The sequence below is a fragment of the Prenolepis imparis genome, unplaced genomic scaffold (genome assembly GCF_030444845.1).
Source record: "Prenolepis imparis isolate NDT839.2.m4 unplaced genomic scaffold, iyPreImpa1.0 SCAF_6, whole genome shotgun sequence".
NCBI lineage: Eukaryota > Metazoa > Arthropoda > Insecta > Hymenoptera > Formicidae > Prenolepis > Prenolepis imparis.
The window spans coordinates 6,571,904-7,148,619 of NW_028141164.1; the positions used below are offsets into that span (position 1 = coordinate 6,571,904).

The following is a 576,716-nucleotide window of genomic DNA, read 5'->3' on the forward strand; positions in this document are numbered from 1 at the left end:
CCTGTGCGACGCATCCTTATTTTATGTTTATCGTATTAAAAAATTTGTACGCTGGTGTCTGCATGGTACCAAAAGATTCTGTAATCAATGTACTAATCAAATGTATAATCGATGAATTTTTGGCTCGTCTTTAAATATTAGAAATCGATACTTTTTGCCGCTGAATCTATGCGACGCATCCTTAATTTATGTATAGCAAATGAAAAAGTTTGTACGCTGTTGTCTGCTTGGTACCAAAAGATTCTGTAATCAATGTACTATTAAAATGTATAATCGATGAATTTTTGGCTCGTCTTAAAATATTAGAAATTGATACTTTTTTACCGCTGACCCTATGCGACGCATCCTTAATTTATGTATAGCAAATGAAAAAGTTTGTACGCTGTTGTCTGCTTGGTACCAAAAGATTCTGTAATCAATGTACTATTTAAATGTACAATCGATGAATTTTTGGCTCGTCTTAAAATATTAGAAATTCATACTTTTTTGACGCGGACCCTGTGCGACGCATCCTTATTTTATGTTTATCGTATTAAAAAATTTGTACGCTGGTGTCTGCATGGTACCAAAAGATTCTGTAATCAATGTGCTATTAAAATGTATAATCGATGAATTTTTGGCTCGTCTTAATATATTAGAAATCGATACTTTTTTACCGCTGACCCTATGCGACGCATCCTTAATTTATGTATAGCAAATGAAAAAGTTTGTACGCTGTTGTCTGCTTGGTACCAAAAGATTCTGTAATCAATGTACTATTAAAATGTATAATCGATGAATTTTTGGCTCGTCTTTAAATATTAGAAATCGATACTTTTTGCCGCTGAATCTATGCGACGCATCCTTAATTTATGTATAGCAAATGAAAAAGTTTGTACGCTGTTGTCTGCTTGGTACCAAAAGATTCTGTAATCAATGTACTATTTAAATGTACAATCGATGAATTTTTGGCTCGTCTTAAAATATTAGAAATTCATACTTTTTTGACGCGGACCCTGTGCGACGCATCCTTATTTTATGTTTATCGTATTAAAAAATTTGTACGCTGGTGTCTGCATGGTACCAAAAGATTCTGTAATCAATGTGCTATTAAAATGTATAATCGATGAATTTTTGGCTCGTCTTAATATATTAGAAATCGATACTTTTTTGACGCGGACCCTGTGCGACGCATCCTTATTTTATGTTTATCGTATTAAAAAATTTGTACGCTGGTGTCTGCATGGTACCAAAAGATTCTGTAATCAATGTACTAATCAAATGTGTAATCGATGAATTTTTGGCTCGTCTTTAAATATTAGAAATCGATACTTTTTGCCGCTGAATCTATGCGACGCATCCTTAATTTATGTATAGCAAATGAAAAAGTATGTACGCTGTTGTCTGCTTGGTACCAAAAGATTCTGTAATCAATGTACTATTAAAATGTATAATCGATGAATTTTTGGCTCGTCTTAAAATATTAGAAATTGATACTTTTTTACCGCTGACCCTATGCGACGCATCCTTAATTTATGTATAGCAAATGAAAAAGTTTGTACGCTGTTGTCTGCATGGTACCAAAAGATTCTGTAATCAATGTGCTATTAAAATGTATAATCGATGAATTTTTGGCTCGTCTTAATATATTAGAAATCGATACTTTTTTGACGCGGACCCTGTCGACGCATCCTTATTTTATGTTTATCATATTAAAAAATTTGTACGCTGGTGTCTGCATGGTACCAAAAGATTCTGTAATCAATGTACTAATCAAATGTATAATCGATGAATTTTTGGCTCGTCTTTAAATATTAGAAATCGATACTTTTTGCCGCTGAATCTATGCGACGCATCCTTAATTTATGTATAGCAAATGAAAAAGTTTGTACGCTGTTGTCTGCTTGGTACCAAAAGATTCTGTAATCAATGTACTATTTAAATGTACAATCGATGAATTTTTGGCTCGTCTTAAAATATTAGAAATTCATACTTTTTTGACGCGGACCCTGTGCGACGCATCCTTATTTTATGTTTATCGTATTAAAAAATTTGTACGCTGGTGTCTGCATGGTACCAAAAGATTCTGTAATCAATGTACTAATCAAATGTATAATCGATGAATTTTTGGCTCGTCTTTAAATATTAGAAATCGATACTTTTTGCCGCTGAATCTATGCGACGCATCCTTAATTTATGTATAGCAAATGAAAAAGTTTGTACGCTGTTGTCTGCTTGGTACCAAAAGATTCTGTAATCAATGTACTATTAAAATGTATAATCGATGAATTTTTGGCTCGTCTTTAAATATTAGAAATCGATACTTTTTTACCGCTGACCCTATGCGACGCATCCTTAATTTATGTATAGCAAATGAAAAAGTTTGTACGCTGTTGTCTGCTTGGTACCAAAAGATTCTGTAATCAATGTACTATTTAAATGTACAATCGATGAATTTTTGGCTCGTCTTAAAATATTAGAAATTCATACTTTTTTACCGCTGACCCTATGCGACGCATCCTTAATTTATGTATAGCAAATGAAAAAGTTTGTACGCTGTTGTCTGCTTGGTACCAAAAGATTCTGTAATCAATGTACTATTAAAATGTATAATCGATGAATTTTTGGCTCGTCTTTAAATATTAGAAATCGATACTTTTTGCCGCTGAATCTATGCGACGCATCCTTAATTTATGTATAGCAAATGAAAAAGTTTGTACGCTGTTGTCTGCTTGGTACCAAAAGATTCTGTAATCAATGTACTATTTAAATGTACAATCGATGAATTTTTGGCTCGTCTTAAAATATTAGAAATTCATACTTTTTTGACGCGGACCCTGTGCGACGCATCCTTATTTTATGTTTATCGTATTAAAAAATTTGTACGCTGGTGTCTGCATGGTACCAAAAGATTCTGTAATCAATGTACTAATCAAATGTATAATCGATGAATTTTTGGCTCGTCTTTAAATATTAGAAATCGATACTTTTTGCCGCTGAATCTATGCGACGCATCCTTAATTTATGTATAGCAAATGAAAAAGTTTGTACGCTGTTGTCTGCTTGGTACCAAAAGATTCTGTAATCAATGTACTATTTAAATGTACAATCGATGAATTTTTGGCTCGTCTTAAAATATTAGAAATTCATACTTTTTTGACGCGGACCCTGTGCGACGCATCCTTATTTTATGTTTATCGTATTAAAAAATTTGTACGCTGGTGTCTGCATGGTACCAAAAGATTCTGTAATCAATGTACTAATCAAATGTATAATCGATGAATTTTTGGCTCGTCTTTAAATATTAGAAATTGATACTTTTTTACCGCTGACCCTATGCGACGCATCCTTAATTTATGTATAGCAAATGAAAAAGTTTGTACGCTGTTGTCTGCTTGGTACCAAAAGATTCTGTAATCAATGTACTATTTAAATGTACAATCGATGAATTTTTGGCTCGTCTTAAAATATTAGAAATTCATACTTTTTTGACGCGGACTCTGTGCGACGCATCCTTATTTTATGTTTATCGTATTAAAAAATTTGTACGCTGGTGTCTGCATGGTACCAAAAGATTCTGTAATCAATGTGCTATTAAAATGTATAATCGATGAATTTTTGGCTCGTCTTAATATATTAGAAATCGATACTTTTTTGACGCGGACCCTGTCGACGCATCCTTATTTTATGTTTATCATATTAAAAAATTTGTACGCTGGTGTCTGCATGGTACCAAAAGATTCTGTAATCAATGTACTAATCAAATGTATAATCGATGAATTTTTGGCTCGTCTTTAAATATTAGAAATCGATACTTTTTGCCGCTGAATCTATGCGACGCATCCTTAATTTATGTATAGCAAATGAAAAAGTTTGTACGCTGTTGTCTGCTTGGTACCAAAAGATTCTGTAATCAATGTACTATTTAAATGTACAATCGATGAATTTTTGGCTCGTCTTAAAATATTAGAAATTCATACTTTTTTGACGCGGACCCTGTGCGACGCATCCTTATTTTATGTTTATCGTATTAAAAAATTTGTACGCTGGTGTCTGCATGGTACCAAAAGATTCTGTAATCAATGTACTAATCAAATGTGTAATCGATGAATTTTTGGCTCGTCTTTAAATATTAGAAATCGATACTTTTTGTCGCTGAATCTATGCGACGCATCCTTAATTTATGTATAGCAAATGAAAAAGTTTGTACGCTGTTGTCTGTTTGGTACCAAAAGATTCTGTAATCAACGTACTATTAAAATGTATAATCGATGAATTTTTGGCTCGTCTTAAAATATTAGAAATCGATACTTTTTTACCGCTGACCCTATGCGACGCATCCTTAATTTATGTATAGCAAATGAAAAAGTTTGTACGCTGTTGTCTGCTTGGTACCAAAAGATTCTGTAATCAATGTACTATTAAAATGTATAATCGATGAATTTTTGGCTCGTCTTTAAATATTAGAAATCGATACTTTTTGCCGCTGAATCTATGCGACGCATCCTTAATTTATGTATAGCAAATGAAAAAGTTTGTACGCTGTTGTCTGCTTGGTACCAAAAGATTCTGTAATCAATGTACTATTTAAATGTACAATCGATGAATTTTTGGCTCGTCTTAAAATATTAGAAATTCATACTTTTTTGACGCGGACCCTGTGCGACGCATCCTTATTTTATGTTTATCGTATTAAAAAATTTGTACGCTGGTGTCTGCATGGTACCAAAAGATTCTGTAATCAATGTGCTATTAAAATGTATAATCGATGAATTTTTGGCTCGTCTTAATATATTAGAAATCGATACTTTTTTGACGCGGACCCTGTCGACGCATCCTTATTTTATGTTTATCATATTAAAAAATTTGTACGCTGGTGTCTGCATGGTACCAAAAGATTCTGTAATCAATGTACTAATCAAATGTATAATCGATGAATTTTTGGCTCGTCTTTAAATATTAGAAATCGATACTTTTTGCCGCTGAATCTATGCGACGCATCCTTAATTTATGTATAGCAAATGAAAAAGTTTGTACGCTGTTGTCTGCTTGGTACCAAAAGATTCTGTAATCAATGTACTATTTAAATGTACAATCGATGAATTTTTGGCTCGTCTTAAAATATTAGAAATTCATACTTTTTTGACGCGGACCCTGTGCGACGCATCCTTATTTTATGTTTATCGTATTAAAAAATTTGTACGCTGGTGTCTGCATGGTACCAAAAGATTCTGTAATCAATGTACTAATCAAATGTATAATCGATGAATTTTTGGCTCGTCTTTAAATATTAGAAATCGATACTTTTTGCCGCTGAATCTATGCGACGCATCCTTAATTTATGTATAGCAAATGAAAAAGTTTGTACGCTGTTGTCTGCTTGGTACCAAAAGATTTTGTAATCAATGTACTATTAAAATGTATAATCGATGAATTTTTGGCTCGTCTTTAAATATTAGAAATCGATACTTTTTTACCGCTGACCCTATGCGACGCATCCTTAATTTATGTATAGCAAATGAAAAAGTTTGTACGCTGTTGTCTGCTTGGTACCAAAAGATTCTGTAATCAATGTACTATTTAAATGTACAATCGATGAATTTTTGGCTCGTCTTAAAATATTAGAAATTCATACTTTTTTGACGCGGACCCTGTGCGACGCATCCTTATTTTATGTATATCGGGAATGTTACACCTGGTATTCTTACACCATGGCTTGAAACATTAACAGCGCTCTCTCGCGATAAATATTATGATTAGAATGCAAAAATCAAATGATAACAGGAAGAATGCAGTCGATAATGTTAGATTAGAGGTGGCAATTCTGATTTGTGAAATTTGTGTTGTGTCAGTACTGAAAATACATAAGCATGCAACAGGTGTAAATACGGTTGTTTATTTAAAATTATTTCAACTTGGACGAAATTTCCAAAGTTTTTTTAAAAATGGCGACATTATCCTACAGTTATATGCCCGATTATTTTTCCTTGACAGATATTTTGTGTACAGAGGAACGAATATCGTGTAAAATCGAGGTTAAGTTACCTCGCTTGGGTAGGTTTTTATTTATTGTCTGCTAAAATATAAAGAATAATTTATAAATCTTAATATTATAATATTGTAATAAAAAATAGAAGAAAAATTATTTTTTAAAAGAAAGAAATTTCTGCATTATACAATTATTCATTGATCTTTTAAATTTTAATTACACAAAGTTTTTAAGTAAGAATAGCAACTTACTATGACTAATTCTTATTCGTTAATTATTAATCTTTATATTATTTTTTTTATTTACAGAAGATTTGCATATTATTAATATTATCTCACACTCTTAGGTTTCCTGGATCTGTCCTCTGAATCTGAGGATTTAAAAATTGGTACAAAGTTAGAGCTTCCACTGTGGCTGGCACAACCGCTGAATATAGCAAGAGAATCAATAGTCAGTGTAGACATACCTAAAACATACAAAGAAGGCTACAGGTACATAGGAGTTTATAATCTGTTAATTTATATTTCTTAAGCTTTATCATTCTATGAAGTTTTATTAAGTTCAAATTTTCTCTTTGCCTATTCACATTTATATGCGATTTTATCTTTCTGCTATCATCAAGTAAACCTATCTTTAATCTTAGCAGTAAACTATTAAGTGTAGAGTTGAGAACAAAATCTTTTATCCAATACATTTTTATTCAAATTAATCTAAATTACAATCTGTAAAAATTTAAAAAATATGCATATAGCAGAATTATAATTTTTAAAAAGATTAACTAATAAAAGAAACTTTATAATAACTTGTTTCTTCTATCTACAGGGAAATTCTATTAGCGGACGCATGTACCGTTGTATTAAATAAATGGAATCCATATTATTATGAACTAGGAATGTACTTAAGAAAATTCAATAATCGTGATTGTGAAATGATAATTGATAGTTTGTTATTGGTAAGTAATCTCATATTGATTTTAAATGAGATTAGTTAATTAATATATACATTGATTACTCAATTATGTGTTTTATTTTCTAGACTTTCAGATCACGGTTTAGATTAGTTATGGACTGGGCGCAAAATCCTGTTTCCGACCCTACGCTTAATAGTTTACTGCCAAGATTAGAGAGAGACTTATTTCTTACAGGTAGGAAAGCTAAGTTGCAATTAAATGAATGGTTAAGGAAAGGTTCTAGCGTTATCGAAACTTCGCAGAGTGCAGTAAATCTTAAGAAACGTAAACGAACAGATTATGAACTTGATTAAAATTGCACAAAATTTGTAATAGAATAATATTAAAGTCTAATAATTTATAATATTTGAGCAACGTGTAACGCAACATTTTATACAGATGATTATTGCACAATGTGAGAATAAGACATTTATATTTATATTATAATATTAAATAAAATTTATTATCTTATATGATGAAACTACATATCCCTTTATATAAGAATATCTATACGAGTTCTATTTATTAAATAACAAATAATAAATTTTATTTACACATCTTGGAATCAGTCGACGTTCGAACTGTTAACAATGTATAAAAAAAATCGTGCAACAAAAGGTGGTAATATCTATTTCACAACCCACGACTAACAATTGTTAAAATATATCTTAGCAGATATATACAATAAAACACTAATATGTTACACTTCTCAAATGGAATATCATTTCATTGTTAACCATAATAATTGTTTCTTCTGTTACACTACTATATATCTTATATCCTAAACGTTAATGTTACTTAAACTTTTTTTCGTATAAAAATAGAAAATATATTCGCCGGACTTATTACAGTAAAATATATGACTTATATTGTAAAACATATGTCTTTATATAGTACTATGCATATTGTTGAAACTTTATATATAAAAATGTAATGTGCGAGACACAGAATATATGTCATGAAGAATTATTCGAAATTTAATTATGCAAATATGACATTTAATTATTGTCGTTATGAAAAGAATCAAATTATAATCAAATTTAAAGAGAAGAAAAAAAAACATTAAAGTCATATAAATTGCAGTGTTCTGACGATTTGTATATTACAGATTTAGCTGTAGATTTTAAATTATCTGACCTATATGTTATATTTAAGTTTTTTCAAATTAAGATTCAATATTTGATTAGAGATGTTGAATGTTTTCAGAATGAAGAAAATTCGTTATTTTATCTCCAGTCATATTTGCACAAAATTATAATAAAAATTAAAGATTATTTTCGATTACTATGATTAGCACAAATCCGTATGATCACTGAGTAACATATAAAATAGATTGGAAATCGCGATACAACTGAATTTCTTGTACAAAAATTAATAAAAAATGTAGAATAAATTTTTTTTATACGAAAAATTTATTTTCGAAAAAATTAACTTCAAATATCCATGACTGTAATTTACATAAATATAAAAGTGCAACATTTAATTTTAGTTAAATAATTTAATTTAACAATAATAAAACAATTTAATTTATTGATGAAAAATTATATGTAAAATATCAAAACTTTTTTTTAAATTTCTTAATAGAGAATGTTATGTCTGTTTATACTATTATACAATATATCAGATTTACTTGTATATGAGAAATTACTTCTATTTCGATGTATCTTGCGATTCTTCCGATCTTTATATTACATTATATTATGATTTTCATATTCATTACTTTTCTATCATTAACATTACTGTTTTTACCTGATTACTATATTATTGCTTTTTATCCGGCCATAATATATGTCAATGTAGACACTTTGCTAAAACCTAACACCACAATAAAGTGCACTAGCCATCTCGATCAGGCACAATTGCTGTACCGGCTTACTGACAGTTTGATGTATGCACATGCAAAACGGCTAATGCGCGTGCCCTTTCTTATCACTATGCTACTAACGATAAATTGCATTGCAATGGCGCATTTTTTCATTTTGCAGGGAATTCACGCTAAACGACTACATTTAGTGCGTATCCCGTCAGTTATTTTAGGAATATTTACATTACTGCTTATTATAACATCGGTACAGCTATATTTGGAATGTTTTATATATATATATATATACATATATATATATATATATATATTATAACGTTATTGCTCGTGCTATTTACACTATTACATCACGAATTAGAATAACATTATTTCCATTCGCAGATTGAGCAGAAGAGTAAAAAATTTCTCGTAACATTGATGCAGATTATCTCTGCTTATTTAATTCGACATACTTGTAAACATATGTTCCTGTACAAATAATATCGGATATAGTTTTACTTTTTATTTCATTTCAAATTAGAAAGTAAAATTGGTATTATTTCACTTAATTTGGATTCTGACATCTCGTAAGACACATATACAAAATCGATTTCTATGTATAATTCGTGACGATAAAAATGTGACATTCAATTATGGATAAGGCTTTTTTTGGTACACATTTTAACAGGAAAAATTGAAAATTACAAAATTATATTAATTTCAAGTCTTATTTTTAATTTAATTATTGCTAATTATTGTTGTCATAATTGCATCATTTATTATATTAGATACATGTTTCGTTCGGTTCGCCTTTTGGCCCTACTCCGTATTTCGAAAATAGCACGAACACTGTCGCAACAGTATGTACTAATGGTGGCAAGATACGATCTTATCACATTTATGTCGGCGATCAATCGTTATTTGTATAGGGGCGAGATTTATTTCGAATCGCGATTGTCGGTAAACTGATCAATTGCCCATCAAAAAAATATATACAACATGTTGCGTTGTCAATTTGTAATTGTATAAATCAGGCTTTGGACATTTAAGTGGCACGATGGTAAAATTTTTTCATCGAATACGGCAATCCCATACAGTATGCAACAAAGAAATGTATTAATTCCGTAATGCATTAATCTTTTTTTTTTTTTGCGTCAACGCGAAATCAACTAATTCTCGTCTCAATTGTTTGGCAAATGACGTATGTATCTTACTGTTTGATATACCGTATTTGATGAGAAATCCTGCTCCTGAAATTCGTTTACTTCGCGCATTGCAACGTGTCAGATTCAGCTTTATTTCTCTCACGCGTTGCAATATATTAATATATATATTTTTGTAATATCATCGATAATTCGATGTTATGATAACATAATATATGCTATTTAGAACTTTATTACTTGAGCAATTGTTTGAGCAGAACATAATTGGCTAGTTAGCAGCAAGTTCAGCTCTATGGCCAATCTAGTCAGAAGCTTGTCTCGGGCTCGAGACTTGGTTCCTGTTTGAAGAACCTGAAGTCCTGGTTCGGCGCCAAATCCCTCAGGATCATGACGGGCATTTGATCGGTCTGCGGACTGAGGTTACCGGTATTGGCCGGCGTCAAGGGACTGGTAGGACTCTCGTTGCTGCTCATGTAACTGCCCGGCGCGGTATTCGAGATCGGTATGGACGTCATGGTGTCATTTACCTCCGATGTAGTGCCGAAGAATATCTCTTGAAGCAGATTGTCGATATGCGCCATCCCGAATAGCTTGACGAATTGTATCTGCTCGATCATCTGCCACGAGATAGACTGCAGAGCCGGTAACAGCAGCAGAATATCGCCAAAGTGTCCTGTGAGATGACAGCGATAATCGCTGATATAATTCTCAAGTTTTATCTGGATGTTTTTGCGCAGAGTCCTGATCGTCTCCGAGTTGCTTAAACCTTTCGCGTCTGCAAAGAGAAAAAAGAGTAATAAATAACGACGATATCTTCAACGTGGTTTTCCAATTCCATAATAATCATTCGAGATGCAAATTGCGTTAATTGTTAATAAATTAATTGAATGAAGAAAGATATACGATGCGATATTAAATTAATGAAATGGAATTATCACAAATCTTGACGCGAGACGGACACGAATTGGGACACGCAATTTTTAACGTCTTATCGCTGATACTTATAAATAACCGATGATTTGCGTTGTTTATGAAAGCTTGGCGAAGTCGCGAGGCGTGATTGCCTCAACGAGATAGAATTGATCGAGAGGATTATTGCGAGCGAATCGCATTCGATCTATATTAACGGAATGCATTTACGTCTATTGCATGCAACGGCAATCCTTTTCTATTCTTTTCTATGCTATCGCATTCGGACAACTTTGCATGCAAATCGCGATTTTATTATTGTCGCGACGTAAGTCTTTCGGCTTTTAAATAGAGATATACTTACTCGGATCAAAGAACACGATTGCTTTGAGACAAGCAAACTCCGTATCGTCGATCTTGATTTTCTTCAACGGTTCTACCAGTTCGTCCATCACTCTAACGCCAACCTTGCTGATATCTAAGTCCTGCTGATTGTTTCCTTCTGTGAATTGCAACGATATTACTGATAGACGGCGGTTATACCATTCGTATTTTTTCGTGATTGTAGAAACTGAGTCCGGTGAAAAACAAAAACATTTTGCAAACCAAATAATATCGGCATTCACTTCTCTCACTTCTCTCCGGCATGCATTTTAGAATAGCACACAACATAAATTCCGGACTCAGTCAACTACCTAAGCCCCAAAGACGTGCACACACACAAACGAAACATTCAGTTACTAATTGCAAATTTACCAACGTATTGCGATATATTATTTATATAAACATAATATTTCTGACACATATTTGAATTCATCGATATTTTTCGAAGCAAAATTACAAAAGTTTCTCGTAACTGAATGAATCGTTTTGTTGTGTGATCCTCAAATTCTTCTATTAGTAAAGTTAATCACAAAAAGATAACATTCTGCCGCAAAATGTTCTACGTAATTAACTTATGTGACAAGACGGGTGACGTGACAAAGCGTTTTTTTTTTATTTGTCATATAATGCATTAGTATAATACAATTTGCTGACGCTTTCTTCATAACAATAAAGTAGTAAATTTAAAAAAATTATAATTAGAGATCCACCTATCTTGTCGCAAAGTTATCCAATTTACCGAAAATTAAATTAATACACATCACATATACATATACACACACTTGTTAATAATTAAAATTGACAAATGAACATATGTTTGCATTGAGAGAAAAAAAAAGAAAGAGAGAGAGAGAGAGATGCAAGTACTCGAATAAAATTAATTCTAAAACACTTCTTGAACACTTTTATGCATTCTTGATTTAAAATAAAAATTCGTAAAATAATTAAAAAGAACTAAATAATCAATTTTATAAATATAAAACTTGCATGGATATATATATACAAGCATATACATTCAAATATCAATTATAATATGTAATCAAGATATTAAATATAATAAATTATATTATAATTCGCGGAAGGGACATTTCCTTAAGAAAGGAAATAAAAAAAGAATTTTAAAATTTACATGCAAGAAGTTTTACGTCTCACCAGATAAATCCGATATGCGAGGGAAGACCTATGTGTTTGTGTTGATAAAATGGTAAAATATTATAAAATCGTTTTGAACGCGTATTTTACATACACATACATATATAGTGAAAAGAAAAAATATTCAACGAAAATAATCAATGGTTCTCGCGCAAACAATTTTTGCATGTTCAAAAAAAATACTCGTAAACTCATCGCTTAAGATAAAACGCGGTTACGATTTTTACAAAATTACAACGAAACGCGATAACGAGATATACATAGAGGAAGCGTCCAGTAAGCAGCTATTTAGCGACGAACAAGCGCGGTATCCGCACATGTGGACGACGAAATTACGTAAGCAAAAAGGTGAAGGCCGTCGAATCGGCTATTTAGAGGCTCTCTTTCACGTGTACATACGCTCGAATCTTGAAAAAAAAAGATGCTGATACAGGCCGCATCGCAAAAGACATATCGCTTCAATATCGACCGATTTTGTCGACGCGAGACAGTCGAGATATCTTGGTTCGTTCGATAAGACGCCACTTGTGCTGATATCCGTACTCTATGGAATGTTCCACATATTTTAAATGCAATTTATACTTGGAAATATTGGCTCTTTAGATTACGATTTGTATTCACAAGAAAAAAAATAATTGTGCATGAGCTGTTATTTCCCAGGCGATTCTCTCTTCGCGAATATTTCGTACTTTTAATTTTAATATTGTTATTATTATTTTATTTATTTTATTATTATTCTTTTGTACGTTTATTGTAACTATTTTTTGAATACCGCATACATAAATAGCATCTTACGCGTCTGAACCGCAATGAAATGAGACTTTTGCGCAACGTGCGCGAGAAGAAAACTGGTCAGGGTTTACCTAACATTCGCCTCGCATACGTGTCCGAAAAGGAGATCCTAGTCCCAGAGAACTTTCAAACGTAATCCACACACGTTCCCACACAATGAGATCTAATGTCGTTATTTAGTAAAGCCGAAACGCACAACGTAGATAAGTGTTATGAATAAGAGTGATCGGAGCAAGTCGGAGCCAAACACGGAGTTATGAATCATAATGATAAGCATAGCCTTCAATACAATATGAATCTCGAAAAGAAAGACAGACGTCCGAAGATGTTGAAAGACATCTCGTTAATTAACGTTCGACAAGTTCTTTCTCTCAAATCGTATGAGACATATCTTTCTATATTTTTTTAGAATTCTGTGTTTAACCATTTGCTTCGCTCAAGAAAAGAGGAAAGAAGAAATCAAGAAGCAACAAGTGCGACCGCGATAATCCACCGATTCTACATACCAGGATAGTTTCTCATGATGATGCAATCGTTGCCGAGCAATAGCACGTCCGTCAATTTATGTATCTGGCTGCGTCTCGCCACCCCTAGCAGCAGATGCTCGCCTGCATGGGCTCTCAACAACGCGACTTTGTCGTCCAGCGGTAGCGTCTCAAATTCCTTGATGCACTTGGCCCACTCGATCAGGATCAGCAATTGCTCCTTCATACTGTCGCACACGTCGTTTAAGCCAGCTATCCGCTTCGTGCTAGGATCGACGTCTTCTTTCGGATTGCCCAGCTGTTAATCATACAGACTCATCGTGACATTGCGGTTGTTAAAGGAAATAAAATATACATACGTCACGAAGAGCTAATACGCAGAAATATTATACGTTAAGATAAAGAATTTTTTTATATATTATCTAATAAAAAGGAAATATAAAATATTATATTATGATGTGAAATACTCGCGGACGTAAATTGAAGCAAGTATAAAGGAGATTAATGCCGGTGTAGTGATCAATGCATAGAATATAGAGCTCGGAATACTGATTCTTTTTTTTATACTGAATACATAATGAGTTTAAATAGCTAACCTTGGATTGGAGCGCGATATAAAGACTAATCTGAAAACAAGAATTTAAATCACGCGTTAATTTTCCTACGAATGTCTAACATTAAATTGCAACATATATATAATTAATGTGACGTGAGATCGCTTTACGATTGCTGTATGAAGTGTAACATGTAAGTGATTTGACCATTATCGAATTTAAGAAGAGAATTCGCAAGGGCTTCCTTCTAGCGGATGATGGCACGAATTGCTAAACTCTCAGATATATCGAGGGAAATAAAAAGCCGCGACAATTAAATCGGCGATCATGTCGGTACCTGATTCTTAGCGCACGCATTAACGAGACGCGGATTGCAATTATAAATATTCAATTCGGCCGAGGTTAAGCCTCACTGACCTCAAGCATTCCGATATGCCTCGCAGCCATCAGTAAGTCTTCCATCGACGGGCCGCTGTTTTCCGTCTGATTCTCGTTGCTCGGTGGTCGATTGTTTATGCGGTCTCTCTCATTTTGTACGGCTACGAAAATTAATATGCTTAAATTAATATCGATATATAGTTCTACGCATATTTCCAAATGTAAATGAAGACAAACACGCGTAGAAACGAACATCGCAAAAACAAAATCTTTTAAAGTAAAAAAAAAAAGAAAAAAAATAAGATCAATTGAGTATTGCGATTTTAACCGCGATATATAATATATCAAATATATATATTTCATTATTTTCTAATTAGGATTAAAATAAGAGTCTATTTTTGCAGGCAAGTATATTTATCGTATGTAAGATACGTGCGTGAGATAGAATCGGGCGGAAACTCACCCTCCTTCTTCATACCGGCTCTGAAGCATTTGCGCAATCGACAGTATCTACACTGGTTCCGTTTGTCCTTGTCGATCTGACATTTTCTCACAAGTCTGTAAGATACAATTAGTTTTCTTTTTTTTCAAGAGCCAGTTTTCTGATAAGATTCGCTGGTGTAAAAGAAAAAAAAAAAAAAATTTTTAAATACATTTGTCGTCGAGGGAATGACAAGTCTACCTGCACGTGTACTGATGATTTTTTCTGACGGACCGCCGGAAGAAGCCCTTGCAACCGTCGCAAGACGCAGCACCGTAGTGCTTTCCGGTCGCGCGATCTCCGCATATGGCACACGCAGCGTTGCCGACCGGAACCGGAGGTAGATTCAGAACGGGGCCGCCGACCGCCCCCGCGCCCATGCCCAAATCCGCATCTGCAACAAAAAAATAGAATGTCCCTTTTATGCAGATTCTCTCTTCGGCACTCTTTTCTGATCAGTCGCCGAGCGACTGCCTCGTCCTTCCTGTACCGAAGATACGCGGACGCCAGAAACCGGACAAGAAAATATCCCGATGCATCCTTTAAATGCACACTTCCTCTCGCGATTGGCTTTACGAAACACTGACTTCAAAAAAAAAAGAGAAAAAAGAAGACTAGCGGAGAAATAAATTAAATCTTACACATATCGTTAGATTATCGATTTACGTTTCCCGACGATAATATTATGCCACATCCGACGAGTGGTCGCGAATAATTCCAGATTTTAATAACATGGATATCAGCGTCGATACTGGGTCAGTAGGGGTTAAGTATGCAAATCGTCGCAGACCTTGAGAAATTGCTTACAACGATAACATAATGTGAGTGATAAACCGCATTGCGACGTTCAACTAATTCGAAACTAAGATCGACTCGCTTAGCCCGCTTAATTATATGTGTTATTTATTTGTATGTAGCGAAATTTTTCACATTGTGAAAATTTTACACACTGTGAGCAGCAATTTACGATATCGAATTTTGATTAATCTGTGTTTAAGCCGTAATATCTAGCGATATCAGCATGATGGATCCAGCTGTAAAAAAAATGTATCTAACTAAGCATTAAGACACAAGTTTTTAATTTTATTATTGTTCGGGATATTCGTAAGAATATGTGAATATGTTTAAAAAATATGACTTATATTCATATAGCATTGTAAATAATTCTAATGCATATATTTTCTTATTATAAAAAATAAAAAATAATAATAAAACTTTAATTAGAGCGCACAGAGTTGCATTGCTATAATAAAATATTAAAAATCGACAAAAGCTTAGATCATGTGAGATATATGAACGGAAAAAAATATTTTCATGTACAGTCATTCTTGTAATTATAATCTTGTTAACTGTTACATGTGAAAATAGATTTTTATGAGACACAATTTTATAATATATCTTTCAATAATTTTTTATTATTATATTATATATACAGGGTGCCCGGTGGTTCGCGTTTCACCTGTCGTGGGCAGATTCCTGGGATCATTTGGAGACGATTTTTCCTCAGCGAAAATGTCGAGAGAGGTCATCATTTTTTGCATGTTCCCAATTTTTGTCATCATGTATTTTTGTAACTAAGCCTTAAATTAAAATTCTATTAAAGTAAACTCTATCTGAAATTAACTGAAGAATGTGATTTTGTTAATATTTTATTTCCACAAGGCTTAGTTTGTGAAAAACCCTTTATTTTCAATCGCTTATAACTCGAAAATTATTGGTGCCTCGACAGGTGAAACGCGAACCACCGGACACCCTGTATATATATAAATAGGATATATATATTTTATCTTTTAAAATTTATTTTTTATATAACACAAATATAAGTTAACACAATTTTACAAACAATTTTTCTTAAATTAAAGTCTTAATGATTCACCGCGTGGATGTTTTAATTCTTACTTTTAATTAACTCTCGTGCGTGCCTTCACGCAAAACCGGCTCGTAGTAGAACGAGATGCATATGTCGCACGAAAGACGTAGATCCGAGACCTTGGAATAATTTATAATTATAGTATATTAGAATTAATTGATACGTTATATCATTTTGCTTCGTCTTTTTTCTTCAACTGCGCGAACTCATATAGTCAGTTCCCTTTTCTTTATTTCAATTGCAAAGTATGTAGGCCGCAATTTATAATAGTGAGAAATATTTGCGTTGATAAATTGCACGAAAGAAAATTCCCGACGTATAAAAATCATCTGATAAAAAATGACAAATATCTTTTCTTCCTTCGATGGCTCCTAATCTCCGATCACCCATAAATGTAAATAAAAATCTTGAATATTGAGATGTTGAAAAAATGCAAGTTGGATAGTTCCTCGCAAAAAAAAACATTATCATTGTTGAATATGCCAAAGTTAGCAAGTTTCCGTGTGATCTTTTATTTATTTTTTTTTTAAGATATACTTGCGGATATGAAAATTATATATGTTAATAAATGATATAGAATATATCTTGCTTTTAAATATACATCACATCAAACATTACGTATGCTACAGCCAATGCCAATAAAGTTAAATGAGAAATAATTTTTATTATGTATATTTTATTTCTGTTTAGACATATATATAAAAAAATGTATTCACAACGCGATCATCATAACGCGAAAGCAAGGAAATTCCCGATCTTATCAGATCTAATCTTGAAAGAACATCAAAAAACAACAAAAAATATGATAAAGTTTATATCAATTCTTTGCTATCGCGTAAAAAAAATATGTGCCTCTGATCATATAATATATATATTCTTATAGTAAAGAAATATATATATTCTTATAGTAAAGAAAAGCTTAGTTCGTCTAAAAAAATATTGCAGAACAGAACAGAATAGCGCAGCACTATGCAAGAAAATGACGCCAGCAATCTTTAAATAACACAAAAGTGGCACACATATTTTGAGATTAGATTATAAAAGCATATTTTATGTGAGCATAGATTAACGAAATATTAGCCCGACAACACAATTAGAGATATAGTAATACGTCTAAGTGTATCAGTGTGAACTAAATTCTATATTCTAACAAAAGATCCTAGTAAACGAAATAAAGCTCCATATTTTAATATTTATCTCATACATAAAGATACATAAAATATTAAAGTCTTGTAAATATATATATATATATATGTGTGTATACGCGCGCGCATGTGTATTATTATTAAATTCGCATTTGTGTTTAAATTTTATTTTCAATTTACATATATTTACTGAAATTGATTACTTTATAGAAAATGAAAACTTTGAACTTATTTCTTACAAAAAATATGTATGTAGAATTTTTCTGTTATTTAAATCCTCAATTTTTCAAGTTATTATCGCGGAGCAAAACAAATTTTTTTCATTTATGATCTTTGATCACATAGAAAACACAGTAGTGCTTTCGAAATTTTATGCAACGATTATTTGTTGACTTATCGAGTACATTTATATATCCAAAAAAAAATTGCAGTTGCACTTGTTGCATATACATATGTATATACATAATAGGAACAATTTGTTTTACGGCTTGATTATTTGTGAAGAAATAGAATACAGAAAAAATGCTAAACATATGTATACATATATTGTATTAGCTTGCTTCATGAATGATTTTTTGCCTCACTTTATAATATCGAGTCATCTCTATCGTTTTTTTCTCATTCGAAGAAGCCTTAATCATCTAGCGGCGTTCAATTCACTTTTAATACTGAAAATCATTTTTATTCTCTCTCTTATTATCATATTATTCTCGTCATTGAAAAGTCACCGGAAAGATGATAGAATACTTTTTAAAAGAAAAATGAATTCACTGAGTGGACGATTCCAAAGCAAAGTATATGAAGCGAAATAATAATGTATATACGCGATACGACACGTTTTACTCGAATAATTGACAAACACATGGCAATATATATATTCCATTTTTTTTCCGAACATAATAACTTGCATTCACATTAAATATTTCAATCATTATAATTCTTTTTTTAAATATATTATGTTGATGTTTGAGATGATTTGATCTTTATAGCAAAGAAATAAGCCAGGCAAGACAGCCAGATTTTATTGTTTCCGGTTTATACTATTAAATAATATATCCGGTTTATACTATTAAATATTTATACTATAAAATAATATACTATTAAATAATTCTTTTGCTTTTGTTTTTGCTTTAAATAATTATCCATATTAGATCATTATCCATATTTTAAATAATTCAAAAATGACGGACAATTTTTTATTCAATATTAAATTAAAATTTATAAGACGATTTTTTATTTCGTACTTATAGTCAACTTCTGATTAAAAAAGAGAATTAACGAGACTCCATATATGGAAGTAAAAAAATATTCAAGATCGTTGTATTATGTAACTGTTAATTTTTCTCAATGGCAATCTTGCACGAAATATTTCACGTGCTCGGCGGTATTCACATTCATACTCGCTCAGCAGAAAATCGCATAATCGCATTGTAACAATGGCGCTTCCCGAAATAGCTGTCAGTGGAATAATTACGCGTCTGTGCGCTTCCACGACCTTGGCATTAGAGAAGAAAATAGGAAGCGTATCGGATCGACTAATCAGCTTGACTAATGATCGACACCCTTCCTCCCCCCGTCATCAGTCGCGAAACGTCGCGGCATTCTGGACTTTGGAATGACAACAATGATACTGCATACTGGTGTAGTGGTATTCTTGATCCGGGTTCACAATCTGTCAAGCCGCTATGTATTATCACACGCGCGTTGCAGTCCAGACAGAACCTACCACAATATGAGCCAAAGTCTAACGCTTCTTGACCCGCTTTGCTAGCACGCGCGCATTCGCATGTTATATATACATACATACATACGCATGCACGCGTGGTCCCGGCGGTCCCGCAATCGCGATACACCTCTCGCGATAAATGGTCCCGCCCGATAAAACGTATGTCATATGTGACTCGTATGTCGAGTCTATATGTAACCGCATCTGCAGGGGGATGTAGATTTCGCTTGATGATTCATATATATGCTGGTCTTTCGATATTTAGAGCTAGGATTAATCGGGAAACTGACCTTGTTTCTCGAAAAGAGTCTCTGATAAAGACGTTTGCAGGCAAAGAGAATCGAGTTTATAAGCTCCATCATGGATACGACTTCACGCCTGTGAAAGTGAATCTCGTGAAACGGAAGCTAGCACAAGACAGCAACGCATAACGAGGACAAACGCGTTGCAATGGAAAAAAAGAAAAATTGGACGAAGGAAATGATTATCGCGTCGTACAGAAAAATGCGATGCCTATAGTGAATTCGCGTCAGTCGTGTTACGTGTACGCGGTTTTCTGTATCATTTTACGTCAGCAGAACCGTTGATGGAACTCTGCGGTTGATACGAAAATCTTGAACTACTTCAAATATCTTCTGCTATTTCGAATAACTTCAGAAATTTCTACGTATAAATTCGAAAAATTATATAATATCTGTAAAATCTTATTCACCCTCTCAATTCGAACCTCCATCCCCAGTACGACTCTACGATAATATCCTTTTAATTTTTTTATTTTTTATCTCGATTCGTCCTCGCAACATAATATATCTCAAAATGTGAGCGTCTCGAAAAAGCGAGAATTTTGCATTAAGTTGCGAGTGAAATTTATGAACGTACGATATTTACTGAGGGAGCCAAAACCCAGTTAAGTTGCAACTATATCTTTCTTCTGACTACCAAAAGTATTACAAACTCGCGCATATACATGAATATGAATCGCTCCTGACTTTTTTTTTTATTGTGTGCGATTAACCGATAAAACATAAAATATACACACGTGTATATTTGAACGTGTGTGACAGATACGCGTTTGCACACCTGCCTACCTATCTCGCATTTGAATATGATGCAGAGGATCTCTGGAGCTTCATTGTTCCAACAAAAAACATTTGCGCATATGCGATCATCCTTGTCCATTTTTTCTCATCGCGTATTATTTCCGAAGACACTAGAGCTACGCACTCGTCGTTCCTTGTAGAAATACGCATGTAATATTCGCGCAAATCGACGGTCACCGAGTCCACAATCGCGTATATTCCGTGATATATGTATTATTTGTTTACGCTAGGAATGCGTTAAGTCAAGAATGACTATGAGAAAAGAGGCTATTTCGAGAGATGAATATATTTCGGGTTTGTAGCAATTTGTAGAAGTTTTTAATATCAAGAAAGAAAAAGGTATTTCTTTTTATAAGACATTATCTTCTTTTATCTCGTTGAAAAATTTTGCATTTTTAATTTAACCAGATATTAATTCGCACGGAAATCTTATTTTGTCTCGCGAATCTTCGTAACAATGTCGATGCCGTTTGCGTCAATCACAGAAATGTCCTGTCATCATTTTTCTAAGAACTGCAGTCGAAGGTAACTTTGCATCGCGCAAAGCTAATGTTATTTGCTTAACAATCGCTCGAACAATTTTGTACATACATGCTGAGAAACACTGCATGAAACAACGGAGAGGTTTCGTCAACATTTCTATTTCGCGCGCAGATAAAATTATGTAAAAAAGAAAGATAACCGATTTTTACTATCTTTAATTCTAATTTCTTTAAAAGAATATTATGTGAATAGAAAAATTCAGTTGATTTTATGTAAAATACAAAATTCCAATGGATATATTTAACACATGTTCCATATTAAAAATTTAAGTCGAAAAATCATAGGTAGGGTAAAAAAATTTTGTTTTGATGAGTATATTCGTCGTGAAATTAAAATTTTGTTGGTAATTAAAAGATGTCGCGCACAAGATAAGACTCTTTCGCTAGACTAAAATTAATTCCAAAGATAATCACGGTTAATAACGCGTTGTTCAGTAGCTAATGAACCGCCTTGAATAGACGTTACGCCACGTCAGGCAAAATTCGTAATGCCTCGAATATTTTCACCTTACGCGACACACGCATAAATGGAAAATGTAGCGATATCGCGAGCCTTTTTTGTGCTTTATGAAAAACAAAGTTTGCAGCTGCTTAATTCCTTTTTATTCCTTTCCGGTTACGTCGCTGGTAATAAAAATTCTCGAAAAAGATCTAAAAGTATGTACGCGTAATTTTTCCTCGTTTCCAGGCAGAAGGCAATCATTTTAAGCGCGCTGTGGTTACGATACATATATAATTAGTTTGTTAAGACCCTCTTTTTCTCCCAATCTCTGCACGTTGCTTTCACTCGCGGCCATCACTTTCGCTACATTTATCGAGAACGCTATTAATGACAGCGTAAATCAACGTTTCTCATTAAAATAGCAACGAAATCTGGAAATTTTCCTGCATAATCTCGCGGACGGCTTCGCGCAAGTGTTAAAAAGTGCCTCGACTCATAATACGCTTGACTCTTGCCATTTTAATACGTTTTGTGTAACATGGAATTAAAGTCTTTCGCTACTCTGGAGAGAAAGAGAGGCAAATTACTCCTTTTTTTTTTTCTTTTTTTTTCATAGGCCTTATTTCTCGACATAATATATCCTATGAATATTTTTATGTCTAGTATGTCAAATGTATTTTTATAAGAATATCTTTTTCAAATTATTATTTTTCATCAGTGTTCACACTGAATAGAATCAGAAATATCGAATATCAGAATATGATTTTTAATTAAGCGCATAATATATTATTTGCACAATTATAACATCTCATTATCACATATCATTTAATATAAATTTCTTTAGATAAATATGTGCTGTCTCACAATATATATGTATATGAATGAAGAAAATCATATGAAAATAAATTTTTTTATCGCAGATAAACATGTTCTATGATAATTCTACAACTAATGAATTCAGCCAAAATTATTCTCGCGAGAAATATATTTTGTAATGCCACATGGAATATTACGGAATATGGCTATCCGGAGTGGAGGACCGCCTCTCTCTTGCTTCAGGTGTCCAATTGATCTCTACAAAGTTAATGTGCAGCGACGTACGATTGCGACACGCGGTAGCCGCGTCGCGTGCATGTCTTATTATATTACGTAATATTCTCTATCTCTTTCTCTCTTTCTCTTCCTCTCTCGACCAAGTAAACTAATGGATTCCAGTTTATATACACGTTATAGAAGGAGAAGGAAGCCGTTTCTCTATTTCTCTTTACCTCTCCGTATGGTGCTTCATATAAGTCGTTGTGTGCTCGCGCTACACGCTTGTCATAGTGACACCGCGAATCAATTTGCAGGTTATTAATTATTTATGCATGCTTCGCCGACGGAGTAATGCTTAAAAAGCAGCGGCGTGGTTTAAAGCCGTCGTCGAGGCTTTTTACTTTTGTGAGTTTTCAGCGACGCGCATAGATAGATGTATTGCGTTTGCCTAGGCTGTTAGCGCGATATTAGCATAGTCAAACAGCGACAAGGGAGAACATATTCAAAAGGAAAAAAAAAAAAAAATAAAAGAAAAAGAAGACGTAATTATTCTGGGGTCAATTTTAAAACGCCCGTCTTCCTGTTGACTGGCATTGAATCAGTTCGCAGTAGCCAAACAAGAAACAGAACGTTCGTCGAAACGTTATCGAGCGACGTTTCCTGTTTGTAGAGATGATTAAAATTTCCGAAATCACATAAATGTCGATTAATCATTAAAACTCCGTATGGACTGTGTGTTTGATTAATATATATAATCTTGCTAAACTGTATGAATCATTTCGGGTTCCAGGGAATTTTTATGATAATTTCGAATTACAAAGATATGAACCGCTGCAGTATCTTTTATTATAATAGCAGCTAGATTTACAGCTATATCAAAGTTAAGAATTTTATGATTGCATGAGACATGCAATATATCATTATCGAATGAATGACACGATTCAAGATAGTCCTTGTTCTTACAAAAATTATCGATGTGCGTTCGTCATCGGAAATTTATTTTCAGTCTTCTATTCAAAACCTATTCACGACGCATCTTCAAATGTCATCCTATTTAATGATTTATATAATGATTTATATAATGATTATACGTTCAAAAATAAAGTAAGCGTAACCAAGAAGCTATACTATTAGCTGATTATCTGTTATGCAAGTTGGGATAAATAAGCATTATCAAAACCGACAATACAGATGGTCCATAACAAAGATTAAACGTATCGGTCTCTCTTGCACGAAACGGAAAGTACGGGACTTGCTTATCGGACATCGCGTTTTTACCCGTGATAACTTTAACTCGTTATCTTCCGTAATCTTTGTACGGATACAGATTTATCATCGGACATTTTCGTTAATATATCCGACCTTGAGACATCAGAAATTTCCAAAAAGCTTCAAACACGAGCTCTCGCAAGCAACGAAATTCTTATCTTAACTCTTCATATTAATTTCTAAGATTTTAATAGAATCTTAATTTTTGTACAAGGACATTCTACTACAAAAAAATAATATATTGAAAATCAATATTAAAAACATATTAAACATTCGATATTAATCGTAAATACAACTGGATTACGAAACGTCAGTTTTAGATACTTTCTTCAACAGCAGCGTTAATCGAGTACTTTGATCGAATTGTCCCCACCCTTCTCCTCTGTTCCTTACAAAGAGAATTTTCGCTATCATTTACATGCTATATTGGCATGCCAATCACATACATGCATACATACATGTGTCACGACCCGACGTAGCGCTTCGTAGCGCCACTCGCAATATGTAGAATGCACATGCAGTGCCACACGTTCGGTTAAACTAAGCCAGCAAAAATTAATGCTTTAAATATATTTAATTTAAGGCTCCTGAGTGCTCACCGCGGCCATATTGGAATCGTGACGTCAGAAGCGAGAAATAACACGTTGAGATGTTTTAGATGCCATTTCTAAATAAAAACATATTTGCATAAAATAACACGTAAGATCTCTTTAGTACACACTTCTAAAAAACGCCGAAAATTATTCTTTTCTTTTGACAGTCAATCAACAATCGTAAAATGATCGAGCTATCAGACTTTGACATGCGGAATAACTGCGCATGTGCAAAGACCAGACGGACTGGGCCTTGTAATATTACATTTTACAGGTGTTGATTGATTATAAAGGGAAAAGGATAGTTTTCGGCGTTTTTTAGAAGTGTATTAAAGAGATCTTAAGTGTTATTTTATGCAAATATGTTTTTATTTAGAAATGGCATCTAAACATTTTTAGCGTGTGTTTTCTCGCCTCTGACGTCACGATTCCGACATGGTCGGCAAGGTACCAGGAGCCTTAAGTGAAACAAGTACGCACTAGTGTGTCTGGCTTATTTAAAATTCCTCCTTTTCGAGCTGCTTCTTTTTATATTTCGACGCAAATTTCATTTCTCAACCGGAACAGTTTTTTTCCAAATAAAATTAAGTTTCTGTATCTTTTTAATATTTTTTCAACGAAGAAATTTTCCATTCGTTCTTTGAAAGAGAATTTTGAATGCTGTCCCCTCAATGTTCTTAAGGCTAAAAATATAAAAGAGCAGAGGGTGCCAAAGATACGCAGATACGCCGTTGCCTTTACATGCTAGTTGTATGAGTGTGTGTGTGTGTGTGTGACGTTTCTGACGATAATACGGTGATATGTCAACTGGAATGATAAGGAGGCTTTTCTCTCCCGCATCGCGGAGATTTTTAATTGCGTCGTTTTCCATCCAAGAGAGTGCTGCAAGATTTGACAGCTTTAGCTGCGTTTCTTTTACACTTTTCGCATTTTAAAATATTACACAGTTTATATATTTCAGCTTTTTAAAGTGGTAAACATAAGGTGTAAAAAGTATGAATAAAAAAAATGAACAACGTCTCTGAATATACCGCTTAGATATACGATTGCAACGTCTCTCAAAATAAAATTATATTTGAGAAATAGAAGGACGCAAGTTCAAAAAACTAATTTTTTTAGAATAAAAATCTCTATATATAAATACTCACAAATTCAGAAATAAAATTAAAAAATTTAAATTTTATTATCAATATAAATTAAATATTTATAAAGATGAATTTGAAATCACACAAATACAAATTTATATGCAAAATAATATTTATATATGCTCAATGTATGTATATTTAAAGAGTATTTAAAAAAAAAAGTATCACATTTACATAAAACAATTTTACATAAGAATGATTTTTAAGAACTTTTTTACATTATCCGCTAATCTTCAAGTACTTGTATTCGTATATGTATAGATTCTAGTTTGATTTATTTTAACTTTCGTTATCTATACTTATCTTATTTTTCTGATTACGAAGATCTACGATAATATAAATGCCAAAACTGATAATCTTAAACTGTTTGCCTTCTACTAATCAGAAAATAAAATTATTTTTCTTTGCCGATAGAACAGAGAACGCTGTATTCTAAAAAGAGACAGTGTTACTAAGCTTAATTAATCCAGAGACTGTCGATGCAACTGGACCTTATAACGCGCAGTCCGCAGCCACACATGGATGCGAAATGTCACGCGAAAACGCAAGTCACGTTTAGGTCATGGCACAATTAGATCGAACGCAAGCCAGCGGGCGTCACGCGCGCGAAGCTTCCTTCAGGACGATCGTTTGACACTGTTAATTGACACGCCGGAAAATTTTCAAGCGTGTTATACACGTATCAAAAAGCGATATTTTCATGTTTTTCATCGAATAAAACTACTGGAATTGAAGAGCAATATTACGTCAATAATGTCTAATTTATTTCTTACAAGATTGAAAAAAATGTTGAAGTGTATATATGTCCGAAGAAAATTAAATATCTAATCTTGAAATTTAATTATAAATTAAAAAATTAAATACTGAATTAATTATTTCGCAAATTTTTAAGTTGTACTATTCGGAATCTAATCAAACTAATTTTTGTATTCTGTGATCAAGTGTTTTGAATATCATTTCGTATCACACAATTGTTGATTCATTCCGCGAAACAAAAATAAAGTAATCATAGAAGTGTCAAAAATTAAATAGTATATTATATAAACAATAAGATTGAAAAGTGTGATAACAGTTGTTATAGTTGTGACAATTCGATATAAACGTTTTCAATATAGTATCAATAATATCAATAAATCTATTGAATCTTTATGCGCTTACTCACGACAGTCGCTATTCTAACAATTAACTCACTTGCTCTATCACTTAGCCCGTTTAAATAATAGAATATTTGTTTAATATATACAAACAGATTTAAATATTACCACTCTAGTCAAATCTTTAGTTATATAACTAGGAGTTCTCAGTCAATCAGTTCCTAGTTTAAATTACAAATACATGACTTTCGATAATAATTTGTAATTTATTATTTTTATAAAACTTGTTATTTTCTTATTATTAAAATAATATCTTATTGTATATAATAATGATGTGACTCATTGACTCCGATAATGATAGCAAAATGGAAAATTATAAAAAGACTATATGTACATTCAAATTAACATTTTTTATGACAAGAAAATATTCACATAACAAGAAAAAGATTTCTCCAAATTTAAATCTTCACAAATATTTTTTCAATTTAAATTGTTCGTCTTATTTCATCATGAAGCATATATCACGTCAGAAAATAAAATGCAGAAATATAGAAAATCGTGATCGTTGTAAAAAGCCAGTTATTGAAATGAGGGAAACGATAATACACGTAATGGAGTTCGTAAAGAATCCCAACATTGTCGCAATTGGAAAATGATACTTATCCCCTTATAATCTTCCACTCACAGATAACAACGCGAATAAAACGTTTATAATGTGATGCGCATGCGACAAAGAGAATAAAAGGAACGTACCTGCCAGGCCCATCGTGAGCACTCGTTTTTATTCAACCGATTCGTTCCCGATCGATCGTCGATCGCGCCTTCGATCTCGATAGATCGGCGCTCTCTCGATCACTATCGCGATACTGGCGATGTGTGTTTACTTTCTCACCGGCTACTCGCGATATCGATTTTCTCTCGCGAGGATGACTATTTCCGTCTTTCGCGGACTCTCCTCTCCTTTCTCCCTTTCTCTTCAACTTGTCAGAGAGGTTCTTTCGTAAGGCGTTTGTTACGCGAGATGACGAGAATAAACATCGTCTCGACTTTTTCGAAATAAAAGCGACAACTCTCTAAACGCGATACCGAAAAATCAAGAGACATTTAAAGCAACAACGAACGAGAACACATCGAGCGCGACGACGACGACGACGATGCTAATTGTGTGTGACTGCGTTAATGACCTTCGCCAGACATCACGGCGGCGGTCCGGTGACGACTGGCAAACAGCTGTAAACGTACGCACGTTTTGCCGCCGTGCTTTGCCGCGGACTTGCGAGATGGTGGGGGATAGGTCGCGGATGCGTTCGCGCGATCGTGCGCATCGCATAAATCTATCTATGGATTTTTCATTAAACTCTAAAACAATATCTATACACGTAATTAATATTTCAACGGTCTCGCCAAGTGTAATATGCGTGTCAGTTTTCGGAACAAAAATTTAAGATAATAAAAGTGAAGATAATCGGGAAAGAAATTTATAATTAAAACATAAAAATAGTTTCATCAATAATGTAGGAATGATATGTGTTAATAATCATTCTAATATACATATGACTAGTAATTTTAATATTTGTGTTATGCGATAAAGAATAATTTATTATGCATGCAAATCGAAAGATTCTTTGACCTTGTCTCGATAAAACAAAAGCATATCTTTTTATGCTGTTCTTTGGAGCCAGGTTGCTCCAAGAGATGACATTACATCACAGTATCTTATTGTTAGTGAGACTGACGTCTGAGAGATTGGATGCGCGCAAATTGAATCGTTCTTTTTTTTAGTACATTTTTAGGCAAGAACCTACGTAAGCGACGAACAAGCTAAAAATATAAAATGTAGGATATTTTGCGTTGCCGAAAATATATTGCTCCCTCGCGTACACACATTTATCTCATTCATACGTTATAAATATTGCATTCAATACGAAATATAATGCTAAAAATTATTCTTATTTATGAAGAAAAATCTCTCGAAAATTCAAAAAATTACGAAACTGTAAAGAAATATAGAGTGTCTCGATAAATAATACTGTTCCTATTTGCTGCAAATTTACTCTAAAAGGATAGAAAATCAATCTTCAAAAATTGGACTATTCTTTATTTCTATTTTTTCTCATAAACGAAAAGAAAGAGATGTAAGAAATTTGTTTAGAAACAAAAATTACTTTTCTTTTAATAAAATTTAAAGTTTTTAACATATATAACAATTGTTTAAACACAATTACAAATTCTTTATAAGCAGTTAATTATAAGCACTGAAACAATAAATTTGAAACGAGCGAAAATAATATAGATATATATTATTTGCCAAGAGATTCTTTATATATTTAAACAATTTAATTTTTGACATTTCAATTTTTTGAACAAGTAATAGCAATTTTTTATAACAACAAAAAGTCCTCAGGAAATTATATGTTGAGTTAAGAATTTAGATTTGAAAGCAAATATTATACTTTTGAGAAATTCATCCTTTTCGAAGAATTTAAAATTGTGTGTCATACACGGAGAAAAAAAATAAATATTTTCCTTCTGGTGCGAATCATCGTGTATCCGTTCAACGATCGCGACTTCTTCCAATGTTTCTCGCACGTGAATAATTAAACGAGTCGCGCCACAAACCGCTATTTTTTCTGTCATCGGCACGGCTGTTCCGTTATCTGCGATGACAAAGAGTGCTGAGATTGCTCGCGCTTTTCGCGCAAACAGAGCACTCGCGTATGGAGACGGGAGAATGCGCGCGATGCGTAATAAAGCTACTGGAGAAGCCGGAGAGCCGAAGTGTGTGAGTCAGTTTCCCCGGCGAGAGATAAAGGCCAACGCAAAATGCTCTTATTCCCGCTGACGGACAACAATGAGGCAGCAATAAAAATGATTCATGCCTCCGCGTTTTCGCGTGCTCCGCGCCTATTTGTATGCATAGCGCCGTGCACTTGTGTCACCGGCGATGCACCCCTTTGCCATTGTTCGAAATCTGCAGAGGTGGCGTGCGACGACCGCGATAACACGCGGATCCGCCGCTCTCTCGAAAACAAAAATATCGACGTACAACGTAATAGTAGCCGCGATATCTTTAGATGTCTGGTGTATTGCCTTCTGTATTTTTAGATCTTGTATATCGTACGCACAGCGTGTATGTACTCACTCTCTTTCAATCGGGATAATTGCACGATACTAGCATAAGTGTATGAAAATATTTTACGATGATATAATCGATGATAGTGACACTTCACCAATACTCGTCTATTTTTTTTAATGATCGTATTTATTAGATAAGGAATTATTTCAATTTCTACAGTTATTGTGACTTTTTATTGGGGAGGAAATGCTTATGCAGTGTTACGTTTCTTCCGCGAGAGTTATGCACTCATTGTTAGAAAAAAAGCTGTTTTCTTCAATAATATAAACATTATTTTTATTCGCGCACAATTTTGGTGTAAACACGATTTATTTGAAAATGTAATACCAACTCGAGAAATAATATGTCACTCAAATAATATATATCGCTTAATGTAATCATATTTATAATAGTAAATTTCGTAATAGTTAGCAAGTATTAAATGATCAATATAGTATTCATGCAATAAAACTTTTAAATGTTTATCTTATGTAGAGAGAGAAAAGATAAGATAAGTTAGTTAAATAAATGAAATCTTTCCAATGGAAGAATTTCAAAACATGATAAGACAGTAATATTTTACAATTACTGGCGTTTTTGACAAGTCTATATAAACATTGATAGGAAACTGTGTTTGTAATTATAACTATATTTTCTTATAATAGATAAAATGCAATTATTTTCTTGTCTGATCTCGCCTTGCATAAACAAATGCGGTTATAATTATATTCGAATTCAACATAAAAAAATGGGAGAAATACGGAAGCGCGCACTTGATGTAATATACATGAATACGAAGCACGTGCTAATAGAAAAATATGAATAAAGGAAAATACCGCAAATTAATCTTTTTTATTACGGTATGTGCTGTACATATGCAGTACAACAACTTGAGTATGTACTTGAGTCGAATATTCTTTGTTTTTTAGCTAATAATGGTCGGGGAGAAAAGTAAATTTACATAAATTCCATAAGACGAATGGAAAATCAAAGAGCAAGTACGAGTCGTATAATGCAAGTATTTTGACGTAAAAATATATTTATTTTTATCTCAATGTCTCCCTTTCGAGAAATTTAAAGATTAGATGTTCTATTTTTTTTTATTTAACGGTACTTTTCAATAGAAAAATTTCATACGTTTTAATTTCACGTTTTTCTAAAATTTGTAATATTAAATCATCATCCCTCCTTTTTAATTCTGTATAACAAGTTTGTTTATATCGTGTAAATAAAATCTATGCAATAAAATATAATTTAAGAAGTAAAATTGGAAACTTCAAATTTTTTTATTTAGTATATATCCATTTACAACGTGTTTTTAATTAATATCTGCTTTTCGATATAACACTATATCCTGTTTTGAACACTTTCTTTTCTTTAATTTAGCAATCCTTAATAGATTACTAGATGTGTTAGATTTTATTTAAACGATATTATTATTTATAAATGATATTAGCATCATAAAATATGATACAACAGAGAATACGCGATACAAGAGAAAGTAAGATACTTTTAATCTCTATCTGGCAATGTACTGTATTGATTATGTCAAAATTACCAAAACAATCAGATATATTAAGATTTACCAGAAAAACCGGTTTGATTTTGTGACGAGAGTAAATAATAATAAGGAGTGCCTCCATTAAAATAAATTTATCAATTTGTTCCAATATATTGTTATTGAATTGAAATTTGTTTTAGTGAATTAATTAAGAATTAATTAAAAGAAATGAGAATGTTAAAATTTTTCTCTTTTACATATTTTATATGTTATATATATAATATATATGTATTTTATGTATTTTTCTTTCTCACTTTTTCTCTCCAATTTGTTGGAATTTAAAGTTGTACCATTCAAGTTATATAATTTTATTCGTGTCATCGACAGTATTTAAAGATGTAAGACCGTATCAACTAATAATTTTGAATTTAAAACGAATATCCAAATAAAAGGAATGTATGACGTGCACAAAGCTAAAATATCAAAAAATTCATTTTTCACATGCAAAAGCACTTACCAATCGTGAAATCTAAATTGAACTGATCGGCAATTGGCATATCCAAAAAGAAATCTTCGGATATTTTCATTGCGAGTTAACGTTTTTTCGCTTTTTATCGCTGCAGCAATCACTTTCGAAACAGCAGATAAATATGATAGCACTATTAACGTCATAAACAGTACGATTGATGCACTTTTCTCACGCAGATTCTACGCTCATTAAACTATCGTTGTCGCTAGAATAAGCTGGTGTTACGCGAAATCGTGCGGTGGACGGATACGGTGTGATCTCAACGAAGGCACTATGTTAAGTGTCGGACAGAATTTTTCGTTTCGTGGGGTAAAAGATGTTGCTCGCAGTGGGGAAAAGGGCGGGGAAGGGGAGAAAGACTCAACGCTGATAATCTAATCTTCGTCGAGCTTCTCCGTTGTTAAACATATGTACGTACACAGAATGGTGCATAAAAACGATGCTGGGGATGTTTGCTAACTGCAACTGTGTGGAAAATAAAGGCCATTGTACGTGAAAAAAATTTAGTTGTACTCGTAAACAAACCTCCCGACCAATCACGGTTATTCTTATTACGTTATGAAAATGTTTGTGGTCAATGCCTTAAAAAAAGAACAATAAAGAAGAGGAGTCAATGGTATAAGAAAAGCAGATAAACATTATTAGAATACTACTATATGAGCGCTGGGGAAATACGCGCGGAATAACAATACATAAATGCACATAAGCAAATAACATAATAACATAATAAGAGTGAACAAGCTTGAAGATTTGAAAGAAAATTTATATTTCTAATGTATTATAGAGATAATTGATAGATTTTTGGTAAATATAATAATTGTATTTTACCCATACAGAGCACATCCCATGCATCAAAAGACGAATTCAGAAGATATTCCGAAGATATCTTTAGGCGATAAGATATCTTCGGGATGTCCTCTGAACATGTGTGGGTATATATATGGATTAAAAAGGTTTTTATTTTGTAAAAATAATTCTTTGCCGCTACTATGCATATACTGTTTAATACTGTTGCAATAGTATCATTCAATAAAATTCAAAATAACAAGTTATAAAAGTAACAGTTATTGCAATTACTTCTTCAAAATGCTAATACAAGACTAAATTAAATATACGTAAAATTTGCAATTTTAATATTTTTTATTTAACTATTAAATGATATGATAATTTTTCAATATAAAGTATATAATATAATTTCAAATATTTATATTTTAATATCAATATTTGATATTGTGCATATGTGCGTGGTGTCCGTGTGCACGTTAATATTTTTTTTTTATATTGCAGATACCGAAAAATACACCTGCTATTTTAATTGAATACTGTTTCCAAAGCTTTTAGAAATATAGTATGTAATTAATTTGTATTAAAACAGAATATGCATTTTTGTATATAAAAAATATCGTTGTACACACAGCCAATATCAAAAATATTATTATAAAAACATTAACAAGACATATCAACGTGTCATGTAACGATGACTCGGTATTATAGTAAGATTATGTAAATGACAATCATGCGAGAAAAACATGACAATCAGTGTTCGATAAATGGCATCTCCTGTAATCAGGTCGACGAAGTAAGTACTCACGATTTTTTGCGATACACCTGTTAGTATCACCTATCGGCATAATAATATCTCATTTTTCAACGTCTCTTTGATAGTTTTTGTGACTTTTACAAGTGTTTTTCCCAAGTAATTTTGTTTTGACAATTTTTCTCTTCCGTATTGAAAGACCACAACATATTAAAATCGAAAGTTGAAAAAGCTTTATTTATTTAGATGTGAGAAAATTTCTAAAAAATCAAATATTTTTCCTTCAAATATTAATATTTAATTATCGACGTTTCTACAAATTACTTTGTATCAAATTTTAATTGTGATAATCGTGTCGATGTGAGTCACGTTAACTTGTCCGTACGAAAAATGCATGTAAGATGCGATAAGAGTTTGTCACGATATCGGGAAAGGGAGGATGATATTTATCTTAATATTGCGCTGTAACTGCGCCTCAGGTTGCACAGATTAAAACTGCAGTTAGCAGCGGATCGTGTGAATAATTAGTGACGTCATATGATCTGTGATCTTCTCTTTGAGGCTATTTGTCACGTGCGTCCTACGAATTATACCTGCATTTTCCTAAACAGACTGATGTCACGCGCTTATATTCTCGGGACAAAAACGTGTTTAAGACCATAAATTGTGACGCGTTTTCCATTAAACGAAGATAACAGCTAGGATAATAAACGTTTAGCGTTAAATATAACACTGCATAATATTCGCAAATGCCTGTTCTTCGAAGAAGTCAATAAGTCTCCTTAACCTTTCCGGTAGTATCTTTTTTACCACCGCGTATATTGAATATATGTCATTATTCATCTTCGAGAAGTATTTTTAATATAACAAATATTTTTATTAATTTAATTTCTTAATTTTTTTGTGTCAAGAAAAAATTGCATATTCTTTTCAAAGATTTCTCTTCAGATCTGTTAATCAATCAAAAAAAAATCAATGATAAAGATGTCGCGAAAAATAATGAGCAATCTAAATATTTTTGTTAAAAGAAAATGTTTAAAAATCGTTTGCCGCTAATTTGCGAGATATACCGTACGCGTAAGTTATGATTTCATGTGTCTCTGAGAAGAGTTTAGCAGTGTCATATAGTGTTTTGCATATTTGTTTCTTGAGCGACGCACGAAGGACATTAGAGTACTTTCGTTAGAATAAGAAGTACACACGTGTCGAGTACGTGTTATGCTCGCATGCAAATTCATCATCAATCGATTATATTATAGATAGTCGGATTCTAATAAAAAAGTATTATGAAACCGTAATGATATATTAAATATTATACAACAGAAAAATGGATAAGCTTTTTTCATTAACGAATCATAGCTATTTTTATGAAAATTGTTACAATTCGTAGTATAGTGTGTGTGTGTGTGTGTGTGTGTGTGTGTGTGTGTGTGTGTGTGTGTATGAGTAGCGAGAAATCATTATTATGATATTAATAACACGAGAATAGTTACGTGCACGATTGTTTGACAGATAAAATGTGATTATAAAGAATAATTATGAATTATTTGTATTCATTAAAATACTTTTACATCGATGCTTCGTATAATGTTTTTATCAATATTTGAGACTTTTTTATTCATATGATTTTAGTATCAATTAATGATGATAATAATGCTTTTGCGAGCAATATCGATATTTTTATAGGATATTTTGCGCACGTATTAGTAAAATATTGTACGATTTTGATTCCTAACCGATATTGTTAAAGGAATGTTTTCACTAAATTTTCACAATTACTCGGGCTTGCTAATAGTATTGATAATATCGCAATATTATTTATATAAAACAACTACTGAAGCAATATGCGGAAAATATACAATTTTTTTAATTTTCTCATTTTTATATGTATGTACATAATACATATTCTTTTAAATGATTAGAACTAATTATTATAGTACGAGCATTAACTCGTCATCCTTCAACGGAAAGACACTAACATCGAATATCGTGTCCTAGCGAAAATTAGAAGCCTAGAAATCAAGTCAACTAAAGTAATCATTAAAACAAACAATTAACTAAAACAAATCGACATTGGCATAGTCAAAGGGATCGTCTTTCGCTGACCAGCGAAGAATGTTCGTGTTGAAGAAATGCTCCAATCGTTGGTTGATAATGTTTAAAATAAAATTTAGTCAAACGTTCATACACGAGAATGATTATAAGAGGCTTCTAATTTGTCTCAAACTACACCACAACATTAAGTAATTTCATATCTGCAGCGATCTGCTTTTATCTTTGTTTTTAATATGAACTATTGTATTGTAACGCATAGAAACTGAATTTTTGAAAATTTACTGAAGAAGACTTAGTATAGTTCGAAACGTTTATATATATAAATTATGACTGTGTATCGTTTACTTATTATATATCTAAATTAAGACTGTGTATCGTTTTATATCAAAAATTATAATAATATTGTAATTAATTATGAATTGCTCGTTTTAATCCATTTCCATATGAATATGATTAGTTTAATTATTATAGATTATCATAATTTTTTCTTCATAATCGCTTCACCATTTTATATGTATTTTTTTTTGCGTATTTGTTTCTTACTTTAATTTATGATTTATGATTGAACAAGTTTAAAGAAGTATTTATTTTATATATATATAAAATCCGATTTAATTATTTTATAAAAAAATTACACGTTGTTTTCTCAATTATTATAATATAATGTTTCCACACTCATCACACATTATGTCGACATATTTAAAACAGGAAAGAGATTTAAAATTATGTAAAGAGAAAGAGAAAATGATTTTTAATATTACAATATCGAAATAAATTGTCTACAATAATAGTTTCAGCGATGTAACAACTGTATCGCATATATTTCCGATAAGCTGCATTTTCTCATATTCGTCGTAAAAATATTTGACCAGCAACAATAATAAACATTTGTTTGAGCTGTAAGCATAACTGCTTTAAGTTTCCATAGATCTGTGATGCGCAAAAAAAACTAATGTTCATTCTTTTATTTCAAGTTTTATAACTCGGAATAAATAATTTATCTCATGATATTTTTTTTATATGGTACACATGTTTAGTAAACAAATCCGCGAAAGTTTATTGCCGTTGACAAATAATCCGGTTCGTCACATTCTTTAAAAAATCTTTTCTCACATAATATGTTTTGCAATATAGAGGCAAAAGCCAATAACAAACTTTAATCTGCAGATTCTACAGCTACATTCGTAGGAAGTATTTATAATCTGACGATAAAATGGTTTATCGTCAACGATAAAGCAGATCGTGTTTTATCGGTTCTGATATTTATCTATATAAAAATAAAATATATAACAAAATGACGAAAAAATAAGTAAACAATAGCGAGAATCAATGGGGGTGATTATTTTTCTCGTTAAAACTAATATCTTTTATCGGTGTTTATTTATCTGCCTTGTTAGATAATAATTATATAAAACATATATGTACGTATTGATATATATTAGTATTCGAATCTTTATCACGCGTTAAACACATTATTTCATTTGCTATAACTCGATGTTTGGATTACGGCATGGATGATAACAAGCTCATTAAAATCAATCTTTAATATCGGAGATTACAAACGAGCGTAATTTTCATAAATTCAAATGTACAATGTTGTTACTTTTTTATGTGTATTGTGCATGTATTTATGCGTTTTATGCAACTAATAAGCGCATTTTTTAACAGAAAATATGCAATCAATGTATTACTTGACAAAAAAATCAGAACATTAAGAAGAAATAACAAAAAAAAATATCATACATTTAAGATAGATTTCACATACATGTTCATTGTAACAAAAAATGATTATAAATAAATAAAACTATGCTGATGAAAAAGTTATTTCATAATGATTCTCTTTGTAGTCATCCTAACATGACATAAACGGCAAGGTATAAAGTCAAACAAATGATAGATGTATTCAGACAGAATTACATCATTGAGAATTTTTTCGCGATAATCAATATGATTGCATCGATGACCTTGAAACTCTAATCATTTCTTTAGTATCAGATAAGAAATAAGCCATGTTATAATCGCCAGTCTTGGATCCCCTTCTTCTTCTTCTTTATGTTCTGTTTTTTGTGAATATAGACCTACTCTCTATAACAAAGCTCCCTGCTCGCGAAACCGTCTCGAATAAATATCAGAGCGATTCCCTTTGTCCATCGTTAAATAGGTGTGATTTTAGGGCGACAAATATTGACGGGGTTACACGTTCTCGGCGACCGATCGGAAACCCGACGATCGAGCTCTTTCCTTGTTACTGCGGGTTATCGGCTGACCCCTTCGCGGCAGTTAGCTTATAACGTTATATTATAAGTCGCCGATACGACACGCGAGGATACAACCTTCGATTTGTCATGCAGTCAAAACGTGTCGCGATTCACCAAGACAAGAGAAATCCGTCCGAGGATTCATCCATGGTCATTGGAGATGGCGCGTATCGTTCTTGGACGTTTAACTCGGGCCCGAGGATATGCTTAGGTAAAGTAATTTTTTTTCTCATAAAGATAAGTGCTTATTTAGCACTCATTTAGCAGTCTCGTGGTTTCGAAACGGTTCTACCGCTATTAGAACTCGCGCGGATGAAAATGCGGAGTCAACTCTATCACTGGTACGAAGAAAAAAAGGAGCATTTATGATTAAGATACCATTAGCTACGATAATTATTTCAGGGTGTCTAGTAAAATTTGAAATTAAAATTTAAGGACATTTCAAGGACATTTCAAGAACATTTGCACGATTTTCTAGTATGATCAAGACCTAACCAAGAACTTTTTTTTATAGATATTATATTTATGTATAGATTATATTAGGCTAACATATATTCTTCTAGTACATTGTATACGAAGTAACATATGACTTAAATATTTTTTTTAAATAAATAGTTTCAGCTGACTCTTTTAGCTGAATGTTTTTAGGTATTCCCAGCCTATATAAAATCTATACATATATTTTTAATAATGATACCGGTATATAATGAAACCGGCGACGCCGGTATATATATAATTTAGTAACGTTGCTCAACTATTGTGTTTTCTGAACACACCCATATATATATATGTATATATATATATATATAACGTTACTAAATTTACCTATATTATATCATCATATAATATATGAGTAACGTTGTACAACTGTTGTATTTTCTGAGCGCAGCCTTATGTCAACAACATAGAGATATAAGAATCTAAGAATCTTTTAATTCTTATATCTCTATGGTCAACAACGATCAGCGCTCGAACAACTTTTGTTTCATTCTTAAAGAGAATTTGAAGAAACTGAATAAATTTACAAATAACGAAAAAAATCAAGGATCTACAAAAAATTCAAGTACATTTCCAGGATTTTTAAAGGACAAACAAAATTCGAGAACATTTCAAGGACCGCTAGACACCCTGTTATTTCTAATTAAAAGAGGATCTGGACAAAATGTAACGGCGAAGAGGGAGAGAAATGAGCGCCGCTCCCATATTTCCCTATTTCTTTGGCTGTTATCTCACGTAAACACGCTTCTTTGTACGTGATTATTCCTCCCATCGCGAATCATGGAAATAACCACGCGAGGATGTCACGTGCTTTGATGAAAATGCGTCATCGATGAATTACCGTTAATCAATTGAGGGGTAATGATAAAAGAGTCGTCTCTCAAAAGTACAACTTGAATAAAATAAAATTTCCTCTTATTTCGTTCAAAGCCGAAATTAATTTCCAAAATTATTCTATCAAAAAGTCCACATTGAAACTTGTAAAATTTATCAGAAAAATATATTGTATTCTTATACAAATAATGATTATATATATATAAGATTATAATGGGATTTTTTATATGCCGTCTCGTCTTATAAACAATATTTGCGCGCAAAGAATTAATATCGTTTGTATTAATCGTGATAATACAATGCAAAAACTTGCCTGTCAAACGAGTTGATCTCGCATATATAAATTCGTTCCTCTTTACAAGGAAGTAATCTCGCATATTATCAAAATAGCACTTAATAGCCTTGCGCGAACAACTTTTTATTTCATATACTTGTGACTATTGATGAGCGTTTAAACATTCGCTTTGAACTCACTTTACCAGGATGTAAAATGCAACGTCAATTAAAATGAGATATGTTCCATCGTCATTTTGAAAAATATCTAATCGTATATATCTAATCGAGAATCTGTCTTTGAAAAAAAAAGAAAGATCGTTATTTCGGAATGCAAGAATATAATCAGCGATGAATTATATTGCATTATTATTTTGTTAATCAACGATTAATGAATGATTCTTTCCCAAAGTAATGGCGATGCAACTTTTGCAATCGAATGTCAAGCTAATAGCAATTTTAGAGCGCATCAATCCTCGACGGTGAGAGAATCTTCACTCATCAAATCGGTGAAAAGATTTTTTTTCAGATGCTAGCGATTTACACGCGTCGTAATCGATTAATTATAAGACTGGTCGCCATTTTGGTACTGCGTAGCCCGGGGTCCCTGGGTTATCTGCGGCCGCGACGCAGCCTCCTTATCTCAAGCGCGGATGTTCATCCCGCACGAATTTTTTTTTTTTTTTTTATTACATGGAATGTCGGATAGAACGTGCGTGTCCGACAGATTGCGTAACAGGCGCGTGCTTCTCTGTACGGCTTCCCGATTTTTGAGCGCGCGCACGTCGAGCCGACCTCTTTCCTCCGATCGTCCTTCGCAATGTGCTATTTACAACCACGTAACGAGATGATGCATGCATAGAGAGTTTGCCAAATTGTGCTACCGCAAAACGCGTGCGGAATACTCGTTTTGAAGCCGAGGCTTGTATTTTGGGCGCGTATCCAGCGCGAAAACGCAGCTGAACGAGAATCTCGTCTCGAGATTAAAACACGAGGTATGCGATTTGATAAAACTCGTAAACAGATAGCTAAAAGTTTAACGAAAAAAACTTGCAGCACGTGTATATATCCGTTGTTAATAATAGTACATTAATTTCGGAGTAGTTTTTCACACAACAGTTACGTGTAAAATTTGCAAATGCAGAGAGACACAGAGATAAATAAGAACATGATTCTTAAAAGACACTTCTAATTTTGTAGATGTCAAGATATCGCGAAAAAGTCATCTTTCGCATTCATCGCAACGACATCACGTTATATATACGCTGTAAAACATTCATGAAGGTACTCACCGCCATTCGGTGAGGAGTAGGGCGCCGGATATCCGCCTCTAACGATCACGCTGTCCTTAGCGGTCACCGCCAGTTCCTGAATGTCGTGGCCCTCCATGTCAAGGTCGGGACCGGCACCCGCCGTTCGCCCCGCTGCACCATCAACTGCGAAGTGATAAATATTGATCGGTATATCGGTACTGACAGCAAACCGGAAGTCGAAAGATGGGGAGAACTCGCGATCGAACTTGTCAGGTCTTCCTGTCGCTCTCTCATCGGCGACCGCCTATGTTATTTCGGAAATATCACGGGTTACAAGACGCGACGCGACGGCTCCGCGCTATCTGTGCTTGGTCGTCACCGTTTAATCCTCGCTTTCGGCGAGATTAGAAAACGGCACCACGAGCGGGAGGGATGAAAAGCAGCAAATCAAAGCGTGATTTAAATTTATGTCTCTTATGTTCGCGCGCCCGGTAAGATCGATCAATCGTAATCGCGTACGTATCATTGATTGATTCCGTGATTTCGAACAAGTGGGATTTTAGGGAAGACTCGTGATAAGACTTAAATTTAGAAAATAAGATTTTTGTAACCGATAATACACGTTCCAGATGAATGCGATTCCGATTTGCACGTATAAGACTTCGCTCTCTCTCTCTCTCTCTCTCTCGCTCTTTTCTCGATGAGTATAAACAGAATAGCAACTGAGAAGAGGCGTGATCTAAACAAGTTAAAATTAAAACGTCCGAAATAGTCGGCTTATAAATAGCGATGAACTTGATTAATCTACAAAATTTTGTAACGCTTCCTGGCGAAATATGTAATCAGCTGTTTTGAGATCGGATGCAATGTATATATAACGTAACATGCATAAAATATTCCAGGTCGAAAAACATTTTAAGAAATAATACATAGTATCTTAAAGTCAACTATTATTATACTGTAAATTGACATACAAATTTATATAAATTCAGACACGCACAGACGTAACTTAATTTTTTCTTCGTTCTCTTTTGTGTATGTGTACTTCCTAATAAAGTGGATCTTGATGACAATAAATCAGAGATTTGCTATCAATTAATCTACGAACTGAAAAGAATCTTACGTATATTTAACAATCTATATTATCAAACTTGATGTGTAATGGTATGTAAAAAATTAATTTATTTTGATATATTTTGCATAATAAGAATCATGTGATTTCTTAGTTTCTGATATCATAATTCGATATGAAGAACTAGAAATCTTAATATCATAATTTTGATATTGACTTTCGCTTAGCATTTACTAATACATCTATTTAAGACTCGAGATATTTGATTTCTCTGATTCTTGTCCTTTCAAATTCTTCATACATAAAGTATATCATGACGTTTGTGCAGAGGCGTATTCATAGAGAACAGAAATCTACTCGTTATTTTAAAAATCATTGAGTATGTACACAACGAACAATCGCGCATTTCCATTGTCGCAATTTAGGTCACATAAAGAAGATTAAATACAGTCGTATTTAATCTTCCGTTTTGTGTGCGTGTGTGTGTGAATAGCGTTTTGTCATCAGACGACTTTAGAAACTTGATAACTGAGACGAATACATATACAAAGGCGGATTACAGTTGACAATTTTTTAGCAAACTGGGAAATATTTCGAAACGGATCACCGTAGAATAAATATATAACTTGAATATAGCAACAATCTGAGAATCTCTTTCACCGTACAATGTTTCTTTCGACAAATAATTCGCGCGAAATCCGACAAAAAAAGATCTCGCCAGTTTGCTCCAAAATTGATCGCTAAAAGGACCAGGGTACTTACAGAACACCCTGTATCCCCGCTATCGCACGCACGCGTTGTCGTCGGCGCCGCGGCCGATCTGTCGTCTGTCGCCCTCGACTCGACGTCTCCACGTTGTCGTCGGCGAAAAACGAGCGGGCGCGAGACGGACAGACCTAACCTGATTGACGCCGGTCGGCGGCGATCGCGACGCCCCTCCGTCGTCGGCGGCGCCCGGCGCGAATAACACCTGTTACGCGTCGGAGATGCGCGCACGCGCGTTTACGCACCAGGCTTCGCGAATCTCGTAAATCGGAACGATCCTTTCGTTTTCTTTTCTTTTTTTTGCTCCTCTCGTTGTCGCGGCGCGTGCTTTTCTCTCTCGCCCGCTTTCAATTCCGGCTTTCCCCGCGCGCCAGGCCGAAGACACTCGCGCATGCGCCCCTCTCGACGCGACCGCGAACGCTCAAAGTCCGTCCCGGTGGAAAGCGTTCGCTCTACTGCGAGTCGCGACGCTGATGACATGACTGACATGACGTCGTCGCGCGCTCGTTCGTCGCGTTGCGCGCGCCGCGCGCCGTTTTTTCTTCAGATATATACACGACGTGTACACGACGACGACATTCAACGGGAACATACGATCGGGAACGGCGTGAGATCGTTTCCGCCGATCGAAACTCCTCGGAGCGATAAGCTGTCTCTTCCGCAGCTTCGAACGAAGATTCGAGATCGAATAACGTCGAATATCGCGCGCACGCATGTTGGAACACGCGCGATAATCTCTCGGTAGAGCGTTAACAAATATTCATGACCTCGAATAAAACAAATTAGATTAAATTAAACATGTATGATTTTTGACTGGAATTTTTAAATTATTAGAATTCGTTTTCTCTTTTTTTTTCTTTTCGCGACCAAATTACATATACATATTATACGCTTGTTATGATGCAAATCTCATCTCGTTTGCAGAGATCTCGCAAGGCTCGCATTATTTAAAATATCATATGCTTATCGACAAATATCATCACTGTTTCTCGGCGTAAATATTTGTTAAAAGATAGGAAGTTGCTATGGTATAAAATCAAAATATATTTAGAAAAATAAAGCCTTTGCATAAGAGCTATTTTTGTTATCGCAAGAGTTAAGACAGATTGGATATTTTATCATATATATTATCTAAGATCCTTCGATGAGATATATGCACGTTCAGCAGAGATAAAGATATCAGTTTAATCGAAGCCGTTATAATGATTTTAAAAAAAACATAGCTGATAAGTAATTTTCACAATTTACTATGAAAAAAGTAGAAATATTCTTATAAATTTTTCTAATAAAAATATACGATAAATATGTATAATGTACATATGATAAAAAGTTGTATTATATAAATTAAGAAGTCTATACGAAATTTAATTATAAGATTTAATTATAAGATAGATTTAATAGAGACAATTAAAACGGAGAAACCAAATTCTACATCTTACTTTTTCAGTGCAAAAATTGGTATATATAGAAGACTTAGGCAGAAATTAAAAATAAAGAACCTATATTAATTCGTCTATTTATATATAGCATATTTATGCAAAAATGATAATAGTCACGTATACAAAAAGAAATCCACGTTATCAGTCAAACATTGTAAACACGTCACTAGTGCAGGATTAATGGGTTAAATTGCTCTCTATAGGTGTACGCTCACTTCGTTACGTCATAGTCATTCTTCTCTATGTCATATATACCTGATGTCGAGCACGTGTCAGGGCGATACGACATACACACACACGTTCCCGATTTTAAATAGCTCCGCGGTCAGCGCGGTTCGCGGCGAGCAAAAACCAAAAGAGGACTGCCTTGAATTATTAAATAATTGTTTGTGCATTTTCTCAGTTTCATATTTAAGGACTCGACGTGTACATACGTGTGTATGTATGTCGTACGTGTGTACATCGCCTTCGACGGAATTGCTTACGTCACCGCGCTCATTACGTATATGTAAAGTCGTTGCGGTGATTACGAGCGCAAGGATATCAATATATCGAACACCCGTAAATGTGCAAAAGTAGTTCGAATCTTTACATAATTTCTTCGCATTAAAATAATCAAAGTATCAACAGAGCGGAAGTTGCGACACTCTTCGCTTTTCGCGCGACTCGACACTTGCTGATTCTCGTTTATTTTCTTGTAAGGATGAACGAGACAAATCGATCCTTAACAATTAACAGACATCATAAAATACACGTGAAAAGTTTTCAATATTCAATGTTAAATATATTTTTGCATAATATATAAACCGCGAATGAAAAGAGAATGATGTTTGAAACAAAATTTACTTCGAATTAAGAACATGAAGAAATTATGTGTGTTTCTCTCTTTTTGATTACATATAATTCAGAAATTACCTCTTTACGTTTAAAAACGATCGCGTCCAAAGAATGTCTCTAGTTGAAAGAAAGTCCGATTTTACATCGTCTTGTAACACACAGACAAGAAGAGAAACTCGCGAGTTTATCAGGGTTAGAGCCTCTAATCGATATGGAACCGGATATAAACTGATTATGATATACGATACACAACCAATCATGTTTATGTGATACCTGGTTATACGTCACCACGGCAGATGGCGCTTGCTGCCTCATTAGATATACCGTCGGTAAATGATGAAAGATGTCCTAACCCTCGAGAGCGCGAGCTCCACGTCAGAGTCGGAGCATTCCACGTTTAGGACTGCGTCTTGTCATCTGTTTCCTCGCTCCCCTCTCTCGCCCCGTAGAGGCTAGAATTATGGAATCGGCAACGTGCGATAAGGAAATACCCCGAGCTCATATGTAACGTGTATGTACATGCTTTCGGCGACCGCAACGATATCACCGACCGGTACGAACTCGTCGCTGACGCGACCGAAAATACGAAAATACATGCGCGTACAGAGGTGACATACGCACGTTTCCGGGTTCCGCGCCAAGTAATCTCTGTTTCCCGTGCTTTTTTATCGTCGTCCAGGAAGCGCGGGGAGAGGTGACGTGCCGCAGGTAGAACTTGGTCCACGCTTTCTCGACGAGGTCGAGACCATCAGTCTTTCTCTCTCTTTCCTTCCCTCTCTTCCTCCCATGTGTATTCGCGCACGAGATTTTGTTTCGCGGTCAAAAAATCGCCCGAATCGCGATATCGCCGTGAGATTCCGATAACCTCCTCTCCTGTCCGCTACCGAGAACTTGTGCCATCTGTTAAAATCGCTGCCAATTTCGCGTTCGACGAACGACCGTTGTCTATTTTCGAAGAATTTCGTGTCTGGTCGCGCGCCGACCAAATCTCAGGGAAGGAGAGTCACGCCAGTTTTCGGCAAGATCGGATATTTTCGAGGATTGCGTCGCGTGACGTCGATCACGACTGATACGGCACGGATTATCGCGTCTAAACGTGCGAGCAATTTGCGGTTGCATTATATTACGTCTGCTCTTTCTCGTCTTGTGTCTCAAATTGTTTCGTTTTTTTTTTCTCTAGGAGCCAGTGTGCTACAGATAGACCTCGTCGAACGAAGAATATTTATTAAGAAGCTAGAAAAAAAAATAGAAAAAGCTTTTATCCACTGACATCTTGGATAAGAGTTTAAACAGAGTGGGATATTTCCTTGGAAGAGTAAATAGAATACTTGGACAGTTATTATCAATTCCTACGACTGCAGGATGTCTGGAAATATTGATAGTTTTAACAATAATACCTGTGTGGTCTGCTACAAGAATGTTGACATCTACAGCATCGGCATGTGTGAGCATCCTGTGTGTTACGAGTGCAGTACCAGGATGAGGGTGCTCTGTCGCCAAAACGAGTGTCCCATTTGCCGGCAAGATCTGCCAAAGGTTGTGTTCACGCGAGAGATCAAACCCTTCCATAGTTTGACTACAACAAACCTGCTAGATACTCGATATGACATTTACTTCACTAGTCTTGATATCCAAGAAAAATTCACCGAATTGTTAGCCAATACCTGTTCGATATGTAAGGAGAAACTAGTATTTAGCAGTTTCAATAGTTTAAAAGATCATATGCGACACCGACACGAGCTACATTATTGTGATCTATGTGTAGAGAATTTAAAGGTATGGATGCTACTTGAATACATGATATTTTTAATTAATACATAAATAAAGTAATAAGTAAAAAAGTGATAGTAAAAGTAATAAATAAATAAGTTAATTAATAAGTGTAATTCTCTAATATTTATGTGCGCATATATCAATATATATACTTATACTTTTGTTTATTTTTGAACAGATATTTTCGCATGAAAGGCGTTGTTATACGAGAGCGAATTTAGCCACGCATCGGAGAAAAGGTGACATTGATGATAAGAGCCATAAAGGTCATCCGCTCTGCGAATTCTGCGATCAACGATACATGGACAATGATGAGCTATACCGGCATTTGAGACGCGATCACTTGTACTGTCATTTCTGCGACGCGGATGGTTTGCATCAATATTACAGCTCGTACGACTATCTCAGAGACCATTTTCGTCAGGAGCACTATCTGTGTGAAGAGGGAGTGTGCGCGGAGGAGAAATTTACGAGTGTTTTCCGAACGGATATAGATCTTAAGGCGCATAAGGCCAGCGTTCACGGCAAGCAATTGAGTAAAGCTGCCGCTAAGCAAGCAAGAACATTGGAACTCGAGTTTACTTTAGCGCCACGCGGTGAAAATCGAATGAATAGAAGGGGTATGCTGGGTGCGTCCACGTCGAGAAATACGAGGGATTACAACGGTAGGGATTATAGTTCTAGGGATTACCAACAAACCTCGATACCAAGCGGATCCAATTCGTTTGCATCCAACAACGAACCTACCTTCACGAGACAACCTTCCGTGGATGTGCAAAGCACCGACGAGTTCCCCACGTTAGGCGGTAGTGCCGCTACTCCTGTTGTTCCCACTTTGACTCAGACCAAGAGCAGAGGAAACGTAACCATTCGCAGCACCGTGAGGAATCAACCGCTCGCTGTAACGGACGAGAATTTTCCTGCGTTAGGCTTAGACTCGGCTGGTCCTGGTATCTCGAAAACTGTAAACTTCAGCGTTTCCAGCAGCAGTAACGCCTCGGGATCCAGCGGCATAGCACAATGTCAGAAAGCTTCCGCATCCTCGAACGTTTCTATTCAAGTGAACCACGAGCCCAACGGTACTGTTACTACCAGAGTGTCTGGACCCAACATTAGGATACGTCCCGCGCAATTGTCGATAGATTCCGATTTCCCGGCCTTGGGTGATACCGAACCGTCTACCAGTACTGCCAATTCGACTCAGTGGAAGGAAGTTCTTCAATGGACCTGCTTGAAATCGGCACCGGCAAACGCACCGGTGAAATCCAAGAAAGTCGCACCGCCACCTTCGATACCATCGCCACCGCCCATTCAGTCCGGCGAAGATTTTCCTAGTTTAATTTCTAAATCATCGAAATCGAAAAAGCAATCAATAATCACGGTAGTACCATCGTGGGGACAAAATTCACAGAATATAAGTAACTCACAGAATTCTAGCGCTAGCAACAATGCAAAAACGACGGACCAGACGAAGGGCAAAACGAAAAAGAAAAAAGCGAAGCAGGCTTCGAGTGGTAACAGCTCAAGCGGAAATGAGTCTAATAGTTCTAAATCGAATGTAAAAACTGTTACAGCGAAAAAAGAAGTCGAACTGGCGCATACCGGTAACTTGGATAATTGTCGCAGCGTATCCAAAGAGAACTCGAAAACCACGCAAAGCTCTAATAACGATACAAACCATTCGTCCAAGATTACAAGCATGCAGAACTCGAAAGAGCCGGAACACGCGAATAAGAAGGACAAGAGAAAAAGCAAGAGCTACGCGGAAGGAAGTTCCGGCGTTGCGACAGTTATAAATACGGAAACCGGAAGTGGAAGCAACGCTTCATTGAACGGAGAGAAGCAACGAAAACGCAGCGAGCTCAAGATAGACAGCCTGAATTCGACCAACAATAATATCCATCGAACGGAGGACTTTCCTGCATTAGATAGCACCAGCAACAGTAGCAGACCGCCGGGTTTCACGAATCCGCCACCTGGTTTCGCTTCGTCGACCCCGCCGCCACCCGGTTTCACCATCAAGTACAACAGCATCGACAAATTGCATGGCAGCAACGGCTTGACGTTCACTAATAGCTCCGGCGAGAGTTATTCTATTCTACCAGACAACAATAGCAGCAAACACACCGCTGATTACGTATTGCCGCCAGATTTTAGTAAACGAAACACGTGCCTGGTGGCAAAACTTAACGAGGTCCTCGTCGAGCAAGACAAGATCGAGGAGTTTCGTTACGTTAGCAGCCTCTTTCGCGGAGGCACCTGCGACGCCCGAGAGTACTATACGCATTGTCGCGAAGTTATGGGCGCCAATGCCTTCGAGAGCGTATTCCCCGAGCTTTTGGTACTATTGCCGGACATTGTCAAGCAGCAGGAGCTATTCAAGGTGTACAAAAAGGAAGTTGGCGGCAAAACGAAGGGAGTGGAGATGTGCGCGACGTGCGGCCAGATTCTCAAGAACGGCAAGGACTTTAAAATGCATATGTCTAGTCATACGCTAGAGAATCACTTCCCGGTGCTGGGTAATAAGAGCAATACGCCACCGCCGAAGAACACGTGGGTACGTAAATGAGTTGACTTACACTTTTTCGTCGGTCGTCATCGTCATCGTCGTCGTTTTCCAAGACCCGTGCGAGCCAGATGTCGGCACTGAAACAGTTGTAAATATATCGCTTTTATTATTTTTATCACCATCCCGAGATAATCTTTATTGCATATTCAGAGTTTTTATCTCTACGCGAAAATACGTGCGTAATATTTATTCCAAGAGTCAATCAATTCTTATTAATGTTAAAACGATTTATGCGTAGAATTAATGCTGATTAGCCGCCGTAGAATTAATACTTGAGTAAATTGGGAGACAATTGAAATAAAAAAGAAAATATACCAGAGCTTTTACGGACGGTTGTATTAATGATGTAATGTTTCGAGACGCAATTGACATAAGGATTTTTTTTGTATAATATAATAACTCTTTATATGAAAAATAAGATATAAAAGTCAAAAAGTCTGTTGAAAGTTATGTGAATGACGAAATACATGCATATGTTATATATAGTGACGAGGCGCACTAATGTTTCAACGATTGTCTATTTCTGTGCTCTGTACTTTAAGATACCCCATGTACATATAAAATTCGTACAAAAAAAGAAAAAAAAAGAGAAAAAATAGAAGAGTTCCTTCTATAATTTATTTGCTATTGTATTTCTTGAAACATATAGAGATGGAATAGATCGCTGTGGTATATATATACATATATGCATACATATATATATATGTATATATATGTATGTATATATATGTATGTATATATACATGTGCATATGTATACGTATACATATATTTATGTATATATACATATATTTATGTATATATACATATATATTTATGTACATATACATTTATATATATATATATATGTATATATATATGAAAGAATAACACCATACGTATTAACAAATTGTTTGATACATTATACAGTACTCGTAGCACTACTGTACTGTTTTGTACTGTAATAAAGTTGTACATTCAGTTAACACGACAATACATAATTTTGATGAGCGAGTAAACGAGTACTATTACATTTTATAACCTGCTTTTTACATCTAACATTCGTTTTTTTTTTGTTTTTTTTTTTTTTTGTTGAATATGAATAGAGAAAGAAGAAAATAATATTTTTTTAAACTTTATGAGGTGAAAAAATTGATTAACTTGTATATCCCAGTATTTCTGTGTATTTTTAGGGTTTATTGTGACAATGATCTTTTGAACACGCTGCTTACATTTTTTTAATGTTTATTTTTATTAAAAACGAGAATTGCAGCTCACAAAAACCATCATTAAGTTTTATTTTTTTTCACGATATTAAAGTTAATCAAGTACTTATTTATAAGCCTTAAACTAGTAATTATTTATCTCAAAAATTTACTTATCTGTTAGAAACAGGAAAGAGCAAACGACCTGTGTATATAACATCACATAATACATCATATGTCATTTCTGATAAATCGTATGGACGTAGACTAAATTATAGAAAATAAAGTCATCCAATGATTTTTTTTTCTAACATCATATAAATAAATTTTTCGCAATTAAATCTGCTGAGGGAGATGGTATTTTGTCACTCAATGTATCAAAAAGCAGAATTGACAGTCGGCAATGCATCTATTGACCTAATGATAAATATGTATGAAGGAACTTAGAATTATGTACAACCCCTCTATATATTCTTATGCAAGAACATTGATAATATTATATCCTAATGCTTTCACACATTTCTTTTTTTCTGTGAAACAAGTTTCGCTTTTTGGAACACAGTTCACACGAATTTTACTATATCTAGGAGGTAAAAAAGTCGACAGATCGCTCTAATTTCCTCTGTTTGCATTTGCGTCAATTTCTTTAAGCGGTAATTATAATCGCAGCGACTGTTAAACTGTACATGACTATTACTGTACTGTTATAGATGATACAATTTGATTGAAGATGGAAATTGTTGAGTGACTTTCGCCCATTCTACGTCCATATCGGATGAATAAGCTGTCCTTAAGGATACCGGTTATAGTGAGGCGCTATCACTTTTTGGCTAGCTCGTTACTCAACCAGTCCAGACCCTCGTACAATCCATGTCCCTGTGTGGCGCAAGTGCTCTGTATGTACCAGTGACGTCCTCTCAACGAATTTAGGCCCAGCTTATCCGTGAGTTCAGCGGCGGTCATGGCATTGGGTAGATCCTGCTTGTTGGCGAACACCAATAGCACCGCGTCCCGCAGCTCGTCCTCCTTCAGCATGTTCGCCAGTTCGCGTTCCGCCTCGCCGATACGTTCGCGATCGTTACTGTCCACTACGTAGATGAGGCCCTGAGTATTTTGAAAGTAGTGCCTCCAGAGCGGTCTGATCTTGTCCTGACCGCCCACGTCCCACACGGTGAAGCAAATATTTCTGTACTCGACCGTCTCGACGTTGAAACCGATCGTGGGTATGGTGGTGACGATCTCGCCAAGTTTCAGTTTGTAGAGTATGGTGGTCTTGCCGGCAGCGTCCAGGCCCACCATAAGTATCCGCATCTGCTTCTTGCCGAACAGCCGGGTGAGCAAGCTGCTAATCGTGAGGCCCATCCTTTCCGCGGTCGGGACGCAAACGGAAGTACGTCACGCAGAACTTCAGAAGGAAGCCGCTCGCCTCGGAGCCGATGTGGACAGAATCTCCCGATGCTCTTGACAATACCTGTATTTCGACTATTTAGCTTCGTGCTTTCGCTCGACGTAAAATACTTTCGTCTAGCTGACGTGTACACAGACAGACGTGTCTCTCACCTCTCGCCCCGCCGACTTCGGCAGCAACACACCCAGACCAAAAACTACGGCGAACAGTAAACGTCACCTTGCGACCGGAGGCGACCAAGCCGCCGGAAATAGTTGGCAGGATTCGCCACGCAACGCCACACTCGTCCGTGCCAAGTTGGAAAGTCGCCGATCAGTTCTCGTCGACGTCGACACTCGCGGTTCAGCTTTTCCGATCGAATATCGCTTTTATTCGGAGCTTTCTCGCGTCAAAATCGCGAGGACCACCATGTAGAGAATGACAAAGCGCGGTCTGTCGCGCATTGTTGCCAACTTATTTGCAAGTCCATGACGCGCGCAATTTGAACATAGAAAATATATGCTAGATTTTATTATCATCTTGTAATAATAAAATTAGTATATTTATTAATTACATTTTGTTCTTACCGCGGTCATTTAACATTCAGTGCGAGTCTAACTACGTGGAAATTCTCTTTTGATTTTAAGTAAACATTGCTTAAAATTTATTTTTAAAAAAATTTCTTTTTTTCTTCTTTTACGACTAATTTTCCTACCTAAAGTGCTTGCTGAGACTCACAGTGCTGTACGATACCGTACAGCAGATTATAATTTCATAATTAGAATTTCCAAGCCTTGTTTATATATATGTTAAACAATTTTTTTAGACTCTTATTGACGTGGGGCCCGAAAGATATACAAGTACGTTCCTGATTCCTGATGTTATGTTATTAAAACGAAAATGGTGGTCGACATGGAGCTGCAAGAAGCTAAAGATGCTGTCCTTCAATTCATGAAGGATAAAGAAAAGATTGAATCTAATCTGCGAGCTTTAAAGGAGATCTTAGATAGCGTACGTATTGTATATTATTTTACGCCGTATCGAAAAGAATAACGCTACTTCTCGCGAAAAATGCCAAGGTCGTTCTGCACAGCATGATCTGTCAAATTTTTGAAGATTTTTTAATATCTTTGATATAATATATTGCAGAATCATGTCGACATGGACGAACCACTGGTGGACTCCGAAGGATATCCCAGACAGGATATTGATGTTTATCAAGTGAGACACACAAGGCACAAAATAATATGTGCGTCAATATATTCGCTACGTTTTCTAAAATAATTTCTATATGTATATATTTGACTCACGTATTGTATTGGCAGGTCTCACAAATGATCATAAAGCATTGATGAAACAGATACAGGAAGGATTGCACAAAGTTCACGCTTTAACAATGGGAAGTGAAGCACAAGAGTCTGTACCCGATGTATCTGATAGGCAGGAGACAGAAGCGCTGGAGCCTTTCCTCAGAGTGAATTTAGTTTCATCTGGTTCACCTGCAGAAATTGCAGTATGTTATTGTATATGTATTATATTCTTGCATACACATACATTAATCTAATTTATAATTTTGTATGTTTATTACAATTGAATATATTTGCTACTGAAATTTCTATATATTATTTAATATATTAGAGATGAGAAATAAATTATCATTGACTTTTCAGGGAATTCAAATCGAAGATCTGATATTAGAATTTGGATCCATTCATTGGCGAAACTTCAAATCTTTAACGGACATTGGAAAGTTGGTGGAAAATAGCAGATACAAGACAGTTAATCTAAAAATCAAACGTGGATCCAATATTATAATTCTTTCATTAACTCCACGTCCCTGGGTCGGTAAAGGTCTCTTAGGTTGCAATGTGGTACCTTTAGAAATAGTTGAGAGATAAAAATTATATCAGCGAGGAGTATGTAAAGTCATATAAACTATTTTTATGTATATCTTATTTAATAATAAATGCATCTTTGTAATTATTACTACCAGTACTCATATGTGTGTATGTGTGTTTTCTTATTATATATCTCATAATTTTTTGTGGAGGAATGAACTAGAGATAGAACTTTCTATACTTGTAATACAATCATTGAAACTCACAAATAAAACAAAAATGAATGATGTAGAATTAATAATTAAAATTGAGAGAATTATTTTATAGAAAGAAGATATAATTTTAAATATTTTTATAATTTCTATTTTAAACTGTACTTGTATTTTTTACATTTAAAATTTGAGATACATGTTATGTATGTGTTTAGACTTTTGGAAATGGAAAAAAGATAAAGTGCAAAAAATTAAATTAAGACAATCAAGTGTAATATCTTATCTGTGTATCATAAGACTCTCTTGTAATTTCATCATCAGATATCATTATTAGCTCGTGGCAAACTGTACACTTTGTTAAGAGTTTCATCAAGTTCTAGGAAGTGTCTTACGTGTTTCGCGAAAGAAATGACGTCAGAAACGATGAATGATAAATCGATTCAATTGAATTCTAATGATGACATGTGTATAAAGAACATTTAAAAAAACTGATACATTTATATACAAAGAGAATAAAATAATTACGCTGCTGCGATAAATTTAAATTACGTCTCTCGCGTTCAAAAAATCATAAACATTCGAACAAAAATCATAAATTATCAATTATTTTAATAATTACGATGCAAGACAACGGAAATAATAAAAGTAATAAGAATATTTTTGTTCAGCATCAACTGTGTTGTAAAATGCGACTACCTGTTTTATAATGCATTCGATTTTCATTAGATAACGATGCACACGATTGCGTCATTTCGGTAATTAGTGATATTTCGTAATGCGATGATTCGATTGCATGCGCATCAGGTAAAATCAAAGATGACGCATGATTCCGTGGAGAACATGTGGAAAGATCGTAGGATCTCGCCTCTGCTCACTTCTCCATCGGCGGGAGCTTCGTGCGCATGCGCGAGTGACGTAAGCGCCCACGTGACTGATCTTGGCAGACTCGTGCAATACAGGGTGCTTTTTAAAACCTAATAAATTTTTTTATTATTTTTATTTGTATTTATTGTTAACTGTGATATAAGTGTACATATTATACATCGTACAATAAGCATTTATTTTATATATGTATAGGGTGTTGTAAAAATAAGGAGTTAAATTTTAAGAGCTTATTTCCTCTTTTTATATTGATTAAAATATTTAACCATAAATCTATATAAATATATACGTTACTGAAATTAGCACTACTGTGCATGCGCGAATTTGTCCCACGATCTTCCTACACCACTAACACTAACCGGCCCTTAGTTTTTCGGAGTTGCAACGTGGTAATTTGTACCATAAGCGACGGAATTAGCTAAGGAAGAAGAACTTTTCCAAGAAGTGTGTGCACCCTGCACACGTTCAGGGAAAACATGACGACGGAAGATCCGCAGATCCAAGGTCACGCATTAAACGGCGTTACCGAAGACGAGGATGTTGTGACACCTTGGATGGTTACTAGTACCAATGATTCTGGAATCGATTATGACAAGTTAATCAGTAAGTTTCGTCTTGTGCGATTCATTTTATAATAATAAACAATTATTCTTACAAGATATATAAAAAAATGTGAAAATTAGAAACGAATATTTCAAGTTTCCTATGATTTTCTACTTTGTAGGTTATATCCTTGACAAGTGTTCTTTATTATATATTGTATATATATAGCGAAGCATGGTTATTACTTTTTTATACGTAATTTATTTTCATGTATTCTTTTTGCTTTTTTTGTGCAGAAAAATTCGGAAGTTCGAAAATAGATGATGAATTATTAGCTAGATTCGAAAAAATCACTGGCAAGAAACCGCATCACTTTCTCAGAAGAGGCATATTCTTCTCGCATAGAGATATGCACACTATTTTGAATCTTTACGAACAGGGAAAGCCTTTTTACCTGTACACAGGTAGAGGACCTAGTACCAATGCAATGCACCTGGGGCATCTCATACCTTTCATGTTCTGCAAATGGCTGCAAGATGTTTTCGACGTTCCTTTGGTCATACAGTTGACAGACGATGAGAAAGCTATATGGAAGAATATAAAGATAGAAGATGCCATTACACTGGCCTATTCCAATGTGAAGGATATTATCGCCTGTGGCTTTAAGCCTAAGAAGACTTTTATCTTTTCAGACTTGGAACACATAGGAAACAATTCGGCATTCTATCAGAACATGATTAGGATACAGAGATGCGTCACGTTCAATCAAGTAAAGGGTATTTTCGGATTCGGAGACAGCGATCCGATCGCAAAGATCGCGTTTCCACCGACACAAGCGGCGCCGGCCATTTCCAGCTCGTTTCCTTTCATCTTCAAGGACGCCAAGGTGCACTGTTTAATACCGTGCGCGATCGATCAAGATCCGTATTTTCGTATGACGAGAGACGTGGCGCCTAGACTTGGTTTCCCCAAGCCAGCCTTGCTACACTCGACCTTCTTCCCGGCGTTGCAGGGATCCAAGACGAAGATGTCGGCGAGTGACAACAACACAGCGATATTTCTCACAGATACTGCCAAGCAGATTAAGAACAAAGTCAACAAGCATGCGTTCTCAGGTGGTCAGGCAACCGTGGAGGAGCATCGACAGCTGGGTGGTAACTGCGAGGTGGATATATCTTATCAGTGGCTGCGATTCTTCCTGGAGGACGACGAGCGACTGGAACAAATTAGAAAAGTTAGTTTTTGTTCTGCTTACCATCTTTCTTGATCTCGAATTAAGACTAAGGTATATGAATAATATATATATATCACTCTCATTTATTTTCAGAGCTACACTAGTGGAGAAATTTTAACGGGCGAGTTGAAAAAGGAGCTGATTGATGTAGTACAGCGACTGGTCGCGGTGCATCAAGAAGCGAAAACTACAGTAACGGACGACGTGATCAAACAATTTATGATTCCTAGAGATCTCGGCTTTGTGTCGAAAACGAAGTAATACGTAACATGCACCGGATAAAGCGAAATATTTTTTAAACTCACCCTACACTTCCTCTAGGTATTTATTTATTTATTGTAAAGTATTATTACAAACGATTTTATTACAAAATATATTCTATAATTTGTTTTCGCGCGTTTTTTCGAATGATAAAAGATTAATTTTTCTATCTTAATCTGCCTTAATAATTAAAAAAAAAGATCTTGTATAGTCTTGTGTAAATACTGTTTTGTAAAAAAAAAAAAGTGTACAAATTTCTTGTACAATTTTGAAGATCTATAAAAATGCAAAATTGTTTTAAAAGCACTAATCTTTCAAGATAATGATACAAGAATAAAAAAAAGAAAAAAGACATGTCAAAATAAGAATCTTTCCGCATTTTATTTATACGCATGCGTCGCGCGTAGGGAAAACTCTTTCTGAATCGCATAGATTCGAATGCCTCTCCGTCGTCGTGTTCTACTTTCTCACAATTATTCGAAACTAGGTCGAGAGCGATAGAGTCTTTGGAACATCGCGCGCATTTTCACGTGAGGAAGAACGCGCGCCCGCACGCGAGGAGATCAATGAATTATTTGCCTCAATCGCCGGACGGTGCGCCGTTATATAGTATAGATAGATAGATATAGAGAGCGAGCGACGCTTGAACACACGCGGATTAATGGAGTGTACCTAGGTGTAATAACGTGTAATCCAATGACCCGTTGACGTTCTCGCCGTAGCGGAATTCCCATCGGTTATTAGCCGATCAATAAACCGATCCGATATATACGAACCCGCGCCTATCCCTCCTTTTGAAACGTCGCGCGTTTTCGCCAAATTCTGGCGCGAACGCATGAATGACGCGAGAGATGCTAATTAAATGTCGCGAATATTAATTATCGGTGACTGTGCAGAATTTATCGACCGCGAAATCGCGGCGTAACGCTCACGACGACGATGAGTTAATTCTAGTATCGCGCGCGGCGAGAGTTAATTTTATCACACCGTGTGCGTGGCGTGGGGCTTTTGTAAAACGAGATATCGGGCCAGGCTTGAACGGAAATCGCGAGACGTCGATTGGCCGGCGGTGACGACGGCGCGCGGGCCGCTATTAATAAACCCGCGCATGCGCGCCGCGCCGACCGCCGTGTGTATCCGCCATTCATGCGAGAGTCGATTTCGTTGTTTCTCTGTGTGTGCAACAGCGGGCACGAGAGAGCCAGAGCCAGAGCCAGCACGGACCAGCCTGCGAGGCCAGAGACGAACGAACTGGAACCTGGAACGTACGAGGACGTGGTGGTGTCGACGGTGAACACAGATTCGCGCGACTCGAGGAGAAACACGATGCGAGCGTGTTAGGATTCTCGGAAGAGGATACCCTGCGACGTATTAACGAGCAGCAGTCTGTTCTGTTGGAGCACGCGCCCCGTTTAGTACCTGAAGCGACGATGATACTTGGTCACGGTCCGCCGACGTAAGTTTCTCCGCTCGACTTGTGCTTGTGCGAGGCAGCCGCGCGCGAGCGAGCGAGCGAGCGAGCGAGCAGCGTAAAACTATTTTAGTCGCGAAAAATCGCCGATCGTTGCCAAATAAGCGGACGACCCGAGGGTCGTCGGGCTACACCGCTACGCGGCTTATCCGCCGATATCCCGGACGATATCGCGTAAATCCTGTGACAAAAACTCGTACGGATATATCGTTGCTCTCTCTCTCTCTCTCTCTCTCTCTCTCTCTCTCTCTCTCTCTCTCTCTCTCTCTCTCTCTCTCTCTCTCTCTCTCTCTCTCTCTCTCTCTCTCTCTCTCTCTCTCTCTCTCTCCCCCCCCCCCTTTCTCTCTCTTTCTTTCTCTCTTTCTCTCTCTCTCTCTCTCTCTCTCTCTCTCTCTCTCTCTCTCTCTCTCTCTCTCTCTCTCTTTCTTTCTCTCTCTCTCTTTCTTTCTCTCTTTCTCTCTTTCTCTCTTTCTCTCTTTCTCCCTTTCTCTCTTTCTCTCTCTGCCACGACGCGTGGCGTATATAAGCGATAGATTTCTATACTCTCGCACCGGCGATAACGTATACTCGCACTGGCGCGTCCGCACGCACGCACGCACGTACATTCTAAAAAGCCGTCCGTTGTCTTCGCGGATACATCTTCTCGCCGCGTGCGCGTAAACCCGCTCGTCCTCTCGCTTCACCTCGGCCTTTATTATCGTCTTTGAACCCTCGTACTCGTAGTAGAGTTTGCTCGACCCGCGTTATCGTTCACGGTTGTGTTGTCATCGACGAAACACGTCCTAAAACAATACGCGCGATGTACAGTTAGTTGATTTCATCTGCAGAGACTTTCGTCGAAGAATGCAAAAATTCTATAGTAATGTAATAATATTGCTTTTTAATTTTAGGTAAAAGAGAAACACAAGTGCCATTTTCAAGGATCATTAGGAATGATGCTGATCAAATAATAGAGCAAAGAACAAATTAATTTTAATATACAGCAAATATTTGATAAGTAATATGGGGGCATTTTTGGATACTCCGAAGACAGAGAAGTGTAACGAACATGGCACTGGTAATGGCCTGCGGTATGGCGTTGCCAGTATGCAGGGCTGGCGAATGGAAATGGAAGATGCTCACAGAGCGATTCCCTGTTTAGAAGGTAGTCTTTCAGATTGGAGCTACTTCGCAGTGTTTGATGGCCATGCAGGTGCGTTAGTATCAGCGCACAGTGCGGAACACTTACTAGAATGTATAATGCAAACGGAGGAATTTAAGGCCGAGGATGTTATCCAAGGAATTCATTCCGGATTTCTCAGACTCGACGACGAAATGAGGGATCTGCCCGAGATGATTTCTGGCACGGACAAGTCCGGTTCTACCGCAGTGTGTGCATTTATATCGCCCAAAACGATTTATATCGCCAATTGCGGCGATTCTCGAGCTGTACTCTGTAGATCTGGAATTCCAGTCTTCTCGACGCGGGATCACAAGCCTGTCTTACCTGCCGAAAAGGAGAGAATTCAGAATGCAGGTGGTAGCGTAATGATCCAAAGAGTTAACGGATCTCTAGCTGTTTCTCGAGCATTGGGCGATTATGAGTACAAAAATCTAAAAGATCGAGGCCCTTGTGAGCAGTTAGTGTCGCCAGAACCCGAAATATTCGTGCGAGACAGGGACGATGAACACGACGAGTTTCTAGTTTTAGCATGTGATGGCATTTGGGATGTAATGAACAACGAAGATTTATGTAATTTTATACATTCAAGACTGCTACTAACTGATGATTTAGAAGCAGTTACTAATCTGGTTGTAGACACTTGTCTTTATAAGGTATATAATTATGCTTTATATATTAATTATATTCATTTGTGTGTAAAGCTTGCATTCTATCGAGTTAATAAATTAATTTAATTTTAATTTTAAGATACACATCATGATTTTTGTAAGTTTAAAGTAATATCAAATGTTAATGCTTTTAAATTATCATAATGCAGACTCAATTTTCTTTATCATATATGCACTATACATCAACCCATATTTTTCAAGATTAATATACAAAAGATAAATATTGCATTACGATATTTTTTGTAACAATTATGATGTTTTTTATTCGAGTATATATTTAGGTAAATGTGAAATGTGATTACAGGGTAGCAGAGATAATATGAGTATAGTTCTGGTGACGTTTCCAGCTGCGCCAAAACCAAATCCCGAAGCACAGAGACAGGAGGCAGAGTTGGAAATGGCTATAGCAAGGAGAATTAAAGGTTCTTTAACTTTTCCATATTTCAATTCATTATACTCTTTCTGTTGTTGCATTAATTCAGGATCACAATGCCATACGCATCACAAACGTGATATAATAAATTAATAAATATTTCATTTAGTGTATAATGTAAGTATATAATGACAAATTATTCTTGATGCATATTTAATGGAAACATGCAGATCTGTGAAGAATTTGATTAGTGCCAAAATGTAAAAAAGGATTTTCTTCAAGAGAAAGAAAATTGTGTAAAGACATTACTATTATCGTGAAAGTTGTTATATGAAAAATCTATTTTTAGTAACATAAATTCCCTTTTATTCTTAGAAATTCATAATGCTGCAAATACTGCAGTTTAATCAAATTGCAAAAAAAAAAAAAAAAAAAAAAAATAGAAAGAGACCAATATATATTATAATGATAGGACAAATGATTTTAAATAGTGCAATAGATTGCAATATTTCGCAAATAATTATAACTAAATGTTATATAGTAGATATTTAAAACTAGAGATTAGCAGAAAAATAATAGTATTATGGTATTACTAGAAAAATCTGATTTTGTTATTGTGTTATTAGAAGTAATATGTAGCATATTTCAAAAATTAATATAAAAAATTCAAAACAAAATTATATTTTCAATGTCTTATAGATGCTTTTAATCTAATCTAGTCTGATCAAGATTTCATTTTTAGAATAATCTGATATTTACAATCTACATATCATATGTGCCGTAAGATATAACTAGTCATTATAAAATAATCTTTTACACAAAAGAGAGCCATGAAAATATTTTCCAATATTTTAAGATGCACAACAGTAATAACAAGCTGAATTTTTTAAATCGCTGATACAATAACTTTAAAATGGTCCATTTTAAAATATAAATGTTAAGGCTTGCACAATTGGTTGCACCAATTATATGTAACAATAACCACGCGATATGTGATTCCCTTTTCTTAACACATTGCACTTTGTGATTAATAAAGTTAATGTCTCATGTGAGAGATATATCTATCACATGAGGAAACTTATAAAATGATGTTGATGTCTTATATCGTCTTGTGTGTTGATAAAAAAAGTGCATATCTGTTTTACTTTAGTGACTTTTATCATGTTGCATCTGTTATTTTTTTATTTTCTATTATCTTTTTTCAATATAAATATCTTATTAAATTTTTGTAAAAAATTACACATTTATAGTTTATGATACAAGAACAGATGCAATTATATATTTAAAGAAATCTTTGTTCCTTTAGATCTTTTATGTTATTAAATTTGTGTATACCTGACTAATGTAACATAATGTTTCAAAACTAGTGCTACTAACTAGTGCTATGTATAAACAGATATGAGGGCTGTTATTGAGAGTATTAAATTATATTATAAAACATTTTGTTTCTCAAATATTAATACTGTTATAAAAATTCGTAAATATTATAAAGCCTTAAAGTTATGATGAGTACAATTGCGTCATGTTATATGGAAATATAAAAATATTATAAACAAAATGCAAATTTGCATAAAAAGAATATTTACAAACTGTTTTATCAAACTATTTTTAATAACTTTACTTACTCCACACATGATTGATTAAAAGTGTTGCATCAATGTTATATTTATGAACAGGATATAAAAATTTGTAAAGTTTTACGATTAGCCGTCTTATTCGGATAGTCTAAATGCATTTTTTTGTCTTAAAAATGCCAATAAAATTTTCGTTTAAGAAGGTTTGCCGTAAAATTACACAAATTTTTGTGTCTCATTTATAATCAAATTAAATCTGTCTTTCATATAATTCTTTTGAAGACAAGAAATTAGTTTGTACCACAAAATGAGTATACATTATTTTGTCATGTATAATGGCATAAGTTATTAATAAACATAATGCGAAATTATTATTGAGAGATGTGTTCCACCCTTGGAGTTGATAAATTAATCTTAATTATTAAAGTTAAATATATATCTAAACAGAAACTGCATTATATATAAGAGAAAGTTGTTCCTCTTGTTTTATGTATTCCTCTTTTTTTAAAGTTCACTTAAACCATAAGGTAGGTGCAAATTTTCTTACGAGAATCTCAAACATTGTTTATATATTATACTTTTGATATCTCTTTTTTTATAACAATGCATTTCTTATGGAGGAACATTGTAAAAAATTTTTTTTCTTTTTTTTTTTAGTAGTATACCCACAATAACATACAATTCCAGAGGTGGACAATGTTTGCATTATACATTGACTTTGTTAAAGGCTCGTCTAAAATGTATCTACTTAAGACAAGAGAGTATATTTCCATAAGAAATGTAGTTATAATTTACTCTTCCAGTCCTAAGTAGATGCATGTATACTGTATACAATACTGTTATATTTTACATGTACATTTCGATACATGTTAATTATTTTATAGTTCATTGTATCATCTTTAAAAGCATCTTGACAAATTGCATGTAAGGGAATTGTTATATAATATTTATTATATTAATTAGTATTATCATATAATTAGCATATACAAGCATAGCTTACATTTTTCTTACACAGATGTCCCATTTATTCTTTACTTTGAGTTTAGGTATTATTAATAGAAATGAAAATGCACACTTATAATCATACATGAATGCGATGGTGGCTCAATAGAAAACAGATAATCTATTACATTTATAGAAAATTAAATCATAATCTCAAATATTATCTCACTGTATATCAAGCGCACTTTGTTAAGCATATATTTTCACATAACAGCTGTTAAAATTGCACATAATTTAAGAAAAACACATAATTATTATATTATTGATATTGTGTGTGATATCTAATATAAATTTAATATTTTTTAATTGATGAGAGTTATATATCTACTTTCTTATATAATATTTTTTTGTACTTGTAGAAATAGTCGCCCAAGAGGAAGATAAGAATGAATTTGACTATCTAAAGATGCTTGAACTTCTTAGAGGAAGCGATCGAGATTTTCCTTATCTACCTCCAGGCGGTGGTCTTCATGCTAAGTAAGTAACATTAAAATAATTTTTAAACACAATTTATGTAGTAAGATTTTTTAACGACAAACTCTCGTACATCAATTTTCTCGTTGCATATCGTCGATTACTGCTAAATGTTCTGTTAAATGTTAGTGTTTTGTCAAAAGTATAATTTTAATAATAAAAATGAATCATACTTACATAATACACACACACACACACATAGTATATATATATATATATATATATAATTATTCTTAAGGATTTTATATATATTGAAGTATATATTTAGTATAGCATTTAGATATATATACAATTCTATGAGGAAAAAGTGATAATAAACTTTTAATTATCTCTGTGAGATCACTGTAACTGTCAGCGTTGCTACTACCAAATACAACAGAATCAACAGTCTTTTACCAATTTGGCTAGATTCCAGAATATAATTAGATTTCTGTCGTGAGAGTCCAATAATTTTATATTTGACCTTGTCTAAATGCATCCGAGTGCATATATTAGTACTTACACGCGATCTTGGAGATTTCCATAATGACATAAAATAACATAACGTTATTCTTTTTCCTTCCAGGCAACCCTTCATCGAGAAAGTGTTTCGAGAATTATGTCCCAGCAAAGCGTATAGTGTAAGTGTTGGATACATCCCTTTGGCATAACTAACCCTCGAGATCTTTTTCTATACTGCATCAAATGTACAATTGCATAATAATAAGACATGTTCCATATTCATATAAAGATGCAGAGAATTTACCGAGAACACATTTATTTGAATAGTAATCCTTAATATAAGGAAATCCTATCAGTGTTAACGAAAAAAAATTACAATGTTGTTCTATAAAGTCGTGAGTCTTGACAGAATTAAGTTTGTCATAAGGTATATAATTAGTAGATTCTTAAGTAAATCACGATTGGCAACATAAATTAGAGAGTGCGTAAATAATTAAATATTCAGTACAATTTTTATGAAATGAAATATTACATATACTTTTTTGTAAGAGTGTTTCTATCTATACTGTTTGTTTAAAAAGAGACTCACACATGCTATATACATAAAAATTTCCTTAACCTTTGTAACTACTTTAGTAATCGCGACAGCTGTTAAAACAATTTCTCTGGGAGTATTTATCTAAAGGATATATTTCTCTCAAAGATCGTAAAGTTTAATTGCGTTAGAGGAAGGAATATGGCTGAAACTTAAGTGCTGTATTGATAGTGAACATGCTTACTTAACTAAGTTCTGTTACTTTGTGCAAATTATTGATTTGCAGATTAAGCCAGTTAATAATTTTAATGGAATAATAGTACAAGTGAAATATCAATTACAGGGGACTAAGGATAATTATAAATGTCTATCTTTGTATTTAATTTTAATCCACACTATTATTTTGAATAATATTTTATTTAGAGCATGAAAGAAAGTGTCGAAGAAAACACCTTACATGCAGATACATGAAAATTTTTATAACTGATGGCATATTTCAAATGAGGAAATGTAAAGTAGATCATTATATAGATCCTTTATATGTAATATCCCAATTAGTCAATGACCTTTTTTCATCATTTAACTATTTTCTTTTTTTATATATAATTATCACTATTGCTGTGGATTTTATAAATTTCTTTTTTATTCAGGGATAAAGTGTTTGTATATTACAGTTATAAGCACACAGAGGGTTAAACAGATGCTACATTAAAAATTAGATGTACAAGCTCTGGAATAAAAATGGAAAACTAGATGATATAAAAAATAATGAAGGTGTAAGTGTGTTTTTTTTTAAATATAAATATGTAAAAAAAATTATAGAGAGCATAATATGTTATTATGTATGCATTTATTTGAAGATACTTTAAAGAAACGGTATCTCCCCGTAAATATTTAATCACTGTAAAATTTGCACAATAGAATAACTACTATACATTTTATACCGCTTGAATAGCTCACATATGCGAACCAAATTTAACATTATCTTCATCAAGAATGTACTTTCCTCAACAACGTGTACAAAAACTTCTGTATTACAATACATACGTGATACATCATGAAGCGAGACTTTTATGAGAACTTAATAAGAACTTGATAGGATATTTCTGTCACACCCTCTTGCCATGTTGATAAAAAATGCATAATATTGCTATATATAATTATATATTTTTGTAGATCTAGGAAATATTAGCGGTCTCAGAATATATATTTACTTCTCTGTGATCGGTGTTTCCTACTCTTCATTTATAATTAGTTCTAAATGTTTATGGAATTGTCAATCCAGTACACACACTTTCGTGCAGAATAGAGAAGAGTAGGAGAAAACTGATCATTTAGTTTTAAAATTATCAATCTTGTATATACACAGAAAAATTCTATCTGAGAAATTGTGTTGTACGTTGTACTGATATTTTCTTCAAGTAATTTAATATATATATAATACTTAGCAAGGAGGTCTTGGGTCTAGTTTCCTATAATAAATTTCATAAACTTTATTAATTTGGCTAATTTGTATTACAATAGAGCAAAGGATATATTAGTCTGTAATTAAAGTCTTTTATATTTAAATATACATATAATAGATATATATATATATATATATATATAATAATAGCTTATAAAATGCATTGTTTAATGTTTATTGTTTAATTATTGTGTAACGTAAAAAAATATACATAAATATCTATTATCAAACATATTGTATACAATTCAATAGTCAAAAGGTAAAAACAAAGCAAGTCCCATATATGTTTTAATATTGTCTATGTATATATGATTAAATAAACAGCTTTGTGAATATAATGGAATAACGCATATCAATCATTAACTCATTTATGTATGATTTTTATAATCGTTTATTTATACATATAGGAACACATACACATCTTTTGAAAAAAATGGAAACTATATCTCAAGGCCATCCTCATACATACAGTGAAGTATACTTGTACCAAAGTATATTACCGTTTCTGGTTATGAAAAGGAATATCCTGAAACTAACAAAGTTAACACACAATCTCTATTACCGTTTTAAAGTAATTTATATATATATATATATATATATATATATATATATATATATATTAGAAATATAAAAATATAAATCTTATGCAGAGGAATGAATTAACTCTATTTTTACTAACAATTGTCTCATTAAATGGAAATGTGAAGATGCTACTATATCTCGCTAATATATACTTCCAATTTTTTACTTTACATCTAATCGATAGGGCGTGGAAGTTCATGAGATTTCACGTGATGACTCTTCTTAGACGGATGCTACTTATTGTTAGACGCATCGAGGTGTGGTATAATCTCCATGTTGAATTATTTTCGTCGAATCTAAACAACATTTCCCATTTACTATTATTAGCATCAACAAAAGCAACGCATCTTGGATTATCCGAATAGGATGGCTCATCGTTAAAACCTCAACGAATTTTCGCGCCTTGCTGATTAATAAAAAATAAATGTTATTTCTTATAATTTTATCATAAAATTAGACGATTATTAGATTCTCAGAGGATTGTGAATTGCAGATAATAAGTAAAGCTTTATAATTTTCTGAAGTGATTGAAATCTAGTTAGAAACATTAGAGTATCTAGATTACGAATTTATATATATAAAAAAATAGTTTGATAGCTGGATATCTCTCCTTTTACTGAGCTTTTGTGCCTCACCTAGTGACAATGGTATAATGGTATGTGTTTCCAATTCATATTGCAAACGATCTGTAAAACTATACAGATACTATGATTTTAAATGAACGATTAAATATACTGATAGAAAAATACAATTAATTTGATAATAGCAATTTTTACAAATAATGGTCATTTACACAGTATTAATGCAAGCTACTTCGTAGAAATTTGAATTAGAATTTTAACATGGGCTATCATTTTTTCCGTGTAGTAACTTTTTTTACATATATAGTCCTATTCTGCACATTGGATATAATACATATTATTGAGCTAACAATAAGTATTTCATGAAATTTAAAGGGATTAAACAGTTACACAAATAAAATAAACGTTCCTTAATGTTATATATGTAAAGAAACCTGTGTGTGATTTGTACTTAATATATTTATATTTATACTTTCTCAATTTGTTATTTTTAATATATTGTTTACTATTATATTTCGATATATTTGTATTCTACAGAATAGGACTATTAAAATAGAAGTTGTGTAAAATATATGTCTTCATAAAAACGAAAAAGTAGTATTTTATTAATCTCATTGTTACGTAGAATTATGTATCAAGTTCATTGTTACGTAGAATTAAGTTCAATTGACGTAATATTGTAATAGTAAGATAATATATGTATATCTTTATATTGATTTATTTTACTGTGATTTTATAATCACAAATTTTATTCTCGAGAAATTGTTTTAATGTCATATATTCTCTACTATTACAATCATTTTTTACTTTAATTATGTTTACATAGTCATTTAATTCTTTTTGCAAAATTTAGCATAAATAACAGTCTTCGTAATATTCTCTCAGTTATTAGAATGTTTCACACAAATGCTAGACAATCTACAACACGACAAAAAATCTTTTTTCAAATTTTTATTCTCGATTATGTGATTTCCATCTAATGAACATATCATTATTAAATAATGATATCCATTAGAATAAAAAAAAATTAAGAAACGTTGGTCATACATTTTAATATCTATTATATTATTTGATATATTCTTTTATGTTCTATAAATAAAGAAGTAGTGTACGATTTTATGTTAAATATATTTTCTATTACGAAATTGTACATTAATTTTTTTTTACATGACTGCCAAATCAGTTACCTTTTTTGAAGATATCTAATATATGAATAAAAAAATATATATCCAGAAACGTGTAGATAATATGTGACTATTGCTATTGCTTTATCATACTCAAATCCCTTTAAAAAAATGCCTCTATGTGCAAAAATTAAAATAGTATATAATGATGTGTGCTTACAGAAATCACAGAGCAGTTAGTGTATACAGTATACGATTTCATACACGTAAAATTGCAATAGACTGGCCAGTCCGAAAGTGATAAAAATGAGATATCTATCATCAAGAGAGTCATAGCGGAGTGCTACATGAGCAGAGACTGTGAAGAGTGGTAATTGAATAATAAAACGTAGTTTATATTATTCAAAAATTATCATACTTGCTACATTTAACAAATATACATTGTACAAAATATTTTTTTCTTAACAAAAGAAATGATGAAAAATTTGAAAATCTTTTTAATATATATTTCAGATATATATAATTTTTAGTATTTATATATATATGAGTGCACACACAAAATATCTTCAATATATATGTTCCAATTTTAATAAATTTTTATCAGCCTCAACAGATAATCATAGCAGATGGACATAGAATCACTCTTGCTTATTAAAGAATTAGAAATTATTGTCTGTAAAGAAAATTAAAGAGACTATTCCAGGTTTGATGTGTGTAATTCTCTTTTTGTGAAAATATATGTAATTATATTTCCTCAGTTGTTTTAAAAGTTTAGACTTGTCTTAAAAGTAGCATAATTTACATATATAAGCATGGTGAATATTTATTATATAACTAGATGGAAATCAATATCCGTGTATATGTTCAAATGATATTGCTGTACAATCGTATGCATAAAAACTCCAAAGAGCGTAGTTAATTTTTTTTCTGTATTATATTCATTGTATCGTACTTCTTATGCTGAAACAATTTTATTCTATCGTAAAAAAAATAAACTTTTTGCTTTTTATATAAAAATAAAAAACGATGCTTATGTATATATTCCTTTTTCCTTTCACATCAGACACTTATTTAGCAACTCCTACTTGAAACTGTTTTACTAGCTGTTTACATAGTTTGTTTATTATGCATTTATTGTCAATTAGTTTTAGTAGTATAGCATTTAACTTATGTTATAGATGTATATATTGAATACAACATACTACATACAGAGAGATTACTTTTACATATTTATTCCAAAATATTGAAGAAGATACAAAAGATCTCTAAAATAGTATGGATATTACCATTATTGGTATATTTAAAAAGTACGAGATTTCTTATATGTTCATATTAATATTACTTAAATATACAGCAATAACATTAAAAAAAAAAAGAACAGATTCATAGTTTATTCGAGGTATCACAATGTATCTTTGTTCAGATAAAACATAGCCATTTTATGCGATAATAAGATAAAAATTGTATATTTGGTCATACGCGCACACCCACATACGTATGCAATTATATGCTTATGCTATTTTTAAAATATTTTATTATTGTACATTTACAAAAATGTGCGATTTAAATTGTTGCGCTGCAATTTAAAACTTGCTATATTATCTAGTTCAATTTAAGCATCTAATCTGAAATCTGAATTCTGGTAACGCCGTTTTAATGCTACACACAAGCAGTGATTATATTAAAAAATAATATTAGATATACATCATTAAATTAGACATACAATTGTGTGTTAAATTATATATGCAGGTATATTCAGGTCTGTCAACATTCTAGAATATTATGTGATTTGTAGATCCTTTTCATATCTGTCATGTGTGTTGTAAAATTCTATAACATTATTAAAAAATTGGATATAAGCATAAGAAAATTATGTAATATTATAATGAATAAGTCTATTTATCTATTCACAACATTTTTTTCGTATATTTCTCTCCACTTTTATAGTACCTAAAAAATAAGAAACTTCAATGTTTGATAGTACAAATGTTGCGTAAAAAGCATTTTTATCATTATTACGAAATGGATTAAGCTATGCTTGTGATTTCAATTGTCAATAAATTAACTATCTTCATATTGGCCTTTTCCGTGATGTCGGATGGCTTATTGTTAGATATATAAGTTACTATTTTCTTATTTAACAAATGTGAAGCTTATTAATTTTAATGCGCTGTACAAAGAAAAATATGATTATTGTAGACTAACTGAGTTAATTTAACTTAGTATTATTTTAACTATTTCTACTTTGTAGAATTGTGTAGGTACTAGAATGTCTTATGGATGATTATATATTCCACAATGACCACAATACAATGTTTACACTATGCTCTCATTTTAATATGCTTAATGTAATCGAATTCAATTATAACGTAATGTGCTTTATAATACTTATCCCTTAATAAGTATGAAATGTTTAACAAATTCTTATTTTTCACACTAGAATGGTAGAAAATATAAACAATATTACACAATAATCTCACCCATAATAAGTAATATAATAGATGTATTATTCACACAGTAATACCAAAATATTTCAGCATTCATTTTTTATCTATATCAAATAAAAATACATTAATTTTTATTCCACATTATTCAGTAACAAATATATTATGTTATTGCAATTAAAGCCTTTGTTGCCAAAGATCGTAAAATATTGGACACACAATCTTACACAAAGATTATTTTTTACAACCAGATTCCAATATCAGCTATATTAAAAACGGGTTCTCCGAAATATAAAAAATATTACATTAATAACATATTTTTCATACAGGGAAGTATATACTCTGTTGTATGGATATATAATCACATCAAATGCGGTGAGCATAGGAAAGGCAGTCATTGTACACTCTCATGTATTCTACCATAACAAATTCTATAAGAGTATATGTCTGTGCTAATTAATATACATCCTGTTTTGTATAGACCATAAACATCCATTTTAATATATATCACAATCTAAACTATTATCTGGTGGTGCATTGAAATATAAAATGTCCATAAATTTATATTAAACAGTCGTATATATTTACTAATCCTCTTCTATTTACTTTAGTTTTGAATTAAGTTAGATATCTCAGATTTAACAAAATCTGTGTCACAGCATACATTTGAACTACTTTAAATGTCACGTGTAAGTCAGGAAAAGTCATGTATATAATATTTACATGCTGCTTTCGCATTATATCTGTTTCCCCATGACATATAAATATTATTATATAAATATCACTTTACATCGTATCTATTTCAAAGCATTTCCCCAGAATTTCTGTTCTCTCTTTGATTTGAAGAATACGAAATATATATTCAGAATGTATATACAGAAGGAGCTTACTGATTGAAAGATAAAAATTACTTATTAGTCCAACCTCGCCAAATCGAAGCGATACTGGCTGCTGCACTTGTTACCAAGCCACCAGCGACACTCTGATGCACTTGCATACTAGAAGCTTGTTGACTAATCATCGCACCAGAAGTAGGTACTGCCATTTCGGGACAAGCGATACTTGGTACCTAGTTATACACATATAAAGTCATGAATATAATGAGACACTTTATAATTATTTTCTATCGTTTGCAATCTGTTATACAAGTGTATGTAACTTACAGAAGTATGACTTACAGCTTCCCACCCCCAACACAAATCTTCTTCATCGGAAGCTGAATCATCGCTATTTTCCAAATCAGGAATTAATTGACTATGAAGTTGTGCTATTATGGATGGATCAACTTCCATTGGTCCAACTCTGTCATATATATTATGTGAGTATATCGCAAAATAAACATTTATAAATTTGTGGTTATATTTTTAAAAATAAAATTATCATGGCTTACCTTCCAAGATCACTAATTTCGGTATTGAGCAAATGCATCAGGTTTTGCAATGTATGCATGGGATGTAAAACTTCGATATCAGTATTTTGTGTAAAACATAAATGTAATACATTGCTATTTAGCCTCGCTACTTTTCTAGCAAATTTTTGGTCCGACAGTTCATTTCCACAAAACTCTCTGAAAGGACATAAGAAATGAAGAACAGCTTGTAAATATTTTGTCTGTTTTATCCATATTACATTATTTAAAACTGATGAAAATTGATAAAAAAAGTATTTAATGAATGTGTCTACACAAGTGAATACATGAATATATGCAACTAGTTTGTATAGTTCTTTTTCATCATATATACATACCCAGAAGTAACTTTGTACGGCAATCTTACATTAACATAATAGGCAAGAACATTAACCAATTGTGTAGCGTAAGTTAAAGCAGCACTAATATTATATGCTGGATTGTGCATCGCATTTTCTTTGTTTGCACCTGGCACACCATCTTTATTTGCTGCAACTAAAGAAACATATTTATATTTATGTGCAATGTCATTAATCGAGGGAATTAATCGTAAAATTACCCCAAAGAGAATAAGCACTATAATCTCCCGTTGCTGGCAATGTTGGTTCAACTATACAATAATGGATTTCCAAAGAATTCTCTTTCTCACTTATCCATCTACCACGCACATACGATGTACCTGATGCATCCGCCAATGCACTAGTGACAATATCCGAAGTGGTACTATCACTATCCTCACTGCTGCACAAGCTATAAATAAAATCTTTAATATTAGCATATTTTTCGAAAGAAAGCATTTCTAGTAATTTTATATAAGCTTTAATAACGAGAGATCATATGTTAGAATATGTTTGTTTAAATGGATAAATATAATACCTTTTATTTGGCTGGACCTTAGATAATGGAAAAATGTATTGAATTAATTGCTTGGCAGCAGTTCTAATAACTTTCTTTAGTTGCTCCCTTTTCCTGGCCACAGCTTCTTTTTGCTTTTCCTGCTTCATTTTTGTGTCATTAACCAAGTTATGTAGTTTCTCTATTCTGTTTTCATGCCTCGGTATTCGCAGAGTTAATTGGGAGTTGACGTCTTTCAGAGTGTTCAAACGTTGATTACCTTTAACAAAATTAAGTAATTAATACTAATAGAATAGAAATATTAATACTAATAGTAATAGAAATATATATATTTAGCAAAAATATCATCAATTAATGAGACTTACCTCTATTGATGCTTTGCTTTGTCTCATTTACTAGAGATTGAAGTAGTCTCACCTTTTCTTTACATACATTTATATCACAAATCTGAAATTAAACAGTCATGATATGAAATATTGCATTACCAAGTTAATCTGTCATATGCAAGATATTTCAATTGATCTAAATGCATATACATATGTTCAAATTACATAACAAAAATGCCTGTAACAGCTCTTTTCTTTAATTATATTTAAAAAACCAACTGCCTGCGAGAAACTTCTTTATGGCCACGCATTAAAAAAAGTGCGTATCTATAAACAATAATCCATTGTCCTTTTATATATGGATAAAAGACGTTAATTCAGAACTTAAGAGATCTTCTTATTTTTACAGTACCAGCTTATCTTTTTGTTTATGCCTCTCAAGAGCCTTCATGCACTTCTCCTCCAACTGAGCTCTAGCAGCTTTCAGTCGTACGAGTCGCATCTGCTTATCCGCGAACCTAAATAACATCATCAATAATTATAACTGCAGCCAGTGCGTATTTCAAGGCGACGTCGCTACTATATGACATTTCAAAAATCTCGCGTTCTCAAAATTTTACGCGAAACTTAGTTAAATTCGATCGCGCTCTAAAAATAAAAACGTAAAAGGGAAAAACGAATTGCCTCGTCACGGAATAACAAAAAACGACCAAACCTACCGTTCCGAGTAGACGGTGTTCGAGTGTATAAAATCGCCGTTTTGGACGCACTGGCGGCAATAAAAAATCCGACGACTGTTATGGCACAACGGGCACTTGAGCAGATTCATGCTCAAGCGACTCGACGCATCTTCTAGCTCGGACGAGAGCTGAAAGTCCGCGGGGGCCGTGCAGGAGCCGTCGGAGCTACTCGTCGCCATAACCAACAAGGATAGCAGCAGCGAGAAAACAATTTGCCTTCCACCTCGTCCACCGACCGACTTGTGTTGTGTTGTGCCTCATCAGCTGATCCGCTGTAAATACTCGCGCGCGCGCCGCCGCGACGTTCCTCTTTGTGCGACGCTCTTTATCGCTCTTTTCTCTCTCTCTCTTCCTCTTTCTTACTTTCTTTCGAGGCCTATCCTCTCTTTCACACTCGTGTCACGCGCGCCAGATATCCGCGATTGTCGTCCAACCACCTCAACAACAATCCCATTCTGCGCTGTTTCTTTCTTATCTTTTTTTTCTCTGTTCATTCAAATCGTTTTCTTTTTCTCTCGCTTTTATTACTTTATTTTTTTTTTCTTAATTTCTTATTTTTTCTTTATTCTGCATTTTTATTAAAAAGAGATAGACTATATGAGAAATTCTTAAAAATTCCTAGTCGGTGGCCAATGAAATTCAAGATAAAGTAATCGTTCGTCACTTTGTAAATTAATTTTTTAAACTAAAGGATTCAACCAATCGCGTTGCTTGATTCAGCAGTTTACGGCCTCTATAAACCAACCTTAAGTGTACCAACGGCAAAATTTAGAACAAACTCAACAGTTGATGTTGAAAACATGGCGAAGTTGGCTTATGCCGTGTGGGGTCTATCTTCAAACTTTGCAGCAAATCGGTATTTTTCTCGATTATTGACGTGAGTAAAATTTTAATGTTCCCATTGTCATGTATTTAATTTTATATACCGCAAAATAATTTTATATATGTTATACTTTATATTCCATCTCGTGCTTCCAAAATTTGATAAAGTATTTGCAATTATATATACATATATCGGTGATTATAATAAGAATTGTGCTAAATATATATATATATATATATATATAAAATTAATGTTAAATTAAAAAACAATTATACATATCCACACATACTATAATATGTATATATATATATATATTGATATTAAATAATTTATTATATATTTGTTGTTTATAGTCCTTGGTACAATAAATCTATGGTTAAAACATCATCCCGAGAGGTGTCAACAAATACTGCAATTAAAGCTGAAGATGCTTTAATTATCAGTGAGAGTTGCGTAAAACGCTTGAAGGAATTAGCAAGCAATGACGCATGTTTGAGAATTACAGTGGAAGGTGGTGGTTGTACCGGATTTCGATACAAATTTGATTTAGATTCAAATATAGAAGAGGATGACAAGTATGTATCAAACATAAATAGTAATATAAATAAGTGTATAAATAATGACGATTACGAAACATATTGCTTTGGATTATAGAGTATTTCATAAGGATGGTACTAAAGTAATTATAGATTCAATGTCATTACGATATATAAAGGGATCAACAATAGAATTCCACACAGAATTGATACGATCCACCTTTAGGATAACAAATAATCCATTAGCAGAAGGGGGATGCAGTTGTGGTGCTAGCTTTCATATTAAAAAGGAAAATAATATATAAAATTATAAATGTATTTATTTATATCACATTACTAATAAGAGTCATAGTTTATAACATAACTAATAAATGAATTTAATTTTAAACCATGTTACTGAGAAGATCAATTATAGTTTATTTATATAATTAATACAAAGCAATTGCTTTGGTGAATATACATTAATTTTATCACAACACCTACTATGAACAGTAGCTGTACATATTTCTTATATCTCTTTTAATACAATAAAGAATAGTAGTTTACAATTTACAATTCCAATGTCATCTTATACATGCCTGTCTTTTACAAGTGATACAAAAAAAATACTTCTATATTATATAGCTTTTTATCATTATTAATAATTTAATCTGTATAAATTATTCTATATCAAGTTGGTTATTGTAAATAAGTATGAGGAAATAAGAATAATCGTTGCATATGTATAACATAGAAGAAAAGTTAGACTTATAACATAAGCATTTTTATAAAAAGAACATTATCGTTAAATTTTTATTTTGATTTCATAAATAATATAACATTGAGTTAGAGAGCTCTTTATCGTGCGAGCTGAAGATATGAAGTATGCACAAAAATTTATAAATTGCTGCTCTAGCAGATACAAGCTGTGTATATATATATATATACACACATGATAAATTATATTTATCAACAATCACGATTAAATCATACTGTACTGATGGAATGTCAATGATTGTTCTTTGCAATTCTGATCTGGATCACTTTTGTTTTCCTTTCTTACTATTCTGAAAAATTATATCTTTGATTAAATACTTCTACAAAATTACACCTTTGCATATCTTGTACACATTTTTACCTTATTAGCTAATTCAAATTTCAATTGCTGTATCTCCTCTGTTTGGCAGATAAGTTTCTCGTTCATGTTGGCAAGATGTTCGCTCATGGTATTGAGCTGTATCTTGTAATTTCCTTCTTGCATTTCTTTTTCCTTTTGTAAACCATTATAATTAGAAAGTGTTTCTAATAGTGCTGTTTCGCACTTCTCTCTCTTTGATTCACTTGTATCTAATTGCACATGCATAACTTCGCTCTAAAATATAAAGAACAGATATATATATTATACAAAGAAAATACGAAAATATTAATTTACTAGAAATAAGATTTAAAATATATATCATTACATTAGCGGACATAGCTAAGTTTTTTATGTGGTAGATGTATTTTTCATTTGTTATTCTTTCAATTTCTTCTAGAAAATAATCCCTAATCTTTAATTCACGAACTTCGATTTCTTCTGGTAGAGCAAAAGGTGCATTCAACTTGCCAATCTGTTAACAAAATAAATATGTAAATCAATAATTCAATACAACATATACATATATTTTAAAAAGAATAGAAATATAATAATACCATATTATTTATTTCCACAGGTTTCAATGCGTCATTATCAATTTGGGAAGTTGCTTCAGCTTTCTTTTGTTCTAATTCATCATATTTTATCTTGAGTATGTGATATTGAGCTTTCCAGTGATTAATTTCTTTCTCTAGGTCACATAATTTTGCATAAAAAAATTCATTACTTTCTTCTTGTGGCTTTTGCGGCTTTCCTTCTCCAAGTGATTTTGACGATCTGCGTGAAGCAGATGGTGAAGAGAATGGTGATGGCTCTGTTTGACGGTGATTCGAGAGTATTCCTCTGGCATCAAAATCATAACCGTCACGTCTACCTTCATTACTAGACCAGGATACAGTTTCCTCTTGTTTCTGTCTGTCATTTAATTTTCTCTGCAAGTCATTTCTCTCTCTTTCTAATTTATCTACAGTGCTTTGATACTGACACTCTGATTCTACTTTAGACTTTTCACAATAGTCAACTTTATATTCTAACTGCTGTGCCCTTTCGTACAGGCTTTCAATTTCATTATCTTTATCACTAATCTGTGATAATAATTGAGCATTCTCCACTATCTTCTTCTGAAATTCTTCATCTAAGATATTGTTTGGTGGCGGTGGAGGAATTTGACTATTATTTTCTGACACTTTGCTCTTACTCTTCTTAGACTTATTCTGTGTCTTGTCAAGTTCCTCCTGCAGCACAGTTATACGCTTTGTCAATTGTTGATTGCGAAACGTCAAACTGTCTATTTCCTGTTCAGCTCTACGGAGTTCCACTTCCCTCTCTTTCAAGTGATTCCGAATATCCGTGTTACGTGCTTGTTCCTCTATCACAGCCTTTTTCAGAACATTTGCTTGCGCACGAATCTGCAAATAAAACCGCCTTCTTTGTAGTACAAACAACGTTATAGATAAAAAAACATAGACGACGATAAAATATTGAAAAATTATAACGATTTGTATTTCTGTGTGTAAAAATCTATCATCTATCTCTTGCGAGGATGCTGCTCACACACCTTTGAGTATTCCGCGGCGATTTTCTGATACTTTGTCTGCAGCTGACCGTTGACACCCTCCATACCTTTCTGTCCTCAACCTATACGTCTCGTCTATTTCGTTGCGTGTTATTATTATTATTATTATTATTGACGACACCCGGACATCGTTCACGAGACTTTTGGATATTGTGCACGCGTCACCGGGACACGCATCGCGCCTTCCTGACGAGTGTCGATGTCGGTGTCGTCGGTTTATCGACTAGCCGACCTCGGGACAATTATGGCAAAGCCGCGCGATCGGCGAAATCGTATCCCGCACTCCATCCAACACGCAACCCGGCCTCGTAAGGAGCGCACACACTCTAAACGCATTCGTGCACTCCAATAAAACGCCCCCAATCGCGATATACAGGCCCTAGCGAATCATCCCAGCGTGCGAGCGCGAGTGCGACGTGCGCCAAGTCAACGTCACTTGTCAAGACGCGCGCAACCGGACGGAAGTTGGCTCTTACATATACATATCACATGTATGTATGCATTATGAACGCACTTGCTATCAAATGAATTGGACGATACCGTATCGCGGCCGCGTCTCGCATCTCTATCGCCGAGAATTGCGTTATTACGCAACGACTGATAATCACGCGAGAGATAAGGGAATTCAAATAGAATGACAGGTATGTAGTACTTGTGGGAGGAATATGATTAACAAAGATTTGTTGAATATCTCGCGAGAAAGGCTGGGAAAAAAATCTCGTTCTACACTTGTCGCTAATATGGCCGTTATCAATTTATTCCGACCGCCCGCATTTTTTCTCCTTTGCTTATATCGCATAAAATATGTCATATCGCAGGCTCTCATTTCGTAAGTCTCTTTCTGATTTTATCAAAAATATAATTATTCGTATTCGTATTACAAGAAATGTCCTTTTTTCATGTTATTAACTACAAAGAAGAAGAGAAAGACTTAACTGTAAAAATCTATTTGCCACATAAAAAAATCTATAATTCCTCTCTGATTTAAAATGTATAGGTTTTATTAATATAGTTTAATTCCATTTATTTTTACAGAGGCGCATCGTATTATTGAATTATCTTTTATCGTCAATATAGCGTGTATGTTTGCAAAACAGAATATTTAATATATAATTTGATATATATTATATATATAATATATATATATATTTTTTTTACACGCGCGCTACGAAATTGTAACCTAAATAACATTTCCCGACCATATCGATAATGGCGCAAATTACGTTATCGACCGCGCGATGATCGATACCGAAGCCGGCCGCGAGGTAGCGCATAAAGTACAGTTGCGCATTCAAAATGGTGTATTGACGAAGTCAACGTACGCTTGAATAATTTGCGCGTGTTTCTCGCGTATTTTCGTCGATATCGCGAAATAATCGAGTAAACGTTAACACTTTCGGACAAACACCGCGTGTTTCTACAATCGGCTTATCGAATCGTACAACGAGAGGCAATGATTATCGCGATCATCCTGGATATTTTTACAAGGTAAAGGCTAAGGATCAATTTCGAGCGTTACGACGCTCATAACCATACATTTTCGGTGAGAATCTTTCATCAAAATAGAGATATATATATATATATATATATATATATATATATATATATACATATATGCATAAATTTGAATAAGCGTGGATTTGAATAAACGTATAAATACATATTTACATATACGTTTTTATTTCGCTTGGCGCGAAAATCGGATTTCGCCGCGGAATGCGCGATGATACGCGAGTCAAAATGTTAAAACGCCACGTCTCCCTCGCGCTTACATTTTTTTTGTTTCCCCTCTTTTGCTTCCAGCGCGCCTATTATTCTCGTTTCTTTTTCAGCGAAGAAGGACGCGACGTATTTGTCGGCGGATACGGCGGGTCTTCCATCCTGGTGCTTTTCCTCGCCGTCCCTCTCTCAACGTGCCTCTATCCACCGAGCTCTACAACCCCGTTCGCCGGAAGTGAGGGCCTTCGTCGAAAGAGAGTCAGCAGTTGCGAGGGTGAGTCGTCCTCGTTTTTTTTTTCTTTTCTTTTCCTCTTCGTCTCTTTGCATCCGCGCCGAGATACATTTACGTATATCTGCGCATTAGTCACGCTCGTTGGAGCCTCTTTCTTAGGGAATCTTCATCCCGAACGCGCGCCGCATTAAGTAGCTCGCTGTATATCCTCTCCCTTTTTCTATCCTTATTACGAGAGCGTGCGTGTGTGTTACGCACCGTTGCCGAAATCCGTGCAATTTGCATGGACCATTGGCGACAATTTTGTCATCTCTTCTTGATTAGCCGTGGCAAGAAACGGCGTTGAAATGTCGCGAGATTTTTAATTAGAAAAAAATATCAGTTGATATATGTATAAACATTATTAAAAATCACATTTATTTATTATTAAAGAGATTCGTAAATGTAAAGTTATGTTTATATTGTAATTCCATTATTTATCTGACGTGTTCGACTCTATATTTAATACTTGTTATCTCAACATAATTCGCACATTTATTAAATTATGTATTTTATTTTTCCATATTTTATTGACTAACAAGATTTTCTGTAATTTAAATATTCTGTAATTTTAAATATTGAAACAAGAAAAATATTTACGGAGATAAATTAAATTTGTAGAATAATAATAATAATATCTCGCGCATTGCTTCTAACACATTCAATCGTATATTCTTTTGAAAATATCTCTATTGTTTATAAAAATAATTAATACACACAAATCAGTCGTCCGTGGATAGTCCACACACAATTAAAGTTTATCAATTACATTCTCAGTTACTGATTCTAAAATATTCTTTTTTTCACGGCGTGCAAAGTCACGCCTGAAAGCAAGTAATTCCATCTGACGTTATGCTAAAGAGAGAAATTTAAATACCACTGGCCTTCTTCGGTTACACACGTTGCAAGCACTCTGGCTTTCAGTTACATACGTTTCACAAAAAAGCACGTAATGACGCGACCGATGTCCTGAGAAGCGCGTTCGGACAAAGTTTAGCGCGATTTTTACAGTGATTAAATTACAAACAGAGTGGAAAAAGCCCTTTCGGCGCAACGGAACGGTGGAAAGTGACTAGGTGTGTTAGCCCGGTATCGACAAAAGGGTGTACGTCGTCATCGAGAGTTCGTGTATCAAGCGGGATCGGTGAGAAAAAAATCCGGAAGTATTTCCGTTGAAGTACACACAGAGTACGTAGAAGAAGAAACCGCCGCCGTTGCTCGACCGCGAACGTTTTGGCCCCTTTTAACCCGACATCGAGGAATTTACAGTCGCGAAAAGGAGCGAGTCGGAGAGAGTCGCGTGACCTAAAACTCCGGGACAGGGTAAGGAAAAGCCGGGCGAATGTCGGAAAGTAGTGGCCGGAGGCAAAGAAGCAACGTACGAGATAGGAAATTGCTGAAACGCTCCCTTGGCCTTCGGTCTCTCTCCTTCGAAGAATTTAATCTTTATATACATATATATATATATATATATATATATATATATACATGTATATAAAATTATATATAGGTATATAAATCATATATATATATACATATATATACGTACATATATTTTTATATATCTATATGTAAATTTTATATATATATATAATATATATATATATATATATATGTATATATACATAAAGATATATAAAAAAAATATATATGCCGCGTTTTCAACATTCAATATAGACTTTTGTCGGGTCGAACAATACCGTAAATACTGACTCGCCGCGAGGAATAGACATTTTTTTAACCGGATTTTTTTTTCTTACGAAACTTTACCGCATTGTTTTATTCCCGTTCGTGTGTTAATGTTAGTGGTAATAGGCGCGTCGCAAAATTTTACTTTCGTGGAATCTTTGAAGATGATTTAAAGAAAAAAGACACAGGTTTGTGAAAATTTACTGGATTTGGCAATCTATATATATAATTTAGATTTATTTATATACTGATATTTTTAAATGCAAATATACATATGTGTTTTATCTTGTGTGATACTACATGGATATACCATTATGATTTCTATTTCATTATGAAATTATTATATTTTTTCTTGATTCTATTCCTGATTTGTAATTTGAAAAAATGAATAATTTATAACATATCGATATTTATAACATGTACGATCGCTTTGAATATTTTGTTCCTGATTGTGTACCAATAGTACATCGCAACTTTGTTGCACTTCTCATTTTTACTTTACCTTTCGTTGTGATATTTATTCTCTCGCGTGCCATGGACTGTTTGTATCTCGTTATCTAACTATTTGGTTATGATTTGATAGCGCATCGTTAGAACATTGTAAATACTCGAGAATTGTCAGAGAGAATGGAAAAATTCTCGGGAGAAGTTGAACGATCGAAGATAGCAAATGAAATTTATTACTCTTAATAAAAGTTTAAGCTGAAATATAATTTATCTTATGAATTATTCTTGCGAAGATATAATAGTCGTTCTCTCTCTCTCTCCCTAGAGCAATTTAAAGCATGAATATTATAGTGGTCAAAATAACTATATAAAGACGAAAACAGTAAGAAGAGGGTTAAGACGAAAATGTGCCAATAAAATAGCAGGTCGCGAGCAATCTGATATTTTTAAATTATGTCATGAAGTTTTAATGCATATTTCGCGGATTTAGCTCATGGTCTACATTTCTTTGTAGTCTGTTACTTTTCTCGTGTTTTCGCATATAAGAGAATATTAGCGACAGACAGGACGGCCGATGAATCGATAATATTCTATATAAGTTAATGTATTACCGATATCCTTGACGCGGATCATAAAGCGAATATACATGTGTACAGATCTCTCTCTTGGAAGCGCGCGCGAACACGTTTCGATCGCTTTTTTTCGTGCGTTGTCAATTTCAGGGCCAGGTAGCGGCCGGAATAAGGACGAGAGAAAATAGTCCCGGTCCTCATCTGCGAAGTGCTTTCGTCGTATACCTGGCTCCTGAAGTTTCACGTCCGGCAGTCTCGTACGTGTACGTGCCCCAGGTGGTTGTCTCAAATAACACCACCTAAAGCGAGTAACTCGATGCTGAGAGATCCTGCGGGTGTTTGAACATAGATTGCGTTACGCGAACGCGTGCTCCATGTTTGCCCACACGTTTTTAGATTATCACGCGTTCTTGTATCGCGTGTAGAAAGCGAAAACTAGTTTCGAGTTTCTATAAGAAATGTTTCATGTGAATAGAAAATTGTGAGAAGAAAAAAATCTCTTTTCGCAGGATAAGAATTAATCATTTAATTAAATTTATCATTTATACGATCCATCTGAGATGTGTGACATGACTTAAGTATCTCATTAATTCTGACATTGAATATTCTTATTTTTATATGATCTCCGATATTCGATACAATTCACTTCCACTGATTCCATTATATTTGAGTAAACATTTTTAAATGAATGAATTTTTATGGAAAATGGGATAGGTTGTGGAAAAATTCTTTGATGCGCTTTATAATCGTTTCCTCTGTATTCGCACTGTAATGCATTCGTGTTCGAAAGGGTGAGACTACGAACTCGCGAAACCGGCGATAAACGAAACAACAGCTGGAGAAAACGAGGGATGTCTTTGATTTTCTAATGGAATTTCAAAGCTGCTCTCCGTCGGGAATTTTCATTGATTCCCGTTGAACCGTTACTGGTTCCTCGAACCGTTACTGGCGAAAGAGTGGGTGCAAAGACGCCTTCCTAGTTTAGTTTAGGTAAAGGTAACGGCAACGAAAGAGGAAATAGAGCACCGAGTTCCGGCGCACACGATCGTTCTTCGTCGTTGTCGTCCTTGTCGTCCTTGTCGTCGTCGTCGTTGTCGTCGCTCCTCGTCGAGCGGAGCTTTGTAATTTTAATTATTTCATTAGTGGAAATCCTTCGAATATACAAAGAAAGGAAGGGACCGGAGGTGGGGTTTTCTCTCACGCCTAGAGGAATTCGTTCGCCGTTGTCGCTGCTTCTATTTTTCTTCTGTCGTCCTTCTTTTTCATCGCTCCTCTACCCCGCATCTCTTTCACCTCCGGATTTTCACTGACGTTGTCTATTCAACGAACAACATTCGTATCGCCCTTTATCTGCGATTAGTTTTCAGACGTGTCGCGAGCAATTAAGTTGATATATTTTCCATGAGAAAATTAATTTCAAATAAAAAAAAAAGACGCTACAAGTTCAGTCCCTCTATTGATTTTAATGACAAATTCTTTAACGAGAACGTTGGAGTATTATAATCGAGTTATTAATTTAACCAGTAAATAAGGCCCGCGAATTAAAATTTTATTAAAGCAAAGTCATTTTAAATTAAAGGTATTTTAAACTGATTATAAAGATTATGGATCCGTTACTTGATATTTTTTCTTTAGAACCTCAATACGCCAGAAGCCTCTTATTTTTAATCGGTAATTACTCGAAAAATGTACCTTGATACTTCGATATTTTCCTCGAGGAAAAATAGAAATCCGAATTCATGAGAGATTTTGTTATTAAAATGGGATAGAGAAAAAGTCGCAGCTTTCCCATTTCAGGGAGATACGCATCGAATTGATCATCTTCGTGAAATTCGCTTCGTCCTCATGAATTCGCGCTGAATGACAGCAAGTTGCGATGACAGTTATCGCGGCGAAGCGATCGCCGCAGATGCATCGTTGTCGTGACATTAGTCCGTAATAAAGCATGACGCGGATAATCCAATACAGGACATACGTAACAAGGGTCGAGCGTTTCTCGCAGTGCGCGCGGCGTAATTTAGGTACCATTGCCTTGGTCAATGGCCAATTCCTATTTTGGCTCGTCTCCAAGGGAACAGACAAACCAACGTCCGCAAGGGCGAAAGGGTATGGTTACAGTATCCGAGATTTCGCTATTCCATTACCGATCTCCGATCTCTTCTTCTCGCGTCCAAGAGAAAAATTGCAGTCCGAATCATCGAAGCATTCTTAAGTTATTATTAATTTGCTGCGAATTTTTTCTTTCTCACGTCTCTCTCCTCTCTCATCTATCCATTCGGGATCTTTCCGTTGCTTATGCAGAGTGTCATCCGACTCGCTTCCTTTCATCCTAGTCCTGTAACGGTCCTGAACGGCCCCGGGTAAATCGCATTCGAAGAGCCCTCTTTAATCCGGTCGCGAGGGCACGCTGCATCGAGTGCACCGTAAAATTTGTAATCGGTGCGAGCATTGTCGCCTTGAGTACCGTTCGTGGTAAGAAAGCCGCTTCTGTTCTGTCTTCTTCCTTCTTCTTTTCTCGTCGTTCATTCGTCTCTCTTTTCGAGCGCTCTCGCTTCGGGATTTCTATTCTCCCGCTCGTCTTCTTCGCGACGCGGGTCTTTCCGATCCGATGACGTAAATCCTTATCGTCCCACTTTTAATCTTAGTTGGAAATATATTTGTGGAAGATTGTGTAGAGAAAAAAAAGAGAGAAAGAGAGAGAAAGAGCATATAGTTACGCTGCAGCTATATATTTTTCCTCCCCGTCTCTTTTTTGCTCTCGATCCGCGCACTATGCACGCTGTTGATTTAACGTCAAAATGCGACAGCGCGGCTTGTTGGCATTGAAAAATGATCGAAGAAACGAACGAAAGCGAAACAACGCACGAACGACGTAACGCGTCCATGTATCATGAGAGAATATACCCGGGTCCTTATTGATATGCATGCGCGCGAGTGGGACTTTCCGACATGGGGTCAAAACCGACCGATGCAATGTGCGAAAGTGCCAAGTCGAATGACGGGAGAATGCGTTTATTATCCGATTGATTCGTATTCGATTGTGCGCTGCGTGCGTGTGTCTATGCACGTGTGCGCGCTAATGTATATATATATATATATATATATATATATATATATATATTGCAAATACGATGGCTCGATAGTTTTTAAATACCCTTGGGTAATCGCGTCGGATATTACGATCTGCGAAAGTGGACTTTGTTGAATTATTAAAATTATACCATGCATCGAGTTGCGGATAATTGATGCGTGAATTTTGGAACAAAGCAATTAAACGATAATAACGTAAGCACGCGCGGGAGAGGAGCGTGGAACAGAAAATATAGAGTTAAAAATATGTATATTGGTAATAAAATGCAATCTTCCACCCCTATGTATATATAACCGCGATTTTAACGGTGCAACGCGATTATTTGATGAATCGAAGATTGGAAGATATTTATTATTTTGGCCTACATCCTAAAAGCAAAAATCTGATGTTGCATTTTTAATTAATTACGGTCGCAATCTGCTGGCTCGATCTCCCCTTTTCTATTCTTGGTCGCGCATTTTTTTTTCTTTCTTTCTTAATCTTATCTCGGTATACATACAGTTTGCGTATTATTAAATATCGCATTGCAGGCGAAAGAAAGTACAATGTATAATCTGCACGGAGAACGGGAAAAGATTAGGCGTAATGGCTAACTTCCACCTGGCTGATAGGCGCTTACTCGCATTTAATTACGTCTATGGATCTGTTTACGAGTCCGACGAAAGAGGGGCGGGGAAGGGAGGAAATGAGAAAGAGAGAGAGAGAGAGTGAGAGATAGGAAGGCCTCGCGGAAGGGGTTCGGATATTCCCCGGAGGGCTCGTCGAGCCCTCACTATAATGCTCGTCGACGTAACGTGCCCCGTCAGTGACTCACCGGCTGTCTGTGTTCGTAGCTCATTATTAAGCCGCGCGCACGCTATCATAAATACTATATGTACGCATTGCCTTCACATATGTACGAAAATAAAAACGGTCTACTGGGGGTGATATACCAGGGTCGAGAAGGGGCGCTCGAAAACTTTGACTCATCGCGCTATCCTTGCTACTCGTGCCGCACTCGAAACAATTCTGTGTTAACCGTCCGTTTGACGTTTAATCGATATACTGAATATGTTGATTCGTGAACAATGTTTCTAACTGACTAAACGTTTCTTCAATTATTTAAATAATTTCTCATTTGACACGCAGGGTTTAAAATTATAAGCGAAATTATTTCGACAAAAATTTGACATTTATTTGGAAGAAAAACCGGAGAGAATTAAATTTCTTATAATATATGTAATATATGATATTTCTCTTTTGAATTATAATCTAACTATATAAGCTTTAACTTAATTATTGCTCTCTGTGGAGTGTATCTTATATCGTGGATTAGTTTTAGATAATTCGGTTTATCTTATTGAAACTGTATCGCTTGAAAAATATATTGTAGAAATACATTTATCCGCAATAGAAATAAGATAACGTAAATCTCTCTATATACAGTATTGCGAAGAAATTATGGTGATTAATATACATACACAGAATATCGTTATGTAAACGAATTATTAATAAATAATTCTCGTAATTATACAACAAAGCGCTCCGAGTGATTGAAACGTTCATTCGGTTAATAGTATATTAATCCAAGTTACGTCGATTTTACGTAACGGATTTGGTCAATGTAACTAGAACAGCCAGAGCGTAATGAACAAGTTTCTCGCGCGCACGTCCATTTCTCGATTGCTTGGCTTAAGGCGCAAAATGACAGAGTTGCAATATTTACATAATCGACTTTCCCGATTTTCAACCGCCAGCGTGCTCTGATTATCTGGACTAAACGAAAATGCAAAATGTTCTTTATATCACGCACGATGCAACGAGCCAGCCTATGTGCGTGCCAAGGCAAGCCGAAAGGCTACGCTATTTAGCGCACGCAACTCGAAAGCAAATCACTTGGCCGTGAACCGCACGTTACACTTCAATGATCCGTATTAAATCTCGTATATATATGACCGCAATATATACCCTCTATTATAAAGATCCTCTTTTTCTCGGCAACTCCTGTAAAAAAAGTAGTCTACTTACGCGCGGATATATAGTGCTTTTTTACCGCGATACTTATTATGTATCTGCATAATTGATACCTCCCGACAGAATCGTTCGAAACACATAGGAGAGAATTCATTCGCTTCTTCTTGGATTTCTGCATTTTGTTGAAAAAAAGGAGAGAATAACGCATGCAAAACTGTTTTGTATATTACAAATAATTACAAATATAATATAATTCTCCAAGAAATGCTTAATTAGATTGTTGACTTTTTTTTCTCAATAGAGAATATATCCTTGGCCCCGAGAAGAAATTTATTTGCAATTTCTTACGGGCCATTGTATATGCGGGATATGTATTCATTTTAATTATTTTAATTACCGTTCGATCTGCATTTACGGGATGCTCTGCAGCACTTCGTGCTTTAAAGAATTTTCTTAATGCGCGCACTGACGTGGAAACTGGGTTCGATAGCTTAATCAACCGATCTCCCTCAGGGAGTTTTTCCCTCCCCCTCTTTGGCGCTGATATAAAAATCGAGGGAAATACTTTCCTCATCGTTGCCGATCGGAATCCGTTCGAAAAAAACTTTACGAAATAATCCGTTCAGAGATTACTCTTCCAAATTATAAGTTAAATATTATTGAATGAGGCTATTATCTGTAGAAATGTGAATAATGATGCGAATCGTAGGGGATCGAATTTGGAAATGATGATATACTGGGCAAAGTTAGGAAAATTGAGAAAAGATCTTTTTCTTCGTCGTGATAAAGATTTAACAAATAATATTTATATCAATATTTTTTAATATTATCGTCGCAAAACATCCAACTTTTATTCGCGCGGTAATCGTGTCGCTAAAACGACCGATTTATACATCGAGTTTATTTAAAGTACCAGTTAACTAGACGCTGCGACATATAAATTCATTACGAGATCATCTTGAGATTATAGATCGAGTTTCTTGACGTTGATTAAATTTCACGAAAGGATGCTATATAGGAATGTTGCGTCGTCGCTACGCTACGTGTTACACACCGGATATTAAAGGTCAGCGTACATTGCTACAATGACCTTTTAGGCGCGCGCATTTGTCCGCCTGCCGGCGGGCGTTTGTGGACGTTGGTAGCCATTAATGGGATGAAAGCTTACCTGTGCTTAGCTTAGTTGGACAGGATGAAAGTTCTTGTTTGATCACTAACAACCAGTGAGCTATTTAGCATCGAAAAAGATACGAGGGATGCACGGTATAAAACTGTACATGTGTATACGGGGTTTGGAATACACTAGAGTACACTAAAGATTTTGCAATATCCTATTCTAATTCTAGTTATCATATTAACAGTCATAATTGCTTCGATTTCTCGCGAGATAATTTTATTTCTTTATGTTTTTTCTTTTTCATTTTTTCCCATGGTATAAACTTAATCGTACCTTAATTGCGCGATAACATTTTTTATTTCATGTAAATTTCTATAATGAGTTCATTTTCATTATTTGGGAAATATATGTATAATAATTTGTACTTTATGAACTGCAGATACAAGGATTGCTGAAATAGAATTTATAAGATAAATTATAAAAAAGCTAGATTAAAAATTAATTTTCTATAAATATATTTTTTAATTAAATATATTTTTAATCTGTATATATTATCCCGAGTCAAAATTTGTCTCCTACTTTTGACTTCAACATTCATCTACTTTTATATTTTAAGCAAACATTACTCTATTTTGAACTATTTAATCTATAGTTTTGATGAAAGTTTCTCTTAAATTTCTAAATGGAAACTATTGGTTTAATGTAATTCCAAAATTCATGATAATCTATGTCTATATCTATAATATATATATTAATAAATTTAATGTATTTTGTAATTTATTTTACTTACAGAAAATATATTGTAGCTGGGAAATATAGACAGTCTGAGAGGAGGACGAGGTCCAGGGGACATTGGGCGACAGCGGATCTCGCGCGTCTGTTTTTTATTGTGTCGCGGACGATTCGCGCGCGATTGTCATTAACATTTTTCGAGAGTGCCGTGTAAAGTATTGCGCATTCGAATTCGAGAGTGCCGTGAAAGTGTCGCGCGTCCATTTTTATTAATTTTCGGAAATGCCGTGCAAAGGCATTATTACGTAGTATTAACGTTAAACTTTTAAGAGACCCGTTTTATCGAATATCAGGATATCGGTTCGCGAACGCGGAATTCGGGAGTGCCGTGCGGATCTCGCGCGTCTGTTTTTTATTGTGTCGCGGACGATTCGCGCGCGATCGTCATTAACATTTTTCGTGAGTAAATGCAGTGCGTGAGTGCAACAAACTCCAGAGGAGAAGGACAATCTGAGAGGAGGACGAGGTCCAGGGGACATCGGGCGACAGCGGAGCAACTTTATGGTAATTTATTATTATTTGGATATTATTTTTTCTTAAATGTGTACACATACTATCTCTCTCTCTGTTTGATTTATTTATTTTAATAATTTAAAGAATTAGAGGAAACGGTTTTTATGGAATCTTAAAAGCTTGTATATTAAAAGAAGTTTTTTTTAAATTATTATATGATATCATCATCACATCATCTGTTTCTTATTATATGCATTAAATGTAAAATTTGATGTATATAATAATTTTTTAAATATTATTTATTTTGAATGTGGTTATAATTTAAATCTTATATTTGTATGTTACAGATTAACTTAGTCTACGTAGTTAACTCCATCGATCGGTGAGTAAATAATGAATTTTTATTTTATGCTAAAGGACGCTAATTATGTATAAGCAATAAATAGATTTTAATGTGTCTTAAATTTTTGTTTTTTTATTAACTTCTATTTATTGCACACAAAGATCTTTTTTTATATACTTCGCGTATTTCTATATTTAATAATTTCTTAATAATTTTATATTTATAACTGCATCCTTCCTATATTTTTATTTTACAAGTTGAAAAGATTAATATGTTTTAATAAATTAATAAATAAAATTCTAGTTGTTTTTGTAAAGCTTTATATATACATGAGTTGAGAGATTATTAAATACAAATAACTATATCGAACAAACTTGTATCGAAAGTGTGGAAAAAGTAATAGAAATAACGATGGAAACGGATGATCGAGATAACATGCTATGCATTTTTTATGTTGTTGGAAATATAATACCATGAAAGCGCTAATTTTAATTATTAATTTCTTATTAGCGATATTCCGGTTTGGTCCTGAACAACCTACTTCGTAAAAGATAAATTTTATTATTTTGTTGTTTTATTGTTCGTATTGTACAATCGCTATTTTATTATTCGTGAAATTTTAATGCACAGCCTCATGCACATTTTCCAATATTTCGATCGGTATATTATTATTTAAGTTTACTAGTATCCGATAATTAAAATAATTTTAACGCGTAACATTAATCGCGCTACAAAGCGCACGGATAGAATTTCTATTACTCCCAATAAATTTTAGAATCGATAGTTTATAAATTATTACGATCTGTACATCGCGCCGATATTAAATGAATATACGTAACATATATATAACTCATTAGAGATTTTGTAAATGTAAACCACATTATTATTAATATACAATTATTATCGGGCTAATCCTGTTTTAACTTATAAATAAAAATCCTTAATTTTATAAAATATTCGTGATAATTCGTTTCTCGCGTGCGAGAGTCAAATTACCTTTATTCTCGCTTATTATTCATTTTTCTCTCCCTCGTTTGTGCCCTTCAGAATTACTCGTGCAGCTGCTTTGACCTCATGAATATCGAGACATTGGCTGACTTGGTATATGCGAGCTTTCCCATTGAGTCATACAAACGTACGTGTTAAGTTGTATCCACATACTATACATGTGCCAATGATTGTCTCCCCTCGTCGTCGTCGTCGACTCATTATCTTTGTCAAATCGAGATAGGAGCGATGCGTCATACGTTGAATTTCCATGTAACACTTGCTCACATTGAAGATAATTAATTGGGTTAATGTCGGTATATTAGCCAGTTAGCGAGTGAAATAACAGTATCTATATATAGAACTGAAGACCCAAATACATTTTACTAGTTGTAAAAGAGCATAGATAAAACGGTATTATCAGTTTTCCGATACGTACATTTAATTCGAAAACGTTATATTGATTTTTAACACAAATATATACAGAGCACATGTAATATGTAAGAGGAACTAATTTATTTGAATTATATCTTGAATATTATCTTGATGTACTAGCAATTGAGATCGGGCAAAATAATAAAAGTTATACAAAACACGGATTTACGAAATAGATTTAAGATTAAATAAAAGTAAATTTAAAAAAAAAATATAAAGATGAAAACTTATTCGGGAGATTTTAATTTTATTGAAAAATGTATTTTATTGTGAAAAACATATTTTTATATGAATTAATTAGATAATTGTTAAATAATGTTTCGTGAACATGCGCTTACGTGAAATTAAATTTTATAATTGTGTTCAAAGTGCTTCTCGTATATTTCGACTTTCAAGGGTTTTCATTTAAAATTATAACTTCTCAAAAAGGGTTTTCATTTAAAATTATATCATTAAATCTTTCAGCAGATTTTCTGAACGTATTTTTACTTTAAATGTATTTTCTGAAAATCAACAGAGATCTCAGTAATTATGAGAATAAAATTCATGGGATTTTTTTAGTCCTTCAAAGATGTACCGAAAATATTGTTTCGAATGAATTATCGAGCGCGTTAATTGTCCAGCAAAACTAGAAACTTTCTAAATTTGTACTCTTCGGTGAACACGATAGGATTTTACGTAAACAGAGGATTAGCATCGCTCAGAACTGTGACACGGTCGCGTTACGTCATCGATTTCTATGCAACCCCCGTGTTTACGCACCGTGGCCCTTTATTTATTCTTCGTTTACATCGTACAAAGCAGTTCTGCTTTTCGGACTGTCAACGTGAGAACGTGACGCGAATTTGCACGTTTCGTCTTATTATCTCGATGCGACCGTATCAATTATATCTGAAGTTGTATGTAAATAATTGAAACGCGGTAATTAGTGTAGCAGACATGTAGCGTATTCCATGCGGGACAGACTTGCGCGCGATGTTTTCTAGAACATGGCATTCCTTCGCGAAAGACTCGACTTTGTCTTGTGAGTTATCGAATGTACGCAGTTCGACTTATATCTTATATCGAGTTACGAAATAGACATATATACCCGTTTACCTTTTTGCTCTTGAACAAAGAAGGCGGATGCTCCCGGAATAAAAGAGGAAAGAAAAAAGGAGGGATAAAAACACACACACGTACACATACACATGAAGGTGCGGCAGGATCCTTTCGTGTTGTCCGAAACCAATTTATCGGGATGACTAATAAAAATATCGTATCCTCTCGGTCGAGCAGATCGCCAGTAGACAAGCAGATGCGCCTATATCTATCCATGGAATGGATATATGGTGGTGATAGGGAAAGGACGAGACGAGAGAGCGAAAGTAGAGTTTGCTCCGGCTGGAAACAGGGAGCAGAAATGCTTTATGACGCGTCTAAACGACTGTGTGACTCTGCGTTTCTCACGATATCTTTCATTTTTATCGTTCTCTTTCAACGGCGCATTTCGTAACATCTCCCCCTTTGCCTAATTTCTTCCTTGTCGTCATCCACTTGTCGTCCGGCAATTACTTTCGCCCGTGCGTTTCGTTTCAAAATATTACGAAATGTTTGTATGCAAATTGAGAATTACTCGACTCTCTTCCTTAGCAATCTAGTAACGCGTATAGTTACTCTCTTTCTCTTTCTCTCTCTCTTTGTTTTCTTAGCTCTACAAAATTCACAGGCTCCGTCCATGATTATGTCAGATTCGCGGGAGTAATATGCTTAACGTAAGCGTAAACGGGGCTGCTCGCAATTTTACTAATTCATACGTCAGCATTTCTGGTTAATGCAATTTCCTCGAGCGGTAATATTACGAATTGTTTTCGCGGAACTTTCTCTTTGTACAATCTTCTTCCGGCGCATCTCGAATCCTTCCTGCCACCGGAGCAAATTCCATTACCTCTTAAATACTCGCGCGGACTCGTAAATAGTAAGAGCAGGAAACAACGAGTTTTTGAATAATTTTACGGATATAATTGCGGATGCGCAACGATTTCTGTGAGAAAAATAACGTTATGACGACGAATATACATATATATTAATATAATGGATTGAGTCGTCGTCGTGTACGATAATCGATTTTACTAATACATATCCGTGCTTATCAATCCTCGATATCTTTTGGCAACAAAGGGAGCTCGTTCCGAGGAGTCATCCTATACCGAGAATCACACAACATCGAGTCTCTTCTGCCCGTCCTTGCGGAGTACGATTACGAATGAGTCACACTCGCGTTTAATTGAACAAGAAGAGAGACCGCGCCGCCCGTAGATATCACGGTAGAATTCTTCGAAATTTAAGGGATCCGAGAATAGTCATTTCCTCCGAGAGTCATTAGAGGTTACGCGATAACGAAGATGAATCCGTACAGATACGGCCACCGTATTCATGGGAATGAATTCGTGCAACGAGTACGTCTTCACGACTCGTCCGCGAAAAAAAAGAAAATCGATCGCGAAAGTATTAGCCGAGATATCCGTCGTTGAGTGACAATATCACGCTTCGATGGTGGGTCCCTCACGGGCATCGCCCAAGGTTCGATAACTGAAAGTCGACACGCATTGTCGTTCGTTTTCGCGTCGGGGTTGGCGTCGTCATGGGACTCTTCGTCGTGGAACTACGCCAAGAGCTACGTCGTAGAGACTTCGTTTCCAGCATACCGGGGAAACGGGCGAACGCCGTCGAAGTACGTAAGATGGAACGACGTATTTATTTATAGGACCGTCGAGAGCGTAAGAAGACGTTCGCGCCGCCATCGTAACTCGCCATACGGCCGCGCGGTAATGGCGATTTTATGTTGCGCCGAGGTGCCTCCTTACATCGTCGTATGCGTCGACGATGTGTGTGACCCCCTTTTTCCACGGCCCTCTTCTCCGTCCGTCGTCATCTTCGTCCTCCGTCCCCTACGCGGCCATCGTCACTCTCCGGCGGCGTATTACGGAAAAGGGAAACTTCTGGAGACCGCGGGGGGATCGGGTCTTAGCATCTTTCTCCCCGTCGTTTCGCCATATCCCGCGGGAAGAGGTGCGTCGTTCATCATGGCTTCCCTCGATTATCCCACGGGAGGCATGTGTGCGCGCGAGCGCGCGCACGCCAGTTTCCGGTTGACGCAACGCGTATTTCGCTCCTCTGCTTTTGACGCTCCTCTCTTTCATCCGCTGGCATGGAAATTAAATAAAAGAGCCCAAAGAGCCGCGCGCGCGTCTTTAATTACCGCGGTCGAATAAATTGGAATAGTTTTCGATTGATATGGTTCGCGCCAAATTGAAAATTTTGACGTATATTCTTCTCCTTCTTCTGATGGAACGTTTGGGTCGCGTCAATGCATCTAATGAGCTTTTCATTATCTCAAGAATGTGTTAATAGTTAATATCATCAAAAAACTTTAAGAGTTATTTAGCTGCTTAGTCTTGTTGATTTGTGTTTCTTTTAATTCGCAATATTATGTGCTTTCTTTTGTTGATATACTTTTTACATGAATATTATGAAAATATCAATTAAAAGACATGAATGTTTTTAAAAATTTTAATAAATTTAAAATTAGATAATTTAAAAATTAAGATAATTGAAAAATTAGATAAATAATACTCAATTAACGATGAAAATAAAATAAAAATAGATATATAAGCTCTATTAGATAAACAGAAATTGATATTGTTAAACCGGTTGAGAGAATTAAAATGGCTTAATGTATTGCGTGCTTTTAATACAAAATGTGTGATACTGTGTTATTTGTTTAGTAAACTCAATTTTATCGATTGAAAAAGTTTTCAGAAATGCACTTTGTTAGTAAAGATGGCCTAATGGTTATTGAAATGACTACATGCGTGTCACTCTGATACATTAAATAATCAAATAAGCAAAAGTACATCCTCAATAATTATAGGGACCATTGTAGTGTCACACACTTGATGGATATCTATGGTCATTGAGTGTATGCTCATAATTAAGATTGAGCCATGTGGTGATTCCCATGAGAGAAAGAGAGATTTTCAACCTAATTCATACTAGAGAGTTTCTTTTATTATCTTGGGTGAAAATTGGCTGAAAATTCAATTAAATTTTAAAGACGAGTCATGCCTTTTGTGTATTAAGACTTTGATCTCGTATTCAGATATTCACGATTGCATATATATATTTGACAGGATGTTGCTTGCGGAAGAGAGTATATAAGCGGATGTAGAAAGAAGTATGTACACACACATGCGTGCATATATCTCTACGTTTTGTTTTGTTCTCATTCTTCGAGAATTTGCTGTTCGACGAATTAGAGGGGCAGGGGGGAGGAGAAGGCAAGTAGATGACCCCTGCTGTGACCCTCCCGTGTTGTTGTTCATATGCATGGGAATTACTCGCCGTGTATAAAAGCTGTATTCCCATACGGGTCGCAGAAAATATTTCGAAGTCTCGTCGGGATGAAGAAAACCCCCTTTCGTTCCTTCTCCTATATAACGTTGGTTTTGTCCGTAATGGCCGTGGACGGAGTGATTTATGCAGCGCGGCCCGGTCGGAGATTCGCGGGGCGAGAGGGACGAAAGGTCGGCGGAGGGTCGACACAGAGTAGATAGGCAGGAGGGGGAGAGGAGAGGGATGCTGGGGGAAAGAATATTCATACCCGGAGGGTGATGCGGAATTCAGTTTCAGTCGACGGTAATTAGAATATCGTAAAGTTGGCGAGAAGTGATATGAATAGTTGAGTATTATTTGTTTGCCTTTCCGGGTGCGCTTTAAGTAACGATTCCCGTTGTGAAATGATTTTCTCGCGTTCCTTCCTTTTGGCCGGCGCACCCCTTGAATATTTGAAAGAACCGCACCGTGCGAAGAGAGAGCTAAACCGAAAAGTAAAAAAAAAAAGAACAAACGTGATGGTGACGATAAATATTAAACTGTCGCGCGCGACCGCGAGAATTTCCCATATTCCTATTTCTACGTTCAATTGTCGGAATTTTTTTAAAAATTGTATATCAATTATGATGTTTGGGAATTCTTTGGGGAGAGGAGAGGTAAAGCTCTATCAATTATATCGGAACTTTGTGAGGTAGAACTTTGCCAGGTGCCGAGGATTGCATTGAGTTAGTATTAATAACTCCGGCTACTATCCACTGGCTTATAATCGCTAATCTCTATGACCCTGTATAAGTATCTCTTTAAGCCCTTGACGACATCGAGCATTTAACTTTCGCGGAAGTAGCCGAATTAGCATATTAATCGATTTCGGAAACATTCGCGCATGCTCGCGCGTGTGGTCGAGATAAGATTAAGACGTTATTCCTTTCATCAATTCTTTGCATTTTGATCGGCTTACATAACTCGAATAAAACGTCGCGATGATAAATCAATAATTATTAGCACTTTCATAAATTTTTTAACACTATTAATTGCAATGAATCGTTATAGGATAAAATATTCGAACGATAGATACTATTTTTAAAATTAAGAAATAATTAAATTGTAGACCTCTATAATTAAACTGTAGATTTCTTAGCAGCTATATAGAAAATGAATAATAATTGTAATTTTTATATTTTATTTTTTATTCAAATATGTGTATAATGGATTGGCATTTCTGGAACAACAATTAATAGTTAACGTCTTCTATATATATGCTCATTAAAATTATTTTCTGTAGTTAAATTTTGTCTAATTTTACTATATTTTTATTAGTTTTAAATAAACAGTATAACAAATAGATTGCAAGGACGCGTCCACGCGTAGAATGAAGTCAATATATTTTCTTTGAACGATGATACGTATAGCTGGGAAAAGTACACTGTTCCGCAAGACGCATTATTTGATCCTATTCTATTTGCCACATACTATAATAGATAAGCTGTAATGATGACAAATGACGCATTTCTTATTTACACGAAGGGAACTCGTAAGCCTGAAAGTGCGGGTGTGGCTATAATTTCTGCTCGATCCGGGCTCTCGTGTCTAATGCCGGAGTGAGTGGCAAATTGTTATTACGGATACCATGTATCTCTGCTTTTATTTGATGACGAAGGAAAAAAGGAAATTATGTGCAAATGTATAGAGTCCGCATTTGAGATTATCTGCGCTGTCTTGTTATTTCTCTGAAAGATAATATTTTCGGGGAAATAACAATGTCTTCCTATGTATATCTATTTTCATGCACGTTATTATGAATATCTTTATCTCAACAATTTATATTCTCTTTACAAATCGCTCTTTTCTGCAATATTGTAACAAAGGCTCGCCGGGACATTTGATATTGCTAAAATTTTGACGTTTCTCGAGGCTTGTTCTGTAATAATACGCGTCTACATTTGTCACAAGAAAATAAAATTAATTTTATTTTTTATTTATTTTTTTATTTAACATATAATTGATGCATCCCATTAATATTTATCTACAAGAAACATCGACATAAGTGATTCGTCACGCGCAAAAAAAAACTCGCAATTTCGAGTAATAGAATGGGTCTTGAATGTCGATCGAGATAGTCATAAGTCAGGTTTGCATCGAGTTATAGGGCATAGGTCTTTGTAGCAGCAGCCGACCAGCCGACTCGTTGTGGGAGCGATTTAACCCCCGTTGACCCTGCCAGGCCACTGACGCGATATTACGGTTTCTTTCCTCGTCCATTAAAATATGCCTGTGCACGCACCGCGTGCAAGCTAAAGTCGCATTTATACAGTCGATTCATGATATGATTATTTCGGATAAATTATCCATAAGTCGATAATACGTCAATAAATTTTTAGTTTAGGCGTTTTATATACATATAGTAAATAATAAATTTATTTATATTATTTAATACCATTGAATTAAATTTTATTGTCAATGTAATAAAATCAATAATTTTTAACGATCTTTTAATAATTATTAATTTTTAATTTACGACAATTTTTTCTTTGATTTAGTATTTTTTTATTTTTTGAAAAATATGAAGGCAATTATTATAATATCACAGACATCAATGATATCTTGATTTGAAATTAAGTAAATGTATTTGTAAACAATATCAACATACAATTTTTAATAATTTTATTAATTTTATTATCTTTGTAATGTCACATTACTTTGATTATTATTATCTTTTTCATTATTTTTATCGAATCTTTTTTTGATCTTTTTCTTACATTATTTTCTTTTATTTATCCGATAGCTTTATTTTTTATATTATTCCGTATTATTCAATCTTATAATAATTCATTTCTTTTTTATTTTCAATGATCGTTAAAAGCGCGTGAATTCGCTTTAAGCTATACTATGCTCACGCCTACGCATAGTCGCGTACGCCGAGACCGTCCATCATTAATACATGCTTTGGTCAAACGATAATTAGATGGACGTTACCCTTACGGGAGTTGGAGTAATTAGATTTAATTGGTGCGAAGGGGCAGCGCCCCCGATCTCTCTCTCTCTTTCTCTCTCTCTCTCTCTCTCGCCACTTTAACCGACCAAAGCTCGCGGTTGGTGCCCTGCTATTATCTCGTCCTGGCAGTGCTCTTTTCCAGCGCTCTATCGTGATGTTACGGCTAAACGAAAAATGAGGTCGGCCGCAAGAACATATTCGCATATTTTTTTTAGTAGTGTAAGTGCGAGAGGAACGAATTTAGCTTACGTAAACGTCATATTCTTCTTTATTGTAAACATTTTGTATACATCTCCACCCCACATAAAATATATTAATATATAAATTAATATATAAATAATTTATTATAATTATTAAATATTTTTCGCAACACTGATTCTTTTTTATAAAAAAAGTTATTACATTGACCTTTATAAGTCTATTAAAATCAACATCTATATTATTTTTCTATAAATATATACAAAGATAGATTTTAAAAAGAGTTGCCATCACTTTTTAAAATGATTTCTTAATTAGCATTGCAAATGAACATAAAAGAATTAAAAATTGACTAACTTTTAAATGAGAAATAGCAGCACGACATTTCGTGCGCTCTACCGCGTTTCTACCGCGAGTTTACACGCTCGATTTGCATCTTCATATCGTCGCGGATTCGCGCAGATTTTGAAGATCTTCTATACGAAACAGCTGTCAGAATCCTCGTTCACTCTCGGTCGGAGACGCTCACTGGGATAACGAAAGAGCGAACGCGCGCGTCCTCGTTCCGCATCGTAAGGCCGGGATCAAGTATGTGTCACGATCTTTTTCTCTTTAAGCCTTCCGAGGGCGGCAACGGTCGTAACGATCCTCAGGACGACATCTGAAACTAACGCGATCTGATTTATCGCCCCTACCGGGTCGCCTTATTACATTTGTATCGAGGAACGTGGCGCGTGAGGCGGGAGAGGAGGAGCGTAACGCGAGATAAATTGCGACGCGATATAAATTTCTAAGAACTAAGTGGTAGATGGAGAACTCACCCCGAGATTCTTCCTCGCTGTCCGAATATTGGATTTCAGCGAAGGCAAGAAAGTACCCCGAACCTCCTCTCTCTGCTTCTTTCTCTGCTCCCTCCTTCCCTTTACTACAAACCCTTTTCCCAACTTCTCGTCCTTATTTTCTTTTCCATCTCCACTCTCGTCTCGCTCTTTATCACACAGTTCTCAACCAACGGCTTTCCACGGTCCTCCGCCCCGCTATCTTATCCCACCCTGAGTTCTTTTATCTCTCGATCCCTTTTACCGATACGAATATACGAATGTAGTAGATGCGTAGCAAGAGCCGAACGCATTAGTTGAAACGAAAGACTACTGACCGTGGGGAGGTAAGAACTATTTAAATTGAAATTGAAGCTCTCCCATCGGGGTGGAGGGGCAGAAAGAAGGTGAGAGAGGAACGCCGTCTTCTCGGTTACTCTTCGATAGCCGCGCTATTTCACGCTGCTTCTTCTTATCCTCCGTCATGCCGTTCGATCCTCTCTAAAAGCGAGTAACGTCTAAGTAGGAGCACGCCTCGCACTTTGGAAATTGGCTCCTAAATCGCGGAGAGGGTGATGTGATCACGCTAGTTCGTAAATTATCAGCCTCCGAGAATCGAGCGGTCTTCTTGCTCCTCTGCTTCTTTCCGATTCTTACGATTTTCTTCTCCACCCCCGCTCTCCTTTTTTTTTCCTACTATTTTACAGCACGCATTTCTTATCTATATTGCAATTTTGTACTCCCTCTTTTAAGCGGAAAATACTTTATTGATAGACTAAACAATTCTCGTGCTACTGTATCTCTCTTGCAACCAATTAAAGTTTATTGTACAATTAATAACGTAATATAACGTAAAAATAACGATTGGTAATTGTATGTCAGTATTAAAACCGTAATGTCACAAATAAATCTAAATAAAATCGCACTTTTATTTTAATTAATTAATGCTGACATTTTTCCGTTTCACTCTGCAAATTCTATGCAATTTTAATAATTGCATAATTAATAACTCATCTAGCTTGTACTGTGTGTTTTTATATTAATATTTCTGAACTAGAACAATCAATAATTCTCAAATAGAAAACAATTAAATAGAATGAAAAAAGATATATGTATGTGTATATATAAATATATATAATAGATACAACGTGCTCGCGTCCTGCTGGCAAACGAAATAACACGTTACAATTGATTCATATAAATTTTTACGGATGTATCAAGCGCTTAATTGCAATTATCTGCTTCTAAGAATAGTCAGCGAACGATGACATTTTAAACTGCATTATTTCATTCAGTATTCCTCTCGCGTGTCTTCTCGACTTTGTGGGCGCGGTGAACTCATGTAGCTTCTTATAGAATCACAAAGAGGCGTTTATTTCAACCTTCGAGTTGTATATTAAATTTTTCCGCACCCCGCCCATATAAATACACACTCGCTTAGGGCTCGATGTAATCTTAATCCAGTATGTTCTTAATGCTCTTATTTACTTCGAGTCATCTCCTTCGGGCTCTCTCATCGTTCATCGTTCGTCCATTCTTTTCTTTTCGCGCGAGCTCGCTCACGGCGATAAACAGGAGTCTCGCATGATACCCTTCAAGTCGAGATCGTATCCGAGAGCAGACTGAAAACAATGCTTTAATAATAACATATCGGTGCCCGACTGCCGGCTGCCGCTATACGAGCCGCCATATATAATTGCTCGCGGATGGATGAAATAACAAATCGTTCCGACCGATTTATCGATTCCTTTCGATCAATCCCTCGCGGCGCTGCGTCGCGACGTTAATTTTTTAACGCGAGACGTCGCGATATCTATATTAAAGATAGCCTTTAATTCCTAATAATTGCTTTTTTAGAATTAAATAGAAGTAAATAATTAAAAATTGATGTAAATAAAATAATAATTGCGAAAGGAATATATATATCTTCATACACATTTATATCTAAAGATTTCCGTTCACCGGGGGAGAAACGGGTTATCCAAAATCTTGCAGAGAATACCGGATTAGCTTTCTATATTTGATCATCCTATTTCGTGCCCCAATTAGTCAGGGCACTAATTTACAGCTGGCTGTGCAGTTATATATCTACATACATACCGGAGGTCGGGACAACGCATCGTGCGAACTTGCTGAAGACTAGCTCCTTGGATTCGCTACCGCTCTGTAATTTGGTGCAAATTCCTTAACTATTCTTGTCAACATCTCGCTCTCTATTCTATATTCGGATTTTTCTCTCTCCTCAGAGAGACAGTTTAACGCGTGTCACGAGAAAAGGACAATATGAAATAAAATAAAAACTACAATGGAAAATTAAAACGACTACTGTCGTTTCTATTTCGGTTTTATATCCGATCAACTTATTTTTGGAATTCCTTTAAACCAATATTTTTGAGAACTAAAAAAAAGAAAAAAAGAACAGGAAGTTAGAATTCCGATAAGATCTTATATTTACCGCCACTATATTTACTGAAACTTGCATTATGCATGAAAAATTGCGGGAATCGATGGTTTTCGTTAATAAAGGTCAAGTCAATATATAGCCGTATAGATGTATAATCGTTGTAACCTCGAGAGAGATCCGTACGGCGGTAAGTGAAATCTTGACCACTTTCCGAGGGTGAGAGCGCTCCAATAAGCCGAGGATCGGCTATGGCACGGTCTATTTAGTTTATCGTGACGGGCAGCACCTACATTTACGCGCCCCATTCGACCTTTCTGTCCAGGGATGGACCGTGACTTGCCGACGCGTGAGTTTAACGATTGGGGGGCTCCCCGGGAACGTACACGAATAAAGAGATGTCAAAGGACACATCTGCTTTGTTATTTTACGCAATGTACAGATTTAAAAAATTGACATTTTTTTCAGCAAAATTATCTTTTACGCAAAATTCCTCGGAATATTATTAAAATGTGAATTATTAAAGTAGTTATTAAAAATTGAAATTAAACTGCTACATTCGATATATTCTTCTATAAATATTTGATTCACCTTTAGCTATAATATATATAGACTGGGGAGAGAGAATACCATCTTTTTTACAACACAACTTTTATATGTTTATTAGTATTAAATGTTTGTCGTAAGATCTGAAAATTTAGTTAAGTTGTTTAATAACGCGAATTAGATTTTGTTAACTATCCTTGCTATTAAAGTTAAACTTGAAAAAAGTCATTCTTTTTTGTTTACAAAAATTATTAATGACCCGTATTTTTCCTAAAAGAAATTATTTATTTATGAATATATTTGCACAGTTCGACGACTTAATCTAAAAAAAAAAAAACATCTTGCAAAATCCGTCCCTGTTTTCGCCAGGAGACGACCAACGAGAGCTCGTGCGATAGCGCGGCGTACGGAACGGTCGGCTGGACGTGTCCGGGATCGAATTATCCTGATTCTATTTAATTTAGACGGAACCGTATAAAATACAAGAGGGCTTTCGAGATCAGAGGTCGATCGATGAAGAGGTCGCGTCGTAGGGTGGAAACGAGCGTCGTAGAGCCGCTTATCGTCGCCTCCTGGCGATCCTCCTGTAACGTACAACCATCATTCCGATCTCACGCGGGTTTCCTTTGGTCATCCGATCGTAAGTTTCTTCGCGCTGACAACGATCAAGGTCGCAACCTTTCTGACCCGTTTTGCCTGAAGCTGTACGATTATGAGAGCGATACAATTTATAAGATAAATTTCTTGTTAGCGGCGTCAGCAATTTGGGGGGATCGATTCATGATTCGATATTTAAAAAAATCTTTTTTACTGTTTCAAGAAGGAAAGAAAATGTTTATAGTGATAAATTTCAGAAATATTGTACAATATTAGAGTTTATAATACGCGAATTTTTTCGAACTTTGTAGATGATATGCAATGGATTATTCCATAAGTATTTCTGGCAATCTTAATCTTATATAGATTGTCTCGCAATTTAATTTTTATTGCTTGATTAATTGTGTATCCTTATTTTTTATACATAGATGCTATCTATTATAGTAATCAACTCATACAAAAAAAATTGATAACTAATGACAAATTTTATCGGTTACATGCAAATTATTTAATCCTTTATTAATGGTAATTAATTATTACTTTAAAAAATTATTAAATCTAACGTTTTTTCTTATTTGAAAAAAGTTAATTATTATTACATCTTTTCCAACTATTTACGTCGCAAAAGGATTGTAGTTGTAAAAATTAATAAATCGAAAAGATGAAATCCACATTTTTAACGGTGATTTAATCTCATTTTCATAATTTATTAAAATTATAATATCGATATTTTTGTATTAATATATGATATACAAAACCTTAATTAATATTCAGAATACGCTGCTAAAGTATACGATAGCTGCGATAGGTAACTCTGTTAGTGGATTGCGGTTTTTAGTAATTTAACCAATTCTGTTTCTTAATTACATTGACTCATAAACTTTGCAATTTTTGTTACAAATTTGTCGCAACTACTACAAACGCGAATCTGATTTTATAATACAATAATTTAAATTAATTTCCGCTATCGTTTTTTTTTATTTTTTTTTATTTTTTTATTTTTAACATTCGTACGCGCGATTGCGTCGCGAATTGCGGTGACAAGCAAAATCGATTTCCATTCGCTTTGGGCAACCGTAAACTTGCTAACTTATGTTGACAAATCGAGCGACGTGTCAACAAATTAAGTCACGAAACGTCGAATCCTGTCAGTCGGGTGTAACGCAAAAGAAATAGACGAGAAATGGTAGAAAGGGAAAAACGACGGACGAAGTGACGGGAATTTCCAAACCCAAGCTTAAAGTCAATAAGAGAGAAAGTCCGACGTGATGAGGCGAGAAAAGGACCTTTCATAAAAGTTTCGAAAAAGTTTCGATAAGTCGCAGCTCGCACGAACAGCAGTACGAAAGACTTCTGTACGCTTATAGGCAATTTTGCGCAACTATACTCAAAAGTTCGAATCTCAGTATTAGTTTTACTAGCAGCAGGCGTCTTAAAAGTGGCTAACAACCCTTGTTGATTTTCGAAAGTATCGAGACAGTTAATGAATAACTAAAGTCGATATGATTTCGTCTGTCGTGTTTTAAATATTCGTCGACGATTGCGAGAAATGTATGTTAAAATCGATTACCTTTTTTGTGACACGTTATTCGTGTATAATTGTTAGTAGAACATTTACATAAATTAGATATATATCAAAGTAGGAAGATTAGATGCCAATCGAATTACAAACAAGGTTAATAATCTTTAAATGACCGAATTGGCTAAAGATGATAAGATTTATTCTTGCAGCTACGTTTCGACCCTAAATTGGGTCCTCTTCAGGCTGATATCGATAATTAAGATACATTAAATATTTCAATTATAAAGACAAACTGTTATATTATTAATAATAATCTGTGACTTAATGGTGATAGCACACAAATGACCATGCTTAGATTGAAATTCAGTCATTATTTAACAGTAAACACCAAAGGAGAGTTCCACATAAACTGGTTTAGCCAATTCGGTCATTTAAAGATTATTAACCTTGTTAGATATATATGTGTATTAGTAAATCTACATAGAATGTTCTGCACTGCTGTAATTAGCTTATGAAAGTTTAAGAACCTCTGAATCGTTAACAGCGCAAGTTTCACTCGCTATCTACACGATGTAACTCTTTTTAAATTTGAAGCAATTTTCGCGATTTGAAAAAAGATCATAAAGGAGAAATCTCTCACGGGTTAAAGTATAAATTGTACATTTGGATATTTCGAAAAATGTAATTACAGAAAGATAATTACATTTAAACATCCGAAGATATATTCGCGAAACTAGACATTTAAGAATTTCAGTAAAATCGTCTTGTCTTGAAACGGCTGTAAAGATGTGCGTCTCATTCACCTTGGTGAAGTAAATGAATCAAGGAGAACAAGGGGAGAGAGAGAGAGAATAATCGAGGCAGGAAGTAAGGGGAACGATAATTGGGGAACGAGGGGGCGAACGAAACAGAATAGTGAGAGAAGGGTGACTCAAGTATAGGGAACGCGTAGCAATCGACGCTGCAAATTATCTGCAATTATTCCATCTATATCGCTTGTTGGTCCGCGTTCTTATCTGTCTACAGACAGACAGAGTGCTAGACTCATTACACTATATTTTATATCAAAGTGACTAATTGTAAGTGTATGCATATCGAAAATGTATATGCACCAGAACTGCAGTTTAAGAATCAGATGAGATTGTCTTTAAGAGTCGCGAGATTTTGCATAGATTTCAACAGATGACAAATTACAAATTGCAACAAATTATTTGTAACAACAATCTTTTTTTAAGTCTTTTATTATTATATTTTTTATATAATTTTTGACATACGTATCTTTTATTATTTTTTATTATTTCAATGCCTATTATAAATTAGAATAATTCGTCATAATTTATAATTTATTAACACATCGTAATCTTTTAAGTCTAGGATACTTTATTTCGTTTCTAATCTTATTGTTAATAGCGAATGGGATAATTTGCCAAATGTAATTTATATAACAATTATTTGTCATTATTACATTATTTTATATTGATCATCGATATACGAATATTTGATAAATAATAAATAAATATAGATTGTATTTTCTTAATTCTCTCTTAAAGATGATAAACATGTGATAATGTACGTATCTACATATATCCAAGGATAAAGCGATACTTTTTATATGAAGCGAATCGTTTCATGAAAAAGTGCAGAAATGGAAATCTATGATAGATAGCTCTATATTATTCGGCAATGAATTTGCTCGACTTTCCTCTCCGTCAAAAGCTCTCTTCGCTGCTGCATATCGCTTGTTTCATATACACGCGGGAATATATTTCACGGGTATCGTTATATCTCAAGAGTTGACTTATATAAGTTCCACATGAAAAGCGAACGCGATCTACGAATTTCGCATTAGACTAAATAGATATTTCCGTTAATCTAGCTTCCACCACAAGATATTAAATACAAATGTACGACAGAATGATGGCTAATTGCTTTTGGCTTGTGATTAGTCAGTTTAAAATTTTTATATCTCAAAATGATGTAAAGTGAATCATTACTGCGAAGATAAACATGCAATTAATTTTTAATTTTACAAATTAATTTCTCGTTTATCCATTTATTATATAACCGTTTGCACCTCATATTTTACTCCGCCATCGTCCATTTCCTCTTTGCTGACAATTTCTGTCTTTTTTTCTTGTCTTTCCTTTGCTGCTCCTTTGTGGCACTTAGGCGACATTCACTCGCGAAAATATGATTAATTACGATCGCGCATAGTCATTAAAATCAAACAATTAAATGTAACAAAATAAATCAAAGAAATGATCGCGATTTGAAAGATAGGACGACACACACGGAGCTTTTATTACTACTAGACAACACAAGCGCGCGCCATTTCATTTAAAGATTTTATTTAATTTTATTTAATTATGCGGTAATGGGGATGTATATAATATATGTTGAAAATATTAAAATAATAATATGTTCTAAATAATATATTATAATATCTTTTATCCGCGATTAATATTTTTTGGTAACCCCCCCCCCCCCCCTTGCAAATTAAAAGAAACAGTTTTGCTGAATTTGTTTAAAAAATATAAATAAAGAAAAACAAACATTAAAGAGCTATCGACGTCAGGATCCGCTAGTGTATATATATAAGTATTAGATACACTGTAAATTATACTCATTACACATATTCAAGGAGTTAAGTATAGATTAAGTCAGACATAGGACGAAATGATGAGATAATTTCATTGCACGAAAATAATTAGGTGAAATTCTTTATATCTATATAATATATATTATATAGATATAAAGAATTTTGCCTAATTATTTTCGTACAACAAAATTATCTCATCATTTCGTCCTATGTCTGACTTAATCTATACTTAACTCCTTGAATGCGTAATGAATATAATTTACAGTGTAGCTTATACATACATATTGTATATATTATATATATATACACTGGTGGATCCTGGGGGGGGTTAAACCCCCCCCTCTCCTTGCAAATTAAAAGAAACAGTTTTGCTGAATTTGTTTAAAAAATATAAATAAAGAAAAACAAACATTAAAGAGCTGTCGATGTCGTTGATCCTGGAATAAAAGCTAATCATGAAACCAAAAATATTAAATAAAATAATTTTGCAACCTCCCCCCCCCCATTATCGACGTCAGGATCCGCTAGTGGTAGTACGAGTCAACAATTTCTCACTACGGTTAGCCTTTTCGTTGCGCAATCACTTAATTATTAACATAAAATCATAAATGCGAGTCAAAAACAATAAAAAATAACACGCACTTTATATATCATAATTTTATTATACGCAAAGTAAGAATATAGATAGATTAAGTAGTACGAGTCAACAATTTCTCACTACGTTTAGCCTTTCCGTCGCGCAATCATTTCATCATTAACATAAAATCATAAATGCGAGTCAAAAACAATAAAAAATAACACGCACTTTATATATCATAATTTTATTATGCGCAAAGTAAGAATGTAGATAGATTAAGTAGTACGAGTCAACAATTTCTCACTACGGTTAGCCTTTCCGTCGCGCAATCACTTAATCATTAACATAAAATCATAAATGCGAGTCAAAAACAATAAAAAATAACAAGCACTATATATATCACTAGACAACACAAGCGCGCGTTATTTTATTCAAAGATTTTATTTAATTTTATTTAATTTTATTTTAAACAACTGTCAAAACTGTTAACCTTCGCGATGACAGCCACTCGATTAATATTTTTTCACAGAAATCAGCTGATTAAAGCGTTAATTTGCTAATTAAATTTTAAAATAATAATATGGTAAAAAATTAAAATATTACTATTTTAATTTTTGTTGTAAATAATATGTTATAATACCTTATTTATAGTTATATGTTGTAAATAATATGTTATAATACCTTATTTTCAATTATTATTTTTTTTCCAAAGCTATATCTTTTCGAACGAATCTCCTTCGAGTTTTAATTAATTATTAATATTAAGTCATGTATACATATAGTATCGCGCGCGCGCTATTAGAATGAAGTTGCCGATGTTTGTAGCTGCGGCCATTACCGAAACGCCGCGAGTATCAGATAGTTCGAGCTGCGTTCCGCTGTGATTAATTAGTAAGCATAATCGTTAGAAACGATTTCTAACCTTTGTATTGTAATATTTATCAATCGGATATCATAATTTCAACGTTAATATATAGTCGTAATTGTTCGAAACGCATATTTCGCGAAAAATTGGATGCAAAATCTCTTGCCAACATAACCCAACTTAATCTGTTTTCACGCGCGCGAATGTGTTACGATCCGTGGATATATCTATCGTTAATTCTAGCTTACATATTTATATTGTGTATGTTGTAATGCAAAATAATAAGATTATTCTAATATATGTATGTATTTTATTTGTTACAGGTAGCATTGCGATGCACAGTGCGATTCACGCGTCGTGTTGGGAGTGCCGTGTAAAGTATCGGTGAGTGAGAAATTGTTTATTTTATAATATTTCTATAGCAGTAATGGGGGTATATACATATAATATGTTGAAAATATTAAAATAGTAACATATGTTTTAAATAATATGTTATAATATTTTATCCGCGATTAATATTTTTTGACGAAAATCAGCTCTGATAATTGTCAAAAATATTAATTGAATTAAAAATATTATAACATCCCTTTCTAAAAAGGGCACATTAAGTTGATTCTTGCAAGTATTGGTGCATCTTTTCCGATGCTGATTAACTGTTTCGATTCGCATTGTGCGTTATATTCGTAGCATCGAGAGGCTGTCATCGCGAGGGTTAGTAGTTTAACAGTTTGTTCAAAATAAAATAAAATAAAATAATATGTTTTAAATAATATGTTATAGTATATTTTAAACTCGATTAATATTTTTGATAGTTATCAGTTGATTTCTGTCAAAAAATATTAATAAAGCGTTAATTTGCTAATTAAATTTTAAAATAATAATATGGTAAAAAATTAAAATAGTAATATGTTGTAAATATATTGTTATAATGTCTTATCCGCGATTAATATTTTTTGACAGAAATCAGCTGATAACTGTCAAAAATATTAATCGAGTTTAAAGTTTTATAAAATATTATTTAAAACATATTATATTATTTTATTTTATTTTATTTTGAACAAACTGTCAAACTGCTAACCCTCGCGATGACAGCCTCTCGATGCTACGAATATAACGCACAATGCGAATCGAGGCAGTCAATCAGCATCGCGGAGAAGAGGCAACAATACTTGTGAGAATCGACTTAACATGCCTTTTTTTAGAAAGGGATTTTCTTTCTCGAGCTTCGCCGTGCGAATAATAACAAAACGATGCGCATAAATAATTTGCTGCACAAAACGAAGGCTGAATACTATGTAACAATAACAGCATTGCTGCCACGAAATATTTAACATATTACAAAATAGATCTTAAGCGGAATATTTCTTATATTTCTTAAATTAATTAATAACAACGGCTTTTTCGTTACTTGAGTTATTTGATTTTACGATTCATAGTTATGTGCTCTTAATCCGAAAATGATAAACAAATTAAGTATATTTAAATGACGAAAAATTCCAAGCGCGATGTGAAATATTGAAATATAAGCGTCGTTAAAGAAACATTTGTCGTCCATAAATAAGCGTAATTATTTATTACTAGAATCAAACAATCGTATAATCGAATGTAATAATGATGAGCAATGATCACATTTTGGAAGACACGACGACACACGAAGCTCCTTGTACGTATTACTACTTTCTGGCTCGAGCCTTGCCGCATAAATGATAATAAAACGATTATGCATTAAGAATGTACATACATATCTATACGTCACTCGAAAAGCTCCGTGTATCGTCGTCGTATCTTTTAAAACGCGATCATTTCTTATAATCTAAAAAAGCATCAGATGACAGTAAAACAAACATGAGATGAGCGATTTATAATATTTTTAATTTATTAATTGTTCAAATTAATTAATTTAGCAAGCAATTATAATAAATAAATAAACAAAAAATTAATTTATAATAATTAATAATTGCACGTTTATCCTCGCAATAGTGATTTACTGCAGTCTGTGATTATTTTGAAATAGAAGGAGCTAAGTTTAGGCTATTACAAGTCAAAAGCATAATAATTAGCAATCATATTAATACATTTGCGCTGAATTATATCGTACATTCGATTTCTCGCTGGGGGGAGAGGAGAGGAGACCAAGTTAACGATAGATTAACAAACCCCGAAAGACTATTCCCATTTATGATGAACTCCATTCTTGGGCTGTCTCGCCGCGAGGCGCGGATCACATCGTTTACGACGGGAAACGATGACGAGGACAACGACCGAGAAGCGATCAAAATTACTCACCCGATCGAGCGTGAAAGTGCCTCTGTGCGACTCTGTCGGTTCGAAGTTTACGTTTGAATTTAATGGAAATTCCATCTCTAGTCTTTATCGCATATTCTTTAAGTAATATAATATTAGACAATTACATCAGCGGGGCGGAACGAGAATTCTTTTTAAATCAAAGTTCTCAGTATTATACAATAATAGCTTTCAGTTCACAAAAAAAGAAAAAATTTATGTTAGAGCATAGTTTTATTTTCCTAAAAATTTTAAGTGATTCGAGTATCTTCTTTATATTTTAAGAGAGTTTAAGAGCAAGTTTGTTACGCGAGAAAAAAAGAGACAAAAATAATTATGGATATAATATTAAAAATTATTGTAAAATCAAAATTAATTTTATTATTCTAAATTCTATTATTAGATTGCTAATCGGAAAGCTTTTATTATATTATATTTTATATTATATTTTTGCTTTAAAGCGATTTAATATCCGACGCATTCACACAAATCGTGTTCCGCACAACATGTGGCAGTAAGTGCTTGAGATGTTACGCACAAGACGATAAAACGTACGCACATATATATTATGTGGCAATAAATGTCACGCATGCATCTATAAAACCACCGTAAGACACTGAATTTTTCTCGATAATATCTGCGGCAGTAAAATCTCGGATATAATACCAATTGTCTAGTTTATCTATTCTATATGGACACAAAGATAAAGAGTTGCGTATATATGTATGTATGCAACTCCTTCCCTCACTGAGAAGACGTTTGACTGTACATGTGAGTGATCGAACGGTCATTATGTTCTAAAAGGAATTTCTGCAGCATTATGCTAGGAGAAAGAGACGTTGTTTGCCGCGTTAGAATGGCGGCTTACCGTCATCGCCATTAACTTTGTTATATTTCTTCGAGGGTTATATCGCGGGGCCGCTTTATAGGTAATAACACGATCGCAGGTCGTGCTCTTGCATTTTACGAGGGCGAACTCTGTCTACATTATCGTTCGGCAGAGCGTAGTCTCTTCAGAGTTGAGAATCTCGACTGGGGATTTTTCCGATCGATTGATTTCATCGATATCGATTTAAAAGCGACTATCAGCTCCGACGATCAGCGAGCGATAGATATTTCGTCGCGTTCATCGAAGGATAACAAGAAACGTTGATATACATTTCGCTGGAGAAGCGACGAGCGAGTACCAAAGTCAAACTAATCAAATCGAAGGTACATTTCCGATATGAAAATGACGGTAAGAGAAAGACGAGGAAAAATTCCGCGGGAGAAAAGTCATTTCTATCCTAAGCATCGCGCGAGATATAAACGGGTCGAGTCCTCGCATTCGAGAAGAACGAAACGAATTTTATTGGCGCACCCGCGCGCACGTCTTCGAATATATTCTTAACACGTTCGCAAAATATGCATTGGCACCAGCCGGAAATAACGCAAGGCGTGCTGTTCCTCTTCGAAGCCTGTTAGGAGATCGACCGTCAGCGGTGTATTTGGAAACGGAAAAGGGAGGGGAGGGTGAGAATAGGTCATCGTTGTCGTTGTTGTCGACACCTTTGCACAGGGTGCGACGTGCAAATTCCATTCGCCGTTTCCATTCTGGCCGACGTGCTCGCGCGGCGATAAGAGGTCCAGTCACGATATAAATTCGCGACGGGATTAAGGGACTGAGATCGGTCTAACGAGCGCGCTTGGCCTAAACTCAGGGTCAAGAGTTCACCGAATGGTGAAACCGCGCGGTAATTTACCCGAATAATAGCCTGGTACACCGCGACGTCCACCCTTCACCTCGCCAATTTCTATCTATTTTCTCCTCCCTTTCTCTCTTTCTCTTCTCTCTTCAGATATATAATTTTCTCTCGTGGTCTCCAAAAATATATATATATATAAACGATGTTTACTTTAGCTTTGTATTTTTAAATCTTGCCAATAATAATGCGAAGATAGATGCAATGATAAAAGGTTCAAAATTAAACGATAGATGTATGTATTAAATATAAATTAGATTTTTAATAGAATTACAGCTTTACATACTTATTTCTTGTCGATTCTTATCATATCGAATCGAAGCACACACTCTAATATTTAAGTAGAATAATTGACTACCAAACAGTTTCTGTCCGATATCGTGCAAGTATATAAAATATGCATCGCGCAGTGTAAGTGTGAAAAATGAATCGCGATTATAATAATGCTCTGTGTAAATTACAGCGGACTCTCGCGCTATTCCGTGCCTCTCAGTCACCTTCTCATCACGCTCGCGCTATTTTTTTTCACCCCTTCCCAGGGCCCATCCCATCCGTCTTACAAAAAAGTTAAGATCACTATTTCGCGAGCGAGCTCTTCTCCTCCTCGCTCGCTTTCATACGTGTCACACGTGCGCAACGTGCGCGCGAGTATAGAATGCCGCACGTAGGCGGCACGCGAGAGAAAATACAGGAACGCGGCGTGGCGTGCCACATGGGAAATTCTGGCAAGCATTAACTATACCTCATACCTCTCGGCTGTTCACGAATGCGCCGGGCATCCTCTCGCGTCCATGAGCATCCGCGATATAAAGTACCAACGGCCGTCCATCCGGTTGGCCGGCCGGCCAGTCGTATACGACGCATATCTATGCGGATCCTCTACGCGCGCGCGCGCGCTATATCCTGTGTCATGCTAATCACCGTACGCCAGACACGCGCCCAAGTATAATTCGATATACCCGAATACGCCCTTAATAATTTCGCCGACGGAGATACACAGCGGAACGTTTCGCATCTCGCGCGAACTAGAGAGATATTACGCTTATATTTGCGAAAATTGAAACGCGCCGCTCCGACTCGATTGCGCAAAACGCGGAGAACGCGGGAAGAACTGTGTTACAAAGTCGACAAAAAAGAAGAATCTTTCTTCGAGAAGAAAACGTGCGATGTAATTTTACGAGAGGGAGAATGATACGACTATCGCGACTATACGGTGAATTCTATACATTCTTCAGCTTCGCGCCGTATAAAAAATTTTGAACGTGCCACCGGAGTAAAATAGAGGCATCCCAATAGGGTGATATAACGTGATATAGGATAGTTTTGTAGCTATTATCTTGCGTAAAAAAGATGTTCGGCTGGCCGCGAAAGGTCGCCGAAACCTTGGTTTCATGAGATGAACGACTCTCACGAGATCGACGTTTTTTTTTTTTTTTTTTTTTTTTCCTCGTCGAACATCCGCCAAGTGTAGAATAAATAGCGTTTTACGTACGTGTTTCCCTTCGTTTGCACGTATTCTATCTCTCTTGTACAATTCTCACGCATATCGACGTTAGGGAAATCTAACGTCACGCTTGCTTAACTTTACTGCGCGATCTCTCGCAAATCCTCTTCGCGTCGTCCTCGTCTCCGCGCGGCAAAGTGAAAATATATATTTCCGCCGAGGCGCAATCTCTGAGAAGCTAATAATTCATCTACGTCGTATAGGTACGTCTTTCCGGTGAGATGTTAGATGCGCTTTTAATGTGCGTTCGCCGTCGCCAACGGATCGATGCGAGGCATGTTGGTTTTACCTCCTTTTTGCCCCCCTTGTCCCCCTTCTTTGCCCTTTCTTCCTTTTCGCGCGATTCACCTCTTTCCCCCGGTGCTGATTGGAAACCGGATATCCAATCCAGGTTAAACCAATAATAACTTATACTTTAAAGTTGCTGCGTTAGCCGTGTCTACTATTTTCCTCGCCCCTCTACAAGTTGGAATCGAAGAACCCCCGAGGGCGGTCGCGGGGCGCCGCTGCGAGAAACTTTGCGAACGTATATCGTTTTAAGTGAGCGCGATGCAAGAAATCGCGCGTCCCCCTCCGAAAGAGCTTTTGTCCCCGGTGAAAATTAATTTCAGCTCTGGCCAGGAAAAAGAGAGAAAGAGTGTGAGAGAGAGAGAGACAGTCTATTGTCGCGCTGTTCTCCGCTAATCAAGCGAAGTAAACTTGATGAAAATTAACCCGATTCGTTCTCGCGGCTGTTTAAAAGAGCGTTCTCCAACAGATTACATTCGGGGGGAGGAAAATGAGAGAATTCACACGCGAATATATTTCGACGAGATATTTAAAGGGGGCACGTTTTCATTTCCTTATTTAGGGAATACCTCTTGTAATCACCGGCGATTTATTATTCGATCCGAAGGCGAATCCTCGGTGTTCTCTCGTTATCGCGCCTCTCTCTCTTTCTCTCTCTTCGCCCGGAGGGTGAAAGCACAACTGGTCGCGCGATACCGGCGCCGGTCCTGTTTTATCAGAGATCACGTTGTTAATCACCCGAATCCCCCTCGCCGTAAACGGCACTCAAATTGTTATTCGACGAGATTCCAGGGCGCGGCAACGGAGCAGCCGTATAACTAGTAGTATAGCCGTACCGTATCGCGGCCGCTCGCTCGCGGTAGCTCGAAAGTTATTCGGCTCACCGTGCAAACTAATAACGACGTTTAAAAGCTCTAATATTTCCCGCCGCACGCTGCTCGCTTCTGCTCGCAGAGAGACTGCCTGGGCACAGGCTGCGAGAGAGGGTGTGGAACGGAAAGCGGTTGTGGATTGCAAGAGGGGGAAGGGAAGAAAGGGTGGTTGGGGATGCCGGCAAAGCGAGAGAAACGGAAAGGAGCGCGCGGCGGCGAGCCTTCGCACGCGGAAACTTTAGATCTTATAAGAAAAGTTACCGCTCCCCTTACTGTTCGCTCGGTTCCTCTATCTCTCCCCCGTATATATATACTCGAGTGGCGACTGTCCTTTTCTATCCGTCCACTTCTATCGTCCTCTCTCCCTCTTTCGCCCTTCTCTGTTAGGAAAGCGGCATATCGCTATGGGCGCTGGGTAGCACCTTCGTCGAGTCTCCCTCGACGAGGCACGAGGCTGGCTAGCGCGGCTCACGTCTCCCTGGGTCTTTCTCTCGCTTTCTCCTTCTTCATCCCTCTCTCTTTTCCTCCCCCTCCGTCATCCCCCCGCTCTACCCGTTCTCCGGATATAATACACCTTTAATTTCCGGATTATAAAGTCCTGCTCGACGCGCCGCGGTTAATTTACCGTTCTCGGGCGCGATCCTGTGGATGTATGTATGCATTTATGTACGTGTGTATGTATGCAGGTATACAACGTGCATGTGTATAGGTGTTGCCGTCGAATGCTGTAAATAGCGAGGGGGAGTAGAATTTACGTGGCTTTTCACAGACGTCCTCGCTTCTCTCGCACCCCGTTAGGACTTTCCGGATACATTCTTATTATGTGGACGCCGTACGTGCGACGCTTTTGACGTTTAAGGGACGCGAGACATTTCGGAATTTTAATCCCGGGCTTGGTTGTATTCAAAGTTGAAAATTTCGAAAGTTTCAAGGGAACAGAGGGACGCCCAATGAAATTTTCACTACTAAAAAGAATCGTTCATAAATTCGTTAGATAAAACACACCGCCCGAGGTTTTTTTTTAATACAAGTTTATGAAATATTCTGTAATACGAGAAAGTTATGTATCCTTTGTAGTTCTTCTATGAATTCTTTGATCAACTTAAAATTTACTTTTTCTTGGAGTCTACTTTCTCGAAGTCTACTTAGCGAGAATCTAATTGGACACTATCTAGTTTCACACCCTTTTAACACACACACATACACACGATGGACTCTCGAGAAACATACATTTTTCTATAACTAAAAGTCTCGGTTCAAATTTTATCAAAATAAGAATACAAGATTTTAAAAACTAAACTTTAACAAATGGATTAAATAATTGTAAATGATTTTCTAATATCTCACAGTTACGCGCGATTATACTCTAACGAGAAATTACGAAATTGTAATATAATTATTATAACGGATAACTCATACGTGGGCAATAATTTAAGTAGAGGTAACTACGATACGCTGGGCGAAGTAAGTTGGCATAGTTGGCGCTTGGATTATTAATGTCCCTCCCTAGAGCGGGATGTAAGACGACCGCGTGCGCTCGCGCGATTTCTCCGTTATCGCGGGTGCCGAGAGCGTCTCAAAAATGAGGACGAAGAAGAAGAAGAAGAAGAAGAAGCGTAACCGCCTGGTCAAGGAGCCGAAAGTTCGTCGGGCGTGGCTTCGGTGGCGGTATAAACTCGAGCAGGGCGGAACGGGGAAAGAGAAACACTTTTATCGAGCGTCGACACTCGGTGAACTTAGTCGGGAAGATAGAAGAACTCTCGGGAACTCGATGCGCGAACTTGGACCATTTAATGCATCCACTCTGTACATATGCAACTAGGTGTAGGTAGGTAGGTAGGTAAGGTAACGCTCGTGGTAATAATGTCTGTCCCGCGGGAGGAACATGCGACGTCGACTATACGTCGAGCTGTTTCTGTAACGACCGACTAAGTACGTGCAAAAACGCTCGGTTGGATTCTCTTGGCATCGAGGGAAAATTAATTATTCTTTAAATAATTTTTGCGCCGCAGAAAATATTCCTGCATTTCTTAACTCGATCGATTCTTTGAATCTATAAAGAACTATAAAGCACACATAGATTTTTTTTTATTTAATCTGAATAATGATGAGTAAATACATAATTCTGTATTCTGCATTCATTCAGTGAAAGTACAAACTTTTCCGCCTCGATCTTTTCGAGATTCGAATTGCAATTTTTTTCTAATCGACAATGCAGCAAAAAAGAGATATCAGACGAATGCTTGCGACTATATTAGCCGCATTGAATGTAACGCGCGTTCCCCTTGTATATTGCATCGTTCCAATTGTTTCGCGAATACGTTTTCCTCTTTTCCGTTTAACATATGTCGAAATTGCCCGGTCTTATTATTCTATGCGTGACGCCGCGGGCGAGGAAGGAAAGTCGAGAACACGAAGACAGGTCGGTGGAATGTGTCAGCAGTCAATGTGGCATGGCGCGTTGAGAAAAAGATCGGGTCGCGCGCCGCTAACGGGTACCTCGATGCGCTTATTTGACACTTCGAGCGACAAACGGCCACCTTATTACCTTCCCATCGTCGTGTCGTCGTCATTGTAGTCGTTGTTGTCGTCGTCGTCGTCGTCGTCGTCGTCGTCGTCGTCGTCGTCGTCGTCGTCAACGGTGTCGGTGGCATCGTGAAAGGTTCGCCGCCGATCAATTTCTGAAATTTTTCCTTCGCGGAATGTGCGAAGAATTCGTGCGGAAAATAAATTTTATCCGATACTTTTTGCGCGTTGCAGATATTTTTCTCATCTACGCCATTTGTAGGACAGTTTGACTTTCTTCGTCATTGACGCGCACATAAATGGATATAGCAGTCGTTTCTTTTCAAAAATTGCACGCTTAGATATAAAAAGATCGATCGATGTCTTAGATCGATGTCACATTAATGGCTAGGTTTTAAATCGTAAACAACTTTTTGGTATATTTAGCTTGTTAAAAATACTTAGCAGGTCATGTTTATTTATATCGTTTTTTAATTTTTAATGACTTTGCGCACGCTACCGAGTTCACGAATCACCGAAATATGATTCTCGCGAACGATATTGTTTTTAAATTGCGACTTTGATCGGTGTATCTTATTGTGTGATTTAGTAACGGAAAAAGAGTGGCCACGCTACGCGAGATAACGTATCTCTTTAGAAGTTGTCGAGATAATAAATCTCTACGAGGATAGAGGAAGGTGCGAGCTAATGCGCATTCCACCGGTCGCCTGTTCGCGAAATGTCCGTCCTTCAGTATTATTTACTGCGAAGATAATTCATCGCCAGACTTTGTTAATATAATAGCTTATTTGCATGATGTTTTTGGAAATGCGCCAAATGGGGTGCTTACAGACTGGCTAGATGATCAAACTGTTAAAGTCACATTTTTAATAACAAAATGTTAGATTATTAATATTATAAAAATAAAAAAAATCACGAGGATTGGCAGGAATCGAGTAATCGAGGATCAAAGAAACAAGCTTAATGAAATTTCCAATCAATCTCACATTTTCGTACAAAACGCAACATCTTTAATAAGTATTGCTTTAACTATATATGCGAAAGGAGCGTATTTCCCCTCTCTTTTTCTCTCTCTCTCTCTCTCCCGTGCAATCTCGTCTCGCAAACTTTCTCCTCGTTCGATCGTGGAATTGATTAACTTATAATTGCTATACCATGGCTGAAGGGTGAATACATGATCATCTCAAACGCGCGCGAGCGTTCTATTATTTTCTCTCTCTGAAAATGCTAAACAAATATATAATTAATTAAATCGAAAAATTGACAGAAATTTTCTGATATATATAAATTTCAATTAAATAGCGAAAGAACAGTGATTAAAGCGAATTGATTTTTTGAAATTCGTAGTTTGGATGAAATGAATTTGATTCTAATGAATATAATTAGTATGACTTTAAAGGAAAATACCATGAACATTCGATTCCTTACACATCGAGATTTTGCATTTAACAAATTATATATTTTTTATATATTTTTTGTATTATTTTAGAAGAGTTTATTTTATACGTGCGCGCGTTAACGTTTACGTACGATTCCATTTCTCTTCGATTTCCCAATCACTATGTACGCAACTGCTGCAAAAATAAAATACCGTACTGAAATAACTGTCTATCGAAATTTCCTCCTCCAAAATTATCTTTGAATAACAATTTTGCGGATGGCTAGACCACCGCGCGGCGGTTGGCCTGGGGTTGATTAACTTCGAGTTAGATCTGCGATGAGTTTAACCGGCGTCGGTTACACCACCGGAGCGGGTTAGTTTCGGATTTAGTAACAAGTTAGGCATCATTTAATTCTAGATGTTAATAATCGCTTTGTATTATTCATCTGTAAATAATTAAGATTGCGGTTCCGACGTCGAAAGTGTGATTTCCATAGATTAAATAATTTAACGAATTTAACATGGACGCGATGTTATTTGTAAATCGCTACGATTTTGCGTCATAATTTTGCATTCTTACCTGCTGTGCTAAAAATGTTTGCAAACCTTCTATAATTTTCCTCTTTCGCAGAACTCCCTTTCTCCCTTACCTTATTATTCGTTCGATTACGAGTAGTACTCGTGATAGGAACGCGATAGATCGCGCAGTACTCGGCTCATCGAATCAGGTTGGTCCGCCGCGCAAGGACGTACGTACGTCCTCTGTAATCAGCGACAGGTCGATTCAGTTCATTGATTGTTCGCGAGACCGGCCGATTGGCCGATTTGGCGACTAATTAATTAATGGGTGCTTGGCCGTATTCATCTCTTCCGTATCGCACTGTCGACCCTTCCTCTCTCCCTCTCATCGCTCCCTCCTATGTGAACTTCAAGTACGCGGGGTGCGTTTAATTGCGGGCGATGCTTTAACCACTATTCAAGGCTGATGCAGTTTCGATATCGCCTTGCGCGCCACTTTGTACCGTTCGACGCGGATTCCATGTTTCGAGAAGCGTGTATCCGTCGATTTCGGTACGGTCGACTCGGTCCGCGAAAATGGTGGACGTGTTTTCATCAAAGCTACCTATGTATGTATGTATGCATGTTTGCCCTCCGGGCTCGGCCAGCCATATATCTTTGTTTAACAGCAATGCATCCCTCTGCCTTTGATACAAAACTTTAGCGCTGAAAGTAGCAATCGGATTTGATTTGCGTATATTTCCAGATTATCAGAGTTTTCTCTTGCGAATACGACCATCGAGATTGGATGACGACGGTAACAGGATGACGATCCTGAGTGAATTCGTTTCTTGTGCGTTACATGAATATTTTTTTATTTACTTACGGCATATATATATTTTTCATTTAAGCGCAGTGATAGACTGATGAATCATTTTTCGATTCGTCATTTCTAGAAATTAGAAATGGTAATTAAACAACGATAATTATAATTCGCGTTGACTGACAGCGCATTAAATCTTTCGATACACATATAAGAAAATTTTGATCTTTCCATTTTCGTATATTTTTGTACATATATATGGAAATGTTACATACATATATATGTATATATTGGAAATGTTATATATATATCCCAGTATGTATCAGCTTATGCAAAAGGTGACAGACTTCGTTACTTCGCGGTGGCTCATAATTAGGCCATCGAGTCTATTAAAAGTTAAAGGGCTTGTTAAACACGCGCGGCACGACTATTTCTGGAACTAAGAGGCGTGTACTTACATCGATCGACACGTGTTTCGTTCGGGCCGACGAAGTAATCATACGCTCAACTTACGCGTACCTGTTAAAAGATGATTAGCATCGCGCCAAGAGAAGAAAATTGTTATTTAAACTGTTTATTTTGCATGTATATATTTATCTGGAGATGAGTCTGAAAAACTTTTAAATCTCGAGTACGTTTACTTCATTTAAAAATTATATTTTTTGGGAAGAGAAACAGAAAAATATATATAATTATTATTTTTTATCTTCTTTATTATTCTTTCTAAAATATTCAAAGTATATAATATTTAACATACACATTTCTCTAATTTTGGAAAATCATTTTATGTTAATTATGAAACAAATTATATAATTCTCTTCTCGTTTTTCGTGAATAGTGTTAAAATATACTAATTAAGAAACACTCTCTTTACAAGAGAGAAGTAAAGTAATTTTGTACTGGCGCATACAAAATTAATCATTTATACAAAATACAAGCGCTCACTTTGCAAAGCAACTTACAATTTCGTAATTGAATTATAAAGTTTCTGATGCTAACACTAAAGGAGATTTTAGCTTTTAGTTACAACTGAGGAGAGTGACTTATTTAAGCATAATTTAAATTTCCACAACGTTGTATCGGTGTAGATTAGGAAAATCAACGTATATTATTATTAAGAGATAAAGCGCACAGTTTATCTTACACATTGCTGCACGGGTATATTTCAAAGCTAAAATAATTTTAAAGGGGCGAGAAAAACCGAACGGTTATCAATGGCGTTTGTAGAGAATCGGGAAAATTTTGTCGACTCGGCACGCGTGTTGTTGCTGTCAGTACGTCGCGGTTAAAGGTGCCACGTTTGCGGTAAAAGCCGCGAATGCTCCGGTGTAAACCAAAGAGACAAAAAAAATTTATATATATATATATATATATTTATATAGAGGATCGCGCGGGGAAAATAAAAACAGAAAAAGAAACGACCGCACACCGCGCCGGTTGCATTCGTGGCGATAGCCATTGACGATAAGGACTTCATTGTCTCGCGGCCGAATCGAAAAATCGTGCAAACCGCGGGTACCAACGAGATTGGGAAAGGAGAGGAGGAAAATGGAGCAGAGAGAGAAAAGAGAATCGGTACCGGGCGTGACGACAAAGCGATTAATGCTCGACGGATGTGAATTTTTCGGCGCGTCTACGTGCGTGCGGATGCGAAAAATGCACAGCCCGCAAAGTGAACTAAAAGCGCCGTCAGTCTCAGATATACGGCGTGTTCGAGCCATTTGTTGTCCGAGAATGTTTGTCAGAAACAGTCCTAGGTGGGATACCGAGCGCTGTAAAAAAAATTGAAGAGTGAGAAGGGTATATATTAAAAGTTGAAAAACTTATTCCATAAATATATAAAGATTTAATAATGAAACGAATCTTTGTTGCTACTTATTCAAATTTTTGTTGAACTCGATATTGCATGAAAAACTTACTTATATAGCCGTATTGAAACTTCTACTTTATGTTTAATTAAATTCATATAATATCATTTCGTTACCTCCTTGATTCGCGATATTTTATAATCGGGTGCAGATCACCTCGCGGGTGGGACGACGATTTAGGAGGCAAGAGTTCTGCTAGATTTTAATTTATCCCAGGTGATTGAATCTCGAGATTGGAAATAATTATTCGAACACACGAAGGAAGGCGATTTGGTCGTAGGGACGACGTCGTCACGATGGTATCGCGACGGATAAAATATCGGCTCTTGTCATCGATCTCTCCGGTTTTCTCTCTCGCCAGTTTCCTCTTCGGCTCGCAATTTCCGACAAGCTGCAACACAGTCGCTAACCGGATCAATTTTTCATTCAAAGACAAATTGGGGACAGGGACGCGAACCCCGGCAGCCGATCGCCTTGCGTGACAGCGGCTTGAAAAGCGCGACAAGGCGTGAACTCGGTTTAGCACGCTTAGCGGATGCGAGTGTAAATTGTTGCCGGCTCCCCGGGTCTGAAAGCAGCTGTTCGGGATAATGGTTGACACTTTCCAATTTTTATTCCCGTCCCTTACGTACGTAGGTGCGGTGGTTTGCAAAATATTTTCTGGACCGATTTGTTGAATTACAGTCGATCGCGAATATTCTCGGGAATAGTCGTCTCACACGACAAAATTAATTTTTTTTTATTTTTTGATGAACAATATATATATAAAACATTCAATTATTTTTTAATATTTTATGATAATTATTTGACGTTATATTAGACATTAGATCGTTCATATGATAACATATATTCCGCACAATAACAGTGCCTTATGACTTGTGACTTAATTTACAGCCGTATCTACAAGAGCCATAAGATAATTTAATGAAATGTAAATTAGCGAGTGGAGTGTGCGCTATGATATTTATAGAGTTGGAAAGAGCTAGATTAATTGTGGAACAGAGATAGATCTCTTTGATTATCTGATGCATTTTTTTTTTACTAACGGATAATATACGAGAATAAATAAAACTAATTTTTCTGCCGTGAAATCGCGCGATATGGCTGGAAACTTGTAATCGATGGGAAGGCAAAAGGAGAGGAAGGCGAAGGGCGGAGGTGCAACGGGCCTCTCGGTAACTTGGAAGCCATATTAATAGTTGGCACTTAAGAGTTTCATTAAGTCGCGACCGCTCGATCACTGCCTACCGTCGCTCTCTCGCGGCAACTTTCAGGCCCTATAACCGCCATCTCCGCTTTCAGATTACCTTCCACACCCTCTCTTTAAGCGAAACTTACTTTCAGCACGAAGTATAGAAGTCGCGTACATAAACCGGTTTCAATTCCGACGTATTATACATTTTTCACTTTGCGAGTGAGTGGCGAGAAACTAGCGGGTGAATATCTTTTTGTTACATCGTGTAATTTTTTTAGGGTAGCCTGCATATAAATGGCTAGAAGAATAACGATATCGGGTCTCGTTAATAAATCTTTAATCTTTGAAATTTATATCTACGAAAGGATATAATTAAGTTATATCGGGCAAGAAAGGTAATTCCGTTAATTAAGATGTGTAGTAAAGAAGGTAACTTCGAACTACTCGCTCGGTTCGTCCAGTCGTAAGCTTAACGTTCCGTGATAATAATTAGTATTAACGTCGTATAATCCTGTCTAAATGAAGTTTTCATTAGTATGTACTAACATCGCGTAACATTTGTCAGCGCGCGCGAGCACGACAGGCAATTCCGTAGATAAATGTCAGCGTTGAAGTATTGCGTAACCTGAGCTATGCGCGGTAATATTTATCGTATGAAAATATTGCGAAGAATTCACAATAAAATTTCTTCGTTAAAAAATCGGAGTTTGTCGTAACATTGCCATGTGTTCTTTTAAAAATTTTTGTAAATTATATATTTAAAATTTTACATATAATTCTAATTTCTTTCTTTTTCTCTCTATTTATTATTATTAATCTATATAATATATTTTAATAATATACTATAATATAATAATATAATATATGTATAGAATATATAATATGTAGAATAAACTCGATATCCTTTTTTTTTGGATATAAAGATATAAAAATTTTTTAAATAATATAAATTATATTAAATATGGAGCGAAAATCCTCCGACGAAAATTGTTATTGTAAAAGATATTGCACAGTTCTCGAGTAGGTAAGCTCGATTATGTTAATTTTTCGCTCGAAAGTGAACCGTCGCCGTACAAGTAGTATAATTGGTACGCGAGCAGACATTAGAACAGACTCGCTGCATTCGTATTAAAGGTTCTCTTTTTATCGAGAATAAAATAATAATCGTTCTCTTTCTCTGCCGGGCGAAACGAAGAGCCGAAGTGCGCGTGTATAAGGGATATGTAATTGACGTTCATAAAGTCGAGACTCTCGACCCGAAAGTCATTAGATTCGAATTTCTTTTACCGCGCGAGAGAGGAGGGCAATTTGCTTTATCATTTACGCGCACTTACCGCGCCTATAAAAAATATCTCGCAGCGGCAATTAGCTGGGAGGTTTGCGAGCGAACGGAAGTCCTGGCGGATTTTAAGCGTATAATTAGCGCTTCCCGCGCACTTAGCGGAATTATCCGTCGTGCTGGTGCTCGCGCGGACGGGTATACATATATATATATATATATATATGTACAATATCTCTCTCTCTCGAGCCCGCGGGATCCTGAAGCCCGTTGTCGGAGCGCGCTCGCGGAAGCGCCTAATCGTCGTCGTTCCGTTAAAGTATACATGTGCCAGCGCAAACAATCGCTAATCTCTAGCCTAAGGTGAAAGCGCGGGACGCGCGCGAACGTAGAGAATGGACCGTAAACTCCCTGCACGCGCACCCTCCAGCACTCGTGGCGTAACCTCCTCGCAGCCACCACCATTACCACCACCATCACCTCTCCACCATCTCCTCCACCGCTGCGAGAATTTACGACCCTCCGTACGCCAGTGATTGAGATGGGCGTATCTAATGGCGCGGCTGTCTGCGCCGACGATCTATGCGAACCGATTCTCGCGGCTATACCTCTCCTTCCCTTCCTTTCTCTTTCGTCGCACCGTCTCTCTCTTTTTCTCTCGGCTTTCTTCTTTTCCGCGTCCGTGACTGATCGTAAAAAAAAGAAAAAAAAAGACAGAGGTGGAGAACGGTGCGGTTCACCGAAGAGAACGCCGGCGCCGACTTGATTTAGACTATCTACCCGGTAAATAAAGCAAAGTTATCACGCGTATGTGTGTGGAAGAGCTATCGGAATGGTGGTCATAGCTGCAACAGTTGCCGAAACGAGCGATGTTCGCGAGATAAAGCGAGTCGAGGTAAGACGGACACCCGGGATCTGACGATACTGCTTTACGCTCCATTGTTGTTTCGTGCGTGTAATCCGTCGAGATACATCGTGCAGAGTAAATTCGCATTTGTTCGCCTCCGATAATGCATGCAAATCGCATTCCGGATGACCCGCGTCGTCCTGGTTGCCCATTGCAGCTTTCACGGCTGCTTTCGATTTCATTCGCGTTAATAATCGAACGAATCACCGCAATTACACCGGCAACTTCGGACATAGCTCCGCGTCGAATATTTGTTGTTAAAAAAATAAAGGTCACGTATAATTCGCAAACCGTAATGGTTCACGTACAAGGGACAACAATGTTACCGTAGAATTTCGTAATGGTACACAAGGAACGTGCAATTTGCCGCGATAACAGTTGTTCGGCGTGTAGCTTTCAACGGAGCGGGCTGTGGGCGCACCAGAATCTGACCAGGCATGCATGACAGTATTGTCTTGCGGTAACGAAATTTCATTATTCGTGTGGGTTGCCGCGTGCACACACGCTCCGCAACGTCGCTTTGTACCGCGCGAAACAAAGATAACGCTGATGTCCGCTGTCCGCAGTCTCATCTATAGGAGTAATCGCAAATAAAGCAGAGCGAGAGAATAATGAGCCGCGAGCTAAAGGATAGGTGTATCAAATATTTTCCGGAGCAATGCCATATATCTTTCGGATGTAGAGTTGATGTCCGATAACAGTTTGTGAAAACTATGGCCCATAAACTATATGCTTAAAAGCGCTTTTATCGATAAAAGAAGATCCAGAATATGGGCCTAAAAGCTTTTCTTACATCAAATTAAATCGTATGATTCGTTCGAAATGTTTTTCCTTACCAATGGACGTCTGTATGTGTGCGGAAAGTTTACACATTATATGTTTTTCTCCGAAATACACACATATAGATATTACTTGATATATATAAATACAAGAAAATACTTTTAAATTTACTTTAAATAGATACTAACGTAAACTTCAGTCTAGAAAGAAATGGCAATTTCGTAATTTTTTGAGATGACAATTTTTAAAGTTTTACTCTCTCTTGCAATATTTTAGAAATATATTAATTTCTTTTACTTATATATTAATGTCTTTCCTATGCAACTTATAAGAATTTGTTTTTATTTATCCACTCTCTTCCTCTCTCTATTTTTTTTAAATAATATTAACAACTTTTATGGAATAACTTAAGACATTTGATCAATTTCGTGAGTAATTCTACAGATCTTTGCATAATTTCATGCGGCGCGCGAAATGTCAAGCGCGAAAATCGTTTGAGAAGCGCCGCGAAATTAAAATCTGTGGTGGATTCGAAACGTGTATCGAAAACAATCGAGACGCGAACGGCAAAGCTTGGCCGTAGCAATAAGGGTTGACGCAATCGTTGTCGTGCAAGGTAATCGCACGAGTTCCTTAATTGATTGATTCTTCGTAGTGTGAGAATCCGTGAGAGGTCATGGCAACATAATTCGTCTCGAGTGGCCTCGTCAAAGGGCAAGCGTCGCCGTTATTTGCGAATCTGTCACTTTACCCGAACCCCAGCCCGAATGCCACTTCTCCGATACCCTCGACGTATCCTTTTACCTCCTTTCTCTCTTTCTCTCTCTCTCTCGCTCTTTCGCGGTGATTTCAGGTGAATCAAATATCTCGTTATATACGAACGTACCAGCGAAATGGCTGGAGAGATGTAATCGTCTAGCGACCTATATCCAATTAATTGGTCTTCTATTGTCTTCGCGCAGTTGATATGATTTGCGTTGTATTACATCGCGTCGCTCGTCGCCGCGTATGCACACGCACACACGTACACATTGAAAGGTGGAGAGGGTATATGCACATTGATACCATAGACTTCTACATTATACCACTGGCTAGCTAGACACTGCTGTACAGGAAATTAATAGTCGGTATAGTACCGTGTTGTGCCATTTGTAACGCAGGAATTTACTTGGAATATATCATCAAGTTTATGCTGCGTTCAGTTATAACAACGATACGACGATGTGACGTGCAGGGTATAATTTCAATTAATATCATCGTATCCTCGTATCTTCGAGCTCGAGCTTTTAACGTTCAATTTCCTTAACAAGGCAACGTTGCCTGAAATTCATTTTTGACGTTTAGAGACGACGATAGAGAGAATCAATCTCACGCGAAACGGATTTGATTCTTATCGTCGAATTGGTGTCACTTTCATCCGGTTCTTGCGTTGCAATAAACGGAAGGAAACGTTGCATGTATGGATGTAGATACGTACGTGTATGTATGAATGTGTGCGCGACGCTGCCGCAGCATTCCCGATATTACTATTTAGTCACGAAGCCGCAAGCCCGGACGACCGTTCAAAGCGCGTGGCGTAAGTTATTGGCTCTAGCGTTGTCGCGGCGGTGTCCGGCATTACGGTATTCTGCGCATACTATCGGTTGGATTGCTCACGTAGCGTCCTAGCCGCTAAATCGATTTCTTCAGGATCGTCTAGAGGACAAGGGGCAAGAAAATTCGCCGGAAATTCGATCTTATTCGGTCATTGATTGAAAACCGCCGATCTCTTTTTCTCTCCCGAAGCTCTCGCGACAAAGGGGGGAAAACGCGCTTCTATAATTTATAAAACCTTCCAGTTGTATACGGTGGAGAGTATAGGAAGGATGTAAGAGTTAGGCCAGATCGTAAAAAAGAATGAGAAATCCGCACATGCCAACCGACAGACGTACGGTCGTTCCCATAAATAGCAGTTAGAGTTAACCGAGGTTTCGTTGATTCTCCGCGTCTGCGCCTCTCTCCTAGGGACGATACTTGAAAATTTGAATTCCAGCTGCTTGTCTTCCGTAACGAAAACGAATAGAACGAGTGAAATCCGGTAACTTATCCCGTTCGACACGTGTCTTTTTCTCTCTGTCGCTTTTCGTGCATTCGCATCATTAAAATCGCGACTGCGGATAGCCTCGCGATGAAGATCGTATGTACCGGGCCACAGGATGGTTTCCTCGATGATTCATAAATCATAGTCCGAGACTTTGGCCGCCGCGCATCGTTATTCCCACGGAGTGTTTGCAGGGGAGCGAACGCGGGGTGCCGATAGGTATCGATAACTCGGAATTTCTCGGTTATAAATCGATCGCTGATTCAAGAGACGATGTGATGTACGAAGAGTTTAAGGGCATCGGACGTTATTGGAATTTACTGGCCCGAAAATTGGGACGCGCTAAGCCCCCCCGGAATTACGTGTTCCTTCCTGATCTTCCTTCCTGATCTTCCTTTCCTTGCTTCTTTCCTCCTTGCGACCCATCTTCGCTAAAACTGCCATTCTACATCTATTCACCCTTTTCTCCGCCCTCTCCCTCACTTGTCTTTTCCTCGCGACATGCCACGTTGCTCGTCGGTCCGAATCCATCTGTCTCTTCCTCGGTTGTCCGGTGCGTGTATACAGGGTGTCGTCGAGCACGAATATACTAAAGAATAGTTTGAAAAAAATTAATAATAGTTTTATTTATGATGGTCAGAAAATCTATTATTATTAAATGCAAAAAATTAGACACTCGATTTTTTGCAAAAAGCTCTTTAGTTAATTTTAATTAAACTCTCTTTCTCTTGAGAAAAATTTTAAAACAATTTCAATGCGAAAATGATTAGTTTGCTATAAATGGTGGCTTTTTACAAAATTGTCGCTAAAGAAAAATTGATATAATTTTTTCGTAGATATAGATATAGTGCTTCTGGGACACTGTGTGTAACTATGAGCACCACCTGATGCCGAGGGTCGACGAGAGTAATTCAGGGTTCCGTGTCTTCCGCGCAAGTTTCCTCTTCTCCCTCGCTCGTGGTTTTTCGTATTCTATACGTTGAGATCGCGCGACGAATCCGTGGAAATAAGACGGCGAGATGCCTTCTACGTTACGTTCTACTTCTTTGCGAGGGGATTGTCGGCGATTGTCCGGAGTCTCGTAACGGGGCTTACGTAGACAGAACGAGTGTGCACGCGTGGTCGATCCGCAGTGCGAAATGAAATTGTACGGCAAATAAGATTTGCAGGTCTGCGCGAATTTCAGTAGCGCGAACGAACGGATGTCGCGAAAACGCGTGCGCGATGTCTGATTCGCAGTGCGTCGACGCAATTTTGGGGGACCACGGTATCAGTAATATATATAGGTATCTCTCTCTCTCTCCCTTCTCTCTTTCTCTCCACGCGTCCATGCGCTGATATATATCCACGCGGGGATATGTATATCGCAGTAATGTACTGCATATGTTATTACTGCACCATATTATTACGCGCGCGGGCGTGCTTTATTAAATCTTGTTACGCGGCAAAGCCGCAAACTGCTACAGCGTTATAATTCAATTTCAGGTAAAAGCAAATCCATTAGACCGGCCGGCCGGGCTAACATACATACATGCCGCTTGCTGCCGAAATGAAAACGTTCGCGGATTCGACGTTATCCGCCTGTCCCCGTCGCGGAGGGTAATTACATATTGCTCGCTGCTTATAAACAGTTTATTCCCGCATGCCGTTTAGTCGACGTGTGCAAAGAGCGGTGTCGCCGCCACGATGTCAACGTTAAACCTTATACTGGATTTGCGTTAGGTTTGATACGCGCGATTGACGTTTATGATGATGGTAAAAGGACGATTCGATCGTCGTTCAAAGTTGCTCGTATAGTCCTGGTGTTTCGGCGCGATGGCGAAACGATCTCGATAATCGGAATCCAACGGTGCGCATCTTTTTTCAGCTTTGCCTTTAAAATTCTCCGCTTTTTACGGAACGAGATGCGCGCGCGAGTTAATTCGATGCGTATATCACGTGCGGCGATGATTTGCTATTCAGCACCCATACCGCGGAATTGGCGAGAAAAGGCAAAAAGTGATGCCGTAAATGCATTCGAATGCGAGCTCCAGACTCGCGTATCACGAATTAGAATAATTACATGCAATTGCACTGGCGTCGGACTCGCATGTCTGGCGCCTGACTGACGCGACGAGTGAACGTAGAGCGATGAAAGAGATAGATTACTAAACGAAACATGTGTAAACAAAAGGAGACAGTAACAAAAGAGAGTGATTTTTATCAAGAAAATTAATATAAAATATATATATAAATTTTTTTTAAATTTTAATCTGTTTGGAAAATGATACTTTTATCTAGGTATTAGGTTGATGTATAAAAAGAAATATATTGATTAAAATATATATAAATATATCGATGATTGAAATTTATTATCTCTCTCTGTCATCACAGATTTGCATCTGGTACCATCGTACCAGATGCAAATTTTATAAAACAGTTTCTATAAGAATATTATATTTAATAAAATGTCAAAATGTGACTGGCGCAGTTACATGACTTCCATCATAAGATATCTTGAGGTAAAGAGATTGAATGTCGGATGTTATCTTACGAATGTACAAATCCGCAACGTACGCGCGGGTAGAGAAGTAGTTTTTCACCCCCGTTTTCTCTCTTTCTCTCTTCTTCTTTGACATTCCGAATAAATCCTTTGTGCCGTCTGCTCGTCTTCGGGGTGGAGAAACTTTCGGAATTACTTTCGAGCTATGCGCGCGCGAATCGCGTTTGAAGGAGAGCGTTTTGGGGTCTTCACCGACCTTTGTATCCGCCGTCCGTTCTCTTCGCTCGGGTCTATTAGACAGAGGGTAGAATTTAAGCGAGTGGCGGGATAGATTTTCCGCGGACTTTTACGAGAGTTTTTTCTTCACGGTTTCGTTAAGCTGCCGGCCAGCCGGCGAGCTGTGCTCTTCTCTAAATGAAATATTTTACATTCACTCCGTCGTGGCTGACTTCTTGTATGTTTAAAGTCATTATCCGTCTCGTTTCTCTCATCTGGCGGACGACTTTATGACAGAAGTCATTTGCCAGTGGCTGCGCTCTTTCAAATACCACGTTGTGATGTGTTGTTTTTGTGATAATCGCTGGAATAAATCAAAAAAAGAATACATAAAAATTTCTGTCCATCTTTATATAGATGAACTTGGATGCTGTTTGATTAATATTAAATTCCTGAATGTACTTTTCGGATTATAAATTTAATTTAACATTATTTGAAAGAAATGTAATTTTTATATGATCCTATTTTAATCTATAAAAGCTATTTTCATCTTGCACAGTAATTATGTACGATGATTCGCAAGATTTCGAGATCAAAATGTCCCGCAGAAATCTTTAAGAAATTATGTAATATATGTATTTAGAAATGTACGTATATTTATAAAAAGAAATTTATTATATATTTGTAATTTTCGGTATATGCATTTAAAAGTTTGTTTTTATATATGCATATATATCTCTATTCTTCTTTTTGTTATTTAATAAAAATTTTTATAAAATTTTTGAAATATTTGATTAATTTTGCGTGTCGTATCAAAACATAAACTCGAAATACGATATTTATATAATATCGATTTATTCGAGAGAAATGAAGTAAAGTTGTGCAATGAAATAAATCAAGTTACTTATTAATATAAAAATTGTGTAAAAATTCGACAAATATATATACAATCTAACATTCTGATAAATCTAATCGATAATCCATCAGTCTTGCCCGACGCGTCTTACATACCTGATTGATATGCGAAATCACGTGTATGTAACATGGTATGGAATGCGGATGATTATATCGTATGGGTCGTCCTGTCGATAAGGACGTCCCATATCCTATTCTCCCTTTGTTCGCCTCTCCTGTTTGTGCCGACCGAAGGGCTTACATGTTTCCACCACTAGTGCGGTTTCTCTCGCGGAGGAAGCGTCGAGATCCAGGGATCTATGTATATATCCACATATACGTATGTATGTATGTATGTATGTATGTATACGAAATGTGCGCGAGAACGCCGGAAGGGTTGAGGAGACATATAATTAGGAGGGATGGGAGGAAGCGGGTGGCACGCGACGCTGAGAATTATCCACAATTATCGCGTGCCTACGCTATCCACTGTGTCGGTGCTGGTAGTGGTGATGATGATAGTTCTCGTGTCTCTCTCACGACGAATTCTGCGCGAATTTAAAAATACGATAACCGGCAGCGCGACAGGTCAGCATCGATGTGTGTTCGGACTCGTCTCGGTCTCCTTTCCTCCCCTCTGTTCAGACCCTCGACCCGATATTTTACTACGCGACGATGGAGATCGACGATGTATGCGCAGGGTAAATGACATTTTTCAATGCGCCGGCGTTTCATTAGTTTCCCTCGCTTCTCCCCCATTCCTCCCCCGCGCACGGTAGATCGGTCGAATGTTTTTGACGTATCGTCGTCGTTCTCGTCCTCGTCCCTCGTCCTCGTCGTCGTTGTCGTCGTCGACCTCGTTCCGCGTCTGCAGAAGTATCAATTATCCGGACGAGGCATCTTTATTAACCGTTCGTTTTTATTACCGTTCGATAAATTCATCCGTCGGCCACGCGTGCAATTTAAATTTGACTTTGCGACGTTGATGATGATCGCGCTCATTAAAATCTTTTTGTCGTTCGCCGATATTGGTGCACGATAATATTATCCGACCGGCAACATCCTGGTATACGAGTTCGAATAAGGGTGAAGTAAAGACTCGAATCTCTCTCTCTCTCTCTTGCTTGACAAGCATTATTTCCGGAGAGAGATAACTATACGGATTATCGGCGTCCCATGAATGAGAATACTACTTCGCCGTGATTTCTCTCGGGATGTACTTACGCAGCTGCTGTATTTCGCGGTCGCGAAGTATCCGCACATGCGGCGAGCACGCTGAAAGCACGGAAACAGTAAAGTGAGTTCCGCTCTCTACGGTTCGCTTAGATTGCGGATTCGTCAGGAAATTAGAAACGGTTTTCTCGTGCTTGTAAGGCGACATCGCGAAGTCTAAGAAGGTATCAATCTCGGCGACGCTTTTGAATTTAAGTAATGTAAATATGTCTGCGAAACATGAATTTTTAACAGTTTAGATAGATTTTTTCTTTCTCTCACACACACATACCTACACTTCATCTATTAAAATTTTTCTCTTTTTTTATTTGATTATTTTAATTGTTTTTTATTTGATTTTTTTTCTTTTATAATATTATTTTATAATTTTTTAAATTTAAATTTCAAATGTAGTGAACTATTTAGGTCAGTTGAGAATATTTTACACTAGATAAAATTGATTTTTATAAAATTAGAGCGATTATGTTATATGGAAATATTATATAGAGAGAAAATTTATATAAAAATAATTAATTGCTTCCCTCCGAAATATTACATATACAACTAAAAAACGATTTTGCAATTGATACTTAATTATTTATTCTTGAAACGATCCAATAAATCAATTATCCATCTATTTTTTCATCGATATTTAAGACATATTGATCTCTTTTTCTCTCACAAGTTTCTTTTTAAAATAAAAATAAAATAAATTAATTCTTTAATTTTATATTCATTTTTAATCTATCAGATTTCTTCGCTTCATGAGCGCGCGCTGTAAAAAATAATTCTTTTCCGGAAAAAATAAAGTATATCAAAAGTTATTTTTATAATTTAATATTATGGGTTGATAGAGCTATTCTTGTTCGTCGCCGCTCGTGATTTCATAGGGTTAATACCGCTTTGCCTGGCAGCTCGGACGATGAATTGACTCGCTCAAATCGGTAGGTTTATCCCGCCGATACATTATCCGGAAGAGGGTGGGAGTGGTCGGGAAATCCAACCGCGCGGATAGAGGTTTCACCGAATTAATCTCCATCCCTTCTCTATTTCTCTTGTCTACTTCTCTCTTCTCTGTTTCCGTCTGTCCTTCGTCATCCATTATGCAAGCTCGATCGTCGAGAAGGAGTTTGGCTCGTGTAGGTACCGCGACAGAAGAGGGAGGAGGCGGCAGAACGTTTTGACTCGGAGAAACGCGGAGACGCGAGACCCTTGACGGAGTACGACGACGACACAAGCGTGGGCTAGTAGACGGGAAATGGATGCAGGTATAGAATCTTTGGGTGCGCCGAGCAGCCTCGGGGCTTGCTTAACGAGTAAAGTCGCTCGCCCTACCGATCTTGCTTCCCTCCGCCCTTCTCTTTCGTAGCTCTCGCTGTTCGCCGCGCGAATAACTTTGAGACGAAACTAACCGACTAGGTAACTCGCGATAATCTCGTTGTGCGCGCATCCCTTTTAATAAAGCTGTACGTGGGGCGCAAAAGAAATCGCCTTACGTCTTGTTTCCGCCGGATACGACGAGCAGACGGATCGCTTTTCCCATTGTGCTATCGAGGGACGTCGTTCGATCGTCGTTATGAGGAAATAATAACCGCGGTTCTCTCTGTCGTAACGTGAGAGGACTTCTAAGACGCGAGAGGCGGAGATGAGACAAACATCTACACGTTACTCATAGGGCGAGGGTGGATGATTCTTCGGAATCTGAAGCTAATAATTCGTGAAAAAGTTACCAATAAAAATATCAAACCCGAAGAAAAGATTTCCCATATTTAGAGGATACATATTTAAAAAACAAAACAGTGACAAATATTTTTACGAACAAAACTATTTTTCAATTTTTTAAATATATATTAGAATAACACAAGCGTGCGCTACGCGCGCGCCATTCTACGATTTTATGTTAAAAAGAATGATATTTAAAAAAAATAATATAAAGTTTGTTTAAACTGGATTAATATTTTTTTTACAGAAATCAGCTGATTAAGCGTTAATTTGCTAATTAAATTTTAAAATAATAATATGGTAAAAAATTAAAATAGTAATACTCGTATGTTGTAAATAATATGTTATAATATCTTATTTTTGATTAATATTTTTTAACAGAAATCTTCATCTATTATACTGTCACATTCTTTATCATATTAATGTGTGATATTTATTCTTATAATGCAAATTTTATCAATTTTGACTTGTATATATAACGATGGGAACATATGTCTGACTATAATAGACTTATACTACTGAATTTTGACTTCTAATTATTTCTATTTTATTATATTGTTACACTCTTTATCGCGCGTTAATATGTGTGATATTTATTTTTATATATTATAAATACCAATTTTGACTTGTATATATAATAACGATATACTGTCTGAAGTCTGAATTATGACGGAATTATACTACTGAATTTTGACTTTTTATCTATTATACTGTCACATTCTTTATCACATATTAATGTGTGATATTTATTCTTATAATGCAAATTTGACCAAATTTGACTTGTATATTTAATAACGATAGAGTACTGCCTGAATATAAGACTGACTATAACGAAATTATACTACTGAATTTTGACTTCTAATCTATTATACTGTCACATTCTTTACCGCACGTTAACATGTGTGATATTTATTTTTATATTACAAATTTGACCAATATTGACTTGTATATATAACGATCTGAACATATGTCTGACCATAATAGACTTATACTACTGAATTTTGACTTCTAATTATTTCTATTTTATTATATTGTTACACTCTTTATCGCGCGTTAATATGTGTGATATTTATTCTTATATATTACAAATTTTATCAATTTTCACTTGTATATATAATAACGATATTATACTGTCTGAAATACAACGGAATTATACTACTAAATTTTGACTTTTAATCTATTATACTGTCACATTCTTTGTCACACATTAATATATGTGATATTTATTCTTATAATGCAAATTTTACCAATTTTGACTTGTATATATAACGATGGGAATATATGTCTGACCATAACAGACTTATATTACTGAATTTTGACTTCTAATTACTTCTATCTTATTATACTGTCACACTCTTTATCGCACGTTAATATGTGTGATATTTATTTTTATATATTACAAATACCAATTTTGACTTGTATATATAATAACGACATACTGTCTGAATTATGACGGAATTATACTACTGATTTTTGACTTTTCATCTATTATACTGTCACATTTTTTATCACATATTAATGTGTGATATTTATTCTTATAATGCAAATTTTACCAAATTTGATTTGTATATTTAATAACGATAGAATACTGCCTGAATATAAGACTGACTATAACGAAATTATACTACTGAATTTTGACTTCTAATCTATTATACTGTCACATTCTTTATCATACATTAATATATGTGATATTTATTCTTATAATGCAAGTTTTACCAATTTTGACTTGTATATATAACGATGGGAATATATGTCTGACCATAATAGACTTATACTACTGAATTTTGACTTCTAATTATTTCTATTTTATTATATTGTTACACTCTTTATCGCACGTTAATATGTGTGATATTTATTCTTATAAATTACAAATTTTACCAATTTTGACTTGTATATATAATAACGATATTATACTGTCTGAAATATAACGGAATTATACTACTAAATTTTGACTTTTAATCTATTATACTGTCACATTCTTTGTCACACATTAATATATGTGATATTTATTCTTATAATGCAAATTTTACCAATTTTGACTTGTATATATAACGATGGGAATATATGTCTGACCATAACAGACTTATATTACTGAATTTTGACTTCTAATTACTTCTATCTTATTATACTGTCACACTCTTTATCGCACGTTAATATGTGTGATATTTATTTTTATATATTACAAATACCAATTTTGACTTGTATATATAATAACGACATACTGTCTGAATTATGACGGAATTATACTACTGATTTTTGACTTTTCATCTATTATACTGTCACATTTTTTATCACATATTAATGTGTGATATTTATTCTTATAATGCAAATTTTACCAAATTTGATTTGTATATTTAATAACAATAGAATACTGCCTGAATATAAGACTGACTATAACAAAATTATACTACTGAATTTTGACTTCTAATCTATTATACTGCCACATTCTTTATCGCACGTTAACATGTGTGATATTTATTTTTATATTACAAATTTGACCAATATTGACTTGTATATATAACGATCTGAACATATGGCTGACCATAATAGACTTATACTACTGAATTTTGACTTCTAATTATTTCTATTTTATTATATTGTTACACTCTTTATCGCACGTTAATATGTGTGATATTTATTCTTATATATTACAAATTTTACCAATTTTGACTTGTATATATAATAACGATATTATACTGTCTGAAATATAACGGAATTATACTACTAAATTTTGAGTTTTAATCTATTATACTGTCACATTCTTTGTCACACATTAATATATGTGATATTTATTCTTATAATGCAAATTTTACCAATTTTGACTTGTATATATAACGATGGGAATATATGTCTGACCATAACAGACTTATATTACTGAATTTTGACTTCTAATTACTTCTATCTTATTATACTGTCACACTCTTTATCGCACATTAATATGTGTGATATTTATTTTTATATATTACAAATACCAATTTTGACTTGTATATATAATAACGACATACTGTCTGAATTATGACGGAATTATACTACTGATTTTTGACTTTTCATCTATTATACTGTCACATTTTTTATCACATATTAATGTGTGATATTTATTCTTATAATGCAAGTTTTACCAATTTTGACTTGTATATATAACGATGGGAATATATGTCTGACCATAACAGACTTATACTACTGAATTTTGACTTCTAATTATTTCTATTTTATTATACTGTCACACTCTTTATCGCACATTAATATGTGTGATATTTATTTTTATATATTACAAATACCATTTTTGACTTGTATATATAATAACGATATACTGTCTGAATTATGACGGAATTATACTACTGAATTTCGACTTTTTATCTATTATACTGTCACATTCTTTATCACATATTAATGTGTGATATTTATTCTTATAATGCAAATTTGACCAAATTTGACTTGTATATTTAATAACGATAGAATACTGCCTGAATATAAGACTGACTATAACGAAATTATACTACTGAATTTTGACTTCTAATCTATTATACTATCACATTCTTTATCGCACGTTAACATGTGTGATATTTATTTTTATATTACAAATTTGACCAATATTGACTTGTATATATAACGATCTGAACATATGTCTGACCATAATAGACTTATACTACTGAATTTTGACTTCTAATTATTTCTATTTTATTATATTGTTACACTCTTTATCGCGCGTTAATATGTGTGATATTTATTCTTATATATTACAAATTTTACCAATTTTGACTTGTATATATAATAACGATATTATACTGTCTGAAATACAACGGAATTATACTACTAAATTTTGACTTTTAATCTATTATACTGTCACATTCTTTATCACACATTTAATATATGTGTTATTTATTCTTATATTGCAAATTTTACCAAATTTAACTTGTATATTTAATAACGATAGTTTACTGTCTGAATATAAGACTGACTATAACGAAATTATACTACTGAATTTTGACTTATAATTTATTATACTGTCACGTTCTTTATCGCACGTTAATATGTGTGATATTTATTCTTTTATTACAAATTTTACCAATTTTGACTTGTATATAACGATGTGAAAATATGTCTGACCACAACAGACTTATACTACTGAATTTTGACTTCTAATTAAATTCTAATAGATTTTATGTTAAAAAGAATGATATTTAAAAAAAATAATATAAAGTTTGTTTGAACTCGATTAATATTTTTTTACAGAAATCAGCTGATGAAAGCGTTAATTTGCTAATTAAATTTTAAAATAATAATATGGTAAAAAATTAAAATAGTAATACTCGTATGTTGTAAATAATATGTTATAATACCTTATTCTTGATTATAATATTTTTTGACAGAAATCAGCTGATAACTGTCAAAAATATTAATCGAGTTTAAAGTATTATAACATTTTTTAAAACATATAATATTATTTTAATTTTTATAACATATTATTTTAAAAATTAATTAGCAAATTAACGCTTTAATCAGCTGATTTCTGTCAAAAAATATTAATAAAGCGAAAATTTGCTAATTAAATATTCTAGCTTATATATTTATATTTATATTGTGTATGTTATAATTTGCTAATTAAATTTTAAAATAATAATATGGTAAAAGTTATAAAATAGTAATATGTTGTAAATAATATGTTATAATAATATCTTATTCTCGATTAATATTTTTTCTTTCTAAAGCTATATCTTTTCGAACGAATCTCCTTCGAGTTTTAATTAATTATTAATATTAAGTCATGCATATAGTATCGCGCGCGCGCTATTAGAGTGAAGTTGCCGATGTTTGTAGCCTCGGCCATTACCGAAACGCCGCGAGTATCAGGCAGTTGGAGCTGCGTCCCGCTGTGATTAATTAGTAAGCATAATCGTTAGAAACGATTTCTAACCTTTGTATTGTAATATTTATCAATCGCATATCATAATTTCAACGTTAATATGTAGTCGTAATTGTTCGAAACGCATATTTCGCGAAAAATTCGATGCAACATCTCTTGCCAACATAACATAACCCAACTTAATCTGTTTTCGCGCGTGCGAATGTGTTACGATCCGTGGATATATCTATCGTTAATTCTAGCTTACATATTTATATTGTATATGTTATAATGCGAAATAATAAGATTCTAATATTATGTATGTATTTTATTTGTTACAGGAAGCATTGCGATACACAGTACGATTCACGCGTCGCGTCGGGAGTGCCGTGTAAAGTATCGCGTATCGGGAGTGCCGTGTAAAGTTTCACGTGTCGGAAATGCCGTGTAAAGTGTCGGACAATCGTAATTATTCGTGTTTTCGCGAGTGTCGTAAGTGCTACGAAGGAGCAATGACGGTCATCCAAGAGAGGAGGAGGAGGCCCGCGGAGGCATCGGGCGACAGCGAGGCAACTGTGAGGTATGCAAATAAAAACTTTTTTTCTAAACTGCATCGTTTATGAGATATTCAATACACACATATGTATATATATAATTTGATACAATATTTTGTTTTCAGATCGCTGTGCTGCATACAACTCCGCTATTACACGTATCGGTGAGTGAGAAATTGTTTATTGTAGTATAACATTTCGCTTTTATATTTTTTTGCGCTTATTCTTTATGACTTATCGCGACTAAGTAGCGTATAATCACCCTCGTTAGAACAACAACGGATTTATGAATCTGTTAATGCTCTCACGAATTACATGGTCGTAATGTCGTAAGATATTCGTACGATGTGAATATCGGGAAAGTAATTATACCGTTAAACTTATGGTCATCGCGCTACAACAAATGCCGGAGCAGCAATAGAATCTAGAGAAGCTCGTAAACGCGAACAAGTTGTTCCTCGTTACTCTGCCTATAAAGCAACCGAAACGACATGAACGCGAGCTAACGGCCCGTCCGACTCGCAATAATTCAGGACGTATGTTTTCCAGCCTCTCTTAATAAAACCTGTACTGCACATTTTATATAAAATATCGGTGTCGTCGATTCGGGCAGTTTCTTGAAATTCTCTCTACACTTTACAACAGTTCGCAGAAGGTATTTAGTCGTAAACGCGAGTTATAGTTATAATACTAAATATATTGTAAGTTAAGAGAACATATTAAAGAACGAAAAATTTTGTTTCTCTCTCTCGTATTTAATGTAATTTCTTTTTAACAATGCGTCTTCCTATCGAACACGCAGAAGAGTATAACTTTTAGAGTTAGCTTAAAAATTATATCGAAAACGCAAGAAACTGGAACAAAAAAATAAATATCGTAGTGTCTTAGAGAGAAACGAAAAAAACAAATCTTGCCTATATATTTAATTGCAACGCGATATCGCGCGCAGTTCGATAGAGATACACTAAAGAGGAGAAAGAGAATAGTTTAGGGCACATCGGGGTGTGCATCTCGTGTCGTGGTAACGAACGTTAAGAGCGAGAGAGACCAGGAAGGGTGGTCGGGGGGAGAACGAGAAGGGTAAGCGAACGAGACAGAAGGTGGCGGGACACAGACACGCTTCGGTAAACTCGTTTGCCGACTGCATCCGCGGATGTCGAGGAGTGCGGGAGAGGCCAACTCCGACTCCCGCAATTGGCTCGTATCTTCGCACCCGCCTGCGGCGGCAGCGGATCCACCGGAGCCACCCTCGTTTACCACTTATCCTCATCGTCGTCGTCGTCGTCGTCGTCGCGTAGGTACATCGTATACGTATATATACGAGTCGAAGGTCGGCGTGTTACGGTAAGGCATACGCCGGCCGTCTCAACTATACGAGAGCGAGAGAGCGATGAATTATCGCGCGTCCGGAGTCGAAAGTTCTCAATTCCCATTAAGCGGGGCAGCCGGCCAGAAACCGATAGGTTAGTTGGGAGAACCTGCTGGGAATCCCCGGTGTTCCCGAGACCGCCGACCAACCCCCTCTTCACCCGCTAGGGAGTAGTGACTATACACGGGCGGCAGATGAGAAACACAGCGGCAAGCAGACTCCGATCCTGTAGGTAGAATTTTCATCGTGTATAGCAGCACTTCGACGGCCGCTTATACTTCTCTCGCCGTATATATTCATATGGCACATATATATGTATATATATATATATATATATATATCTCGCGAAACGATAATGCCGCGTCGACAAAGCACGAAACATCCCCGTAAGCATTCGCGTTCTCGCTTTTGAGATACAATCGATACGAGATGTTTCGACTCGTCACGTTGTCGACTATAAATAAGTCCGGTCAATACGTTCGACGTGTATGGGAAATATTTTATTGTTAGAGCGGCGGATGCACCGTGCGGTACATATATCCGTTGCCTTCTGACCTTATGACCCTTTTCTAAATAACCATGAGAGAGGATAATTATTAAGCGTCACAAATGGCGCAGGAGTGATCTCGATTCGAAATGAGCTATATTATTCATTCTCGCAAGATTTAACGCTATCCATTTTATATAAGAAGTGGCAATATTTAGTGAATATTGGAAACTGTCTCGTTGTACGCGTCCATTATATCGGGGGATTCATCGGTCGCGACATTCGCTGCCTGCAGCTTAACAGGAGTGATTGGGTTGTCCGAAGTTTCGGAGTTACTGCGACTCGGTGCTTGAGTGCAAAACCGAGGTAGGAGTATGCCGTGGGATTGAAATCAACGACCGGAAAACAAGGCGCTATATGATGTATATTATAATTCTCATTACCCGCTTAAAGTAAGTAATTGCATTACATCTCTCGTGCTTTAAATTACTTTAATTTTGTTAGATAAATGTCGGTTGTAATCCAATTTAATTCGTCTACTTTCGGTGATGTTGTTGCTCTCGGTGTACGTCAAGTCAAGTCTTATCAAGCCCTCTCGTCTTGAAAAATAGATATATTTTGGAATATAAATCAAAATAAAAAAGACGCGTAAATACATCTTTCGAATATAGATAGCGATCCCATCTGATCAGCAAATAAAGAGCGTCAATGTATTTTTTATGCAACCTAATTTAACTTCGACGACGTCAGTTTTGACAGCTGCTTTAATTATGCAAGCGAGGGAGACGGATTCACGTTTTACGAACTTCTGAAACAAGGCACCGCGGGGCGGTGGTCGGGAGCATCGCGAAGTCGCTGCGAGCCCCGAAGTCTCGTCTTACGTTACACCGTGTTCGCAGGAGAATATTCATTAATGGTGTATGCTACAGAGCGTACTCTCTGTCGGGCTATGCAAACTCAAACTTGTAGTAGCATCCGTAAGAGAGAATATTATAAATATGCATCTCGCGTACTATCGCTGAATTATCGCGCTTCGGTCGTGGAATCCCGGTGTGCTTGAATAATATTGAAATCAACGAGCGGGAAAACAAAACTCGGGAGCGGTTCCGGAGAACGAAGCGAAGCGGACACGGAACTGGCCAGCGTAAAAAAAAAAACGGAAAGAATTACGCGCTTTTACGAACTCGAACGCGTGTGAATACGCACATCGTGCTTATTCAGCAAGTGTTATCTTCTTGGCGAACTCGCGAGACGGAGCAGGCAAGGAAAAAGTGTCTTGTTTGTTGCAATAATCGCGCATTTTTAACGCGAAAAAGAGCAAAAACGTTGCGTGCAAAATTTACTCTCGAATCTTACACACAATTGATGTTGGATTGAATTTAAAAGGCGAGAGAAAGTAAATTTAGAATTTTTGTAATTTGACTTTCGGAGTGATAACGTCCGACAGCGCGCGATTCTATAGTTTTTCGAAGGATAATTTCTAATTTAAATTCCTGGTCAGTATAAAACAGAACTTTTTCATGCATAATATCACTCCTGGGATTACCGTGATAATCCTGTCGTAAATTTTCTCGCGAATTATAGACCGTGTAAAAGGGATTTAATATTTCGATACCGCTACTCTCCACCCCTCTCTCGCGACTCCCGATCGATGTACGGGGATAGAATATCGTATTTTTCCTGCTCGTCTGACAAATGTATGGAGGCAGTTGAACATTGTTTTGCGTTTGTCGCAATATTGGCGATTACAGGATTGTTGAAAATTATTGCATGGTATTACGAAAGTTTTTACATCATCTGCACAGGTCAAGATTCCTTTCGAGCATTATATAATTATGCATATAATCTCTATGTATGTAAATTATGCTAGAGATTGTGGAGCGAGCGCGCAACGCGGAATATTAAAATTAAAGCGTGCACGCGTGTTTTTACAGACACGGTTAGTGTTTATGTCCCATTCGTTGCCTCGACCCGATTAAGCTGCACAGAGTGTGTCTCCGGTCTGGCGCTAGTTTAGTCTGTGTAAACTTCAGTTAGAGTTCGTACTTGCGTCCGTGAATACCGAGTCGCACCTTACCGCATGAATACGAAATGCCACGTAATCTTATGCGCGGGAATACTGAGAAGCTCGCGGCAAGATTGCGCGCAACCGCTATAAAATCGTCCCGTACGCAGACAAGTTCCCGATCTTCCTCTAATCTTGAGAATTTCACAATCAGTCGGACGACAGTTTGCGCGATCGATTTTTACGTAAATCGTAACATTTTGCATTCCTCTCTCATTGTGTCCTCCCCGTGTTACCGAGTATACAAAATGTATACAGATTTTTCTTGCAAAGCAGATAATTTTTGCTATCCATAATTAGAGAAAATAATTTTAGGAATTGGTTAATTCTTTTTAGAATCGATAGTTGACTGCGATTGTCGAACGCTTTACAATTAAATGAGAACGACCACGGTGAAGAGGAAATATCTCAACAGGATAGATTCGTGTCGCGTTGATTATAGAATTACCATTATATAAAGCTCGGTCATACTTTTTCGAGAATTGAGAACGTGCGAAATTTCCTCGAGCGCTTTGAAATCTCTCTGTCATTAGGAAGCGCAGAAAGTACAAGTTTTTGAAAGATGGTAAAGCCAAACGCTTGAGATATTTTTATGCTACCAGAGTTCTCTCGCGAAAGATGGAATTCGCGCGATGGAACTTTGGCGCGCTTTTAAATTTCCCTTACATTTGTCATGCTTCGGACGTACTAACTACGAGAAGTTAAGAATCTTGAGAGAGAGGGAGAGAGCAAAATTCTTGATAAAATTATATTTCTCAGTCGTATAATTTTACAAGGCAGCGGGAGATTAAAACGGTTCGGCGTTGACCGGCGCGGATCTCGAGGAACATTGTTCGCATAAAAATTGCGCGAGAACGACTATGAGTCTCGGAAATTCGCATCTCCGGTTGCGAAGCTTCGTTCGCGCTTCGGAGGCAGCCCTTTGTAGTCTTTTGCATATGTACGTACGCCGTGTGGAACAAAGGGAAACAGTCGAGCCAATGAATGGCGGGTGATAAATCTATCGTCGACGTCGTAACGTGCGAAACGAACGACGTTATTCCACGGGATAACTCTCATCGCGTCTCTTTATTATTTGCGGTTTAAGCGTACGAGCGTCGCCCAACGCACGTCCATAAACTCTATACACGGGATATATCTCCAGGTATAGCCGGTATATATGTTGTAATGGTAAATATATTGAAGGGAAGATTAAAAGGAATGACTGGATGGCTCAACATCGAGATATTGGGTTTTCACTACCGCGCAGTGTTAGGTATTGTTCATGGCTTACGATATAATCGACCTCGGTGTGCTTGCCATCGAACGAGCATTTAAGCAATTTGCGGAGTTAACGAACTCGTCGACTTTCCCTTCGCGACTCTAATGAGCGATTATCCTCCGTTATTCGATCGAACGTAGGAAAGATTCGCGACTCAATCACCGGCGTCGAGAAGACGATGGTGGTGAAAAAAAAAAGCGAAGCAAAGTATAAGAGAGAAAGAAGCGAGATGATAAAGCGTCTAAATTTACATCGCGGTTTATAATAGTCGCTGCCTGCTCATTCGACGTAGCGGGAGGATAAAAGCTGGATCGGGTGATGACCGAGGAGGAATCGAGCAGAAGAGAAAAGGAGGGAATTCGCTCGCGTGAATCGCGAAATGAAGTCGGTTATCGGAGCCTCCATTACGCGATCATAATAAAACGATGATCGGCTGCCTCGCTCGGTTTCTCATCTGCGATCTGCAACATTCGCCGACCTTCTTCCCTTTGTCCGGCATCCTCCACCTCCTTTTACGGCGTCCAGACCTTCTCTCCTCCTCCCCCTCTTCCTTCGCCACCTCATCACCTCTTGTGTTCCGCCGTTCGTACCGTCTCCACCTTCCTCGCAGTTTAATTAAAGGGTCTAATTACGCGACCAGTTCCAGTCTCATTCTCCGGCGCTTTCTCTCTCGATTTCGTTTTCCCGCTCCCCCATTTTCCCCCCTTCATTGTTCGGCGATGAAATGAAACGGGGGCATATGCGTTCGCCTAATGTCGAATATGAGCTGTCATCAAAATTAAACCGCGTAAAACCGATGTGTAGTATAATTGATGAATTCCATTCGGGCGTGACGCGTAATGTAGAACGCATGCCGGATATGATGAAACTGAATGCTTTGTGATAAACCGCCGAAGAATTTTTAAATAAACGCTCGCGAGGGAATTCCTTGTTGGATGAATTGATTTTACGGCAGCGGAAATATTTTATGGCCGTCGCCGCCGTTGCCGCCGCCGCCATCGTTGCCTCGATTCTTCCGTTTTATATTTCTGCGCGGTCAGTTATATACGCGAGATATCTCGTATAATGATATAAAAACCAATTGGTTGCCCTCCCTCTCTCTTCTCCACCGCCGTTTATTCGAACGATTAAATTATTCTACACATTAATTATGCGGATAGAAATTACGCCGCTTCCCTCTATAACACACCGCGCTACGAATCTGTTCTCCAATAGTTATGGCGATATATCTATTTGGACGTTCCGCTCTTGCATGAATCTTCTTATATAGAGCTTTAAAAGCTTGCCGATAACGTGGTATCCCCATAAACGGGCACTTTGTATAAAATTAACTGGTGTAACCGTTAATTGAGCCATTCCTTATGAAAGTAGGGTGAGTCAAAATACAACGAAACGAAGCCTCGCGTCACTCTGAAAATAAATGATTGATCGCACTCGATGCATTTCGCTCGAAGAGCGATCATTAAATCGTTAGATAGTAGCAACAGGCATAATAATATTATTTTTTTTTTTACGGACACGCGCAAATTCGAGAGAACGGGTTACGTGCGACTGAATGAATCACGTTCATTCGCGCGTAACCCGTCAAGACTCGACGCCGGGTGGATGAACTGACAGCGGGGCGCACGTGGCGTAATTGGAGGAGGCTGAGAGCGACGATGCACTGTCATAAGTAGTTAACCGACAATAATGCTGATTAAGCGCGATAGGAATTCAGTTTGCCGGGCCAGCCGGCCGCACGAGCGATGCCGGCTCCTCGAATGGAATTTTGTGTCGCGAATCGGTCGGTTCTCCATCCGCATCGGGGACGAGCCGTTGTGTGTTTCGCGGCGCAATCTATCTACGTATTACGCGATAATCTATTCCGCTTGAATGACGGCGGGCAAATCGTAGCTCGCTTTGGTTACGTCGCGCGCGGCGGAAATGGAATTCATGCGGATTTGTCCGGTAAAGAACGAGAGACGATTAGTAAAATAAAAAATAAGAGAAATATTCCCTCTCCTCTAAACCTTCGAGCGCCGATCCCCTTTTTTATACCGCGCTCTCGGGGGCGGATAATCGCCTCTTCGTTATACTCATGAGTTGAAAGAGGATAATTTAATTCTCTCACTTATTATTATCTTTTTCCCCCCTTTTTTACTGCCAAGATTCATTTATGTTACTCGCATATAAGCTACTTGTGAATACGAGAAAAATGGTAGAATCGATAATACACGGCTTGCTCCACCCGGGTAGTTAAACGAGAAAGAAATATATCGTTGCATGACGCTTCTTGTTGTTTTAACTGCGCACTTTAAACATTCTGTATTTGAAAATGAACAAATATATGCTTTCGAGGAAAAAAAAAAAGAAGAATGGAAGTAGATGTAGAAATATAGCTTGCTCGATTATTCGATTATCGTTTCATTATCGCGCGGTCAATAGACATTTTTTCTTATCGCGTAAACTACAATGTTTAGGGGATATTAAACTCGGCACAGTATTGTAACAGGATTTATTATACTACGTTTGCGCATATGAAATGTCAGATGTTCGTAATTCGACTTTAGAGTAATGATTCTTTTAGATATGAATCACTGCTATACATAAATCATTCATAAACTCGCATTCATGTATCGACGGTGGCTTCAAATCGAATTACGGGTAGCAAAACAGGGAGGAAAATGACCGCCATAAAGCGCGATCGTGCGTAATGATATCGTCGACTGACATGCGATATGCTTTTATTACTCACTATAATGCCAAACTCGCGGCGTGACTATAATGTACGCAAACGATCCTCTTCGAAAATTTCATTATTTTGTCTGCGAAAAAAAAAATCAATTTCCGTTGTACATACCTGATTGCACGAACGCCCCTTTGGTCTTATTTTCGCGAGCAATCTCCACGAAAACACGTAAGACGGAGGATACGGAAACGCAAGATGGATATTTCGTTTCCGATCCTTAATTGATAGCTTAATATCTCCATCGATAACCGATGAACAATAATTGGCGCGATTATCGGCAGCAACCCTCGACTTGCAGGGCTTGTTAATACGTTCCATATTTACGCGAGTAAACGATGCGCGGATCTGCAATCAACTGTCGATTGTTTAGTGGTGATCTGCCGCTGGCTGGCTTGCGATTGGTAATCATTCCGTAGTTTGTCGATCGTAATTGAAACCTGTTAAAGGACATTCTCTTATATATGTATATATATAGATGTAGATCGGAGCAGCGATGCGCAATGCACATTTTACAGACTGGAATACTCCATCTTATTCAGATCGTGGATCTCGAGGCGGGATTCTCGATAATAACTCGGTTCGATATCGAGAGGATTTGACTTGATTCAATGACACTTGACCGCGGCAACTGCTCTAGAACTCTATGCATTTCTAAGGTATCGGCCAATTATTCGCCGAGTCCTTGCACTTCCTATGCAGATCCCTGTGCATCCTGTCTCTAAAACGTTTCGCCAAACTTGCATTTAAAAAATACTGTCTATCGATGAAAAGCAGATTCTTATAAACGCTTGTTAAGCAATTTTAACGTATATTTTCTAATGTCAATTATTATGGTTATTAACATAATTTTAATTTTTATGATTAACTTTAGATAACTTATAATAAACATTGATTACGATAAATGGAAAATAATTTAAATGTATTTTTATTTATTTCATTATCATTTCACATTAATTCATTCTTTATAAATTCAAAGAAAGATCGTCATCAAAAATTCTTTCCATTCTCGCATTCAAAGAATTATATGAATTAATTAAATTTTTCTAATCAAACGTTAATACCATTTGCTATTAAATTATATAAAATAAGTCATGTAAAAATAAGTAATCCATAACAATTTTAAAATTTAATAATTTACTTTAATAACGAATTTTTCTCTTGAAGCAATAGTTCATTGATAAGTCTTCTTGATTTTATTCCAACAATGTTCAATGCTCCATTTCGATACTGACGCAGTCTCTTCAGCGAGATGAAAAGCAACAACTACGAGGATGTTGTACGGATTGAATGGATCAATTATCAATGTAGATGCGAACAATTAACGGGCGGTAAGCTATCTCGCGCATGCAATATGAGTCTGAAAATCGCTCGAGGGAATACGATTGACTTCCTACATTAGATCTTATTTAAGGATCGTTTCACGTGAAATTTTCCCGAGAGATTACGGACGCATTATCCCAACTTGGTGATCGCGGCGCATATCCGTGTATAGGTACAACAGCAGTTTGCATGCTTTAGCGTGCCGATAAAAAGGTAGAATAAGGCCACTTTAACCCAGGACGTTTATGACCAAATAGTATCAGTATACACTGAAGTTCTTCCTGTATATATGTAAGACGTTGAACGTATCTTTGCCGTGTTTTTCCAGTCATGACGACATATTATATAAATCGTGACGACGATCCTAAAAGGACGGAGAAGTGCAGAGAGAATGGGAGGAAGATACGTGGCGAAATAACCGTTACATTCTGGTAAATGATAGCTGCAATAAAAATCGAAAGCTTGAAAGTAATTTGGAATGGAAAAGTCGATGGGGTAATATTGTGGTTTTAATATTGTCGCGACGCGCTTGATTGAGTTCATCGATTTCCTCAGGGGATTGTTTCTTATTAAATGCTTCGGGACGTCTTTCGGAGAATCTACCGCGCAATTAATAACAGCTTGTTAATGTAATTATACGGAAGACATTAATATTGCACGGATGGGTTTGACAGCGGTCGGCCTACCTTAATGGAACCTTCGATGAGCGCACACATGGCTTCCTTTCTCGTAACTCGTAGCGCGTCTCGATTAAACGAGCCTAAAACGAATCCCCGATCCCTGGGACTTTCACACAAATCAAAAAGGTCATCGATTCGTCCGCGAAGGTCCACAACGAGGATCGGTTTCTCTATCCAAGAGAAGAGTCGGAGAAGAGTCGTTTTCTCGATTATATATGGAAGACGAAGACATGCGTCAAATCGCGACGTTGTCTGCCCACCCAACTAGTTGATCGCATCCGATCCACGTTTCGAGAAAGCTATCCCCCTTCAATTAAATCAATCTTATCCGTAAATGACGCTTTGAAGTATCTCGTTCTCGCGGCAGTCTGTTCTACCTTCGGTCTCATCAGGAGAGTGCGCTGGCTGGATTCTCTCCGTCGTTCTTTCTCTCTTCCAATCTCTTTCTCTCCGTTTTCTCTCCTCTCTCTCTCTCTCTCTCTCTCTCTCTCTCTCTCTCTCTCTCTCTCTCTCTCTCTCTCTCTCTCTCTCTCTCGTCGCCCTTCATCGTCAAGATTACACGTGGTGAGCGTGAAATTCGAGGAGCCGTCGTGCAGCTTAAACGAACCCACGATAAAGCGAACGTTAACGAACGTCGTCGGATTCGACGACGCGCGTCTCTTGGAGAGACGCATCTTCGGAAATGTTCATTAAGCGACGACAAGACGTTTTCGGGAAAAGACGCTTTCTCGGAAAGTGTTAAGCCGGTTAAACACGCTTTTACTTTTACCGAGACGGTTCTCGGATGATAAAGAGATCGAGTGCCGAAAACAGCTCGGATGACGATGATGGACGAGCGATACTTTTATTGGCCATCGATGGAACGTATAAAGCATTCGCGCCTTGCATATACGCGCCGGATTTTCCATATAGTTTACTTCAAAAATATACAGTGTGTATATATGTATATACCTCGGTTAAGCGTGCGCATTTGCGTGTGAAAATTTCTGAAAATCAAGCGCGGCGATACCATCCGACGAAAGATAAAGTGGAAATAAAATGCTCGCATTTTTCAATTAATATTAAAATTAGAAAGTAGAAGAGTAGATGGACACCAAGATCGCGCATATGAAAAAAGATAGTGTAGAGTGTGAAAGCTTGCCAATATTCTCCGCAAACCGTCTATTCTGTAATCAGACTCGAATGGATCAATAATCGTTGAGAATTTGCACGCGATTACGAAGGAAGATTACATGGCGCGCGTAAAGAGGAAAGACAGAGAAGGAGTGAGAAGGAGAGAGAGGTGAGAGAGAGCATTTATATCTCGGTCGATGGATAAGACGGAGCCTCTCAAACAGAGGTTTGCGGAAAGTCATTCGCCTTGAGGAATAGTATAGACGGCGGGGGGAAGATCCTAGATGGATATTGCGAGAAGTGATTTATGCTGCAAGCGCGCAACCGCATATTCTCCGGCGAGCAAACCGCGCTCGCATACTCGTGTAAATTCTTGCGTGACCTTCCGCACGATACGTCCTACGGGTGAGGCATTATGCCTTATCGAGTGCACCGTCCGTCTGTCATTCGTTAAATGTAATGTAATGCGTCGCGTAGCGAGGATATAGGAGGTTCATCTCTGATAACAGAATTTTTTCATTAACTTTACAACATCGCGACTGTCGATCGCGGCGCGCTACTCAATAAGCTTACTTATTTGCGTGAAATTTTTTTCCTTCGATATTTTTATCTCCCGCTTTCGTTTTTTTATACCGTTATACGATATATTCGTTATGTGATACGTCCATCCTTCCTAGTCTTCCCTTAGGGACCAATTTCTACATATTTCCGGGTCGACGCCTGTATCTCGCGCATAGAATTAAGTTTCCGACCGAAACTTTCGCGCGCGAGAGGAAAGTTTCACGCCGAAAACTTGGCATGTCGTTGGCGCGAGGGTATGACGTTGAGGAGCGCGTTCGGATATAGGAAATAGTCGCTAACTTTTAGGCGATAAAAGCTTAAGGGACTTGTAAAACTGACGCTACGAGCAGTTATCGAGCTTGCGTATCAATTAGCATGACATTCGGGTGTACATTATATTTTCGTGTTGCACATTTTAACCTTAAACTGAATTTTTTAATTCTTTTTTAATAAAAAATAAATCCCGCGATATTTTTTGAAAATTTATCCTTACTGTTACGATGTTTAATATTTTTTATTCACTATATCTATTACATCATGAGTAACACATTATATCATACATGTGTCTAAATATATCTTGTTTATATGATTATTCAGATCTTACAATTAGTTGCTTTAGGGGGATTAAAAAATGCGCGATAAAAAAATTGTATTAATATTTCACGACCAGTTGGTTTCATTTATGCATCAAAAGTTCGCAGAAAATGTCGTCATACGAAAAAGAGCATGCAAAAGCCGTGTGGTTCTTTTGAGAGCTTAAGACAGAGCGTGGCGTGAAAGCAACTAGAAGATATTCATTGAGGGATCAACGCGAGAACTCGCGAATTGAAAAATGTGTAAATGAGAGAGAAAGAGAAAAGGGAGAGAAAGCAAGAGGAAGAACTGCATAGAGGAGAGATCAGAGCTACCGCTTGCTGCTCTCGATAATGAAATGGATGCCCTCGGGTGTGTGGTAGCCAAGCGGCAATACACGACTAGCCACGTAGTGTGAAACTCATTCGCAAATTAACCTTACTTATTCATTAACGTTAACGACTGTTCGCGACGTTCTCTATCACGGGACCTTTCTCTCTTCCTTCTCCTTCTAACACCGATACATCCGTACGCTATTCCTGGACGATGTTCTGGCGGCGCGACAGATGGGAAATCCGCCGCTCGTTAACACTTTATCGAGCCCAGTTGCTGGATTGCGACCGATGTGTCTCCGGCGCGCGAAGCTACCCGTCGTCGGACGTGCCGGACTTTAAATCGATCGTCGTCGAACGTACAGCATCCTTACCGGATGCGACGCGGAATGTCCCATCGGGATGGTATTTTCAATTAAATGTCAGGCCCGCGACAGATTTCTCTACGTGAAAGAGGCAGACGACAAAGAAGAAGGGAAGGAAGGGAGAGAAAAAATTATCATCCTTTCCGCAGCGCGGATAAAAATCTCGCACTTTTCGTTAAATCGAAGGGACGACGTGGTGTCTCTCATAATTTGTATAAGAATAATTTTACCGTGGCATATATCGACAAAAAATAGAACATCTTCGAAACAAGTAGTACAAGTAGTAGTATATTTCTGAATGCTCGCGTTCCGCTGAGCTCTGACGTAACGAGGCAATCGGAACTTTTTATACTCTTGCACTTGTTACTTCTGGCTTAATGAGTTTTACCTATCTTTTTCTCTCTCCCTCTCTCGCGTGAGTAGATAACTATCAATATAAAAGGACGTAGAGATAAATTTTCTGAGCGACGAGTTCTGAAGTGTGCTTGTGCGCAATGTTGAAGAGATACCGATTCAAGAGCGGAGTTTGTCGCGAAGGCGAAAGAAGAGGCGAGAAGGACTGATTCGGGCTAGACCAATTATCGTTGCCGCGGGAACAGCAGGGGAGCTCAAAAGGAACGGAAGGGCGGAGGAGTGAGGCTCGAGGTGACTAATCGACTTGCTTAAGGAAATGGACGACGTTCTACGACCGAGAGGCGGAAAGGAAGAAAATCTTAAACAATTATCGCGAGACCGCGAGGCGCTCGGGATACACTCTCCTCGACTCGGGTAGAACGAGTGGACGGAAGGCGAATTTGTGGGGAAGCACGAAAGGGAAGAGAGGAGGATCGGGGTGGATGGCTAGAAACGAGCAGAAAAATTGCTTTAAACGGAAAAAAATGTGCCGAGAGACCGCAGAGGCTCAGACTTTACGCTGCCCCGTCGCAACCTGGTTTCATCCCTCTCTTTCTCTCTCTCTCTCTCTTTTTCGTTGGCTCGTCTCGAGCTCTTGGTTGTCCTGTTTCCGCGCAAGGGTGAACCAACAAGGAGGGGTAACACGGGTGCCGGCTCGTCCCTGTTGGTAATTTTTCAGCCCTCTCTTTAACTCACCGCAACCCTTCAACCGCCATCCACTCGCCTCCGCCATGTCTCACCGGCCTCCTCTCTAAATACCGTTCCGCGGCTCCAGACGACGCTATTCTCGACAACCATCCCTCCTCGACATTCTTCATGCGAATAATTTCTCAACCGCGCACACGCACTCATGCACACACGTTTCCGGAGCGTACTGTTGGTTGTGCTGTGTATAACAAGCGTCATCGTATTAGATATCCGGTCTCTTAGTTAGCAAAGTTCCACTCATACGCGTACTTTAAAGTTATCGCCATCGCGACTGTCTGCAAAAAAACACATTCGAAATTTTGTCATAATCAAATCGCATAGATGATAAAAAGTGAAATTTATTGAAACTAATTTAAATACCATATATTTTGATAATCGACGTTATAATATCGTAAAAGTTAAATTTATTTATGGTGATAAAAATTAATGTCTATAAAAAATTTATTAATGCACACGACACATAACTTTATATCGCGGTCTCGTAATGTGGTGATGCTTTCAATGATGTTTTCGTACGCTATTAAAATAAATGTTCTCTCTCAGAGAGAATCGTAGCGCTCATGATGCTCCGAATGACCAATAAAAGCTCATTATTATGAAATACAAGCATCGCAATTCGTGCCGAAAATACATTACGTTTCGATAAAATACAATAATACAGCAGTTGCGTAGAGTATACTTACGATTCATCGCCCCCGACTGCATTGTTTCGTGTGTGCCTGAATTGGTAATTATATAACCGCATATTACCGGTATTAGGAACAATGTAATACGCGCTATTAATTACGTAGCTCCATTTTCGATTTATAGAACAATTGCGGCGATTGGTAAGTCTGGAGCATTGTATTCAAAAAAGACTAATAGTTTAGTATTTCGTGATAGTGCCACATAATACTCGATTATGAAGCAAATACACATTAGGATGAGATGTCAGGTAAAATATATGCCCGCTTTGTATTTTTGAAATTTATTCTTCTTAATGCTTCTCGTATCTTTCTAATGAATCGTCATTAATAACTTTTTATTCAAATATTAATTTATAATTATAAATAAAATATATTAAAAATATATTTAAAAAATTAAAAAAAAATTAAAAAAAAATTAATTTGACATACAGTTGAAATTTTACATATAGAGAGATAGAGAGTATAAAAATATATATATATGTATATATATTTTTTTATACTTTCTACATGATATTAATATAAATATATTTTTGAGCTATATTGTTATTTCTACTAATAGTGACTTCAAAGCGGGCGTTGAAGCATGATTCGAAGGCCACGTGTGTTGCGCAGCAGTTTTATAAATTGTTTTTAACTCTGAGATATGAAATTTATCGTCGTAATGTGTTCGACTGTGTCGATGAAAAATGGACTGGAGTTTAGAATATCGCGCGTAAAACGTCGGGAGAATCGGCCTGACCTATTGCACACAAGCGGCATTATTGTACGGGGGATTTTATTCGAAAGTCATATATGTAGTAGCCGCCGTGGGTGGCCGATCGTGTCACGCGTTCGCGTACGCGCGTTTACGTGCTGCCGCGACATCGGAAATTGCATTAAATCGGGAGGGTGATTGCTAGATAGGTGGCAGGTACTCCGCGCGCGCGCGGGCACAAACAACAATTAGGCATTCCGATAATAATTATCGTCGAATGCGGCATCAATATGAATACGGGAGGCCGCGGCTGTCGAATTAATGCGTCTAGCGTCGCCGACGTAACCGCGACATGGGAAACATTTAACAGCGCGCGGAACTTGGGTTCAACTTCGACGATCGTTCGTTCACCACTCCCCCTATCCCTAGCGCCTACTATATCTTGTCCGATCGGATTTCGAAACTCGCGCATTATCCGACTCGCGCGTTAGCGAATTAGTTGTTTCGTAAACAACCGCGTCCCATCCCGCGGTTGATATTAAGCGCGACGTAAAGCGAGGGAATAATTGCTTCGCGAAATGTACATTGTTTCTCGATTTACACGAGCAGTGCTCTATATTACACGCAACGCGCGTAAAAGAAAGATGACGCTTCTTTTTTACATTCGATATCTTTAAATTTCTTGCAGCGAAACGTTGTAGATTTATAGCGAGAATCTGTATCCCGAGAACATTCTTTTAGAATCCTTTGTTTTATCGCCCTGTTCGGCAACTGATGCCTCGTGACGTCTCTCCGATGTGGAAACGAAAAAAAGAGTTGGCAACGAAATAAGCTCTCGGGGTACACTCGGGGGTAACTGACTATCATAAATTCTCGAAAACGAAGATAAATGCGAGATTCTACCGACACGGCAGCGGCGAAGCTGAACCAGATAATGGAGGTGTACTGATTGCTTCGTTCAATTCACGAGTCACCCGCCGCACAAATACGTGACGTTGTATGTACTGACGCCGCCGCGTCGTGGCGATCATTCGGAGCGAGGTCGGGGATGGTAGATACTGAGCATGTGTACCGGAACCTAGGTGGATGTCGACGATATCGAATATCGCGATCGATATCGACGATATCGGGAGCAGTTATTTGGATAACATGAAATTTTTTTAAAATTAAAACCGCGTTAATGTTCATTTTTTGACATAAAAATTCGTTGTAATAAATTACGCAAATTTTAGATAAAATTTCTAAAATACATGAAGCACAATTAATATAATTCATAAATTATATGTATATATATATATATATATATATATATATATATATATAATTATATATAATTGTGTATAAATTATATAGAAAATATCAAGTTAGACGCTAAACATTTAATATGCACGTTTAAAGTCTTCGTGGAAAGTTAAGGTTGCCTAATTAAATGAACACTGTTTCGTTTCGTTAATGGTGGAGGAGATCGAGGTAATAGGTAAATTTCGTAACGGAGTCTGCTTTAACCTAACTAAACACAACTTTCATCAAAGAGTATATCTTTTCCCATACTTTCTTATTACCGATTTCAACGAAATATCCCGTAGCCCCATCCCTTTCCCCCCAAAATGTTCCCCTTCGAGTTTCTCCCTCATGCCAAACCCACGCCTGTCTTTCACTTAATCGCGAAAAATTGACACCAAATTACTACCGTCGGTGATGGATGATCGAAAGCATCTAGAATTCGCGTTCGATCTCCCCTTCGTCGACCCTTCCTCACCCTCTCTCTCGCCTCCTCTTTTTCCTCCCAGGTTTTCACGGTGAGTTTCTTAATCTCGGATCGAAGAATGGAACTTTCAATGGTCTCTTGATCGTGTGAGCGAATGGCCGTCCTCCGGTTCGATGGTTGGCAATGTAAGATAAGACGGCGGGTCACAGAGGAGAGAGACCGAGCCGAGTGAGTTTAGGCCCTTTAATGGGCGGGGAACTGCTCTTTTATAAATCGATACGCCTCTTAATATCCGGGGCCTCTCAACCCAATCGGACTCAATCGTCCGTCACGGACGAGAGGTGGTGGTTGCCGCACAATCGATCATTTTTTATGAGACACCAGAGGCACGATATACCTCGCGCGACGACAAATTCACTGCCACCTATTCTTTCTCTCGCCCCTCCGCTTTATCCTTTCTCTTTTTCGCTCCAGATAACTTTTGATCCAACCGAAACCGGATGCTTCTCTATGTTTGATATTTCCGATAGTAGACTGATATTATTGAGATGTTTATCAAAGTAATTTCTCTGTGATATCGCGGCGCGACGAGCTTTTATTTCAGCTTTAACAAAGCAAAAAGATGTATAGTTCAATGCGTATCGAATGCTCGTTCGAATCGAGTTGCAGCTGTAAATTATGCAAAATAGTTCGATGTAATGAAAAAGTAAGATTTTCTAGCGTGAATGGCGCGAAAGTCCAAGTAGCTGTTCACTCGATCGATTTAATTTAGTCCGCAAAGTACTTCGCGGTATTGGCGTCAAAGAGACAGGGGTTAATGCAAAGTTGCGTTTGAACCATGAGATCGCGAGTTTGTTCGATCACGGCTCACGTACACCGAGTAATTTGTCCCAATTAAAGCAAGCCGCAAGAGAGTTCGATGGCTCTCGTCGCGCATCTGTGTCCCCGTGAATATAGAAAAACTTGGCATGCAAAACGGAGAAACGACCAGGGGAAAATTTTCGTTTCTTGGTGAGAAACGCTTTGGCAACTCGAGCTACGAGTAGAGAAATATATATTGAATTACGGAAATCACGTTGAATCACGGTATAATAGATAAAGATATTTCCATCTCGTAAGAAAAAAATCTTTGTCCTAATTGATATAAAATATAAATAATGGAGAAGTTTTTATATTCGCACCAGACTTATTGCTTTCTTAAAATAACGTTGCACTAACGCGAGAACGAGATATTCGTCTGTTTTTACAGAAAATATGTGAATAATGCTGCCGGTTTTAAAAAATAACATTTTGTCTCGATAATCGCGTTTGTGAAAGAACAGGGGCTAACCGCAATATCGTAAAGCGAAACGATCTTCGATTTGTGAGAAAAGAATAAAATTAATACGGGACATTTTCGCGCAAGGAACACTCAATACTATTCTCTTCTCCGATTCCCAAAGGAGAAGACCGACTTGAAAAGTACTCGAATCCAGGAATCGGAGATACCGCGAAGCAATTCTCGCGGTACGGAATTGTGTCAAAGTTCCCGACGTGCAGCCACGAGAACGTCTTCTGTATAGGCTCTCTCTCTCTCTCTCTCTCTCTCTCTCTCTCTCTCTCAATCTTTTCGAGGTAATCTTAGACCCTCCCAAGTCGAAGAGCACACATTTGCTTAACCCTCGTCGTCTTAGACGTTCTGGATCACTCTGGCCAACTCTACTCGCGACTCTCAGAGGAACTCTGGTACCGCATTCAGGTTACCTAGTCGCGCTGCAGGGAGGAGCAGCTGTTATGGTCGAAATCACTTCTTCTCCGTCTTCCTCCTTCTCGGAGGAGCTGCACTACCACCTACTTCGCGGCCTCTATTTCACTATCCTTCCGCGAGCCTCGATTACAACCCATCGTACGAGAACCGAACGAACCGAACTCCTCCCCGGGTGAGCTTCTCCTATGGGCAAAACCCTTTGGGAGTTTACGTGCCTTTGGCGATATCCGAAATACCGTCGCAATAATCCTCCCTTTCGATTTAACTTCCTGCGCTTCGCCCGAATCCACATCGAAATCGTTATGTCCCACCACCATTCTACGCCACGAGAATTAGGGCACCCCTGTCCACGATGTAATCTGGAAAGGAGTGCGATCTGTATCGGGTGGCTCCATAAAGCTGAAATCGAAGAAGATTCAGTAATGAGAAGTCGTTGTTGCTTTTGAAGAGATTGAATTTTCAGGGAAAATACCCCCTTTTTCGAGAAATTAGAAAAAATAGAAACAGACACATTTTTATTCAATATTAGCCTACAAGATTTCATCGAAACATCACAATCTAATATACAATATATAAACTTTTTTTTCTATAAGAAAAAAATAAGAAATCGATTAGATCTTTCTCTTTTTTAAAAATATGTAATATAATATTGTTAATAGCTAATTTTAATCTTTACTACTTTAATCGCTTTTTCCTTTTTGTAGTTTTAATTTTAGAACAAGGCAAAAACATATTTTCGAAAAATGTTTTATACTTCTTAAAACATATTTTTACATGATAATTATATTTGTATTATCATAAATCTTTGTTTTTGTATAAATACTCGGTACGTTTTGTACAGAGAAAGAAATTCAAAGTATCTCGACCACAATGTGCGAACCGACGTTATGTAATCGGGCAAAGTATCGCCGTTTCCCCTATCGTGGCTACCGTTTATTCGTATTCCCCGAATAATCGTTAGCACTTTACTGCTCGTAAGCGACATATTCATTCGCTATCGCGGCTTCATTAACACCGAAAAAAGAAATCGAGATAAATTGTATTACTTTGTGATGCAAATATTTATCGATCGAACGGCGGAGGTTGTCGTACGACGTGAGAAAAATATATCTGCGCGCATCGTTAATTATGATATAATTATATACCTGATTTATTTTTCCGTCTGGTTTATCGGATAGTTGATTTCGGGATTTTCAGATTTTCTGTCGAGAGAACATAAGGCAGCGAGGCAGTATAAGGTTAAGAAGGAAAAAAAAGCACCAATATCGTCTTGCAACGCGCTCGTAAAAGTCGCATTCTCGTCGGAAACACTCTCGCGTATATGTATACGTCCGACAGACATATCATTTACATACTCAAGCTTAATGGCGGTTATTTATTCAGATGGTTGAAAGAGCGTTATTTTTACGAGTTAATAAATAATTGCTCGGCGCATATATATATATATATAGCGTGCGCGCGCTGCGGAAATGCGCACCGCGGAAAAAAGCAGCGTTCTAATATTTGTATAGTATACTGGAAATGCAGTATGCGCGCATTCGAGTCGTTTAGACAGCGATACAAGCCGTAATTCTTTTATTTCGAAACTGTAAAAAAGTTTTGCGAGGTCGTAGCCCAGTCAGCGAGAGAAATGCAGCTACTTTATATATACGCACATATCGTGGATTTATTTTACTTCATATTTCATTTTTACGATATTATATAAACGGCGAAAAAATTTTACATCGCATATCGGATTTTATTCCAACTGTTTTATTCATTCTTCTTCCCGCGCGATATACCACAATTTCGCACCGCGGATCATTTATCGCTCGTAACACGCATTACCGGCGCGTTTACTGGGTACGCGAGATAAACGTACGCGCACGCGTTGACCCGTCTGGCTGAAGAAGCTGAGGAATTTTGCGCGAAATAACAACGTGCCCGTCTATCGTGAATAGACGCGCGATAAAAATGTAGATGGGTGAGCTAAAAGTGGCGTTTGGAATTGATTTCATCGCGGCTCCTCGAATATGTTCGAAGGGCCGGCCGATCCGCGCGGATATAAGAGCGCGTTATAGATGAAATTCCTCTTTTCTCCAAAGACTCGGGGAGAGAAACTCTCCTTCGGGGTTTCCCGGGACGCCCGAGGGAAGAGCCGGAGAATTGATCAACCGCGGCTTTTTATTTGACACCGGGAATCTTTTATGCCCCGTTCGTGGAATGTTTTTATAGCGGCGCCAAGAGCTCTGTAACGTAGAGGTCGAAGGGTGTTCCTTTCTGTGGGCCTCTCGTCCGTTGACAAAAGGCGTGGACGAGAGAGAAAGAGAGAAGGAGTTCTGAAGTGTGCGTTCCGTGCTGGCCAAAATCAGGAGATAATGGGTCGTCGAGAATGCTATCTACCGGTTCCTGAGTTGGAGTGGTATAAGTTCTTGATCGTTATTTTCCGTCAAGATTTTCTCTTTCGGGTCTAGGAGATACGCGAAAATTCAATGTATTCCAATCTGAATCGAGACCTATCCAAGGGAGCGACTTAAGAGCGACGCGTATATATTATAATATTCGATGCATAACCGCAACGTAAAACAGATAATAAAATTATCGCGATAATTTCACGCAACAAATAAAGCGAGATTAATTAATTACTGCGAAAGCATATATAGAAATTATATTGTGTGTCGTAATTAATATTATCATAATAATCTATATAGAACACACATAGTGTTCTGTTGCCAAAATAGTAAGATGTCAAAATACGATGCTTCTCGCGAGAAGCTTCCCTTCCTTTTAAAATTCAAAATAAGCCGATCTGTGTTGCCTTCCGCACGTGCGGAAACGTGTGTTTTTGTTGCGAATATGTTCGGTTAGAAATCAATTAAACAAAATGCGCGCTGAACGACTTTTTAATAACCATCATATATCACACAGCCATTTTTGATTTTTTTCTAGATTTATTGAAATATTTTTGCGGCGCGTGTTTTTCATTTGTGCGAAGGTTAGATTCGTTTTATAGTACTTTTATGTGAAAAATGATCACAAACGCGAAAATATGCTCATCCATACTATGTGTGCGTGTCTCTCTACCCTTCGGCAGTCCTACCTCACATTTATTACAGTTTGGCTAGTAGATCGATATTCGCCGCGGTACATTCCGCGGCAAATTCCAAAGCAACGGAATTGCATGGTTACGTCTTGGATAGTCATGGACATTGCGCGTTGCGGTATTTCGAGTTTCCAAAGGCTGTCATTATGACAGCGCGGAACGACGTGGAAGATCTATGGGGAGAATGTCCATTTAATATCCAATAAGTATCTCTCCGGTATTTCCGGTGCGGTCTGACTCCGGTGATGTCAATCGACGAAACGTCAAATTCATTATTACCGAAAGGAGATCATCCTCGTTGAACGCACTTCCCTTTAATGACACGAATGAAGATACGGTATTGTTTGCGTTTGTTGTACGCAACGTCATGCAATTATTCGTGTTTTCGTTATTCATTTACTTAATAACGTCGATATATGAAGAGGAAGCGAGCTCATTACAACCCGAGTGAGAATGCGAGTTCAAATGATGTATCATCAATATTATATCAGTGTTAATGAAGAGAACGTATATCAAACAGCTGTAAAGTATCTTCCCTCGCGAAATAATATTTCCGACCGTATATATTTCTCCGTAATGAAAACTGAGCAAAACGAAATACATCTGTGCCGCTTTGCGGCACGGGAGATTTTGTTCTCCCATTAAACATCGCAGAACGATGTAGTTTAAACCCGTTAAAACCCGTAATAAGGAAACGCAGAACGGTAATTGTACGTAAATTCGATGATAATATATATAATAATAAATATCGCTTTCAAGCTGTGTCGAGATAAATCGTATATGGAATACGATGCTATATATGCAACGCGTGTTATGGAATTCCATAATCCAGACTCTTTTCTCGAGCACTCTTTATCCCGTGCTCCTCCTCGGCTTCCGGTAACGGTTTCCGTAATGATAAAGAGCGAGTCGCATCCCATTATCGCGTACAAATAATCGCATTATCGATTTTATCGAAGAATTCGTAAAGCGCGCACAAGTGTAAACGATGATTAAAATAATTCCAAAATAGACGGATTATTCATTTTTAATCATAGACACTACAGACAAACGTGAGTCATCTTAGATATTTTTTTTATACATTACTTTATCAATATCTTAATAAAATTATCTTAATAAAATTATTAGATAATTGTTTTCTAATATGCACATGGTAAATTTTTATTTGTCAAGATAGATAAACATTATTTTTATTTATTACTGAATTAATTATTACAAAATATCTCTTTTTGTAAATCTGCACATATAACTCAAATATGTACAAATCGAATTTTATTGTTGATTAGCTTTTGTCCTAATTATTCTTCTATTCAAAAAGTCTTCTAAATTTAGTATTTCACCGTTCGTATTTTATTAGCGTTCTTTTATTTCTACACAAGAAAAATAATTATAATTTGTCCCAAAATCTACTTATTCGAAAATAAATGATTTAAAAAAGTAATCTATCTCTTTTAATAGTTATTTATATTTTTGTTCTCTCCGTTAGAACTGGTCCATGTCTTCTATTTTTAAAAGACAGATAAATCAAGGTTAAAGAAATTTTTAAACGACCAGATAAATCACTTCAAAAGTTTTAAATAAACAGTTAATTGGATTATTTAAAATAAAAAATTTTTAATAGTAAATCAATCTAATAGTATTGTATCAAGAAACGTGATGCAAATAATATTTACGAATGTTCTTTCAGTTTCGCTTTTTATTATTATAAACAATTTTAACATTTTATCTAAATTTAAACCGTATTTATACTTTGTACAATATTGAAATTAATATCTCGAATTATCTCGATAATATTGAAAAAAGTTACTAACTAAATATAATTTAAAAATTAAATGATACATTTGTTCTATATATTTAAAAAAAAAGAGCTAATTGAGAATTTATCTCAATTAGCGGTCCATCTATCTCGAAATTATCGTATGTAAAAATATGCTCAAATTTGTTTTTATTACGATCCTGAGCATGAGTATATTGATCGAAAAAGAACCGTGACGCAGTTATCGTATTAGCGGGTAGCTTTTCGCTTTAATTCGCTCATTATCGAATCGGTAATTTTCGCGAAAATAACCGCGAAATTTTCCCTTTGCCCTTTTGGAAAATTGAACAGAGCCGAATGGAGTCTTGTTACCGCTGTAATTAATTGACATAGCAATTATGTCAGGCGTGACGAAACAAATATTAGGACGTGGCATCATGCATGGACGCATCGATGCATCCACATTGGTGTATTTTCGAGATTTTCAGCCGCGCGGATCAGCGGTCGCGGAAAGGGGTCCCGTGTTATGTACATCTAATATGTATATGTTAATGTTACGCTGTATGTGTATGTGTTGCTTTATACTCTCAGTTATTGCTAATGGCTGTAGCCGTTGGTTGAAAGCTGATTTTATCGGCTATTGAACTTTCGCGTATACTGCGCGGAACGTTACGGCCGCTTTTTTGTGACGTATCATCCGGCGTATAGTGTATACTTGATTGAAAAGTGTCATTTAACGATTGGGCGTTCGTATATAGACGCGCCGAGTCGATAATATTTCGCAACAGAGTACGGGAAATCAAATAATTTTATGCCGATCAGCGACGCGCGCTTTTGCGCATAAAATAAATAAGTAGATGGAACGTTTTTTCGGCGGAAATTGCGAAACTTTTTCGAGGAGGAGGCGCGATACGCGAGGAGAGGGTGAGCCGTACCGTGGCAAAAATCTATCAGCGCGTTCGTAAATTTGCCCGAGGACGGGCGATGTGTAAACGCGTGGTTGAAAAGTTTGCATCTACAGCGAGGGGGTTGGGGACCGTAGAAAAAGAAGAGAAGCGAAGAGAGGAAGCGGGAAACGGATGCTTCCGGCGACGACGTCGGACGGGAGAGGTCGAAGGAATCAAGAGGCCCCCCTCATCGTAAGACACTGTTTCTCATCCGTACTACGGCGCCAGTTGGCACATGCATCATCTCGCGGCATTTTCCACCGCGTTATTCCATTCCGGGGGCGTAAGCCGCATTCTCTCCGCTCTACGTTGCAGAAATATCGGCGGGACGTGGCCGACTGGTTGCTGCCAAAATAATATTCCTCGGACATCCCGGACGTATGGTATTTGCGTGCGCGTATCTCCCGCGTCTTTCTGTCCGATGAATGATTAGATTCCGGAGGATGCATTATAGACCGCGTCGCGAACTCTTTTTCGGCGCTTTTCTTGGAATTGATCGAAAATTAATCTTCCTGTCATCGGGACGCTGATGAGATATTTCGGAGCACGATATCTTTGACATTGTAATTAAAATATGATAAACTCCAGATTGTTAAGTACGCTGTAAGAATATTCTTCTATAAATTACGCTCCCATTGACCGAAATAGAGTTTCGGCAAATCTGAGAAAACTGGTACACGTTTTCTCACTTATATCTTTGCTCTGCATCGAGAGGGAATAATCGAGAAATTCCATTCGCGGGCATAAATTCTTTATCCCGGGACAAAGTCGGGATACCAGTCCCACGCCTCCCGGATACGCAAGAAAAGTAACACAGCAGCGCGCCAAATAAAAATGAATGGTCCATTAGCGATTTTTCGCCAACCGCACTGGCACTCTTCTTGCTCGGCAAATTTTTCGATACTCTTTCTCTCTCTCTCTTTCTCTCTGGCGTGCGCACCTTCGGCATCATCGATGCCCAAACCATTCATCTTCGAGACGCTACTTTTCCTCGCTTTTATCCCATCGCGTTTCCTCCTTCCTCACCGCGCACCGTTCTGCCTTGCGGAAGGAAAGTCCGAGGATGGGGAATGAAGGCGTGATAGATGGCATTAGAGTTACACAATCAACCCCCACTGCTTCCTCTCCCTACAACGAGTATCCCGACCGCAACGAGTTTCTCGGCCCCGTTAATCGCCAAAGTCTAAACTGATATTGATACACAGAAGCGGTGAAAAATGTAATTAAACCTCGCCGACACCGACAGAGACCTTTTTACATCCCTCCGCCAACACTCTCCCCCAGCATCATCCATGAACTTTTCGGCGCAAACTCGTGAATTACTGACGCATTTTCTCCGCGAAATTCGCGCATCCATCTACTTTTACAACAGATTTCGCGTTACGCTTTTGCGAAATGTACGTTCGCGCGTGTAACACAATTTAACTCCTCTCGCGATTAAATTTTGAATAAGTAGACTTATTACGACAGGCTTAATTGGATTACGATGAATAAAATGGCTGCTCCGCAGGTGACATGTGACAAGACGAATACGGCTTTTTCTTGATCATTAACTGCTTAATTGAATCTTTAATAAATAATTCATAAAATTGGCTGTTTTGTTTCCCTCGTTAAAGCAGCTATTAAGCGCTAGATGGAACAAATACTTGAATTATAATTTAATGTTATATGAAATATATTTTTAGTTTGTAACACACATATCATGATTAAAATACAATATTGGAAATGCCGAGTCATATTTGATCGCGAATATATTAAAAACGACATGTGTAACACACTTAAAAACATGTGTAAACATGTATATGCATCGAAAGTAATTACTTTTTCAAATCAGATTATTTTTCCGCAAAATGTGGTATATGTAATCTTTCTTTTATACAACTTTATATTGTATGTAGGTTATATATATGTCAAATAATTAAAATACTCCCAAACGTGCATAATCTACTTTTACCAAAAATGAGTTACGTTAAAATAATGAAGAGTAATATATTGTATTGTTTAATATATCGTATATTCGCGTTTATGTATGGAATACAGAAAAAATATATACATATATTCATATATTTGATTTAACATATTTTCAGTTACGAATAATTCAGTCAAATTTAGTAGATGACATATGAATATCGCTATCATATATATTTTTTACATCTCCTCGGAAATAGTTGCTCTTACGTACACATTTTCGAATGTGTGTTTCGATAAAAGTGTGTATAAACTTTCACACATAATCTGATTCTTCTTTTTAAATTTTAAATTACATTCTTTGTATGCGTATAATATGTATATAAAATGTATGACTGCGTGCAAAAATTCATGATGACTCAAGTTTTTTAATCAATTTAATAATACATTCTTATCTTCTATATTATTTATAATCAATTATTACAAATTATATATATGCATATATGTATATATACATACATATATCGCACGTTTAAAATTTGCAGTGTATTACGATATCTTCGTAAAAATCATTATCAACTAATGATTAATTGTTACTTATATCATTAATCAAAAATCTTATATTGACATATGTTTGATATAAAGCTCTTCAAGAATATTGATAATATATGCGTATATTTAATTTTAGCGTATAAAATCCTTTCACGTATGTGTACGTAATCACGTGTGTGATTTTTAAATTGTTTTTTAATTTTTTTCTGTTTTATTTAGTAATTAGAAGTATATTTTGAATAAATCTATTTGAAAAATAGATAAAATAATTTTTTTTCCGACATTAATAAATTCGTTTCTGAAGAGGTTACTCATTTTAGACCCATCTGGTATTCTCGCTCTAGATGTAATATTTATACAAGCTAGTGCGTTAATTGTACCGAATCAAGAGCAGCAGGGTTTAACCCGGAGACTACGCGGGGCTCGAAGATTGTTAATTTGCGAAATCCGTTGAATTTCAGCGGCTGCGCGCAATCAAAGCAAAGCAATTAACGCGTAACACCGCATGAGAGATTTTGCTGAACACCTTCGGAATATCGCACACAAATCGTTGTCTTATGTCCGTATCGCTGGGAAAATTAGTAAATGTATGAGAAGTTGGAGCCGGAATTATAGGAAGCCTTTTCGTGTTACATATACAGCTACGGAGACGCTAATTAAAATCAGATTGAGATTTGCCCGTTGAAAATTTCGATACGAAATTAGAAGATAGGAGAATTGCGCGAGCGCGTAAATGAATAAATTTCTCCTTTGAACGTAATATGCTTGGTATAACGTGCAACTGTGAGAAAAAAAAATCGAATTACTTATTTCACATATACATGCACGTCGTGGACGTGTATACATTACAGCATGTATAAGTAATCACAGCTTTGAAAGCTATTATTTACGTCGGGTCACGTCGTTTATTCACCAAGCCTGATAATATCAAACAACACTTTTGGTACTGCAATTTTCAAGACCACAGGAAGGGATCTTTTGCCAAACGCGATCGATATACAAGCAAAACATCGCATATTCCGATGATCCTTAAATTTACAATTTTTCGAACCATTATTCAAATTATCGTCAAATTTTTCATCTGCGTTGTTGCGAAAACGTCATAATGTTGAATATATGACAGAATCAATTACGTAAATTGAGTCAATAATTGGCTATCATTGTAAGAACAACAATTCGATAATGATCTGTTTTTTTTTCCTTAAAAAAGTTCTTGCATTAAAATTATAAAAATAAAATTAAAGCGTGTCTGCTTTCGAGCGTTGCAGCTGAGACAGTTTACGTTTCGTGGTTCTCGATTGGAACGCCATGATTTCATACCATCCTACATAGTCCCACGTATAGCCGCGTGTGGTACGCATATTTCCAGCGCACGCGACCGCCTAATAAGCTTTATTTGCCCGTGCTGGCGTACTACTTTATTTACGGCGGTACCGCAGAGCAGCAACACAGCGGCGGCGACGGTGGCGGTAGCGCCAACAGCGTAAATATCAGCCGGCATTATTAATATCCCGAGGTAATTTCGCGTAATTGAAAATGCCTAAGGAGGGTGGCACACCAGCACTCTCGCCTGCTCTCTTTTCCTTTTTCTTTCTCTCTATCCCTTTCTCTCCCCGCTACGGTCTTCGTATTCGCGCTTCTTCAATTCAACGACGATCCTTTCTCCCTCCTCGGAAATCGACAAAAAAGCGCGTGACAATATTGTTTTCCAGTAGCAGTTTGGTTTTTTTTATCATGATACATGTAACATTTTATTGCACTCTGTTTTACGATAGGTCGGAGTGTAAACGAATTATGCGCGCATAGCGCTCGTTCGCGGTGCAACGGGTGCGAGAATTAGCGAGACACGCCTTATATATCACAGGCGGATGTAATTCACTTACACCGCCGGATTTCTGTAAACGGCAAAACAATTGTGTATAACGAGACAAGCGGTAGCGATAATATCTCACGAGCAACGGGTATATATGTATATATATACGCATGCTGTGTTGTGAAAAATGTAATGTCGGTACCGTGCTTTATTCGGACGCGTTTTATGTGTAATTTTCTTCAAGAAAAACACCCGGTTAAAGCTCTCGTTAAGCGTCAAGCGCAATTTTCAGGCTCCGCTGCGCGTCGCTCAAGAGAGACGATGAAGACCTGCGCGTACTTTGTTGTCGAAGAGTTAATATGCAAAGCGCATTTTAATGACATTAAAAACTTGCCAATGAAAAGAGACTTTTATGCAAATACACTTTAACACGTAAACCGATCATAATCAATGTTAGAGCTACCGCTTCTCTGCGCCAGGCAACGTAAATCTGTGCGCGCAGATTATATGTACACGCGAATGGAACAGTTTAAAACGTCGGCGTTCCTCCACGATCGACGAGCTGGCACCGACGATGAGACAGCTCCATTTTTAACAAGCTAGCTCGTTAACCCACCGAATTGTGAAACGGGCGGACGTCATGCTGACTCATAGACTTAATTTGTTATTCATAACAAATGGCGTCGCGTACTCTTAAATAACGTTTTGCCGAAAAATATAGATGAACAAATTTTAAAATCATATTTTCATTATTTTTTAAGCGAATCTGTGGAGCTTGCTTCGTGTAATTTATCATTATCATTATATATACAATACATACATTATATACAGTATCATTATACAATCTTTCGTGTCTTTCGTGAAAGAATATGCGGAAGCAAACGTGGAAAAAAATAAAAAGAGAAAGAAACTAATCTCGAATGTAAACTAATCTCGTTATGCTGAAAATTAGATGTATTTCGACGATGGAACATAATTTCAATTCGCTGGAAAAAATATCGAATTCCGGCACATCTGTATATTTGTCGATAGGTAAATTATATCACTGTTTACCCATAGCATTGTTTGAATTGGCATAACGGCGGCCATTTCTACAATTGCAATATGTGTGTGCGTGTTATCGGGTCGGCAAACGTAAAAAATACATCCGCAAATGTGTGTTTCAAGCACATGCAAGTTATTCGCTCGCTATGGCTTCGCGAGCGTGTTGACACGTGTTTGAGAGGAGGACCGGTTCTGATTCGGTTGAAAGAGGTCGGATCTCTTGCCGAGCGAAACCGCTCGATGACACGTGCGTTAAACGAGTGATAAATCGCGCCCCGATATAAGCTTTTCGTGTAGAAGCGCGTGATTTCGCAGTGACTGTATTTTCCCCATGATGCATCGGAAAAGCCCGACGCGTCACGAATGATCGACCGACTAGGGATATGGGTCGCGAGGTTCCCGGCTGCAAATTTCTCTCCACCTCTCTTTCCTTCTCTCTTCGCGCTCTCGCTCTTCACCTATTTACTTTGCGCTTTATCTCGTTACGCTCTGTATTCACTGTCACCTGAGCGAAACAAAATATGTGCGTCCTTTTATCGGCTTTAAAGCTCCTCGCATTAAAGTCACGTAAAGCGAGAGAAGCGAGAGAAGAGGAATAAGAGGATATGATCTCTGCGTACATGGATTTTTTTGGCATTTATGTATGCGCGTTAAATATCGTACAATTATTTCCAGAGATTTCCAGATATTTGTCAGTATCATCGTTCCTACATCCGCGTAAGATTCGATTTTAGAAAGTTTGAACGCTCGCTAATTTCAACCGATTAGAGGTCGTAGTTTGATGCGAGCGGATATAATGACACGTCGCTTTGAGTATCTCGATGTCATATAAAATGTAGGAGATGCCGAGCCTTCCCGTTTTGGGACGGACAGGTCAGAAGTCGTCGTTCAATTTATTAATTACTTAATAATTAATTCGTCCCGCGGGAAATCATCGTGCTTGGTAAGGCAACGAATCGAAACGCGCTGTAGTAATTTCGCAAGGAGCTACGTGTCCTTCTACCTTAATATCGTAGCGCACCCGCGCTTCGTTCTACCTCCGCGTCCTCGAAGAAACCAATTTATTCAGTTTGCAACTTGGCCTAAAGTGCTCTACATTTTAATGGATAATTACTACATTTTAATGGATAGAGAAAATCGACCTGCTTTGCTCTTTGACAAAATATATAATGTATGCACGACGGGTCTATTGCATTATTTATTTGTTGTGCACTTCAACTGTCGCATGAGAGACTGTTTGGTAAAACTTTGACATTGCATATGACGTAGAATATAGAATGCTATATATATGCATATATTTTTTCTTTTTTTTTCTTTTTAAAGAACTTGCAGCTTTAAATTATTTGACTTTACAAATTCGAATATACACATTCAAATATCAATAAAAAATAGAGAATAAAATATTCCAGAAATAATGTATCACACTCTAATTTAAAATGCAAATTACTCGATGCATTTACCTCATCTTTTATAATCTTTGTTTCGAGATCAGGATCATCTGCGAAGTAATATAGATAAGTTTCTGTAAATAATTTCATAAAGTCTTTTATTACGCACTGGATTGCGAACGACAGTTTGGTAGACTGAACGTCCGAATTGATCGGGATGGCTCAATTTCGGACATTTACCGTTGTCCAGTGGCCTAAACGCCACCCCGGAACGGTAACGCGCGGCGAGCTATAGAGTATAGCGGAGCGTATTTGTTCGTTATCCCGTTTTTCTGCCTATTTCGCGCGTCGGATCACTGGATAGAAATTTGAACCGCTCCTGGTGTGTCGGCGAATGATTTTTTGTAAAAATCATTGTGCCATGCGATTCGTCCTTTGTCGCACTCGCGCGAAGCGGCGCGGTGTAGGAATCGCCCGGACGGTTCCGGCAATTCGTTTTTTTTTTTCAAGCATCAAAGAGCGATATTCTCCGGCGGACGCGGATTTATTTTTTGTAATAGTTGTTATATGTGTGCATTCTTCGCGAGAGATTGGGCGTGGTACGCCTCGGCGAATCGAACGGACGCCCGCGCTTTTATCGATCGCGACATTCAATTTTGCAGATTTGTATTATTACCACTTCCCATTTAAACATTTATTATGCACGCAAATGTGCACGGATTACATAACAATCGTTTGTGAATTATTAAATCACACTCGCGCATGTATATCGTAGTCGGACGTAATATCTTGATTGATCAGAAAGATTGGCGTTAATCTTTGCTGTTTAATCGATTCGTTTGATCGAATAATCGAATTTCGTTCAGTTGACTTGTCGTTAATCGGCTATCTTCAATAAAACGGTGAGCGAATATTACTAGAAATTAATTCCGTATGCCTGTGAACTTTGTATGTTTAATAATGATTACATGCTTACATAATTCCGAATAATCTCTCTCCAAAGGAAGGATGACGCAAGTTGCCGTTATTCATTACGTTTCTTAACGATCGAGGGACTTGAGATTTAAGTTTCGCTTCCTGACTTAATGATCTGGAATGTCGATGGAATATCGGAGACTAATTAGGGCAGGACGTTTCCTTAATGGGGGGCAGAGTGATATTTTTACTCTGGCCGTGAAAGCATCAAAGATTTAACGAGTCAGGTTGTCATTTTAAAATCAGGATAGAACTTATGAAACTGACGATTCGTTGTGAACTTTAAAAATTAAAAGAATGACGTGCTCGGAATATCAAGACGGTTGGTAGTTGGATAAGAGATCAGAGAGTTGCTCTCTCGCCAATATTGTATCACTGCGTCAATGAGCGCGAATACCTTGTATACTATCGATCGATTAATAAAAATGCTAATTCAATCTCGTTAAAAGTTGGTAAATAACCCAAACTCGCCATCGCGTCATATCGAACATCCGGCTTAGACTCACGCTTGCGCGAAATAAAGCTACAATACTTGTGCAGAGTTTGTCAAAAATTTCGTATAAACACATTATGGGATTTGTCGCGATGAAAAAAAGCGTTAAAGAATTAATTGGTAAAATTTTACATGATGCACGGATGTTGCAATTGGTCGACTCTCTTGTAGTGTAATTTTACATAGCGAAAATATTTACGAACAATTTCGAATTTGTTGAGCTGAAAAACAGCAAAAATCCGCAAAAATAAAACTTTTATTTTAATTTCAACTCCCAGCTGCTGTTAAAAAAATAATTGGTTTTTTTAGTGTATATTTTATTTATAAAAATATATACACAAGTTTTTTGCGCGTGTGTAAAATATACATTTTTACATAATAACAATCACATAAAGTCTGTCCGTTGATGAATTAATTTATTTGCAACAAGAGACATAAATGTATCAGAGTTTAGAAATCCTATAAACTTTAAATTAAATATTAAAAGTATTTCGTGTCGCCAGTGAAGAAAAATTAAGAGGTGAAATATTAAAACGACCCAACTGGCTAAGATGATCTTTATTAATTCGACATAAAACAATAAAGACTACGTTTCGACCTTTGGTTCAGGTCCTTTTCAAGTCTAAAATTAAATAAATTAATGATACATTTAAATTAAATGTTTTTCTAAAATGTAATGTGCGTTACTATTCAATTATTATTTTTTGTAACATTATAAATTATTTGATATTGTATATATATTATATATTATATACTATATATATATATATATATATATATATATATATATATATATATACTAGAGTCTTAAATTGTTGATTAAAATGTAGCTTCAACTTGTGATATTTCTATATTGTGATCATACGCAATGTATAAAAAATGTATGTATGTATATAACTATGTAAATACCATTATCTATACAACGATTGAAAAAGCTAAGCGCTACCCCGGCTGCAAACTTCCGGTTTTAATGGACATCGTTTCGGACAATCCCTATCGTCAAATATTGAGCCGAACAGTAAACACGAACACGCGTGTACCTGGGTTACGCGCATGAACGCGTATAATGTGAATAAATAATCAGATATTTCAACAATTCTCTCTTTCTCTCTCTTCGTCATCTCTTCGCTTTCGAGCAATGCCACTGTTGATACATCGATAATCAACCGATTGACTCTTTAACGAGCACTCATCGCTTCGGAAAATACCGCGAATTGTTCGCTGACCATTAATGATTATCGCATCTTGATCTTCTGATTTTGCGATTCCTTCAAATTTGCAAACTTTCTCTTGAAAGTTTCGATTTTGTATTTTCTATGGTTATTACATTTTCCATTATCGTCTGCTTCGGGAATAATTAAGTATCGAATATATAACGTCGACAACTTAATTAAGAATGAGTTTGAATGAAACGTTATTAGCGCTGAGCACAGAAATATATGTGATTAAATAGAAATAGAGAAATATATTATTTCGAAATTTTTGCGCGAATGTAGATTACTGTACGAATGACTAGGTGGTTGTATACGTTTTCACTACCAGACAGCGTGCGTGTGTAAGAGTGTTCGTGTAATAAAAACAAGGGCGAGGGAAATAACGGCAATTCCTCTATTCGGCGAATGATACACCGATAAGAACCGAGAATGAGCGAGTGCTCGCTCGATGCTCAATGAAAAAAAATCAGGGATATTTTTATCCGCAATGGCATGTCGAGTGTGTCGTAACGAGCGCATTTGTGGGTTAAGAGTGTCCCTATTGTACCGCAGTTGCGTGTAAAAAACAATTGTGCGGCTGGACCTGTGTTAATCCCCCTCGACACGCGATTGTCGTTTTTTCAGTGTCTAATTTTCTCGACTTTCCATCATTTTCACAAGCGCGGAATTTTTCGTGGCTCTTTTCGCACTCTCGATTACGTGCACAGAGTAGACGAAAGTTGTAAAATAAAATTTTCTTATGCTTCGTTTGCAAGGGAGGGAGGGATAACTTAAAAATCAAAGGAAAATAAAGTATAAAAAAAAATGTTAATCCACATTTTCGATTTATTCTTGCACGATAAATCGTCTCTTTTCTAGTTGTAAGCACAATTTTTCTCAGACGTAGGTATATAAATATTAAGTATTTCGCATACATTTCGATCGCGTTAAAACGGGCAGGAGAAACGCGCGACGGTTCCGGGCTTTTCGCATCATACATTAGATTCCATTTTGATGCATATTACACGACGAGTTTGGCGCACGTGGTGCTGCGGCGCGGTTGCGGAGAATGGAAATGATAGTCGACCGTGAAACGCGGCAGCACGAGGCGCATCGAATCTACGTATGTATGTATGTCAGATCTCTAATGCGTATATTCCTCCATTGACAGCCCGGGCTGTCGTCAAAGGGCGCGATCATCCCCGTTGGCGGTCTATTATATGCTGTTGTCCGACGTTCCGCGCGCGTCGTCGGAAGGGTCGACGACGACAGCGAATGTCTTTACCATGTACCGGATGAAGTAACAAAAGAGTGACGAGGGGGGAGGGAGATAGAGGAAGAAAAGAAATCGAGAAAGACGGCGAGGAGACGGTCGGTGAAAAGGGGCGAGAAACGAAACGTGACGATTTTCGTCGGCGCTTTCACGCGCCCGGACGTGTAGCAGGGTATCGGTTGAAAAGGAATCCTCGTCAACTGTCCACTTTTCATCGTTTTCTCGTCTTTCATCGCGCCATCGTTCGTTTCGACCCTGTTTCACCGGGATCGAAAAGGAGCAAATAGATGGACGCGCGTGATGAAATCCTCGCGCCGGATATCGATATACGGATCCAAGGATACGTTCATCTCGTTCTGCGATGTTTCAGTGACGACGACAAAGGATACGTATATATGTATATACGTATCTGGGAGATTTCTCTATCTCTAATCAAATCAAGAGTTTCCCACGAAAATTCTTTCGTCACTTAGGAAACGGTGGAAAATGTGTGCGTCTCTCGAAGTGTCTCGATAAAGATGACGAAGGGGATGATTAAATACGGCTATTGTGTGTTTGTCACTTTTGTACCTCCTTTGTTGCAAATACATATTGCTTTTACTTGGAGTATATATACGGAGAGAGCGAGAATGTGACAAACGTCCGATTACTTCTGTCGCTTTAAACTCGAGTTATCGCGACGGACCTTGAAGTTAAATCGCGTCGTCGAGTGCATACGGTGCATGCTCGCTTTGACGCGCAAAATCCACGTTATCGTTTAGCAAATACGTCAAAGTGGTAAACGGCGAATGCGATCATTTGCGAGTCGGGACCCGTCCGCCAATCTCCGTTTTCGAATCTCGCCGCGATTGTCTCACCGGGGGCTGGTTTAATTAGGAAACGGACTAGGGTTTCTGCCGGACGTTTACTCAGCGCTGTGCTACGACAAAGCCGAAAACAATCGGTGCCAATGTCCTTCGAGTCCGCAGGCTTTGCCCGAGAAATTAATCGAGCGCCGTGCCAGGGCAAACAGCCGAGCTTCGCGTTTACTCGCGCCTGCTGTCCGAATCGTGGTGGCTGCCGGGTGTATAGAGAGAGATAGATAGATGGAGGGTGCGTGTGCGAGAGAGAGCGAGGGAATATTCACGAGACGACATCGTGCTGCAACAATGCGACCTGGCGATTCGATGTCCCGAGATTCCAATTGGCTGCCAGATAGCAATTCGTTTAGTCGGTCACTGCACCACGAGCGATTATCGCGCACGCATTGAACCGCACCGCATAAAAAAAGAATGCTTGCACTCTTCGGATATTTCACCCTTCGAATAATACGCGACCGGAATTTCTCTGTGTAACTCGAATCTGTGTTGACCGCTACAAAAAGATTCGCTTGAAGTTCTTTCGCCGCTGATAATATTTCCTATTGACATATATTTTCCTCCCATTTGCTCGATGAATGATGAAAATACGACTGACGAGTAGGAGAGAGAATCCGTTCAGTCAGCTTGTCAAAACAGTGTTTAGCTAGACAGAGTGCAACAAAAGAGATGACGATGAGAGAGAGAAAGAGGGGGAGGATGAGGGAGAGACAGAGAGAAAGAGAACGATCGTTTGAGGGAGTTAATTAGTTCTCGCCATAATCCCGATGGTTTTGGACCACATGTGCGTGGCTTAATGCACGTTTATTGCGTGCAGCTGGAGCGCTTGCGTGCGCTCTCTCGTCGTGTGTTTATCCCCTTTTCCATCCTCTTGCCGCGCGCATCGGCAACCCTCAGTTCCCGCCGCATTCCGCGTATATCGCGATGTCCCTCATCGTCCGAAAACATTCAATTGGACGTTTTCGCTCTATTCAGGAATTTGCCGATCAATGGCTAATTAATAATATGTCGCGCGAGGGATTATCCCGAAAAATATGGACCAGATCGCCCGTAATTCGCCTTGACTCGAATCATTCATATTTTCCCCGATGATCGATGGCATGCTCGTAATTTCTCGCGCGTTTAAAAGTTTAACGAAAAGAATGGTTTTTTGACTTATATTTAATTGGAATTGAGACTCCTTCAGGTGGCTGTCTGACACCAATAGCGAAAGCGTTTCATTCATTTCGTATATACATTTGTAGATATACATATATATACGTCTATGCAATTCTACGAGTTATTCTGCTCTTTAAACGATTGTGAAGTCATTCGTTTCGCACAATGCGTTGTACATATGGCGGAATTTTATTTTAAATTTTATTCTATACATTCACCATTTTGCGCGAAACGATGCAATTATCGAGAATATTACGCTTATCGCTTGTTCACTTGACCTCGTGCTTTCACTACACAATACGGTACTTCCATCACTCTCGAGAGAGAGCGTGATTAATTATTTCACTTATATTTGCGGCAAATTATTAATTAGGTGTACATGTACATGACGCACGCTTTTCACAATCGAGAACTAAAACACGCTCATTAAATCTCGATGGGATTAAATCCGGTGGTGACATTTAATTCATATTATTTGATTTTGCGTATATAGAAAAGGAGAGAAATATGACCATTAATTTAAATATTATTCCTGTCTCACGTTTGCGGGGAAAGATATAATTAATCCATCCCATACCTCGTCGCGTCGTCCCAGCGCCTCCCCGAAGAAGCCAAAGTAAATACCTATCACGTCGTAGTAGAAATGCGCATCTCAATTGTTACAATGTCGCGCGAATGCAGTTTGCTGTTGCAGTTACGCGGCTTTTGCTCGAAGTCATTGTAGCTTTATTTCCGGCATTACTTTCGCTCGTTTTGCCATTACAATCCTTACGGTGCAGGAAGTTCCATTCGCCTTCTCCACTTCACCACGCGCGATCCAGCGGCGAAAGGATCGCGAAATGCGAAATGTGTCATGTAAAGTACAGCTCTTATATAAGACTCTTACAAGACATTTGCGCTCAATGTGTTTTTTCGTCTCTCGTGGGGGATTTTCCGCGAAATTTAATCCGTAGATGTACGAGTCGAGGCGTTGCGAATCTCGTTGCAATCTGTATGCGCGCTTAACCACTTATACTTTACGATATTTGATGAGATGCAGCCATACACTTTGTTTTACACGACTTGATTTTATTCTGATAAATAACGCGTTTATTCGTTTATTTTTTTAGCGCTAATTAATCATGAATTGTTTATTATTGTACTAGAAACAACCCAAGCGCGCGCCATTCTTTGGTTTTGTATTAAAAAATAATATTAAGAAAAAAATAATATAAAGTTTGTTTAAACTCGATTAATATTTTTTGACAGAAATCAGCTGATAACTGTCAAAAATATTAATCGAGCGACAACAATAAACTTTGATATATGCGAGTATCGATTTTATCTCTTTTAGAAAAGGAAAGGATTCAACCTTTTTGTCGCGCAATTACTCTGCCATGAGCATAAAATAATAAATACGAGTCAAATATAATAAAAAAATAACACACACTTTATATATCGTAATTTTATTATGCGCAAATAAAAATGTAGATAGATTAAGTAGTACGAATCAACAATTTCTCATTACGGTTAGCCTTTTCGTCGCGCAATCACTTAATCATTAACATAAAATCATAAATGCAAGTCAAAAACAATAAAAAATAACACGCACTTTATATATCATTTCCAATTAAGAATTTTTATAAATGCCTAGCGTCTACTATCAGTAGTAAAATGTACTTATTTTTATATTAGTTATTTCTGTTTCATTGTTTAATATCACATGTCGTCTACTAATGTTATTATTTTTCTGTAATTGATACAAGAGGGATTGCTATCCCGTAAATAAATAAATAAATAAAAAATTTAAAAAAATATCACTAGACAACACAAGCGCGCGCTATTTTATTCAAAGATTTAATTTAATTTAATTTTATTTTATTTTAAACAACTGTCAAAACTGTTAACCTTCGCGATGACAGCCGCTCGATTAATATTTTTTCACAGAAATCAGCTGATTAAAGCGTTAATTTGCTAATTAAATTTTAAAATAATAATATGGTAAAAAATTAAAATAGTTATATGTTATAAAAAATATGTTATAATACCTTATTTTCGATTAATATTTTTTGACAGAAATCAGCTGATAATTGTCAAAAATATTAATCGAGTTTAAAGTATTATAACATATTATTTAAAACATTATTTTAATTTTTATAACATTATTTTAAAAATTAATTAGCAAATTAACGCTTTAATCAGCTGATTTTTATCAAAAAATATTAATAAAGCGAAAATTTGCTAATTAAATATTCTAGCTTACCTATTTATATTTATATTGTGTATGTTATAATTTGCTAATTAAATTTTAAAATAATAATATGGTAAAAGTTATAAAATAGTATATATGTTGTATTATAAATAATATGTTATAATATCTTATTCTCGATTAATATTTTTTCTTTCTAAAGCTATATCTTTTCGAACGAATCTCCTTCGAATTTTAATTAATTATTAATATTAAGTCATGTATATTGTATCGCGCGGTCGCGCGCGCGTTATTAGAGTGAAGTTGCCGATGTTTGTAGCGTCGGCCATTACCGAAACGTCGCGAGTATCAGGCAGTTGGAGCTGCGTCCCGCTGTGATTAATTAGTAAGCATAATCATTAGAAACGATTTCTAACCTTTGCATTGTAATATTTATCAATCGCATATCATAATTTCAACGTTAATATGTAGTCGTAATTGTTCGAAATGCATATTTCGCGAAAAATTGGATGCAAAATCTCTTGCCAACATAACCCAACTTAAACTGTTTCGCGCGCGCGAATGTGTTACGATCCGTGGATATATCTATCGTTAATTCTAGCTTACATATTTATATTGTGTATGTTATAATGCGAAATAATAAGATTATTCTAATATATGTATGTATTTTATTTGTTACAGGTAGCATTGCGATTCACGCGTCGTGTCGGGAGTGCCGTGTAAAGTATCGGGCGATCGTAATTATTCGTATTTTCGCGAGTGTCGTGAGTGCTACCATGGACCAAGAGAGGAGGAGGAGGCCCGGGGAGGCATCGGGCGACATCGGGACAACTATGAGGTATGCAAAATAAAACATTTTTTCTAAACTGCATTGTTTATGACATGAGATTTCGACACACACTATTCGACACATTATGTATATACATAATTTGAATATTTTGCTTTCAGATAAATGTGCTGTGTACTACAACTCCGCTATTGCACCTATCGGTGAGTGAGAAATTGTTTATTTAATATTATATTTATTTAATAATATTTCTATAGCGATAATATGAGAATATATATGTGTTGAAAATATTAAAATAGTAACATATGTTTTAAATAATATGTTATAATATCTTATCTGTGATTAATATTTTTTGACAAAAATCAGCTCTGATAATTGACAAAAATATTATTCGAATTTAAAATATTATAACATCCCTTTCTAAAAAAGGAACGTTAAGTCGATTCTTGAAAGTATTGTTGCATCTTTTCCGATGCTGATTAACTGTTTTGATTCGCATTGTGCGTTATATTCGTAGCATCGAGAGGCTGTCATCGCGAGGGTTAGTAGTTTAACAGTTTGTTCAAAATAAAATTAAATAAAATAATGATATTAGTTTTAAATAAAATATTATAATACTTTAAACTCGATTAATATTTTTGACAGTTATCAGCTGATTTCTGTCAGAAAATATTAATCGCGGATAAAGTATTATAACATATTATTTAAAACTAATATTATTTTATTTAATTTTATTTTGAACAAACTGTCAAACTGCTAACCCTCGCGATGACAGCCTCTCGATATACGAATATAACGCACAAAGCGAATCTTAACAGCCAGTAAGCATCACGGAAAAGCGACAACAATAAACTTCGATATATCGACTTTACATATCTTTTTTAGAAAAGGATAATTCAATAAGTTAACAAATTCTTATCAAGAGAGAAAGAAAGAGGGTGATGAGGGAGGGAGAACATATCTTACATGTAATTGAAAGATGCGATACTTTGTCTGCCTGCGATACATGCTACCCTTAATTATCTCTAATTAATGAGCAGTTTTCCTCAAAGATTCGGATAAGAGCGTATCTCGCAAGCATCGGATAGTTACGTGTTCGATGAACGTCATGTAGGAGTAAGCGGGCGGCAAGATTTCCGAACGCGATCTTCCCTATCTTTCCGCGATATCTCGCTGGAAATCGTTAGATAGCGACGACAACTAAGTTACCGCTCTGCGAGCGTTATCACGACCAATTGTGCGGAAATACCTTCGATCGTACGTTACCGACATTGACGTGTACGCGTTCTCCATTCTCGCGATTCTTTTTCCCCCCACACCATTTTACTTACCCTTTTCCTCCCTTTCCCTCTCCTGCCTTCTCTCTTTTCTTTTCTCTCTCGTTATTTTCTTTTTCATCCTCTTCCTTTGTCTCCTCTTACCCGTTATTTCCATGGTTCGCCGAGACGTTCGACACAAGACGTTCTTGAAAAGCTCCATCTCAGCTCTCGGCAAGAGCCGCGCACCGGGAAAAGAGCTGCTTACCGCCTCAGTGAAAACTATAGTAAACCAGTGATAGAAACGAGAGAAATTCTATAAGCTTCTCTTTACCATGGCAACGCAGTTGGTATAAAGCGCGTGGCGATCGTTGCGCGCGAAACAGTATCGTGTTTCTTCATTTTCATCTTTTTTACGCATATCTCTGACCCTTCCTTTTGTTTCCTTTTATTCAAAGAGAAAGAGAGAGAGAGAGAGAGAGAGAGAGAGAGAGAGAGAGAGAGAGAGAGAGAGAGAGTACGGCTTTTCTGCTAAATGTACGCCATCGATATGGTAACGTAATAGCCTGTGTATTATTTTTTCTCTCCTTTTTATTCACTCTTACGAGACTGTATTGATTGGTTTTTACAATTTTTACAACATATATTCTCTTAACCTACTTTGCCAAAAAAATATCATATATATATTCCAGGATATTCTCAGCGGGGTCGTTTAGATATGGTCGTACATACGTATGTGTTATTTCATAGAGCGATTAGACTAATTAGGAGACCGGGAGCAGGAACTAGTCTTGGACACCGAGATTACGAGATTCTCCTGCTTTGCGTAATTTAAATGGATCTCGTGTAGCGTATATTCGGTGGGGCGGTGTAGTGGAATTTCAAGCAGATTATAATTTTTTTTTTACGTGACACAGTATTCGTGTACGTGAAACGTTCCAACGCGATTGACGGTACTTTATATGCGAAAAATTGAATTAAACTTTTGCTGAGTTATCAAAGTTTACGTAAACGTATTACAATTTTTATATATTTATATATTATAGCAATATAAGATAGCAATAAGTAATTCAAAAGAAAAAAATAATATATTCTTATGCATTAAAAATAGAACCAGTCAAAAAATCTCTTTGACAAGATATCCAAGATGCAGAGTTGATAGACACAATGCAATGAATAAACAGATGTGCTTATGCAACTGCAAAATCTAAGAACAATAAAATTATAATAAAAATAGAGCTATTTATATGTATATATAAACATATGTCACAATTAATAAATTAAGCAAGCGGGTCAACTAAATACAGACTATATCTATAGCACATGTATAGCAGTTTAATTAATACATTACTGATTTTTGTGTTATATATTTTCGAAAGGAAAGGAAGGAAAAGAGTAACTTTTAATTAAGCGTGTCAATTAAATACAGACTTTATCTATATAGCAATTTAAATAATACATTGCTGATTTTTGTGTTATACATTTTCAAAGGGAAAGAAGGGAAAAAAATAAGTTTTAAGAAGATATAAAAAGAATTCGTAAAAGAAAAACGAGCACAATTGAAAATCTCTATTATGCATGCCGCTTATATACACGTCGATCGACGTTCGCCGGAATAATTGCGCATTTTCACTCCGTGGAAAATAAAGTTAGGGATTTCATTATCTAAAGTACAGATAGCAGGACTGACAGCCTTTATCCGCGGATGTTATCTCGCGTTCTTTTGATTGACAGCATGTGCGCCGGGGTTTCCCATCGCGGGCGGGCATCGTCGACGAGGGTATCGGCGGGATATTCGCGCGGAAGGGCCCCGGTGCGCCGGACGGACGTCGCCGCTCCCTGGTGGGGAGAGGGATGAAAGAGAGAGAGGAAGTGGGGAAGACAAACAGGGGAAGAGAGAGAGAGAACGGGCGTCGCGACGCTGGTCGGTAGCGCCACGAACTAAAAGTCCGGGCGCCACTGCGCGCCAGTGCCGAGCCCGCGATCGTGGCGAGCGTACGCGTATCTTGTGCGTGCCGTGTATATATCGCGCGCGCGCGTTTAAATACACGGTTCACTTTGATCTTACGCGCGTCCCGCGAGCGAACGTGCGAGCGTGCGAGGGAGCGACCGCGCGAAATTGCAACGACGGAATTGCCGCTCCCTTTGCCATCCGGCTGGACGATTGTTCCGAGAGAGAGCTCTGGCGTTTCTGGCTTTCAGGATTTACGAGGAGAGAGGTCGATGTCGATTTTAAAGCGCGAAGTGTCCCGGGGTCTCGAGGTGTCTTTCTTTGACCGGGAGCGCCGGCCACCCCTTGGGGAAAGGGTGGGAAAAACGACGTTTCTCGCCAACGACAATGAATCCGCGCTACGATTCTCTTCTCTCGATTGTTCCGCTCCTCCTTTTCCTGCTCTTCTTTTTTTTTCTTCTTCTCCCGACCCTTTTTTTTCTCTCCGTCTCTTTTGCAAATCACGAGAGATCGATAATGTAACGTGACTCTCGGTGCATCGCGAGGATTTTCTATCGAGGACTCGCATCTCTCGATTCTCATTCGACGTCAATTCGTCGCGTTCGAGCGATCGCGCAGTGGTAGCTTAACGAGTTCCGCGGCTTTTTATCGGTCGGCCGTTGGACGGTGATTGGAAATCCGGCATCGGGCGGGTGATCCGCCCGGATTCCCGTAGTTTTCATCGGCAAAACGATCGGTGTCGATGCAACATCGGCGGAAGAGCCGTCGGGTGGTGCCGACAGGTGTTTTTGCTAAGTAAACACGGTACAACTGGCTGAATGATAGATGAAGCACGTAGTAGTCTCGTGACGATCCGCCGAGTCCCTTAACGAGCAGTGGATCAGGACCGTTCGATGTCGACGAGATTTCTTGATTTTCTTCTTCGTGATGGAGCAGTAATTCTTCAGATTGTGTCGCAACGAATTTTAAATTTTACGGAGACAATGATTTTCTTTGAGACACGAGTTTTGAAGAGTGAGAACTTGATTTTTTCGATTTATTTCTCGAATTACGATTATATCAATTTTATCGTATCGAAAGCGATTTTTTTTGAGCCAGTGTTTTTTATAAACCGTACTAGAATGCTCCGCTGACCTAAATTCGCGCGGGGCGCGTTTGGTGCTTTATTTCTATTAATTTCGTTTCTCGCGTTTCGCGTTTAAAGCGGCCTTTTTGCGATTTCCGCGGTAATTACGCAAGCGACATTTAATATTCGTTCAATTAATCCGACCCCGCGCACGTTTCCGAATACATCGTTTATAACCGTAATACACCGTTTCACGAGCGTGGCCTGCACTTGTCACCGGATTTTTCCGGTGCGGCGTACACAAAATTCGCGGCGCAATTCCAAAAGATAAACGAAAATGTGTACGGACATTTTTTATATACATATTTCGAAATAGCCCCGTTTCCGACTCTTTTTAGCTCTCGTTAGCGTCGAACGCTCGCTCGTTTCTCCTTTACCTCTTCCATGGACTTCCCCTACGTTCGGGTTAATCGTCGACGCGAATCCTGTATGTGAGAACTGATGAGCGCGTTTTAACGAGCGTTTTCTGTCGCCGCGACAGTCTCACATTCCACGGTACCCTCTGGTATCCACCAGGATACAGCCCGCAGGACACATATCCTAACTGCCTGCCTGCCACGCGTCGAGTCGATTCCCCCAAGGCTCCGGGAAGCCGGAGCCCTATTAGCAAATTCGATTCGTTGTGGTAACTCGGGCTTCTAGCTGTGAAAACGGGCAGTTAACGATTTTTCGTCGAGCACTCCCGCCGGCTCTCTCTTTCGCCGCTGAATCGGCGCTGGCGGAATACGTATACCTCGGAAACGTGACGTGGATACAGCAGGAGACGCGAAATATTTCCTCGACGTAACGAAATGTTATTAAATAGCGACTTCTCCTTTCCACGACGAAAATTGCTCCGGCCGTTAAAAGCGGAGAGCTATATCCAGTTTCGAGGGGCGAAATGCGCGAGAGATGAAAACCGACGAATTGGTGAGAGTCTCAAACCATTTTTTTTCTATTTTAAATCGAGAAAAAACGAGTGGTCCTGAAAGAGGCATCTGACGTTTATTCAAGTTTCCGGCGGAAACACATCAATTATTATCGCGTAATAGAAAAGAAAAAAAATGCGTGACTATCTCGCCGCAAGGTCAATGAAATTGCTTATCGGCCCCGCCAAGACTTTTAACTTTCGTGAAAAACCGATAAATTCATCGGATCCTACTTTCCAGCGCGGATACGCATCCCCTACCTATATACAGTCGGCGCAAGTTTTAAACTAGTAAAACTCTCTCTCTCCCGGCCTAAAACGTGAGAAGACGTATAAGTAAATTCGATTTAATAGCGTAAGTTGGACTATACATCACGATTAAAGCGGAACCAACTCCACCTGGACTTTTTACCGAAAAAAAAGAAAAGAAACGACTTATGTACGTTGTATCGAGAAAACTGTGTTATCATGACATTGCAAATTTTATCGATGCGATACTTAAGAGACTCCATTAATGATATTAATGATATTTATTTTGAGACAGTCATCTCTTAATACCGTGCATTTGACTTATCCACTTGAATATTTTTAAACGCATTCTACTTATGGTGCTTTTACGTTGTGATCAACTACAGGGAAAATACATCAGGAGGTAATGTTATAGCCCGTCTTGGAGTGATGTATTGAATGTTTGAACGCGCGAGAAACCATAACATCCGTAATAGAGAGTAAACCGGGATCTAGCTGAGCACAGAATGCGACCAGATGTTTGCCGATGAAATGTTCAGTGAGAAAGTAAAAGTTTGTGAAAATCCCGCGTCATTCGTTATCATATTTTTCATAGATTATTGAATTTGAAGCGACGAGGAAAAGGAATACAATAGTGAAAGAAAGACTCGCAGTATAAATTCTAATATTTGCAATTTTATTTCCGTTGGTTTATATACCGAGTATACGAGTAGTTTATACGTCTTTATAGATCGATAAATAATGTCTACAAAATCCTTGATGGTTCCCATGATATTAATACGACTTTTATAGTTCAACAAATAATCGAAGTGAAGTAGAATAGAGAAGCAACGAGGCAATGTTAGAATTCTTTTTACGGAGAGAAAGTTGGTAATTCGTACAAAAATGATGCGGTTTCGAGGATAACGTTCCATCGCAAATCTTTATATCGATCGATTTATGTGAGCACAAAACTGTAATTTATCTGCTAAAGCGAGCGTTTAATTTTTTATAGCAATATCCGGTTTTTCAAAGTATGAAACTGACACTTTACGATGGGTATTTTCTGAAAAATCTGTCAAGAATTCATAATTTATCTGCGCGCATTACTAATGTAGTTTTACTTTTTTTTTTTTTTTATAATTATTATTTTCTTCCTGAAAAATATCGTGATAAAACATGTACGGTAGTGCTGTAGAAAAGAACGCTGCGAAGATGCGAGAGATGGAAATTATCGGTCAGGTGGAAGAAGGGCTGCTTCGTTCCCGTAGATCCTTTAAACTTGTCCGAGCTTGAGATCTTTTAAACTTGAGTAGCAAGTTGAGGCGGGGGCCAAGTATGGAAGAACGCCACGGAGGCTCCGGCAATTAATCACTTAGTGGTTTTATTCAATTATGTCTCGTTGCGGACCAGAGTCGAGTGCCGTTGAAAGCGGTGAGAGAGAGAGAGAGAGAGAGATGGAATGCGCCGAGGTTCGGCGAAGACAGTACAGGACTACCGGAGGAAGTTAGCGTCCGGAGAGAAACGACCGGGGAAGCTTTCGGAAACTTCGCAAAAGTGTTATTCGAGACGGAGAGGATCGCGTCGCGGTTGGCCGCAACGGTAGTCGTGTCGCCTCGTTTTCCTAACAGAAAGCCACCATCTGCTGCTCGCGCCCTTATGCACCCCCGAGTTCATCGATCATCGGCGGGGACGATCGTAAAACTCGTCGAAGAACAACGCGATTCGTGTCCGGTCGGTGTCTTTTTGCGTGCGATAAAACGCGCTTAAGAGAACGAGAGGACGCAGAGACGGGAACGAATTCACGCGGCTCATTAGAGGCGTATTCAGGCGCATTCTCCGCTTCTTTCCGGGACGTGTTGTATACAGCATCTCGCCTCGTTTCAAAGCGGTGCAAGAAAGAGAGGATATATATAACCGTGTCAACTCTTTATTTTATCCCATCGCTCGAGTCTCAAACGCGGAAGTTGAAACGGACGGTCCTCTCGCGCAAGTTTTCCCTCTCGTTTCATCGGGTTTGTCCCCTGCTGGTCCACTGGTCCATATCCACGGCGATATCCCCGTCGGCGATCCCTTCCGCTTCCGTTCTCGCCGCTTTAATATCCCGCGCTGTCGAGAGAGAGAGATTCTCGTTCGAGCGCGAATCCGGACGAGTTTTCCTCAAGGTGCGGAAATGGGACGACCCGACCGAATTGAGAAAGACGACGCTCGAGACTCCGGACTACCACTCTTGGCGATAAAGCGTCATCATTGCGTTTTACTATCGGCTTTAGCGATGTGGTAAAGTCGAACGTCCCTCCTCTCCATTTCTAGAACGAACGCGAGAGCGGACGTGTCGTCGACCGTCGTCGTCGACAGGGGATTGTGAGGACCCGCGAGCGAACATCGAGTGAAAAGGTGATTCGTGATTCGTACGAAGAAGCACTTTTCGCCGAAGAAATTTACGGCCGGACTCGACCTCTCTTGCGGATCGAGAGAGCGGACGAGGGGGAACACAAGTGATATGAGTGCTGAACGCAGGATCTTTCGTGACGGCGTTAAACGGCGATCGAGTCGCGAGAGATACCAAGGAAATACCATCGAGTGATCGGCACGCGAGGAAGACCGGATATCGCGCGGGGGGGGGGGGGGGAGGGGGGCGAGAAAGAAGGACGAGAGGAACGTAATAGCAGTGTGTTTTCTCGTTTTGATTGCGTGAGGGGGAAAGCGGACCTGTCTACGCGTGCGGCGAGATACGAGAAAAGTGAAGACGAGCTGGAGGACGGCCGGGTGGAAATAGCCTCGAGGCGGGAAGGAAGGTGAAAAAGATGATGCGGTGCCATCCGATCATTCTCCTCGCCGGCCTGCTCACCGTCGTCCGTGCTCAAGGTCAGTCTGTTGCCCGGCATTCCTCATCTTCTTTTATTCTTACTCTTCGTTTCCCCACTATGGCGCAATTATGTCTTACTTTGCGTTTCTCCCGCTCTACAGCCCCGTATACCCGGTGTTGGTTTCTAACTTCGGGTTTTTACTTCGGACGATACTTCTCTCTCTGCACGCGAGAGACCGTTTTCGGAATCTCTCTTTGAGAAGATCGCCCCTTTTCTTTCTCTTGCGAAAATTCAAGGCGCCTACTTAAAATGTGTCTCTCGTTTTTACGCGAAACGCGGAAATTTATAGAGATCTCTCGCTAATTTAATCGCACGCGAGTAATAATTTACACGATAATCGTAAAGCACAGGTTCGAGAAAGAAAATTAAACCTACCCCCCGTGGGTAAAAATTGGAAGCTGCGGAATTAGTTTACTTCTTTGACGCTATTTATCCATAACAATAAATTATGTTGCGCGAGTTAGCGCTGCAACATATTGTATTTTGTAAAAAGTTTAGTCTTAGTAATATTGCATCATTGATTACAAATATGGCTAAAAAAGCAACACCGAGTTTGCTCTCGTCAAACTTTTGAGATGTACACATAGACTTGTAGCATAAAGTGGAATTCAGAATCCGACGCGAGGATGACGTGAATTTTAATTACACGCCTCTCTGTCATATAAATGCTCGTACTCTGTAATTCGCCTAAATTTTCAAACACAGCCACTCTCTGCAGACAAGAAAATTATAATCTTTTAATTGAAACAATATCTTTTTAAAATTAATCTATTGAGAACATAATATAATATTTTTTCAGATCTTAGTATAGGTATTCTCATAAATCGGTACATTATATAATTATTTTAAAAAATAACTCGAAAACATCTTTTCATAAATATTCTACGAAGCTGTCATTAAATATTTTTCTGTAACAATACATGATACGCTGAATATTTAAAATTTACGTGAATTTCTCGTAAAAGCTTTTTTCATCACAAGCTCAAAATCTCCTATACATAATAATACCGGGATTCTCCATATTACGTTGTACGAGCTTATCGCCGCGGGATAAATCACATTTGTCGTCGGGGGTATAGAATCTTGCACGACGCAACTTTTCATCCATGTCGGATATTTCGTTCGCGAGTGAAATTTGTTTAACACACCATTCAAGTCTATTTCCCTAACAATGGTGCACACGTGCCGACATTCACCGTGTAACGCCGTGGTTTCACGCGTATCTGCTGACGTCTACCCATTGTCGCGGGCCGGCCATTAATCATCGTCGCGCGAGGACGTTGCTTCCTAAAAGCAACAACAATATTATTTCGCCAGAGTGGCCGCGCGATTTTCTCCCCGTGTCCGGCAGGAGGGAGGGAGGAGGGCTACTACTGTTTTTTGTTTTTAAACTAACCAAGTTTTTTATAGACACACGCACACACGGGACATTGCGCGCAATATTGCGCGGTAGTATTTCCCGTCGCAGTTTCCCTCCCCATCGCGCGGAATCTCTTCTCTTTAATCGCTCTTCAAGCGCAGGAGAAACGCGGAAATAAGGCGACGGAAATAAGAGCGGCAAATACACGGCGGGGATGTGCACTCAGGGCGGAATGTGACGTTTATTTGGTGTAGGAAATTTTATTCCGGGATCGTTTTTTTTTAGAATGTTTGGACGAGTTTTTTTTCCGACGAAATTTTTCTTGGCGCGGATCGCGTCGATGAAAATTTTATGACTCCGAAAATACGTTCACACCTAATTCTTATTACGTTTCTTTTTAAGTAGGGTCAAATTTAGACTCCGCTGTGGTTGTCGAGATAGTATATGCGGGTTGCGGGCTGGGCGAATGATTAGAAGCAACACTGTTAAATGGACAATTATACAAATAATTGGTGTTCATTATGCTTGTCATAGATAATCGTTTTCCATCTTTTATTCTCGTTATTCTTGATTTTATGAATCATAAAATAAGACGAAATCATAGTATGACATCAAACCTTCCCAATGTGTGGTCCTCTGTTAGGTACGTAAAGGTAGATGAGAAGACAATAGTATTCGCAATATAATCTTGTATTTATTACTGTAAGAATATCGATTAGTGGGGAAAGGATAGTGAATCGAATAATTTGCAGAGAGGGAGAGGGTATAGTGTCTCGACACAAAGCGCTTTCTTTTTCGTTTTTAGAGTTATTTGTTATTAAAATATTTATTCATATATACGTATAATATTATACAAGGTACAAACGCACACACACAAATATATTCTTGTTATAGCGCAACGCAAAGCATAGAGATTATCAATGGTATTTACAAGTCGTGGATGCTTTCACTAAATTGATTTTCCGGGGTTTCGCTCGCTGTTTGCACATTTAATTATGCGCGCCATTATTTCTACGCTGTAAATAATGTAGCTCGACACTCATACATTTTTTACGAGATCCCAATTTTTTGAAAATAACTTTAGCATAATACCCATCAATTCATGGTGGTCGCTACTACTATTGCCGCGTTTCCGTCTATAGTTAAATCTATGGCTTTAACGATAATATAATACGATAATACGAAAACGGCTTATTATTCGTAATTTCAACGCGGTAATCTCTTTCGCTTTTACATAGTTTATCTAGTTTAATAATTATTCTATAGCGTGAGAGTATATATTTACAACTCACCATCATCATTTTACCATATTACATGTTACGCGATGTTCTTTCAAAATCATCTGGCGCGATTGAAATTGACTCTGCGGGGGAATCAAAGTACATAATCCTATTTGATACTTGATAGTCTCTCTCTCTCTCACTGTATATAATTTTTACGCTTTTGATCTTATGATCTTATTAGCTTCTCATAATCGTCGTACAGGAGGGGGCGAGGGGGGATAGGTTATCTCCGCGATCTCTCATGTTTTTTTGTTTTTTTTCGACGAGGGTGGTGCGCAAGGAACCCCAAGAGCCATCACCTTTGTGTAATCGAATCCAAGCCGCGTGCGTGCGTGTGTGCCGCATGCGTGCCGCACGATCATCGAGGCGTGGTCGGCGAATTATGTGTCCCCGACATATGTCCCCATGGGTCCCCCCTTCTCTTCCACATCCCTCGCCGCTCTTTTTAGTTATTCCTCTCCGTGGACGACCACCATACGGGTCGCGTACGCTTCTTACGGGGCTTCTCGGAGCGAGCAGGTTGACGGCGTGCGCGAGTCGGGTTTTTGTCCTTGCGACAGAGGGGACACGCGACTTCCCGTCTCATAAATACGACGGATTACCGCGCGATGAATCGCATCCGCTGTCTATCTCTTTTTTTCTATCCGGAGGGTGTCTTCGGTGGCGAAATGACTCGTCGGAGATGCTATCGTTAGGTACATTAGATCGGTCGCGTAATAAGGCGAAAAAAGTAAACAGCGACGTTCTTTGAACGAGCGACTTTACCTTTGCTGAAGTCAATATTATTTCCAGTGGTTTTCTCTAAAGTGTCTTTCGAGGCGATTTAATAATATAGAATCATATAAAATATTCGCGAGTTTATTCTGTTTTCTCCGACACTTTTTGATATCGTGCATTTAAATGTCATTAATCTTTCCTTAGAGATACGCGCATTTCATTACATTTCTTTCGGTACAAGTCAAAGCATGAAAAGCATCATCTCGTATCACGCTCTCGCAAAAATCCATGCGCGTAAATTACATCGAACTAGAAACGGATCCACGCGGTGATGAGATTTAAAAATAGTTTAGATAATAGTTAATCAAACGAACGGATATATAATTTGTTAAAAGACAAATAACGGGAGTCTCCATCGCGACAATAGTTGCGAATTTGATTCGCGCCCGAGAAATAGCGCGCACGGGATTTCTCGTTCCGTTATTTACAGAAACTCCGTATCGCATTTCACGACGCAACGACAGTATAAAATCGCGATGTATCTTTAAAGCCTCTTCGCCCTTCTTGTCCTTTTCCGTCTCCCCATTCTGCTATTACGTTTCGCGAATTGCGATGCCGTTTATAACCGTCGTAACATCTCAGATGTCACGTTTCGGATTATTCGCGAATACGTGTCAAGTATTCACGCGGGTCTCTCGGCAATCAAATATACAATATGTATTACTACATAATTTGCCGAATTTTCGCGATGCGCGAAAATCTCGCTAAAGCGATTTTTAACGCGATCTAAATATAGCGATTGTTAAATCTTTCACGTAAGAAAGAGAGATAATTATAATTTATTAATTGGTTGAAATAACTAGCAGGATTCTATATAAAGGAAGAGGGGGGTATGGAGATCGAATGCGTTACTTCGTAAAGTGAACGTTAAGTGAGCATTAATCCTATTATTACTTCGCCAAAGCGCACCGATTGCAATTTTCCGCATTAATTATTTGAATCCTGTTATATATAAGTATCTATTATATTATGCGGGGTAAAGAAAAAACTAATGAGTTTTAGAAGAGCGGCCATTAAGCGATTACGCGACTTTTCCTCACGTTATACGAGCGATAATGAGACGGCAGGCATGCACGGAGGAAAGCGTAGAACTTAGATAAATAGTTGCGGACGGGTAAGTAGAAGGAGGGGGAGGAAGGGAAAACGGCCAAGTCCCGGGGGTGGATCAATTCTACTCGTAGATTAGATCCGGTGATAGTAACGATAACAATAATTTGTTCCGTCGCTTTACCTGGATGACGATCGTCTTGAGTAATTGGATCGTTAAGAGGGAGAGAGAGAGAGAGAGAGAGACAGCGAGGGAGAGAAAAAGAGAGAACCATTCTCATATAAAAAATTATTCCCTTTTCTGCTTTTGCTTTCCGTTCTTCAACATCCACGAAGGCACATTTATATTTCACACTATATTTTAATATATTAATTTAAACTGACGAAAGGGAGATAATTGCTGCTTATATACGAGGAATGTCACTTTCCGCGACTCAATTAAAGCACACGACCAGTCGAACCGGTACGACTCGTTGGACGAATTTCGCCGATGTTTGAAACGCCAGGTGCGAGTTACCTGGCCCGTGAGACGAATCGAGCGCAGATGGCGATGAGAGAAGGTGGCAGGACCAGGACTCTCTCGCGCCCTTTTGGATGATAGCTCGGAAATGGGGGATGAGACGGGCGTTGCCCGCACCGTTGCGCTTACATCGCGAACTTGGCGCAGCACAGTCGCTGCCTTATTAAAGCTCTCGAATATCCGAGATAAGTTTCACGTACCCGTCAAAGAGCTTGCTTCACGAGAGATACGCTAGTCTTTACTACAGCCTCGTACAAACGCGACATCCAAGTCGCGGAGAACGCTGATGGTTACGCATCGTACTATTATAGTGATGCAATTTATGTAACATTTGCGACCGCGTTCTTTTACATTCGTTTTTTTATTTTCTTATATATTATATATTATATAACATATTATGAATGTTTTTTTTTTAATAATTTACACATTACCGTATAAAAATAGTTTCGATAAAATCGCGCGACATTTGAGCGAAGACAGCTCATCACTTTTTACAATGCAGTTATTTGTACTTTGACGTTTCACGAATTCTCTCTCGCGAAAAAAGCACATTTCACGGTTTTTGCTGGGAATATATAGAACTCGCGATCCTCGTAAAACCCAATCTATTAAATATCTATCATGTTCGTCGGATAAAAAGGTTAATTTCAACAATGCGTGAGAATAATGCGTGCGTGTTTATGACAGGATTAAATATCATAAATCCGGAGCGTGGTGCACACGACGAATAAAACTATTCCGTTCATGACGGCGGCGGTATAGCGGCAGCAGCGGCAATTATAACGTCGTGTTGGCCAATACAACGGCGCGCAACCCCATTGTGGTTTGCAGGGTTAATTGTATCGATTCGATACAGAACTCTCTCTCTGCACATGCACCATGAATTTCCTCCGCGCCGTACGGTCCGAGGTTATCGCGATTACCGGGATAACTTTCGAATCGTATAGCAATGATTTGTGATCGACAGCGAATTTGCATATGCGCGGGGGCGTAAACTACCCGGGGAATGGAAGACCGGAGGATAGAAAGGGGGAAGGTTGTAGCCGAAAAGCGGAGACAAGGCGCGCGCGGGCGGGCAACGTGTTCCCGCCACGACTAAACTAATCGAGAGGAGAATTGTACACGTATGCGCATTATACCTGCACCGCTAGCAGTCACGTATACTCTTGTCTCCGTATGCCGTTCCAGTTTTCCGCAGTTTAAAGCTCTTCCGTGGCACCGATCAACGGCGATAAAGTGCACGTATTAACGCTATTCTACTCGCGATCGTTATAACGTAGAGAGTCGTCCCGATATCGATCTCTCGTTCGTACAATAGTTTACACAAATCCGATACAATTGGAGCTCTATGTGTGTGTTATCGCGATTGAAAGATCTCGTGAGAGATGTTAGGAAAAAAGAGATGCTTCTTGTATATATTTTACGAATTATTATCAGAATATTTTCTGGAATACATGTGTGGGTACATGTGTACGTCAGATTAAAAATCATAATTTTTCTCATAATTTACTGAAAACCTATTATTTTAACGTTTGGGGAAATAAAGTTAAAAAACTTGTTATTGCGATATTTCTGTATAGAAAAAAATTATACCAAATACGCGCAAGAAATATATCTCTTCCAAATATTAATCGGATTATATTTTTCTTGTAGTTGCTTATGGCGATTAAATACGAGGCGCGTGTTTACGGATGCATATTTAATTGGAAATTCATATTTGATTCAGTAAGAATTTAATATCCGCTGTGAGCAAGATAATCCTATTACATAAACATATGCATGAACATAGCTAAATTTTCCCATTGTTTACGTAAACTATTTGATATTACTATATATTATATGAATTATAAACGGAAATGTTATAACAGATTCATTGAACCAATTACAAGAATAATTTTCATATACATATTTTGAATCGACGATCATTTCGATAAAAACATTGATTCTCAAGAACTTTGAATAAAATATACTAAAATATTAATTTCAGCAATATCTTATTTAGCAAAAATATTATTTAGTACTTATTTAGTAATATTTAGTAATAATCTTTTTTAATTAATATTACGTGCACACTGTGGAAACATTTGTACTAAAATTACTAGATGTACATGTATTTTGTCGCAATTAAATTCTCTTGGAGTAATTTTTGCATCCTGGTTTGAAATTTTCAGATTCAATCGCGATTGAATTGCGAAAATTCGACCGTGATATTTTTTAGTGTTGTGCAGAAAAGTCCTCTCTTTCTCTATCTAAAAGAAAACAACTGCTCTACTATGTTCTGCTCGTTTTTTCTATGCAACTCTGTTATTATGTCTCCCCGTTTTACTATATTATTACGGACTGCTTAGTCATGCTTCTACTAATGCTTGTGGCATCAACTCGAATGAAGAAGAGAGCAAATTGATAAGTGACACGCGATATTAGAATATATTATTCTTAGCGTAGGATATGTATCACGTGTCAATTCGCTACTATTTTATCATCCAGTCAAATTAAACACTTTAAAACCATGCTTGTATGTAACGTTCACATAACGAGAGATTTAAGACCGCGATGGGGTTCATCATTATACAAAGAAAGGCTCTATATTGAGGCGTGTTCTTGATATACGAGGCAAAAATGGCATGAAACAAGGGGTGCAACAAGCAACAGTGTAAGAAGTTGAAAGGTAGACGAGTAATGGAATACGCGAGAGAGAATGGTAGAACCGACTTTTTTCCTAGGTTGCAGAAAGCAAACCGCGTATCAGAGCGAATTGGAATCGCGTCGTCGCATTGAAAATCTCCTTTTTTTACCTTCCTCCTCCCGCATCCGTTCTTCTCGTCTCGCGTCACTTCTTTTCGTCTACTTAACGGAGATAGCCTCCATATCATCCCCTCGCCGTTTGAGTCTGTTCTGTGACTTCTATCTCTTTTTTTTCTCCCTCTCTCTTCTTTCGTCGAGAGAAGAGGTTGCGTGGTAAAGCTCAACAACTTTTCGTTTCAGCATTGCAAATTGTTTGGCACGAGGCCGCCGCCGCACCGGCAGCTACTTACGCGGGAAGCAGCCGCATACACACGTGTGTGTGTGTGTGTGTGTGTGTGTTTGGTATGTGTGTTTGATGTGTGTGTAGGTGGATGTAGCTACACTCGTAGCGTCGCACATTTCAATTTATCCTTTTCTCTGTAACGCCGCCGCGCCGACGGAAGTCTTACGGTCTACGCCACTGTACCTTTATCCCTTGTGACTCGAATCGTTCGTAGTTCCAAATTGTTACGTCACTCTTCATGTATTTTTCATACACACTTCGGTTTGTTGTTACTCCAACGGAATTTCGTAAATGCTAAATTGAAGCGGCTGTATATAGTCATTAAAACTTGACGACTTGAGTCAAGGACCGACCTCTCAAGATACGAAATATCATTATTTAATCTCTCTGCGTCCGTCTTTTAATTATACATTTTTATAGCTGATCTCGAGAGAAATTTGGTTTATTCTTTTAAATAAAATTCTTTTAAACAAAAAAGTCCAGGTGAGACTAAAAATAAAAAAAAAACTATAGTTTTTAAATTTAATTTTCATCGTTTGTAACTTTCTGAAACGAGGAATCGAATAGAAATTGCGCGTAACCGCATTGTCGATCGTCATGTTTTAATTAAGCTTACGTAATTAAAACGTAATGCGAGTCACTTAGCGAACCGGAGGACGTTCATTCTTGCGACAAAAGCGCCCGCGATCCGGTCCGGTTCGTACATCCCGCCGCGAAATCGCGGCACGGTTTATTAGGTAACTTTTAATTAACGAGGCCCAATAGTTGCGAGAGCACCCCAGGAGGGAACGGATCGACGTTCCGGGCAAAAACCCGACGCTGGCCTTCGGACCGAGGCGTGCGTGGGACGGGTTCCACTATTAATCAGACGTCTTTCCAACTATCCTCGACCGACGTTTACACGGTCCTCTCGTAAGTTACGAACAATTTAAATCGATAGAGTCGAGCTTAATTTTTGGTTCAATTAGCCCGCGTAACTTCCGGTTAGATGGTAACGGAAGCAGACTGCGAACAGAGACAAGAGAGAGAGAGAGAGAGAGAGAGAGAGGGAGGGGAAAGTCAATAAAATATAGCAGCCGGTTTAATAGCTTCCATACTACATTTATCAGCGAATACCATCGATGATTGGAAGCTTCAAATTTCGCGTGCAACTTTATGGCGATTTACGCTTTATACGAATTTCTATGTAACGTATTTAATAAATGTTACTATCACGAAACTGAAACGAGAGATGCGTAAAATTATAATAGCATTTATTAATAAATTTCTGTTCTAGATTTGCGTGTATTTTTTTTCCCTTTTTGTTCAAATATAAAACGGTATTAGACGCAACTTACGATGTGACGTGCCCGCCCGAAATATTTATATAGAACGTACATTTTATATGCCAAATTGCGCGACGTATATGTTCATCTTTATACGTTTGGCGAGCATCGGCGCGAGCGAGAAGGGTTTTTTTTGGATAAGTGAAAACTCTCTCCCGTCCGCGCGCGGCCATTCTCTATCATACATATTTAACTACGTCGGACAGTACGGCGGGATCCTTCATGTTCTTTTAGCCTTTTTGTTTTGTTTTTTTTTTCCACTTTTTTCCCATCCACCTTCTATCTGCGCTGTCGCGGGCGGCGGCTGGGATATCGGTAGCTTCGTGTATGCTCCGGGTTCATAATTTAGCGACACGCCGGCTGGCGGAACCGATAAGATCGTCCGCCGTTCGACGAAAGGTCGAAATTTATTCCCCCGCGCGCGGATGAAATTTCGCGGCGTAACGAACTCTGCCGCTTTATCAGAACGAAGATGACGATATTATAAATCGCGCGACTCTCCCCCGCGATCGATGACCTCCACCCTTTCAACCCCTGCCCTCTTTTTCCCTTCCTCGCGTTCCCCTCTCCCTATTTTTCGTCGCGACAACGTCCGCTTTGACATCCCGCGATTCTTGTCTCTGTCCGAAATGGAAGGACCTCTCCCCGCTTTCGAGAGATATCGGTTTTCGTTTTGCATGATTTCGCGTGAAATACTGGAATGCGCGGTGTGAGAGGATATAATGAATTAATATGTATATAGAAAGTAACAACGGGGAGCTGAAGAGGGAAAGAAGGGCGGGGAGGAAGGAAGAATCTCTTTTCTGAAGAGAGACACGTTCCTCGGATATATGATTCGCAAGGATTAATTTATTCCTATCTCTCTGAAATTATATAATGTAGTTCCTATCTCTTGAAACATATTTTGTGCGCGCGTGCGAGACTTTTCAGTGCAAAATATGAATTACCGCGGATTAATTAATCAACGCGCGGATTATTACCGATCATTCGCGTACATCGACAAGGTACGACGTTTAAAAGAGTATGAATCATATTTTAAATGCATATATTACTGTCGACAAATTATCTGAGTATATGTATAGTATTTAATTATATTGTAAATTTAAAGACTTTGTTAATCCCCCTGTTCGCTCAAATGTTTACAATGATGTCTATATATAGTTAATAAAATACAAATTGTACTAAATACACATTGATATCATTTTGACACATGTACGAAAAAAAATATCACGATTCTAAATTTGTTCTCTCTTATTGATAGTATATTTCATAAAGAGAAAACGCAACGCGCGATTCAAATGCACTTTATGCAAGAGTAAGACAGACACATTATTATTTTAAAGCTATAGGCTGCCCTCGTATGCATTTGTACGGTAACAATTGCGCGCTTAAATAAGCATAAGCCGGAGTATATAAGTACATATCCACTCGAGAGATCGATTATTCGGCATTTCAGCGCGCTCATCATTTACGATCGTGAGAAACGCACGAAAGGTGCATCCAATTAAGGGGATGGCTCGCGGAATTTTCTCTACGATAGATCAGGGTAATTGCTTGGTGTACGCGATGTTTTTCTCTCAAGACTACGTCTTCCTTCGATTCGCGACCACCGCAGAGAGGCGGCTAGGATTACAATCGATGACTCGTACCATTGTCATGCCAAGGTGCATCATGCGCACGCACATGCGCCCACGCATCGATACAGGTGCATCGTAATTTGGTAATCCAGCTTATATATGTGTGTGCATGTGTGCCACCTACGGAGCGAGTGATCATTCTCGATGTATCTCTTAGGCGTCTCTTACATTAGTTGACCTTTAATCGGCAATTACATCGTAGGTATCGTTCAGCGTACATAAACGCGGGGAAAACACGCAAGTTCGGATTGCATTTACGATGAAACGATGTAATTTAGCTATATGGGTGGGTAGAACCTGTGTTTCTTTTTTCTTCTTTAACGGCAGATTATAAGGGACTACTGATAGAAATTTATTATTTTCAAGTTCCTCTCTCCTTCTCGTGGATCTTCTCTCCTCTCAAGTGTACGTAAACATTGTCTCGTCGGTCCGCGGTCAGTTTCGCGATATATATTTCGCTTTAAATCGCCGACGCTTTAAAAACCGACGCGATCGATATCGCTGATATTAATTAATACGGCGAACGATTGAAAACGACGATGAAGTAACGTTACGGAAAACGTCTACGCTCATCGTCGTGCAGAGCGATAGAACGTGTGCAGCAGGATATTTTTACGAAAATTGATTTAGACTCTACCTCTCTACCATAATTCTCCTCGTGTATTTATTTATTTACTCGCTTCTGGATACAAGTCACGTAGGGCTTCTTACATTCGTTCGAACTTTCGTTCCGAGTCTCTCGCAGCAAAGTTCAACTTCCTTTTCGTCATCGCTCGCTCGCGGCGTTATAAAGGTCTCGAGAATAAACGGTATTGAATTTCTCGGCGAGTTAGCGAGAGAGTTTTCTCCCTTTTTCGTCTCTCTCTCTCTATTTCTCCACCTACTTATGCGCTGCATCGCATTTTGGCGTCGTAGAAACGACGTCGCGGGGTGGTCGGTCTTTCGCTCGGTGATCTTTCGAGGCGAGGGTAAGCCCGACAAAAGTCCAAGTACTCCCACGCTAATTAAAGAACATTATAAGCAGCGAGGCGCGCGATATGCCGTACTAACAATAAGTTTCTTCGACAATCGACGGCAGGTCGCCGTAAAATCTATCGTGCGCCAGTTTTGAGTATACGTTTAATTAAATCTCTGACGAATGCACAAACACGTGATGTGTATATATTTGCACGATATATACATACACTCGATGTATTGCATGTATACGTATATATACCTGCCGAATGCGCGTGAGCGCGTGACCTGCACGCGACGAAACTTTACGCATGCCGACTATCGCGTCATTCCTGTCGAGTGCTCGCCCTTGTCATCTGCGACCGTCATCGTCAGCAACATCGTCGAGAGAGGAAAGCGTTTGTAAGGGCACAAATGTGACTGAACCAATTTTAACGAGCAAAGGCGTCACGTAGGTCTTTCGCAGATATTTCGCTCTCGCTTCTCGTTACTTCGTCAAAGAGACGTGAATAAGTATGTGTGTGAGTACGTCTATATGTGTGTCTCAAACATTAATATATAAACATTTGGAATATTTCAATCATTCTCGCGTATCTCGAAATGTGTATGCGTCCAAATAGTCACTGGCTGTCTCAAAATAGATATAGAGAGCCATGAAAATTTCAGCGATAAATTAAATTAATCATTTTAATAGATTGACGGCCAGCCACGCATCCATTTCCCTTCGGAATCGCGAACATCGCTGCGTAACAATGTCCTGGCAACAGGGATAAATCAATCTATCGGATGTGGCGCGATCAACGTCAGTTTACTGCCGATGACACATTTGAAATGTCGCGCCGAGCTTTAAGCGTACTCATTTAGCAGATTAAACGTCACCCCCGTCGTTACATTTCGCTCATTCTCTGTCGCGCGCAGCGCTCATTCAAGATTTAATTCCCGACTCTTCGCGTCTCCGGCTCTGCAATTCTCTGTTTCTCTCTTCTCCTCCGTGAATCACCTTTGCGAAACTTTGCCGGTTTATTTCTAATGCGAGGCAAGTTGGAGCGCGCGCAGAATTCGGCACAAAACCGACTTTTGCCGTATCTATAGGGACGAGAGTTCTGAATTTTTGCATGTCGCTTCGTCAAGACGACGTACGTATACGATTGCTCGCGTTTTGCGCGCACCGCGATCTAAATCGAATTCTTCTTATCCGTCGCGAGAGGTTGCCGTGTAGTGAGCTGGAAATTCAACATCCGACAGAGAGGAGGCTTCCTCGGTCGTTCGCTGTCGTTACTCTCGTGGCCGGATCTTGTTGGTGGATCTGAGAGATCGGTCGTATCGACAGCTCCCTGGCTTAACGAACGTCAAGTACGTTAGTTCCGCGATACGCTTCGGGATCCTAAGTGAATGATACGTACGGAAAACGTATATATCCAATCCGCAGGCCCTCGTTCTTCCACGATGCGTTACTTCCATCAATAAAAGTCTGCTGAGAAATCCACCATGATGCCAGATCGGCCAGATCGCATTGACCCGGAATCGAAGATTCCGGGGGCTTTAAGGGGCGTATCCGGCCCCGAGATGAAGATAGACTGTAAAAGGGTATATTGCGGTTTGTTTCCCCGCGGCGTCTATTACCATTGTTGTTAGATAACGCGTATCGGATAAGCATTGTCACGTATCGCATCTGGAAATGGAACAATTTCGAAATTAGGAGCTTACGATTATCTCGAAATTACCTTTCGTGATTTTACACAAGCGGATCGGACAGAAAAAAATTGCTTGTTACATTATACCTTATCCCCAAAAATATCGCGAAAATAAAAAAGACAATCTTTATGTTTATAAATTGATAACATATAGTTTGTCTGAATTGCATTATTAAAGATTTTTGTTTGAATTTCAATATATATATTTTTTTTTATATTTCATATTTTTATATTTCATACATATATATATGATTTCGCGATAAATACGATTCGGGACTGAAGTATCATTTTATTATCGCCGGGAATTTCCGCTCACTCAAAATTGCTCACTTGCATGTATCGTATACATGTGATGGGCAAATAACTGATCTACTTGAAACTAAAATTTTTATCGATTCGAATTTTCACAAGCCAAATCGTAAACGTATATCACATTTGTGTTAACGCATTCTAAAATTGTGCAGAGCTTGCAACGGTCGTACAGTTTTATTTTAATGTTTCATTTTAACCAAGAGCATTTTATTCATATATATATATATATGCATGCTTTGATCGAATCACCGCAATAAAAATGCACAATGCGGGCGGTAGTTAAAACTGGCTCGTTGAACGATCCATATCGCTCTAAGAATATGTTTGAAAAGCATTTTTATACTCTTCGACATGTTATATACAGTATCGTTTTATTTTTATTTTTGTCCACTTGAATCTCTCGTGATATAGAAATAAGTAAATATATTTTTATTTTTCGTGTCCATTAACGTTTTTCATAAATTGCCCAAACAAAAGTTTTTTATCGTATTTGGGTGTTTCTATTTTTTTCGTAACGCTTATCTTGAGTTGTAAAAATATTTTGCACAAAAATAAAAGTTTTATTTATTTTATAACGTTACACATTGCACTTCGTTTAATTATTAACGATGCAAGCAGGATGGAATATTACTTAAGAGAATAGCTGTTTTGCAAGATTTGTATTCTTAGCGCTTATAGCATATAGTCTCTTTCTTACGTCAACAGACTTCAAACTCTATACCATCGTTAATGACTAAAGCGGCGTGTTTGATTAATTTCCGCCAATTAGTAACGTGAGTTTGTGTCTGCGTAAATGTCGGGCTGCTCTTTAGGGTTTCCACAGAGAGATAGATAGAGAGAGAATGCTGGGTTTTTTTTTTTTTTTTTTCAGGCCCGCGGTTTTTATGCTCCACGTCCCTTTTAACACCTTGTATGTTCCATGCACCTGACCTTCCCTTTAATCTCGCTCATCGATAGTGTCTTCGACCTTCAGTGACGCTGCGAGCGATTGTTGGCTCATTCGTGAAATGCCGCGGGCGTGTAGACAGTTTCTCCCATGCGGTGCGATCGATAATCGTACGATCCATCGAAGTGATAATTATCCAGCACGCAGACAGAAAGAGAGAGAGAGAGAGAGAGAGAGATGGTCTCATATCGCACGCGACTTTGTTGTCACCTCCAGCAAGTTAAAGCGGATAATGCGCAACGTGATATTGCTCTCGCATAGTTTTAAAGACGAAAGATTCTCGTCTCACTCTGTCTCTCATTATATTTCCGTTAACGAGGAACGCGATATTTGATACGCGAGGCAGGTGTCTCATTTCTGGAAAAGGAAAATCGCCGCCGAGCCGCAAGAACGCGCTTAATTCTAATTGCACGAGAAGGGTTAACACGCACGAGGATCTCCGGACCGGCCGGACCTGTTTTTATTCTTCTCGAGAAACGACACGTTAAGAACAAGTTTGCACGTCCTTGGCGGAAATGAGCAGTTGAATTATGCTGAACCAGCTTCTTCTATAGGTACTAAAGAGGAGAGTGCCGCGTCGCTCGAGGCAAGATACCGGTCAATCGAGATATCAAGAGTATAGCATAATAGAAATACACCGCATTCATTAAACGATCGAATGTCAGGGAAGCTACATTTTATATGTTAATGCATCGCAACGATTGATGTGCGATTCGCGAGATCAAAGAAACAATGCGACGATAAAATATTTCTCCTGTACTTTCTCTATCCTTTTCTTTTAGTCATCCATACTTTCAATGATGTATTATTCGAAACATTTAAATGATTTAGTCAACGTATTTGCGCGTATGCGCAAGTTCTACAATTAAATCGCTCTACATCAGTCTATGTGCGGAATACAATAGTTTGTATTACGTTCAACAACATCCGTTAATTAACGTTTGAATGTGATAATGCAGCTCGCGGTGTTTGCTTCATAAACGATACCTACGGAATAAACTCCATTAATTTGTCATTTAAGCTACTCATCGTTTTAAATGATGTTTATTAACATCGTTCAGTGTAACTGTCTCTTTTTTTTTGGCTCATTAAAAGTGGCAATATTTGGAAAACATGTAATTATAAAAAATATATAATATTTTTCTTGCTACTTTTTTGTAATAAGTAAATATTGTAATAAAAAAATTTTTTTTACAAAATTTTTTTCAACTACATGTTTTTGACAAACAAGGATGATGTTATTGCAGTTTTGTCGTTTATAAGTTTATAAAATAAAGATGCATCGTATGAAATTGCACGATAAAATTAAAAAAAAAAAATTTTTTTTTTAACACTTCGTAATGGATCTTTTTCATCCTCAATCAAGCTTTGTCTGAATGTTATACATTGGCAAACTTAATTCTACATTACCACTGTAGAGCGTTAATTAGGAGCTCTCTTTCCCTTTTTTCATTCGTTTGCGCTCTGAATTAATCGGGGGGCGGGGTGAGGGGGGATTGTCTGCATTATACAACGTGACATACATTCTCTCTCTCTCGAGAAAGATCCGATAGAGATACTTTATCAACAAGATGACAAGCACCGGGCATACAAGCGCGGCGCACATCTCGGTGCGTTTCATAAATATTGTTATTGGCGGGCACAGAAATCCGTGTGTCACACGCAGGAGTCATACGTTTTCCCCTCCGCGCAGCGGGGGATGAAATTCTTCTCTTTCTCTTTTACCCTCGTTCTCCAAACGCCGTTCTCGTGCGCCGCCACCAAGTGTGTGTCGCACCCACCCTCTCCTTTATATCGCGCGCGTCCCACTTTCTTTTCTCTCTTTCTGCACCCTCCGACCCGTTGTCCCGCTTTTTCGCGGCGACCCCCCATTTTCTCTTCTTTCGCCGCAGCGCGGCGTTTTCCTCCCCCTCCTGTTTCTCTCGGCCTCTACACGTTCTCTTGTTCCGCTCTTTTTCGCGCCGTGAAAATCGTTTGTCCCTACGGCGGACGTGCGGACCATTCGTCGAACGACGATCGAACGAAAAAGGGGGCGTAAACGGTATTTCTCGCGGACGCGGCACGGACATTGGCGTCAGCGGTAAATTCTGGACGACCGAACCGTGTGGTGAGAACTTTGCGAAGTACCGTGGCAACGCCTCTCCTCGGGCATCTCTCTCTCTCTTGATAGCGGTCGACCGGATCATACGATAAACCACATACAGTTATTGTGTGCGGCCACCGATATCTCCCTCTGGTTAAGTTCCAACACTCTACGAGCAAGCTTCTTTATTTTCTTGCCAATTTTCCGGTAATTTTTGAAATCGATATTTCCTTAATGATGGTTTGGCTGAACGCCAAATTTTTCCCCTTTCGCGGTTTCCCAATTTTCAATATTAATTCCAATAAATGTATACAGTAGCCAAAAATCTCAGACAAATAGGATCTTTTATATTTCTATTACGATATCGATTGTATTTTAGTATAGAGATGTAGTATATGTAGCTAAAATTTTATATATTATTTAATCTATATATTCTTTACAATGTGTTTATCAGACGGAGATCTTATTGTTACTTTCATGCAGGGGATGCGAATAATAGAGTGAGATCAATGAATTTATTCCGTGCGATAAATGATACGATCCGTTTAATCATCTAACTAACGGGTAAACTTTATTTCACTAAATTAATACTGCCTTGATGTATCTCAAATCATTGATAAAAAGGGTATCGGAAAATTAATCAATCTTCGTGAAAGTTGTAAACTTTTTCCGCTATAACTTTTCTTGTAATAAGATTCTTTCAATAAGCTGGTTTTTATGAGTAGATTGATTGGACGAAAAGATAGATGGTATAATTTTTTAAATTCGATAGAGTTAATCATTTTTGCGACATATTTGAAAATTATTAAATGGAAAAATTATACAACTTATATATACTTCACATATTTAATAAATAATAATTAAATAAAAAAGTTATTAATTCTTTATGTTATATTGTATTTTACATGAAGCCTTTTTTTACAATCTCATGTTTTATTAGAGAATTGTGTGACGCTTGAAAGAGAGATATTATATAAAATACTTTTACATACTTTATTTTATTACATATACTTTATTTAAAAATTCGTTTATTTCGTCAAAGCTTGCTGTTGCGCATACTTATCTATACAAGAGATTTCGTTCTTCTTTCTCTCCACTTTCTTGGAAACGATAAATTTCTTTCACTTCCTGTATATGATGGTTCTGTCATACGACCGATACCGCGGATATAGCGCGTCATACGCTGAGACGGGCGCAAATAAACGAGCGTGCGTACGAAGATGCGCGTGCGCGCATCGATATACATACACCATATTTTATTCCGCATATATTTTATATATATATATATATATATATATATATATCTGTATATATATATATATATACGTATAGATACATATGCGCGGATGCGCAAACATCGACCGCGAGTGAAAGCTTTCGACGCGATGTTTGTCGTCAAAGACGAGCTTTTTTCAACGAGAAGGCGACTCGCGTGTACGTGACGCGACAAAAGCTTCTGGATTTCCGAGCATAGCGTGCGTTTGGGGAAATATCACGGGAAATGTCGCGAAACGTGGGCGAATCGACGTTGCCAGCCGCCAGCGACTATTCGTTCCCTCATCGCCTCATCGAATCGTCGAATAATTTATCCGCGGGATTTTTCAGTTTGTTAACGAAAGCTGTGCGAAATCATCTCGCTTAAATATATACGTAAATGGTGTTTGCGAAAGACAGGCACTAAGTGCATATATACGATAAACTGTTTACCTCTGAATAAAAGTACAACAAAAAAATAAATAAATAAACAATGTATTTCCGCGGTAATGAAAATCAAGCGTTGTAGGATCGCGTGTGTATATATGGACTTTCAAGTTCTCTCAAGTTTTGGCTCAAGTTCACCTTCGGCGCGTACACACGCATATATACATACATAACATAACGATGTTTTATAAATTTATATATCAAAATGACGCGCGTGCGCGCGGCTCTTCTCTCTCGTAAATATTTGCTGAGTATGTCTCTCGAGCGAGGGATGAAAATAAATTGCGCGTGACGTGCGCTCCGAGATGGATTTTTCCTTTGATCATCCCGGGCTGCCGCGTAATTGACGTTGTCGCTTCGTCGCGGACATTTCTTATTCATTTGGGGTCCGTGAGCTTAGTGTTTTCGGGCCGGAAAAGTTTCTCTGTCAATAAACAAGTGCATTATTTAGGGGTTGGCTGAAGAAGGGCTGTGAGTCGCGAGACAGTCGCGCGTCGCGAGAAAGCGGACGTTTAAGCATTTGTCGAGCATAGTATCGCGCTCCATCGTATTATACGTCCGGAGAGAGCGCGTTCTTTACAGCGACCGGATTTAATTACGGTCGGAAGTCGGAGTAAATATTTCGCGAATCTGTGCGACCCGTCGGCGAATCCCCGTGTGTTTGCAACGATGGTTAACCGTCGGTTTCGAGCGAGCCGTTTGTCCTCGAGCCGGACATTTATTTCCGCATTCTCATACGTTTCCCGCCCGTATTCGCGAAAACCGTATTAAGAATCGGTGACAAAAACGTTCGTTCGTCTCGCGTATGATTAACGAGCTCTCGAATTAATTTCTCTCGAATAACGCGTTCGCTCATCCATCGATATTTCCCACGGATGATTTGGATCCGTGCCGAATATCAAAGCGGCTTTTCGACGCACCGAAATGATTTTAGTTATCTCGTTCACGACCATCTAAATTGTCCACCTGTAGTAATCTAAAAAAAATATATATATATACATACTGTCACGCAAAATTTTGAGATTTTTATTATATATATAAAATTTTCTTTCCATAAGAACTAAATATATATCTGATTCGCGCAAATATCGCGATATTTCTTTTTTTAAACGAAACTCATATCAGCGTGTATCGAATAGATATTGGAGAGAGTGGATGGTAAATCAATGGTCATTACTGACGGCCGCCCTTTAATCTATTTATAGCGTGGGGCACCAAAACCGTCCGCGTACACACACGGCCCTTCAAAGTACTCGACAAACAGAGCGGCCGCATGAAATTCTGGGTTAACGTCGAAAGAAGCGATATCAAATGTCCCTTTTCCATCGCGTGTACGTTTAAACGGGTCAACGAGAATATAATCTATGATTGACAATACGCGGCGTGAAAATCGGCGCGATCGCGCATATGTAGATACATGTTCGTCGTACATCCGTCGTACGCCTCACTTAACTTCACGGGGAAAGATCGATTCGTTCAAAGGGGAGAAATTTCCGAAAATTGACTGTACAAAGTCCATAGACTCGTTACCCGTAATTCCGTTTTATTCGCGCGAGTGCGCGCTCTCTTTCTCCTGTCTCTCTTTCGCTTGAAAATTTTTTATCCACGTTCGTGACGAGATATTTGACGGGTCGGTAGACCCGTAACTCTCTCCCCCGAGTTCTCCTCGAGGTGGCCTGCCACGGCGGTACATCGATCGAGCCAGGATTCGAGAGGTTCGCGTGTCACGGGTCAGGTGGGTCGAAGCCTTCGGCAGGAAGGCGAGAAGGAGAGAAGGGTTGCTTTCGTTCCAGTTCTCGTATATACCTTAAGTACTGACAACTTCCGGCTCCACCGATACCTGTTTTTTTTTTTTGCCTCTCTTACTTATTCTCGGCCTTCTCGCGCATACGCCGGTGTTTACGTAAAAATACCAGAGTCTATACGATACAGGGGTAGAACACCGAGAATCTCGGCCGCAAACGTCGGATCATTTCGCGCAAACCGTCCTGGATAAGACTTACCAGACGGCTCTCTCTCTCTCTTTCTCACTCGCGATAAAATGTCTGTAAGAGAGTAAAGTAACAACGTGCAATCACGAAAGAGCCGATACTAAAGTCAGACGTTATTAAACCCGGCTCTGATTGGATGGCGCTTTTATGCTTGGAATTTCGCCGAGCTGATACCGCAACCGCGGTGTTCCCGATCCAGCGCAACGTGTTCGCGCGCGCGCAATTCAGTTTTGATTTATTAATTTCTCATCACCGACTTCACATGCCGGCCGTGTCGTTTGCGCGATACGCGACACGCGGCATGTATCTGACGTGGCATCGACGAATGCCGATAAACATATATACCTATACGTTCGGGAGGGAAAGGGACCCATGTACACGCTATATATATATGCACGGGTAACGCATCCTATTTATACAAATTTGCAATCGTGAGAGAACTGAGGGTGGGAGGGAAAGAGGGGCTACTCATCCGCTGGGCGATCTGTCGAACCGCGACCGGGGATTCCTACGTTCATCGACAAATTATAACCATTTCCGATATGCCCGCAGGTCTCTCGCACACGGTCGTGTAATTAAGCCATTTCTATATTACACAGGACGAGCGAACCGATCGCGATCCCTCTCCTCCTCTCTACCCCTCATCTTTTCGTCGCTCGTGCGCGCGATACGAATTATAGTCGCTCTGGTGTCTGAATAAATAACAGGGTCGCCGCTGCCGGATGCCATCGAACACCTCGTTTATTCAATATTTAATCGCTCATTGTGTCTGACGCTCTCTTATATCTGTTTCTCGCTTTTTTGGGGGGAGGCGCGCTTGTTGGACCGGACCGGAATAATGATCGTCGACGTAATCGTCGCATTTTGCGAGCGATATTTCCGCGAAGAGATTGAAGCTCGGACGTTTTTTTCGGATCGCTTTTATAAGGAGGATTTATAGATTTATACAGCGAGACTCATTGTTCGTGCAATTCTTCAGGTATTTTATTGTAACTGGTTTTTCAATTAACCGAGTGGGATATATACATATAAAGATAGACACGCGTTATTAATAATTTTGCAAAAAAGGTGCGATAATTCAAAAAGCGCGATATCTCCCTTTTGCCGTGTAAAAACGTCGTGGAAGGTTATTAAAGAGGCTATATATCTTCGTTTCTTTGTTTCTTTCATTTTTTGCGTAATTGTTTCTTATTTAAAATATTTTTCGCCGCTTTCTTTCAGAGTTTTGCTGTTATGAGCTGAAAACTTTTCACATTAAGGACGAAATGATCTTTATAATAGTGTTTCTGTCTCGCCGCCTTATCTTCTCTTCATTAAATGTTATCTATGTTTTTCCCATGGAGACTCATTAATCCTATAACAACGCGCAGCTGATGACGCGATTAGTTTGGCTACGATACTTGGATAAGGGTCGGCCAGTCTCGCGGTGTTATTTCGCGCGCGCGGCCTTAATGCGTTTTTAAGAGAGATTTTTATATCACACATATCCCGATCTCTCCCTCTTTGACGACGTTTAGCACTTAATTTTTTTTATCGCGACACACACGAATACATCGTGACGAAAGCCGGCACCGAGCAAAGAGCTTTCTGAAACGATAAAGCTTTCGGGACAAGTATCCATTATGCAGTCGCTTCAGGGACTCGGATTTGTCGATAATATCGCACCTCTAACTTTTGCCACCTGCGAAGGGAACTTTTATTAAATTTACATACCTGCTGTGTTTCTGCAGCGTTTATTTAAATTGGCATTCCGATCGTGCATAGTATGGGAGCATTAATACTGTATCGCGGATGGAGGAACAAAAAACAATAGCAGTTTTCAATCAACCCTTATATATAATGTAACAGGAAATGAGATAATAAAATCGAAAGATTGCAGCATGTCGTTGACCCGAACACACATAATTATTACGGAAGAATTTATTTTTAATCAAGTAAATTTAATCGTTCGGACAATGAACGGAGTGATAATTGTGTACGCAAAGTTGTTTTAGCCACAAATTTATCGCAATTAGTCAAAAACTAATTTATAAATGGATGTCTAATTATCGCGCGCAAAACGTGCCACTAATGTAATTTTATAACATATTTATCCCATCTTTTCAGAGAAACCGTGGATTTAATAATAATCCCACGTCGAATAACGCGATATGAAAAATGCGAGATATGTAGGTATACGGGGGTAATCGCGTCGGCGGTGAATCTGGAAGGAAGTACGACGAGTTTCCGTGTTATCGCGAGACCGACAGAAGTTTCCTTCAGAAATGGCGGCAGCGGCGATTAAATTAAATACAATTCCGCGAAAATGTGCGCGCATAAATCGGCGATACAGAACGTCGGCGGCGACGTGACTGGACTTGGGTGCGCGATGAATTTTCAAGATTTATCCGTTCCCTTCCCCTTTCCTCTTCTCTTCTCTCTTGGAAGTATAACTGCTTAATCGTGTTAGGTAGACCAGAGACGAGAGAGCGAGATTCTCATCATGAGGAACGCGATCGGCCTTTAATTACGATTCCCTTCCGCTGGTGTCTGGTGATAGAGACGCGCCCCGGTTTTCGGACGTGCGAGAATGTCGGATTAGGTGTTAGTTTCGTGCGATTACGCGCGTGTTTCCGTTTCTTGCCTCGAGTACGAGACATGTATATACAGCGACGCGGCAACCCGATCTCTAGCCTTTGAGTCGGAATATTGTTGCAATTCACAAGGATATCGCGTTCTCGCATTCAGGAGGATTCATATGTCACTTGCTTCGAACTCTTAGCCATGATGAAGAGATAACGAAGATCTATCGAGCATGACGACGTATAGATCAAGTTGGTCGTTAAGAAATTTAGATCGATGATAGACTTCAATTCGCGTGCTAAATAATATGTCAATATTGTAACTTTCTAAATTGTAACTTGTCAGAAGAAAATTGTTCAATATCTGTTTCATCTCATCAAGAGTTTTTTTTCGCAAATATTTTGCAATGGGAATAAAATAATATAAATAAAATTAGAAAATAATTAGATTTACGAGTTTTCGTAGAGCCTAATATTGGGAACCGCGTTTCGAAAAGGGTATATTAATTCGAAAAAAAAATTAATTTTTCGCTGACGATAGAACGATCCGCGAAGAATCACCAACGCGCTTTTAGAACGTTGTTTTCTGTAAGAAAAATAAGGGAGAAGAAGGCCACGAGCACGCTCTCGGATACACTTCCTTTCGAGGACCACTCAGCGACCGATCGAAAAGGCGTCCCTCTAGATTTCACGGCCTCTTTGCCACTTCCTGCGCCGTTACTTGCTCGAGGTATGCCCTACTCGTTTTACACACTGGTGACCCTCTCTCCCAGAGTTTTCCTTCCATTTTCCTCTGTCCTTATTCCACCGTCAACCTCTTATCTAGTACTCCAACTTGGTCTACCAGGATTAGGCGTCTCATTTGCCTGAGAAGAATTATACGTTAGGTATATCGGGATATGCGCCGGTCTTTCGTGAACGTTCGCGGCTCCGCGCGCTTGTTACTTAAATTTTTTTTTTTTTAGGCCACGTTTATTACTTGCCACCGATCTGCGGCAATAATCTTATGATAGCCGAGCAATTTCGAGATCTCGTTGAGATGGTTAATAGCGCGGTTTCTCGCGCTTAATTTCAATTTTCATCCAATCCGTTCAATATAATAATATATGTGCCGTTGTGTGGAAGCATGTAAGCAATTATTTATCGACGCAAGGTTGAAAACGCCGATTAGCTTAACGGATGGGCCGATTAGGAAGCTTCGAGGCGGCTCGCATCGTCTAAAGACAGTCGTGAAGAAACCGCACGCCTCGCATATATACGCTCGTCGATCCATCGCGGATCGATCCGCTGTCGAACGATTAAGGTGGAAACAATTTGCAGGTGCCCAAAACCCCGAATACCTCCCTCTCCTCATCGTAGTTTACCAGTGAGTTTGAAGTTCGACCTTTCCAAAGCCGCGCCTCCCGCCTGTTATTTATATCCGTAAATTGATAATTAGATCCGTCCGCATCTCTCCTCTCCCCCTTTCCCGCTGTCCAGAAAATTGATTCCCGGGCTGGGCGCGCTCGCATATTTTTTTTCTCTCAAAACCTTGTCTCGTCGCCGGGGCAAAGTTCCTGATTGGCGAGTCCTGGCAGTCGCGGATCAATGGCGATTTAATTAAAGATTATAGCTCGACGAAAATTAAGATTAATCGTGTTCCCCCGTCCGCGGGTAGAGGGGAGGAAAACGTGAGTGGCTGAAGGGGACGTGCGGGAGAAGGACGAGAACATTTCGCTTGGCGACCCCGCTTGGCCAACAGCCTTAATTATACGAAGAGCGACCCGGGGCCGACGTCGTCGACGTCGTCTCGTTGAGGCCCACCATGTCAGACGAAACGAGGTCGAGGACAAGAGTGCCGGTATCTCAGCATACTGCGCAGTGCGATTGATCGCCCGGTGCTCGAAAAAATGAACGAAAATGGTTCTCGGAGAGGGTCGAAAACGGCCGTAGTTAACAGACGATGGTGTCTCATAATCGAGTATGTAATTGCAAGTAGGTAATCGAATATTCCAGCCCAGTTAAACTATATTCGTGCGAGTGCGCGATTTTTCACGGGATTTTATCGGGAACCGAGCGAATATTAAAATAAGAAACAAAAAAAATTGTATTAAATTCTGTATATATTTTTTGGACAATTCTTTTTGGCATCAGAAAAAAATGAATTTGAACTTTTCCGATTCGCGTCTGACTCCTTTGTTATTGTACCTGATTCTGTTCATTTCACGTATTGCATTATATGCATTATTACACGGTCTGATAAAGAGAGTGGGCCGAGTATATATTATACAATATTCTATATAATTAATTGCCTGTTCACGGATAACTGGATTTCGATAGCACCGACATGTAAAACCGATGGTCGCCGTTTGTGAAATCTGTGTCGTACTAATTTTGGATTTCGGTCGTTGGTTTTGGTACCTGAGTTTGTGCAAAAATTGTAGATAACACTTGTGAAATATTTATTCTATACATACGTTACAAATATATAATATGATTCCGCGCGGATTAATTAATACACATTAATACATATGCTAAGAAAATCACACATTACAAATATATATACACATGCTGCAACTGGGTTTTCTGAGCATATGTATTAATGTCTATTAATTAATCCGCGCGGAGACATCGCTTTGCCAATAATCATAGCAAATAATCGTTCTCTTATCATAGTTCAATAGAAAAATCATGGTTTATTGGTGTCGTTTTTTGACTTATATTAATCCGAAATCGATCTAAATAATTCACGCGGAGTCTCGATGTGACCAATAATTAAAGTCCCTCGATTCTCGATCAAATAGAAAAGAGAGAGAGAGAGAGAGAGAGATTCATTCACTTACGAAACATTGCGTATTATTGGCACTCTGGACTCTCTTTATCTTTTTCTTATTCTCTTCGCGTCCTTCTCACGGTATTTCTACTTTTTTTTTTTAAAAGGCACGCTCGAGGCTCGAGCTCGATGCGTTAATCTTACTCACACAAATGTATTTCATTCAGTTTTACTCACGCGCGATTATAACGTTGGTGTAGTTTCGAGCATTGACGTTTCGGATTTCTTCTCGTATCCTTTTCATATTCTCGCGACGAGACGTCCTTCTCGCGTTATCTCTAGCATCGAGGCTCGAGCTCGGCGCGTTTATAAAGAAACATACGTCGATCCTTGTTTAGGTATCACCTTCCATCGAGTTTCTTACCGCAATGATTTATGCTTCACTTTCTTACTCACACATATATATTTCATTCATTTTTACGCACCACGCGATTATATAATCGTTGGTTTAGTTTCGAGCATTCGCATTCCGGACTTCTCGTATCCTTTTTTTTTATTCTCTTCGCGTCCTTGCATTGTCTCTACTTTTTTTAAAAGGCACACTCGAGCAAGCATCGTTCGGCTTCCTTTAAACTCGGTACGCGGATAATTGAAACAAGATGTGGCGACACTTTTTTTTTTGACAATTTTTAGCCGTTTAAATGTTGCACACTGATTAAGGTGTGAAATTATTTATCTATTACATGTTCATCGAGTTTCTTATCTTGTTATTTTTATTAATAATACATATAAAAATTTTATTTGCTGCATAATTTTAATTTTAAATGAACTAGAGTGACACATTTTTCTGTATCTTTTCTAAATAGAACATTCGTTAAGTCAGATTGTTATAAATTGACTGCTTCAATATAATGTTGAACATTCAGAGAAATTTGTTCAGATCTTTTTATAAAATGAGATATTTATCAAAAAGGGCTGACCTCATTTTTATACTTACGAGATATTGAAAAAAGAATTGGTACACTTTACCGTTAACACTTATAGTATTTGTACACTATTTATATATTAAATGTATATTTATTTATGAAACGTATTTATGTATTTATTTGCGAATGTGGGTTAGGCCGATTTCTATTGTTAGATAGAGGAAAAAGGAATCTTGATTACTGTCATGCACATCGATTTTGAAATTAAATTTTTGACAGTATATTGTGCAGATATATTATAGAAAGTACATTATTTTTAAAAAATTTTACATACACACACAATATACGTTATAATAACACATCTCTCCCTCTGCGTGAAATATTTAATAAATCGGTGCTAAAAACGTTTGTTTCAAAATATGCTCTTTAAATTTTTTTGTATCTCAAATTAACAAAATTAAACAATTAGAGCTAATCGTTTAATGTTGAAAGCAATCAATCGTAAGATGAATGATGTCTAATTTTATTCGATACCTAAAACTAAATTTGTAATGACGAAATCGCTGTATCAAATTAAAATGGCAGACCAGATGAAATCGAATAATCGGAATTGATATATCCATATCCGTCGTTTAAAAAGCCTATGTACCTATCGTTATTGATTTGGAACGAGTCGATAAAGAGGCCGCTTTTTGTAGGGTAGAAATCAACGGTCGAAAAAAATGAACAATTTTCCGGGATAAAATTATCGTAAAATCATCGACGGGGTAAAGTAAGGGGATAAAACATTTTGTACGCGGTAGCGCAAAACGATCGTGAATTTTACGACAGCTTATTTCAGCGGGACAGTGTGCATTCGTTCGGTTGTGTCGCGAGTTGAGATCTCCTTCGCTCCTTCTCGCACGAATCTGCTTTTATTTCCCCCTTCCCTTCTCTGTCGCTCAGGGCGATAAACAACTGATTTCCCGCGGAGAATCGCACTTGTCGCTATTAAAGGGACAGCGACAATCGCCGTGTCTAATGACATTTGCTCAGCCAACAGTCGGCGAACATTTGCGCACATTGCTTTACGACACACACGACAGTAGGAATACGATTCCACGCTTTTGTTTACGGAGGGCGACGCGCGCGGACGAACTTTTCGGGACAAGAATAACACGTTGTTTTTACAGTCAATATTATTTTTCATTGTCCCTGTATTTATTACGCGCGTTGCTAAAATAGTTGGCTGAAACAGTTATCGGGGCATTATTTGTCGCTTCATCATAAGTTTTGTTTGGACATTATTTTTATGCCCGCGCTTCTCGTCATATATATACATATATATGTAAAGTTTCCTTCGTAGAGATATATTACATGAGTTTGATGCTACGCGTGGTTTTACGTGGAAGATCTAATATTTCTGGATTGAGGGTATATTTTAGCAGCCACGGGGCGATAAAATGAGACACGCAACACACGCTGTAAGAAAATGATTCCTTGCAGGAAGTTAGATAGCTATAAAAGCCGCGTAAATCAAGCCATAAAAGATTTACGATAAATTATTATTAACCTCAGATTTATGACCTACATTAGCTGGCTTGTTATAGGCGGTGGCGTTTAAATCTGATGAGGTTCATGAAAAGAAAAATGAACTTTTATGTCGCTTTAATTAAATCGTGATTGCTATCGCGTGTGTGCTGTTTCAGTTCAGTTCAGTGAAAAAAACGCGTGTGTTTATCTATTTAAGACGAGACTACGCAGAGACCACAGGCAAGAGAATAGGGTGCAAAAAAAAATAAAAGTAAAAATACGTACGCATAGTCGAAACAATGGCCGTTTTTGCGCGCGAGGCAAACAAGCTTTTGTGAAAAAATCTAATTAATCGTACGCTCGTATATGATAAAAATACAAACAAGCAGAACACGATATAACCTTGTGCCACACATTCACATTGTTCTCGACATTTTTCGAGTATTTTATGTCATGAATTGGACCATTTAATTTCTAAACTCTGTCTATTACACCGGAATCTGATTTAGCGTTAAATATCCGACCGAAATACCGCAACACAATCTTTGGCAGAGTTTGTCGAAGAAGTTGTAAAAATAAATCACTCTTCGAGTTCTCAAACTTCCGGAGGCGCAGTCTTCGAGACCGCGAAGTCTCTATAGAAGAAAGATTTTCGTTCGGTCGTCTTTTCTCCACGAGCGGCGCGAGTTGATCGATCAGACGTCGGGGCCTCGCAGCTGCAGGATAATCGATATTTATGAAATTTGTCAATTTACAATCAGCGCAATAATTTCAACGATGGTAATTTGTACTAACGTGCTCGTTACGGCAGAACAGCGATTCCCGGATGACCGTGACGCGATAGTGAAACACGCCCCACGTTTTTAGTCCGCGATATCGTATTACAAATGAAACGAGACTCGTTATAAATGTCAAATAATATTCGAAGTCATTTGAATTCGCTGAATAAAGAGTTTCAACTACAGACGCATTTATGCGGATGCGGTTGACGAATTTCGCGTTACTATTCGCCTGTCACACGCTGTACGCGCAAAACTATATTTTACATTGTTATACCGAATATATAATATGTGCATGTAAAGTTACGCTGAAGCACGCGATAACGGCAAACTTTGATAAAATACGACGAATGAATCAATTATTAACAAAATAAACACATTTCGTGCTTTACTATACAGACGCGTAGAACAATTGCCTCATTCCTTGCAACCATCGCCGCATTTTTCACGTTCCATATTTTTTTCTTTTGCGATTGAAAAGACATTCAGTGGTTTCGAGATATATCTTGTTCTTTTGTTACTCTCTCTCAGAAGATCTGTTTGTACCGTCTCCGGTTTCCTCATCCCCGCGTTTCGTCCGACGTGCACCGGCGCATATATCGTTGTTTACTCCACTTAAATCGAAAAACTTTGCCACTCGCGGCAACGCGCGAGCGAAGTAGGCAGACTGAATCGAAATAAAATGATAGCCGTGCGGATTCCGAGTCGGGATTAGAAACCGCTGGGTTCAAGTGGTGAGCGAGGGTGAACGAGGAAAGAAAAGAAAGAGGAGGAGAAGGGAGAAAGTATAGACTTCGGAGGTTTTAAAGCTTACCCTGAAAAAAAAACGAAGGGCGCAAAGTTCACTCGCTCGAAGGCATCAGGATTGCGTTCGATGATATACACACACGCGATTAAGTAAGCTTGGAATATTTGAGAAAGAATTCAGGAAGCTACTTAATTCAATCGTGCAATTAACGCTACACATCGCCACTGATTATCGCTATATAAATTGGCGTCGCCGGCCGTTCGATGCCTGCAATCGCGCGAGAGTTTGCTCGACGTTTATTCTCACCGGAAGAAGGGAAACCTATGAAAATTATCGCTCGCAATCGCGATGCCCGATTTCGCGATAGTCGAGCTAATTGCGAAGACATTGCGTGACGTTGCATCATCTCGTTGCGCCAAGGGCGCGGCCGACGCGATGCAGATTCTTATTTCTTTTTTACCGCGGCTGACCCTTCATTTTTCACGGCGACTTATCGCACTCATCTTTTTGCGTATGAAAAATGCGCGTACGAAGAAATGTGCATTTGTATATTCGCGCGACCCGCCAAGCGGTTTATATATATATACATTAATAATCGGCAAATTTTGCGCGCGTGCTCCCTCAAGAGGTTAACTAATTAATAGAATAATTACCGTCCCGGCCTGATGAAATTTTGCCTTTATCGGTGGTCGTAATTTTGGCGAGCGAACTAATGAAATTTCTCTTAATATATCGCGCATAATCATTGATTTCTGTTGCGGAACAAATCTGCGGGAGCTATTGATACAACGGCAAAGTGAAAGGTAATTAATTAAGTCGTGTTTGCAGAACTGTTCGCTGATTGATTGCGTGGTCTTGCGTGGAATTGGTTTACACAATTATTTCGCGGCAAGAAATTTAATGCGCAATCGCTATGCCGCCGTATATTTTCTCCTTGATAAAGTCCCCCTATCCGTTTTGTGTATAAATCGAGTGTGTAGTATGTGAAAATTCTTTTCAGCAAAAAAATTCTTTTTCGGAAATATTTATCGAATAAAATGAAGCGTACATTGCGCGTTATCGCGTGACAGCTAGTTATCGAATATAAAATAACAGCGAAATTTTAATTCCCATTAAACGCGGAGTCTTGGGCCCTTACGCGTATCCTTAGCAGAGACCCTCCATAAAATGCGGCTAATAACGTCGTATATATATATATATATATATATATATATATATGTATATATGGAGGATACGAAGTAACGCATGAGAGAAAAGTGACGCGAAGTGAGTTTGCCGCGGCAGTATCATTAATCAAAATTGCGCCCAAGTGCGAACCGGGGCAAAAGGTTGGAAATTATCGAACTTGCCGAGCAAGAGGGCCGACAGCATCGTTTGCGGTATCGACACGTCCATCGATCCCTGCCTCGCGAGGAGCGAAACAGTTTGGCGAATATAACGCGATCGAATTACGAGAAGCGCCGCTGTTATTTTTATTTTATTTTTTTTTTTATTTAATCGGATCACACTGTTGGATGTCTGCTTCGAGGTTTATCGCTGGTACAGTGACTCTAGGCGAGAAAAAGAATCGACCTACCACGCCGACGACGCGTAGAGCAGGTGCAGACACACTCTCGAGGCCGAGACGCGCAGCGTCTCTTCAACGTTTCACAGCTACTTGGCGTGAGACGCTTCCTTACGACCGGTAGAGAGCACACGTACTTTCGTAAATGCGTTTGCATGCAGTGCCAGATGGTGCGACTTGCACGGTTATGTATATGTGTATATACATATATATATATCGAATATATATATGGTTCTCACGAAGTGACGTCTCTTGCCGGGACGATTGACTTTTGACGCATCCCATTGATCGTTTTTCGTTGTAATTCAGCATGTTATTGTCGTTATCGTTGTTATTCTTTCTTAAATACCCGAATGATTGCCTGCCTTAGCGTTTCATTTACCCGGAGCATGCTCTTCTTAGATGTATTTGTGCCTGCGGAACGTGAAATTACGAAAGATACATCATTTTCATCAATTTTATTCGGCGATGCGTATGAATCTTGATTTTTTTGCGTTTTTTATATTATATTTAATATGTTTCTTTGATACATTTTTCGATAGTAATTGATAGGCATTGTATTATAGTTAATACATGTAAAAGCTGTTTTTTTTTTTATATATATATATATAGATCGATATTTATCTCGCGAACGATTTTTGTCGCATTGCGCTTTACATTCGGCTTGTACACGATTTTCGTTTGCTCAGAAATAAAATGTAAAGAGGAGAGCAAAATGTAATAGCGTAAAGCGACAAACTGCGAAGTAGCTTCGTGGAATAGGACGTTGTAGTTGTATGAAGCGCAGTCGGATAGACTCTTTTCGCACGAAGCAATTTTCAGTGATGCTACGTGTGTCTGTGGAAAATTGTTTGAAAGTAGAGGACTATATAAATGAGAACTTTCAGACGGTGAGCCGTATCAAGTGCACAGCGATGCAACCTGAAACTGATTCGTGCAAAAAGGCGCTTATTAGACGTATTTAATGTCTGGTCGTAGAAACCGGTGTTGTTTCACTGAACTTGAGTGATCGAAGATATATTAGTACCGGCATGCGTCTGCCGTAAAAAAGAAAGAATGACATTTTACGTTTATATATATGTATATCTTGGTTTGTCGATTTAATTTCTGCATCTTTCGATTTCTTGGCAAAACCTTATAGAAAGGTAGCCAAGCGACGAGCGATGATCAGGTAGATAATTAAAGTCTTACGATAATTATTGCATATTCTTTCCGTTTCATTTAATTTTTGACATTAAGTATTATATTTGCGAACGAATAGTTTTGTGTTACACAAATAATTCAACTTGCCTGGACGTTTTTTCATTACTTAATTTAACATTGGAACATGGAAATTTTCATGATAATACAGTTTGATACAAAGTTACGTTTATTCGCAGACACAGACAGCTTTGGCATGTGTGAATGTATTAACGCAAGCATTTCAAGATTTCGAGTTTACTTTTTTATATATATTTATACCACTTACAAAATTACACAGGTGATCACATGCCGATTGTTAGGTACGTTTCTTTTTCAATTTAGTTTCCAATATAAGGAATAATTCTTTTCTCGCGACACGAGATTTATACGCGAATTCGGTCTTCAAACTTTAAAGCGCGACGAGAAGGAGGAGAGGGAGAGATGTTGGGAGTGATCAAAGTCAAATGTCTATTGTGTACATCCCGTGTCTTTCCTTTGCCGCGCACCTTCACTCGGTTAACATCGAATTGGTTTTTTTTTTTCTCGTTTGTCCCCCAGTTCGTCGCGCGCCTTTTCTACTTCTCGTATTCTTGCTCCTTTTCCTACTTTTCCATGTATCCACTCTCTTTGCCTCTCTTCTTCTTCCTCATCCCATTTCTCTCTCTTTTTCCCTTTGCCTCCAACACGAACTCTAGTCGAGGCAATAAGATGAGAGTACGAGAGTACGCCACCTGTTTCCAAGTGTTATGAGACTTTCGGTCACGCCTGTGTCTCTTCACGTACACTTGGTAACTACATATGTAACACACAGCGCGGACACGGGAACGCCGCACATTTAGAACCTCCCGCAACCTTCGCTGCACCTCCGTTAACACCAACTTCCGCCCATCTACCCCATCGTCACCGCACTTTACTCCCGTAGTAGAATTTCCGAGATTATGTTGTGTGTGCGCCCCAGAAACCTCCCTCGTGACCGGAACTTTCTACTTCGGACGTAATCACTGCCAACTGTTCCGGCAAGATTCTTGATTAACACTTTTGTTGGCAATCGTCTCACGCGCCGATCAGAGATTCGTTTTATTTTTTTCGTTTTTCCTTGTCTTTCCGTTTACGTCGATATCTCTAATGTCTTCCTTTAATTTCATTTCGAGAAATATTCGTCGGCTAGAAATTCGACATGTGTATAATGGAAACGTTGAAGGTTCGTATGTGTGTGTGTGTGCGCGCGTGTGTGTATGTATACCATGTCTTTAAACGCAGGTAAGACTTTCGAGTTTAAGATGTCGCGCACGCACAGCTGTTCTCGTAACATTCAGTGAAGTCGTACTATACCGGGGGAGTGTAAGAAGTATCGATCGTCGCGCAGTTGTAACCAGCTGTGCGCACGTATTTATCGCCGGCGTCTAAAATCTTGAGCCTGATTTATTCTTCGTGAGAGATATACCGCGTATCCCTTGAGAGATCACACTTAGCAATTTTTTCCTATTTATCACGTCGTATAACCAGTTTGCAGCTAGATCATTTCGATGACAACGCTAAGTTAACACTAAGTTTTAGCAGCAGCAGCAGCCATTTTTCTTATCGCAAGCAACTCGATCGTAATTTTCTTTCAAAGACACACACACATACAATCTACTTTTAACTTTTTAATAATTTTCCACGAAGGATGTCATATGTATGAACGTTTTGTCCCCCGCGACTTTTGTCTCTGATATATTATATTTTATATTTATTTACGTCTCGCCTCGCGTCACACTATCAAGAAACAATTTCAAGATAATCGCGAGCTCTCTTTCTCTCTCGAGAATTCTCGTTCATCCTCGTAACGTTTCGCAGAAGGTTCAATTTTTCGACGAGAAGGCTTCCATTCGCGCGCTTTGCCGTTATCTCGGTGTACCACTTACACAATGGGGGCATTTATCCATCGACTTTTCCCGCGTATATAAGTTACCGCGTAGCGCCATCCGTATAGCGATAGTAATACGCTTCTCTCTTCTGTATGAACTACCGTAATGCCGAATGGAACAAAGCGTAGCAGCGCCAGCGAACGGATGGAGAAACTTAATCTTCCGGCGAACGCGTTCCGCAATGTAATGAATGCGAATAATACAGAAACGGTAAAAGGTACTCTCCCCCGTTATCAGGGTCTCTTATCGCGGTCGCCTGTAAATTAGAAACTTGTATTACCGGCGTGTTTACGTAGCAGATCGCATTGGGAGGTAAAAATAAAAAAAATTAAAAAGATAGCAACGAGGTTCATTTTCGCGAAATAACGAAATGCGATAAATGCGCAAATCGTCGATAGCTCGATATCGAGAAAATGAGATATCGCAAGGTACCTAGGTACAACATCTCTCTTTCGTATATGTATATTTTCTTTTCCTCCCTATTTTTACATGCAACATTCATAACGATATTCATCTTTGATAGAGAGCGAGCGATGATCGTTTTACGCGCATCGATAGGAAAAAATAAAGTTTCCGGACGTACGTTTCGGAAATAAAGGACACGATTTATTATGCAATATTTCGCGTTCGCATATACGAGTCGGTTCTATAACCGTATGTAAACTGCCGGCGTGGTAGGGAGTAGTATATCACTCGTTTACTACATTTTTTTTTACGCGCGAAAGAGTAATTAGAACGGCGCGCGATGCCTTTGCATCGCCAAACCGCGAGAGGAGGGAAGAGATTATCGATTCAACAATTCCGCAAAATTGTACAGATAAAAACAAAAAAAAAACACGTATATGTATGTATATACATCCCATTGCATTCTCGATACGATATTATGATCGGAAAGATTAACGTTCTAAAATAATCATCCGCGTCTTCATTTTCGCGCTTTTGTTTCGACGCCAAGAACTCGTTAAAATATGGTGATCAATTTACGAGATATTTATTCCGCGTAGAATTGAAAATTACGGGATCTCTCGAAATATTTGACGTTACGAATCTATCATATATATATGTATGCACGCGACGATCGATATATGTATAATAACACGCGTTACTCCTCCGCGTATGATTCACGCTTTATTCCGCCGGCACTTTTGTCGCGTCCGATTAAAGACTCGATCGTCGAGATCGCACGAGCGCGTCGGATTTTGAGAGCTGGTTTAAACGCGATTGGTTTGCGGTTGGCTATTCGTCAGTCGATAGCGCGCTCTCGATAGTGGCTAATCGCGGGCGAAAAGCGGGTGCAAACTTTATTTCGCGCTCGATGGCCACCACAATGCAACACCTCCCCCCTTTTCCTCCTCGTCCCATCTTTCTCCTCCCACGCAATCCCGATCGCGTAGTCTCCTACTGGCAACCGGCCGTGAAAAAAGGTATAAAGCAGACTGCGTATCTCTACAGGGGTGTCAAACGGGAATATTTTTGTTTTTCGATCCGATCCGCGGAGTTACGGGAGAACGTTTGCAATTATAAGCAAATACGCGCGATGCATCGATCGCGACGACTACCGCTTTCGAATCGGACGCTTAGAGCCCGACTACTGTCGCATACAGTCGTGAATTTGAGAGATTTGTTTTATCGCTTTTATTTTTACACGAATATATATATACACACACATGCACGCACACGCACACACACGAGAGAGATACCGTAGAATCTTTATGATACGATGGAACGAGTGGAGAGAAGTATACGGGAAAAGTATCGACACCGATTTATCGTCGCAACAAACAACAATTCGACGTGAAAGAAGGGATATCGACGATGAAATCGCGTCGACACGCGCGTTTGACACCCCGAGATAGTCGATTCTCTTCACCTTTCTCGCCCTCATGTGATATCTACTGTAACATACGTCTGTCACTCATTAAAAGTTCAGTAGTTGTTTCTTTTTGTTCTTCTATGATTTCTTATGATTTATATATGTTTTTGTTACAGGGGTCCCGCGAACATTTTCGGCTAGGCCTTACCGAGGAGGTTGGTTCGTTTGTTTGGTTTGCAATTAGGATTAGTCAGTAGATTTTTTTCTCTAAAAGCCCTAGTCCTTCTCCTTTTTCTTTCTTCTCTTCTCTCACGCGTATAGACTTCGCTTTTACATACATATAATATATACTCGTCTATCTCTTTCCCCTGTATTCTTACTACTTCTATCTATCTATAACTATCTCTCTCTATATATACATATCTCTATCTATCTATATATATTTCTCTATCTTTCTCACTATCTACCTTTCCCTTTATTCTCTTGATGCCTCGATCGTCGCTCGACTAACCATGCTAACACCAATCACCACCTTTGATCGTTACTAATCGTAGCATATATATCTATACATACGTACATGCAGACTCGATCCTTGCATATGTGTACTTAGACTCACACGTATCAAGTTGTATGTATACGCATATATATGAATATGTGTATATTCGATTGACGCTATATATATCGATTGATTTTTTCATATCAACCAGTGTGTGTGACGCCACCACCACTCCGACTCGATTGACACCGATTGACTTGTCTTCTCTTTTTTCTTCTTTTTTTTCCTTTTTTAAAAATTTTTTTTTGATCGAAGATTCGTACATCTCTAGCTTTAGTTGATCGATGTTTAGAAATGTGATGAATTACGTCCTTATCTGTGCGTGCCTTGTCAATGCGCGCGTCTTCCCTCCCCCTCTTTCCCCTTTTGTGTATGTACGTGTTCGTGTCGTTGCGTAGGGATGACCCGTAAATCCCGTCTGTTTGATCGTTCCATTTACTGATACTCGATATTTAGCTGTAATGATGAACATTAGATAGCCGATTGGATATTTAGTTTTAATGTTTCTCGAAAACGAGACTGTGCACATAATATACCAAAGAGACGATACACTTTTGTTCGTATGCTGCTTTTGAAATCATTCCATTGAACGAACCATTTACTATCTTTACCTGCGTATCTCTGGATTGAGATACTACTACTCGAGAGACGAGACTATAACGAGCTCGCCGCCTAAACATTTTTATCATAATGCATGAGAACTAATATTTTATTCATCAGGTGTCGAATGAACTGTGGTGAAGCTCGGTGAAGAGGGAACGGCCGTCTTCTACACCCTGTATGCGGTAAGATACGCGATCATGATAATGGAAAAGTTTCAATTTCTATACATTGCGCTTGGTTAACGAATAATAGTAGCGTGACGACTCTCTCTTGCGCATCCGATATAATGCTTTCTTTACAAAAGCATTATTTTTCACGAGAAGAGATTGTGTGCATTAGTACCAATAATACCGTATTGTTATCAATCGAGCGAACGTAATGAAAACCTTATATTTGCAGCCATTATTTTTTATAACATCGAAAGATATTTTTTTCATTCTGCATTTTACATGTTACACGTTTTCGATGCGAATCTACATTTTTATAATTCAAGATTGCTCGAATACAATTTTCTGCAGATTAATCGTAAATTTGTCCTCGCGATAATCGATCTTAGTGAACGAATCACACGATTCGGATGATGCCTGTCGATCGCATGAAACGATTGAACGGATTAATGATCTAGACGCACTAAGCCGATACCGCAATCTTGAAGTTGCCTTCGAAGACTATCGATAAAAAGTCGCGTAGCGGAAACAAAAAGGGAAAAAAACGACGAGTTTTTTTTTACCGGATTGACGTCTCGAGCATCGAATCTTGTCGTCGTCTCGGGAAGTCGAGAACGGGATCTGCGACATCCCGTCGATGGCGACGTCGACGTAAACGTTCGACGATGATGTGAGCTCGACGACGTCCTTTGCAACAACGGCGTTTTCACGATGCAGCTAGAATTTGATCGCGCGTGAGAGACGCAAAGTGTTTTACCTCTGTGTTTGGAAAAAGATTCAAATTGTAGCATTGCGATCTTTCTCTCCCCGCTTCGAATGAAACGTACGAGATATTCTCTGAATGCGCAATTTTTTTCGCGTTTTTTCGACGGGTTTTTGCTACGTCAATTAGTACGCGAAATTTTACAGACTGTATTTATTACTCGTCAATCGGATTGTTATTTCAGTTAAAAAACATAAAACATTGAAATTTGTTACGCGAGAAGACGACGTATGCATCGCAACTCAAGTATATAATTGAGTCTAGCTCTGGATATGAATTTTGAATCCCTTGCTAATTTGTATTAGATAAATTTTATTTCGTACTGCACATATTGGGCACACAATACGATTCGATAGAAATTGTAATTGAAATTTTTCTAGCCCGTGAGAATTTCATTAGCCGCCGTGTTATCTGAACAAATGTTTTATCGTCGTGAGAAATTCTTTCGGCGACGAATTTAAAATTTCGCGCAATAACTGCATGGGGGGAAGAAGGGAGGAATGAAGGTAAATCCGCTCTCAGTAATAATGCCGCGACTCGATTCACAGTCCTGAGATAATTTCGCGCTTGGTGCAAAGGTCAGAATAATAGTCTGTCGCTGCATATTAAACGTCATTAAATTACGGGTGGCCGCCTTGGATTACCCCTCCGCTTACGCTTATAAGCCGCCTCGGTTTTACGAGCTAAGACGTACGGCCGCACAATGATGGCAGGGCGGAGATAGGAAGGCCGGAAAGGAAGGATCGCGGCAGACGGATCGAGGAGGCGGATTATTCCGGTACTTAAAATTGCGCTCCCCGCGATATCCCCGGCAATACTGCTCCGAGAGTACGGATATGAATGCCGCGGATTTTCCTCCGCGATAAATGTAAAGCGCGCCGCGACTTTCCGTCTAACCGTGTCGCGACGATATGGACCAAACGAGAGAGCGCGATCCTTTATAATTAAGCGAGCGACGTAATTGTCGTTGCGTCATCACGTCATACGAATGTATTTTGGAATTAGATGGGAAATTGGCACTAATTAATACGATCATACGTGAAATTAGATATATAGCCGGTGGATAATTATATTTTATTGTACCGCGTAATGTAATTACGTTATAATTTGCGCAACTACGCGCGTTCGTACTTTTCGGTTGATTTTGGCAAATTATCTATGTTCGCTTTTCTATTAACTTATTCATTAATTAAATCGTACGATTTAATTAAAGCGCAAATTATAATTAGATTCTTTCGCAATAGTGCTTTATATAGCTTTATATCAGTGATTTCGCAGCGTTATGCCACGTTATAGAAATATATTACTTTCATAATCGTGCGTTTACATTGTATTTTAACGATTCGTAATCATTACAATCATTATCAAATTAATAGTGAATTGTAAATCTTATATTTACCAGAGTATAGCGAATCTATTTGAGAAGATTATGAAATTATTAAAATATTCATGAGCTACCGAAATATCAAAATTATTCAAATTGTTCAAAACAGATATATACATATATGCACTGGCGGATCCTGGGGGGGGGGGGTTAAACCCCCCCTCCCTGCAAATTAAAAGAAACAGTTTTGCTGAATTTGTTTAAAAAATATAAATAAAGAAAAACAAACATTAAAAAGCTATCGACGTCAGGATCCGCTAGTGTATATATATAAGTATAAGATACACTGTAAATTATACTCATTACGCATTCAAGGAGTTAAGTGTAGATTAAGTCAGACATAGGACGAAATGATGATAATTTCATTGCACGAAATTAATTAGGTGAAATTCTTTATATCTATATAATATATATTATATCTATATAATATATATTATATAGATACAAAGAATTTCGCCTAATTATTTTCGTACAACAAAATTATCTCATCATTTCGTCCTATGTCTGACTTAATCTATACTTAATTCCTTGAATGCGTAATGAGTATAATTTACAATGGATGTTTACGACAACTAATCGGATCTCTGATCGGACCGAGCAGTGGTATTCAATCGGTTCATGTCAAAAAATCCCCTAGACTAATCGGATCATGTTTGCGCTGTCTCAGCAATAGAGGTAGCACAAGTAATAGGTACGTACCTCATTATATTATTTTAAACTATTATTCTAAATATTAATAACAGTTTTATTTTCTCTAAAATATTTATTAATAAAAGAAGTATGTATTGAGCAAATAAAATATATATTCATCTTAATTTTCCAAATTTTAAGTACTGAGAATTTATTTTTGAAATGATTCTCGCACACTCATATATTCAGTATTGCAATTTTATTAAATAAAATAATTTTATTTTATAAAATTCATATATAGTAAATAATATAAAGTTATAATTCACTGCTCGGTCCGATCAGAGATCCGATTAGTTGTCGTAAACACCCAGTGTATCTTATACATACATATTGTATATATTATATAGGTATAAAGAATTTCGCGCCTAATTATTTTCATGCAACGAAATTATCTCATCATTTCGTCCTATGTCTGACTTAATCTATACTTAACTCCTTGAATGCGTAATGAGTATAATTTACAGTGTATCTTATACATACATATTGTATATATTATATATATATATATATATATATATATATATATATAAAAAGAATTTCGCCTAATTATTTTCGTGCATGAAATTATCTCATTTCGTCGTATGTCTGACTTAATCTATACTTAACTCCTTGAATGCGTAATGAGTATAATTTACAGTGCATCTTATACATACATATTGTATATATTATATATATATATATATATAAAAAGAATTTCGCCTAATTATTTTCGTGCATGAAATTATGTCATCATTTCGTCGTATGTCTGACTTAATCTATACTTAACTCCTTGAATGCGTAATGAGTATAATTTACAGTGTATTTTATACATACACACACATATTGTATATATGTATTATATATATATATATATATATATATAAAGAATTTCGCCTAATTATTTTCGTGCATGAAATTATCTCATCATTTCATCCTATGTCTGACTTAATCTATACTTAACTCCTTGAATACGTAATGAATATAATTTACAGTGTATCTTATACTTTTATATATATATATATTTTATATATATATGATATATATATATATATATAAAAGTATAAGATACACTAAAAATTATACTCATTACGCATTCAAGGAGTTAAGTATAGATTAAGTCAGACATACGACGAAATAATGAGATAATTTCGTTGCACGAAAATAATTAGGCGAAATTCTTTATATCTATATAATATATACAATATGTATGTATAAGATACACTGTAAATTATACTCATTACGCATTCAAGGAGTTAAGTATAGATTAAGTCAGACATAGGACGAAATGATGAGATAATTTCGTTGCATGAAAATAATTAGGCGAGAAAATCTTTATATCTATAAAATATATATATATATATATATATATATATATATATATACTGGCGGATCTCCTGGGGGGGGGGGGGTACCCCCCCTTGCAAATTAAAATAAACAGTTTTGCTGAATTTGTTTAAAAAATATAAATAAAGAAAAACAAACATTAAAGAGCTATCGACGTCGTTGATCCTGGAATAAAAGCTAATCATAAAACCAAAAATATTAAATAAAATAATTTTGCAAACCCCCCCCCCATTATCGACGTCAGGATTTGCTATATGTGTGCATATATGTGTATAATGTATTGGTAGGAAGTGATATTAAATATCTCTTATATGAATATGTTTTCTAAAATTAATAAATTTCACGATATCATCTATTCACTTGATTATTATTAACGTAAGAAACTTTGGGAGAGAGAGTTTCGTTTCCCGCAGGGAAATCCGCGCAAGTGTCAGTGATTTATTAATATCAAATGCGATATGCGAATATCATCGGTGGCTTAGAGGCCGAAAGATAATTGATAATTGAAACGTCTTTATCTCGGTTAGAAAAACAGAACGGCGTCTCTTCACGGGTCAAAAATATATACATTTATCGATAAAAATGAATGTTTTCTCTTGCCAAAGTAAGCGTCACGGGGGCATGAAGTTGGAAGAAAGAAAGAAAAAGAATTCACGTGTAGAATTATTCGTCCTCGATAGAGAGACATCTGCGTCCGAATGTTCGCTCCGTTGTTGTTTCAAATATATATCGGAGGGTATAGCTGCTGTGTGTGTGTGTGCCGGTTCCCGTTGTACGGACCTGACATCTCCGACCGAAACTCCTACGTTACTCTACTTGCTCTCGCGTACGTCGCGCAGCGTAACTTCCTCGATGAAAACTGCATTAGCGGAGTTACGAGAGGAAGGGCGAAGGGCGGAGGCCTCACAGAGCGCGCCTCGGACAGGTGCAGTGGCACGCATCGCGCGCACACGCGATCGCGACACGTGTTGTATGCGCGCGACGTTAAGGGCGAAGGCGGAACATCGGCAGAGAATACACGGCACTTTCTCGCCCTCTCTCTCTCTATCTATCTCTCTGCATTGTTTCGGCGGGCGAAATTCAAGCCCCGCCGCGCCGGGGCGAAATTCCTGTCAACTCCGTTCGTCGCCGCGTGCCGAGTTGAATAATCTCTCTCGGTCGTGTATTATCATCTCGTGTGTATGTACGAAGTCCATAAACGATAAGCGAGCCTAATTTAAGGACGCGCGTGCATTCGAGCACACACGCGAGGATATATTAAATTGGCACTGCTCTCCGGTGACTTTATAGGAATGCCTGTGAGAATACATTTTTTTTTTCTAATGAAGTGAATGTTATGAAATGCATAACGTCATGTAACATATGTGCCACAATAGACATTCGTAATGTAGCGCGACATGAAATTTTCAAGTAATATCACGTTCGTGCACCAAATTTCGTTACCGCCGTGAACATGTAGTATATACGTAGCAGATAATATAGGAGAGAGAAGTGATGCTTTATATTAAATTAATTTTTAAGTGAAACGTGACATGCCAAAAATAGCTTAAAAATACAGTCGAGAAATGATGTTAATTTTATTACATGGTTGACGTGTTGGTAATAAAAAGCGTGGATTGAATGAATTTTTCTCGACGAAAAATGCAAATAGAAGAAATTAGTATCATTGTCAATAAAAAATCGAGGTTACATTATTTTTTAAATCTATATAAGACAAATACCACGATGACATAACTTTATTTTTTATTCGGACTAGGTTAATACGTATATTTCTGAAAAAATATCGCAAGAAAATAAAAAATATTTACAACGTCGTTTTCAAAAATACAGATTATTCTTCAATTTTCCTCTAACGAGATAAGCGACAGTAAGAATAATGGTGATTTTTTAAATGAAAATTCAGGGCAATATTTTTATATTTATATAAAAAAAAGATTGTAACAATTATCGAAAAATATTACATAGATTTTGCAGACCAAATGCGTCCCGATAACTGAATACAATAATACTCTCTGCCATTCTGGAAGAAAATATGGGTCGACGGGACATATCTTGTCTTGTTATAGGCATTATTTCCTTATATAAGCGATCTGAAACTTCCGCCGATATGGCGAAAGTTTTCTTAGTCGTACGGTCTCCCCTATTTCTTTCCGCGTTCGAGCGACCGCGTTTTACGGGACGACGATGACGGTTATGGGTAGGGGATGCCGAATGGTACGAGAAGAGCGCACTACGTGGAAACGGTTCGTAAAGCGTGCCATCGACAAATCATTCGAAGGGAAGCGCGCCGCTCTGCCGCTCTTCCTACCGTTTCTATTCTCCGCTCTCGCTGCCTACCCTACGGACGATTTGATTTATACATCGGTGTTGATTACAATTGATTTTAGTCCCGGGCGCAGGTGAACCCGGCCAAACGGACGTCGCGTCGCTTCATTGTCGCGCGCGTCTCGTTCTCCTTCCTCTTTCCGTCGCACATGCAATGTATTATCTCGGCGAGTCCTTCATACATAACGTGTTGGAGAAACGGGGGATGATGGTTTCTAGAATCTCGAACAAATCCAACAAGTTCGTGAATCGTTTCTCGAGAGAAATTTCGGCACGCTTAATTCTCAAAATTGTATATTTTACTGTAAAAAAAAAAAAAATAATCTGGATCATTAATGCAATAGTTGAACTTGTATACATTTTATTCTCTTATGTACCTATATATTAATTTTTTTATTTATGTATGTATGAACGGGAAAAAAGGTCCCTTTAGTACGAATTTAGATGATGTACAAATATAATATTGTATGTATAAAATTAACATAAAATAGATTCGATCGAAGAGTGGAAGCTATCTCGAGAAACGATCTCTGCCATATGATTTATTTAAAATCGCGATAGGACTGTTATATATCGTTTTAAAAATACATTTCGATAGATATACCCGCGCGTTGTCAGAGACTCGAGAAATTGTCAACTCGTATAAACGTGCCTTCTCCTCGTTCGAACGTATTCGCGCTCGCAAACATACGGAACCGTTCGCGAGAGAGAGCAGGCGACGTTTCCGCGCGTTCAACGGGCAGCGAGTACGTGATTTCATTTGCGATACCAACTCACGAATCGTTCTACATCCGCTGGAAATATGGGGCCTCACGTTCGTCCGTCGCCGTCCGGCGGCCGCGCTCCATAAAGCACCGGCGGTCCGGATCACCGGGCGTTTAGCGAGCAACCGGGGGAGGAATCGGCACGCAAAGCGGCTTCCCGAATTTATGCGAGCGCCTTCGAGATCCATGTTCGGCATCGAAAGTAGGTATTCGGCCCGATCGTTCTTACATCGAGCGACATAATTTCCTCCGACGACGAGACGACGTTTAATCGTTTTGCACGACGCCCTTTATAACATCGAGATCCCTTTGCATCTCGCTGGAGAACCTTAAAATGTCGTCCCACGCGTTTCTCTCTTTCGAGTCTCGTTTAATTTTATATAAAATCACGCAACATACACCTTTGATATTAAACGTTGTCGTGAAGAATTATATTTTGTAAGTAGAAGAGAGTCGTTGATACACACACTTTGTTTAATCGTACGCGCTGTTTATACCAGTGTCGAGCACGTCCGATGAGAAACGTTGGTGCGCGCAACGACATGTAAATAGCTTTTATTGCTCGATATCGTTTCCCCGACAAAATACCGTATTTCTGTCGCACCGTCGGTTGCAAACGCAACGGCAAATTCATTTTATCGTCGTGACTCGCCATCTGAGAAGCATTCAAAGCGAATAAATTAATACTCGCTCAGTCGCGAGCGGTCGCCCGATTTTCGTCGGGCGCAATTTACCTCTGTCAGTACGTTCGCGGAACGCTTTATTGAAGCTTTATACGCTTAACTTTTAATTTTACTCTGTTTTCTCTTTCTCTCTCTCTCTGTCTGAATAGCCGTCCAATACAGCTCGCGCGCGTGCGTTGTAGTATTTGACGGAACAACATTCTTCATAAACATTCTATTCGCTATTTATTCCAATAAAGCGTAAAAATTTTATTGCTTTTTATTTTATTGCGATGGTCTCCGTGACCGATGCTGAAACCAGACAAAGACTTTAACGGACGAGCGAACCGTCGGTGTAGCGTTGATTCTCGAAGAGGATTATTTACATCCGATTATATCTGTTTGAAAAATTTCTTGAAACGAATAAATTTATCGAACTTTGCGTATCGATGATGACGCACAATAGACAGGTGAGATGAAAAGCTTTATCACACGATTCCCGTTTGACCACATATCCGGCGCGATTCTTCCTTGTCGTTCCCTTCCCTTCTTTCCCCTCCTCTCACCCTCTCTCGCCCTCGTTTCCGACATGGCAGGTACCCCCGATAAGTGTTTTCTTCGGGCAGAATGATTGGCAGGTGAATACCACGCGCGGCGAGAATTTCCATCACAATGCCGCTCAAGATACACAACCACCCGAAGGTGTGTGCAAAATAAGAGGGCGACGAGCTCGTAGCACTACGAGCAAAGGTATCCGCCCGGTTACACTCGGTAGGATACCGAAGAGTGTGGAGAGAGGAAGAGAGAGAGAGAGAGATAGATAGAAAGACGAAGCCGGATTCTCGATGGTGGTTCGAGTCTCGAGTAACGCGTTTTCACCCCTTTACTGAGATGCTCTCAGTGGTGGACGACGATGTTCCTATCCACTTACCTATCTGGCTATCTGCGGGGATGGGTCCGACAGAGGCCTGGCCATGTCGGCTCCCGGCTTGGTCCGAGAACCCTCAAATGACCGGCTATTGTGCCTCGCTAAAGGGCGAAAAGGACCGACCGACCGACCAACCGACCGTCCATCCGTCCGTTTGTCCGTTCGTCTGCACCCTCAACCGCTCAGATCGCTCTTCCCCATCTACGGCGTGGCATTTCGTGGTCGACCCTTGATTTTCAACCCGCGTGCCGTACGTCAGATTACCCTCTCCCTTTTCCGCTGCTTCCTTCAGCGGCGAATTTAAAGACATAATTGATTTCCAGCCTCCCACCATCCCCATCTATAATATTATTAAAAACTTAAAATTGCAATAAAATTTTTTAAGTGTTTTTCTTTTTGTAAAAACGTTGACGTTTTAAATTATGATCTCATAAAATTTAAATTACATATTTATATTATATATTTATTTTGTTTAATATGTGAAAAAATGAAATTTTTGTGAATTTTGAGATCTCTCTCTCTGTCAGCTCTCATAATAATATCGATGGAATAATTTTCCAAGCATCGTCCAAAAATACATATTTCATTTTCCCTTCATTTCAATAAATAATTTTCTCATTGAATATTATTTCTCTTTAATTTTACTGTATTTTTAATCACTTTTCACAGAGTATTTTTGATATTAAAATTGTATTTTTTCTGCTTTTCTAGGATAATTAATTGGGCAAACTAATGTAACGCATATGTATAAAGTGACAAAAAATCATCTTCTATTTTGAAAGATATTTCAGCTGATTTTCTTAGTGTATCTATTCCATTTTCCATTGTTTTCTCGATTCGGCTGAAATCTTGATTCGGCTTTTTAGAACCGCATTTCCGTCCGATTTTTAAATAAGCGACAAGCTTTCTCATTGATCGCGATTTCCGTCGATTGACAATGAATAACACGCAACTCATGATTCGATAAATCTGTCGCGCGATTCGAAGCGTTGATAACCCTGCTGGTAGCCTCGACATTACAATTCGCATCAATGATCGATTTCGCGCGGCGTTTAGCGCGACGCTATTGCGATTTTATGTGGTGTTCGTGTAGAATTCTAGATATATCAAGCGGGTAACGGGATATGTTTGTCTTCTCGCACAATGATTTAGCCGACACGATACATCCTGCAGGTAACCTAGTTTCTACTCTTTGTCAGCTATTTCAATCGCCAAAATGGTCGACATCGCTGACAGAAATGGAATATCTTGAATAATATAAAACAAGAGAATAAACGCATCTAATGGATCTAGATCTAAAAAATCGAAAGAATTTAATTCGTAACACACTTGCTGTAGATTTTTTGTCGCAACAAAATTTTTCTTAATTAAATGAAACTATTCTGTTATTTTACAAATTAAAGAAATTGAGAAATTGGAAATAAATCTTTCGTCTAAAATAATTCAAGTGATCGTTACTCTTCAACGTCACAGTTTTCCGAACGTAATATATTTTTACTACACATTTAATTTTTTAAAACTTTCGCCAATAAGCCGCTTGCCAGAACATAAATAAAGACTAGAATCTTGTTATTTATTTATTCCCTTGACACTCACTTTGACAAGAGTTTTTTTTTTTTTTTTCATCGCCGATTGCTCAATATATAAAAATTATTCGCGCGATTCAAGCAAAATTATTTGTATTACCTTTCATCATTTTTACGTTGAATATTAAGATGAAATTAATGCATTGACTACCTTCCCCTCAAGATGTAATAAACAACGCTCCAGTATAATATCAGTATTACCGGAGTTTTGAAACTTGTTATATCCTTCCGACGTTCTACCTTTTTATTTACGACAACGGCCTAGTTGTGTGTATGTGTGCACAGCGAATCTAGTTTGCCCAGAGAATACGCAATAAGCTCTTCCGGTTTACGGTCGACCCCAGATACTAGAGAAATCCCTGCGGCTCCGACTCCTGTTTACTGTCATTGCGATCGGTATTGCGTTTTTTTACGTTTACCGTAACGTGTGCTGATGTTTTTAAGCCATTCTGCATTAACGTAACGTATCATTTGGGAAACTTTACAATAAGCTCACCGTCGACTTATTCGGCGAATCGAAGATTAGTTAAAGCAGCTATAGAGTTTCGCGAATATTCACAAGTATCAACAGAAGAAGGAATCCGAATAACCGTACATCTTCAGGATTATTAAATGTTTCCTCTACATTCTCTTTATCTCAACATTTTGAAGCCGGATAAAAGCAACTCTAATAACGAGGTGCGTTTTCATTATTCCCGACTGCGAAATGAGAGATATTTCAGTCTTTGTGAGTCATCCTCCCTCCTTCATTGCCGAAGTTTCTGCTACATTTGAAAGACTGCACCGCAGATTCGTGCAATTTGTTATAACGTAGTAACAGTCAAAGTATTGCAAATGTAGACAGAAGAATTGCGACGTACACATAAATGCAAGGAAACGTATCGAGGTATTGAAAATTTGCTCGTCTTTACGGACAGAATAGCTCGATGATGTTTTCGTGGAAAAGATGAGTGGAAACGGGATGGAACTTTATGAGAGAGAGAGAGAGAAAGCTTACGTTTTATAAAACCATATCGACATTTTTGTTCTGTCGTCTTCCAATCGAAAAGTCCTGTCCTTGCGTTAACGTCGACTGGCTTTTATCCGGTGCAGACATATAAAGCTACATCACTTTAAAGTCAATATCAACTAACTGTACTCTGCAGCGATGGCCGTGCAGTTCATTATAAACTCTTCTGATGCACTTTTGATTGGGCTTTTCAGAGATCCCGTCGGTCACTATGCTAGTTTTATTAATTAGCTCTTTTTTTACGTGCAACTTTTTAAATGTACATTTGATCGAACATTGCACTGTAAGATATTAGTGAAGAATGTATATATGTTATACATATATGTTATACATGTATATTATATAATATATATATATATATATATATCGTACATTTATATTTATTTTTGTAAAGCACACGTGAAAAAGATTTAAATTTCAACATGTATAATACAAGTTTTATTAGATTCATTATTTGTAAAATTATCTATTTTATTATATTTCATATCTTAAAGTTCTATGCATGTTTTATGAATTTCAATATTTTCAGCCCTTTGTTTCGTTACTCGCACGCGATGATATTTAATCATATTTATATAATCTCGCGATAAATCGTTCGACTACGTTACTTTTCGTAAACAAAAAGCTTTACCGTGAACATACATATATCTCGCGTAGCGCGGCTTACATTATGTTTTAAGTCAATTAAAAAATGCGGATATAAAGTTGGACACTTGTAAAATGCACATGCGCTTTAAATGCTGCTTACCATAGATGTAGGAGAGTAAAGAGAAAGAGATAAATTTAAATACAATTTGCGCAATTCATGTTTACGTCGTCGTATAATTCTTTCGACGAAGAAATATATAGTTCGAGCAATTTTTTTTTTTTTTACAAGAATGCAAAGTCAAAAATTTGACAGAGATGAGTAGGTTATTATAAATGTCCCACTTTGTGCGTTTAATTAATTAGAATGGGCCTGTGTCATCTCACGCTCACACTGGCGACAATGGGATAAGCGTGCAAAGTTGCCGAGATATACGAGGATTAAGAGACGACCGTAGTACGATTGTCTGTTAAAGGACACTGATCCTAGCTGTAAATTGCCACAAGCCCGCGACAAGACTCGTGTACACGTTAATCAGAACTAAGGCGCGTTGGATGGAGGGTGACGTGTCGTTGTCACGCGACCGCACGAATCCCACGGGAAGAATCTAAGTCGCAGGATTTCCGAAAACGTGTCAAGACCTTGTCATCGGAAATTCTGTATTCGAATACAGGTTGTCCTTAAAATTAACGAAATTGCGCTCTACCGCTCGGTAGTTCGATTATCGAAACATTGCAAAGGGGGTTTTTTTTTTATATTTCGTATTATATGATCTGCATTCATAATTCTTTGAATATTTACACGGTTAGTATTTATTCCATTTTTATTTGTCCAGAGAATGTTCACAAATATTTCTACATATTTTGCTAAAATAGAATAAATTTCAACGACTAAATCTTCATGACATGAGAAATATTGATATATGATATTAAAATATTAATAATTGATAGTGTAAAAAAAAACTTTTGACAATCTTCTTGTCATCCTATTGAGATTATATCTTTCATATAAAAAGTTAAAAACAAGTTTTTTCTTTCCAATATCAATTATCAATATTTCTCGTGTCGTCACAAAGTTTATCGACATTCTATATTGTACCAAAATCTTATATCAGAACTGTATTTAGAACAGTCTGTTTCAAAAATATCATATTGCCCTGAATTTTTAACGGTAATAAGATGTTCGTATCGAAGTACTGTCGAATTACATTTAGGAGGTTGTATATCATCATTTAGCATATCATAGTAAAGAGATTATACGTCATCAAAGTCAAAGAATACAGCAGCAACGTAATATGTCGCTAATTACGAGATTGAGTGAAACGCGGTTATATATTGATCGCGTGACTGTGTTATATATAATCTGTAGCTTATTTGGGTAAAAGACCTCGTTTTGAAAAGCGAACAGCTTAAAATATACGTTACAATTTTTGCACTTGTCGACAGGTAATTGGCACACATTGCATTTCACATATCTCTTGGTTTTTAATGGAATATCAAATTCCATTATATTTTTTTGTTCTTATTATATTCTAATAAAACAGAATAATTGATATTGATTTTAATAATGGAAATGGTTATTTTAACCTGAAATAACATTCGACATTATTATATTTGTATCGGAAAGTTATTATTATATAGTAAGATAAAGAATGTATAAACATATGGATACGTATATATATGATTCTGTAAATTTTAATTTTTCACATTCACGACAGGATATTTAATTTTCGATGTAATATTACCTTCAATAATAAATTCGCATAAAATCCTAAATCGTGGCCAGTTTCTTTAAATGTTCTGTTCCATTTTTCGCATTTCTCTTTATAAATTTATACAATTTTGCAATTACTTTTGTATAAATTTCGTCTGTAATATCGTATTATAATCGGGGAACTTAATAAAACGCGGAATGTTATGCACGTCGATTGTGCACATACATAAAATTCCGTGGACGTTGCAATCGCCTTATGTTTTTATAATTTCGCGTGCCGGATAAAAAGTGGCTTTTACAAGCAACGATGATGATGGACACGCGAGTCAGATCCACGAGATATATTTATATCAGTTCTATGATTGTGTGCACGAAATCTTGTCGTCTTGCAAAAGAAAGAAGGGACAAGCTGCTCTGAATGAAAAAAAAGAATCGCGCGTACAAAAAAGACGAAAGTAAATTACAATAGCGGATATCTAGAAATATTATCGATATTTTCAAATGTGTATGGTTTTTTATTATTTATATTATTTATAAAAATCTTGCTTTCCGAACTTCGTGCACCATATATTGTAAATTTAGTTTTTTTTACAAAAACTGAGGCTTTCTGTAAAATGTCGTCCTATAAAAATTTGACGCTTTATAAAAAATGTTTGCAATTAATTTTTTACAAAGTATATACATATATATAAAATATACTGCAAATATCGTTTTATAATTTTTTATCTGAAAAAGCTGATATTAGAAAAGCTGCGCTTATATTCCGTTTTTGCCTTCTGCTTTGCCTTTTCGTCTGTTTAGATATGTTGATACCATACTCAACTATAATTATATCCGAATGGCAAGAGAAAAGGGAATGAGAGAAAGACAGAGAGAGAGAGAGAGAGAAAAAGCGAAATACACATGCATATACATACATACATGCATATGGAGCGACAGAGGAAAAGCACGGAGCAGAGCAATGCTCATTCGCAGCGGGGGTTGGGCGAACCGCGACTGCGAAGCGGCATTGCGCCGCGCGGGGCCGCGATTGTAAATCAATTAGCTCGCATTGTAAATAAATCACCGTTTTACAACTCCACCGCGTTGCGCCGAACGACATCCGTATGAAATTTATTGTCCATTTTCGTCCGTTTCGCTTTGATTTCGGAACAACCAGCGCCGTCGTCGCGTCGAATGAACGAATGCCCTTATTGCCAGCCGGCATGGCACAACCAACACCTTCATCCCCTTGCGTTCACCCGTCTTAACGATGTCGAATGCAGTGAATTTCGCCGAGCTATTAAGACCGTCGAAAAAATTAAACACGCGTTTAATGCGACGATATTAAATGCTAAATACGGTCAACCAAGAGGGTGGGATATTTAACGTGAAAATCTCGACATTTTGCCGACTAATACCAGCGGCTGCGGTTCACGATGCATTTCTCGCACCGAAGGACGAGCCAGCGGAAACTTTTCTTTTCTCTTAGTTGTTAAACCACCATAAAGAGATTCCGCAAATCTATCCGAGAAAGCAAAAGAGCTAAGTGGTATTAAAGTATTAATAAATCGCCCGCGCTGTCCCTCAAAGTCTTCGCTCGAGTTATGCTTTAATCGCCTTTTCGTGCTCTAGAGTCATCATTCCTAAAGACACAACTAGACATATAGCCGTGCTATTTTGCGCATCTCCGACGAATGTTGCCCGAATACGCCAACCTCGAGATCAAGGGAAAAAGTTGACATTACGAGACAAGGAGTAGTCACCGCGAGATGAGTTAGCTGCCTAACTGGCCCGCGGTTACGCAGAAACAGAGAGAGGGAAAGAGAGAAAGAGAGAGAGAGAGAGATCCGAAGTGCTATTACGTCTTCTGAATGGAGGCGACCTCGGGGCTCGGTTGTAATTTCAGGAAATAGCAATTTCCAGGCCAATTAGTGCGCGAAATATTGCAAAACAATACGGGCGAGCTTGACGCGCGTACAATATAGCCGCGGCACTGCGCCACCCTTGCCACACAATGGCAACAATTCCTCACCCCCTTTCCCCGTCCTCACCCCTCGTCCGCCTTATGCGTATATGCCGTACACGTTTGCTGCCGGGCGACAACTCCGATTCGGTCCGAGTACGGTTCGGTGACGTTAGTTACCCCACGAGCTGTGTAAATCCGGGTGCGACTGTGCGTTTCCCCGGGTGTTTCACGCTACTCGATGCATATACTTGACGGGAAAAACAAACCGATCCCAAATTTACATACGCCGTCTTAATTCTCAAACGAGAATCCATTCCGCGCGTTAATATTGTAATAATATTTTATTATTGTTAATGCAAACACGCGAGGATCTCATGCGCGCGCGTTCTATTTTTGTAAGTCTAGTCTGTAATTATTCGTATGTAATTGCCCTCGCTGATAGCGAGAGTACATTCCCCACGAACGGGCGTATCGTATTTGTCGAAGCTGGGATATCATAATCGCTGCGGATCCTGCGATTATCAAAGATGCATGCGGACACACTGGGCTGCGTTCGCTGTGTGGACGCGGACCGAATACGTGTAATAATGATAAATAATCGCGCCGTTCCGTGTCGCGCCCTCGGTTGATTTATAGTATTACGTTATCATTTATTTATACGCCATTTTAATAATTCCCATCGCTGTGCGCCGCGGCATCCACCACGTTGCTACCGTAGGTACACATCGAGCCGATAACACGCGAGAGATACGCTAGCGTCGACTACGTGTGCTCCATATTACATATAATATGTAAAAGAAAAAAAATATATATATGTAAATATAAATATAAAATACGTTTGCGAAACGTTGATGGCCTTATTCATTATGCATCCGAGGCTTCGGTTTGGACAATTGCGCCTCTCGATACTCGGTAAGGCACGCGCGCTTGATTATCTTTGAAAAATCAAAGACCTCGGTTCCGATTAGATCCATACGTGCGGATACCGCGATTCGTTAACGAGGAACTTTCCAATCAGCGTGACAATAGACGAGCCTCGCTCGTCGAAAGTCGCATTCACGTGAGACAATTCCCTACCGTGTTTCGCTCCTCTTCTGACCTGGGGGCGTTCATTGTTCCGAAGTCACCCTCCTCCTCTTTGATCGGATCGAGATTAAAGATTCGCTGTATCGGACAAGATTTTCTCATCTCGCGTTCCCACGTGCATTGAAACAAAAAACGGCCGTATTACGTTCGCGGACTTTTACCGCTTCGGGATTTGCAGCGTAAAATTGTTTATAACATTCGCAATTTGTCATAATTGTATAAAATTTAATCGACAAATATATGAATATTTAAAATCATTTCGAAAAAAATAGAGATTAATTAATCCGCGCGGAGTCATCGCTCGGTAGCCAATTAATCATAGCAAATAATCGTGACTATTCTCATAGTTTAATAAAAAAATCGTGAGAGATGCATTATGTGACGTCTTGTGGTTTATCAAAATGGCACACCGAATCTCTAGCACTCGAGGCTCGAGCTCGGTGACGTGTCTATAAAAAACATATGTCGATCCTTGTTTAGGTATCATTTTACATGTCCATCTGTCACCGAGTTTCTTATCGCGGTGATTTATGTCTTCACTTACTTACTCACACAAATGTATTTCATTCAATTTTACTTACACACGCGATTATAACGTCGATGTAGTTTCGAGCATTCGCATTTCGGACTTCTTCCTTTATTTATTCTCTTCGCGTTTTTGTATTGTCTTTACTTTTTTTTAAAAAGCACGAGCGAGCACCGTTCGACTTTCTTTAAACTCGAGATACGCCGATTTTAAAAAAGATATGCCGACACTTTTTTCACAACTTTCGGTTGTTTAAGTATCGCGCATCGCACCTAAGGTGTGAAATCGTTTAGCTACTACATGTCCAGCTGTCATCGAGTTTTTTATCGCAGTGATTTATGTCTTCATTCAGTTGCATAAATGTATTTCATACATTTTTCTCACACACGCGATTCTAACGTCGGTGTATTATAGTTTCGAGCATTTTCTACGAACGTAAGAAATAAATATGTTCACATCATTTTTGTATCTCTGAAATTCGGTATCTTTAAAAAAAATATTAGTTTGAAGATTTTAAATATTTATGAGAGCGAGATAATACATCGATCGCACGCATTATTTCGTGAAATTGTCGGGATATCGTGTCAGGAAAATATCGAGCAATCGAAAAAGTTGTCGCGTATTTCCTATGCGATTCAGTTTGTAATAAAACCCGCAGCGAATTTAGAAAGTTAAATGAAGAGTGGACTGTATGAATAATAATACATACATTGCATTTTTATTTAATAGAAAAAATATATTAAAACTAGCAGGTTTCTAAACCATATCATTATTTTTTCAGGCGAGACATTTTATCAGAGCTGATATTCTTGGTCCCTTTATAAATAGTTTTTTTCATTAGAAGATAATTCATTGCGTTTATCGTTTGTTTATGTCCGAGATGTTGGAAAATTTTTTTTACGACTTTGACAAAATTAACTAAATAGCAGAAATAGAGCTAAAAATCTCTTTCTGGATAATACTTCGTTATTCTATATATTTTTAGACGACTAAACTAAAAATAGTTTGCTAAATCGATCCCATTTTTCTTTTCACCTTTTTTATTCCGATCTTGTAATTTTTTACCTTTCACTATAACTTTCAATGATTACATTGATTTTGGAAGATTCTCGGATCTTTCTATTCTTGTTTATTTTCGAAAAAGATTATTTAAAAAAAAAGTTTTGTTACGATATTATCAATCTGATAGGCAGCAATAAATATCTCCACACATGTAAATTTTTTATTTTAGAGAATTTAAATTAGAATTAGAATTTAAAAGTAAAATAGTATATATCACTTTGACAGTATTATCTTTCCTCTAACTAATTAATTTTGCTAGACTCGTATTTGTATTGTATTACGTGTTCCAAATAAACGATAAGCATCTTTTTTACGCGCTACGACAACGTCAATTCCGATTTGCGGCTGTCGTAGAATTCGGTGTACACAGGAACGATCAGCGTATACAGACCAAAGGACAGGCGGCGATATTGCGGACGTGTACGTAGGTGTTCATAGAGAACGGCAACGAGGACGAGGGGGAGGAGGAGAGGGTAACGTTACTGCCGGTGTCGGCGTTAATGCTAATGCTAATGCTAATGTCAATGCTAATGGCGTCGATGTCGTTCGGCGCAAGCCGCGATCCACGTTCGCGAATGGACTGGCCGACACAGGCACGTACCTCGCGTTTCCGTCCGTAATTGATTATCAACGATTTAATACTGGTCCGATAAGCCAATCAATCGAGGCCGCTGTTCGTCTTGTTGCCCGCTTGTTTTTGAACGGAAGGAATATTGCGTCGATTTGTCTATGTCACGAGAAAAAGGGATATAATATAATTGATCAAGAACGCTTAGAATGACGTTAAAATAGCAAAGAAATTGTATTGTAAAATTTCTTTGCATTATATATTTATTATAATACACGTGTAATAGAAAGAGGAAAGAGAAAGAGAGAAAGATATTATGTATCCTCGTATAAGTAAATTCTCTCTAGTGTTTCTTTAGCGCAGAAAATAAAAATAAAATAATCGTAGACATTTAAATCGAGATATTTTTTATACATTTCGTATTTTTACAGTTTAAATATAAAACTCAATCTCCCTTTCGAGAATATGCGTGCACGTTGGCAATATGCATGGTGGATACATGAATGGCTAACGCGTAACAACGAGGTTTACATGGCATAATAATTCACCGTCATTGCGAATCAATGATAACGTATTAACCGCGGTCAGCGTTTTATTAAATTTGGCCGATCTAATTTCGCGATAGTCGCTATTTTCATTACAGCGCGGTGCCTCTGGCGTTAGAATAATAATAACAACGCGGCCGTGCCAGGGACGCGTCTTGCAACGTGGCGTGTTTGAAACGGGGAGGAAAAAAAAGAGTCTCTCCGAGGGTAGTGTCGAAAGGTCTATGTGCGTAAGACGAGGCGCAACCGACGACGAGACATCGTCGTCGTCGTCTTCGTCGTCGCCGACGTCAACTACCGCTACTACTACCATTATCGTGGTACATTTGCATAAACAGCCGCGACTCAATCTCTATGCTAATCGACTTGTCCCGCGTCCGAAAAGTACCTACGTTAGGTATACACTTATATGTACATGTGCGCTGGTGTACACAATACATACATACGCGTAGAGACACGTTCAGGTAGATATATGCGTGTGTATATATATATATATATATATATATATATACACACATATACGCAGCTAACTATTAGCACTGCCGGATTATTCGCGCCAGAATCGAGTGGCACCTTCGTCATCGATTGGCTTTTAATTAATTGGCTTCGTCGTGCCCCTCTTCACCACCTTCTCAAAAGTCTACCCCCGCGATCGCACATACACATATATACCCGAACGCAGAAGGCGACGACTAGTGTATATCGACGGCGAAATCGATATGCTATGGTACCGCGGACGTGCTTTCAGCGCATTATTCCGATTAGTGTTCGATTAACATTCTCTTTCGAGTCTTCGCGAGCCTGGATATAGTCGTTACGTATAATCGTATCTTCGCTCTTTCCTTGCTCATCCTCGCTCATCTGTGGCAATTACGCCATATAAGCGGAGTAATAAAGAGAGCTGGAATTTTTGATTAAAAAAAAACCCAGACAGAGCTTAGCAATTTCTATGGAAATAATTTTATACTATACCGCATAATAAATTTAAATCTATTTGTGATTGAACATTAAATTAACGGGCTCTATCAACTTTGATTGAAAACGATCGAAATTGGTAATTATTTTTAGATATTCCAATATTATTATTACGTTATATATATAAAAATATCTGTTTTTTGTGTTCTCGAATAATAACAGTTTTAGTCAGACGTTTTAAAAAAGTTATCAACGCGTTGGCCTCCGGTCAAACAAATCTGCGGACCAACTGTGTAGAGAACTAATCGACGGCGATCCTTTGTCGCGGTCATCACGACGACCCTTTTAACCCTTGATTCTCGCGGTTTTCCGGGTGGGCATTTCTGCCGTTTTCTTTGTCGCACGCGGTATATTTTTTGACAAAGTATTCCGCGCCGTATATCGTCTGTAAATTAGATCGGGGATTGTATATCGAAAACGCGCGCAAACACGCAACGCAAGCCGAGATTGTCCGTCGTGTCACTTTCAATGCGGTCGCGATATCGATAATATAATTGACGGCGAATTTTGCCGTCGTGTGCGTTTCATTGCCCGGCTTTTGCTTCAACGCGAAAACAGCGGTAATCGCTAGCAACTTTGACGATCATCGTATCATATACATGACGATGCATCGCGATAGCGTTGATTTTCCGAATGATTTTCGACGCAAATGACGGACGAGAGCTAAAGCAAATAACGCTAATAAATAATCGTCGCGTAATCGATCGCGCAAGAATAAGCAAAAAATGGCAACCGAATATTTATATTATCCCGTTCATATGTTTTAACAGGATATTTGATGAATCTGATAATTGGGGCGTATTTCGCAATTGTTTTTGTTGTGAGCGCCCGGTTAAAAGCGCGAAAATTAATAAATATCGTATAAGTGAGAATATATACGAATGAAGCTAATGCGCTCTCGCACATACATGAAGTCCCGGATATCAAATATTATTTGTGGGGAAGAGAACCGACGCGAAATTAACTTAATTTGTTTCTACATATTATATATATATATTCGAGCGGAAAATCATATAGAGAAAATCACATATAGAGAGTTAATAGAGCGTTTTCGAGCGAAATTCGACATAGACCTCTTGCGTGACCTCGCGTGCGCACATATACTCTCTGCTCTCTGTTAACTTAGCGACAAGAATTGTTTGACGCTGTAATAGGTACTACGAGAATTTAGCCGACTGTTTATTTTATGCTCCTCTTGTATTTTCTGTCTATTGAATTCGAAAAATTGCATCACGAAATATTTATTTTATTTCTCAAATAACGTTGCAGAATGTCGACGTTTTATTTCCGTTGACGTTTTATTACTCCTGTAACGGCGAAGAAAATTAAATAATAATATTGTAGTATCTCCTTAACACTCTTGCGCCGCGAGTTATTCATTTTATGCATTAATGAAGCCACGCGCTCGTGAAAATTTATATTAATTTCACTGTTTGTTATAGGTAAATTGCTTTTAACATAAAGGCAAACAAAACTAGTATACCGTTTCGATTAGCAGCTTTTCGAAGATTTGTAAATATTGCATTGTATACCTATCGCGCCCCTTCCCACGGGGCAAATACGCGTTAAATTATTATCGCGCCAATAATACGTTACATTACAATTGAATATATGACGCGTAATAATTTAACACATTTTCATCGGTTGGTATACATAGAATTGGCGAAGCGAATTGTTTATAGGTCGTGCCAAGTGATCGTTTGTACTTTAGCTCGCTGAATAATTTTCTTCGGATATATTTCGATATCATATCACGCGTAAGAGCATTCGCGACGATATTCTTCTGAAAAATAGATTCAATGGCTTACTCGAGCATCTGCTATTTTGCAAATCCGACGTCCGCGTTTCAACGTCCAAGTCTCATCGGCGCCGACGAGCTGTCAACTGAACATAATTCCTCTCATCCGTCACCATTTTTTCGCGACGCCGAAGCTTTATCGCTGACAATAATTACGCACGTTGGCGAATTTATTGCTCGCCAGGCCAGCAACGATCGACGCGCGTCGTCGAATCGGTCGAATAACAACGAAGGCCACGCGTCACCCTCGCATAGAGGGTTTTTTTTACTCGTACCCGGTGTACTCTTTATCGACGATTTCGCAATTATTATTTCCCTTCCCTTCCGCAGAGGACGATTTTTTCGTTCGAAAACAAAAAAAAAACACACGGGAGGAGGGGACAGAGGGAGGATAGGATCAGAGAAGCCGCGCCGAAGAAACTGTTTCATTAGAGATGTTTCATTAGAATATATTCAAATTACCGGCAGCCGGAGTCTCATCGCCGATTCGTCGGGGTGGTCGCAATTATTTCTCAGGTAGCATTATCTCGGGGACTACGAGTTCCATCTCCCATTTCGCTGGATAAACCTGCTAGCCGTCGACATTCCTCCATACCTTCACTCTTTCCTCTTTTTTTTATTCATCTCTCTCATAGCCACCCTTTCCTATCTTCTTGCTTCCTTCGACGTGTTTGGCTTTCTTCTCTTCTTCTCTTTCTACTGCACTCTGCCAGTTTCCATTTTCTCCGCTTCTTTCCTTCCTTCCTTCCTTCCTTCTTTCCTCTCTTTCCGTCCACTCTCCCCCATTTGATTATTCCGTCATCGTGATGTAATCGCGTAATAAAGCATCGGGCGCGGCGAGTATTAAAGCGTCAGCACAAACTTCGCACGCAAACGACGATGATGAAGGACGGCGTACGATCCGGCGTGGCTGCAATTTCTCCGGAGTTCCGTCCGACTACACAAGTTACTTCGCGGTTACTTCAACCCCCCCGCGTTCTCTCGACGGAGGCTCGGGCCGCGATTGTTTGCTCTGGTATTCTCTCTTTACGTCTTGGGATCTTGAAAACAATTCTTGCGTGAGATTTTACGCTGCGAGTTGCAGAACTTGGGAGTTCTCGTAAGCGCATTTGTAAATCGTGAGTCGGAAATTGCGCCGATCCGAACTATCCGGAGAATATACACACATGTCTCTCTCGTAGGACGAATCTTAGGTACATACGTCTTCTCGTTAAGCGAATTAGCGACGACATCTCCTTTCCACGCGATTTCGCAATCGCGCATAAATCTATGCCGGAACTTCACAGAACGATTGTTCAATTATTATTGCACGCGGGGAAATGGGGTAACGATTGACCCGGCGATAAAATAGTTTACCTTTACTTCGTTGATGATGATGTTTCATCGCGATGAATGCACGGCACGACAGTGTATAAAAAAAAATAAAAAAAATATAAATGCGACGGGGATAGTTTTGTTTATTCCCCCAATATAGGGAAGTGTGTGTTTTTTTTCCTTTTTATTCAACGAACAACATTATCTTTCGCGATACTCATTACGCCCCGTGTAATTCAGACAGCGGACTCGATTGTTCCGCTATCGAAGCGTAATTGCGTAATAATGCATTGCCGTTCGTATTAAAACGTCAGCGTGGCCTCTCTCTCCGCACGCGAGCTACAGGAGGTTAAATGGGGAGAAATGGGGAAAAAAGGGAAGAAGGAGAAACGATAAACGCGTACTATCGCGGAGGTGGTGCGCAAAGTATTCGCGGCAAAAAAAAAAACGGGCGGCGAATAACGCAGTTTTTTTTTGGATCGATATTTGCCGTTTATATTTGCCTCCACTCCCGAATATCGCATATTTTCGATAGTGATTGCGTATATAGTTGTGTACGATGTAACATGCCGTATGCATTAATCAATTTCACAATGTTTATCGTCATCCGAACAATGAGAGGGAGGGGTAGAGAGACCTGTGTAGGAGATAAATGAGTAATTTTTACGTAAATTCGACGATTTTGATCGACAAATATAAATATCGCGAAAAATACAGAGAACGATTTCGATTCACACACATTGGAAATGTATATCGCGTTTCCCGCGTAGATCGTATACCCTATGTTTTGGATGATGTCGCGTTTTTTTTTTATATAAAAGCGCCGAATGCAAAACATCGAATTCGCGTTGTCACTTCGTTCATCAATGTATGTATGCGATGAAAAATATTTGCGCTATTATACGGAGGGACGAATTAAAATTTCAAGAACAATGAGATAAAATCATGCTTTAAACAAACTTACTCTGAAATGTAAAAATATACATTTCTTAAAATTTAGTTTTTTGTGACGATTTTTTTGACAAAAGAAATATTAATGTAGCATTTAATATTTTAGTTTTTGAAAACAATTTTTCAGACAGTTTTTCGATTGTATACATTTGAATATTCCGCATATTAAAAACAAGAATTTAACAATTATTTCGTGCATACAGAAAAAAAAAAACAGATAAGGAATTTAATATACAGTGGAATTTAGTATTGACGCGTGGAATTTTTCTCGAATGTGTCGTTGCGAAAGAGTAGCTATTGCACAAGGAATCTGTGCTGCTGCTACTAGATCATCGGTGTATTACAAATACGCTTAGGGAATCCGGCTCGACCCAGCTAGCACATTGTGTTTTCTACCGTCTCTCCAAGTATCGGACGTAGACGCGTTCGAGATCTTCGCCATGAAATTGGATTTCCGAAACGCTTCGACATGGCTTGTTTCCGCGGCGAGGGAAAGAGGAAACCGGAATGCTCAGATAAGCGGTGTATCATAGGTACTTGCGCTTGTCACACGAGTTATGTGCGTTATTTATTTTCCGCTTTTATATAGGATGAGACGTTTTTAAATTTTTAGATCTTAGAGACAGATAATTTGCGCAATAATTTAGTTTCGTGCAACAAATCACGACATGCACGGAAATATAATCGCGAAAATGATATTTCTTCTCATCGGAGAGACTTTTCTGTGAGAGAAATTTTTCGCAGGATGCATAAACCAACGCGTAGCTCTTTCTTTCTCTCCGCCCGTTTTCCTCTCTCTCTCTAATAGTAATCTCGCGAATCTGACGGTATTTCAATATGTTGTTTATTATCCGAGCCAGTGGCAATTCCGGCCAGGTAACAACTACCGGCCAGCGATTCGTGAGTGTAATGCGTCGGCTATAAATGCAATAATCCATCGGGATCTAGTCCCTCGACTGGAATATGGATTGCTCGTAACTTGTTTACGCTCGAAATATTATTGTCGATCAAGTATTCCTTCGCGTTGGAACTAGGACAGGCGTCGGTTATAAGCTTCCGCGTCCGTCAAGTTTCGATAAAAAAGAAACGACGTCATATCCCCCTTCTTTCTCTCTCTCTCTTTCCCCTTTCCTGCGTCTTGTATCGAGAGAGTATATCGTGTCTCATTGTCAGCTCTCTCTCTCTTCCTCACTTTTACCCGATCGACTCCTCTTGAAATATGTATGTATCGCACTGCGGATTCGAGGCTCTCTTCCGATCTATCGCGACATATACGGCGACTGTAAACTAGGATTGACTCCGGTATCGAAGAATGGGACGAACCGTAAGCCGGGATTCGCGATTTATATTTGATCGAGTTCTATGTCGGGGATATCCCGCCGCGGTCAATTCCGTGCTACTATAAAGGAGGGTGGGGATCTACACCTCCCGTAATTCGCGATAGATCCTCCTGACGACGTTGACGGCTCCTTCGGGAATGGATAGCCGAGATAAATGGAAAGCCGGACCGTCGTCTCTCTCACACTCATTTTTGAGGATCCAAGGTCGCGTTGGTCCTCGACTCCGACGCTATTCATACCCGAAGGCCACCGAGGGGTTACTATGAGCTCGTCGATAAAACGAGACTCGCGACATATAAAAAGTCATAATCCTTCTACTAAAAGGAGTCTGCTCGCCATGATGGAACGATCGACCCGACCATCTTCCTCGACGTTTTCGCTCGGGAACATATATTCTGAATGACGTTATTTGAATCTTTTCTTTAAAATCACTCGCCAGGAGTATCTCACTTTCCGATTGAGTTAACGTTTTGTTTAACAGTAATCCCTTAAAAGATAGATCACGTATATATACGGCGAAATTGAAAAATATATATATTTCCTTATCTCGAAGGATGGGACAGGATTTAATATGTAATGCACATACATTCTCGTCTATGAGGAGTAAAATGGAAAGTTGGATAATTCCAACTTTCATCATGTCACTTCCTTTACTTTTAAACCCACGGTATTTTCATTGCTGATGCGATAGTATATACAATTATGGAAATTGGGGTGTCGCGACGCTTGCATTTTTATAACTTAAACACTTTTGTTCTTTCTCATAATAGTGAAATTATAGACTTTCTTTGCGAAATAATGAGTGCATACTTGGCAATCACTTTCGCATCAGAGAGCTGAACTGTCGCATCTCGTAACAACTAAATAACCTGCTGTGTGTATTAAATTTCCAAGAGCAAGAAACTTGAGGAATATAATTTCGGACTTTTCTCTACTTCATGCATTATGTCTTAAATGTAAAAAAATGGTATCAGTATTTTTACAAGAAAAGATATTCTATAAATTATTAAGTTTTTATGTTTCATAATTTATTTTTACTTTGTAATAATTAATAATTAAAATCAGATACAATTTTTTATAAAAATATACTAGTTTTCTTATCATATTTACATTTATTTTTTCGGTAGATTATATATAACATTATATTTTTATAATATTACAAAGGTTTTTTTCTCTCACTCATAGGCAATATTTTTAGACGGCGATTATGAAAATAACTTTTGAAGAGATTAAAATATAGAAATCGATTGCATACATATATTCGCATTCGGGTAGTAATCGTTATCGCGAAAACGACCTAGTGATACGGATAAGCGTCGAGTCGTACCGCGCGAGGGTAAAGTGCGGTCTCGTTTCCGTCTGCCAAGGGGTTCGATTAATCTAGTTAGTCTCGCAGTTAGCGGGACCCCGAATGGACGGAAGGGGAAAGTCATGGATAGTTAAGGAGAGTCGGGGAAAAGCATATGGGAAGTACGAGAGAGAGTTAAAGGACTACTTCGCCGGCGAAACTTTCAGGACCAGCCAGGAATCCAATCGAGCCTTATTTATCGCCTTTCATCGCGGCGACTACCTCTCATCGTCCTCGGTCCGCAGGACAACTTTATCCCGCGGGAGAAGAGCTGCGTAGACCTTCCCTTCTCGACTTGTCAACCGAACGGACGATGGCACAAACTGGACACTGGCAGTTTAAAAGTTTGCGCCATTGGCTTTCCTTTCGCTCGACACGTCGTCGTGATTCATCGGGCGGAGCGAGATGGACCTTTTTTCTTTTTCGCGCGGTCCCCTTGAGGAATAAAATTTCACAGTTCCAGAAAATATGTCGCAATTTCGGATAAAAGACGCGATGATACGATTATTTATACTCGCCGTGTGATGACGTATTATTGACAGTGACAAATTTTTTTTCGTGAAAAATCGGGAAAAAAGTTTGAAGCGATAGTTTCTCTCTTCTGACGTTTCCAGTATAATAAAAAATAATAAAGCCTTAATAGATCAATTTAAGCACATGTCGGAGCATATATATAGGAAATGCATACGTGCTTCGATATGTGTCTAATAAATTTACGTGTTAAGGCATACCTGCCCTGTGTGTATGTACATAAAATTGCGTTAAAATTTTAACAATTGAACGTATAATATCGATTACTTGATGACCACATGTGATAGGTGTCGTTAATCAGTCATTTTTATGTTCGCGTTGCCTCGCGTAAAAGAGAAATAATTGATGATGCAACATTACAAACACACATGCACACACGTGTGCACATATATACACATGTATAAAGGAAGATAAAATATTCATGAAATAATATAACGGGCGGTGAGATCACACCATCCATTTTTTTTTGTTATTAAAATTGTAATGTAATATTCGATGATATACCATACGCGCGAAATCGTTCACGTATTAATATTCGCAAAGTTGAATTCTGAAAAGTATCTGAAGTCATCTGAATCGAACGATAGAGTCATTTGCTAAGTATGCACGCGATTCGTTCCCTATAGGACTCTCCCTTTTCTCGCTCTCCTTTATGCTCGTCATCAAGTAGGACAATAGTACCCGATGAGAGGTGAGAAAACAAAGGAAGGTATAGACGTGGTCCTTAATAATCGTTAAAAACTCTCGTCGAGTTTGTCTTTGCGGCGCGGTTTTGTCTTCGCGAATAGATAGAAGGGAAAGATGTTACGGAGTAGCACGGTCAACCGCGATAAATAATCTAATTACGCTGGCACACCGTGAAATCCGTTTTAAGGCTTGCAAAGGGCTGAACACGCGCTCGTAAACTATTCCGAAGAAAGTCTCGGCGGAGACTTGCCAAACGACGTACTCCGAATTAATCTCATCGCCGAGGTCTCCTCCACGCTCCGCAAATTTTCAAAGCATTTTTAATAGTCTGCCCGCGCGCACAATAAGAGAAGCGGTCTCGACAAAGTAGTTTCCGAATACAATTTGTACGTGGTAGAACTACGCGAATGGGTAAATCTAGCAGAATGGTCAAACATAGTTTAAGAAAACTATGAGACAACTATTACAGAGAGAGAGAAGAAAAGTGGGAGAGAATAATTTGATATATAAAACATGAAAAATTTATACCTACATCATTATTATTCTTTTTGCAACAATTATAGTGTAAAATATGTTTATTGTACAAAAAGTTTGGCAGAATCCAAACGAAGAGTACAATTAGTTTTATTTGTTAAATTATATATCTTTCTCTGTGATTTTTCTCACATACAATATATATAATTCTATAGAAACTGCATGCAATCTGTATATGTAATCTCAAAAGTGCACAATTTTATATAAAAGATCTCTTTCGTTTGACGAATAGATTCGGATAATTACGATAGTACGGTGCCTGTCGTAATACTCCCAATTATGACAGCCATCGCTTATGCTCTTTTGAATCTCTCGGGCTTTAGGAAAGGCGCGAGCGCAAAAGAGCACGGAGAACTAATGGAGGGTCATACAAGGGCGGACCCTCTGCGCGTCGACAGAGCGCGCTCGAATAACCACTTTTAATCTGGCAGCTTTCGCTCGGAAACCCCGTGAGTCTGAGAAGCGTAAAACCGAGTAGTACATACCGGCACGGGACGGGCAAGGATGGATGCGAATAAGGGAAGCAGATGGAACGCCGGGAGGATTCGGGCGGTGGTGAATCGAAAGAGATGCACCGAGCGGAAGAGAAACGCATCATGTTTCGCCCCGACAATGTAATAGTATCTTCGTATTCTCGGTATATAAATCGTTTTCGTTTCTTCTCGTAAACACGATTGCGGGTGTTTCCGTTTACGCCATTTATCTTATACATCGCTGAATCTCTTCTTCCGCATCTGTCGAATTCTGACGTTTCGGAAAAAAGAGAGTATAATTCCATACGTTCGTCGGATTAAGGGAAATATACGCGCGGATGAAAAAGAGCATATATATGTATATATGTCGATTTGGTGACGAGATAAAGATAGTTGCGAATAAAAAAAACAAACAAGATTACAGCTGCTCCGAAGGAGAGAGAGTAGCGACGCGAGAATGTTTCGGCTCTTCAATCCGACGTCGCGGCGACACAGCGGAAAGGAGATGAATACTCACCGGTGAATACTCTCACGAGGAAGGCGTTATATCGCCGGTGAAAGAAGGCGAGCGCGCGTGCGAAAAGGTGATGAGCATGTATGTATGTAGGTGCGGAGATGGGTCACTTTTTCTATCTCCGCCGACGCACACCGGGAGGATGAACAATCTTTCGCCCTTCTCTCTCTCTTTCCCCTCGTTCCATTTACCTGTTATTTTTCTGGCGGGGAACCCGTTTCCGAGTGCGCGCTCTCAACTCCGACGCCGCCCGTAAATTTACCAGACGGACGGTACCGCCTGGCGTTTCGCAGATTCTCCTTTCCATGATTCTTCTTGACGCGCAACCCAGTATCAACGCGGCCCGTCTGTTTACAAGTTTCTCTTTTCCAGAATTTTCAAGTAAACTATAGATAAAATATAGTCTATTTTTTCTTCTATCGGAGAGAGAGAAAGAAAGAGTGACGTGTATTACTTCGTTATCATCGGATTTTGTCATCTCTCACAGCAGTTTTTTTTAAATTTTAATAGATGTAAACTTACGGCTGCTCCGTGTTTCTGATATTTGTTCCTTTTGATTTCACTAAGTAAATACTAGCTGGACGCGAGCAAAGATAGAATTAATTAAAATCTTTCCGCGGGACGCGGAAACGTATAGCGCTGCGGGATATTGTAGAAATTTCACGTCCGTTTCCGATAGTCGATTTCGCGAGACTCTTTTTTTCCCCCTGCTGCCTTATCTTGCATTCATTTAATCGCGCGCGCGCATCGAAATTTACATTGATTCTCAACGCGAATGGAATTATCGGACTTCCATCATGCGTGAAGTTTATGAATCTCGAGAACTCGCGGCTCGCGCTTGAATATATATCCATATATATCAATAATACTTTTTACGATACGTCCGACGTTTTCGCATTCGTCAGCAATGTCGTTCGTCGTGCTTTAACGCATTTAGCATTGTGCCGTTTAATATAAAAAAAATATCGGGCAATATCGTGGAATATCGATGTAGGTACGATTGATTTTTGCGTTAAAGAGGATACACTAGGTAACTCGAATGACGCATAACTCGCAGGGACTTTGCTGTTAATCTCATTAATCCGACGTTATATATACAAGGCATCCAGACTCCTCCAAGTCGGAAAACAGAAGGCAGGGGGAAGAGGGAGAGCAGGAAAACGAAAACGCATGCGTTGCTCGTGATACGAGAGGACGCGAGATGAACGTGGACATGAGGTGTAAAGTGTGCAAAGTGACTTGAGCCCTTCCTCTTGCTTGACCCGCTGAACAGGCAGCCCTACAGTAGCACACATTTCCGCCTCCGTCATTTTTCTCCTGCGGGATCTGCCTCACAGAGAATGCTCAGGAAGAGGACGGCAGGGTAGGAAAGAGAAGTAGGAAGAGATGACGGAGGAGAAAAAGAGCGAGAGATTGCAGCGGATGAGGGGAATGAGAGGCGCGAGGAAGCTCTCTTAGCCCCCTCGGACGTACGCCTGGCACGTGTCCTAGTGGCACGTGACAGCAGCCACCTGGGGAAATCCTGATGGTAAATGTTCCAGAGAATATATAGTATACGGGTAGTTACCTCACGACCTACCTTATCTTCCTCTTTTCTCTCATCTGCTCGCGCGACTTATTTCTGTGCAGGCGTGAATCGATGTAAGCGAAAACAAAACGCACAACGCCTGGTGCATAATTATCTCGCAATTAAAATCCGCGTATGAAATTAATCCTAACGGAAGTAGATTAGTTGAACACACAAGCTTTCTCGATTATCGATTTCGTTGGGACAGATCTGTTCTCGGGTTTCGAACATCACGTGATGATGCGAGCATAATTCGGCAATAATTCGGCGATTTAAGATACTTTAATATAAATTGTATAGTAATTAATTAATTAACTGATATACACTACTTTTGCATAAATATATTTATCGCTCAGTTTCGTTCATAATGGAAAATTGTTACAAATAGAATTAACGAGGAGGCTTAAAAGATTAAAATACATTCGAGTAGTTAGCTCTGTATAATAAATTTTTTTCGAGACACTAATACTTGCAATTAGTCATTTCTGAAGTGCTCGCACATTCCGTAGATTGTGGTACACTTTTCGATAGTTAGTTGCGACGTTGGACGCAATATGAAATGAGATTTTCGTCATCTGGCTGGCTGGATGGTACGAATCGTCGTTAGAGAATTTCGTACTTCACTCTCTCTCTCTCTCTCTTTTTTTCTCATCTCCCCGCCGCTCTCCTTCTACTTTTTATTATTTCTCGCGCTATATCGCGCCATTCCGGAGTGTTAATCCCGCGGCGGCGGCCGGATCAAGAGTCGGTGGGGCACAAGAAAGGGGGAAGGTTAGATCTGGCCGTCGCTTATTACGCTGCAAAAACTTTTCTCATTTCGACTCCTCCGCCTGAGAATGTGAAATGTATCGCGACGTATGTCCGGACCGAGAGAATCGCGGGCAAGATAAACGTAGAAGCACGTAGAACAATCGCGGGGATACTTTGAAACATTCGCCATTTGGATTTTTCCGGTAACAATAAAATAACAAAAAAAAAAATAGAAAGTTTATTGCGATCCACATGAACGTGTTTGAAATTCGCACCAGGTCGCCGTCTTATTGTTCCCTCTCGAGCGCCGGTTCTATATACTCTCTCTGCGCGAGTTATTTTGGACGCGGGCATTGTCCCTATCGTGCACATCGATAACGTCCACGTACGCGATCGACCATGACGTCCAGGGACCGTAACAGTATCCACGCTTACGTAAGTTTCGATTATCTGCATATCACATTGGGAATTGAGGCATTAATCGTGCTCTCGCACAGTTGACTGGCGACGCTAAGCCGAGCGAATGATAAGCCAAACGGGAACGCTTGTACAGGGAACAACATAGAGATATTAGAAGAGAAGTCTACGTCGAGATAGTAAGATAGCGGAGAAAGTAATTCAATAGAGATAGGGAGAAAGAGAGAAACAAAGAGAGAGAGAAAATGAGAAAATACGCCGGGATTTCGCTGGTGGGATGAACTCCGAATTATGCGTCGGACAAATGCGCGGCATGAAAAGTAAAGTTTACTTTAAGCTTCGAGCCGACCTTACACTTTCCGCCACTTACCACTCGGCCCCGTAATTTAGATCGTGGCAAGGGGGATGGAGGAGGGTGGCGGCTGCTCGTCGTGGCCGCTCGCAGCTGTGCCCTGGAGCTACCTTTCTGTGGCGGCGCGCGTATATACATACTTCTTCCGCGAGATACACGAGACCATCTAGACGCCGTCCGCATCTCGTCGTATCTCTCGGCGCACCTGCATCAACCCCGGCTAACCCGCAAGGGAGAACGGAAACTCTGGGCAAGGCGTTTTCCTCGGTCTTGTCCGCGGTCGGAAATTGCGGCCGCGGTCGAAACCGGCCGTGAACCGATTGGTCAAACTTACCGGAAAAACCGCAGGAGAAAACGCGAATACGAATAACTCCCTTCCCCCGACTATTCGTCGCAGACCACACATCGCGATCGCTAAAACCAACTATCGCTCAAAATATCGGCTTCGCGCGAGCGGGAAGGAGTTTCTGCAACTCTCGGTTTTGGAGAACGTACGAGCGCACATTACGTGTCCGGACTCTGTGTGTCTGCGACAAATTGGTACAGATAACAGCTGTCGTCCGCGAAAGCGTCCTGCGGAAAGCAATCAGAATCGTACCCCGCTCGTGCGATCGCGTTTCGCGTTCTAATCTGTTTTCTCGTCGCGACCTGGTTTCCGATCGAAAAAAGCGAGATCGAAATAATACTCAGTAAAAGCTCGGCGAGTTGTATCTCGCAAAAGTAATTAAACAAGATTATTAATATTCTATCTAGAGATAGACAATCTTAATTCTCATTTCATTTAATCTAATCGAATATAATTATGCGCGCGAAGCGAAATTATATTATTCTTTGATAATAAAATATTAAAAATTGCAATGCATGCATAAAAATACATATATTAATTAATTATGCAATGCATACAAATTTAAATCTTTACAGAAAATGCGAGCAAAGAAATAGAATTTTCTATAAGAATCTTTCGATATCTGCACCTCCACTAGAGTCGCGCGTCTCCATACATTCGCCACGCTGCACGCGTCTCGCGCAAGACTAATCGCCGTCGCCACCACTGATCGCAACTGCAAGACTCTACGCGGTGTCACCATCTGACGGCGAAATCTAACTTTACAGCCAAGCGCGGTAAAGCAGACCCAACATCTCTCTCCTTCTATCCTTTCCACTAGACTCGCATGTCCCATGCATCCGCCACGCTGCACCTCTCGCGAGAGACTAATCCCCACCACCGACCACAAGACTCTGTACCACGTGACGACGAACCTAACTTCACAGCCAAGAATCCAGAAGCTGAGAGTCGATAGCCGATCCACAGTACGTGGCCGAGCCCGGCGAAGACCACTTCGCGTGTTTTGACTAGATCCAAAATCTTTCTTTTCTCTTTAAGTACCAAATGCTAGAACCTGCTGCTTTCTACTAATGTGAGTTTTAAAAATTGCAATATATATGTATATATATCTGTATATACATATTTTTGATTGTCTATCTCTATCAATTTTATATATAATATATAATATTGTTTCAAGCTACAATGCACCGCGACAGATTAATAAAATTATAGTGTCACCCGAAATTTGAGATCCAGTTAGGAATTTTGCGCTTACCGCTTTTACATCGCGTTTACCAAGAACGAGGAGGAATCAAATATTAGAAACCGCCGTTCCTTGATCAGAGGCTCTTGAGCAAATGCTTCGGGGCTCTCTCACTTAACCAGGATCGTACCTAAATGGGAACCACCCACCCTCTCTCTCTCTCTCTCTCTCTCTCTCTCTCTCTCTCTCTCTCTCTCTCTCTCTCTCTCTCTCTCTGTCTCCTACCCTCAATAATCTAAATATCTGAGAATCTTGTGTCAACGTGACCCAAATTCGCAGAGCTGCGAATAGGCCACTTGAGCGCAGAAATTGTCGACATACCGTGTCTGAAAGGGCGGAGGAATACAGAGGAGTCGCTAAAACGTTGTTGAAATATAACGCCAATTATGTCGCTGTTAATGTATAACGTGCTATAAAATATGTCGTTTGGATGTATTAAAAAAAATGAATATTCGTTAATATCTTGCTGTATTAATATCTTGTACGCACTCTATTACTCGGGGCTAATACGAAACAAAATTCTTGAATACGACTCGTGTAATTTTTATATTATATATTAACACGTTTTACGAGATCGTTTTTTTTTTTTAATTTAAACTTGAATGCGGCGATCAATATCGCTGTCGTTATCCTTGAAGTGTAAATTAGTTGAGTAAGCGTGATCTGACTTTTTCAAGATCTCTCTCTCTCTCTCTATACACGTGTATAACAAATAATAGTTATAGATTACGTGGTTATTAATATCGAAGTGGCCGACCGACACGCGATACTGATTTTTGGAAAGATTCGCTAATGTTGCTCCTGTGGCAACCGTGTACACTTATATACGTTTCATTAATCATCCATTACGTGAACTTACGTAATATGAAACTGTCTTATCGGCCCTTAATCGATACCCGTCAGCCTCAACCTGAATTTACTTTTGACATTGGTTAATGGATGTTGCATTCCGTCGCATGCGAGAAAACATTAATTAATGCCAATTAAGTTATGCGCGCGCGAGTGCAATACATATACCTGTTTACCGTATGCTCTTTATCTCATCTTTCATGTGCTCGTTACGCGAGAAAGAAACGTAACAATATGAAATTTATCCGTACAATCATTTCATTTGCCGCTTAATTTGTTCGTTACGACGGACTTTGTTATAACGAACGGTACTACTTAATTAATATTAATGAATGGAGACTGCTAAAAAGATGCTAATTAACGTTGATTTATTTCGACAACAGTGACATAGTGACAACAATGAGGAAAATCGACATTCACTCTTATTCTTGAACACTTCCTGTATCGAGCTCGGGATAATAAATCAAAAAGAAGCGGGATTGGCAATTCGCGTGACTTGCCGAAAGTATTCTTACAATTATACGTCCATATATAGGTATATAAAAGTCTTAGGCGTGATGTCGCGATAAAGTCGCAAGTCCAAGTGGCTCAAAGTGGCCTGCTGTTCATTTAGAAATTTAAATGATAAACTCTCCCCGCGAAAGGAATTTGCAGTCTTCTCTGATATTAATAACGCTTTCTTTCAACCGAAATTGATCGTTATGGAGATATAATTTAACGCTATTCCCCCGGAGCTATCTCGGAAAATTGCTTATTCCGCAGCGGTCGTATCAATGTATGTATACGCGATATGTTCGGAGTTGCATTATTTTTACACCTGTCGATAATCTCGTTATTCCAGCGTCATTAAACGCTGCGGTAGAAAATGCTGTTTATCGGATTTATTTTTCCGATATATATGTAAAAGTACGCGCTGCATTGTTTTCTTGCGCTTTTATTAAACGTATTAGAATTGTAATAGATTTATATGAAAATAAAAGAGGGAATGTGTAAATACGCGCGAATACGCGCGGTGTATAAAGACAAAGATTATGCAAATCGCGAGAAAACTATATGCACTCGCGCGCGTTTGTAAGGACTCGCCGTCATCCGAAGCTGCAATAGGGCCAGCGTATATACATTCTTTGCTGCAACGATACTTTTATTTTTCTGCTCCTCTCGTTCTTTCTCTCTCTTTCCATCTAGCTACCTACCTATCTATCTTTCTGCGGGAAGATATTTCACCGTTATTTCAGCATATGATTTTCACGCCGGATGAAAAACTTTCTTTCATCACTGGCGTCATCAGTGATTGCGCATCGTATATGATAACCGGCAGACGCATATGAGAACGCAAAAAAGCACGGAGAAAAAGAGAAAACTGAATATATCGAAAACACAAAAATCATGAATCGCGCGAGATTATGAGGGAGATTAGGGGGAGAGAAGAGGACGGTAGTGAAAGAGGCTAGCGAAGGGGGAAGGTGGGAGGGAAAGTCGAAGATGACGGTAATATCTCTAAGATAATCCTTTGCCGCGGGATTGAGGTCAGGAATCTTTAATCTCGCGCGCCCGAAAAGAACCCGGCGTGTCGGATAGCAAGAAGAGGATTTCGCAAAATCGAAACCGCCGAAGAATCAAAGATTCAGGTCGCATATTTGCCGTAACGCGAATTTCTCGCGAGACACGGAATGATCGGAATTGTCGATCCCGGTATTCCCCTTCAAATATTACCTGCAAGCTTCGCGCGCAACATATTCTACTCTTACTTAATTAACTAGATTTTTTCGGCATTCGTGATTCCTGATTATCAGATTAAAGTTTTTTCCGTAGGTATGTATCGAATAAAATTGCAGAAAATGAAAGTAGAAATAATGAAAAAAAATAAATAAATAAATAAACGAAAGATTATTTTAACGGGCTCGAGCTAACAGAAAGATACGCGAATGCGAACAATAACGCGCCCTTTTGCTCGCGTGCACTTTCCAGAAATTCAAATCGCAGTCACCGCTCGATTAGCGGTGTTTTTTATCAATAAATTATACTGGAATACTTACTTCGTGCGGTAATAATAGAACGAGATGCGCCGCAGTGCGGTGGTAATAATCTGCTGGTGTATCTCCGCAGCCTCTGGAAAAAGGATAAAGAGACGTTAAAAATGCAGAGAAGACAATAACCGGGACTAAAGGTCGGCGCGAGATAGGGAGGAGACGGGGAAGGGCGAGAGAGGAAGTCGCGAAAAATAGGATGGAGTAATAACGGCAAATGTAAAGCCGGCCGCGAACCAGGTGCCTGCCTCCCTGTGCTAATCGTTATCCCGGCAAACTTCCATATTATCCGATCTCGTGACCAGATAATGAGAAGCGAGCATGAGATCGCGAAAATTAGATACCGTTTCGCTGCAAATTTAATCGCGGGCGGCCGGTGTGCTCTTTTTGTCAATGATAGTACAAGTTAATCAATCGCGCGTAACCTTTCGTTTCGGACAGGAATGGAATATCTCTCCCTCTCGCGCGCGGGATGAAAGATATCGGACTTTAAATTAAAAACTTTCTTATTGATTCACTCTCTTCCACTCGCTTGGGCTTACTCTGCTAATCCACCTGGTGGTGGTGAGGAAGAGGCAGTTACTCTTATGACCGTGCTGTACTTTCTGCGGGGCGTGAAGTTTTAACTCTAATCCGATTCATCTTCCGGCTTTATCGATCCGGCGTTGCTATAATCTGATAGCTAAGATGGATGATAGGAACGTACTTAATCGTTATACGCAATTGCAATATGATACCCGTATACTTCTCGTTTCTCGCTAATATTTTATAGGTATATATAATATGTGTGTGTGCATATGTACCTATATATTATATATAAAATAATTAAATATATAACAGCTTTTATATCTTTTGATTAGAGTCGACCCCATTTAAATACTGCTGTATAATATAATAAAAAAAAGACTTGCGTGTTAAATCAAATATCAAAAATGGGAATACCGACAAACGATTAATGCGTGCGTTATTCGATTCGAAACGATATACGCGCATATTGCTGCATGTATTTCTATATCGCACAGAAAAATAACCGCGCTGTCATTAATCCTGATATACTGGTATAACGCCGCGGTGACCAATTAAGCGTTTATCTGTTTTTCTTTCCGCCGACCGATAATAGTGCAACATAAAACCTGCCGGCTGCTCCCGATGCCATTCGTTCGTACAAATCGATCCCAAATGACCGCGTAGCAGTAGTATTTATTTTTTTTTTCGCCAACAATTTCGTCGTTACATCATCGCACGTGCGCCCGTCCGTCGGAATGCCTTTGTTCCGCCCGCGCTTTAAAGTGGATTATACACGGAAGAAATAGCGTCGACGTTACGCCCAACCGCTGCGCGGCGCATTACGTAGAGCGGCTGCATGTGCTCGCGACATTCATTTAATCCCGCATTTCTGCGAGACCGACTAAGTGTCGCTCTTTCGTTACCGCGAGTCTGCGAATACAATGGACGCCCTGCGATCGTTTTTGCTGTCACGGACTCGTCCCGCCGACTGGGGACGCCAATACGATACGATATTAATAGGGCCTAGGCAAGCGACGCGCGTTTTATCTCGCCCGAGTAAGTAGAACGAGCGTACGATTGACGCGACGCTGCCGTTTACCTTTCGATCGGGAGCGCAAGCGTTTAAGAAATTTATTAGTAAATTTGAACCGAAACTCGATTTGAATGAAAAATTAGTAAAAACTTTTTAATTTTGGAGAAGTAATCACTCTAAAAAGATACTGGATAATTAAATTTGACTGTATATATAGATGATTAGTTAAAAATCTGGGTCAACTTTCTTGCGGATAATTTTTTTGCTATCTTATCAAAAAGATTCATAAATGTTCGGCGAGTTTTTGAGGTCGCACAATATAAAGTTGGAAATTCAAAATTTAAAATGGCAAAATTCAATTAGCCACAGAATTCAAAACTTGAAATATTTTTGAACTTTTTAATAAAAATTTATAGACTTTTAAGAGAGGGATAAAGTTAAATTCAAATATATTGTTGGAATTTTAAGGTTTAAAATGGCAGATTTACAAAGTTTTGATAAAAGCAAAAAATTAAAGTTTCAATTATAATATAAATTCATGCATAACAATTGATTTGTATGTGTAGCAATTTGTGTGCTGAATCTAATTATAAGATCAAATCTTCAAAATTAAAAAAATAGATTGAATACAATATGTTAAAACTTTTATATATTTTAAAGCTTATTAAATATTTTATTTTTATTTTAAGATTTTTAAAAATCTAAATTCAGCTTTTTCTATTTTTATCTTTATTTTAGGCTTTATTAATACCTTTCACATTTGGATTAGATATTGTCGGATTGATCGAATCTAGATATTCGTCCATCATGACTTTTGATTAGAAAACTCACATCCATTTGATTAGATTAATATTATATAACGTGTCATTTATTTATTTCATCTGTCAAATATATCCGACTATCGCAGACACAATTTTCGGAAACATGAACGCACGAATATCGATAGATATTCGATTCGAAAATGCCTAATCTAAAATTGAAAGGCATTAATGACGCATCTATAGGGTTTTCGATCCGTTTCGGAATTAATAATGATCTTCGTTGAGTAGTGTCGAAAAAGATTCGATTGAGCGAAGCGGCATATAGCCTCGCAGCGTTCTATCAAACTGCCGCAATACTGCCGGAGGAGATGAGGTAACTTTCACGATTTCCCGAATTGATAGGAACAGAAAATCGTGCCTCGCGCCCGTTCCAATTCGTACGCTCGCCGCGTGCGTTTAATCAAAAGGCACGTACACACCCGCGTCGGGCCTCTATGTTGGCCCTCTCTTAATTGCAATCAGATTCTACCCGGATTGATCTGTGACGGGGTTTCACGCGATTCCGCGCGTCCGGACGAATCGTTTTATCCATTAAACCGCCGACGGCGGCTGGGGGCGAGATATTTCGCGTTCGAAGCTGTCACAAAACACGTTGCCGCCGAACCCTCGTTTCGAACGTGCACCAAGAGCTTCTGGTTCCATTAAGCCCTTTGAGCTTTCTCTTATATATATATATTTTTTTATTAGATACACGATGTTGTAGTCGAATTAATATTATACGCGGAAAAACATAATTAAAAATTGGAAGAAAGAAATTAAATTTTAATCTGTAAATAATATAAATAATTTGTAAGTATATAACAATAAAATCTGCTCAGTATGCTTATCGTATAAATCTTGTCATTTACCATTGAAATATATATATATATATATATATATATATATATATATATGTATGTATATATTTTGTCATATTTCAATATCTCATACATTATTTTATTACATTTAATGGAATCGCCGCAATTATCTCGTTTTATCAAACGTTCATGTCAAAACTGAAAACGACAATTGAGTGGTTGATATATCCATATGTGTATTTTGCGAAGTTTACACAAAATTATTTTATTATTCAACCGTGTGCGAGAGCTTCTCTTCACAGCGGCATATTCAGAATAAATATTCAGAATGCGATGTGATTTAGAGACAATTATGTTAAGCGATATAACTTACGCGCTTTCCTTGCGCTTAATCATTTTCCTGACAGAACGACGTGCGCAAATAAAAATGTCGACGCGGTGACACTTTATTGCCGGTGGTGTCGTCGAGCTTCGAAGCTCGTTTAGCCAATTTGACATTAATTTACGAACGACATGATTTCGTCGCGTCGACCCTCGCTTGCAACATCATCGTTGCAATATTCTTACGAGACTGCAACCGTTACGTGGTCTATACATAAAATGCATGTTTTTTTTTTCCTCTTCCTGAACGGCATCTCGTTCGCGTAAAACACGTTACTTTCGTGTAGCTTGTTCAGAGAAAGAGAGAGAGACAGAGAACTATACTTTGGCGCGAGGTGACACTAACGATCGAGCCGGGGCGACGTGTCGGTCGGCATTCTCGTTGAAATTTTCTCACGAAAATGCAATGTTTGCGTGATCTACGTAAATTGCGCCCGCTAGACGGATCCTTCCTTCGCTGAACACGAGCGTGGCACTTTCGTTTCGTGTCGCGACTTGCCCGCAGAAAGTTAGCGTACTGCGACAGCAGGCGATACATACAACTAACGATCCAACTCGCCAGATTGCTTCGCGTAGTATAGTTAGTAGTTCCGCGATTAATTAGGAGAGCGCACTTTTGTGTGCGCACTTTACGTATACATTACGTACATTTGTCTGTTAAACAAGTTCTTCCAAACGCAAATCGTATTATTTTCGTGTCGCGTCGTAATTTGCTCGCGAACAAACTGTGGTGACTAATATAAAAACCATCAAACGACTTTGATAAAAGGCTCGTTATGATCTTCAGAGCGCGTTTTGAAGGAGATTGTACATTTTACGTGTTTAATTTTCGTTCGGCGAACAAATTCCGCCGGACACGAGCACGCTATACCCTTCGCGCGTCGCAAACTGACCCTCAGAAAATTAGTGTGCTCCGACGAGACACGCGGCTCGCAAAACGATTAAGCTCAAGGACGCGCGTCGCCGCGGGTACCCATTTATCGCATTAGGCACGCAATCATTCGACGGCACGTAACAGCGATGACAGGGGGTTGCTCGTTGCAACAATAAGACGATAAGGCGCGATTCCGCTTCCGCCGCACAGTAGAAAGGCTAAGATGTGGACGTTAAACGACTCGAAATAGCCGCATTCGGCTAGTCCTGATATCCTCTAGTTTATGCCTCCGATAGGAGATTGCACGATAGATTGCGGAATGTGTCCGGTCAGACGTATTGCTCGTACGTATATTTGCGCGCGCATATAGGTGTCGAGACTCGTAAACCACGTGCATATATACATCAGTTTTTCATGTATGTATTAAGTGCGGAGATAGCGAGAGAAAGAGAGAACACATTTCTACACAGAGAGAATTTTCTCTTAAAATTTACCCTGAAAATCATGGTAATCGTGGGACCATATGATATGGAAAGAATTTTAAAAATATGTTTGGTTAATTTTATCATACTTTTAGTAAAATTAATCAAACATATTTTATATTTTATTGTGATAGATATTATTTTTTATTGTGATAAATATTAATCAGAGAAATTCTGATAAAATTCTTTCCATACCATATTGTCCCACGATTACCATGATTTTCAGGGTAAATTATAAGAGAAAATTCTCTCTGTGTACACCTGTATTCATCTGTGTTCCGCAACGTGCAACTGCAACGAGAAGTGCAAAGGGTGAAAAAGGAGGGACGGGACGCTGTATGTCACAGTTATCGAAACGAGCGAAACAGTTAGCGTTTTGGTTTACAGTTTAACGTTTCGCACGCGTTGCGGTCACTCGCGAGCTCGCTTCGAGATGTCGCGGGATTATTTCGGACCATGTCGGGCCATGTCAAAGCGCGAGCCCCGTGAACAAAGTAACACGCGATATAGGTATCGAAACTCCCGCTGCAGAGTTATCCCGCGCGCGAACAAACGCGCGATATATAGCATATATATCTCGATTTGGGATTCTTCAAATAATTCGAATCTCTATCGATTTTATTCGGGACGAAAACAATTTTAGTTACGCGCGCTCTTTACCCTTCACCCAGCTGTGTAAAAAGGGGGTCCGTTCGATTTGTAAACTGAAATCGACTTCCCTGAATTTCGTTTCGCAAGTAATGTTGGCCGGTGCGCGCTAACCTTTTACGATACGAATTTTTGGTTCGGGATGAACTTTAGAGCAATATCCCAACAATGGGATGTAATATGAAACGTTGCGCGAGCGTACACCGTGAAGCGTTCGCATATTGGATCCTCCGGCTTTCGCGGGATTACGGTATGAGTTCGATAATATCCATAATGCCTCTCGATCGCCTCTCGGTGCTCGTCATTTCACCAGCATCCTCCTTCTCTTTATCCGTCTCTCGAGCAGGTAATCTACGTTGTAGCTCTCCTTGAGAAGCGCTTCTGACCTCTTAGGTGGTATCGTAATAAGTTATATGCGATTTATACGCCCATCTTCGATGTATAACGAAGACATTGTGCTCGGCCAATAAAATAATTTATTCGTCTTTCTCGTCCACCTCGCTTTAGCTACGCTTCGCGTATCCTAAATTACATGATAATGCACAGGGTCTTAAATTTTCTCCGTGCGGCAGAAACATGTCCGAACAGTAAAAGGAAGAGAGTGCTGAAAAGGAGGAAAGTAGAAAGAAAGAGAGAGAGAGAGAGAGAGGGCGAAAGTGACAGGGGGATGGTAGACGAGGAGCTAGAGAGAAAGAGGTGAAAGTTCGTGAAGGTAGTCGGGCTGGGGCTTGCAACTTACGGGAGTGGGACATGAGAGATGGCGAAGTAGAAAACAACGAGCCAGCTACTAGCTGCTGCTGCGAACAGTATTTCGAAATCTAAAGCAATGGTTTAGTTATGTGTTACATCTTTTCCTCCTTCCTTCCTTTCGTTCTTGTTTCCTTCCTTCCTTCCTTCCTTCCTTCCTTCCTCTCATCCTTCCTTCGCCCATTCATCGTTCTCGTATGTGCGAAGCGCTCACGTGCGCGCGATTATGATAAAAATCTCTATATATACACTTTACTACTCTGTATATTCTTCGGTAAACCGTATCTAATGAACGGGATCAGCGACATAAGAATGCTCGAAGCGTAAATGTACCTTCCTTCTCGAAGAATCACCTTCCCCCTTTTCCCCTTTCTCGATTGTTCGATTCTCTCTTATGTCTTGTGTATCTTGTGATCCGTGAGCCGGATTCGTTTTCTCATGAACCTAGATTGTTCCCCAAATTGTCCAGGACGATATATCGCGTTAGAAAACTTTTTTGTTCAGGCGAAGAGAGAGAGACGCGACCGGTTTTCGTCAGGATTCATATTGCAGGATCCTTTTTTTGTCCACGGAGGTGTCGACGACCCTGGAAGCGGGATCCTTTCCCTCGGCGTATAATATAGAAGAGTTACAGTACACCAAAGTAGGCGGGTTTATACGGGAAAAACGAACAGTCTCCGCTCAGGTATATCCGTGTAACCGGCTATCCAATATCTCTTTTTTTTTTACCTCGAGATCTTATTTGCCGAAGATGCGAGGGGACGCGGCGGCCGCGAGACGACGATGAGGAGAACGGCGCCGTACAATATCATCTTCCGTCCATCCAATTCTGAGTTGTATCGCGGTTGACATCGTCTTTACGGGCGTCCGGCTACCCGGAGCGAAGATCTCGTCGATTTTGGCCGAGGTAGAAAACAGGTCCCTCGAGGCAGAGGAAGGAGACGACCGTCTCCCTAACAGTGCATGACCCTTTTCTCTACAAATTTCTTTTTGTCTCTCGATTCTCGCTTCTCCCCGTCGTATATATAAAAAAAGAAGGAAAGAATCTCATTCATTCACGCGGCCGTGCTTTCTTACGATAATCTTACGTCAACGAATGGCACGTTTAGTGCGTCGCACGTTGATAGGATATGTTTCGCGCTCGGGTAAAAAGATTGTAGGTCACCAACTTTTACAAACACATACACACATACATAGTTATATCGAAGTTATTCAGCTCAATTCGTATAGCATGTTCGAACGCCCATTTGCTAATATCATCGCGCTGTGCTTCGGGCGTGAAAATACATTACATAAAGCCCTTTCACACGAAGTACCGGTGAACGATTCAACGGATAAAGCGCAGTTCGCTCGCTCATAAACACATTGCATTGAACATTGAATGCACTTCCGTTTTTAAGCACGCAAAAATTAATCGATACGCTGCTGTACTTTATACCGTATACGTACGTATTGCTCGATAAAATCATTCTGTATAATTTATATGAGTTATATTGCAATATGTAAAATGTGTATGTCTAAAACATCGAGGGGGAAGGGGAGTTAATTAGTCATGCTTATGTAATCCTTGCGAGGATCGTGAAACGAAATGTCGTCAGCGGATATAAGGCTAGGTATATTGACATCCTCGCGTCAGGAAAGCCCCTTCGCTCTTATTTATCATTTTTCCATGTGCATCCGTCACGTTCGTTCGGCCGGTCGTCGGCCTTACAAAGAAATCAATCGATTACCCGCTGTGGGACCTGAACAAACGGCAGTCTCGCGTCCGCAGTAGCGTGCAGTGAGATAAGCATCCATTACAGGTACGTCCCACGGTCATATATCGCGCAACAGCGGGGCTTTAGACTTTCACCCTTACGTATCTCCCTTCGCTTTAATGCCTTGCAATCAGACTTAACGCGGAAAGAGGCGGCCACCGTGCAAATTGTTATCGCGAAAAGCTCCCTCGCATCGATCGTCATCGAGCGCATAAAGCGTCGCCGACAAACGTCACTTGTCGTTCCATCGGATCGTATCACGTGTGATATTCTTTTGCGGTTTATGGCAACGCTTATACATCTCCTCGACTCGTCGTGAAATTTTTCCACCTTTTGCGAATAATGTCGTGGATAATACAATTCAATAAAAACAGTCCGAGAAGAAGAAATAATTTCTTATAGTTTTTTTAATCCTAAATATAATTTTTCTCAGGAATATTCCATCGTAATGTAACAATTTTGAGAGATACGAAGTTAAAGATGTAAAAAAAGAAATATCTATAATTTAATAATATAATTAAAATAATTAAAAATGTTTTATATTCTTCAAAATATTTAATTGCGAAATAATTTTTTTTTTAATTATAGCATTACAATTTTACAATTAGTTTCGAATTTCTCAAAATTGTGACATATTTTAAGAATTGAAAATGTATTCAGTATCGACGAAACTAAGTGAAAAAAATTATTATTCTCTTGCTCTTGTTTAAAAAGAAATTTTCTTTCGTTGAAATCCCAAAGATCGATACAATTGTTGTATAATTAAAGATCGATATAATTTAATTAAATTCGATTTTTTTCATTTGTTGCATAGTAATTGAGAATTTTATAGTAATTATTAGGTATATATATTTTGCTTAATTCATGTCGTTAATTCCTGGCGTTAAATTTTCCAGATCGATAAGTTTCGTCGCGAGACAAAGTTGTCGCACGTGACGAAAAATTGCAGTGACATAAGCACAACGACGTTAGAAAATGCGCGCGAGTATGTATGCGTGCCAAGTGCAACGTAATAGCTAGGTTCGATGAAACTGAGGAATCGTGGGCATTATTCTTTGTCGAAAGTCGGCTTATAAGCCGCCGTATTGATCCCGGCGAAGATATAATCTAATGGGCTCCACTTTCCTACCTCACGTTATACTCTTTATGAGTAAATCATTCACTGTTATAGCGTTATTTCACTAGTTACGAAGTAATAAGCACGGGACAATTTATATGATAGCGATGTGTATAACGTGTAATTCATTTCATCACCCTTTATTTCGCGATATCATACAAGCTACAGACAATTAGGATTATTAATCAAGATTGTGAAGAGATGGCCAATTACCAACAGGTATATATTAATACAACTGTTTTTTTTCCAACGAACACATTAAATATTTAATTATATAAGTGCTTTGTTCTACATCTAATTAAGTTCGAATTTGGAGCAATTAATAATCCGTTTAAGATTTTGAATTCGTCGGGCAGCAAGTTCTTGCGATAATCACAATAGTGCCCCATTGGCAGATCCATAAATATGTTATCTCTTCTCCCCGTGAAAGATCGCTGTTTTTCTTTTTCCCTCTTTTCTCTATTTCTTTCTCATCCTGTTCCCTTTCAGTCCAACTATTTTTCCCCAGAGTGGTTTGGATTGCTCGCTATTCACCATTCGTTCCTCGTCTATCTGTTGAACCTGCCCGCGTCTGGTCTTCTCTTCCTTCCATTTCCGCGTCGGACGTGGAAAATCGCCGTCTATTTCGCGGCAGTCATTGCATTCTCTTTCTCTGAATTGTTTCCGGCATACGCTTTAAGGTAACGATTGATGGATTAATTCGACGATATACTATCTTCCTCAGAATATCAAGTAAGAATAAGAAGGGAAAAAGGAGAAAAAAGACAAAAAATAGGCCCGAATAAAAAAAGTGTGTTCTTTTTTAATTGTAAAAACCTACGCAAAAAATTACGCATTTTTTCTTTATAATATCTATATAAGCGAGAAGCTTTTTAATTCATTATCGCGAAAATTTATTTTATATTTGATAGAGGAAAAGCGCTACAATTTTAATAGATATGGCCATGCAAATTGCAGCGACACGTTTCTTTATTTTCGCGGAAAGTGCACGAAAAACGCATTCATTCCGAGGAGAGAACAGGTAATGACGATCGATGTCACGGGCGAAACGTCTTACCGAGCTTACGTGACCGAGCCCCAATCCTTAAAACTAGTTCCCGGTCCCGCTCTTGTTTGGTCTCCCGCTTTCGGCGCGTACGTTTCGGAAGTCCCCGTACCCTTTCGCGTTTGTTCCTCACGGGCTCTCCACCCCATCTGCTCCAAGATTTTCCCCCATCCTCGCCAACGATCGGACAACCGGACAATTCCGCGCACGTTCGTCGGAAGGTAGGAAGAACGGAACGAGGCTCGTGCCAAGCGCGTAGCAAATCGAGGTAGAAAAATCAAGAGACAAAACGGCGAGATCAAGAGAGAGAGAGAGAGAGAGAGAGAGAAACGGGGTTTGGATCCGGTTGTTGCGGAAGAAGGAGCATGGGATATACGAAGGCGGAGGGATGTACGAGTAGGGCGCTTGTATCGGTGGCCACGAAGACAAATGATGATTGCGACAAACATTTCAGGGGTCGTCCGCGTCCGTTCAATCCTACGGAACAATCCTGGCGCAAGGAGAACGCTCGATTTCATTTTCCGGTAGGAGCGATCGATGAAACTTCCTTACTCTGAATGTAGAACGGGACGAAATAACGTGGCGCGATGTGCAATCCTTGCCAGCCATTCTCTCCCCTCTTATCCCTCCTCCTCTCCTCCCTCGTCGCATTTCCAACGTGAAAAGATCGGTTGTCGCATTACTCGTGTCATGAGGACAGACGCGAGTCTTGCTCGATCAAAGGCCAAAAGTTTCGGCCGCGATAAAGTTACCGCGAATAAACACCAGGCCACAAGACCGTTAATTATCTACGATGGTAAAAAGAAGGGGGAATGAAGAGTTGACACTCTATCAAGGGGATAATACTTTTCGCGCGCCCGCAGAATACTTGGCAACGATTTCCGTTAATCACCCTCGCTGCCTCTGTCCAACTTCTTTATTTACACTTACAATGTAATATCGGATATACTTGATTGCGCATTCGATCACAGTTTGTCTGCGATTCGTTTTATTATATATCTTTGTATAAATTTCGCGATCGGTTTCTCTTCTAATTATTATTTAAATCGAAATAAACGACAAAAAATCAGATATCTTTATCCACAGCAATTAATCTTAAGAGAAAAGAAACCAGATTAAATAACAATCGAAAAAGAGGAAATTCAAGAAAAAATAATTATTTCTTAAAGTATATTCAATACTCAATAAATTAATTCCTGTAAAATCTCTGTCACAATTTTGTGAAGATTGAGATTAACTTATATAAAATAGAATCAAGTTTAATTTATCATGATATATCTACGATATGTACGTATATAATAAAAAATTTAATCGCTTCAGGCTGAAGTATCGTTAGAATTTTCAACTCTCAAAAAATTCATAAAAATTAAAATTAATAAGATTTTCGTGATAAAATATTGGATTTATCATAGAGGAATTGTAATTAATTATCTATATATTCATATTGGATCCGTTAAATTGTGTTAATTTTTTTAACATGAGATTTATATTCAAGAATCTGAAAAATTCATATGTATGAATTTTCGCAAAAGTCTAAAAATTAGGAATTGTGAGAGAAAAAGTAAATTAAGCCATTGAACAATCACACGGACAATCTTTAATTTTGACATCCGCTATATTGATTTCGCTATTTTGTTTTGACATCAGATTTATATTCAGTGGATCTGAAAGACTCTTAAGTTTGAATAAACAATTGTAAAATGTTTGGCAGACTGTTCGTGATTTTCAAAGGCTTAATTTACAACTTTTCCGCAATTAACCCAACATTTAATCATGAAAATCTTGTTAACCTTAATCTTCACGATAAATTCTTTTCGAGAACTAAAAGTTTTAACAATATACTTAATTTTGAATAGAATAAAACTTTTTTCAAACACATATCAATCACGTAAAAGGCAGCTGTAAGTAAAGTACGTTAAAATAATTTTTCTTTATAACTTAAGCTTAAATTTCTCAAAACTGTGTGATGGAGCATTAGGAAGAACAAAATTGTATTCAGCATAGAGGAAAGCTATGGAGATCAATCAGCTTGTTCTTACGCCGTCTTTAAAAAGAAAACCTTTTTTGGCAAATTATTTAATAGCTTATCGAGTCGTGATAAGACGCGTATCGTCCAATTTGCGTCAACGACGCTCCTGAGAAGTCGATGTCATAATTGAATAGAAATAATTACGTGGCTCGAGTGGCTCGGCCCGGCCTTGGTTCGCCTCTGCGGTCGTTCCAATTTACGCGCGGTTGTTCCATATTTCTTGATAAGACGCGGTCTGCCCCGGAGACACCATAACACCCGCACTGTGTACATACGGGCGCCTCGCAGCGCGGTGACGTGTAGGAGAGGTTACGGCACTCTCGGGAGCCCGGTTAATACGTCTTCCCCGAGCCAGAGGTCTACCTCTCTGTCACTGCCTCTCTCTTCCCTCAACCCCTTCGCGCGCGTCCCTCTTTCTCTCGTTTCGCTCGTTCTGCTCGTTCCGCTTATTCCCTTATTTGCTATCCTCGTTTCTACCATATCGAGGAAATCCTTCGCACGTACTGCTGATTTCATAATTTCGGCAGCTTGCCAGGGCGAAACCCGTACGTGACTAGTTCTCGTGTCCAAAGAATCGTGAGGTCGACCTGAATATCGTTGACGAACATCGTCGCGTAATGGACAAATGTATTTGGAATGTAAATTACACGCAAATTGGACTACATATACATCGTGTAACTACTACGTCGTTACACATCGACTCTTTGAAAGTTGAATTATTAACGGAACGTTATTTTAACAATTGTATCGATAAATGGTAGTAGAGTGAATCAATAAAAAAAAACATGGTAATCTATATTTTCCATTTTACACAACGCACTTATACATAGCCGTTATTGTGCACAGTACTCGTGTTTTTCAAATAAAATTGTTGCGAAATTTCATTGCGTATATGTTCATCGAAAGTCAGTTGTTGAATCAATTCAATTTTGTACAGATTGCGTTGCATCGGATGTCGTCTTATATTTGTCGATTCGCTATGAACGGTGATGCAAGCTTTTCAATATATTTTTTTCATATAAAATTCAAACGTTGTGTTGCATCGCGTCGCTATTTATATTTACATTTCGCTTAACGATAGCTTTACCCGACGAATAAGTAGTGCAACCGTAATACTGCGCCGACGTCATCCGCGCCGTCTCCGGAATAAGGTCCGCCATCATTTTCCACTCTCGTGTAAAAACACGATGACGTTCTGTAATATCCGGTAATGAAGGAAGGGGAAAGAAGCGTTGGAATAATTAATGAGATAACCAGGCTCGGGAACCTGTCGAGAGGGCGTGTGAGTGGATCGGTACTTATTCGTCCACTCTCTCCCTTTCTCTCTCTCTCTCTCTCTCTCTCTCCTTCTCTTTCACATCCCGGATGTCGTCACATCCAACGCGTCATCTCTCTCCAGCTCTCGCCAGTGTTCCACTCAATACGGGGGGTATGATTAATGGTGGTAATATGACCGGGCCGTTGTTTCTGAGTGGAGGGCATACGCGCGCGAGTTTCACCCTCCCCAAAGTGTCGCCAGAGATACAAGAGGTCATAGAAGCCTCGTATTATATAGAGACTCCGGTAGACACGCCGTTTCGCGAACGGACAGAATACTGGGCGGAAGGCATCAACGAAGCTTCGCGACAGGGTGTAAGGAAACTACCTGTCGCCTGTCGAACGAGGCCAACAGGTATATCATTGTCGGATCATCCGACATGTAGGAACCGCAGGCCATTGTCATCGATGGCGCTATAACAGCTAAGTTGCTGAGAGAGAGAGAGAGAGAGATGACCGCGATATACATACGCACATAAATGCGTATCCAATGAGACAGATGGAGGTAGAATGGGACGTTGTGCGCGTGTAGACGTGACTACTAGACGGAGAGGACAGACAGAAAGAGAGAGCGGATATATGCTGGAGTGTTCACGCACACTGGCAATCCGAGGCCGTTGTCTCTGGAGAATACCAAATGGAATCTCTGAATTCTGTCGGTCGAGCTTGAGCTACGCGAGAAATACCGGTATCAATACCGCGTTCCGTTGCTCGCTTCTATGCCGTCCCGGCGGGACGCGCCTACCCGTCATCGTCACTTAGCGCGGATCGTCCATTGTACGTATCCTTGATGGCCTCTTTGTCGATGACCCAGCCGCCGTATAATACCGGCGGTCGTATTATCGGATCGGAACAGTGTATCGCGAAAGGCATTACTCGTCGTCGATTCGAGGATTATTAAGGACACTCGACATTGTTTTCGATATTTTCGTAGATATAATAGCTTTCCGCGCGATCAATTCGATAATATTGTATCAGAGAGACAAAGTTGAATTGTATTGAATCGCGCGCTTTTAATCAACGATTAATTAACGAAAATGTATACGTTATATTCCTTCTACGATTCAACGAATGGCGCTTTTCTCTCGATTTACATTTCGTGCTCGACTACGCAAAGACACAATGAGAGCTCTTTCCTTTGAACAATAGAATGTATTATTTTGCCGTTTACTCCGAATAGAAAAGACCATTGATTTTTTTCTTATTGACAAGAACCGCGAGAGAGAGACGAGTAAGAGAAAAGATAACGTGAATGTATTCGATCTTCCATGTCGAGCTTCGCGAGAATGATACTTAAAAGAGGTGAAGAAGCAACGGGGGTGAGAAATCGGGGATAGATATGTTGGCGGATGATATGTGGATAAAAAGAAAGGGAGGAGAGAGACAGAGGAAATAGATAACGGACGGGAGAGAGCTAATCGCGCGCGCCTATTTCGGAAGTGGGAACGACAGGGTGCAGTTTTCTTTCTCTCTCTTTCTTTTTTTTATAGAATATAACCGTCTCGGAAGAAGGTTATTACCTCGCGATTCTCTCGGGACGAACTAAAAACTCCATTTCTTCGGAAGAGAGCCGTCCTTCTACCACTGTTCTCTCTCTTTTCTTCTCCCTTTCACTAAGCGATTCTTTCTTGTTCTTTCTCGTTTTTTCTTGCCATTTCTCCTTTCTCACGTCCACCACCTTCTGAGGCAGTAGCATGCTGGACGCTTCTCGCTCTCTTTATCCAGGATTTTCTCTCGTTCAACTTCCGCGAAAGACGGGAGGTACACACGGCTACGCCTTCTAAGAGAATCGGCTGGGTGCCGGCAGCAATCTAAAATAAAGATACAAAAATCCGCGGGAGGTAAAAACAGAAGGAAGCTCGATAAGAGCCGTCCCGCTTCTGCATTCTTCGCGCATCCCGCCCTTGCCTCTTTGCCCCGCCGCTCCTTTTCTATTCAACTTTGCGGCGAAAAGAGAACCAGGCGTCCGAAGAAGAATAACTGATTTTTCTTCCGGCTGTTTAACGACAGAATCGCGCTTTTCATTCTTTTCGGCTACAGCGGTAATGACAATGACAATAAAGAAAGGGGGGCTGTTATTAAAGTTGCGTTTTAAAAATGTTAATAAAAGAGGGAGAAGATTCACGCACCTGTATGTACATTCGTCTTGTACGATTGGTATTAATATGGCGCATACACGTACTGTTCTACTTTTATCGAATCTAATCTGGAGTCGTTTCTAAATTGCATCAATCGATTTAATATCCATTCAATTAATTCTACAAGTGTTCACAGACGGTAAGCATATTAAAGACATGTGAATTAAAATTGGCCGACACTTGAAACATTCTAAATGTTTGGAAACTTCGCCTGTTGCACAAGCGTTGCACAAACGCAACTAAAGCGAATTAATAGATAAAGGCTATAGGAATGCACGATCGAGCACGTAAATGCAGGAAAATTAGATCACGAGTTGCAACTCGTAGAGAAAATACTGAGAGAAAGCGAGTAGTCAAAATTACGTGAAGTATTATATCATTCTTCTCTGCCCAATATTTAAATTTGTCAAAATATACGCGAAATAAATTTAAATAACAAGCTTATTTACTGCAGCGTATAAAAATGAGATTTCCATTCTTGATGAGCACAATAGCCATTTTATCAGACTGTTTTATTGTATACTCTGTGTAAACTGAATAAAAAAATAAAGGAAAGAGAAAGAAACGCGTGCACAAAAAAAGGCATCTATGAGTAGGAATACGAAGAAAAATAGTTGAAACATATTAGATAGCACACTTTGATATTTACTCCCGTTGTTATGACGGTTCGTGCAATAATTGCGAGTTTTCATAATATTTTTTTAATGGTTTCTAAATCGTCGAGGAGCGAGAAAGAGAGAGGAGAGATAATGGATCGAGAGAAAAGAAAATGCTGGAGCGCGTTCTCACACGCGATTCGTTGCAGGAACAAGACGAGACAGTAACAATGATAAATTAGGCTATCTGCCAAGAACAGCGAGCAGGACTTTGCGCGAATAACGTCCTGCTTCCAACTTTACGAGCTTGCTCGCGTCTTCGGGATCACCAATTAGATGCATTTCGTACCTTGGCTGGTGTAGCTCGAGTGCAGCAACGCGGCTCCCATCGCTACCTCTGGCATCGGAATTACTTCAATTTATCAATTTACGCCGGCATTACCGTAACCAATTATTATCCGCTACAGCTTTCCCGCGTCACGATACCCATTGTATGTATGTATTTTCGTAAATTTAATTCAGATACTCTCCCTCTCTTTCTCTTTCCCTCTCTTTAATATGTATGCCAATTTAAGAGAGCGAAACATATTTACATACAAATTAAAAATATTATTCGAATATCGAAATAAATAACACACACACACACAGAAATGGATTCGGGTAGGACAAATAAAATTTTCACTTGTAACTTAAATTATAAAATTTTATGGATCTTCTATTACGGATATTCTATTCACATAATTGTCCAATATTCTTTTTCTATTTTTGACCATTTCTACTAATTCGAGCGATTTATCTTTCCTTTCACACCACGCGAGTTCGTACTCGATATCTATACCTTGCACGCGAAAACAACATTATACCATAAAACGTAACATACTTCTTTGTCAATGTGTATAACGCGTATCCGGAATTATCTATGTGTATAATATGATTATTTCCCTTAATGAACATTGCCATTTTGTTGCAATTAGGAGTTGGTACTTTTCTTGCCAAGTTTTATACATTATATATATATTGTAATAATAGCTTTCAGATATATATGTATATAAAATATATTTATACCATATATATATGTATTTATATAATAAAACTTGTATATATATGTATATTAACAATTTATATTTATTTATATAAAAACCTTTATTGGCATAATTGTATTTATTTTATTTTATTTTATTTATTTACGGGATAGCAATCCCTCTTGTATCAATTACAGAAAAATAATAACATTAGTAGACGACATGTGATGTTAAACATGTATTAATCTATTGATTCGTGGTAGAATTATGTATGAAAGATATTCATTGACATATCGTTTCGAGCGTGATACGATGTATTATCCGATTCAATAAAATCATAGACGCGGCGGAGAAGCAGTCGGAATCCGAAGTAGCGAGCGGTCGAGATACTTCTATCGATCGCATAAATTCATCTTCTCTCTTCCTGCAAATTCCACTCGACCGAAAAATGCTGTAACGCGGTACGTTCCGCATAATGCAATATTCTTCGTATAAGCGAAATGCATCTTGCATGTCTCGGTGTCGATTCTCGGGCGGATATTCGATTTACCTTATTACAACGTTGCACGGTACAACATTCATAATACCTCCGAGGGATTACGATCCCGATCTCGAGAACAATCGACCGTAAATTGTTCTCCGCGCTCTCTGTAATCCTTGTAGAATCTCCGCTTAAAAATCGTTTTTCAGTAACGTACAGCTACTCGGCGAATAAATATACCTATATTCGTTTCTCTTTTTCCACCTTTCTCAATATCTCGATACGCGTGAGTAGCGCAGCGGAATTAAAAAGAAAAAAAAAACATTTTTATTTTTTATTCTCTTTTTTTTCTGAATTAGACGTGACGCGTTCTCCGATATAATTTGGGTCAAGACCTACATGCGAGAGTACGACGTGAAACGCAGACTCGCCGATTTTACGTATATCGTGAGCAGAATTTAAATTGAATATTAGTAGTATAGAGTGGGATTGCGACGCGAAGAGCCCACTTAAACGTTAAACCCTGCTCTTATCGTTCAAATATTTCGACCTTCGTTCGCTGGACTTGGTACTTCTGGTAAGGCAACGCTCTGTGTCACGATAATTTCACATTTGACGTAAAAGCGATATTTATAAGCGATATATCGCGGAATATATATATATATGTATATCGACATTGACATCAGACACGATATCAGATATACGATCGTTATTCTGCTTTCGACAAATTGTGTTTATCTCTGAAATTATGAAATTGTCCTTTTGTTTGTCGATTGAGGTCCACTCCATTATGTGTCCATTATGTATCAATCTTATTGTTAGATGTAATTCATTTATAACTTTATAATATTTTGCACATTTATAAATTTAATTTAATTTAATCGGATTATACATATACGCTTCGCGTATTATATTGGGATTTTTTAATTTATCGCTTTATGTAAAAATTTCTGTATAAATAAAACTGTCATACACATTCTTCGTAATTATTATCGTTCAATAAATGATATCTTTTTCGACGTACGTTAACGGGAGAAATTGTGTCATATATGCGGTAACAAAAATGTCACGCACGATGACCGAGAAGTCGATAATCGGTCTGTTAATCTTGCTCCTCTCCCAGACTGGATATACGTCCTTACTGATTCCCCACGTGTCGCACTATTCTGTGTGCTCGTCCTGAATTCTATGTGACTGTCATCCGTGCGGTCGCCAACCGCGAGACAAAGGTCGATACACGAGAGGCCGGTCGGGATTCTCGTAGGATTCCCAGGACCTAACGGCCACGAGGGGTCGAGAGATGAGTCGAGTTACATATATGCGAGCGAGATCGTGGGCAGGGATGAACGAGAGCAAGAGGGAGGATGGAGGATATATTCCACGAGATATCTATCCGCGTATAGGAGGACTCGAAACGGTTGGAAAGCTCGGCTACGGCACACAGGTCTAGGTGGAAGTAGGACGAGGTTGCTTAAAATGGATGAGATCTCGGACCTTCCGGCGAGTGGATTACCCGCGCGGTCGAGCTAGGCTATTCGTCAAGTTTCGCCGACCGCCGACGAAGTCGCGTATTCGACCGCCGCGCCGGAGAGAGATACTGTGCGTTTCTGTAAAACGTATCGCAGTTATTATAACTGTGCCGAGATGATTGCGCGCGTATACACATATATGTGTGCGTACGTCAGCGGTGTGACATGTGCAAAATGCGTGGATGCGCGGATAGCTGGCTTCTTGAATAATATATCGATGGTATTCGGTGGCGCGAAAAAGATTGCCCGCTGAAAAAATGATTTTTAAATTTTCGACGCTACGATAAATGTATTACGTCGAGTCGCGTTATTTCTATCTCTCTGTATTTTTGTGCACGAGGAAAGGAAGCAAAGTCACTTTACCGTTCCGAGATCTTTGTTCTCTCTGTTTGCTATTTATTTATCTGGAACAAATCTCCCGCCGTGCCTTTTTCGCGACATGCTATTTTTGTTGCGTCACGAGAAAGTTACTCTTCTTTTCAATATATAGTCCGCAGATCGCCGTCGTTTTTCCTCCGGGCGGTGATTCTTACGACGTCTACGTCTTGTAGTCCTTGCGTTGAATGAAAAGCAGCCGGATGGGAGCCTGTCCGAAGTTAAAGTTTTCGTCTTCTGCTTCAACTTCCCGCAAGCGGCGTTGCGTTGTAAATGATCTACCCTCGAACGCAAAAGGGAAGGAAAAATAGAGGGTCGGAATAACAAAGCGCGTTATACCTATAGGGTGTCGAGAGAGAGAGAGAGAGAGAGAGAGAAAAGCGCAGAATCAAATCGGACGAAGACGGTCTCTGTTTGTCACGGTGTCTGAAGACGCGCTCCAGGAGGATGGAATTAGAGACGAATACACGGAGAAACAAAAAGCCGCACTCTCTCTCCCTTCGAGACTAATCTTGATAAATATTTACCACCTTAACGCATACACATCGCGTCGTTACACGAGAGAGGTCTCTTCACTATTAAAGCCGGCGGAGTGCGCGACTTCGAAAGTTCATTGCGACGATTCTATCCTGCGCGAGGTAAACAAGATTTTTCCAGATTCTCTCAGCAACGTGACTGTAACTTTCTCAGTCTCCTACCTTCATCATATGATCATGATTATTCTCCTTTTTATTCCGTCGCTCTTTTCTGCTCCAGAGAAGCGAAGAACGTTACGATAGTCCATAATCTGAATAATTCATGGTTTATATTACGCGTAGAAGATAACTAGATAAATCCGTTATTACGCGAAGCTATATCGCTATGCATATATATATACGTATACATATTGATTATGATGCAAATCCATTTGTAAGAAACTTGCATTTCAAGCGCGATCGTCGTGCGCGTGAAATGTCGAGTGTTACATCCTCTTTCGTGACGAACATATTTAACTCGATAAGCGCACCGGAGGATCCCCTGGAAGGTGCTCCGCCCCGTTAGAAATTTCACTCGGCCTTCGGGATATATCGGATATTTCATAAACGAGCGGCGCGGCCTGAATTCCAAAGATACGCGACGTAGCCTCGCTTCTCGCACCTTCCTACTCCTCGTCGGGAGCTTTTGTCGTACGTCACGACTCGCACCTTCGGCCTCTCCCTTTGGGTTACGCGCGTGCCAAAGGGTCTCGCGAGAATCCAGAACTCCACCTCGCTTCTTTCCGCAATAGCGAGAACGATTCGTATGCCTGGCGCGGGACGGGATATTACGTCTCGCACGTGCCACGCAGTCGCGATGGTTCTCCTCTCCTGGAATCGGGCTCTGAATATACGCAGTGCGGAAATAAGGTGCGTTTAAGGCCACTTTGAATAAGTCGAACTATGCGTGTTTCTCGTGCAATTTGCACCGAACGTCATGGATCGGCAAAATCGCGCGAATCTTTAGAATCTTCCGCTCTCTCTTAGTAGCTCAAGGTATTCGTAACGAGCGATTTCGAAAATTCGGGCAGAATAAGAAGCAGAAAGGGAGAGCTTTTCTGCTTTTAGCATAATGAAATACATGTGAAGAGTGAGCGTTAAACTTAATTGATACTTTGTAGACAGATGATAATAAATTTGTGCTAAATGTAATTAAGTCTATGAATATCCTTCTTTACAGACGCTTCGTATTCACTCAATTTCGTTTACTGCAGTAGCGTGACTTAAATCTGTGCAAATCTGCTGCTCTTGGGTCCATCGCGACTTCATTTAAAATCTAGTTATGGAAATTGATATATATACATATAATCGAGAAGATAATCTAATTAAAATCTTACAAAGTGCTGCAAACTGTAGAAATGTAATTACATGTGCAACATTCATCTTGTACGTAGAGCATTTAATTCATATGTACAGAGTTAAAATAATTCGTATTTTTTCGAAATTTTAAATAAAGCATTTTTTGGATGATACTCCCGGCATTAATATTGTAGAGAATGTTGTAGAAAAGTTATATTTTTCCGCACGGGTATTTGCGGTCATTTATTTTAATCGCGATAAATCTTCACGAATTAACGTCTCGCTTTAATCGTATGAAGATCGTGTGAAAATTGTTTCCCGCGTGCAAACTGTTTCCGCACACGCGTAATGCACCGAGCTCATTCTTTAGACCGCTATCTCGCTGTCTCGAGCCGGAAGATAACCGCGGTATACAAGTTCCAGGTGCAGTCGGGACATGACTTACAAAGTGAGTCGGATCTGGTTAAATCCTCGCGATCCCACCGGCGAGATAACATTCATGATGGTTACATTAATTAAGTCTTGATTTTATAGTCAAATCTTAAAGCGCTACGCCTTCAAGATAGATGTACATATGCATAAGCTTAAACTACTACATTTGTAGAAATCAGGACGTGAAAAATTAGTATATATATTTTTGAAACTATTTAATTTTTTCTAATTTAATTTACGATTGGAAATATTTAAAAAATAGAAGGGGGATTTTTCTTCAATTTTAGCGAAATTTAGTTTATACCATTTGATGATGATGCGCGGTTTCACCATAATCATCATCCGAATCCGCGATTCGAGATATTTTTAATACACTCGATTAGCAGTTAAGTGCAACATTTTGAGCCATTATCGCCAATACGTGCGTATTTTAGCCGTTCGTTCCGCATTGACCAATGGGGGGTGAGGGATAACAGCGAAACGCAGCACCGGCGATTCAGCGGTTATACGAAGTATGGCTGGTGTACACGAGGTAATGATTTCGAATGACACACGTATATATGGTCGTTCGGTGCGCTCTACATATCCCGATACGATTCGGGGGGACAGGGGGACGAGGGAGGGGAGATGGACCGCGAATTATTAACTCGGATATACCGAGTGGGCAATGCCACCTCCGCAAACCGCCACCAACAGCAATCCCGGGCAAAGCCATGAATATCGCGATACGACTTCGTTTTCGATCGGTTCACGTTTCGTCGAACCAGCTCCGGCTTCCGAGAAACGAACGTATCCGCTGGAAAATAGCGGAATGCGACTTGCCCCCTCGTACCATAAAGTTTGTTGTAAAAGTTGTCGCAGCCGTATCATTAAAGTTTTACGTCTTATTGGAGGGAAAACGGACGAGCTTCCCCCCTGCGTCCTCAGTGAACGCGAAAAACGGAGAAAGAGCTCTCGAAAAGCGCGGCTTCTCTCGCTGATTTTACTTTAATTGCTAGGGGCGTAGGTTTTGTCTTCCTTTCTCGCTGCGATAGACTACAAATTATGCTTAAAACATTGAAAGGGACAAGAAGTTACCGGGTCTATCTGGATGAATATATTTCTCTCGTGTCTTGTAGATGAGAAGAAAATAAGAATTGTCCCCGGGGAGAGAGCATAGAAAAGCGTGGGAATTTTCTCGCGCTACTCGCCGTTAATCCTGATTAAAAGTTCGGAGCGAGTATACGAGGGATTTTTACCACCGTTTAAAAATACTTGACAAGTAGGATGATCGATTCTATAATGCGCGTTAAAGTAATAAACATAAAATTTTCTCGTTATATTCAACAACTTTTTCAGTAGAGGCATCAAAAGTTTGCGGGATAGTTTTAACTCGCTGTTGATAAGAAAATGTGCGCGTATATAACGTTCGATCGTAAAGTAATAAAGAGACTAGAGGAATTTCTTCGCGCCATCAATAACGAATCAAAGACGCCGAGTAAAGATGCAGACTCTCGCGCAGGGAGAAACGTATACTTTGGTGGCAACACTCTTGGCGGCGCTTCTCCTAAGTCTATTTCTTTAGAAGTAGCAATAACAGATTTAAAAGTATATTGGAAAGGAGAAGGGGGCTCTCTCTTTCTCTCTCTCTTGCTCTTTTTCCCATACGAGGATACTTGAGAAACATATCTCAAGTATACTTTGAATTTTGCGAAAGAAACTTCTCTCCGTAGAGTCTCTTCCTTCGCTTTCCACTTGTTTTCTTGCATTATGCATCGACATTATATGTATCGAAAGCTGAAGATCCTTTGCGACCGTCGCGTCTCGATTCAATTATCGCGAGCCTTTAATAACGGGCGGAACAAACGCGCCACTTTTTCAGAATATCGATCAGTCTCTTTTTCTGGTTTTTATATATACAATTAATTCTCCGTTTATATGCAGTATAAAGGACTGATATATATTCGAAGAATAACTTTTAGTTTTTAGTTACGTCCGACGCGTCAAAGTTACACGAAATATGGATGCCGCGATATAGGTATATATACGTGCATCGAAATTTCTCGACGATATATATATTGTGATCGCAACTAATCATCACAAAGTCCGCTTTAATCTATTAAAATATAATTTGTTTTTGCAATATGTCATTTATGTTTTGCAATATCGCAACGAGATACATTTTATGAAAGGACGTTATTTCGACAGATTTAATATTTTATTCCTTCAGCTGGTTGTTTCTCTTTCCGTCGAGTATTACAGTGAAAATAATATATCCTTTTATGTAATCAATGATTCATTAATATTTGCAACATTTCATTAAATTTCCCGTACAACATTTGCGCGATGAAAAATGAAATTCTTTAATCAATCATCGCGTTGACACACTATTTGTCACATGCAAATTTAAATTTCTATTCCGATGTAATATAAAGCAATTTTTTTTCTAAACGTAAACGAAATTACAATAGATAATTAAATTCACTATCTTATTTTTCGCAACCTCGATATCGAGCGGTCGAACTTGGATAAAGTTTGAGAGATCTTGTTGCACGAGTTTAACTTGAACCGTAGTTTAACTTACTTTTCGTCTTTTTTTCTACCGCTACTTTTGGTAAGAAAACAAGGACTCAGTTAAACTAAAGGCACATTTAACCAGCGCAAGCAGCGAAGAGGAAGATGAAAAAAAGGAAAGAAAGAAAGTCGAACAAGTACTCTGACCAAAATTATTACCCTCGCTACACAGTATATATATATATTCCGGAAGTCACCGGAGCAATTCGGGTCTACAATCCGGATCTCGCTCGTACCGATCGCATGAGCGACGATACATACATCCATAATAGCCCGCGGGTCTTGAAAGTACGGTCGATTCCACGCAGAAGAAAACAGCTCCTGTTATTTGCGGCCGCGAGTGAATAGATAAAAGGGTAGACGGCGAAGGGCGAAGGGACAGAGGGGAAGAGAAAAGGGGCGAGAAAGTCCGGGCTCTTTCGTGCCGGACAAGCGGCTTAAGATCGGACGAGAACGGATCCTTCGATTCGCGAAAATCCCGGCGCACGTCCGACGGGAAATTGGAGCGATAGCGGGAAAGAAAGAGAGAGAGAGGGATAGACCTGCAGCCGGGCTGTAAAGGGAAGAAAGGATCTCTCCTCTGCGTTGGTGGGAAAGAAGGCGGAGGATCGCGGCGAGCGAGGTAAACCCGGCGCGGTCTCCCGGGGGATCTTTGCGCGGAGCGCGGTTCTCCAGCTCCATGTATCTTTCCCGGTGTATTTACGTGCACGGCCAACGGACACGTGAATACCGCAGGTTGAAAGGTATAGGGGACTCGGCTCGTTTCGCTCTCCCCCTTTCCTGAAATCTTCTTTGCGGCCGGCGAGGGAGCGCCGCGATCCTTTCGTATTAACGGCATTCTGCTCCGTAAATACGTTCGGAGTCGCGCGGCAGAGTCGTGCGTTCGCTGTCAAGCGAAAGGAAGAGGGATGGCGGCTCCGCACCCCCTCTTGGCTCTTCGGCAATATGAATATGAATGATACGGCATAACGTTCTCTCCCTTTCGCGTCGGTCATACGTCTAACGTTACAATATCGCCGAAATACGGGCGAATGGAACACGTATATAGTTTTTGGCGGATAATATCCCGAGGGATATATATGCGCGAGAGGGTGCCGCGTCGAGGGTGAAAGCATACTGCTCTCCGGAGAGCGATGGTTCCGTTAAAAAAAATTTACCTCGAGTAGAACCTTGTTCTGTATTAGGTATTAGAGACGTAATTTTTCATTACGAATAAAATTTGGCAAGGTGCTCTTCTAACAACAAGACTGGAATATTCTTGCGAAAGAATATCATTTGGGTAAAGAGATCGAAATTGTGAAATACCGCGTTGAGAGAATGTGGAGAGATATTTCATTTGTCTAGAAAGAAGAAAAAATACGTATTTTAAATACTTTTCTGTTAATAGCTTCTGTTAATTATCAAGATGTTTGCGCAAGAAAATCGAAGAACTTCTCTCTATTGTGTAGAACGAGCGAACGTTAAGCGGTTCTACTTAAACGCTCTTCATTATTCACGTCGAATGGAAGGACGAATAACAAGCGAATTGGCGAAGGGGGCCTTTCGTCGAAAATTCAACGGTGTTCGTTACGGCCGCTACCGCATTATAAATCGCGCTTGACGATTGACGCTGAGCGAATACCATTAAAACGTACCCGGGGTACATAATCGCCGATCGCCGTCGTTAGACGAAGGCGAGGGTGTCGTTGTAAATCACTCGATCCTCTTTACGAGGACTGGAAGACGGGAGGAGGCGATAATTCTCGGGGTGGTCTTTTCTCTCCACGATGTCTAACCTTCCTCTTCGTGACCACTTTTCGGTCTCTTGTTCTCTCGCGCAAGTCTCTCTCTCTTCCTCTTTTCCTCTCCCTCTCTCTTTATACCCTCCTTCGATCTTCTGCTCACATACTCTCTTTCCGATAGTTTGGTTCTCTCGTGCCCCTTCTTGCTTTCGCAAGGTTTCCCCCGTTGCCGGTTCTCGTCCAGCACGTGCTAACACCGAGATGACCCGAGGTTCTAACTCGACGTAATTCGGTCTCCCGGGCTTTTCGCCGGACAATGGCTAATAATTGTCGGCAGTCGGCGTACAGGAAAACGTTGGGAAGGAGAGAGAGGTCGACTGGGGCAGAGAGGGTGGAGCGGGGAGGGCATTGCGAAAATGAAGTTTGCGAAACGGGGACGAATCTCGCGGGTATTGTTATCGCATCTCTAAAACGACGAGCGTGAATTAAAGAAGGAGGTGCCGGCAAGCAGGGAACGGAAAGGAAAGAGGAAGGGGGCCAACTATTGGCCCAGCTCCGATTTCGAGCTAACCTTCCAGATGTAAAGGGAGTGACGTCGAATGAAAACCGACGGTCTTCCCCTTTTCTTAATGCGACGGTGATCTAATTTTGAAATCGATGTCAGTCATTATCGGCATTGTGTATTCATCGCGAGTCTCTGTCGCGCGCGCTCTATATAATAAGATAAATGAACGAACGCCCTCCCTTTCGTGGAAATAATTAATATCTGCAGCGCGCGACTCTGTGTGTGCTTCATCGATTAAATTGCATTCTATACGGACGGCTTCGCCGGCGAAGATTCTATCGGCGTTGACTTCCGGTATCGCGCCGTCGTCTTCGCCGTCGTCTCAGATATCGCGATAATAAATCGGCCTCTCGAATGGAGCTCGTTAATCGTGGAATGTCGCCGGGTATCACCCCTCGAGTCGAGTCCAACGGAAGAGAGTCTTGGTCTCTTGGAACTTTATATATACGCGCGCGCGCGGCATCGCACGATTTGTCATAACTTCCGACCGTAAAGCCAAACGAACCGTGTCCCTTCGCAATTTCCGTATCAGCTCGTGCTTCTTTCGCGACAGCGAGACCTCACGTGACAGCGTTAAAACGGCTTTCTCGTACGTTACGTAAGACGTGGAAATAAAACACGGAACGGCGACGAACCGGGGAAGAGGAAGGAACTGGGCCGGATCGAAATGCACGTCGCGGAATCGATCGGCCGTTACGATCTGTCCAACGAATGAACGAACGAGCGGGTCGTGTTTCTTCGCGAGGGGGAGGAATCCACCCGAGAACCTGGACGAGAAGAACGTGGGAAGAACCAAACGATATGGTAGTATGAGATCGCGCGCGATTCGTCGCACGATCATCAGGCAAAAGATTTATGTCCCGACTGAATTGATTTTTCGTAATACTATTCATGCGGTACGTGCAATTTATTAAATTGAACGGATCACGGTTTTTGAAATATGGTGCCGCGTCTCGCTAAAGTGACTCGACAACGTTTCATTTGCGACGCGTGTCGTTTCGAAATTATCCCCGTGGTAGGTTTATTTAGAAGGTGTCTGCGCGCGCGCGTCGCAGTGACAGGTGACACACACGTGTCAGCTGATTAACCCGAATACCCTTCACTTATAGCGTCCGCGCTTTTTACGAGCGACATGCGTCACTTTGCGATGTGTATATGCGCGATCATGTTTTTCGCAACTTTTACGTAAGAAACCGTATCGCGATCCATTTAAAATTACTTGACGATACGGCGGATCAATAGCGGATATATTTCGTCATTATTTATATGTGTTTTCTTTTGTGCATGTATAACCATGGAACGAGAGGAAAAAAAGTATCGTACGCTAAGAGCATGTACTATGTTTTCGACAAAAAGTGCTGATTCGCCTCTGAAAAAGAAAAGCAACGCGTCATCTTCGCTGACGTCAATGTTCTTATTCTATCTACATAAGACGCACGTAGCTCGTACTTTGAAGCAAATGGACGAGAGTATAAGCGGTACTCGTTTATACCTACCTACATAACAAGAGAGAGAGAGAGAGAGATAAAAAAACAGGATGAAGGGTGCGCGTGGAAAAATTTGGAAAGAGTAGAGGAACGTTAGCGCGGATCATTTTTCACGGCGAGGCAGTCGAATGAAAGCGCGATTCCATCATCTTCTGGGCATGAAAAGCGTTTCGTGATCGTTTTAAAATAAGCTATTCTTCGGGGTTTACATATGGAACGCGTCTTCCTCCTCTCTCGCGCCCTCGATGTGCTTCTTGTCCTCCTCCTCCTTCTTTTCTCCTTTATTTCACAGTCGGGCGCGCTTCAATTTCGCAAAGTACAGGTGTACTCGCGCGTGTATCGAGCGTTGTAATACGCATGCACAAGTGCGTGGGTGATGCGTGTTAACTTTTACATTCACGTCGGCCGATTCGCGCGTACATAAATATGTCCGCGCGTCCTCGTAAAACACGAGCTTTATTTACGCTCGTCTCTCGAACGACGATTTTTTTTTGTCCGAAACGAGGACGGAAACGGTTCGTGTGTGTCGCATTAGAGAGGACTAGCTACGCGTGGCGCACAAATAAATCATCGAATTCTTTCCCGGTTTCAACGAAACGTTCAACGAAATAAATTCCGGCGTTCTCGTGCGCTCTCGCGATCCTAAAACTCTTACGACTTACGTAAGGACCAACGGGACATCGTTGGCTTTATAGCGCCGCGACGCGCCTCACGGGTCATACTTGCCGTCCGGATAACGACGATGTCGTCGTCGACGACGACGTCGTCGACGAGCGCACGAGAGAGCACTCGATCTTGTCCGTCTAGGTCATTGACATCCTGTTTTCCGTGCGACGGAATATTGAATTCTCTTCCGTGCGCTTTCTCCTTCTCTCTCTCTATTTTTCTGCGGAAAAATATAAATGTATATCATGAAAAATACACCGAGAGTCGAAATATCTAAATTTCCTGTACCATAAAATAGACCTCTAGGCGAATGCAAATTTTCCTATATAGCGATCGGCGAACAACGACGGAAGGAAGAGAGCATCGACTTTGTCTTTGCGGTTTTGAGTGCATCGCACACTCCATCGCGCGGTACACTATCCGCGCGAACTTGTCATGCATCGCAATAAAAGGGACGCGTATATATTCTTTTCTCTATAGCTGAGAGAGAGACGCTTTGGCTTTCTCCTGTACTTGGGCGGAATCGATCGCGGCGACGACCCGGTGGACGTCAACGAACCTGGGGGAGCTCGATGTGTATTTCGAGTTTTCTTTTCTCGCGCTTATATAACAATATATACGATTTTCCTCAGGTATCGACATTTCTGAATGCTCATAAGATTCCGATACGACGCGAAAATTCCAAGTTAATTAAAAATGATCATTTATATTTAATAAAATACGAGTAAAATTTTTTTCTATAATATACGTGTAATAATTGCTCATTTTTTAAATAATCGTCTATGAGGGGAGGAAGGGGGGCATGACTTTGTGCAAGAATTGAAACACGGTGACTAGCTGCATCGGCAGAAAACGACAGTAGGGGATGATAGCGTGAACGAGATATGCCGACGACGGTTGATGGGACTCTGTCCCTTGTTCACAATAGCCTATGTCCTGGGAGTAGTTGCACATAGAAGATTATAATGAGCTACCCCGCTTCTCAGCTTCGCCATCTGTCCCACTTTGGGCCCTCTCTTCCTCTCTCGCTCTTTCCTCTGCCTCTTCTTTTTCATCGTCTTTGTCCCCGTGCAGGATTCTTCTCTTCCCGTTACATTCTTCGATTTTTCATCCCGCGTCTTCTTCGATTACCGCCCGTGAGCATATTCGGTGTTTCTATGCTTTTTATCTCTCCTTTTCCTTCCCTATCCTCCCGAGAATCACTCCGCCAATGCCCCTTTGATCCTAGTTGATATAATGAAAGCGTGCCCGCCAGTAAGGCGGTCATCTACCCAAGATGTCAAAGTGAAATGTGACTCAGATTCGTCGTGATGCCACGACGCCGGCGTACGGTAGGATTGGCTATTTCTTTCGTGTCCTGCGAGCCCCTCGACGCTTTGCGGACGACATATTCGCCTTGCGAATATTGCAGGCCCTCTTCGAATGAAACTATCAGATATATATGCACGTGTCATTTGCGATCGTTTTCGTCATGGCTTCAATAAACGTTCTTTGCTTTTTCGTCATATCGATTTTTATATTTGACTTTGTAGATCTTGCGCTAAAATTTTTAAGCGATTGTATCGAAGAGTATCTCGCGTTTGACAGATGAAGACAAGCGATTGAATCACGTGTCACGTGCAAATTTGCTTCTTCGATAGCACGTAATGATATATCCTTATTCATACAGCGCTCAACTTTGAGGCGACCTGAAAGGACGCCTTGACATTTCTCCAGGCATCCTAGAATATGGGATCATCGTCGATTTCCCATCTCTGGGTTACGAGAACTCATAAAGATCGTGCCGTCTTTACGACGGTGGCCGTTTGCATCGTCTGATCTTCTTGCGCCACAATACTTACATAACAAATCGGAAGCGAAACGCGTGACTTTACGCTCGAGAAACTGAGTTCGCGTAACTTGCAAATGTACTCCGGTTACCGTGATCACGAGGGCACGTTCAAATTCCAAGAGAACACGCTGAACGTGCCGGTTTTTCGATATCGAAAGGTGTAGTGAGAAATATCGAGTTTATGGAATATATCCGCCGGAATATCGCGAAGAGCATTAGGATTATTTATCGTTGCTATTTTTAGTCCACTTTTACTTCTGGATTGTTTACAATTATCATTGTTTGAGAAATATCGTTAATATCGCACTTACGGATATTTTTATTAATGTTTCTCGTTTTCTCAAGCATTGATCAAAATTAATTGTAATTTAATTAATTTTTTTACTCTTTTAGAGACAAAATTAAAAAGAGCTTTAACTGAGTTGTGTATTCGCAATTAACGCGCACGTAGAGTTTATTCTGAAAATTAAAGAAATTTACAGCCGATATCATGTCACTTGACATGCATGTGTCACGGCTTCAAACATAAAATAAACTGAATCACCATATTTTTCATATATATGTCTTCTTTCCATTTTTTATGCTTTACTTTTTACATGCTCTCAATCAATCACTTTTCCAGTATATATTCAACCGTTAAATGTCAAGCTGTCAGTGCGTGGGATCTCATCACCAATTCGAATTTCCGCGCTTTTTTTAATACGATTGACAGCATCACGGGGAAACGGATACTTTTGCGGGATAAACTCGTGTCCAATAGATAAAATTACCCTTCTTGTATTTTTTTCATCTTTTTTATATATAAAACGATATTGTTTCCTATCTAGATGAAGATCAGGGGCAGATAGTCGCTCAAGTCGCTGCCACGATGAAAAATGCAGATTGCGTTCCACCGGGCAGGCAGGTATTCCGGTCCCGGCGTTACTTTATGTTTTTCTTTCGAGACTCTTCGTCCGGAGAGCAGCGTCCGAGCTCTCACTATTACCCGCGTATTACTCTCTTGCGAAAATTCCGCCGGTCGGGCAAGAGGGAAAACACTATCGACGGCTCCGCAATTTTCCGCGCCATAGAGCACGAGGCAAGCCGCCGCTGCTTTAAAGGGTAGGAGGAAGGGATGAGAGAACAAGGGCGAGAGAATAGGGGATGAAGAGAGAGAGAGAAAGAGAGCGCGGTATGCTTTCGCACCGCGATACCGTCACCCATAATACGGTCCAAGGATAGGGCGTCCGTTCTTGCTCTCGTTTTTCTTTCGTCCGTCCTTTCTTTTTGTCTCTTTGCCCACTCGGCCTGTTCGATCTCTCAGCTTCCGCCACGTCGTCTTTATCGGTGCGGCGACAACGGAGGTGAAGAGATAAAACCTGGCACGAACGAGATCTCTTGCCTTGTATGCCGTGAGCAGTCCAAGAAGGGAGAAACAGCGTCTCCAAAAAGAGATAAACTAGAAAGTCAGCGTACGTGATGAATCCGTGTCCGTGTTGAATCTCGAGTCGAAAAACTAGAACGCTGAATCGTTTCGTGGAAAGGATACTAATTCGACTCCTTTGATGGCGCGTATTAAATCCGTTTCGCTGTTAAAAGTTTCGCTGTAAATCGTTTTAAAGAGAAAGAATTGCGATGCCTTAACAATTTAATTGCAATAATAAATATATCTGCTAATTAGATCGCGACGTTCGCTACGATCGAGTGAAATTTTGCGAGACTCGTATATAAAGCGCGACAGAGAAGAAAAGCAAGATTGTGTTTAATCGATCGGCAAAACTCTCGGCGAGAGAGTCCATCATCTTCAGAAAACATAATGGAGCAAATGGATGCAATCGACGAAGAGGACGAAGCGGCAAAATGTGATGAATATCGCGACAAATGTTTCTGACGGTCGACGAAGTGCGACGAGACGGCAAATTCCTTCAACTCGCCGGCCGGCAAAAATCGCTCGACATAATGCGCGAATCACGGGACCGAATGCCACATCACTTGCGAGCGGTGACAATAACGCTTCGTTCGATATTTCTGGCTCGTAAATTTTGTTAAATGCCACCGAGGGTGACTGTGACACAAAGGCGCCAAAACCTCGTTGAACACTCCAAGGTTCTTACGATAGGTACCGGCTTATGTGTCCCGCACGTTGGAATTATTCTCTTGAGATTCTCACTCGCAATACACGTACATACACACACGTACATATATTCACCGATACGGACCCCCGTCGAGCTATTATCCGCATTGTCCGAGCATTTGGCTTGGCCAGGCAAAAATATTGTCGCCGTTAATTTCACGCGCGCGAGAGTCCGCCGTTTCGTTCTTTTCTCCGATTCTCGCTGAGCGTTTGATACAAATCAATGCTTCCTGTAATGGTATCCTCTCGAATGCGCGAATACATAAAAAAAAGAACTCTTTACTCTACTTATTGACAGTTATAATTGTGGAGTGTATTTCGTGATTATATTTTTAAAATATTATGCTTTATGTAATTTATTCTTTTATATTTTATATTTACGTTTTTAGTTTACATTTTTTTCAGCATGAATTCAATTTTTATTATCATCGTATTTTAATATCGTGGAAAATGATAATGTATAAAATTAATAATAATAGAAAATGGAGTCGAGAGAAAATATATATGGACACATCTCTTAAATTGTACTGTAAAAAATATTAAATTAAATATATCGTGATGGGTTGAAATTTTATGCTGATGAACACATAGCTGTTTACAATTACGATATAGCTTTAATAACGTTCGAAAGCCTTTAGAGTTTAGAGAGTCAGTAGGGCTTTAGAGTCTAATCTAAACGGTGTTGGTCGACAAAGAGAAACAACGCAGAAAGAGAAAGAGGGACTTACTCTCCTCTCTTAGTAGGCGTCAGAGAATGCGATTCGAATTTCGAGTGTGCCAATTGTACAGGCGTGTGACAGAGAAGGCGGACCGCGCCCGAATTAATCGCATTTACACCCGGAACCCCGCACGTGTTGACGATTGTCAAGAACGTCGCCTGGAGAGTCGTTTAAACCCAGCTGCGGTATATATCCGCAGCGCGAATTGCAAACGTTTTCACACGCGCCATCGGTGCGAACGAATAAATCGAACGAATTCATGCCGCGCCAGATTCGATACGTGCGAACGTATGACACGTGTACATGCACACACGTCGCATTAATTATATATATTAATTATATATATATATCCCGCGCGCGTAATTATATTATCGCGCCATTTATCCTGCAGAGACAATAATAATTTGACGTCAGGTCATCGCGCTAGAAAGAAGAAATATATTGCACGCTTGTACTTATTTCACTCGCTTGTCAACGAAACGCTCTGTTAACGTCACGGCGTGACGAGAGCTGTTAACGAGAATCCATTGGCGATAATTAATTTCTCTCGACTGTTGAGCGTCCCCTCCCGAAAGGGGTGAAGGGGAAAGAAAGATCGTCATCGCTCTCTACCGAGCGTCGTAAAAAAAAAGGAGAGCGCGGAATAAAGAGGCTGTTTGTTTGTACAAGAGGAACACCGGGTGGTAAAGTATCTACGGGTCCTCTCTTTCTCTCTCTCTCTCGTTCTTTTTTTTTTCTCTCTCTCCCTCTCTCGGCGGGGGTTTAAGAGGCGACCCGTAATGTCGGTGGTTAACGCCGACAGGGTGGCAAGAGCGATACTATTGTCCATGGTCCCACGGGGGTGACCAGACCGGACCGTCGTCGACAGTTGGCGAGCCGCTCTCTATGTCCGAAATTACGCCGTCCGTGTCGAGAGTCGTGTCCCCCTTTGGCGGACAACGTTCGGAACAACACACCCAATGTCTTTCGACGCGCTCGTAAAAAGATGACAAACCGTATGTCGCGTCTATATCGATTATCGAGAACCGACGCGCGTATCGCAACGTCGACGAAGGTACATTATATATCGTTGATATCGAATCGCGGAGACGATTGCCGCCGGAAATGACAGCGCGGACGATGCGCGCCTGTCGAGAGGTCATCAATTTTCTACGGCGGCAGATAACAAATAATAACCGCGAATATAAACGGGGTATACAATTGAAAACAATTATAAATATCGAAGGGAATTATTATGAAATGATAATCGCGGCGCGTGATATTTCTCTTCGTGATTTCCGTTTCGTTCTCGAAACAATTCGCGGAGCGACCGAATATACATACATATTGAAATAAATTTTCTACAATGGGGATATTTACATCTCTGAAAAATTTATGTAACAATTAACGCGAACACGTTATTCTGAATAGAGGATATAAATCCACACCTCACCAATTTCGTAAATGTTTTATTCTAAACATTCGCGTTCGCGAAAATTTACAATCGTCGAGTATCGCGCGGGCAAAATGCCAACCCAAGGCGCCGTGGATTATATCGGTATCAACGCCTACGACGACGACGACGACGACGACGACGACGCACAGACGACAGGGCGCGATAAACGCAAAGTGACATTGTTAAGAATCGATTCGCGCGCGCGTTTCTCATTGTGGTGGCGGCTGATCACAAGCGGGCACCGCCGCACACGAACAACTCGAAATCAAAAGCTCCTCTCTGTGAACGGGGCACGCCCGCCATGTCTGCGACGGTGTTAACAAGCTTCTGCAAAGCCGGGGGTTCATACAGCCTGCATACAGACAGGAGCGAATATATCGCGCGCAACGTGCGTAACGAGTTTGACGCTCCGCCCTCTCTTGCACCAAACTCAGCTCGTTAAACCGATAGCAGCCGGGAAAGTTAATTTGCGCATTACTAAGGAGGGAGGGGGTGGGCAGGGAGGGAGATATTACGGAATTAATGACGCTATTATCTAAGGATGCGGTGTTACCTGAATAACGCTATCCGTTTCGCGGCGTTTCCAATCGCTCAAAAGCATTCTCACCTTACATACTCTTGTTAAATGAAGAGATTCGACATAGTTATTTCGAGATAGACGAACGCTGGTTGAACGCTGGATCAGGGCACGAATTTGTAAGGTACAAAACATGTTTATACATCTGCAGCTAAGCTATTCACTTATCTATGTGCGTTTGATATTTGTATACAGCTTATAATTATGATTTAAATATAGGTAAAATGTTAACATTTTTTTATAACAGCAAAGGGGAAAGGTAAAAGATTATTTATAATTTTCTCATATTTGTGATACTGCTAAGTTGTGTGTGTGAGTCTATATAATAATTTTACATTCAAACCCGATCAACGCTTTTTTTGGTAAAAGTTTTACTAATTCATCTATGCTTTAAAAATAGGGGAAAAGTTAAACTAATTTTAATGAATTAGTTCAATGAATTTCAATGAATGAATTTGAACTAGATAATTTTAATGTGATATGATGAATCAGATGAATAAACTAGGTTTAAAAGAGATGGATACCTTTCCTTTAATTATTTATTTTCGAATAAATTATTATTAATTTTTGTAGAAAAATAATATCAATCAAATATCAACGGCACAGAATATGCAAGTGCCTGTAGAGAGTTTTAAACAAACAATTTAAAAGTATTATTCGAATTATTAACCACAATGAAATTGCATAAATGAGGCTTGCAGATATGGTTTAGCCTCACGTTTGTTGATTCTCCTTTGCTAATTAATAAAATAATAAACAATAATTGTCTTTTTAATAGAAATTTATTATTTTTATATAATATATAAAAATAACTGTTTATAATTTTAATATATATATTTTTAAAATTATTTTAAATCTAATTCTCAAAATATGGTCAATCCTTTTTTCCACAGATTTCCATTTTTTCATCTTATGCGGTCCAACTAAACCGCATACTAATAGAGACACCACTCTTGTGTTTTATATTTTCCAATACTTATATTGTTGAAAAATGTTTATATCAATATGTTATATGAATAAAGAGTATATTGGATTGATGTATTAAAGGTAGATATTTTGACTTTGATTTTCGATTTAAAAAACATGCTTATTTAAATTTTCTATAATTAAAAAAATCTATTCCAAAAGTATCCTTTATTTAAATATAAATTTCGAGCCAGGCTCGCGATTCGATTTAAGTCTCGCAAATATCATCAGCCCAAATTATTCAGTGACTTTATTCGCAATATTAAATCATCATTGTGTATATATATGTGTGTTACATTAAAATTAAATTTTTTTAAAACAAAAATCGAAGGATAATGTAATACGATATACATTCTTGATTTACTTATCTCTTCAATTAGCAGAACAGGGAGAAATCTTTCAGGAAGAACATAAATTCAATTATCTTATTAACCGTTCTTCAACTTGCCGCTGCGAATTATCGTTCATGGCATTAAAGTTACGACGAGCCAGCCAAGTCCGTTACGCCCGTGACATTTTCATCATTTCGTTAGATGTTAATAAACGTCGGCTTGTGGCCCTTTCCGGGATTGTGCGGGATTAAAATTGAAATGAGAAACAGCAATGGTTGCTTTAGCCGACCCCCAGAGTGTAGATGAGGCGAGCCGGAGCGATTCGGGCTGAATAATTAAAGCGTTAGTAACGCGACCGAGTTTGGCGAGCCAATTTTGCGAAGGTCCGCCTCTCACCGACCGTTACAATGGCTCCGAGACTCTTTGATGTGTCTCTCGGTCCTGGTTCACCCACTTCTTCCTCGTCCCTCCTTGCTTTCTTACGCTTTTGCTTTGTCAAGAACGCGATTGCCCTGAAACATAGCGAGAGCGACACGACGTTCTTTCGCCACCAAATCTCGCGTTCTTTCTTTATCCGTTTCTTTTGTCGCGACAGATGGTTCTCGATAGGTCGAATCGTCCTGCTAATTAGAGAACACGGACACGCTCAGCGGATCTTTTAATAAAAGGGACAAAGATCGTGTTTTTGATTTTCATCAATGAGGAATAACGAGGTAGCGTACGGAGAAAAAATCTAGATCTCTCTCTCCGATATATATATATATCTCATTGAAATCGTTGAACAAATGAAAACTAAAATGTGCCCTCTTTTTGCACCGTTTGAAATTGCAAACGCAATCTACCTGCGAATGTGAGATTGCATTTAAATCGTCACGTGTCTGTAATACTTTGGCTAAATTAGGCGTATAATCACGCTCGGATTTTGCGGTCGCAGGATCGTGTCTAAAATTTCTGGGGCGAAACACGCGCTAGTTGGCGTGCTCGAATATTTCGGAGAGAGTTATGTATGTATATGTGTATATGCACCCGTGTAGAATATATAAATTCCTCCATGTGAAAGTCGCGGTTCCGTTTATCACACAGGATTCAACGACAGGCGCGTCCCCTTCGTTTTTCACCGCGTTTTCCGCTCGGCCGTCGCCGCCAACGCTGTCGATGGCCTCCGACTAACTCGATTAACGAGAAAGATATGTCAGTAATAAAGTCGTAAACGTGAACGATCCATCTGTTTGCCTTGCGTCGCGTGTGTGCACATATATTTGCGTGTTTAGCTGGTAGCGCATTCGCGCGTATATATGGCCGGTCGCCTGTTCTCTCGCACAACCACCGGGATGTGCGACCTCTCGAGCGACCCGAGCAAGCAACTGCCAAAGCTGTTAGTACAGTAATATTCCTTCGGCAAAATTTGTTCGGATATCCGTTTACCTGCCGTCATGTTAACCGGCCTTAACCGCCGTCGTCGTTGTGTGTGCGACTCCGAAGTCGGGCCCTCGAGCGTTTTCCGAGAAGAGGGTAGGTATATTAATCGAAATCCAATAATTTCGTTAACGTCGGCACGACGTTATTATTTATTCGTACATCGACGAACAAACGCGAGCGCTCCGTTCAATCTTCGAATGTCAAACGTGTACAATTGTGTGTCGCGCAATTACGACTTTGGCGAGTCCAAGTGATTTCGTGTGTACCTGTGTCGAGTTATAATCGATCGATTGGAATATTCCGTTTCGATTGGGACAACTAATTTGTCATCGAAGATGTTACACCGTATATTCGAAACCGAGACTGCACGTGATTCTTTTCTTTTTCAATTATGATTTTTTGTCACCCTTCGATAATTTTTCACTCTTCGATTCTCGCGCTGATTTTTGTGAAGAGCGAATTAAATCTTTCCTCGCGCTAACACACATCTATAATAAATATGATGATATTCTCCTGTCGAGAGGCAATCTATCGTATAAAGAAGCTTATTTTACGATTGATCACGCGAGCGTATTGGAGTTATATTGCATATATATCGTGGGAGTCGACTATTAGAATTCTCGATATAATTCCAGTACGAAATCATCCTCGGAGATTATAGGATTATACGAGCGCGGCTGGATACGAACATCCTCTTCTATATATTGAACATGCGCAAATTAATATTAAAATTTCTCCGACAATAGAGCGATAACGTTTATAATACGGAAAATTATATACCAAAGTACAAAAGAGAGCGTATTATATGTAGCATTATACATGTAACGTTACACACACATATAGAAAACAGCATTAAACTTTTTAATTCATTAAATCTCTATGAAAAGAGCGTATATACTTTTTTTTAAAATAAAATTCTGTTAAAGAGCTGAAGAAAAATACTCTTTTTGTTCGCTCGATTTATCTGTTCCGTTAACATGCTCTGCTCTTCTGAAACATGTGTACTTTTAACGCGACTTGAGGATATTGATCGCCCGCAATGACGTGACTAGTAGTAGACATAAACAATTCGCGTTACAGAAGGTGGATGTCACGATAAACGATTCCTAACGATTCCTACGATCACGGGAAGGGGTGCGGACGAGGGGGCATCCCATGTGCTTAGAACGCAGCGGCACATTCGCGGAATTACCAACGAGAGCATGCTATTAGCAGCGAGGACGCCATTATGGTCGTCGTAGTGAATCGATTTCAATTCCCGATACCGCTACCTGGAAGCAGTTGGAAACCGATTCGAGTTCTCTGGTCGAATAGTACGGTCTCTAGCGGTTAACCGGGAAATCGATGGGAATAGCGATAACGGTCTCGAAGGAGTTGGATGCCACGTACGGCTCTCTCCACTCTTGCCGATCTCTTGCCGCGGGAGTTGGACGCATCGATTGCTTGTACGCTCGTTTTCTGTAAATACGGAAATAATGCGGCTACCGTGCTTTGCACGAACGAACCAACGCAATAGAATGCAACGGTCATCATTAAAATTGGAAGGATTCGATAAAAATGGGTGAATAAATATTTTACATACGACTTGTCTTCCTCACCTTGTAAAATGTTCCGTTTTAACAACGACCGAAGATGTCTTAATTCTTTTTTTTATCTATCGGAGGATATTTCGAGCGAAGAATCAGAACTTGTCGAACCAATAATTATCGACGGTCTCGTATTAAAGACGATGATTTATTTCACCGATCGGTTCTTTCGGCGAGAAAGTGTTCGTGCAAAATGAAAACCGTGGTCGCTTCGAAAAGTCTTCGAGTAATCACTGCCGCGACGACGACGACGACATCCGTTAACCGCGCGGATAGGAAAATATACCATCGCGGTAGCTGCGCGAAATTTCCTAGTCCCGACAAAATTGAAGTGTATTCAGATTCAGATGAGTCGCTCGGAACCGCGGCTCGTAGAGACTTGGTTCGACGAGAAACGGGCCGGCGTCGTCGGTATCGAAATGCCGAGAACATTACGAAGTGCAAAAAGAAGGGAAAGAAGGAGGGTGAAGGAGAGGAAGTTGCGATGGACCGAGAGCCGGGAAGAAAAAGGGGGAGGGATGGAGAATCGATGGTACGGAAAAGATGGACCGCAAAAATGGAAGGAGACGAAGCCTCGTGCTGCGTGTATACGTTCGCGTATGCACTTTCCTCCCCTATATATAGGAAATATACGAAGCGCGGCGCCCGACTGTGTATGTTTTATGCCGCTACTCTGTGTTTCTCCCTCCCTCTCTCTTTCTCTCTCTCTCGCCCTATTTCGCGCGCGTTTTCTACCCGGCCTCTCGCATGATTTATGACACCCGGAGCGCGCGAATACCGGCTGCTCCTCGCATAGGGGTAGGTACGGTACAACACACGCGGACACGATCGAGTGCGAGCCAAGAGTGCCGCGGTCGCGCTTATATAAGCTGAGATTTTCCACCGCGGCGGAACGCCAGCGCTACGAGAGGTCTTCCTTTATAGCGTATCTCGGGGACGATATCGGGGTTGCTCTCTCGCCGCAAAACAAATCAATTTTCCGTTCCTCCGGTCTCGGATCTCCCCCGGAGTTGACATAAGGGGACGGGACAAGTTCCTGGAATGAACAGTTCGGTCGCGAAAGCGGATGATATTTTTCAAATGGAAGAAAGAGATAGAGTGAGAGGCCGCATCTTCTCTTACTCGTACCCTATCTACCTATCTACCTGCTCGTATTTTCCGCGACACCGACTTCGACGAGGGAGACGACCGAGTTTTTCGTCACCTGACTTCCCTTCCCCGATCCTCGACGGTTCTTCTGTGTCGGCGGTTTATTCGCAAAAGGTGGTCTGTGCGTCTGTAAAATGTCCGTTTAGCGGGACATTTTAAGTGCCCGCAGTGGACTTAGCGGCGCGCATAATTCCCGCGCGGATAAAGTCGGATTTGTCGGCCTCGCCGCGCGTGACACAATGCGCGCCAACGTTTCCCTTTTTTCTCCTTTTCTTTTATATCGTTTTTTATTTGCGACAAATATACATTCGCGGAGAGAGTTTATGTGATAAGTCTCGAGCACGCTACACGGTTTCTCATGTCTGTCCCGTACAAATGAGGCTTATTCTTTAAAATTCTTCAATTTGCGCAATATGTCATCAACATTCTATTCGTTTTATTTATTCACCAGCGTCGAGACATTTATATATGTGTTTGAGTAAATTTTTAAAATAATTACTCTTTAATGAAAGCTCGTATAACAGAGAGGTTGATGACTGTCTGGACTGGTGGACAATAATTATACACCATTTCCCAGTATCGGTGAGTTAATAATTTGTAACTTGAGCACATTTGTTCATTGCGAGAGAATTATTCGCGATCTATAATTTCAGTTATAGGATACCCCAAATCGTATCCGTTCCCCGAATCATATTGTTTCCCGAATTGTTCGTGTGCACTCTCATAGCGAAAACATAGCATTATGGCAACTGAGCAAAACGATAATCTCGCAGTTTGATAGCAATAGATGCGTATTGTTAGTATTTTCGACCGTTCGACAGTATCTATTATTTAAAGCATCACAGAATTAATAGATATTTCGATGAATTTATAAACTAAATTGCCTCTTAATAACATGCTGAGGAAATAAACTCATTCAATTAACGAGAAAGTAGCAATCGCGACACAACTTGTAATTAATATATGTATATAGAAATAACAATATTTCCGCACGGTGAGGACAATTAATACAACAATATTGCCTTACAATCACAAGTTATATAACAAATATATTAGCGAGATAAATTCAGTTTTTTTATTTTAAAAAAATCTTTAAATTTATTATATTTTTAATTAATTAATGAATTATTTTATCAATATATTTTTCAAGGAAGTTAATTAAAAGTTAATGGAATAAAAAAAATCGCGTTAATATCTTCGTTCGTGTGGGCTCCACTTTCACATTGCTTATCGATAAATCTGGCTCAGAGAAATCGAAAGGTGTCGAAAGACCGAAATCGAATCGGATCGCGTGCTAAATCAGACACACACTGTCTTATTCAACCTCTCGCGGGGCGCAAATAATCCCATCAAGTGGCCGCATTTCCAGCTTGATAAACCTTCAACATGGGCGGCGGTCTCTGCGATATCACCTTCGACGTCGAAAGGAATATCCGTCATAATCGGTAAACGCCCGCCTGCGTGTGCGACCGATAAATTAAAACGAAACCCGACATATCCGGGACGTCCAGATTATTATAGATCGGACTAGAATGACGGGAGAAAAAAATCTCCCTCTCTCTTTTTGTCTCTCTGTTAACTATAGTACTCTCCTCGTTGTCTATAATCTTGCAAGCGTACGTGTCAAGCATTGCGTGCATCAGACTGCTCGATATGCAGTTCTCTAATGTGTCAGATGGTATTTGAGTGCGCGAGGTAAAGTCACGTTGCACAGGTCGAGTGCTATAATACGTGGATGCGCGAATTAAGATCAAGAGGTGAAACTATTATTATTAATATATATTATATATAAGATAAAAGTTGATTCTTAAGCTATAACAAAGAGACTTGAGAGAGAATATGTCATTTAGATACACTTGACAATTTTTTAGAAAAGTTATCTTTGGTTGTTTTCATATTGAGGATACTTGAGAATAATTGTATGTAATTCGATCGAGATAAATATAACATATAATTGAGCTTGGAATAATTTTCACATATCTCATTTAATATACTTTTATCGACATAATTCTGTTTAAATTAATTTCGTAGATTCTCGGCGACCGACATTCACGTACTCGCGTATTATTGAAAAGCGGCGGGCATGAGAAGGAAAAGAAAGAGAAGCGAAAGAAAGGTATCCATAGATAGATCCTTCTTTATGGGAAAATGGATCTTGAGGAAGAACCGATAAATCTTCCTGTCGGTCAGAACGACGGCCGGGATCGTTTATCTGGATTTAATCGGGCCGAACACCTGGCATGCTCGAATCCACGATATTTTAATTTTGTCTTTCAGGTTTTACTGTCTTTGAGATGCTTGATTTATGAACGATCGGAGACGCGCGTATCCATGATTAGGGAACCGATTAGTATTTTCTGATAATATGATAATTAGATAAAATCGAAGAGGGAAACATGTATACTTGGTTTAAAGTAAATACTGATAACTGTACTTATTTGTATAATACTACCTTATTAGAAATAATTTAAAATTTAAAATTAAAATTTTAAAATTTAAAATTTAAAATTTTGCATATTATTAATAAAATTTTAATAAATATATAATAATGAGGAAAAACTATAAAAACAATGATAATTAATGAATATATTCATCGATGAATCAGCGTAAATAAAAATGCTATAAGAAGCATATATATTTCTACGCTGAACTCGTTATCTAACACTACTTACTAGACTTACAGTCTGTGCAATACGCATTACAACTCATTAAAGGCAAGATGGATAACATACAAAATAAAATTGCAATGATCACCGGAGGAGCTGCCGGATTAGGCTACAAATACGCAGAAATATTGCTTCATAATGGTGCGAAAAATGTTGCGATAATCGATTTGCCGACGTCGAACGGTAAAAATGCAGCGATCACGTTGGAGAATAAATTTGGAAAGGGTCGTGCTATCTTCATCGCGTGTGACGTGACAATACCCGAAGATCTAAAAACGGCATTTAAGAAAGTCGTCGATGCATTCGAGATTCTTGATATCCTCATCAACAATGCTGGTATATTGAATGATAAGGAATGGGAACAGACGATCGATGTCAATGTCAAGGCGCTAATTCGTAGCTCGTATTTGGCCCTAGACTACATGGGAAAATACAAAGGCGGCAAGGGAGGCGTGATCGTCAACATCTCATCTATAATTGCATTAAATCCGTACCCCCTACTGCCGGTATATACAGCTTCAAAATACGCTATTCTTGGATTCAGTCAATCTCTGGCGGATCTACATGACACTACCGGAGTGCGAGTTCTTATACTGTGTCCAAGTGTTACGAATACGCATATATTAGACAACGTCAATAATAAATTTGTCCATTTCATGGATGCGAAAAGCGCCAGTAAATTTGGCAATTTGGAACCTGACACGTTCCAAACAACCGACAACGTGGCTCTCGCCATGCTAGCTCTCATCCAAAAAGGTGAAAACGGAACGGTTTGGATCAGCGAGAATAATCAACCACCATACGCCGTGGACTTTCCCCATTATTCGAAGCGATCTTTACCCGTATAAAGTTAATATCTGATAACTTGTCTTACTTTGATCAATTTAACCGATAATTATCAATAAATATAAACATTGTATTAATTATATAATATGTATGTAAAATTATATATATATGAAATGTAAATCGTATTCTCAATATAATATTAAAACCTTCATTTCCAAGTTTTAAGATATATTTGAAATTCATACGTAATCTTGTACAATATTATTGGTCAAAGTTTTCATATAGTTTGCATTACTCATAACGCGTCTAACGATAAGCGCTAAATTAACAGTGCTATTTTTGTTTTGTAATATATGTATATGTATTTATTATAATATATGTATATATATTTTTTAATTGTGTGTTTATTTCATAATATCTTTTTCTGCCGCTGATAACAATTTTTAAAAATGTTTCTTAAAGCAAGTGCTTATCATCAGTGTCGTTAATTTTTTTTAGATATCGAGTTTTACAACATGTATATGTATATATGTTATTTTATTTTTTAATTTTCTTTTCTCGTTTTCGGGGGGAACTATATTATGTAAGATTATTTAATTTTTACTCCGTATAGAATCTAAAGTAGCTCGGATTGTCCACGTTAAAAAACACCATGAATACGCAGAACCAGGGTTTGCATACGAAGCGAAATTTCCATTTTTCTCACTTGCCGTACCAAAGTTTTCTTCTTCGCGCGTTATTCGTTGAATTTCAATAAATGAATTTAATGGTCGTAAAATCCCATTTTCACGCCAATTATTTATTATTGCTTATTTATCGCACCGTTGACGCGTGTTATTCACGCAGTATAATTGGTCCCATCATTAATCGTTATTGTTACGCTTCGCGGTGAGAAAACGCGAAATATCAAAAAATGAATATTCCGTTAATTCTCCGATCGCGCGGAACGACTAAAGATATTCCAATAAACCATCAGTCGTGGATTAAACCTCATTCACTATGTATCTTTAATCTGTCGGATTCCGATAATTCTCTCGTCATGTCGATTTCGAGTGCCACGAACGACGGATTTTGCTGCAGAAATTTTTCGTCATCGCTGATGTCGAGGAAGCAATTCGCGTTCATTTGGCGAAATCGATCGGTGCTGCTTTTATGACACAGTCACTTCGCGGAGATAGATCTTATGAATATCAAAGAGGGATACACGAGTTTTTTTCCGCGCTGGAAAAAACGATTGGATCGTCGCAAACTCGACGTGCGAAGTGACATAAGAATCATTTGTCTGGATTAAGTTTCAAAGTCCTAACTTCTTCCTATACCATCTTCACACCCTGCCATTACACGTATTACTTTTGATAGTTGCATATATATATTTTTTTCGCGAAGTAAAAACGGACAATTCGCATAACATCTGGTTTTTCACTGAGAATACGTGTAACATAATTTGTATAAAATTTGTGTATCCTTTTTTAAAAAAAGATATGTAAAATCGATACTCGCATATATCAAAGTTTATTGTTGTCGCTTTTCCGCGATGCTCATTGGCTGTCAAGATTCGAGTTGTGTGTTATATTCGTAGCATCGAGAGGCTATCAGCGCAAGAGTTAACAGTTTGACAGTTTGTTCAAAATAAAATTAAATAAAATAATGATATTAGTTTTAAATAAAATATTATAATACTAAACTCGATTAATATTTTTGACAGATATCAGCTGATTTCTGTAAAAAAATATTAATCGCGGATAAAATATTATAACATATCATTTAAAACATATTATTTTATTTTATTTTATTTTATTTTAAACAAACTGTTAAACTACTAATCCTCGCGATGACAGGCTCTCGATGCTACGAATATAACGCGCAATGCAAATCGAAACAGTTAATCAGCATTGGAAAAGCAACATACTTGCAAGAATCGACTTAACGTGCCTTTTTTTAGAAAGGGATGTTATAATATTTTAAATTCGATTAATATTTTTGACAATTATCAGAGCTGATTTTTGTCAAAAAATATTAATCGCAGATAAGATATTATAACATATTATTTAAAACATACGTTATTATTTTAATATTTTAAACATATTATATATATATCCCTATTACCGCTATAGAAATATTATAAAATAAACAATTTCTCACTCACCGATACGTGCAATAGCGGAGTTGTAGTACATAGCACATTGATCTGAAAACAAAAGATTCAAATTATGTATATACATACATATGTGTGTGTCGAATAGTGTGTCGAATATCTCATAACATAAACAATGCAGTTTAGAAAAAATGTTTTATTTTGCATACCTCATAGTTGCACCGATGTCGCCCGATGCCTCCCCGGGCCTCCTCCTCCTCTCTTGGTCCATGGTAGCACTCACGACACTCGCGAAAATACGAATAATTACGATCGCCCGATACTTTACACGGCACTCCCGACACGCGAAACTTTACACGGCACTCCCGACACGACGCGTGAATCGCAATGCTATCTGTAACAAATGAAATACATACATATATTAGAATAATCTTATTATTTCGCATTATAACATACACAATATAAATATGTAAGCTAGAATTAACGATAGAGATATATCCACGGATCGCAACACATTCGCGCGCGCGAAAACAGATTAAGTTGGGTTATGTAGGTAAGAGATTTTGCATCGAATTTTTCGCGAAATATGCGCTTCGAACAATTACGACTATGTATTAACGTTGAAATTATGATATATGATTGATAAATATTACAATACAAAGGTTAGAAATCGTTTCTAACGATTATGCTTACTAATTAATCACAGCGGGACGCAGCTCCAACTGCCTGATACTCGCGGCGTTTCGGTAATGGCCGCGGCCGCGGCTACAAACATCGGCAACTTCACTCTAATAACGCGCGCACGACCGCGCGATACAATATACATGACTTAATATTAATAATTAATTAAAACTCGAAAGAGATTCGTTCGAAAAGATATAGCTTTAGAAAGAAAAAATATTAATCGAGAATAAGGTATTATAACATATTATTTACAATATATTACTATTTCATAACTTTTACTATATTATTATTTTAAAATTTAATTAGCAAATTATAACATACACAATATAAATATAAATATGTAAGCTATATTTAATTAGCAAATTTTCGCTTTATTAATATTTTTTGACAGAAATTAGCTGATTAAAGTACTAATTTGCTAATTAATTTTTAAAATAATAATACGTTATAAAAATTAAAATAATTAATATAATATATTTTAAATAATATGTTATAATACTTTAAACTCGATTGATATTTTTGACAGTTATCAGCTGATTTCTGTCAAAAAATATTAATCGAGTTTAAATAAACTTTATATTATTTTTTAAATATATTTTTTAAATATCATTTTTTTAATACAAAACCGAAGAATGGCGCGCGCGTAACGCGCGCTTGGGTTGTTCTAGTATAAAAAAGTTTAACAGACTTTCACGATGACAGGATTTTATGATGCCAATATGCTGACTTATATAAATGAGATACACTCACTTTTAGCTACAATTTGTTGGAGTGTTGCAATCTTTCGCAATGTGGAAAAAGTTTATTTATTAAAAGTCCTTATTAGCTCGTACTCAGCCTTGGACACGTGCATAATTATCTACTGGATATTGTTTTTAACGGTATTTCTTTACAACGTGCGATAGAACGACACGTGCAAGGTAGCAGAGATATGCAACTTTTATCATTCCATATCACGAAGTTTACTAACAATTACCTTGAAGCCGATAACGTAATCCCATAATGGACGCGAAATCTTTCCTCCTTCCTCACCCTTCTGTTCCCAGACGGGGGCAAAATTGCGAGTACGGTAAAAATGCAAATCGCCAACGCCGAGCTTCTGAACCCAGTCGCAACAGGTACACAGGTACCGCGATTTATAATCATATTATGCGTTCGTACACGCGATCTCGAAAATGTTTGTAATTTCGCAAACGGGTTTCTGTTCCTCGAAAATTGTTCAACCCTCCCGCCATATGTATTTTCGCTCGCGTCATCCTACATTGAAATTTTAAATTTACAAAGTAAAATTACAACAGCGGTTCTCAAAAAGTGTGAGATTAAGAGCGCTAGATATGCTGCGAAAAAATTTTGAATATTAGATTAGTTTCGGTAGAAAAAATTTTGTAAACAACTTTATTTAACGTGAATGATATTCGTTCCATTGTGCAAAATATAGGATGAATACAGCAAAGTTGTTGTGTTAAGTATAAAAGCTCGAGGTTCACTGTGTATTATAGATGGGCACGAGTAACTGGAACAGCTTTGTAAGTAATTACGTGAATTTGCGGGCATATAACGACGTAGTTTGAGAGCAGAGTCACGAATACGAGTCAATCATCGGCGAGGCACTCCTGGCAATCCTCGTTTAATCAAGTCTTTTCGAGAATCACGAATCCGAAATCATTGGAATGAAATGAGTTTGAGTTCGAATCTCGCCGAATTTCTCTTTCTAGGAAATAATCGACGCAGGGATCCAGAATGCTGCGACATCTCACTTATTTACATACGTCTGACATTTCTCGCCTAACTTCCTATTTCTCTGAATCGTATCCCTTTCCTTTCGTTTTCCTCCGTTTGTGCATACGAAGTGGCATTTTCCCCTGGAACGAAAATATTTACATAACCAGGCAATTTTATCATTTGCATTTCTCGATTCGTGATCAGGTTAACACATCTCTTTAATCATGTAATAATTAATTGAATCGTCGTTGCTGTTAATAAAGGTAGACTTGATAGAGTAATGTTAAACGAGAATTTCTGCTCGAAGAAACGTCCGGTCGAAGACGGAGCTATATTCTTCTAATTTACATACGTCTAATATTCCTCTTGTCTAACTTGCTACCTCTAACCAATTCCAGCTGACTCGTTCCCTTTCTCCTCGTTCACCAGTTTCTGTAAGCATGCACGTGTGTGTACTTTGAATATAAGTGCGTGAAAGAGAGCGTGGGAGACAGACGAGAAGAGAGAGAGAGAGAGAGAGAGAGAGAGAGAGGGTGTGTTGGCGTGTGTATTTGCATACATGTGCCAGTCTACGGTTGCATCCCCCATGGAATTGCATCCAAGAACACACACATACATACACATGCACACGACATCGTACGTACGTACGTAAATATCCGCAAGCGCTTCGCCTCCCAAGGCGAGGCTATGCTAATTCATATGAATATGCATCGATGACTCGAGACCGCCGCGGCGAAAATAATTCCGCGGATTTATCGACTCGGAATCTCGAAGCCGTGAGTAACGCGAGAAGCCGAGGGTAACGCGTGTATAGGCCACACAATGTAGGCTAACGCGGGTTCTAGAGGGAACACGCGTTTCAGTCGATACATAGATTTTTGTACCTTGCTCGGCGCGATTCGCGCAAGAGTACCTCGTGCATTTCTCGCAGGTAGACATTTCCCCCTCGATGATCTCTCGCGGTTGTTCAATTTTCAACCTCCTTATTTGCGTTCCGCATATTTTTGCGCGACACACATTCTTGCACGTGTTTATAATAAAGTCTATTTATTCATATTTTTATAATACTGTATTTTATGGCTTATTTACTGTTGCAGTCGATCTCTCTTATTTCTTTCTCTATATATATGCAGTAATATGCATATATGTATATAAAATAACGAATAAAAGATTAATTAAATTATTAAAACCTCAAAAATTTTTTGAACCAAATTTAATTAATGTTTGGAATTAAAGCAAAGAGTTAAATGTATCCAGATGAGCTATCGATGCTCCTCGTCGATCACGAAAGGACGTAAAATCATGGTTGCGCGATCGTTTCCCGAAGAAATACCAGTTCAAGTCTTGTTTTACAGTAAACTTGATAAACGATAGCGCGCGCATAGTTTATGTTATAGTGTTTCTTACGAAATTTCTGTCGCCGGTGAAACACGATCCTAGAGTTAGATTGCTGTTACTAGCATCGATCGGTTTTATCAGCACTTTAATGTATTAGGTAGAAGAATTCCGAAACGCGTTAAATTTGCTACAATTTCTTCAGCTTAATCCAATCAGTTATTCATCACCATATATAATTTATGAAAAGCCAAGTGCCATAATATTTCGTGCTAAATATGGAAAATATGGAAATATGGAAAATTTGAAATCCCTTCTGAAATCTTCGTGTCACCAAAAAACGTCGATGTTTTTCTAAAAATGTTTTTCAAAAGAATAAATTTTGACGGAAGAAAAACCAGTCGTTCGCTACTACGTTGATTTAAAGTAATAATTTGCTCAACCTATTAATCGAGTTAATATTACTTCAAGATGTAATCGTTGTAACACAAAAGGCTTTTGGAGAACTGCTAAGGAGGTCAACCATAATGTCGTCGTAAAAATGGAAAATTCCACGGCTTTGTCAAGAATGGTACGAGATCGCGGAGCAAAGAAATCTTTCACGACGGTGTTTACATTCGCGTTCAATCAATTTGCGATTAATTCGCGCGAGGCGCGAATTAACACACGAGGAAACTGTGCCGAGAAGCGTGTGCGAATCCGATTGATCTGATTATCGCGAAATGTCCGAAACAAGCGGCGAGCGAAAGTGCGAATCGGTCAAGCGCTCGATGACAGATTAGTTGCTGCGCGAGATGAAATGACGGCGAAGCGGAAAGGGGTGAGGAAAGGGGTGAATTCTGTTGTGAACGGAACGGCAAATCCTTGCTCGTGTGACGGTCGATCTCGTGTCGTTCAAGCTCGCTCGATTTTATCGTCGGCTCGGTCGACGATGCGTCTCTGCATGTATGTAGCGAACACACACGCGCATACATGCAGGCATACACGCGAAATCACACATCCGTTGTAATCATCAAAGTTGGGATCGAGTCGGGCGTGAGCGACGAGACGGGGTCGCGTCGTCATGTGAGACAAGGTTTATCCAAAGTGCGTCTACCGATGAAATTACCCCGGAAATTGACGTTCTCTACGATTAACTGCTTTGATTCTGGACGCGTGAAAGCGCGTCGTGTCCTCGTGTCACTTTGATATATCCGTGATAAATAGGATCCGGATTTCAAAGATAAGCGTCATAATCGCTCGTTTTTGAGATTTGACGAAAATCTCTATACAGTACAGTCTAATGATAAACAGTTTGATTTTCCTCGTGAAAAACGCGCAATATTAAATTGATGAAGTTAATCCCGCGCGCCAATTTCTACTTCGACTATATAAGAGTATAACGAGCACGTCAACTAGATTCATCGGGTTCAATGGAAACCGTCGTATTCGGTTACCTCGCAATCGTTTGCGATTTTTCTCAACGCGACACGAATTTGCAACCAATAAATCAGCGGATATCAAATTCTATACGAGCGTTAATTTTCGCTCGCTAAAAACGAGCGAATAAGTGTATCTGTGCTTTTATCACGTTGAGATTCGTGATAACGAAGAGAGACACGCGTGTATATATGTATTTGCAGTACTTTATCTATCTATCTATTACATTTATACACTTGAATATTTTTTTTACGCGCGACTATGTATAAGATCGCGTGCGAGGGTGTAAGGGATAGTTTACGATCGCTGATGATCGTCCGCGAAACACGGTGGCTATTCTATGAGCGATCCTTTACGAGGGCTTAAAAAGTTTTTCCGCACAACGCGCGCACTTTGCGAATAAATACTGATAACTTCTGCGGGTCGGATGGGGGCGCAGTCCGGGAATATTGCTCTTTCGAAGATCTTTTCGTCCGTTATAATCCGTTGGAAGTTCTTAATATCGAACGCGTGAGTCGCCTTAACCATTGCAATCTCTATGCCGGGAGATGTCGGAAATATTTATCGCGCGTCCGATCGTGGCTGCGAAGACTTGAATTTTTCTAATGTATGTACATTTTGTAATGTACTTATATTTATAGGATATAAGTATTTTATACTTAAATAAATAGACTTAAAAGAACATATATAAAATAATTTTTTAGCCATATACTGTTCTTTGATATATAAATATAATTTCTTTGATTTTTTAAAAAATTATTATAGATCTTGCCATTTAATTTCAAGATATATATTTCTGTGATTTTTTTATATAAAATAAAAAATTTTCAAATTTTTAAAGATTTTTTAAAATACACTTTTATTATTTGTTTTTTTGATAAAGTTCGTCGCGAGCTCAGCTCATTTCACGTTAAATTATTAATAATGCTGGGATAAATAGCGTCATAATATTATTTCAGATATACGCTAATAATAATCTATTAATTTTAAATATAACGCGATTATTATTAAATTGTATGACCTACTTTTTATTAATCTGCAAATTAAACTGTCTTACCTATACGTCTTTATCTCCTTTCTTTCCAAACTTTTTTCTTTAATACAAAAATAAAACTAGAATAACCTGTCTTGTATCACATGCAGCACTGGCGGATCCTGGGGGGCGGGGGGGAGGGGGTTAAAACTCCCCCTTGCAAATTAAAAGAAACAGTTTTGCTGAATTTGTTTAAAAAATGTAAATAAAGAAAAACAAACATTAAAGAGCTATCGACGTCAGGATCCGCTAGTGTATATATATAAGTATAAGATACACTGTAAATTATACTCATTACGCATTCAAGGAATTAAGTATAGATTAAGTCAGACATAGGACGAAATGATGAGATAATTTTGTTGTACGAAAATAATTAGGCGAAATTCTTTGTATCTATATACTATATAATATATATTATATAGATACAAAGAATTTCGCCTAATTATTTTCGTACAACAAAATTATCTCATCATTTCGTCCTATGTCTGACTTAATCTATACTTAATTCCTTGAATGCGTAATGAGTATAATTTACAGTGTATCTTATACATACATATTGTATATATTATATAGATATAAAGAATTTTGCCTAATTATTTTCGTGCAACGAAATTATCTCATCATTTCGTCGTATGTCTGACTTAATCTACACTTAACTCCTTGAATGCGTAATGAGTATAATTTACAGTGTATCTTATACATACATATTGTATATATTATATATATATATATATATATATATATATATATAAAGAATTTCGCCTAATTATTTTCGTGCATGAAATTATCTCATCATTTCATCCTATGTCTGACTTAATCTATACTTAACTCCTTGAATGCGTAATGTGTATAATTTACAGTGTATCTTATACTTTTATATATATATTTTTTATATATATATATTTTATATATATATATAAAAGTATAAGATACACTGTAAATTATACTCATTACGCATTCAAGGAGTTAAGTGTAGATTAAGTCAGACATAGGACGAAATGATGAGATAATTTCATTGCACGAAAATAATTAGATAAAATTCTTTATATCTATATAATATATGTCATAATATATCATATATATATAATATATATTATATAGATACAAAGAATTTCGCTTAATTATTTTCGTGCAATGAAATTATCTCATTATTTCGTCCTATGTCTGACTTAATCTATACTTAACTCCTTGAATGCGTAATGTGTATAATTTACAGTGTATCTTATACTTTTATATATATATTTTTTATATATATATATTTTATATATATATATAAAAGTATAAGATACACTGTAAATTATACTCATTACGCATTCAAGGAGTTAAGTGTAGATTAAGTCAGACATAGGACGAAATGATGAGATAATTTCATTGCACGAAAATAATTAGATAAAATTCTTTATATCTATATAATATATGTCATAATATATCATATATATATATAATATATATTATATAGATACAAAGAATTTCGCTTAATTATTTTCGTGCAATGAAATTATCTCATTATTTCGTCCTATGTCTGACTTAATCTATACCTAACTCCTTGAATCCGTAATGAGTATAATTTACAGTGTATCTTATACTTATATATATATATATATATATATATATATTATATAGATATAAAGAATTTCTCGCCTAATTATTTTCATGCAACGAAATTATCTCATCATTTCGTCGTATGTCTGACTTAATCTACACTTAACTCCTTGAATGCGTAATGAGAATAATTTCCAGTGTATCTTATACATGCATATCGTATATATTATATAGATATAAAGAATTTCACCTAATTATTTTCGTGCAACGAAATTATCTCATCATTTCGTCCTATGTCTGACTTAATCTACACTTAATTCCTTGAATGCGTAATGAGTATAATTTCCAGTGTATCTTATACTTTTATTTATATATATGTATATATACATATATATATATAATATATATATATATAAAATATATACATATATATATAAAAGTATAAGATATACTGGAAATTATACTCATTACGCATTCAAGGAGTTAAGTATAGATTAAGTCAGACATAGGACGAAATGAGATAATTTCGTTGCATGAAAATAATTAGGCGAGAAATTCTTTATATCTATATAATATATATATATATATATATGAAATCAAAAATATTAAATAAAATAATTTTGCAAACCCCCCCCCCCCCATTATCGACGTCAGAATCCGCTAATGACATGCAGTGTTGCAAAAAACTGTAATCATCTCTCTCACATATGATATTCTTTAAAATCCAGTTGACATTATAAACTCACATCACTCCTTCCGCAGCTTTCTACAGTGTTACTTCCTTAACATAGAATTACAGAAAGCGCTAGCTCATTCGTTGGCTTTGCTTGCTCACATGAATAATCTAATTCGAGGTATTAATTATTACTCTGTTTGCTGTTTACCAGGGTTGAGAATGTAAATTTGCACGTATATAGGTATCCTGATGATTTCGCGTTGTTCCTCTTTTTTTGTTTCTCTCTGTATTTTCTTTTTATCTCTTTTTTATTTAGTCTTCTTTATTTTTCTACACAAATCACGCATTTTATAGAATATTTTAAACCGGCAAACAATTTCTTTTTTTATCTATATGTTTTCTCCTCTTCTCAATATTAAATAAATAAAATGTAAATAAATTTTATTTGCAATTTTCAGGGGAATCACATCCCCAGGTTATAATAAAATATCGTTCATTATTCGCGTGATCAATTGATTAATAGAAGCACTAGCAAGAAACGTAGAGAGAATTCGTTATTGTGTAAATTTCTTTTATAAAATTCAAGATAAATTCTACAAACGCTACCATAATGAACGCCTCTATCATAATCGTATATTAACCCATAATGTTATCTAGAAACTGTCACGATAGTGTTAGGCGTTTCAAGTTCCGATTTAAGCGCGCATTTTCCGTTTTCAGCCGCGCGATATAGCGCACGTTTTCAGCCCTGAAAGATCAGCACGCGATGTATTCCGTCGTCTCGTAAACGTCGAGATTTTTCGAGAGTTGAAGTAATAAGACGCGAAACTCTCTGTTCTCGAGTAGCAACGAAAAATTAATTGCACATCATCGTGAATGACTTCACAAGCGTGTACGTTGAGTTTTGCGCGAAAATCTCTTTTCTGAAAAACAAAAAAAAACGAGCTATTGCGACGATCCCGCTGCTGGTTAGGTAACCCGATTTGTCGGGATCAACGTGACGTTTGAAAATATCGCACGTTACATCGAAATAATATCCAGGCGAATGACGCGGGCAAAATCGCTTTATGGTTTCGCTTCATTACACAGCCGCGTAAACATAACACCAACACGAGAAAGCGAGGGGAAAAAAAGAAAAAAGAGAAAGAAAGAAAACAAATCGGGCGAATTCGATAATCTGCAGACGCTTTTTTTTCCCTCCGTTCCCAAATTACACCGACGAGAAGTTGATTATTTTATCGAAACTCTATAAATTCTAGCTTCTCGCTTACGCGCGGGTCACGGGAGTATGAGTAGTGGAGTTCGCTAATTCGACGAACATAAAAAAGGGAGACAGAAAGGGGAAGTGAGAGGAGGAAGGAGGTAGGAGGGCTAGGTTACATGTCGAGTGAAAATTGATTTTGATGGTGATGCGCGCGCGGCCGCGATGAATATATATACATACGCGAAACAAAGCACGAAAAGTAGAAATTCGTAGCTGTTATATATCGTTCATTGAGAGATTTTCTGTCCCGGACTATCTGTTGTTTGTTCGTAGAATTTAATTGGCGCGGGGAAAACTTTCGTCGGGAAGAAAATTAAATTGATTTATCAATTTCGAGCGGAATTTAGCCCGGACACAGCCCTTTTCCTCCTCCTTGTGGCCGCCATTTATTAACGCTAAATAAATACAGATGCACAATCTTGTCCGACCCTTTTGGATGAAATCCTCCCTTCCTATCATGTCGATCTTACTCTTGAATCCCGAGGCTCCTTTTCGTTTCAGTCTCACGCAAGACACGAGATTCACTTTAGACTGACGCTCTTTGAGCCTCTGTATATTAAGAGCATGCCTATGTTACGCAACCTGATGTTACGCTCGCGGTGCTTTGAAAGAAATTTTTATCAGGCAGAAACGCGCGACGTTGTCTGTTTGTAAAAATTTTAAGGGCACTCGGCGCGTCATGTCGGGAAAATATTTTCAGTAAGATTGAGTTAGAGCTACATATGTGCTGCTAGGAAAAATATATGCGATGATCACGTATATGTGTGTGAGGTATATAGACTCTGTCTGTGGCAGATGATATATGTGGAGTGTATATAGCATAATCGAAAAAAAAATAATTTTTCTTCAAAAATAAATTAGCTTCAAAAGGGTAAATACATTAATTTTCCAATTTTTTCAAACCTTGTCTTTTTAAATCTTTTTAAACTAGAGCGTTATAAAAAAAAGCGCTATAAAAAGGAAAATGTATTCCAGCATAAATTTTAACTCTGTATGAGAAATCGAGAAAGTTTTTTTGATCGTTGGAAATTGTATAAAATAATCAGTCTCATTGCGACGTCGAAATACTTTATTTTGCCATAAATAATTCCGCGTGGTGATGAGAATTAAATGCTTCCAATTTACTATGAAAACCGATTTAGTCCGCTAAGCGTCGAACTTGCTTTATCTACTCTTACAAATAGCTATCGCTTGTTGGACAAGCAACCGAGCGATGCGTCAGCGGAATTTTGACAATGTGCGAAATAAACGTTTTCGGGAAGAGTGATGGACATTTATCAATGGACGAAAACCAATTCTAGAGGACTTTCCAGAGAGAAAGAGAGAGAAAGAGAGAGAACGGTCGCGCGCCGGAATAGTTTCGTTTTGCCCGCATCTCGCGGAAATAGCGAAATATCAAAGGTACCACATCGCATGGGTAACTGTCGAGGAAATGATCAATGGATCGCTAATACCGCCGTAAATCGTCGCGCAAGCAGTCCGTACACCTGTGAACGCCTATAATAATCGACACCGTACATGCGATACGGCGTAACAAATTCTACTATCAAGAAAAGCGCACATATCATATTTGCTTGCTATACAAGATGCAAAATCGCGATATGAAATCGACTTTGTGAAAAAATAAATTAAAAAACATAGAATGAAATATTTTCATTCGATTTTGAAAATTGGAAAATTAATAACTCATTATATTCGCGCGTTTCTATAATACTGTATAATAAGATTGTCACAAGTCGTTGAAATTTAAAGAGAAATATAAATATATTATTAATTTTTCAAAGTATAAAAATTATTTCGAAAACGAAGTTTCTCGTATGTGAAAATTTTATTCTACATTTTCGATTTATTATTGCACAAGGAATTATTTTTTTTCCAATTGTACCAAGCATTTCGGACGCATTGGATACATGAGACTATTAGTTGATTGTTAATGGGATAGAATCATATTGTATATCAGTTCTCTCCTTCTCTCTACGACACGCGAAAACTAGGGACGCGTTGGAAATCGAACGGATACCTGGATGTAACGAAGAGAGGTAGAGAACGAAGCTCGCGAGATCGAGAAAAGATTTTCTAAAATCGTCACCGTCGCGTCGTCCCGCGACGTCGCCGCTGACGGATATGTGAACGAGGTTTGTCGTTATGTAGCGAAAGCAATCTTTTGCAGAATCGCTGGGGAATAGCTCGTTCTCAGGCGACGACGGCATTCGAGCAACAAACTGTCAATACCTCTCGTTTCCTCCTCCTCGATATTTATACTTTTTCCAACTCACGTTTCTCTTCCACGTTCGATCAAGATTCCTTCAAATTTTCTCGTTACGCGATAGCACACCGGTATATGCGACATTCTTTCTCGCGCGACGCTTACTTGAAAAAGAGAGAGAGAGATTCGGACTAACGAAATATTTCTATCTTTCTGATTGCAGGTGAGTGTGTTTCGTCGACTGAGCTTTCCTGGATTCGTCGATAGCGGATAGCAGCCTTCAAAGGGATAAGTCTGACTTTAACGTTCGACTCTGTTTCGCATCCGTTCCATTTCGCGTTTGCCGTGTTTGCGAATAGGCGAATCAAACGATCACGATAAGGTTCGGCCGCCCGCGACTTTGATGATCCATATCCGATGGATAAACACGTTATTTATATTTACACTGCAATCAGCGGACAGACGCTACATTGGTCTTTTTTTTTTGTTTTTATGAAATTCACCTAGCGCTTCCATTTTCGCTTTGCTGTGCTGCTCGAACAGATCCATTTCGACGGCACTGACGACAGTTCCCGGCGAGTATTTCGTTGAATCGAGCGAATAAATTCGTTATCGTGCAGTTACTCTCTACAGGGACAGGTATTTTGCAATACATATTTACGCGCATTGCTTAAATTTTTAATATTCAGCAACTTGGCAGTCATTTTAATGAAATTCCAGGCATTTCCTGTTCTATAATATTCAATTGTATTGTTGTTTCCTATAGAGATACCCCATTTAATATTTACTGTACAGTGAAATGTACTGTGATAGAGAGAGAATTAAATTTATCTTAATAATAAAATGTCTACAGTTATTTAAAGACAAGATGCCGCAGAGTTGGAATTATTATTCAGAATTATTAAGATAATTTTTGTAAAATCGATCGATTGTACAATTTAACATAAACTCGATATTTATTAACTTTATATGATAAAGTGCGATTTTTGACCTATATCTCCTAGAAGAGAAAATCGTCCGTTTGCGAAATTTGCGATAGGAGATTCACTCAGCACAAATGTGCATTGTTGCGAGATGAAATTCGTCGCGATTGCAGCGCTTCATACTTAAGCGCAAAACGATCTTGCAAGAGGGTTGGCCCCCACAAGGCGCGCGTTGGCTTGATACACTTACCACCATATTCGGGCTAATCTGCAAACAGTATGCTCGGCAAATCCGGATATAGACACAGCTGATAGATTAGTTAGTTAAGCTATGTTAAACACAGGAATACCAAAGTAAGCTTGTATAGATTTAGTATGGTTGCCGCTATACACCTGCACGCGTTTGCACGCCACGTGCCAATGTGTCGAATGGAATGGTAAATATTACTCCACTTGAAATTTCAAAAGGCTAACGAGATATTGAAATTGGTCTGCGGGTTTTGTAAATGACAAATATTAGCTTACACGGGATTACTACGAAATCTCGTTGTCGATTCGATTTCTTGATCGATTCTTGAAAAAGTTGCGAAATAAATATTTTAAACGAATAGTGAAGATCAGAACTTAGAGCGCTTATTCGAAATATTAATAAAATTTAATTGATCGATATCAGCTGATCTGAATAAATTAATTATGTGTAACATGGAAAAAAAGTTTGCGTTGTTAAAAAATATAAAGAAAAAAATGTTGTCTAAGAAAAAAAACGCTGTACGTTTGTTGTTTAAAATTTTGTCTGAATGTTCTCTGTCTACGACGAGAACGATCCCTTGTAAGGTATAATCTGCATGTAATCTGTCACCAGTGTCTTTAAAGGACTCTCGAGGATCTCTGCAAAATCCCTTGCTACAATGACACGATCAATTCATCCTCTTGGCACTCGCTTTTTCGGCATCGTCCTTCCTCGTCGTCAGTGCAACCGAGCTCCTTCGCTCGGCGATCTTTCGTCACTGGCAGACGAGGTAGGAGGGATATAAAAACGACGTACAGACTTGCACGCAGAAATGAAACGAGAGGGAGGTCAGGCCTATAAAAAGCAGATAGGATCATCGATCCAAGGCGAGTGAACGCGAGAGCGCGCGCACTCGTTAAAACTTGTGTAGCGCACGCGACTGTATTATTGTTATCGTCGTTTTATTTAATCTCCCTCCCTTTTCTTCTTCCACTTTTCTCTTTCTCTCTCTCGAAATACGAATATCGTTGCTCCGTGCCACGTGTTATTCTTTTTAACGCCGTAATTTCTTTTGTTAGAACGTGAATTCCCTCTCCGTACATTTTAAAAAGGAATTACGATCATTGTGCATTGCCGTGTGTAATTTGTCATCGTATTTTTTATATACGCGAAGTCGATCTTTCTCGCGAGAGCTGTCCGCGCAAATCGGCAAACAATCAAGCATTATCGCTGACATTTCGCGAGGAGGACAATTTCTTTTAGCGTCGGCTCTATTTCTTAAAAAAGTAGAATGATATTTTTAACGATTTTTTAATTTAATCGCGTACGTCAATAGCAATTTCAGACGAGCGAGGGCGAACGTGCTCGTTCAATTCGACTCGAATTACTCTTTAGCGTTATACGAGAGAGATTCCACCTGCAGAGAGAACTCTCCTTCAAACTGAAACTCCTCTCTCGCTGGCTTGTCCCTTCTTCCTTCTTCATTGCGGAGGAATTCTACGAATGAAGGGTATGAAAATCGAAAAACGTCAGCTTCGTCGTTGCGTTGGGTCGGCCACTTTCGAAGTGCGGTTGATCGCCACCCTCAACCTAATCCACGGCACCCTCCCTCGTCGCCTGCTATCCTCGGCGGTGGAATTTTCTCGAGAATTTTTCACGACATACGTATGCCGTAGAATGGACTCCATCCGCGCCGACCTCGTTGTTGCGCCACCATGTGTGCAGCGCTTATACACGTAGGTACCCGATGTGGATGTGCGAAGCTAACGCGTCGGTATTTGCGAAAGGCGTCGAGGAGAGCAGGGGATATATATACGTGGAGTCGTACATAAGAAAGAAACGACCGGGTGGCATGGTGGCTGCCTGCTTGCTTGCTCAGAGGATAGAGGAAAAGGATAGAGGATGGCGCGCGAGGTCGGAAGTGGACGGGGTTGGAAATGGGAAATATGGGGTCTGCCGGGTGTGGGTGTACCGGGCTTTCGAGTACGCGGCAGATTATGATTGCGTCCACTCCCCGGCGCCAGCGGTTCTCCGATTCTCCCTGCTTCCGGATCACGTTATTTCACATTTCATATCTCTACGATAATTGTATAAAGATTGATACTTTTTTAAGAAAAGATTCGTTCGCAAAATATATCATCTCGAGAAAAAATATATAATATATAATTTCTATTTATCGATTCTATTGACGATCTTGTATTTTGCGCTTTTTAAAATAGATTTTAGACGAATCTAATTTCAAGCTTTCCTGAGTTGTTTAATTAATTGCAAAAATCGAGAGTTGCATAATAAAAAAAAATATTGTTTCACTTAATTCGGATATATTCTGCATTTAACAATTTTTATATGTCGACTTATCTCTCTAACGTTCTTTGCATTATCGAAAACTGCGCTTATAGGTTTCTGCGCTCATGGCTTTCACGATAATAACGGCGTTAGTGAGGAAGCACGCTGGCGGCATGTGCTTCCCACAGGACACTATCCTATTTTATGTATATATATACCTGTGTATATTCTTACACTGGTTTCTGAGACGACTTCCACCGTTCGCCTACAGCTCCCCGATGTACCCTGTTGGAGAACACACTGCCGAGTACTACCCTGCTTTCCCGCCGCAATCCGATTCCACCTTGCCCCGTTCCTTCGGGCAAGATTACGTTGGTCCATGCTTCCCCTATCTCGGCAAGACGCTTCCTCGCATCGTTGTTGGCGTTGATTTTATCCCGAGGACGTCGGTGTCGCGGCGATAAAAATATATATATAATATATATAAGATGTGTTCTCTCTCTCTTCCCAAGATTCGTTTACAATCGTAATTTCATACATTGGCTTCTCTCTGCGTCTCTTGTCATTTTCCTCATCAAAGAGTTCGACTTATTATCGCCAATTACGCGACTCTATGTGACACGCGTTACGTTTCGCACTTGCGAAGATTGAATATTTTAATATTTCCAGATTGCTCGCGTGGAGAGATTGATGTTGAAAGAATTTTTTAATATTTCAAAGCTTCATGATAGTATTTGCTCGCGGCTGTATTTTTCGCGAATTCGGACGCGCATGTCACTCGCCTCGGTCGTGCTTAAAAACGGGGGGATCTACGGGGGATAATAATCACGTCGGAATTTCGGGGAATAAATGCCGCGTCTCCTAGAACGACGCGTAATTCCAGCGTTACAACCCAACGAGCACGGACGGTCGCTCCATGAAATTGTCGTCTCTCTTTCGCGATTCCCAACGCTAACTCGAGCGGCAAGTTTTCAACGCGGAATCGCGTCGGCTGACGTTTCCCTTCGGACTTCCCTTCGCTTCTCGCTGACCGGCCGATCCCGGCGATTACCCGAAATTTCATTCACCGACTCGTCGCAACTCGAGGATAAAATGCCAGTTAATCGCTTCACGACGCAATTTCGGAAGTTGCGGACTGAACTTGCCGGGAGCGTTTGCGCGTAACTATCGCAATTATACCAAGAGAAGAGAGGAAAGAGAGACATAAAGAGCGAGAGAGGGAGGAAGGAAAGGAGAATATGACTGATGTATATAGTATAAATGGAAAAAAATATCAGCGACCTACGAAAGGGAGATGGAAGGCTAATAAAATTATGTCTTCTCATTAAAATTCTCGAATTCTCGATGAGTTACGGTTGAAATGTCAACGACCTCGTCGCAATATGAAAAGTGTCTTCATTTCTTTTTTCCGCTCATTGTTCATTTAATCAAACACTTGACTCATCTAATTGTTAAATGAATAGTTTTTCCCTTCGTTCCTATGAATAGCGCTTTGATACAAAGCGTAAGTAGTAGAAACCAGTAAAATGGCGTTATATGCGAGCAATTTTCTCCGCGAACGTAGGTATATGAACACGTAACAACGTATGAAATACCGTTATACATCGTGAGTCCAAATTACACTTTGAATTGAAACCCACGATATACCTTTGCTCTCTGTGTTTCTTCTTCCGTTATCCGCGAGTATGGAAAAGTTCTCGAGATGCTGCGAAAAAAGTTCATCCATTTTCACGTGTCCGGATTTGTTCTTTTTCTCTTTTTTTTTTTTTTGTCTTTTTCGTCGTTTCGCTTTATAAAAGCCGTAATCCGATTCCGCGGAATTCTCCACATCAGATTATACCGCAACGTGTGTGTCTCATGTTATATGTATATCGCAATATTATAAGTATATCATATAGAAACTACAGACGAAATGGTAACCGATGAAAAGAGCTTCGAATAGTTGAAGTAAATTCTTGTGGTGCTTCCTTTCTCTTCCTCGAGAAAGAGGATTCCGATGCCCTGCGAAACGTCCGTTCTGGGATGCAAATTTCTCGAGAAACGGAATCTCTCTCTCTCTCTCTCTCTCTCTGCATTGCATATGTGGAATTGCGAGACTATTTTTCGATTAGTTTTGTTTCTTACGTTACATTTGTCGATCTCGTTAAAGTAAACCGCAATTACCACAATTAATAACCATTCTGTCAAGAAGGACTGCTTCAATTAATCAGATCGTTCAAGTTTGATAGTCGCTTATCGACTTAATATCGTTCAGTGGAGCGCGTAAGCTAAACCTGTTTATTGTTTATTAATTAACTTAACACCTGATGTTTTGGCAAAAGTTTAATCAATTTAAGCGCAAGTTGCATGATCGAGCGATCGGATCGTTTACGCGAACTTAACTTAATTGAAACTTTACATATATACATATATGTATATCTATATACATATAAGCAATTCTTCATATTCAAGTTGTATAATTTATTAAGAAATAAATATGTTAAGATTATAACTATTCTTCTCAAATAATGAGAAATTTTTTGCAAATATTTAACGTATATAAATCATGCATATTTAATGTATCTCCAAAGAATCTATTAGATTGTGTAGTGACCGAATTGTGTTGTGGCCGAATAATCTATGAGATAATGTCAATTTATATCTCTGTGTGATTTTTTCATAAACGGAACACACGGAGTCATTTGCCTTTCATATTATATATTAAATAAGTTAATTCTCAGGTCGTTATTTTGTTTCAGTACTTGTGCGAAAATCGAGAAAAAAAGAGATAAAGAAAGAAAGAGAGAGAAAAGAAGCTTTGTACTAATGGCATTTTTGTTCAGATACTAGGAACAATGGCGATAATATAAATACAGCGGAAGGAAATTTTCTTTTCTCGCGAAATTAGCACGAGAGAACACTTAATGATTTCGGAGGTTCCATTTTCCCATAGCCACTCATTCACCGATTCACTGTTGAACGACATTTTCAAAGTGACATGATTAACATCCCGGATCGTTTCCTTTCGCGTGATAGTACTTGAAACGCGATTGATTTTTAGTCTCCGACAAATGCAGTGACGAGAATATGTCATCGAATACTCGGCTCCGCCGTTATTGAAATATTGATGAAAGTCACGCAGGTTTTTCTTCTCTCGGATATATATCTTCGCTTTATTTGTAATAATTACAATTTAAACTAAGCGGAATGCATTACGCGTAATATTGGTGAGAAATAAACGGTTATTAAACAATCAATTAGCTAATGAGAGATTAATTGATTAATATCGCTTTGATTTAAATACTTAATACAGGAGCTACAAATATTATTATTTTTGATAATAATAGATTCATCGTGCAATTTAGAGGCTATATAATTTTAATCTTATTAATTGGAGCTTTATTGATAAATTATATTAAACGGAGTGGAATAATTATGTACAGATTGATGAACATTTCATAAAATATCATAAAATGATATTATTATTGTTCAAAATCCGATAATACATAGTTAATTGATTTTTTTATCACTCTTCAAATCATAAAGTCATATTGAGAGATTTAAATTTACATTATATTGTTACAAACATATATGAGGAATTTCGCGAGAGATTATTGCAAAATTTCGTTTTCACTTATCGCGAGAGATTATTGCAAATTTTCTTTTTCACTTATCGTGCGTTCTTCAAATATCTTATTTAGCGTTTTAACAAGGCTCTCACTCAGTCGACCTGTTTACGTCCGTAATCAACCATGACAACAAGCCAGCATCGATGGCATGCGCGTTTAACCCGTCGATGATGATACGCTTGTTGGAGAGATTTACGCGTCGCTCTTCTCCACCTTGTCATCCCCTGTTCATTAGCATCGACCTACCAATCAGACTCTAAATTCGATTCCCTAATCAGTGCCGCATACAATTTTTAATCAAGATTTCGGTTTAATTATTGGTATAAATTATTCTCTCCTCTCGAATAAATTAGGACGAAACGTTTGTTAATAATAATTTAAAACTTTTACAAACATCTGGCGGTAACTGATAAGCATTTAATGTTTATACGCGAGGTATGTATAATTTTAATCGGTTAATTTTATTTTTGATAATAATATAGAAGTACAAAGAAACACATACATTTTATGGATCAATCACTTACTTATTTCTATTACTACCAATAAAAACAGCTGATATATTTTATACTTTATTTGTATATTTTATATTTTATATCTATAACATCAAAATCTAATTCATCGAACATGAACATTCTCGATGTCTGCTTTACATGATAATATCTTCTCTCAGATATATTGGGGAGAGCAATATAATTAACTTATAATATTATCAATATCTTGTAACCAATATCTATATACAATATATAGATTAAACGTGATGACTAAACGAAAAGCATCTGAATTAATTCAATAGTTTTAGTAGTGAGCGATTTAATGATTAAATGCTGCAAACAGATGCATTTTTGTGTCACTCTAGACTCGTTCGAAATAAACACGGCGCTCCGCGTTTTTGTTAATGTTTAAGCGAAACGCCAGGAGCGAATCCAATCGGAAAGCGCTTATATTTACGACGAAATTTCAGCTCGTCGAAGCGAACGAATTGTGGTTGAGTTTGCGCGCTATAACGACGCGACGCGACGCCTCGTCCGACTTTCCGCCACCTAGGGAGATATCCAGACGCGGTAAATTCTTAATTACTACGCAAATGAGTTTTGCATCCTTCATGAGACTTAGAAATTGGAATGCACGGAGAATTTTGTACGTGCTTGGGTGCGCTTAAGCGTCAACGATCGGCGAGAGAGAATCTCGACATAAACCGGCACACAGCCGGCTACCTTGCTCATCTCGTACCTGTATCCCGTTCTCGTCGTATCTCGTGATTATTTCGTTCCAGATCTACAAACTCTACTGGTGAAGCTAAAATATTTTCTCCGCTCTTTTAATACGGTTTTTTTTTGTTGTTTGCTCGAGCAAACGCGATCAAGTATGCGCGAAAATATGTATATATATTTCGCGTATTAAAATTTACAACTTTCAAAATTAAAGAGGCAAATATTATAAATATATGCCGTTTAATATTTATATATATTGAAAGTATTATAATTGAAAATAAAAAAAAAAATATTTTTTTATCTTAAATTAAAGATTATTTTAATATAACTTTGGATTGAGAAATGAGGAAAATCCCAGGAGGTTAAAAAACAATTATATTTTACAATTATGATATATACACATGCATGAACTAGTTATTATCAAGTAAATTAATAAGTCGCAGTAATATTATAAGTAAATAAAAAATATTTTGCCTCACGCGTTCGTGAAAGAATTACAAACTTTTTTTTCCTAAGGATTGTTGGCAAAGACTTTAATTTGTTTGTAACATATACCGCACAACCCTCTCGTGGAAGTTTAGTGGTAACTGCAGTGTGCCCACGTGCGTATCTGGGAATTGTGTGGAGCAGCTTGCTCCCTATTCGGCGCGAGCGTAAAAATCCGCGACAAACTTTCGCGGTTATTAATTTTTTTCTTCTTTTTTATCTTGCGCGAAAGCTCTCGCGGCTGCACACGCGGTGTGCCTACGATTGTCACATACGCTTCATGAAAAATTAACGTCGCTGCCATTAAGATAACGCGGTTTTGTATATGAGTGAGACGGAACTGCGCGGTGTACGTCTGTTCCGTGTGTGTGTATGTGCCACTTAAAATATTACAGCATAAAGTAATGCATTACTGTAATATAGCCCCGCGCGTAATATAGGACGCGTGTTATGCTTTTTATAATATCACATTCAGATGATAAGAAATAATTTTTTTTTTTGCTTTTATATACTACCGCTAAAATGGTCAGCAAGTTAGAACCACGCGATAGTATCGGCTATACTGATTAGATATAAGAAGGTAACATATACGCAACGATCATATCGCGAGGCGGGAATTAATCTAATGCTAAATTAAAAAGGGAACATAAAAAAGGGTGTGTTCTGAAAAATTTTTTAATTCATGTCGTATATCCTATAGTAGATGTACATATTTCATAATGAAATTAGAGAGACAGCTTAGTATCGAGAAATTCAAACAAGCATTAATATCCTCCACAGTTCTTGAATTTTTAATATAAACCATCAAGTGTAATGAGATTTAAAATTAAATATCGGTTAGAGCGAAATTCTAAATTTGATATACACAATATATATAATTTTCATTAATCTGATTTATATCCTATATAGGATATTAGAGGATTATTTCACGAGAAATTTAAAGATCGTTCAATTGAGTTATTTCAAATAAGCGTTAATATTCTCTGCAATTTTTGAATTTTTAATGTGGTATCATCAAATGTAATGAGATCTTAAATTGAATAGATAGATCAATTAGAGCAAAATTCTAAATTTGAAATTAATCATGATATATATTATATATAATCTATCGTTAATCTGTCGTGAAACATTCCTGATTAAGGCCACTTAATTCTTTTAAGCAATTGTAAAAGAGTGCAATTAAATTTCTGTCAGATAAAAATAGATATCGCACATTTGTCACAGTAGACATTTTTATGATTGATCGCCGTCTTGTTGAAATACAAGGTCTCGAGTAAATATTGCGATGTTATCATTGCACTAGCACACACATACATGTTAAATTTCAATAAACGCGAGTCACATCGACTCATCTTAACAATGGAATGGTTGAATCGATTCGAAAATACAATTTTGATAGTCACGTATTGCATTCGTAATTTGTCGATCATTTCGAGGGGCAAGCGAATTTATTCGCATCTATCTCGTCATAAATATCGAGATATGTTCGCCGTTCTCACCTTACGAGGAGGAAACGGAAAGGGGTGAATTTAAATGGCGCGTGCTTTGTGATTTAAGGATATCTTCGTCACGCCCTCCGAGCCGGCGTTCACTTCAATTAATCAGTTCTAAGCTGCACCTTGATTACTGGCCCGAGAACACATACTCCTCTGTCCATCTATACACACATGCGCGATGCGTGATCGCTGAAATACTCGGATGGACTACAAAGCGAGAGGGACTGTGCATGCAAGATTCAGACATATCGCTAAACAAATTCGGGGTGTTCTTGTAACGGTCGTAAAATATTAATTTTGCAATCCATCTCCAATTTGTCACTGTTGTTATTTATGCATAGCCGACGCGTGCTTGTCGGTTTTTGCCTTCGTTAAAATGCATCTATATATCATATTTGTGGATACTCTTCACATAACTCGTGCAAAAATAATACATAGGAATTTCGTCGAAAATATATTGGAATTTATGTTTTTAGTTTGAGATATATTATAAATATAAATATATATATATATATATATATATATATATATATATATATAATATCGAGAAACGCGGAGGAAATGTATATCGAGAAATATTGAGAGTATCGAAGATTGAAGAAATATTTCATATTTATGTCGTATTGATGATTAATTATCTAGCAATAATTTTAATTAGTAATCGATTTTTGATAACAAAACTTATTAGCGCTCTTTTCAGATCAATGTTAAATGAAAATTAAATCATAATATTATATAAATAAATATAATTTCAAACAAGAGAGTTCACATCGTCAGTTAATAATTTATGTATAATCCTATATGAAAATTTTCATTTTTTTCTAAACTCGAAAATTAAAAACAAACCTTGATTGGACTTTTCGTGTATATCAAAACAGAATTTTTGTAATTTAAAATAAATCACATTCGCGTTTGTATTAATTATATCTAGCTCGTATCTTGTTTCATCCAGCGTAACAAATGTATAATAGAATCGGTTTTCGGCTAAAAAAGATTCAACTCGTTATTAATCGTGTTCTCTCTCTTTCTCCAACTATGTAACTTTCGACAATAAATTACATCTTTATCACAGCGATAGTTCTCCCGAAACGACCTGTATATAACGGTGTTAAAGTATTCATTGCGTTTAAGCGCGTTCAAGAGCGTATATCGAGGGGTGAGAATCGATCGGGTGCGAAATGAAGGGATGTATCTTAAAATCGAACAAGCGCGATAACGCAGCACGATCCGACGATCTCCCTGTTAACGGGAGAGGGAATCTCATCGGTGATCATAAATTTTCCCCATTTATCTCGGATCAGAGACTCAATTCTTTTCCGCAATTGCTTCCCACGTCTCTCACGTCGTATTTACCTCCGTTCCGTCGATACGCGAGGCTGAGATGGTATTCGTTAAGAAATAGAGGGGCTTTGATAAGAAGTCACGTTCGTATATATCCTGCGGCAACGATTCACAAATTACCCTGTCGACGGTTCGGCCATTACCGGTGGTTTCCTTAGGGCTCCCCAGTGTATCTCGAAACCTTATGGCAGTAGCTACTAGGCCATCGTTTCCTCCATTCCTGTACATACAATCTCCGCGAAGCGGAAGCTAGCTCGATCCTAACCGTCGTCTGTACATAGCCGTGGAGTCTGTGAGTTTGCATCTGCGTGATGATGATCTATTCTCTCCCGTCACGCGGTCAGTGGAATAATAAACAGTGGTTCAAGGGTCCGGGCGTATAGGGAACCGTCGGCATTCGACGTACGATTTGAATAAGTCGAGGTTAACGAGAGGTTGAAGGAATTATTCGACCGAAAAGCCCAGCTGTAGTATCGGGGAACGGCTTTAAAGGCGTCGTTGCCGTAGAGCGAAAGGTGATTTAATTGTAAATTCAATACAAGCCCAGGGACATCTAATCCGTCCGCGTGTCCCTTAACCAACCCACAACCACGTCCCGGAAAATCCTTTGTAATTCGACCGCCAAGCTCAAAAGATGATCACCGAGCCACGGTTGCATGAAACGTTAGCGACGACACCGAGCGACAGAGACGAACGGACAAGGCGCGGATTGGCGAAGGATGGGCGGAGGGCGATGGTCGGTATCGATCCGCGCTGAAGACAGGAGCTCTCAATGTTTACACCGGATGTCTACTCCCGTACTCACGTTTGTTAGGATACGTGACGGCGTCCCGGTATGAGCGCCTGAATTATTTCGATTGCGACCGGGCCGATAAACGCGGCCGGATCATCGTCGTCGTCGTCGTCGTCGTCGTCGTCGTCGTCGTCGTTAACAATTGCCCGGGCACGAGGTGTAAAGCCACTGTCGCCGTTGCGGCATCGTTAACACGGCATCGACCTCTCTCTCCCGTTGACTTTCACGGCGTCGAACGCATCCGTTATTACGTCTACCGGTGATATAACGCCGTGCGCTCGCTTTTACAGTCCCTCCGGGACGGGCCATCAAGTTTCTCTCGAGATCTCTCTTCGATGCCGCACGTCTCATCGCGATCACGGTCATCATCGATCGCGTGCACTTTCGGATGCGGCATTTTTACGGCCGACGATCGCGCTCGAAAGCTCTCATCGGTAACTTCTCCCGAAATAGTAACGCCTGATATTTGAATTTTTTAAATATATATATTGAAATATATGTATTTTTTTTTTAAATTATACATGTGTATATGCATCGTTTTTTTTTATTTTTCTCCGTTTTAACAACCTTCGTCTTTTTTATTCGGGCCAAACGTGAGCATTGCGCTGCTCTCTCGTCTACCTGATCGATAGAAAGCCGTGAAAGATGAATGCTGATGTAATAATAGAGAATAACGAAGAGAAAAATTTTTCTTTCGAGATGATTTTATGTTATCAATCCAAAATAACGATATAATTTGATTTTATGGAACAATATTATACATTGAGCTATCATCTTTCTAGAACGTATATAAATATTCTGTAATTGGAAAAGATTTAACATCGCGTATATAAAAAAAAATAATCACCGCAAAGATGTATCAATCACGTATCAAGATTGCTTAAATAATCGATACATACATCTCGGTTTAACAGATTATTATATTTAAATAAGATATATTCAATAAATGTATGACAGAATTGAAATGACAATTTAAACTCGTGATGGCAGAGTGAGGTATTTAATATTCGAGCTTTTCACCTAAAACCGTACATTCTGTACACAGAATAGTTTCCTTAAATATTCAGATTGAAAAAAGAGCACGAATATTGTAACAGGGATCAATAACATTTCAATATTCGTATTATATATTCGTATGTAAAATTTTTACCCATATTTTATACAGGATATTGAAAAAACTATCATAGATGATTCCTTATATATAGCACTGACGGAGACGAAATTAAAGTAAAATTGGACTGTTTCGAGATTATAAGAGACGTCCCGGTGGAATCGTCTGCGATATCTTTCCCGATTATGACGATCTCTAGAAATACGATCACTGCGGCAAGTTGAATTTAAAAAGGTAGAAATGAGCGTATAAAACTAGACGCGCGGGAAGGTAAGGAAAGTCACGATCAGAATCCTGGCAAGTGGAAAATGGCTTACCTTCGTGAAACGTTAAGTAATTGCCCGCTGACGATATCGCACGATATTTTGTGGGAAATGTTCCTTTGCATTAATTCGAGGCTCGCGGCGAGTACGTTTTCTCGGCGTTCTCGAGACGGCAAAGAAGTCACGAATAAATGAGAAATACGGGAAATGGAGGAGGAAACCATTTTCTACATCTTTCGATCTAATCTATAGATCTTTTCGCTTCTAATAAATTGAAAAGTTTCGTACCCCGATGCGGGATATTGATGTAACTTCACACTTGCGAGAGATCGCGCCTGTACTCTGTAAACTGAAAAGCGACGAGGAAGAAGAGAAAAGGCGTCGATTGCTTCCCACTGCCTGTGAATTTACCCTTATCAACGTATTCGTTTTTCTTGCGAAATTTCCTTTTCGCGTTTCGCTTAAGCGAACGCGCAATGGGGAGCGGGGGTGGAAAGGGTAGGAAAAAAGGGAGAAGGACGACGGTGAGAGAAAAAAGGGAGAAGGACGACGGTGCGCGAGCGGCGGCGAAATGCGAATGTACGAGCTCTGACTGTTCTCGGAAATCAGGTTGAAATCCTTTCAGACTGTCGGGAACCATCGGGTGGAAATCATTTCCGAAAAGAGAGCGTAGTCGCGAGACTGCGCGAGCGATTGTAGTAATCGAACGACCGGCGGTGCTCGCATGTGTGCGTATTTTGTATCCATACGCGTCGCACATCTAAAAGATACCCTACCTGCGTTACTTCTTACGTTGAATCTTACCGAAAGGTGAGCGAACCGAACTGATAGTCATTTCGGCGAAGTATCATCTACGGAGTTAACGCATCGAGAGTCCGTAAATATCTATCTCGACTACATATCTAATTACCTCGGTAATTGCCGCGAAACATCGCAATACGGCGCAAAGACGTCGTATAGTTTAGCTCATAATATTGCATAAACACGCTTTATGCTTCGTCAAATCTCGCGGCATGTTCTCCGTTGCGCCTTGCCTTCGATAGGACCTAGTATTTCGTACATGCACGAGAGCATTGCGCGTATTTGTACGGAGATTGGAGAAGGTCAAAGCGCGAGCGAGAGAGAGAGAGAGAAACGGAGAGAAAGAGAGAGGAAAACAGAAGAGTCATGAAACAAGGATGCTGCGGGCACCAGGTTGCATCGCCAAGGGATCGAGCATGCAGGGGTGGCATATGCTGGGGAGAAGGAGAGAAAGCTCGGTCCGGAAGCTTTAAGCCAGCCACGACTCTCTACCCCGGGACTTTGCCGCGTGTGTGTATTTTGCCGAATAGATACGGGAAGGGATATATACTCTCACTAGGCAGACTGCCGCGGTACTTTCCCGCGTTGCTACGTGCACGGTCGACAGAGGCGTAGACCATCATGATTGCGATGCGAATCGCGGCTTTTTATTCTCCCCCTTCGTATTTCTTACAATTTCAGCGAGCGTTCGTTAAACACCGCGATGTTTAATCGGTTATTAATTCTCTTTCGAATCTTGTAACAATTAATATATCGCAATAGAGCGAATGTTCTTTCACGATTGCAATGCCAACACAACTAGATGCGATATTATATGTCACATCTTTGACAAAGGATACTCGATCATACAGTTCTTTGTTTTATTAAAAATCTTGAATGCATTTTTTAAGCCCAAAATGAAAATAAATGAGATGAGAGAGGAAAAGAGGAGAGAAGGGTCGAAATTTTGTAACAAAAATTTTTCCAAAAGAACTCTTTGATCATCTTGCTACGCCAATGATGGTCGCCTCTCATTGGTGATAGTAGAGCCCGTGGTTTACCTTCTCCAATCTACTTCGCTCTGCAAGTGAGTGCTATCCGAGAGAAAACAAGACGTTCTTCTGGGAGAGAATGCGTGGGATTTCCTCTAACGCGCTTCCGGTCTGACACATTGTCCTTGCAGTGGATTGAGATGGCGGTTACGGCGGCGGTTAGGTAACCGGAATGGGTTAATTAGACGAACTGTATTGCACAAAATGTCCGCGACTTGCGAGAGTAAACTTTTTTTTTTTTTTCAATAATATTGAGAGCACGAATGTTCGTTGAAACAAGGGACTTAAGCTCGAGCAAGCAATTTCTTATAACGTTGAATGAGACTGCGAATCCATTCTATACCGAAAATATCTCTGGAAAATAAACGTCATCTTATATTCGAACTTGTTCGCACTAATGATTGCACGTATATTACTTCAACGCTAACTAGAATATTGTTTTTCTCTCCGGTTTATTTATTCCTCAAGTTCTTTTTATAATATGCCCCAGATCGCTCTGGTTGCTTTCTTCTTATCTTAATTAATTTTAATTCGACACATCCCTTCACCGCGCATATCCTTCTCTCTTCGTCGCCTTTCGTCGCGAACGGATTTAGCAACATTTCATCCTGGAATTATTCATGGGATCAATTATGTGACCGAGAGTGCACTGAAGTCGCGATTAAATGCAACCTGCATTTGACTGATGTTACTTGGTTCTATAATTTGCAAAGCAGGTGACTCTCGAAGCATATATATATCCGTATATCTTCTTACTTCTGACATATAAAGCGCGCATAGACAGCTTTTGCATGCATATATTGCACTCTTGCAAAATGCAGAGTGCACTTTGAAAATGACTAGAATGACCAACTGTCGCTGCATTAACTTACTTAATTTGCCAAGAATCTCTCTTTGTTCCAAAAATTAAACGCATAATTAAAAGCATAAGCAATTTCTTCGCATTTCTCTGTATTTTTTATCTCTTATTATTAAATAACTCAGTGATAAAAGAATATTGCATATTCATGACTTGTCGCAGAGATACAGATTATTTAGAATTATTTTCATAGAGAGATAACATATCTTGAAGATAATATTCTTTTCGGTCGATTATTTATCTATGATACGAGGCTAAAAATTTCAAGCCGCGAAGAAATTACACGAGTATCTCAATTTGTTAACCGTAAGCGTGCGAAAGTTTCCTATAAACCGCAGTCCTTTATAGTTGAATGGAACTTAAGCGAATTCGAGGGCCCGATAGAGAGGAGCGTGCATGGCGCTGGATTGAATGAAAAGCCGAACTGAAAGTTCAATTTGCGGTAATTGACTCCGTGCACCGGTATACATCGTATTTCCCGCCTCTTTGAAGACTTTAATAAATCCGCAGTGCGCGCGTACGAAACGTGAACGGAGCAACCGAAAGGGAATAATATCGCTCTTTCATTAGACCACGATTTTAAGACCGCTCATGTCCGTGATACAAAATAGGGATAATTTTTTATTTCTTCCGACTGAATGAAATTTTGAAAGTTTTGCAAATAACAAAATATAGAAAACAATCTCACGCTGCTTTCACACAGATACGATCGTGTGACAAGAGTAAAGAATATCTCTCTCTCCCGAGAGAGGAAATGATACATTTCGTACTTCTGTCACATTCTTAACGTATTATCCGAAAAGAAAAAAAAATAGCGAAAAGCATAACAATGACGATGGGAAAGAGCGTTATGTACGACGTATAAAATTATTACACGGTCCTGGGGCTTAAAGAGCGCGACAAACGCGGCGGTTCGTCCTGGCGGAACGAGCCGCTCTCGTGAACAATTACGCAGGCTCCGGCGATTTACAATCACTGCCGGGACGTAAATCCGTTCTACGACGTAAGGTCGAAAGTTTTATCGTCCCTCGTGTGCGCGCGTCATCGTTGTTCTTCATTAATAATTACGCGGGTGTATCCCCGGTATACATGACCGTTAACCGCGGATGGATCATGGCGCGCCATTATACTCTTTCTCTCATCCCTCGTCGTTTTTTCCTCTCTCCTTCTCTTTTTCTCCTCACGGTGGAAAGCGCGAAAAATACCGCGGGGAAAAAAATGCCGTTCGTCCCCATTCCCTATTCTCGACCGCACAATGTACACGGCAAAAACATCCCCTAAATATCGGCGTTTACGGCCCTCGACGCCGAAAGGATGCGCGAGTTAAGCCTCCATGCTCATTTGACCATTTATCCACGTTCGCTGCCTACTCTTTTTATCCGTCTCTTCCTCCCATCGACCTTTCTCGTTTTTTCTTTCTTTCACAGAGTCCCTGCTTTTCCCTCGATCAGTGACTAACGCATATTCACACTTCCATCCCCCTATTTCGCTCTCGTCCTCTTTGCTCGCGCCAGTTCGTTTCGCGCGGCCGATTTTTCGCCCTTCTCGCCCTCGCGTAATGCGTTCAATTCTCGCTTCTGTCTTCTTTCTCGCTGGCAACACATGGACGATAAAAGACACCGCCCCGGCAAAAGTATCGTCCGCTATCGCGGAAACGGCACGGCGATTTTAATGCACCATGCTATGTATCTCGCTCTCGCTTTTCCGCGATGTTGCCGGTCCAGATACGCGCTATTCGCGCCAGCAGTCGACGATATCACGATCTCTCTCTCAAATCTTCTCACGTACTTCGCTTTCGCTTCTATCCGCTCCTACCCCTCATCTTTCCGCCTTTCGTCTATGCCAGCAGTTTCTCTCTGCGTGCCTCTCGCGCCAAGTTTTTTATAACAAAACTCCCGGTAATCGGACCGAAATACGTTCAGCTCGACGTTCAGTCTTCGTCTCTTAAGCCTTGACCGCGAGAAACTGTACATCTCGCCGTGATGTGCTTAAGTCTGGCTTAAATCGGGCAGTTAGATGAAAAATGCACGAAAATGCGCGGAAAGCTCTCGTGGAAGAGATCCTTTTGGCTGGAATCCTGCGCGAAACGTACTGCATGGTCGATGAAAGTTCATAAGATCGTAAAAAAAAAAAATAAATGGAAAGGAGAAAGATTGCGATTAGCGAAAAATATGATGCGATTGATTCGCGCGGCGAAGATCTCAAATAATAACTGTCCGATTTCTGTTTGAAATTCCCTCTCTGTGTTTGCATTAACTCTGTCTGGATTAAAATTGACGTTTTCCCCAACGGTGTTTTAATTAATTCTCTCAATTCTGGTATGCTGCGCACGGCATTGCACGTTTTCCCCCCCCGTATGTTTTTGCTTTAATTATGTTCATTAGATTTTAATTTTAATTAAAGCAGCATTTTTCATTTCCCTTTCCCCTTTTGCCCGGACTTCTCCAATTTTATTAAATACCACATCGTGCGCGAGAGTGTTTCATCACACATGTAACTTTTTGTTCGAAGCTCAGTTATTATACGATACGAAAGGGTATGACGGACGGATAAAAACATCGCGCAAGTTTCCCCTGTCTCATTTTTCCGTTTAGCTTACGCAACGCTACGCAAATGAAATACGCGCGATATTTATATGTATATGTACCTGGAAACATCTCTCGTTGCGGATTTTATCAAACAGAAATCGTTATTAATTTTACGAAAATTACGAAGGGAGAAAAGAAGAAGAAGGACGTTCTATATTGTGGCCAGAAATTGAAACCGATGTACGGGCGACACTTGCGTGACACTATACAAATACTGTAACAATTTCTTCTTGCGTTAACGTTCCGTCATACGCGAGAGAGAGGAAGTATTAAACGCGCGCGCGCATTTAGGTCAACGAGATACGCCAAAACCGGGTGGATATCGTCGCCAGCGAGATAAGAAAAGGGTGATCTCTCGCATGAATCCCCCGCGCTAAAAGGAAGCCTGTCGTAATCCGTGTATCCCTAGGCGCGCGAAGCCGCACATTACTCTTGGTTTATACAGACGCGCGCCGCTCGTTTCTATTATTTTCTTGTTATACCCTCGTAGAGGAAAGGGAAGCGAGATGGCGAGGACGGAGGTATACTAACAGCTTCTCTTTCGTATCGCGATATTACTGTTACGACCACCGTTTTCTACTCTCTCCGGCTCTCTGTCTCTCTTTCTACCTTTCTTTCCTTCCCCCTACGTGTATCTCCCTCGCTTTGCTACCCCTTGGTGTGTACGACGCTTCTGAAAAATTGCACATCCAAGTCACTATGACCCTTCTTTCTCTCTTTCTCCCCCCCCCCCTCTCTCTCTTTTAGGGTTCCCTGTCACCGCTTACGGTATATGCTCGCTCGGCTTCCGTTTGGTAGAGAATGTGATTTTTCCGGCGACTTTTCGGCAGTGGCTTCATGCACGCGTCCTCGTCAAAATTTCAGGACATTGTCGAGAACGGAGCTTTTCTCGGTACGACGTATTTGTTTTAACCAGAGGTCACGAACGGGTTCCCTCTCTCTCTCTATATGCTTAATCAAGTAGCACCGGAACGAAACGGAATTCGAAATAAGGTTCTCCGTTTCTGTGTTGTGTATCGTCGAAGATCGATAATGTCCGCCGTGAAATTTCAATTATTTGGGCGAATTTGCGTACGTACTTTTTTCTTCCTCGCATTATTTGTCTCTCGCCGATTTTAACGCCATGGCAAAACGTGTGTAAGTGAATTATTTGTTAAGAACGTCTCGAGTTAAGAGCACAATGAAGTCGCGAATAAGGTTTTGTCGTATACGGTAACAAAATCGTTATGAACGTTCTTGCATGCGCATGGTTTCTAGATCTTTAACTGCTTTATAAATAAAAAATATATGTTTGTGATACGCGCGAAGAAAAAACTCGGCACGCAATTATAATTATATACACAGCTTATTTTGCAATCGTATATATATTCACATGAGTGCAGGTTTTATAATACAAATCAATTAAGCAAAAAATCAAGTGACATAAGTCAATCACATCACGTTAGACGTCAAATAAGATTCCGAGATTTTTATGCGACGTTTTTAATGACTGTAGTGTTATCTTAAACTGTCAACCATAATTTGCGCTTGACAGAATATATGCACGTGAAAAATTATTCACGCGACAAGGAGTCCTTCGAGGCTGTCACAAAGCGGTGAAAATATAAATATATTGGATATCTCTTGTGAATGGACAGATGATTTTATACGAAAATGTATATCTCATGAATATATTTTATATAATATTCTGTAAAACATTGTATGTATTAAACATTCGCAGAGAGAGATAGAAATTTACAAAGAAAATAGAGATTTTTTTAGTTTTAAATTATTTTTAACGCGCTGGCGATAAAATTCAACATCGGACTTGCAGCTTATTCTATCGACAAAAAAGATATATATAGTTTTTCATTGTTATCGATTTTTGCATAAACTTTTATGAAAGTTTTATCCTAAAATAAATTTGATGACTATATATATATATATCACATTCTTATCATTCACAAAAATAAGTTGAATATCCTATAACTTTTACGTGTTTTGCACAATATCAATGTTCGTATATTGCAAACATTTTCCAAATGTATTGAACATTTCAGGGAAAGCACATTAGAAATTTAAGCATTGGCTTGGAAACTATTATTAAATACTGTTACTTCTCCTCCCTCTTCCTTCGGAACCGATATCGGCTTGATATCGGCAAAGTGACATGAATAATAAACCTGCTAATGTAAGTGAGATTTTGCGTATGATTCATATTTCATATGAATTATGTTTATGTTTTGTAATACTGCAAATTCTATGAGAATGGCTGTTTGCATTCTTTTTGTACAAGATTTAGTAATATGTTTATGTAGATCATTCGAATACACACAATAATCGATATGTGCAATACGATGAAAATAGTTTACGTTAAAATATGTTCGAATAACGTCTGATACGAAACATTGAATCTCCGTAATCTTCGCGTTGCAGCAAACTAAAAGGCGAGTTTTTGACCGCGCGGAAAAATCACACGGATCCGAAAATGTGTTGGAGATTATAAAATATAATCTTTTAAAGACTGCTTGCCCAAAGTTTTCTTTATGCGCGAAAGTTGGAATCAGATCTCCCCCGGAGGAGAGCTCGGGCGGACTTTATTGAGCTATCGGTGGAGTAACTACTTCCGAAGGAAGAAACGTAAAACTCCCGTATCCCGGGCTAACGCGAGAGCGCGCGCCCGATTCAAAAATCAAACCGTCTTTAATTTAGAGGGACGGGAACGGACCGTTCCCGACAGAGGAAAAGGCCAGGACCAAACTGGCTGTCCCGGGAAAATCGTTATCGAAGAACTTCTTGGCTCTGCGACCGCCGTCCGTTCCACCGTAAATTGTAACTCGTTCCTTCCGTTACGAAGACGTCAAGAACGACGTCGGACACTCGATGTTCAAAAGTTTCGAGTGACTCGCAGATATGTAGATACGCTTGTCATTATAACTTTCGAAGGAATATTTCTTTGGATACTATTTCTTTTTCTATTTGTTTCTTTTTTCTCTTCAAGTATTACTTTTCAGTTATAGTTTCTGAAGTGAAAGGTAAGTATATTTTTCTATGAACTGTGAAAACTGCTTATATTTTTTATTTAAAAAATTGTTTTTACGATTTTATTCTATGAACACATATCTATATGATATCTGTATTTATTCGTCAATTAATTTGTCGTGAGATATAATTATTTGAATTAATTTCCTATTGCGATGTGTATATTTTTCTATGAACTGTGAAAACTGCTTATATTTTTTATTTAAAAAATTGTTTTTACGATTTTATTCTATGAACACATATCTATATGATATCTGTATTTATTCGTCAATTAATTTGTCGTGAGATATAATTATTTGAATTAATTTCCTATTGCGATGTGTCTATATATTTGCCTGATTTCGAGATTCGTCGCATAATTATATAGTAGCTTATAATCACGCTTGAAGATATTGTTCAATCGATTCTACTAAAAGTATAAGTAAAGTCTTAAAATAAGCCATAGTAGTCTAATTGTTTAAGCAATGGAATTTACTTTGCATTCCTTAGACGTTTATATAACCGCGCGTTGTATTCGTATCGTTAAACTCATTTCGCGGCCGATTTATGTATATTGCCGTGCATGCAAATATCGTCGGAGTAGTCTCACGCATATCGAGAGAAAACGCACACGAGCGAAGCTTTTCGTGATTTCGCAGCCGTATAACGATTGCGTCGTCCTCTCTCTCGCGTTCCGCGTTTTAGCTTCGATAAAGCGAAAATGTGTAGAAGCAAGTAGAAACAGCCTTTCTCGTAGTCAGACCGTCGAGTATGTACACGTGAGAGAGCCGGGAACGTATATACGCGTTTTACCCATTAGTACGCAAGGACGTTTTCAACGTCTCGATTAGAGATAAGACGTAAATGTATAAAGTCGAAAGAACGAAGCAAGAAGGGATTCCGTTTCTACGCACGATTCAATAAAATTCGCGTTTGATGACAATCTCATCCTCGTTAGAGATCAAAAGGAGCGTGTGATGGTATATTTACTAGGTAAAATAAAATAATATAACGAGCAAGAAATGTTTCAAAATTACACAAAATATTAAAAAGAGCTCTCTTTGAATCTTCACGTTTTAAACGAAAAATATACCTAAAAAGTAAATTGACGCGAGAAAAAAAAAGTAGTCCTTTACAAATTTTCTCGCCGCATCTTCGCGTTATAAGTTTAACGTCTATTTTTATTCGCAGTATTTTCTAATATAGAGTATCGCGAATGGAAAATCGAAAATCTCTTCCTCGCCGGAACGGCGTTAAAGTCAGTAACAAATTAATAAATAGATTGCGCGAATTCTAATAAATATATATCGAGCAGCAACAATATTAAATGTCGTTTTAATGAAGTTATTGCGTCGGTGGCACGCTACGATTTATGGCCTCTCTCTTTCTGAGGTGTGATAATAGAAATACACAACTTTCGGCGCCGCGGTCGTGTGTGCGGCCGCAACAAAAGGAACACATTTACCTCGGCGAGCTAAATGATAGATTATACGACGAGCCGTATATATTTTGCCAACGTACGAATATGATCGATGCTTATTACCGAGCCAAACCGGAATAATAGACGGTAATGGATATCGCAACGTTACACTTGCCGCTAACGCGGGAATAATTATTGTGTCACGCGATAGTGGTAAACGGATCTTAATTATTTCAGCTAAAGTGATTTTATTCGATATACATATATGTGACGTCTGTTTTGAAACTGATGTTTAATTTTGCGAAAATCTTCTCAAGGGATTAAATAAAATGAGAGATATTAAATATAAATCTCGAGAAAATGAAAAATAATTAAGCACTCACCGGTACGATGCACAGCGACAGAGTTCCAGTTGCGATGTTGATCTGTAAAATACAAAATATTTTAATATTAGAATCGTCCAGAATATAATTAACATTTTAAAAAATTGTAAATAATCAGTATAGACAATTATATGCTCGACATTATACGCTTACACGTGATATACTTGCGCAAATATAATATATTATGTCAATAATGATGACAATTTCCTCAAATAAATAAACTTTGCGCAATCAATAATTCCAAATAAAATATGTGAATTTCAACGAAATTCCGTGAACTAATTTTTATACTGAACAATTTACTCAATAATTATTAAACATAATGGAACTTATCATTTGTGCATTCTTTGAGCAAATTTTATATTTAATAAACAATACATAATTTAAAAAAATTTTTTAGATATAAGTTTTTATAAGACGATATTATTATTTTTAATTGTAATTATATTTCACTATAAAATATGTTTGATATTATAATGATTATTATGAAATACTTAATGATAATGATTATAGTGATTATAAAATTATATTTATGATTATAAAATAAATTCCTAATTCTAATCTAAATATTGTAAATAATTATAAATTTTAAGCGCACAATATTAAAATATGTTATTTTAATATAAAAATATAACATATAATATGTATATACATACATTAATTATCCATATATAAAGGTATATATTTTAATATAAATATTTTAAATATCTTAAAATCTAAATTATTTTATATTTATTATATATTATGTTTCATAATAATATAAAATTCATCTCACTGCCAGAGAGATAATTATAATTAACACACACATACACAATTAGAAAAAATAAATTATATCAATAATATGGGTTATAAATATTTTTCTTATCCCAGGAAGGTGAGCTCCGCTATCATCCTATGCCTTCCGAGCCTCTTTCTCTTCTCTTGTTCATCCTTTGTGGCACTCACACACTATTAACTCGCGTAAATACAATTAATTACGATCACCGGCACAGTGATAGACAGAAGACGACAATAGCGCGGCATTTTGCACGACACTCCCAACGTTAATTGCGTGCACTTTATTATATTGCGTAAATATCACAATTGTTTTATAAAATTTAATGAAAAAAAAATTATAATTAGAAAAATTAGAAAATTTAAATAATTATAACATAATTTTATAAAATATAATAAAATATATATAAATACATAATATATTTTAAATTTTATAAAAATTAAATTCTATAAAATTATATTAAAAATATTTGATAATTTTTTATTTATTTAATGTATTTACAAAAGTATAATTATCGCAATGTAAAAATAAAACAATGATTGTAGCAAAACAGTATTGCTCAAAGCTTTTGCAATAAAACGAGACGGTTTCATATGACTTTTTCTCTGCCTCTTTCATTACCTTTTCTTCTTACTTTTCTAACTACTTATTCAGTCCTGCGTACTTTCAAAAAATATACAATTAGAGACACTGCAATTTTTCCTTTATCAAGTGTTTCAAAGGATTCCGAGGCCAGATTAAATTGAAAGACATCGATCTAAAATCTAGAGCGCAACAACGTGATAAAGGCAGATCGTTAACTTTGAATGTGGTGTAATTATATTAATGATTCGGGTCACATAATCTCTCTAGCTAGAACTCTCCTGTCAATTAAGCGGCTAATTAAGCGGCTCGTGTAAATTCCATTCGACAACGTTTCGACTTCGTTTTTGTTCAATACCGATTTGTCCTCTCTTACCCTGTCATCGCGATATAACTGCGCTGATTCCCCGACGACCAATTTCATACGGCGAAACGACAGTGAGACTCAATTAGAGGGGACGATGGGTCCCTTTGTTTCGCGATGAAGAAAGGGCGCCTGGAGCCTTCGTTAAGCAAGATAACTGGATGAAAGGAGAGAGAATGCGGAATTAAAAGGATAGATAATTGAGATATCTATGCCCCGTAGTTCGAACGTTTGCCGAAGAAAAACGCATGCCGAGATGCGGGGAGCAAGTATCCGTACGTATATATTTATATATATCTCTCTATCGAGAAGAAGAAAAAGCTACTACACTTTTTGGCGAAAATAAATTACGTAAGATAATACGGTTAACGTAACTTTTTCCGATACATTAGTTCAGGCCCGGGATTTATCGATCCTCGTAGCATCGAGCAAAAGCCTTCCTTGCCCATCTTCATTCTACTTGTTCGCGACGCGTAACAAAGAAATATTTAAAAAATGCGCAAACTTGCTTCGCGAACATCTCACGCATTTTGGATACAAAGAGTCGGGTTTATGAATACGCCATTCGATTAGTTACCCCAACCAAGTAAGGATGTGCGACCCTTTCCACACAAAGCCTTTTTAATTTCAATTTTTTTTTCTCTTCGCGCGCTATCGGCCAGATCCTTTTGACGTTGCGAAAGGAGACGCTCGAAACGGCATTGCCTCAAGAGATGAAAGATATGTAGATGAAGAATAACGATGGAGAGAAAAAGAAAACGAGAGAGAGAGAGAGAGAGAGTCGGGAGCGGCAGGTATTGTACATATAGGTCGGATTCTAAAAGATGTAAATAAGGGCGATAACAGCTTCGGAGTTAGTGGAATACTTGCGCGATGAAAATCTCGGAAAATCACGGGGAATTGGAAGGAACAAGAGCGGTCCCCGGGAAACACTACCGTCTCGCCGTAATATTCCCCTTTTCAACGTGCGAAACATTTATCGATGAACTGCGCGCCCGCTTTCGACGTACGAAAAATCTCTGTCAGACACGCGCGTTCAATGCATATATTATGAAGCCATCTAAATCGACGGGAGCGAGATCGACGTCCTTTTACATCGAGTGCTTCCTCGCGCGAGCATAAGTTGTTTGTCCGAGTTTATGCTCGTATATTTCTCTTCTCTTCGCGCCTTCTTTTCGAAACACATAAAGATGTCACGAAACACATGATAAAATTTTAAAGACTTGACTCTATTTATATTATAAGAGTCGAGTAACAGATTGAGAGGAAAAAGCGCGAGGAAAAGTTTTTATTTTGAGTTTAGATGAGCTCACTAAGAATGAATATATATTTTTGAAATAGTTTAATATTAATTTGTTTCTTTACACGATAACAAGTTTTTACCACGCGCGACGGCAAGTTTTAAATATTCAACTCTATATTGTGAAAAATAAATAATAAATTATAATTAACAAATAAATTGAGTTGAAAGAAAAAAGTGCAAGGAAAAGTTTTTATTTATAGATGTATTCTCGTTGAATAAGTAAGGAGATTTTCCGAAATCTTTATTCATTCATACTTTACAGACAATAATAGTCGAATTTATTTATAGCTTAATATTAATTTATTTCTAAATTGTATGAGCACGTCGATTATGAGTTATATCATCTAAGATCCATTACACTATATATCATAGTATATGATATTTTATCTTATTTGACATAGTAATATGATATTTTATCTTATTTGACATATGTAAATCTCGTTATCATACGCAATCTAATCTAATAACGTCACTTAACAATAATGGACAATGGGATATTGATCAAAGAAGAACGAGACGACTTTTTATTTACATCCAAGCCTATTTTTCGGAATATTTGACAATTTGTTCATTTTCATGGACAATGATAGTCGATTTTATTTATACGCAGTCACGGCGGCAAATAATTAGCGAGACAAACGGATGAAATTACTTGGCCGCCGACAGGAAATAAATCAGACGTTCTTCGCTCCGTGAAAATGCAGGATAGCTCAGGCGGAAGAGCGAGAGGAAGCAGGTGGAGCCAAGGAAGTGTAAAAGGAGAAGAAAGAAGGGAAGAGAAGCGTAAGGATGGGATAGAACGCGTCGGTATACGACGAGCGGATAGATACAGGGCAAGAAGAGGGAGCCTAATGAAATAAGGGTTGTTAATGAGAAGCCGTGAGAGCACGTATACCTCCGTCTTTTGCCTTGAAAACCCCTCGAGATTATGCCGATACATTCACCCGCGACGTCCGTCGATCCGCCGCCGTCGTTTTCGCGGCGCCCCCGAGAAATAAAGCGATAAATCATCCCCTCGCTAAGATCTCGCTCGTGGGAGATAAGCGGAAGCACAATAGGCGGGTATAAAGTGAGATGCAGTCACACGATCGTGAGTGCATTTCTTATCCTTCTCTATGCAAGCGCTTGCAAAAACGAAATCTCATTGTGCGGAGAAGGAGAAAGAGAAGGAGAGAACGGTCTAATAAGACTGTGCACTTCATTACCAGGCGTTTTATATTCAAAACACAATATTCGTGCGAGTTATCACGCTTACGGTCAGAGAGGAAAAAATGGCGCATGCCGAGTGTACTGTTTACTTTTATCGATATATATATATATATATATATATATATAGAGAGAGAGAGAGAGAGAGAGAGAGCGCATTGTATCGTGGGAAATATCGTGATTTATGGAACTTGGAGCAACCTTTACCGGGCTTTATCGAAAAGCCATTATAACCATGTGAATTTATGTAGTTCCCTTTAGATACTTACCAATGTTTATTGGACATCCGCCCCAACTACAGATGTTGCTGACTTAAAACTAATATTAATAAAATGTTATCTGTAACTACGAATCTCCAGTAAAAAAAAAAAAAACGATAGTTGGGTCTCTTGCGTGACGTACAATATGCTTCGACGATATATCTGTCTTGCGCGCTCGACTCTCTTTTTCCTCATTAAATATTTACAAGCAATTTGATAGGATACACGCGATTTATCACATTTAGGAGTATCTGATACCCCTTGATTGTTTATGTATGGAGAATGACATGCAATATCAAGTTTTATGAAGAACGACGATAAGTCGCATAAATTGCTTCAAAATTCAACTCTGCAACGTATTTCTCATCTTTTTTTATATTTTAACATTATTTTAACATGCTATTTATAAATTCATTATTTAATGCTAGTTTATGTACCATTTTATCGCCGCAATGTTAATTGCGTTGGACCACAGTTTGAAATAAGAAAGTAAAATTAAATATATACAAGGTTATATTAATCCCAAAAAATAAAATTTAAATTTAATTTAGTAAAAATTTTTTCTTATTTTTAATTTAGTTAAAATTGTTTCTTATTTTTGCACTAAACGCGTACGCGTTTTGAAATATAAATACGCACAAAATATTATTATGCGCTCGTATTTTTTAGAAACTCTCTTTTACATAGATACATCTGATATTTGAGAAAGGGATTTAATTAATATTCGTGTTTCCCCCCCCCCACACACACACATCCAATTTTAAATTTATATTTACATCTAATCCGTTAATCCTTTGGACAGTTCGTCGGTCGGTGTGTTTATGATTTTTTATTTCATTCGTATATATTATATATTCAGAAAACGAAAAGAGAAGAGGAAAAGAGATAGAGTGCTTCCAGCGCGACGCGACGCAATAAAGACGGATTCTGTTAATTAAAAGTGAGTACAATCTTCGCGTTTGTCCGTCCTCTCGAGACTAACAATAAGTTAATACATTTTCTCCGTTTCTCTCTCCGCCATGTTCCGCGGGAAGTTTCGTAAAACTTGCTGGCAATAAAGCCGGGTACCATTCCTTTGGCTCGCCATTGGCTTCAGCGTCGCGTCGGCTCGTTTCCCAAGTCGTTGTTATGTCGTTGTATATGTTGTCGTCGTCAACGACTATAATAACGGCTCACGGAGAACGAGAAGAAACATCATTGAAAATAACGAGTCCTTAAGCAGTTTCCTAATCGCGCAACTTTTCCGCGCTACCGAAACACGCCTCGACAACAAGCCTCGAAAGTCCTTCGCCGGTTATTAAAATCGAAAATAGCAGCCTGAAAATGACCGATACGTTGGTTCGGTTTATTCGCTGAAAAAAAATCGCTCCTTCGAAGAGAGAGAGCACCGGAATTTTCGCAGGAGACCGGAACTTTCCAAGTATATCGATAATGATTCTCGCCAACTCGCGGGAGCGACGTGGCGAAAGTTACACGTTCGAGTTTCAGAGCAAGTACATCCTAAAAGTCACGTGTGTGTCGCATCGCATTCGGGGAAAGACGTGCGCGACTGACTTCTGGCACGTCTCCATAATTGATTCTCCTCTTGAAATCAGCGTGCGCGACACGAGGGCTCATTACCTTTATCTTCTTGCTCCGAGAGAGCGAGAAGTTTTCTTCCCGTTACTTTCGCGAAGTACTTGGTCGCAAAGTACTAGGTCCGTCGTAAAACGTAGTTTGCTCTTCGTGAAGACCGTCGCGCGGGAGCGAGCGAAGTTATGTAAACGCATTTTCGCACGTTCGTTTTTCGGAACACGGCGCATCACGGGAGGACCGTACGGTGGACCATACGTTGTGATCAAGCCGACGAGCGGAAACAATGGTGTCTCTTTGGCCACGCGTAGAAATGACTTTTTTTAGCTCCATATTTTATGGATTTTCTCCCTTTTCTTTTTATGCGACATGTCGATCTGAGCTTCGCTCGAATAGCGTTATTAAGCAGAAATTCGAAATGATTTGTCGCAATGCGGTTATTGTTTTGGCAGACTTTTTTCTCTTCTTTAAATTTGTATTTTTATATCTTCGAATCGAATATATATCGTTAAATATATAATAGAGGATGAGAAAATATATATAAGATTATAAAGGTGAACAGAAATAAATATAATACACAAATAAAATATAATAAAGGATGAGAAAGTATATAAGATTATAAAGGTGAACAGAATTTTGATATTCGCGTATCTCTACATATACTTATTTCATAATTTGTCGAATTTAGCGAACAATTATTCTTATATAAGTTCGACACTTTTTCTTTTATTAAATTTCTAATTTTATCCTTCATTTTCGAACATTTAATTGTTCCAGCACGCATAATAAACGCTAAATGAAGGAGTGTGCTACGGAGGATCAGTGATTCGCGAATCAAGTTTGGAGCTAGTTTCGAAATAGCTCCGGGATATAAACTATTTTTTGGTCTGCCATTCTCTATCGAGTTTAGAACGCGGCTACAACTTTTCTATTGAATTTCAGCGATGCGCTGTCAGTTTCAAGGCTATTATTATTATTATCATATCCTCGGATATTTCGTCGGTCTCGTATACGTCGAAATAAAATCGACTCTACAAACTCTCCGACTAGTTCGAGCTTATTAAAGTATCAATCTCGTTGAGCTAGTAATAGCCCAGTTATTTCCAGTGAAAATACCCGCATTCCGTCGAGAAATCAAACAGGGCGATCAAAGAACGAAAGAACGTCACGGTAACGCCAGATATTCAGAGTCTCGGATGAAACTTTGACAATCCGTCGGTATATCCGTCTTCAAAAGATCTATATAGTCTGAGGAGATCTGAAAAAGCTACATTGCGAGCAGTCGTGGAAAGGAGGGAGTTGCAGATGGAACGCGAAGAGCAAAAGCTTGAAAAGGAACGGAAAAGAGAAAGGGCGGGGACAAGAGAGAAGAGAGAAAGATTGTCCGAGAGAGGGATAAAAGAGAGCGAGCGCGGGTGCTGAGAGAAAACACGTGGGATTTCTTGAGGCATGTCGGTCGGTGGCAAGAATCGAGCAAGTTTCCTTCCGAGTTGGCTTCCCCGACCAGCCAGCCCCGCCGAAAGACGGCTGCTGCTGACGGTGACCCTGCTGAAAGTTGGGAGAATTGCTCGCGTTCTCACTCCTTTCCTCTGCCTATGTATCCCGGAGTTTTCCGCTTGTCTTTGCACTTCGGGGGAGAAGGCGCAAACTCCGGATGTCGATTCGACCGCGTGTCGGTGAATCCCTACATCCCGATCTTGTCGGGATTTTTCTCACGATGTGTGAAACGTCAGTTACATACGTAGATATACAGAGCGACTCCGAGATCTTCCCGCGGCGAATCCCATACGTAAATGTGACTGAAGGACGGGATATTTGAAAAATAATCTCCGCGTGGAAAGAGGGATAGAGAGAGGGAAAAAAGTTAACTGCGCGCTCGAGGGTGCGATGTTATCGGGTGTGATACGATTGTTCGGATATATCGCGAGCACGATATAATGGAAAATAACAATGCTCTTAGCGGCTGCACACTCGTGTAGCGTTACTCGGAACGCGCGGGAATGGTTCGCGCGCAGCTTATCTCCTCCCTGGGAAATGACACAAATCTTCGTTTCCGTGATACGCTGTTTTATCGCGCGCGAGCAGACACATATAGCGGGAACCACCTTGCACGTATCTCGAAAGATATGAGAAACGGAATGCAACGCGGTATCAGATGAGGCGCTTCGCGCATTGTCCTCTTAAAAATGTAAGATTTACGTAATATACTATAAGGGAGAGAGAAAAATATTCTTTTCTTTTCGAGAGTGAAAGAGTATGCATTATACAGGAGAGTATATCTTTTAAACATCTCGGAGAAGCGCGACGGAACCTCCTGATAATTTCGGAAGCTGAATACAGTTGGAAACGGGAGGGACGGCAAATTGCGACGACTTCATCTCAAGATATGCCGTAAAATCCCTCGTAATTAACGCGAGATTCATACGCGGCCGGAGTATCGTCGCACGCGGCGTAAAAGCCCTCGTTATCCCCCGTCGACGACGATTCTCGTCACGTTCAGATTCGTCACGCACTAACCAGGCCGGGGAATGTAAGACAGTGGTCGCGTTTTCTCCGGATTCTCGCGCGTTCTGTCGTCGTGCCGCGCGAATTTCGCGCAGATTCCAGGAGATTCGCGGGAGAAGAGAGATACCACCCTCCCCCTTGCCCCATTTCCCTTCGTGCCGGTCCCGGGATGCGTTAAAATTCACTCCCGGGTATAGCAGCGGCAACCTTACCGCCCCGGGGCGTCGCTTCCTTCCATTATGCATTCCTTACTATTGTTGTTACGTTGCGCGCCGCGTCGCGTAGAAGCAGAGTCGCGGAGTGCTTCAGGTAATTTCAATGAATTACTGCAACGCTTTGGTGTTGCCGGCACCATCGGTACACTTCCGCGGCCCGCGTGTATATATATGTTTCCAGGTGGCGGAATATGTCCCGGGGCGGTTTCGGGGCGGCGTGAGACGCTCCCTCTAGATATTACGCGGATCTACTTGTCAAGCATTAACGCGTCTCAACTACTCAAGTTTTGCCCGGTTAAAGAGACTCGGAAGAGCGGAGAAATGCGGCTAGATCCGTGTTAATAGCTGGAAATTCGAGCAGATGTATATAGTATCATATGTTGTTCCCTCTTCGCCAACCCTTTAAAATCGTATATAGCAAATTATATGTTAATATTGCCTCTTTCTATAACTTTCACTTGAACTTTCTTGAAATCGTGACGCAACAGAACATTTCTGAGACCAAAATTGCATGAAACGAGCTACAAGGAATGATTTTTTCCTTGAGTCTTTTCTTATCCAATTGTGTGTTATTATGTGACATCAGCCGTTTGCTCGATGATTACTCGTGCTAATCTTGTTGACCCGATTAAGTAGTTTCTCGCAAATTTATCGAGTTATACGAGAGAATAAAGGAAAAGTAGACGGAAAATTCTTTTATGATAGAATATAAAGCTCATTTTTTCGCGTATACGTCTTGAATATTTTTTTAAAAAGAAAAATTAACACCCCTTTCTCCTTTTAAAACTGCAAACGTTTGTACAACAAAAGAAGAAGAAGAAAGAAAAAATAAATTTACGCAGAAAAGATTAAATTTTTATTCGTATACTATTCTGCTGATGAGGGACTGCACGCACTACCGTCGCGTTCCGTCGCGAAAGATTTTAATTACGAGAATAAAATTAATTAATCACACACGTGCATATACACGAACAATTTCAGAGAGGCGTCGCGCCGCGCCGCGCCGTCGCGGCATCGGCTTACCTTGAATATCACGATTCTCTCGCTTTTCTCCCGTTTTACCGCTGTTTAGGTATAATCACAGATGCGTTACACCCCGTGTGTGAGTAGCGAGGAAATCCTTTGAACGTTTGTAAACGCGCGATTTGTACTATAATACAATATTATTCGAGAACATTATGAGGGATTGATTATTTTATGCTATCGCGTTCGGTGGATCACAGAAGCATTAGGAAGATTTTCTTCGCTACTGCTCCTGTATGTTCAACAATATGCTGTTCGACATTTAATTTTCTAAATGGAACAGAGCATGACATCTCCGCGCTTATCGCCGCGCTTTACTTCCGTTATACTCTTTTTGTGTGCACGCTACTTTCTTCGGGCATAATTGAACGCCGATAATTAGTTTCGGAATTGTTCGGAAATGCTGTCGCGCGCTGCGAAGGAAAAGAGAGCGAGCGCGCCGATTAAATGCGGTGTTAATTCTTCGAATAATTCCCTTACGCCAAATAAAACTCGAGTTTGGACTGCAATTTGCACATTTGATTTAAATATATACATTCATCAATTATTTCAGAGGAGATTTTTCGCATGGATTTCTCTCCGTTTCGGAAAACTTAACTAGCAAATCGTTACTTTGTGATACGAAAAAACGCGATTGTTTCTTCGCGAAAGGAGACACGGTATTGTTTACTCTTCGCTATCAAAACGTCGCAAACTGCATCGCGTAACATAGTTTCGCTTGTGTTTCGAACCTGATGCACGAGACCTCGATATCGAATGCATATATTTTTTTTTTTAGCTGCTTTACATAGCAGATGCATGCGGACGATATTGCTTTCCAAGGATTGAAATTAGCCCCCGAATGACACAGATGTCGGAGAATGCATCATCGATGCATACGCGTCGTTGAATAAAGGTCAGCGCGAGCCCGGGCTGATACGTGATAAAAGGGAGGGAGAAAAAAAAACCTATGTGTTTCGCATTCATCGAATCAGCATAGAGCAGCGCCGGTAAAACGTTGAAAAACTAAATCTGCCCTTTTATGCGCATACCGAATTCTATTATTTTGAAAGCACACCCGCTCGTATTTCACGGCAGCTCGATCGGCAGAGGGAACCAGGAGAGAGAGAGAGAGAGAATATATAAATTACTCCAACGTAATTAATTAACGCCAACCAGCTTGATCGCGCGCATCCCGTCGAGTTACTCTCCACAGGCGCAAGCACTCTTTTGAGTTCCGCCGTGATGCAGTTCCGTTGAAATATGTGCACGCGTTAATTTGAGTTGTCTACCATCTAGTCGCCCGGCATTTTTAACCTCTGTACTTTTATAACGAGTGAATTTAAATTGGATCTCTGCTTGGCGGAAATTAAAAAAGAAAAGACTTGTCAAAAAATTTTATTTCCGATAATTTAATTGGACTTCTTCTTCTTCTTCTCTTGCTGAGCGAGAGGAGAACACGATCGAGCGGGCAAAAACTATGAAGGAACTTATCATTAATTGATTACAGTAACCGGGAGTAGAGGGATAGACAGGGGGAATACGGGCATGACATTAATTAAATACGAAAAAGTCCAACAATAAGGAAACGGATGCAAACGAGTGACGTGGTAAATTTATGATCGAGTTGAAGCTTATCGGGAAGGGCGTTCCAAGAAAGATATCTTCTCACCGTGCAGGGCGTTCCAAGAAAGATATCATTATTTTAACAAAGTTTTAATCGGCTTATATCGATAGGCCTGTAAAGCTTGCTTCGCACAGCCTATTATTTGTTATTCAGACATAGTATGCGGGATTTTTAATCGACATGAGAAATAAGCGATGCCAAGTTTCGCCTGTCGCGCTTTCAAACTTTCGAAGGAAATGGTCCATAATCTTCGAAGGTCTGACTCTCTCTCTCTCTCTCTCTTTCTCTTTCTAAACTCTATTTTTTTTCTTCTCCGCTGTCATTAAAACTTTAAGGTCTGCGGAGATTGGCCGGTGTAATTAAAGCACACTTGCCCGCGATGTTCATTAAAGGGGGAGTTAAAGTGCATTTCATCAAAAGTTGGTGAATGTCTCGCGGTGACCCCCTTTGTATACACTTTAACCTTTCATTCGTGAATTATCACGTAAATAAGAGAAGCGTTGTATACAAAAGTTCTTTACGTTCGCGATTCCACGATGTTCGATACGTCATTCAGCTCGATAATTGCTTTTGAACTGCAAAGAGGAATATTTATTAATTCTGTCGCTCCGTCGGCATATGTGTATTTAAACAATTTTTATCTTTTTTTTTTTTAATATGACATCTTTATAAATGTCGCAACACAAACATTTTTCATCTCGAACATTTTTCAGAAGAACGTTTAATATACTTTAATTGATCGTCAAACTTTATTCCAAGTTTCTCGACAGTATTTTATAACGGAAGGGTAAAAATATTTACACAAAATTTCTCTCATTAAACACGCGAAGCTTTTAAATTGTGCATTGTGAGGAGCGGCATGTAAAAAGCTGAAATACAGCTCCTCTTTCTTTCGCTTTCTTCCTTATTACGATTCTATATTCCATTACGATTAATTCCATTTAACGTTTCATATATTCTAGCCGCGTTCACGGTACGTACTGGAAAATATTTATTTTACCGCACTGGCTTAAAAAGATAACGTAAAGTATGTGCCACTTAATGTATGAATATTTCTGGCATTGCCCGATGCAATGAAGATTTAATCCGGATGCAAATGCATGTCCACACTGAAATGCGAATATGCATTTGCATTGCAAGTTCTGCTTAATGATCTTTAATTTACATTTGCCCGTTTTTCACGTCATAAAATCTATACATTTGCACTGTACGTATTAAAAGATTATCTTCTCTTTTGAAAATATCTTTAAAAACAAAATGCAAGCGAATTCGGCACTGGACAAACAGTCCCCTATCGTGAGTTTTTTTATTGTCAAACAATAGACAACTGAGAATAAATAATCGAATAAGAGTCCTTTTCCACATATGTTAATGCGGCATTTTATAAATTTAAATAGTTGATAAAATTCAACTTTTTCTACCAACGCGAGAGCACACGCGAGTAATACGTACATAGTTCGAAATTCCTTAATCGATTAAACGGTTCGCAATTGATTTCCAAATAAATTGTCCGCTATCAGGTGCGGCGGCCATAACGGACAATTATATATTTCGGACTTATCCGCGGTAATTACGAGTACGCCAGTCCCATTCGCCGTCTCGACAAACGCTCCTGACCCGGAATATATTCACGGCATTTCCGGCACGTGCGCTACGTACTGGGATTTATGCTCGTCGTCCATTTGCCTGCCAGATTTAAGTTCTGACTCGCGTGTCCCGGGGATCAGATGCCCGGCAAGTCGGATATCACCGGTAAAGAACGGCCCCCGGATGCTGAGAGCCAAATCGCGCTCGGGGAAATTACGCGATCCGTCGTCCTCCGTCCGGTCTCGGCATTTTGGCCCCGCGCCGCACAGGAAATAGTTGTTAGAGCGGCCATTTCCTGTGTGTTGCGCGGGAGAAAAATTAAGCGATCTCGGACGAGAGGAAAGGGGATGGGATGGGGGAGGGTGGAATCTTCTCCGTCGTCGGTTAAAATTCTCGGCACGGTCTAACGCTCGATTTATTTCAATGCTCCTGTCGGAAGCTTTAATAGAAAGCTCGCTTCGCGATCTTAATGGGTTTTCTTTGTGCGTCCGATTGCACTCCGCTCTCGTCGCTCGCGCGTACCAGCGCGAATAATTCCGCATAAAACGCGGACGAAGACGAAGACGACGACGACTACGTTTCCTCCTCGCCGGGAAATACGCGGCGCCGTCGGAGTTCTCCGTGAAATTGTCGTGAATGGAGCGATTCTCTTCGGAAATCGGTAACTCGAGAGAAAAGTACACACTTATCTCTCCCACGTATAAACGCCACGAGTTGTGGAAATTATCATTGCAAATATTAGTCGACGTTTAAATGTATACAGGAGGAAAGGTATCAAAATCGCGAGTTGTAATGTCTCTTGGTGAACAAAATATAGTCTTCTTTAAAAGTTTTATCAAATTTGAGAAATTGATTCTCAGAACATCGACGTAGCCACCATGATTAATACAGAATTATAATGACAAATATGATGGAGAAAAAATAAAAATAAACAAGAAATCTATGTAGCATTATGTAATAATATTTGAAAAAGATATTATCGCTAGTTAGATTATGTAATTTGTCAAAGAAAAGAGGAAAAGAGTTTTTAATTTAAAATTCTCGATATAAACTGATTGAGTATATAAATAAGCAATAAACGCGTGAATAGGTTTCTGATCAGTATAATAAAACTAATAAAATATAACTACTTAATTGCCGAGAAATGGGGATTATGGTATCTTTCATTTACCATTGCAAAAATTAATTGCCATTGAAATATGTCATACTTGAGGTAGAAAATAATAAGAAAAACGAGATATGTAAATACTATAAATAATATAAATATACTATAAATAATTGGAATATAAATGAACGATAAAGTATCTTTTCGTATTACAGCGTTCGTATTTGTAGAAAAAGTTTACGAAACAATGCAGCGAGAGGAAGAAATGTAATTATCCGCAAAGTTTAAAACCAATTATCTAATGCATCGTGTAATAGTGTCGCGTCGCCGAGTATAGAGCGAGAGCGTGATAAAGTAATAATAACGACCAAATGGAGAACAATACGGGAGGCAAAAGTTTCTGCTTTCATCGTAAATTTGTAACCAGCCCGGAGAGATTTCGTTTCGCGTTTACATACGCGTAAAAGTTACGTTTACACGGCGTTTTCCCGCTTTCTCTCTTTCCTCCCCCTTCCTCCCTCCGTCCCTCTCTCTCTCGCCCTTTCCGCAATCTGCCACCGGATTGGAAATGAGAGGGCTAAGCGACGCGTCACCGAAGGGAGCGTAAAACACCCCCGGCATTAAACATGTAGGACGAGCGATGACGCTAAATCTTCCTCAGACGTTATACGACTTAAACCACCACCATCATCCTCCTCCGCTCGAACTCATCCCTCCCCTCGTCCTTCTTCCCCCGATGTCGATTTCTCGGTTTAGTCGCAACGTGCTGCACTTACTGTGGCATTCTACCTCATCTCGTCGCTCCTTGGTGACATAGTTACCCCGGCACACACACACACCCCTCTTCTTCATCCCGCCAGTCTTCCCTCGACACTCTTTTCTCGCCGTTCGACGATCCTCTCGAGATTTACTGCCTACCGTCGTCCCCGTTTCCTTGTTCTCCTTTCCCGCATTCCGCGCGAATCCTCCCTCTCTCCTTCGCCCTTTTCTCACCCCTTTCTCATCCTTCTCCTTCTCTTCCTTGCGGACGCGTCGCAATTCCAAAGCTGCCAATTTTGATTTATATCCGCGCAAGCGCCGGTATTCGTACGCCGGGTTATACGATCTTACACGTCGCCGCTTAGACGGATCGCGACTCTTCCGGACCTCGAGAGCGTCCATCTTTCCTAATACGTCGCCGTTTTCTCTGTGTCCCGGGAACATCCTCCGATACTTTGTACTCGATGGTGCGCGACGACGATTCGCGCGCCCCATGAAATTCCTAGGGATTCTCCGGGCGATAGAATAAGGACGGCGATATTAACCTCCGGGACACCACAGGAATGTGCGGTGGACGAGTACACGAGCGATACATACCGTGTTTTCGTGTTCGACCCCCCTGGCCATCGAACAAAATTACATACGAACCGGACCCACTCGTTCTGATTTATCGTTTTTCTCTCCTTTGAAGCCGCTGCGAGATAACACATCGATTCATATCCTATATCGATGGCCAAAGAACCGAGAGTTTATGCGCCAGATTTATTCCCTCGGCAAGAGGGAGTGATTTTTGTACATTGGAGGAAAAGCAAAAATATATACACATTCGCGAAATGTGCAAAAGAGACAATGTATGTACATAAATTAAAGATAAAAAATAATGCGGAAATCATGCGTGCGGGAACGAATAGAGGCGAAAACGGGCTCTGTCGGCGAATTATGCGACACGTTGCAGCGACATTATTGTTATTGTGTTCCCCTTCATATGCTCGGCTTTCCCTGCGTTATATTTCACTGTCGCTTTTAACGTTGTAAAACGCAAATCACGCGTCAGCCGCTCTCGCGCGACTCTCATCGTCTCGCGCAAGTACTACGTTGGATAAAAGTGCGATACGCGCGACGACGTATTAATTCTACGTATCTCACCTCATGCACGCGTTGCAGCATTAACGTTATTATCCTCGCCCGCAAGTTCCTTCCTTCCTTCCGGGGCGACGGCTGGCGTGGCGTCGGAAGAAGTTTAGAGGGGTGAAGAAGGGGTGCACAAGGGGGAAGAGCTCTAATTCGCGGCAATAATTCCGCCCGCCTTAACCGCCGACGCCTGAATGCGGTTTAACAGGATGTATAAGCGTCTCTCTTACCCCTGTGCGCCGCGGAAGGATTAAGATTAAAGACGCGGAAGGGTATACGTCGTACAACGTCGACCGAGAAAAGACGTTTAACTGATAGAACATCCAACCCATCCGCCACATCACCCCGCCGTTTATCCCGAAGGCGCGGATGCATTCTCTCCCGAGATATCGATCTTCTCGCGTGCGCTCGTACTTTAGTGCGGATGTCTCCGAATTAGCAGAAAGCGGATAGCATCGCGTATAGCTTTGCTCCCCGCGAACTTTCCCGTCGACTTTGATTAGCGAAAGTATCGAGGAATTAATGGCCTCTCGGAGAGAAATAGGAACGATCTCTCGTGCGAATTTAAGCTTCAGAAACAAAAATATATGGGGGCGTTTTTCGTTTTCTTTTTTTTTATATTGTACGAGAGAATTTTTAAAACGATCTCGAAATAGTCTTCTCGGCAGCGATCGTAGTTTAATTTTATCAATTTGACCAGAATAAGAGAAGAGGTCTTCTCCGCGCAGCCCCGCCGAAAATAAAGGTCGATCAATAGACGATGTTGGATTATCTCCTCGATCGTACACGTACAATCTAATTTTCGTAACGAACGCCTCGGGTAATAAACCTTCTGTAGTGTAGGATGTTCTTGCGGATATTCGGCCGTGCCACCCGGCCGTGCTGACCTCCCGATCGATGATCAATAACCTCCAGCAGGTGCGGGGCGTCCGACCTCACGTGTACATCCACCGTATCACGCGGCCATAACTTGCGCGCGGTAATTGCTTCGCTAGAGACGATTGTCGTCGTTATGGTAATATTCCTGTCGGACGGACATGTGCTCCAATCATCCCTCGTACACCTAACTCCTTCAAACGTATAATCGCTTGTACTAATGGCAATCGACAAAGCTGCCAATTACCTACGAATACTCCTCCGACTCGTCCGAGCTCCGCTTTAAGATGCCCGAAATTTCAAGCCTCGGGCGAGTCTTCGGCGAGGAAAGAGATGGCCTGGAACCTTCGATAGACGCGCGCTTCTCTATTGATCGTAAATACAGTTTTTTTCCGGTATGATAATAGCGGATACCTTCCTCCTCTTCGCTTAGAATGTATCATCGTTCGTGATGGCGTGTGGTTACAAGACACGTGATCGTTTAACCCGAGATTTCCATCGAATAGAATAATCTCTCTATTTTATAATACGCGTTACACCTGTTCGAGCATTTTTATATAATGATCGAAAAATAAAATTATATTGAAAGCGAATATTCAATGGAAGCATTTAAAATTCTTTTGCTTGTAAAGCGAATGTCGAGAAGAAATATATCTATCTGTAAATTATTATTATAATATATACATATTATAATATGTATAAATTATTATTATAAATATATACATCTAATTATTCTAAATTATGTATATAACAATCGTTCTGTAAAGCATTCTTATTGCTACAGTGCGGTCCGAATTTGCACTTTAATTATCGAGAATGTTATCTGAGAGTAACTTTCCAGAGTTTTAAGAGTTCTTGTCACGTTCGCGCGAGCTTGCATTCATAATTGCATTACCGCTAGATTCTTGTATTTCATTTTCTATATATATATATATTGTACACTATATTTATGTGTTTATATTATCCAAGAAATAAAATATTTGTTCAACTATTTCATTTGACGAGAAACACGATGCATTCATCGATGAAACCAACGTGCTTTCTAAAGTTGGTGTGTCCGACCTCGGAAAGTTTGTTGAATAGAATAGCACTGTAATTCAACTAACAATTATTCGTGGTCTACCTCTTAAGCTAATTCCTCAATACGCGCGCAGGCACTGCAAACGACGAATTAACCCAGCTGCTAATTACCTAGGACCTAGGTGATCTGTTCGCGAAACATGTCACCGTATACTAGAAATTTCATGTTCCCTGGACCACGAATACCTCTATGTAAAAAATAATACTATATGTCTTTAATACAATATAATGTACTTTACGATAAAAAAGGTCTGAGATATAGATATAGATATTTCATATCTTATCGCGATTAACATTTGTGTCTGGAGATTTTATATTTGAACTTTTTATTGTCGATCTTTATAATCTTTGAAAATGAAAATGAAAAAATTTTGAACTGTATAATTTGAAAAACGAAAGATTGAGCATAAAAGAATAATAAATTCAAAGATTTAGAATGTAAAAAAAGATAGCTCTTCTTTCGTGAGAAAGAAAGCAAGCTCCAGATGGTACGTATCTGTTGGCAAGACTTCTTGGATGGAAACTTCACCGTGCTCACTTCGCATTAACGAGAATGCGTAGTAATCTTTGCGAGCTCTCTCGCGGAATAGGTTTATGGCATAGTATACAGCACCATAATTCTAGTATGGATGATCCAGTCGAGGGACTGGGACGGGTTAACAAGTTGATTCCACCGGGGAGGAGTGACATTATCAGTCACAAATTATAGCACGTGGTTGAAACCGAACTTGTCACCCCTCGCGGATTCGGAAAGGCCTTTGTTGTTCCCCCGCCTTCAGGTTTAACTGACATTGATGTATGCGCGGCTAAGTGTGCTCAATTATGACGAACGCGAGATTGCGCGATTTATAATTTGTCCCGCGAGCGATATATTTTATCCTATTTGTTCCGCGTAGCGACGAGGAATGTCGACAAATGTTCTGCGTCGCGTTCTCTATAAAATAAATGCGCGAGTGATGATACATAAACGATAAATATATAATAAATAAGCAATAATAAATTAGCATTTTTTTCTTTTCACAATTATTGTATTATAGAATTAGAAATATTCTCCCTTTTTTTTCTTTTAAATTAAAAAAATAAACTATTACTTCTACTACACACATGTAGAAAAGTTAATATTATAATACATATTATATATACATATATGAATTAATTTTGATAAGATTATTTTCCAGAAAAAAATTCGATCTTCTTTAATTTACGTTATGTCATTAAATTATAGTATATAAATTAGTATAAAAGCTGACGCTTGCGATTGTACATAGGTCAACAATCTGTCGCTGTCTTATCGCCTTTATATAATCTTCGTAGAGTATCAAATCGCAGGCGCTCTTATCGCTGGGACATAATTCATGTTCCAAGAGGTTAAACGAAATCTACATATCGAACGCGCCGTAGCCAGTTAAAGCCAATTGCGGAAATTTACATACCATCGGAGACTGAAGATTTAACTGACCTCGTTGCAAGAACTGACATCGTTCAGAAAACGACTTTAATTTTCACCGTTTCGTTGTTCGTCAATGACGGGTTCCTTAAAGTTTCACCATTTTCGGCGAATTATAGAAATAAACTTGAAACGAGCGCAATAAGGAAATCTTTCCCTTTATATTTCCGTTGAAAAGAACAGAAAATGTGCATGGAGAACAAAGGTAAATGAGAACATATACGTATATTGGAGCAAGCTCTCCTTACAGCGAAAGACGAGAATCAAGAAAAATGTACGTTTTTGACGCGCCACATCTTCACAAACGAAATATTCGTGCGCGAATAATGCTGCTGGATATGTACAATATTTCTGTGACACTTGCGTCTGCTAATTCGTTTATGATTTAAATCATTATATATATAATTCATTGATATACAATATAAATTTTAATACACACACAATGTCTATTTTAAAAATCTAATTATTCTTGAGATAGAATGACACGATTTAACGAACTAAATTCTTTTAAATATTATGTCATCATATTTAAACGTAGTGTGAGCCACTCTAGAATAATTAAAATATTGTTGAGGAAGCTCTTACGGAGAGATTCTAAAGGGCACATATTTATAAGCGTCCTTTCGCGTCTCAAGTTGAGACGCCTTGTTGAATGAACAGAAAAAGGGCGAGCGTACGATGTAAAAGGAAGGCGTTTCGTCAAAAGAAAGGCCGGGTTTTCTAAGAGAGCAACGGAAATGGAACGCCTACTATACCCATTATAATGTCGAATCCAGGAACAGCAGGTTATCGCAGGGTATCTGTCTGAAAAAGAAGGTATCTGTCTAGGCTACGAGTAGAACTAAAGGGGGTAGAACAGAGGGAAGCGTCGAGTTTTAAAGCCGCCCCATTCTAGCAACGCGCGAACATCGTTGATATATCTTCTAATATATCTTCAAAGATGTTTCTCGACGCGTTTCTCTTCCTCTCGCATTATCGAGTTTCTTCTCGCGGATTTCAGAAGGATACGATCGCAAAACTTTGAGATATCGCGATTCTCGCGGTTACGGAATCGCCGACGACAGCGGGACAGTGTTTCGTGATGAAACGAAATACGATTATCAAGCGGAAATAACAATAACGAAGAGAGGATCGCGATTTGGGAAGGGTGTGGACACATAATATTCCGGTGACCGATCGATTATTCGTCATTCGATTGGAGAGTTATCGTCGATGCCTGTAACTTGCGTTCCCTATTAATCTTTGGCGTTCAAAAGGAATTAAATTGCCGTATTATTAGCAGTACCTTGAATTAGGACTATCGCGTAATCGTTTAACTATTTGCTTTTCATTTGGCTGTAATTTGTAGATTCTGGAAAGATATTTACTTGCAAAAAAGCACAGTTCTCCTGACGCGCCAATTATATCCAAAAAATTATTCGCCATATTGTAATAAGCGCACGGATAAAATATTATAGTAAAAATTACAGTATAATTTCTGTAATCATAGACTGTACTGTATTTAAAACATATTATTTTATTTTATTTTATTTTATTTTAAACAAACTGTTAAACTAATCCTCGCGATGACAGCCTCTCGATGCTACGAATATAACGCATAATGCGAATCGAAACAGTTAATCAGTATCGAAAAAGATGCAACGATACTTGCAAGAATCGACTTAACGAGCCTTTTTTAGAAAAGGAATGTTATAATATTTTAAATTTGATTAATATTTTTGACAATTATCAGAGCTGATTTTTGTCAAAAAATATTAATCGCAAAATAAGATATTATAACATATTATTTAAAACATATGTTACTATTTTAATATATTTTCAACATTTATTATTATACATATATACCCCCATTACTGCTATAGAAATATTATAAAATAAACAATTTCTCACTCACCGATACGTGCAATAGCGGAGTTGTAGTACACAGCACATTGATCTGAAAACAAAATATTCAAATTATGTATATACATATGTGTGTGTCGAATAGTGTGTCGAATATCTCATAACATAAACAATGTAGTTTAGAAAAAATGTTTTATTTTGCATACCTCATAGTTGCCCCGATGTCGCCCGATGCCTCCCCGGGCCTCCTCCTCCTCTCTTGGTCCATGGTAGCACTCACGACACTCGCAAAAATACGAATAATTACGATCGCCCGATACTTTACACGGCACTCCCGACACGCGAAACTTTACACGGCACTCCCGACACGACGCGTGAATCGCAATGCTACCTGTAACAAATAAAATACATACATATATTAGAATAATCTTATTATTTCGCATTATAACATACACAATATAAATATGTAAGCTAGAATTAACGATAGATATATCCACGGATCGCAACATTCGCGCGCGTGAAAACAGATTAAGTTGGGTTATGTAGGCAAGAGATTTTGCATCGAATTTTTCGCGAAATATGCGCTTCGAACAATTACGACTACATATTAACGTTGAAATTATGATATATGTATGATTGATAAATATTACAATACAAAGGTTAGAAATCGTTTCTAACGATTATGCTTACTAATTAATCACAGCGGGACGCAGCTCGAACTGCCTGATACTCGCGGCGTTTCGGTAATGGCCGCGGCTACAAACATCGGCAACTTCACTCTAATAACGCGCGCGCGACCGCGCGATACAATATACGTACATGACTTAATATTAATAATTAATTAAAACTCGAAAGAGATTCGTTCGAAAAGATATAGCTTTAGAAAGAAAAAATATTAATCGAGAATAAGGTATTATAACTTATTATTTACAACATATTACTATTTTATATATTATTATTTTTAGATTTAATTAGCAAATTATAACATACACAATATAAATATAAATAGGTAAGCTAGAATATTTAATTAGCAAATTTTATTAATATTTTTTGACAGAAAAATCAGCTGATTAAGAGACATTGAGAGAGAGAATGTCTCTTTCTCCGCAATAATATTTTCTCTCTCGTATTCATAGAAATGTTTTCGAGATGTCTTGTGTATTTGAAGCTTGATTATTGTAAAAAATAATTAATTTGTTATATAATTAATTTGTTGTATAATAATTAATTTGGATAATTTGTCAGTGCATCTACCGAGCAATCACAACGTCTGATTAATGTCTAATATTACTACTGAAAAAAAATTAATTGAAGCTCTACATGATATATATAAGATTAAAGCGTCAGCTAATTAAAGCGTTAATTTACTAATTAATTTTTTAAATAATATTATAAAAATTAAAATAATATAATATGTATTAAATAATAGGTTATATAATACTTTAAACTCGATTAATATTTTTGACAGTTATCAGCTGATTTCTGTCAAAAAATATTAATCGAGAATAAGATATTATAACATATTATTTACAACATATTACTATTTTAATTTTTTAACATATTATTTTAAAATTTAATTAGAACATTAACGCTCTAATCAGCTAATTTCTGTGAAAAAAATTAATCGAGTTTAAACAAACTTTATATTATTTTTTTTTTTAATATTATTTTTTTTAACAGAACCAAAGAATGGCGCGCGCGTAGCGCGCGTTTGTGTTGTTCTAGTAGTTAATAAATAATAAAACAAATATAATTTACGATTTTTATGATAATAAATATCTTTTATAATAAATAATATCTTAATGGCATTACATTCCAGCTTTGCAATAAATGTTGTAAAAGGAAATGCATTTCGCATCATAATTTGTACTGTAAAATATTCTTCGTGCGAATGGTAATTTTATTCTACTTTTTCTCTTCTCACATAGATATTGAATAATATGATTGCACCCCTATACACACACACATATACATATATGTATATATAACTTCGTAGGATTTTATCGCCATTTTATTACGCAATCGCAAATTCATACTTGTGATATACTATGTGCTATTGGCTTTAGCATTTTCTGCCTCGCGGTGTTCCGGTCTTTTTGTTCAATCGCATCCGCGCGTTATACAAGTATACGGCGCCCCTTCCCTCTCTTGCTCTGGGTTCGCGAATCCTCATATCGGGATACACCGGAATTCTGCTATCCGTGGGCGATTCGGAAAGAAACAGAAATACGGGTGGAGGGTGAAAGTACATTCGCGATGTATCGCCTCGATATAATGGCCGTTGGTACCTTCAGAGTTCTCTTTCAACCACTAGAACGCTCCTCTTCCTTTGTGTCATCGTGTACGCTGAAGAGCGATACAACTCCATCCTTCCTTCATCCGCGACTCCTCTTCCTCGTCGGCCTGGAGGCGAATTTGTGAGCTTAACTCAAACGGAAGCCTGCCTCTTTAGATCATTTCAACGCGTTCCTATGTTTTCGCTTTACCTAATGTACGGTCGAAAAGCTTGTCCCTCTCTTTCCGCCCCTGGCTTTTCTTTCAGCATCTGTTTCTCCCTTTTCCTATTTAGATGCGGTGACTCACGACTCGGGCGTAATCATTCTAATTTTGTTCCTCGCGTCAAGAAATCTCGCATTAAGGAATTGCTGCTGAAATACAACTCGCATACTCCCTGTATCTGTAGTAATAATTGATATTTCTCGAAAGAAAATGCTGAATAAAGATAAATACAATTTCTTGATGATGTCAAGTCTGAGCGATGGAATAATCAAGATAATTGTATGCGAAATTCTAAGAGCATATTCGCGCGCGAGGAGATTTATAACTTTATATTTGAGTATCTTCTCCGAATAAATCTTGAGAAGTTTAATCGATCATCCTTCTCTCTTTAGCGAGGCTAACGAATCGCATTACCATAATAATGCTTTTTATTAATATGTTTAACGTATCTGTTTTAAGCGTAATATATTACCCTCGAAATGGAAAATGATAAATTACGCGACGATATACCGCGTGAGAGAAAAAAGAAGTGATTACCGGCGGTAAAGTACACGTTAGAGATAAAAATAATACTCTCCCACCACGATTAATGGAATGCTCGTAGTTGTAATTGATCGGGAGAATTACGGTAATCGCGCGCGATGATGGCGATCCGCGTCTTCCGTTAAAGAATCCGGGAATTTCCACTGTGGACGCGAACAGACGAAATCTGTACTTTCGTCGTGTAATTTAGAATTTACGAGCCTTGGCCGACAGCCAGCGCGGAGTAAGGCATCCGGTTACATCGGCGTTGGTCCGACCTGCAACTTTGTTCCAACCCTTTCTTCCCTCCTCGTACGATGTCCCCCTTCTTTTTCTGTTTCTGCGCCACCTGCGGCGCGAGGATACGAAATTATCGGAGTATCAGGTCGGGCCGAGCTTTTACGGTCGCTCCTTTAATTTCATCCCGTCGCGGCCGCTTTTTACAAGGCCCTGTAACACGAAGTCCAGACTTTCCGAGCATCATCCCCATTTCGATTCGCGCCACTCGCCTCTTTCGTCCACCCATGAATGAAAAACAGGCCGTACTTTTGATCATCCCCGCTCCTCTTTCTTCTGCCAGAGTCCTTTTCCGCTCATTACACGTTCTGCTAGATATCATGATAATTCCGTAGGAAGGATGTAAGCGCCATGGGGGCATTTCAGTTACAGTATGAAAGATACGATTAAGCCGACGGAAGAAGACTTATGACTTTTCTTGTCAGTATCTCGCGCGCGGCCGCTCATGATAAATGATCGTGGCACGCGAACCGTCTGGAGGTATATATATATATATATATGTATATATATGAAAATGACGCTTTCGCTTCCTGATCGATTCAATGTTTATTCCGTGTCTTTCCATTGCGCACCATCCGTGCGACGGACTCGCAACAAAGTGCCGGTGAAATTGCCGTTCGTCGGAATATCGTTTCCGTGTCGCGAGCAGACGTACGTCGCTTTGTCGATTTAATTCAATCTCGAGAACGAAATTCCTACGATGCTCGATGCACTTCTTGATACAATTTCTCAGCCGTCAGCCGTCTTCATCCGAGAGCGCGTGTTTGCGTCGCCCCGCCGAAGGATAACGTTCGATCCCGGTCCGCGGATAACGTACGGCGCGGATCTCGGTGATCGAGGAGAGAAGAAGGAAGAGGACTCGAAATCGAAGATCGAGACATCAGTTGGGACAAAAGAGAGGGAGAGAGCACGGAAAACAATGAGTGATCTTACCCCGCGGAGCGTGGCGGCGCATACCCGCGCGGGAAACTATGTGTTTGGTGCGCATTGTGTGCACCCCTAGCGAGATGCACCCTCTCCGTGTGATCTCCCGCGAGCGTATCTTCAGAAAGTCAATAGGTTTCCTCTAGACGAAACCGCAGGAGGAATCGATCAACGTTCCACCCACTCTCTGTCTACCGGCGAGAGTCTATTCCGTCGGTTCGTTGTTCCAAGCACAAGACGCCACCCTCCGTGGTATCCTGGCTCTCACTTCTCTGACCCCATCTCCTTCCTCCTCCTCCTCCTCCCTCTCACCCTGGCTGCTCTACCATCGACGTTGCCTCAATGGATGAGTAGACACGAGTCTCTTTCGAAGAACGTTGTACTTACGACGCGGGATCTTGTTCTCAAGACCCATCAAGGATCTATTCCGACATTCTCAGATTGTAACTGAGGAGTGGTATGAGAATCTCAGATAACGCGGAAGATCTTTGTCTCTCTCTCTGTCTCTCTTTCTCTCTCGAAAAAATAATTAGATTGAAAAATGTGCAAATTAAAAAAAACGTAGCCAATGTCGTTTACTATAATTCGTTACATAAACATAATTATCAAGTCGTTATCAAGTATGGAGAAGTGCTAAATTGTGAGATCCGTGATAAGTAAGCGCTCTTGTAAAACTTCTCGTAACCGACGCGATCGATGTAGCACTATCGCGCCGCGAACTTTATCCGATATACGGCAATCTAAAAATAAAACACTGCAGACGATATCGGAACGTTCAGGGAGAGGGGGAGGGGGGAAAAAAAGATACAGTAGAACGATGAATGGAGATAAGAACACTGAATTCCTCTATCTGCCTGTAGCGCCCTCGATGAAAGTATATATACATATAAGAGTCGATCGAGTCGATTCCTCTTCTTTCCTTCCTCCCTCTCCCCCGACCTTTTTTATTTTTCATCCCGAGCGCGATCTCTTTTCCACTCCCCCGTCCCAATCTACCCTATCTATGGACCCTTGACGGACCTGTCCAGCTCCACGAAGGCACTTCAACTCCAATTTCACCCTATTCCTCGGCCGTGAATGAGAACGCGCGAATGCCTTCCTGACGTCTGACAGGATCCTAGAACGAATCCAGCCATCCGTTAGAAACTTAATCAAAACTACCTAGACTTTGGATGCAGTTTGAGCATGCCTGATGTGATGAATGTCGCGGTAGTTTTCACGTCGTTCTCGTAATTAGCAATCCGTTATACCGACCTATACGCACTATTATAACTCGCGCGTATATATGTATATGTGTGTGTGTATGCGCGAGCGTGCGGAAACTTTCCTGAATTACGAGATGACATTTTTATGCGCTCGATAAACCGGATGTACGTCGGCAAAACATATTCGCGAGCACGAGCGTATAATTATAGTTTGCGCGGATTCGAAATTCGAAACTCTCGCGAGCGAACGTATTTATTATAGTTTAATATTTTATCGCGTGCGCATTCTCTTCTCTCTCTTTTCTATCTCTCCTTCTATCTCGAGTGCACCATTTCCGATTCTGAACGTTCTGCATTTTTTGGCACATCGTCACCGATTGAAAACAGCTGCCAAGCACCCCGAGTTGCGGTCACCTGGTCCTGTATTCCGAAGAAGGTCTTCGGGATACATATATAACTTTCAAGAGGTCATCTAACGATCACCGCCTCATGCATGGCTTTCCATACGAGCTTTGATCATCGTTTGCGAGGTTATTGCGGTGATTCGGCACGTTCTACCATCAGGAGTGCATCTTGTATTCGTGGTGCCTTCGTTATGCCGTAAAGCTAAAGATATAGATCGAGCCTGAAGAAGGAACGCGACGCTGTGCGTAAACAACGCCCCGGGTTATTTATATTTCACGCAAAAATGGAGAACCGTGGAAGATATAGATATACGAAACGAAAAGGATGAAGCACGTAAAGATAAAATTATACATTTTTGCGACAGAGCTGTAAAATTGTTGGAGTAATGAAAAGCAAAGAGATATAATTTTTGTAAATAATATATATACAGGTATCGATAAAATTAATATGCGGCTGTGTAAGAATTTTGACGCATTTCGATGCTTTTACATCGCGGATGCAGGAGCAGACAAATGTCGAAGACTCCGGTCCGCGACAGCATCCCATTGATCACTGAATTCGGTTACCGTCCCAAGAGATATTCGACACCGCAATTTCCTCCGTTCCTGCCTTTTCGACCGGTCTGTACTCTGAATAGGCGGAAACGCTTTCATTGCGGCGCGTGTTACGAGATACGCTCGAGAGGGGCACTGTACGAAAGCGAGATGTAAAGGGAAGAGGAACGTAGAGTAAACGCAGGGAATGCGTTTGCCGGGTAGTAATTTCATTCGTAGCCGGGATGCGGCAGCGATAACGTCGCAACGCGGACTCTCCGTTTGTTAAAATCATCATCTCCTCGAGCTTTCTTCCCTTCTCGGTTGAAACTCGGTCTTTTCACCGTCTCGGCTGTCTTCAAGCGCGCGAGCAGTTTTCCTAATAATGTTCTTTTATAAAAGAATTATAAAAGAATTAACAGACCGAGCATGGCTTTGGCACAAATAAAGCACGTACATCCGAAGGAAGAATGAGAAAGATTTCACGCTTTGATTTTGCGCGAATTGCGAAGATGCAATTTCTCCTCGCGCGAACACAAATCGTGCATTAATATCAGCGTATAAAATTCTCGCACTGTCTTCGATTCTTCGTAAAATGCACTCGCGTAATGGCTCATCTACTCGAGAAGCACGTTGGCGAAATGAGAAAAGAAGAAGCGAAGCTCAAAAGATATGCTAAAAGAACTCCGGGCACGAATATCTGAGAACCGATGCCTGACTCTTTTTTTCTTTTTCTTTTTTAGGGGGGAAAATTTGCATTACGAGTTGCCGGAACAGTTCGCAGCAGCGAAAGGAACAACAAGAATAGTTAACAAGAATAGTTTTCTTTCATTTCGGTTTTTTCTTTTTAAGACTTCAGCGCAAGTAGCGTTCAGATCGATTTGTTCAGCCGTCATTTTTGCCATTTTTATATTACGACAAGATGTGAAAGGAGGAAATGAGGTGAAACGAGTCGATATAATTCTATATGTTACTAAATTTATAAAGTTCATAACTCACATATACTATCACTGTGAATTTGTTATTTTTACGCGAATGATATGTTCGACATCAGCATGGCTTTTCTTTAAAAAATTATATCTGCTTATAATCTGTATACATTTCCGCTTTTTAAATATATATATTCTAGAAATCAAGTTATTTTATCACTTCCGTTACTCGTTATTTATCACGGTTGAATTGAGCGACGAGAATAAAGTAAAGTGCACCTTCAAGATTCTTATGCGAAATCGCTCCATTTTCTGATTTTTTACCGAATAATATATACAATAAGATCCCTTTTTCCTCTCTTGCAATTGAAAAAAAGAAGATGAGGATAAAAAGATCGGCAGCCTCTAAGGAATGAGGCAGCAAGTATTTTAAGTAAATGAAGAAAAGAATAAAAGAGGTGATAAAAAAGGAGATGCGCGGAACGGTACGCGAACGAGAGAGACGGTACATGGAAATGATGTCATTTCCGGAAATCCTCGAAGTAGTTCGTTCGAAATTGTAAGAGAAGAATGATTCTTCCCGAATTTATACTATAAATCGACACAGAGTGGTTTCAATTTTCGCCTCGCTTTTATATACACGTAGAATGTATTTGAAATCGTGCGAGCGAAAAAAAGAACAATCCCTCGCATAATAATAATAATGTGTAGAATTAAATGTTTTATATATCAAGCTTTGTTTTCGAAAAGAATTAATTTTAAAAACTAGAGAATTTATAACATTTATATTTTTCGAAGCTTGAATTACCTGTAATGTCTATTATATGTATATCGTTGAATTTAACTCGACAACACATATTTTATATTATATATAAAAATACAAAAATATATATAAAAATAACTTAGTATCGGGAAAAAACTACCTGTGTGTAAGAGATATTAAGATTATTTTTACATTTTATTCGATAAAATATCATATATAAAAAGATGATATTTTATCGAATAAAAAATTAAAAATAATCTTAATATCTTACACACAGGTAGTTTGTTTTCGGTACTAACAATAAGTTGAATATTTTTGTATTTTTGTATTTTTATTTTAATGACTGCTATCGAGACAAATTCAATGACATTTTACATAAAAATCGTTAGAAATTTTTATTCAAAAATCAAAGATAATTTGGGGTATGAATACATTTTATTCTACACTTTTGATTTATTTTTGCACAAGAAATTATCCAATTCTCGATTCGCACACATTTTTTACCGCATTCTATATAGTATGTGGAAAACGAACCACGGAGAAAAAGTAGAACTACGCTCATAAAACGCGAAGAAAGAGAGGTGGATAAAAACGGTATTTGTTATATAACCCCAAACTGCCCCTCGAAAGGGAGATTACGTAGAAGCGAGGTTATTGTTTCCAGCCCGGGCCAGTCTTCCTCTCGCGTGACGAGAATTCTTGACCTGAGGACACTCTCGGCGTATATATTAGAATTCGCCAGCGATGGACCACGTGCCCGAAATATCCCTGAATATCGTAAAAATCGATCCAATCTCGGTGGCATGCGAATCGTCAAAATCTAATTTTACAAGACGCAAATAACCATAGAATTATTTTTTTTGTATCTATGTTCTGTTTCAACTAAATGCTTTTTGATTTTTTTAATTTCTAAATTATTTATAACCAGAAATTCCATTTCTTTCTATATTTTGGTATACACATTAATAGATAGAGATTAAATGGCACTTTTCGAAATTTTCTATTCTACGTCTATTGTCAACTGTGTTTGAAAATAGCGATTGAATTATAGAATTTTTTTTCCAAAAGATAGCGAATATATTAAGATATATTAAAGGGTATATTTTTGTAATATTAAAATGATTTGTTTCGTCCTGTTTAATAAAAGATAATATATCAAGCAACCTTCTCAAGATATAAATGAATAAGAGTATTAAAACTAAACTATAATATAATTTAAGTGTAATTTGCTTACAAGCGAAAGCAAAAATATTTTATGTAATGTAATAATTTGATTTGTATTCAATTTGTTATTTTAGACTTCTATTTTCGTTAACAGTTTGACATCGTTCCAAACTGCCGTTTCCGTTCTGCAACAAAGTCTGACTGATGCGACTTATTTTTAACAAAGCGCATTGTGTCGCTAAAGAATACAACACACAATACGCGATAGAAGCGCAACATGAAAGAAACAAAACGCGAACAAAGTAGTACATTTTTTTCATCTATGTGTACTACAATTTCTTCTTCAAAGATCGAGTCGGCAAACCAGACGATTCAGTAGCGCATCCATAGTATCTATATAAAGAGACCGATAATTCACGTACAATCGCGTTACAATACTCGATCGTGCGTAGCGTGTCTGGGACATTTAACGCGTTTAACTTCCTCGACTCTACAGTTATACATATTCAAGTGCCCTTATATATATATATATATATATGCGTGTATAGAGGGGAAGCGTATGTACACAATATATATATATATATATACACGTATATACGGTCGGGACGGAGCAATTATGCGCGGATAATTACTCGAAGAACGCGAAACGCGCCAAGTACGTGGAAATTGTGGAATGTCGCGCCGGTATAGAATTCGCCAGCTTTCGAAACGACTCTGATTTCTCGCACACACTGCGTTTCGTAAATACGAGAGCCATTTTTTTTTTCTTTCACTTTAGCTTCGGCTTCCTTTCCTCCTTTCCTTCCTTTCTTTTTGCGTCTTTCTTCCCTCCCGTCTTTCTTGTCACCTGCATACACAGCTCGCCGACGATGGGTTTCGTGCATCGGTGAGGACGAAAAGGGGGAGCAGGGAACCAGGCTCCCGAGACACGAACGGGGTGAAAGAGAGAATGAAAAGCGATCGACGAGGGTAATTAATTTTCACGAAGGCAGGGTCGCGCGAGCGCTGAGAGCGGTCTTCGTCCCTCAAGAGAATTATCGTCTAAGTGCTGATAGTTCGGAAAGTTCGACGTGCTTCAAACTTCCCGTACGTCGTCCCGGCTGCATAAGGGCCAATCATCCCACGTTCCAATGCGTTCACCCGATAAAAGCGCCGCTACCGATCGTAAACCAGACTGCCGATATTTTAATGCCCTGTCGCGCCCTGTAAAGTCCACACGTCAGACACGGGACGATCAAGCGTTTATACCGTCGTTTTAACGTCTAACATCAGCACACAAATCGAGATTATCGATCGGTGTGCACGATTACCCTCAAACGTGTACTAATCGTAAATTGCTGGGAGAAGGGGGGAGAAATTTGCATTACCGAGTTTCGTAAAAAAAAAAAGAAAAGAAAAAACGCGGCCTGTGCACGGACTCGACCCGGGAAGTCGTGCAACGGCGGCTGTAATTATACGGGCCCGGAATTCGTGCCGTCTGTCACAAAACTCTAATCGCTTTCGGAAATACCGTTTTCACTTTGCGAACGTCCATCCTCTCCCCCCATCCGCCTGTTCCTCCTCGCTAAACTTTTTGAGTGCTCTGTGCGCGCCTCGCCGTGAATATCGCGTGCACGCTCGCGCGCTGGAGAACTTCAACCCTGAAACTAACCGCAAGACGGTTTCGCGTCTCTCCCGGGCCCGTTGCGGGAAAGTGCACGTCGCTCTTATTGAGAATTTCCACGGCGATCTAATGCGTCGCGGCAGCTATATGACACGATATCTAAAGAGGCGAATGCAGGTGCAGCTGATGCAGTCGTCGTACATTCGCGGGAGCAGCTGCCTGTTTTGTGCCCGCCGTCATTGATTACCCGACCAGAGTGGAGTAAAAATGTATGGATCGATTGTTGTTATTAAAATATGATACGAGCGAATTTATATGGGCAACGTTATCCTATCTCATTATCGACATCAATTACAAATTATTATTATTATTACTATTATTATTATTATTATTATTATTATATTATTATGAGCCGCGTGTTTAATCCGCGTCACAACGAAAGCTGTAAAACCAAAGTATGCGTCCCACGAGTGTGCGAATAAATTTAACGTGTGCGCCGCCTTAATTAAATTTAGCGTACCAACGCGTACATCTAGCGGAACCGACTGCGATCGAGCGCCAGCTTTAATTAGTAAGTTAACAAAATTGAGACGCAGAGTCCCAAATCGCCGGGACGTTGAATTTTATGACAGCATAACAGAACAGATGTTACATGGTGAATCAAATGACCCGAAAAGCTGCCAAATTAAACATTAAACCTACGCGTAATATTTCCGATGCGGATCATTAATGTGTACGTATCAGAAACGTTCGGCTATCATTACAATTATATTAAATCGGTACACAATAACCGCATATTAATTTGCGCATTAGTCTGATAATGCATTCGCGAATACATATAATCAATCTTTCATCAGAGTATTTTTGTCTCTAATTAACGTGTGCAGATTATATTCCAATTAGGCAAAATTTTGCGTCACATATTTACGTGGCATCAAGAAGATAATTGACTGTCGGTGAAATAAAGTAATTTTCAATGCGCACTATCTGTTACTTGTGTTTTACCTCTTCATTTAAGAATAATTCAATTCTACTGCGGATGGATATCGAATAATTACGCAAAACTCTTATTATTAGTTCTCTGTTATGTCATACACAATTGCGACGCAAGTGTATAAAAATTTAATTCAATATTCCATCATACTTTGCCTTAATGTGATCGAGAAATTAAGGATTAAACGAGAAATGCGCGTATAATTAATTTAAATCCGATATCAAGAACGAATTTGATTTATTTCCCGTTATTTTCTGGGGTATATAGAGAGACAGACGGTCTCTACTACTCTTGACAATAAACTGCATGAAACCATTACAGTGCTTTCCACCGTAAACAATCTCAGTTCGTATATTCGCGCATTCGCGAAATACGTTGTTGTTGCCGATACCGTGTATCTCGCAGTTATACATGTCGATACGTACTGTCGAATGAACAGCACAGCTAGACACACGCAGACGTTGTACATCACTCACAAACGGCCCTTTAAAATTGGCAAGCCAGTCTTCCATTCTCTGCGGTAACCCTGATAGCTTCACTGAACGGCTATAGGAAAGGTATTTGTATGCAGAGGACATACGGCGCAGGACGTTCCCTCGGGCGAGATCGTTTTATAGTTACGACCTGGCAGCTCCCACCCGCTCCCTCCCTTTTATTCATCATCCTACCTCTTTCTTTTCCCTCCTTCTCGCGGCATCTCTCGCGGCATTTCTCTTTCGCCCTATCGAGAGAGCGAACTCCGATTCGGTTCATAAGTAATTCCGGACGAAAAATCGCGCTAAAGCGAAGGCAAATGTAACTCATCATCGAGCCAAGTCGTTTGTAGACGACGGCGGTGAGTCTGAAGAGTTCAACAAAGGTGAAATGTTCAACAAAGTTCAATGGTGGAGCAGTTGCCGTTATTTCTATTAGGATTTCTTTCCAATAATTGGTAATTACTTATAGGTAATTGTATTTTTTTAAATATCCAATTACAATTGCATCGATTGCAACGAAACGTGCCGCGATATCAGAGCGTAAAGAGATAAAGTAATTACATCAAGTTCCTTTCGCGTGTCTCTCAATATTAACCTAACATTAAGAAGTAGAATCTTAAATAATGAAGGAAAAACCGCATTGCATGCTTCTGCTATTTGAAAGAAAAAAAAGTGACGAGCCGGTCTTATAAGTTGATCAAATTTTAATTTCTTCGTCGTTATTCGCCCCTCGCGAGAACGTTAATGAGACCCTTAACGACGCCATTAACGGCATTTTCACCCTTCGCCCTTAACCTCGTGTTCCGGTGCAGAAAATCTCCGGAACCTAAGAGAATACTCGTGAACAAGGGGAGAACGGAAAAAGTGCGAGTACGTGCAACAGCCGGCACTTGGTGCCAGACAAAGGACCAAATGTACACGAAAGTAGCGAGAAGCGCTGGAAGCAGATTTTCACACCGATAAAAGGGACGTCGTAAACGATAAAGAGCTTTGTTACTCATTAGACGACGAGCTTACATCAAAACCCGTCATGCAAATAGCGAAAGGAAGTAAAGACCGGAATAAAGTGGCACAAATTGAGCTTATAATAATATATGTACATTTCAACATTGTGAAATACATATTTACGACAAGTAAATATGTTTCAAAGTACAGTTATCTGTGTGATTCAAAAGCTGTTGATAAAATTTCGCTTGAAATCTATTATTCTTAATATATTATATATATTTAATTTTATGCTCTTAGTACTTGTAATTATTTATTTTTTATTGTACAGAGATAATTGCGCTACGAACGCGTTTTCTGTTATATAAAATCTTTCATTTTCTTTATTTTAATTCGAAGCCATTTTCTTAACGCTTTACACATCGCTTTTGCATTTTCATTCGACAATTATTAATGCTTAAAAGACTGAATATCCGGAGAAGCCATGAAAAATAGAATGCTGTATTAAGTGCATTCGCATTCCTTTTTTCCTTTTTACTCTAAAACAAAAGCATTTCAGCTCGAAATCGTATTGCCTTGTCTATCCTGAAAGCATCCTGAGTCCCTCGAGTATTTTCTAGTATCTCCGTCTTTATCTTTACGAGTGAGCTTATCGGCGGTGAATTGAGTATGAATCTCCCGTAAACTCACTCGGAAAACCTCACGATCCATTATTCTCCTTGGAAAATGCGAACACTGAAACCAGATCGACACGCTCTCAAGAGCGCACGATTTTTGCGTACACTTTTACCGAGATTTCTGACTTTTACATATCATATTCACTAAAACCTTGAAGGAAACTGCAGTGTGAAAGATATAAATTTTCAAAAAGACTCTCATACATTTTTTCTGCTAAACAATTTTTTCGATTAAGGACAAAAGCGTATTATTTCATTTTACTATCAGTATATTATCAGTGACTAATGAAGTCTTTACGTGCTTCTTACATACGTGTATTTTATTTTATAAAATAATATTATAACATATTTTTGTGTATGGAAGGGAGATGTATTACGTAGCATTTTAAACGTATAGTTTTTTCGAATCTCTCTTTCTGCAACACATTTTTATGTCGTTACTATTTTATTTTGTTTTTCTTCTCGAATTAGCTTTCCGCGAATTAGATTTCTTCCCTTAATTAGAATGTCGGTGTACAGTATGCGTTCTTTCTTTCTTGAAGAGTTTCTAATTTACGTGAATCACAGGTCGGAATAGGTTTGAACTCAGCGTGCGCGAAAACAAGCACGACAATTTACGGCGCTGCAAGTTCGTAGGCTTTTGCATAGTGGATCAACGGATAACGGATGTATTTTGCGCACCGCTTTCTCCATCACATTTCCCTCGAGTAAACTCGACGCGTAAACGACAAGGTTGGTCGAAATTTTCCGAGCTACAGGCTTTGATGTCGAGTAGCGAACCAAAGCAAATAAAGAAACAAAAACAGCTCCCGTACACGCAGCATGTTATATCTTCTGAACGAGATGATCAAAATATCCCGGGGGATAATTAAAATAATAATAAAGCATATAAAAAAACGAAAGAAATTAGTTTTCGTAATAGTCAAATAAAATTAAATAATAATGGCATAGAAAAATGCGTCGCAAAAAATGGATTGTAAAACTAAATATTCTTTTTTTAAAAAAGATATGTAAAGTCGATACTCGCATATATCGAAGTTTATTGTTGTCGCTTTTCTGCGATGCTCATTGGCTGTCAAGATTCGCGTTGTGCGTTATATTCGTAGCATCGAGAGGCTGTCACCGCGAGAGTTAGCAGTTTGACAGTTTGTTCAAAATAAAATTAAATAAAATAATGATATTAGTTTTAAATAAAATATTATAATACTAAACTCGATTAATATTTTTGACAGATATCAGCTGATTTCTGTCAAAAAATATTAATCGTGGATAAAATATTACAACATATCATTTAAAACATATTATTTTATTTTATTTTATTTTAAACAAACTGTTAAACTATTAACCCTCGTGATGACAGTCTCTCGATGCTACGAATATAACGCACAATGCGAATCGAAACAGTTTATCAGCATCGCCGAAAAGGTGCAACAATACTTGCGAGAATGGACTTAACGTATATCTTTTTTAGAAAGGGATGTTATAATATTTTAAATTCGATTAATATTTTTGAGAATTATCAGAGCTGATTTTTGTCAAAAAAATATTAATCGCAGATAAGACATTATAACATATTATTTACAACATATTACTATTTTATAACTTTTACCATATTATTATTTTAAAATTTAATTAGCAAATTATAACATACACAATATAAATATAAATATGTAAGCTATATTTAATTAGCAAATTTTATTTATATTTTTTGACAGAAATCAGCTGATTAAAGCGTTAATTTGCTAATTAATTTTTAAAATAATAATACGTTATAAAAATTAAAATAATATAATATATTTTAAATAATATGTTATAATACTTTAAACTCGATTGATATTTTTGACAGTTATCAGCTGATTTCTGTCAAAAAATATTAATCGAAAATAAGGTATTATAACATATTATTTACAACACATTACTATTTTAATTTTTATAACATTTTTATTTAAAAATTTTATTAGTAAATTAACGCTTTAATCAACTGATTTTTGTAAAAAAAATATTAATCAAATTTAAATAAACTTTATATTATTTTTTTTAAACATAATTTTTTTAATACAAAACCGCGCGCTTGGATTGTTCTAGTATAATAAAAACACGATATAATGAGGAGACTGGGACAAAATATATAAAATATATATAAAAATTGTATAAACAAATTTAATAGATATATTAAATATATATATATGCTTAAAGAATGATAGAGATTTTTATGCTAGAGATTTTAATTTCATAGATAAAGTACAATATATAAAGTAAAAAATGTAATAAAGTGCTCTCTCTAGTCTAGCGTTAATCCTAAATCCTGTTTTAACAAGACCCTAGCTTATTTTTCTAAGCGACAGGACTTAGTAAACATCTCCTCGTGTGTCACGTCCTGAGCGTGTTATTCTTTTCAGTCAGGTGTCACCGAAACAATAAGGTGTGTCTGTCAATCCATGTGAGATACTATGTGACTCTGCCTTCTTTTGTCCCCTTTTCTCTCTCTCGTCTCACATTTTCCTTCGACAGAGTATCGGAGCTCCGATCAAGAGCGGCTAAACATTACGCTTTGAAGTGGAGTATCGAGCGAGAGGAAACCAGATTGCAAAAAGCATGACGCTGAACACACACTTTGCTTGCGCGGAATCGCCGCCGTCAGATATCTGAATTTAAGACGAATATTTCATATATATTTATATTGCAAAGATCAGAATGAGAGCGACTAGAGTGACTGTACCGAGATTCTGCTTGTCAAACGCGATGACATAACTCGTTACATATATAATCTTGCCTTTATTTACATTATCATGTTCCGATGCAAATTGTAAAATTATTATTAAATTCATTCATTTTTATCTCTCTTTGTGAATCAAAATATCGCTTCACTCTCTTTGTGCAAAATAATCACTTTGTGAAGCTGAGCGAATAATATTATTATTTGTACCGCAAAATTCGAACATTACGATGATTATCGGAGAAAGGATAATAAGTTCTGCAAAATAATTTCGGCTACCGCAAGGAACGCCACATTATAGGTGGTTATCTTGTTCGCAAAAAGTTGCGCACGTGTCCCCAAAGTATAGATGACAACGAGGGACACGGTGAACCAGTAGCGAGAGCCACGCGGCACGAATGGAAAAAAGTTCCCAATGGAATCGTGGAATTATGGTTATGGTGATATTGGCGAGAGTTTTGGGGAAAATCGTGTGGTACCGTTCTTGCGGACAGCCATTGTCACAGCTGCGAAAACCCTAAAACTCGACGATATTGCGAGCTCGGAACAACGTATATCTTCGCCTCCGCACACATGTGGACGTATACACTTGCGCACACACATATATACACACATACACGCACGCGAGTTGATGTTTCCGATTTTATTATTCGAACGCTCTGACCAAAGCGATATGATGATTTCGTGAGATCTGATCGAAAGAAAATGATTTCTCTTCCTTCTTCTCTCGTGGTAATACGTGACACACGCGGCGCTCACTTCTGACAATCTGACACAAGGTTATCTCGGTGGTTAATCTCGATTGAACGAGGTCTCGCAGTTTACTCGTTTCCAGATACCTCTTGTGAGCGAAGAATCGGGACGAAAGAGCTGTTCGGTTGCTTGATTAAAGAAACGAATCGATCGGATTCCCGACTATCAGATGATCGTGATCGATGTCGATGTTGCGAGTAGTTAATAATAAAAAGCAAAATTAATTCTAAATTTCCCAGGCTTTACTTTAATCTGTGTATTTAATTTCAGACTTTAAAATTCATAATGAAAATTTTACAATAATTTTTATTTAACTTAATTTTAATTTCAGGAAAAGAACTTGATATTTTCTATTTCAGATAATAAAATTTCTGTCATCTTCTATAATAAACAAAAAAGAAAATAATTAAACGCTTATGTACAAATTAACAATTTTAGATTTTAGATTTAAAGTGTAACCTCGTGGATGCGATAAAACTGATTCGAAAGTTAAATGAACCTTCGATGGTCGAATATCGTACTTGTCAATCGTCTTCTTTGACTACCTGAAGCTACGCTCAGTTTAACTTTGCTCGCTTAGCTACGGTTGAACTAGCAAGCCGCGAGATATCGACGTGTCTCCGATTACTAAAGACTCCGCGCGCGGTTTTCGTATTTATTCTCCCTAATCCTCGTCTTCGCGCAGCGAAGTGATCTTTCCCCGCTGATCCCGTAGAATCGCCCGAGAGTAAATTGATTTCTACGAGGTGCGGCGGTAGCCAAAGCGCAGAAACGGCAGCTCCCAAGCTAACCGCACGTTTCCTAGGACGCGGCCGTAGGATAAGGGCGCGAGGGGGCGACGGCGGGACTAAGCAAAGTTGTACGGCTTCTCGACACTGTCTGACCCGCGGATTATCGGCTTAGCCGGATACCCCCGTTTGGGTTATTTCTGCGCGGGGCTTGCCCGGACGAGAGTAGCCGTAACACTGATTTCCGGCCTTTAGCTTCGGCAGCCGCGGTCGTTGTATTCTCGTATTCCTTATCGGCGAACCATTCGCGATACCTTGTATCCCCTTTCTCTGTATCTATCTCTGTACCTTTCCCTCGCGAGGTAACGTAAAGTTTCGGTAAATAGCGCTATCACTATTTTGCCGCGATTAAGCGACAATCGTAAAGTGTCCGGAGAAAATTGTACGAATATTATTGTGTCGAATTTTATCAATTATTCTAATTGTGTGTATTAATGTTGCATGCAATAATAACAAATTTTAAAAATCGATCAGAAAAATGAAGAGAGAGGAAAAGTTTCTTCTTCTCTTCAATCTTTTTTTCAATTTGACATATATATTATTATTCGCCTCGTTGTGGCAAATTCCAAATTACAAACACATCGTTGTACATCGATCGTTAGCTTGTAGATAGCCCTTAATTTGTGTTGTTACTGCTTTAATGCTTTGGAAACTACTGTGCAAATTGAAATCCTTGTTAATTAACGCTCTGAATATATTATAACTACAGAATATGCCGTGATATATGCATGTAAAACCCATTACAGAAATGGAATCCCCTGACAAATTTGGAATCTACGCATAACTTTCTTTTCGCGATCTTTGTATTCTTTTTTCTGAAGTAGGCCGAAAATCAGATTCCCCCGGAAAGGAGATTTTTGTCGCGGTCTTGACGCGCAAAATTTTCATCGTTCGCGATCGATCTTGTTTCCCGGTCCATTCGGATTTTCGCTGACAACCTTTCCTTGTTACCCATTTCCTCCCGAAGCGTACCGAAACTTGTGTAAACCCATGCGCCAGGTATACGGAAACCGCAACGTCGATTCAGCAGCATTTCATAAAGCGTGGCTTTTCCGCTGCGTCGACGATATCACTTTCCTCTCGGCGGGGCACGTTACACGGTAAATATCCGTGCTGGCGAAGCACGCTACTACCCCCAATGGAACTCTCCCTGAAAGAATCGTCGCCTTTGACGTAACAGACGTGCGTCTTTAATAACACCGTGTAGTGTGGCAACAGTTACACAAGGCTATATAACCGATATATTTCGCGTACACATCAGTTTCAGCGCGCGGAAACGTCCGAGTTTAAAAAAAAGCTTGTATAGGTACATCATATCCTATAACAATATATACTTCGTATTTTTTGTGTATATTTTTAAACTAAACTGTTAAGAATATTTTTTGTACACGTGAAATATATATATTTTTACATGTTCGTATATATCGCAGAGAACTGTGCATCTCTACGTTATTCCCGGTATTCGAAGATTAATCATCGGAATTGCGATTTTCGAAATTCGCGAGCTAGTTTGCTACATGCCGTGTAACAACTTTCCGAAATTGGATCCTCGGGGAAGAAAAAAGAAGAAACTATCTCTCGTGCGCGAGTGCGAGAGAGAAGAAAGAGAGGGACGAGTAGTATCACGTACGCGCAATGTTATTCTTTCTCGTAGAGAGAGAGAGGCGGAAATTCACTCCAACATGCCTGCAACGCGTTATAGAACGAAAATTTTGTTTCACGTCGTTGTAGAAGATCAATTTCGGATTAGTTTGAGGAAAGGTGAAACGTTTCGATAAAACTGTTTCGATAAAGATTAATCCGCCGCGCGTAATAATTTTTCCACTGAATATTCACTAATCACGAAATGCGTAATGGGAGAATGTATTTCCAAAACAAATGTTAAAGTTTAAGAACACGGCGTTTTTTCATCGCTACAACTTCTACAAAGTAAGCATAATGCTCGCCCATCATTGGAAAAATCATCAAACAAAATCATGAAACACGAAACTCAGAAGAATTCCTGCTCGCCGACTCTCTCTTTCTCTCGTTCCCTCTTCACTGTTCCCTTTTTCAAAAGTATGTCAAATAGGCAGACGACGCGTCACAGAGGCCCTCGCTTTTTTTGTTCAAAATGCTTTTCAGCACAATTCGCGGCTGTCGCGCGCTGTTACCCTCTGGGCAGGTAACAACATAGGGAGAAAGGGGGAGAGAAGGGAGGAAAGAGCACGGGAACGAGATGCGCGACAGGAACGATCCGCAGTTGCCGCCACCCTTCAGGACTCATAATGCACCGCGGGCAGCCCAAGGGAAATTTAGCGGGCGCCGTGAAAACCGTTGTTTTATACATACACCGACGTACACGCGAGACTAGAGATCCCACGTACGTAGAGATATGTGCGGGTGGGATAAGTATGTAGGGTAGATAGGTAAGGTAAAAGCATCCGCGCGCGCGCGCGTTTCCGACGTGCTGGATAACACCGTTAACGTTAACTCTATGAACTACGGGCGCAAGAAAAATGGAAGAGCACACGGCGCGAAGATGACTGTAGGAAGAAACAGGGAGCTCTTCCTCCCCCTTATGCGAGTATAAATGTATAATGCGCGAAAATGTATAAGCTCGCGCGCGCAAAGTAGTACCACTTGGGTTGCTTGTAAATTTAATTAGCGTTTCCGTCTAGATGCATTGATCCCTCGACAGTCAACGGGATTAACTGCATCACACTCTAATCATGCATTCGTCTCTGGAAGACGGATCCGCGACGCCCCGCGAGATTGGTTGACAATGGAATTTGGATTCGTATAATCTAATCAAGAAAATCAATGCGCACTCGGAATGTAAAATCCTATCGCAGACGGATGCCCGGCTCCCGCGTGTGTGTTTTATATTACGCGGATACGCCAAAGGGATTTCCATCCATCGCGCCGGCTAAAAAAAATCTACACGGTGAAATTTCGATACACCTTTCCACGCCGGTGACGTTGTCCCAGATTTGAAATGGGCAAAATCTCGCCGCAGAAATCCATTAAAAACAGTTTCGCCGGAAAACTTTGAAGAGCTCGAAGATTATTAAAAAAAAATCCGAAAAAAATCGTTAAACTAAAGTAAATATATGCCATGCAGTCTGAAATTTTCATGGTATCGAGTTTGATTCTAATTTATTCCGCGTCAGCGATATGTAAGATACACTATCAATAATGAAGATACATAACAAGACATAGAGAAGTAAGCGTATACATTTCGTAATTGATTGAATCACAATGGACTTTAATTCTCTGATGAATTTCGCGTTAAAAGTTGGATGCGAAGCGAAGAGGATACTCGAATAAGCAAATGAAATAGGCACCATTTGTTCCTTCGCGTAAACTCGTTTCTCCGTTCCGCGAGGCTGAGGCGCGCTAGGACGGTAAATTAGGGACTGCATAATATATTCCCTCCCGTGACGGCGGCACAGAGTGAAAATTCTGCTTAAAAATTCAAAACTTGGAACGAGAGACCTAATATGCGCGCCGTGCGAGCTATCGCTCATGGGGCTCTGAAAATGTAAGGAAGAGAAATGACTCTTATGACAGAAACTCAGAAATTGGACGAAGCAAGATAAAGGCTCCGCCAAGTTTGATAATAGAATGCTCGCTACTTTTGTTTTGCATGTTGCATTGCTTCCCGTGAAGAAACATATTTTCAAAAATATTCAACGAAAATAATTAATATTATTCTATGCACTTTTCTATGATATAAGAAAGAAAGGTTAATAGTCGCATATATTTATAATATCCTCTCTCTCGTACTTATATTATTATATTTTCTCTTTAAAATGTATAGACTGCCGCTAATTTTTCTCGTTATAAAATATTCACCTTCAATTATACGTTTGCATATATTTTTCAAGTAAGTTTTACACACTGATAAAAAATTAATAAGACAATCTTTGAAAACAGAAAGACAGATATCTCAAGTAATCGAAATATGCAGTGATGGAATATTTTAAGAGCAAAAATCATTTCTCTTAAGGAACGTTTCATATAAAATATTATTATTAATTTTCTCTTAAGCTCGAGGAACTATTATTCGACGAATATTTTCTGTCCCAACGGACACTAGCTTTACAACGGCGGTGTTTTACAAAATCAATAGCTCCCGTGCGAGTTATCAAAAAAAAAGTGAATTAATAATGGTCGATCGATGAGGGTTTCGTCGACTGCTTTACTGAAGCTTATTTCATGTACTCTGTCTCGGAAATAAGTTTGGTCAATCAAAATAAAGTCGAGGATCTTTACGCGAATCGACGTTTTATTGATCGAAATATTTTATCGAAAAAACCGAGAGGAATTTGAAAAAATTTTCCACTGTCGTCGAGGCAAGAGAAGCGAACGGATCGGCGCTTCCTCTACAGCTGACAGACTGGAAAGAAAATCCATCCACGATTCGTTCAGTTTTAATACGCTCGGACAGCCGGCGTATATATACATCCCCGTTTCCGCTTTCCGGTGCGCGTTGTTCTCGCTGACATCCTCTTCCGCGTCGCTCGCCCCCATCTCCTCCGCACAAATATTCTCGCCGATCCTTCAATATCTGACCCAGACCGACGATGCTCGGCAAGTCCAGTGGAAACGGTGCTTTCTGGGGCGCGAAATTGTCATGTGACCTTTCTCTTATTCTGCATATGCCAACATCTTCGTCGTTTCAGTTTGTTTTCTTTTCTCATTTTTATATCTCGGAAATATTCAATCATTCATCTCGATAGGAGAGAAGTTAGCACGCATTTTGTCGCATTATATTGCGGAATTATTTCTCAGTAATATTTCCCCGTTATTTCGCACAAAATGAATCGCCTGAACACCGGATCTTCTTTTAAATCGATTATACTTAATGTCTCAAGTTGATTTTATACAACGATTCACTAGCGGATCCTGACGTCGATAATGGGGGGGGGGGTTTTTTGCAAAATTATTTTATTTAATATTTTTGGTTTCATGATTAGCTTTTATTCCAGGATCAACGACGTCGATAGCTCTTTAATGTTTGTTTTTCTTTACTTATATTTTTTAAACAAATTCAGCAACACTGTTTTTTTTTATTTCCAAAGGGGGGGGGGTTTAACCCCCCCCCCCCCCAGGATCCGCTAGTGCAACGATTATTATTTTTTCGGTATTTAATTTTATCCTCGTCGAGTGCAAAATAATTATAGCAATATTGTGTTTAATGAAAGCAGTCGATAGTCTTAATTACATTAGCGTTTCTTAATTATATATTACGAAAATCGATCTGCCAGCGCGCTGTATTTTATACTAAATAAACTATTCAACATTTTCTTCCCCAACTCGATAGTCGATTTTCTAAACTTGCAAAGTACATATATATATATATGTATATTTCGCGAAATGTAAAAGCGTAATTTAGAAAATTATCAAAGTTGAAAGCAGATGCGATCTATTTTGCTGTATATACGGTAACGGCAATACGCTACCGCGCATACGTTTCTTGGTAAAGGACGGGTAAATCTACGAAACGCAATCACCTTTCGTGTCGCACCTGCGTCAGTCCTGTTATTTGTAAGTAAAACGGATTTCCTACGTCGGAAATAACCACTCAAAGTTACTGCTAACGCAATATAAGGGTAGCAATAACATAGATCTCTTATTGAACATGAAACTCATTGCGTGGCGATGCAACGTTTTAACGTGAAACTAATCATAGCAGATATGTATCCAAAAATAATTTCTGCTTATCTTTGTCATTTGCATAACGAAATAATCAATGAAATAAAAACAAAATCAATTTTCTTTGACGTTTGTCTGTATTATTATTTTTTTAATTACTATTATGTGAGAGTGCATGTTGCTATATTCAGTCATACAAAAATAAAATTGTCAAGCAAAAAGATTTTACACAAGGTAGATTTTGATTTATGATGTCTAATAAAATATCGTTTGCTGTATAATTTGAATAAAATCAGATTTTAATCGCGACAATAAAGAGCTAAGAAGAGCCAAAGATATAAGAACGGCGATGTAATGGATTCACACGCACAAAAATTAATATCAAAATATCTTTATTAAATATATTAGCAGCGCGACTATGCAGGTATGTCTTTTCTCGAGTTTCACTGTGTGAATGACAACAAGGTGTGTATATCCCATTAGCGCATTAACTATACCCCATCATCTTCAACTATATCCCACCCATACATTCCACACAGCCTCGTCTTCATTCATACAATGAGACTCGAGCGAGAAGATAGCGGAATAGTCGCTCTATATATTATCTTATTATCATATGTAAGCTCATAATCAAAATATGATTATTCTGTCTAATTATTATAATTAGCAATTATCAGTGATTGAATATTTTAAAATGTTGTATAATTTATATACTTGTATATTCCGCGTATGTATCTGCATAGCACATAAAATATTTTGGTAATACTTAGAATTAAATATATATTTCGTTCGATGCTCTTTATCGTTTCATTTTTCGATCTAAATATAATTCAGATTGAAAACACAGTAAAACAATCGAATCGCAGAATCAAATATTTAACATAACAATAAACTATGCGATCAATCTTAATACATCATTAATCTATACTTTAAAATGCTTTAAAATAATTTGATATTCCTATCACTTCGATTCTTACTTGATTAAATTAATATATTACGTGTTCCGTGATCTATCGTCGCGATACATATATGTAGTTACATATTAATTATTTATAGAAGTCAATTACTCATTAATCACAATTATCATACCAAATAATTTTCCGATATTGATCGCGATCGCGTTTAGAAAAGAAATTCGACCGAGCGTCTGACACTACATACTACTTTACTACTGTTTGAGTGTCGACGTGTGAACGATGCATGTAAATAATAGCGCGTTAGACGACACCAGGGCCGAATACTATGTTATTGATATGCAATTCATTGCTGAAATATTTTACGCACTATGACATATATTATATGTATATTCATTCACACATCGACACTCCAGCAGTAGTAAAGTCGTATGTAGTGCGAGACACTCGGTCGAATTCCTTTTCAAAAACGCGATCACAATCAATATCGAAATATTATTTGGTATAACAATATGATTAATGAGTAATTGATTTCTATAGTTAATGTGTAATTACATATGTATTTCGAAACGAAAGGTCTCGAAACACATTTTTCACGTAATATATTTATTAAATCAAGTAAGAATCAAAGTGATAGAAATCCAAATTATAAATTATCGTTTCGTAACGTCCTGTATGGATAATAATTATTTTCTAAATTATAGTTAAAATCACAAATATATTTCGTCTGATGCTTTATCGTTCAATTTTTCAAAGATTTAAATATAATTCAGTTTGAGAAGGTATAGTAAAACAATCTAATCGCAGAATCAAATATTTAACATAACAATAAACTATGCGATCAATCTTAATACATAATTAATCTATACAAAATGCTTTAAAATAATTTGATATTCCTATCACTTCGATTCTTACTTGATTAAATTAATATATTACGTGTTCCGTAATCTATCGTCGCGATACATATATGTAGTTACATATTAATCATTTATAGAAGTCAATTACTCATTAATCACAATTATCATACCAAATAATTTTTCGATATTGATCGCGATCGCGTTTAGAAAAGAAATTCGACCGAGCGTCTGACACTACATACTACTTTACTACTGTTTGAGTGTCGACGTGTGAACGATGCATGTAAATAATAGCGTGTTAGACGACACCAGGGCCGAATACTATGTTATTGATATGTAATTCATTGCTGAAATATTTTACGCATTATGACATATATTACATGTATATTCATTCACACGTCGACACTCCAGCAGTAGTAAAGTCGTATGTAGTGCGAGACACTCGGTCGAATTCCATTTCAAAAACGCGATCACAATCAATATCGAAATATTATTTGGTGTAACAATATGATTAATGAGTAATTGATTTCTATAGTTAATGTGTAATTACATATGTATATCGAAACAATAGGTCTCGAAACACATTTTTCACGTAATATATTTATTAAATCAAGTAAGAGTCAAAGTGATAGAAATCCAAATTATAAATTATTGTTTCGTAACGTCCTGTATGGATAATAATTATTTTCTAAATTATAGTTAAAATCACAAATATATTTCGTCTGATGCTTTATCGTTCGATTTTTCAAAGATTTAAATATAATTCAGTTTGAGAAGGTATAGTAAAACAATCTAATCGCAGAATCAAATATTTAACATAACAATAAATTATGCGATCAATCTTAATACATAATTAATCTATACAAAATGCTTTAAAATAATTTGATATTCCTATCACTTCGATTCTTACTTGATTAAATTAATATATTACGTGTTCCGTGATCTATCGTCGCGATACATACATGTAGTTACATATTAATTATTTATAGAAGTCAATTACTCATTAATCACAATTATCATACCAAATAATTTTTCGATATTGATCGCGATCGCGTTTAGAAAAGAAATTCGACCGAGCGTCTGACACTACATACTACTTTACTACTGTTTGAGTGTCGACGTGTGAACAATGCATGTAAATAATAGCGCGTTAGACGACACCAGGGCCGAATACTATGTTATTGATATGCAATTCATTGCTGAAATATTTTACGCACTATGACATATATTATATGTATATTCATTTACACGTCGACACTCCAGCAGTAGTAAAGTCGTATGTAGTGCGAGACAGTCGGTCGAATTCCTTTTCAAAAACGCGATCACAATCGATATCAAAATATTATTTGGTATAACAATATGATTAATGAGTAATTGATTTCTATAGTTAATGTATAATTACATATGTATATCGAAACGATAGGTCTCGAAACACATTTTTCACGTAATATATTTATTAAATCAAGTAAGAATCAAAGTGATAGAAATCCAAATTATAAATTATCGTTTCGTAGCGTTCTGTATGGATAATAATTATTTTTTAAATTATAGTTAAAGTCACAAATATATTTCGTCTGATGCTTTATCGTTCGATTTTTCAAAGATTTAAATATAATTCAGTTTGAGAAGGTACAGTAAAACAATTAAATTGCAGGATCGAGTAAATAAAATAGATAAGTTCCGTGATATCCCCTCCCATTAATCGTCTAATAAATAATTAATCTATATTTTAAAATTTACGTATAATTTAATATTCCGCGTATATATAATTATTAATATACATATAATGCGTTTCATAAAAACCATTACTGATAGCAGATCATAAAGAATTAAAAATGCTATTCTGCTTCGAGTTTCTTTCGATCATAAAATTAATTTACAGGAAATTATATAAATGACAGTTATTTGATCAGTATATTTCGTGTTTTAGGACCGCCATTGTCCGTAAGAGCGGTCCTCGGTGGAACGGCCGAGCTACCGTGTGATATTCGTCCACCTCATCGCAACGATTCCGCTATCTTGGTCGTCTGGTACAAGAGTGACGTTATCCCGATCTACAGGTAAGCTCTTAATCCTTGCTTCTTATGATTATTAAACAGAATCTTTACAAGTCAACGTGCATCGCATGCAAAGAATCGTTATATATAAGGGCTACATATGATGTCATAGTCATTTACGTCTATTTATGTACATCTATTACGTATCTGATATATTCCCTGGTTCGCTTCACGATAATCTCTTTTAAAACGTCATTAAATCTTCAAGGATTTAGCGATATTCTTAAGTCGAGACTATAATTGAAAGATACTGAAATTTAATTTGATGTGCTCGCAAAAATTGTACCAGCGTTTAATGTAATACGCTTAAAATTTTATTCGAATAATACCTACTTATATATAAAAATCGATGAGAATTAGAGCAAAGCGTATCAGAAAGAGAGAGGGGGGAGGGAGGGAAGGAGAAAGAGAGAAAGAGTCGATGTTTTATTCAATGGTATAATGATTAATTATTTCTTTCCTTTTCACGTCGTTTGCCTACTTTTATCACTTATCTTTCCCTGCCGCATTGAGGTTAAAAGTTACTGCTACGTACAGAATCGAAAAAAAAAAAAAGCCAGAACCTAGATAAAGAACATAAGGCGAATAAGAGGTGCGGTATTAGAAAATCGAGTCGAGTGATATAATAAAAATTTTTGCTGTTTTTTTATTGCTTTTTTTATACTTAATTGATAATTATTTCCTCGCGCTGTGAGCTCATTCGCATTCGCCTTTATCACTTATCTCCTCGTCCCTCCTCGTATATCGGGGTTAAAAGTTACCACCGCGGCACGGCCGTATAAAAAGCGAGCCACTCTGGGATAATACAAACCCGTGACCCGTGCTCGTTAAACGTCACGATAAGGGCGACGATAGGAAGAAGTTCCTGCGCGAACCTGGTCCACGTAAGCGATATTCACACGCGTGCCACACTCGCGTGTACGAAGTGCGGTGTCGAGCGTTTCGTGTGTTGCGCGAGCTGGACGTCGATTTCTCGATGGCTGTGCCCGATACGAGCCTCGGCCCCTTTGCGATGATGCTTGCCCGAGCACACGAATCCCAGAGGCAAGAGCAAAAAATACACAAATCGGAGAGGGCGGCTAAGGGTGACTCTCATATTTACGACCTCTCTCCGCAAACATTCCACCGCCGAATAATTATTGCGAACATATTAAGCAGGGAGGAGGGAGAGGGGTTATCTATACCGGCTGACTAATGAAATTTAAATTGTAGTCTGCCATTATCAAGAATACCCAAAAAATTTTGCTCGCATATATTTTTTATCTTTTTTTTACATACTGTGTATTACGTAAAATATAAGGGAAGGAATAATATTTTCTTTCATATTTTCGTTTCGCTTGTATTTGAGGGCGGTAAAAAAAATGATAAATCTCAGGATCTGAAAAGTCATCGTCTTAATATCAAGTTTCTCGTAATCGTATGAAAATGCAATTAAACGTAGTTTCACGAAATATAATCAAACATCCCAAACAAACCAACTCCGACATCGGTGTAATTAACTCCACGTTAGCATAAAACAAATAGCAACCGAGTTGAGGGAAGGGGGAGAGAAAATCGGTTATGCTGGGACCTCCTAAACTTTCCTGGGTCAATCTCGAAAGTTTCGAACCTTAAAGTTTTGCTGCGTCTTTGATATTACGCCGAACGACTAAACGTAAATACATAACGGAGCAAATATAAGTTTAAGTGAATATTCGGAAACGCGTTTGCCGTGCACTATATGTACTCCCCTCGAGACACAGTTCCCCCTAAATAGTAATTTGAAAGGGCCATTTTTTCGCAACGCGAAAATGTTGCAAATATTATTCTTCGATCGCACGAGGAAAAACATTCGCGCTAGTACCGAGGCTACTAAAAGATTGGCACACCGGTTGTAGAGCCAGATAAAATCGTCGGATCACCAGCCCACAATTCACAACGTCGAATTGAAAGTCCGAATGAAAAAGCGACGGGTCGTTTGTTTGACGTTTTCCTCGATACGCCAACCGCAATCAAATCGGCAGGTATAGTCACACATTCGTCAGATAAATTTCTCGATTCCGCGCAATTCGCTGTCTGTCGTCCGGAGTAAAGTTGCAGACAAGACGAATGCACCGGAACTGTTCGTTTCAAGCGTATACACTTTCCAGATTTATAAAAAATAAAATAAGTATACGCAGAGTATATGTTTCACGCGCCATAAAATCGCGTATAATTAGAATATATAGAAACTTTAAGGATGAGAAAAAAATATTACATATTTAAGAAAAGATCTTTAGCTTTTAAAAAAATTAATATTCAAACAATATGTTGCCTAAAAAAGTCTCATCTTTTATCGAAATACTTACATTAGCATCCAATAAATATTTTAGGATACGTAACTCGGAAATTTAAAATGAAATATTCTGCTTATTTAAATTTCAAAAAAAAAGGTGATCAGAGATAGTTATTGGAACGTAATAATTAAATAAAAGTGATTAACTTTGTTACGAATAGCGCTAAAAAAATAGAATCTTCTATCGTTCTGAGTATTTGCGACCTCTCTCTGTTCAGGTAACTATTTTCAGATCTACAATTAAAATTGAAATCAATTAAAGCTGTCTATTTCGATCTCGGTATCGTTTCGTAGATAAAGTTTTGCTGTTTGCCGTCTGTCATGTCTAAATTTGAAAAAGATGACAAAATGTTTCGTTGAATGGCGACCAAAATCACGATCTAAAATAGATACATGACTGCGATGAGTATTAAATAGCTTATATCGAGATCTGTATGGTCGCTTATTAATTTATAGACCGTATCGAGAGACTCTTAATCAAGTTAATTCGTGCATCGGCGCGACATCTCGTCGCTCTTTTCATTACGGTAATGCGTATGTGGCATCGATTAATGAGGAACCGGCGCGTCGAGACAGCCATGGGAATTGACAATGCGCATAAAGCGTAAGTAAACATCGATGTACTTCCGCCTGTTAACTCCGGCGGCAATCGTAAATCGTTCATATCCTCCGCCGCGGATATGCCGATGCTCTCGATGAATTCTGTCACGATGAATCTGCCTCGAGATATAGTGTCGTCTCTCCGGAATTACTTGCGCTAAAGCGCAGTCGCGAGATGATGGAGTCGCGTGCTAGGAAAAAGTCGATGGAAAAGAGAGACATGAGAAAACTAGGGGAGGTCGGTGGTGGTATATATACAAGGCATTATTGGAAGACATTCCGCAAGATAATGGTGTATCGACACCGGTCGGTGGCACGATTTAAGAGAAGCTACTTTGTCACAAACGCCGATCATTTTTCACGGTCGCGGTACGTACGTTATTCGTCACGTAACCGATTTTCTTCCTAACGGTTTTCGTCCGGCATTGAAAACGTCGCGGGTGGATCCGCCTCGTAAATCACGTTAGATTGTAAAATTGACGCGAGTCGATAAATATATATCCGAACGCGCGCGGGGACGATGACATTGTACGTCTCCGTGTGTCGTATCGATCCGAGAGGAATCCGAAGGGAAGAAAAAGCTCGCGTTTTGTGGAAAGAAATGTGGATCGTTATTTTCATCGCAGGTTTAGCGCCGAATACGCGGCTGTAAATCGTATACAATGTCAAATCTCGCATTTACGTCAAACGCCGTTATTTTCGCATGTATACTGAAAAAATAAAAGTCTAAATTTGAATTAAGACAGAAGCGCCGTTTGACGGATCTTTTTCATCGTCTTTCACGATTGACAAACTCTGGAACGTGCGAGAAAAATGCAAAGGAAGTAAAATGGCTTTCAACTGGAATAGCAGAAGAGCGTCAATGGGTAATATTTTCTCCTGTCTTGAATTGATATATTTCTGTCTCGAAAATTGCTCTATATTAGCTGTGTTATCGGCTTTATTCATGGATACCAAATTTGCTAATTTATTTTACTTCAGACATACCAGCAAATCGATAAGGGCTGCCAAATTAATTAAAACGGAGAATCGATATGCGCGCAATCTATATAGGTATATAATAATATTATAACAACTTCACAAATTCGACACGCCTGTGTTTTTATATTCTTTTTTAAGAAACTGAAACTATAATTACAATTAAATATCGCCGTTTACGAAATGATGATTAAAGCAAATTACTTGATTAAAGAAAGTTGTTGTGCAATCTCGCGTGATGAAATTAAATAAATGCAATAAACTAACGATATGCTACATTGCTATAAATTATATCATTTGATATAATTTTTCGATTTCTTTCTTCTCTCTTCTCTCTCAGTTAATGATGAAGACTTGAAATACGTTCGACACAAAGGCGATCGTACTGTATTACACGTTCTGTATTATGCGATCGCTCAAATTTTATTTGAAACACCCGCAAACTTTTAAGCATCTCGTTATAAGGCCGCTTCGGTAAAGTCAATATATATTGACGTTATTAATGTTATATTAAAATTCCTGAAAACCGCGAAAGAGCGCCGTAGAGCTGGAAACTTTGATCCTTTATACGGATAACTCGCTTTAATGAAATCTTACGAATAACATCTTTTTGTTATAGCAAAATAATTGTAATTCTTAAAAAACTTTTAATTGCGCGATATCAATCGAAGATTATATCGTTTATATTAAATTCCGTTTCGTCGGAAGAACGTCGATCGGATGTAAGTGGCGATGTTATATATTACATTGTAAATGTATCTCACTATTGCGACGGCGTATACACTTAATACGGAAGAGATGCACACGTGTGCTATATCCCAATTTCTGATATTCCAACCTCATTTCACGTCGGCTATTTCGCTGTAGCCGGAGCTCTAGGCTCTTTGTTGTATTTTCGTTGTCGTGTCGTTCTCTATGAAGTCACGAAATGTCATAAACGAATTCAATTTGAAGTTGAATTGGTGTACGCGAGCGTTTTCATTAACGTCAAATCTCCTATACACGCGCACTCGTATATATACGAGGCGAATGGCGATCGTTGCATTTTGCGTTATTACGAGACGCGCTTCGTTATGTATCCCGTAATCACAGGTGGTATCAACTTGCCTGCTTTAGAAGCGTCGAGATGACGTCAATGTAACATTTACATTTTCATCTTTATAATCACGTCTCCGCCTGACGGAGCAGGATATATTTTTTAAAGTTGCGATTACTATTCATGAAGTAGACTCACTAAATATTTCTTCACTTTATATACCTCTTCCAGTTGCGACTCGAGATGATTTATGGAAAAGTTTACTGCGGACGGCGTTTATGAGACGTTACATTAACATTCGAGATGGAGTTAATTTAAAGAGTTTGAGGATATATAAAATGTAAAAGAAAAATAAAATAGAAAAATCGTTCTAAAACAAAAAAAAAGAATCTAATACTCTCTTCGAAGAATTTACACACGAGACACGTTGTGTGTAATTTCGTTGCGATTAAAAATAGAGATTTCTAAGGCGATATCTTCCTTCCGAGCGTCTGCTGTAAATATCGGAAAGCCATTATACTCCCCCGTATCGTGCAAAAGGGGAAGAAGCGTCAGTTCTCACTCGGCCGGCGTACGCCAACATGCTAATCTATCGCACATTTGCATTACTATTTCACCGGCAATTATCGCCGATCTCGTTCCTCAAGCCGTTACACGATGCGATCGTATATGTATGTACCTGAATGTTCGAAAATAGAAACAAAGGCGGTCGCGCGCGATTGAGGAAAGAGGGATCGCAAACGGAAGACGTATACGTACACGTAATGACTCTTCCGTGGTATAAATATTACATAAGAGAGTTGCGGTTGCTACATTCCCCGTATACCGCTGCAAAATGTTACATGCAAAACGAGACGTCTCTGTTATTTTTGTTTTTTCACTTAGCGACTCTCTCTCCCTTGCACATTCCCATGCGGGGGTCGAGCAGAAATTTCGGAACGTTTTAGCGTGGAAGCCAATTGGTGGAGCTCCGCATACATAATGTCTTTTGTGTGCGCTTGGAAAGAGGAAATACATAATGGAACGTGCCGAGAGCTAATACTGATATTATAAGTTCATTATATTATGATTTATGCATCATATTCAAGCAGAATATCTAAGGAGATATTGACATTTCTATTTGCACCGTTTCTTTCTTGTTTTCTTTTGTCGGACAAAGCTATTATTACATTAATTATTAGTAATAATTGCTACTAATGTAAAGTTTTAATTATACCTACATATTTTTTTCAAGTCAGAATTGTTTGGAATTATGTCGACATAGAGATCTGAAAACTGTATACGCTGTCTTGTTTGATCGAATTTCGGAAATATAATTAAAAATTAACTTCGTATTGTTCTACCTTACAGTTATTAATATATCATGTTATCCCAGATAATGTGTGTCAAATGTACAAGCTAGGAGAAGATGGTTAACGTCCACATTATCTGATGGACATAAAATATTTAACTCTGAAATGACTATAACTTGTTCGACGCGCGACAGTATATCATACGAAAATACAAACGAAGCTATAAAAAAAAGTAACATCATGTTTCCTTGTCACTTTCGCGCGATCTTTCTCGTCTTTGTGCAAACATTGTGTGTTTGTATAATTCATGTGTATTTTAGATACGTATGTGTGTATGCTTTAGTAAAGGTTTCAGTAGAGTAGGTGGGGCCGAATTTGCAGTCGGGCAAACACAGTGATGCTATAGCGAGTTGAGTCAGACGTCGACTTTGGGTTAAGTCCACCAGACAATGCAAAATGTAAGACTTAAGTCTTTAAGCGTATTGATCGGATCGCACCGAGCAATGTTTGCTTCTCCCTATATAACAGCGAGTTAAAGATAATTGCAAGATCGACTTAAGTTAACATTGGAAACTTATATCGTCAAAAAATGCGTATGCGAGTTTTAGAATTAATTCTAAAAATAAGTTTAAATCTATTCAAATTATCTTCGGTACTTTAATTAAATTTAAATCCTACAAAAACTTAAAATTAAAGAGTATAGAAAACTTTTAAAATTTTTATTTATGTTAGTCGCGTTAATTAATTAAACGTTTAAAAAAAGGAACACGTTTTTTAATTTGTCTGACATTTAAAACTGGAACATAAAGTTTTACAAAATAACCAAAAATATTGGTATAAACTAATGCCGTAAATAACAATAGATGACGAATAAGATAATAGCATTATGTTTCCACACAACTTTTTTTTTATACATCTGTTGTATCGTCGCTGGCAAAACCGTCGTTTAATTGAACTCTCAAACTTTCGGATTCCCGAAACTCTGTCGCCTGTCGATATTTCCAAACGTAACTTCGAATCTAACTCTTCCTCTAACGTCATTTGGTAGTCTCATCACGTTTTTTCAGTCTCGCTACATAGAACCGGACTGCTCTCGTAACTGCTATTAGCTGGACCATGCTTGTCCGTCTACGGACTGCCAGTCCGTCCGTCTGGTACGCGCGCGGAAGCCGTCATTTCGGTTTGACGAATTTTGATTGAATTTACCATTGAAAGCCTTTGATAAAATGCGCCGCGCGTAATGGGTAAAAAATCCCTGTCAGGAAAATTCCTCGCCAAAAAAATATCGACGATTGACGACGGTGACGGATGGTAATTTCTCGACGGCATTGATATTGCCTGATAACGCGATTATTCATTTCGGCTTCGCGACTTTGATGAGCGACGCGCATTGCATATTTCGCGAGAATCGATGAAAGAGAAAAAAAAAAGAATACGCGAGCTGGAAAAAATGAACGGTCGAAGGAGACTCTGCGAGGAAGCTTTCCGCGCGCAAAAACGGTCAAAGTTGTAGGAAGTTAGTTCGTAGAACGATGCGCGCACATACCAGGCTTGGTCAGCTCGCATTCCGGATAATTGCGGAGTGGCTATGGAAGATCGCGCTATCGCCAGGAGGTCTGGCCGAGTCTGGCAATTACGGTTTCTGCTTCGCGAAAGGAGCACTGGACACTACCCGCTGATATACCGCGGCGGCGAAATATGTAATCGCCGCTTGAAACGGCTCCCGAGATAAAGCGTTGCAGAATGAAATTATGAATTACGTAGGGCCACGGTGTAATCGTTATGACGCGCTCACGCCCGTTTCCACGGAAACGTGGCGTAATCGCTGAAACCGGGATGAGAGGGCAAGAGCGTACATCCGGAAGAAACCCAGGCCAAAAGGATGCGACCGCTGGTTAATAGCTCGTCTCGGAATTCCAGGAGCGGCGAGAGCGGACAACGCGTGACAAATAATACTAATTGAGTGGTATCGCTCACTCGGTTTTCCGGAATAATATGCGCGGCGAACGATATCAACCGCTTCCTTCTTCGTGCACTTTCGCTTAATATAACATCCTAGAGGAATTTGCGGATCCGCCCGCGTTACGTCGGCGTATTTATAAATAAAAAAAGAAAAACGCGCGAAGCTACTCCGAATGGGAAATCCGAACTCGTAGCTGATAAAAAAAAGAACAAAATGTAAAAAAAAATCAATGAAAATCGGGTACGAGCTACCATCTCGTCACGGCGGTGGACCGACGCGACGTCGTGTATTTTCACGCCCGGTTAACGAGTGCGCCACTCGGTTGAGAAGAGCGTAACGACGAGACACGACGTTGTCAACGAGCGACGTTAAGCCCCGCCGATGTTCGAATCGGACGCGAGCTGTAAGAGTTAAAAAAACGATGAAAGGTCGCGGTTATCCGCGGCGAAAACTTTAATCTGTTTGATCGAGAGACGAAGAGCGTTGCGTAACATGTCCTGTCTCTGGGATTAAAGAACCGGATGTATAATGAATACTTCTTTTAAATAAGATGCAATGCTCCGAACACAGAGAGTTTATAGAACACACTTTGAATAATATTAAAATAATATTAATATAACGCACAACACGCGCGCTAATTAATACGCGTAATGCTGTGTCATTCGTTCAACATGGGTATCGATCAAATCCTTTTCTAAGTGTTATAATATTTTAAATTCGATTAATATTTTTGACAATTATCAGAGCTGATTTTTGTCAAAAAATATTAATCGCAGATAAGATATTATAACATATTATTTAAAACATATGTTACTATTTTAATATATTTTCAACATTTATTATTATACATATATACCCCCATTACCGCTATAGAAATATTATAAAATAAACAATTTCTCACTCACCGATACGTGCAATAGTGGAGTTGTAGTACACAGCACACTGATCTGAAAACAAAAGATTCAAATTATGTAAATACATAACTGTGTCGAATAGTGTGTGTCGAATATCTCATAAACAATGCAGTTAAGAAAAAATGTTTTATTTTGCATACCTCATAGTTGCCCCGATGTCGCCCGATGCCTCCCCGGGCCTCCTCCTCCTCTCTTGGTCCATGGTAGCACTCACGACACTCGCGAAAATACGAATAATTACGATCGCCCGATACTTTACACGGCACTCCCGACACGACGCGTGAATCGCAATGCTACCTGTAACAAATAAAATACATACATATATTAGAATAATCTTATTATTTCGCATTATAACATACACAATATAAATATGTAAGCTAGAATTAACGATAAATATATCCACGGATCGCAAAATTCGCGCGCGTGAAAACAGATTAAGTTGGGTTATGTTGGCAAAAGATTTTGCATCGAATTTTTCGCGAAATATGCGTTTCGAACAATTACGACTACATATTAACGTTGAAATTATGATATGCGATTGATAAATATTACAATACAAAGGTTAGAAATCGTTTTTAACGATTATGCTTACTAATTAATCACAGCGGGACGCAGCTCGAACTGCCTGATACTCGCGGCGTCTCGGTAATGGCCGAGGCTACAAACATCGGCAACTTCACTCTAATAGCGCGCGCGCGATACTATATGTGCATGACTTAATATTAATAATTAATTAAAACTCGAAAGAGATTCATTCGAAAAGATATAGCTTTAGAAAGAAAAAATATTAATCGAGAATAAGGTATTATAACATATTATTTACAACATATTACTATTTTATAACTTTTACCATATTATTATTTTAAAATTTAATTAGCAAATTATAACATGCACAATATAAATATAAATATGTAAGCTAGAATATTTAATTAGCAAATTTTCGCTTTATTAATATTTTTTGATAGAAATCAGCTGATTAAAGCGTTAATTTCCTAATTAATTTTTAAAATAATATGTTATAAAAATTAAAATAATGTTTTAAATAATATGTTATAATACTTTAAACTCGATTAACATTTTTGACAGTTATCAGCTGATTTCTGTTAAAAAATATTATTCGAAAATAAGATATTATAACATATTATTTACAACACATTACTATTTTAATTTTTTAACATTATAATTAAAAATTTAATTAGCAAATAAAGCTTTAATCAATTAATTTCTGTGAAAAAAATATTAATCGAATTTAAACAAACTTTATATTATTTTTTATAAGATATCATTTTATAAGATATCATTTTTTTAACATAAAACTGAAGAATGGCGAGCGCGTAGCGCGCACTTGTGTTGTTCTAGGTAATATAAAAATTTGATATAAATTAAAAATATAAAAAAGAAAAAATTAAAATAGAAAATAGAAAATATAAAAAACATTAATATTAAATATAAAATTTTAAATGTCGACACAACGGCCCATATGCGGGATCTTCTTTATTATTTAATATACATAATTTATGTATGCGCAGTATACGGTCCGCGGCAATAAAGTATCGATTTTTAATATTTTAAAGCGAGCCAAAAATTCATCGCTTATATATTTCGATAGTACATTGTTTGCAGAATATTTTGGTACCAAGCAGACACCAGCGTACAAATTTCTTTATTTAATATACATAATATAAGAATGCGCCGCATAGGGTCCGAAGCGATCCAGTGTCGATATTTAATATTTAAAGGCTAGCCAAAAATTCATCGCTCGTATATTTCGATGGATTTTTGGCTCGTCTTAAAATATTAAATGTCCACACAATGGCTCATATTGTGAATCTTCTTTTATCGATAAAAGAAGATCCAGAATATGGGCCAATGTCGCCGCGGACCCTATGCGGCGCATTCTTATACTATGTATATTAAATAAAAGAATTTGTACGCCGGTGTCTTCTTGGTACCAAAATATTCTGCAAACAATGTACTATCGAAATATACAATAGATAAATTTTTGGCTCGTCTTAAAATATTAAAAGTCGACACTATGTCGCTTTGGACCCTATGCGGCGCATTCTTATATTATGTATACTATATATAAAAATTTGTACGCTAGTACAAACTCGGCGATTAAATTTATATCCTCTCACAATCAATAACTACCTCTCTAAGGAAGAAAAAGATACATATTATACCAGCAGCGAAATAATATGAGTATAATCCAGTTGTATCTCTAGTAATCATTTCCAGGTTGACTGCAAACTCTAAAACTCTAAACCATCGCCCTGAAGGTGTGTCCGTGAATGTCAAAGGGGTACGCGCGGAAGTAGTGCCTAGCAACGCGACATCCACGTCGCAATCTAGTTTTCTTGCCCGTTCTGAAGCCCCGGGTCCGTCGTCGGACCCGCCGGGAGTCACGAAACAATAAAAGTTCCGCGACCGCGCGTCGAGCGTTGTTAAATAAATTATCCGGCTTCTAATTACGTGAAAAACAGTAGAAACTGCAGAGTCGGTCCCAGCGGTGAGCTTGTAAGCGACGAGTTCGCCGAGAGGATGACGGGACGACGACGAGAGAGGAGAAGGGTGGTGAAATGGGGAGGTAAAGGCAGGGGGTAGAAGAGGAAATCGCACGAGGGAACGAAAAGGGAGACGAGAAAGACAAAGGCAAAGAGAGAGGATGTGCTCTGGCTATGTGTTTCTATCTACAATCTCCTCATCGCGAGCACCTCGCGCTCTCGTATCCCTTGCGCGTTTCTTCCCTCAACTTCTTCCATTCGCTGCCATTTGAATAAGACAAATGTCTTTTAGTAGCGGCGTCTCGTCTCGCGACCCCTTCGTTTCTTCTCGACCGTTCTTAAAGGCCCGTTTTTGCGGCTTAATAAATCGCTCCCCCGCGGGGCGCGACGTTGCGCGGGAACGGACGCCCTGCGGGTTTATATTTGACGAACCATAATTCGCCGCTGCACCCGCGAATGCTAGACCGATGGAGGTAGTTACTGATAACGACGGTAACAAGAAACGCGCGCCCTGCGACGAGAAGGGCGAGACGGATAAGGAAGGGGAAAGGTCCACGAAAGCGTCCGATGTTCCTGACAGCTCGCGGTTTTGTCGGGGTCTCGATGTGTACTTTGCACGTACTTTTTCAGCCGTTATACATACACAGTGTCTCAGCCTAGCTTCCACTAGTATCTACATTATTCCGTTGATACAGAAAGAAAATGTAAGAGAAATCTAGGATATCACTTATAGCCTGATATCTTAATAATTTTATATAAAAAGTATATATACATATATAAAAAAATATATATATAGTATATTAATAAAAATTATTTCATAATTTATTTTGATATTGTGAAAGACATGATCTGACTTATGTTACTTGAGAAAGCTATAATCATTATTTCAATTTTCATTATACATATCAAATTGTCGCGACAGTGTCAGGTAAATAAGAGTCTAAGGATGCAATTAACGGTGTTTAATGGAAGAATCAATCTAAAAATTTAATAATCGTTCCAATTGATTATAGATTTGAGAACTCTCATCATTTCTATATTAAATTATGCTATCAGATTCTGATTATATTAAAGACAAATTTTCCAAACAGAGATTTGATTGATCAAATTTTGACTCTTATCACTTAAATGTTACTGCACCGCCTCGATGCTTTGATATTGAAATATTTGTCGCGAATCGTTGTGTGAAAAATGCGTACAAAATCTAGAGCGCTTTGCGAGATGTATTCCAACAAGAATTGTTTATGTATCTATACTCTGGCTAGCTCATTCCTAGAGATAATCGTAGGTAAGACTCGAGAGAACGGGAAAGGTCGGCGCTGTGCGGCGTCAGCCGTATACTAGGTAGTTCATAATGAAAGCAATGTATCTTCATTTAGTCGGTTGTTTCGCAGCGACGCTACCCGGTATAGGAACGGTATAATAGAAGGTAACGGCGCCTCTGGATCTGTAGTACGATAGTTGCGAGCGTAAGGTACATCCTTCTCACCCCCTTTCCGCCCCTCGATTTCGCACGACGCCAAGGAGGATGGGGAGGGAGTACATTATACGTGGGTTAGTTGCATACAGCCGAGGGACAATGCTCTTGTCTCTACGGTACGCCTTGTTTGTTACGAGTGGCGCTTCTCCCCCGCTCCTTTCTCGCCCTGCCATCCCTTTCGCCATCCATTGCCCGCACACCGCCGTCGACATTATATCCCCCCGATGTCGGTTCTCTTTAAACCGAAATTGTGCGCGACTGAAATGAAACCGCGCGTCGGGAATCTTCCAGATCGAAGGATCGAGGCTTATTACAAACTTTCGCGAACGACTGCTCGTCGTCGAAAGCTCATGAGAATTTTCAACCGAGTTCCGAGATTATTATCTCCCACTTGAAATGGGAAAGCGGTCTGTACGCGCGAATAAAGTTTACAGCGCGATAAAAGTTTAATCGCACGGCTGATATCGATTTTTAAACGGTTAATTAAGAAAGGTTAATTCGAGTATTTTTGAGAATATTTGATGAGTATTTGAACTATCTTCGACTCGTTGTTAGTTAACTTCGAAATATTTCTCTTCGGGAATAACTTCCCCCGAAATAAAAACGCGCTGTCGTACAATTTTCAGAATAGGAAAAATATCGGGGATGAAAGAAAATCCTGTGTGGTTCGACATTATTGACATAATCCGACAGATATTTTTTTTTCCTTTCTCTTTTTCTTTTCTCCATTCATTATAGAATGCAGTACCAAGTTATATCCTAAGGTAGGTTTATGTAATCATGAGAAATACTTTTAGACCATTTGTTGACAGGAAATTCGTTGGGTATATATTCTATCACACGCATCTGCGGGCTTTTAAAGCGTCTCCTCTCCCTTACTGCCCTCCTTCTCCTTATTTTCTAGTTAGAAACCTACGATGTTCGAGTCTCGATCTGGAACCGCGGAAAGTTCCAACGCCACGGTCTCGTAATTTGCGAGTTAATTACGAACCATCGTATTAGACATGCAAGTGGATAGAGACGGTCTAGGAGAAAACGAAACCGAGAGAGAGAGAGAGAGAGAGAGAGAGAGAGGGGAAGAAAGTTGCTAGATTATTCCCCTTCCATTCGCACACGAAATTAAAGACCAAACGCGATCAAAAGGGCTACCCCTCGTTCTTTCCCTTTCGCGTCTTCTCCTCGAATAATTGCGAACTTGGAGGAGAAGACGCGGAATCATAACTATACAGCTGTTGGTCACAGCAAGGAATAATCACGCCTTTACGCCTCGGCAGCTGTTGCTTCGGGATAATTCGGACTAATTTCTGCGACCGAACGCGCGCATTTTCCGGCAACAGGTAAACGCCGCGAGATAAACGCAACAACGTCCGCGATATAACAGGCTTGAGCTTCAACGCAGATCCGCTATTAGTATGAATTAAAGTCGTGCAAATTATTTTGAATATGCCAGTCATAACCCCGATGAAACGAATTGATATCCCGGATATTTTTCAGCCAAAAATATATATTGCATGATTGAAACTACCTCGAGCCCTCAGTGCGGATCAAATGCCAATTTATGTTTATATCAATCAAATCGGAAACTAAAATCATTCGGAAAAGAGATACTCAATATTTTCGAGTGCCTATTATTTCTGCTAACAATGTGCGCTATCGTGAACCAATTGCGCAAATAATTAATGATGGTAATTATGACGATTGATCTCAGTCAACAGCACAGAGTTGAGATAAATGATATCGGGAGGATAACAGAGAGATATTTTTGCAACTCTAGTAATCTAATACTTAAAATTCACACACAGACATTTATATTTCCTAATGTAAACAGAAATCTGATCGATATAATACTGTAGTACAAAGTAATCGGAGCTTACTATCATGCACTGTTTCCCGATCCGTTAGATATCAACGTTTCATTATCAATTAACACGTTTAATATAGTGCTCCAATTTCCAGATTACTGATATCTACCTAATGCGCAAAAGAGGAAGATGAAAAAGGAAATGTGATAGAATCAATAAGAGCGCTAAAAATTAAATTAATGATTTTTTCAAAATATACGTGTATTTACGGATAATTGAGAATTTATTGAAAATTATCGCTCTTAAAAACAAATTTATAATACAAAAATTTAGAGAAGTTTGAATTTTAAATCCAATATTTGTTAGTTTTTAAAAGAGCTATACATTTTACGTAATCTAATAACTTATAAGTAGAGGCGCTTTAATATTTTCCTTGAAATTTCTTTTGAAAAATTTTCTACTTTAAACTACGAAAAGTTATCATGCAATTTTGATTAATGTGGTATACATATAAATCACAAGATTATAAATATACTTCAAATATACAACTATCAGAAGATCTCGAAGGATAATTTTGTTGAAAAGAATTTATGGATTTTTAAAAGAGCTATATATGTAGATAGCGTAGATTAAAAATAGGGCTCGCTCTCTAATATCTTTTTGCTCGATTTTATTCCCGTTTGAAATTTTCATAAATTATTAACACAAATTTAAATTTTAATTAACAAATTATTAATTTTAGACTTTCATGTAGCCTCGATTACCGCGGCATTGATTGCAAGATTATGAATAAAAAGGAAGAGAGAAAGAGAGATAAGACCGATAGATAATTCTAGTCTACAAACCGGACAGCAATGAAGAGTTGATCACAGTTCTGCCGCTCATTGTCGAGGATTACGAGTGTTCTGAGCGGCGAGAATGGATCCGGCGACGTATCAACTCGTCGTAGATCTACGGGTTGATGACGGGACCGAAGTCGACGTGTTAATGTGGCCTGGGAGTGGCGGCTTAACGATCGTCCTCGAGAATAATGTAAGATAGAGCGGAGACGATAAGTGGAGATCCTGATGACGTTCGTTCCTCTACATACACACGAACAATACGGCGAATCTCTCTGCTCGTACACTCGAAAGCTTGGAAGAAACACGTACACGGTATGTATACGCGGTAATTCGAAAGTTTCCGGTCGTTTACAGCGCGCGGGCTGCCCTTTGCGGTTTCTAGGGCAACGTGCCATACGAGGGTAGATCCGTCTCTCTCAACCAGGAAAACGTGACGGCCCAAACTACTCGTGAAAGTTCAACCCAGCGTAAACTCATCATATACATTCGGCGGGGAGAGCTCGCCAATGAAAGATTTTTTAAGATGAAACAGGGATTTTCTTCGTCCAGAGATGTTCAAGATAAATGCGAGATGATGGTTTATCGAAAAAGAGATAGAATCGCGCGAGTAGAAAATCTTTAGGAATAAATACGCCGGATTTTTACAACCAATTCTCATCAGATATATTCTCCGAAATATAGTATTTAAATTATGTGTACGATCATTTATTAATGGAACGGAATTAAAAAGAGAATTTCTACTGTTTTACAATTGTATCAAACGCGAGTAGCAACGTGCGAAAAAAAATATTTACCGTGACATAAATAAATGAATATTCTATCATCAGATATATCACTCAACAGTATGACACAGCAGCGACTTGTCCGGAGGCAAAGTAATGGAAAATAAAGAGCAAACGGTCTCTCGATGTCTGTATGTATAAAGTATAAAGTATCCGGGTCTCGCTAACGTACGGTACATTAATAACGCGTAAATAAATATACGCGACACGTAAAACAAATCGTTTGTCATACGCGTAACTCGGACGAAACAAGGACTCTCTTTTACGTCATAGTAACGTAATAACGTCGCTCACTCACTGTGGAGAACATAGATGTAATAATACCTGTCCGAAAGCACAATACAAACCATGCAAATGTGCTATTATTATTATGCAGTATGTATAAAATTCGTCTCTCGTCGCGATATAGAGAGCACTCTATAAAAATATCATATATGGGAACAAGCGAATGCAAGTAATTCGCGCATTATTTAATCTTTAATCCGACATTTTTAAATATATGAGATATTAATATATCTTTTTTAATTCCTAAAAAATATATATCTGATAAATTTTTTATCCCTTATAAAAATATTGGACATCTTTTTCATAATCGAGCAGATTTTTATGACGCATGTATTCCAAAATAATAATTTAAAAATTTATTATTAATGTCGCATGATTATTTTGTTTTTTACTGAACAATATTCGAACTTTTTCGAACGTGAACATAAAGGAAAGAAATGGAGAAAGAAAAGTGAGGCCGCGTTGTCGGAAAATGAAGAGTTATTTGCAAAAAGGAAAAGAGATAAAGAGAAAGAGAGAGAAAGAGCAGCGAGGCAGAAATAGGGGATGAATAATGGGCGTCGCGCCGTATATGGATTGTTCGACTGTCGCCAGGAACGAAACATGAGAGAGTACGCTGGAATACGGCGGAAAGAGACGAGGAAGAGACAGCAGCGGGGCATAAGAGATGGATAATGCGAAGGTATAGGAAATGGGATTGCAAATGAGGGGAGCCACGTAGCTCTGCTCACGTTCAAAAACATGGATTGAACGTTATCGACGAACGGATGCTCTTATTATCTTATGAACCGTAATGCGTGCAGAAATCCGGTCTCTCGTGTTTGTACTCGTGTATTAAACGACTGGAAAGTCCGGAGCTGTTGCAATTTGTCGAAACTACCGTAACAACACCGCGATAACTTGAGCCACGTGTCGGCATTAGACGGCCGGTTACCTGTCAACGAAAATGCAATGAACTTAATAGTCTTCGATTTTTTTAACTCACCGACTACTTCGATTCTACGCTGCCAGTATTTCGAAGAATTTTAACGAAGCAATTCTTGCACGTGTTTTCGACAAGAAATTTAGGATATCGAGAAATATATAAAAAAATGACTCTTACGAACCTATTTGCGGCAAGTAGTTTTTTTTAACCATCTTCCTATCATTGCATTTATCTGTTATATATCGACAGAGATATACATTTACTATGTGCGTTTCTAAAATTTGTTAGATAAAATATTAAGTCAATAAATGGGAACTATGTGCTAGAGAAAATCTTTCCTATACAAGAGGCAATTTTTAATCCTGTTTCCGGTACATGATAAAAATTCGTTGCTAACATGTAGCTTCTACTTGAGCTATTTATTTTCATTTTAATTATTATCAATCTTATTAAAAATGTAAAAGAACTTAATCGTCTCTCTCAGAGGTTCCAAGTAAATTTCTGTCTGTTTATCTAATTATTCATCTCCTCGGTACTCCTCGGGGCTCGACGATATCAGTCATTCACCGCGATGTCGTATTCCGCGGACGGCGCCCACGGGCGCACATTTATGCGCACTAACGACGGGAGACGACGATCCCCCTAACAGCCGGAGACCTAGTTTACAAACTATTACACCGGTGGCATTAATATTCAGTTGGCTCTTATTCGACGGGACGACAAGAAAATGCATAATTCGGCGCTGGTGTTCGCCGACTGGCATCGTCGTAGAACTCTTACGGGTCTAGAAAGTCGACTCTTCTTCTCTTCTCTCTTTCTCTTTCTCTCTCTCTCTCTCTCTCTCTCTCTCTCTCTCTCTCTCTCTCTCTCTCTCTCTCTCTCTCTCTCTCTCTTTCTTTCTCTCATGCGCATCTCTTCGCCTGGCACCTCGTTGTTCTCCATTTGGCACGCCTCGCTCTTTTGCTTCCGCTTTCGAACTCACTCCCGGCCGCCGCTGAAGGGAGAAGGCGATACGTGCAGCAACCCCCCGAATTAATTACGAACAGAGGCGAACGCTAGCTCGAAAGGCGTGGAGCTACTTGCAACGTGTCGTAGGGAGATAGAAAGCGTTCTTACCGCACACTCTTGGTAGCTGCAAGTACACTGTCGCGAACGTACATTATATTACTGCGAGAGACCGACGGAGGCCGCGAATCCAGTCGTTATCAACTTGCGCCAAGTGGCAACGGGGTCCGAATGCAAATACGTCTTAAATTTCGCTCGTTAACGACAGACGGCCGGGTTCTTACCCGCCGATGACAGGCTCTTCAACCCCGCTAGCGACCCATCCATGCTTGTCGGACATTATGCGTCTCTTTCCCCCCGTCTTCCTTCCTCCTTGAAAGAGAGCATCGAGCGAGAGGTGCAAAAGTGCTCGACGAGCAGAGGTGCGAAGCGAGTGGTGCCTATATGTAGGCTCTGCGGGTGTTTAATGAATATGCAAATCGCTTCCCCGAGTAGTTGCCCGAAGGAGAGAAGATAGAAGTGACGTTCCTGCTGCTGCTGGCTGTTACTACTGTCGCTGGTAACACGGTGGTGGTAATAGTTGGCGGGTGTTGGTGCCGCTAACGGCGATGCAAAATTCCTGCACACGGCACTCTGACAACACACGAATACTCGAAATTGTCCTGAAGAGACTGTCGTGTTACATAGTTTATGCGCGTACAACGTTGCTGCCTCTGAATCTCACTTCCTTTCGACGATAGACACTACGCTGCGAGTCTACCGGAAGAAATAATACGCTGGAGGAAATCTCTCTGGCCTCAAACGTGTTTGTGAAACTATTAAAAAATAGCGTTAAGCTTTGCCGGCTTTGTTGAGTAAGCGATTGACTTTAATTCCCTCTCTCGTTAAAAGATTATCGAATATATTGCATTTCTCGAAATACAGTTCGGCCTAAATGTTGGCGTAGCGAACGTGATTGATTGGAGACATTCTATATATATGTGTGTGTGTGTGTGTGTGTGTATGTGTGTGTTCAAAATCGATAGAAGCTTCTTGATCGAGCACAGCGTCGCAGCGTGGTGGCATCCAGCGCTAGTTTAATTGAAATTTCTCGACATTCTCGGCAACGTCGAGAAGCAGTGCGCCGCTTCTGCAGTACGTCAAATATCTGCCATTCATTTCACGCGAAAATCCCGAGAAAAATTGAAACGCTTAATCTGACCATCGGAGCAATTAAAATTCAGAGCTACGTCGTCAATATCGGATCATGCACGCGGCATGCAACGTACTTAAAAGCAGCCTTTATGCGCTTTTGCCCTTTTGAGATTAGCATCGTAGGCAATGCCTGTATCCACGATTATGGTTATAGCACGTTTGCATGTTTGACAGATTTGACTAAGTCTCTATATAATCAGTGCCTTTGTAAACCTTTGAAAATTTTCTTTTCGCGACAGAATTTGTCTTTTCACGATGCGACGTGAAAAATATGAACTCTACAACTCTACTAATTTGCGTAAATTTGTAGCCCTCTGCCCGATGTTGCGTTAAATCAGATTCTTGAATTTGATCGTCCATTCTTTATCTGTTACAATTTAGCGAAAAGTTCATATTTTCAAACTACACGCCAAACTACACGCCATTTTTCTTCTCGTAATCCGCTCGCAATGGATTGCCCTTTCAGAATTAGTTTCCGATTGCGTGATTATCTCTCTCTTTCTCCGTACTCGCGGGACGGGGGGCGTAGACACGTACCTAATCGGGCGATTTCACAAAAATATGAAACTCGGAAAGAGACGTGCGAGAAATATGTACGGAATTCAGAGCGCAACGAGTTCATTTCGGCAGAAATGGCCTCGATTTATATCGAAGCTGTTTCCGGATGAACGGAAGCGATACGCTTAACGCGCCTCGGCAGCCGATGAATTCCAAGGCCCGCCCAACCAACCCCTCGCGGCCGCCCGCCGCCAACCCATCCTTCCATACCCATCCTCGATCGGAAGTAGTTTGGCCGAGAGAGTGCCAGAATACCGATCGCGCGCGCGGGTAATATACTCTACCCGTCGACGTTAGCTCCCGAAGTTATCCTAGCTATTCAAATGGATACGAGAGCCGCGGAAATTGCCATAGACCGGCGCGCCGCGGGGTGAAGCGTCCCGCCGATATCGCGAAATCGATAAGAGGACGCAGGTTGTGTGCGGGCGGCATGCGTGTGCATGCGGCCCGGTGAAATCCCGAAGGGAGGGACGAAGGGAGAGGAAACCGTCTGCATTGCCGGTGCATCTAGACGCGCCGTATTTCCACGCGTATATGAGCATTTGAGCGGCTCGGTTTAATTGAATATCCGGAGAGCGTGACTTCTCTCTTTCTCTCTCTTTCTCGGCGATAAGAATAAATTTTTACGAGCTTTCGCCGAAGGGACGTCCGAGAATAATGATTCCGAACCACTGAAGCAGCTGCCGCTCGTGGAGAACGCGAAGCCGATTTATATCGAGATCTTTGAGAAGCTTCAAGCCGCCGATTGTAAAAAAAATTTTATTGAGAACTAATTGTCAGTTATTTAAAATTACGTATTGCACCAAGATAGACAAAATATATATTTTTTGTGAGACTTCCAAAATTTATTAATTTTGTTTCAAAAACAAGATATTTGCTGTCTTAATATAAGGATTAATAATAGAAATGTAATAAATTTATAGCTAGGTTCTTGATGAAAATTTAAACGAACGCTTTGTTACAGATTTATTTAATCGTTATTCTATCCGAATTTGTCTCTAGAGCTGGGCTTATTTGATAAATGACTGGTCGGGAAACCGTTCAGTTCCCGAAATCGAATTACTCAAATAATCGAAAAGACAATCGTATTTTTGTCTATTTCGATTAAATTGATTCATTGACGTTTTTGATTTAATCGGATTTTCGATATATTGGACGTTGCGGCATTCAACAGTTACTGAAGCCGTTTCATATCGATAAATCGTTATCACGACAATCTCATATAAACAATCGAAGCATGCGAAAAATTAGTCGGGGAGGGCAACATTGTATAAAAATAAAATTACCAACAAAAAATATATATTTTTAAAGTACAATTATTGCTTAATATTAGAAATTTACGTGTCGCACCGAACATATGTAATATTGTTAACCTTGTATATGCAATATCTCCCCGAGATGTTTTATTCGTCGCACAAATATATTCCGCGCGAGAATTATATTTTCCTCACATTCATCAGCCGAATGGTTCGATCGAGTGCGCGATTGGTTCAAGCGTACGAAAAGAGTGGGACAATTTGGGACATCGGGCGGTTTGGCACTAAAAATGATTAACATCCTTTGACCCGCGTTCCACTTTAATCTCGCGAATTACATTTTCCAAGATCCCCGGGCGCGATATATCGTCCGGGGCCTTTACAGGCGGCCGGCATCAACTTCAATTAAACCGTAATATGACCAAGGTGAATGCACCTCGCGAGAGCAAGGTAGGGCACAAAGGGCAAGCCGGCCGTACGTTGCGCGTACCAATCAATGGGACGCGCGTACCGTCGAAGCCGACGGCGCCAGCTTCCTCCGGCAGAGAGAGGAGCTCATTGTCCGCGCATTCTATCGGATTGGCTTCCGGTGTACTGCGGGCACAACGAACGGCCGGGCCCGCCACGTCCTTTATGCACCGGGCAGCCACGTATCGAGAATGCACGATCGTCACGTCCGATGTTCGAGCGGTGCAGTACGGAATTGACCGCAATTCATGCATAAGACGGATAAATAGATACATAGATCGAGAGAAAGAGAGAGAGAGAGAGAGAGAGAGAGAGAAAGTAAAAGCTAGCTTCCGGTCGGCCGCGAGTTATCGCGCCATTTCCGTATTAAACCAAAGCGCTAATTAACTCTTTGCGAGAGGGATCTTCGGTTATTAATTCGCGGGAGTCTGCGACCTTGCAGACTAGACGCGTCTGTCGGCGATTTCCGTTCAATACCCCTCCAAGCGGGATTTGACGGAAGTGCTATCTTGCTCGATCACGACACATAGATAAGTCGTAGAATTATATGATAATAAACGATGTGCATCCAAGAAATTTTGTAAAGTTACGTTATATATATATATATATATATATACACACTGGCGGATCTTGGGGGGGGGAGGTTTGGGGTTAACCCCCCCTTGCAAATTAAAAGAAACTGTTTTGCTGAATTTGTTTAAAAAATATAAATAAAGAAAAACAAACATTAAAGAGCTATCGACGTCAGGATCCGCTAGTGTATATATATAAGTATAAGATACACTGTAAATTATACTCCTTACGCATTCAAGGAGTTAAGTATAGATTAAGTCAGACATAGGACGAAATGATGAGATAATTTTATTGCACGAAAATAATTAGGTGAAATTCTTTATATCTACATATATGATATATATATAATATATATTATATCTATATAATATATATATTATATCTATATAATATATATATTATATCTATATAATATATATATTATATCTATATAATATATATATTATATCTATATAATATATATTATATCTATATAATATATATTATATAGATACGAAGAATTTCGCCTAATTATATTTTTGTGCAACGAAATTATCTCATCATTTCGTCGTATGTCTGACTTAATCTACACTTAACTCCTTGAATGCGTAATGAGTATAATTTACAATGTATCAGATGTATCTTATACATACATATTGTATATATTATATAGATATAAAGAATTTCGCCTAATTATATTTTTGTGCAACGAAATTATCTCATCATTTCGTCGTATGTCTGACTTAATCTACACTTAACTCCTTGAATGCGTAATGAGTATAATTTACAATGTATCAGATGTATCTTATACATACATATTGTATATATTATATATATATATATATAAAGAATTTCGCCAAATTATTTTCGTGCATGAAATTATCTCATCATTTCATCCTACGTCTGACTTAATCTATACTTAACTCCTTGAATGCGTAATGAGTATAATTTACAGTGTATCTTATACTTTTATATATATATATATAATATATATAAAATATGTATATAAAATATATATATATATATAAAAGTATAAGATACACTGTAAATTATACTCATTACGCATTCAAGGAGTTAAGTGTAGATTAAGTCAGACATACGACTAAATGATGAGATAATTTCGTTGCACGAAAATAATTAGGCAAAATTCTTTATATCTATATAATATATACAATATGTATGTATAAGATACATTGTAAATTATACTCATTACGCATTCAAGGAGTTAAGTGTAGATTAAGTCAGACATAGGACGAAATGATGAGATAATTTCGTTGCATGAAAATAATTAGGCGAGAAATTCTTTATATCTGTATAATATATATATACACACTGGCGGATCCTGGGGGGGGGGGGGGGATAAAACCCCCTTGCAAATTAAAAGAAACAGTTTTGCTGAATTTGTTTAAAAAATATAAATAAAGAAACAATATGTAAGATGTGATTTGCCAGTCGAATTTTTAAACAAGGTTTAAGATTTTATTGACCAACACTGACTAAGATTAATTCTTATATTATAAGACTTTATTTGGGAATAATCTCAATTCGAGATTTATTTCCCGACTCCCCTCTAACCCCCCTATAAAATTATAGGCGAGAAAAATATAGATCCGAAAGTCGCTGAATCGGGAAACGATTCAGCGACTTTCGGATCTATATTTTTCTCGCCTATAATTTTATAGGGGGGTTAGAGGGGAGTCGGGAAATAAATCTCGAATTGAGATTATTCCCAAATAAAGTCTTATAATATAAGAATTAATCTTAGTCAGTGTTGGTCAATAAAATCTTAAACCTTGTTTATAAATAAAGAAAAACAAACATTAAAGAGCTATCAACGTCGTTGACCTTGGAATAGAAGCTAATCATGAAACCAAAAATATTAAATAAAATAATTTTGCAAACCCCCCCCCCCCCCCCCCATTATCGACGTCAGGATCCGCTAGTGTGTGTATATATATATGTATGTGACACTGTATTCAATAAACTTTTTAGCATTACTGTTCAATACATTGTTGAATGCATATCTTTCTTAATGCAAGAGCGTAATTAAAAGTTATGCTGTCAGTATTTTTAATTAATCTCTACTATTTTATATTTGTTAGATACATATGTTAAAATGCAAAGAATGAGAGAAATTAAAATTATTAGATGATTATTACTGTACCTCAAGTAAACACGGAGATACATCTAATTGAAAAAGATACCACGAATATAAATTACGTACAAATACATTTTAAATAATAATTGAAAATAAACCTTAATTAATATTATTTTAATTTTCTCAACGAGAACTTACAGCGCCGGTAAAATGTGTCTGCGGATTAAAATCGCGTGTACTTTACTTCGCTTTATTATGTAATAGAAAACTCGAAGGGATGAAAAGCTCCTCATTAACGCTGAATAGCGTCATCTTTTCGCAGCGGTCCGCGTCGTGTAAGATAAAAATTTCCAGCTGTATAACGATCGCGCGAGCAGGCCGCGAATTTTGCAAAACGCCCGCGGCACCATTCAAAGAGAGAAAGAGAGCAGGATTATAAATTCCCGTATTACTTATAGCGCTCAGGATCATAAAACTCATAACGACGTACAGCGCCGTAATATAACGACGGACGAGCATTATATAGAGCGCGTCGACCTGTTACAGTATTTGTAGGAATTTACGACGAACCACCCCGCTGTAGCTATAACACCATGCCGTACCATTGCGAAACTACCATCCCCTTTCCTACTCGAGAGCTCGAAACTTTCACGGTAGTTTCGGAAATGCCGTGCGCAAACAGACTCCCCCGACGGAAGTTCTTGCTGCCATATATATATAATATATATATATATATATAGTAAATTTATAGGCATTAAATAGACGCGCATTTTTGTAACGTTCCTCGGCGTTCCTTCTTAAGCTTCATCTAAAGCCAATAACACATCTGCATTAAACTTTAGAGACATCTTTTTTGAAAATCAACTTACATTAATTAAACCATTTATTTTATATCATTATTTTGCATTGAATCTTGATGTCCAAATTAATTAATATCACTTATTATTTATTACTATATATATTAACTGGTAATATTTTTATTAACTTAAAATCCTTTCATTGATCTACACTACTTTCATTGACCTATACTACTTACATTCATTATATTATCATTTTATATCATTGTTTTGCATTTAATCTTTTAATTATAATGTCTAAATTAATTAATATTGCTTATTATTTATTATATATGTATATTAACTTATAATATTTTTATTGATTTATACTACTTTCATTGACCTATACTACTAGTTTTCAAATCTTCTGAACTATTCTCGAGATACAGTAATGCTATTGTTAATGCGGATTTGTTTAGAGGAAATTTCTATCAAAGCACATTCTTTTACTTAATACTCCTGATCTACAAGATCATAAATCTATATATTAGATATATTTTTATATTATCGCATATTTTGTTAAATAATTAAAGGAACATTTATTTTTTGAGCTGAGAACCTATATATTCTTATATTGGACAAAAAAATGATTACTAGATTTAAAAAGGAAGAAAAAATTAGCGGAATGAAAAGAACGTAATTATAACGAAGCATAAATCTAACATGAATTATTACACGGGCGAACAATCACGGTACGTGACGCTCGTTGTTGTAATATACGCTTGTGTTTTTTCTTTTTTTTTTTTTTATACCGTATCCTATAATCACACGCTATGCGGCTATCGTGTCTCCTTCATTAATACACTGATTTCATATTCCGAGGGATACAAAGTGTACACACAGCTATGTATCCGGTAGTCCGATGGCTACAACGGAATCTCATTTTTAAGCACGATGAAAATTCAAATTGCGATGGTCGTATTCTTTTTAAACACGAGATCGTATTCTTTTTAAACACGATCGAAGAAATAGCGACTTATTAAATATTCTCTTCTTAAATGGATATTCATGCCTGAGGTATGGAAAACAGTGTTTAACGATGTAAAATTTATTTCGCCCCAATGCAAATATCGGTTGGCTTTTCATTAATGAGTCCCAACGTGTGTATTTTGCTTTACGCGAGATTGATTTCAAACTCTCCGCCAACTTTCTCGCACGATTGCGAAGCACGACTCGCAACCGGAAACGTTACGTAGTATGTTCTGATGGAGAGCGCAGAGATGTCGCGCTATAATTGGTCGCCCTGGCTTATGACAGGCATAACCACGTCCCGATATGAACGTCCGACCACTAATCTGTTATACGCTTGCTGTGTATCACGTGCAACGTCGTTAACACGACATTGCAATGCGTTTGCAATATCGATAGTCGAGCATGTGTATCCTTACAATATATACAATATTACAAGCACGATTAAAATACCGCAAGCCTATTAATCGTAGTAATTATTGTGCCATTGATTTTTCCTATTTTTTTCTTCACGTGATCAGCTTTCAAAAAAGAAGCGCAATAATTTTAATATTTTTATGTAAGACACTATTTTTAATTTATTCAATTTCTCTCACGATAAATGCATCCCCTATTAAAGAGACAATGCAAAGGATGCGCGTTTCCCTAAATACACCTAAAACCCTCGCTGTACATGTATCCTTGACAAATTTAAGAGGTATTATGTACGCCATTCCTCGGTCTGCGTGTGCTGCCCTTACGGTACCCTGTAACTTTCGAACGACGTACTACGTGCGGTACAATTTGCAGGCGCACCGTGCTGTATAAGTAATCGTTTCTGCTGGCCTATCTAGCAGCCAGCCGGTTGTTTCAAACCCCCCATTTCTGGACGATGCCCGCTCTGCACATACGCTATACACACATGTATAAAAACATATATATATATATATATATATATATATATATATATATATATACAGGAGAGCAGTTTCTCGCTTTAAACGTTTGGCTCGCGCTATTACGCGGCGACAACTTCGCTGTTTCGGTTAACTTCTACCTTCTACCTCCTCCCTTCCGCCAAATGTACGCGCGCGCGCGTGTGTAAATGCGCATGCATACACGTGTTACGTCGACACACGTGTTGGATGCAACCAGCGAGAGAATGCGTTCGCGGAAGTACCGCATCGTTGTTGTTCGGCATATGGGAGAGCATGCGATCGCGCGCTCTCGGACGGCGGGTACACGCTTCGCCAGCTGGTGGGTGTACTGGCTCGTAATACACCGGAGGAATGTACAACAGCGCCCTCCACTCCCTCATTCCCCCGCTGACGCCCCATAGTCGTACCATTTAGCCCTCCTCCGGTCCGCCGTCCGTCCCTACACGCGGCCGAATCTGGTACCAGGCGAGGCACTCGTGGTATTTCCGCAAATTCGATGCTCTCCCGATGCCCCGGGGGAAGAAGGGGGCAGGATGGGGGGCGCGAGAGGTATGCGGGGGTTGGGTCGCACAGTGGGGCGATCTGCGGTGAAGTGTCTGTCTGGACGGGGTCAGCGCGGCTTCCTCCTCGGCGCCCTCGAGTATGGAGAACGACCGGCTGGCCGATACATTCTTAATTAACACCCCGAGTGTACAGCCCGACACGTGATTCTTTTTCTGTGTCGTCGACGCGACAGCAGGGCACGTTCGAATGTAAAATTAGCAACTCCGACCATTTATTAGAAAAGACGAGGGATAAAATAGGATGAGAGACACATCCAGGCGTGATTTTAAATTTTTTTTCGAAAAATCGAGTCAACCATTATGCGTGTATATTACGTATAAAATTCTAATATAGATATATTGCGCGTGTAAAATTCTGTATTATAAAATTATATAAGATTGTATAAAAAAATATTTAAAAAATGATTCTCTCCCTCTGCTCTATTATACACATATGTGATAAAGAGAGACAGGAATAATGGGATTTTTACAACGAGATTCATATTTAATTAAATATATTACACAGCTGTCGGTATATATAATAGTTAGTGTATAAAGTTTTAAATGTAAAGTTTATCTCACAGAAACGCGGGCACACATATCATATTATATTAATTAACGAAATTATACTCTCTACTACATACCTATGTCATATAGAGTCCTCTATTATCCAACTTGCTTGCCTGCGTCAAATTTGCACGAAGCGTTCAATATATTAAAGAGTGGGGGAATTAATGAAATTCTCGTTTTGTCGATATTAGTTTTGGAGTTTTGCATTTTCTTCATTTTATTTTTTTATCGCGACTACTTCCGACGCGGAATAGCAAAAAAACATAAAGCGACACATGGCGCAGTCATGCCTGAACATGTTATTCGTGATACGATTTTCACTTATATATGATCGTATTGCACAAACACTACTTCTCTTTCTCTCTTTCTCCTCTGAATTTTATAGATTTTTGGAGAAATTTAGTTGTTTTTTCTTAATCCTGTAGGAGCGTGAAAGAAATGCTTAAATATGTCTATGAAAAAGATATCTATTTCAATGAAATATTGCGAACAATAGATTTATGAATTTACTAAACTATCTTTCAAGAATTTCAACGTCGTAAGAATTTACTCTTTGCGTTAGAAAATTATTATATTAATACACACAATTCGATTAAATTTTTATTATAACATATATAATATGATTAGAGAATACAAAGATTAAATAATAGTCGTTTTGATATCTAATGTTATGTATGTATGACATTTATATGTTACAAACAAGATGATATATTGCTCTTTAGAGTATATGCATCTCTCACTTCACTTTTTGTATTTTCTCATATATTTATATGTATGTACCAACTTCATTTCGCGATATTATATTTATGACGAATCAAATATTTTCGCATCTAGTGAAAGATATAAAGTAAAAATATGATTTGTTTTTAGTTACGATCTACGCGGCAAGCACTCGGACAAAGCATCGCATTGGCAGGATAAAGAATATCTCGACGATCGAGCCTTCTTTAGAACAACAACGGAACCGGCAACTTTGAGCGTTAACCACATACAGGATCAGGACGAAGGCGAATTCAGGTGCCGAGTGGACTTTACCACAAGTCCGACTAGAAACTCCAGAATTCAACTGACAGTGATAGGTTTGTATCCTATTTAATAGCACGCTCAAAATATACATTTGCAAAAAATTCTTCATTTAGAAAAACTACGAATGATATAAAAAACGAATAATATAATATAAAATAAATAATATATTAATCACTTTTCGTTTATTTCTAAATTTTAACGATTTAAAATATGTTTATAAAAGAGAATTGATAAGTGTTACTGATAAATAGATATTGCATTTCAAAATTCGTGATTAATCGTGAAGTTTAATTTTACCCATAGTTAATTTAATTTTCTCTTTAATTAGAGACTTTAATCTTGTAATAGTCAGCACAATTTACATTATATTCTCGAAACTAATATAACTTACTTTATAGCGATTATTGAAACTTTTATTACTCTTTAATATGGCTAGTTCAATCATCATGCATATAACGTATTAATTTTTGTTAATATTTCAGAACGAATCGATTAACGCAAATAATCGCGCTAATGAATAAATTGCTCTTTTCACATATATTTTACATATAATATTTTATATAATATGTAGTAATATTATATGTAAAATATATCTGTGACTAATAATGAATAACTTTATATTACAATTATTGAAGAATATTAAAACGATGATAAACATTATTATTAGCCAAATTATAATTTATTGATCACAGCGGTAGAACTTCGATAGAATTCTATTATGCACGATTTATGAAAATACATGTTCAACGGGAAACAATATGCAAGCAAATTCCATCAGTTTCACATAGTTGGGATAGTTAAACATGTAATCTTCATTGTATCTGTTGGTTGCCTCGCATTTTTATTCTATCATCCCTATCTGTTATTGCTATACTGTTATTGATACGTGTTCAATTAGATTAATTTTGATTAAACAGGACATTCAAAGGAAATCATTAAATTGACCTATGCATTTTTTCTATGATTAATGAATCTTACATATATATTATATTCAAAAAAAAATTTCGACTATCATGTTACTCTTCATTTTTTTGACTAATAACTGCAGAAATAATTTCTATTGTATTTTGCTTTTATTCATAGTCATTTTAAAAATGCGACGATTCATCATGCGATTATAATTAGGTAATATTTGAAAGGAAAATTATAATAACAGAATATCGGAGAAGAGTTTATCTCTTTATCTTAAGAAAAAAGAATCTCTTGCACATTATCTTTTATATATTACAATTCATGTCTCTTTTGTCTGCCTTTCTCGTAGTCGTTGTTGCAACACCATTTACCTGTGACAAAGGACGTTTGATCCCCCCGTTTAAAGCGCTGCTTCGAAAAGCTTAATATATCCTGGAAAGAGACGAGATTTTTCGAAAGCGACGTCCACTTCGAAACTGGACATTTCTTTCGGCGATCGTGCAAAGAGCGCTTTTCCAGGAAAGAGACTTCGTTACATGATTCCTCAATTTACTGGATGTTCGTTTCACGTAGTAACCCTTCGGAAAAACTACTAGCGCGGTCATTCCCCTGAGGAATCTTACTGTTAGATTGAGAGATAAAAGCTTTTTCGCACGAAACACTCGTCGTCGGAATAAGATCGATCCGCGATAAATAAACTATTAATGTTCCATTGCACACGTAGCATATAGATTTAATGTCTTTGTATATATATTGTATTTTGGTATCGCGTTTTTTTATCGCGTATAAAGTATAAAGACAGATTTAATAGAATTGCGATTTTTGCCCAAGACATTCGGAATCGGGATAAAATGCGCGTAAAGCCGATGTATATTTCCAGTCGGCAGATACTGAATATTGAATCCTCCGATAAGTATCTCGCGTGAAAAGAGCTTAACTCTTGGAGCAGCATGGATTAATTACGGTTGCTTGTCCCTGCGGCGCTCATCCTCCGGTGCAGAAATGTATCTTCGTATTTTCGAAATACATTCGCATCCGGAAACGATACGCTCTAACTATTCTTCTTCCGTGTCACGTACTAAACATCATAATTTGCGAGAGCATATCAACTCCCGCCAATGTTGAAACTTAGGTACTACAAATTAACCCGTTAAATTCCAGCATATCATTTGTCACGCGAAAATGTTCGTTGGAAATGTCCTGGTTCTTCCATGAAGTTCATGAACAATGGAAACCAGTCGCCAGCGAGAGAAATGCTGCAAACACCATTTCTCAAGCTTCGTAGAAATTAATAAAATATATTATAGCATCTATATCTATATGTATCTATATTATATCTATATGCATATGTATGTGTTTTATATATGTATATTCTTTATAAAATATTTATCAAAATTACCATTATATTAAATCAAATTTGAAAATAATTTAATCAGAAGGAAGTAAGTTTAATTATAGTTATAGAGAAATCTCCCAGTTATTACATTAGTCACGTTATTTCTAACATTGATTTCTTTTCTGGGCGAAAATCTTTCATTTTAGAACATAATAAATTAAAAATTGATTATTATCATCTTTATCTTATATGTTATTTCTAACTTTGATTTCTTTTTTGGGCAAAAAGCTTTCATTCTAGAACATAAATATATTAAAAATTGATTATTATTATTATTATCCTTATCTGATATATATAATTTTCTGCTTCGGCACAATGTTCTTGAATGCTTTCCTATCGATCGAAAAGAGTTGCCCTCATCGCGAATTACGTTAAATTATTCGATACTATATACGTGTATATTACATAAATTATATAACAAGCATACAAGCATATAGTTCTATTTATTATATTATCATATAATCGATTATTATCATTTGCAATACAATTTCGCATCATTTGCAGAGTTCAAGTATTTTGTCAGTACACGATTTGATAATTTAGTTCGCCCATGTTTCGAACGGTAGTCCATATGTAAATCTGATATTTAACGGGTATTAAGAGGAGAGTGGCTGCGGTTAATACCGAAGGATCTGCTAATGTATCGATTATACTCGATATAAAATATAGAGGATACGATATAATCCTATTTTCAGAGGTGCTTCACTCGGCGCTATTTCCAGATGGTATCGGATAACGTTTTCACGTCGGGACTTTCTCACTTACACGGTATCGTGACCGACGGCTTAACTTGGCGCGTCCATGTTAATCCGGTTTATTTCCTATCCGGTTCACCGCTTCAATTTGTCCTGCTCGGACACGTGTCCGTGTGTTCGTGAGGATAATTATAAAGTAGAACGGTTGAACTTTAACTCGATGTACGAGGTATGTAAGGTCATTATAGCCGTGTTCTTAATTACGCGTAATAAGAAGGGAAAAAAGACGACTATATTCTCGCGTTGGGAACTTATAAAATTTTATCAAGTACGAATTTGACAAATTCGAATTTTAGGAGAATCCTAATTAAAAAGTGTATCGCATCGTTTAATGCCGCTTAGGAATCGGGTCGTGTTAACGATCGATTCTATCCGAGAGGTTTCGCGTTCGCCATTGTGAATTTTCACCGGGCAGCCCGTTTCGTTTGGACGGACATCCGACATCCCGACCGCGACTGCAGCCTATCTTCGAGGCAATACGCCCGCTACTCACCTTCTGACGTTCCGACACGCCGCTATTTCCGATATTCAATTGCCAGCGTTTACACGTCACGATAGGCCCACCTTCCACACCCATCCACCTCGTGTCAGAGCTAAGCTATACACGACCAAACCGATCCCCTTACGTGCCCTTTTGATACCTCGCCGCCGCGCATTGTTTCCTTGCACGCAAAATGCTTTATTGCGCGCGCGATGGGTGTACCGAATTACACCGACATAATAAGAGGTTGCGAGCTATCTTGAAAGGATCGCAGCTGATATATAATTTGAAAGGCGTCCCTCACATTTGTGTATATAAAGCCTGAAATAGTTCAGAGGGGCGCGTGACATAAAAAGATTCGATACGTTATCAATTAATATATATTTTAATTTTTGTTCGCATTATATTATATATAGAACGTTTCTCGGAAGGTGTCAAGTTTTTTTTTCTTTTTTTTTCTATCTTATCACCTCTCTCAAATTCGAGTGTTCGCCAAACTACTCTGTGGCGAAAGCCGCGAATGGCCTTCGTGCTGGCTCGCTCATCCGAGTACGAGTTTCCAGCGGTTACCTGTAACACCTGTACACCTGCTTGTTCGACTATTCGTGCGGTACTCGTGGCACGAGTATCGTGAATTACTCCTCCCCGGACGCCGCTGACTTACATGGAAAGTTTCCTATCTGCGCTTAAATAGCTCGTAGCGATGTCAGAGGCGGTCAAACTCGAAGCCACTCGAACGCGATACGGTCGGCTGCGCCAACTATGTATCTGTACAATCGCGCGTATAGCAAACGAATCAAAATTTCGTAAGTAAGGGTAGAAGATCTTTTTTTACGTAGATGTTCTTTACGTCGCGATGCGGAAAATGAAGGCTCAATCGAGAGATAGGAACGATTAAATATTTATTAAGTTCTTATGTTTTAATTATATGATACTATATATTACACGACTGATTAATATATGTCACGCTACAAAAAATATAGTATGATTAAAGATATTGACATGAAGAAAAAGTATTAAAATTGTATAATTTTATGAAACTCCGAATATTTTATACTTGAGTGATACAATCAATAAATAAAAAAATTCGTGCTAAACGAATCTATTTATAAATTCCGTTCTTTGAGAATCATTAATCTAAAATAATTTGTCTTTATTTGAAATTACGCGCGAGTCGTGACTGACATGATATTTTATTTCCCTTTTTTTTACTCTTGTTACAGTGCCGCCGCAAAAGCCGAACATTATCAACGAACACGGAGATTCCGTCTCGGCAGTCGCCGGACCTTACGAAGAAGGCGGTGAGATGAAACTGCATTGCTACGTCTTTGGGGGTAAGCTCTACTTTCTATAATAGAGACAGGTTGAATGAAAATACACCCGAGTATTCTCTTTCGACGTTACCTTTGTGAATACGCTGTGAAAGAGACGGCAGAATAATTGGTATGACCGATGGGAATATACGCTCTTTTGGTTCAACAACATTCTCTCGCTCTCGCATGTAAAACAGAGCCACGATCCAGTTCGTGTAAAACGGAGCCATATTATTCTTAGCTAATTAAAGCGCCTAATTAAAACGTTATACGATCGCGGCCTGATGTTACGGATAAAGGACATTTTTCTAAGCCTTGACGTCATCAAATTTTTTAAATTCCAAATTCAGTGCGATTCATTCTCTTTTTATTATACGCGTCTATTTAATCTTTATCGGATGATTCTCTCTCTCCGATATTGCATGATTATTATAATCCTCGTGAAGGGCGATAATATCGGCATTGCTTAGATTTTCCTTTACCCCTCGTCTTCCGCATAAATACAGAATTATAATGTACCGTTGCCCAGATTACGTTAAACGCTCTTCGACAAGCATCGAACAGCTTTAAGAGCAATCGTGATGCATGCATTCGCGCGCGTTTTGCGCCCTTTTATTCTATTACATTTTAATATCCGGGCGCGCGCCGCTATGTCGGCAAGACACGAGGGGCAATAACGATAATAAATTTATTTTTATTACCTCGCATGCCGCCACCCGAGGGACACGACAGAGCTCTATCTTATACACTCCTCACCGCTCTACCTACAATAATTCCACTCACTCTCCTCCCGTCTACAACCCTCCTCCTCTCCCTCTCTCCGCTCGACGCCGCGTGTTTTTCTGCTTGTCCCTTCTGAACGAAAATAGGTCCGGTAAAAAATAATGAGGTCGCCCCAGCACATAAGCTAGACCGCCCCGTCGACTCGCCACCTCCCTTTAACGGGATATTCACCCTCGGGGGATTATCCGCACGCAACGACCATTATGAATTATGAATTAACGCGTACCACGAAGCCTGTACCTAATGTAGGGCGGGCGAGGGAAAGGGCGAGTGTGTACGTACGTACCTATCTATACGCATGAAACCCACGGCAATCGTTCCCGGAGAAATAGTATAAGATAGGAGAAACATGCGGGGGTGAGAGAAGGGAGGTGAGCGATACATTGCACGGATAGTGTTGCAGATATGTCGATGCCGGAGAATATTGCAGGTAGTTTTTGCACCGCAAAGTAGTTCACACAAGTCCGTAAGCTCGTGAGTATTCTCGAGAGCTAAATATATTAAAGCTTAAAGCCAAATATATATATACATATATATATATAAATGACAAATATATCGCTCATCTCATTTATTCTCCAAATTTATGGAAAAGACTTATCTCTTAGTCAAGTTATATTCATTTAATTAATTTTTTAATTAATGTATGTTTTCCAATAACTCGCGATTTTCGACATGATAATTAAATTATATTTAAAATGGGAAAACCTATAGATATCACTATAACTAATTTTATTTTCATGCGTTTAACTATAACATATTGAGATTGCAAAAGATAAAAAAGTATTCTATGTTAAACGATATATCTTTAATTAGTGAATTATTATTAATCTATCTATATATATATATTATCATCGTTGCGAAGAATGTGCAATATAGAAAATGTTATTGAATTTTTTTTGATTGCAACATATTTTTTGAATTTTTTTAAATAAAATTATTTTAGATTTCTATTTTTTCTAATTGGTAAATAAATTTTACAACGTTTGTTCTCAGGTCGCCCGGAGCCTAAAGTGAGATGGTGGCGCGGAGAAACGCTTTTGGACTCTAAGGACGAGTCGGGTGATTCCCATGATGTTCGTAGGAACACACTTATCGTCAGCGAATTGTCAAGAGCGGATCTTCACGCGGTGTTCGAGTGTCAAGCATCCAACAACAATATCAGTCAGCCTGTGTCGATGTCGATAGCGATTGAAATGCATCGTAAGTATTATATTTTTTTCAACAAATATTTCTTTTTATAAATTAAAAACCTGTCTCAATGTACTTTTTTCACACGCACAATACTTTCCGAATAAATCTACAATGTAAATATTACAATATGTATAGAGAAGAAGTATAAAATGTTCATATTAAATTAAATTATAAAGTATTAAGAATGCTAGCGCGCCTTGTAGAGTGCAAAGCTTGAGGCACAGATAACTGAAACTCGTGGAGCTTCGTAGTTCCGTTTTGTTGCGCTGTAGTTACACAAAGTGTAACACCGCCCGCGGTCTCTCAGGAGGATAAATCCAAAGGGTACAATCGATCCATGCCCACCTCTCTCTCCCTCTGTGAATCGGCGCAAAAGGAATGCATTTGCGAATCGTACCAAAGGGAAAATCTGCGTTGTCGAGTAAACGAAGCTGAATACCGAAGCGGGAAAGTATTTAACCCGGCCTCTCGACCCGGCCGCGGCTTCGAATCTGCGCAATCCCGTTTATCCCGCAGCCCACGTGTTCCCGATTTCTTCTTTCTCCCACGGTATTTCGCCGTTCCCGTTTCCCCACGTTTGGGTCACGGAGAAGAATTGCAAGACAATATTAAACCTGGGACGAACGGTGGGGATAATTAACTCGATTTTTGCACGATCGCGATTCTCGCGTCTCGCGATTATGCGAATCTTTGCACAATCGTCTCTATAATAAGCATTAATAATAATTTCGCAATCACGAAACTCGGTGTATTTAGCATGAGTGATAAAAAGAAAGAGAGGAAAAAATTATTTCACATAGCACTTGAAAAATTCTCGCGAAAATCTCTATAGAGCGAAATATTTTTTAATCTCTTTGTGATGTGTAGTATGTTTTATGTTAATTGAAAAATATCAAAAATTGTCACAGTACATTATAGTTATTCTGCCGATGCGAATAAAATTTTATTTTATGATGATTTTATATAAAAGCATATATGCATCATTCAACAGCTATTCAATCTTTAATTAATCTCTCAAGCGGAATTTATTTTACTGGAAATTAATTTGGAGCTCAGATAGGAAAATATTTAACGTTGAAAATTGAAAAATAGCGAAAAAATTATCTTTAAATTTCCGTTAAGAAAAATTCGATCTCGATAATTTACTAAAGAATATGTAGTGGGGAAAAAGTATTCGATATATTAAATTAATACAAATTCTCTGTATAATTTAACATCAATTTGAATAAACTGTGTAATTTATATACGGCGTAACATACATGCAATGATATTCTTGCATGAGACTAATCTAAATTAAGATCCAGTCCCGCAATCTGCGGGAAACGATATGCAATTGTGATACGTTGACAGAATAACAAACCGTGCGTTGTATTACCAATATTTATAACAAATACCTCAATTTCCGCGAAATGGTGTATCCAAGCACCGAGTTCGGCGACGCAATTTGTCTGGAAGTTATTCGGGATAGGTGAAATGCGTCTCTCGACGAAATATTGGAATGAAGGGATGAGAGAAATGCGAAAAGAGAAAGGAAAAAGGGACGTGAAGCGCGATAGGGAAAGTAAAGCGAAATAGAATCGAAGGAGGGCAATGCATACCGAGAGGAGAGAGTGGAAACGCATAATGTTCCTCGACGACGACGAACTGCGAGCTCGATTTCGGAAGCTTTCGGATTTTTATTAAATTCCAAGAGAGGAGAGGATTCTCTTCTCGGGTCAGCCGAGGTCGCGCGGAAAGTCATCGGCGGTTTCCCCCGACTTTATCACGCCCTCGCCTCGTCTGCGATTCGCGGAGTGCATCTGAAATTGGCTCACCCCATTTCGCCTGATGCTCATCGACAGTGTGCCGCGACCTTATTATTATCTTCTCGGAATCGAATATTCCTCAAGCTCCGCGGAAAGCTACTAATGCGTCGCAAAAAGCGCAAAGAAAATTAATAGTTTTAGCAGAGAAAGCTTTCTGTCGAAAGATAGGTAAGATCGTATATAAGTCTTTGGAGAAATTATATAGAGATCTATCTTCGTCGTAAGTAATAACATCCGTTAAAGAGACAAATTTTTTTCCATCAAAATTAAGAATATAACCAGATTATACTGTCAATCTAAAAGACATAAAGAATAGCAACGACAAAAGCGCAGAAGCGCGGAATATTAGCGACGACGCGCATTCACGACGGGAATGACGGTAATAAAAAAACGTCGATAGACACTTTTTTTGGCAAAGTGATAATGCATGCTCTCTCGTGCTCTCTCGCGCGCGAAAAAAAACACGATTTTCATTGGAAGGATAGAATTTACGAGATCGGGCGAGAAGTCGAATATGTGGACGGACATCAATTTCGTGTTCGGGGAAATTATCGAAAATCCATCTTTCTTTTTGCTCTCGCAGCTGGATCTTTTTTATTATGCGCGTGCACTTAACGGCGACAACTGCGATGAACGAGAGATGAAGAAGAGCGAATCGTCCCGTATAAGTTCCCGCGTCCAATTATTATCTCATCATATAGCTTTCTCTCGCATCTACGGGCAAACATTCGAGAACTATGGTTCGCGCGTCGGTGGTCGTTCGATTAAACTCACAAAGACCCAATTTTCATAATAGCGCGCGTGCGTGTATGTACATGTGCAAATGTTACAATTTCACGTACAGGAATATTCGTGTGAGATGGTGCATTAGCAATGTGCCATTACGCGGGCGTGCGTCTCCCGCGATATTAGCGGCGTAAATTTTTATCGTTTACGCACTTGGCAGCGCGTATTATTCCGTCGACGGTAAATGAGCGACGAACTCGACGCGATCGATAAGAGAACGAACATTTTCTCTTCTCCGGGTCGTCGTGGAGGGACGTTAAGGGGTATTAACGACGAATTCGCGAGCTGTAACATTGGTTCGCGCATATATACATCACTCACATATACATTCGCGCGGATCGATTCCGTTCGTATTGCGAACGATCGACGAACATCGAATATACGCGTCGCTAAATGTCACTGCAAATTGTTGCATACCGCGTTTTAGTGGAGAGATTACAATAAATCGCGTAAAGATCGCTCTGCTCTTTTTTTCCCCTCTTTTCTCCCTTTTTTTTTCGCTTTTATCGTTCTTTCTTTCTTTCTCTTCCTCGTTTCCCTCGTGTTACTTCTCTCTTTTCGGCATAAAAACTCGGCACATACCACCCGTATCTTTTGCCGTATATCCGTCATGACCGAGCGATGCATACTCGTCGTAAAAATATAAAGGTACGGCGATAAAAATGGCGAGAGAGAACGCGCGAGCGCTTTTAGCAAAGTGCGCGCCTTATATATAGCTCGCGCGCATAATTACAAGCTGCTGTCACAAGCCGTCTAAAAGTTGGCGAATTAAAGCGGATTTTGCATTCAATTATTTTTAATTAGGCGAGAAAGTTGTTGGATTCCGCGCTTGCACGGTGCTCGTGAAAAAGTGCGATACATACGAGAAAGTTATAACCCGCGCAGCCATTTAAGCGGAAAACCGCGCTTTCGCACTTCCATCGATCTCACGAATATAGATCGCATGAGGAAGAAGAATCTTACAATTAGACGTAATTTATCGATTATCTTATCTGGCGGAATGATAAGAGGAGGAAAATATCTTGTATATAAAATCTGCGTTTCGTCGCAGACTGATTCACGATTAATATCAACAACGTACACATATACAAAACGCATCGATATGTCGTAACTTAAATATTTACACATTAAACACGATTATCTACTAACGACAACAATTTTGATCTCGCGGAATTAATTTCCCGCTCAAATTATCACGTATATATTCTCGTAATGAGTCGTATCGCATATTTGATGCAATCCCGTACCTATTTCTCTCTCTTCATCATCGACGACCAGAAATACACGTCAGACAATATACAATTCAGGACGGTTTGCGACAGTTTCAATGTCGATATGTAAATAAGTTCTCGGACCGATCCCCCGCAAAAAAGGGTAGAGACGCGAAGCGAACATACATAATTATCTGGGCCACGTGCCATTACCCGGTCTATCGGCTTTAATTTCCGCTTTACGTTTTCGCCGAATAACGCAGGAAATAAGCGCACCGTTCCTCTCTTCCTCTTTCTCTCCCCCCCCCTTCTTCTGGAATGCATCACCAGTCTGTGTACGGTATATCTATATACGTATCTCTTTCAAGGTATTATATTCGCGGGCATCACTCGTATATAGGAATTACGCCACTCCACGGGTTTTATTGCTTGGCGTTAAAGCTCGCTCTTTCGCCATGATGCAAGACGAAGCGAGCGGCGAGCTTTCTTCCTCTTGCACACCTTTGAACCCTCCGTCTCCGGCGTGCAGCCACCCTCTCCCTGCCACCGTCGGGCCGGGATCATCCTCGACCCTCTTAAACCGTCGTACACGGTGGCACGGTGAAGAAGAAGGGGGAAGGAAAAGAGGGCCGCCTCTCTTGGATTCCGCAAAGGATTAAACCTCATAAATTCCATGGAGCACTCCATGGAATTATCGGTATGCGGCCTTACGTCCGCCTCCCTGCTGCCTTTTATGGACAAACGAGAGCGATTTCCGCGCGACTTTATGCTTTCGAACCTCTTTCACCCCTCCCATCTTTTCCGTCTTTCCCCTGCCACTTTCCTCTCATCCCTGCCTGCCCGGGGTGGTCATGCGATTCCTATGGACATACGTTCGAGCATTTGCATGACTGCTCGTCGGATGGATACGAATTCGCGAATGGATGGAAAAGTATTCGCCTAACGTCGCAAAGATGTTGACTTTCGTGATGTGGATGGGAAAATGTAATTTCCTGACTGCGAAAACTTATGTAGATATCTCATATTGTTGCACCGAGAGGTCTACCGACATTCTATGACGGTATCGAACCAAACGCATTAAATTGACAATTGATTTGGATTTTCTTTAACTGGTTAAAAAAATAACTCTTTTTCTTTTTCTTTCTTTTTTTTTTGATAAAAAGATATGAATATCTTTTAAGTTTTACGCACGATTATAGCGAATTATATAATTTTACTACATATAAAATTATATATACAATTCTGATTTTTAATATTCCAATATAATGTAATATCAATAAAGTGATTTTTGATATTATGAGAAAAATCAAGGGTGTCACCGGTTTGGACCGGACTTCTGCAATTTATGAACGGAAAACATTTTCGATGTGCCTATCGAAGAGTAAATCGACCCGATCCTTCGGTCAGCTAGCAAACGTTTCATAATAAATAAACCGCGGTCGTTAATATGAACCGTGACAGGAGGGGTGTGCGCACGAACGTTGCGAAATAAATTATCAAAACGTACGGCGCGCTGAACGATGGCCGCGCGTATAACGCAGTTTAATCGCGGATCATTATTATTTCACGGTTCATCGAGTCTTTCTGCACAAATTCCGAAGTACCGCCAGTCGGGGGTACATCGCGTGTCACATTCAGTTGTGTGTACCGTGGTTTTGAAATCCCATTATTCCGAGAAAATTAATATTTAACGCTTGTGCGCTCGAAAATCGTCGCATTTACAAATGGAGCGCCCGGTAATGGCATATTTTTCCCCGGCAGAGGTTTATCGCACGAATTATTTTCAGCCGGGATGCCCGCTCGTTCCGCTGGCTGGCAGTCGTGAGAAATGGAAATAAACCACGCGCGAAACATGAAGGTAAAAACCGATACGACACGCGGCGCGAAATTAAAATAATTGCGAATACTTTTCGGATTTTATCCCCTCGTAATATGCGCGAACGTCGCGTAAAATCTTCTCCTAACGATAACTTCGTTGAGAAACTTCTCCACCACTCGTCGTTGCAATTTAAGAATGAAACTGTATTCATTATTCGCCGGAGTGGTCGAGAAGTTCGAAGCTAATCAGCCGAGCCGTATCTTTTTTTCTACCAGGCAATATAAAGTACGGCGGCTTAAACTTAGCTCTTCTCTCCTTGCAGAAGTAATGGTTTTCGTTTATTTTCGGCGCTTAACAAGGCGAACTTTGTACATTTTATACGCCGTTTTAGAACATCGCAAATGCTTACGTCGCGTTACGTAACGTCTGCGCGACGTCTTAAATTAAAATAGCAAGTATACATTAAACATTTATACGCGCATGTTTTTAATAAACTTTTATACGTTTATTTTGCGTATATTTTAAGATGATTAAAGATAAAGTTATACAACACCGCGTGTTTACTACGTAAGCGTAAAAGAATGTTTTCATCTAACGCTGATGATGCTCGTGAATACACATAATACAACAATATTAATAAAGAAAGAAAATCTCTTGTATTTTCTTCTTCCTCAACAATTTTCCGCGTCATGTGATTGGTAATCGTTGGTAATTCGAATCGACGAAATCGGAGACGAAAGGTTTCAATCTTGCTTACGAGAAAGGTCGAGCTTTCACCGGGAGAAAAAAAAAGAAAAAAAGCTCGGGAAGATTAATGTAACGAATCAGTCTGACTAACCTTTGATCGAATCGTACCGTATCGAACGTGATATTCTGGATTTATAGAGCTTATTTGCGATATCCTTATTAGTAAGTCTTAACAGGGGTCGATCCTTTTCCCATTTCTCAATCTTTGCTTGACCTCCCACACACAGTTGACATATTATATATAATATACACATCAACGAATCATTAATACAAATCGCGAAATACATGTCGAGCGATTAATATCGCGTATAGTAAGTATATCAATACTTTCCGACTGCTAAATAATGTGCTGAATATGTAGATCAACGATATTAACCGTTTGTATGATCACCGACTTGCGAATTTAATTAGTCGGTACTATACGCAGTCACTCTGCACCAAAAAGCCGAGCGCTCTGTCGAGATGCAAGCGGCAACACAAATGAGGGATTACATCAAAAGCGAACGAACGCGGACAACGGACGAAACGAGATCACGTGTACGTTATCGTTTCATTAAAACGTGAAAAGGAGGAAGTTCGAATGAAAGAGAGAGAAAGAGAGAAATGCGAGGGATAAAGACAAGGAGAAAGAGAGAGAAAGGCAGGAATAGAATTACACGCGGCAGAATAGCTGTGCCGTAAGCGGGGATGAAAATAGAAGAGGTCGAGAAGGTATAATATGGTGGTTCCGAAGAGCGAGGAGGAGGACGACCTTGGGATTGAATCGGCGCTCTCTCGAGAGGAATGGAGAACAAATCCCGGCACTACCTCGTTGTGCCCGGCCCGGCCCGATCCACCCCAACCTAATCGAGCCTGACTAATTAGAGGGCAGTTGGCTGGTAATGGAGTCAGCCGGCGAAATTGGGTGACGGTGGGCCTGATTTACAGTGCGACGAACTTGGAGATTGGTCGCGGAGAATACGGATGGTACGCGAATGAAGAGAGAAATAGAGAGGGAGAAATAGAGAGTAAGCTCACCCCGCGGATGGAAAGAGACGGAAGGGAAAAAAGGAAGAAGCCCGGGAAAAAGACTCGTAATGTCGACGAGAGTTAGCTTTCGGATTGGCTGTTGGTGATCAGGTCGCTTTCTGCGACACGGAGCGAGCATTCAGAAGCCGCGCCGAGCTGATCTTTTTAGAGCTGTGACGTGAGGCGGGTGAGAATCACACCGAGCCCCGGAAATCCGCTCAACTTTTAATGGAATCGACGATTTTTCAATACGGCTCTCCTCCCTCACCGTCGCGGCTGATAAGTCGCGCGAGACAAAAAGATCCATATCGATGGGATCCACGGTGGCCATTTTGGGCAGAGGGACGTCGCGTCGCGCCCGCGCGTGAGTATTCATGGAATTGAAAATTGAGAAACTCTTCGGGGAAGAGTTCGCTGGAAAACTGGCTCCCTCCCGGGAGAGGAAAGAGAAAAGCTCGTTTTACTCTCCCCGTCCGATCACCGACTATTCGGTCGTTTTTGCGGCTCTCCCGGGCGTACTACGTCGGCGGGAATCCGCGATATCATTTCCCGAGATTAGGCGAGATTTCTTTATGCGAATCTCCTGCTTTTTCCGCTCCGTCGACATTTACTTTTCTTTTTCATTCAGGGGGAACATTTATTATTTTTCTATAAATATGGTAATCGTACCACGGATAGAATGGAATAACGATCAGAGACAACAATAGTATACACTAGAGACTCACCGATACTATTAACCCTGGAATATTTGAATATTTAATTCGCCATATAAATGTATAAAATCTACAAATGTCTCAAGATATGAAGATTATAGAAGCGAGTTTTCAGCCATTATATATATATACATATATATATATATATATATATATATATATATTAATTTTATGTATTCTACATATGAGAAACGATTTTCTGGAAGATAATTGCAAATGTATAATTAAATACATTTAATATTTTAGATAAGATATGTGATGAGTCTTATTATTAAGGTAATTTAAATAATAAAAATATCTAATGACTCTGAATTAATATTTAAATGTTTTGCGAATATAATAGAAATAGATGTTTTCATTTTATTAGATTTTATCTTATATATGCAAAAGAGTGAAGAAACTATAAACAATTAAAAATAAATTTACTTGATACTCATAAATTGTTCTTTTTTTTTTGTATTCTAATAAGAATATGGACATTCGATAAGAAAAGAAAAATTATGTTTTATAGAGAATCACTTTCGATATTTTTTACAATATTATCACTCAATTTTGTTCATTTATATTGTCATAATAAAAACATCTTATATTAGTCGCCAATGTTTATGAAATCTCAACTTTCATAATGTTGCTAAATTATTAAAGAATTGAGATTTCTCTTATATTTTAAGATGTCTTTAAATTATCTTATAAGTTATTATTTTAAGAATCATCATTAAGAATAACTTCAGAAACGAGTTTTCTACTTACACAAGAATACAAACTTACAAACTCACACAAGAATCTTATTTAGACCTAGATACCGAATGAACCGTAACTCTGGAAGGATACCTATATTTGTACCGTTTAAAAGACACTTTGCTCTTAATTGTATTTTTGTCCAAGTTTAATATAGACTGTAATTCTTTTGAAAGTAGTTCACCGCGACATCAAAAGTTAATGTTTTACGAATTTCTCGATACCGTTAATAAACGACGTAACTCGCGAAGTACGCGCAAAAATTTACAAAGGGAAACGCATCATCGAAGAAGCAGAAAAGAAGTTCCATAAAAAATACACAACGAGAAGGAAATAAAGAAGATATACCGAGTCGTGTGCGCACACTCTTAGGTAGTTAAAGGCAAGACGAGATGGCCTTTGCGTTTCCCTCTGTGGTATCTGGTGGTGATACAGTTACGACGACAACGATACTGACAACGGAGTAAGCCACCGATAGAATAGCCGAAGAGAGAGACAGAGAGAGAAAGGGATGGAAAAGGAAAGAGAACATGAGGAACATGAGGAACCGTGAGGAAGAGAGAAAGCAATGAAGGAGGTACAAGTCCTCGAACTGCCGGAGGCTTGATTGTATACCGGAGACAGGAGACTCTGAAGGAGACAGGAGAGCCCTCTCAGACTACGGTTGAAGTCGAGTGAGTCTCGTGTGATCCCGAGACGAGGCTGTGTTACCCGTGAACAATATCTGCAGCTGTAGAAACGCCCGTGTTATATACGGCGGCCGTGCATTTACAAATGTTCCCTCGGCGCGACCCTCGCCTCTTTCCTCACTCGCACTGTGAGAGATCTCGCCGACAACGTAACGAGAGAGCCGTAAATGTTCCAAGAATCGTCAAGAGACGTACAGACCACGACGAATAAAGTCGGACCGCTGTCGAGCGACATGCTGGCGTGGCGGGAAACGTTCTTGATTAATGTTATTGGTGATCACTGCTGAGCAGGATAAATGTTGTTCACGGAGGAAGCGTGGAATTAAGGAAAATGGAACTATAAGAATTTTCTACGTCAGATCTGTCATTGTCAGCTGATCGGCTGCTGCGTAATTGTTCCTGATACTTTTGAAAATATTGCATACCCATATTATAAAAATTCGTCGAATTGTACGAGGAGTCGGAATGTTTTTTATAACGCCAAGGTTTACAATCAGAATGGATTACAAGCGTTTGCACACGTCGTATCTCAACGAAGTTTCCATGAAATTCTCGAATTAATTCGATTTATTAGAACGCACTACGCGGGTGCGTATTATATATACACATATACAGTGAAAATATATACTACGAGATAAATAAATTACACACGCGCAACACGTCGATACGCGTCGATCCGCGGGAAACTTATACAAGCGCGGCCGCAATCATTTCACGGACGAAATAACGGATAATTGGTTTACGGAACTCGGCCATTGAACAAAGTTTCTAGAAACACCGCTGTTTTCGATCGCCGTTATATAAAGTTTCATAACATGATGCAATTGCTAATGAACGCAAATAAAAGCGCGGCCATGACGTCATTTGCGAATGACTTTCGGGCAAAACGCACATTCGCGCGTCGATCTCGCAATATCTTGTTCTCGTTCGAGGTTTTCCGCAAAGGAGGACTTTAGGTAGGACGCGCTTTTGGACGATCGAAATCACGAAGGGGCGATTCTCAATAGCCGCGATTCCTTGCAAACAGAAAATCCATTGCCGTTAATTTTGCCCGTCGTACTCGCGCTATTTCGCAGACTCTTCATCTACTATCCAATTCGAGTTAACTTTGTCTTGCGCCCTATTCAAACAGCGTCCACGGCGTCAGGCGGTCCGTCTCGCCTACTCATTAGCGTCCTTCCGTCCGTTTCTACTAACGTACAGAAGTCGACCAACAAATTTACACACGGCGCGTTGCCCGGAGTTACTCATTAGAGCGCCAATGCGCACAATGTAATATCGCAGTTCCGCAAACTTCAATGCTAATTACACTCATCATAGTCACCCTCATATACATTTTATGTGATATAAAAAGCGATAGTACCTTCATTCCATTTAACAATCTTCATCTAAAAAGTATAGCTTAATAAAAAAATAATCAATTTCTTTCCTTAATTCTTTAAGCTCTTAGTCTTTATGGTTCTTTATTATTGCGGTTGATTATTATAACTTCTATTTATCATGTTTTTCGTTAATTTTAATGAATTATATTTATTTCGTAAATTCTATTAAATATCAATTAGTAAGATTAATAATCTTCGCAAAAAATTAGCTCACACAATCTGAATAAAAAGATGAATGTTATTTAAGATATATTAATATTTTTTATAATTTTTGTTACACACACATCTTATAAAAAGATGTATATATATTGAATTTTTAAGTATCTTTCGACATCTCTTTCAATATCTCGCGCATCTTAAATGAATAAATAAAGTTTAACAGGTGCCTTGAATAGAGACAATTTAACATGTATCTTTCAAGCATGTGTTATGTTTAGAATGACACATGTTGCTGCTCAGGCTCACGTTGAAGAGGCATCGTTTTGCATTTTTCGCGATGTGGTAAAAAAGGGAGAAGCGAAGCGAGAATCTCTCTGTTTGTGGGTCCATCTATGTAACATTATTCGCCCGGATACATGGCGGATACGCTCTCTGTTTTTATTCGGTGCGTGGCCGCGCGCACACACACACAACCAGTACATTTATTACCTACAATCTTTTTGTCTGTAACTTTGCATTAATCCGGAAACGTAATAAAGCGAGATACGAATAAACATAGAGAGTAACGGGCGATGTGGCACGGCGCGGACTCTCACCAAAAACTATACCGAGGGTAGCTACGGGATATCCGGGCAGAAGAGTAGACGACCGGGATATGCAAACGCGCGACCGTAAGCCCCCGCCGGATTAAGCACGGACGTATTTTCAATTCGCGATAGCAATAAGTTCAACCTCGTCCGCTCGTTCGTTACCCGGCTGCTCTATCTTCCCCTCTAACACTCTCTTTCGTTCTGTTCTCCATCCTTTCTCTTTAACCCTTTTTTTTGCACTCCCGATCTCGTTAGTACCGTTTTTATTCCGTCGTTCCCTGCCTCTTATCCGAACTGCATCGAATACTTTCGCGATCGTCGACAATCCCGAAGAACGATCGTATTTGATGCCCCCATCGGCGTTCTTTATTGGCATTATTTACAGTTTGTCTGTCTAATTGTAAGCAACTCCAGGCACTTAAATACAAATATATATATATATATATATATATATATATATATATATAACGAGAGAGAAAGAGAGAGAGAGAGAGAGAGATATTATAAACGTTTATTTTTATCGTAGAAATAATAATTATCAGAACGGAAATTATCAGTATTCTTTATAATATCGAATAAATTGCATACCGATAGATTACTTGCCATTGTATTATCGGTTTCTTGTAATAGTTTATTTTCTTCTTCAATGAGCTCCAATTAAAATTTTATTTCGCCAAGTAAAACGAGATAAAGTCTTATTTCTGTTTCGCTCAAGATACGGATTCATTATGAAAATTGCACTGAATTCTCCGACTGAAAAAAGTATAATATAGTTCAATACGCAATAAAAGAATTTTTAAGCTCTCTTATTACGTTTCAAACTAAACTAGTAATAATACATTTCTTAAACAAAGTCTTTCGCGATTATATGTTACTTTAATTATTCATTTAATGTAAAAGGATTTAATGGACTTATAAAGTCTAGACTATTAAATAATTATTCCGTTTAATAAATTATTCTTGCTATTATTTATAGATATGTAATGCGTGTCTCGCAAAATATGAGATAATATTCAGGAAATATTTTTTGTTTATAAAATTTATTAACCTAAAAACTTGCAATAAAAGTGAGAAAGGCATTCGCCGAAACCATTATTTGTATAAATCTGGTTCGCGTCATCCATCAGACATCCATTAGATCATCGGTGCGATGTGATCGTGACGCGTTCACATGCTCGCTGGACATTCAGTGGGTCATCTAATGGACACTGACGCACTTTTTCGCACAACCCTTCGTTCGTCATGACTATCCGTCGAGGGCTTACAATACAGCCCGCGCAAAAGCTGACGAACGTTTATACAACGTGAGAAGAATGTTGTTCCTAGTCACGTCTTTCCCCCTAGTCCACTCACGTAATGACGAAAAAGCAAAAAAATGTGCACGCGTTGCTTTATTCGTAATAACGAAATAATAAACATGAGAAAAAGAGAAGACAGATTAAAAGGGTCGACTCCCTGTAATAAGCGCTGTAACGCATCATAACGAGGGATGGAGAAAAAGGGAAAGTTAATAATAATTTTTCATTAATTTGCAAAAAATTAAGAACATGTGTGCGCGCATATTTTATCCTTTTCGTGATCAAAAAAAATTACTAATAAGTACAAACGAGAGATTACGGAAATAAAATATAACGTTCGAAAGATATTGAAGATCATCTAATGACATTTCAAGCACACAGAATTGAAGATCAGAGAATTGAATAGCGCATTGAAGACGGAATTACGAAGCTACGTTTACCGCATAAACACAGAATTGCATGATGCGAATATGCAACGCGATTGTATATAGACTCTCGAGTACCGGTGGCTTATGCCAATAATCGTGCTTTTAGCACCAATATGCCGATTGAACACGACGGGCGAGATTGTAGCCGGTAGATTAAGGTTAGCGAAGGTGAAGGTAATGGTGGACGCGCGCGGCGAAAGGAAAGAAGAGAGGAAAATTTTTCATTGGAGTCAAAAGTTCGGCGTACTGAAAGTTTAATTCCAGACTCTCCCTGAGCGCGGTGGTGTGCGAGTTGAATGAAAAATCTCTCCTCTGCCTCTCTCTCTCTCTCTCTCTCTCTCTCTCTCTCTCTCTCTCTATTTATGCCGAACTACGTTCGTCCTTATCTCTCTTTTTCTCTCTTTCTCGTAGCCGGTCTTTCGTCGTCGCACCCGCACTTTTTTCGTTCCCCGACGTAGCGAAGAAAGACGTTCCTTTGCCGAGCCGTTGACGATTAAATTCGATGGAAAGATGCCGGGGTGTGGGTGATTCAACCGAGACTTATTTCGCGGTTGAATCGGGCGACTATATCGGCACTTTCATCCACGTCGTCGAGATGTCAATACCGTGACACTTACCGTGACGCTCTTGCAAGAGGCAATTTAATGTCTCGTAAACATTGAGCGTACGCTCCGCTCACGAGACTTTTAAGTAATCGACTTTTGTTCAAGTATTGATGTATTTCTCCATTGAAACATACATTTCTAATATTGAAAGCTAATAATTTCAGTTTTACTATTAATAATTTATACATTACTCTTGCGAGATTTTTTAATTATTTGTATTTCTATCTGACAGTCAATCATCTCCTACGTTTATACTTTATTAATATTTATTTGAAAGAAAATTGTGCTAATACGATTGCAGAGACGACAGGGCATCAACGTTGCACGTTGTTATCGCGCTGGCAGTTAATTCTGCAATACCCCGAGATTAGGCTAAAGATTGATGTTTAACTCCATTTTGTCTGTGCGCTATTCAATACTTGGCTCAATTAATCAACGTAAAACGCCCGCCCAGTCCTTAATCTATGAGAGGCGCGGTTCGGAGCTAGCGCGCCACTGCTGTCTCCCCGAGGCTATCAGGGTGTAGGTTTTGCGGCAATACGTTCAGGGTGGTAACTGTAGCGTGGTACCACTCGTTTAAAACGCATTAAGGAGCGGGCGGACGGTGGTGCAAGTCCGTGGCCGCTCTAAGCACCGCAATTCCGCAGCTGCCGCAATTCTTGTTCGTGCTTTTTGATCGAGCGTCCATCAACGTCCGCGCGCCATTCACGTGGTCCACACTTGTGATCGACCTCGATCCTCTTCGTGTTTCAGTGAGGCCCTTGAGCGTGACGATACTTAGCAGCGAACACGCGCCTCTAAGCGCGAATCGGAAGTACGACATCAACTGTATGACAGTCGGTTCAAGGCCGCCGGCCGAACTGTCCTGGTACATGGATGGCAAGAGGCTCGACAATCACACAAACAAGGTAAGGCCTATACAGCTTCGATCGAACGATACGTTATCCGTCAAGAAAGATATGTCTTGCACGAGAAAACATTTTTTAATGAAATAAACTCTCGCGCGGTTATCATTAATTTACTCTTTCCAAAAATAAAAAATAATTTTTCTCTTAATTTTTTTTTCAAAGCGCTTAAAAAGGTTTGTCAAAAATGTCAACTCATATTTTTATCTAGGACGATTACTTTTTTCTGCATGTATGATTTCACGTAACTATTTCGAGTGCCAAAAACACGATATTCGATATTCGTTTTGGAATTCTATTGATAAAATGCCGCGCGAGTAAAATTAATGTGTGACAACCGTCATAGGCGAAATACTAGTAGTAGAAAGGGAAACAAATCGAACGAACCCCGACGCGAACCGTAAAATAATTTCCTATTCTGCGTTTTCGCGCGCCGAAGTGTATATAGAGTGAAAAAAAAAAATAAAATGATTCATCGTAGCCTATTTTCTCTTCGCCACCTAACTCGCTCCGCGCTAATGGTATCATCGATACGATACCGAGATGATCGATCTCCATTATCTGCTCCTCGCGTCACGCCGATCTTTTATTTGTAATATGACATATCTCCAATCTATGAAATTCTTATTCGGCGGAACTCTAATACGTCTTAGGGTCACGCCAACTTGCCGTCGCGAGATGATCCACGTTGGCGAAAATTTGGAAAGAAAAAAACAGCCGGAATTCTACCGAGGAGAGTTAACGCGCCGGACCGAGAGGGGGCTCAAAAAACCGCGCGATTCGAAACGAACGCGAAATCTCCTTCGAGGAGATGCCCGTTCTTCCACGAAATCACTGACATTAGCGACCGGTATCGGTATTTGCATCGTTGCCATTAAGCTTCCCCTCCGACACGCCATGGCGCAATTACCGGATAGCCGGGCAATATGCTTTCGTGATCTCTCGCTCTCTTGCGATTCGCGCCCCCTCGTCTCTATCTCGCGTGCGCGTCTCCCCCGCTCTTTGATCCTAACATCGCGAGGAAACTCTCCTTCGTATATATACATATACATATATACGTATACTCGACTCTCGAGCGAATCATCGATCTACGCCCGTCTTGCATTTCCGCGGCGCAAACTCTTCCTGAAACGTGATTCTTTGATCCAACCGCCCCCCAAATTGCATCTCGATGTACACGCCGCTCGAATCTCTCGCTGTAAGACTGCCGCTTGTAAGAGTTTTTCCAAAGGGTTTCGTCTCGAACGGTAAACGTACGCGATTGAATTCGTCATTGTACAAAGAGACAGCTCTTTTACTCCTTCACGAATGAACGGAAAAGATTAGTCAATTTTTTCTCTTGGAAGAGAAGATGTGATACCAAAAATACGTATTGGATTAGAATATATTCAGATTACATTTTTCTTGAATTTTAGCAAGTTTTGTAATGTACATGTCATAATGTCACATTTTTTATATACTTATACGATGTTCGATACCATTATATACTTATACGATGTTCGATTACATGCGATGTTCGATATATTTTAGTCTGCGTGGCCAAATACTTTTTGCTTTTTCAATTAATTGTGTAATTCGAGCAATGATAGATGCGAATTTGAGATATTTGACGTTAAGGAGATCTATTTGATCTAGGAGCAGGACAAAGTTACCTAATATAGATGGTACATACGTAACTATGAAGCGATGGACATCATCCATCATCCGACGACTTGTCAATAGTTCTATGACTAAGATTCAAATGTTGGGAGAAATATATATAGTGTGCTAAATGTAGAACAATACAAACGCGTAATTATATTTTACTCTAAATTTTACTTAAATTTTTAGCACATTTTTTTAAAAAAGGTCTTAAATTACTAAAACGTAAACCTAGTCAGATATGCTGTTTTTTGCAAACGCAACCATGACGAAATTGTCATTGTATTTGTGAACTTTGATATAGCATCAAACTCTATATTTATTGAACATTTTTTTTTTCTACCAGAAAATCCGTCTAAAACACAATTCGTCGGACGAAATCGAAACGAATATTGAAAAACTAACTGTACCTACTTCAATTATTCTCTTCGATTATCGTCTTATCCATGATTCTTTTGAAGAATTCGATTTCACGCGTACTATTCGAATATTTCTCTGCGTCAATAAACAACATTTTGCGATCAAATTCACGCGACAATTCGTATAATATTATAGATACAAAGATACGCAGATTATTTAATTGCAGAAATTTATAATAAATTATGATCAAAGGAATCATAAAGATCTCGTTGATCTCTGCATGCAGAAATTTCGCGTAACGTCATTCTCTCGCCGGCTATCCCGTGCATAATCGAGATGCGGTAAAACTTTCCGAATGAAAAATGAGGGCGAGGGTGCAGGCGCGAGCCTCTCGCTGCCATCCGTATACGTGAATTTTGCAATAACGATTCGCCGACCCGATCGATCTCGCGCCCACGCTTGTGATCGACGATGATCCACCGCAGTGGCGGAGAGATTCAAAGAGCTGATATTTTCCGCCGCAAATAACGATCACGTTGTTGGCCGGTGCCAGGCAGGCGGCATCCAGAGTTCTGACACGTTCGCGCTATCTCGCGTTATACGTCATAATATCGCGGTGTCGAATGAAGTTCGGTACCGGTAGACATATCGAGGCATGGCGAACAGGGATGAGAGAGAAAGAGAGAGGGGGGAGGGGTAGAAAAACGCAGGGGTGAAACGGAGAGGGTGGATTGTGGACAGTATAGTTGGCAGTGGGTGATTCGACTTTGCCGATTTATGACCGCCGCGCGAATTTCGGGCCAATTTTGTTCCGGGCTCCATCGCATCCCCGCATATACGTACACTGCGATGCAAAAGTTTCAATCTCTTCATCAGCCAATCTGCTTTGAAATATATATTGTTCGTTAAGAAATTTCGTTTTTTTTTTCCCTCCCCAAAAGAGTATCGGGCGAAATTCAGTAACAACTGTAATCGTAAATATATTCTCGACGAGATCGATTACAATGCTATAAATTTAAGATTTAAGATAGATAGATTAAGATAGATTTAAGATAAGAGGATTACATCTCGTTGTATTTTCTTTCCTTTCGAGATACGCTTGCGTTTTTCTATCGCGTCATTATTACGACCCATACTTATTACTTACCCATACTTCTACGAAAACTACTTGAAAAGTTGCGTGCCTTTTTTAAAACGTATTAACATGATTTTAATCACGCTCTTAAGGGAATTGCACGGTTGCAACTTTAATATTTTTAATGGGACGAGATATGCATATAGCTTATTAATCGCAGCATTCTTATTACATGCATGAAACTGTTTCTTTTCTTGTTTATAAAATGCGAAAACTCGTATATATTATATATACATTATATGCATTTGTTTGTGATATATTCTCGAAATTTAAACAACTGAATAGAAATTTTCATTTTCATATTCAACGTAATTAAATATATTTATTACACATACGTTTTTATTCACTATTGTTGAAGATTCTAATTAATATTACACTCAAAGAAATTTTGATTTATTTGTATGATTTTATATGATTTCAATATTTAGCCATATTCTACAAGCTATATTCAAGAAAGCGATTGAGTTCGTTACACGAACGAATAAAATGGAACGATTTTCATTAATTGAGTGACAAATGCAACAGATCTCTTTTATGATACGAAAGCACATCAACGTAAGCTTTTGATTGAAGGCTGCTAATTTAGAGACGTCAATTAGCTTTGAGAAATCCATTAGCCTGACCAATATAGTGACACGATAAGACGCGATCGCAAACATGATGAGATAGTTCGTTGTCACTCTCGTCGTTGCTGCACGAATTTATTACAGTTTCAGTAAGAGAGAGAGAGAGCGAATTGTTTAGTTATAGTTGCATCAAAATCGAATCACACTATAATCTAGAGCTGATGATTTTATTATTTATTCGTAGAAAATTTGTGAGAAATGGCGAGAACAATTATCATAACTTTGATAATGAGTTAATTTCAATTGAAATCAATTTACTAAAAAGTCACTTAATCTTAATTATTAAAATTATTAAATTTAATAAAAGCACACAATTTTACTTCTCTCAAAACATATTTTGGAAATAGAAATTATTGTAATTATACGTTACATACAAACACTTTTTAATTAAAACGAAGATTAATGTTATTTCTGTCGATCAAATTATAATAATTGAATAGCGAAAATTGATATTATCTGAACTATGAAAATTGAAACGTACAGATCTAGATACATTTGTGAGTATAATTAGAATCTTAAATTCGCGATCTTACGGTTTGAAAGCTATTACGATATTTATTAAGTATCTTGATATTTTTGTACTAGGATGTTCAACTGTAATTAATCTATCAAAATTTTTATACTATTAAAATTTCGTATAGTATCTTGTAGATATACTCTATATAGATTTTTGCTCGTAAAGAAAGATTTGCGCGTGAGCGTCAAAGATGTGGTTGTGTATAAATGTTTGATAATTACATGTTTTCTGACGAGACCTACTACACCTCGTGTGGATTTACGCAAATACAGAAGCTGGTTTCGTGTCGGTTACGTTAAAGTTACATTCACTCGTAAGGGGGTGAAATACTCACGTGAAAGTCAGGTACTATTACACCACAAAGGTGGGTGATAAACGCTTCCTAGACTGACTCGTCCGGTCATTAAGACTTATCGCCGGATTAACGCTTAGCTTATAAGCCCCAATACGCCCTTACCTCAAACGCGCGAGTAGGAATAATTACACCCGCTAAAGCTATACCATCCTTTGGCTCGAGATTATCTTTTAGATAAAATCGTTCAAAAAAATTGTTTCGAAAATCACAACTGCGTATATAGTTTATAATTACGAAACATTTACGGTATCTTGTCTTAGTCGATTATAATTAGCTCCTCTCTTATAGCGGCATCATGTTAAAATGCATATATCATGTTTCTGCATCTACTACACGACGCGATATCTGGCGTCGACGCTAATTAGTAGCGAAACTTTAATGAAACGCTTGCAAATTAATAAACGTAACAACCTGTGCAAAATAATAAATAAGCAAAATGTTGATACTGTATCGTAACTGATAATGGGTGGATATAACTGATGCTGTCGCAAATTGTTCATTTATCGCTATTAACAAAACAGATAACGCGTTCATATTAAGCATTAGCATTAAGTACGGGTGATCTAATTACTCGTGCACGATGCGCACTTTAATAGAGCGCTGTAGCAAAAAATATCGGGAATGCAATTAACGGATACGGCATAAGGCACATTAAAATATGTAACGTATAATTATAATTTCGATATATCGATTATGGGAATAATTTTATATAAATCCGATACTCTCTGAACTCGAAACCGCGTCAATATATAAAATTAATACGATGTATAGTTATAATAGCTTTATATTATCTCATCTTATAACTGAAACTGCATAAAGTATCTTTTCTCGTTAATCGATAGTGAATAATAGCGTTAATAATAATAATGAAATGAATATGACCCAATTTTGTTGCAGGTTTCGCAGGATGGTAATATGACGACTTCCATCTTAACATTTCAGCCTACTCTATTAGATCATGATAAAGTTATCACGTGCAGGGCTGAAAATTCTAAGCTTCAACGCGGTATAGCAGAGGATACGTGGAAACTGAATGTTTTTTGTAAGTATGCATTCTCACATATTGAATGAAGAGAGTTACACGCAAGCGATGAAAATTAAAAAGATCTCTCAATAATTTCCATTCGAATCGCGAATGCTCAATAAAGAGAACAATATTCAACGATTATATAGATTATGCGCGATATGTTTTGTCTTGCATTTATCAATAATAATAACAATAGCGTAATACACATGTTTTGTTGAATATTATTCCCGACGACATACTACCGTCTGCATAATCAGAATAATTACAATACATACTGTACATACACGATATTGGTATAGGCAGTATAAAAAAAAATTGGACGAGGATAATATCAGATCACAAACCAATAGCTGGGGTAAACCACGAGTTTACATACTCGTAATGGCAACACGATACGCTCTGCGGAGCCGGCATTATTATCACTGATATCATTATTCATTAACACACCGCCGTCAATATTGTGCGAACGCGCCAACAAAATGCTCCAGATCCAACATTATTACAAGACAATAACGCGCAATCATTTCTCCCTTTTATGCCCTGCCACGCAATGAAAACAAACGAGTAAAAGAATATTTCTCAGTGTATAATAAACGCACGGTATTCGCTTTTTATTTTTATATGACTATGAAAGTAAACGCAAGTCTCATCGGGAATGAAATTGTTACGCGTACGGTAAACATTTCTATGTTATCCTAGCAAAAATTTCACTTTAACGGGCTCGCGCTCCGATCGGCTGTCTGAAATTCTCTTTTTCTCCTTGTAAAGGACATAATATACAAAGTGGTCCTCGTAACATTCGCTACGATTTTTAAGGTATTTATAATCTGATAATTTGACAAAAAAATCATAAACAGAAAATCATATATATTCATGGCGATCGTTACGAAGATTACCTTGTATATATGTTTGTACTATTTGAGAATATAACCGTATATGATACATATACAAAAACACGTTTCGAAAATTCGGATGCGAATTGTTATGCGTCAGACGCGTACATCGCCGCATAAAAACAAGTTGGCAGTGATTCATCAAGTCCTAAACTCATAAACGCGTGTCGCTCTTCGCGCAATCGACACATCGAAAAATCCGCGTGCATGGTATATATGTATATACATACATATATGTCAACACGTGCATATAGCACGTACAGCTGTGTATGTACGCATCGGGTATGGTAAACGGGTTAAAAGCCTGGCAGGCCGAAACAAGACCGTCGATATAGATTACGTTCGTGCAAACGCGAATGTAATCACAATAACGAGACGTCAACGACGGCGGCCAAAATGGAACGTCCGGCGCGACGGCGATTTATTTCACTTGCCGCGGCGCGCTGCCGACATCTCGCGAATTCGAAAACCCGAATACAAGTCACAATGCAAGGCAAGTCTATTGTTTTCGATAAACAAGTTATATCTTTGTAAATAGAGATTCGTAGATTAAGTTAGTAGTTGCTATAGTTTAATTCTCTGTCAATATATGACAATTAAAATTGAATAGGGATAAGTTTTATATATGTCGTATAAAAAAAGAAGCCTTTTAATCAACGTCTAATCAAAATAGAAAATAATACAAAAATAATTTAATTTTTTAAAATAAACTTATATGTATGAATTTAAGAATATAAATTTAAAATTGTAATGCTCATATAACACATATGAGATGCCTGTTTTTAATTATTTCCCTGAAACGCTAGGTAACTAACTTTCCGTCAATAATTTGAGAAAAATTGGACTTGTTTAAATCTTGTATATGTCCTTCTCTCAATTTTTAATTGCTTAAACGGATATTGATTTGCGTTTATGGGATAAATAGTCATTTGTAAATTACAAAAATAAATAAGTAGATTATTTCAAATAACTCACGTTACGTATACTTTCTCGTTGCAGTTGTTCCGATCTTGCATCTGCAGCTCGGCTCGAACATGAATCCGGATGACATCGAAGAAGGCGATGACGTATATTTCGAGTGCAAAGTTCGTGCGAATCCGGGTGCCTACAAAGTCGTATGGAAACATAATGTAAGTAAAATCTTTGAAAAAGGTCTTCTATGTCGTATATACATTCGTGCATATTGTATATATATATATATATATATATATATATATATATATGCTGTTTTAAATCGACGAAATATGGTAAAAGTAGACAGACATTATTTAAGAATACCAGTGGATTAATAGATAAGATTAATTACTAAATAAAAATTGTATATATGACAACTGACAACTGACAACTTGTGTGTATATATGTTCACACAACGCAAATGAATTGAGAAAGCTCAAAGCTTGAATTTGAACAATGACTCCTGGATTCTCTCGAGTGATATATTTGCGCTTGAATAGTTCCGACTCTACCTAAAACTGTTGGTTCAGAATAATGGCCATTGCAGTCGAAACCGACAAATAGGAAACAAACTTTCCGCATGCCTAAAACCTCTGCTGCTTCTCTAAATATTACCTAACTTGGGAACTGTAATGTTCATCCGTTAGGCAAACATAATACAATTACGCCACACAAGAATCTTCCTTAATATAATCTTAAATGCATCTTTCTTAATGCAATTTTAAATTAGCTCGTCTTTTATCTTAATCAACTTTTTCATTTATACAACGGAGAGACGTGCTGAAAGTTGTCTTATCTCACTCTGACCGTTTTGCGATCGTGTCATTAGGACTATCGTAACGATTTTTATAGAATATACGTAATAAATTTTATGTCCATTTTCCCCCAAATTTTACCTCCAGAGATAGAGAAACATTAATGCGGTTTTTCTTTGCGCGTAACATGCAAAGACTCGATCTATGCTATTTCGAAGATGACTACGGAAAGTATATTACGGTCTTGATATAAATGGTGGTGTAATTTTCCTTCGCCGTCGTTTTTACGTTCGCGGGCGTTATTCGCACAGATCTCATTACGCGTCTCCTCTCCCTGCATTTTTCCCGTTTTTCGTCGACGTCTATTCACATTTTGCGTCCTCGCTACCTTCACGCTGACGTCATTACGTATTGTTTAATATAGTACGTTATTATTATAGCGTGGCGTCCATAAATGCTTTGTAAATACCGAAATATTCAACTTTACTGATGTCGTCGTTGGCACGGCAGTTCATTAACTCAATATTAATAAAACTCCATTTAATTAAGTAAAATCCCGCCGTTATTCTGAGCGAAACGCATCTATCTATATCTCGCCGGGTTATTTCCACATCGAATGTGAATGTTACGTCGACAGAGGCTACAGATTATATATATTACAGATTATATTGTTTTATACGCAAAAGTACAATTGTACATTCTCCGTCTCCCTTTAGTCTATCGATCGATTAATTGCAGAGTATATTTGTATAGAGATAGGCCATTTTCGAAATATGCAACATCGACGTACATTATCATGTAGATTGGAAATAATAACCGAGATACTCGGCGAGAGAGAGATAGCACGATGGCACTTGGATCTAATCGCGAATGTTTCAGGAAAACGTGATTCAGAATAACGCGAAGAACGGCGTTATAGTCCAGCAATACGGTTTGGCTCTCCAAGATGTGAATCGGTCCCTGGCCGGAAATTACACCTGCGTTGCCAGCAACGTCGAAGGCGACGGCTATAGCAATATCGTGGAGCTTAAGATCATGTGTGAGTACCCATTATCATTGATCGCGTTATCACTGTCGTATCTAGAAAAGCGCTAGAAAAGCGCTCGGTTCGATTTGCGCATCTCGTTTGTATGAAAAATTTTTATTTCGAGCAAATTCTCCCTCAATACCAAACTCCTTTGTCGAAAATAATCTTTCCACCTTCTTTGCTCTTGCTCCGACTTTACTAAGCTCCGACCTCGATTACTCCGTTTTCCCTGTTCGAAATCCCTATAATTGTTTCAAAGTGCTGCGCTCAACGTCGCAGATATCTCAATGTAATACGATGTAAACGATGCGACAACATAACCGATGACTGACATTTAAATAGCGACGTTATTAAGCGCCTTCGAGAGAAGCCTGGCTTTCGGGAGAATCGCGACTGTCTAGTCCCCCCGTAATTGGTCACCGGGCTTATGAGGCTCCGAGGATATTACTCGTGAATAAACGTCAAACATCAAGATGTCGGCATGATGATTCATTAAAAACATAGTTGAAAGGGTTGAACGGCGGACGAGGATAGAAGGGAGGAGAGGTTGGATGTAACGAAGAAAAATAGGACGATCCACAACGAACTAACAAATTATTCCGAACCGGCAAACTCCGATTTCCCTCCCTCTCCTCTTTCCTCCCCATCCTTTTCCCGTTTGCGCCGCGAAAAATGGGGAAACTATTCGAGCGAACGGGCGAATAATGCCCATCGATCTTCCGTCGAAAAGCCGGGCGGTGGTCATTCCTCGCCGCGTCCCTCCCCTCATCCTCGCACTTTTAATAAATGCGTGTAAACTCCACACGGCTCCGATCTGCATGTCGCATGCTGCGGCTTTCTCTCTGTCCGGTGTATCATGAGAATCATATCTACTTTCATCGCGGTAGCATATAAATTTTTATATGTGTATCTCATATCCGCCAGACATTTTTATTTAACGCACGCATAAGATATTTTTAGAGAAGGAAGTTATCGAGTTGTTCTTCAGTCCGTAAATATTAAAGACAAAAGTTTGAAAAAGGACAGTTATCTCAATAGCTTCGATTTTACAAACAAAAAAAATAATACCAGAAAATTATAATAAATATATTTAAAAATTCTCTCGAATTTTGCGCTTTTGCTTTCACTACATTCGCACAGTGTTGTTCGTAAGTGTCGTGATTAACAAAGTCGCCTCATTTCGATTGTCTCTTCCAGACAAACCAATCTGCGTGCCGGATCAAAAAAGAATCTACGGGGTGGCGAGACACGAGGACGCTCGCGTGATATGCAGGGTCGAGGCGTTCCCGCCGCCGGAGAGCTTTCGTTGGGCCTTCAACAATACCGAGGAGATGGTCGACGTGCCCCAAGCGCGTTACAAGAATTCGACTAGACATACCCAGAGCGTCCTCACATACCGGCCGGTCACGGAAATGGACTACGGCACCGTGTTGTGCTGGGCGAGCAACACGGCCGGTCAACAGAAGAATGCCTGCATATTTCACATCATTCCTGCGGGTATGTACGCACGTATGCCGGTCTCTGAATCGCTAAGGATTTCGGGAAAAGTTACCCCGGAGAAGCGTTTAGCGAAACGTGCATGCCGAGCGTTTCGCGACGCGATGCCGGAACAACATTGTGTCGGTTGCTAAATTGGTGTTTCGCAAATAATTTTCATTGAAATTGAGAGAGAGTGTGTGAGAGAGAGAGAAGACTGTAAACAATGTTAATGATGCGTACAGGCAAACCAGAAGCTCCGTACAACTGCACGCTGACCAACCAAACCACCGAATCACTCTCGGTGGAATGCACCGCTGGTTTTGACGGTGGTCAGCCTCAACACTTCCTCCTTGAAGTGTTCGATCAGCACACGGGAGTTCTGCAAGCCAACGTCACGTCCAGAGATAATGCGGCTTTCACCGTACAGGGCTTAGAACCGGGCAAGGTTCTGAATATGATTCTGTACGCGGTGAACGCGAAGGGAAGAAGCGATCCCACGCTACTGGAAGGTTTTACACTCAAAGTCGCCGAGAAGCAGACTGGTAAGTTGTGCTAGAAATATTACGTCGAAAGATGCGCGAAAAGTTTCGGAAATTTGTGACAAAATGTTTCTCTCGCAAAGATTTATTTTATCCGATTGAGATTAATAACGTCGCGAAAAATCTAACGGATGAAAATATTAACTTTTTAAAACGATAATAAGATAATGATTTGTTGAAAAATTCGTTCTTAAATCCATGCAGAATGTAACTACGACAATGTTGCTTATATCAAAAATTCATAGCACTAATGATGATCGACAACGTCCAAGTCAGATCGCTTCGAGGTCTGACGTTATCGATCGTATCTACGTCACCGAAATAAGTAATTTGATAGGAGCGTCCAAGCAAATTATCGACGCAACGTCATTCCATAAATTATGAGAGTAGCCGGGAGGACGTTGGGTTAATCGAATTAGCGAATTAAATTGAACGGACCCGTGCGGATTGTCTCATGTAACGTTTTAATCCGTTCATCCGGCCTGAATCCCCGAGTCGAACTCGATATACCGCCTCGTCGCAGCTAAAGACCGTATGGACCATACGAAAGGTTTCACTGCGAAAATTGAGCATCTGGATCGACAAAATTCAATCGGCGGCAAACACATCACAAACACATACGCACGCACGATTACCTGGACGAATATTACGCAGGTTACCTCTACATCGCGTGTGTGTATGTGGGACGTGGATTGTTCTACGAAACGACCGTTCTCTGCGAATAGTAATCTATTCCGACGTTTTCCAATCCACTTACACGAAACGGTTTTGGCCAAAAATTGACGGCGGTTCTGGCGGTGCGTAAAACGCTACGGCCAGATTTCCAGAGAGTCCGCATGGTACCTACATATATACTCTCTTATATACATACGTATACTCTCTTATATACGTATATTTTCGAAATACGAATGTCGACGTGGCTCTTTGAATCCGGTGGCGATGCTTATTTTCTCGACCCGAGATGCCAAGGAAGACTCTAGGCAGCAAAGACGGAGAGAAATTTTCATCCCGCCGAGGAGATGGTAATATTTGCAAAGCGCAAGTAGTCAAAAACATGTATATCGTGAGTAATTACGAGAATTAATCTCACCGTCCACCTGTAATTACGAAAGTGGGAAAGATCTATGAGAACAGCAGTGAAACTTTCCATTCCCGCGAGCTATATATATAATCTCTCCGACGACCAGATCTACGCAGTAACGCGTTGATGAAGTCCGTACGATTATTCGTCGGAATAAAACCGCGGAAAATTGATACAGGGAGATCGATCGTTTGGTCTGCTTAACATTCCCTTCTCTCGCGCTTGCAAATATTCGCGTACGATTCTCGCTAAAATTCTCGGCGCACCGAGAAGAGTAGTAGTATCGTGCATATATTTCACCGCAGAAACAACGGGGTCTCGTGAAAGAGGGAAGAGGAGAGAGGAAAAAGCACGACGACTTACGGGATGTGTGTTCCATAAGAAACGCAAACCGCGCGCGGAATTACCGACGAATCCTACGCGGTTGAGCCCGGTCCAGATGCCCGAGAGGATGGATCTCGTCGAATCCATCCCTCGCTAGCCGCATTCATCCCGTAGATTTCTGGCTGGTAGAATCTCGACCGACGAGAAGAGGAAGAGATTCGGGATCTATCTCCCCCTAGAACGGATATACTCGACCCGGATATATATATTATATATGTATATATGTGTTTATATATATAGATATATGTATATATACGCATGTGTGTGTGTGTGTATATATATATATATCTCGGTCTGGGACAAATTTACAAGTAAAATTGCTCTCTCGGTCAGTTTCCACGGTTCAGACGGTTCAGGCGAGTGCACATCCGTGACGTGGTGTATATGTACATTGGGTATATAAGCCGGTATACGCGTATGCGGGCGGAATGGTCGGTTCGAAAATCGATCCACTCGCCGCGCGCGCGCGAGAGAGAGGAAGAGGAAAAAGAGAGAGGCAGAGAGAGCCGGTGAGAGTGTGAAACTTTAATAAAATTCCCGGATCAGCTATCTCTCTATGTCGCATCGCCCGCGCACCGTCGTCGCTTCGTCTCGCTATAGAAGCGTCTCTTTCCCGAGAGAAAGCGCGGAAAGGCTCTCCAGATCCCACGAACGTCCGACCTCAGACGGGCCATGCTAACGGGAGGAAGGAGCGCTTCTAAAATCTCGACTCCTCGTGTTTCCCGATGCGGTAGTAAAGTACAAATTATACATGGCCAAAGGTCGCGTACAAACCGCAACGGTGCAAGAACCTTTGCGCATCAACGCGCGAGCTAAATATGTATATCGGAGGGCAGAATAATGCACGATACCTACCGCACTTTTTAATTTTGATCGATCTGAAAAAATAAAATGAAAAGAGAGAAAGAAAGAGAGTTCTATTTCCGCGATACGCTCATTTATTATTACTCGTAAATCTTTCGTGATACAGAAATTTCTGGCTTATACGACTGCTGTTTCGCGCGATTCGATAAATATTATTCTCCACTGGGAGGGTGTATTATTAAAAGTTCTTTCGTGTCACACGGAAAATAAACAAGGTTTGATGCAGGACAAAACGTAATGCATTACGTACAGTATCATCGATATTCATGTAACACAATATTCTTGTATAAAATCAGTTGGATATGGTTTTGCAAAAAGATTTTTATATACCATCAGAAAATCGAAGAGATAAAACAACGATTGTCACGAATAAAAATCTTAATTTAATTAAATCTTAATTTAATTAAATAAAGTTTCCAAGTTAGAGTATTTTTCGAAAAGAAAGCAATGATAAATGAAGGATACATTAATAAATAAGCGCTGCTGCTGTGCTTTATCATATTCTTCGTAAATTTATATGACCTAAAAAATATTCATTTTTATCGAATGAGACGACTATCCTTGAAATTTAAATGATTAATGATTTCTTTGTATTATACATTCGCTTTACTTGTGCTACTGCTTTAATGTTTTACCAACGTTCGAATATCTTCGCACAAGAAACTTCAATAAGAGGATCGAGGAATTTCGTATTTTCTCTCAGTATACTTAAATCAAATTAAGTACGCGAACCTGTGATTTACAATTTTATCGATAGAGAGACCGTCGCAGGAAAATACAAAGCATCGAACAGAAATGTATTTTTAAGAATTAGTTAAACTTTAAGACAAAGTAGAGAAGAAAGCAAAGAGGTGACGAAGAAAGGCAGATGGCAGGTAAATATCATGAATACTCGGTGCACTTTCGCCTTGATTAAAAATTAACGTGCACTTTGGCTGTGCATCGGAGCACGGAGTAAAAACACTCGGTCGCTCGTGACTAAAACGAGTGGCAATTACGAGCGATGTCTCTCAGGAGGGAGGACCCGGGCTAAGAAAAGAGATTAAAAAACGGGCAGGTAGAGAGCGATAGCGCGAGCGCGAGTACGAAGAGAAGACATTGCGGAAGAGACGTGGAAAATTAAACGTCGCCCGGGACAGTGTTTAAACGTGGAGAGATATCAAAAGGATTCGAATTCATTAATCTTAGAAATGGGTAGGTAGGTTGGTAGTCAGATGGCTCCATTCTCGCGCGCAGGCCAAATATCTCGAATCTTTTTTTACGGCGCGCGTAATGCGACTTTAACTCGTTTAATCCGTTTACCCTCGGCAGTCCGTCTGGAAAATTGCCCCGTCGCTACTTTTCTCGCGAGTTGCTGCTTAAATTATCTCATCTCGCGTGTGAGTGTAACGTAGAGATATAAAAGTACATCGTATACATACGCAGTTAAATTTGATTTGCAATTTTATTTCGATATTCTATAACGTGTTTGAAAAAGTTTACTTGGCAAAATCGCCTTCTCTTAATTCATCGCACGTATAAAGGAACTTGTATCGACATACTTGCACGAGAGCAGTGCGCGTTTTGTTCACAGGTACTCCGGTACCCTTCGAGTTCACCCCGTTACTCGGGGGTCTGATCGGTGTGGTCACTGCACTTTTGCTCGTCACCGCCACCATTCTAGCCGCGCTGAAGGTGAGGAGCGAGAGGCGAGCACAAAGGCCAGGCGATTTACCTCTAAAGAAGGCCACCGCGCCAAGTTCCGAGGACCTTTACGACGCGGACGACAGAAATCCGGACGTTGTACCGACCAACAAAGGTAAGTGTCCTTAAAACTGTTCTTGACGTAATCCAAAAGAAAGTTAATGAAAAAAAATGAATATCGATATTTTAAAAATATTCTAAAAAACCTATATCATATGCGCGCACGCATTTCACGCAAATTTATTTTACCCTTGCCATTTTTACTGTCATATTGTTTAATATCTGCGTCGCTCGATGATAAACTTTTTACGCCGGGAATGTGTGAATAAAAAATTCGGAAATATCCTAAATATACATATATCCGGCACAAAGCGCGCGATCGGGAAAATTCGGACAATGCATGAAATTATTTAGTCGCGTAAATCGCGCGCAACTCCTGCTCCGTTACACAACGATGAGTACAACACACAGTTGTAACACACATCGCCCAGTGATATGTCGATCGACATTCGCATTTGTCCTGAAAATTTCAAACGGCTGTACCTATCCCTCCCTTCTCCCTCGTCTCCGTGACCTATGATCGAAGAACGAGATGAAATGTAATGTACCCTGCTGCTATAATGCAGGCCTTTTGACTGCAGCATTTATGAAAAACAAATTTAATATTTTTTCGAAAGATTCGCGATTAATGTTCTCTTTCCGGTTAAAAGTACACTTGTGAAAAAATTTATTATCGCATAAATATCGCGATAGAGAAGAATGAAAATGACATGTATAATGATGTCAAGTAATTTTCAACTTTGTATATTTATATTAGACTATAATATTAAACATTTAATTATTTTCATATGTGTCCGTGTGCATGTGAACGAAATGGTGTCTGGTTATCCCACTTTTCTCTATGTACGCATTGCCGAATTTACTTTAGAATCGGGTTTCCAATTTGATCTGTAATTTAAAAGAATCGACCGCGCGGAAACGAGTTCGCTATCCATTTAATCCCGTTGTTTCTTCCGGTTCTATTCAATTCTATTTTTATTTACAATTTTTTACATAAAATGTAACTTTTTAGGGGGGGGGCATAGCGTCGCTAATATTTTAAAATTTTTATAATTTTACTTTTTTTATCTTTAAATAGATATCTATGCAATCGACAAATAAACGATATTTAATTGAAGAAATATTAAAACAATTTAAAAATACAACATTTATTCGAACAAAATAAACGTGGAAAAAGAAACAGGAGAAAGAGAGAAATAGAGTTGCTAGAACGTTGCTAACGTTCCGGGAGTTTGACGTTCGATTCGACATGGAAATTTTATCACAACATTATCAGCTACATTGCCGCTGGCTATCAAGCCAACGGTAATGCCTGATTGACAGCGATCGCGAACACTTGGGCGAGTGTACTCGAGACCGGAAATTCAGCGGACTCTATTGCGAGTGCAACGCACCACGATTCGTTAACAGCATCGCGCTACAACTATGCTATGCGTCATTACATCGTTCGCAATAATGCGCGGGAGCGGCACTAGCGGTTATGGATTGAGTATAGTATGGCCGAGAACTGTAGAATTTAACCCCCTGACTTGTTAATAAATTACTCGGCCGATTACAAGGCAGACTTGTTCACCAAACTCGCTTATGCGAATCCGATATACAACGTTCGAATAGTTACAATCGCGAGCTGGCGAGCTTTGTTATCGTAATTTTGCAATATAACCATGGAGGATTTGTTTATAGAATCTTTTTCATGCAAAGTCATTATTTTTGTTTCATAGACTTTTTCAAGAGAATATAATATCGATCCGCAAATTTATCCGTAACAAAAGTAAATTATTTTCTTTATATAATTATCAGACATCTGGTTATATCGAGTTATATACAACTCGGAACGCTAATTTGTCGTTCAAACAAAATATTCATGGTTAATCTAATGAAGAAAATTACTCTGGACGCGATATTACTTAGTTAATTATTTAATCACGATCGATGCTATATATCTAGTTTAGGTACAAATTACTATTTAATTAACATATCGCATTAGCGTACCGCTTCTCGGTAAATTAAGCCACGTATCGATACATTTGTAATGCTTTAGTTATTAGTTTATTACGATAAAGTTCAGTGTATCATCATGATGTAAATTAGTGATTAAATTGGTTTAATAGAATAGCCAAATGCACATCGCGGTTTTCTTTCTATAAATAATAGGTATAATAAATTTTGTGAATTTTCGTAGCTGTAAAGTCACTTTATAACGTTTCTAATAATTTTTACTAAAATGAAAAGTATCAATAAAATATCTCGAAATTCTAGCGTACCTAATCTATGTTTGTTTATAACATGCAAAAAACGAAATGTTCCATCTTTCTATATAAACATATTTTTTATATATTATTTATATATTTAAAAGTTACAGGATGACAGTATGGTTATTTAATATATATACATATATACATATATTGTGAATATATGTCACGAATATATATTTTTATTTCCTAATAAATATCACATATTGCATACTTTATCGTTTTATCTGAAAAGTTCGATGGAAAAAACGTTTACTCACGATATATTTTATCGGTTTTAATAACTGATATTTTAAGATACCGTTTGAAAAACGGACACGAGAATTTTACAACAAAATCATACTCGATAGTAATATCTCGTCGCTGAGCAGAGCGAGGGGAAATTTTTCATGTGTTTGAACTGAAAGATTCAGATTATCAGCTGACCGGCTCGACTTCCGGCACGCCGTTGGCAACGCAAAACACACCGGATGGTCTTCCACCGTCGTCCCTTCCGGCCCAGCAGACGAATAATCACCTCCAAGGACTTCCCGCCTACTCGCATAACGACTACAGCAATTATCCAACCTTGCCGGTAAGTAACGCGCAACACGGAAGTTCTTTTCTAACGAAATTTATTAATTTTCTCGATTTTATCTGCGAAATAATTAACGTCCTACGGAACGTTGACTCTCGCCCTTTTCTCTTCGTTCTATTATACCTTAATCATGTGACGATCTTCATGGATTACACTGACGTGTATGTCGCACATTTTATTTTAAAGCTCTATTGTCGCATATAATATAAATATTGATAAATCTTGATATGTAAAACCTTGTAGATAACGTGGGAATTGAATAGTACTTTGTATATGAAACACTTTAACGAATAACCGTCACACATACAAAAGCTAATTCTCCAACAAACTATAACGATTCCCTTTAGATTCCATGTTGAATTATACTTTGTTGTCCTACTCGGTGCCATATACTCGTGCCATATAGTTGGTATAGCCATTACATGTAAATGGATGTTCTGATTGCACGAGACACAAGTGAAAATGCAGCACGTATCGTTTGTAGCAGAGAGGGAAAATTTTAAACAATTAAAGTCGATGATCTAAATCACCAGAGAGTTTCGTTAGTTCAGCGAGAAGTGCTTTTAATAAAATTAATAGATTTATACAATGAGATGGGAAATTGCAAAGTGAAGTGCGAAGAAACGGAAGAAGCGAGACAGTTTGCCGAATCGTGCCGTTGTGTCGTTCGCCTTTTCCCTTCGCGATAAGCTTCGGCCAACATTTTCGAGAAAGTCCTCCGAGAGCGGTGTAGTTTGAAATAACAGTATCCATCCGGAAAGAGGATGGGACCCGGACTGCGTAAAGTTTCAACCGGGAAGTGACGCTTCCAGCAGCAGTTCGAAACTAGAAAATTGCACTGTCTACGTTTCTTCCCGATTTTGAGAAACATTCCGAGGTCGAGGAAATGTTCCAAATACCGAGATACATATGAACAGTAGAACAGTAGAATCAATACGTAATTTATTTTTCGAATGAAATGATTTTGCATCCGAAACAATAGCTCGTTAATCGGCGAAGGCAAACGGCAAACTTTTACGATCGCGATGACCTCGGCCTTTTTTCGTTACCTTCACGCGCGTTCCTTCTTTCAAATATTCCCAGATCTCCTACTCTCCTTTCGTCACGATTCGCTGAAACTTCACCCTCAATTTCACACCAAATTAATTGCTAATTACCGTTGGGATCTAAAGTTCTGTTAGTAAAACCTCGGCAAGAACAAAACTCCAGAGTGGAAAACTTTGATTATCGCTAAGAATTTTCGTATTCCATTTCACCTTCAATTAATTATTGTTCTTTTTTTAATCATTTTGAATTGTTTCAATCCTTTCGCTAAATTTGGAATTTCTTCGGAAATTAGCGATTTAGAATTTTTCGTAAGTACTCGTGGAAAATTGTCAAAATTCATAAACTTTCGCGATTTAAATAGACAGATTTCTATGAAAAATATAAATAGAGAGAGATCCCGATGATATAATAAAAGGCATCAGCTAGTTCGCGTTTCGAGAATCCAAGCAAAACTCGCATTTCTTCTTTCATTAATCCTTTGCGCGATAAAATCCAATGAAGTAGCCCGCTCGTTGCGAACAACTTCGTCTACGTCCTATGCCTTTTCTTCCTGCGTTCCATCGCGAGGGAACATTCCCCGCGCTGTTTTGCGTCCAATTTATAGGAAATGGCGTCGGGCACTCGAGGGTTTCTGTCCTAAACAGTCGAAGGAACTCCCGCCGTCAAAAGTTTCCGTGATACGAGCCAACTAGGTCCGGGCGGTCTCTTAGGAATATTCAGGAGTGAAAATTTCGAAAGTTAGACCTGTCCGTATTATCTAAGTCCCGGGGATAGGGAAAATGCGCGCCGCGAAAACTCTCCCCTTAGTTTCTTAGGAACGCTTTGGTCCTATCTCGAAAGTTGTCCGCGTTTCGCTGCACGTTGGGTTGCACGGGATTATTTAAATGCCCGGTCGTGTATGCATTATACTGGGTATGCATTTACTTTAGCGAAGATTATGCCGCGCGTACATATCTATATAACTCAACGCTAATGTACTGAAATTAGCTTAATCTCCTGTTCCCCACGTGTCATTAGATATCCGAGCCGGACTTGTTGCGTAATACATGACCGATTCGATCGATCGAAACAATACGCACTGGAAATCGTATAATCGGATTCAAGGCTAATGTGAAATTCAACGTTCATCGTACATGATCCAATGAATCTCATTCAATCGTAGTTGACTCTTCTCTCTATCGCATATATTTCATACATCGCTAAAGTAATTGTATTTTGGATCATAACTGTTGCTACATTATATAATTTTGATAATTACCGCTATAGAATAATCAAATTTCGCATCTCATTACTATTAATTTTATTTAAAAAAAAAAATAATAATGCAATTCTTGCGGCAACACAGAGGCCTCTCTTTCGAACGATCTTTATGTAGCGTGTCCCAATTTTTTTTTCCCAGCTATCCGGCGAGGTAACGTATGCCGAGCTATGTCTGGCGAGGCCCACCACCCTGTCGACCCTGGCGACCGACGCCAAACTGGCCAGCCTCGGTGGCGGAGTCGGCGGTCTGGGCGGTCTTCCGGGTTACGGTAGCGGTCTCGGGGTGATCGTGGGCGGTAAACCGTACACGAAGGAAGCCACCGTCTACGCGTGCATCGATCACAATGCCAGGCCGCCCAAGGTGGACGTTTCGAACGCGCCGTCGTGCGCGACCACCCCTCTAACGACGGCGAACGTGCTCCAGGATTCCACCGTCTCCACCGTGATGAGCGGCAAGCAGCATCATCCGACGAGGGAGGTCGTCACCGTCCGTACGCCCCTCATCTCGACCCAGGAGAGCTGCGTATAGGGACGCGATTCCGACGCGCTCAACGTCAACGAGTACTACGTCTGATATGGCTGCCGACTCGTGGCGATCGTGCGCGTCCTCGTGGCCGACCTTTCGATTTCTTAGAATTTTGCGCGGCGCTCTCTTTAAACTAAAAATGTCCTCGAATTCTCGGGAAAAGATATCTCTATACGAATGTGAATATGAGTTTCGTCCAGCTGCGACGTGATCGCTCGCTCTCCGAGAAACACGGGAGATACTTTCCGCCGATGACACAACCGCCAGAAGTTCTATCGCCGAGCGGCAACACTCGTGTTTGAAATGGATAAACTTTGGATCGTGACAAACGACGGATCATACAACGATGATCGGAGTACTACATTTTAGTAAAGGATTTGCATAAACATGCATCGAGGATCACGTAATGAGAGAAAGCCAGATGCAATCTTTGAGTGCAATTTACTCGCGCGACTTGCAATCCTATCGAGATAACTAATCTGAACATACAAGACTGCTCAAATAATTTTGATGAATATATATATATTGAAAAATTTCAATATTGGATGTAATAACTGAATTACTTTGATCCAAAACATTCTATTGTGTTCGCGAGAAGAATATACATATATGACAGATCACGTATATTATACAAAATCTCTGAAAAATTATCGGGATAATTACTATCCAATTTCTAGAGAGAATATTTATCTTCAGTGAGAACTAAAAAAATTATATACAAAAAAGACAGTGTATCTCCTAAAACGCCTTCGGTCGAGAACGTCGCACAGTGGCGAAACACAATTTATTCACAAGAGAATCGTCATCCTTTTATGATCGTTTTGATTTCGGGAAATACCAGTGTCGAAAAATCTACGAAACCATGGAAAATTCCGTTGGTTGACCGAAAAGCCGATGAAGTGGAGAGAAACATGTCGAAAAATCTAGATTTCCACACTTCGCGGGATGTTCGTATCGCGAGAGAGGCGAATGTACCTACGTCTCGCGACGGCGAATGTAGATTTTCTATCCCAAGGGTATACTTTGTATTATAAAGTAGGTATGGGAATAAAGAAGATCGTCGCGCGTTGAGTGTATTTTCGTAAAATGGCGCGTCTTTATCGATATGCTCCCTTTCTCCTTCTCTCTCGGAGCACTGTGTATCGTGTCGATTACGTCGCGACGATAAATTTTGGGAAAAATCCGCGCTGGGGGGAGAGGATCGATCTATTCCGCGAAAATCGTCAAAAAATATTTCCGCGTTTCCGACACATAGAACAAGTGTGTGCCGCATAGAACATAGCGGCGTTACGAGAAATCCAACGTGAAAATTTTCTCAATATCGGACACATAGTTTTCGCATCCTATTACCGTTACCATGAAATTTCCAGTTCTAAAAATACTCGCAATTTTATGGACTATCCAATTTCCGATCGCATCAATCGATCCCGTAGATAAATTCATGCCTGCGGGCCAATAAAACTTTGTCTCCTCGCGCAATATCAATTTAATTAACAAGAAAGTAATTGAATGATTAATCGGTCAAATCATGCAGCTGTTCGATGGTTGGTCGATTCTCTCGAAAAAAAAAAGCATACAATTGGTATCGTTTACGTGACATGTTACAGTCAACATTTTAAGTGTGTCACGTTGACGTGAGCTGATTAATTAAATCTCAGTGTTTATATCGACATTTATTCTCAATTATTTACAGTATGCCGCACACCACGGAAACTTGCAAGGTAAGAATAAAATTGCTGACTATAAAATAAACGGAACTATCGATTCTCCTTTCTCGCGCGCGGTCCGAAACCGTTCGGAAACGATTCGCTTTATCTTTTCATCATTCTAGTCTATTTATACGAATTTTCTCTTATCTAAACGCGCGATGTGTGAACGGCGAATAATAAATTTGCGTGGAAATTTCGCAAAAATCACAAAAATCGCAAATTTCACAATAACTCGAGAAAAGATTTTTCCCTTCGTAATGATCTGACACTCATTTCATCAAATAAGATATTGTAAATAATAACTTTTCCTCGAGGACGAGGACACGGAATATAAATTTAGATTAATTATCGAAATTATATCGTGTGCGTTGATAAAGAGCCTACCTGCGCTCCGAAAATATGTATATTAATTCTAATTAACAAAACGTACCTTGTACACTGCGCATCGTTCAATCAGCGACGCGAGTATCCATGCATTATTCGTATTTCATTTATTTTGAACGGAGAATATTTTGCGACGGAATCGTCATTCGTAAATAAAGAGACAATAACGTTGCAGGACTGTTGGATTATAAAAGTGGTTCGCGAACGGTCAATTACATCGCGCTATATTTTTCAAACTTAATTGAGCTTATTTGAGCTTCCTTGAAATATATCGAGAATACTCTATTTTTTATTCGATTACCGATACCAATTTTTATACTCTCCTTCGACAAAATGAACTTACTTGTGTATATAGAGGCTGATGGTTATTCAAATTTGAAGAGCACTAGTATCATACGCGATAAAAATACAGCAGTCAAAAAAATAAAATAATTTGTTATCTATATGCATGGATCCTTCATACGAGAAACCTGCGTTTAATTTATATCAAGTCGCGCGATATCAAACGCGATGTGATTCATCGTTTAGCGGCCGATCATATCTTCACTTCGCGTCGATCCCTTTAAAAAAAAAATAACAATACTGCCGTGACTTGTGCATTACTTTACGACGAAATCTTATGGACAGATCTGTGTCCTGTATAGGACTGCCAAACGCGCACAACTGCCATGTCGCATTCGTTTTCATTAAGTTTATCGTCGAAAATAATAAAGAGCAATCGAGAGGAACATACTTTTCGCGCGTCGCCGTACGTTGTGCACCGTACAAATGTACACGCGTGTACATCTTAGAGATATATATATATATACTTATACTGGTCCTCATCGTCGCACGCAGCGAAGACGGGAGTTGTAAATAACTTGTACATAAGGACACATCGAGAAAAGAGAGACTTTATTCGCGAGAGATGCTCGAGGTTAAACCCCCTACGTCTTCTTTGAGGGACGACAACACATAACAGGCACACGAAGGATCGTTATCGACGGATCCGTTAACGATATTACAGAGAAATACGTACGTTTTCCAGGGAAATTGTATCGAACGGATATTGTCTTGCCGGTCCACGGGAAAGGAAAGAAACGACGATTCTCTAACGCGCGCAAATCTGGTTTTTCTTTCTTGCTTTCAAAAAAATTCATAATTTTTATTCGATAACTATTTTTCAGTTTCTTTTATTTCTTATATAATTCGAATATATTTTTTTCTTTCATTTTTATCGTTCCTTCTCGTGGCCATCCGATATTAAACGTACGACGTAAAATCTGTTATCGATCGTCGTTGTCGTCGTCGTCGGCCGACGAACGCGAAGAAAGTCGACGTGACGAGCGTTCCTTCGTGCGTACATACGCCCCTTCGTAATTTGTAAGATATATGCTCCGATGTACAGCGCCGAGATATTTTTTCAGAGTGTGCGTAATACAATACCTCCGCGTATATCGTCAAGTCTTGGGCGCCCAATTAGGCGAGGCCCGTTTAAAGAGCGGGCGGGACTGTATAATTAAACGATCGGATTGCGATTAATGGTCAGACAAAGAACTAAAGATATATATATATATATATGTACGTATGCGCATGTGTGCCTGTGTGCCTGTGTGTTTGTGTGTGTGTATATATGTGAGTCTATCTTTCGTGTGTATGTGACCATACGGTTCTGCAAAGTCGAGGATTAAGAATAATAAAAAAAGAGATGTGTGTGTGTGTGTTGTATGCGTGAGTGTGCACTATTTCACAATTTTCTCACGTGAGACTTATTATAAAAAACAATTACGCATTAATCCTTCCACGCTTAATTTTTATTAATCAGCAGGCATCAAAACGTGTGCTTAATATTATAAATTTAAATACTCGTATATTATTTCTTTTAGATATTAAATATACTCGCGCTCTGCTTTTCATTGTAGTTAGAATATTGCAGCTATTTCGCAATAAAGAATTTTTTCAAGAATTCAAGAATGAAAGGGTTGAGACGAGACGATTCTTTTTCTTTTTCTATCCGGCGCTCGAACGAGGTCGAAGTGGACGGAGAAAAGAAAATTATACCTCGAGTGCTTCAATTAAATCTTCGTAAGATCGATTCTTCTCCTGACTCAAAAGGTATCTAACTATGCTGCTTAACTATTCTTTTTCATATCCTGTTCTATGGTGCATTATTTGATATTACATATATAATTTTTTCTTTTACATAATTTCGATAATATGATTTTCTTACTTATATATTTCTTTCCAGAAAAATTCCTGCACACAATCAGGACTAAAAAAACTTTACTTAAATGTGCAAGTTAAAATCCTTTCTATTGTTCCCGAAAGAGATAAAATCCAAGAGATCATTCTCATGAAACAACTTGAATAAAAAAAAGAATGTTTTTGACATGTGATCAACACAAACCGTACTTCGGTTCGATGACGTTATAACTCTACGCGTACAACGCGTACAATAGTCTGCAGTGTAGATCCACCCGATACGTACACCAGATGTATCTGTACATATACACAAAAGTTCGATTGGCGCAATCCTTCCGGTTTTGCAAGTACTTTAAGCACGCGCTCCCCGTTAACGATCGCACGCGCCGGTTTCTCCTCCACATGCACCCCCTTCGTAAATTCTCGCTTCTCGCATGCTACAATACATTCCACGTTTCCTGTCAAATATCACGGGCACATTTCGTCGCCGCTAAATTTTCGACGGTGATAAAGAACCGCGGAATTTCGCGACGCGACCCAATTTCGTATTCTCGCACGGAATGAACTGTAAGCCAATAATAAGCGTCATCATACGATTTGCGTGCTTTCGACTAGCTGCAAAGCTTAAAGTCGCATGTCATTGCACGTGGCCACGGTTCAGATTACTTTTGGACAGATTGAAATATCGTCACTGTGTGTGATAATATTTTCATTCGATAAGATCGGTATAAATAAGCAAGCAAACTAAATTAAAAATTCATTGTTCAATTATTGATTGCCATTTCTGAAGATATCGCGATATTCTGATTTAAATGCCGGATATTTTTATAACGCTAAAAACATTAATTTATTTTGATTTCTTCTATTTTATCATGTGTAGCAGAGATATTATTGTCCTCATTGCATGACATTCTGACATAAGACATATTGCATAATGTTTTCGTTAACGAATCGCTATGAATTAATTACTCATTGTCAAAAATCTTGTTCCGCTTCAAATCGCGCTTTTTATTCGATCAAAGTACGCGAAAAACGTAGACCATTCGCACGAAATTCCGAAGAACCGATCGTTAGTATCGAACAAACACGTTCTATTCGTTTCACCGCAGCCTCCGAAGTAGCAAAGTTGCGCTTTGTACATCGTGTCTGCATTGCGGCGTATGTTACATCCACGGCGAGGGAATACCTCGAGGGCCAAAAGTGGTCCGGGCCGGCGTCGCGTGCTAGTTTCAAAAGAAGTCTCCCCTCTCTTTCCCCCTATACGAAATCTCTATACACCGGCTTATCGAATCTAAAAGTCAATTCTTCCCTCCGCGACGTGAAATCTATTAACCCGTACGAAAGCGTCAAAAGCCCTAATAAAGCCATCAAACGTTCCCTTTTTTTTGTAGCGGAATATTCATTTACCCGCCGCGATAACCGCGCCGCATCAATCCCGGACTTCCCGGAATCCGTAATCTCCCCCTCCTCTCCCCCTAGTACAGATACTCCGGTGCATTCTCTTGAATATCTATCGGATATCGAAGTGTATCACCGACAATGTCCGAATTTCCGCAAATACAGAGAACGAATATTAATTGCTCATTATATGTCACATACGATGTGAAAAATTCGAGCACGTTCGAGCGCGTCTCACGCTGACTTTTCATTCGTCCATATCTCAGGTGTTTTTCGCGAATCCGATATCGTTTCTATTATTCTATTATTACGTTCAAGTTACGTTGCAATATTTTCTAATTATCGCGCGCGCGCGTCGTAATTATCGAACGAATAATCGAAGAGTAGAAAAGATACAGGAAACAATCGAGTATAACAAAATTTGACAGCTTTAAGACGCAAAATTGATTAACAGTTTGCTTCTGCAAACTCGGTATTTGAAATGTTTTTTCATTAAATATTATTTTTGGCGCTTAAATAGTATTTTTTTCGCCTTCCACTCTTTGTTGACATAACTGCGTTCCTTTGTAAATGCGAATAACGTGAATTGTGCGACAAGGAGTCTGGCGAATCGCGCGTGTATGTTCGAATTGTACATAATCTTCTGACCGAGTGAACGTGTGCGTGTGCTCGTTTGTACATTCTTCTGTAAAATCGTGGTTCGCGTGTCTGTGAATAGTACGAATGTTGCGTGAGATTTCACCTGACGAGCCTGACGAGAGAAACGCGAGCGTGTCAAATATTGAAATTGCGATGACCATACTACGTGTATCTACAATAATTATAGATCTCTCTCTATAAATATATACACACCTCAACGTAATCAGAATAAACGTGTTGATATGAAAAACGAGAGATGAGAAGCGCCTGCCGATCCTTGGACGACTTTAAAGAATTCGAGAGCGTATATGTCAAGATTCTTGTACAAGTATCTCGTGCATGATATCACGAGGTATTACATGATACAATATTTAAAATTTTTAATTTTGGACGCAGGAATTTAAAGTCAACCAACGTTCGCCAGAACTAATTTATTTATCACCTTTGCAAAACTCTGTGTGAAAACCCATCTCTACAATTTGATTGCAGGTGAGTATGTTGTCGATATTATTAACATGGCTTTTATTTATACGCGTGTAGTGCCTCCTTTTTTAAAATTGCGAAAAGACGCACTACATATCTCTCGATGATTAACAAACATTTTGCTATACGTCCCCGGTTAATTATGTAATGTACATTCGCATTAGATATGCCGGAATAAAAATGGTGGGATAGTATGGATAATAAAACAGGCGAAATTAATACTGTGTATTACACCACGCGGCAAAATTAGAAGCGGCGCTGCTGTAACGAACACACTTTGTCGCATTTCCTCCTATTAATTACGCGAAGCTCAAAGCACGGAGAGCCAGAGACGCCAGAGTTTCATTATTTCATTTATCATGCACCTATATGTGAGCGAGCGCACGAGCACGATAATGTGCTACTCTCGGGAAAGCAGGATTACGAGGATAGAGCGAGGTGAGAATTCGCAGAGCTCCCCCGCGAAGGGGGTTATCTTCCCCATACCTATATATCGGCCGGAACGACCTTCACGTGCCTATCCTCTTTTCCGCCAATCTAGTTTCCCCGACACGTGCGAGCCTCCCGCGAGTCCTCCGGAGATAACATAAATCCTGGATCGTTCCGACAGCATCTCTCCGCATCTCACCGGCCTTTCGTCTCTCTCTTGTCCAATTGTCTGCCGGCCGTTTCTCGCGAAATGGCGTTTGCGTCGGGCGCGAGAGACGCGAAATTGCGAGCGAGTAATTAAAAAATCGTCGGAAGAAAACCTATCTCTCTCCCTCTCTCTACGTTTTGCTCTCTTTCACGCAACCGTTCCACCACGTGGAAGATAGAAGTAACCGGAAGGTATACGCCGTTGTCTCTCCTGCCCTTGTTCCTCCCTCCCTCGTCTTTCTTGCCGTCTCCGCCGCAGCTTTATTGCTTCTGGGATTTACAAAGCGCAATGGTAGATAGCGGCGTTTGATTATCTCGATTTCGTTGACTACTCTCGACCGAGAGAGAGATTCATATTTCACTGTTTCCCGATTCGGTCGCGCTAACGTAAAATTCAACTGGCGGAAAAGCTGGCTTCAACTCTACGATTTTACGTGAGTTTTCTTTCCAATAGAGTTTAAACACAAACACACACGCATACGTATACGTGAGACGTCCGTTTTTCATTTAGTTTTAAAACTCGAATAATTTTTTCCGGAAAAACTCATGTATACGAAACGCGTGCTTATCGGCAATATTTAGCAGTTAAAACGAATTACTATTTTATTTGCTTAATACGTGCGAAATGCTCGGAGAACTTGATTTGATTTTAAACGCGCCTCTCGAAGCGCGGTAATTCCAACAAAATCAGAGTTATCGCTTCGCGATTTAAAAAAATACCACGAATAAATTCCGCTTGATAGTAATTGCCTGGAGCCCGGATCGCGGCAGTTATTAAGATTACGCGCTCTCGCGCAAGTGGAGGGCTTTAGTAGAGTAGGTGGGTAATAAGGGCACTGACGTGGCAAGACGACGAAGTCAAGCGTCTCACCACGGAGATCCGAGCTCTCTCCGGTTATTACCGAAAACTTATTAAGTACACGTCGGATTTCTCTTTACTTTTCGCGATGACAACGCGGCAGGGTATTACGGTCTCTGCTCGCCGTAGAACGAATTTTCGAGCTTTGCTCTCTCGGAGAGATATGGGATTTTCGTTCGTTCTGTGCGCTGTTAAAAATTTTCCGCTAGTTTCCTCCCCCTCGCCCTCCCCCCTTTTATGCCGCGTATCACAATCGTCTGCATAATCACGAACCGTTGATGCGAATCGAAAATCGTTCGGTCCCGATTATAGGACGCGTCCAGCGTAAACCTCTTTCACTGACGAGTGCGATAAATTCAGGCGTCAAAGAGTTTTGAACGTAAACGATCGATTTGTTAACAGCGCGACGTAATTATACATCCAAAGTATAAGGGCAGTGTTACGCGCGCGCTAGTTAAATAAATAGCTGCACTTTTTAATTAACCTTGAAGTGCCGCGGTGGAAACGAAAAAAAACAGGACGCGATTCATTATTCAATTTTCAAACTGCAGTTCAACACCGAGAGACGGCGAGCCCTGTCGATCCGGCGAGAGAATCGCGTTACGCGAATTTGCAATTTATTTTGTTAAAACAACAAATTGGATCGCCAGATGACAACCGCTTCTTGATACAACATACATACGTGTATATCCGACGCGTATACGCGTAACGCGCTACACACAAATGGAAAACAATCATATTGGTGTCTGTTTTATTTGTTTAATCGACAAATATATTTATTTCATTGGAAATATCAGAAATTGTAACAAGTGTATAATATATTATAGCTACATCCATTCAAAATGCAGTTTTAAATTTTCGTTAATTTGTCTTTTGACGTATTAAGAAACTAATGTCAAAAGAACACGAAACATCGAGCAGCGATATATAAATTTTTATATCCGTAACTTTTATATATAATTCGTTATTTGTATATTGACAAACAAAAAAATTATATTATTATTGCGATTATTATTGCATTTATTGATTTCCATTCGTAGATGAAAGAATATAGGAAAAGTGAAAAATACGCTCCGACAGATTATATTGATGAAAATTGTTTGTTGACCGTTTGCATTTCATCACGATTATACGAAACAAAACGCAATTATCAATCACAGCAATAAAAAGCGTTCAGTTATCATTTATTGTAATAATATATATTATTTAAAATATACGTTCGCATATATAAATCTCTCCAGCTAAAACTTGAAATAAATATTTAAGTAAAGAGAAGGATAAATCGCTTATCCGGCTCTCGCACCCCCTACATTTGCGACCCTCTAGAGGACCGTTATCTTTTTTATTTGTTTCATTTTAGCGCATTTATAATCGCTGAAGTGAATTTCGCGACGTCTCGTACTGCGCAAGTCGACCAGCGCAAAAACCCCGGCTATGTGCTTCGGAGTTAATTAATATGCCAGAGTAAAATATATATATAGCACAAACCATGAGCCAGTTGCACGTACGTACCGTGTCGCAAAAGTACCAATAATTCGTGGGGGAAGTGGTAGAAGGGGTATTCACTCGAGAGGTGAAATATGCCACCATCGTTCCGAGGGCGCTCCAAATTATGCAAGTAGCCTTTAAATTCGCGGCTCGGAACTCGACAATAAGGCCAAGTCTCGAGTACTCGTACAATCGAGCAGAAAAACAATGTTTATATCGATATTTTTTAAATATTATTTTCTATCTTGAAACAATTAAAGTTATATAACGCAGATAACGATACGGATTTATTTATCCTCGCGTAATAAAAAATGTGTGCGTACTTTTCATTATTTTTCTATAATAACATTTTGCATATTTCATCTCATTTTAATTAAAAATCGTTAATGCTACATTTTCACTTTTAAATAAAAATAATATAATTTTAATTATAATTTAATTTTACTTAATATAAAATCAAAGCTTTTATGTACAAGAGTTAGTGACGTGAGCTTTTTATTATTATTTTAACACATTTGTGCCATTTGCGCCATTTACGCTTTTATACAACTAAATAATTTTATATATTTTTCATCAGTTTTTTCATTATTAATAAAATATTTCAAATTTTAGAAAATTAAAATACAAACGTAATGTAATTTACTATCTTCACATTATATATAATTTAATAAATATTATGTAGCGTACTTAATTAATGTACTCTGTAGTGTTATCATTATTATTATAGACCCTACGAGTTCCAAACCGCATTGAATAAACTTAAGAATTAATATCTAATTCAACATGGTGAAATATTTACAGATAAGACACTACGTTCGCTGTAATTTCCGTGAAGTCTCACGCGGTATAAACCTCATAATATAAAATTTTTAATGATGAACGATGATAGCTGGGGCTCTCTGTCCCTTCATTTTCCACGGCAATTTATTTTATCTATTTTTACGAAGATTATACGTGGCTGGCGAAATATCGGCGAGCATGAAACGTCGACGGTGAATATATACAACAGTGCTCTCTATTTTTTTCTTATAATTATAGAAGAATGACTCGTTAAAGTAATGCTTCTATTACATACCGTAATTGGCTTATTCGTAAGCAAATCGATAAATGCGTCCAACACTTTATAAGGTAGAGAGAGTTTGAAACAAAAAAGGGCTTGTCAATTTTTCCTACAGCGTTGCACCATCGGCACAAGATAAATGTTTGTCTACTTTTTCCAAAATAGAAGCTGGACAAAAAGTAGCGCGTTAGACTCACCGCGAAACTTTTTCACAGATTCTCAAAAATGTTTAATGATGGTTTTACTTTTAATAAAAATATTTAAATAAAATTAATAAATCTCTTTCAAAAAAAATCTTTTTTTAAAAAATAGATAGAAATATAGATAGAAATATTATAAAATAAACAATTTCTCACTCACCGATACGTGCAATAGCGGAGTTGTAGTACACAGTCACATTGATCTGAAAACAAAATATTCAAATTATGTATATACATACATATGTGTGTGTCGAATAGTGTGTCGAATATCTCATAACATAAACAATGCAGTTTAGAAAAAATGTTTTATTTTGCATACCTCATAATTGCCCCGATGTCGCCCAATGCCTCCCTGGGCCTCCTCCTCCTCTCTTGGTCCATGGTAGCACTCACGACACTCGCAAAAATACGAATAATTACGATCGCCCGATACTTTACACGGCACTCCCGACACGCGAAACTTTACACGGCACTCCCGACACGACGCGTGAATCGCAATGTTACCTGTAACAAATAAAATACATACATATATTAGAATAATCTTATTATTTCGCATTATAACATACACAATATAAATATGTTAGCTAGAATTAACGATAGATATATCCACGGATCGCAACACATTCGCGCGTGCGAAAACAGATTAAGTTGGGTTATGTTGGCAAAAGATTTTGCATCCAATTTTTCGCGAAACATGCGTTTCGAACAATTACGACTACATATTAACGTTGAAATTATATGATATGCGATTGATAAATATTACAATACAAAGGTTAGAAATCGTTTCTAACGATTATGCTTACTAATTAATCACAGCGGGACGCAGCTCCAACTGCCTGATACTCGCGGCGTTTCGGTAATGGCCGAGGCTACAAACATCGGCAACTTCACTCTAATAGCGCGCGCGCGATACTATATGCATGACTTAATATTAATAATTAATTAAAACTCGAAGGAGATTCGTTCGAAAAGATATAGCTTTAGAAAGAAAAAATATTAATCGAGAATAAGGTATTATAACATATTATTTACAACATATTACTATTTTATAACTTTTACCATATTATTATTTTAAAATTTAATTAGCAAATTATAACATACACAATATAAATATAAATATGTAAGCTATATTTAATTAGCAAATTTTATTAATATTTTTTGACAGAAATCAGCTGATTAAAGCGTTAATTTGCTAATTAATTTTTGAAATAATAATATGTTATAAAAATTAAAATAATATAATATATTTTAAATGATATGTTATAATACTTTAAACTCGATTAATATTTTTGACAGTTATCAGCTGATTTCTGTCAAAAAATATTATAATCAAGAATAAGGTATTATAACATATTATTTACAACATACGAGTATTACTATTTTAATTTTTTACCATATTATTATTTTAAAATTTAATTAGCAAATTAACGCTTTCATCAGCTGATTTCTGTAAAAAAATATTAATCGAGTTCAAACAAACTTTATATTATTTTTTTTAAATATCATTCTTTTTAACATAAAATCTATTAGAATTTAATTAGAAGTCAAAATTCAGTAGTATAAGTCTGTTGTGGTCAGACATATTTTCACATCGTTATATACAAGTCAAAATTGGTAAAATTTGTAATAAAAGAATAAATATCACACATATTAACGTGCGATAAACAACGTGACAGTATAATAAATTATAAGTCAAAATTCAGTAGTATAATTTCGTTATAGTCAGTCTTATATTCAGACAGTAAACTATCGTTATTAAATATACAAGTTAAATTTGGTAAAATTTGCAATATAAGAATAAATAACACATATATTAATGTGTGATAAAGAATGTGACAGTATAATAGATTAAAAGTCAAAATTTAGTAGTATAATTCCGTTGTATTTCAGACAGTATAATATCGTTATTATATATACAAGTCAAAATTGGTAAAATTTGTAATATATAAGAATAAATATCACACATATTAACGCGCGATAAAGAGTGTAACAATATAATAAAATAGAAATAATTAGAAGTATTATTTTTTTTAAATATCATTCTTTTTAACATAAAATCTATTAGAATTTAATTAGAAGTCAAAATTCAGTAGTATAAGTCTGTTGTGGTCAGACATATATTCCCATCGTTATATATACAAGTCAAAATTGGTAAAATTTGCATTATAAGAATAAATATCACATATATTAATGTGTGATAAAGAATGTGACAGTATAATAGATTAAAAGTCAAAATTTAGTAGTATAATTCCGTTATATTTCAGACAGTATAATATCGTTATTATATATACAAGTCAAAATTGGTAAAATTTGTAATATATAAGAATAAATATCACACATATTAACGTGCGATAAAGAGTGTAACAATATAATAAAATAGAAATAATTAGAAGTCAAAATTCAGTAGTATAAGTATATTATGGTCAGACATATGTTCAGATCGTTATATATACAAGTCAATATTGGTCAAATTTGTAATATAAAAATAAATATCACACATGTTAACGTGCGGTAAAGAATGTGACAGTATAATAGATTAGAAGTCAAAATTCAGTAGTATAATTTCGTTATAGTCAGTCTTATATTCAGGCAGTATTCTATCGTTATTAAATATACAAGTCAAATTTGGTCAAATTTGCATTATAAGAATAAATATCACACATTAATATGTGATAAAGAATGTGACAGTATAATAGATAAAAAGTCGAAATTCAGTAGTATAATTCCGTCATAATTCAGACTTCAGACAGTATATCGTTATTATATATACAAGTCAAAATTGGTATTTGTAATATATAAAAATAAATATCACACATATTAATGTGCGATAAAGAGTGTGACAGTATAATAAGATAGAAGTAAATAGAAGTCAAAATTCAGTAATATAAGTCTGTTATGATCAGACATATATTCCCATCGTTATATATACAAGTCAAAATTGGTAAAATTTGCATTATAAGAATAAATATCACATATATTAATGTGTGATAAAGAATGTGACAGTATAATAGATTAAAAGTCAAAATTTAGTAGTATAATTCCGTTATATTTCAGACAGTATAATATCGTTATTATATATACAAGTCAAAATTGGTAAAATTTGTAATATATAAGAATAAATATCACACATATTAACGTGCGATAAAGAGTGTAACAATATAATAAAATAGAAATAATTAGAAGTCAAAATTCAGTAGTATAAGTATATTATGGTCAGACATATGTTCAGATCGTTATATATACAAGTCAATATTGGTCAAATTTGTAATATAAAAATAAATATCACACATGTTAACGTGCGGTAAAGAATGTGACAGTATAATAGATTAGAAGTCAAAATTCAGTAGTATAATTTCGTTATAGTCAGTCTTATATTCAGGCAGTATTCTGGCAGAATCAGGCAGAAATAAAAATATATTATAAAAGTTAAAATAATATGTTTTAAATAATATGTTATAATTCCTTAAACTCGATTAATATTTTTGACAGTTATCAGCTGATTTCTGTCAAAAAATATTAATCAAAAATAAGGTATTATAACATATTATTTACAACATATTACTATTTTAATTTTTTATAACATTTATATTTAAAAATTTAATTAGTAAATTAACGCTTTAATCAACTGATTTCTGTAAAAAAATATTAATCGAGTTTAAATAAACTTTATATTATTTTTTTTTTAATATTATTTTTTTAACACAAAACCGAAGAATGGCGCGCGCGTAACGCGCGCTTGGGTTGTTCTAGTATATATAACTTTTCATGAATTCAATTATTATAATATTAAAAATACATATTACACACCACATATAGTGCGAGAAGGAATTAATTTATATAAAACTTCTAATAAATTTTACTTTCTTCTAAGACTTACACACATGACGTATTATAAAACTTTTAACATTGTTTATTATATCAAACATAACAGTGGCAAATGAATATTTCATGAGATCTTGAAAGTCTTTCCGGAATGGAGAACGACAAACATTTTGCGGAACAATTTGATCTCGTCGTTCTGACAGTTAAACGTTCCGCTCACCACTAACCGCCCATTAACGTCGCGTGTCTCTAAAATGCCAATCGTACGTTCATATTACTGCTCGTAATAACGCGACGACAGTCGTGACTCTCTGTCGTTTCTACGGACTATAGAACGCGAGACATGATTTAAGTATTAACGCGCGTCCATGTCAGAACATGGAGCGAGGGACGAAAGAGCTACGGGGCTTCTGGAACATTGTCGTCCATGAATTATGTTCATCGATCGGTGCATCATTAAGAGTCCGTGGATATAGGCACGCGAGATCGTTCGAGGAGAGATGGCGGAATGATAAAAGATTCGATCGGGAGATCCTCGTGGTGGCGCGCGGTTCTTATGGAAATGCGAATTCCGGGCCACGGACGGAACACGACGAATATACAAGACGATCGACCGGGTCTGGAATGGCCGTGCTTTTAGAGACCGTGAATTTTTCACAAGGATAATACGGCTCAGGCAGGATCCCCTATTAGGTACAGAGAAGGAAGAATATTGTTTTCGTCTCCAGTGGTGAATCACGAAACGCTCCGTATTTCTTCAGCGACGGCGTACAGAATTTCCAAGATCTCCATATGAAATTATCAGTATGTCCTCCGTTATGCATTTCTTTTAAAAGTGAAATCATAAATGTCTTAGATAAATAAATATTCTAAAAAAAAGAGCTCTCTCTCTCTCTCTCTCGACAATTTTGCGCGAAGGTTTCTATTTCTCACCTTTGCACCTTTGTGAAGGAAAATGACAAGCGCATATGACCTTTCGAGACTGATTGCGATTTTATCGCCTCGTCAAATGTAGCTTTAACCTCGACCCCGGCTATGTTTAGCGTTATCTATTAATGCACGACGAATATCAATTCATTTTAGCATATGTAATCGATAGCTTCGATTTGAAGTTATTCCAGGATTTCGAATATAAATTTGTTGCATAAAATTAGCGCTCCCGGTGTGCCAGTTACTAGGAGGGAATATTAAGGGAGCAAGAGCGTATTTTTTTTCTGTTTCTGTTGATTTGCGTACCTACTTACTCACGCAAAGCAAATATGCCTGAGTAAAATACTCAAGATAATTGCGTCCTTTTGTCGCATTTTCAACGACGTTCGAAATTGTGCCAAGATATAACAGATGGCAAATAGAAAACAAACTGCATTGAGTAATTCGTTTTTGTCGCTTTGCTAAATTATCTGTGAAGTGAATTATTGTACGTTGTATAATCGTCTCTATATACACGGCAAACGAGAAATTCTATCTGCACGATGGCTCTTATCGAAGTTCACTTTATTGTCTCGTGTGAGGTAAAACTGGTTGATCCAAAAAGGTAAAATAAAATAAATGTGCGACAGCCTTAAAAACGCAAGTAAATAAAGTATCTCTTGATAAAATTGATAAATAAAAAAAAACAAAGCCGACAATCGAGTTTCATCGAAGAGTTTGATGAAAAAGAGATACAAATTCTGTAACATTATACTTTTGAAATATTTATCGTTTCTTTTAATGCAAACAACAAAGAATATATTTTTATGTGATCATTGAGAAGAAAAAAAAATGAAGTAAACATTCTTCGTATAATATTTTATCTTTAAGCAACAATAAAAAAATTTATAGAAATGAGTATTTGTTTTATATTTCGTAATTGTAATTGTTTAGTCGCTCTCTATTTACTTAATCTTAAAATATCATTAACACGCAATGTGCCTCTTTCGTTCATCAATTACCGGAAGTAGAAGAAAAACAGATCGAGAACTGAGATGGCATCATTTGACAGGATAACTCCTCTCTTTACAGTTGGCCGATCGATTGCCGCTAACAAGATAACTCGATCGCCAGTAGTCAGACCGCGCCAGTAGTCAGACCGCGCCAGTAGTCAGACCGCGCCAGTAGTCAGCCACCGCCATTAGTCAGACCGAGAAGCGGTCTTCACGTCACGGACGAGCCAATAAAGTGCCGGCCAACGGCGGGGGATTCTCACGCTTCGAGAAACGATTTTTGTAACGCGATCTGGCGTGACGCTCGATTACCTCGAGGCGCTTAGAACGAAACGCTAGAACGAATTGGAGCATAATTCAAAGAAATCACGTGCTTAAAGAATCCACCGATCGTCTCGACTTCACATAGCTATTCGCCGTCAGCGACAAGTCATATTCTGCGAAATCATCTACTTTTTCAGCGCCATTATCTGCTACGATATACGAGATGACAAAGTTTTAACAAAGATTCAATCCGATTAAAAATTTATGATTTTATCAAAATAGAACTCAACAGCTGGCATCATTCTTCGCGAGAATGATAAAATTAACGAAACAAGTTAATGACACAAATTCACATATATTTTCATTAAATGTTATTAATATTAAAGTCTCAGGAGTTTATTTTTATATTTATAAAAACTGCCTAGTAACACTAAAAGAGAAAAAAAATGTATTGTCTCAAACAACTTCTTGTTCCCTTAAAAAATATTATTGATTAAATGTGTAGAAAAAATTTCATCTCTCTATCTTTGCGTTATCGATTAATCCGGCAATGTCCACCACAAATTCGATTGCGGGTGAACTTACGACTAGCCAGACTCGTTTTGCGGATAATAAATCGATGCCGATGGATTTGCTGGCGGATTGCAGCACGAAGTAGACGCTAGAGAGAAACGAAGGTAGCCGATACATATTTTATTTCGCGCTAGATTTCCTTGGGCATGCGGAATGATTTTCCAGATATCTAGATTTTTCGCGAACTAGTCATTTATCGGATAGAAATAAACTAAAAAAAAAGAAGGAAAATATAAAGAAAGATAGATATATAAATAAAAAGCTTAAATAAGGAGCTCTCTTGTGAATTTTATAACGCAGCCACTCTTGATATTTACCTCTTTATCTCCCGAAATTAATTACACACAGCTCTAACCGTGCAATCTGCGCTTCTACTCTCTATCCTGCCAATCGTGATTACAGTAGACTTCCTAGTTTTGGCACAGTTACCTGCGGCACAATCTACAACAGTATCGGATTACGCTACCGACTATGCTAGCCGGCTCTGCATAGCCACGGGCAGTAATGTTTACGTTAGCATACTAATAATGACGTGGCTCCCGGACTCTCGATATTATACCAGCTCAAACGACTAGTTTAGTCGGCGGTCTACTGTTTTTAGGGCGGTTCCGGAAATTCGCTTCATGGTAGCGGTAAAATTACAGAAATAACGACAAAACTTTCCATTTCATCTCGAGATACAACACACACGACGAGTATATGATAAACGATAAAGTATAACATTTGTAAAAAGTATAATATATATTTGTAAGCGTGTTTGTTAAACAAAAACATGTTAAAGTATATATTGTCTTTTCTCAGATAATTGCTACGCAAGTTTGCTTGCGTGGAATATAGCATAACATAATATGTATGTATTAAAGATAATATTTGCAATTTTAAAAAACGTATATAATATATACATATATAGGAATATTAAATTATACAAATAATTTTTTATTTAAATCATCGAAAAGTCGACGGAGCGTCTTGCGAAAAGATAAGGGTGAGAAGATAATATTATATTATATATTATGTATATCTTTTCTATATATATATCTCTTTCTTTTTCTGTCCTTCCCTCCTTTTCCCCCCTTTCTCGCTCGTTTTTTCCCTCATTAAAAAAATATTAAAAGTAAACTTTGCCACGCGCATAAAACAGAATATTTTTGTGCAACAATCATGGATAAATAAAAAAGAACGTCAGAATATGCTGTTAGAAATATGCTGAATAGGCACAAATAAAAATTTCAACAATTTGCCAACTAACTTAAATAATTTTTTAGACAGCATAGTAATGTAGAGTAATAGACATACATAATTAACGAGAAAAATCAAAATTTTCGAAACCTAATATATTTTACACAATTATACTTTAATTATATGCGGAAAGTAACGTAAAAGCAAATATGAAGGTTATGTGAAAGCAGATATGATACTGCACACGCGATGTTTTCTGCGTATAAAATATACACGAATGAAAGAGTAGCGTGTCCCTAGAAACACGCTCTGAATACGTGCACAAATAGAAGCATCAAAAATTCGCCGACAGGATTATCAATTTACAATATGACAAACGTTTCACAAACAACCCAACATAAAAGAGTTATATGAACTTTACACCATTTATGGATAAACGTGAAAAATCATGTATGTTGCGTAATGCGACGCTGTATAGAAACAGAATTATTTAAGCATGATTGCGCAAGATATTAATAATAAACCTGATTGTATATAATATTTAAATCATTTGATATAAGCGCGAAATTTTCTGCACCTGGGAAATAGAGTGAGGAAATAACTATAGGATACCCTAACAAATGTATTGATAATGGGCAAAAAAAGCAAACCAGAATCTTTTTTTTCAAACCGATCGATTTGCAAAGTAAAACAGATGTCTTAAATAGCGTAATGATGTAACGAGGAAGCGCGAAGATTTAAAGTACATGTAAATAGATATGTGGGAGCATTTGTTACAGAAATTGCAAAACAATCAGTTTCGTATTTGTCGCGTTGCCGCGCCGCGAATTCATATCGGTCAGTAGCGAGCTTTACAAAGCCAGTTGCGTTACGCAAGCGGAACAAAATAGCATGTTGTCAAAATGGCAATTTCGACAGCCACGTATCTATGTATGCTGTTTCATCGATTCGCGATCCTTCCTGTCGCGAGGGACACGCGCGCGCAAATAGCGTCGCTTTTAATGATGAAAACATTCGAACACGTGGCGCGAGGACACGATCGACCTTTTAAAGCTCGAAAACGCGCGAGGCATTTACGTGAGAACGCTATGCACACTATGGGAAGTCGCGGAGATATAAATCGCGAAAATCACCGGTCACGTATCTAGAGTAGATTTCTACTTTCCAACGAGTTTTCTCGCTGATCGTCCGACGTATCACGCGTCGAATGGACCAACGGGGAACTAAGAGTTTTTTCGTTCGCGAGATAATAAATCGCGTCCCGTAGGTGCGCGCTCGATTCACGACTACTAAAACGAATTATGGTACGAACGAGCCGCTTGGATGGTCACGTAGAGGAAAAATTAGCGCTTCACGGGCTACAAACTTGCCGAACAAATCGCCAACTCAAGTTTCGCGCATTATTTCAAATTATTCGACTTTGCTGCCATTAGTCTCGCCGGTTAGAGTCCTCGCGAGCGCCGGGCTCGTTTACCTCTAACTTTTCTCGGATCACTTTCTCGTCCAGAGATGCTCCTAATTGGTATAACGATTAATGGCCAATATATCGGCGGTCCTTATTCACACGAAAACATATCGTTCCCAATGGCTATGCTTTGCAAGTAAAGAAAATCCACGCGTTTATATAGCGCGATATTAACAAAATTACAAGTTTTATAGGGGACGCACAAAAAAACAGACAATTCATATATTTGCATAATAAATATGTATAAACTTGCGTCGAGTCGCAATGTGTTAATTTCATTAAATGTGATGTAATTAACTGTCCAATATAATAGCAATAATATGTTCACGTTCTTTACTCAATCTCGTTTACCGTGTCGAGAGTTGTCGTCCGCGACACACATACATTCGAGCTTGTTCCGTGATATAAATGAAGCTGGTATTTTTTATCGGAGCGAAAGAAGAACAAATCAAACTATACACGTCAGTGGAAGCGCGTATCCAGCCGCACTCACTTAAAGCTTAGTCACGCAGAAATCTCCGGCAACGATGGATCGATTCATGGAACGAAGTCAACTATCAAACGTAGTCTTTCCACGCTCGTCAATCGACGGATATATACCCCCGGCAATAGCGCCGACGTTGTCGGCGGCGTAGATTCACGGTGGATACGCATAACGTGCAGCGATGACGCCTAATTGCATAAATAATTCAACGGACACGAGCGCGGCAGGTAGGTATAGTTATTGTCCGCGTATAACGAAGCGTTAGTCTGTTATCCATCGGTTATACCGTCAAGCGGGCCATCCCCTTCCCTTCTATCACGCGCGTGATTCTCTCGAAATTCCAAAATACCATCTGTGTTCTTCCGGGATCGCAATAATTTCGCGGAGAGCCCGATATTCCGACGAAAATCCGCTTGATGTCAATGCGACAGCTTTTCGACGCACGGAAAATCCGATGCGAAATATCCCACAGAGTAGAATTCCATTTGAAATTATGATTTCGTAACTCTATGCGGGGCGTAATACGCGCCGCAATCGATATCGCGTCAATTTGTAAGAAGTATGATAAATATTACTATCTATCGAAAAACGTAAATAGTAAATGCTTCTATGTATAACACCCTAGTAATAAAATTAAATTTTAGGATACATTCGATAAATAGATTTTTACTTCTAATATGTTAGCGTAAATTTTAGATTATTGTCTGATTAAATCATATTTCGCATTTATTTTAGTGCTTTTCGTTCTATTTCGTCTACATCTCTCTTCTGATATTTTATGTTACTCAATCTCGATATATATTATATATATAAAATATCTTTAATTTATATAATGAGATATTTCTATGTATATATATTGATTCGTTGATTTGTTCCCCAATATAACGAGATTGGCGCGTTTTAGCACAATCTGCAATTCTTGGAAATCGATGTGTCCGTATGCTGTCATCGTCCAACGACGAAACTAACGCACGAAGCGAAGCTATTTTCGAGTTTGGAACGGGCAGGAGTGCTTTCAAGTACTCTTGTCCACAGCAGCTGCTTATGACACCCCTTAGATACTCGTTGATGAAATCTCAACGATAGAACGTCGTAGCAGACATTCGATGTTGGCTTAAACTTCCTCATGCGGAGATTATATCGTCATAAGCCATTAACCCATAAATGGGCAAATATATGATAGATTTATTATATTATTAATGTTTAGAGATAACAGATTCCACGCGCACGCGATTTAAAAAAAAATAGCGTTTAAATAATGATATATCACAATCATACAATCAAGATATATACCATAAAATATTATATAATATAATTTAAATATATAATTTAATTATAATAAAAATTATATAATTATTATATAATAGTAATTATACAATAATTTACTGACCATATACATTGGTATCAAAATATATCTGATGTTCAAATACATGAATATTATTTTGACTGTAATCTAGTTATTCTATTATAAAACTCCATTCACCAATACCATGATATTATTTTTATGTGAAAAATTTAAAAGAATTTACATGAACCCTATGTAAATAATATACGACTAATAATGAATCTAATAATATATAATACATAATAATTAATCCATTTTGAAATATTAATTTTATGAATTCTCATTTCATAGTACTTTTTATTGAAAAGAAAAAAATTGTTTTATTTTATAATAAAACTTTCGTGCTATATATTTCATAATATTTCGTGCTATAGTATACAGTACGATGAAAAAGTATATATTTTTAAATAATTAAATTTTTTTTATAATTGAGATATGAATTTCGTTTTATCTTTCCCTAATTAAACTTGCATCTCGCAATGTTTATCATACGTAAATACCTATATACTACGAGTATTTCTCGCCTTTAATATTTCGGCTACTATAAGTTACACCGCTTGGTCCACCTGTCACATTGTCTTCCGTCATATCGCGACGCGTCACATTGCTCACGTGCCTGTTATATACTGCACGTGTTTCCAGATACGCGACAGGTTACTTCAGTCCATTTAGTCCAGCAAACCTCGCAACTTCAATTGTTTGATACGCACCAGCTCAAAATGATTAATTGTGTCATTCGCGTTGCAACGCGGACAATTAAGTCGACAAGTGCGCCGATTAATATACTTGGCATAAAGCTTTACACCAATTTCGAATAAAACGAAAATAATGTTGCGTGTACAAGTTGCATGGTAATTGCTTGTAAATATTATCTGCGCTGTATATTCTGGAGAAATATTATACCGGGTTTAATTACCCTTTGTAGCATAATCGGCAACTGTCCGCTATTGATTTATCTCACGTAACATGTACCGTTTTAAGATATAAATATTAAATGATCGAAATATCGGAATTTTTCGACACTCGAGATAACAATTAAAATCCGAAATAGCCGAAATGTATTGTATATTATATGATTTTTCACGTGCAGAATACACATGTGAATGATCACTGATATTTGATTAATCTATAAAAAAAACATTATCGATAAAAAAGAAGAAAATATATCAGTATTTGTTAATTAATTTTTGAAATCTTAAGGATTTGCATTTATTAGAGCTTAAAAGACTCTAAATGGTACTTTGAAAAAAATTGTGTACGCTAAATAATTTTTTGTTTAAATGTTTCAAGAAAGAGGAATATTTATAATCATCTGTTAAAGATTTTGCAGTATAAGGCAAGTAATCACATTTTCTGGAAAGAGTAAAAAGCCAAAGTAAAGCTAAGGCGTTAACATTAGACACCAGTGGTTTTCTATTAACACACAGTTTTGAATAAACATTATTAAAAATTACGAGCAAGAAATTCTAAATAGAGAAGGAAGATAGCGGCATGAGAGAGCAGCGTGGAAAGAGGTAGACGCCACCTTTTAAGAAGCTTTTCCGCAGGACGGTAGACCACGCAAAGTAGAAAGAACGAACGAGAAGAAAAAGAAGAAAAAAAGTTTCCACCAAAATGGTGGCATTCTGGTGGAAAAAATAACGAACACCGGCAAAGGAAGGAGAGCACAGGAGAAAGAAATGCTTTTCCATGGCAAATACGCGCGTCCGACTCTCGGTCCCGCATTGCCAACTACATAAGTGCATCCTAGAGTGCAACCGTGAAAGCGCGGCTAATCGTGAGTGGTAGCCTTCTCTCCTCCTACATTCGTCCCCTATATTCAATACGTTTGCCTCTCTTCATACAGAGATAATCATCGAACATAACGTTTCTCTTTTAGCGAGGTAAACTTCCCATAGGTCGAGTGCACGGCCCGTAACTCGCGCGCGCTTAACATTAATCTCCTGAAAATAATTGGTACTTGAATCAAGCCGAGGACCAATAAAAGCCCGGGATTTTCGAGTGTCACTTATAAGCAAATACGATTACGTGGAAAACGCCGCCTAGGTCGGATTAATTTTGGGCGTATGATCTAATTTAAGCTAAAGGGCACATCCGGTTTCTGAAGACTCTCTACTGCGCGTGTGTATGTGTATATATGTATATATATATATACATATATATATGTACGTAAAATTATCGAGAGAAAAGAGTCTAACAATAAAAAATAGAAAAAGAGGATTAAAAATTACTTTTAAATAAAAATATCATATTTCAAGGTTGAAAATTGTGATAAAAGATAATTGTGTATATGTGTGTGTGTAGAGGGTAAAATCAATACAAGCACGAGATAAAATTTTCAAGATCTATTTTAAGTATCCTTCACAAGAATATTTCATAACGCGACTCGCCAATTTGTTCCTTGCGACCATGAAGCAATTCAATTGCAATAAATTATGCGAACGAAAAATATATTTCTCGAGTATTATAAGAGAAATTTGATCGTTGAATGTATATAAGCGCAGCATTAACTCATTCAAGTATATATAAAACGAGGATCTTATAAAAAAATGATAAGTTTATTTCATTCTTATACTAAATCTCCTGTGTTCCACTATAAATCGCACGCTTTCACAAAGCTGATAGAAAGACACAGACTCACCGGTGGATAAAACACGAGCGGATGAAGTCCCTGCGGTTTCGCGAATTCAAGCAATTCGCAGAGGCGGAACTGTCGGAGAAATCTCCGAGATGCACGGACGTGTCCGCGCTACGCCCGAACGAGTTCGTCGATTTCGCCGGTTATTCTCCGGTTAGCTTCTAGCGCAACCTCTCTCCATCTCCGCAAAGCGGTTCCTTCGCGAACGAAAGTGCCCTTTGCCGCGGAAACGGGAAAATGCTTCAATTCTCCCTTTGAAATTTGATAAAATGAAATCTGGACAAATGCGACGTCTTTCTTTTTTTGTCGCGGCAATCCCATTACTTCGCAATCTATTTTGCGCAGCGAGGTGTCTGTCGGCTGTTAAATGATTAGCATAGTGTTGCGAAATAATTATTTTTCAAAACTTTGCGTAATTCTATTCGGGCGTTACATGTGAATAAAAAAAGGCAGGTTCGAACCATCAATAAATAAAGAGCAAGATAATCGATAATCGAGCGAGAAATCACATGAGCAGTGCTTCTCAAAAATTTCGTGAGATTTGCAAATCATCACTGGTGTCAAAGCAGCTATCAAAATTTTTATCATCGTTGATTCGTGCGCGTATTCACATCCAGCTATTCTACACGGTACATTACACTCGTTTACTCACGCTATCGACGTTCTTCTTGCCTGCCGCTGTCAGTCGTTGCATTTTCGAAAGTGGATCGAACTTTTCCTCGCACAATATTTGAATGCGCGACAAAAATGCGCTGCACTTTCGCGGCAAGAAAGAAGACAGAAGTACATGACAAAAAAAAAGGACGACACGATCGGAAAGAAGAAAAGTGAAAGAGAAGGAGAGAAAGGAAGGGTTTTATCGCTCGCTAATGCTTTTCCATCCACTTCCTCTCTTTTGCGCGAGGAACACGAAAAATCTAACGTTTCCATCTTGCCTTCCCCGTTTCTCACGCGTTTCCAACCCTCCTTCCTTCACGCCAACTCTTCAATCTTTCCTTTTTTCCTTCTCCGCTTTTCGAGCAATATTCCCACGGAACCGGACGATGCGACGTCGTCGTTCCTCGTGACAAGTTTCTACAACTGATACCTGCGAACGACGGGGTACTGACAGGGTACTGATTATTTGGAAGGGATCAATTCTATTTCTTCCCAGAGCTCCGCGCTGACCCCAACCACCCTCCTATTTTCCATTTGTCTTTCTCTCTCTTTTTTTTATACTCTTTTCTTTCTCTCTTAGATCTCGCGTTTATATCACATGTCGCGATGAACACGTGTGATGTATCTTCGTAAAATAAAAAAAGAATCCCGCAGCGCAGGATTGATTCGACGAAGTTTCTTCGAGTTTGCGAGTACTGTGCGAAATACGGAGAACGGAACATTATTGACAATTCATTATACGATATCAAACTGGAAGTGTCAGCTTCTGTCGCTCGGCAAATAGTATCACAGGCGCATATAACGTTGCGGTATAGACATAATATTGACGGTAGGTAGGTACACGGGCAAACGAGGATAAATTTATATGCGCCGCATTTGCTTATACAACACGTTTAAAAACGGACGCAAGAAATAACAGGGCTTTTCTCTTTCCCGCGCCGCGTTAAAATAACATTTGCTTTACATTCAATTTTTATTTGCCTAAAGGACGTTAAACGGCCGTAAGCCAGGGCCGATTGCTCTTTTCCACATAGCTGGGTATCGGAACAAACCTTTGCGACCTGCGCCTGCGACGAGAACTCTCGTATTTACCCTGAATTTTTCTTCCGCTTGCCATAGCGCTTTCCGAGGCGACGAGGCGACCGCGACACGGAATCCGGCAAATCGATTTTATGCAAATATCTCTTTGTTTTTTATTTCCCTGCTGTCTATACAGCAGCGCAAGACACACTCTCGTCTAATGTGTATTTCCATATAATCGTGGAAGGGACGGGCAATTTTACGTATACGAAATACGCGCGAATGTACCTTTTTTTCTTTCTCTTTCCGATGGAGAGAAATTTGCCGCCAAGACGCGTTTGGCGGCAATTTTCCCGTTTGGCTGCGACCAAACTGACTTAAGCTCCGCTATGGAATTGCAAACACGATCGTATACGGAATTGTAATCGCATTGTACGCACGTAGCGCCTAAATGGGAACCACGATAATAATATCGATAAAGCGGAACACTGACGCACGCGCGCGTAGTAAGTGCGGCTTAATGGACGCGGTCTGTATTTTATACGGTAACTACTCGTACGCCAACCAAAGGCTTAATTCTCCCGTTTCTTTGATCATTTCGTTCTTGTGCCATCTCAGGTGAAAAAAAAATATTTTATTGATATACCAATGTGTCGAAAGCATTCTCGATCGCGTCGGAAAAATTGCAGACCTCCGCCAGAACTCGACTCTCCTTTCTTTCTTCCATCGCGAATTATCCCCAACAATTTCGAAGGAAAAAAAATCTAGAATCGCAAAATATAGTTGATACATGCATAAACCATTTTCCATCATTTTCAGATGAAAACGCGTATCGCGCGCGCGCGCAGACCACTCGGTGGGAATAAACATATCGAGTTCATCGTGGTCGGCTACTGCTCGGGGAAAAAATATTTTCGTTTAACGCACGAGGATCGCCCATTTTAATCTTTTATTTTTCGTTGACTCCGCTTGTTTCGCGAGTAAACACGCGCCGGTCCGCTCTATCGATTCCATTACGTCCGAAATAACACGGATTTACGTCGTCGCATGTATGCTGCGTCATAATGTTACTCCGAATGACAGAGCAAGAGCAGAAATGAATCGTGCGAACAGAAAAAATCCTCTCGCCATCCGAAACCGTGTAATTAAGAAGTAAATGCCTCTGATCGACCGAAGCAAAAAAAAGAGAAGCATCGGATTTTTTTCTTTTTTTCCCCCCCTCTCTTTTCTCCCCCCATTGTAACGTGTCGCATTCATCCGCCTCCGTTATTCTCTGGGTAAAAGCCAGAAACAATCAGCAGTATCATTGAAGCCGTATCCGAATCATCGAATACTCTCGTTTGGAAAACTAATACAATATTCGAGTTTCTTTTCACGGGATACAACACCGAACGCGATCGCAGCGACGCGCGAGAAACTTCGGTTGTGAGACTTTCTCAACGCGTCTCTTCTATTTTTTACATCCACATAAGACCGGATGGCACGTAATCTCCATTATCGTAGAGACGTCGGAGACATTGGGAAATCCGTAAGCGAAGCGCAAATTTTTCACGGGATATGAGCGAGTCAAATCCGCTCGTATTACTTCAAATTGCAAAATCGAAAAAATACGCAAGTCATTTATGCGTAAATCCCGTTACACTAAATCCCATTAGCGATCTGCATAAAACTACAAAACCTCGCTCGTGTCTTGTCAGTAAAATTCACTATGTAAATGAGTATTTCTCTCTCGCGAGTAATTTTGATTTGCTCATTGAAGCCTCGAGAGAAGAACGCGATGTCCGACTTTCCATTGACTTATACTACTGAGGGGACCGCCGAGAGACGTTTACTAAAATGTCTTAGAATCAATGAATGGTTATGGTCAACGTATGCGAAACCAGCTTGTTCCATTTCCACAGTGATTCACCAAACGGATTTAGCGTGTTTTCTCTATCTTTTTTTTTACCCGTGGGATAAATTTTACTCGAAACTGCGCTACGGATGGTTTATTTTCCGGAACACCGGTTCCTCTCTGTTGTTCTTTTAGTTCTGTTCCTCTTTCCCAGCCTCGTCGTTATTCCGGGATCGGCCACGTTCATCGAATACGGAAACAAGAACGGTATTCCGACCGATAGAGAGGTTCGTGGGACAAAATAGAGGCAATAGCGACGAACAGAGAGAAGAGTCCTTTCCTTCGCTCGAAAGTAAGGAACGATAAGGAGTATGGTATTACGTAGGATTAAGCGTGTTATGCATTTAAAGACTCCAGCTTGGCCGGCGGCAACTCGTCTCTGCTTTGGCATTAGCCTTTATCCGCTTCTAATCTGCAGAAGGAGAAATGTCGTCTTACTCTATACTATCTCCCGTCCCTTCTTTGTTTTCTTCTTCTACCCTTGCGTATATACTCGTGTCTCTCTTTCTCTCTCTCTCTCTTCCGCGATTAACTCTTGAGGTAAAGCTGATTTACGACCGAAACTTTGCTCTTTTTCCGGTCATAATCATAAACTCCGCCTTCTACCGCATATTTCGCAACTTGTTTCGTTTCATCCCCCGGATAGAAACGAGAATCCGCGATAAGCTATCTTATCAATATCGATGCAGAAATTCACGATCAATCTGGTATCGGGGCAACATTGACATTTGATTGGCTGGGAGTCCAAATAATAACTACCAACGTCAGCATCAACTTTATCTCTGCATTGACAACAAATATCGGCATCATATCAACAACCGATATCCTTAACGATATCGGCAATCAATATCAGCGCTTTATTGACAAGAAACGTAGATAATATATCGGAGCAATCGATATCGTTCTGATCTCATCAAGATGTCCAGCGGTCCGTCAGCGACTAATCTCGGGATAATCTAGGGAACCGGATACTTATCATGTTTTGTAAACTTATTATAGTATATAAAATAATTTTAAAATACTAATTCTAGAAAAATCTAATTGCAAAGCAAAAAAAAACGTACAATCGCAATTGAAAGAATTGAAAAATATATTAAATTTACTTTTTTCCGATTAATATATTTAATTATAAGCTTGCGCGGAAACTTGTGCGAATATCTCACGTGTTCCCATTGTTAGAATCGCTTGTGGGCGATGAACGCTTTAAGTAGGAAATATGCTTTAATGGTTGCGAAAGTACATATATCAGATTGCATTTTATTAGAGGCAGCCAGCAGTCAGTCCCGGGTAAAACTCTCGGCATAGAACTACGAGCGACGAGAACGAATGTTTTAAACTGAAAATTATGCCGCTCGCTCCTTCTCTATTCTAACGAGCTACGAGCGAAACACTACGTTTTCTGACCGAGCTCTCCGGGATTTTCCTTCCCTCTCTGTCTCTCTCTCTCTCTCTCTCATTCGCCGCCGGCGTCTCTCGCTCGCGCACGCCTGGACGACCGGAAACGGAAGCTCGTCGGAGTTCTAGGCGTTCATTAATTTTCATGGCGGCGACGTAGAGAATGCACTAAAGCAAAGGCGACGTAGGCGGTCGGTCGTCTAGCCCACGGAAAGTCGCCAGTCGATAAATTCTCGGTACGCGCCTTCGTAATTCGGCAGCAAGATAGATTCTAGTAGAACACGTCGGCCTTAGCACAAATCATTTAATTTCCTTTCGTAATCAAATTTAATTTGGCGTCGCTTATGTTACGCATCCAAATAGAGAGAAGTTATTTAAATAAGTAAGTAACAATGATAAACTTATGTAATCGGACAAATAATAAATTGATAATATTCGATTTTTTTATGATAATATTCTATATATAAATTCTAATAAGATAAAAAAATTATAACACTTATTTGATAATAAATGCTGTATGAAAAGTTAGATAGAAAATTATGTAATTCGAGCATTTTTACATCTTTTCAGTAAAAGTATACTTTATTGCACTCTTTTTAAAATTTAGTTTAATCCTTTCAAGTTTTTCTGGTGTATATTATAATGTATTTTTTTCGAGAATTATATAGAAACATGTGTTCGTTTTAAGGTAGAAAATTTGTTTCAACATCCTGTACATATACACTATTGAACTGTAATGCTGCTTAAATATTACGTATTAAAAAGAATAACTATCGGGTTACAGTCGAGATTAAGTTAAGTAGATTTGCCGACAAGGTTTCCCTCTTATCCACCACTTACACGGAACAGCTAGGATTCACAAAGTCATGCGGAAAAGTCGAATGCGATCTTTTCATCCTCTTTACTTTTCCTCCGTCGCTCCCTTCGTACGGTCGTACCACTAAATTTTTAGCGCGTTAAACCGCCCTCAAAGAGACGATACTCTAAGAGGTACTCATGGCGCAAAAGAGTTTGACGAAAACAAACAGTTGCCGCGCAAAAAGAAACAAAACTGCATAATTAAAGAGGTATAAAAGCATTTAAAAAAGGCAATTACAAAGGATTGCGATATAGTAGAAAAATTGTAGAGTTGAATATTTAGAGAGAAGAGAGAGAGGAATCTCTCAACTTTAAGCAATTTTTTTATTCTCGCACCCCTTCAGATCTTTACAAGTGTACTCCTTTTATTACTTTCATTACTAAACGCGCGTCGTTCTCTCGATTACACGGTGTTTTCGTTAAAATGCTCTTCCGCCGACTGCTGCCTCGGACTGCTCGTTGCCATCAAAGCGGGCAGGCGGTGTGCGCGTGGTAATGTTCTAAAGTTCAATTACCGAACCTGATCGGTGTGTGCGCCGCGCAAAAGTTGGCCGCGTTATAAAGCGACTCGACAACACGACACGATCGAAACTTTCGGAACAGGATAAGTTTCATACGAACGTGGAAACAGGTGGAGGAAAACACGCGCGGGCCAAAAGGACACGGGGGTTAACCTTCCCAAGCTGCAAACCCCAACCTATCTCTCCCTTCCACCCCCTTGCTACCAACCGATGCGGATAACATTCTCGGCCCTTTTCTCTTTCTCCTCCTCGCGACCCCCGCGCGTATCCGTTCTGTCCGAGTCCTATCCCATGATTGTTCCGTCGCAATTCCATCGAGATAGTCGCCTCGAGAAATTAAAGTTACAATTGTGTGACGCTCGCGCGCTACTCTTTCAGCTATATCCAACGCCCCCGGAGACGGGACCTCGTTCATCCCTTTCGTTTGTGACGAGAAAAACCAACCGCACATTGTTCTTCACCCCTCCTTCCTCTCTCGGTAAAATACGTCCAAATACGCGTTATATGTAGAGAACGCACGCTGCTGCTAACCGCCGTAATAAATGATCGTAATAACGATTTTGCACGAGCGCTCATCAATCAACGTTGATCATATCGTTGAGATTAAGTCGCTTATTAAGTTACAGACGCGCGATTTACGGACGAGGAAAGTTCAAATACGACGGCCACGGATATGCAATAGTCGATATGGAAAGTCATTAGTGTGTAAGGCTTTAACGATTCACGGTAAGATCTCCTTTGTTCGCGAAAGGGCATTTCTCTTCTGCAAAGCCTTGAATTTCATCTCTCTCGTTTCTCTCACGAGCGATGCATTTATCGGGCGTTCGACCAATTTTATTCCCTTCCACGGGGCATTCCGCCGCGCTGTGTTCCGGCGTGTGTTATCACGATAGTCCCTCTTGGCATCTCGCCATCGGTCGATCAACACCGTGGCTGGTAACACTTGCTTCAAAGACCCCTCTTACGTAGCCGCCGCGTAATATTCCCGCGAAATGCGATTTCGAGGGATTTTTATTACTGGAAAAATCGACTGCTCCTCCAGAAAAAAAGAAATAAAGCAGACGCCAAGAAAAGACACCCGGCTCTACGCGTGTCCATGATGTAAAATTACGAGACTCTCTTCTATTTTATAACCGACACACCTTTATTTACAGCGCGATAGCTACCATCTTGTATTCAGACCGATATTACTTATCACGCTTCCCGTTACGGGAAGCCGGCTGTATATATCCGCCGATCGACATATCGATCAATAACAGAAACGGCTTTAGGTAATATTTGCAACGCAAAATGTTTATTTATCTCCGAAGTACCTCTTCCAAAGTCATTCATCATCGTGCAGATACGCGAAATCGATTAAGCGACGGCGCGCCGCAACGTTTTGTATGCGGAATACGTGAAATGCGAGAAACAATAACTGCTACCTACGTACTGCGTCCGCGTGTGGAATTAATATTAATATTTATGTTTGCGTAATAAACAGACGACCGGTGTAGAGACGATATACGTGGCGTCGCGTCTCGCCTGCTGTCGTCATTTTCCGCGAGTAATTGTCCCGCGAGAAAATGAAGTAATTCGGGAAACAATGTGACATTTGAAGCGCAACGATTGTGAGTTATGCTGAGAAAATTGCGTATACGCAAAGTTATATTTACAAGATGAATTCAAGCTGAGATTAATTTTGTCGAGAAATTTCATCAGAGAGGCGAAAAAGAGAGAGATAGAGCTTCGCGGCATCGCGGAAATAATATACTTATTGTTAGTAACGCGCGATGTCTAACAAATTGACGGTGTTTATTGTGATATTTCTGATTTTCGATTGTTAGAATACATTATTAATTTCACAGAAGTATCAAAATGGTTTAAAATTGATGGAAATGTGAATCGGACATCCGAATCGTTAATGCAAGGCTACATGATATTAATATTATATTAATAATATGCATATTATTAATATTATATTAATGATATGCGAATCCACTTTAGACTCTTAAATGAAACAAAAATGAAAGAGAAATTCTGGAATTAAAATTAACGGAGGATTTAGAATAGTCGCCTGCCTTAGATACGCGACCATGTTATTTTTTCACATTTATTCAGAAATATGAAAGGAGTTTCGAGCAAATAATAGTTAGCCATTGTTGTTTGCGATTGTGTAACGTATACTGAAGTTTCGGAGTTTCTGTTTATGTTTTTGTTAGGCACGTATATGGTAGAATGTATATGTATTGTATATTTCGTTTCGTATACAGGAAAATACGGGGATACAGAGACAAAACAGGAAAACGTGCTGGCATCTCAAAATTTACGGTTTTACAAAACGCAAATTTTTATCTCCGCTTACAACCAATCCGTTAATTACTGTGCGATAAGATCTGGATAACTCGCTATACAATAATAATAATAATTGATAACAAGTAAAATAACGTAAAAAAACATTAAATAACATGTGTTAGGAGCCATAATTTTTATACCTACGCTTACTACTATTATGAATAATGATGAGAGAAAGATTAAACATTATTCATGTATCAATTGTTATCCGCGTATTAAAATTTTAAATCAAAATTATTTAAAACTTTCATTTTTGTACTCAACTCTTTGATTTTCTCTTTACTTTTTCATGGCAATCATTTGCAAACAATATTGAATATGCCCGTACGTATATATGCACAACAATAGCTAATGAACTCTTATAGGCTACTATATTTGCCGAACAAAGCTGCAGCACGAAGCTATTGAAGCTGCTAACACACGATCAACGATAGCATAAAAGCTTTAAATTAAATTACTGCGTTTATCGGGTTCCTATTATTTTATATTATATCCATATTTAATCAACTTTTGTGTGACGCGTCATCATTATGTTTTCATTACCTATCATATAATGCTCATCATCGTACTAGTATATTATTGTAATATATTTTTTATGAGCCATTAATGTTATTTTACATAATTATTTCAAACGATACGATCTCTTTCTCTCCCTCTTTCTCTCTCTGATACGACACATCATTTTTTATATGAATAAAATTCTATATACATATATGTATATACAGAACAACGAATCACAATACTGTAAAATTGAATTGAATGTTCCACATACATATATCTTTATTTATATTTCAATACACTTTACTATTCGGCGTTATCATGATTCCGTTTCACATGAGATACTTTCGTTACAATGGAGGCCGATTATAATGATTATCGATAGAAATTTTCACTACGGTAAAATTTAATTAGTTTCCCGGTCAATGCATATCTATTGCGATGTAATGGAATTTTATAATAAAACAGTTATTTCGAAAAATTTCCTATAAGGAATGGCAATCTCATCGTGCTACATTTTACTGTATTTTATCGCCGTTATTTGACAACGGGTATTCATTTCGAAATCGATTTAAAAAGCATACACCGCGCGCTATACAAATTACTGTCAACATGAAAAAATTTCAAAAAAACAAGACTGTAAGTTTTTAATCATAGTGTGACAACACTATCAACACCAAAGGCTCCTTTATGATATATATTATATATATATGGTGGCCATATAAATTTGCCGACCGGCCCATTTACACCGTCGAAACACGATACGAGCCCGAGGCCGCGCGGTAGAAGCGATTCCATTTCCATTTCCACGAGCGAAGTATATTGCTACGAATGCACGCTTACTTCGAGGCATCCCCAGTCTCGCGTATATATGTGTATGGGCATGTATAAGATAAAGAATGGACCATGCCGCATACGTTTTACATCCATTACGAGCGACGCTTCTTCCCGCAGTGGAGAATCGCGAGGTAAGGAGAGGAGGGACTTAGGTTCTTGCACAAAAGCTCCGGATCGGCGGAGTGTTGTCTGTATGCGTAATGTATACCTGACGATATACGTGCAATTTTCCGCGCCCATGTATACGTGTGTGTGTGTGTGTGTGTGTGTACACATATGTATGCATACGCGAAATGCACACGCGCTTACGAAAGCGAAGATCGGTGTATCACGCAAAAGTGGCGGATGTCAGATTCGCGTTATAGTCGGTCGCGTGTATTTTGCCGACGAATGTCTAATATTTTCCACGAGAAGCATCGGAGAGAACGTCTTTTTCCAATTTTCTTCGACAACATTTCTTTCGCAATACAGTATTCGAACCGTATATGAAATTAAAAAACGATTAACGATATATATGCGCGATAATATAAAATGATCTATGTCCCTCACATACAGAGTCCCTGCGCTCTTTACATCTCCTGTACTTACGGAAAGTGAATATGCCGATACGCGAATTGCGACCCAACAGTTTTTTTGGTATAAAGAAAAATGAGAAGGACTACCGCAGCGTGGCACGCAAATTGAATACGGGAAAGTTGGAGGAAAAACTTATGAGAATTGCCGTCGGGAATGTAACCGTGAATACGAATGGGCACGCGCGGCCATTTCTACACTTTCGACTTCAAGAGGAGGAAGGTCGGATCGATGACGACGACGTTGGAATGATAGGAAAGCATTTTCCCGTCACCGAGGATACCGTTTGGGTCGCGATATTCATGAGAAATTTAAAGTGTCCAACCCCTCGACTAGTCTTTTAGAGACTTCGAATAAGATCGGGGAACGATAAGTCTCGAAATTATATATATACATACATAAACTGCACAGCACAGCTCTCTTTTTATATATACTTTGTGTAAAATATCGCGCAATATGATATATCTGCAATGACTGCTCTCCGATATGCAGCGGATCATAAATTGAATCGCGTTAGACCGGGACGCAGGTGTTGTACGAAATTTACGAAACGGAATGAAGCCGTTTCCGCGGAAATGGATGCGCATTTGATCTTATACGCACTGTTATGCTCTCGCATGAGAAACACCTCTCGGTTCGCGCTACGCTACCTGAGATACCTCGAAGCGTGTGTACGTCCCCTTTTGTGTTTCGAGGAGCACTCGGCATTACTCTCCGCCGTTCTAAGTAATTATGTTTTATGCAAAGAGAAAGCGGCAGCCTACTCCGCCGTGAAAAGGCAGCCAGCTCGCAAAGAAGCGTCTAAGCACCGCAGCGAGAAATGGCTGCTCTCGCGTTACCATTTATCAAAGCAACAACGTGTGTGTTGTCTATCGTACGCCGCAAATGTTTGCCCCATTATAAGAAATTCTAGAAAGCATTGTTGCATTACATTTGGTGCTTGAGATGCCACGATGTGTATTTGCTTCTCTTCCTCTTCTCGCCCCACCCCCCTTTCCGGGGTCTCTCTCACCCTCTCTCTTTCTATAAATTGCAGAAATTATTCAAGAGGATTTTAACATTCAACTGACAGCATAATATCTGGCAACTAATATCATATTTCAATTGTCCATTTTATTTTATTAATCTTAAGGAGAACTAATAAAATATAAATAGACAAATTAATACATTGCGCATATTTTTTATTTTTGTATACTTCTGTTAATTTTTTAATATATAAAAATTGAGTGTATATGTATTGTTGAGAAAAACTGTATGTCGCGAAGAAATCTTTGAAACGAATCGGCTGAAAAAAAACCAATTCAGGACGATGCGAATTAGAATACATGGACGGTACGAATTCTCTTTTGCGCGCGCGGCGAGCAAAAAAAACGAAAAAACCAGAACAAACGGCGCCGCTTAATGAACGTCATGGCTGATTGACATTTAATTCTCGCAAGAATTTCTCTCCTTTGAGAGACGGCGGATGTGGGAAAGGGGCCAACCTCGGGTGTGCAAAAAGCTAATTGCTTCTCCGCTATCCCTCCGCACTCGATGGTCGCAGTCGATAATTAAAACCACTTTTTGGAGTTAGGAATTCAATCGAACTATGGCCCGCACACGAATGACAAACACCTAATCACTTTGATGATGCGTCGGTATTCCACGAACCGGCTGTTTACAAACTCGCGACGGCAGCAGCCGGCGTCGTTCATCAGAGGTATGGTAATGAGAGCGTCTCTGCCAAGTAAAACATGAACTGTTCATTACGAGCTATAATCTTTGACACTATATGTTATAAATAATAGCAATAATAGTCGTTATTGCATTAAGGCTATGCTAAAGTAATGGTTGCTATTTCCTTCGCTAATGATAATTATAATCCAGTTATTTTTTTTCTTGCTTTTCCCTCTTAAAGTAATAAAAATATATTTCTAAAGTAAAAGAAAACTGAGTATTCGTGTACAATTTTCAGAGGAATTTACTAGATTGAAGGAGCAATAGAACAAATTATTTACTTCCTTCTCGAGTGCAATTTAAATGCAAACGGATCGTCATTTTGAAGAATGTGATTTAAATTCAACACCTCGACTATATCAATAATTGTACCGAGTTGTAAAATCATTTAAAGGCGTCTTTAGATACGTTTTACGTGCCACTGGCCTGTTTAGCCAACCCTCGGCATACCCCATCTTTTCCAAGCATAAATCGTGTGCTTGGAATAGATAACATCAGAGTTGTAAACTCGATATCCGTCTATACGAGAGGGAGGAAGTTGCACCGGATCGGTAACTTGAGGCAAATCGCAGTGGAGAATTTCAGCGCTCCATCGCGTAAAACGCGCCACGATGTGAAAATGACCTACCTCGCAGGTTATTTTCGCAATCACGTTAAACCCCTCGTAAGCGCACGTGAACTCGACAACGACTCGAGAGAATAAATGAATTTTCAACTCTAGCCGGGCAGTTTGATACAATTAATTAAATAAAAATATTAACACGGTCGTAGAAAAGTTTAATGAAATTTCAACGATTAAAATTTTGATTAAAATTTGTGTTACGTAAAATTTTTACCGCATAATATTTACTATCGATCTCCCACCATATAATGAGATCGATGAGTTTGATGCAAAAAGAGTCAACTCCATGTGAATCGGGCAGTCAACAAGCTGACAGCGCAAGTGGCTATTAAACTAAAATTTCGGCTCCAGTTACCGCAGCAACCATACGAACGGCGGACCAGTAAGTTAAATATGCAAAAAATATACAAACCGGTCACACAAATCGCAAAATTATTTTCCCCAATTATTTATTCCCAATAAAGTAGCTATTTATATTTACGAAATAGGACAAAGAATAGAGAGATTACTCCGTAACGATAAATTCGTAATAATCGTAATTATTATAGCAGCAGATTTACAATTTATATAAAACTGCGACGCTTACATATGAACGTCATGGCTGATTCAATTTGATTTTTTTGTCTATCACTCTGGTATCTATAATTTAAATATATATGAAAAATCGAATATTTATGCAAAAATAGGTCGACCGGAAGTACCTGACCGCTCGCGGAGATAACGTCGGAAGTTAACAGCGCCGCCAATGAGCGTAAGCTGCGACAATATACAAGAGCGACAGGTGCACCATCGATGTTAATCGTTATTACACGTATAAGGTGTAGTAAGAGGTCGTCTTCGTAGTTGATCGCCTTTATCCGACCCATCCACCCTCCTCCCCATGCTTGCCTTCAACGAGCCGGCATTCCATCGACGAGACATGACTCGAATTCCTGAAGGAACCTCTCGCTACAAGTTGCCTCGTAAAACGACAACGGAGTAACACATTGTACGAACGATGATTTATAAAGCAACTTTCTCGCTCGTTTGACAAGCTATACAAGTAAATACGCATATTCTTTACATACATATATATGTATGAAACTTCGATAATTATTCCGGTTCGAAAATCTTTGACTCTGATTCAAATGCTCGCGTACTTCGATCGGATAAAATTTTGATCATTTTTAATATTTATCAAGGTATTGTGCAACTGTGGGATTAAATCGATTAAAAAATTTATATAAAATAATTTTTTGATGTATGTTAAATTTAATATAAAATCAAAATTTTAGTTTATATATTACTGAAGGGGAGAAAAAATAATGCATGTGAAATTTTCTCTCTCTTCTATTCTTTTTCTATAATTATTTGTTTTAATGGGATAGAGCTTGAATGACCTTCATTTTAACTTTAACGTTAGCCTTGATCTCAACAGAGATCAATTACCTAATATAGGCCTTAAGTAACAGTCATGTGTACTTGAGAAATTGTAACATTATAACATAAAGTATAAAATAATGTTCTGGTAATTTTTACATATCACGCGAACCTGGATTTATTCCAGATCGATCTTTTCGATGCGAAATGAGATCTAGAATTGTACAGTTCCACATGCAATTTCCCTTGAGAGTCAAGATTGAGGTCAAAATGAAGGTCATCCAAGTTATATCCGTTAAGACGAGTACTTATCTTTATTTTTTTTATTTTCATTAAATTTTTATAACGTTCAGCTTATTTATGAGTTATATTTATTTTGCGATTCTATTAGACTATAAAAATACGCAAGAAGATGCAATTTTGCAAGGAGATACCATTGCAAGTCAGATTTATCTTCATTTTATAACGCGTCCACGCTTGTTAACGAAGTTATCGTTTCGTCAAGCTTATTTTGCTTTATAATAACAGAATCGCTCTCTTAGCCAAGCATCCGAGGCTAGATCCAAAATAAAACTGAAGACGAATTGGCAGCGCATGGCGTGTATAGATCTTCTTGCGAGAGCTCCAGCGAAATAAGTTTTCCCGTCTTACGGGCGAGGATAGTATTTCGCTGTAATAAAGATTCAGTTTCGCTTGAAGGATGGGCGCGACGTTCGCGCCGTGGAAAAGGACGTTGTTCTCACCGTCGCGTCGCCCGATTGATAGCCGCGCTTCCACCTGGCGGAAAATTAATTGCGGTAACGCGAGAGCACCGGCAATTTCGGCGCAATGGACAAAAAAGAAAGAAGGGAGACGATGGAAAATTACTTGTCTCGCGCGTAAAAAAGATCGCGTTACTAACGAGATGGCGGCTCGACTCGCGTCGTGTTCGCGAGAAAAGAAAAGGGAAATTGAATGGGGGATGTCGGCAAGGAGTTTTTCACACTCGGGATGTGAGAAAGAGAGCAGCGAGAATAAAGACATGTGTATAAACGAGACTGGATGGAGGAGAAGTAAAATATAACATTAAAGAGTAAAAGGCAAAAGAATGTCTATCAATTATCAAGTTAGATACAGTTTTAAAATTCGACGTTTAAATTAAATCTTCAATTATTCTTGCTCGAGAACAAGAAAAAGGATAAAACTGTAATCTTCTCTATTTTACCGTAATGGATATGATGGATTTTTTCTTACACAAGCTCTCTTGAAATATGGTTCGATTTCAGAAATAAGAAAAAACAATAAAAAGCTGCTATGCGTGTTAGAAAACTTTAGCAGCATGTAAATAAGCGTAAAAGAATATGCATCTTATTTATTCATTTTATAAATTTACTTTTGCACCCAAAAGTAAACATTGTCATTAACAAACGATGGATAACGCTGAAGTAAACGGTGTCATAGTGGCAACACACGCGTCACGTAACGCGTATATCGGGTTACCACTCTTAGCCACATCCCCGATTTAACTTCGTTAGCGGTATTACGCGAAGATGATAGCGACGCCGATCACGAGCCCTCGATGAATTAGCGATTACGTCGGCATGATGCGCGCCGAGTGCTTTGAAGAGATCCGGCTTTACGAGAACGATCCCAGAGAGGAGAGATAGAGAGAGAAAGATGTAATGAGGGGGATGATAAGGGGGGACAGTCCGTATTCGCGCGACGATTTAATCGAGTAGTCGAGTACGGTTCGCACGGCTGTGTCCAATCAATCCCGGGGAGGCTGCGATCGGAAAGAGGAGCAACGTGTGTAGTGTACACCCTGGTGTACATTATACAAGCAGAGAGAGAGAGCCCGGATCGGCAGTCACCTGGCGGCTGGCTGGCTATCCGACGTGCCGATCGCCGTCGTCGGATATAATCCGATGTCCCCCATACGCGGCGAAGCCACGCTCGCTCCCTCGGTTAATTGAAAATTAACCAACCGTCGTCCATCTGTGTGCGCACGACCTCTCCGCCCGCGCGCTCTAATCACGTTTCTCCCGGTTGCACGTTCTCTCGTTAACCCGATATGCATCATCCGCTGCCTGGGAGAGGACCTCGCAGAGCACCGATAAGTAAATCGGGCTTACGCGTCGTCGCAGATACGCATCGTGTTACGCGATCCGGCTTCCATCTCGATGATCGGGGATTGGCCTCCTCTTTCTCCCTTCATTAACGAGATACCTGTCGGCGCGTGATTAACCCGAGGAATATAACGAGGCAAGAATTATACAAGCGCCTGGGAAATTTTCATTCGCGAAATGGAAGTCGAACATTGTCTTCGGGGGAAGAAATGCTAAGCTAGATATACTGAGAAAAAACCTTCCTATTAAAACATTGTTGCTATGTTTAGAATTCGAAACACCGCGATTATTTTCGTTCTTTTTTTATATTGTTTAAACAGAGTCGTTATTCAAATATATATTATATATATACATAATTGTACTTCTTATTATGTTCTCTTAAATCTCTTATTGTCTCTATAACGTGTATTTTATTAATTTTTAAAACATTTACTTTTATCATTATTGATTCATGGCAAAAATATGTTAAAGCAAATAAATATCAAGTAATTGCATCTCACAATAATTTATATAGTGCAAAATTAAAAAAAAAACAATATTTTACCTCCATATCTATACTAAAATTTATCTTTCCATTTACATGTCAGCTTGTACGAATGTAATATGTGTCTAAATTATAGTATCATTAAAACGAGTATTCCTTTTTCTACCCTATCATTTGCACGATTTTGGCGCGCAAAAATTGTATTTTAACAGACGTAGTGGAGAGACGCGCGATGAAATGCAGGATTACATTTCGGAAACGCCGAGTTTTCCTGCGGGGTTACGAAAAGAGATTTTCTGCGCAGGAAAACGCAGAATACGGTGTGTCGACGAGCTCTCCCTTGAAATATCCACGGTCGTGGAAATCGCGCCGCGAGCGAGCTACATACATACAGACGCACGGCAGGGCGCTTGCTCGCTGCAGCTGCAGTAGCAGCAGCAGCAGCTCGTGAAATGTAAAATTGTGATGGACCGCCGTGTCCCCTCCCCCTTCTGCTCTTCCGATCAGACTTACCTCACCCAGATCGAATATACGTCTTACGACACTTCAACCCCCTTCGTCGTCGTGTCTCTCTCCGCCCCGTTGCCAGCAGCGTCTATCCTGCTCACGAAACATCTCTCGATACCGAGACAGCGACCTCATGAGATTTTACGAGTCGAAGATGCGATACCCCGCTCCGTCTAGCTCCGCAGAACCCCCCTTATACTGCATGCCATGCTACACTATGCCATGCCATTTTTGCATCGCATCACTGCCGTGCATTTCAGGATTATATCGTCCGCATTTTCTTCCGTAAAATGCATGCTGGCCTTATTCCGGCTACGCGATTCATGTGTAACGCGTTTTCCCAAATATACTGGCCGCTGACAACCGTTTTCCGAAATTTTTTATTAACACTTTACCGTCGATTTATTATCTCTTAGAAAATTGCGACTCGAAATAGTCAATCTTTTTGTCATTTCGCGCTCTAAGATATCATGGCGATTTTTTATACTTATAATATGACAAATTCTTTCCGAGCTACGTATCGCCCTCGTTCCATCATCGTCGTCGTCGTTTTACGATTAAAATGGCCTCATGCAAATCGCGACACAGTAGGCCGTGGTCGTTTACACTACCTCGGCATTATTCATAATGGAAATAAAAATAGAGCGCAACTCGCGATCACTAAATGCCAACGCGCGCGATAGCGAGTGACGTGGCGAAATTAAATCGGTCGCGTCTGTATGGCGAATGTTGGCTGTTATATTTCGGGCTCGTGTCGTATCGCGTCAGACATTCGAAACGCATTGAATGAAAATTTCAGAAGCACGAGCGATGAAGTATTTGTCGCCCGATTCGTCTGCTTTTACAAGAGAATGAGAACGGTCAAAATTTTGAGAAATCTTTGCTACATTTGCAAAATAAGTGAAACAGAAACTTGTATAACACGTGCGCCAAACTGTGGGGATAGATATGTGTTTTTGAATAATCAAAGAAATTAAATAATTATAATATATCAAAACGTATCTTTTAAAAATGTATGTAAAATTTAAAAATAATATATTTATATAAAAATATAAAGTGTAAATAAATTTATGTAAAATGTAAATTTTATAAAAGTAGGTATAAATTTTGAGAGCAAATACAAATTTTGAACAATATAATTATTAAGGCTCTTTTGAATATAATCAAATCGATGTAAAAGTGGCAATAAGAGCCAAGCGCAGTAAGTAGAGCACATATATTTTTTATTGTAAATATAAAATTATTGTAATATAATACAAAATATGCATCATCAATATAAATAGCATACATTTTGATTCCTTTTTTGGACCATCTTCAGCGCAATTAAAAAATAATTTTAAACATAGATAAAATCACATAAATAAAATCGCAACGCAATCAAATGGCCAAAATAATAAATAAAAAAAGTAGTTGTTAATACGAAATTCAAAAAATGAGTCTTATCCAAATAAATTAAATCAAACAAACAATTTCAGAAATGTTGTAGGTATATTAAAAAACAAAAAACAATTTAAATGTGCAGACGAAATGCTTATCTGATATTTATATACTTTTAAGATTGTCCAAAAAGAGAAACCAAAACGTACATTATTTATATAAATAATGTATATTTTAAATTTACAATAATTTTATATTTATAATAAAATATATACGCCCTACTTACTGTGCTTGACTCTTATTGCCATTTTTTATCTCGATTTGAATATAAATTTTGATATAACTACATACAGCATATTGTATATAATTACACATATAGAATTATTTAAATACTAGGTAATGCATATACACACATACACAATCAAACAATTGTATGCGTATATTTATCCATGCATTTTAATGTTAAATATCAAATATTAAATCTGAGATCGAATATATCGTATTTACGTTATTTACCCGTATTTTACAATGGCGTTATTTACACGATTAAATTAACTATTTTTTAGGCCAGTGAATCTACTTTTATTGACCACAATCATTCTGGCTACATCTAGTTAGAGATGTAACTTTGATTTCTATCAGAGATCTCAATGAAGGAGGAAATTCCTTCCGTTTAGACTAATTATCATCGTCGGTGCATGAGTGTAATTTTATGCTCGGTTACAATCGTAAGAAATGACGATCGTTTGTCATACATTGTCGAATTTAATTATACTTTAACTAACATAACGCCGAGTCATCGATCAAAATGATTTCATTGATACTTTTCTAATAAAAATAATAATAATAAATATATAATATATATGTATATATATACATATAATATTATTACTTATAATAAAGTTTATAATAAAATAAAATTCATTAAAAATATTCATATTATACACATTATTTAATTAATCGATAACTTGGATTTACATCAATCAAAGTAAAGTATTTTCATATGTCACACTACATAGATGAATAGATTACAAAAATTAGAATAATCAACGTTTGTTAAAAGAATAAGTTATTTTTATATATAACACAGCTGTTAATATATATATAATTGTATCAAAATTTATATCCGCGTGTATCTTTTCAAAAAATTTATATTTAATATGAATTTATATTTATAACTTTTTTCGTATATGACTTTTATATCACAAAAGAGAAATTAACTTGTTAAATATCCTTTATTTAGTCAACCTCGAGTGTGCTAATATTGTCTACGAGCTGTCAATGCCTATTCCGAAAATCTAGACCGGAAGTATAAATTTTATTTCTCAAATAATTTTCTCGACGTGGACTCGATGGTAAATCCTTTCATATGAAAATCTCGCAGCTGTCAAATCGTCGTAAAAATTCATGTTGCCGGAATGAACGGCGGCGTTAAAAACAACCCAATATTTTCAATGTGTCGCTTGTGTGGGTCGCGCGCGTTTGTCCCGCGCGATTCTCTATATCCACAGGGAGCTTCGAGCTTGCGCGAACGAGCGAGCGAGCGAGTATGCGGAATAAAAGCTAAAACGATAGAATGTCCGTCGTTGCCGTGTCGACTACTGCAAAAGCAGCATAAAAGTTCCGTCCGGCGGGACTTAAAAAAGCGCTCTATTCTAAATTTTCGAAATAAAACGCGACAGTAAACGCGCCACGCGTAAGGATTCCGGATATATTTTAACATCTGTTTGCAATGAAATTCTTTGCATTTCCGCGAAAAAAATGCCACTTAAATTTCTGCGTCGGTCTACTTACACCATTTCACTGTGAATAAATTATCTTCAACTCTTTTGCTAGGAATGAAAAATTTAACGGCAGAGAGAACACATGATAAAAATAAAGATATAAAAAATTTGCGCACATAGAAGAGAAAATGAACTATGACGTGATTAAAAATGATAAGTTCATATCTTGTGTTTTTGTGGAAAAAAATTATCGCGAAACCAGATTTCGCAAATTAATAGAAGCTGTAATGTACATCAGAAGAATAAAAAGAATAAATTATTCCACCCAACATTTTTCTATGTCCTTTTTGGCGAGAACTTCCCGTGGTTTTCCCTTTGATCGATTAATCGTCAGTGAGCGTATTTTGGGTCGTTTACGTTCTACGTTGGACGGGGAGGAAAGCACCACTCGACATTTCGGCCCGATAAATGGGGAGACCGGACACAGGGAAAATACCATCTCAATTTGATTCGATTAAACAGGAAATAGGCAGCGTGTATTTCCAATCTACGTGGTATATATTTGCAATTGATTAATCGCCCGGCCGCGAAGCCAAATTGTCTAAACGCCGGAATCTATTTTTCCAAGCGTGCGCGAATCGTCGATTACCGGGCCCACTATCCAAACGTTGAAAATACCGCCGAAACGCATATAGAATGTTTACTTTAGAATCTAATTACCATATAATAATGCAATCAAAATTTTTTCGTACTTTTATCATACTTAATATACATCAGCGTCACCTTTGTGTCTGACGGTGACGGAATGACAGAGCTATATAGTCAAAGTTTTTCGCGAAGCTAATCCGCCTTACGATGTAATACGCGCGTTTTATGACGAATAAATAAGAATAGTATGTATAAAGAATCTCTTAAATGTATAAAAAGTCGTGAAATAGTAATCCTCACGCAATATTTCGCTTTGCGCGACATTCAGTCTATGTTAACTGAAGATCCTTTAAAAAAGCTAAGAGAGAGGAGAGAGAGACACTTTTTTTACGACTTATATAGGAAATAAAAAAAGAAAGATGGTAAAACAAATATAAAATATATATTTTCAAAGAAAACAATCGTACGACAAGAAGAAATAAAAATATGAAAATAAAAATACTATACTTGTGTTTCTAATAAAAATTTTCGCGAAAATCGAGAGTATTGTGCTAAGTACATAAAGTAATACATGAAAAGTACGCAACACACACTACATGTCGCACATTTCAAATGCGAATATATTTTAATTGTCAAAATGCACTATTAATCTACATTTGCATTAATTTACTCTTATAATCTCATCCGATCTTTTATTTCATAATTCTCAATGTTTTTAATGATTTACATTGTGCTACCTTATTTTTATTTCTTCTTAAATTTTTATTTATCTTTGTTTCTAATGTCTGTTTGATAAATATTCACTAAGCTGAGACAAACGTCGTCGTAGGGGACGAGATTAAATAGCCGTAGGCCTCCTTTCTTTAGCTAAAATCGCACACATATGTGCATATATATATGTATATACATACATGTATATACGACGAAAATATACTACATTGCATGTAGGATAAAGTCGTATCGTAATCTAGCGTTGCCATAATCTTGAATAAATATTTGCCCTGTATTTAGCGTAAAGCGACCCTCTCTACGCAACCGTAACGTTATAACGCAGGGAATTTTTAAAATATATGCAAAGTACATGTACAGTTTATCTCCCTGCCATATCGCGAAGGATCCCTTTCTAAAAAAGGCATGTTAAGTCGATTCTCGCAAGTATTGTTGCCTCTTTTTGAATCGAAACAGTCCATCAGCATCGCGGAAAAAATGCAATAGTACTTGCGAGAATCGACTTAACATGCCTTTTTCAGAAAGGCTTGTTATAATACTTTAAATTCGATTAATATTTTTGACAATTATCAGCTGATTTCTGTCAAAAAATATTAATCGCGGTATTATAACATATTATTTAAAATATAAAATATATTACTATTTTAATATTTTCAACATATTATTATTTTAAAATTTAATTAGCAAATTAACGCATTATTATCGGCTAATTTCTATCAAAAAATATTAATAAAGCATTAATTTGCTAATTAAATTTTAAAATAATAATATGTGTGTGAAGCTGGCGTATAATTTTATGGAAACTCATAAATAATTAAGAATCTGGCAAAATCTTCAATAGCTCTACAGTTCTTGATAGTTTAAACAATAGTTCTAGTCATTAAATCAACAAAAATGCCTTAAGACAATCTGAGACACCAAATTCACGCAGTGTCTCAATTTGTCTCAAAACATTTTCGTTGCTTTAATGATCAAAACTATTTATTTAAAGTATCAAGAACAATAAAACTATTGAAAATAAAGCTAGAACTTTTAATTATTTATGACTTTCTACGAAATTAAACGCTTCATATACCCTTATTACCGCTATAAAAATGTTTAAAAATAAACAATTTCTCACTCACCGACACGCGCAATAACAGAGTTGTAGTACACAGCACATTGATCTGAAACAAAATATTCAAATTATGTATATACATACATATGTGTGTGTGTTTTTATATGTGTGTGTGTGTGCACTGGCGGATCCTGGGGGGGAGGGGTTTTGGGGTTAAACCCCCCCCCTGCAAATTAAAAGAAACAGTTTTGCTGAATTTGTTTAAAAAATATAAATAAAGAAAAACAAACATTAAAGAGCTATCGACGTCAGGATCCGCTAGTGTATATATATAAGTATAAGATACACTGTAAATTATACTCATTACGCGCATTCAAGAAGTTAAGTATAGATTAAATCAGACATAGGACGAAATGATGAGATAATTTCATTGCACGAAAATAATTAGATGAAATTCTTTATATCTATATAATATATATATAATATATATTATATCTATATAATATATATTATATCTATATGATATATATTATATAGATACAAAGAATTTCGCCTAATTATTTTCGTACAACAAAATTATCTCATCATTTCGTCCTATGTCTGACTTAATCTATACTTAATTCCTTGAATGCGTAATGAGTATAATTTACAGTGTATCTTATACATACATATTGTATATATTATATTTGTATATATTATATAGATATAAAGAATTTCGCGCCTAATTATTTTCGTGCAACGAAATTATCTCATCATTTCATCCTATGTCTGACTTAATCTACACTTAACTCCTTGAATGCGTAATGAGTATAATTTACAGTGTATCTTATACTTTTATATGTATATATTTTTTATATATACAATATTTTATATATATATTTTATATATATATATATATATATAAAAGTATAAGATACACTGTAAATTATACTCATTACGCATTCAAGGAGTTAAGTGTAGATTAAGTCAGACATAGGACGAAATGATGAGATAATTTCGTTGCATGAAAATAATTAGGCGAGAAATTCTTTATATCTATATAATATATATATATATACACTGGCGGATTCGGGGGGTTAACCCCCCCCCCCCTTGCAAATTAAAAGAAACAGTTTTGCTGAATTTGTTTAAAAAATATAAATAAAGAAAAACAAACATTAAAGAGCTATCGACGTCGTTGATTCTGGAATAAAAGCTAATCATGAAACCAAAAATATTAAATAAAATAATTTTGCAAAATTCCTCCCATTATCGACGTCAGGATCCGCTAGTACGTGTGTGTATACAGAGTGTTTTAAAAGTCTAGAAACGGTCGAATATCTCAACAATGCAATTTAGAAAAAATATTTTTATTTTGCATACCTCACAGTTGCTCCGTTGTCGCCCGATGCCTCCCCGGGCCTCCTCCTCCTCTCTTGGTCCTTCGGTAGCACTCGCGAAGACACGAATAATTACGATCGCCCGACACTTTACACGGCACTCCCGACACGCGAAACTTTACACGGCACTCCCGACGCGACGCGTATTTTGCGTACATTGCAGTCAAACTCGCACGCAGCTTATCAGTAATGCTTACCTGTAAACAAATAAAATACATTTTTATAATATATTATTTTAAAATTTTAACAACATATTACTCTATATATTTTAATATTTTTAACATATTATTATTTCAAAATTTAATTAGCAAATTTTCGTTTTATTAATATTTTTTGACAGCTGATTGAAGCGTTAATTTGCTAATTAATTTTTAAAATAATAATGTTATAAAAATTAAAATAATAATGTTTTAAATAATATGTTATAATATACTTTAAATTCGATTAATACTTTTGATAATTATCAGCTAATTTCTGTCAAAAAATAATTATCGAGAATAAGATATTATAACATTCTATTTACAACATATTACTATTTTAATTTTTTATCATATTATTATTTTAAAATTTAATTAACGCTTTAATCAATTAATTTCTGAAAAATATTAATTGAGTTTAAACAAACTTTATATTATTTTTTTTTTAAATATCATTCTTTTTAATATAATCGAAGAATGGCGCGCGCTTGTTGTTTTATAATAAGTCATAAATTTCGTTAAACGGAAAATTTAACATCGCTTTTATATTTTTGACGATACACGCTCGGGCTCTGTGTCTATTTTTTGCATAAATTTTACGAATATATGAATAATATGTGTTTTTTGTAATACGTATAAGGTATTATTGACGCAATGGCAAAACATTTTTGCTACAAAAAGATTACAAGCTATTGATTAACGTTAATTATATCATTCAATGTAAAACATATATTTCCCCACAAATTCCGTTATATAAGATTATATTAATCGGGGAAGGGGAGACATTGCATATAACATTTATATTGCTATTTATTACATTTGACAAATAAAACTTTGCTTCGACAAACAAATAACATGTTATACTATTAGTAATTGCATTTAAACAGCCGTTTGATGGAAACCTTTTAATTACAATTCTAATAATACTAGCGAGCTAGTTCAACGACATAATTGCTGTTTTATATTCAAATAATTGCAAAGAAAAAATTATTTAATTTTGCGTCGCCTTTGAAGAATATATTATGAATACTTATAGTAAAGAATAATCATTCGCATAATTATGTATGAATTATTCTTTTTTCATCCAATATGCATTGCTTATTAGTGCATTAATAAATGCTTCTAGTAATATTTATAATAGGTAAATTGGTCAATCCAATATTATCAATTGGTGATACATCGCGTTTAAACGACGAATTGGTCGTTGCGCAATTAAATCACTCATTGGATTACAAAACGTTTCGTCAGCGCTGACAATGCCGGTGGTATATCGAATTTGCGAAATGGGTTAAGTGCACGAGCGAACCGTTTCATTCGCCTGATATAAAAACAATTAAATCGCCCTCGTCGCCGCGTGTACACGTATATTTCGAGGGAAAAATTGATATTCCGAAACATCTATCCACTTCGCGATGGACGGCGCGGCGGCCTGACGATGTGTGTGTGAAACCCGAGATTTCAATGTTCAATCAAACTGCAAATGTATCCGACTCAAAATTTCGTTAAGCCTCGACATGTATCGTCAGTCGCGTTACCGATGTTATATAGTTTGGATTAAAAAATTGTTACACCGGAGTGCGGGATGAATCAATTCGTATCGCGAATTGAACGCAAAGATTTCTTTTATCTTTCGTCTCTCGTTATATCGATCGATTCGTACGCGAATTACATATGTATGTATGTGCATACAAATGTGTATGTAATTGTATCTTTATACGTCGATCGCGCATAACTCATCGACGTGGTCTTGGAAACATGAAATAATCGAGCAAGCAATTTACATCATGGACGAAGAAGTATACAAAGAAAATGCAGAGGAAATATCGGGAGACGAAAAGTTTCAAGAGAACGGTACCGAGCAGGAATATAGATATGATGATGATTTTTTCGAAGTGGGGCAATCTTTCGACTCGAAAAAGGAAGAACCTTACAAGTTGAAAAAATGGGAAAAAATAGAAGAGACATTCCGTAGGTTATAATTCTTAAAATAATGTGACAAGTAACGATAATTTTGATGAATATATATTTTATAATATATCTATGCTATATATATACATATATATATATATATAAGTGATATCTCTCTTTTAGAATCATCGGATTATATATAAATTTATTTATTTTCGACTTGTTGCTTTTTTTCGATATTTACAATAAATTAATATAAAAGATAAAAAAGCATTGCGCAGTTGTAATGCTTGTTTCTTTTACATAATTGCTGCTTTTGTATTATGTACACATAATATTAACATATTTTGCTTTATTTATTTAAAAATATATATTCTTTAATGGAAATATGTGCGCTGTTGAAAGTATACAACACGCTGCATTGCCAAGAAGAATGTCGATAATGTCGAATATACCAATATTGAAACTTTGTAACAAATGGGTTAAAATTATGTACCGAACGAAGATTGATGATGCGTATCGGATACGCGTGTCGAGTTGAAGTACGTACTGTGTTAACAATGAAACGTATAAACTTAGTCGACCATAAATACGTTCAAATATGAATGATGCGATTTAAAGCAGCGAGTTCGAATAATAAAAGAGATTATTGATTTTGGTTTATTTAAATGTATATGAATCATGCGAATCCGATAAATATATCGGTTGTTGTATTTAAATAATTCGTTAAAATATAATGACTAACTATCCATATTATTTCCATCAATCCCCGTTATTTTAAACATCAGCAATCAAAAATCTCTTAACATTTTAAATAAATTAACAATGCTATAACAGCATTGTTAATTTATTTAATAAATAGAGAACGCGTGCGCGTTCAAATTCAAAATTGTGATATATTTGTGTGTATGTGTATCTCATTACTCCTTATCTTATAAAAATTGAATTATTTTATGTATTTCATTATCCTCTAATTGTATATAAAAGCCATACAAGATTGGGAGAAGGAGGCGAAAAAGAAAGTTAATATAGAAATGGATGATTCGATGAGAAGACGGAGGACTATCTACGATCTTGCTTCCTCTGGACCGTCAGTAAACGACATTTGGAAACTTGACACAGCACAGATAGCTGCAGAACCGAAGAAGAAAATTCGATATTCCGTGTCGATGGTGAATTTTTACTTTAAAAGTTTATTCTATTTTTGAAATTTTATTTATTATACCTTTTATTATTATACTTTCAATTAAATTGTTATGTCAAACCTAAAACTTTATGGAGAATTATACATTAATAAGAAATTCAACATTTGCTAATTCTAGATATATCTCTAATGAAACATTTACTATTTATATCGAGCGTTCTGACTTTTTTTTCAAATCTCTCTGTAATTTTTATAAAAAACATATCTTTAAAAAGAAAAAGAAAAATATCATTATTAAATTACATTTGTAATTTCATATCAGGGAATGTCGGGAATAGCGAGAATCGATTTGTCGCCGCTGACGCAGAAGATCGTCGGCTGTGTCATCGGCGAAAACGTCACCACGGAATATCCATGGGTATACGTTAGGAAGGATGTCATCGAGGATAATATAGATCTGCATTCCGAGAGTAGCGACTTCCTACCAATGAAAGACGAGATTGAAGCATTTCCTGACAAGCAAATTCTCATTGGCTACGCACCGTCTATTACCGAAGAGGGTCAGTTCTACATTGTTCTCACCGAGAACAGTAGAGATGCAATAGTGAGATCTATACAAACTCAAAGAGAGGATCACGAGAATCGCGTAAGATATGCAATCTACAAACGTCTCGGCCGATGGGGCGATTTAGGAAGCGGTGCCGAGGTCGACGCCTGTGTCGTCAAAAATACGAGGCCGCTATTCGAGATTGAGGTTTGCATAACATTAAAAAAATTATAGTTTGTTTAAAGAATCATAAAATTCTAATTCTTGGATATCAAGTACAGTTTCGGTTTTTGTAACATTGAAGAGTCGTAATCTGATCAATCTGCTCTATTTCCAATTTGAAATAAAATTTATCTAAAACATTTTCAATTATATTTTTAAAAAACTAAATGATAAATATTTTAATAAATAATTAAAGAATTAAATAATGTAGTAATGCCTAATTTAGTATTTTAAGAACTTGAAAAAATTATTTTTAAGATTGTAAAATAATTAACACATACATGTCTGGCTTAATTTTTGTCAAATTTTCAAAAACAGGATTGGAAAAATACTACTGTGCTGAATTGTATAATTATAAAATAATGTTATTAAATTAAAAATTGATAAAAAATGGAAGAATAATGTTTGAACGCTAAGTTATCGAATATTTATGTTGCAGAGCAAACTACAAAAATGTCACAAGATCTTAACTCGAATATCTTTACGCTAACGTCGACTTGCGACTTTTCACTTTACTTTCACTCAAACTTACGCGATTTGCATATCTTTTACCGAGTTCAAATTCGCGTCGTGTAACGCACGAGGAATTTTTGAAAATTTCTATTACCTTCCGACAACATGCAACACAACGCGCCCTAACTAATGCGTGACTCGCGCGTGTGCGGAACATGGGTATTGATAGCTCGCGTAATATGTTAACTCCAAGCCACGGTATTAAAGCGATTATCGTAAATTTCTACTAACCCGGCCTATAAATACTGCTACGGTAAATCGACAATAATATCACAACGGTAAATTCATAAATTGTAATAAATTATTTATTAATCACTTTATCTTGTTTTCAATCGAGTGCAAGAAGTAGTTCATAAATTCCGCGATACTGGCATTATTTATTTGATCATACTTGCGAGACGTGCATAAATCGTACGATAACGATCGTATCTTTTTTTATTTAATTATTATTAGGTGACGTCTACAGCCGATTTGCTGAATATGCCAATAAATCTGACGGACAGGAAGGCGGATGATCAGAGAGATGGATATATCGAGTTGCTGCCGTACCAGCAAGAATTCGAAAATATATGGCGTAAATTGGTAAGCAGGGCCACGCAAGTGATGCCAATTGTACGGCACAACGAAGCGCAAACGGCGCCATCGATACCTGTCAATTCCTGGTATCAATATCTGTATGAATACGAGACAGTCGATTTGTCTACTTATTCCGAGGACAAGATAGAGTCCTTGAAAGATTTCCTGGAACGTTATACCGACGATATGTGCGACCAAGTAATATATTATAAATAATATTCCTCGATTTTCTATAAGATTTTAAATAATGAAACTTTATTGCATAAAATGCAATTTAATTAATAGATTAGTTATCAAAATATTTAAGATTTCTTTTAAGTTAGAGTTTATAATGCACTGAAAGAAAAGTAATTAACTTAACTAAATTGTTCAACGTAAATTATTTTGTTAATTGAACATATAAAAGTATTTAAATTAAATACAACATATTAAAATCTAACATAACATGTATTTGACTTAAATACTTCTATATGTTCAATTAACAAAATAGTATTTAGTTGAACGATTTAATCAAGTTAACAACTTTTTTTCAATGTGAGATCAGGAATTAATTATATTCCTGATATGTCTACTTTGCCAATTTTAGATTTTAATGAATTCCACGTGGGATATATATACGAACGATCATGCAAATTTGGTACGCAATGAGAAAGATACGCAGGCACCAGTACCGATAGGTTACACGGAACATCAGAACTATTATGATGGAAAAATCATCGCGGACAAAATTATCAATGATTTCTGCTGGCATCCGTTTTGGACCGGAACGGCGATAGCTACTTACACGCAACATGCCAAGGGCGAACATCTGATCGGTCCAAAAACTTACGACGAGGTTTATCAATCGCCGCATATTTTTTCTCGAATTTATTTGCGTCTATATATTATTCCTAAAATTGCTCTACATTGATTTAATTTTGAAGAAAAATTTATTGTGTGTTATGTGCTAATGTAGAATGTATTTTTTTTTATTAATATAAACGCGCACGCGATATAATATATAAATATATAATTTACTCAACATAGCACATTTTTTTTTCCAGGTATTCCTGGCTTCCGAAGGCAATAATCGAATATTAATATGGTCTTTCACTGATTGTTTGTCGCCTAAATTGATCCTTGAATGTACACGAGAGATAACGTCTATTGCTGTCTGCCCTCTCGATGGCAGTATTATCGTAGGCGGTTGTAAAAACGGTCAGGTAAATTAAATCAAGCACGTATAATATATTTTCTAAATCTTTCAAATTCTTCTCTCTCAAGATATTTTATTTTTTACTGTAGATACTGTAGATACTTTTTCCCTCTATCTGAGATAGAAAAAGAATAAAAATTTTCTCATAAACAGTACAAAATAACACATGCCGTCATAACAAATGTCATTATTTATTATATAAATAACAAAAAAAATCTTTTTGAAAATATTAATTTTATTTGATAAAGAAATAATAATAATTTTGCTAAGAACTACACTGAGAGAATTTTCTCTTAGAATTTACCCTGCAAATCATGGTAATCGTGGGACAATATGATATGGAAAGAATTTTATGAGAATTTCTCTGATTAATATTTATCACAATAAAAATAATAATATCTATCACAATAAAATATAAAACATGTTTGATTAATTTTACTAAACTGCATAGTAAAATTAATCAAAAATATTCAATATATATTGTAATAGATATTATTATTTTTATTATGATAAATATTAATCAAAGAAATTCTTATAAAATTCTTTCCATACCATATTGTCTCACGATTAACATGATTTTCAGGGTAAATTCTAAGAGAACACATTCCTCTGTGTAAATTTAAATATACTAAATAAGAATTATTTAAATAAACTAAATTGTTTCGCTGCAATAATAGAATTTGTTAAAGTTATATCATCTCATTTTAGTAGTAAATTCATATTTTTATAAACAAATCTATTTGACAAAATTTTGTTACATAACAGCAAAATATGTTTTGCTGTTATATCAAATAATTAAATTATATATGAAATTAAAGTTTATTATTTTATCTAATATGCTATGACGCAGATATACTTAGACACATATGCAATGACGAGAATAAAATATTTTTTTCGTATAATATGTCTGATAAAAAAATCAAGAAGAATATGGATATATTTATATTGTTTAATAATATAATAATAGAATTAACAAGGATAGAGAGAGAAGAATTTGAGAAGTAATATCCGAAGCAAATAGCGTGAATAAACACTTACCAATATGCATAGACGTGCAACAATTCTCAGTCTCAATTAATCTCTTATCGCCGTGATATCCCTCGATGCGTTCGCGTTCGCTTCACTCGCGAGAGACGCATATTCGTAAACAAAGTCCTTCGACAGTCCTGCTATCTGAAACAGACAGAGAATAAACATTTTTTCACAAACTACAGAATAGCACACGCTGCCATAACAAATGTCATCATCTATTACATAAATAGGAAGAAAAGAAATTGGTTGAAAATATTAATTTTATTTGATTGATCGAGGATAGTCAACCGGCAATCCGATCTATGGTCAAGCGAATATCGAAAGACACATCGCGCCACTCGACTCGCGTAATTTGTCGCCATTTCGATCGACGTGAAAAGGGACGCGCGCGTCTGTCGATCGTGGCGGACGCGAATATGACGCAAATATAGTATGCATGCATATCACCTGTCCCCGTTAATTCGTCGTGGCTGTCCCTCGCTACTTCTCTTGTCACGATGCCTCTCGATGCTTCGGATATTAGATGCACTCGGGGACTCTCGCTCGTCGATCGAGCAAACGCCGCGTAATGGAAGACGGAATGCGAAGCGACGAACATGAATTAATTACGAATATTGAGAGACGCGTTAATCACGCGGCGCGCGGGCCACAATTAATATGTATGTCGATCGCCCGTCACTAGTTTCGGCACTACCGACATTCATTCGCACACAATATTCGCTCGGGATAAGTAAAAACCGCGCAAAAACTCACCGTGACCGTTGACCGTCGACTTTGTGCGTGCTACAATGTACAACGCGAAGTGAGCGGTGATTCAAACTTCGATCACGTGACACGTGACGCGTTCAACTAGGCGCGTTCACACGACGCTGTAGAATTATCTCTAGCGGCGCGAGGTGATTATCGCAAATATTTAACCGGGAATTTATTCAAGTATGTAGATTGTCTAGTAATATATATTGAATCAAAATTTATTGACTTATATATATCGAATTTCACGTCACGCTCGATATATATATTCGCCTTTGGCAAACTATAAAATTACCCGCAAACGCGTGTGTTATAAAGAGGGGTCGCGCGGTCGCGAATGTTAAAACCACGGAATAGTGGAATATGTAGAACGATAAACATCGATCGATATATATCATAGAACGATATACATATATACATAGAGATGCCTTCTGCATACTTTTCCTTGTTCTTATGGAATGTTCATTAATAGAAAAAGAGAGAAAGAGAGAAAGAGAGAAAGAGAGAAAGAGAGAAAGAGAGAAAAAGAGAAAGAGAAGGCTATTTTCTGTTCCTTATATCATTAAGAGTGTAGCAAGTGTAATTATATATTAATACGCATCGAACATAATATCTCTAGGTATATAAGTCTCTAGGTATATAAGGATAAATATATCAATCGATATATATCGATGTGACAAATATCGATATTCGATTAATCGCATGAACTAAATTAGAGATAATCACTAGATTTGAAACTTTCCACGCATTCGCGTTTCTATGTATGTATGTGTATATGACTATAGTCTAGGCAAGAACGACGCGAGCAGCGATTTTGAAATTTTGTCAGGTAATTCGTTTAAGTTCGCGATTCACGCGACGCGGCAAAGTTCTTTAGAGAAATGCAACGTCTTATTAAGAATCTTAATTTAAAGTATTAATGAAATAAGCTCGTTAAAATAATTATAAGAAAAGATAACAGCGGCGCAAAGGCACAAGTATCACATAACCCGCGCGTTTATTGTTGCCCCACTTAAAAAAATATTAATTGCTTTTATTACAAAGAAGATATTAATTTTTAATATTGCATTATATAAATATGTAAATCTGAAGAGTGTGATAAAAAGGACAGTAGTAAAATCTATTCGCATTGTTATAGTAGATCGCCATTTGGCACATTCCTGGCAAGATGGAGCAGGTGGAGTCGGTGATAGCGCAGACGGGCGCTCAAACGAAGTACAGCATCGCGATAAGGAGCCTGATGACGTGGATGCACGAAACGACGGTAACGTCGCTGATCAAACCAGTGGCGATGTCCTCGCTCAAGTACAGCCAGAAGGCGGGCATCACCCAAGTAATCTGGATGCCCTCGTATCACAAGATCGATAAAAACGGCCGAATCTCATCCTTGCCGAACGACGCGTCCTTGAACGATCTGAGTTGTCAGTTCGTAACTGCCAGCGAGGATGGCACGATCGCTTTCTGGGATCTTAAGTAAGTACAATCCTTAACCAATCAAGGGTTTAATAAAATAACTTATTATTTAATATGTATCTTTTGGTATGCATCTTAAAATATATTGCATTTTTTTATTTTTGCTAAATTTAAATCTATTCACATGGAAAGAAAATGTTTTGAGAGTCAGATATAGAGTAAAATAATTATAATGATAATTAAATTATATAATTATAATTAAAAGAAACTTTTTAACATATATATATATATATATATATATATATATATATGTGTGAGTGTGCATATTAAGTGTGCATTAAATAGTGATGCTTATCTTATAACTTTATGCAAATATAAATGGAAAAATTAGTATTATGCGTGAAACATAATAGGATTCTTTCATAATAATAAAGATCAAGAAGCTTTTCATTTTTTTCTATTATCAATGAAGAAAAAAGCTTTTTCTATTTTATAAATTTATAGACTTTTTAGAGAAGATCTTATAAACCCTTTTATAAAAGAGAAAAAGTTTTATACATATTTAAACTTACATGTATTATTTTTAACTGCTACAAGAAATATATTTTAATATTTATTTACTTTTGAAACCTACACAGAGAGAATTTTCTCTTAGAATTTACCCTGAAAATCATGGTAATCGTGGGACAATATGATATAGAAAGAATTTTATGAGAATGTCTCTGATTAATATTTATCACAATAAAAATAATAATATCTATTACAATAAAATATATTTTATCAATTTTACTATGCAGTTTAGTAAAATTAATCAAATATATTTTATATTTTATTGTGATAGATATTATTATTTTTATTGTGATAAATATTAATCAAAGAAATTCTCATAAAATTCTTTCCATATCATATTGTCCCACGATTACCATGATTTTCAGGGTAAATTCTAAGAGAAAATTCTCTCAGTGTATATTTATGAGAGAGAATTACAAATATTATTAATAATCCTACAAAAATTGGAAAAAAATATGAATATTCTTGTCACGTTGCTCAAATAGTTTTATCAATTAAGGATTGATTAAAATTGGATTGGTTAAAAATTGAAAACATACTAGGTTGTCATATTGAATCAATATTGATTCATTGAATAAATTTTGCTACAAACTACGACGCTGCTCGACTCGCGAAACTAAAAATATAAAATATTTAAGATATATTTCCAACACCGTGTTAAAAAAAAAATTATTTTCTTTATCTTTCACCTTTGTGACTTTCTGGTATCGTCGCCCAGGCGAAAATGTCATGTCGTTTTTCTTAAAAAATGCAAGAACACAGCTATGGCTAGCGTGAGGCGACCAGCTATTGGTAACCACGGGAAAGGCTCTCGGTCGTATCTCCCGAGACTGGAAGTTAGCGACTTTGAATGTTCCACGAGGGCGAAACTTGTCGCAAGCTAAACGTTAAAGAGCGAACACCGTTACCGTTCGACTTGCCTTTCGAGTCCTTCTCTCCGGACGCGAGACGACGATTCGCCTTCCGCCTTTCATCCCCATCTCCGCGCCCATCCTACCCAAGAAACTCCCCCGGTCTGCGGAACCGTAATGGTTCTGCGACTTGACTCGCTGCTGCTCCTCCGTGATTCCTCCGAAGTTGGCGTTTATATGGTCCGAAAATGGATAGACCATTCCTCTATAATCGTTGATCGGTATTCAGCTCTCGCTCCTAATCCTTCCCGCGTCCTTTACCGTTCGAAGTAGTCCTCAGAACCTGTCAACTATCTCCTTGCCCTCGTCGTTCTCTGTGCGCACCCACTGGGGTGCGAGGGAGTCGCTCTTCATTTCGGTTGTGCCACAATGGCTACGTAGACGCTCGCACACTAGTGAACTGTTTCCTCGCTTGGTACGAAATTGGTACGATATTTACGACGTTACATCCTATTCTCAACGCTTTACTTGAGGGAAAGGAATATACCGTAAAATTGAGCTGACGGAGATAAATCTTTTCTACCTGAATAAAACATTAATAAAAATCTTATAATAAATTTAGATGTTTTTTTTTATTGTAGCCGATTGATTAAAATTTGATTAAAACTTCATCATCTTTTATACAAGATACTTGACGATGAGACGCATCTATTGTATTTAAAAAATAGGCACTATAATTTTCTATAAGTAACTTGCATTTTAACGTTATTTCAAAAATGAGATAACGTTAAAATATATTTTATTCCCGATAAAGAACACTAATGTCCTATAATGTCCTATAAAAGATGGCAACCTTCGGAAAAAGACATTCGACAAGTTCGTCACAGGCGAAGGAAGAAAGTACAACCAGATATCCAGAAATCGATGACGAGGTCCGAGTCGCCGTTTAAGATTCTCGATCGCATCTTGAAGCCCGATTACATCCTCGTGATTCAATATCCGGACGAGAGTCGGCAACTCGTGATAACGACGCTCAGCATGTACAATCCGAAGTTTCGTAAGGATCAAGTTGAACCATTCCCGGTTGCGAGGGACGACATCACAATTAGAAAGTACTATAGACCTGTAATCGAGAAGCCGGACTTCATCATGGAGCCAAAGATGCTCGTCGGAACCGTCGAAGGTAAGCGATCTCGTGTAATATTTCCTTAGATACGACCATTCCATGTTCTCTATCGCATTTATATGTATATAGAAACACGATATATTAATTATATTCTAATGTTCATTAATATTAATACAATTTAAATCCCATTAATTAAACATATTATTAAATGTGCTCAAAATCCATCTAAACAAGATCGATCTCATTCAATAATATCAACAGTGGAAAGCGGTGTTTAAGCGTGAATTATGATAACAGGTGATTTCGGTTGCATAACATGGACCGGCTACGAATTTGCCACCGACATGAGCGTGAATCGCGAAACGGCACGATGGATCTGGATAAAGAGAATGCACGACGGTCCGGTGACGCATTCGGTTAGATCTAATTACTATCATCAAGTGATGGTCACAATAGGCGGCAAGATCTTCGTCGTGTGGAGGGACGATTTCGGTGAGCCGCTCGTTTGGAAGAAGTCCAACGTCAAGTGAGTGAGAGTAACTTGACGGAGTAAAGCAAACTCCGGACACTTTTGCTTCCGCGTCAAAGTAAACTAGCTCGGGCGCTAAGCGGTTTTCGCTATGTATACGAAGAGGGAAGTGCGTTATTAGTAGATGAAATGCAAAAGAGAGAGAAAGAGTTCGATCTCTGACAAATGCGATATCACCGAGAAATTATTTTTGCGGAAGAGAAGTGCGAGAAAATAAACGAAACATGATCATGAATATACATAAACGTGACGCGCGACAAGCCTTTTATTATAACAATAAAAATAACGAGCAATATCTCTCCTCCTCTTCTCTTCTCGCACGATAAATTGCCACAATACACACTGTATTATAATTGCGACATAGCGTTTCGTATTGCTCGGCACGAGCTCGCTCGCGTTTCACGTTCCGCGCATAGTTTCGACGAATCGAACTTTCGATATGATCTGCATAGGACAATACGATCATAACTTATAACGCGCTCGCGTACCATTGCTAGTCTGTTAATGTAAACTATTTTCGATGGCTATGTATATGTATATGATCCCAAGAGTCATTATCGAGCTCTTGTGATTCTAACGTTTATAAAAATCTTTTCATCTATAAAGTTATCTCATAAATCAGTTTCCCAATGCAATATAATTATTATAACAAAATAAAAGACACGATATATTAATTATATATAAAACGCCGAGAAAGCGCGATTATCATCTTTATTGTCGCTTTTTACAAAATATAGATATACGGCGTGTTCTTGGGGAATTTTGCGTCCGACCGTTTTGATTCTGGGAAGAATGGATGGTACTATAGAAATCTGGGATTTGATAGTCAAGAGCCACGAGCCGAGTTTCGTGCAAAGTTTGTCCGGACGGATAATTACAGGCATTTACACGCACGAGCTGCCGCTCGAACCGCAATGTATCGGGTTTTGCGACTTCAATGGTTCTCTAAGAATGTTTACGGCACCGCGTGTCTTATTGAAGTATGATGTGAGCGACGTCGAGTGGATGAAAAAATTCATCGATCGACAGGTTCAAAGGGTAAGATCATAAAACGAGAGCAGCACGTCATATCAATCGGTCTGAGCGAAGATATCTTTAAAAAAATTATTTTTTAAAAGGCGAATATGATTTTATGGACGGTAAAAGAGAGGAATTGCATATACATATTACGTAGAAATAATAAACTGACTCTAATATAATAGTACGAATTTTCAAATATAATTATTACGTTATAGCAGATATTGTAAAAATAATTTTAATCAATTTTTTATTAATTGCAAGCAATGATGTGTGCGTAATATTTTCCGATGCATTTGATATAACAATACGAGAACACAAAACACGTTTGAATCTTCACGCGATTCATAAAACTTTACATTCTTGTAAGGCAATGATATATTCGATTTGAATGGAATTCGTGATCGTAAAAAAGATCTTCGTTCTGTTGTTTTTTTTTTTTTATAGTGATTCGCCATAAACTCTACGGTCTCAACAAGTAATAAAATTTCTTTGTTTCTTCTATATTCATAAACGATTTTCTATTTCTGCGTATCAGATAAGCGAGTTTAAAGCCTGGCAGGAAACGTGGCGCGAAACAAATCCTGAGGATATCGAGATGAAGAAAAAGCTGGGCGAGATGGCGGAGGTGAAAAAACGTATGGAGGCTGAGGAGCGGATTAAAGTCGACACGATCGAAGCAACGGTTCGCGCGGCTACATCTACGAGAACCACAGTATGACTTGACATGCTACATGTCGATAAATAATTCAATGACTTTCGTCTTTTATTCACACATAACACGCGGGCGGCAATCTGCGCTGAACATGAACACACAATCGAGTCCCGATCGAACGTTTATAGTCACGTGAATAATAGTGTCCTCCATGAATTCTCGGTGATATATATTTAGTCGAACACATCTCGAGCGATACAGGAAACTAATTTATCTCTTTCTCTCTCCCTCTCTCTCTCTCTTATTCTATTAAATTAATTTGTGCTATTCATAGCGCCGGAAACCCTGGCAGTTCCTTGAAGAAGCCAAGGAACGATGGATGTCAATGGAAGTAAAGCGCATGCAACGACTGATCCTGGAGAAAAAAGGGCTGAGGAAGGACGTCCTCGAGAGGCAGCGCGCGCCCGTTCTCAGATTGCGACAGGAGGAGAGGACAAAGAAGCGCAAGATACGCGAGATCCTGAATCTACAGGATAGGATCTTTGAGGAAGCTGTCGTATTCCTCTTCCCGGAGCAGCCTCAGGAGCGCAGAGAAACTTTGTTACCCCCTTTGCCAGTCTCCGCGACCGATAGACGCTTAACGATCGACGAGTTCATTAAGAAGGAAACCGCTTTTCGAAAAGAAGTACGTCAGGAAATCAATTAATCTTTCGCAGAAATCTCCTTCGCAAATAATTAATGCAAAATTCTACTACGTAAATATATAGTAATAGCACCAGTTCAAATTAAATAATATATAATAATGCAAAGCATGAATTATGTGTGATAAAATATCCGCATAGATAATTATACAATATTTTTGAAATTATTACATTACAAATTCCACTAATCAAAATAAATCCGTCCATTTTTAAAGAGAATATATCGCTTACATATTTTATCCAGAGATAAAAACAAAAATAATTTAAACTGACCGATATTTTGCCAAATTAATATTTTTTTATTTTTATACACTATTATATTTTTACCGAGATATTTTGTTCAAAGATCATTTTACATGAAAATTTTATATAGTGTGTAAAATATCGTATGTTTAATTATAAGTTAATGATGCGATGACATTAGATATTAATTGTTCTTTCCGTTGAAAAGGACGTTTTTGCCGACCCGGAGGAAGAAATTATATACAATTTTCTGGAAGTACAAGCCGAGACTCTGGCTAAATTAAAGAGCACGCCTTTCGAACGCACATTCGACTGGCGTAAAGTACTCGCGCGAGAAAAGTCGAGGAGAAGATCGATGGACATCGAACTCAAGAAGTTAAACAAGCTGAAGAAGACGGCAAAGTGGACGATGCTGTGAACGATGCATCACGACTTGCCTGCAATGCGATACAAGACGTACGCATCAAAGGTGAGTTCTCATTTTACATTTTGCACTTACGAACGTTCTTCCGTCTCTCAGATACAGATTTAACTTTTACGCTTACAAATTTTTGTAATATGGATATTTTCTCGTTAGATTATGAAAATGCAATATAGAAGATGCATTTAATATATGAGGCACAGTAATTTCACAGTATTAGCTTGTTTTTTTTAGTTACAATCAACTAAAAGTTTTAAGGTGGAATAATAATTTTTTTAGATAAACAAAATTTAAACAACACAACGCTTATTATAGTTTATTATAACAACATTATTCCACGAATTAATCTATAATATAACGTATTTTAACAGATGACTACGACAATATTTTTTTATAAATCCGTAGTTTTTGATTCTAAAATTGCATTTATGATTTTGATTTCATTTGCAATAATGCATGGTCTTAATATAACTATAGTCGTTAGAAAATTTTTTTAACGTGATTACTGTGTACTTTTACGGTGCCATATACATTTATTAGAGGTTTTCTTAAATCATAATTGTGCTCGCAACCATAACGGGCATCTTTAACACGAGTTCGCAAATACAATATGTGTGTGTGATTTTGCCAAGTTTATCGAATGCTATAAAATTACCGTAACAAGGAAACGAAATATTCTGGTCAGTATTTTTATCGCGATATCTAAAGGAGAACGATGAATATGTATTTATATTTCCCGATGCATAGCATCGGGTCATAGTATCTATAATATGCACGTCATCGCGGTAATTGAATACGTCGATAAACAGGAGAAATATACACAGCAAAGAAAATGGAACATCTGGAAGTAATAAAAGTGGAATATTTCTGTCAACGTCTCTCTCTCCACATGCGTTATATTAGATTGTTACACATGAAAATTTTCAGTTTGCGTGTCAACAATCTCTTAGAACAATTTAAAAAAAAAACATTCTAAACACGCATTTAATAATTTAAATAACTTATTCACTCACACGTTTCTTTCATTCCACATATGTTGTAGGTACGTGTGTGTGTTTGGATAATGATCTAATAATACTTATATATAGTAATTAAGCGTAATACGATCTAATAATACTTATATGTAATTACGTGCGAGATAATTGTGGTAATTAGATATCGCATGGGGAGAAATGTGGCAGTTAAGAAAGACTAACGATCTTCGTTTCGACGTAAAGAAATGTCTGAGAGCAAAGGAACCGGAAGGATGGAAATTGGGGGATAGATGGGTAGGTAGGTCGGCAGCACTCGGCGATTTTTCATAATTAAAGCGGATTAAAACTCGGAAGTGAGGCCGTAAATGAATTTGAAATTTCAAACTAGCTACGCTCTCTCTTCTCCACTTATCCATGCCCTGCCTCTTCGTTGTCATTTCTTCTTGCCATAAACGGATCTGTGCGAGGATCCGAGTTGCGCGCAACTTGTATATAGCGGATTTACTTCTCCTCTATTTCCCCAGAGTAACACACTCGTCCCGATTTAATTTACTGCAATATCCACTCTTTGACGGCAACGAAATGATACTCTTTCACGGATAGCGTCCAAATATAGATTGAGATGCTTGAATACTACTCGGATATCGAGATCAAAGCAGATCGTACTAGAGATTTAAAAACAACATTTATAATTGCAGACGAAACAAACTTCAGCGTCGCATAAAAGCTTACATCACTATTGTGCAAATAAAAAATTGGCTTACTCTAAATAAAAAAAAAGCATATGCGCACAAAAATATTCCCGAATAACAGTGCTGCACATACTTTTTTTCGATATTTTTGCAACTTTCTCTCTCTCCCTATCTATGCAGCTTTTACAAAATTACTCATACGCAAAATACATAGTTTCATAGCGGAACATCCTGTATATTTGAAACGCTATTACAAGCAGAACGAATGTCTAAAAAGCAAGATTTCAACAGAGATTTTTGAAAATAATTTTGTACGGTAAAGGCAAATTATAATTATACACAAAATAGCTGCGCTTTGTTTCAATCTGTGCACTAGAAGTCGCTTCATATTTCGCAGATCTCTATATAGCATGTATAATAAATCGCGAAAAATACGCGCTTCAATAAAGGTTCATCATCGCGATACAATTACGCTTTATTTATCAAGAGTTAATTATTTGTTAATTATGATTATAGCAAATTATTTCCCAATATTCACAATCGCGTTTCAAAAAAATTCTATAATATACGGAGCGTCTCGCAACAATTATCTTCTCGTTTGGATCGCGCTGCATGACAACAAGATCGCGTGTCTTAATAATAATAATATGTTGAAAAAAAATAACAGCCAAATACCGTGCGTCAATTAGTTTATCACCGCGAAATATTTAACATTTTGTAATAGAAATTTAGATTGAATATTTGAATATTTTCCTGCCTTCTTGCATTTCAAATTAATTAAATGAACCAACATCGCGCATATAAACTCCACGTGCATTCTCATTTAAAAGGTCTAATTTATCTTAATTTGATCAAAAACCTATTTGTATAAATTAATTTAATATATTATCATATAATATTATATAATTTTTACAATTGAAAGATTGTATTTATATTACATTTTTTTTCCCGTCAACAAAATATAAATGCGATGATATAGAAAATACATAAAAAATATAGATGCAATATAGATATGTTCTAAAAATAAAACGAGAGTACTAAACTTCAAACCTTAATTCAATTTTGGCTAAAAAATATTTTCGTTAAAAAAATTTTTTTATAAAATAAATTATATAGGTAATATTATTCGCGACATAGTCATATGGACGAAGATTCGCGATCGCGCTGTATAAGCACGCAAATCACGAATTGCGCGTCTTTACCAGTAGAACAGCTGAATCTTTGGTCAGACGAGTCATAGCAAGTTGAAATAGCGTATGAAAGCAAAACGTGTAATGCAATAATAATTTGCTTTACATTATTATATAATATAATATAATATCATATATATTATATTATATATTATATATTTTATTATTATTATTATTTTTTTTTTATTTATATATTATATATTTTATTATTATTATTATTATTAATATATATATATTAATATATATATTATATTATATAATAATGTAAAGCAAATTATTATCGCATTACACGTTTTGCTTTTATACGCTATTTCAACTCGCTATGACTCGTCTGACCAAAGATACAGCTGTTCTACTGGTAAAGGCGCGCAATTCGTGATTTGCATGCTTATACAACGCGATCGCGAATCTCTGTCCATAGTTACGACCTATCCTAGTTCTTCTCTGTATTCTTTTAAATAAACTGCATTTTACAACGTTTTTTCGAAACAAGAATAATAATACTTTTTATATGTATTTTTAATAATTTAAATATATGTGCCGTTCGCTCGAGTTTATCTTTTATCGGACGATATCGGAAGAACGAAGAACAAAATGAAAACGAAACAAATTAATGCAAATCGAGAGAATATGTTAATAAATAGGAATAGATTATTACCGAAATGTAGGAGAATCGAAAGAGTTGCCGGCGCATTGCAAGTTTTCGAAACTATTCAGGACTATCCTCTGCAACTGACTACCGCCTTATTGCCCAAGTTCGGAACATCCCAGGGGGACGGGAAAAAAGGGATACAGGTTCGTTTCTTGCGTGCAAGTGTTTCTCTATTTTTCTCGCTCTGCCGTCTTTTTGGAATTTGCTTTGTCCCGAACGATCAAAGTTTTCCTGGACCGGTCATAAACAGTATCCGCCGCGCGGACAATCGTTTCTCGCGACTTTTCTCTCGCTCTTCTTTCTTTTGTAACATTCGTCCAACTGAGAATCATCGACAAATGCGGAACACACACACATACACTGAGAGAATTTTCTCTTAGAATTTACTCTGAAAATCATGGTAATTGTGGGATAATATGGTATGGAAAGAATTTTATGAGAATTTCTCTGATTAATATTTATCACAATAAAAATAATAATATCTATTACAAAAAATATAAAATATGTTTGATTAATTTTACTAAACTGCATAGTAAAATTAATCAAACATATTTTATATTTTTTGTAATAGATATTATTATTTTTATTGTGATAAATATTAATCAGAGAAAATCTCATAAAATTCTTTCCGTACCATATTGCCCCACGATTATTATGATTTTTAGGGTAAATTCTAAGAGAAAATTCTCTCTGTGTACACATACACACATTTGCGCTCGCTGGTTCGCAAACTTTACATCCGAATATACTATCTGCGCGTTTGAACAACTAGAGATATGACCTATTACTTTCTATTGTACTTGAAAAGCAAGTTGTATAACGAGAAAAGAATCAGAAAGAGAAGATAGCCGAATGATGGTTGATATAAAAGTTGTGCATCCACTGCAACGATCAGCGCGTTGTATGCAACTGAGATGATGAATTGGTCAATGCATCATATCGCTCTCGGCTCGATTACGAATGAGATACATATGCTCCATTTCTTTATATATCATGCTACTTGTCCAGTTATACACAAGTTACATGTTTCCATTTATTTGCACTTATCCATTTGTATTTATGGAGATATATTATTTTAGAATTTTGGATATTCTGTTTATAAATGTATATTATAAAATATATAGAAAAGTCTTTTCTCAAAATACTTTTCTAATATGTGAGAAGAAATTATTTATTTTAAATTTGTTAAATCCGTCACGGATAATTAAAGGCAGATATTCTGAGACAAATTTCATATAATCGTATAATATTATAAAATATATAATTTTAAATTAAAAGCTTCAGCACTTCAGCATTAATTTTGAAAAATAAATTAATCCAATAATATTTCGCGAGGAAGGAATTATTATTTTACGCTAACACATAACATTAAATCAAAAAAATTAGAGATGCTATTTTAATTTTGATACTTTTTTCGGACGTATGTGCGCTGCAATCGATTTTTGCTACACGTAACGTAACGTTTTATATTTCTGCTCGAAACGTGAAAATGCAAAAGAGTTTTTTTCAATATATATCTCGCTCGGTTTCAGAAATATCTCGGCCATTACGCTATTTTCGCAAACGCGAAAATGCACAAGTCACTCGCTTTCGATCGCGCCTAAAAATGAGCGTGCCAATTGAAATGTGCAGGAGAAAAAAGGCATTTTCTTCCGTCGCACCGTAATATTAACGCTGGACAGCACGACACTTTTCTCTACCAATTAATCTCTCGCGAATCCACGAATTAGTCCCCCGGCTCGGAACCACAGCTGTCCGTGGATTTGGAGAACGCGAGAGGAGGCTTTTCGGCGATATCGTCGTGTCCGTTGATTCAACGCGAGTGATAACGAGGATCGTAAAATTGCTACGGTGAACGATGGACGCGTCGATTATTGACGCAGCTGGGATTTGCTTGATACCCAAAATCCGGTGTAAAAACTGTCGACCGTTCTGTTCACTTCGCATCCAGCGAAGTAAATACTTCGCGGATCAATTTTTAACGACACTCGCCGCGAATCGGTAACGCGAGACGGTAACCTGTCATCAGGAAAAAAGAGCGTATCGTCGATCGCTCCACGAATTGTTTCGATTTTTTTCGATATTTTTTATTTTTATAAATTCCACGAGACGACAATTGAAATATCCTGCAAAAAATGTAGAAACATTCTTTCGGAAATACTTGCGTGTGATAAATTGTATTATTATCTATCAAAATCCTAAATATGTTTAATTTCCTTCGTAATTTAAAAAAATTGATTATGCCCTAACTATGAAATTTTCGAAATTTGAATGTTATAGACAGGTATCACTTTTTCTGTCTTATGTCATATATTGTGTATATGACATATTAAATTTAAATTTAACTTATCGATGTTATTATCTATTCAGCGATAATTAATAATAATCTATTAAATTTATGAATCTAACAATTTATATTTTATATAAAGAACATTTCATTGTCATTTTATATAAAGAATATCATTTATATAAAGAATCCAATCCAAAAAAATTTAATTATTAGATATATGCTGAATATAATGTTATATATTCTAAATATTAATTGAATATCAATTTTACTTAACTACAAGACCGCGATTTTAATTTTCTTGATTGAAAATAGTGAATTAACTCCAGACTCTGACTTGAACGTTTCTATACACGACATCGACATAAGACGCGATCTTAAACGGTGTCATCGTCACCTCACACGGGTCATTAATATTTCATACGTATCGTACAGCGATTAACCTTCCAAAACGAGCTCTATATATACATATATAATGATCTACAAGGTAAATTAATAAAGAGGGATGAAGGATTTGCGGCGTCTCTTACTCATCCGCACAATCGACCACGGAAAAGATTAAAACTCATCTCTTAGCCGCGCGGATTTCCATGATTCCCTTAAATACAATCAATCCGCACAATTTGTCTTACGCTTGATAACATGAAGCGGATCATCGTCGGGTAAGTTATTAACACGTTCAACGTCATCCCTTTAATAACCGTCGCTACGTAATTTGAGTCATTAATATACGAGTAACGTGCGACCACTTATATTGAGAAAATTACATGCCGATATATAAAATCACGCCAATAACAGAATAAAGATAATTATATATTGGAAAAAAACACATACGTTTGCTGTAATATTAGACTTGGAATTCGATTAAAACATTATCTGTCAATTCGCTCGAACAAAACTAATTTTGAACGATAAATTTATTACGACAAATTTATTACGATTGAAAGCTTACAACGTCGTCCACGTGTATCGCACAAATATATTACGTCATGTTGATCCTTCGCTCGAACGTGACACGATTTGTACATAATTATATAAACACAAAAGACATTATTTAGAAGGGCGACATCGAACGCGCTTTTAAATAAGATTAATGTTAGATTTACGAGAGTGGCAAGCGCGATATTTTAGCGGGGACTACTTCATTTTCTCATTGTTTCTGTTAACAATCAGCCCGGGAATTTATAACTTCGGGGGGAGAAGAAGACGTACCGCGATGAGAAGCAGCTGCACTGCTTGCTCGGTGACATCTTTTTTCTTAATTTATTTGCCGGGGATTATTCATCAGCCATTACGGCGCTAACGAAACGGCGAAAAACCGAGAACGAAGGAGAGAGAGGGCAAAGTATGCCATCGTGATTGCCTTTCTACATTTCGAATGGGAATCTTACGGCGAGTGAATTCGCGACTTTGACGAAAGGAAGAAGAGGCGAAGAAGAAAGAGGAGATGGAGAGAAATAGAAGGAGGACCTTTCGAATTGTTAATTGGCGCGAGGAGTTGCCTTGACTTCTTTCCATTAACTTTAGTAACTATGGTAGCTAAAAAGATGTGCCGCGTCCGAAGAGAACCATCTCCTTTTCCTTCCCCTTATCTTCCTTTTTTCACCCTCACGATCTTGTGACATTCCTCTACTATTTTTACTTCCATCCTCGTTATTCTTAATCTCGTTTGCACGGCAACTCGTACCAAGGACGTAACATAGGACCATACGATATCATGAAAAACTATTTGCGTTGTTGCATTGTTCGGTGTTGCATTGTTAATGCAATAAAGTTGGGGGTAGTGAAGAGTTCTCCTCTAGTCGAGAAGGAAAGGAAGTGTTATATGCTATACTGCCATTTGAAATTCATTTTACGACATGTACGTGATGTTTCCGCAATGGAATTGACACTTGTAAACAATGAACAACATTAGTGACAAATATACCGAGAAACAAGTAATTCTCTTTAATATATCTTGTAGAAATATTCCTCGAAAATATTATAATAAATAATAATAAATAATTTAATGATAATTAATATTTTACAAGTTAATCTCATATACATATATAATTTTCTCAAAGCTTATTTTATAAATCACAAAATTAAGAATAGAATCTATTATTTTATATGCCAAAGGTTTTGTTACAAATGTACTATAATATAAATTGTGATTTTTTTCAAATATTTTTTATTAAACGATATATAAAATTATATAAACAGAGAATTCTGTCATAAAAAAGTCATTATAAATTAATTGTCATAGATTATTTATGAGTTTATAAAATAATAATTATAATTTAAAATACATTAGAACAACAAGCTGTGTAATATGTTGTAAATGATATGTTATAATATATTATTTTCGATTAATATTTTTTGACAGAAATCAGCTGATTTCTGTTAAAAAATATTAACCGAGTTTAAAGTATTATAACATATTTTTTACAACATTATTGTTTCAATTTCTATAATATATTTTTATTACATTACATATAATTGACTGATAATTTAATAGTTAATTGAGATATATAATTCTTTTTATTTAATAAAAGTTTTCGAGACTCACCAATACGATGCGTAGCAGCGCAGAGTTGTAAACTGTAACATATAAATACATTGAAATTATATAGTGAAATTTTAAATAATTCATATTTCGAAAAATAAAATTATTATTTACATTGAGTTTAAGGCCCTGCGCACAATAGAAAAAAATATTAGGAGTAGGAATAAATATTAAGTATTAAGCTTCCTGCACATTACAAAAGTACAAGCAATAGGAACAGAAAATAGAAAATATTCATCAATAGAAGCAAAGAATATCTATTGTTATCCCCAATATCTATCTACTTCTGTTGATGCATAGATATTTTTATTTCCTGTTCTTATTGTCTATACTTTTGTATTGTGCAGTAGGCCTAATGCTAAATATTTATTCCTATTCCTAATATTTTTTCTATTGTGCGCAGGGCCTAATAGTAAAAATAATAATAACGAATAATAAATAATTCACCATATAGTTGGTCCGCTGTTGCCCGATGCCACCCCGGGTTTTCTCCTCGTAGAAGCTTCGAAACACTTGCACTCGCGTTACTTTTTTTTCATTCGCGACGCGCGGTGACGTCCGGATTTTAAATATCACATTTTCGACGCGTTTCGGTAAAACGCGAGAATCGCGAGAGCTTATTCGCGCGCGAATAGACCGATGCTCTGTTTTCGCGTCGCCGCTTTTTTCGAGGCCCATTTATCGGAGGGCCTAACCTCATCGAACGACGATGATGCGGCGACTCCCCCGTGACGCATTCAGGTTAGGTCAGGAGTCGCCGATATTCCAAGAAATGGGCACTACATTTCACTATATTTTATATGTCACAATTCAACGATGTAGAAATCACGGATCGACAACGCCGAAAAACTCCGGAAACTCGCGTCGAAAGCGGCAATTCGATCCGACCGGTAGACTCGCCTGTGTAATAAAGTCGCCTGCGTATGGACTCGCTCGTGCGATCGCGATCACGATGTCGGTATACACGATTTCGCGACGCGATCAGATTTATACGATAATTAAGCACGTTAAAACACTAATCTCACACTCGTACTCGCGGACCGACGATGAGCGCGCAAACGTCGAACAACGAAATGCACCTAACCTAACAACAGCTATACAGGTGACGGACGCCGAATTGGCACTGCCAGTTACGAGACGCGCAACACGTCATACATTGCGACAAGATGGCCGAGTGCCAAGTCGTAGTGGTGGGGGTCGTAGCCATGGAGCTCGCACGCCATATATAGACGCGCAACACGTCACACGTTGCGACAAGATGGCCGAGTGCCAAGTCGTAGTGGTGGGGGTCGCAGCGTATGTATGGCGTGCGAGCTCCATGGCTGCGACCCCCACCACTACGACTTGGCACTCGGCCATCTTGTCGCAATGTGTGACGTGTTGCGCGTCTCGGGCGTCTCGTAACTGGCAGTACCAGTCCGGCGTCCGTCACTTGTACAGCTGTTGTTAGGTGCATTTCATTGTTCGCGATCGACGTTTGCGCGCTCATCGTCGGTCCACGACAGTACGAGTGTGAGATTAGTGTTTTAACGTGCTTAGTTATCGTATAAATCTGATCGTGTATACCGACATTGTGATCGCGATCGTACGAGCGAGTTCATACGCAGGCGACTTTATTACACAGGCGAGTCTACCGGTCAAATCGAATTACCGCTTTCGACGCGAGTTTCCGGATGAGTTTTTCGGCGTTGTCGATCCGCGATTTCTACATCGTTGAATTGTGACATATAAAACATAGTGAAATGTAGTGCCCATTTCTTAGAATATCGGCGACTCCTGACCTAACCTGAGTGCGTCGCGGGAGAGTCGCCGCATCATCGTCGTTCGATGAGGCCCTTCGATAAGTGGGCCTCGAAAAAAGCGGCGACGCGAAAACAGAGCATCGGTCTATTCGCGCGCGAATAAGCTCTCGCGATTCTCGCGTTTTACCGAAACGCGTCGAAAATGTGATATTTAAAATCCGGACGTCACCGCGCGTCGCGAATGAAAAAAAAGTAACGCGAGTGCAAGTGTTTCGAAGCTTCTACGAGGAGAAAACCCGGGGTGGCATCGGGCAACAGCGGGGCAACTATATGGTGAATTATTTATTATTCATTATTATTATTTTTACTATTAGGCCCTGCGCACAATAGAAAAAATATTAGGAATAGGAATAATTATTTAGCATTAGGCCTACTGCACAATACAAAAGTATAGACAATAAGAACAGGAAATAAAAATATGCATCAACAGAAGTAGGTAGATATTGGGGATAACAATAGATATTCTTTGCTTCTATTGATGAATATTTTCTATTTTCTGTTCCTATTGCTTGTACTTTTGTAATGTGCAGGAAGCTTAATGCTTAATATTTATTCCTATTCCTAATATTTTTTTCTATTGTGCGCAGGGCCTTAAACTCAATGTAAATAATAATTTTATTTTTCGAAATATGAATTATTTAAAATTTCACTATATAATTTCCATGTATTTTATATGTTACAGTTTACAACTCTGCTGATGTGCATCGTATCGGTGAGTCTCGACAACTTTCATTTATATAAAAAGAATTATTATATATCTCAATCAATTATTAAATTATCAATCAATTATATGTAATGTAATAAAAATATGTTATAGAAATTAAAATATTAATGTTGTAAATAATATGTTATAATACTTTAAACTCGGATAATATTTTTTGACAGAAATCAGCTGATAACTGTCAAAAATATTAATTGAGTGTAAGAAATTATAATATATTATTTATAACATTATTATTTTAAAATAAAAATATATTATAAGAATTAAAATAATAATGTTGTAAATAATATGTTATAATATCTTATTTTTGATTAATATTTTTTGACAGAAATCAGCTGATAACTGTCAAAAAATATTAAGAGTTTAAAGAACTATAACATATTATTAACACTTTAATCAGCTAATTTCTGTTATGAAATATTAATAAATCGTTACTAATTAAATTTTAAAATAACAATATGTTAAAAATATTAAAATAGTAATATATTGTAAATGATATGTTATAATATTTCATTTTCGATTGATATTTTTTGACAGGAATCAGCTGATAACTGTCAAAAATAAACAAATTAAAAATATTATAACATGTTATTTCAAACATATTATTTTAATTTTTATAACATCTTTTATTATTTTAAAATTTAAATAGTAAAATAACGTCTTAATCAGCTGATTTCTGCCAAAAAATATTGATAAAGCGAGAACTTACTAATTAAATTTTAAAATAATAAATTATTCTAAAAATTAAAATAATATAATATGTTTTAAATAATATGTTAAAATATTTTTAACTCGATTATTATTTTTGACAATTATTAGCTAATTTCTGCTAAAAAAATATTAATCGCACAGATAAGGTATTATTTTAATAATATATATTTTAAATAATATGTTATAATACCTGTATAATAAACTTTAATAATTTTAACATATTATTATTTTAAAACATAATTAGCAAATTAACGTCTTATATATTTTATAATACGAAATAAAATATTATATTTTATATAATAAAATATAAAATTTAAAATATATAATATAAATTTGCGGTGTTCGCGGCGACTGAACAGAGTTCATGGCGACATAGTGCTGATTTTTAATTTTTTAAAACGAGTGAAATATACATCACTTATATATTTCGATATTACAATGTCCGCGGATTATTTTTGTACAGAAAACATACGAGCGTACAAATTATTTTATTTAATATACGAATATAAGTCTACGTTATATAGGGTCCGTGATTACAAAGTATCAATATTTAAAATTTTAAAAGAAGCCAAAAATTCATCGCTTGTATATTTCGATACTACACTGTTTGCAGATTATTTCTATATATCTTAAACATGCGAGCGTACAAATTCTTTATTTAATATACGAAACAAAAGTATGAACCATATATAGGATCCGCGGCTATAAAGTATCGATTTTTAATATTATAAAAAGAGCCAAAAATTAGTCGCTTGTTTTTTTTAATAGTACATTTTATGCAGATTACTTTTATACCAAACAGATTCGAGCGTACAAATTTTTTCGTTTAATACACATAATATACTTCTGCGTTTCATAGAGTCCGCGACTATAAAATATCGATTATTAATATTCTAAAAAAAGCCAAAAATTCATCGCTTGTTTGTTTAAATAGTACATTGCATACAGATTACTTTTATACCAAACAAATTCGAAGCTACAAATTTTTTCATTTAATACACATAATATAAGTCTGCGTTTTATGTAGTCCGCGAATATAAAATATCGATTTTTAATATTTTAAAGACAACCAAAAATTAGTCATTTGTTTTTTTTAATAGTACATTTTATGTAGGTTACTTTTATATCAAATAGATTTCAAATATTTTTGTTTAATACACATAATATCATTAATAGTTGTAATTTGCATACAATATCCTATTAAAAAAACGAACAATTTATTTTTGCCCTTCTTTAGAATATTAAAAATCGATACTTTATAACCGGGCGGACCATATAAATATAAAACGTAAAATTATATTATGTGTATTAAATTGAAAAAGATTGTACGCTCGATTCTTTTTGGTATAAAAGTAATCTGCATACAATGTACTATTGAAATAAACAAACGATAAATTTTTGGCTCTTTTTAAAATATTAAAAATAAATACTTTATAACCGCGGACCCTTTAAAACGCAATCTTTTTTTATGTGTATTAAATTGAAAAAGATTGTACGCTCGATTCTTTTTAATATAAAAGTAATCTGCGAAGAATATACTACTGAAAAAAACAAACAATAAATTTTTGACTCTTTTTAAAATATTAAAAATAAATACTTTATAACCGCGGACCCTATAAAACGCAACCTTTTATTATGTGTATTAAATTGAAAAAGTGTGTAGGCTCAAATCTGATTGATATAAAAGTAATCTGCATACAATGTACTATTGAAATAAACAAACGATAAATTTTTGGCATTTTTTAAAATATTAAAAATAAATATTTTATAACCGCGGACCCTTTAAAACGCAACCTTTTATTATGTGTATTAAATTGAAAAAGATTGTACGCTCGATTCTTTTTGGTATAAAAGTAATCTGCGAAGAATATACTACTGAAAAAAACAAACAATAAATTTTTGGCTCCTTTTAAAATATTAAAAATCGATAATTTACCGATATCGATAATTAGCCGCGGAACCTATAAAACGCAGATTTATATTATGAGTATTAAATTGAAAAAGTTTGTAGGCCCAAATCTGATTGATATAAAAGTAATCTGCATATAATGTATTAGAAAAACCAAACGATTAATTTTTGGCTCTATTTAGAATATTAAATATCGATATTTTATAGCCGCGGATCCTATATACCGCGAACTTATATTATGTGTAAACGAAAAAATTTGTACGTTCGAATCTGTTTGGTATAGAAGTAATCTGCATATAATGTACAATTAAAAAAGACAAACCATTAATTTTTGGTTCCCTTTAAAATATTAAACATCGATACTTTATAATGGCGGAACAATTAAACTCTGACATATATTATGTGTATTAAATGAAGAAATTTGTTTGTTTAACCTATTTGATTTAAATGAAATCTGGCATATAATGTACTATAAAAAAAACAAGCGATTAATTTTTGGCTCCCTTTAGAATATTAAATATTGATATTTTATAGCCGCGGACCCTATGTACCGCAGACTTATATTATGTATATTAAATAAAGGAATTTGTAGGCTCGTATTTGTTTGATATAAAAATAATCTTTTTACAAATATACTATCAAAATATACAAACGATTAATTTCTGGCTTCTTTAAATATAATAATATACGTAATATAAAAATGCGCCGCATAGGGTCCGCGGCAATATAGTATCGAGTCTTAATATTTTAAGACGAGCCAAAAATTAATCTTTTGTATATTTCGAAACCATATTATTTGCAGAATATTTTAATACCAAGAGCAGACACCAGCGAATACAAAATCTTTTATTTAATATACATAATATAAGAATGCGCCGCGTAGGATCCGCGACGACATAGTGTCGACTTTTAATATTTTAAAAGGAGCCAATATTCCTTTTCTTATATATATTGATAGTACATTGTTTGAAGAATATTTTGATACCAAGCAGACACCAGCGTACAAATTATTTTATTATATATACATAATATAAGAATGCGCCGCATAGAGTCCGCGGCGACATAGTGTTGATTTTTAATATTTTATATAAGACAAGCCAAAAATTCATTTCTTGTATATTTTGACAGCACATTGTTTGCAGAATATTTTTGTATCAAGCAGACACCAGCGTACAAATTTTTTTATTTAATATTTATAATAAATGAATTCGCCGCATAGTGTCCGCAGCGACATAGTGTCGATTTGTAAAATTTTAAGACGAGTAACTTAACACATAACTTTCAATATCTACACTATTAACCCCTTGATGCACAAAACTGTCAAAATATTCAATGACAGCCGCTCATGAAATAATAATTATTATTATTTTATTTTTTTGCGCTTAAGCGCAACGACGGAACCAATCGGCAACGCGAAAACATTTCGAGATTTTCGAGAGGACTTCGAGACTTTCGAGAATTAATAACATGCCTTTTTTAAAGAGGGATAAGATTATAATAATATTCTCGCATTAATTAATAATTATCTAACTTTTTATTTACTTTCTATTCTATTCTTATAAATTAAAAATCTATATCGCAATTCTCAGTTGACCAAAATTCAGCGAATTTGCTCTCGCATCTCTACATATCCATCTTCTTAAAATTTAATCGCTCGGGAATACGTCCGATGTCGCACACAAAACGTTCGAGCATGAACGACACCGGTAACGGCAGTCTCGCGGAATCCAAACGAAAGGATAGTACATCTCGCGAGGACATACGATAGCTTTGGTATCCGCAGCTGTGACAACAGGACAACGGGTCGGACACGAGAAGGACGAGCGGCGGGCGTGCGTCGCGTCCGACATCGTTGAATTTCAAATCGCGTTGCCAGTCGTCTTCGTTCTTCGTTGTAGATACACCGCGTCGTTCTTCTACGATATACGAACACAAAGTACCCGAAGAGAAGGAAAAAGTGGCTTACAACGAAAGAGCGCGCGAGAGAAAAGGGAAATTTACATGCAACAAGAAAAAGAGATACGGATCGGTCGACAGGGCAGATCCAGGAATGGATTCTAACTTTCCCGGGGATCTAATATTTTTTTCAAGCTCCTCTTCACAGCAAGAGGTGGGGAGCTGTAACTAACTATGTTTGCATCGAGATTCTTTTTGCAAGAATATAAAATTACGCTTTTTTTCCATTTTTATTTCATAGAAATATAGGAAAACAAAATTTAAGCTATGTGCTGCAATTTTACGCGTTCAAAGCGAAGCAAACACGTGTGAACCGAACACTTTTTTACTCTTACAGAGTGATATATAAATTTCAAATATTGATATACTTTTGAACACAATTATCCCATCAGATCCCTTGACAGCATAAAACTCAAGTTTCAGTAGTTATTTTCGTACAGATCCGCTCCCGGGCAGACCGAAGAAGGTAAGAAACATGAAGAGTTTAAAAGAGAAGAATACAGAGAGAAAGAGTAAAGTTCAAGGGGCGCGGAAAAGAAGGAAAAAAACTAAATTTCCATCGACTGTCGCCCGTTGGCGTCGAGCTTGGGAAACAATGAGACGGAATTACAATGTGCGCGGTCTTATCCGTCGTCTTTTGACCCGCCATTGTCTCGCGACATGAATTTATAAGTGAATTTTTCCTGAGCAGCACGCATTATTAGCCATTTATCGAGAAGAAATAAAAATCAATAAAAATAAAAATAAGTAGAGACAAATGATATATTTTTTTATCAATCAGAGAATTAAAAAAAATTTCAGTCAAACATTTTATCTCTCGGGTCTTAAATGTATAATGCAGCTTTCAAATTTATTTATATTTCTCTCAATTTTAATAGCTTAGGAAAATCTCCTTTCTCTCTTGATTTAGTTGTCATCTCATTAATTTAATGTTGTTTCAAGCAACGTTATAAATAATCTCCATCTTTATGACTCATTCAATAATATAGCTCATTCCATTTGAATATCGCCCTAAAGCATTAAAGTTAGATACGCTCATAACGAGATATAATACGCATTTCAGTCATAACATCCGCAGCAACAAGTAAAATCGCACCATCTTTTCTGTGGATGCGGGGAGGATTGTGCCCCAGAACCGTCGACGCAAACGTTTAACGTCGTCCCTCCTACGCGTCCCTTAGGGACGAACAAACAAGAAGGAACTGAAATTCTCCCCCGACAGTACTTTTCCTTTTTTTGTGAGAAACGCGTCGAAGAAGCGGTCGAGTCGGTTTCCTGTTTTCTTACGAGTTTCTCCATGACGGAGTAAGAGAGGGTGTATCCCGAGGCCGTCGAGTTCGTTTTTCTCCTGTTTTTCGCGGGTTCGCCCTTTAAACCGCGCGTATATAAATCGTCGTGATAAATTTTCTGTTAATCCGCGAGCGTTGAAACGATTTTTGCCGGTTAAAGTATCTCAGAAAGGTTTCGACGTAACGAAAGAATAGCGTAGAATTTCGCAGTTAGATTAGATTGAAATATAATCAATTGTTCAAAAAACAAATTAATATCATAAAAACATAAAAATAAAGAAAAACAGAACACACAGCATAATTATTTCAAGATAAAAGTGCTTATTCTTTTAGTACTAAGACTTTCAAATATCAAAAAATATATATATATTTTTTTTGCATTGTTTGCAAAATATCTGTTAAACACATTAATTGTGTTTTGTTTTCTGATTGTTGTTATATTTATCACTGGGTATTAGATTGGAGATAGAGACACGTATTATTATATTAATTAATATCTAGATAAATATGGAGAAAATCTCTCAACTGCATTTAGAACACAGTTTGTATTTCGAAAAGTATGGAAATCCCAGGATTAACACTGCACGCTCCGATACGTGACGTGCGTGATATATACGAGATAATTTCCGCCCTCTAAAGATCAAAGCAATTTTATTCCGCGTTTTTGAATTTTTTGCATTAATCAATATATTTGAGAGTCGCTCGTATTTTTTCTAATAGTACATAAATTTTATTGACGGACTATCAAAACTATATTATTTTCTCACGAAAAAAATACACACCTCTCGATAGAGTTTCGCGCGTTAAATCGAGGCGCGATTCACTGATTTGCACCTGAACGCCGATTCCGTTATCAGAGGCGCGATGCCTATTTAGCAAATGCGAAATACCGTTCCGGCGAAACAGATCTGGCCAGCAGATCCATCGCCGGATTCTCGCGTCTCATTGCATTCCTATTTGCTGAATTAGGCGGAATATTAAACGGGGTACTCGCAGCAGCTGCCCCATCGTGTCGACTTACGGATACTCCGGGGAATTCGAAGGGGCCCTATCTCAGTGTCCTCCTTCCGCTCTTCCCCTCATTCGCGTCATGCAGCAGCCCGGGGCGACGTGGGTAGTGAACACGTGCGAGCATGTCTATGTGCATATGTGTACGTATGTGTGTATACGTGTGTGCAGCAATTTATCGGTTACCTAACGGGATGGCTATCGGTTATCGCTAATCGACGATCGCTCGGCCTTATTCGATTACACGCTAATCACTGGCTCGACCCGATCGATTACGGCTAGTCTGCCGCTTCCGATCGTCCTATATCGGCGCCCCCGGGGCCGCGCGTGAAGATAAAGGGTGGAGGAATAAATATGTTCGTCGGCCGAAAAAAAAAAACGTACACCGACCGTGTGTTCCCTTTCACGTTTAACCCCTTTAACTCTTCTATTGCCGAGGAGACTAATGAAATTATGCCAGAATAATTTTTCCACCGCCTTAATCAAGTAAATCACTTTGTCGATCTTATGTCTCATGCGTACTGAAACGTATTAATGCGGCAATATTAGGACTTATTCAATTGAAATTATAATATAATAAAAAAATATTATATTTTTTTTTATATTATTTTTCTGCAAATTATATATATTCTCTCAAATAACTAACAAAATATGACAAACATTTGCGAATCATTTATTAGGAATATGGAATCTGTATCAAATTATATATATATATAAAGATCACTTTAGTGACCCTTTATGGCATTGAATCGATCAAAAGGCCACTTTAGGAATTTTCCCCCAATTCAGCTATTGATCAGCTTGTAGAAACTTTAGCATTTTGGTACCGTAATATCTGACAAACAGAAGAAAGTAAATATATACATTTTCCAATATATAAAAATACAATAAAAATAAACATATACATTCTCTATAAAGAAACTTGATATAAATCTTGAAAAATTCGAAATAAATACACTTCGCTATTTCTCGTATAATATATATTAAGATCGTTTATTTTGAAAATGATATAAGTTTAGAAAATCAATTTTCTCTGCAATATAAAATGCATATAACTGCACATATTTATACTATCTTACTCTTTATTTATAATCACTAAATTGCGTCTGAGTTGTTTCATAAAAAATATATCATATCAAATATAAAAATAGCTAAATATATAATTTAATGTCTTTTTAAACTGCATAATTTTATCGTTTGTCTCTCTTTCACTTGAAACTACAGCAATTAATTCAATCGCCGCAAAGTTCAACGCAAAGTTTATTCATTTTTAATATTTTTGTACATAAACACGTAAAAAAACATTATTTATTTATTATTAATTTTTTTATTATAATTGCTTGTCTATTTACTTGAGATATTTATTTATTTATTTATTTATCCAACTTATATAAATATATGTATACACATAATCACAGAATATTTAATTGCCAAAGTCAAAGAGTGGAAAGAAGATATGCAATGCGATGTTTACTACTCATTATATCATAAGTTTGCTGAAGATGTTACAAAAAAAAATTGCTCCGCAATGTAAATGCAATGTTTCTGTAATCGTCGCAAACGAACTGGCGGAACGATAACGCTCATAAGCAGCGAAAGGGAGAGGAAATATCCGCAAAGGGACACTGGGATGAGAAGGATTGTACAAGGTAAGCGCCTGTGACAAACGAGTGGATTAATAACAGCTGCTAGGATACTGTTGGCAACGTATTCTCGCCGTTTGTCGTTTCTCTCACTTGACGAAGGATGAATACGTAATAACCAAGCGGTATTCGTTGCCCGTTGCGTAATATCGCGAGATTGTCCCTTTTCAAGATAAAAATATCAAGACAACAAAGACTGTGGTGCTCTACTCTATCTTATCTATTTTTCACTATCGATATAATGCTTCATGAACACATAAGAGCGGAGTCTCAAGTTTTTAATTATTGCATGGCTAAAAAAATGATGACAAATATATAGTCTCGGATTTTATGTAGAACTAAATAGAATAATTGAAATCTCTTTTTCTTGTCACTTTTTAAATAAAAAAATAAAATAAAAAACAATAATATTTAATCGATTTTTCCATTTAGTCTTACAGTTTTATCTGATCCATAAATATCTTTGAAAAATAAAATATTTTCTATATTATATCAATGAAAATATAAAATATTAATTCTTGCTATTATTCGTACATAACAATATCGATATTCTCCTATTTACTTTTCAAGTACAAACAGCAACCCCAAATAACGATTAATGATCGTCATATTTGAACAAGTACAATTTTCCGCGGAACATGAAATACCCCTTTGTTCAACGAATATCGCGTCGTTACAAGACGGCTGTTATCGCTAAGTTGGCGAATCACCGCAATATCGATTACATGATTTATTTCGCAAGCGGTAATGCACTCCGTATACACGATGTTGTACAAAACTATTTTCCACCGCGTCGACGAGCGAGCAAGAGTTACGTCCAAGTCTCACCGGAACAGCCTCTTTCGAGAATATTGGAACTGCAAAGCCGCTTAACCGGACAATCTGTCGTAAATATCCAGCAAACGCTCGGCTTATGGATATAAATATATAATGCAGACTCTCGTGTACACTCGCGCAAAACCGAGCAAACGGTGTCGGACAATAATATTTTCGGAAAAGTATATCATTCGCCCTTCTCTCTTCCCCCATTGCGAGATGAGGAAAAACGCGAGAAACATATTGGTATCAGTAGCGAACTTGTATCGCTAAGCAAAGCACACATAAATAGCCTAGACAAGATATACGATGTTTGAAAGTCGAAATGAAAAAGCGAGGGAAGATTTGCCCAGAGAGTCATGCTCCGACAAATTCACTTGTGCACCATCTCTTTCCACTTTGCATTTCGAGCAATATTAAGAAATATGTATGCATGTAGAGCAGGAACGCGGAAAAATAAAAGGCAACAATTGGCGAAATTAAATTGCGATTCCTTTTCGAAGCCAGGCGCCCTAACGCATCATGCCAGTTGGACCGATAATGAATTCGCCTTAAATCGTTTCGTTCATTACGTTCAGGCGAGCAACGCTCTGTCGCGTGATTACTCTACCATCGCCACGAATATATTGCGGTCGAATTTACAAGCGCGTCTCTCTCTCATGTCGCTCGTTGCGGTGGCGAACGAGCGTGTAATGCATCCCTCTCCTACCCCTTGTCGTTCATAATACCAGTGTATACGATTTCCCAGTGATTCATTCACTACAATCCAATACCACTGCCGAAGCATTGCCTGAACGTTAATCGTGCTCAATTTAACCCCTCCCGCTCGAGTTCTCTCGTGTTTCTCATCCCTCGGATCTCACGTTCGACGCACGTTCGCATAAAAAAAAAGATCGTATACCGATCGCAAATGCTATTAACGCAAGCTTTCGGAAAATGTCATTATCTCACTATTGGAACTCTCAAACGAGATTTTACTTAAATGTTTTGCACGTATACTGATGCAACACTAGATCTAGAAGTGGATCACATCTACTTTAAATTAAAAATTAATTGGGCTGCAATAACAAGTTTGTTTCATATAATGGTTTGTAGGTAGAATGTTTGTGACACAGCCATTTTTAAGCTTACAAAGTCTACCGTTTGTTGGCGAATTGAAAAAGTTGTTGGCGTCGAGAACAAGGATTATTATTTTAGCTAAGTAATAATTAACAAGTAAATTTTAACTAAAAATGATGCGTGTATGTAGATGTGCCGCCTTATTTAAAAAAATTTTTTTTTTATTTCTTGCACATATATAATTAATATTATCTTGCGTATTATTATGTATTCAATATATACTATATCGAGAGATGACTATTTTTGCGCAAATATATTAAAAATTATATAATTTCAATATATATCAGATATCTATTTTAGAAATCTATTAAAAATAAAAGTTCTTGCATGATATCGTCACTATCGATTTTCAGGTGCATCGGACAACGTGATTAAAACTTTTTTAACGGAAAAAATATTGACTCAATTGCTGGAAAAAGATTCTGCACAGGAAAATTTTCTTGTAGGAATAGCCATAGAGTAATTTCAACTATATCACGCGTAGATGCGCTCGCAAGTACTTACACGACGTATAAATTTTAATAGGTTCTCCACAATAAAAATGTGGAAGAATTGAAACTTAAAAGTAAAAAATAATTATCGTCTGTGTATCATACTTATGTAGCATAGCCACGATAAATTTTAATATGCTGATTTCTAAAACAATTTTTAAAAATAGTTACATCTTGAAAATACGATTCACCCTCCGATAGAATCATGACGCGAAACGAAGAGAGAATGTATCTTGGAACGATCGCAGAGCCACGCTACTAATAACAAAATCGAATTATTGTCTTCGTGACTCTTGAGAACGATGTTCTAATTAATTGTTCCATTCTCTTCCGCAAGCTTGCGCAACGCATGCACGCTTAATTTTAAAACGCGAGCGCAATTTATTGGGCACGTCGTTCGATTCGCGGCCTTCTTCGCGGCGTTCTTGTTAAGAACTTCGAGAAAGCTGAGATGTGCGGCTCTTATTCCATTTTCTCTACGGAGTACGCTTAAACGTACTTAACGGCACCGTGCGGCAACTTAATTTTTCTGTCTCTCTCTCGCTCTCTTTCTCTCTTTTTTACCTTCTCTTTGCAGGTACTTAAAAAATCTTACATAATGGAAGCTCTTAGGCGTCCTTAAGACCCGTAATGAGAGCGCTGCACCTACTCGAAGTGCATGGTAGATTCATTCCAACTAGCAGCAGTAGCTGCGTAATTAAATTTTAAAGAACGCCGGTTAATCATGCACACACACACACACACACATATATATTATATGTATATATAATATGTAAGTAGCCATTGCGTCGGATAATGTAAACGACATAAAGTCGTCGTCTCGTATGTAAACGTATATTAGACCCTTACCACGTCGCGCCGGAACTTCAGTGAACAAACACTACCATTGGACGGCCGAGTAAGTTCTTAATGAAGCTTAGGCTTGGCTCATTCTGTCCGGCTTCTTAGTGCATTTACGCCAACGAGCGGACTCATGTAATGGCCACAGTCTCTATCTTGCTCCTCGTGACCCAAAAATGTATATACGGAATTGTTAATAGGCGAGACTATAGCACCATTATCAGAGAGAACTTTCCTTCCGCAACGTTGCGGATTACTACACGCTGATAGTAATAATATAATACATTGTTCAAAATATTACATTATCGACGAAAAATTTCCCAAAAGAATCCGATAGAGTTACATAAAAATTACAACAAATTTAAAAATAGTATATTGCTATTCGTTCTTCTTCTCGCATTTAAATGAAATATTTCAGTGATCGAGGTCAATGATAAACCAAAATTCGCAGAGAACGCGAGAACTCGAGATATAAATCATTCTAATCGTCTCAGATATAAATTATTCTACTGGAATCAAAATGCAAACCTACGTATCAGAAGACAAGTAATCTAATTGACATATATTGATACGATTAATGTACGGCAGACATCAATTGAAAATAGCAATTATATATTATATACATACTAGAACAACACAAGCGCGCGCTATGCGCGCACGCCATTCTTCGATTTTATGTTAAAAAGAATATTTTTTTAAAAAATAAAGTTTGTTTAAACTCATCGATTAATATTTTTTCACAGAAATTAGTTGATTAAAGCATTAATTTGCTAATTAAATTTTAAAATAATAATATGTTAAAAAATTAAAATAGTAAAATATGTTTCAAATAATATGTTATAATATGTTATCTTATTTTCGATTAATATTTTTTGACAGAAATCAGCTGATAATTGTCAAAAATATTAATCGAGTTTAAAGTATTATAACATATTATTTAAACATATTATTATTTTAAAAAATAATTAGCAAATTAACGCTTTAATCAGTTGATTTCTGTAAAAAAATATTAATAAAGCGAAAATTTGCTAATTAAATATTCTAGCTTACATATTTATATTGTATATATGAGATATTTGACACACACATACATAATTTGAATATTTTGTTTTCAGATCAATGTGCTGTGGACTACAACTCCGCTATTGTATGTATCGGTGAGTGAGAAATTGTTTATTTTATGATATTTCTATAGCGGTAATGGGGTATATGTATATAATATGTTGAAAATATTAAAATAGAACATATGTTTGAAATAATATGTTATAATATCTTATCCGCGATTAATATTTTTTGACAAAAATCAGTTGATAATTGTCAAAAATATTAATTGAATTTAAAATATTATAACATTCCTTTCTAAAAAAGGCATGCTAAGTCCATTTCGCAAGTATTGTTGCACCTTTTCCGTGATGCTGATTGATTGTTTCGATTCGCATTGTGCTTTATATTCATAGCATCGAGAGGCTGAATCGACTTAACATGCTTTTTTTAGAAAGGATAAGGAACAGTTTAGCAAATACAAATAACTAAATAGATGTGCAATAAAATTGATAAATGTGATAACTCACACGCGAATGTAAATTATAATGTGACTTGTAAGATAATTTTAACATTTTCCAAATTTATAATACTATAATCTCTTAATTCTTATATTCTTCTTACGTTATTATATAAAAAGAAAAACAATTCCAAGACTCTTCACTCGATGCGATTCATTCCAACTAATTAAAAGCACTGCCAAAAGATTTAGCTAGTATTTCAAACAATAAAATTCCGCGGCCTAGCGCGTGCATGCCAGCATAATTACTCGTTGTAGACCGAAATTACGAGCGAACGGACATTCGCTTCGATGTCTCGCCATTTCCATTTTCCATCGGACGAGTCATGTCGGCCAACCGTGTTTATCATTGCCTGTACCATAGACCCCGCCGGCTGTTTGTGCTACGTTCGCGCTACGTCCATTAGTAATTTTATACTTAAATGCAGTGAGAGAGATGACTCCCATTCAAAAGAGAAAGAAAAAGAGAGAGTGAAAGAAGGGGGGAGAAAGAGAGAGAAAGATTCCTTACTTGTGTGTGGATCCTTATGTCGTCTCCCCTATTCCTTGTCGGTCGCTTTTTTTTTTGCTTTTTACCTGTCTCTCCCATAGAGCGTCTTTTTTTAGCGCGACTAAAATCGCGCAAACTTCAATTAGCCCAGATGACTCTTCCCAAGTCCTTTTTGCGCTTGGTAAAAATCTCAAAAGTTTAGACAAAAAAAGATTTTCTCGCTCGTTCTGCTTCTTTATAGCTGTGCATTTTGAGACATTTATATTTATGCGTCATGAGGACATTGAATGAAAAGACTTCAATACAGAATAAAAGTCGGGAGATATAGTATAATCGAAAAGGAGAGATAGTTTCTCCTCCAAAAATAAATTAAAAATGTAGAATATAATTTTTATTCAATAAATTTTTCCACACAGCTTTGTACTCTTGAGAAAATTGTCTTCAAAATTTAAGGAATTAATAATATATTTACATTTTTTTAAAGCTTTAATGATCTCTCATTACCCTTTTAAACTATTGCAAAAAAATATCCACTCATTTCGATTTATATCGATTTATTGCAGAGTATTTCTATTTTTTCATATCAAGATACATCTGTACGTTTCAGACTATATTAGCAAACTATATTCGTACGTGCAAAATGTGAAATATGTTGTGCACGCGAATCCGGGAGTTATTATTTGAAATCTTAGCAGCAATCATTCAGTTCGCAGATCCTTCAACGTATCTTTCCTAGTTTTATCGCGTAGAGCAATAAAGAAAAGCAGTGCGCAAACAATAAAATATTGCGCCTTACCAAGTACTGCGTAGTCATATTACTATCTGGCAATAATAAAACGATAGCGATAAAATATTAGAGATGGCGATAAAACATTGCGCCTGAAAATCAATACGAAGGATCATCGCGCGAAAAATATAATCTGATAATAATCGATAATTGGGGAACTAAAGTATGCGCGTCTTATATAATATCATATACTTTATATTACAACGGCTACTTATGATTAATTCCACTTTAAAAGATACAAAAATGTAACACTTCAAGAACATATTCTCTTCCTTGAGATATTACTAAACATTTGCTTCATTTCTCTTCAGTCCTTAATATATTAATTAATAGTAAATTATCAGGTATTTAAAAAATTGATCTATGTAGTGTTAAATATTAAAAATGTTGCGTTGAAAATTTAGAGTAATGATTTAAAATAAATAACTAATTAAATTGAAAACATACTATTCCATTTCTAAAAAGTGCATGTTAAGTCGATTCTCGAAAGTCTCGAAGTATTGTTGCCTCTTTTCCGCAATGCTGATTGGTTCTCTGTCGATTTGTGTGTTATATTCGTAGCATCGAAAGACTGTCATCGCGAGGGTTAGCAGTTAGCAATTTGACAATTAGTCCAAAATAAAATTAAATAAAATAATAATATGTTTTAAATAATATGTTACAATATTATACTTTAAACTTGATTAATATTTTGGCGAAAAAAAGGCAAAAATACTTGCGAGAATCGAATTAATGTCTTTTTTAGAAAAAGATTACAATAACAAAAGCGCGCGTTACGCCATTCCATGATTTTAAATAAAAAAGAATAATATTTTTATATAAAGTTTATTTAAACTTGGTTAATATTTTTTGATAAAAATCAGATGATTAAAGCATTACATTGCTAATTAAATTTTAACATAAAAATATATTATAAAAATTAATATAATAATGTTATAAATAATATGTTATAATGCCTTATCTGCGATTAATATTTTTTGACAGAAATTAACTGATAGCTGTTATAAATATTAACCGAATTTAAGGAATTATAATACATTATTTAAAACATATTATTATTTTAAATGTTATAACATATTCTTATTTTAAGAATTAATTAGCAATTTTACGTTTTAATCAGCTGATTTCTGTAACAAAAATATTAATCGAGGATAAAATATTACAACATATTATTCACAACATATTGCTATTTTAATTTTTATAACATATTATTATTTTAAAATTTAATTAGCTCGCTATATTAATATTTTTAAATTTATTCATTTAATTATAAAGTAATATATTTATTAAGTTAAAAATAGAAGTGAGACATAAATCCAAATTAACAATTAAGGTTTCGTAGCAATTTTTAAGGACAATAAATATTTCCTTAATTAGAGTCATAAATATATTTCGTCCGACACTTTTCGATAATCTTAATGTAATTCGAATTGCGAATGCGCAGTAGAAATAAGTTTCGACATCTATTACCGCGATATATGTATATAGTTACGCATAATATTAAAAATTAAAATTTTAAGCCGCTGACCTCATACGGCGCGGAATGATTTTACGTATATTAGACCAAAAAAGTAGTACCCTATGCTTATGGTACCAAAATAATCTGCAAACAATATACTAATGATATATATATACAATTAATTTTTGGCTCGTTTTAAAAAATTGAAAATTAAAATTTTTAAGTCGCGGATCCCATACGGCGCACAATTATATAACGTATATTATACCAAAAAGTTTGTAGGCTGCTATGGTGATGGTACCATCATAATGTGCAGGCATTGTACTGTTGAAATATGTAAACAAATAATTTTTGGCACGTTTGTAAATACTAAAAATTAAAATTTTTAAACCGCGAACCCCATACGGCGCGGATTCATTTTACGTATATTAGACCAAAAAAGTAGTACGCTGTTATGCTTATGGTACCAAAATAATCTGCAAACAATACATTACTGATACTTATATACGATTAATTTTTGGCTCGTTTAAAAATATCAAAAATTAAAATTTTTAAGCCGCGGATCCCATACGGCGCACAATTATATTACGCATATTATACCAAAAAGTTTGTAGGCTGGTATGGTGATGGTACCATCATAATGTGTAGGCAATGTACTGTTGAAATATGTAAACGAATAATTTTTGGCGCGCTTTAAAATACTGAAAATTATAATTTTTAAGCCGCGGATCCCATACGGCGCACAATTATATAACGTATACTATACCAAAAAGTTTGTAGGCTGGAATGGTGATGGTACCATCATAATGTGCAGGCATTGTACTGTTGAAATATGTAAACGAATAATTTTTGGCGCGTTTGTAAATACTGAAAATTAAAATTTTCTGTTTGTTTGTCTGTCTGTTTGTAAATACTGAAAAATAAAATAAGGATGCTTCGCACAGGGTCCGCGTCAAAAAAGTATCAATTTCTAATATTTTAAGACGAGCCAAAAATTCATCGATTATACATTTTAATAGTACATTGATTACAGAATCTTCTGGTACCAAGCAGACAACAGCGTACAAACTTTTTCATTTGCTATACATAAATTAAGGATGCGTCGCATAGGGTCAGCGGTAAAAAAGTATCGATTTCTAATATTTTAAGACGAGTCAAAAATTCATCGATTATACATTTTAATAGTACATTGATTATAGAATCATTTGGTACCAAACAGACACCAGCGTACAAATTTTTTAACTTGATATACATAAAAGAATGTAGCGTCGCATAGGGTCAGCGGTAAAAAAGTATCGATTTCTAATATTTTAAGACGAGCCAAAAATTCATCGATTATACATTTTAATAGTACATTTATTACAGAAACATTTGGTATTAAACAGACACCAGCGTACAAATTTTTTAACTTGATAAACATAAAATAAGGATGCGTCGCACAGGGTCCGCGTCAAAAAAGTATCAATTTCTAATATTTTAAGACGAGCCAAAAATTCATCGATTATACATTTTAATAGTACATTGATTATAGAATCATTTGGTACCAAACAGACACCAGCGTACAAATTTTTTAACTTGATATACATAAAATAATGTTGCGTCGCATAGGGTCAGCGATAAAAAAGTATCGATTTCTAATATTTTAAGACGAGCCAAAAATTCATCGATTATACATTTCAATAGTACATTGATTACACAATCATTTGGTACCAAACAGACACCAGCGTACAAATTTTTTAACTTGATATTAATAAAATAAGGTTGCGTCGCATAGGGTCAGCGGTAAAAAGTATCGATTTCCAATATTTTAAGACGAGCCAAAAATTCATCGATTATACATTTTAATAGTACATTGATTACAGAATCTTTTGGTACCATGCAGACACCAGCGTACAAATTTTTTAATACGATAAACATTAAATAAGGATGCGTCGCACAGGGTCCGCGTCAAAAAAGTATCAATTTCTAATATTTTAAGACGAGCCAAAAATTCATCGATTATACATTTTAATAGTACATTTATTACAGAAACATTTGGTACCAAACAGACACCAGCGTACAAATTTCTTAACTTGATAAACATAAAATAAGGATGCGTCGCACAGGGTCCGCGTCAAAAAAGTATAAATTTCTAATATTTTAAGACGAGCCAAAAATTCATCGATTATACATTTTAATAGTACATTGAATACAGAATCTTTTGGTACCAAGCAGACAACAGCGTACAAACTTTTTCATTTGCTATACATAAATTAAGGATGCGTCGCGTAGGGTTAGCGGTATAAATGTATCAATTTCTAATATTTTAAGACGAGCCAAAAATTCATCGATTATACATTTTAATAGTACATTGATTACAGAATCTTTTGGTACCAAGTAGACAACAGCGTACAAACTTTTTCATTTGCTATACATAAATTAAGGATGCGTCGCATAGGGTCAGCGGTAAAAAAGTATCGAATTCTAATATTTTAAGACGAGCCAAAAATTCATCGATTATACATTTTAATAGTACATTGATTATAGAATCATTTGGTACCAAACAGACACCAGCGTACAAATTTTTTAACTTGATATACATAAAATAATGTTGCGTCGCATAGGGTCAGCGGTAAAAAAGTATCGATTTCTAATATTTTAAGACGAGCCAAAAATTCATCGATTATACATTTTAATAGTACATTTATTACAGAAACATTTGGTATTAAACAGACACTAGCGTACAGATTTTTTAACTTGATAAACATAAAATAAGGATGCGTCGCACAGGGTCCGCGTCAAAAAAGTATCAATTTCTAATATTTTAAGACGAGCCAAAAATTCATCGATTATACATTTTAATAGTACATTGATTATAGAATCATTTGGTACCAAACAGACACCAGCGTACAAATTTTTTAACTTGATATACATAAAATAATGTTGCGTCGCATAGGGTCAGCGGTAAAAAAGTATCGATTTCTAATATTTTAAGACGAGCCAAAAATTCATCGATTATACATTTCAATAGTACATTGATTACACAATCATTTGGTACCAAACAGACACCAGCGTACAAATTTTTTAACTTGATATTAATAAAATAAGGTTGCGTCGCATAGGGTCAGCGGTAAAAAGTATCGATTTCCAATATTTTAAGACGAGCCAAAAATTCATCGATTATACATTTTAATAATACATTGATTATAGAATCATTTGGTACCAAACAGACACCAGCGTACAAATTTTTTAACTTGATATACATAAAATAATGTTGCGTCGCATAAGGTTAGCGGTAAAAAAGTATCGATTTCCAATATTTTAAGACGAGCCAAAAATTCATCGATTATACATTTCAATAGTACATTGATTACACAATCATTTGGTACCAAACAGACACCAGCGTACAAATTTTTTAACTTGACATTCATAAAATAAGGTTGCGTCGCATAGGGTCAGCGGTAAAAAGTATCGATTTCCAATATTTTAAGACGAGCCAAAAATTCATCGATTATACATTTTAATAGTACATTGATTACAGAATCTTTTGGTACCAAGCAGACAACAGCGTACAAACTTTTTCATTTGCTATACATAAAATAAGGATGCGTCGCACAGGGTCCGCGTCAAAAAAGTATCAATTTCTAATATTTTAAGACGAGCCAAAAATTCATCGATTATACATTTTAATAGAACATTGATTACAGAATCTTTTGGTACCATGCAGACACCAGCGTACAAATTTTTTAATACGATAAACATAAAATAAGGATGCGTCGCGCAGGGTCCGCGTCAAAAAAGTATCAATTTCTAATATTTTAAGACGAGCCAAAAATTCATCGATTATACATTTTAATAGTATATTGATTTCAGAATCTTTTGGTACCAAGCAGACAACAGCGTACAAACTTTTTCATTTGCTATACATAAATTAAGGATGCGTCGCATAGGGTCAGCGGTAAAAAGTATCGATTTCCAATATTTTAAGACGAGCCAAAAATTCATCGATTATACATTTTAATAGTACATTTATTACAGAAACATTTGGTACCAAACAGACACCAGCGTACAAATTTTTTAACTTGATAAACATAAAATAAGGATGCGTCGCACAGGGTCCGCGTCAAAAAAGTATAAATTTCTAATATTTTAAGACGAGCCAAAAATTCATCGATTATACATTTTAATAGTACATTGAATACAGAATCTTTTGGTACCAAGCAGACGACAGCGTACAAACTTTTTCATTTGCTATACATAAATTAAGGATGCGTCGCATAGGGTTAGCGGTATAAATGTATCAGTTTCTAATATTTTAAGACGAGCCAAAAATTCATCGATTATACATTTTAATAGTACATTGATTACAGAATCTTTTGGTACCAAGCAGACAACAGCGTACAAACTTTTTCATTTGCTATACATAAATTAAGGATGCGTCGCATAGGGTCAGCGGTAAAAAAGTATCGATTTCTAATATTTTAAGACGAGCCAAAAATTCATCGATTATACATTTTAATAGTACATTGATTATAGAATCATTTGGTACCAAACAGACACCAGCGTACAAATTTTTTAACTTGATATACATAAAATAATGTTGCGTCGCATAGGGTCAGCGGTAAAAAAGTATCGATTTCTAATATTTTAAGACGAGCCAAAAATTCATCGATTATACATTTCAATAGTACATTGATTACACAATCATTTGGTACCAAACAGACACCAGCGTACAAATTTTTTAACTTGACATACATAAAATAAGGTTGCGTCGCATAGGGTCAGCGGTAAAAAGTATCGATTTCCAATATTTTAAGACGAGCCAAAAATTCATCGATTATACATTTTAATAGAACATTGATTACAGAATCTTTTGGTACCATGCAGACACCAGCGTACAAATTTTTTATGCGATAAACATAAAATAACTATGCGTCGCACAGGGTCCGCGTCAAAAAAGTATCAATTTCTAATATTTTAAGACGAGCCAAAAATTCATCGATTATACATTTTAATAGTACATTTATTACAGAAACATTTGGTACCAAACAGACACCAGCGTACAAACTTTTTCATTTGCTATACATAAATTAAGGATGCGTCGCATAGGGTCAGCGGTAAAAAGTATCGATTTCCAATATTTTAAGACGAGCCAAAAATTCATCGATTATATATTTTAATAGTACATTGATTACAGAATCTTTTGGTACCATGCAGACACCAGCGTACAAATTTTTTAATACGATAAACAAAAATAAGTATGCGTCGCACAGGGTCCGCGTCAAAAAAGTATCAATTTCTAATATTTTAAGACGAGCCAAAAATTCATCGATTATACATTTCAATAGTACATTGATTACACAATCATTTGGTACCAAACAGACACCAGCGTACAAATTTTTTAACTTGATATTTATAAAATAATGTTGCGTCGCATAGGGTCAGCGGTAAAAAGTATCGATTTCCAATATTTTAAGACGAGCCAAAAATTCATCGATTATACATTTTAATAATACATTGATTATAGAATCATTTGGTACCAAACAGACACCAGCGTACAAATTTTTTAACTTGATATACTTAAAATAATGTTGCGTCGCATAGGGTCAGCGGTAAAAAAGTATCGATTTCTAATATTTTAAGACGAGCCAAAAATTCATCGATTATACATTTCAATAGTACATTGATTACACAATCATTTGGTACCAAACAGACACCAGCGTACAAATTTTTTAACTTGATAAACATAAAATAAGGATGCGTCGCACAGGGTCCGCGTCAAAAAAGTATCAATTTCTAATATTTTAAGACGAGCCAAAAATTCATCGATTATACATTTTAATAGTACATTGATTACAGAATCATTTGGTACCAAACAGACACCAGCGTACAAATTTTTTAACTTGATATACATAAAATAATGTTGCGTCGCATAGGGTCAGCGGTAAAAAGTATCGATTTCCAATATTTTAAGACGAGCCAAAAATTCATCGATTATACATTTTAATAATACATTGATTATAGAATCATTTGGTACCAAACAGACACCAGCGTACAAATTTTTTAACTTGATATACATAAAATAATGTTGCGTCGCATAAGGTTAGCGGTAAAAAAGTATCGATTTCTAATATTTTAAGACGAGCCAAAAATTCATCGATTATACATTTCAATAGTACATTGATTACACAATCATTTGGTACCAAACAGACACCAGCGTACAAATTTTTTAACTTGACATTCATAACATAAGGTTGCGTCGCATAGGGTCAGCGGTAAAAAGTATCGATTTCCAATATTTTAAGACAAGCCAAAAATTCATCGATTATACATTTCAATAGTACATTGATTACACAATCATTTGGTACCAAACAGACACCAGCGTACAAATTTTTTAACTTGATATTAATAAAATAAGGTTGCGTCGCATAGGGTCAGCGGTAAAAAGTATCGATTTCCAATATTTTAAGACGAGCCAAAAATTCATCGATTATACATTTTAATAGTACATTGATTACAGAATCTTTTGGTACCATGCAGACACCAGCGTACAAATTTTTTAATACGATAAACATTAAATAAGGATGCGTCGCACAGGGTCCGCGTCAAAAAAGTATCAATTTCTAATATTTTAAGACGAGCCAAAAATTCATCGATTATACATTTTAATAGTACATTTATTACAGAAACATTTGGTACCAAACAGACACCAGCGTACAAATTTCTTAACTTGATAAACATAAAATAAGGATGCGTCGCACAGGGTCCGCGTCAAAAAAGTATAAATTTCTAATATTTTAAGACGAGCCAAAAATTCATCGATTATACATTTTAATAGTACATTGAATACAGAATCTTTTGGTACCAAGCAGACAACAGCGTACAAACTTTTTCATTTGCTATACATAAATTAAGGATGCGTCGCGTAGGGTTAGCGGTATAAATGTATCAATTTCTAATATTTTAAGACGAGCCAAAAATTCATCGATTATACATTTTAATAGTACATTGATTACAGAATCTTTTGGTACCAAGTAGACAACAGCGTACAAACTTTTTCATTTGCTATACATAAATTAAGGATGCGTCGCATAGGGTCAGCGGTAAAAAAGTATCGAATTCTAATATTTTAAGACGAGCCAAAAATTCATCGATTATACATTTTAATAGTACATTGATTATAGAATCATTTGGTACCAAACAGACACCAGCGTACAAATTTTTTAACTTGATATACATAAAATAATGTTGCGTCGCATAGGGTCAGCGGTAAAAAAGTATCGATTTCTAATATTTTAAGACGAGCCAAAAATTCATCGATTATACATTTTAATAGTACATTTATTACAGAAACATTTGGTATTAAACAGACACTAGCGTACAGATTTTTTAACTTGATAAACATAAAATAAGGATGCGTCGCACAGGGTCCGCGTCAAAAAAGTATCAATTTCTAATATTTTAAGACGAGCCAAAAATTCATCGATTATACATTTTAATAGTACATTGATTATAGAATCATTTGGTACCAAACAGACACCAGCGTACAAATTTTTTAACTTGATATACATAAAATAATGTTGCGTCGCATAGGGTCAGCGGTAAAAAAGTATCGATTTCTAATATTTTAAGACGAGCCAAAAATTCATCGATTATACATTTCAATAGTACATTGATTACACAATCATTTGGTACCAAACAGACACCAGCGTACAAATTTTTTAACTTGATATTAATAAAATAAGGTTGCGTCGCATAGGGTCAGCGGTAAAAAGTATCGATTTCCAATATTTTAAGACGAGCCAAAAATTCATCGATTATACATTTTAATAATACATTGATTATAGAATCATTTGGTACCAAACAGACACCAGCGTACAAATTTTTTAACTTGATATACATAAAATAATGTTGCGTCGCATAAGGTTAGCGGTAAAAAAGTATCGATTTCCAATATTTTAAGACGAGCCAAAAATTCATCGATTATACATTTCAATAGTACATTGATTACACAATCATTTGGTACCAAACAGACACCAGCGTACAAATTTTTTAACTTGACATTCATAAAATAAGGTTGCGTCGCATAGGGTCAGCGGTAAAAAGTATCGATTTCCAATATTTTAAGACGAGCCAAAAATTCATCGATTATACATTTTAATAGTACATTGATTACAGAATCTTTTGGTACCAAGCAGACAACAGCGTACAAACTTTTTCATTTGCTATACATAAAATAAGGATGCGTCGCACAGGGTCCGCGTCAAAAAAGTATCAATTTCTAATATTTTAAGACGAGCCAAAAATTCATCGATTATACATTTTAATAGAACATTGATTACAGAATCTTTTGGTACCATGCAGACACCAGCGTACAAATTTTTTAATACGATAAACATAAAATAAGGATGCGTCGCGCAGGGTCCGCGTCAAAAAAGTATCAATTTCTAATATTTTAAGACGAGCCAAAAATTCATCGATTATACATTTTAATAGTATATTGATTTCAGAATCTTTTGGTACCAAGCAGACAACAGCGTACAAACTTTTTCATTTGCTATACATAAATTAAGGATGCGTCGCATAGGGTCAGCGGTAAAAAGTATCGATTTCCAATATTTTAAGACGAGCCAAAAATTCATCGATTATACATTTTAATAGTACATTTATTACAGAAACATTTGGTTCCAAACAGACACCAGCGTACAAATTTTTTAACTTGATAAACATAAAATAAGGATGCGTCGCACAGGGTCCGCGTCAAAAAAGTATAAATTTCTAATATTTTAAGACGAGCCAAAAATTCATCGATTATACATTTTAATAGTACATTGAATACAGAATCTTTTGGTACCAAGCAGACGACAGCGTACAAACTTTTTCATTTGCTATACATAAATTAAGGATGCGTCGCATAGGGTTAGCGGTATAAATGTATCAGTTTCTAATATTTTAAGACGAGCCAAAAATTCATCGATTATACATTTTAATAGTACATTGATTACAGAATCTTTTGGTACCAAGCAGACAACAGCGTACAAACTTTTTCATTTGCTATACATAAATTAAGGATGCGTCGCATAGGGTCAGCGGTAAAAAAGTATCGATTTCTAATATTTTAAGACGAGCCAAAAATTCATCGATTATACATTTTAATAGTACATTGATTATAGAATCATTTGGTACCAAACAGACACCAGCGTACAAATTTTTTAACTTGATATACATAAAATAATGTTGCGTCGCATAGGGTCAGCGGTAAAAAGTATCGATTTCCAATATTTTAAGACGAGCCAAAAATTCATCGATTATACATTTTAATAGTACATTGATTACAGAATCTTTTGGTACCATGCAGACACCAGCGTACAAATTTTTTAATACGATAAACATTAAATAAGGATGCGTCGCACAGGGTCCGCGTCAAAAAAGTATCAATTTCTAATATTTTAAGACGAGCCAAAAATTCATCGATTATACATTTTAATAGTACATTTATTACAGAAACATTTGGTACCAAACAGACACCAGCGTACAAATTTCTTAACTTGATAAACATAAAATAAGGATGCGTCGCACAGGGTCCGCGTCAAAAAAGTATAAATTTCTAATATTTTAAGACGAGCCAAAAATTCATCGATTATACATTTTAATAGTACATTGAATACAGAATCTTTTGGTACCAAGCAGACAACAACGTACAAACTTTTTCATTTGCTATACATAAATTAAGGATGCGTCGCGTAGGGTTAGCGGTATAAATGTATCAATTTCTAATATTTTAAGACGATCCAAAAATTCATCGATTATACATTTTAATAGTACATTGATTACAGAATCTTTTGGTACCAAGTAGACAACAGCGTACAAACTTTTTCATTTGCTATACATAAATTAAGGATGCGTCGCATAGGGTCAGCGGTAAAAAAGTATCGAATTCTAATATTTTAAGACGAGCCAAAAATTCATCGATTATACATTTTAATAGTACATTGATTATAGAATCATTTGGTACCAAACAGACACCAGCGTACAAATTTTTTAACTTGATATACATAAAATAATGTTGCGTCGCATAGGGTCAGCGGTAAAAAAGTATCGATTTCTAATATTTTAAGACGAGCCAAAAATTCATCGATTAAACATTTTAATAGTACATTTATTACAGAAACATTTGGTATTAAACAGACACTAGCGTACAGATTTTTTAACTTGATAAACATAAAATAAGGATGCGTCGCACAGGGTCCGCGTCAAAAAAGTATCAATTTCTAATATTTTAAGACGAGCCAAAAATTCATCGATTATACATTTTAATAGTACATTGATTATAGAATCATTTGGTACCAAACAGACACCAGCGTACAAATTTTTTAACTTGATATACATAAAATAATGTTGCGTCGCATAGGGTCAGCGGTAAAAAAGTATCGATTTCTAATATTTTAAGACGAGCCAAAAATTCATCGATTATACATTTCAATAGTACATTGATTACACAATCATTTGGTACCAAACAGACACCAGCGTACAATTTTTTTAACTTGATATTAATAAAATAAGGTTGCGTCGCATAGGGTCAGCGGTAAAAAGTATCGATTTCCAATATTTTAAGACGAGCTAAAAATTCATCGATTATACATTTTAATAATACATTGATTATAGAATCATTTGGTACCAAACAGACACCAGCGTACAAATTTTTTAACTTGATATACATAAAATAATGTTGCGTCGCATAAGGTTAGCGGTAAAAAAGTATCGATTTCCAATATTTTAAGACGAGCCAAAAATTCATCGATTATACATTTCAATAGTACATTGATTACACAATCATTTGGTACCAAACAGACACCAGCGTACAAATTTTTTAACTTGACATTCATAAAATAAGGTTGCGTCGCATAGGGTCAGCGGTAAAAAGTATCGATTTCCAATATTTTAAGACGAGCCAAAAATTCATCGATTATACATTTTAATAGTACATTGATTACAGAATCTTTTGGTACCAAGCAGACAACAGCGTACAAACTTTTTCATTTGCTATACATAAAATAAGGATGCGTCGCACAGGGTCCGCGTCAAAAAAGTATCAATTTCTAATATTTTAAGACGAGCCAAAAATTCATCGATTATACATTTTAATAGAACATTGATTACAGAATCTTTTGGTACCATGCAGACACCAGCGTACAAATTTTTTAATACGATAAACATAAAATAAGGATGCGTCGCGCAGGGTCCGCGTCAAAAAAGTATCAATTTCTAATATTTTAAGACGAGCCAAAAATTCATCGATTATACATTTTAATAGTATATTGATTTCAGAATCTTTTGGTACCAAGCAGACAACAGCGTACAAACTTTTTCATTTGCTATACATAAATTAAGGATGCGTCGCATAGGGTCAGCGGTAAAAAGTATCGATTTCCAATATTTTAAGACGAGCCAAAAATTCATCGATTATACATTTTAATAGTACATTTATTACAGAAACATTTGGTACCAAACAGACACCAGCGTACAAATTTTTTAACTTGATAAACATAAAATAAGGATGCGTCGCACAGGGTCCGCGTCAAAAAAGTATAAATTTCTAATATTTTAAGACGAGCCAAAAATTCATCGATTATACATTTTAATAGTACATTGAATACAGAATCTTTTGGTACCAAGCAGACGACAGCGTACAAACTTTTTCATTTGCTATACATAAATTAAGGATGCGTCGCATAGGGTTAGCGGTATAAATGTATCAGTTTCTAATATTTTAAGACGAGCCAAAAATTCATCGATTATACATTTTAATAGTACATTGATTACAGAATCTTTTGGTACCAAGCAGACAACAGCGTACAAACTTTTTCATTTGCTATACATAAATTAAGGATGCGTCGCATAGGGTCAGCGGTAAAAAAGTATCGATTTCTAATATTTTAAGACGAGCCAAAAATTCATCGATTATACATTTTAATAGTACATTGATTATAGAATCATTTGGTACCAAACAGACACCAGCGTACAAATTTTTTAACTTGATATACATAAAATAATGTTGCGTCGCATAGGGTCAGCGGTAAAAAAGTATCGATTTCTAATATTTTAAGACGAGCCAAAAATTCATCGATTATACATTTCAATAGTACATTGATTACACAATCATTTGGTACCAAACAGACACCAGCGTACAAATTTTTTAACTTGACATACATAAAATAAGGTTGCGTCGCATAGGGTCAGCGGTAAAAAGTATCGATTTCCAATATTTTAAGACGAGCCAAAAATTCATCGATTATACATTTTAATAGAACATTGATTACAGAATCTTTTGGTACCATGCAGACACCAGCGTACAAATTTTTTATGCGATAAACATAAAATAACTATGCGTCGCACAGGGTCCGCGTCAAAAAAGTATCAATTTCTAATATTTTAAGACGAGCCAAAAATTCATCGATTATACATTTTAATAGTACATTTATTACAGAAACATTTGGTACCAAACAGACACCAGCGTACAAACTTTTTCATTTGCTATACATAAATTAAGGATGCGTCGCATAGGGTCAGCGGTAAAAAGTATCGATTTCCAATATTTTAAGACGAGCCAAAAATTCATCGATTATATATTTTAATAGTACATTGATTACAGAATCTTTTGGTACCATGCAGACACCAGCGTACAAATTTTTTAATACGATAAACAAAAATAAGTATGCGTCGCACAGGGTCCGCGTCAAAAAAGTATCAATTTCTAATATTTTAAGACGAGCCAAAAATTCATCGATTATACATTTCAATAGTACATTGATTACACAATCATTTGGTACCAAACAGACACCAGCGTACAAATTTTTTAACTTGATATTTATAAAATAATGTTGCGTCGCATAGGGTCAGCGGTAAAAAGTATCGATTTCCAATATTTTAAGACGAGCCAAAAATTCATCGATTATACATTTTAATAATACATTGATTATAGAATCATTTGGTACCAAACAGACACCAGCGTACAAATTTTTTAACTTGATATACTTAAAATAATGTTGCGTCGCATAGGGTCAGCGGTAAAAAAGTATCGAATTCTAATATTTTAAGACGAGCCAAAAATTCATCGATTATACATTTCAATAGTACATTGATTACACAATCATTTGGTACCAAACAGACACCAGCGTACAAATTTTTTAACTTGATAAACATAAAATAAGGATGCGTCGCACAGGGTCCGCGTCAAAAAAGTATCAATTTCTAATATTTTAAGACGAGCCAAAAATTCATCGATTATACATTTTAATAGTACATTGATTACAGAATCATTTGGTACCAAACAGACACCAGCGTACAAATTTTTTAACTTGATATACATAAAATAATGTTGCGTCGCATAGGGTCAGCGGTAAAAAGTATCGATTTCCAATATTTTAAGACGAGCCAAAAATTCATCGATTATACATTTTAATAATACATTGATTATAGAATCATTTGGTACCAAACAGACACCAGCGTACAAATTTTTTAACTTGATATACATAAAATAATGTTGCGTCGCATAAGGTTAGCGGTAAAAAAGTATCGATTTCTAATATTTTAAGACGAGCCAAAAATTCATCGATTATACATTTCAATAGTACATTGATTACACAATCATTTGGTACCAAACAGACACCAGCGTACAAATTTTTTAACTTGACATTCATAACATAAGGTTGCGTCGCATAGGGTCAGCGGTAAAAAGTATCGATTTCCAATATTTTAAGACAAGCCAAAAATTCATCGATTATACATTTTAATAGTACATTGATTACATAATCTTTTGGTACCAAGCAGACAACAGCGTACAAACTTTTTCATTTGCTATACATAAAATAAGGATGCGTCGCACAGGGTCCGCGTCAAAAAAGTATCAATTTCTAATATTTTAAGACGAGCCAAAAATTCATCGATTATACATTTTAATAGAACATTGATTACAGAATCTTTTGGTACCATGCAGACACCAGCGTACAAATTTTTTAATACGATAAACATAAAATAAGGTTGCGTCGCACAGGGTCCGCGTCAAAAAAGTATAAATTTCTAATATTTTAAGACGAGCCAAAAATTCATCGATTATACATTTTAATAGTATATTGATTTCAGAATCTTTTGGTACCAAGCAGACAACAGCGTACAAACTTTTTCATTTGCTATACATAAATTAAGGATGCGTCGTATAGGGTCAGCGGTAAAAAGTATCGATTTCCAATATTTTAAGACGAGCCAAAAATTCATCGATTATACATTTCAATAGTACATTGATTACACAATCATTTGATACCAAACAGACACCAGCGTACAAATTTTTTAACTTGATATTAATAAAATAAGGTTGCGTCGCATAGGGTCAGCGGTAAAAAGTATCGATTTCCAATATTTTAAGACGAGCCAAAAATTCATCGATTATACATTTCAATAGTACATTGATTACACAATCATTTGGTACCAAACAGACACCAGCGTACAAATTTTTTAACTCGACATACATAAAATAAGGTTGCGTCGCATAGGGTCAGCGGTAAAAAGTATCGATTTCCAATATTTTAAGACGAGCCAAAAATTCATCGATTATACATTTTAATAGTACATTGATTACAGAATCTTTTGGTACCAAGCAGACAACAGCGTACAAACTTTTTCATTTGCTATACATAAAATAAGGATGCGTCGCACAGGGTCCGCGTCAAAAAAGTATAAATTTCTAATATTTTAAGACGAGCCAAAAATTCATCGATTTTACATTTTAATAGAACATTGATTACAGAATCTTTTGGTACCATGCAGACACCAGCGTACAAATTTTTTAATACGATAAACATAAAATAAGTATGCGTCGCACAGGGTCCGCGTCAAAATAGTATCAATTTCTAATATTTTAAGACGAGCCAAAAATTCATCGATTATACATTTTAATAGTACATTGATTATAGAATCATTTAGTACCAAACAGACACCAGCGTACAAATTTTTTAACTTGATATACATAAAATAATGTTGCGTCGCATAGGGTCAGCGGTAAAAAAGTATCGATTTCTAATATTTTAAGACGAGCCAAAAATTCATCGATTATACATTTCAGTAGTACATTGATTACACAATCATTTGGTACCAAACAGACACCAGCGTACAAATTTTTTAACTTGATATTAATAAAATAAAGTTGCGTCGCATAGGGTCAGCGGTAAAAAGTATCGATTTCCAATATTTTAAGACGAGCCAAAAATTCATCGATTATACATTTTAATAATACATTGATTATAGAATCATTTGGTACCAAACAGACACCAGCGTACAAATTTTTTAACTTGATATACATAAAATAATGTTGCGTCGCATAGGGTCAGCGGTAAAAAAGTATCGATTTCTAATATTTTAAGACGAGCCAAAAATTCATCGATTATACATTTTAATAGAACATTGATTACAGAATCTTTTGGTACCATGCAGACACCAGCGTACAAATTTTTTAATACGATAAACATAAAATAAGTATGCGTCGCACAGGGTCCGCGTCAAAAAAGTATCAATTTCTAATATTTTAAGACGAGCCAAAAATTCATCGATTATACATTTCAATAGTACATTGATTACACAATCATTTGGTACCAAACAGACACCAGCGTACAAATTTTTTAACTTGATATTAATAAAATAAGGTTGCGTCGCATAGGGTCAGCGGTAAAAAGTATCGATTTCCGATATTTTAAGACGAGCCAAAAATTCATCGATTATACATTTTAATAATACATTGATTATAGAATCATTTGGTACCAAACAGTCACCAGCGTACAAATTTTTTAACTTGATATACATTAAATAATGTTGCGTCGCATAGGGTCAGCGGTAAAAAAGTATTGATTTCTAATATTTTAAGACGAGCCAAAAATTCATCGATTATACATTTCAATAGTACATTGATTACACAATCATTTGGTACCAAACAGACACCAGCGTACAAATTTTTTAACTTGATATTAATAAAATAAGGTTGCTTCGCATAGGGTCAGCGGTAAAAAGTATCGATTTCCAATATTTTAAGACGAGCCAAAAATTCATCGATTATACATTTTAATAATACATTGATTATAGAATCATTTGGTACCAAACAGACACCAGCGTACAAATTTTTTAACTTGATATACATAAAATAATGTTGCGTCGCATAGGGTCAGCGGTAAAAAAGTATCGATTTCTAATATTTTAAGACGAGCCAAAAATTCATCGATTATACATTTCAATAGTACATTGATTACACAATCATTTGGTACCAAACAGACACCAG

At 37.6% G+C, this 576,716-nt stretch overlaps 12 protein-coding genes, 1 long non-coding RNA gene and 1 pseudogene across 27 annotated transcripts; 10 read left to right on the forward strand and 4 right to left on the reverse strand.

The window, feature by feature from the left end:
* The first annotated feature begins 5,821 nt into the window (after positions 1 to 5,821).
* Psf3 (DNA replication complex GINS protein PSF3) lies at positions 5,822 to 7,873 on the forward strand. Its single transcript, XM_083039671.1, has 4 exons — positions 5,822 to 6,033; positions 6,315 to 6,459; positions 6,791 to 6,920; positions 7,004 to 7,873. The coding sequence occupies exons 1-4, from the start codon at positions 5,925 to 5,927 to the stop codon at positions 7,229 to 7,231; spliced, it is 612 nt and encodes a 203-aa protein (XP_082895797.1). The 5' UTR covers positions 5,822 to 5,924; the 3' UTR covers positions 7,232 to 7,873.
* Positions 7,874 to 9,004: 1,131 nt separating this feature from the next.
* Positions 9,005 to 45,357, reverse strand: Hnf4 (Hepatocyte nuclear factor 4). Of its 9 annotated transcripts, none has more exons than XM_083039655.1 (9): positions 45,217 to 45,357; positions 40,870 to 41,013; positions 15,218 to 15,410; positions 14,999 to 15,093; positions 14,575 to 14,696; positions 14,200 to 14,229; positions 13,625 to 13,901; positions 11,155 to 11,313; positions 9,005 to 10,656 (listed from the first exon to the last, which is right to left on the reverse strand). In XM_083039655.1, the coding sequence occupies exons 2-9, from the start codon at positions 40,964 to 40,966 to the stop codon at positions 10,187 to 10,189; spliced, it is 1,443 nt and encodes a 480-aa protein (XP_082895781.1). In that variant the 5' UTR covers positions 40,967 to 41,013; positions 45,217 to 45,357; the 3' UTR covers positions 9,005 to 10,186. The 9 variants fall into 9 exon arrangements, with proteins under 9 accessions (XP_082895781.1, XP_082895782.1, XP_082895778.1 ...); XM_083039656.1 differs by lacking the exon at positions 45,217 to 45,357 and adding an exon at positions 45,022 to 45,169; XM_083039652.1 differs by lacking the exon at positions 45,217 to 45,357 and adding an exon at positions 42,665 to 43,645.
* Positions 40,289 to 41,733, forward strand: LOC145936969 (uncharacterized). The gene is made up of 2 exons (XR_014425456.1): positions 40,289 to 40,572; positions 40,778 to 41,733. It is a non-coding gene; the product is annotated as an uncharacterized LOC145936969 (long non-coding RNA).
* Positions 45,358 to 46,305: 948 nt separating the features above from the next.
* Positions 46,306 to 49,975, forward strand: LOC145936956 (E3 ubiquitin-protein ligase ZNF598). The gene is made up of 2 exons (XM_083039646.1): positions 46,306 to 46,719; positions 46,895 to 49,975. The coding sequence occupies exons 1-2, from the start codon at positions 46,306 to 46,308 to the stop codon at positions 49,283 to 49,285; spliced, it is 2,805 nt and encodes a 934-aa protein (XP_082895772.1). The 3' UTR covers positions 49,286 to 49,975.
* Positions 49,976 to 50,149: 174 nt separating this feature from the next.
* On the reverse strand, positions 50,150 to 52,289 carry Arf102f (ADP-ribosylation factor 2). The gene is made up of 2 exons (XM_083039672.1): positions 52,029 to 52,289; positions 50,150 to 51,939 (listed from the first exon to the last, which is right to left on the reverse strand). Exon 2 carries the CDS (start codon positions 51,828 to 51,830, stop codon positions 51,288 to 51,290), a length of 543 nt encoding a protein of 180 aa, XP_082895798.1. The 5' UTR covers positions 51,831 to 51,939; positions 52,029 to 52,289; the 3' UTR covers positions 50,150 to 51,287.
* Positions 52,290 to 52,563: 274 nt separating this feature from the next.
* Positions 52,564 to 53,850, forward strand: LOC145936965 (26S proteasome non-ATPase regulatory subunit 9). The gene is made up of 4 exons (XM_083039670.1): positions 52,564 to 52,866; positions 53,005 to 53,104; positions 53,181 to 53,368; positions 53,526 to 53,850. The coding sequence occupies exons 1-4, from the start codon at positions 52,756 to 52,758 to the stop codon at positions 53,751 to 53,753; spliced, it is 627 nt and encodes a 208-aa protein (XP_082895796.1). The 5' UTR covers positions 52,564 to 52,755; the 3' UTR covers positions 53,754 to 53,850.
* A 356-nt stretch (positions 53,851 to 54,206) lies between these two features.
* On the forward strand, positions 54,207 to 56,954 carry Trprs (Tryptophanyl-tRNA synthetase). Its single transcript, XM_083039665.1, has 3 exons — positions 54,207 to 55,390; positions 55,627 to 56,564; positions 56,658 to 56,954. The coding sequence occupies exons 1-3, from the start codon at positions 55,264 to 55,266 to the stop codon at positions 56,823 to 56,825; spliced, it is 1,233 nt and encodes a 410-aa protein (XP_082895791.1). The 5' UTR covers positions 54,207 to 55,263; the 3' UTR covers positions 56,826 to 56,954.
* A 979-nt stretch (positions 56,955 to 57,933) lies between these two features.
* LOC145936964 (protein phosphatase 1B) lies at positions 57,934 to 69,004 on the forward strand. 3 transcript variants are annotated; one of them, XM_083039669.1, is made up of 6 exons: positions 57,934 to 58,281; positions 59,187 to 60,111; positions 60,431 to 60,548; positions 63,435 to 63,552; positions 64,115 to 64,169; positions 68,500 to 69,004. In XM_083039669.1, exons 2-6 carry the CDS (start codon positions 59,299 to 59,301, stop codon positions 68,515 to 68,517), a joined length of 1,122 nt encoding a protein of 373 aa, XP_082895795.1. In that variant the 5' UTR covers positions 57,934 to 58,281; positions 59,187 to 59,298; the 3' UTR covers positions 68,518 to 69,004. The 3 variants fall into 3 exon arrangements, with proteins under 3 accessions (XP_082895795.1, XP_082895792.1, XP_082895793.1); XM_083039666.1 differs by lacking the exon at positions 68,500 to 69,004 and having other exon boundaries at positions 57,937 to 58,281; positions 64,115 to 66,021; XM_083039667.1 differs by lacking the exons at positions 57,934 to 58,281; positions 68,500 to 69,004 and adding an exon at positions 58,806 to 59,102 and having other exon boundaries at positions 64,115 to 66,021.
* A 564-nt stretch (positions 69,005 to 69,568) lies between these two features.
* On the reverse strand, positions 69,569 to 74,482 carry Atg14 (autophagy related protein 14). 2 transcript variants are annotated; one of them, XM_083039651.1, is made up of 9 exons: positions 74,030 to 74,482; positions 73,723 to 73,828; positions 73,350 to 73,431; positions 73,006 to 73,243; positions 72,689 to 72,879; positions 72,468 to 72,624; positions 72,112 to 72,288; positions 71,900 to 72,023; positions 69,569 to 71,790 (listed from the first exon to the last, which is right to left on the reverse strand). In XM_083039651.1, the coding sequence occupies exons 1-9, from the start codon at positions 74,227 to 74,229 to the stop codon at positions 71,629 to 71,631; spliced, it is 1,437 nt and encodes a 478-aa protein (XP_082895777.1). In that variant the 5' UTR covers positions 74,230 to 74,482; the 3' UTR covers positions 69,569 to 71,628. The 2 variants fall into 2 exon arrangements, with proteins under 2 accessions (XP_082895777.1, XP_082895776.1); XM_083039650.1 differs by having other exon boundaries at positions 69,570 to 71,790; positions 71,885 to 72,023; positions 74,030 to 74,481.
* A 287-nt stretch (positions 74,483 to 74,769) lies between these two features.
* Positions 74,770 to 75,894, forward strand: LOC145936968 (iron-sulfur cluster assembly 2 homolog, mitochondrial). Its single transcript, XM_083039673.1, has 3 exons — positions 74,770 to 74,927; positions 75,227 to 75,448; positions 75,528 to 75,894. Exons 1-3 carry the CDS (start codon positions 74,851 to 74,853, stop codon positions 75,712 to 75,714), a joined length of 486 nt encoding a protein of 161 aa, XP_082895799.1. The 5' UTR covers positions 74,770 to 74,850; the 3' UTR covers positions 75,715 to 75,894.
* Positions 75,895 to 76,001: 107 nt separating this feature from the next.
* LOC145936961 (uncharacterized) lies at positions 76,002 to 78,598 on the reverse strand. Of its 2 annotated transcripts, none has more exons than XM_083039664.1 (5): positions 78,082 to 78,598; positions 77,081 to 77,932; positions 76,852 to 76,998; positions 76,527 to 76,760; positions 76,002 to 76,450 (listed from the first exon to the last, which is right to left on the reverse strand). In XM_083039664.1, the coding sequence occupies exons 1-5, from the start codon at positions 78,142 to 78,144 to the stop codon at positions 76,448 to 76,450; spliced, it is 1,299 nt and encodes a 432-aa protein (XP_082895790.1). In that variant the 5' UTR covers positions 78,145 to 78,598; the 3' UTR covers positions 76,002 to 76,447. The 2 variants fall into 2 exon arrangements, with proteins under 2 accessions (XP_082895790.1, XP_082895789.1); XM_083039663.1 differs by having other exon boundaries at positions 76,002 to 76,455; positions 78,082 to 78,593.
* Position 78,599: 1 nt separating this feature from the next.
* On the forward strand, positions 78,600 to 475,405 carry LOC145936957 (synaptogenesis protein syg-1). 3 transcript variants are annotated; one of them, XM_083039649.1, is made up of 24 exons: positions 78,600 to 78,740; positions 79,932 to 80,092; positions 89,751 to 90,254; positions 90,551 to 90,585; positions 109,781 to 109,841; positions 141,194 to 141,432; positions 141,532 to 141,570; positions 181,505 to 181,661; positions 181,772 to 181,813; positions 189,392 to 189,946; positions 226,527 to 226,565; positions 396,251 to 396,380; positions 425,930 to 426,138; positions 430,853 to 430,963; positions 432,719 to 432,925; positions 447,648 to 447,802; positions 453,331 to 453,475; positions 455,353 to 455,483; positions 456,942 to 457,101; positions 458,287 to 458,586; positions 458,811 to 459,110; positions 463,010 to 463,234; positions 465,839 to 466,005; positions 468,455 to 475,405. In XM_083039649.1, the coding sequence occupies exons 10-24, from the start codon at positions 189,886 to 189,888 to the stop codon at positions 468,842 to 468,844; spliced, it is 2,730 nt and encodes a 909-aa protein (XP_082895775.1). In that variant the 5' UTR covers positions 78,600 to 78,740; positions 79,932 to 80,092; positions 89,751 to 90,254; positions 90,551 to 90,585; positions 109,781 to 109,841; positions 141,194 to 141,432; positions 141,532 to 141,570; positions 181,505 to 181,661; positions 181,772 to 181,813; positions 189,392 to 189,885; the 3' UTR covers positions 468,845 to 475,405. The 3 variants fall into 3 exon arrangements, with proteins under 3 accessions (XP_082895775.1, XP_082895774.1, XP_082895773.1); XM_083039648.1 differs by lacking the exons at positions 78,600 to 78,740; positions 79,932 to 80,092; positions 89,751 to 90,254; ... (4 more) ...; positions 181,505 to 181,661; positions 181,772 to 181,813 and adding an exon at positions 184,849 to 185,085 and having other exon boundaries at positions 189,352 to 189,946; positions 462,992 to 463,234; XM_083039647.1 differs by lacking the exons at positions 78,600 to 78,740; positions 79,932 to 80,092; positions 89,751 to 90,254; ... (4 more) ...; positions 181,505 to 181,661; positions 181,772 to 181,813 and adding an exon at positions 184,849 to 185,085 and having other exon boundaries at positions 462,992 to 463,234.
* On the forward strand, positions 308,892 to 309,776 carry LOC145937061 (15-hydroxyprostaglandin dehydrogenase [NAD(+)] pseudogene; annotated as a pseudogene).
* Positions 475,406 to 519,845: 44,440 nt separating the features above from the next.
* LOC145937584 (dynein axonemal intermediate chain 3) lies at positions 519,846 to 533,471 on the forward strand. Its single transcript, XM_083040710.1, has 13 exons — positions 519,846 to 520,029; positions 520,957 to 521,141; positions 521,436 to 521,867; positions 522,849 to 523,169; positions 523,558 to 523,806; positions 524,015 to 524,173; positions 527,090 to 527,421; positions 529,628 to 529,965; positions 530,206 to 530,434; positions 531,175 to 531,475; positions 531,993 to 532,169; positions 532,444 to 532,794; positions 533,262 to 533,471. The coding sequence occupies exons 1-13, from the start codon at positions 519,846 to 519,848 to the stop codon at positions 533,469 to 533,471; spliced, it is 3,468 nt and encodes a 1,155-aa protein (XP_082896836.1).
* Positions 533,472 to 576,716: the final 43,245 nt, after the last annotated feature.

Bases quoted from the DNA above. Each gene is read 5' to 3' on its own strand.
- Psf3 (XM_083039671.1), top strand. From the start codon at position 5,925: ATGGCGACATTATCCTACAGTTATATGCCCGATTATTTTTCCTTGACA. The intron at 6,460-6,790 runs GTACATAGGAGT...TTCTATCTACAG, and splicing joins ACATACAAAGAAGGCTACAG to GGAAATTCTATTAGCGGACG. The intron at 6,921-7,003 runs GTAAGTAATCTC...TTTATTTTCTAG, and splicing joins TAATTGATAGTTTGTTATTG to ACTTTCAGATCACGGTTTAG.
- Hnf4 (XM_083039655.1), bottom strand. From the start codon at position 40,966: ATGGAGGGCCACGACATTCAGGAACTGGCGGTGACCGCTAAGGACAGC. The intron at 14,697-14,998 runs GTGAGTTTCCGC...TAATTTTCGTAG, and splicing joins AGCCGGTATGAAGAAGGAGG to CCGTACAAAATGAGAGAGAC. The intron at 11,314-13,624 runs GTATGTAGAATC...GCCGTCTATCAG, and splicing joins CATCATGAGAAACTATCCTG to TAATATCGTTGCAATTCACA.
- LOC145936956 (XM_083039646.1), top strand. From the start codon at position 46,306: ATGTCTGGAAATATTGATAGTTTTAACAATAATACCTGTGTGGTCTGC. The intron at 46,720-46,894 runs GTATGGATGCTA...ATTTTTGAACAG, and splicing joins TATGTGTAGAGAATTTAAAG to ATATTTTCGCATGAAAGGCG.
- Arf102f (XM_083039672.1), bottom strand. From the start codon at position 51,830: ATGGGCCTCACGATTAGCAGCTTGCTCACCCGGCTGTTCGGCAAGAAG.
- LOC145936965 (XM_083039670.1), top strand. From the start codon at position 52,756: ATGGTGGTCGACATGGAGCTGCAAGAAGCTAAAGATGCTGTCCTTCAA. The intron at 52,867-53,004 runs GTACGTATTGTA...AATATATTGCAG, and splicing joins TAAAGGAGATCTTAGATAGC to AATCATGTCGACATGGACGA. The intron at 53,369-53,525 runs GTATGTTATTGT...TTGACTTTTCAG, and splicing joins GTTCACCTGCAGAAATTGCA to GGAATTCAAATCGAAGATCT.
- Trprs (XM_083039665.1), top strand. From the start codon at position 55,264: ATGACGACGGAAGATCCGCAGATCCAAGGTCACGCATTAAACGGCGTT. The intron at 55,391-55,626 runs GTAAGTTTCGTC...TTTTTTGTGCAG, and splicing joins CGATTATGACAAGTTAATCA to AAAAATTCGGAAGTTCGAAA. The intron at 56,565-56,657 runs GTTAGTTTTTGT...ATTTATTTTCAG, and splicing joins GACTGGAACAAATTAGAAAA to AGCTACACTAGTGGAGAAAT.
- LOC145936964 (XM_083039666.1), top strand. From the start codon at position 59,299: ATGGGGGCATTTTTGGATACTCCGAAGACAGAGAAGTGTAACGAACAT. The intron at 60,112-60,430 runs GTATATAATTAT...ATGTGATTACAG, and splicing joins TAGACACTTGTCTTTATAAG to GGTAGCAGAGATAATATGAG. The intron at 63,553-64,114 runs GTAAGTAACATT...TTTTCCTTCCAG, and splicing joins GGCGGTGGTCTTCATGCTAA to GCAACCCTTCATCGAGAAAG.
- Atg14 (XM_083039650.1), bottom strand. From the start codon at position 74,229: ATGGCGACGAGTAGCTCCGACGGCTCCTGCACGGCCCCCGCGGACTTT. The intron at 73,244-73,349 runs GTAAGTCTCATT...ATTTTGTTAAAG, and splicing joins AAAGCAAAGCATCAATAGAG to GTAATCAACGTTTGAACACT. The intron at 72,625-72,688 runs GTAATTTTACGA...ATGTTTCTTTAG, and splicing joins TAGTGCTTATTCTCTTTGGG to TTGCAGCAAATAAAGATGGT.
- LOC145936968 (XM_083039673.1), top strand. From the start codon at position 74,851: ATGGCGAAGTTGGCTTATGCCGTGTGGGGTCTATCTTCAAACTTTGCA. The intron at 74,928-75,226 runs GTGAGTAAAATT...TGTTGTTTATAG, and splicing joins TATTTTTCTCGATTATTGAC to TCCTTGGTACAATAAATCTA. The intron at 75,449-75,527 runs GTATGTATCAAA...TTTGGATTATAG, and splicing joins AATATAGAAGAGGATGACAA to AGTATTTCATAAGGATGGTA.
- LOC145936961 (XM_083039663.1), bottom strand. From the start codon at position 78,144: ATGGAGGGTGTCAACGGTCAGCTGCAGACAAAGTATCAGAAAATCGCC. The intron at 76,999-77,080 runs GTATTATTATAT...TTTTGTTAACAG, and splicing joins CTGTGGAAATAAATAATATG to ATTGGCAAGTTGAATGCACC. The intron at 76,761-76,851 runs GTAATGATATAT...TTTATATTTTAG, and splicing joins ACTTAGCTATGTCCGCTAAT to AGCGAAGTTATGCATGTGCA.
- LOC145936957 (XM_083039648.1), top strand. From the start codon at position 189,886: ATGATGCGGTGCCATCCGATCATTCTCCTCGCCGGCCTGCTCACCGTC. The intron at 455,484-456,941 runs GTAAGTAAAATC...CGAATGTTTCAG, and splicing joins AAGTCGTATGGAAACATAAT to GAAAACGTGATTCAGAATAA. The intron at 466,006-468,454 runs GTAAGTAACGCG...TTTTTTTCCCAG, and splicing joins GCAATTATCCAACCTTGCCG to CTATCCGGCGAGGTAACGTA.
- LOC145937584 (XM_083040710.1), top strand. From the start codon at position 519,846: ATGGACGAAGAAGTATACAAAGAAAATGCAGAGGAAATATCGGGAGAC. The intron at 523,170-523,557 runs GTAATATATTAT...TGCCAATTTTAG, and splicing joins CCGACGATATGTGCGACCAA to ATTTTAATGAATTCCACGTG. The intron at 527,422-529,627 runs GTAAGTACAATC...GTCCTATAAAAG, and splicing joins ATCGCTTTCTGGGATCTTAA to ATGGCAACCTTCGGAAAAAG.